General features: G+C 44.6%; 6 protein-coding genes across 20 annotated transcripts in view; 2 read left to right on the forward strand and 4 right to left on the reverse strand.

Moving 5' to 3' along the window:
* Nucleotides 1–45,293: 45,293 nt before the first annotated feature.
* Nucleotides 45,294–122,861, reverse strand: bcat1 (branched chain amino-acid transaminase 1, cytosolic). The gene is made up of 11 exons (XM_052034319.1): nucleotides 122,570–122,861; nucleotides 97,006–97,062; nucleotides 91,572–91,772; nucleotides 86,415–86,525; nucleotides 82,942–83,061; nucleotides 78,241–78,404; nucleotides 73,539–73,681; nucleotides 59,809–59,894; nucleotides 59,187–59,327; nucleotides 56,312–56,386; nucleotides 45,294–47,964 (listed from the first exon to the last, which is right to left on the reverse strand). Exons 1-11 carry the CDS (start codon nucleotides 122,573–122,575, stop codon nucleotides 47,923–47,925), a joined length of 1,146 nt encoding a protein of 381 aa, XP_051890279.1. The 5' UTR covers nucleotides 122,576–122,861; the 3' UTR covers nucleotides 45,294–47,922.
* A 43,386-nt stretch (nucleotides 122,862–166,247) lies between these two features.
* lrmp (lymphoid-restricted membrane protein) lies at nucleotides 166,248–314,019 on the forward strand. 8 transcript variants are annotated; one of them, XM_052033465.1, is made up of 39 exons: nucleotides 166,248–166,274; nucleotides 172,609–173,242; nucleotides 176,314–176,424; nucleotides 183,375–183,555; nucleotides 187,451–187,521; nucleotides 187,641–187,719; nucleotides 197,963–198,121; nucleotides 199,574–199,691; nucleotides 199,779–199,829; nucleotides 205,350–205,427; nucleotides 208,681–208,737; nucleotides 215,523–215,582; nucleotides 215,663–215,724; nucleotides 215,814–215,907; nucleotides 219,971–220,114; nucleotides 225,013–225,114; nucleotides 234,988–235,151; nucleotides 236,729–236,834; nucleotides 237,130–237,283; nucleotides 257,456–257,517; nucleotides 263,720–263,861; nucleotides 271,923–272,064; nucleotides 274,648–274,732; nucleotides 284,868–284,914; nucleotides 285,008–285,075; nucleotides 285,167–285,280; nucleotides 286,843–286,940; nucleotides 288,773–288,860; nucleotides 291,363–291,417; nucleotides 291,515–291,542; nucleotides 295,438–295,578; nucleotides 295,881–296,012; nucleotides 296,930–297,080; nucleotides 301,180–301,226; nucleotides 302,438–302,503; nucleotides 305,046–305,137; nucleotides 307,675–307,785; nucleotides 309,113–309,220; nucleotides 313,319–314,019. In XM_052033465.1, exons 2-39 carry the CDS (start codon nucleotides 172,660–172,662, stop codon nucleotides 313,560–313,562), a joined length of 4,395 nt encoding a protein of 1,464 aa, XP_051889425.1. In that variant the 5' UTR covers nucleotides 166,248–166,274; nucleotides 172,609–172,659; the 3' UTR covers nucleotides 313,563–314,019. The 8 variants fall into 8 exon arrangements, with proteins under 8 accessions (XP_051889425.1, XP_051889429.1, XP_051889430.1 ...); XM_052033463.1 differs by having other exon boundaries at nucleotides 166,250–166,274; nucleotides 309,110–309,220; nucleotides 313,319–313,954; XM_052033464.1 differs by having other exon boundaries at nucleotides 166,250–166,274; nucleotides 291,366–291,417; nucleotides 309,110–309,220; nucleotides 313,319–313,954.
* On the reverse strand, nucleotides 313,992–383,129 carry dnai7 (dynein axonemal intermediate chain 7). The gene is made up of 15 exons (XM_052034169.1): nucleotides 383,107–383,129; nucleotides 370,433–370,535; nucleotides 367,618–367,709; nucleotides 363,859–363,963; nucleotides 359,149–359,286; nucleotides 352,992–353,138; nucleotides 349,795–349,898; nucleotides 349,177–349,507; nucleotides 346,390–346,498; nucleotides 340,997–341,133; nucleotides 338,069–338,258; nucleotides 334,050–334,264; nucleotides 322,629–322,784; nucleotides 315,396–315,509; nucleotides 313,992–314,279 (listed from the first exon to the last, which is right to left on the reverse strand). Exons 1-15 carry the CDS (start codon nucleotides 383,107–383,109, stop codon nucleotides 313,992–313,994), a joined length of 2,232 nt encoding a protein of 743 aa, XP_051890129.1. The 5' UTR covers nucleotides 383,110–383,129.
* Nucleotides 383,130–383,174: 45 nt separating this feature from the next.
* LOC127580276 (electron transfer flavoprotein regulatory factor 1-like) lies at nucleotides 383,175–395,123 on the forward strand. The gene is made up of 3 exons (XM_052033477.1): nucleotides 383,175–383,271; nucleotides 384,433–384,516; nucleotides 394,317–395,123. The coding sequence occupies exons 2-3, from the start codon at nucleotides 384,472–384,474 to the stop codon at nucleotides 394,527–394,529; spliced, it is 258 nt and encodes an 85-aa protein (XP_051889437.1). The 5' UTR covers nucleotides 383,175–383,271; nucleotides 384,433–384,471; the 3' UTR covers nucleotides 394,530–395,123.
* A 1,351-nt stretch (nucleotides 395,124–396,474) lies between these two features.
* si:ch211-59o9.10 (uncharacterized protein LOC561841 homolog) lies at nucleotides 396,475–419,101 on the reverse strand. Of its 5 annotated transcripts, none has more exons than XM_052033472.1 (11): nucleotides 419,014–419,101; nucleotides 416,658–416,915; nucleotides 416,464–416,557; nucleotides 408,897–409,557; nucleotides 406,777–406,892; nucleotides 405,400–405,453; nucleotides 401,799–401,991; nucleotides 399,435–399,520; nucleotides 399,204–399,325; nucleotides 398,214–398,313; nucleotides 396,475–397,497 (listed from the first exon to the last, which is right to left on the reverse strand). In XM_052033472.1, exons 2-11 carry the CDS (start codon nucleotides 416,795–416,797, stop codon nucleotides 397,444–397,446), a joined length of 1,620 nt encoding a protein of 539 aa, XP_051889432.1. In that variant the 5' UTR covers nucleotides 416,798–416,915; nucleotides 419,014–419,101; the 3' UTR covers nucleotides 396,475–397,443. The 5 variants fall into 5 exon arrangements, with proteins under 5 accessions (XP_051889432.1, XP_051889433.1, XP_051889434.1 ...); XM_052033473.1 differs by having other exon boundaries at nucleotides 396,482–397,497; nucleotides 418,855–419,101; XM_052033474.1 differs by lacking the exons at nucleotides 416,464–416,557; nucleotides 419,014–419,101 and having other exon boundaries at nucleotides 396,506–397,497; nucleotides 416,658–416,791.
* Nucleotides 419,102–430,298: 11,197 nt separating this feature from the next.
* Nucleotides 430,299–444,934, reverse strand: part of LOC127580266 (GTPase KRas) — a 54,167-nt gene continuing 39,531 nt past the window's right edge. For all 4 annotated transcript variants that reach the window (XM_052033427.1, XM_052033426.1, XM_052033424.1 and 1 more), the window contains 3 exons: nucleotides 437,184–437,362; nucleotides 436,254–436,413; nucleotides 430,299–431,084 (listed from right to left, as the gene is read on the reverse strand). In XM_052033427.1, coding sequence (XP_051889387.1) covers nucleotides 430,968–431,084; nucleotides 436,254–436,413; nucleotides 437,184–437,362 — 456 coding nt within the window. In that variant the 3' untranslated portion in view covers nucleotides 430,299–430,967. The remainder of the gene's footprint in view (nucleotides 431,085–436,253; nucleotides 436,414–437,183; nucleotides 437,363–444,934) is intronic.

Genomic DNA, 444,934 nt, shown 5'->3' on the forward strand with positions numbered 1-444,934 from the left:
GAGACAATAATAAACTAATTTACCAATTTACCAATCTTCAAGAAGGTGACATCCATTATCAAAGATCCCCACCATCCAGTCTATGCCATTTTCTCACAGCTACCATCGGGCAGGAGGTACAGAAGCCTGAAGTCCCACACCACCAGGTTCAGGAACAGCTACTTCCCTTCAACCTTTCCCATCTTGAACCAACCTGCACAACCCTAATCACTAGTTTAGCAACACTATGACCACTTTGCACTAAAATGGACTTCATTTTTTTTTGTTCTAATTGTGTTCTTTCTTGCAAGAATTGTGTATAATTTATGTTTAATGTATGTTTTTCTTGTGAATGTTGCTCATATGATGCTATGTGCCTGTGATGCTGCTGCAAGTAAGTATTTCATTGCACCTGTGCACACATGTACTTGTGCAGATGACAATATATTTGACTTTGACTTTGAACTACACTGTAGGTCATTATATTGGACTTCTTTGTTCAGGACAGCCAAGCCTGTAAGTGAATTTGCACTGACTTTGTAAACAATGCCTTCAACAGCGACTATTTAGATAGAGTCTTTAAAGTGCCGAAGCCTCCCCAAAGTTTTGATAGAAACATATCAAACAAACAATGGACTCCAGGCCACGAGGAGATATTGAGGCAGCCATCATCAGTTTGGTCTCAGAGTTCAGTTTTACAGAGCACCTTAAGGAAGGTGAGGTTTAAGAGCACAGGTGGAGTGAATCCAGAGCACAAATTAGAGGAACGCAAGTATCTCAGAAGGCAAAAAGGACAGCAGACTGCGTTGGTGAAGACCATGGACCGAGATAAGGATTTTAAAAACCAGGCATTGTTTCACGGCCAGTCAGTGTAGCTGGGCAAGCACTAGATAATGTGCGAATGGGAAATGGTGCAAATTGGGACATGGTGGGTCGAGTTTTAGCTGACCTCGGGTTCACAGAGCGACGAACAAGGGAGGCCACCCAGGCATGCATTGGTGTGTAACATCTAGAGAAAGGAGCAGGTGAACAGAGGTAGCGTTGGACCCTGTGATAGTATGAAGGTGAATAAAGGCAGTCTTACTGTTTTCAGCATCAAATATCACTGTGAGGTTGCAAACGATCTGGTTCAGTTTCAGATAGTTGCCTGGAGAGGGACGGATCAGTGGCTAGGGAATGCAATTTGTAACAGGTACTGGAGACACTGGTTACCTGCAAGTACCCACTAAAGCAATGTTTTAAAGAACATAATAGCTATTTATGATACCGACCTTTTGAACAGATACTGGTCATTGCCTTGTAATAACAGAGTGAGAAATCACACAACATCTGAAGAACTGCACCTTAATCTTCAAAAATTAATGCATCCACAACCTTCTAGACTATATAGAAGTACACAGAATGTCCAACACTAAAAAATTTTACACAAAACAGTCTTCTCCTCCTTACATTCTTTCCCACCTCTCTGCATCAGCCTTTTGAGCACATCCCTCTATTCCTATCTCCCTCCTGCATTGATCTGGCCTTCCTTTTATGAGCAGCTAAGCTGGTTGCCTCAACTTTCCCTGTGGTCACAGAGTCACAGAATCACACAGCATGGAAGCATTGTGTGGCCGTGCTAGTCATCAGGTTTTTCAGCACTTGGTCTGTAACCTACTATGCCTTGGCATTTCAAGTGCTCATCCGGATGTTGTGAGAGTCTCTGCTTCCACCACCCCCTCAGACAGTGTGTTCCAGATTGCCGCAACTTCCTGGGTGAAAAGTGTTTTTCTTCAAGTCCCCTCTGAGTCCCCTGAAAACAGCAAGAGTGCCTTCATCCACCTTCATGTTATCACGGGTTCCACCACTATGTCTGTTCACCTCACCTTAAACCTGTGCCCCGTGGTTTTAGATATCTTGCTAAAGGGAAAAGTTCCTCACTGTTTATTCTGTCCATGTTCCCGATAATTCTATTTACTTCAGTCAGGTGTCCTCACAGTATCTCTGCTCCACAAACAACAGCCTCTCTAATCTCTCTGTCTGAAACGTTCCATCCCAGGTAACCTCCAGGTGAATCTCCTCTGCACCCTCTCCAGTACAATCACACTCTTCGATTAGTGTGGTGACCATAACTGCACATTGGCCTCACTAATGTTTTATGTAGGCAGGCACGGTAGTGTAGCAGTTAGTGTAACGCTATTACAGTGCCAGCGACCCGGGTTCAATTCCAGCCGCTGTCTGTAAGGAGTTTGTACGTTCTCCCCGTGACTGCGTGGGTTTCCTCCGGGTGCTCCGGTTTCCTCCCACATTCCAAAGACGTATGGGTTAGGAAGTTGTGGGCGTGCTATGTTGGCGCCGGAAGCGTGGTGACGTGTGCGGGCTGCCCCCAGAGCGCTCTACGCAAAAGATGCATTTCACTGTGTGTTTCGATGTACATGTAACTAATAAAGATATCTCATATCTTATGTAGTTATAACATTACCTCCCCTCTCTTATGTTCAATAGTTTGGCTAATGAAGGCAAGTATCCCATATACTTTCTTAACTACCTTATTTATCTGTCCTGCTGCCTTCAGGGATCATTGGACACGTACACCAGGATCCTATTCCTCACCACTTAGAGTCATAGAGTCGTACAGCACAGAAACAGGCTCTTCGACCCAACTGGTCCATGTCGACCAAGATGCCCATCCAAGGTAGTCCCATTTGCCAGCATTTGACCAACAATTCTCTAAACCTTTCCTATCCATGTACCTGTCCAACTGTCTTATAAAAGCTGTTAGTGTACCTGCCTCAACCACTTCCTCTGGTAGCTCATTCCATAAACGTACCACTACCTCTATAAAACAAAAGTTGCCCCTGAAGTTCTTACTAAACCTCTCCCCTCTCACCTTAAGTCTATGCCCTCTAGTTCTTGATTCCCCAACCCTGGGAAAAAGACTAAGTGCATTTACCCTCTCTACACCCCTCATGATTTTATACACCTCTATAAGATCACCTCTCAGTCTCCTACCCTCCAAGGAAAAAGTCCTACCCTGCTCAACCTCTAACTCAATCCCTCAAGTCCTGACAACATCTTTGTATATCTCTTCTGCACTCTTTCCAGTTTTATAACATCTTTCTTACAGCATGGTGACCAAAACTGAACATATTACTCCAAGCGCGGCCTCCCCAGCATCTTGTAAAACAGCAACTAACCTCCCAACTTCAATACTCAAATGACCGGGCTGATGAAGGCCAGCATGCTAAAAACCTTCTTCACCACCCTGTCTACCTGTAATGCCACTTTCAGGAAACCATGTCCTTGAACTACAAGGTCCCTCTGTTCTACAACACTCTCCAGCGCCCTACTGTTTACCATGAAAGTCCTACCTTAATTTGACTTCCCAAGATGTAACACCTCGCACTTATCCGAATTAAACTCCATTTGCCGTACCTCGGCCCACTCACCCAGCTGATCAACACCCTATTGTAATCTTTGATAACCTGCTTCACTGTCAACAATACCACCTCTTTTAATGTGATCTGCAAACTTACTAACCATGCCTTGTACATTCTCATCCAAATCGCTCATATAGATGACAAACAAGAACAGGTCTAGCACCGACCCCCAAAGCACACCACTGATCACTGGCCTCCAGTATGGGAAACAACCTTCGACCATACCCTCTGCTTCCTACTATCAAGCCAATTGTGTATCCAACTACCCAGTTCTCACTGGATTCCATTACTTCCCAAGGTATTACCATTCATTATGCATGTCCTGGCCTTATTAGTGCTCCCAAAATGTATCATCTCACAGTTTTCAGAATCAACTTCCATTTGCCATTTTCTGTCTATCGTACAAACTGATCAGTAACATTCTGCAGCCAAAGACTACTCTCCAGCCAAGCAGTTGAATCACCTAGATATAGAAGGCTATGGGCCAATTGTTGGAAGATGGGACTAACTATGGATGGATCCTCACTGGTCAGCACGGACGTGGTGGGCCGAATGGCCTGTTTCCATGCTGTATGACTCTGGCCCTCTTCACTTTCACAAACAACCGATATTCATGTCATCTGCAAACGTGTTAATCGTAACTCTGACACACACATCCAAACTGTTAATGTATATATAACAAATGGTAAGGGTCCCAAGCACTAATCCCAAAGGGACACTGCTGGTCACTGGCTTCCAATCACAAAAACAACCCTCCACCATCGTCCTTTGCCTCTTATGACCAACGCAATTTCAGATCTAATTTACCAAGTTGCCTTGGAGAGTACCAAGTTCAAGATATTAACCACTCTTCAGGTGAAAAAGTTTCTCCTCATTCTTTATAAGATGTGCTGGTGACTATTTTATACTTAATGAAGGTTTTGACTTCCCCACATATTTTTCGCATCTCTACTAATATGCACTTCAGAATTGAAAGGACCTCCATCAGGAATAAAGAAAAGATTAAAAATAAATCACATTAAAAGGAATGGTTAAATATTACAGTTGTGGCTTAACCAATCTTCAAATGCTAATCTTAAAAGATTTGCATCACTAATATTAAGAAATGAAAGGAATTATAAAATTAAAGTTGTTTATTGTCATCTGTACAAGTCCACGTGTGCACAGGTGCAATGAAAAACTTACTTGCAGCAGCATCACAGGCACATTGCATCAGATAAGCAGCATTCACAAGAAAAACATAAATTAGACATAATTTTTACAAGAAGAACACAATTAGAACAACAAAACGTCATTTTAGTACAAGTAATCAAAGTGGTCACAGTGTTGCTTTACTGAGGTAGTGATTAGGGTTGTGCCAGTTGGTTTGAGAACCAAATGGTTGAAGGGAAGTAGATGTTCTTGAGCCTGGTGGTGTGGGACTTCAGGCTTCTGCATCTCTTGCCCGATGGTAATTAGAAATTTCCCTAATATGCACCTGGTCAGCATGGACAAGTTAGGCAGAAGGACCTGTTTCCATGCTGTATAACTCCATGACTCTCTGACACTCCCAGTAGCACTGAAGAGAAACATCTCTCCCAGTGTATTCCTGGTCCTGATCTTATATCTGTGGCTCTGGTCCACAGGCTGAATGACTATCAGTTTTAGCTAGTAGTTTTATGGTTTTAATAGAATCTGGTCCATTATACTGGCAAATAATATCTGGTCCACTGATTTTCATGACGTCTCTGACTGTAGTGTAGCTCAATCTGTTTGCATTAGCTTAAGTCACTACTAGACATCACTTGACATTCAGGGCATAGGACAGGGTGAATGCACACAGTCTTTCTCCCACGGTTGGAGAATCAAGAACTAGAGGGCATAGGTTTAAGGGGAGAAGGGATAGATTTAATAGATATCTGAGGGCAACTTTTTCACACAGAGTGTGGTACGTATATGGAACAAGCTGCCAGAGGAAGTGGCTGAGGCAGGTACGTTAACAATTTTTAAAAGACATTTGGATGGGTTCATGGATAGGAAAGGTTTAAAAGGATGTGGATCAAATGTGGGCAAATGGGACCAGCTTAGATGGGCATCTTCGTTGGCATGGACCAGCTGGGCCTGTTTCCGTGCTGGAAAACTCAATCACATGATTCCTTTCTACAACTAATTTGCCTGCATTCAGATACAATTCAAGTTACAAACTGGGAAGAGTAGTAAATGGTAACAGAAGAGATTTTGTGTTACTTCTGAGTTCCAACTGGACAGCTGGTTTCAAAGTCCATGACTAAGGTCAGGCAGTGCTTTTGAGGGGTTATGGAACGAACGCAGGTAAAAAGTAGTTAGAACCATAGAACCAGGGAACAATACAGCACAATGCAGGCCCTTCGGCCCACCATGTTGTGCCGACCTTCAAACCACACCTAAGTCTAAGACTATCCCTTCCTCCTACGTACCTCTCTATCTTAAATTCCTCCAATGTGCTTATCTAACAATCTCTTGAACTTGACCAACGTATCAGCCTCCACCACCATCCCGGGCAGCGCATTCCATGCACCAGCCACTCTCTGGGTGAAAAACCTCCCTCTGACATCTCCCTTGAACTTCCCACCCATTACCTTAAAGCCATGTCCTCTTGTATTGAGCATTGGTGCCCTGGGAAAGAGGCGCTGGCTGTCCACTCTATCTATTCCTCTCAATATTTTGGATACGTCTATCACGTCTCCTCTCATCCTCCTTCTCTCCAATGAGTAAAGCCCTAGCTCCTTTAGTCTCTCAAACAGTGAAGACATATAACATCTGAATTGGGCATCGCAGTGGCACCACAGGTAATGTAATGTTTTCACATCTCCAGAGACCCGGGTTCAATACTGACCCCCATTAGTGTCTGCGTGGGTTTCCTCAGGGTGCTCCTGTTTCCTCCCACATCCCAAAGATGGGCTGGTTGGGAAGTTAACTGGCCACTGTGAACTACCCAAGCGTAGGTGGCTAGTGACCGAATCTGGGAGGCGTTAATGGGCGCACTTGAGAAAGAATTCATTACAGCGGAATAAGTGGGGAATGGGACTGCCCTAAGAGCCAGCATAGACTTGATGGGTTGAATGGCCTTGTTCCATGTATGAATATTGGAACAAGTGTGAGGTGTTCACTAGGCTCCCTCTCTTACAATTTGCTTCTGTGGGCAAGTTTAGAGTGGATGCATAAAAATCATCGATGGTATGTTTGCTCCAGAGTATTACTGAGCCCATGTGTGATCTTAACCACCGCATTTGAATGATACATGTGACTAATTGTTTGTTATCTGCTCCTCTCACCCCAAAGGTCGTTTGATTGGGATATAATTGACTGGACATTTCACTCTCCCACAAGAATTAAGAGATGTGTATTATAACCAGGCACTGTGTTATTCAAAACCTCCGCCCCCACACCCTTCTGGTGCTCAATATCTAAAGATCAAGACTTCTTTGCTTAAATGATCAATTAGCTGCTGACCTTTATTGTTGGGAGCTAAATAATCACCTACAACCACAAAGTCATGGCAAGTGATCTTACATTCCCTATAGTTCTGGGAGAATTGAACTTCTGTGTTCTCTGTCTGAATCTAGAAGTCTTTGATTAGACACTAGCACTGATGCTATCCAGCTGAGACGTAGGGACTTGCTTTTATATTGTGCTTTTAAAAATTCATGCAGTACAATGTTGTTATATCCAGTTGGAATTGTCTCTGCTGTAATGCCAATTAACACAGTAGCCAGTTGCTTTAATGCAAGACAGAAACAGTGATAAAATACATGACAAGTTGAGCTGTTGTCTTGATGTTGATATCCTTCGGGACAATTACAGAGCAGATGATACCACACCCAGAAAACTTCAGATACCAGAGTCCCAGATTAAGTATTGTGCTCAAGAGTTGAACCTTCACCATTCTGACTGAGGGTTTGTACTATTGGGACCACATATTGTCCTATAAGCTGGACACTTGGATTGGAAGTGTGACCATCAGCAGGAGGTACAGAAGCCTGAAGTCCCACACCACCAGGTTCAGGACAGCTACTTCCCTACAACCATCGGGTCTCTTGAACTGACCTGCACAACCCGCAACCCCACCTCAGCAATGGAACACTACAGATCACCTCTTGCAACCACCACGGACTGCCTTCAATTGTGTCTTTGTAATTTTGCACTAAGGTCTTGCTTTTGCACAGTCTGCTTTTTCACTGTATGGTATAATTTATGGATAATTTATGTATAATTCATTTTCTGTGTTTTGTTTGTACATACGTGCCTGTGATGCTGCCACAAGCAAGTTTTTCAATGTACCTGTACCTCACCGTACTTGTGCACATGACAATAAACTCCACTTGAAGTTTGAAACTTGCTTCCACTCTGGCTCCCACAAGGTCAACGTGGGAACCCATCCACATGCCGGGGGCACGATAAAGAAGAGTGCTGATGACACAAAAATGAACAGCTTTAGAATACAGGAAAACATTGATGACCTGGTCAGTTGAGCAGAAAAGTGACATGGAATTTAATCCAGAGAAGTGTGAGGTAATACTTTTGGGGAAGTGCAACAAGGTGAGAAGAGGATATTGAGAAGTGCAAAGGGACAGAGGGACTTTGGAGAATACGCCCACAGATCCTTAAAGGTAGCAGGTCATGTTGATAAGATGGTTTTAAAAGGTACATTGGATGTCCTTCATGTCTACACCAGTTGACCAAGAGCTATCCAACCTAATGCCAGACAGCGGAGAAAAGCAAATGGTTTTTGGAATGTATATTCTGAAATCTTTGAAGCTAGCAAGAGAGGCCAGCAGACTGACTAAGTTGGTGCAAGGGATATTTGTCCCTGTAAGTGGGAGAACGGACTCTAAGAACAAGGAAATCATTACCTGAGGGGGAGCTGGAGCAGATTCCATAGAACTCTCAAAAAATCAACCAGACGCATACCAATCAGTGATGAACTGAGGCCAACGCTCCCCTTTTGCTCTGGAATTTGCTTCTCAGAATCAATATAGCCAATATATCATTAGATCCAACCTTAGACATTCCTGAAGACTTGGTATGCTTTGAACTTCAAAATAATGGCCCCTCCAGCCTTAATTCCTCTAAAGCTCTGCACTCATCCACTTCTAGGCTCTGTATTTCCCCACATTTTTTGTCTCACTATTGGCAGTCATACATTCAGCCTTCTCTACCAGAGGTTCTGGGATGTTCTCCCTTATTCTTTCCATTTCTTCACCTCTCTTTCCTCCTTCTTGATGTACCTCAGATCCTTGAGGTACATCTTGAACAATGCACACTGAGTTTTCCCATTGAGTTTTCACACTGAGTTTTCCCATTGAGTTTTCACACTGAGTTTTCCCATTTTAGGTAACTCTCCACTCCAGGGCATTGCCACGTACTACCCTTTCCCCTTGCCCTTCTTTTCCCTTCTTTCTGTCCTTCCTATCCCCCTCCGGTACTCCCATTTTGGTCCCCTTTCCCTCATAGCCCCCCAAACCTCACTTCACATCTTCATTTCCCCTCCCTCCTGGTTCCATCCACCCACTACACACATAGTTCACCCACAGATTTCCACCCCCACCTCCTCTATCGGGTTCTGGTTCCCCCTGCCATACACCTCTCCCCTAATGGTTCTCATTATGACTTCCTTTACTTATCAGGTTCCAGCACTGCTCCTCTCCTTCCAGCAACTGCTTCCAACCTTCACAATCCCCTTCCCCCAACCGCCACCTTGCTCCATCTGGCTCTCAATGTTCTTCTTTCTCTCTTTGTCTGTCTCCATCTCTCATTCGCTCCACTCCCACTCCCCTCCCCCTACCCGCATGTCATCTCACACCCCTCCTCAGTCTACCAATCACCTCGGACTCCTGTCTCACCACTCCCCTCCCACTCTTTACACCAGCCATCTCTCCTCTCCCCTCTCAGTCCGATGCAGGGTCTTGACCCAAAATGGCGACAATTCCTTTCCTCTCACAGATGCTGCTCGACCCGCTGAGTTCCTCCAGCAGATTAACTGTTGCTCCAATCCTACCGCATTGACCAGTTAGTCATCTCTCCAAGTGTCTTCCCTGACTGGGTGTCAATTTCTGACTGATGGCACTAGTGTGAATTAGATTGAAAGCGTCTTACAGCTTAATATAAATGCAAACTATGTTGTTAAGTTCCAGCACTTAGCGGTCTTACTCATTGCCCAAACATCCATTCCCATCAGTTGCTATGAATTTCATTCAGGTTTTTTTTACAAGCCCTCATGGTACTTATATTGTATTATGTTAGCATGAGGTCATGCATTTAGTTGGAGGTCTATGTCATTTTCACTAAGATTCATGGTACAATCCAATTAGCATTTTTGATTTTAACTGACAGCAGCCACAAGATACCTCTCTTCATAATTACCTCCACTTCAAAGAGCTTGCATAGAATATTTAATGCTTTTCAATCTGAAAAAGTGATTTCCTTGCTATTTTTTTTACCTTGCATGAGATCAGATTGAACTTAAACGTACACATCCACATAGCCAGACTTGTCGGCCTGATCAACATAACTTTAACCTGTGTGCCCAACGGCAGTCATCCATTCCCTAAAGGGTGTTAGCGAACGAGTTGTGATTTTATGATTAGCCGGACAACTCACTGTGACTTTTACTGATTCCAACTTTTTAATTCTAATTCCATCCAGATACTAGAGGGTATAAAATTAGAGCCAGGTTGTGCAAAGCTCCCTCCTTCACATGAAGAATAACAGAAGTCTGGAGCTTACTGAAGCTGGGAATTACTGAAGAGGTCAAAACTCAGATTGAAAATGTTCTTATAGGTTTGGGAATTACGTGTTCCGGACCTGTTGACAGAAGAAAACCAGGCATGAATACACAGAGAAGATGCTAGAAGAACTTAGCGGGTCAGGCAGTACCTGTGGAGAGAAATAGACATTTGACATTTCAGGTCGAAACCTTTCATCTGGCTCCAGATGAAGAGTCTCAACTTGAAACCTTGACTGTCCACTTCCATCTACAGATGCTGCCTGAACTGCTGAGTTCCTCTAGCATTTTGTTTATTGCTCTAGATTCCAGCCTCTGCTGTCTCTTGTGTCTCCAGGCAGGTATGAAAGTATCCTGATTGATTGCATCATGGTCCAGTACGGCAATTCGATATGTGCAGGAATGTAAGAAGCTGCAGACAGTAGTGGACAATTCCAATACATCACCGGCACATCCCTCCCCACCATTGGCAGTATCTCCAGGAGGCGCTGCCTCAAGAAGGCAACATCCATCAGCAAAGATCCCCACCATCCGGGCCATACCATCTTCTCGCAGCTACCTTCGGGCAGGAGGTACAGAAGCCTGAAGTCCCACACCACCAGGTTCAAGAACAGCTACTTCCCTTCAACCATTCAGTTCTTGAACCAACCTGCACAACCCTAATCACTACAGTATAGCAACACTATGACCACTTTGATCACTTTGCACTAAAATGGACTTTTTTTGTTCTAATTACGTCCTTTCTTGTAAAAAGTGTGTATAATTTATGTTTAATTTATATTTTGCTTGTGAATGTTGTATATCTTATAATATGTGCCTTTGATGCTGCTGTAAGTTTTTCATTGCACCTGTGCATACATGTACTTGCGCATGTGACAATAAACTCAGCTTTGACTTTTTACTTTTGAGAGTCTGAATAACCCCTACTGATCCAATGTTCCTGTTTTGCTCAAATCTTTCACAAACTTCTTTAAAATTATTATCCTAGTAACCATATTAAAACCACAATTAAAGTGTATCATTTTCAATGATTATTTCCCTTTCCTCAGAGAAATAAGCAGTCAAAGTTTGTTTTTTACCCTCTATACTCCTTTGAAAAATATTTTATTACCTTTTCACCATTATGGAGTGGAGATGGTGTGGTCGCTACTTCTAATAACCCACATTGGTGAGACGGAGAGGCTAAGAAGTGCAGGAAATAAAATGGAGTTTCACAAAATGCAAAACTCCTCCTTCCAGCAGTACGTTGATTGATCTTCAAGGGCAGAGGTAATTTTTAAAATTAGTAACTGGTCTATTATTGTCACATGTACCAAGGTACAGTGAAACACTGTGTTTTACATACAGATCATTTCATTACATCAGTACATCAGGAAGTACAAGGGGTAAAACAATAACAGGAATGCAGAATAAAGTGTTACAGTTACATAGAAAGTGCAGTGCAGGCCGACAATTAAGATGCAAGGCCATAACGAGGGACATTGTGGTGCCTTGAGACCACCTTATCATACTAGCGGACCCATTCAAATAGTCTTAGACAACAGGATAGAAGCGTCCTTGCGCCTGGTGGTGGGTGCTTTCAGGCTTTAGTACCTTCTTCAAGGTCACTCAGTCTGATTATAGCAAAACGCCCCATCAGTGCGAATATTTTTTCAATATTCCAACGTATAGAACATTAAAAGTAGAACTGGTAACTTCAGGATGCTGTGGGTGTATAAAGAATCTGCAGAGACCATTTCAAATTGAGAGAGATCTGCAAGGACTTTACAAAATAATTAAGAGGGAATAAGGAAAAAATTGAACAGAATAGCAGTGGGATAATAAAACAAAACAGCAACAACCTGATCTATACATCTGCTTTGATGAAGTTAAACGTGACCCACGTGGAAAAGCTAAGAGGAAGTAAGATGAACATACTTCAAACAAAAAAAGAGTAATGTGTTTCTCATTAGATAGCAAGGTGGGATATCAGAGCAGAAGATAAGTGGTATGGTGATACAGCTAGTAGAGCGGCTGCCTCAAAGTTCAAGTGACCTAGCTTCAATCCTGAGCTCGGGTGCTGTCTGTGTGGGGTTTGAATGTTCTCCCGGTGACTGTGTAGGTATCTTCTGAATGCTCCAGTTTCTTCCCACATCACCAAGACGTGCGGGTTGGTAGGCTAATTGGTCACTGTAAATTGCACTCTAATTACATACTTAGTGTGTAATAGAATGATAGAATGTGAGGGTTCTCTGGCACTGTGAGGCAGTGGCTCTATTAGCTGCACTAGTGTGCCGCCATTTATTGCTGATTAATACTTTTGAAAATATATTTATTATTTTAATTTGCTTAAAAAAACTTTTTTAAATTATTTAAAGTTTTTTTTTCCAAATGTCCAAATAGGGACATTTAAGAGACTCTTAGATAGACACATGAATGACAGAAAATTGGAGGGGTATGTAGGAAGGAAGGGTTAGATAGATATTAGAGCAGGATAAAATGTCGGCCCAACATCGTGGGCCGAAGGGCATGTACTGTGCTGTTATGTTCTACATTTGTCTATGTTCTATGTTTCTGATTATCTATGCCTATGATTTCACAGAGGATCGCACTACCTTGAATGTAACGCCACTATTCAAGGGAGGAGAAAGACAGAGAGCAGGACGTTATGGGTTAGTTAGCCTAGCATATGGCCAAGGGAGATGTTGGAAACCTTTATTGAGGAAGTACTAGCAGGACATTGTGCAAACACAAGCAAATTGTGCAGATCAGCATGGTTTTGTAAATTCAATTAGCAATTTGGAAATATGATTATTCTTGGTCTTGATGAACACAAAACTTTTGGATTGTTATTTAAAAATCTTTCTGGTTCACTAATGTCCATCAGGGGATGAAATTATTCCTTCAGTCTGCTGTGTTAGGACTTGAGGGACTATGTTATAGGGAGAGGTTGGACAGGCTAGGACTTTATTCCTTGGAGCGTAGGAGAATGAGAGGTGATCTTATAGAGGCGTATAAAATCATGAGGGGCATAGATAGGGTGAATGCACTCAGTCTTTTTCCCAGGGTTGGGGAATCAAGAACAAGCGGGCATTGGTTTAAGGTGAGAGGGGAGAGATTTAATAGGATCTTGAGGGGCAACTTTTTTCACACAAAGGGTGGTCAGTATATGGAATGAGCTGCCAGAGGAAGTGGTTGAGGCAGGTACAATAACAACTTTTAAAAGACAGCTGGAAAAGTACATGGACAGGAAAGGTTTAGAGGGTTATAGGCCAAATCCTGGCAAATGGGACTAGCTTGGATGGACATCTCAGTCAACATGAACCAGTTGGACTGAAGGGCCTGTTTCCGTGGTGTATGACTGCATGTTCTCTTTCCTTTAACCTTCTCTAGATTCCTCTTGATCATAAAGTTTTGTTTTAATTTAATTTTCAGCATCTGGGCATCTCCAGCAAGGCTAGCATGTATTGCCAATCCCCAACTACCCCTTACCTGAGAGGCCTGCTCAGTTAGTTCAGAGGACATTTCAGAGTTAGTTCAGAGGACACAAGGGGTGGGGTTTGGAGTCACATATAGGCTAACCTGACCGATTTCATCCCCTGAAGGACATTAGTGAACCAGAAAGATTTTTAAATATCAATCCAAAAGTTTTGTGTTCATCAATGCCAAGAATAATCATATTTCCAAATAGCTAATTGAAATTAAGTACCACAGTTACTGTGGCAGGATTTAAACCCAGATCCCTGGATTCTTAGATAAAAACAGAAAATGCTGGAAAACTCAGTTTCTCGCACTCTCAGTTCTGATTAAAGGCGTCAGATTCTAATCTCTTTCTCTGTTTCTCAGTTCTGATGAAGGTTAATTGTCTTCCTTTCCACGGATCCTGCCTGACCTGTTTCCAGCATTTTCTGTTTTTATTTCAAATTTCAAGCATCTGCAGTCTTTGTTTTTGATCTCCCTGAAATTCTTAGCCCATATTGCTGGATTACTGGAGCAACAAACAATCTGCTGGAGGAACTCAGCAGGTCGAGCGGCGTCTGTGGGGGGAGAAGGAATCGGCAGTGCCTTGCTGCTTGACCTGCTGAGTCCTCCAGCAGATTGTTTGTTGTTCCAGATTCCAGCATCTGTAGTCTTGTGTGTCTCCACTGGATTACTGTTTCAGCAACATAATCTCCATGCCACCACTGAACGAAATGTTACATCTTCATCAAAAAAGAGCATAACTATTTCTTCACTATTTATTGAAATGTGTTGTTTTGCTTTATTTAAGAGTGGTAACCTGCTGCATTTTTAACCAAGGCATCTGTTCTTCCATCTGTCAGTAATCTGATTTAAAATCACTGAAAATTACTTCTAAAACAAAACTATTCTGATCTATTTAATTGTTCCATTAGTGTACAACAGCAACTTTATGAGTAAATGAAATTTTATTTGGTCTGCAAAGACTTTTAAAATATCCCCACTGGAGCCGAGAAAAATGAATGTAACGTGAAAGGATTTCTTGAACCAGTGCAATTGGTGTAACATTTCTATTCAGCTGCGCTGCAGCCAGTTTTTTGCACAGGGCCTAATCTGGGTTGACTCAAATCTGTACCTGTGTAAAAGATTGCAGGGACCATCAGCATTAGATAGTTTGGAAGTAATTCACTTGTATGTAAAGATCTGCAATTGTTTCCTCTAGTTGTGCCAAAACTGCACAGATTGCACCAATACAGCCGAAAATCTAAAATAGAAACTCAACTGCAACGTAAAATGGGAAAAAAATAGCAGAATTTTGAGATAAAAACAGAAAATGCTGAAAATACTCAGGAGGTCAGGCTGCATCTGTGGGAAGAGAAACAGAGTTCATGTTTCAGGTCAAGACCCTTCATCGGAACTGGAAAGGAGACAAAAGAAACTTGTTCAGGGAGGATGGGCGGGGAGTGGGGGGAGATGGATGTCCCTGATAGGGTAAAACTGGGGGCAACCAAGGAGATAAACTGTAAACAAGGTTATCTGGTCAGTGAGTGAATGGGAGCAGTTAGAAAATGAGAACATGGACAAAAGAATGCAGGAGTTGTGAAATGCAGAGCAGGAGGACGTGACCAGCAGGGCAGGGTGGGAATGTCCTCCACTTCCCAAGGGAAAAAAAAGATAAAAAATGAGGAAAAGATAAAAAACAAGCCAAGCTAAAACCACCGATGGACAACTGATATACACAGCAAAATCTACAATGAAGTTGTAGAATTCAAACTGTTTATTTAAGAATTATAACATGTAACCAATTCCTCTCTGTATGTTGCTGCAATGTTTCAGCGTAGAGGTTTTCAGAGTCTGGCTGTCCTTGTAGAGCAAATCTATGCAAGAAGTATTGCCTTACACATATATGTTCTTTTATAAATGTAGCACCTTTGTTAGATTTAATTATCGGCTGCCCTCTGTACCTTAGACTGAATGAAGAGTTACTGACACTAACTTTCTGCTTCTGCTTCAGATATCAATTGGAAAATAAATGTGATCTTCGTCTGCTTCTGTTCCTCAACTTCTTTCTACTCATTCTTTTCATAGAATCCGTATGACAGGGAAGATGTTCGTTCATCCCATGAAGTTCATTACGACTTTTTACAGAGCAATCCATTCAGTCTCACTCTCCTCAAATGCTCACAAATTATTTTCCTCAAATTCCCTTCTGAAAGCCCTGACCAACTCTACTTCTACCACCTTTACGTTAGTGAGCTCCTGTCGCCAATCACTGCATAAAAAATATTTTTCCTTTGTATCTTTTACTCATCAATCTAAATTTGTGTCCCTCAGTCACTGAACCATCCACCAAGGGGAACAGATTATCGCACTCTGTCTGCTCCACCTAAATATATCATGGACATGTATCTGTATCAAATCTTCTTTGCACTAAGCAGAATCTCTCCAGCTTCTCTGGCCCAATCTTGTAATTAAAACCCCTCAACCCTGGAATTTCTTTTCTGCTTCTTTACTGGGATCTTCACATCCTTACTAAAGTGCAGTAACCAGGATTAGATGCAATATTCTAGTTGTTATATTAAGGTTTCAAAATAATCAGCAACAAACAAAATGCTGGAGGAACTCAAGTGGTCAGGCAGCATCTACATAGAACATAAAACATAGAACACTACAGCACAGTACAGGCCCTTCAGCCCACAATGTTGTGCCAACATTTTATCCTGCTCTAAGATTTATCTAACCCTTCTCTCCCACATAGCCCTCCATTTTTCTATCATTCGTATGTCTATCTAAGAGTTTCTTAAATGTCCCTAATGCATCTGCCCCCACAACCTCTGCCGGCAGTGCGTTCCATGCACCCACCACTCTCTGTGTAAAAAAACTTGCCCCTGACATCCCCCTTATACCTTCCCCCAATCACCTTAAAATTATGTCCCCTCATGTTAGCCATTGTCACCCTGGGAAAAAGTCTCTGACTGTCCACTTGATCTATGCCTCTTATCATCTTGGACACCTCTATCAAGTCACCTCTCATCCTCCTTCTCTCCAAAGAGAAAAGCCCCAGCTCACTCAACCTATCCTCATAAGTCATGCTGTCCAATCCAGGCAACGTCCTAGTAAATCTCCTCTGCACCCTCTCTAAAGTTTCCACATCCTTTCTATAATGAGGTGACCAGAACTGAACACAATACTCCAAGTGTAGTCTGACCAGAGTTCTACAGAGCTGCAACATCACTTCGTGGCTCTTGAACTCAATAACCCAACTAATGAAGGCCAACACTCCATACGCCTCCTTAACAACCCTATTGACCTGCGCAGCAACCCTGAGGGATCTATGGACGTGAACCCCAACATCCCTCTGTTCCTCCATACTGCTAAGATTCCTGCCATTAACCTTGTATTCTGCCTTCAAATTCAACCTCCCGAAGTGTATCACTTCACACTTATTCGGGTTGAACTCCATCTGCCACTTCTCAGCCTAGCTCTGCATTCTATCAATATCCTGTTGCAATCTACAGCAACCTTCTACACTATCCACAACACCACCAACCTTTGTATCATCGGAAAACTTACTATTCCAGCCTTCCACATCCTCATCCAAGTTTTGTTTGTCCATTTCCCTCCATAGATGCTGCCTGACCCTTTGAGTTCCTCCAGAAGTTTGTTTTTTGCTCCAGATTCCAACATCTTCTGTCTCTTGTGTCTCTATTTCAAAATAACCGCCCTGCTTTTATAGTTTATATTACTATTTCAGAATCTCAGGATCCCATGTACAGCAAAATTCCAATAATCCAGCATCGAATTGTACAGAAATAATTCATCCACTGAGTCCTTGTTATTCATGGACTTACTATCAGTGGACCCATGTACTCTGAGGTAGGCTTTGTATGACTGGGAGGTTTGGCCAGCGTCAGAAATACCAGAGTGTGGGCTGAGTTCGCAGCCAGTGCAGGAATCCAGAGTGCTTTGACAAGCTGAAGCATGCAAGGTGAAATTCGCTGGATTCTGTTGCCAGTGTTCCCTTTAAATTCATTGGGTTCACAGAAAAATTTATTACACCTCTACAGTAAAACTCTAATAATCTGGTGTCCGACCTTTTGGATATCCTAATGCTTTGGCATCTGGCTCACAGGTGATATCTCTTGTGCTCCCCTGGAACTCAACAGGGCCCCAGTTCCTGTGACCCTTTAACCTTGATGGGTTCACTAGAAACTTTATTATAATGCCGGGAAACATCTTTAAAAAGTGTGTTAGGGGATTAATAAATAATATGGTAAATTGGTAAATTGGTTTATTATTGTCGCATGTATCGAGGTACAGTGAAAAATTTTGTTTTGCATGCCATCCACACAGATCATTTCAGCATAAGATAAGATATCTTTATTCATCACATGTACATTGAAACACACAGTGAAATGCATCTTTTTTTGTGCTGAGTGTTCTGGGGGCAGCCCGCAAGTGTCGCCACGCTTCCGGCGCCAACATAGCATGCCCACAACTTCCTAACCCGTACGTCTTTGGAATGTGGGAGGGAACCGGAGCACCCGGAGGAAACCCACCCAGACACAGGGAGAACATGCAAACTCCTTACAGACAGTGGCCGGAATTGAACCCAGGTCATTGTTGCTGTAATAGCGTTACGCTAACCACTACACTCTGGCATTGAGACAGTACAGCAGCAAAGCATTAACAGAATGCAGAATGTAGTGTTACAGTTACAGTGAAAGTGCAGTGCAGGCAGGCAATAAGGTGCAAGGCCATGACCAGGTAGATTGTGAGGTCAAGAGTCCATCTTATCGTACTGGGAGTTCGGAAAATCTGCCAGTCCAACACCTCCAAAGTCCTGTGCATTGTAGATTTGTGTTTTACTGTACATTACAAGCCACTCTCTTTGGAATTTATGCACATTAACACCCGCATGCCTCTGTCCCTGCACACCCTTTAGAAAGTAGACTATAGTTCCCCTCCTTGCTTTTTCTGACAAAATGTTCCATCTGGCCCTTCCTCATTTTGTTGAAGTAAGATTCTGAATCGCCATTTGACGTATGTCTCATCTTGCTATGTAGGTTACACTGTCTTTCAAACCACTTTAGGTACTGGTACCATCTGTACTTTTTTAATGAGATTTGCTGTCTACTATTTCAGTAAAGTGTCTCTGTTTAGCAGACTACTTCTCAAAGGCTAAAGCCATTTCAAAGAATTTTATTGATAAAAGAATCCAAAATTTTTGATGTTCCGTTTAATAGCTACATGCCATTTTGTCCCTACCACAACAGATGTGGAAGCCCGACAGAGATAGGATTTATTCTGTAATTCAAAGATGCTTAGTGGGAGAGTTCATCTATCAGCTTCCATTTTAATGATTCCTTGTCAGTTTTTACAACATCTGCAGGGAAAGTCAATCAAAGGAACTGAGCTAATATATTTCTCAATTTATCCCTTTTATGAATGGATTCAAAGTCGCAATATTGTTTGGACTGACTTCAACAACTTGCTGTGACTGCTTGCATCTGTAAGTGATTATTGTAATTAAACCTGTTGAGTAGTTTAGTCTATTATAAAAAATAACTGATATAGCTGGCAGTGGGCATCCTTTGAATTGATTAGGTCAATTTTGAAAATTGTATGCACAACCCAAGTGTATTAAAAGTGCTGTTTGAGATTTTATTATGTGCCAACTCATATTTTAGCTTAAGGATTGGCTTGCACGATTTAGCATTGCTTTTCTAATTGGGCATCGGAAAGCATTTCAGGAGAAGCTCAAAACATGACAGTAACATTGCTCGAAGATGCCTCTGACATACTCAGTTGTTTAACACATCCTCAGTCTGAGAACCAAACTCCAAAATCATAACGCCTACCTTTTCTTATTAGCCAGTCCCTTGGGATTGAGGATGACTTGATTCCACTCTGGTTTTGTGGGTTCTGAGGTCACATGAGGCTGTTGTGGGAACTACAGTCTCTTCCATTGGAAGGATAAGTGAATCAATATCACTGTCTTCCTCCAGGCCAATATCCCTGTCAGTGAAACTTTGGTTTCATTCATTTGGCTTCACTGGGCACCCCAAGTTCACATGTCCAACAACAACTCTTGCAACAGACAACCTATTCTAAGCTTTTTGTAGCGGTTAGCATGACGCTATTACAGCACCAGCGACCCGGGTTCAGTTCCGGCCACTGTCTGTAAGGAGTTTGTACATTCTCCCCGTGTCTGTGTGGGTTTCCTCCGGGTGCTCCAGTTTCCTCCCACATTCCAAAGACGTACAGGTTAGGAAGTTGTGGGCGTGCTATGTTGGCACCGGAAGCGTGGCGACACTTGCGGGCTGCGCCCAGAACATTCTACGCAAAAAGATGCATTTCACTGTGTGTTTCAATGTACTTGTGATGAATAAAGATATCTTATCTAGGAGAGATCATCAGACCCTGAGAGGAGAAAATTCCAAGCCTCCTTGAAGAAATGTAACATCCCTATTGGCTCCAGGGAGTACTTGGCCCATGACTGCTCAAACTGAAGATGCAGCATTCAGGAAGGTGTCGGGAACCACGACTTCATCCATCAGGAGCAGACTGAAGCCCAACATAAACAATGGTAGTGGTGCACCACATCACGCATACACAACCTCAATATTGGCAACGGCCGAGGAAAATGATTGAGAAGAATTTCAGTGTTCGAGTCATGCACCATTGCATGCATGAATTTTCTGCCTGGTAGACATCCTACCACAAATGATTTTACATATTGCAGGGATCCGAGAACATTTCTCAGCTCAAGTCCCTACAATCAGAGTTCTGTAGGGATTTCATTGTTCCTCTTTTCCTCACGTACCACACTTACATCAGTCTTTGTACCACTCCACTTTAAGTGTGAGTGTGGCAACGTGTACTCTCTGCACCTTATCTCCAGAGACCTAAACCAGTCTTTCTTTACTCTTAGGAAGTGGCTGTTTAAAGTAGAATTCTCATTGAGATATTTAAAGATCCCTTCACAATTCAGGCAATGGACAAAACATCTAAGTGTTTTTATTGTACAGCTTGTTTTCAACCCTTTCCTCTGCTGCTACAAAGCAGATGTGACTATCCAATCGGAGATTAGTTTCCACAGCTCAACAGATTATGTTTCACTTGAACTCCCTTAACTATGGTTAATATCAGATGATATCTTTCTTGAGCTCATCTAGGAATTTAACGAGACATTGTTAATTGCAATACATGACAAATGCTGATTATCAACTAATTACAATGCACGGCTCACATCAATGTATTCACACAATAGAACTTCCAAACAAACAATTTAACTGATATTCAAAACAATTCAGATATTAAAAATTCCCAGAGGCGCAAACAGCAAGCTACAAATTCCCTTCACAACTGTCAGAAGTTGCTTGTGGGGACCATTAACAACATTATCCTGTGATCCCCTGCTCTGTGCCTACCAGCGATCTAGCCTCAAAGGCCAGAAATGCGTCAGTTGGTGGTTCTTAGTGGGTTGCTAATGGCCTGGAAAGTTAATCCATACAACTGCAAGAATCCCTGTTGCAAATATTATGGCTTGTGTTTGAGAAAATTAAACCACAGTGAAATATGAATGCATGTGACCTCATCCAAAGACGAGTCAACTTTTTCTCCCCAGTCAGCCACTGGGCTAAAAGAATGTGAAGCGGCTGTTACCATCTGATGTAGGAGCGGTATGATGACTCTCTCAGCATGCTACTGTGCCAGGCCCTTTCACTTAAAGGGTGTGCATGTGGCTGATGTGTGTTGCACATGTTTTAATGGACATGCCCATTTCCAATGTCAGGAATGGGAGTCTATTCACTAACAGGATGACATCTTCAACATGTGTGAGGCTCATTCATGCCATCCTATAAGTGACAACCTGCTTAAAGTTATATAGCATGGAAACAGGCCCTTCGGCTGACTGAGTTCATTCTGTACCCAATTTTACGCTGATCCCTTCCATTTTTCCCACATTACCATCAATTCCCCAAGTTCTACCACTCACCTACACAATAGGGGCGATTTTACAGCGGGTCAATTAACCTATCAACCTGCACGTCTTTGTGTTGTGAGAGGAAGCCGGAGCACCGGGGGAAACCCACGCAGTCGCAGGGAGATTGTGCAAAACGTCACAGACAGCACCGGAGATTAGCACTGGACCTGGTCGCTGGAGCTGTGAGGCAGTGGCTCTACTGGCTACACCATTGTGCTGGCCCCATATCTTAACTCCTAGTTCAACAAGGAGCAAGTCACTCAGCAGCTGGGCATCAGTATGAGAATTGTGGCTGGTGACACAGTCCACAGCGGTTTCAAGAAGGCAGCTCACCACTGCCTTCTTCTCAAGGTCAACCAGGGATGAGGCGATTAAATGCTGGCTCAGCCTGCGAAGTCCATCCGGTCCCTTGAATGAATAAAATAAAACTGTAGGTTTTACCAAGTGTGAGGGGTAATGGGTATAATCTTGAAGGAGCTGAAGAGAATGTCAGGAATTTAAAAAATTGGGATTAATGTAGGACTAGTACAAATGGATAGTTGATGGTTGGCATGGACTCGATGGGCTGAAGGGCCTGTTTCCATGCTGAATCTCTCTATAAAACATGGACGTATGGCCACATGCTCTGCCGCCAACACTTAACCTGTGCCGCAGCCTTGTCCTCAGACATCAATGCTTAAGATCACAGCAGGCGACCGCATCAAACAGCACATCACGGACACCAGCCTCCCCTCCATGGACTCTGTCTTTACCTCTCATTGTCTTGGTGAAGCAGCCAGCATAATCAAAGACCCCACCCACCCGGGACATTCTCTTCTTCTCTCCCCTTCCATCAGGTAGAAGATACAGCAGCCTGAGAGCACATACAACCAGACTAAGGACAAGCTTCTACCCCACTGTGATAAGACTATTGAACGGTTCCCTTATACAATGAGATGGACTCTGACCTCATGATCTACCTTGTTGTGACCTTGCACCTTATTGCACTGCACTTTCCTCTGTAACTGTGACACTATTACTCGTACTGTTATTGTTTTTACCTGTACTACCTCAATGCACTCTGTACTAACTCAGTGTAACTGCACCGTGTAATGATTGACCTGTACTATCGGTTTGTAAGACAAGCTTTTCACTGTACCTCGGTACAAGTGACAATAATAAACCATACCAAAGCACACCAAATTCTCACGGCAGTGGCAGGGTGGATGTGGAACTGATGTTTCCCTGGCCAGTGTGTCCAGACAAGGGGTCACCGTCTCAAAATCAGGGCTCGGCCAATCAGGACAGAGATGAGAAAGAATTTCATCGCCCATAGGAGGCTCTGGAGGTCCAGTCACTCAGTATATTCAAAGTAGAGTTCACTAGATTTTTAATATAGTATGGGCTCTGAGATAGTGCGAGGGGAGTAAGCCATGGTAAAAGATCATCACTGATTATAGTGAATGCCAGAGGAGGCCTAGGGAGCTGAATGCCTACTTCTGCTTCTGGCCCTTATGTTCCTACCTCAGTATTATGTACTCAGTAGAAAGAAGCTGTGATCATTGGGCTTCCAATGTGATCTCTTATGTCACAGTGGCTTGGGGTCAATCACTGCATCGGGAAGGCTCCAATTTCACTGGAGAGCGCCACTTATCCCCACCGTCCCTGTTTCCCACACCGTCGTGGCAAACGTTCGCTACCGTACAGTGGCTGGCGTGGAGAGTGCAGTTTAAGGCTCCAACTCGTATGCCGGGAATGACACAGAACTTCGAGCTCTGCACACTGCTCTGGAAAACACATGGGCAGTGTTTTAACAGAAGTGTTACCAACCCTCCCCTGACCATTCTTGAAGCCAGATATCACAGGTTTAGCTATTTTCTATGGAGATCCCAACTGGACATCGGGACTAGACTTGGCATTCATTTAGCCATATCAGAAATGGATTAACTCTGATTTCTAATTGACCGATTCCTTCTCTCTATTTTGTTGGCAACCTTGCTATTATACCACTGTCTTAGTTAGTACAAAAGAAAAATATGAATGAGCTTTACTTCACTCACAGGTATCAGGCTTGGCTCTGTGGTAGTCAGAAAGTTTCAATCCTCATCCTAGTGTTCATAAACCAGGATGATATACGGGTGTGGTCCACTGCCTCCTCGGTGAAACTTTACACTGAGGTTCCATGCATCTTTTCATGTACGTTCTGGCTAATATTCATCCCTCAACTCCCATCAATAAAGCCGATAGCTCAGTTAGTGGGATCTTGCTTCATGGGGCTGCTTCATTTGCTGCAGAATTGAATATCGTGCCATCATCAGCAACCATCCCAGCTCCCGATGCGATGGGAGTGGGATATGGGGAACATAAACACCTAGAGATCTTTTGGATTGAGTGGATTGTTTCTGCGATATAAAGTTCCCTGCAATTGTTTGTAAAGAGTGCACTCTTACTCGTAAAGGGGGTAGAAGGATGAGACTAAATAAGGATCCCTTTCAGAGAGTATGTTCGTGGGTTGCCAACTTCTGCTCTGCTGTTAGATGCTATGATAAGTTGATAAGATGCATTGAACCTACTGGATACTGGATATCGAGTGGATGTGGAGAGGATGCTTCCATTAGTTAGGAAGGTCTCGGATCTGGGGCACAGCCTCAGAATAAAGGGACATCCCTTTAGAACTGAGATGAGGAGGAATTTCTTCAGCCAAGAGGGTGGTGAATCTGTGGAATACGTTGCCACGGAGGGCTGTGGAGGCCAAGTCCATTGTTGTGTATTTAAGGCAGAGATTGATAGGTTATTGTTTGGTGGGGGTTACGGAGAGAAGGCAGGAGAATGGGGGTTGAGAAAAGAGAAAAAAAAATCAACCATGATTGAATGGGAGAGCAGGCTCAATGGACTGAATGGCCTAATTTTGCTCCTATATCTTATGGTCCTGTGGTCTTATAATTCTCCCCTTCTGAACCTTCATCACCATAAAAATGTTTTAACCTGGATTTGTCCCGATCTTGGAGGCAACATCAGCACCCCTGTCCTTAACACAACCATGTCCAAAAGGCTATCTCTCCCCTCCTGACCCATGGTCGGCATGAACCAGTTGGGCCGAAGGGCCTGTTTCCGTGCTGTATGGACTCTATGTCCAAAAGGCCTATCTCTACCCTCCTGACCCTAGCTCAGTTCCAGTCCTATCAATAAGCCTTAATGCACTAGAACACTCGAACTATATAATGGAAGTATGGACTGTCTTCATAAATTATATACATGGATCTACATTTAAATGTAAATTATATTCATGAGCTACATATGCAAATAGGCAGTGGTTACAAGAGATATATATGTGAATATGCATTTAAATGTACAATAGTTGATAGTTTAGACATGTAAATATACATTAGTTAGAATTTGATATGAAAGTAGTTCACAGAATCTGTCCCCCCCCCCCGCCACTTTCATTCGCTATCTTTGAATACCATCTTTCGAATGTTGAATGACCCCCAAGTAACACAGGCAAGTACTTGACAGAATGACTGAAGATGAGATAATGATATTGCCTTTAAGAACCTAAACAGTGTTGTCAGCAACTTAATTAATTTGAGTCAGTATGTTTGACAAATACCCCTTAGGCCTTTTAGAACCATCTCCTACTGTTAAAGTCCACTTGAGAGAAAAAAAACAAGGCTATATCACATCAGTTCATTAAGTTTTAAATGTAGTCCTCTTCCCATTTCTGTCCAAGTACAATGAGAAAACACTATGTGGCGCATTTAAAAGGGTGTCTCGTTCAGCAATAAACAAAATCTGCATGTGAAGCTTTGCACCACATGGAGGTATTGAATTCTGCGGAACTTAGAAAAATATGCAAATGTGGAACGACAACAACATTATTCTGTGAAAGTGATTGTTTTTTTTAAGGGGGGAGTACAATTGAATAGAAAATAATGGCTCTGAAGTACTTGGCTGTCAGGAAGCAGCATTTCAAACACGAATTTTGCTTCAACATCCTTTTAATATCGACTTCATCGCTGCTCTGTCACTGTGGCTGTGACCTACCATTAGAAGAGCAAGACTATTCAGATATTCCTTGTGGTCCCACTGATAGTGGGACACTGATGGTCCCAGCTCTCACTGATAGAGGCTGGTCATTGTTAGTTATCAGTTCTTTCCAAATGTTTAGATGCCCGACGTTATGTGCAAATTGCAAAGCAGGTATTTAGGGTTTTCCTTCCTTCGAACAGTTCCCTCCGTAAATGTCTCTGCCTTCACCTCCTTCAAGATTGGGAGGGAACGTGGGGAGAATAAAATGGGATTAGTGTAGGATGAGTTGAATGTGTGTTTGATGGTCAGTGAGGACTTGGTGGGCTGAAGGGTATGTTTCCATCCTGTATGGCTTTATGATAGTATGTTCCTGAAAGTTCATCTGTTTGACAAAATTTTTAAAGCTTCATTTTGTGGCTTAGTGTCAATATTTTATTGTTAATGTTAATGTAAAGCTTCTTGAGATGTTAAAAGTACCCTGGAAATGCATATCATCAATGTTGTTTGGTTACATATAAATGTCACTTTATGGGTTTCCTAGATCTTAATATTTCTAACACAGGTAACATGGAAATGACTGTCTCAATCTACCTGATGTGAAACACTACATTTGGGGACGAATTAAGATAAAAGACAGTGTTATATATAATGCTTTCCATCAGCAGTGACCTTAAATAGCCTTCTTATAAACAGTCTCCTCGGAGTAATTAAAATAATGAACCTTCACCATTTCACATGAAATGTACAGAAAGATCTCAGGTTTAATCAAAGGAATGGTGCCTCTTAAGAGGAACTAGTCCCCAAGTGGCAATGTCAGTACTTCCATTAAATGCTTACTGCTCATACACCACATGCGTTGCATTATTCGCTGTTGTTCTTCTTACTGTTTGGTCTTTTTCAATTATTCTTGTGACCAAATTGCACGTGTCTAACTGCTTTATCCCTCCTTGGCCACCAGGACAGCTTTGCGAAGTAATGCTATAGCCTCCAGGACCAAGACGAGCTATGTAACGTCCAACTCAATAGCAGTCACTTCACATGAGTGATGTATTAAGAGCTGGATTTACACAGAATGCAGTTTTTAATTGACATCATTGTAGGCTGTCTTTTTTTTTGTAAGATAGAGAAAACAATGATAATCAATTGGCCAAAATGGACAAATTAACCTAATCATAGCTGCAAAAGGTCACCAAGAAAGTTGGGGAAGGAAGAGAGTTTGCTATAATTAAAAGACTTACTTTACAATTTGAGTTTAATTTATCCATAAATTGGTAACTTTCACAAGAACGTGACAAGATGATTATGTTGCAGTGATGTTACCTCTGATTTCCCTCGAGCCTCTGGTAAGCCATGTATCTTTGCTGCGCTGATAATTTGTGTGCTTAAAAATATTTGATTCTCCTGGAGCCTGTTTAATGCCATGCATCTGAGCTGACAGCTGTTATATAATAACTGTGTCGTAACATTATGCCTTCATATTCTCAGTCCAAGATGTCTGCAGGTGCAACATGAAATAAATAATAAAACATCATGCTTTACGTGAAGACAAGTAAAGAATTTATATTTCTATAGCACCTTTTATGAGTCCAAGTTATCCGAAATTAGAGCCAATGACAAGTACAATCTTATAATGTTAAGAAAAAACGGCAGTCAACTTGGACACATGCCTCACCAACAGTGAAGCGTAATTTAATAGTGGGGTTGGAGGATAGATATTGGCCAGGATTCCTACCAGATCTCCCTTGTTCTTCCTTCTGGAATGCCTTGGGATCTGTTAAGCCCTCCTAAAGTGGCAAACAGTCCAAAATCGGAACAGCAGCACAAATGTTGACACTGCATTCTCACAGCTCCAGGGACTCAAGTTTAAATCCTGACCTCGAATGCTGTCTGTGTGGAGTTTGCACATTTTCCCTGTAACTGCATGGGTTTCCTCAAAGCCATTGCGGTAAGATTAGTTGGTCACCATAAATCACCCCTTAGTATCGGTTAATGATAAAAAGGAGGACTCAAAGGGAAGTTGATGGGCATGCGTGGGAGAGAATAAGTTGCAGGGTAGAGGGAAATACTGAGGGGGTGAGTGGAACAAAGGGGATAGCTCCCCTGCCTGCTAGCATGGACCTGATGGACCAAATGGCCTCCTTCTGGTCATTGTAAGTATAAGATAAGATCTCATCCGAAACGTGGTACCTGAAGTAGATATGATAAGATAGGATTTCTTTATTAGTCACATGTAGATTGAAACACACAGTGAAATGCATCCTTTTGTGTAGAGTGTTCTGGGGGCAGCTGCAAGTGTTGCCACAATTTTCCGGTGCCAATATAGCATGCCCACAACTTCCTAGCCCGTACGTCTTTGGAATATGGGATGAAACCGATAGCACCCGGAGGAAACCCACACAGTCATGGGGAGAACGTACAGACTCCTTACAGACAGCGGCCGGAATTGAATCCGGGTCGCTGGCACTGTAATAGCATTACGCTAACCGCTACACTACCATGCCTGCCCACAGAGCTTCCTCAACCTTATGTCCCTGAACTATTGCAGTATCAGTGAGGGCTTGTGTTCAGATTTCTGGGGTGTTGCTTGAACCTACAATGTTCTGACTCAGAAGTGAATGCCACCACTAGCCAGACTGACCACCCATCCTATTTGTAGAGTTCCCATGCACTTTCAAATTATGGTCTTGGTAAACATGCTGGGGTAGCAATTGTCGATCTCTACAAATCAGCTGTCATGACAATATAATGAGATGAACAGGGCAAATAAATATTGTAAATGAACACTAAAAGGTAGGAATGGATGCATTGGGGCCAAAAAGGAGATCTTGTGGAGGCTTTTGACGTTGCTGATGAACTAAACAACCACTTTCATCTCTCTTTATCAGAGAACATTGGCACAATGGTGGCAAAAATCAGAACAACAGAGATTTCCAGTATGATAAAAGTAAGTAAAGATTATGTTAAAGGCCTGAATTTACTGTCACATGACCACTGCCTGCAATTGCCATGATCCTACCTTTGGGAGCCTGAACTTAGGTCCTAACCTCATGTGGAGAATCCTAAGAAACAACTCGGCCTTAAATGATGCACTGGAATGGCAAGGGCAGCCCACCCACACCTCCTTTGGCAGACAGAAAAGGCTCACACTCAGCTTTGTCAGCTGTCAAAGCTATCACAATTTTCAATGTTGAAAAATAAATAGAGTGAAATAAAGAATTAAATAATTAGAACATTTAAAAGATAAACAGAATTATAAACTAAAGTATTTACAAATCTTTTAAATAATTGAAACATTAAACAAAACACAAATTATGTAAAAATATGTAACGTTCCATATCTTTCCCTTTATTTCCTGCAGCTCAATAATTCCCACTCAAATGAACAGGCTTACGAAACTTGTGCCAGTTCCAAAGTCAAAGTCAAAGTGGAGTTTATTGTCAGATGCACAAGTCCACGTGTGCACAGGTGCAATGGAAAACTTACTTGCAGCAGCGTCACAGCCACATAGAACATATCAGCAGCATTCACAAGAAAAACATAACTTAAACATAAATTATGCACAATTTTTCACAAGAAAGAACAGAACACAGTGCGATTACCGACAAGTTGGTTCCCGGGATAAGTCCCAGGGACATCTTGGTCCAGTAGATTAATTTGGCCACTTTAACATGCCCCTAGTGTGTAGGTGAGTGGTAGAATCTAGGGATGTATGATGGGAATGTGAGGTGCACAAAATGGGTTAGGGTATAGATTAGCGTAAAACTGGGTGGCTTGCTGGTCAGCACAGACTCAATGGGCCACAAGGCCTGTTTCTGTTGCTGTATTTCTTTATGCCTCCATGGCTAAGTTCTGGAGGTGTCTGGGAGTGAAGCACAGCCAGGAAGTGCTGGCAGAGCTGCCACTGTGACACAATGGTCCTTCAACCTGCTGGCACCAGCACTGAGAAATGCTGGCAGTTCTATGCAGCACCCAACAAAATCCAAGCCAGTAGAATAGCTTACCTAGCCCAAATGGGAAGAAAGAGTGGGAATTGAGCAGGCTCTGAGCACAGTCTCTCAGCCCTCTGTGAATCAGGGGATGGTGACAGAGGACTGGAGCACTGTGAATGCCACACCATAGGTCCAAAAGGAAAGAAAGAAGGAAATCCCCAACAACAAACTAATCGTGTCCAAGCACAAAATCTTTTAGATGCAATTATCCAGGACAAAATTGATTAATATTTAGATACTTATGGGCTTATAAATTAAATTCAGCACAAATTTGTCAAAGATTGTTTGACAAACAGACAAATTCTTTGATGAAGTAATGGATAACACGGTGGTAGAGCAGTTAGTGCTGATGCCTCCCAGGTCCAGGGTGCCAGGTTCGCTCCTGACCTCGGGGTGCTGTCTGTGTGGAGTTTCCATGTTCTCCCCACGACCACATGGGTTTCCCCCCGGCTACTCTGATTTCCTCCCACATCCCACAGACCTGCTGGTTGGTAGGTTAATTGGCCACTGCAAATTACCCCAGAAGTAAGTGGCAAAAGAATCAATGAGTTGGCGGGAATGTGAGAGAGAATAAGTAACAGGGGCACAGGGAAATCAGGAGAGGGAAAAGGCACTGATGGAAACTGACATGGATTTGATGGGCTGAATGGCCACCTCTAAGCAAACAATGGAGAGGATTGATAAGGATGTTGTAGCGGAGGTTGTGTATATGGACTTTCAGCTGGTCTTTGAGGAAACTACCACCTCATTGACTATTCATCACATTTAAAGCCTTTGGGATTGACTGCATAAAGTCAGCGGGGACACAAAACTATCTTATAGGCAAAAAAAATTATGGTGAACATTTGTTTTTCAGACCGCAGAAAAAGGTATATCAACAACTTGATCAGGTACTTAGGGCATACTTAGGGCTGCAGGAGATATAAATTGCATAAATGTAGGAGAGGAAAGATCCAATTCAGGAGGGTAAAGGCCAGACTAGTAAAACGGGCAGAGACATGGCAAATAAAGTTTAACACAGAGCAGAATGAAGGGATAGCTCTTGTAGAAGAACGAGAGGCAACGTGAATTTCGGGGTGCCACTTAAAAGGGGGAGCAGGAACAGAGAGTTCCCAGGGAGTATATGCGTACAACGTTTGAAAGCAGCAGACCTTTACAACTACAGTTACTGATGGAGTGCAGGACAAGGAAGTGATCCTCAACCTTGTCAAAAATTGATGAGGGATTGGCAGTTGTGAAGTCGCCAATTCTGGGCTCCACAACTTAGTGAGATGGTTGGAGGAACACCACCTCATATTCTTCCTTGGGAGTCTCCAACCTCATGACCTCAACACTGATTTCTCTAACTTCCGGTAACCCCACACCTTCTTTTTCTTCTCACACCCCCCCCCAACTCCTTTGTCTTCCCTTATTCCTGTGGCTCCCTTCCCCCACCTTGATGACCTGCCCATTTCTTCTCCTCCCCTCCCCCCATCCTTTATTCCATGGTCCACTGCCCTCTCCTACCGGATTCCTCCTCCTTCAGCCCTTTGCCTCTTCTACCCATCACCTCTCGGCTTATTACATCTCCCCCCTCCCCCACCCACTACCTTCCCCCTCTCACCTGGACTCACCTCTCACCTGAACTCACCTATCCCCTGCCTGCGTGCGCTCCTCCCCCTCCCCCCACTTTCTTATTCTGGCTTCTGCCCTCTTCCTTTCCAGTCCCCATGAAGGGTCTCGGCTCGAAACGTTGACTGTTTATTTCCCTCCATAGATGCTGCCTGACCTGCTGAGTTCCTCCAGCACTTTTGGTGTATTGCTCAGATTCCAGCAGCTGCAGAATTTTTTGTGCCTTAGTGAGATGCCAAGGCTTGAAGAAGGTACAAAAGAGGATTATTAGGATAGCTTTTTAAAACATCAAGAACATTTGATAAGGAGCATAAATAAAGTATAATTCCCTTCGAGGCTGGTCTGCCATTGAATGACTTCACTTGGGCCCCATATCTTCCAATTCCTTTATTCTCCAGAACTCGGCTGAGCTCTGCCCTGAGTGTACTCAGGTACTCACCACTCACAGCCATCTGCATAAAGAGATCTATTCTTATCCCACCCCCAAATAGCTAACATTTAACCTGAGACAATGATCCCTAGTTCTAGACTCTCAGCACTTACCCAGTCAAACATTCTGGGAACCTTGTGTGTCTCAATCAGGTCACCTCTCATTATTCTAAACTCCTGTGAGTATTGCCTGCTCTCACTCATTCAGCCCTCAACTACCTTGTCCCGGGCACCAATCTAAATGGGTAAAACTGTACTTACACCAAGAGGTGTATATCCTTCAAAGTTCAAAGCTTTGTACAATTTCAGCAAGATTTCCGATGTGTTGCACTTTTTTAGGCAAGGAGACCAAATCTGTACACAATACACCAGCGGCAGGCTCACCAGGCCTTATAAAATTGGAGTAATACATCTTTATTTCTGTACTCAAATCCGCAATCTTCATAAAACTAGAGGGCATAGTTTCAGATTAAGTGGAGGTTTGACAAAAATGTTTAAAAGAATGAACAGTTTTGATAAAATAAATAAGAGGAGCTGTTTCCAGTGGCAGAGGTGTAAGTAACCAGAAGGGCACAGATTTAAGGTAGCGGGTGAATAAACTATGGGAAACACATTGCCTGAATTGTAATTTTCATGAGAACTGGGTAGGTATTCAAGGGCAATGCAGAAAGAATAGGGAAGTGGGATAATTTGGATGTCTACCAGGTAGCCAGTATAAAGGTGATGGGTTGAGTGGCCTCCTTCTGTGCTACACAGTTCTGTGAACAATAAGTGTGCAAGGACACATGTCTTCTATATTGTGGTTCAATATAAAGTGCCCTGTAGCTTCAGAAGCAGCAATCTCAGGGCAACAGAAGGTATCATTTTATATGCCTCTACTTTTACGAGTCAGCCAGTTTTACGGAAAGTGAGAGGGGCAATAGGGGTCACTTGTGGTAAAATAGAAAATGCACTCATTGCAGCTTTCTGGACTCGATATCGAATTCTCCAGCTTTAGGTAACCCCGTCTTTCTTTCTGTCTGATTCAGAATGGCACGGTAGCGTAGCGGTTAGCGCGACGCTATTACAGCACCAGCGATCGGGGTTTGATTCCCGTCGCTGTCTGTAAGGAGTTTGTACGTTCTCCCGTGTCTGCGTGGGTTTCCTCCAGGTGCTCCGGTTTCCTCTCACATTCTAACGACGTACAGGTAGGTTAATTTGGGGGTTTAAAATGGGCGGCGCAGGCTCGTTGGGCCGGAAGGGCCTGTTACCACGCTGTAAATAAAAAAAAACTGGCTATTCCTATCTGTCACCATTTTGTTCAGCTTTCCTATTCTTTGTATAGTCTGCCCTGTTGGGCATGTCCCACTGCCTTAACATTAGCAACAACTACACAAAGGAAGTTAAACTGATCATAACTAGTTCTTCCAATTGCCACATTCAGTCATCTGGTCTCACCCTATCAGGATACTCCCTTTGCTCTTCCCACCTCTTCCTCATTTTCTCTGCTACCTAAAACCAACCTGTTTTCTCCCTTTTTCCTAGTTCTGAGGAAGGGTCTCGAACCTCAAACATTAACTCTGTTTCTCTCTCTACGGATGCTATCTACCCTGCTGAGTGTTCCCAGCATTTTCGGTTTTTATTTCAGATTGCCAGCATCTGCAGTTATTTAATTTTCCTCGGCCAATAATGAATTGGTTTAATGTTGAATTAAGTTTAGCAGAAGGATACATACAATAATGTTTCCCCCACTCAGATGGTGCCTGACTTGCCGATGTGCTTTCTGTTTTTATTTCAGATTGTCAGTATCTGCAGTAAATTTTTTGACTTTCATTGCCATTTCCAGCTTGTTTCTTATGGTTGATGATCTGAGTGGATTCCTGGCTCGTGATAACTGTCAGGTGTAAATTTCTACACTCTATTAAATAGTTTATTTCTTGGTAACTGACTGCCTGGAAAAGCAATCAGTAATATTTCATTACCTGTCCATCAATGTCACATGTGTTCAGACTGAACCTGAGGAACAGGCTGATTAGACTCCCGGCAGCATCACATAAACTTTCCTATTCTTTGGAATTTAGAAGAATGAGGGGTGATCTTAGTGAAGCATGTAAGATCCTGAGGATTCATGACAGGGCAGATGTTGAAATGTTATCACTAGTTGGTTAATCTTGAACGAGGGGACATGGTTACAAGATTAGAGGGTGGTCATTTAAAACTGGGGTTCACCATCCTTGTAGGTTGGTGAATCTCTGGAGTACTCTACCCTGCTGGCTTGTGAAGAGAATAGTATTGGGGATATTTAAAGAGGAAGCAGTGTTTTATTTTGAAAAATCAGCAAATAGACAGCAATGGGATCTGGCACAGAAGAGGCTTGGGGTAGCTTAGCCATGATCATATTGAATAGTGGGGCAGGCTTGAGGGGCCGAGTGGCCTATTCCTACTCATGTTCTTATGTCCTATGTGAGGATGCACGCAATGAAGGGATGTTCATGCGCAAAGGGAGAAACTCTAGATATTATTGGTAGATCCCCCATGGAACACATCCAAAGAAGATGAGCATGATGGGCCAAATGGCCTCCTCCTATGGTGTTTCTATAATTCCAAGGTCAGTATTAAGAAAATTGGTCGTGATTTGTTGTGCACCTCAAGGGCACCTGATCATAAAAGAGATCAAGTTACTCTAAGTTAGTATGTAAGAACCACAAGACCGCCCTTCTCACCTTACCCTATTGTTGAAAAGGCTTGAGATGATTCAGAGAAGATTACACCACGGACGTCGACAAAACCTCCATTTATTGCATCAAAAAGAGAGACAGGAGAAACATGAAGGCAGGAATGAAGGCAGGAGCCATGCACTTTTATTTAGCATTTCTATACGGGGGTTTCCAACCACCAGAGATTTACAACTTGGAAGCAAGCCCAAGAGTTCATGTCGAGGCTAACCACAGCAAGAGCAAATAGTTATCTGTATATACCCAACCAATTCTCCTTCTTCGCAATCCCATTTCCTTCACCCATCTATCCAGTCTAATCTTAAAGGAGCATACAAGACTCTCTGCCTGCACCAGTAACCCTGAGAATAATGTCCTCACATCAGCACTCTGTATAAAACAGCCTCTCCTGCCTTCTGTGGCTTACACTTAATTTACCATCTACCTCCCAAACCGTGAAGCATTGAAGACATGCTGCTTCTTTTTCCACTGTCTGTTGTTCAAAACGTTTCAAATTGTCTCGATCATTTCAGTAGGAGAATGGAAAAGGAGAGTTATTAAATAAATAAGGGAACTATTCAAGGCTTGCATTAAAAGTTCTTGTTTGGATTATTGGAACTGCTGGCATGATCACTTTTATTGCCCAGCCACAGCTTCCCTGAGAATTTACCTTCTTAGGATTCTGCAGTCCATGTGGGTAAGGTGTTCCCAACAATGTTGTAGCTGATTGACTGAATGGATTGTAGGTCTTTGCAGAGGATAGTTATCCATGTAACATAAATGGCAGATTTACTTCTGCAGAAGTTATTGATGAATCAATTAGGTTTTAATGATGATCCAACACCTATATTCATAGACTTTTTAATGTATTTTTAAAACTGAATTCAATGTCTTCAAATTTGAAGGATCCCAGGTTTGAAACATTAACTCCACAGATGTCGCCTGACCTGCTGAGTGTTTCCAGCACTTTTAGTTTTTGTCTCAGATTTCCATCATCTGCAGTTTTTATTTCATTTTCAAAGACTCAGTCTGCCAAAGTGAGATTTGAAGTCTGAAAAAAAAATGAAATTTTTTTTCCCAGTCTTAAGAACACAAGAAAATAGGAGCAGCAGTAGGCTACTCGTCCGCTCAATCCTGCCACACTATTTAATGTGATCATGGTTGATATGCCTCAGGCCTCATATCCTCCTCTGTACCAGATCCACATTCCTACATGTATCCACTTCCATTTTGAATACTCCCAGTGATCCAGCTTTCACTATCCTCTCTGGTAGTGAGGAGCTGTTCCTCCAGTCTGTGTTTGGACTTCTTCTGGCAGTGGAGGAGGTCAAGGACTGACATATCAGTAACAGGCGGAGGGTAGGTGTTCTACAAAATGGTCACCTAGTCTGCCTTTGGTCTCACCAATGTAGAGGAGGCTACGTCATCACTGACATGTCAGTCCTCGGCCTCCTCCGCTGCCGGGAGAAGTGCAAATGCAACTGCACCTCATTTTCCATCTTGGGACCTTACAGCCTAGTGGCATGAACATCGAATTCTCCCACTTGAAGTAACACCCCCCCCCCCCCACCTTGCCTCTTCTTTTCTTCCCTTTCCTAGCCTATCTTTCTTTTTTCTCCTCACCTTTTGTTCCCTCTCTCCTTTTACTCTCCTCCTATGGAGCACCTGCCTCCATACCTGTGACCCATTCCCCGGTGGATCTGCTCTCTCCTCCTCCCCCGCACCTGCCTATTGCTACCTCTTACCCGCATCTACCTATTACCACCCTGTGCCCACCCCGCCTCCCCTCTTTTGTCCACCTATCACTGCTCTGTTTCTTCCCCCCTATATGTTGGGCTTCCCCTTTTCCTATCTTCAGTCCTGAAGAAGGGTCCTGACCCAAAACGTTGACCACCTGCTTTTCTCCACGGATGCTGCCTGGCCTGCTGAGTTCCCCCAGCACCTTGTTGTTTTATCATCTAGATTCCAGCATCTGCAGTCCTTTGTCTCTCCAGCATATCCTTTCTCTGAGATCCTTGGAATTACTAGTCCAGTAAAATTTACTTTTTATTACCATGAATGAATTCTTTGAAGTAAAATAGGTAATACAGATCCTAATTTAATGATCAATCAATATGGTCATCGAGACTGGTTGCTCTGGTATTTGTGAATTAACTACTGGATGCATTTGTGTTTTAATTGGTAAACAATTGGAAATGTGGTTCAGGATTGGTGGGAGTGCCTCAGGGAAAGAATTGCTACAACTTTCATTAATGAATTTTTTTGTTTTGAGGAGAAAACCATATAAAGCGCTATTGTTCTTTAACTTTCTGTTCAGTGTGTTACTAGTTAACATAGAACATAGAACAGCACAGCACAGAATGTTGTGCTGACATAGCTAATCCCTCCTACCGATAGAATGCCCACATCCCTCTATATTCCTCTCATTCATGTGCCCATCCAAGCCCCTCTTAAAAGCCCCCAATGAATTTGCCTTCACCACCCTATCAGGTAACACATTCCAGGCATCCACCACTCTCTGAGTAAAAAACTTACCCCTCACGTCTCTTCTGAACCTACCCCCTCTCACCTTAAATGCATACCCTCTGGTATTAGATCACTCAATAATGGGAAAAGATATTGCTTGTCCACCCTATCTATACCCCTCATAATTTTATACACATCTAACAGATCACCCCTCAGCCTCTGCCACTCCAGAGAAAAGAGCCCAGGTTTGTCCAGCCTCTCCTGATAGCACATGACCTCTAATCCAGGCAGCAGCCTAGTAAACCTCCTCTGCACCCTCTCTAAAGCCTCGACATCTTTCCTATAGTGGGGTGACCAGAATTGCGCTCAATACTCTAAATGCAGCCTAACCAGAGTTCTAACCAGAGTTGGGTGCTAGCTGTGATTCAGGGCGAGCACTCTTGCCTCAATGGGAAAAGGTTGCAAGTTCAATTATTACTCCAGAGATTTCAGCACATAATCCACGTAGACACTCCAGCACAACACTGAAGGGGAACTGATTGTCAGAGGTGGCATTGTACAGATCATGCATTAAGCTGAGGCTAAATCTGCTCCCTCAGATGGATGTAAAAGATCTGGTGGAAAAATCAAATTCATTCGGTTGAAATCGGTTGACAAATAACTGGTGGAACTGCTCCACTCTTGATGAAGATTAGCTTCCATTTTTTGTTTGATTCCCATAACATGTCCGTGCAAGGATCAGCAAAGGGGGAGGTAAAAACAAATAGTCTGCAATCAAAGCATCAAGAAAGGATAATAATGTCTGGGGATGCCTTCTGACATTTGTTTCAAAAAGACAGCAAACGCAGAAAGCAATTCTAAAGAAAAGAAATGCAAAGAGGACACTTATGTGTGGGAGTCTTTGTGTGGGAAGACAATCATCTCATCAGCGTCTCGTTCAGCTGAGACACAAAGAAGCAGCTTGGAAGAAGCATTGGCTATTTGTGTGGAAAGTCCAGCTACGTGTGCTGAGGGTGAGAGAGGAAGGCGCAAATAAATCCCAGGGAATGAAGTCATTACACTCTCCAACTAAATAATACAACTTTAACATCTTATGATTTGTGTCCATATTTCCTCATTTTTGTGGCCAGTTTACCAAGGGCAAGGACCTTGACGTAAAACCTTAAAAGGGTCAGGGAAGATTCCAATGGCTTAGTAAGACACCACGTTTCTTGACCTCTCATGTTCAGGTATCTTCACACAGCGAGGATGAAGCACCACTGCACTCAGTTCACTGACTTAGACTAGGAAGCTGACACTATCTTCTCCAGGGTTAGGGGCTAGGTGCCCTGGGAAGTTTGCCGATACTTGGAGAGGAACTGCTGTGCAAACAAGTTTGGAACATTGTGAACAGCTAACCCACCGGCAAAATCATAAGTCTGCGGGAACTAATGAAATTAATTTTCATCACAAAATGACTTTGTGAAACTGGCTCAAAATTGCCTAAAGAATGCAAGTCCATTCAGATACAATTCACCTGTGAAGAAATGGAAGAATATGGTGTGTACATTTTTCATTACGAGTGTAGTGTCACCATAGTACGCTACTCAAACTACTCTGTAATAAAGTTTACAACTATCTTCTGGCCTGTATCAAACTGTTTACCAAGCAAAGGCAGCAGTTAAGTTTAGTTATTTCAATGTTTCCTAACATGTTAATTAGATATCCACTACCTCCTGGATTCCTTTCAGTTCTTTGTGTTTTTCACCACCTTCCTGTTTGCACTCCCCGAAATTTCTTTCTTCTTTTTCTTAGCTTTGTTGGTTGTGAGGTGACCTATGAAGCCAGTGAGGGAACTGCAGACTCTTCCACAAATGGGACAGGAGATATTTCTTGAGGCGAGTGCGTGCGTAGTTTATGAGGTGGTGCGCTCCTTCCACCATGTACGCAGGGCCTCTTGAGGTTCTTAATACCACGTTGAACGCTCCTTCTCCACTTTGAGTGGTCAAGGGACACAAGTTCCAAGGAGTCAGTTGGAATTTTGGTATTGGTATTGGTTTATTATTGTCACTTGTACTGAGGTACAGTGAAAAACTTGCCTTGCATATCGTTCGTACAGATCAATTCATTGCACAGTGCAGATACATTGAGTTAGTACAGAGTGCATTGGGGTAGTACAGGATAGAAACAATAACAGAATACAGAGTAACGTATCACAGATACAGGGAAGTGCAGCGCAGGTAGACAATAAGGTGCAAGGTCAAACAAAGTAGATTGTGACATCAAGAGTCCATCTCATCGTATAAGGGAACCGTTCAATTTTGCATCATTTTTAGAAGGCTTTGAATGCATTGTTGAATCTTTTTCTCTATTCATGAGACCCAGGAAAACGTGTACACTTCCTATACCTTAGGAGCCACCTCTTGGCACAAGCAGACATTGATATTGCAGGAGGTACAGAAGCCTGAAGTCTCACACCACCAGGTTCAAGAACAGCTACTTCCCTTCAACCATTCCATTTTGAACTAACCAGCACAACCCTAATGAGTACAGTTTAGCAACACTATGACCACTTTGCACTAGAATAGACTTTGTTTTCTTTTGTTCTAATTGTGCTCCTTCCTGTAAAAACGGTGTATAATTTGTTTAATTTATGTGAATGCTGCTTAAATAATGCTCTGTGCCTGTGATTCTACTGCGAGTAAGCTTTTCATTGCGCCTGTGCACACACGGACTTGTGCATGTGGCAATAAACTCGACTTTGACTTTGATATTGAAATCTGCCACCACCTTCAAGCTCAGATTTCGGTCAGTTGAGGAAAAGAATATTTAACAATCAAGACCCCAACCTGGAATCCCTTTACCTTCCCTGGTACCCTGTCTTCAGACTCAGCTCTTCCTGCTATCAGTGTAGTAGCTTCCAACAGACTTGTGGGTTTCTCAGTGGAAGCTGCACCATCTTTGTTGTCTGCACAGTGGGGTGAAATGCATCTCTGCCAATGACGTGAAAAGGGTGGATTACAGTGGTAAAATAAGCCAATACAACATACCTGCACAAAAGTGGCAAGAAGGTCAAATGATGTTACATATTTATGAGTGCGACCCGGAGAATCAAAAGGGTCTCTGTTTTAGTTGCATTGTTAATTGGACAAGCAGCGAGACGAAACCACTCACGCCCATGAAACAGGACCACTGGTTAATCAACATAAGCTCAACAGAAAGTGGTACTGACTGCGCTGTAAGACAGGATCTGAACACAGACCAACGGCAAGGCACACGGGTGAGAAGCCAAAGAGCCTCATTATAAAACCCACCTGGCAGCGGCTGGGGCAGAACCTGCCCTGGTGGGGTTGGCGAGGTGAATAATTTCAGTCGGATGCTCCACGTTAATTATTCCACACATTTTGTGTGTGTGGTGTAAATAACAGACTTCTGATTACACCAGAGAAACAATTGCAACGTACTTCATCCAAAATTCTGTGCTCCTGGAATTTGTGATCTTGGAAGAAAGTGACGGAAAAACCAGAAACTAGAAAGGAATTGACATTTAAAATGTTTAATCCTATTACGACCTGTGCATTAAGACCTGTGCATTAGGACCTGTGCATTCGGATCTGGGCTGAGCTAATCTGTATTGGATAAGTGTTCTGCTTTCTATTCCATTCTGTTCTGTCCAGAACGAACAAGCCCAATGGGGATTCAGTGTGTGATCGTTGCAGGTAAACTAGCAGCTACATCTGGTCTGCACAAACACTGCTGCTTAAATTAGTGAATCCAGAAGTTGCTGACGGAGACTTTTCTTGCAGCACGACAAGGAATGCCATCTTGCAGCGTTCTCTAGCGTAATCTGCGGCAATCAGGATGAGTGGCCTGGATTTTCTGCACCGTGCTTCCAACATTTCCCTCTATCCTCCCAAAGTCAGGATTCAGGACTCGGGCACGATTTCCCCAAGTCCCAACCTTACCCACCAAGCTTTGCAGTCACTTGCCAGCTGTGTTGGACTCCTCCTGGAGGGTACGGTGATGTGGGAGTCTGCTGAAATTGCACAGGATCAATGCTGGGGAACATGCTCTTGCTTCCTGTGCTGGGTTATAGGGTCATAGAGTCATACAGCACGGAAACGGGCCCTTCGGCCCAAGTGGCCCATGCCGACCAAGACTCCCATTTAAGCTAGTCCCATTTGTTTGACCCATATCCTTCTAAACTTCTCCTATCCATGTCCCTGTCCAAGTACATTTTCAATGTTGTTAACATACCTGCCTCAACCACTTCCTCTGGCAGCTCGTTCCATATACGGACCACCCTCTTGTGTTAAAATGTCGCTGCTCAGGTCCCTATTAAGTCCATAGAACCATAGAACAATATGGCACAATACAGGCCCTTCGGCCCATCATGCTGTGCCGCCCTTCAGACTACACCTATGACTATTTAACCCCTTCCTCCCACATATCCCTCTAACTTAAATTCCTCCATATGCTTATCTAACAATCTCTTGAACTTGTCCAATGTATCAGCCTCCACCACCACCCCAGGCAGCGCATTCCATGCCCCAACCACTCTCTGGGTGAAAAACCTCCCTCTGACATCACCCTTGAACTTCCCACCCAATACCTTAAAGCCATGCCCTCTTGTATTGAGCATTGGTGCCCTGGGAAAGAGGCGCTGGCTGTCCACTCTATCTATTCCTCTCAATATCTTGTATACCTCTATCATGTCTCCCCTCATCCTCCTTCCCTCCAAAGGGAACAGCCCTAGCTCCTTTAATCTCTCCCCATAATTCATACTCTCCAATCCAGGCAACATCCTGGTGAATCTCCTCTGCACCCTCTCCAAAGCCTCCACATCCTTCCTATAATGAGGCGACCAGAACGGGACACAGTGCTCTAAGTGTGGCCTAACCAGAGTTTTCCCCTCTCCCAAAGTCTCTCCCCTCTCACCTTAAACCTATGCCCTAGTTGGCTGCAGTACTTGACTGGTAACTGTGAAGGCAAGAATTACGTAAATCATATTTATTTGTTGGTGTTTCCTTTTATGTTTTTAAAACGTACAACCGTCTTCAGATGCAAAGCCTAGACAACATTCAAGCCAGGGCTAACAGGTGGCAAGTAACATTCATACCATAGAAGTTAGGCAGTGATATCTCCAACAAGACAGAATCCAACCACTTATCCTTGGCATTCGATGGCATTACCATCACTGGGACCCCACCAGCAATATCTGGGAGGAGTCACCATTGACCAGAAACTCAATTGGACCAATCACAATGGCTCCCAGGGTAGATTAGAGACCGACCATTCTGCCGTATGGCAGGATAATTGACTAGAATTACGCCTTTAGTGTGGGTATGTGGCAAAAAGGATCCAGGTGATGCGGTGGTTAATGAGCACGTGAGAGACAGTAAGTTGCAGGAAAGTAAGGAAGGGGAATGGAGGTGATGGAGATACTCCTTTGGGAACAGGCATGACCCCAATGGATTGAATGGCTGCCTCTTATGGTGTAGCATGTAAGAAATATTGTGCCCAGCAAGTCCAAATACTGAATCCTCCAACTTTAACCTACTCCCTCTTTGTTTCTGTCTGTATCAGAACCAGCACTTTCTGCTGCAGTCATGTTGGCTCAGGGTTTCTTATTCTACCTGTGAAGTCTGGCCCACTAGGTATGTCCTACAGCCTCACCCGTAAAAACACATCTCACAGCCAATGGTACGAACATTGAATTTTCCATGCAACACTGGTGTTTCTATGCAACACTTGAGTCCCGATGAAGGGTCTCGACCTGAAATGTTGATTGTCCATTTCCCTCCATAGGCACTGCCTGACCCATTGAGTTCCTCCAGCATCTTCTCACCTTGCTCCAGATTCCAGCATCTGCAGTCTCGCATCTCCATTGAATTTCCTATTTTCAGCTAACTCACACCTGTCTATACCTCTCACTGCCTTGGTGAAGCAGCCAGTATAATCAAAGACCCCACCCACCCGGGTCATTCTCTCTTCTCTCCTCTCCCATCAGGTAGAAGATACAGGAGCCTGAGGGCACCTACCACCAGACTTAAGGACAGCTTCCATCCCACTGTGATAAGACTATTGAACGGTTCCCTTATACAATGAGCTGGACTCTGACTTCACAATTTACCTTGTTTGACCTTGCACCTTACTGTCTACCTGCACTGCACTTCCCTGTAACTGTGACACTTTACTCTGTACTGTTATTGTTTTTACCTGTACTACCTCAATGCACTCTGTACTAACTCAATGCAACTGCACTGTGTAATGAATTGACCTGTATGATTGGTATGCAAGACAAGTTTTTCACTGTACCTTGGTTCAAGTGACAATAATAAACCAAAACCAATACCCTTGGTGATTTACACACACACACACACACACACACACACACACACAGAGTCAGTGGGGACAGGCAGACTCTCTCTCACTCACACACACACATAGTCAGTGGGGACAAGCAGACTCTCTCTCACTCAGACACACACACACACACACACACACAGAGTCAGTGGGGACAGGCAGACTCTCTCTCACTCAGACACACACACACACACACACACACACAGAGTCAGTGGGGACAGGCAGACTCTCTCTCACTCACACACACACACAGTCAGTGGGGACAGGCAGACTCTCTCTCTCTCTCTCTCTCACACACACACACACACACACAGTCAGTGGGGACAAGCAGACTCTCACTCTCACACACACAGTGTCAGTGGGGACAGGCAGACTCTCTCTCTCTCTCACACACACACACACACAGTGTCAGTGGGGACAGGCAGACTCTCTCTCTCTCACACACACACACACACACACACACACACACACACAGAGTCAGTGAGGACAGGCAGACTCTCTCTCTCACACACACACACAGTCAGTGGGGACAGGCAGACTCTCACTCACACACACAGTGTCAGTGGGGACAGGCAGACTCTCTCTCACTCACACACACAGACACAGAGTCAGTGGGGACAGGCAGACTCTCACTCTCACACACACAGTGTCAGTGGGGACAGGCAGACTCTCTCTCTCTCTCTCTCTCTCTCACACACACACACACACTGTCAGTGGGGTCAGGCAGACTCTCACTCACACACACACACAGTGTCAGTGGGGACAGGCAGACTCTCTTTCACTCACACACACACACACACAGTCAGTGGGGACAGGCAGACTCTCACTCTCACACACACAGTGTCAGTGGGGACAGGCAGACTATCTCTCACTCACACACACACACACACAGTGTCAGTGGGGACAGGCAGACTCTCTCTCTCACACACACACACACACACAGTCAGTGGGGACAGGCAGACTCTCTCACACACACACAGTCAGTGGGGACAGGCAGACTCTCTCACACACACACACACAGTCAGTGGGGACAGGCAGACTCTCACACACACACAGAGTCAGTGGGGACAGGCAGACTCTCTCTCTCACACACACACACAGTCAGTGGGGACAGGCAGACTCTCACACACACACACACAGTCAGTGGGGACAGGCAGACTCTCTCACACACACACACACACAGTCAGTGGGGACAGGCAGACTCTCTCTCTCTCACACACACACACACACACAGTCAGTGGGGACAGGCAGACTCTCTCACACACACAGTCAGTGGGGACAGGCAGACTCTCTCTCACACACACACACACACACACACACAGTCAGTGGGTACAGGCAGACTCACACACACACACACACAGTCAGTGGGGACAGGCAGACTCTCTCACACACACACACAGTCAGCGGGGACAGGCAGACTCTCTCTCACACACACACACAGTCAGTGGGGACAGGCAGACTCTCTCTCACACACACACACAGTCAGTGGGGACAGGCAGACTCTCTCACACACACACACACACACAGTCAGTGGGGACAGGCAGACTCTCTCACGCACACAGTCAGTGGGGACAGGCAGACCCTCTCTCTCACACACTCACCCGTCCACCTGGGTTTCTTCTCCCTTTGTTCACCTTTCCCTTCCTCCTCCACCCATGTGCCCTCCCTTCCCCCTCCCCATCTGCTTCTACTACCCTCCTCTCTCCCACCCTCCCTCCCTCGTACTGCTACACACTAGCAATCTCTCCTCTCAGTCCTGATACAAGGTCTCAACCTTTTGCCTCCTCAGACGTGGCTTGATTTCTTCCAATGCTGTTTTGTTTTGTTACTTTAATGGAAAAGAATTGGCATATTTTTACATCTGATGACTGGCTTATACATTTAAGATTTCTTTATAGTCACGTGTACATCGAAACACATGCATCTTTTGTGTAGAGTGTTCTGGGGGCAGCCCGCAAGTGTCGCCACACTTCCAGCACCAACATAGCACGCCCACAACTTCCTAACCCGTACGTCTTTGGAATGTGGGAGGAAACCGGAGCACCCGGAGGAAACCCACACAGACACATTTACATGTGATGCAAGTGTTATGTATCTCTTACTTACTGAAATCAGAACCGACTTTTAATGAAATGCATTTTTAAACTAAAACGCTTGCTTTGAACATTGAAGACGGTAAAAAGATTCCACCACAAATATTTTATTGAGCTAATTCTGTGGGCAGGAAGAGAAACAAGAGTACAACTCACACAAAAACACTGCACACTTTTCAGCACCACACAAAATAATTTGTTACATAGGCATGGTGCAGAATCTTCAAGAACTCACCATGAGCACAAGGAATTGTTCCTTTTAAACACTGGTCTCAGATAGAAAATAGAACCTGAATTTACACAGCGTTCTCACTGCATAAATGCAAGTCCCCAAACACTTCGAAGCCAACGATGTCCTTCATTATGGTCACTGGCGCAATGTAGGGAAACACAGTTTGCCCACAGCTAGACACCACAAGCAGTGATGAGGCAAAAACCCAGGCCATCTGCTTTAGAGATGTCAGTCACAGGCTATATATTGGTGGGGAAGCAGACAGGTGTTTTGAAATTGTACTGTGACATCTTTTAACCACATTTGATGGAACATATACAGGTTTCCTGGAAATACCAGGCAGCGTCTGTGGAGGCAGAAACACAACGATCGTCGTGAAAGAATTGTCAAAGCTGTTACCCTCTCCACAGATGCTGTCTGACCTGCTGTGTGTTTCCAGTGTTTTCTGGCTTCAAAGATTCATAGATCCACACAACAACCAACCCGTCCATGCCGAACAAGATTCCCATCTGAGCTCGTCCCAATTGCTGCATTTGGCACATATCCCTCTAAACCTTTCCTAATAATTTTAGATTTTCAGCAGCTGCAGTTTTGTTTTTGCTTTTCATTGTCTCGGTTCAACAACTCAGTCAAAAAACTGTCCTGATTCTGGGCTGTAACCACATCACCGAAGCTTTGAGACTGGCTGCCAAGCCTTGACAGTTTCTGTCTATATATTAGTATTTGTACATAAATACATATATACAGTATGTAATGAGGAGTCCTGTGATCTGTGTAAAGGAACAACAATTTACTGGTTCTGTGACAGTGTGGTATGACAGTACTCCCTCACAACAGCCTGTCGTATTCTTCTATCAAATGACTCAGTCCAGACCATACACCACAATCACCCTCTCAAGCTAAGCTGAAGTTAGAAAGGACATCATTTAAATTATGTTACAACTGTACACAAGGATAGTGGACTAGCAATCCTGAAGCCATGAGTTCAAATTCCATTAAATCACTTGGTGAAACTGAATTCAGTTAAAATCTGCGGGCTTGGCTGTTATATAAACCTAACGGGCTAAGATATCTTTATTAGTCACATGTACATTGAAACACACAGTGAAATGCATCTTTTGCATAGAGTGTTCTGGGGGCAGCCCACAAGTGTTGCCATACTTCTGGCGCCAACATGGCATGCCCACAACTTCATAATCTGTAAGTCTTTGGAGTGTGGGAGGAAACCGGAGCACCCAGAGGAAACCCACGGGGAGAACGTACAAACTCCTTACAGACCGTGGCCGGAATTGAACCCGGGTCGCTGACTCTGTAATAGCATTACGCCAACAGCTACACTACCGTGCTAACATGGAACAGGTCCTTGGAGACTGTATCATTTGCCCTGCATTTCAAGTCCATTTACCTCCATTTGGTTCCAAAATACTTTAAAAAAAATTATTGACATCTGTGCAATCTAATTCAGACCATGTGTGACTCCAATCACCGCCATGCCTTAACAGTTATAACCCACCTGTCCAGGAACTCACTGCCTGTGAGGAGTGATAAACACGTTACTACTTGGCCTCCGAAGTTCATTCTACTGAAGTCAATGGGGTGAACTACAGAGGCAGAATCTAACGCACATTCTCCTATTTTGCACGTTCATCTTTGCAAGGTAACAAAAGACTTGAGAATAAATACATTGAGCAAATCATTTATAGCTTACCTTTTAAAACTCAACTTCATGGTATATCTTGCATCTAACAACATCAGAAATTTACCAAAGCTTGTGTATAAATTATCAAATGTTCACATGATGTCTACTCAATCTCAGTTTGGCGTGTAGTTTGTAGAAATCCGGCATTTTCAACTGTTACAGTTTTACTTTTGGAACGCATTATACGTGTCACTAATACAATATGATTCAGAGGAATGTAGGATTTTACAAGCATAAACAATGTGAATTTTATCTCAATACTTGACCTTTATCTCTATTACTTTGGTAGCGGAAATTATCTCCCAATTTGAATGGTTCACTAACCCCAATTAATAAAGGCTGGCACACAAATTCTTTTTGTACAATATTGTTGTCTGATAGACAAGCTCAGGGAGGCAACTTACATCAAGGGTGTAAGGTACACTAGTAGTGTGCTGAAGACGATGACACGGTTGTAACTCAGGAGGCAACATCACACAGAGTCACTGCACTAGAGAAGTGTGAATGGGGACGTGCTGAAGCTCATCAGCAGAACTGAAATGGAACTGAATTGAGAAGGCAGTTCTTGCCAGTGCCTCTGCCTGATATAAAACTGCTGGTGTGGCGTTCTGTTGAACACAACTGGAAATCAGGTTTATATTACAAGATTATTTGTGCTTTATTCTACTGCATGCTAAATGTCACCATGTGTCTAATGCCGCTGAAGGAGAGTTGGTGCTATTTTGAGATTTGGCACTTGCCCAACTGCTCAAGCCTTCAGTCGGACTGCTTGCGATGACGTCCCAAGCTTCAAGCCACCACACAGGTCCAGTCACTTTCCTTGCGTCCATACTGTCAAAGATATTTGTATTCTATTAGCATGATGGCATACATTAAGCAGTGTACAAGTATTAGGCTCACATCTCACCAATGCGAGAGACACTTTTACAATTATCAACACTTGTTCTTTTATCGTGTTGCAAGCAGATGTTTTCCTATCTTGTGGTAATCACTTAAATTAGCCCTCGTGAGCTATCAGATATTGTTTTCCGAAGTATATACTACCCTATGTGTCTCAGATACTCCAGCATGGTTGATCGTGTACAATACACCAGGTCATTATCCGTGAGGGGCAGAGACGTGGACTTCAACAAAAAATGTGGGTAGCACTGACACTTGACATTGACCTCTCCGTGAACTTGCATGCAAGTAAATATCAGGTTCTATGTTTCAGCTTTCACATAGAACAGTACAGCACAGGAACAGGCCCTTCGGCCCACAATATCTGCACCTAACATGATGCCAAATTAAACTAAATCTCTTCATGATCCATATCCCTCCATTCCCTGCATATTCATGTGTCTTTCTAACAGCCTCTTAAACGCCACTATTGTACCTGCCTCCACCACCACCCCTGGCAGCCCGTTCCAGGCACCCACCACCCTCTGTGTAAAAAACTTGCCCCGCACATCTCCAATAAAAGTTCCGCCTCTCACCCTAGATGCACGTCCTCTAATACTTGACATTCCTACCCTGGGAGAAAGATTCGCATCACCTGCCTATCTATGCCTTTCATAATTTTATGAACTTCTAACAGACCTCCCCTCAGCCTTCGCTGCTCCAGAGAAAACAACCATAGTTTGTCCAACCTCTCCTTACAGCTCATACCCTCTGATCCAGGTGGCATCCTGGTGAACCTCTTCTGCACCCTCTCCAAAGCCTCCACATCCTCCCTGTAAATGGGGTGACCAGAACTGCACACGACAGGAGATTTTAATAGAAGATTTCAGCCTGTTTCTTGAGGCCAGACCCACAGGAAACCCGATGGCCTTTAGACCGTTCAAAGCTAATGAAAGCCTTTAAAATAATTTGGATCATCAGAAACACTCCAGATAGGCTTAAATAATTTTTTTAAGATTCAAAATAATCCAGAATAAAAATATAAGACACTTTGCCTCATTCTATTGCTTCACCTCTCCTCTCTTTCACCCTAAGGGCAGCAGAGTGGTGCAGCTAGTACAGACACTGCCTCACAGCACCAGAGACCCAGGTTCAATCCTGACCCCCTGGTGCTGTCTGTCACCGCGTGGGTTTCCTCCGGGTGCTCCTGTTTCCTCTCATATCCCAAAGACTTACGGGTTGGTAGGTTAATTGGCCGTTGTAGTTTCCCGCCTGGTGTGTAGGTAAATGGTAGAAAATGGGGGAGTTGATGGGAATGTAGGGAGAACAAAAATGGGATTGGTACTTTAGTGTAAATGGGTGGTCGATGGCTAGGGCGCACTAGATGGGCTGAAAGGCCTGTTATGGTGCTGTGTTTCTCCGTGACTGACTCTGAGAGTGTGATGAAGTATCATTCATTTGCCTGGATGAGTTTAGCTGTAGTAACATGCAGGGATCTCAACTTAATTCAGAAAATGTCAGTCTGATGGATTGAAACCACATTCACCAGCTTTTACACACTCATTTCATGAGTATAAAATGTACTCGTGAAAGATTAGTGTAAATGAGTGCCTAATGGTCAGCGCATACTCAGTGGGCCAGTGTTTCTGTGCTGCATCTCTCCATCATTCCACAATGATGGCCGTTTGCATTTCTCCTCTCTGGCCCAACACTTCCTCTGCCCCTTAAAACCAGGCCTAAATCTTTAAATTTTCTTCATTCTGCTGAGCTCGAAATTTTCTGCATCTTAGATCTCGAAATATCAGTTCTGCTGAGCTGAAGGATCAGTTCTGTTTCTGTCTCCACAGATGCTGCCTGGCCTGTGGGTATTTCCAGCATCTTGTGTTTTTATTCCCAGGGAAACATACAGCATGGAAACAGAACCTTCAGTCCACCGTCCGTGCCAAGCTTCAATCATTGGTCCTTGTGCAGGGTTTCAACCCAAAATGGAATGTCGAAAGCCCAATGCATCATTGGCACATCTCTCCCCACCATCGGCAGCATCTATAGGAGCCACTGCCTCAAGAAGGCAACATCCATCATCAAAGATCCCCACCATCCAGGCCATGCCATCTTCTCTCAGCTACCATCAGGCAAGAGGCACAGAAGCCTGAGGTCCCACACCAACAGGTTCAAGAACAGCTACTTCCCTTCAACCATTCGGTTCTTGAACCAACCGGCACTACCTCAGTATAGCAACATTATGACCACTTTGCACTACAATTGACTTTGTTTTGTTCTAATTGTGTTCATTCTTGTATAATTTTTGCATAATTTATTTATAATTAACATTTTCCTCATGAATGTTGTGTATCTGATGCTATGTGCCTGTGATGCTGCTGCAAGTAAGTTTTTCATTGCACCTGTGCACACATGTACTTGTGCATATGACAATAAACTCGATTTTGACTTTGACAATTCCTTTCCTCCCACAGACGCTGCTCGACCCACTGAGTTCCTCCAGCAGACTGCGTGTAGCTCCAGACTCCAGCACCTGCAGTCTCTTGTGTACCCATTTACACTAATCATGCACTAATCTTGTTTCATTCTCCCCATACGTGCTATAACACGATAGTTCCGTTCCTAAGAAAGCGCACGTTATAGAAAGTTGTGTTATAGCAGAACACACTGTAGTTGCCTTCAAAGCAAAGATTTAAACAGGTTTTCCCGAACATGCTATAACCAATGCAGCCTGTGTAATACAAATAATGTTCCCTAATCTATCAATCGCATTATAACCAATTTGCATTATGGAAACACACATTATAGCAGAACTACTTGTATTCCCATGAACTCCCCCCTAAGTTTACCACTTACCTACACACAAGGGGCAATTAGCTGACCAGCCTGCATATCTTTAGGATGTGGGAGCATCCAGACTGAAACCCATGCCATCAGTGTGTAGATGAATGGTAGACACTGGGGGTGTGTTGATGGGAATGTGGGGAGAATAATATGGGATTAGTGCAAGTGGGTGTTTGATAGTCAGCGCAGACTCAGTGGGCCAAAGGAACTGTTCGTGGCCTCAATGAGAGTGGTACACAGTTCTGCTCATCAGGGGTCGAGATGAGGACGACTGCTCAGTGATCCAGAATTTGGTATACAGGGCATTTTGGAAATGTAGTAAACATCAAGGGGAGCAGACATCAAGAGGGACTGGCGAAACAGTCAGCCATTTGGCAGATATCTAACGCCAGGAAATATGAATGGAAATAGTAAGTAGGATAAGGTCAGTAATAAGTTTTAAAAATTACAATGTTAACATCTGTGCTGGAATGGAGAATCTGGGAGTGTACATGTTCAGATCTTAGAAAGAAGCAGGACAAGTTGAAAAGGTTGTTAAAAGAGAATATTAGAATCAATGTGTCATTAACTGATGACTGGTCTATAAGACAAAGGCAAGATGACAGGAAGCTTCATTAACCACTGGCTTGGTCTCAGATGAATTAGTCTGTTGAATTCTGGGCACCACACTTTACAGCAGTTTAGTAGGGGTTTGGGACTACAGTGATTAAGTTATCAGGCTAACAGCCAGAGTTCTAGACCATTGATCCAGAGACATGAGTTCAAATCCCAACATAGCAGCTGGGGAATTAAAATTCAAGTAATTAAATAAACTGAGAATTGAGGTAAACAAAACCAGTTTCAGAATGGATTGTTGGAAAAGCTTATCTCCTTCATTAATATCCTTCAGGGAAGGAAATCTGCTGTTTACACCTGATCTGGTTTACTCCTGACCTATCAATGTAGTTGAGTCATAGAGAGGCAGAGAGTCACACACCATGGAAACAGGCCCTTCGGCCCAACTCGTCCATGCCAACCAAGATGCCTATCTACGCTAATCCCATTTTCCTGCATTTGGCCCATATCCCTCTGCCGCTTTCCTATCCTTCTACCTGTCCAAATGCTTTTTAAATGCAGGGATTGTACCTGCTTTTACCACCTCCTCTGGCAGCTTGTTCCATATACCCGCCATCTCTGTGTGAAAAACATATCCCTCAGATCTCCTTTAAATATTTCCCCTCTCACCTTAAACCTATACCCTCTAGCTTTCAACTCCTCTACCCCTGGAAAAAGGCTGTGACCATCTACCCTATCTATGCCCCTCATAACTTTATAAACGACTATAAGGTCACCCCCTCAGCCTCCTGCACTCCAGTGTGAACAATCCCTGCCTATCCAATCTCTCCTTATAATTAAATCCCTCCATTCCATGCGACGTCCTGGTGAATCTCTTGTGAACCCTTTCTCGCGCTACCACATCCTTGCGAGAGTGTGGTGACCAGAACTGCACACAATATTCCAAGTGTGGTCCAACCAATGTCTTGTACAGCTAGAACATGATGTCCCAACTCTTATTCTCAATACCCCTGCCAATGAAGGCAAGTAAGTTTAAACACCTTCTTCACTACCTAATCCACCTGTGTCACCAGTATCAGGGAACCACGAACTTGTAGCCCAAGGTCCCTCTGCACATCAACATTTCTATTTGGAACAAGCTACCAGAGGAAGTTGTAAAGGTGGGGACAATTACAATGTTTAAAAGACACTTGGACAGGAAATGTTTAGAGGGATATGGGCCAAATGCAGGCAAATGGGACTAGCACAGAAAGACATCATGGACGAGTTGGGCCAAAGGGCCTGATTCTGTGCTGTATAACTCTATGACTCCGTCTATGATTCAAGTGCTTGCCTGGACACTTTTCAAATGTTATCAGCTGTTGCTCTGTTTCCATCACTCTCTCCAGCAGTGTATTCCACTCGCTGGGTGAACAAAGGTCCCTCTCAGATCCCCTCTAAATCTCTTAACCCCTTACCCTAAATCTATGCCCTCTAGTTTTATCTACCTCTGACACAGGGCAAAATTCCTGCAGTCTACCCCACCCAGACCCCTCATAATTTTATACACCTTAACCTCCTCCACTCCAGGGAGAACAGCCTCTCCTGTCTCTCCTCATAAATGAAATACTCCATCTGAAGCAACATCCCGGTGAACCTACTCTGCACCCTCCCCAGAGCTGTCACATCCTTCCCATTCTATGGTGACCAGAACTGCACGCAACGCTCCAGCTGAGGTCGGCTCAATGTTTTATGAAGCTGGAGCATAACCTCCCTGCTCTTGTATTCTGCCTCGACTAATGAAGGCCAGTATCCCATATGCCTGCTTAACCACGTTATCAACCCAATAAACATAATAATCAATACCATTATTAGCCAGACTATTGACCTGTTTTACAGTCTTGCCTTTATGATATCACCAGGGAGCTCTGTGCTGCAAAGCAGCTCATTGTTTTATTGAATAGTTAGTGGCTGATGTAGGCATTGACAGCCAGTGTCATGGCTTTCTGCTCAGCATCCTCTGTGTCCTCACTGTCCAAGGGTTTCTACTCAGCTTGCTCTGTGTCCTCACTGTCCAAGGGTTTTAACCCTTCTCCTGTAACACAGACACCAAAATGACCTCAGCTGGGAGTTGAGTGTTTTCCCTGCAGATACACTCAGGCATCCAATCAAGACTATTTCTTGTTTTTTTTTCCTCAAACATTAAGTAGGATTTAAATAATTTTCTTTCTGCAAGTTTAAAAATTCAAAACTACACTATCGCCTACAGACAAACTGTCTTCCAGCCAAACCCACGATAATAGGCACATACCTTGACAACTATTGACTGTGCTTTGCACTCCCTAACAATACTGGTGGGGCAAGGAAATGAGAGTACGTGGAGCCAATGAAGCAAATGGCTTACCCTTCTGTAATTCTGCCTTGGTGTTCCCTCGTGCTCTTTATATTCGTCCCACTTACACTGTATTTCTTCTCCTCAGTCTTTTGATCAAATTGTATGGTGTTACATTCCCCTGTGTTAAAACTTTAATCGACCAGTCTACACCCTCGGTTAGTCTGTTACCACCCTTCTCGTTGCTTGTAGGATTTCCAAGGTTGGTTTCATCTACTGACCTTTCAATTATGCCCTGTGCCAGACACACAATGTACATCAGAAAGTGGTTGCACGGTGATTGGCATTGACCAGCTGAACCTCCATGGGTGGACAATGCCTTTGTGGGCTGTGGGAGCGACTAGCCACACTGGCTGGTACAACAGGCTGAGTCCATCTGCACTAAACACAGCATTTCTTCATGTGCCAGTTATTGTTAACTAGAGTCATAGAGTCATACAGCACAGAAACAGGCCCTTCGGCCCAACTGGTCCATGCCGACCAAGATTCCCATCTAAGCTAGTCCCATTTGCCAGCGTCTGACCCATAACCTTCTAAACCTTTCCTATCCATGGACCTGTCCAACTGTCTTTTAAAAGTTGTTATTGTACCTGCCTCAACCACTTGCTCTGGCAGCTCATTCCACATATGTACCACCCTTTGTGTAAAATGGTTGCCCCTCATTCCTATTAAATCTTTCCTCTTTCACCTTAACCTATGCCCTCTAGTTCTTGATTCCCCAGCCCTGGGGATAAAGACTGAGTGCATTCACCCTATCTATGCCCCTCATAATTTTATACACCTCTATAAGATCGCCTCTCAGTCTCCTACGCTCCCAAGGAAAAAAGTCCCAGCCTGCCCAACCTCTCCCTATAACTCAGTCCCTCATGTCCTGGCAACATCCTTGTAAATCTATTGTAGGTTTAAGCTTTTGTACCATCAGTGGTAGTGTTAGGTACAACAGCCTAGTGGTTTTGGTAATAGAACAGCATCCTAAATGGTCATGAGTTCAAGACCCAGCAGCACAGTCTGTGAAACTGGGCGTAATTTAAGCTGACATCAGAGAAACAACTGTGAAAGTGATCACACTGCCATAAAGATCTGGTTAGCAGGTGAGCTGCTGGGGGAAGAAGACACCATGTTGACCAGACCTGGTCCATCTTATTCTTCTTTCCCTCAAGGACAACAGAGCTGGGGCAAGTCTACAAGTCTCACCCACAAAGGGACACAAGTCGACCAATCAGCCTCTGAGGCTGGAACACTATTTATTAACTGATAGCCTTAGCTTAATCTAATTGTACTTAGCATGCAGTTTGTACAATTCAACCTACCTGCCCCAACTGGATGCACTTCTCAGGCTTGAGAAAGTGGCAACACTGGTAAATAGGTTGCAAATGACCTGCATTCTGACTGGTTGCATCACCACCTGGTATGGAGGCTCCGATGCACAGGATCGAAAGAGGGTTGTAGACTCAGCCAGCTCCATCACGGGCACAACCCTTCCCAACATCAAGGACATCTTCAAGAGGCGGTGCCTCAAGAAGGCAGCATCCATCACTAAGGACCCCCACCATCTGAGACATGCCCTCTTCTCATTACTACCATCGGGGAGGAGGTACAGGACCCTGAAGACCCACACTCAGTGATTCAGGAACAGCTTCTTCCCCTCCGCCATCAGATTTCTGAACGGTCCATGAACCCATGAACATTACTTCCTTTTCCTTTTTCTTTGCATTATCTATTCACTTTCGTAATTTATAGTAATCTCATACCTTTGCACTGTACTGCTGCCGCAAAACAACAAATTTGATTCTGAATTCTGCTTGCCTTCATAGATCAAGGCATAGAGTAAGAATTGGGACATAATGTTACAACCTTACAAGACACTGGTTAGGCCGCACTTAGCGTTCTGGGTGCAGATCTGGTCGCCACACTGTAGGAATGATGTGGTTGAGCCAGGTTCAAAGGCGGTTCTCCAAGGTGTTGCCTGGATGGGAGGACATTAGTTATGGGGAGAGCGTGGAGAGGCTGGTCTTGTTTTCCCTGGAGCAAAGGAGGCTGAGAGGTGACCTGATAGAAGTATACAAGATTATAAAAGGCAGAGATAGATAGGGGAGGCAGTCTGAATCTCTTTCCCATGGTAGGGATATCAAAAACAAGAGGGCATAGTTTTAAAGTGAGGGGTAGGAGTTTTAAAGGGGATCCGAGGGGCAAGTTTTTGACACAGAGAGTGGTTGATATCTGGAACACGCTGCCAGTGGAGGTGGTTGAATCAAATGCATTCACTACATTTAAAAGGCATTTAGTCAGGCATAGAAAGGATATAGTCCTGTTGTGGGCAAATGAGATAAGCATAGATGGGCAAAAAAATCAACATTTATGTGGTGTTCCTGTATCTGTAACTATTTCCATTCTGGAATAGCCTCACGTCCCCATGTGCTGTATTTCTCCAGCAGAGGAAAGAGCCTCCGAACATAGTCGTTTACTCATTGTAAACACCAGTGGATCACCCCCTCATACACAAGCAAACTCCCGTCAACTCATACTCACTTGTATATCAGTCAGGCTGTCAATAAGCTGCTTTGCTAACTTTGCTCCATTTTCCATGGTTGGAATGTGCAGGTTCTGGAATAACAGAAAAAAAGAATGTACAGCAGTTCCCGGCACTTACGCCTGTTGTGTTCATTGTGGTAGTTGTCTGCAGCAGGCATGCAGAATTGAAACACAATTGTTCCGATCACATCAGTTACAGAGCAACAAAAAACCTGCATCTGTGGGAGGAAAGGAATTGTCGACGTTTCGGGTCAAAACACTGCAACAGGACTGAGAGTGGGGAGGGGAGACGGCCAGTATAAAGAGGGGAAGGGGAGTGGTGAGACAGAAGTCCGAGGTGATTGGTGGACTGAGGAGGGGTGTAAGATGACGGGCGGGTTACCTCCCCTACATGGTGCAACCAGCACCTTCCAAACCCACGACCTCTACCTGCTAGCGAGACAAAAGCAGCAGAAGCACGGGGAACACCGCCACCTGGAAGTTGCCCTCCTAACCACACACTGTCCTGACCTGGAGATATATCTCCGTTCCTTTACCGTCGCTGGGTCAAAATCCTTCCCCAACACCTACACCTCAAGGACTGCAGAGGTTCAAGAAGGAAGTGAGCACCATCTCCTTAAGACAATTAAGGATGGGCATTTAAATGCTGGCTTGGTTTGCGAAGCCCGTATCCCTTGGATGTATATAAAATAATAAAGAATTGGAGAGGGTTCGTAAACTTTGAGGTGGAGCAACATTTGGGCAAGCATTGGTGCCATTTTATAACAAGCATTGCCACCAGTCTGTGGGTGAGAACTGCCACCAGTCTGTGGGTGAGAACTGCCACCATTTTGTGGGTGAGAACTGCCACCAGTCTGTGGGTGAGAACTGCCACCATTTTGTGGGTGAGAACTGCCACCAGTCTGTGGGTGGAACTGCCACCAGTCTGTGGGTGAGAACAGCAACCAGTCTGTGGATGAGAACTGCCACCATTTTGTGGGTGAGAACAACCACCAGTCTGTGGGTGGAACTGCCACCATTTTGTGGGTGAGAACAGCCACCATTTTGTGGGTGAGAACAGCAACCAGTCTGTGGGTGAGAACTGCCACCATTTTGTGGGTGAGAACAGCAAACAGTCTGTGGGTGAGAACTGCCACCATTTTGTGGGTGAGAACAGCCACCATTTTGTGGGTGAGAACAACCACCAGTCTGTGGATGGAACTGCCGCCAGTCTGTGGGTGAGAACTGCCACCATTTTGTGGGTGAGAACTGCCACCAGTCTGTGGGTGGAACTGCCGCCATTTGTGGACGACATCAACCTTCATCTCTTCTGCCATGCTGCACGAGTGACCTCAGGGAAAGGAAGTCTTCCATCATCCACTTGCATCAAGCGACAAACCAGTGTAGACCATGTATGAACATAGGAACAAAGGAACTACCAACGATAGATCATCAACCTGAACATTGACCCTGTTTCTCCCTCCACAGAGGGAGTGCTTCCAGCATTTTTTGCTTTTGTCTTCTGCTATAAAAGAATCCAATAACTTTGGCCCGTATCTCACCGGCACTGAGTTTAGTCAATCAGAACAGAAGCTTAAACCTTTCCTTTATGGGATGGGTGCACAAACACAGGTGGTTTGTAGCTGGTCTACATTGACATGTACCTGCCATGTTAACCGCCTCTCCCTCTAATTACTGCTTTCCAGTCTTCTACCATTACTCCCTTTTCTTTTTGTTACTACAAAGCCATTAAACGCACCAACATGATCAGCTTCATGTGACCTGTGGGCACGTCTCTCAGAAATTAACTTAAACCTTACCAAGTTGTGTTCACCACATTTACCCACACATCTCCTGTTCCTCTCCCATACCAGCCCCTGTGAAGCTGCTTGACCTGTTGAGTTATCTCTTGCCTGGGTCAGAAAGAAGCCCTTTAACACTGTGCCCATTTCCCCCTTCACTCACTCTCCCTGAAAGTGTATCTGTCGAGAGATGAAATCAACCCAAGCCACGCCGTCATATGAAAATCCAAAAGAGCGCAGACGCTGGCAATCTGAAACAAAAGCAGAAGAGACTGGAAACACTCAGCAGGTCAGGCAGCATCTGTGGAGGAAGACACGAAGTTAATGGTTCAAGTGAAAGACCCTTCATCAGAACTGGGGGAAGAGAAAAAAAAAGTTATTTCTAAGCTCCAGAGAAATGGAGAGTGGGATGAATAGGGCAAGAACACAACAAAACCTGCGGAATACTGAAAGGCCTGGATTGAGTGGATGAGGAGAGGATGCTTCCATTAGTAGGAGAGGCTAGGATCCGAAGGCACAGCCTCAGAATAAAGGGATGTCCCTTTAAAACTGAGACGAGGAGGAATTTCTTCAGCCAGAGGGTGGTGAATCTGTGGAACTCGTTGCCACAGAGGGCTGTGGAGACCAAGTCATTGGGTGTATTTAAGGCAGAGATTGATAGGTACTTGATTGGTAAGGGGGTTAAGGGTTACGGGGAGAAGGCAGGAGAATGGGGTTGAAAAAAATCAGCCATGATTGAATGGCGGAGCAGACCTGATGGGTTGAGTGGCCTAATTCTGTACATCTTATGGTCTAAAATAGGAGCAGGAGTAGGCCACTCAGCTCCTCAAGCCTGCCCTGATCATGTCCGATCTACCTCAGGCCTGAAGTCCTCTTCTGTGCCAGTTCTCCATGGCACTCAATTTCCTAATCTTTCAAAAATATATCCACCTCCATCTTAAATCCTCCTAATGATCTACCATCTCCCAAAGGCAATATCCTAATAGGGTGACCTTGTATCTCTTTCCAGAGATGCTGCTTCCAATGCTGTTTGTCAACCATTAGCGGAAGATAGCTCTCTCTTTACGTTATTCAACATTCAGCGTCCTCACCTCTCCTTTATAAAGGATCCGTCCCACTGGGCACACAACACAAGCAGTTCCTGATCCAAACATCTCCTTGACTCGGTTTTCCTTCAGTGCTTCGACCAGCTGGCTCATAGTGACTGGACGCTCCTCAACTTTGAACAGATTCTTTTCAATCCCAACAGAGAAGACCCAGAAGAAAAAAACAATCAGCTCTAGTTCACCTTTCTTTGCATGATTTATCAAAGGTAAAATTAGTACCCTCTTTATCACTGATGTATGTCTACAACAGCATTCCCCACAATTAAATCATTCATAACCACAGTTCATTTAAAAAATATTTGATGCCAAATTAGGTCTCATCAAATATTTGTCCCCAAAGGTATTGATAAATACTTCACGTAAAGTTGATGGTGCGGTCAGAAATAATAGATATTGATTCTCATTAATGAGTAAATATAACAATGTTGGGACTGAGATGCAGACATGAATTGCATTAATAGTTAATGTTCAAATCAAAATTAAACAGATTAGCAGACTACAAATTTAGTGTTGCATTTAGAGCAGCTAATTAGCTATTAGCATGATGCCAATCAGTTAGCAGAATACAGTAAGGTTAATGGTGTTTTGTTAAGCAACGTTTACTGACCCACTTGTGTGATAAATCCAGAATGCTTTGCCTTATGACTCCAGGTAATATGATGCCATCCAGTGGAGCTGTCACGAGCTCGTCCTCTAGGAAAACAGAATAGATTCTACTCAGAAAATGTACAGCAGGAAGACTAATTCGCTTGTTAAACTCCAGCACAGAGATCCAGCTGTATATAGCTTCCTGCTCTCACTATCTTAAAGCCTGTCTTTCACCAGCGCGGATTTCCTGTTTCCCTGCAGTCGTTAGTCCAGTGAGGGAGAAGAGGGGAGACACATGTGGCCCATCGCATCAGTTCTGCTTCTTTGACAGAGTGGTTCACTGAGCCCCACTCCTGCAATATTTCCCTGCAGAGGGGCAAGATCAAACTGGAGCTGCCCCAACCCCTGAACCCCCCAAGGCCGCTGACCTGATTCTGGCACTGGTTGGATGGACCAGCCGCCCCACCATGCTCAAGAGTCATCCCGTAAAGCAGAGACTGGGCCTCAGATGGTGGATCCTGTTTGTCTAAATGTCAATGATTATCGGAGGAGTTTACAAATAAGTCTGAAATAATGGGAAAAAATAATAAATTTAATTGAAACCATAGAAATTAATTAAGATAAAGTTAAATGCAGACATCACGGAAACCAGCCTCCCCTCCATGGACTCTGTCTCTACCTCTCACTGCCTCGGTGAAGCAGCCAGCATAATCAGAGACCCCATCTACCCGAGTCATTCTCTCTTCTCTCCTCTTCCATCCAGACTGCCAGGTTGGTTCCGTTGTAGAACTGAGGCCACTTACATGCTGTCCAGTTCGATGGATCAAGTGGGTTGCAGGAATACAAGATTGGGAGGCAGTCATTCAGTCTGCTTTGCCCTCCAGACAGATTGACCTGCACCTTGCCCACCTCCACCTCCAACTGAGATCCAGCTAATCCAACACACGTGGCCTTTTGGGAATGGAGTTCCAGATTCCTGCAGCGTCTGAATGAGAAACTGCTTCGCCCAGTGTAGCGGTTAGCATAAAGCTGTTACAGCGCCAGCGACCCGGGTTCAATTCCGGCCGCTGTCTGTAAGGAGTTTGTACGTTCTCCCCGTGTGTCTGGGTGGGTTTCCTCTGGGTGCTCCGGTTTCCTCCCACATTCCAAAGATGTATGGGTTAGGAAGCTATGTTGGCGCCAGAAGTGTGGCGACACTTGCGGGCTGCCCCCAGAACACTCTACGCAAGAAGATGTATTTCACTGTGTGTTTCGATGTGACTAATAAAGATTTCTTATCTTATATCTCCCTGCTCGCCCACCATTTCTACAAATTACTCAAAAGAATAGAAGAACAAATGAAACAGAAGCTGGAGTAGGCCATTCACCCCCTCAAATAGTTCTCTGATCTTTTACCTAAACACCACTTTCCTGCACTAACCCCATAGCCCTCAATTTCCTTAATATCCAGAAATCAAATCTTCTGATATTTTCTGTACAAAAATAGTTATTCAACAGACACAGCACAGATCAACAGCAAAGACGATACTTCTTCATAAGAAGAGGCTTTTGCAAAGGCCAGAGGATCGCCGGGGTTATCTACTGGGTAACACGGGTCTCTGCGCACAGCCACACACTTCATAATCCCACAGAGAGGTTTTTACAGTTCAATTCAACTCACTGTGCTGTTCAGCACTTAGTGGAAGGGAGTAACTTTTTTGAATCGCTGTAACCCTTGATGTGAAAGTTCTCCCATGCCAGGGTTAAGAGCAACACAATTCAGACCCTATTTTCAAGGGGACACAAGAGACTGCAGGGGCTGGATTCGGAAGCAACAATCTGCTGGACTAACTCAGTGGGTCGAGCAGCATCTGTAGGGGGATTATATTTCCAAGTCAACATGGTTTGTGATTTGGAAGGGTCCTTGAAGGTACTGGTTTTCCATGCAGCTTTGTCCTTACAGTCGGAAGAATCTGGGAAGTGCTGCCAGAGCAGCCTTGGAAGGTTGGCACGCACATGTACGCCAGTGGAAGAGGCAATGAAAATATTCAGGGCAATTGGCGAGATGTCAATCAAACAGACTGCCTTGTCCTGAATGGTGTCAAGCTTCCTGAGTGTTATTGGAACTCCGCTCATCTAGAGGAGTGGGAAATATTCCACCACTCTCCTGGCTTGGGTGCTGTCGACGGTGGAAGGGTTTGCGGAGTCAGATCACCACAATCCTCTGGCGAGCTCCCATGAACAATGCTGACCCTGGAATGATGATGTTTGGGATTTGTTGATAGCAATGCCAATCAATGCTGGGGAAAAGGCTCGTCCCCCTGGAGATATGTATCACCTGACACTTTGTAGCACAGATATTTAGAAATTAAGTGAATCAAATGATCTGGGGTTAGAGCAGGAAAATAGCACTAAGGTAGAAGATCTTATTGAATGGCAAGCAGTTATGTATATTCGACTGCTTCTAGACCTTCTGTTCATAATGCTGATCGCCACGTATCAGCTCATGTCGTCCAGGTCTTGCTGCTTGCAGGATCAAACTATGTTACAACTTTACAAAACACTAAGTAGGCCGGACTTGGAGTACTGGATGCAGTTCTGGTCGCCACACTGTAGGAAGGATGTGATTGTGCTGGAGAGAGTGCAGAGGAGATTGACCAGGATGTTGCCTGGATTGGAGGACTTTAGTTACGGGGAGAGATTGTACAGCTGGGCTTGTTTTCCCTGGACCGAGAGAGGCTGAGGTGTGACCTGATAGAAGTACATACAATTCTGATAGGCAATAGATCGGGTAATTGTATTTTATTGGGATCACTGGGATTTGGAATTTCCAACCACGAGCAGTAGAGGAAGCAAAAGTCATCAAAGCTTTTGGAAAGGATGCGGGTAAGTACAGCAAGATGAAAAGTTATAAGTCGCCAGAGGAATAGCAGGGGTGGGGATTAAACTGATCCCGCCTGCCTGCACATGGTCTATATCCCTCCACTCCCTGCCTGTTCATGTGCATTTCTGAATGCCTCTTAAATGTTGCTGTCGTATCTGCCTCCACCACCTCCCCTGGCAGCCTGTTCCAGGCACCCACCACTCTCTGTGTATAAAAACTTGCCTCGCCCTGGGGAGGAAAGACTCAGACTGTCTACGCTAAAGCACGCCGCTCATAATTTTATAAACTCCTATCAGGTCTCCCCTCAGCCTCTGACACTCCAGAGAACGCAATCCAAATTTGTCCAGCCTCTCCGTTATAGCTAATACCCTCCAATCCAGGCAGCATCCTGGTGAAACTTTTCTGTATCCTCTACACCATCTCTTCTTCATTCAGCATATTTCTACAACCCCATAAAAGAGGCACGCATCAACATGAATCTATCTTAAAAGCAGTCAATCATTTTTGTACGAGTACCCAGGTGCTTTCGTCACTGTTAAATACTGTCAATGGTTGTGGCATGTAACAGAAATTATAGCATTAGGATTTGAAAGTCATTTCCTTTGATTTCTTTGCAATAATATTTCAGTGTGTGTAACTGAGACAAGTTACCTCCGCCATCAGTTTTGGAACAATCATGATGACAACTTTGATCAGTGAGACAGACTTCTTGTGAGGAACTTGGACCCAAATGTCCTGCAGTGATAAAATGTTTGATCAGGTAACATTTTCAACACAGCATTTTCCAGGAATCTTCTCAAGCAAAGCTGGCACAGAGCCGTGGGAGGAGACAGTACCCAAGGTCTTGGACGAAAAGGCAGACTTTATAGAGAGAGAGGTGGTGAGGTTTCGAGGGGCAAGTCCAAAGTTTGGTGGACATATAGAAGGACAAAAATGGAGAGGCACAGAGATCTCAGAGGATTGTAGAAGAGGCAGAAACTCAGACCTCCAGCATTATTTTTTATTCTCCCACCTTTCCTCTGCCCTCACTTATCTCCTTCCAGTTGTATCTCCCTGATCTGCGAGTAACAAGCCTTCCCCAGCTTATACCAATGTCCCCCTTTGTACCGTTCAATCTCCACTGGTCTCCAGCCTATCACAGACATTCACTTTCCTCTCTACACCCCTCCCACTTCTCTGTAGCTTAAAATATGTCTGGTTTCTAACTTCCCTTGGCTCAGGTGGAAGGTCATCAACCTGAAGCATTGACGCTGTTTCTCACTCCACAGAAGCTGCCTGACCTGCTGAATATTTCCAGCATTTCCGACTTTTATGTTAAACAGGACCGTAGGTTTCAAAAAGTGGGATCAGAGGGGTTTGAAAGCAACGATGAGAATTTTAAACAAAATTACAAACTGCTGGAGGAACTCAGCGGGTCGAGCAGCATCTGTGGGGGGTGGGGGAGAGGAATTGTCGACGTTTCAGGTCGAGAACCTGTTGCCACTGGACTGGGAGTCGACAAAGGTCAGGGAGCACAACAGGGATGGGTAAAGCAGGACACAGTGTGAGTTCAAATGCAGCCAGCAGAGTTCTGGATGATCTACACTTCACTGAGATAGGAGGTCATCTTGGAATAGAGACACAAAAGACTACAGATGGTGGAATCTGGAGCAACACACAAGATACTGGAGGAACTCAGCGGATCAGGCAGCACCCGAGGAGGGAAATGGACAGTCAACATTTTGGGTGGAGACCCTTCATCTGAACTGAAAGATAGAGGGGAGGTAGCTGGTATAAAGAGGTGAGGGGAAGGGGTGGAGCAAGAGCCGGCAGGTGATAGGTGGATCCTGGGAGGAGGGGTGATCGGCAGATGGAGGAGGGGAGAGTAGGAATGGTGACAGAGTCCGGGAGGTGAGAGGTGGAGGCAGCAAAGGGGCCGCAGATGATGGAATCTGATAGGACAGGAAGGTGGAGCCTGGAACCAAATAAGGGAGGTGGGGAGGGCAGATGGGAACAGTGGTGGGAGGGACCCCAGAGGGGGTAAGTGTGTGGGTGACGGGCAGATGGGGTGGGTAGAGGAGGGAAAGGAAACTGGGTGATGGGGGGGCTGGGGTGGGTGTAGGAAGATCCGGGCTGTAGGAAGAACCGGGTAGAAGCAGCCAGCGTAATCAAAGACCCCACCCACCCGGGTCATTCTCTCTTCTCCCCCCTCTCCCATCAGGCAGAAGATACAGGAGCCTGAGGGCACGTACCACCAGGCTCATGGACAGCTTCTATCCCACGGACTATTGAACAGTTCCCTTATACGATGAGGTGGACTCTTGACCTCACGATCTATCTTGTTATGACCTTGCACCTTATTGTCTACCTGCACTGCACCTCCCTGTAGCTGTGACACTTTACTCTGTACTATATTATTGCTTTTACCCTGTACTACCTCAACGCACTCTGTACTACCTCCATGCATTGTGGAATGAATTGATCTGTACGAATGGTATGCAAGACAAGTGTTTCACTGTACATCGGTACAAGTGACAATAACAAACCAATACCAATACCAATAGATCAGGAGGAGAGGGAAAAGGGACAGAGGGGGAGAAGTTTACCCGAAATTGGAAAATTCAATGTTCATTGGAATAGTCCGGTCTATAAGCAAAGAAACCAAGAAGAAGAGTTTCAGAGGCAGATAAACTGGGGCAGGAGTGGGAAACAGCCAGTGTTACAGGATCCATGGCCTTGAAGATGGAGCAAAAGATTAAAATGCAAGCAGTATGTAATTCACTTTGCAGATGTTCATCGTTTATTTTTTCTTGAATATTTGGAGATTAACCCAATTTTTTTCTTCTAATGGTTCAGCCGAGGATATATATGGTTGAAGAATCCTTTCAGGTTATAGTCCCAGAGTGCTGCTACTGCTTGTGAACGAGCTTGCTAGGTTTAAACATCATGAAGGATGGCTGTTTAAAATATGCAGATCCTTTAAGGATTATTTCAGAGATAACTTCCACGGCATTAAGGGACAACAGATAGCTTAGTGTGTTGTATTAAGTGCTGGGTAAGATACACTTGTTCTCCGATGTGTCAAAATAACACTTCCAGTCCATTCGAGCTTCAATTAAAATGCATTCAACCTCAGCCGGGAAATGGAGGGTGAACACAGCCATCTGCCCTTTATCCCTATTCTGCAGTGTGTGTGTATGAGCTGACTGCCCTTTTAATGGACAATGCAACTACCAAACTGATCCAAAGTAAAATGTCACAGATATCCCCTGCTGTGTTCAGTAGTACAGTATTTTAATAAAACTGCTACATGCCAGCAACAACTTGCTTTATATGGTGGTTTTAATGTAATAAAACATCCCAAGGTCCCTCACAGGAGCCTTATCAGACAAAGATTGCCATAGACACCAGCAAAGGCTTGGTCAGAGAAGTTCTTTTATTCATCTTAAAGGTGGGCAGCTGGAAAGATTTAAGGAGGGAATTCTAGAGTTCAACTGACAATGAAGCGGCAAAGGAAATTAGTAATGGGCATACAGTCGGAGCAGGGGGAGAGCAGAGACTTCAGAAAGTTATGGAGGGAGAGCACAGTGAGGCAATGGAGGCACATGAACACTAGGATGAGAACTCTAATTACATACAACATAGAACACACAGCAGAGGAACAGGCCCTTCGGCCCACAATGTTGTGCCAGACAAATTAAGCTAATGGTGTCTAATTAAACTAATCCTTTATCCCTGCAGATAGTCCACATCCCTCCATTCTCTGCACATTCTCTGCCTATCTAAGAGCCTCTTAAACACCTCTATTGTATCTGCCTCCACCAGCAAACCTGGCAGTACATTCCAGGCACCCACCACTCTCTGCATAAAAAACCTTCCCTGCACGTACCCTTTGAACTTTCCCCCTCACCTTAAATGCATGCCCTCTAGTATTAGACATTTCAACCCTGGGAAAAAGATACCAGCTGTCTACTCGATCTATGCCTCTCATAATTTTATAAACTTCTATCAGATCTCCCCTCAGCCTCCACCGTTCAAGAGAAAGCAACCCTAGTTTGTCCAACATCTCCTTATAGCACATGCCCTCTAATCCAGGCAGCATCCTGGTAAACCTCTTCTGCACCCTCTCCAAAGCCTCCACATCCTTCCTGTAATGGGGCGACCATAATTGAATGCAACGCTCCAGATGGGGCCTAACCAGAGTTTTATAAAGCTGCAACATAACTTCCTGACTCTTGAACTCAATGCCTCGGCCAATAAAGGCAAGCAAGCCATACACCTCCTTTACTATCCTATCAACTTGTGCGGCCACTTTCAGGGAGCTATGAATTTGGACCCCAAGATCCCTCTGTACGTCAATGCTGAGGCTTGCAGGGATATGAGCTGATGTCAAGAGCACCGCAGCAATGGGGAGTGGGTCTTGATATCAATAATGATTGGCAGAAGAGATGGGATAAACAGCGATTACTGCTGGTGGAAAATGGGAGGTTGGGCCAGGGTAGCTCGGAATGGTCAAGGTAAAGGTGACTAGAGCATCAGTTGTTTCACCAGTAGAAGAACAGTAGTGGATGGTTTCAGTACTGGGCAAGATAAGGAGTCGTTCCAGATACTGAGGTTGGGTAGAGTCAAGTTCAGCCTCAAGCACTGGCCAGAGAGGAAGGCACTGATCAAGGAGTGTGGATGGAAGGTGGTGAGCAGCGAGGCACAGCTGGTAACAAGTCAAGGTGTATGTAGGGAGCACACCCGTGAATGGGGCAGGTTTCTGATGGGGGTCAGGAGCTGGAACATGACGGGGGACCGGTAGCAGGCGACTGGAACGTCATTGTTCTAAACTCTATAGAAGCGTAAAGCCCTGTCTGCTCATAGGTCAATCACTCCCCCCTCACTCCCCCAGGAATTAATGTGGTGAACCTCCATTGCTTTCGCTTCAGCACAGGTCTATCTTTCCAGAGCTATGCAGACCAGACCTGTATATTATATCCCAGGTACAATCTCACCAATGTGTTCTACCATTTCAATTATGACATTGTTATTCTAGTACTCAAAACTTTGTCCATAAATGGCCAAAGCATCACTTATTTTCAATGCCTGCACATTAACTTTCACTGATTAATGTACAAGGAGACTTTTATCTATTTTGATGTTTGCAAACTCAATAAATTCTAACACACAGGTCCTCCCCAGGTTACGGCAGGATTCCGTTCACGTGAACTGTCCGTAACCCCGAGCACCTCACAAGTCGGAAATGTGGCCACAAACTGAGTTCCCACATCTTTCAGTCTCTCTCTGTTTACAAAGTACTCCGCTTTTTTGTTTTTATATCTGCTCAAACGGACGGCCTCACATCTTTCCACATTTTATTCCTTCTGACAAATCCTTACCCATTCACTCTACCTGTCCACATCCGCCTGAGGTGTCTCTGCGTCCTGCCCGTAAGTCACACTGACACCCAGTTTTGCATTTCAGCAAGTTACCCTTATTACCTTCGGTCCCCTTGTCTAAATCACTGATGTAGGTTGTAAACATCTGGGACCCCAGCACTGATTCCTATGGCACCCAACTAACTGAAGGCTCCCAAACTGAAAAGATTTATTTATTTGTACTCCCTGCCTCCATCTGTTAATCAATTGTCAGTCCGTGTCCATATTTTACCCCTGTTCCATATACTCTCATTTGGTTTTAAAACCTCATGCTTCACCTCCTGAAAGTCCACAAATCCACCCACCGCACTTTATGTATTCTGATGATTGCAAACGCAATGAATTCTAACACACAGGTCCTCCCCAGGTTACAGCAGGGTTCCGTTCCCATGAACTGTCCGTACCCCAAGCAATTCCCAAGTCGGAAGTGCGGCCACAGACCGAGTTCCCACACGGCAGAAGATGCCAGCAGCAGCCAGTAAATCCATCCCGCCGGTCTCCCAAACACTTGTTGGTATGTACGGGCTGTCGATAAGTGGGGCGGTCGTAAGTTGGGAAGAACCTGTATTTGTAAATCATGTTGATTCTGCCAAACCTTTTATTATTTGTAAGTGAAAGGTGTCATAAAGCTGGAAAGAGCGCAGAGGACATTTCTGAAGATGTTGCTCGGACTTGAGGGACTGAGTTATGGAGAGAGGTTGAAGCTAGAACTTTGTTCATCAGAGTATAGGAGAATGAGGGGTGATATAGAGGTGTGTAAAATCATGAGGGGCATAGATAGGTGCATGGAATGAGCTGCCGGGGAAGTGGTTGAGGCAGGTACATTAACAACATTTAAAAGACACTTGGACAGGGACATGGATAGGAAAGATTTAGAGGGATTTGGGCCAAATGGGACTAACTTAGATGGGAATCTTGGTTGGCATGGACCAGTTGGGCTGAAGGGCCTGTTTCTGTGCTGTATGACTCCAAGCTGTGTGAGCACTTCCTTGATTATATATTCCAGCTCTTCCCCTCCTACTGAGTCAAGCTAACTGGTCTGTGATTCCTGTGTTCTCTCTCCCTCTTCTTAAACAGAACCTATCAAATTTCGGAAGATGACAACCTATGCATTCACTTTTTCTGTGGCCACCTCCTTCAAAGCCTTGCAATACAGGCCAACAGTTCCTGGGGATTTATAGGCTTTTAAGCCCTGTTAATTTCTCCAGCACTTTTTTATGAAGACTTATCCTAACTTGTTTTAGCTCTTTATTCTCTCTGGGCCACTGTTCCACCGTTTATCCAAGTGAACCATCGTCAAGACTAACAGCAGCTCCAAGCCGTCACATCACATTGTTTCACTTCTCTCTCACAACGCACCTCAATGCACAAGAGCCTTGGGAAACAGGTACGGAAACCATTTACTCATCTTAAGGCAAACGTAATTTCTGTCTCTGTTTCATTGCAGTTTGCAAGAAGTTACTGTGCACAGACCATCTACCATTCCTATCACATTACAGCAGGGGCTGCACTCCAAAATAAGTACCTCATTGGCTGCAAAGTGCTTTGGGACTTCATAAAGGATGCTATAAAAATGCATGCTGTTATTGTAATAAGTGACTTCAGGCATGCTGTAGGAGGAATGCAGAGCAAGCCGTCACATGCTGCCTTCAAATGGTTCCTACCAGGTAATTTTTAAAGAGTTCTTTCTTTCCTGCATTGATGAAACAATTCTCGCACATTGTTAATTAAGCCATAGAAAGCAGTCTGCTAACAAACAGAGCGTAGCATTAATCTCTGTATTACTGTAACTAGGTACAGCTTTCCACTGTGAGGTAATTACACACTTATCTTGCATCCCTTATCAATTCAGACTTTCAGTAAAACCTTTGCCGCCAGATTAGAGAATATGTTACTGTGTCCAACTGGGGAGGATCAAGCGGGTTTTATTAAAGGCACGACCACAAGGGAAAATTTAAAAGAGAATGGTTGATTTTATAATGACATGGAGAGAAACAACTTGGACAGCTCCCTTTACACTTCATGGGATTAAATTGGCTTTTATTTACCTTGTGATACTTTAGCTTTGGGAGCCTAATTCATGAAAATACTTTTCAGAAAATGGACCAACTGCAACCAGAAAATGGCAAAGGAATGAGATTATTAAGTGAACAACCCCTGCATAAAGAAATCAGGCAAGCCTCCTCTTCATTACATACAACACTGCTTTATATTTTAAACACCCTTCAGCCTCACTTATTTAGCTAAATCTTTCTTTGCACCATTCTGTTCTTTTGTGCTCGTCACTGTGTTTATTGTTGTACTTATTATTTACTGTTTACTCTGTGAGCTTCACGTCAGCAAGCTGGTGTATATGACAATAAATTGATTTGATCTGATCTGAGCTTTTGGTTAGATTACCACAGGACATTGAGTAATGCTGGTGAGATGGAGCAGAGGCACCGACAATCCATGATTTAACTTAATGGGAGGACAAGGCCTTTTATTTATTTATTTGTTTCTCGGGATCCGGTTGTTGCTAGAAAAGATCAGCATTTTTTGCCCCTTCCTAACTGCCCTTGGTGGTGGTGAGCTGCCCTCCTGAACTTTGTGTGAAGATACTTTCACACTACCGTTGTTCCAGGATTTGGACCAAAGTCAAGATGGTGAGTGGCTTGGAGGGGAACCTGCAGGTGGTGTCCCCTTGCATCACCTGCTCTTGTCCCCCTTGCCGGTAGAGGTTGCAGGTTTGGGATGTGCTGTGGTGAGCAACTGCAGTGCATTTTATAAGGTGCTGGACAATGTTGAGTCAATGTTTGGGATGGTGGATCAGGCACCAACCATGTGGACTGGTTTGTCCTGGATATTGCTAAACTCCTTCCGTGTTATTGGAGCTGTATTCATCCAGGCAGGTGGGGAGCATCCCTCACACTCCTAACTTGTGCCTTATAGTTGGTGGAAAGGCTTTGTGGCGTCAGGAGGTGAGCTATTCATTGCAGTACAACAGCTTCTAATGCACTCTTGTAGCCACAGTATTTATGAGGGCAGTCCAGTTAAGTTTCTGGTCAATGATGGAAGAACAGAGGATGGTAACAGGACTGAATATCATGGGTAAGTGGTTAGACTCTCTCTTGGTGGAGATGGTCGTTTTTGGCACTTCTGTTACTTACCATTTATCTGCCCATGCCTGAATGTTGGCTAGGTCCTGCTGCAAGCAGGTATGGACTGCTATTTTTGCTGAGGAGCTGTTAATGGAACTGAACACTCTGCAATCATCAGCGAACATTGCCACGTCTGACCTCATAGGAGTAGGTCATTGATGAAGTGGCTGAATATGGTTGGGCCTTGGACACTACTCTAAGGAACTCCTCCTCCCTCACCACCACCCTCCTGCTTCTGTTCCCCACGCTTTTGGATCTCGATGCTCGCTGAGATCTCAGATATCCCATTGGCCTCACCCTCTCGTTGCCAGCTCACAGTATGGCAGAGAAAAGTTCGAAATGAAGGAAATCAAATGAATGATGCCCCGATCCAGCAGGACCTTACTCAATAAACCACAAGTAGTGGGTTCTTTCCATCTGAGAGTCCGCCCACCTTAAATATCTCACCGCTTCAGCGTATCCTACTCCTTTCTCTCTCTTGGCTTCCATTCAGTCCTTCAAGGTTACGTACACCGATGGGCTCGGTATGGTAGACGAGGAACTGATTTTCCACTGCTTGAGCCCTGTAGAACCAGGGACCACTGTCTCTTAAAAAGGGATCATCCATCCAGAGCAGAGATCCGAAGAAATCCCTTGACACGGGGGGGGTGGGGGGGAATGGTGAATCTTCGGAATTCTTGACCCAAGTGGGCTGTGGAGGCGTCTTCATTGAGTGTATTCAGGACAGGGATCGATAGATTTTAAGATATTAAGGGAATCAAGGAATATGGGCATAGTGCAGGAAGGTAGCACAGAAGTAGAATATCAGCCATGATCTCAGCTGGTCGAGCAGCCTCTGTGGGGCGTAAAGGAATTGTCGACGTCCTGCATCAGGACAGAGTGGAGAGGGGGGATAGCAGGTATCAAAAGGGGAATGGTTCCCATGCTCACCTCTTTTACTTATCAGAATCCAGTTCCGGTAGTCCTATTGTGTTCCTGCTTATCTCCCTCCAGCAGCCACCTCCAACCTTCATCCTCCCCTCCCCTCCCCTCCCCTACCTGCCTGTCATCTTACACCACCCCCCCCCCCAGTCTGCCAATCACCCCAGACTCCTGTCTCACCACTCCCCTTCCCCTCTTTACACCAGCCACCTCCACTCTCCGCTCTCAGTCCTGACGCAGGGTTTCGACCTGAAACGTCGACAGTTCCTTCTCCTCCCACAGGTGCTGCTCAACCCGGTGAGTTCCCCCAGCTCTTTGTGTGTTGGTCCAGATTCCAGCATCGGCAATCTCTTGTGTCTCAATCAGCCATGATCTTACTGAATGGCAGGGCAGGCACGAGTGATTTACTCCCGCTTTGACTGCTTATATTCTTACAGGATAAATATTTTTTGTAGGATGTGCTTTTTGTACACCAGCCCTATCCCCTCTTATCACAATATTTTTGTGCCAACATTTACCATTGCCAGTTTCCATGTTGATACTTCCCCTTCAACACTGCTCAGCATTTGACCAATGAAGCATAGACTCCAGACAGCAGGAGACTTTGTGGAGCAAGTTTACCAAAGTTTTCTTGAAAACTCATTTGCTGTCTTAACCGCACACAAATATAAAAACAAAACCTGTTCTTCTGTGGGCAATGTTACTTATCTTTTTGTGTACAATAGTGAGATTGTGTGCTGAAATATATGTATGATACCAATAGGTTTATAAGATTCATTTAGTAGGCATAGAAAACTGGCATTCCCCATACTTTCCCATTATACCGGAGGCCGTTCCGCTCATGAAGTCTATGCCAGCTCTCAGACCAATCCCATTCCCCATTTATCTTCTTGCAACCTATTCTCTCTCACGTATCCATTAACTCTGCCCGATTCTCCTCACACCCACCTACACCAGGCAACCAGTCAACCTACCAATGTAATTTTGGGATGTGGGAGGAAACCAGAGCACCCAGGGGAAAGCACACAGGGTCACAGGGAGCATGTGCAAACTCAGTGCAAACATTAATCCGTAGCGCCGCTCTGCTGTGGACCCAAAACGCCAAATGCGCTATCCCATGAAAAGCAGGAGAATTGTCCCGAGCCTAATGAGCTGTATTTCCTCTTCAGTAACATCAATGAAACAGTCTCCCTGGTCATTGTACCACTGTTGTTTCTGCATCTTGGTCTGTGCAAATATGTTCCTGCATTTCCCACATTACAACAGGGATTTGACGGTTTTGGCAATGGAACACATTGGGATATTCTGAGCCTTTGAAAGAGACTATAAAAATGGAATTCTTACAATAGACGTTCAGCCACTTCATTAGAAAATACAAACATAAGTAACACAACAAGAGTGAAGCTCAGCTTTTGCATCACCGTACCTCCATGCTCATTGATCCAATAAAGAAAGAGATTCATTGTTCCTGCTTCAGTTATCTTCTCATCATCTTCATAGAGCCATAACACTTGTTGACAACCTGCCTTCATAGCTTCAGATTGTGCATACAGACAACCTCCGTAATTTCTAAACCAAGAAAGAATAAGGAGTTACAACCAGGTTTTACTTTTTAAAGTTGCTGTCTAACGACAGGGTGGCACAGCAGGCAGTGCTGGTGTCTCACAGCTCCACAGAGACCCAGGTTCAATTCTGATCTCGGGTGCTGTCTGTGTGGAGTTTGCAACATTCTCCCTGTGACCACATGGGCTTCCTCTAGGTGCTCCAGTTTCCTCCCACATCCCACGGACGTGTGGCTTAGTAGGTCGCTGTAAATTGCCCCTGATATGTAGGTGAGTGGTAGAATCTGGGGGAAGTTGGTGGGAATGCAGTGCAAATAAAATGGGATTCGTGAAACTGGATGATAGAGGGTCAATCGGACTTGGTGGACCAAGGGGCCTATTTCCATGCTGTATTTCTATGTCTACATCAAACGTTGTGTTAAAATAAGACCCCGGGTTGAAGCAGTTGCTGCTTATGGGGGAACCTGCTTCCTCTCGCTGTTCAGGTCCAGAGCGCAGGAAATGTTCTGTAAAGCAGCCGCGAAAAGTCAACAACGGCAGTCACCTGGTTAGTGAACCCAGTGTAGAGAGGACCACACGTCCACCTGGATATCACCCTAGTCTGTGAGCCTTTGAGGCAGGAGACGGTCCATCCGTCCCTTTAGAATCACACTGAATTTGGTCAGTGTCCATGTTTGTACCCCAGATACGGCTCCCATTCTAATACCGGTTTTTTCACCCTGCCCTCAAATCAGCCATCCTCTTCCCCCTCAATCATGTTGACTAACCGCTGTTGACTAACACTTGTTGACTAACAGCTGTCGACTTTCTTCCTGAGACCCGCAGACTGTGCTAGTAATCTCTCCTGCCTACTGTTGGATTCAACTGTTTTAAGTAGTTTTTTAACACATGTAGTGTTTAATACACCTCAAGTGGCTGCACAAGGAATGGCCACTTCCTAGCTTATTGGTTTGTCCATCGGGTGAATACGTGTTTTCTCACTGGTTAGTTTTGCCACAGGGATCTAATAGGTTTCCTGACTGGACTATCGTTAGCTAAAGTGTACCCCTTATCTCAGGTATAAAAGGTGTTGTTTCTTGTTAATCTCTCTCTTGCTTATCTCTCTCCTGCCTCTACTCTCTTGCTCATCTTGCTCTCTTCCCCCCGGCCCGACTCATTTTAGTTCCTTTCCCTCAGCTCATCTCCTAGTAGTAAAGCTAGTGCCAACGTGCTCTGTGACTGTTTCTTTATTTGAAACTTTTCCAATAAAACTTTGTGAAGCACCAAGTTGTCTTCAACTCATTCTTGGACTCCTGAAAGAACCCGCAGATTCAAAAAGAACCAGGTCTGACATTACATTATGCTGTTGCATAAAGTTGCTCTTTATTTAAATATTGATGCCTAAGTTCTGCAGCAGCAAGAAGAGCAACTTGGATTTGTCAAAATTTCCGCATTTTTAAACATCTCAATTATACCTTATCTCACTTTTCAAGAGATAAGGACTCAGAATGGACAACCTTTCTGCAAATGTCACTCTGTCATTAACATGTCTAGCCTTTTACTACAACCTCTCCAACAACTGAATATTATTTTGAAACAGCAAGATCAAATAGTCTGCTTCACCCCAGTTGTGATCTCCCCAGGGTTAACGCAGCGTTCCATAGTGTCTTCACTGGAATTATATATAGAGCTGGGTTTAAGTCTTATTTAAGTTCATCAGTCCAATCTGTTATTCCTAGTGAATCGCAAGGGAGTGATTGCATTTTGCGTGCACTTCAGTTGAGAAGATACACTGAGATCTTATTTTTCTTGTGACTATTAATAAAGTTTCCAGTCCATTAACTGAAGAATTGCAAGCAAGTTGTGCTTGTTTCCTGCATTCTCTCATCCTTATTCAGAATTGCTCTCTCTTTCTCTCCCCCCACCCCCCACCTCAGGGTGCTGCAGTGGTGCAGCAGGCAGAGCTGTTGCCTCACAGCGCCGGAGACCGGGGTTCAATCCTGACCTCCGGTGCTGTCTGTGTGGAGTTTGCACATTTTCCTGTGACCTGTGTGGGTTTCCTCCAAGGGCTCCAGTTTTCTCCCACATCCAAGACTTGCGGGTTGGTTGGTTAATTGACCACTGTAAGTGGACCCGAAAGTGCAGGTGAGTGATAGAATCTGGGGGAAGTTGATGGGAATGTGGGGAGAATAAAATGGGATTAATGTGATTGATGGTTGGCATGAATTTGATGGGCTGAAGGGCCTGTTTCCATGTTCAATCTCTATATGGCTCTACTGTCTCACTTAATAATTTCTCCCACTCAGCATCAGTAGTTCTTCTGAGACGTGGGTGAGTGACTGAATGAAATGGAATCAAAACTTACCTAAACCAGTCAAAAAATCATCATTGATTCTGAAAGGCAAGGTACTGTTTTCCTGTAGGTAATTAATGGGGTAGAGGATGTCCAATAAAAGAATTAAGGCTATTGAGGGGTTGCAATTAACTTTTCAAATTTGGCAAGTGTCACAGTAATGAAGGCAATATTCACATTTCCAAAGGTGTTGAAATTTGAAATGATCGTACAAAATAATTTATTATCTTGATTCAAAGTTGTCAACTGCTCCTTTGTGCAGAACCCCGCTCTAACGTATAACCTCTCCACACCCCTGTAACAATGGTGCCACTGTCTGGCTCCACACCACATCTCATGATCATTAGCCCATTAGGAATACCACACAACAAAGGAGCAGAGCTCATTAAGTAGTATTTGCATATATAAGCTCACATTATTAGGAAGTTTTTCCACAGTCGATGGGAAAGCTCCTCCTAGCTTTATGAAATGTCTGCTGTATCAGGATTGAGGAACGCGCAGTAGATCTTTGAGCATGGTAGAGGGGTTTATTATTTGGCAGTTGCCAAGCTGAGGTCAGTCTAGTTTACCACATGCTGCATGTGGTGAAAGATATTTTCCTGCGTCTCTTTCTCCTGTCTCTTGCTCTCTTTCTCTCTCACACACAAGCACACACACATATACACATAAAACATACACACACTCATACACACTGACTCACACAAACACACATGGACTCACACACACACACACACTCACACAAACACATACTCACACATACTCACACACACAGACTCACACAAACATACACAAACACACACACAAACACACACTCACACCCACACACTCACTCACACAAACACACACTAACACTCACATGGACTCACACAAACATACACAAAAACACACACCCACACATTCACACTACATACAAAACTCACACACACTCTCTCTTTCTCTCCCCCTCATGCCTTTCTATCTTGCTCTCCACAATGATCTCTCATCCTCTCTGCCCCTCTCTCAGTGGGACACACTGGCCTTCCTCTCACGTTTCCTGTCTCTTTGTCCTTCCAAGCAGTTGCTGTGTTCCCTTGTACCCCAACACTGACGGAATGCTGGAAGTTCTTAGACAGAAATAGGGTTAGGAGATTCAACCCCTTGAACCCTTCAGATGGATAGTACTTGGGCCAGGCCTGAACACGACTTCTGCCTTGATTCCTTAACCTTTGGCATCTCAATCTCACCAAAATAATCCACCTCATTTTCAAAAATTTTCCACTCATCTTCAGCGAGATAGCGCTCCAGACTTCCACTGCCCCTTGTGTGAGTAAGCCCTGCCTGACACCACCCAAGAAGCCTAGCTCTATTTTTAAGACCTTGGCCTTCCTCAACAGTTTGCTGCCACCCACCCTACACTTTCTTCAACAAAACAGAAAGTGCCTGAAGCACTCAGCAGGTCAGGCAGCATCCATGGAGAGAGGAACACAGTTCAGCAGGCTGACCTTGTTTCCCTCTCCATCGATGCTGCCTGACCTTCTGAGTATCTTGTTTCTGTTTCAGGTTTCCAGCATCTGCAGTTCTCCTTAGTTTCAACTATCAAATCCCTTAATCATCATCAGCTTCCTAATTAGATCAATGCCTAACCTTCCACATCAAAGGGAAGGAAACCTGTCTGGATCATTTAACCTTTACAGCCCCAGTAACCATCTGTTGCATCCGCCCCAAGGGCACTGTTTCCTTCCCGGATGCTGCCCATTTTCACTCTCTCTGATGAGCAGCAACTAAACACATCTAGACCATAAGGAGGATTCAACCTTCCCCATCTCCTGAAAGAGCACTTCTCAAAGGACAAAGCTACAAATGCAGCTAAATAACACAAGGACCTCAGGTGGAGCTGGGTGGCCTGGACGTTGTTCATTCCAACTGCGCTTCGACAGGCGAAGACCCCACAGAGGGAGCTCTGCACTGTCTGAAATGCCGTCTTCTGACTGATGCATTAAACTGAGACCTCACCCCATTTGCTTCCCTCGTGTGAAGATCCTGCGAGGAATGCCGGGGGGGGAGGGGTTCTCCCGAGTTCCTGGCCAACGCCCATTCCCAAGCAGGGTCAACCTCGCATCGCTGTGGGTGGGATCTTGCTGTGCGCCCATTTAGCTGCCAGGATTTCCACACCCCGGCGCTGCACTTGGCACGTGAGGGGCGCCGGGATCAAAGCCCGCCCTGTGCTCTGACTGGTCTTGAGCTGACTTACGCACCCTCCGAGTTTGCAGTCACCCGTTCCTCCTCTCCAGGCTCGAACGTACTTCGGGTTCGCCCACAGGGACACGTCGTTAAAGATTTCCGTGCCGAAGTAAGGACCGACCGGACAAAGGATCACGTAGAGCAAGGCCTTGGTGGCCTTCTTCACACCAATGGAAGGCTTCGGGGTAAAATCAGAAGGTAAATCAACAGCTAAGCTGGACAAATCTCACCCTGGACAGCAGCTTCGTTATTCCTCCCTTCCCCGATGCCGATCCCGCAGGAAATTGGGGTTCATTCTCCATGGGGCTGCTATGACCCAGAGGACATCGATAGGACAAAGAGTCAGAATCTTTTTCCCAGGGCAGGGGAGTCTAAAGCTAGAGGGCACAGGCTTAAGGTGAGAGGGGAGAAATGCAAAGGGTATCCGAGGGGTAAGTTTATCACACAGAGGGTGGTGAATGTCTGGAACGAGCTGCCAGTGAAAGTGGTGGAGGCAGATAACAATAACAATGCTTAAAAGGAGTTTGGACAGGTATAGGAGAAGTGCAGGGGAACACAGGGCTAATGTGAGCAACAGGGATTAGGGTTGACAGGCATCAAAATCCGTGTGGATGAGGTAGGCCGTAAGGGCCTATTTCTGTGCTGTATGTTGCTGTAGCATTTGAAAGCCTGTGTGTGCTTTCTTCATTTAATTTCAGCGCTCAGTTCACATTGGATTTGGATTGCAGGGGGCGAGAGAAAAGACTGAGGAGGCAGTGCATTGAGAGGTCAGGGGGCTAAGCCAGACTCGACAGCCCTGCGATAAATCTACCAAAGTGGATCAGTTGCTCCCCGTGGATCACCACTGCCAACGGGGCAGGAAATCCGTTGGCTTCCTACAGATTACTGTGCGAGGGGCACGGTGAAAACGCATCAGGCAGAGCCGGTGGAAAAGTGAGGCTTAAAGGCAGGGAAACAGAATTGTAAGTAAGACATCAGGCTCAGGATCCCTGCTTCAATGCCAAGCCGAGCAACAAAACCTTCCCGTTCAATCAGCTGCCCGCAGAAATCCTGGGAATCCTCTGGGGGGATAATTAAGGACATTTGGCCTATTCCGCATGGACATTACATGGAGGAATGAACACTCGGTCCAATGGCAGGCAGCAAAAGGCCTGCCCCACACACAATATTAGCAGCCTACATCCCTCCCAAAATGTAATCCCCTAATGATGGAAAGATGGTTAAACACAAGGGACTTCTGGAAGTTGAGTCCCTTTAGGTCTACAATAACACGATTTTTTTCCCTTTATTAATCCAGTCACCATCACATTATTATATTACTTCAATGTAATGCCATTCACACAACTTAAAAGTCAACCCCTTCAAATTACAGCACAGTTGATCAACCTTATCCAGAACGCACTCAAGCCCCTGTGGCACCCACCGGTCCCGGAAGTCCTCCAATGTAACCGTGGATATCGCACGCTCCTCCTCCAGGGACACACGGACACATATGTAACCCCAGAAGAGGGGCAAGCAATCAGGTCGGACAGAACGTGATAGAAATCACCGGCCTAACTTTGTCTATCCAAACTCTCCAGTCTTTGGAATACTGGACCAGTGATTAAGCTTGAACAGTTTCTCCACGTCGACTTTAGGGGAGTGCTCCTCCTTTACCCATTCAGCCTGTGTCCTGCAGCCGACATAGATGGAACACTGCTGATCCATGTCCTTCCAAACCAGCAGCAGGAGGCACTCCAGCATCTTCTGGGGCTCAGTCTTCATCTGATCGATCAGCTGGCAAACACCAACTGTCACTCAATCACCTACCCAGGCCAATCGGAAGCTACATCTATCTCGATACATAGGTATGGTGCACCAGCTGCCCACACACAGCACTATTGCATCTTAGCTTAGGTGTCACTTTAGGGCTTATATATCTACCCCCTCAGCAAGCAGACAGTTAATCACATACCTTCTCCCCCTCTATCTTCTCTCTCACACACACCCACTACACAGATGCACAAACAACTTCTGAATAACATTAGTGAGACAGGTGTTGAGGTGGAGATGATCTGAGAGCTTCAAGTTCCTAGGAGTGAACATCACCAATACTCTATCCTGGTCCAACCACGTAGACACCACAGCCAAGAAAGCTCACCAGCGCCTCTACTTCCTCAGAAGGCAAGGGAAATTCAGCATGTCCCCCCGTTGACCCTCACCAATTTTTACAGATGCACATTAGAAAGTATCCTACCAGGATACATCACGGCTTGGTATAACAACTGCTCTGCCTAAGACCACAAGAAACTGCAGAGAGTTGTGGGCACGACTCAGCACATCACGGAAACCAGCATCCTCTCCATGGACTCTGTCTACATTTCTCGCTGCCTCGGAAAAGCAGCCAACATTATCAAAGACCCCTCCCGCCTAGAACATTCTCTCTTCTTCCCCCTCCCATCAGGCTGGAGATACAAAAGCCTGAAAGCACGTACCACCAGGATCTTTAAGGTCATGAGTTCATCTTATCGAACAAGAGGTCCTTTTAATACCCACGGTTATAAGACTATTAAATGGACTTCTTGTACAAAAAGATGGATGATGGATTCTTGCCCTCACAATCTACCTCATCGTGGCCTTGCACCTTATTGTCTGCCTGCACTGCACTTTCTCTGTAAGTGTAACACTACATTCTGGATCCCATTGTTGTTTTTCCCTCGTACTACCTCGATGGACTGATGTTGTGAAATGATCTGTATGGATGGCATGCAAAACCTCAGTATGGATGGCATGCAAAACCTCGGTATGGATGGCATGCAAAACCTCGGTATGGATGGCATGCAAAACCTCGGTACATGTGTCAATAATAAACCAATTACCAATGTCCTGCTTGGGTAGTCCACAATCTAATGGTATCAACATTGAATTTTCCTGTTTCAGGTAACCCACTCCTCCAGTGTTCCTCTCCCACTCTCACGACTTCACACAGGATCTCTCTCCCTTTGTTCACTTTTCCCTACTCCAGACTTGTTACCCTCCCCCACCTGGTTCCATCTGTCGATCGCCACCACCCCCCCGCCACCTCCATCTGATTCCCCCTATCACTCACCAGCCTCTGTCTCACCCTTCCCTCGCATTTCTATATACTATCTTCCCTGTCTGCTCTCAGTCCTGATCCAGGGTCTCGACCCAAAACGTTGACCATCCCTTCGCCTCCACAGTTGGTGCTTAACCCAGCAGTTTATTTATTTATTTTTGCTCCAGGTTCCAGCATCTGCAGTCCCTTGTGTTGCAACAGGACACGGCCCAGCACGTCACGGAAACCAGCCTCCCCTCCATGGACTCTGTCTTTACCTCTCGCTGCCTTGGTGAAGCAGCCAGCATAATCAAAGACCCCACCCACCCGGGTCATTCTCTCTTCTCTCCTCTTCTATCAGGTCGAAGATACAGGAGCCTGAGGGCACGTACCACCAGGCTTAAGGACTGCTTCTATCCCACTGTGATAAGACTATTGAACAGTTCCCTTATACGACGAGATGGACTCTGACCTCACGATCTACCTTGTTGTGACCTTGCACCTTATTGCACTGCACTTTCTCTATAGCTGTGACACCTTATACTGTTATTGCTTTTACCTGTACTACCTCAATGCACTCTGTACTGACTCAATGTAACTGCACTGTGTAATGAATTGACCTGTACGATCAGTATGCAAGACAAGTTTTTCACTGTACCTTGGTACAAGTGACAGTAATAAACCAGTATCAATAGGAGTTCCAAATGTCAGATCATCAGAGTTTTACTGTTGTTGTAAAAACAAACTGGTTCAATTGTATACTTCAGGGAAGGAAATCTGCCACCCTTCTCCAGCCTGGTCAAACGTGACTCCAGACCCACCAATACAGTTGACTCTTCACTTCCTCCTAAGTTCAGGGGCAATCAGGGATGGGCAACAAATGCTGGCATTGTCAGTGATGTACACATCCCATGAACAAATTAAAGAAAAGATCATGCAGCCAAAGCATGTAGCTACACTGCAAATACAGGGACAATGTCACCTGCACATTGACTTGTGCTTTCAGTACAGAACCTCCAGCCCCAATGTACTGGCTATTGGTCATCGGACACACCCACATTTGGGTGGCACTGCTAATTGGTAATTGGAAATCTAAACTATGTGATTAAGTTTGAACAATCTCCTTATTGATAAAAACTGTTGCACTTTTAATCAGGAGTGTTTGGGGGGGGATTGGGTGACCCTTGACTGTCAATCAAACAAATGTCTTTCACTGTACCACCACTGCCCGTATGTTTATAAGAAGTGAAAGTAGCGAAAGGAAATGAGGAACACGCGTCCTGATGTTGATATCTTTACTACTTCCCTCAGGGTTGCCCACTGCAGGGTCTGGGAGACTCCAGAGCAGTCCAGGGAAGACGCAAACCACATCAAACACATGCACGTGTACACAAATGCAGATGCATATGTGTACGTCTAAGCATGTGCATGCACACAGACACACAATAACGTGCATGCACACAGACACACACCTGAACACGCACACAGACAAACATATACATCTGGTGTGCATACACACATACACAAGGTGCAGAAACACACACAAACATAGACACACACACGTGCGCGCACACACAGAAACACATATACATGCATTCACATATGTGTGCACCCGCACACACAAGCACACACACGCACACACGTGACCAGAAATTCCCACCTCGGTCCCTATAAAAGTTGGGCGAATGTAGAGACTCTCATCCTTGGAGTAAGGTACCCATTCTTTTTCCAGCTCCACCAGCTTTTTGATGCATTCCAACAGCTCAGTCCGATCAAAAGTCTGGGGAAAAAGAGATTTACTTATTCACAACAATCCCCCTGAACCGGGAAAGAAGAACCATATAAACTGGTTGACCAGCTGCAGAAAATACCAGCACTCAATAAACATCATTCACAGAAGCAGAGGCATTCTTACTAAAGATTGCTTCAAAGCAAGAATGCTGTGGGTGAGGCTCCTATAAAACTGCAGGAGCACACTTAATAAATGGGTCTTCTAAATAAACACATTATTTCAAGATCTCAGGCCCATAACGGGAGCATGCAGGAATTTGAACTTTAGATAAGTTTGGCAGTTTCTGTGTTGTATGTTCTAAGCTCAGATCTCAAGGGTAGAGGCAAGCTAATCGAGGTGCATAGAATAACAGAACCATCTGATAGAATAGAGAAAATTATTTCCTTTGCTGACGAATCCAGAACACAACCTCAAGTTTAGGGGCAGGTCTCTTAGAAGTGAAATCATAATGTATTTTATAACATAAGGTTGAGATCTGGGATTCCATCCCAAAAGGTGGTGGAAGTTGGGGAACAATTGGAACATTCATAACTGGGAGTGAGGACACATCAAGGGATGTGGAACGTGGGCAAGCAAATGGAGCTATGATTCAGGCCTAATAGGCAGCACAGTAGCCTCACAGCATCAGAGACCCTGGTTCGATCCTGACCTCCGGTGCTCTCTGCGTGGAGTTTAAACATGGAGGCACAAGAGGCTACAGATGGTGGAATCTGGAGCAACGAACAATCTGCTGGAGGAACTCAGCGGGTCAAGCAGCATCTGTGGGACTGCATCCGAATCCCGGTGCAGGGTTTCGACCTGAAACACTGACAGTTCCTTTCCTCCCACAGATGCTGCTCGACCCGCTGAGTTCCTCCAGCGGTTTTGTTTGTTGCTGGAGTTGAAATGTTTTCCCTGTCACAGCGTCGGCTTCCGCCCCCCCCCCCCCCCCCCCCCCGGCTGTTCCAGCTTCCTCCCACGTCCCAAAGATGAGCAGATTGTTGGATTAATTGACCGCTGTAAAACGCCCCTAGTGTGGAAGTGAGTAGTAGAATCTGGGAAGAGTATTGAGAATGTGGAGAGAATAAAGGGCTGAATTAGAGGGTATGAGCTCTAAGGAGAGGTTGGACAAACTTGGGAGCGACGGAGGCTGAGAGGAGACCAGATAGAAGTTTGTAAAATTATGAAAGGCACAGACAGAGTAGGCAGCCAGTATCTTTTTCCCAGGTTTGAAATGTCTAATACCAGAGGGCATGCATTTAAGGTGAGAGGGGGAAAGTTCAAAGGAGGTGTGTGGAGCAAGTTTTCTTACACAGAGCGGTGGGTGCCTGGAATGTGCTGCCAGGGGTGCTGGTGGAGGCGGGTACAATAGAGGGGTTTGGGAGGCTCTTAGATAGATACATGAATGTGCAGAAAATGGAGGGATGTGGACCATGAGAAACAAAGGACTGCAGATGCTGGAATCGAGATGAAAAACACGATGACGCTGGAGGAACTCAGCAGGCCGGGCAGCATCCGTGGAGAAAAGCAGGCGGTCAACATTTCGAGTCAGGACCCTTCCTCAGGACTGAAGATAGGAAAAGGGGAAGCTCAATATATAGGGGGGAAAAGCAGAGCAGTGATGGGTGGACAAAAAAGAGGAGGTGGGGTGGGCACAGGGTGGTGATAGGTAGATGCAGGTAAGAGATAGTGATGGGCAGGTGCAGGGGAGGAGGGGAGAGCAGATCCACCGGGGGATGGGTCACAGGTAAGGAGAGAGAGGGAAAAAAAGAGCTAGTAAATGGAAAAAGAGAAGAAGCATGGTGGGGGGGTTTGTGGGGAAGGGGGAGTGGGGATTACCTAAAGTGGGAGAATTCAACGTTCATGCCGTTAGGTTGTAAGGTTCCAAGATGGAAAATGAGGTGCTGTTCCTCCAGCTTGCGCTTGGAATTCTCCTGGTAGTGGAGGCGGACGAGGACCGACATATCAGTGATAGTGTGGGAGGGGGAGTTGAAGTGACTGGCAATGGGGAGATGCAGATCGCGGTTACGGACGGAGCGCAGGTGTTCTGCGAAACGGTCACCTGCCATGCACAGGCAGAAGGGATGAGTTTAATTAGGTGTCATTAACTTAATTAGTTCCGCGCAACATCGTGGGCCGAAGGGCCTGTTCCTGTGCTGTACTGTTCTATATTCTAATATAATGGAAGGTTGATGGTTGGCATACATAGGATCGGGTGAAGCATCTGTTTCCGCTCTGTGTCTCTCTACAACTCAATGAATGATGGGCTAGTCCAAAGGCACGAGGTCTTCCTTCTGTTGCTGATATCCAATCAGAGATGAAATGGGAAGTCTCTGTGCTAGCATGAAATTAGGAAATTAGGAGGTGTTGTTCATAGTGAAAAAGGTTATTGTAGATTACAGGGGGATCTTGATCAGTTAGGGAAGTGGGTCGAGGTGAGGCAAATGGAGTTCAATGTAGATAAGTGTGAGGTGATGCACTTTGGAAAGTCAAACCAGTGTAGGACTTGTACTGTGAATGGTAGGGCGCTAGGGAGTGTAATGGAACAGAGGGACCTAGGAGTACAAATGCATAGTTCACCGAAGGTGGCATCACAGGAAGACAGAGTGATGAAAAAGGCATTTATCACACTGGCCTTCATCAGTCAGGGTATTGAGTACAGGAGTTGGGACATTGTGGTGCAGTTGTACAAGTTGTTGGTGAGGCCACTCTTGGAGCACCGTGTACAGTTTGGGTTACCCTCTTACAGGAAAGATGTGGGTAAACTGGAAAGAGTGCAGAAAAGATTTACGAGGATGTTGCCAGGATTAGAGGGCCTGAGTTATAAGGAGAGATTGGCCAGGCGAGATCTCTGTTCCTTGGAACATAGGAGAATGAAGGGGGACCTTCAAAAAATTATGAGAGGTAACAGTCTTTTACCCAGGGTAGGGGAGTCCAAAACTTGGGAGCACAGATTTAGGGTGAGAGGGGAAAGATTTAAAAGGGACCCGAGGGGCAACTTTTTCACGCAGAGGGTGGTGAGTATATGGAATGAGCTGCCAGAGGAAGTGGGTGAGGCAGGTACAATAGTATCATTTAAGAAGCACTTGAATAGGTACACGGAGGGGCGGGGCCTGGAGGGATATGGGCCGAACGCAGGAAATTGGGACTAGCTGGGTGGGCACGGACTGGTTGGGCCGAAGGGTCTGTATCCGTCATATATTGCTTTATGACGGATCAACATGCACCGATTAACAAAACTGCTCCGTCTCTGGAGCTGGCATTGCTTCAGAGAAGAAAATGCACAGAATTATAAGGAGCTGTTACGACCTGCACTGAAATAATCAACGGGTAACCGCTCACAGACCTGTCCGTGTACTCACAGGCAGAGCGGCCCTGATGGTAGATCTCAGCATCCGGTCCATGTTCAGCATAGGGCGGAACAGCCGAATCTTGTTGTCCACTCCTCGGAATGCTTTCAGCCCCTCAAACAGCTGTGGGGAAACGCCGGATGAAATAAGAATCCGACCAGTACAACATTTTCAGTGGATTTTAAGGACAAGTGATCAAGAAAAGTTGTTTTTACAGGTGTACACATAATTCACATTCTTTTACAACATAGAAAGAGGCCGGAGAAACAAAGGGCTGCAGATGCTGGAATCTAGACGAAAAACACGATGATGCTGGGGGAACTCAGCAGGCCAGGCAGCATCCGCGGAGAAAAGCAACCGGTCAATGTTTCGGGTCAGGACCCTTCTTCAGGACTGAAGATAGGAAAAGGGGAAACCCCGATATATTGGGGGGAAGAGCAGAGCAGTGATAGGTGGACAAAAGAGGGGAGGCAGGGTGGGCACAGGGTGGCGATAGGTAGATGCAGGTAAGAGACAGTGATAGGCAGGTGCGGGGGAGGAGGGGAGAGCAGATCCACCGGGGGATGGGTCAAAGGTAAGGAGGAATAAAGGGAGGTAGAAAAAAGAGAGGCTAGGAGAGGGAAGAAAAGAAGAGGCATGGTTGGGGGGGGGGTGCGGGGGGTGGGGATTACATAAAGTGGGAGAATTCAATGTTCATTCAATGTTCAGAGGCCACTTGGCCCATCGGGTATATACTGGCTCACAGAGAAATCCCATTTGCATTGCCCCACATTTCGCTATTACCTATCTCTCACATGCCCCTCAAGTCTGACCTAATTCTCATGGTACCCACACCACATAATTAGTTATCGGTAACCAATTAACTTACCAGTTTTGAGTTGCATGTGTGGGCCACTTCACTACGATGGACCTGAGCACTTGAATTACCTCAGCCTTGGAGTCTATGGGCCAAGTGCTGGAAGATGGGATTAATACCAATGGGTGCCCACTAGTTGGCATGGACCAAGTGGGCCGAATGGCCCGTTTCCGTGCTGTCTGACTCCGCAAACCCTCACTCACTACCCTTTCCCTGATACCCCCAGCCCTGATTGCTTGAAGCAAGCTCGGACGTGCTGTGGGAGCTTGCTGTGCACAATCTGGCCGACACACTTCCAACATTGCAACGGGGGCTACGTTTCGCATCCTGCCTTGGGGGATCACGAGGCTGTGAACGGGCCTGCTTCAATACCAGTCCTTTCTGTCAGGAGAGCGGCTCTCTTGTACTACCTGCTAACAGCCACTAGAGGATGCAGCGAGCCACAGAATATCGAATCCTTGGCTATCAGTGGAGAGAGCAAGGGTTTGCCTATCGCAACTGCCCAGCAATCCACTTACTGTCAGTTACATAGAGTCATAGAGCAATAGAAAACATATACAGGCCCTTCGGCCCAACCAGTCCATGCTGACCACGGTGCCCACCCAGCCAGTCCCAATTTCCTGTGTTCGGCCCATATCTCTCCAAGCCCCGCCCATCCATGTACCCATCCAAGTGCTTCTTAAATGATACTATTGTACCTGTCTCAACCACTTCCTCTGGCAGCTCGTTCCATATACTCACCACCCTCTACGTGAAAAAGTTGCCCCTCAGGTCCCTTTTAAACCTTTCCCCTCTCACCCTAAACCTATGCCCCCTAGTCTTGGACTCCCCTACCCTGGGGAAAAGACTGTTACCATCCACCTCATCAATGCCCCTCATAATATTAAACACCTCTATAAGGTCGCCCCTCATTCTCCTACATTCCAAGGAATAAAGACCCAGCCTGGCCAACCTCTCCCTATAACTCAGGCCCTCTGGTCCTGGCAACATCGTTATAAATCTTTTCTGCTCTCTTTCCAGTTTAACCACGTATTTCCTACAACAGGGTGACCAAAACTGTACACAGTACTCCAAGTGCGGCCTCACCAACAACTTGTACAACAGCAATGTAATGTCCCAACTCCTGTACTCAATGCCCTGACCGATGAAGGCCAGCGTGCTGAAAGCTTTTTTCACTACCCTGTCTACCTGTGACGCCGCTTTCATCAAACTATGTAACAGTCGCATCAGCTTCCAACTGCATTACCAACCAGCAAGGCTTTTACAGGCACATCTACAACACTGTACTTTAAAATTACTGCAAAATATTCTAGCATCATCGACCCACCTATATTAAACTCTAACTTATCAGGACTCCTAAATCAAAAGATTAACAAATTCAAATTGTTCCCTGAAAGTGGCTGCACAAGTTGATAGGGTGGTAAAGAAGGCATATGGCATACTTGCCTTTATTAGGGCAGGTACGGTCGTGTAGCGGTTAGCATAACGCTATTACAGTGCCAGCACCCCGGATTCATTTCCCGCCACTGTCTGTAAGGAGTTTGTATGTTCTAGATAGATAGATATCTTTATTAGTCACATGTACATCGAAACACACAGTGAAATACATCTTTTTGCGTAGTGTTCTGGGGGCAGCCTGCAAGTGTCGCCATGCTTCCGGCGCCAACATAGCATGCCCACAACTTCCTAACCCGTACGTCTTTGGAATGTGGGAGGAAACTGGAGCACCCGGAGGAAACCCACGCAGATACGGGGAGAACGTACTAACTCCTTACAGACAATGGCTGGATTTGAACCTGGGTTGCTGGCGCTGTAAAGCAGTACACTAACCACTACACTACCGTGCCTGCCCTGTGTGTCCGCGTGGGTTTCCTCTGGGTGCTCCGGTTTCTTCCCACATTCCAAAGACATACGGGTTCAGAGCTGTGGGAATGCTATGTTGGCTCCAGAAGAGTGGCGACACTTGCGGGCTGCCCCCAGCACATTCTCAGTAACGCAAAAAGACGCATTTCACTGTGTTTTTCAATGTACATGTGACTAATAAATAAATATCTTATCTTATTAGTCAAGGCATCGAGTTGAAGAGTCAGGAAGTTATGTTGCAGCTTTATAAAACTCTGGTTAGGCCGCATCGGTAGTATTGCATTCAATTCTAGTCACCTCATTACAAGAAGGAGGTGGAAGCTTTGGAGAGGGTGCAGAAGAGGTTTACCAGGATTAGAAAGCATGTACTATAAGGAGAGGTTGGACAAACTTGGGATGTTTTCTCTGGAGCATCAGAGGTTGAGCAGAGACTTGACAGAAGTTTATAAAATAATCAGAGACATAAATAGACAGCTGGTATCTTTTTCCCAGGGTTGAAATGTCTAATACCAGAGGGCATGCGTTCAAGGTGAGAGGGGGAAAGATCAAAGGAAGTATGCAGGGCAAGTTTTTTTTACACAGAGAGTGGTGGGTGCCTGGAACGGGCTGCCAGGGTTGGTGGTGGAGGCAGATGGAAGGGTCTAAGAGATTCTAGATAGGCACATGAATGTGCAGAGAATGGAGAGATATGGACCATCTGCAGGCAGAAGGGATTCGTATAATTAGTTTAATTAGTTTGGCACAACATTGTGGGCCAAAGGGCCTGTTCACTGCACAGTGTGTGCTGCACACACTGAGGTATCATCTCTCACGAGTCCTTCAACAAAGGGTCTGGCATTCCTCTCCAATGAAGACAAGCGGTACTTTGGGGGGCTGCAGAAAGGGAAGCTCGGTGGTGCAGCGGGTAGTGCTGCTCTCTCACACCTCCGGTGACCCAGGTTCGATCCTGACCTCGGTTGCTGTCTGTGTGGAGTTTGCATGTTCTCCCTGTGACCGCAAGGGTTTCCTCCAGGTGCCCAGGTCTCCTCCCACATCCGAGTTGGTGGGTTAATAGGCCGCTGTAAGTTAACTCTAAGCATAGGTAGGGGTAAAAGAATCAAAGGGGAATTTGTACAACAGGGGTTGGGGCTACAGGTACGTAGTTCCCTGAAAGTGGCGACACAGGTAGGCAGGGCGGTGAAGAAGGTGCTTGACACGTCTGCCTTCATCGGTCAGGGCACTGAGTACAGGAGTTGGGATGTCATGTTACAACTGTACAAGTCATTGGTGAGATCACACTTGGGGTATTGTGCGTCGTTCTGGTTAGAAGGAGAGGCTGGATGGGCTGGGACTTTTTCCCCTGGAGTGTAAAAAAATTTGCCCCGCACACCTCCTTTAAGTTTTCCCCCTCTCACCTTAAAGCTATGCCCTCTGGTATTTGCCCTGCTGTAGCTGGGCGAGGTTTTGATGGGAGGGTGAGGAGAGTTACAAATGGCAATAATGCGGGATGAGTATAAGTGTGTGGTTGATGGTCAGTGATGGTCACCTGGTTCCATGCCATATCTATGGCTCTCAATGACTCACTTTACACACAGCAAGATCTCACAAACAGCAGTGATAATGACGAAGCGATCTGTCCAGTTGACCAATGCATCAGGGAAGGCCTGCTCCTGTAGCCGTCTTTGTGCCGTGGGATCATTTACCCACCACCCCAGCAGGTCTAATGGTGCCTCAATTTAATGTCCCACCTGAAAGACAGCACTGCTGACTCTCTCAGTATTACACGGGACAGATGTCCTCAACAGTGATTCAAACCATCCAGGGATGAGTGTGCTACCAACTGAACGGTGACCTCCAATGTACTCAAACAAACTTCTACAGATGCACTGTTGAGAGTATCCTGACTGGACGCATCACAGCCTGGTATGGCAATCCCAGCGCACAGGAACACAAGAGGCTGCAGAGAGTAGCGGACTCTGCCCAATACATCACGGGCACGTCCCTCCCCACCATCGGTAGTACCTACAGGAGGTGCTGCCTCAAGAAGGCAACATCCATCATCAAGTATCCCCCACCATGCGGGTCACGCCCTCTTCTCGCTGCTACCATCGGGCAGGAGATACAGAAGCGTGAAGTCCCACACCACCAGGTTCAGGAACAGTTACTTCCCTTCAGCCATCAGGTTCTTGAACCGACCTGCACAACCCTAACCCTACCTCAGCAACGGAACTCTACGGACCACCTCTTGCACTACCATGGACTTGTCTCTTGATTGTGGCTTTTGCATTGATGTCTTGTCTTGCACAGTCGTTTTCTTCACTGCCTTGTATAATTTATGTTCTATGTGTTGTTCTACGTGCCTGTGATGCTGCTGCAAGCCAGTTTTTCGTTGTACCTGTACCTCACCGTACCTATGCACATTGACAATAAACTTGAACCAACCAAAGCCAAATTCCCCTCCGCCAACTCACCTCCACGGAATAATGGAGGGCCGATACTGCAGGATGCAGCGAGAGGTTCTGCATGGGTTTAATCTGCGGTTTCTCCCAGCCTCGAGTTAATGTCCAGTGAATCATGAGCATGTGATCGGTGAACACAGTGCCAAAAGATAAATGGTTAATGTCTGGCTTCTCTGCCAAAGTTTCGGCCATTTGAACTTCAAGGTCTGAGGCCTGGAAGACACAAAGTCGGTGAAAAGAAAATTCAGCTCCAATTCTTCTGAAAGTTTGGGTGCGACGCTTGCGGGCTGCCCCCCAAAATCACTACGCAAAAGGTGTATTTCACTGTGTGTTTCGACGTACACGTGACTAATAAAGATCTTATCTTAATGTTACATAGAACTTACCGTATAAAAACAGGCCATTCAGCCCACAGGGCCCATGCTGTTCAACTTCCACACCAAGCTCTTCCCACTCTGCCTCCATCTCCTCTAATTCCTTCTCCCTTCATCAATGAGTTAAGCCTCCTTTTATGGTATGAACTGTGCCAGCTCCAAATTCACACCACTCCTTGCTGAAAGAAGTTCCTCTAAAATTTTTGATGTGATCTACTAGTTTCTGTTTTGTTTATGAACTTTATTTGTTTGCACTTCATTTGTCTACCTGCACTGCACATTCTCTGTGACTGTAACACTATATTCTGAATTCGCTACCTCAATGGACTCAGACCAATAGATTACGGGCACGTCACTCCCCACCATCAGTAGTATCTACATGAGGTGCTTCTTCAAGAAGGCAACATCTATCATCAAAGATCCCCCACCATCATCTCTCAGCTACCATCGGGCAGGAGGTACAGAAGCCCGAAGTCCCACACCACCTGTACGATCGGTTTGTAAGACAAGCTTTTCACTGTACCTCGGTACAAGTGACAATAATAAACCAATACCAATACCACCAGATTCAAGAACAGCTAGAGAAACAAAGGACTGCAGATGCTGGAATCTAGATGAAAAACACAGTGATGCTGGAGGAACTCAGCAGGCCAGGCAGCATCCGTGGAGAAAAGTAGGCGGTCAATGTTTTGGGTCAGGACCTTTCATCAGGACCTCTCCAGTCCTGAGGAAGGGTCCTGACACAAATGTTGACCGCCTGCTTTTGTCCACAGATGCCATCTTGGCCTGCTGAGTTCCTCCAGCATCATAGTGTTTTTCAAGAACAGGTATTTCCCTTCAACCATTCAGTTAGAGTCAGAGAGTCATAGAGCACTGCAGCACAGAAACAGGCCCTTCTATCCCTCTAGTCCATGCTGGCCTGGTTTTCTGCCTAGTCCCATCTACCTGCACCAGGACCATAGCCCTTCATACCTCTCTCATCCATTTACCTATCCAAACTTCCCTTAAATCTTACAGTTGAACCTGCATCCACCACTTCCGCTGGCAGCTTGTTCCACACTCGCACCACCCTCTGAGTGAAGTGGTTCCCCTTCAGATTCCCCTTAAATATCTCACCTTAAACCTATGACCTCTAGTTCTAGTCTCACCCAGCCTGAGGGGAAAAAGCCTGCATGCATTCACCCTATCTATACCCATCATAATTTTGTATACCTCTATAAGATCTCCCTTCATCCTCCTGCGCTCCAGGGAATAAAGTCCTAACCTATTCAACCTATCCCTGTAACTCAGGCAACATCCGTGTAAATTTTCTCTGCTCTCTTTCAAGCTAATTGATATCTTTCCTGTAGGTAGGTGACCAGAACTACACACAACACTCTAAATTGGGCCTCACCAATATCTTATACAACTTCAACATTACATCCCAACTCCTGTACTCAATGCCCCGATATATGAAGGCCAATGTGCCAAAAGCTCTCTTTCCGACCCTATCTTCCTGCGATGCCACTTTCAGGGAATTATGGATCTGTATTCCCAGGTCCCTTTGTTCTACCACACACCTCGGTGCCCTACCATTCACTGTGTAAGTCTTACCCTGGTTTGTCCTCCCAAACTGCATCACCTCACACTTGTCTGCATTAAATTCCATCTGCCATTTATCAGCCCATTTTCCCAGCTGGTCCGTATCACTTTGCAAGCTTTGACAGCCTTCCTCGCTGTCCATTACGCCCCCAATCTTGGTGTCATCCGCAAATTTGCTGATCCAATTTACCACATTATTATCCCTGCGGCACACCACTAGTCACAGGCCTCCAATGAGAGAGACAACCATCTACTACCACTCTCTGTCTTCTCCCACTAAGCCAACGTTGAATCCAATCGACTACTTCATCCTGAATGCCAAGCGACTTAGCCTTCTGGAGCAGCCTCCCATTTGGGCCTTGCTAAAGTCCACGCAGGCAATGTCCACCGCCTTACCTTCATTAACCTTCCTGGTAACCTCCTTGAAAACCTCTGTTAGATTGGTTACACATGATCTGCCACGCACAAAGCCATATTGACTATCCCTAATCAGGCCCTGTCTATCCAAGTACCTATGTATCCTGTCCCTCAGAATACCTTCCAATAATTTACCCACAACTGACGTCAGGCTCACCAGCCTATAATTTCCCGGCTTATTCTCAGAGCTTTTCTTAAACAGCGGAACAAAATTAGCTATCCTCCAGTCCTCTGGCACCTCACCCGTGGCTAGGGACATTTTAAATATTTCTTCCAGGGCCCCTGCAATTTCCGCACTCGCCTCCCACAAGGTCCGGGTGACACCTCATCAGGCCCTGGGGGTTTATCCACCCTAATTCCCCTCAAGACAGCAAGCACCTCCTCTTCCGTAATCCGGATACGGTCCCTGAGTAAACACAGATGCACAAAATCCATTTAAAATCTCCCCCATCTCTTTCAGCTTCATGCATAGATGACCACACTGATCTTCAAGATCTTGAACCAACCAGCACAGCTATAATCAATACCTCAGTATAGCAACACTATGACCACTTCACTACAATGGACATTTTTTTGTTCTAATTGTGTTATTTCTTGTATAATTTTGTGTAATTTATGCTTAATTGATGTTTTTTTTTATGAATGTTGCGTCTTTAATGCCATGTGCCTGTGATGCTGCTGAAATAAGTTTCTTCCTCTCACATATCCCCCATTTTAAATTCCTCCATATGCTTATCTAACAATCTCTTGAACTTGACAAACATATCAGCCTCCACCACCACCCCAGGCAGCGCATTCCATGCACCAACCACTCTCTGGGTGAAAAACCTCCCTCTGACATCTCCCTTGAACTTCCCACCCATTACCTTAAAGCCATGTCCTCTTGTTTTGAGCATTGGTGCCCTGGGAAAGAGGCGCTGACTGTCCACTCTATCTATTCCTCTTAATATCTTGGATACCTCTATCATGTCTCCCCTCATCCTCCTTCTCTCCAATGAGTAAAGCCCTAGCTCCTTTAGTCTCTCCTCATAAACCATACTCTCTAATCCAGGCAGCATCCTGGGAAATCTCCTCTGCACCCTCTCCAATGCCCCCACATCCTTCCTATAATGAGGAGACCAGAACTGGACACAGCACTCTAAGTGTGGTCTAACCAGAGTTTTGTAAAGCTGCATCATTACTTCGCAGCTCTTAAACTCGATCCCACGACTTGTGAAAGCTAACATCCCATAAGCTTTCTTAACTACACTATCCACCTGTGTGGCAACTTTCAGTGATCTGTGGATATGAACCCCCAGATCCCTCTGCTCCTCCACACTGCCCAGAATCCTGCCATTTACCTCGTATTCCACCTTGGAGTTTGTCCTTCCAAAGTGTACCACCTCACACTTCTCCGGATTGAACTCCATCTGCCACTTGTCAGCCCAGCTCTGCATCCTATCAATATCCTTCTGTACCCTTCAACAGCCCTCCACACTATCCACAACACCACCGATCTTTGTGTCATCTGCAAACTTGCTAACCCACCCTTCCACGCCCTCATCTAAGTCATTAATAAATGTCACAAAAAGTAGAGGTCCCAGAACTGATCCTTGTGGGACACGACTAGTCACAGCCCTCCAATCCAAATGCACTCCCTCCACCACAACCCTCTGCTTTCTACAGGCAAGCCAATTCTGAATCCACACGGCCAAGCCTCCCTGGATCATTGTGTGTTTCTATGTACATGTGACTAATAGATATCTTAAATTGTTATGACGTGCCAGAATCATTAATCTATCACTGTTATTAGAGGTCAATTTCATAAACCAGCTTGGCCAGTGAAATTAATTGTACCATACTTCACTTAACTCCATCTCCAAAATGCCCAGGAAGGAGTAACCAAATAACTAATAAAAATCACCGATACACAAGTGTCTCATTGATCAAGTCTTCATGAGGTTTCCTAGTTTGAATGAAATGATTTGGACTTCCACAGCCAACCTTTTTAGAATGTTCTTTTATAGCCAGTTAAATATTTTTGCAGTGTTGCTACTACCATGAGGAACAAGCAGCCAAGTTAGAGCCCCCAAACAGCTCTTTGATATGCCCAAAAAATCTCGTTAAAAAATTTTGTTTGGGGGATAGATACTGACCAAGATTTCAGGAGCAAACCCTCTATTCTTCTGTAAAACAGTGCGACCAGATCTTCTACATCTGACTGAGGGAAGTAGCTGGGGCCGAGGTTCAGCAACCCATCCAAAGGAAAGCACCTCTGACAGTGGAGATCTCCTTCAGTCCTCCCAGGGTCTGGAAGCTGGGAATGATATGAAAAATGTCCCTCCTTCTTGCATGTGAGAGGCTACCTGTTTTTTTTTTTAGGGGCAAATGGCAGATATGTATCCACCTTTGAGATAAAATGTGTGGTAAAGCAACCCATACATAATGGTCTCCCATATGCTTGCCCCAACCCACACCACACTTACATGAGTGATATGTCTGCTACCTCTTCAAGGAAATTTGCAACTGCTAATGACCCGGTACTAAGTACCCCAATATAATGACCTAACCAACCCTTCCAATAGCAAAAGCCGGAAACAGATCGCTCCACACTGTCCCAATGCAGCAATGTCAAGGGTGAAACACAAAGATTAATCTGCACTCTTGTGCTTACAGAAAATAACAGCCACCATCTAAGATTCAGGCAAATCTTAATAAGAATTTCCAAGTGTTTGTTACTCCTGTGCTGGGAGATTTCAGGAAGTTTTAGTGTTTTGGAGAGGAAGAGAGGGAATCATGGTCTGATCTTGGGAGTGACTGTCATTTCACAAACCTCCAGTGAATTCCCAGCGTCACCTATTCCTGGGACATCAGTAATTCAATTCTATGTAACAACCAGAAAGACTTATGTTCATACAAGTCTTAGAGAGCCATGACTGCAGATCAATCCTGCTCTCCTTTAGTTTTTGAACTGGCATTCCCATGTACCTCCCACTTCTCTCTGCCCAGCAGGGTTTGAGATACACTTAAAAGCATCTTACATAACTTACCACTGAACCACACACATGTGGTGACAATATGGATTCATGTCATACCTTAAATGTGTCAGCAACAGGTTGCGGGGAATTCCCGACAATCTCCTGATTGATGTGCTACAGGAAGAAGAGAAGATAGTAAATGATTAGAAAATGCACTTGCGTCAAGCTTCAACAATTCCACATTTGCTTTCAGGAGGAAGTAATTCTGAGGCTATTGCAATAAGCCTTGTCAAATCCATTTAATAAATCTCCAGGATCTGCTCACACTCCCCTCTCTCCATCACTTGGAATCATTCTTTGAAATCACCCACCTCAGGCAATGTAAATGCCATTTAACAAGAGCGCTCAAAATAGCTGGCATTCACGCAGCCAAATGCATCATTCTCTGAATGGGACTGAGATACATAATACCAACTGGCTGGAGGACAGCACTTGGCAATGTACATTACACCAGACATTTTGTAATGACAAGCACAAACAAATATATGCATTGTAGAGGCAGATACAAGCAGCTGTTAATACATGCATACAAAAATGAATTAAATCACTAAAAATTGATCATGTGAATTTAAATTATAAGTGCTCAAGAGGACCTAAAACTTATAAACCTGTCAGTCACTCTAACATCTGCTGCTTTTACAGCAATATTAACAGGGCACGCTGCCATTTCCCTGGATACTCCCCCAGTCCAACATGCCTACAGAGGGCACAGAGACATAAGACCATAAGATATAGGAGCAGAATTAGGCCATTCGGCCCATCGAGTCTGCTCCGCCATTCAATCGTGGCTGATTTTTTTTTCTCAACCCCATTCTCCCGCCTTCTCTCTGTAACGCTTAACCCCCTTACCAATCAAGAACCTATCAATCTCTGCCTTAAATACACCCAATGACTTGGCCTCCACAGCCCTCTGTGGCAACGAGTTCCACAGATTCACCACCCTCTGGCTGAAGAAATTCCTCCTCGTCTCAGTTTTAAAGGGATGTCCCTTTATTCTGAGGCTGTGCCCTTGGATCCTAGACTCTCCTACTGATGGAAACATCCTCTCCACATCCACTCTATCCAGGCCTTTCAGTATCCAGTAGGTTTCAATGAGATTCCCCTTCATCCTTCTGAACTCCGTCAAGTACAGGCCCAGAGCCATCAAATGCTGCTCATAAGCCTTTCATTCCTAGGACCATTCTTGTGAACCTTCTCTGGACCCTCTCCAGGGCCAGCACATCTCTCCTTAGAGATGCCCAAGTTCTCCGTGGTGATGTGCCTTGTATTACTGCCTGAGCCCCAGGCTCAGGAAACACTCAGCCACTTCTGAGTTCCATCATGAGATGATGTTACACGGAGGAACGGAAGAGATTTAAGGGCGTCCTCTTTGAAAAAATGTTACAGAATCAGAATCAGATTTATTATCACTGATATATGACAAGAAAGTTGTTGTTTTGTGGCAGCAGTACAGTGCAAAGACATAAAAATTACTATAAATTTCAAAAATTAATAAATAGTGAAACAGAAAGGAATAACGAGGTAGTGTTCATGGGTTCATGGACCGTTCGGAAATCTGATGGCGGAGGGGAAGAAGCTGTTTCTGAATCGTTGAGTGTGGGTCTTCAGGCTCCTGAACCTCCTCCCCGATGGTGGTAACAAGAAGAGGGCACGTCCCCCATGGACATCTGGGAATCCTTTGCCTATGACCACTCAAATGTAGGAGGAGCATTCAGCGTGGTATCGAGAACCTCCAGGCCATGCATTGGTTGCGTATGTGGCAGAAGGAGTGCACCACCTCACAACCTCTCGCCTGTCCCATCAGGTACCTCCTGCCCCATCTGTGGAAGAGTCAGCATTAACCTCATCAGCCACATTAACCTCGTCAGCCACCTCTGAACCCACAGAAGCAGAGAAGGTGGTCTTCTTCCTTTTCTTAAGCAGACCCTCAATCCCAAGGAAATGCTCCAGAGAGGCAAGAAGGTTGCCTTATCTGGGCTTTGCTAAAATCTAACATAACCTCACAACCCTGAGCATCTGTCGGATTGCCTCCTAGGTCCTACCTCAGTCATCTTGCACTGTGCACCTGGAATCCTGGATGCCACAATTACACAGCGACATTTCATAATAAAAAAAGACTCCTAGGGGCTTCTGCATTCTTTCAAAAAAATCTGATCTGATCCATTGCAGCATGTCACTTGCAAATGGAGAATTACTGGCGACTTAAAGTTCAGTGTGGACAGAGAGAAGATGGGAAAGCAAATGACTTGAGAAAGAAAGATATTGATTATAGTTGTTTCAGCTATCAATTACAGAAGAGCAGAAGTGATCTCTGGGGCGCTATAATGAGCAGCTGAACTGCAGCCATAATAAAACGCTCACTCTTGATCAGACAGTCCTATTGCATTATACCTACAAACAGATTGTAGCTATGGACCCACACGCCAGTCGAGGACTATTTCCATTTCTGTTGATTGATTCTGGGATGTGTACGCTTCATTTTATCGGCGTTCAGGGATTGCATTGGTTGCTTCATGAAAAATGTAAACCTTTCACTAGAAAGGTGAAGCAGTGAACATTAAATGCAGTGGGAGACAGACATTTTTCCCATCCTTCCCTCAAGCACCTGCCCGAGGCCAGTGGCCTGAAATTGAAAACTAATCGACAGCCCGATCCCCAGGGTAGTTGGGCATTCCCTTTCCCGTCCCGTCAGGCCCTGTATGGATCATGAGACATCATTCCAAGGATCACCTTGCGCACATTCCAGGAACAACGGGCCAAAGGACAGACACACTCTAGAACCTGTGGCAGAGTATAGAAACACAGAGACCAGTCCAGGGGCTTTTTAATTTTCTCAAGACAGAGAAAGAAGCCCTTCAGCCCATCAAGTCTGTGCCGCTTGTCAGGGCAGACCCATCAATCCCATTCCCCCACTACTTTTCCCTGTAAACTATACTCTCCCAAGTGTCCATTTGCACCTCTCAACTCTCCGACCACCCAGCCACACCATAGAACATAGAACGTAGAACAGTACAGCACAATACAGGCACTTTGGCTCACAGTGTTGTGCCGACCTTTAAACTTCGCCTAAGACTATCTAACCCCTTCCTCCCACATATCCCTCTATTTTAAATTTCTCCATATGCTTATCTAGTAATCTCTTGAACTTGACCAATGTACCTGCCTCCACCACCACCCCAGGCAGCGCATTCCATGCCCCAACATCTGGGTAAAAAACCTTCCTCTGATATCTCCCTTGAACTTCCCACCCATTACTTTAAAGCCATGTCCTCTTGTATTGAGCATTGGTGCCCTGGGAAAGAGGCGCTGGCTGTCCACTCTACAGTATCTATTCATCTTAATATCCACCAGGGTGGATACAGAGCGCCCAATCAGCCCAGCAACCAGCAGGTCTTTGGGGGGAAAACCCATGCAGTCACAGGGGAAGCATGCAAACTCCCCTGGCTGGAGCTGTGATGTAGCAGTACTACCTGCTGCACCACCACGCCACAAGGTTCTGCCTCTAAGCATCTTCACTGCCTTATTCATCCTTGCATGCTTTCTCTGTCAAACCAGCAGCTGCATCAAATTTAAAAATACAGCATCATTTGTACCCTCAGGACACCCATACATGCCATACACCTTACACTGTATGCAGTTGAAATCAGTAGGAAACATGGTGCATGGGGAGGGCATTCAAATGACGGTTCAGTAATCCTGCATTATAACGAAGATAAGATGTCTTTATTAGTCACATGTACATCGAAACACACAGTGAAATGCATCTTTTGCGTAGAGTGTTCTGGGGGCAGCCCGCAAGTGTCGCCACGCTTCTGGCACCAACATAGCATGATCACAACTTCCTAACCCGTACGTCTTTGGAATGTGGGAGGAAACCGGAGCACCCGGAGGAAACCCACGCAGACATGGGGAGAACATACAAACTCCTTACAGACAGCAGCCGGAATTGAACCCGGGTCGCTGACGTTGTAATAGCGTTACGCTGACCACTACACTACCGTGCCTGCCCACAGAGCTTCTTCAACCTTGTATCCCTGAACTATTGCAGTATCAGTGAGGGTTTGTGTTCAGATTTCTGGGGTGTTGCTTAAACCCACAACCTTCTGACTCAGAAGTGAATGCCACCACTAGCCAGGACTGCAGGGGTAACAATTGTTAATCACTACTAATCAGCTGTCATAACAATATAATGAATCACCCCAATTCAAACTGAAGAATAAATATTGCCCATGATTAAGATTATCTCTTCTTCAGAGCAGTACCATCTCAGAGAGGTTGTCAGAGCTTGAGTAGACTATCTCACCTGATAGACAATGTAAACAGTAAAGCAGTAACTCACTGGAGTGTGAACAGGGACTTTTCTTAATGCCTCTGTGATGGGACTTCAAATCAAATTTAACAGATCTTTGATCAGGTCAAAGTCAAGGGCAGCAGAGCGGTGCAGTTAGTTGGGCTTCTGCCTCACTGCTCCAGTGACCTGGGTTCGAGCCCAACCTCGGCTGCTGTCTGCGTGGAGTTTGCACGTTCATCCGTATGACTACATGGGTTTTCTTTGGGTGCTCCGGCTCCCTCCCACTTCCCAAAGACAATGGGGGGGGCTGGTTAATTGGACGTGGTAACTTGTCCTCAGTGTGTAGGTGAGTGGTAGAATTGGTGGGGGGGAGGGGGGGTTGAGGAGAGTGTGGGGAGGATAAGGACAGGATGCGTGTCGGCTTCTCAGAGTCAACTGCTCCACAGCTTGAGGGGAGCATTGTCAAGCAAGTGGGAGCCTTTAGCATCGAAGTATTCACCTGTGATCCCCACAGTTAAAGATGATCTTCGTTTCAGCTTTGGAGAATATGCAGTCACACTTAAGATATCTTTATTAGACACATGTACATTGAAACACACAGTGAAATGCATCTTTTGCATAGAGTGTTCTGGGGCAGTCTGCAAGTGTCGCCACGCTTCCGGCGCCAACATAGCGTGCCCACAACTTCCTAACCTGTATGTCTTTGGAATGTAGGGAGGAAACCGGAGCACCCGGAGGAAACCCACGCAGACACGGGGAGAACGTACAAACTCCTTACAGACAGCGGCGGGAATTGAACCCGGGTCACTGGCGCTGTAATCATGTCATGCTAACCGCTACACTTACCACTGGCTGCTTCACTGGAGGAGCAGAATGCTCGTCCTTTACAAACCTCAGCCAATTCCCACTTGTATTCATTTTGAATGGGAGGAACATGGGGAAGGTTAGTAACAGAGCATGGGAACTGAAGTAGACCATTCAGCCCTTCGAGCCCCTGCTCCGTCATTCACTTCGACCGCAGCTGTGTTCATGTTCAGTCCATCTGCTGCCATTCCACCCCCACCCGCTACCTTGGTTCCATTGCCTTCACAACCTCTCTGCCCAAGTCCGTAAGAAAGCACCGAGTTGTGAATCCAGCCCAGTCTATCATGAAAACCAGCCTCTCCTCCATGGACTCTGTCATGGTAACTCTGTCATGGCAGGCATGGTGGTGTAGCGGTTAGCGTAACACTTTACAGCGCCAGCGACCCTGGGTTCAATTCCTGCCGCTGTCTGTAAGGAGTTTGTACGTTCTCCCCGTGTCTGCGTGGGTTTCCTCCGGATGCTCCGGTTTCCTCCCACATTCCAGAGACATACGGGTTAGGAAGTTGTGCACTGATTCCTCCTTTGTATACTTTTTTTATTATGAATAAAGTATATTTTTGAAATATTAAAAAAATTGGGGAGGGAATTCTATACAGTCATATGACTATTTGGTGCAGTCAATGATAGGGAGGTTATGGGAGAGAGATTCTGAGTGGCTGTCACAAACAGAAGTGCTTTTGATTGCGTGTCTACTGTGACCATAAAGCTAAGGTAATGTCTGTAACCAGCGATGCCTGAACATTTGGGCTTGGAGGCCATATTTGGGCCAAAACAGAAGACTGTGGTCCAAAACTGCTGCTGCCACTTCCAACACCTTGATGCATTGCGCATGAAGGGTAGAGGACATATAGAATGAAGACAAAGTGCATTCAGTGCTGGCTTGATGGGTGAAATACTACCAGGTACATGATGCCTATCAAAGGCTTGGGCTTCAAACACAGAAGCAGATCTCAACCGGAGATGTCCACCCCATCTCGGTCGCTACATGAGCGTCTTAGTCCATCTTCCTCCAGGAAGGCACCTTCTTTACAGATGGAGTCAGAGAGTCAGCATTGTGCAGCATAGAAGGAGGCCTCCCAGCCCACAACATCCACACTGACCACCGCACCCATCCATGTTCATCTCATTTACCCACATTAGATCCACAGACTTCTGGACTTTGCTGATTCAAGTGCTTGTCTAATTTAATTCTGACTGCCCTCACCTTCACTGAGCTGTCTTCAGATATCACCACTGACCCCGATCTTCTGCCCAATCCACTCGCTCTCCCCCCACCCCAATGGCTCTCTCTCTAACTCATTTCCTCTGCAATCTCCACAACAGAAAGGGATCAGAAGGTGGGGGAGGAGAAGGGACTCTTGCATCATCCACGGTGCCTTGGGTTATCAGTTTATCACAGGCTCTTCAAAGGGCCAGTTCAAGAATCACAGTCAGCCTGATCAGTCATGCACCGAGTGTCAATCTGTGCTCCTTGCATCCTTCACTTGTGAAAGCTCTTGCTCATCATGTCCTTGCCATGAAATACACACACAGTGTGCAGTCACAGTAACAATTCTGGTTTATCAAGAAATGTGTCCATGGAATGGTACCACCACTTACTTTTCTTCCTCTTGGTCCAAATAGGTGCACCCTGAAGTCATTTTATTACGACTCGGTATTGAGGAGGATTATAGATCGTGTTGAGGATGGTTACTTACAGAGTCATAGTAACACAGCACAGAAACAGGCCCTTCAGCCCAACTGGTCCACATCGACCAAGATTCCCATCTAAGCTAGTCCCATTTGCCCACGTTTGGCCATATCCCTCTAAACCTTTCCTGTTCAGGTACCTGTCCAACTGTCTTTTAAATGTTGTTAATGTACCTGCCTCAACTACTTCCTCTGGCAGCTCATTCCATACATGCACCACCCTCTGGGTGAAAAAGTTCCCCCTCAGGTTCCTATTAAATCTCTCCCACAGCACCCTAAACCTATGTCCTCTAGTTCTTGATATCCCAACCTTGGGAAAAAGACTAAGCACATTCACCCCATCTATGGCCTTCATGATTTTATACACCTCTGTAAGGTCACCCCTTATTCTCCGACACTCCAATGAGCCAAGTTCCAACCTGCTCAACCTCTCTCTATAACTCAGGCCCTCAAGTACTGGCAACACTCTTGTAAATCTCCTCTGCACTCTTTCCAGCTTAATGCCATCTTTCCTATAGCAGGGTGACCAAACCTGAACACAATATTCCAAATGTGGCCTCACCAATGTCTTGTACAACTGCAACATAACATCCCAACTCCTGTACTCAATGCCCTAACTGATGAAGGCCAGCGTGCCAAACACCTTCTCCACCGCCCTGTCTACATGTGATGCCACTTTCAGGGAACTATTTACTTGTACTCCAAGGTCTCTCTGTCCAACACTTCCCAGGGCCTTACCATTCACTGTGTGAGTCCTACTGTGATTTGCCTTCCCAAAATGCAACACTTCACACTTATCCAAATTCAACTCAATTTGCCATTCCTCGGCCCATTTACCTAGCTGATCAAGATCCCTCTGTAGTTCCTGATAACCTTCTTCATTGGCCACTATACCACCTATTTTAGTGTCATCTGCAAACATACTAACCATGCTTACACATTCCCAACCAAACCATTGATATAGGTAACAAATAGCAATGGGCCTGGGGAATTCCACTAGTCACCGGCGTCCAGTCCAAAAAACAGTCTTCCACCATCATCCTCTCCTTCCTACCATCAAGCCAATTGTGTATCCAATTAGCTCGCTCTCCCTGGATCACATGTGATCCAACTTTCCACAGCAGCCTACCATGCAGAATCTTATTAAAGGCCTTACTGAAGTCTACATCTATCGCTCTGCCCTCAACTAACTTTTTGATTATTTCTTCAAAAAACTCAATCAAATTCACGAGACATGATCGCCCACGCACAAAGCCGTGTTGACTATCAATAATCCTGCTCTAAGATCTATCTAACCCTTCCCTCCCATGTAGCCCCCTATTTTTCTATCATTCATGTGGCTATCTAAGAGTCTCTTAAATGTCCCTAATGTATGTGCCCCCACAACCTCTGCCGGCAGTGCGTTCCACGCACCCACCACTCTCTGTGTAAAAAACTTACTCCTGACATCCCCCTTATACCCTCCTCCAGTCACCTTAAAATTATGCCCCCTCGTGTTAGCCATTGTCGCCCTGGGAAAAAGTCTCTGACTGTCCACTCGATCTATGCCTCTTATCATCTTGTGCACCTCTATCAAGTCACCTCTCATCCTCCTTCTCTCCAAAGAGAAAAACCCTAGCTCGCTCAACCTATCCTCATAAGACATGCTCTCCAATCCAGACAACATCCTGGTAAATCTCCTCTGCACACTCTCTAAAGCTTCCACATCCTTCCTATAATGAGGCGACCAGAACTGAACACAATACTCCAAGTGTGGTCTAACCAGAGCTGCAACATCACCTTGCGGCTCTTGAGCTCAATACCCTGACTAATGAAGGCCAACACTCCATTCGCCTTCTTAACAACCCTATTAATAATACCTTCATCTAAATCATTGATATCAATGGTAAACAGCTGGGGCCCCAACAAATTTTGTCAATTTTTGTCACGTTACGGAAAATTGTGATACGGACAGTTTTCTAGTAACACAACCCTTCCATAACGTTGGAGTGAACTGTATACGCAAGTTACTTTTCAAAATTCCTACACAGGCTGTCCCCAGGTTATGAGCACCCAACTTATAGACACTACTACATATGATCGAGCTCCCATAATATTAATAAATTCAAAAGTCCGACATACGTACTTGCGTTCGTTCCTATGAACGGTCATAGTTTCCTCTCTCCATCCAATTTTAGTAATTGTTCTTTCTTATGTGCTTCTGATGCCATTCATGTCAACACTATGAAGGTGCAGTTACCATATTGAATGATTTTTATGCATTTTCCAACTTACAGACAAAACCAATTTACAGACGCCTGTAAAAATGAAACCTGTTCATTACCTAGGATGGCTGTAAATACTTAAAGCAGAATTCAGCCTAAATGCAAACCCTGGAGGTTACAAAAGGGACAATACTTGAAACCAGGAGATCCCGAGAGGTGAACGGAAATGGAAGTGACTTCTCTCTCTGTACTTTTGCTCGACTGTGCGACTTGGCTTCCACCAGGAGAGATCTGAGATTCGACCTCAAGATAAAAATAACAGCACAAAATAACTGCCTGAAGCCGGGCAGATGGTCCTCAGTGCAAGAGTTATAGGTAGACAGTTACAGCCTCACTGAGTTATCATGTGGGAGCACATGATGAACAGAACAACTGCAGGATAACCAGTCTGCTGCACAAAGAGCAGGGCAGGCTTAACGCTGAGTACAGAGTGGAACTGAGTCCAAGTTCCCATACAAATCCTGATATATATCAGTGACCTCTCTCATAAAGTCACCGTTCTTGCAAAGAACTTCAGGATACTGATAAAGCATTCACAGGTGAGCTATATTCTATGGAAACACCAGGATCCAGGATCTATCCCTGCCCAGGCGGGTAAGAGGAACAACACCTCATTTTCTGCCTGTGCAGTCTCCAACTTGACAGCATGAACACTGAATTCTCTAACTTCTCCCCATCTTTCCCTCTCCTTTCTCTCTCTCCTCCTGATCCCACTGCCCCCCACGACCCTCTCTCTTCCCCCTCCCCCACCCTCTCATCAGCCCATCACCCACACACCCCTCCCACTGGGACCCCTCCCCACCTCCCTCCCTCTATTCCGTGCCCCACCTTCCTCTCTTATCAGATTCCGTCATCTTCAGCCTGTTGTCACTTCCACCTATCACCTCCCAGCTTCTGACATCATTCCCACTCTCCCCCCTCCCCCATCTGCCTATCACCCCCCCTCCCCACCTGCTCCACCCCTTCCCCCCACCTCTTTATACTGAACATCTCCCCTCTCTCTCAATCCACATGAAGGGTCTCGACCCGAAACATCAACTGTCCATCTCCCTCCACAGATGCTGCCTGACCCACTGAGTTCCTCCAGCACTTTGTGTGTTGCTCCAGATTCTATGGAACCCTACATCTGAGCAGGCACTTTGCCATCTTCCATGCTCAATAACAAATTTCTCAGACTTTCAGTAACTCAGTCTTTCCTTCCGTCTGTATCAGAACTCAGTATAACTGCTCCCCATTAACCCGTAAGAGATACTCCCTCGGTTCTACCCATCCTGCCCCCACCTTTTCTCCTGCTGAAAACTAACATGTTTTTCTCTCAGTTCCAGTTCCGACAAGGGGTCTCAACCCTCAGCAGAGCACATCGTGGAAACCAGCCTCCCCTCCATGGACTCTGTCTACACTTCTCGCTGTCTCAGTAAAGCAGCCAACATTATCAAAGACCCCTCCCACCCTGGACATTCTCTCTTCTCCCCCTTCCCATCGGGCAGAAGATACAAAAGCCTGAGAGCATGTACCACCAGGCTCAAGGACAGCTTCTATCCCGCTGTTATAAGACTATTGAAGGGACCCTTAGTACAATAAGATGGACTCTTGACCTCACAATCTACCTCGTTATGGCCTTGCACCTTGTTGTCTGCCTGCACTGCACTTTCTCTGTAACTGTAACACTTTATTCTGCATTCTGTTATTGTTTTACCCCGTACTACCTCAATGCACTGTGTAAAGAATTGATCTGTATGAACAGTATGCAAGGCAGGTTTTTCACTGTACCGCAGTATATATGACAATAATAAACCAATTTACCAATTTACCTGAAACATTAACACTGTTTCTCTCCCCACAGAAGCTGCCTGACCTGCTGAGTGTTTGCAGCAGTTTCTATTTTTGTTTCAGGAAACGGAAGTATGGGCCAAGTGTTGCAAACACTTTCATCTGAATAACCTGAAAGCCAGGAAAGAATTCACGTCCGGCTCTACAGCCAGGCATTCACTCAGGATCCAACTCCAAACTGCCCTGGTATCACTCTCCACTGTACGATGACATTGGAATATCTGAACAAAACTCAAACTGGCAAATACCCCTTGGGGTGGTAGAGCTGACATGTTGGGCCCTGCTTCACTGTAACCCAACAGCAGTGGATTGCTTCTCAGGGGCGCCACACAAATGTGGTAGATATCCCTAGCTCCCTGAAAGTGGCCGTGTAAGTTGATAGGGTGGTAAAGAAGGCGTATGGCATGATTGCCGTTATTAGTTGAGGTATTGACTTCAAGAGTCAGGAAGCTATGTTGCAGCTTTACAAAAGTCTGGTTAGGCCACATCTGGAGTATTACATTTAGTTCTGGTCACCCCATTACAGGGTTTGAAGAGGGTTACCACAATGCTGCCTGGATTAGAAGGCATGTGCTATAACGAGAGGTTGGACAAACTTGGGTTCTTTTCTCTGGAGCGTCAAAGGCTGAGGGGAGACCTGATAGAAGTTTATAAAATTATGTAAGGCACAGATAGACAGCCGGTATCTTTTTCCCAGGGTCAAAATGTCTAATATCAGAGGGCACGCATTTAAGGTGCGGGGGGAAAGTTCAAAGGAGATGTGCGGGGCAATTTTGTTACACGGAGAGGGGTGGGTGCCTGGAATGCGCTGCCAGGGATGGTGGTGGAGGCAGATACGATAGAGGCATTTGAGAAGTTCTTAGGCAGGCACATGAACGTGCAGAGAATGGAGGCATGTGGGCCATGTGCAGGCAGAAGGGATTAATGTAATTAGGCATCAATATCTTAACTATTTCAGCACAACATTGTGGACTGAAGGGTCTGCTCCTGTGTTGTACTGTTCTACGTTCTATCCATATCCGGACATCTTGATGATCTGGAGCACTGAAGCCAGCACAGCTTGAGTGGCTTCCTGTACCAGCCTACACTGAGCTTCCTGATGTCCACAGGAAAAGCATCCACCTTACAGGACATTCAAAGAAACGTTCTCAGGGGCAAAGGACCTCAAAACTCCCCAAGCACCCATCTGCACTCCAGCACCTGAACTGTAGCACACTCCAAATCTAATGACTGTCCTGTCTCACAGTGGTGCTCCTCTTGGCTGAGGGCAAGCATCACCACCCGAAACTGGGTAAGTGACCCCAGTGACGAAGTCCCAGGCATCAACTGTCCAAGGAAAATTTGGACAGCGCTCAACCACTTGAGAGTACACTGGGGACGAAGTGGCCATGTCCTCTACATGTGGAATGTGAGGAACACTCCATGAAGTGGGAGGTCCATTGCTAATGGAATCGCAACCATTCACACCACTCCACCTGAAGATGTTAAATAAATTGCTGACCTTGACCTCAAACTACAAATGCTTCCCCAACCATGCCAATGTATGTCATATCTATCCTAAAAGCAGGATGTCCTGAATCAAGTTCAAGTTTATTGTCATGGGCAGCAATGAGAAGAGGACATGGCCTGGCTGGTGGGGGTCTTTAATGATGGTGGGGGTCTTGATTGATGGATGTCGCTTTTGTAAGATATCACCTCTTGTAGATGTCCTCGGTGGTGGGGAGAGCTGTACTCGTGATGGAACTGGCTGAGTCCACCTCTCTCTGTAGCCTCTTGCGTCCCTGTGCATTGGAGCTTCCATACCAGACCACGATGCAACCGGTTAGAATGCTCTCCGCTGTACATCTGTAGAAGTTTGACAGGGTCTTTGAAGACATGCTGAATCTCCTTAAACTTCTCAGAAAGTAGAGACGCTGGAGCGCTTTCTTCATGGTTGCATCCATGTGCTGGGCCCGGGATAGATCCTCCAAGATGTTGACACCCAGGAACTCAAAACTGCTCACCCTTTCCACCACAGACCCTTCAATGAGGTCTGGTGCATGTTCGCCTGACTTCCCCTTCCTAAAGTCCATAATCAGTTCCTTGGTTTTGCTGATGTTGAGAGCAAGTGATATGAAAGGCCCAATGTAAATGCAAGTCTTTCTCTTACAGATCTGGCTGTAAATTCTCAGACAGCTGTGTAGCTCGTAAACCCGGCCTGACCTCTGGCACTGTCTGTCTGGAGTTTGCATGTTCTCCCTGCGACTGCTTGGGTTTCCTCTAGGTGCTCCAGTTTCCTCCCACGTCCCAAAGCTGGATTTGTATTCCGAGGAAATGAATGGGTGATAGAATGTGGGCAATAAAATGATGGAAGAAATGAGGGGGAAGCTTGAGGAAGCTATCAATCTAGAACAAGGGGTGAGGAAGGTCCAATAACATTTAAAAGACTCTTTCAAGGTACTTGGATAGGAAAGGGTTAGAGGGATATGGGCCAAACACAAGCAAATGGGACTAGCTTAGATGGACATCTTGGCCAGCATGGACCAGTTGGACCAAAGGGCCTCTTTCCGTGCTGTGTTACTTTATGACTCTATGACCCTATGCACAGGTTGGTAGGTTAATCGTCAGGTTATAAATTACCCACTGGGGTGTAGGTGAGTGGTAGAATCTGGGGGGAGTTGATGAGAACGTGAGGAGAATTAAAAAATTGTGATTAATATAGGATCAGTGTAAATGGTCGATGATCGACATGGACTCGGTGAGCTTAAGAGTCTGTTTCATGCCATAGACACTGTATCTTTATAAATCTAATTCTATAATTCCATAATTCGAGACACATGATCCATCTATGGCTTATACAAAATTTAACAACCTTTCTTTGTCCCAACAGTAATAATGAAGAAAGAATTTGCAGAGCCAGACACAACAGCATTGTGATATTACTGATGAGCTGTGGGGCGTTTTGGGAGAAGGTGAGCATTATCCCACTGTGAAGTTAGTGCGGGGTCACCCCCTTCACGTGCTGCAGTCCATGTGCTGAAGATGCCCCACGCTGCTGCTAATTGTGGATTCAATCCGGAGAAAGACAGTGGTACAGCAGGAAGAGCCACTGCCTCAGAGCCCCAGCTACCCGGGGTTCAATCCTGACCTTGGGTGCTGCCGTGTGGGAGTTTGCACGTTCTCCCTTTGACTGCGTGGGTTTCCTCCGGGTGCCCCGGTTTCCTCCGGCATCCCAAAGGTGAACAGGTTGACCCCACTATAAACTGTCCCTGGTCTGTTGGTGAGAGGTAGCATCTGGGGGGTGCTGATGGGAAAGTGGGGAGAATAAAATGGGAATGACCGACATGTGAATGGGTTATTGATGGTCAGTGTGGACTCAGTGGGTTGTATGACTATGATAAATGACTGTTGAGAAATGATACGGGATGGGGACCATTTGAGTAGCTCTTTCAAAGAGCTGGCACAGTGGGTTAAACACGATTGACTGTGCTGTATCATTCTTTGATACTTATAAAGTGTGCTTGCATTCCCTTAAATTTAGAAGTTTGCCAGGTGGTCAAAGTGGTTAAACATTAAATAGATCTCAGAGGAGATATGTAACTCATATGCAACTCAGAATACTTCACTGGCTGCAGAGTGCTTTCCAATGTTATGTGAGTGGATATCCGATGAAGGAATATGCCACAAGAGGAGCTAATCCTTAAATTAGAGTTGGGCTGTACCACCGTGAAGTGAGAAAGTCTTACTTCCACATGGCGGGCAGTGACATTCCAGAATGATCTCTCCACATTGGCCCAGGGACTTGCAGCCAATTAGTGCTTTCCAGTGGCCCCCTCTACATTGGTGAGACCAAACGCAGACTAGGTGACCGTCTGGCAGATTACCTGCGCTCTGTCCGTAACCGCGACCTGCATCTCCCCGTTGCCGGTCACTTCAACTCCCCCTACCACACTATCACTGAGATGTCAGTCCTCGGCCTCCTCCACTGCCAGGAGAATTCCAAGCGCAAACTGGAGGAACAGCACCTCATTTTCTGTCTTGGAACCTTGCAGCCTAACGGCATGAACATTGAATTCTCCCACTTTAGGTAATCCCCACCCCCCCTTCCCCGCAACTCCCCCCCCCACCCCACCACGCTTCTTCTCTTCTTCCTTTCCTAGCCCTTTTTTTTCTTCTCTCTCTCCTTACCTTCAACCCACCCCCGGTGGATCTGCTCTCCCCTCCTCCCCGCACCTGCCCATCACTATCTCTTACCTGCATCTACCTATCACCACCCTGTGCCCACCCCACCTCCCCTCTTTGTCCACCTATCACTGCTCTGCTTTTTCCCTCCTATATATTGGGCTTTCTCTCTTTCCTATCTTCAGTCCTGAAGAAGGATCCTGACCCAAAACGTTGACCGCCTGCTTTTCTCCACGGATGCTGCCTGGCCTGCTGAGTTCCCCAGCATCATCGTGTTTTTCATCTAGATTCCAGTATCTGCAGTCCTTTGTTTCTCTAGTATTTCCAGCGACAGACTTGTATTAGATAAGACGATCTGAACCAAAAGGTAGTAAAACGAGTCTGTGGTGTTCATCAAACCACGTCGACCTGGATAGTGGAACAGGATTGAGAGGCCAAATGGCTCAACCCTCTTACTTTGGACAAAATAAAGTTGTATTGTTGTGGATTAGAGCAATAGTTCCCATGCTCAAGTATGTCCTGTAAATATTCCACTGTGGAAGAAAGGCTGTTGTTTTAATCCTGCATAAGCAGTGTCCGGGGATGGAAAAGCCCATGAATTACATCATATAACCACAGGTCATCCCTAGATTACGGCAGGGTTCAGTTCCCGTGAACTGTCCATAACCCGAGCACTTCCCAAGTTGGAAATGCAGCCAGGAAACAAGTTCCCACACAGCAGAAGATGCCTGCAAGCCCCGCAGCAGCCGACAAATCCATCCCGACAGTCTCTCAAACGCTCCTTCGTACGTACAGGTTGTCCATAAGTGGGCAGTCGTAAACTGGGGACAACCTGTAACAGCTGTCATGTTCCAGAGGTCCCTGTTAATGGGGCTTTTGGCACCCGATTTTCAAAAGTGTTTCAAGCTAATGGGAACTTAGTCCAAACTGGACCACCATCTGCTTTGACCATAGGACAAGGACAATCCGAGGGGACCACAGCCTGATTGAGGTGGTCAAGGGGCTTTGTACAAACTTTTCTATGGGGATCAGGAGGTGTAGCATAACATAGATGCCACGGCCAAGAAAGCTCACCAGCACCTCTACTTTCTCAGGAGGCTAAAGAAATTCTGTCTGTCTCACCAACTTTTATTGATGCACCACAGAAAGCATCCTATCTGGATGCATCACGGCTTGGTACGGCAACTGCTCTGCCCGGGGACTGCAAGAAACTGCAGAGAGTTGTGGACACAGCCCAGCGCGGCACGGAAACCAGCCTCCCCTCCATGGACTCTGTCTTTACCTCTCGTTGTCTTGGTGAAGCAGCCAGCATAATCAAAGACCCCACCCACACAGATCATTCTCTCTTCTCCCTCTTCCTTCAGGTAGGAGATACAGAGCCTGAGGGCACATACCACCAGGCTTAAGGACAGCTTCTGTCCCACTGTGATAAGACTATTGAACGGTTCCTTTATACGATGAGATGGGTTCTGACCTCAAAATCTACCTTGTTGTGATCTTGCACCTTATTGCACTGCACTTCCTCTGTAGCTGTGACACTTTACTCGGCACTTTTTTTACCTGTACTACCTCAATGCACTCTGTTACTAACTCAATGTAACTGCACTGTGTAATGAATTGACCCTGTACGATCGGTATGCAAGACAAGTTTTTCACTGTACCTTGGGTCAAGTGACAATAATAAACCAATACCAACTGAATGAAATGTTCCTTGGCAACACAGCCAGGCCTGTGGAGACACAAGAGACTGCAGATGCTGGAATTGGAGCAACAAACAATCTGCTTAAAGAACTGGAACAAGTAGCATCTGTGGGAGAAAAGGAATTGTTGACATTTTGAGTCAAAACCCTGCACCAGACAGACCTGTCCTTTGCAATACTGGGAACTGGAAGAAACCTGAAATGTTTACATCCCAGAGGCATGGAGACAATTAGTGCTTACGAGCCACAGATATTAGGTAAGAGCATATGAACCAGAAGCTGGTAAAAGGGTCTGTCATTCAGCCACACAAATATCAGACGAAGACTAAGATTTCCCCCTTTTCTCTGCAGACCTGTGCACTGTGCTGCTACGGACAAGATCCACTTGAGTGTCTGGGTGAAATGGGAGACAGCTCAAGTAACTGATGCAGCACAGGAGCGGGGTATGGGCCAGCAGACCTACTGAATTAAAGCTCTGCAACCAGGTTCAATCCTGACCTCAGGTGTTAACTGTGTGGAGTTTGCACGTTCTCCTTGTTACCATGTGGGTTTCCTCCTTGGTGCTCCAGTATGGCCCCTACATTCCAGACTTGCTGGTAGGTTAATTAGAAACTGCAAAATTGCCCCTAGTGTAGTTTGATAGTAAAGTCTGAGGGGAATTAATGGGAAAGTGAGGCAGATTAAAATCTGATCAGTGTAGGATTGGTGTAAATGACAATACATCACAGGCACATCCCTCCCCACCATCGTAAGTATCGACAGGAGGCGCTGCTCAAGAATGGCAACATCCATCATCAAAGATCCTCACCATCCGGGCCGTGCCATCTTCTCACAGCTCCCATCGGGCAGGAGGTACAGAAGCCTGAAGCCCCACACCACCAGGTTCAAGCGCAGCTACTTCCCTTCAACCATTTCGGTTCTTGAACCAACCTGCACAACCCCAATCACTGCCTCAGTACAGCAACACTATGACCACGTTACACTACGAAGGACTTTTTTTTGTTCTAGTTGTGTTCTTCTTGTATAATTGTATAAATTATGTTCAATTTATGTTTTACTTAATGAATGTTGTGTCTCTAATGCTATGTACCATGTGATGCTGCTGCAAGTAAGTTTTTCATTGTACCTGTGCATGTGTATACTTGTGCATATGAGAACAACCAACTTTGACTTTGAAATGGGTGGTCGATGGCGGAACAGACCTGGTGGGCCAAGGACATATCTCCATGCTGTATCTCTCTACAGGGTTCATTCCCAGGATCAAGAGGGGACATCATTCCTCTGTTCCCATTTTCAGCATCATCACCCTTGGCCATGCATTCCACTTAAAACTTGATTTATATTCCAGCTTCCCTGAACCATATTCCCACAGCTTCGAACATAGAACAGTACAGCACAGGAACAGGCCCTTCAGCCCAAGATGTCTGCACTGACCATGAAGCAAATCTCAAATCATCCCATTGCCGATCATCAGGTTGCCCCCCTCAGCCTCCGACGCCCCAGAGGAAACAATCTAAATTTGTCCAATCTCTCTTATAGCTAATACACTCCAAATCCCAGTGAGCCTCTTCTACATCCTCTCCAAAGCCTCCACATCCTTCCTCTAATGGGGTGACCAGAACTGCACACAGTTCTCCAAATGTAGCATAACCAAACTGTTATACAGCTAGAACATGACTTCCTGACCTTTATCCTGATGAAGGCAAGCACGTCATACGACCTTCTTTACTGTGTTCTTTACTGTGTTTACTTATTTATTGTGTTCACAGTAGTGTAGTGGTTAGCGTGATGCTATTAGCAGCGCCAGCGACCCCGGGTTCAATTCCAGCCGCTGTCTGTAAGGAGTTTGTATGTTCTCCCCGTGTCTGCGTGGGTTTCCTCCGGGTGCTCCAGTTTCCTCCCACATTCTAAAGACGTATGGGTTTGTAAGTTGTGGGCATTCTATGTTGGCGCTGGAAGCGTGGCGACACTTGTGGGCTGCCCCCGAATACTCTACGCAAAAGATGCATTTCACTGTGTGTTTCGATACACGTGTGACTAATTAAGATATCTTATCTTTGTAAAGGTTGTGATGATTTATGTTTTTCTTGTGAATGCTGCTTATCTGATGCTATGTGGCTGTGATACTGCTGCAAGTGAGTTTTTCATTGCACCTGTGCGTACATGAACGTGCATATGACAACAAACTTGACTTTGACTTACCACCCTATCCACTTGTGTTGCCACTTTCAAGGAGCTATGGACATGCACCCCAAGATCCCTCTGTACATCAATGCTCCTAAGGGGCCTGCTGTATACCTTCCCCTTACATTTGACCTTCCAAAATGCAACAGCTCACACTTGTCCAGATTAAACTCCATCTGCCACTTCTCTGCCCAATTTCCCAACTGATCTACATCCTGCTGTATCCTTTGACAACCTTCATCACGATCCACAACTCCGTCAATTTTCGTGTCATCTGCAGACTTACTAATCCAACCACCTACATTTTCATCTAAATCATTAATAAGGATTACAAACAACAGAGGTCCCAGCACTGATCCTTGCAGAATGTCACTGGTCACGGACGTCACAGTCACAGGTAATTGGACTGAAGGTGAAGGGGACAAAGGATTGGTCAGAGCAGCTGCCAAAGACTATGAGCTCACAACTAATGTGATGGCCCCTGGCTCCTGGTTGGTTCAGACCTGGTGGAGATGCTCATCAATCTGCTCCCCGGCACTGAGTCCATGGAGAAGGCGGCGATGTTGTCCACACACAGGGTGCCCCCGCCTCCTGGAATTGTCACCCCATCCCCTTATGCCATGGCCATCCCATCAGAATCAGCAAACAATGCACTACAACATACAAGCAAAACAGAGAGCGAGAGAGAGGCAGAGAGATAGAGATAAGAAAGTGAGAGACAAAGATGAGAGAAAGGGAGAGATGGGGAGAGAGGAGGAAAGCAAGACAGGGAAAGAGAGAGAGAGAGAGAGTGGGGAAAGAGAGAGAGAGAGAGAGAGAGAGAGGGAGGAGAGAGGGGGAGGGAGGAGAGAGAGAGAAGGGGGAGAGAGAGAGGGGAGAGAAAAGGGAAGAGAACAGAGAGAGAGAGCAGGGAGAGAGAGAGAGCAGAGAGAGAGAGAGAGTAGAGAGAAGAGGAGAGAGAGAGATTTTGCCCATTGCCCACCCATTGATTAGGATCACACCACTGAAGTCTGTGTAGAACAGTCATATCCAACTGGAGATTCCATATTCTTGGAGTCACACAGGACGGAAACAAGCACCTTGGTCCACCCTTTTTGTACTGCGCATTAGGACCCATCCATACAAATCCCATTTGCCCTTCACATCTCCACCATCTCCAGCCTTATTCTCCTGTCACCTGCCCCACATGAGGGGTTAATTTACAACCACCAATTAACCCACCAACTTGCATGTCTCTGGGATATGGGAGGAGAACAGAGCACCCGGAGGAGTCCCGTGCAGACCCAAGGAGAACACACAAACAGCACCAGAGGTGAGCACCGGGCTCGCTAGAGCTGAGAGGCAGCAGCACTACCTGCTGCATCACTTGCCACCCCCTCCACAAACCCCATGTTAGAGAGCACAACCTTTCATGCACTTCTGCAATATTTTATATGAAGCTGTTCCCTGATCCAAGTGCAAGCCCAACCGTTTGTGTGCAACCAAATAACTCCTGAGTAATGCAAGGTTGTCAGAGATCTCCCTGAACATATAGTTCAGGTCTGATCCAAATGAACAACCAGCCTCCAAGCAAACATGACTCAACTGATTTATGAGCCATGAGGCTGCTTCCCAGTTTCTGGTTTCTGTCTCCCCTTTTCACTTGTAGATTAGGGTCATAGATTCTGACAAGCTGCCAGTTTGAAACAGAGTGCAGTACATTCCCAGCAGGGCTGATCCAGTCCCACAGACAGGTAGAGCTTGGCTGGCAAGCCATTGCTTCCAGGAATTTCACTTGCCTCAAAGGAATGGATAGACCTTGCCAACTGAAATAGTGGGTGGCCCAGACACACCCACCTCCTGCCTTGATGTCATCCATCTATTTCTGCAATTTGTCAAGAAGGTCCGGGAGAAAAACCCGGCAACCTTTGGAGAGACTCTTCCCGAACAACTGCAAGACACAGGAGAAACAAAGGACTGAAGATGCTGGAATCTAGACGAAAAACACTATGATGCTGATAGAGCATCATAGTGTTCTTCGTTTGCAAGACACAGGACTCTCATCTGTTTTCCCAAGACACAGCAACTGCTACAAGTACACTGCAACGCTATGAAAGACATGGTGTGGTCCACAAACAGCAGCAAAGTGGCGCAGCTAGCAGAGCTGCTGCCTCACAGCACCAGAGAGCCGGGTTCAATCCTGACCTCCGGTGCTGTCCGTGTGGAGCTTGAACATTATCCCTGTGCCCACATGGGTTTCCTCCCACATTCCATGAACGCGCGAGTTGGTAGGTTAGCAGGCCACTGTAAGTTGCTCGTAGTGTGTGGATGAGTGGTAGAATCTGGGAGAGAAAGTGGGTAAGAGTAAGAAAATGGGATTAACGCAGGGTTAGTGTAAATGGGTGGTTGATGGTCAGCTCGGCTGATGTTTCCATGTTGTATCTCTCTGTGACTCTGACTTCCCAGTGCACGGAGCTGTCCACAACAGACCACTGCAGCCTGGCACACTTCAAGGAACAAGATCAGGTGCTGAGGGGAACAGTCACAGTTTAGAGTCATGGAGACACAGAGCTGTACAGCACAGAAGCAAGGCCCTTCAGCCCACCATGTCTCTGCCAACCATCTCCACTAATCCCACTTGCCTGCATTAATTCCATATCCCTCTGTGCCCAGCTCATTCAAGTACCTGTCCAGATGCTTCTTAAATGTTGCTACTGTTCCTGCCTCCACCACCTCCTCTGGCAGCTCGTTCCAGATACCAACTACTCTGTGTCTGCAAAATTTAGCCCTCTGATCCCCTTTAAACCTCCTCCCTCTCACCTTAAACCTATGTCCTCTAATTTTAGATACCTCTACCATGGGAAACAGGCTATCTACCCCATCTGTGTCTCTCATCAATTTATAAACCTCTATCACGTCATCTCTCAGCCTCCTTTGCTCCAGGGAAACTGTCCAATCTCTCCTGATAACTCAAGCCCTCCAATCCAGGAAACATCTGGGTGAATCTTTTCTGAACCTTCTCTAACTTAATCATGTTCTTTCTATAGTGTGGTGACCAGACCTGCACACATTACTCCAACTAAGGCGTAACTAATGTTTGTATAACTGTAACATAACGTCTCAGCTCTTATACTCAGTGCTTTCACTGATGAAGGAAAGCACACCATGCTCCTTCCTCACCACCCTGTCTGCCTGTATTCCCATTTTCATGGAACTATGTACTGGTACCCCAAGGTCTCTCTCCTCTACGACATTCCCCAGGGCCCTCCCATTCACCGTATGAGTCCAGCCCTGGTTTATCTTCCCAAAATGCATCACTTTGCACTTATCCGAGTTAAATTCCGTCTGCCGTTCTCTTGCCCAATTTCCCAGTTGATCAATATCCTGTTGTAACCTTCAGACAATCTTATTGTTCCTGTCATAGATGCACCACAGAAAGCATCCTATCTGGATGCACCACGGCTTGATACGGCAACCGCTCTGCCCAAGACTGCAAGAAACTGCAGAGTTGCGGACACAGCTCAACACGTCACAGAAACCAGCCTTCCCTCCATGGACTCTGTCCACACTTCTCGTTGCCTTGGCAAAGCAGCCAACATAATCCCTTCCAGTTCCACCGACAAGCTGTCCTTCCACACACGTACACATCAATACAGAAACAGTTTGATAGTGAGTTACCTGATACGTTGAACTTCATCTTGAATTGAATAAGCATTTCTTAATACATAAACGCACTTTAACAGATATGAATATGTGGTGGTGATATGTTTTTAGTTTTGTTTTAGAGATGTTTTTATAGACTATTTTAGATATTTATCACTGTTCTTCTTATTGCACTGATATGAGCTGGTGAGAAACAGTATTTCGTTTTTTTTGTGTATGTAAATACTCAGAGAAATGACAATAAAGGAAATCTTGAATCTTGAATCCTAATCAAAGACCCCTCCCACCCCAGACATTCTGTCTTCTCCCCTCTCCCATCGGGCAGAAGATACAAAAGCCTGAAAGCACGTACCACCAGGCTCAAGGACAGCTTCTACCCCACTGTTATAAAACTATTGAAGGTGGACTCTTGACCTCACAATCTACTTCATCATGACCTTGTACCTTATTGTCTGCCTGCACTGCACTTTCTCTGTAACTGTAACACTTTATTCTGCATTCTGTTATTGTTTTTCCCTTGTATTACCTCAATGTACTGATGTTGAGAAATGATCTGTATACATGGCATGCAAAACTAAGTTTTTCACTGTACCTTGGTACATGTTACAATAATAAACCAATTACCTTTTACTAACCTTCTTCACTGTCCACTATACCACCCCTTTCGGTGTCATTAGCAAACTTACTAATCATGCCGGTTACATTCTCATCCAATTGAGTATAAAGGTTGGCAAGGCATGTTGCAGCTGTATAAAACTTTGGTTAGACCAAATATGGTCTATTGATTGCAGCATTAGGGGAAGGACGTGGAGGCTTTGGAGAGGGTGCAGAAGAGGTTCACCAGGATGTTGCCTGGATTAGAGAGTATTAGCTATAAGGAGAGGTTGTACAAACCTAGACTGTTTTCTCTGGGGTGTCGGAGGCTGTGGGGTGACCTGATAGAAGTGCATAATATCCTTAGAGGCATAAATAGGGTAGATCTTTCTCCCCAGGGTGGAAATGTCAAATACCAGAGAGCATAAGTTTAAGGTGAGAAAAGGAAAGTCTAAAGGAGATGCACGGGGCAAGTTTTTTTTTACACAGAGAGTGATGGGTGCCTGGAACGTGCTGCCAGGGGAGTGGTGGAAGCACATATGATAGCAATGTTTAAGGGGCATTTAGACAGACATGTGAACAGGCAAGGGATAGAGGGATACAGACCATGTGCAGGCAGATAGAACATAGAACACTACAGCACAGTACAGGCCCTTCAGCCCACAATGTTCTGCCGACATTTTATCCTGCTCTAAGATCCATCTAACCCTTCTCTCCCACATAGCCCCCCATTCCTCTATCATTCATGTGCCTATCTAAGAGTCTCTTAAATGTCCCTAATGCCCCCACAACCTCCGCAGGCAGTGCGTTCCACGCACCCACCACCCTCTGTGTAAAAAGACTTACCCCTGACATCCCCCTTGTATCCTCCTCCAATCACCTTAAAATTATGTCCCCTTGTGTTAGCCATTGTCGCACTGTGAAAAGGTCTCTGACTGTCCACTCGATCTATGCCTCTTATCATCTTGTACACCTCTATCAAATCACCTCTCATCCTCCTTCTCTCCAAAGAGAAAAGCCCGAGCTCACTCAACCTATCCTCATAAGACATGCTCTGCAATCCAGGCAGCATCCTGGAAAATCTCCTCTGCACCCTCTCTAAAGCTTCCACATCCTTCCTATAATGAGGCAACCAGAACTCAACACAATAGTCCAACTGTGGTCTGACCAGAGTTCTACAGAGCTGCAACATCACCTTGCAGCTCTTGAACTCAATACCCTGACTAATGAAGGCCAACACTCCATACGCCTTCTCAACAACCCTATCGACCTGTGGAGCAACCTTGAGGGATCTATGGACATGGACCCCAAGATCCCTGTGTTCCTCCACACTGCTAAGAGTCCTGCCATTAACCTTGTATTCTGCCTTTAAATTCGATCTCCCGGAGTGTTTCACTTCACGCTTATCCGGGTTGAACTCCATCTGCCAATTCTCAGCCAAACTCTGCATTCTATCAATTATCCTGTTGTGATCTACAAAGTGGGGTTAGTTAGATTGGTCTCATGGTCAACACAGACATGGTGGGCTGAAGGGCCTGTTCCTGAGCTGTACTATGTTCCAAGTAATTGACACAGGATGAAGGCATTCCCTTCAAGTCTCAACCAACATTCAACCCTGAACAAACATCTGCCTAACACCACACTGACCTCTGTGGGAGCCCGTTGCTGGATTTTCTGGACCTTAGGAGGGGAATCTGGGCTTTGCCCGGGGAGGGAATGTGGGAACAAGTTATAGGGGCTAAATCGCCTCTTTCCCATCCGGCTCATTGACCATTGTCTGTCCCGAGGTCGTGAAAGCGGCGACAGAATCAAGACCCAAAGACTGCGATGCCCTTGAATCGTATTTGTTTTGACTCGTTTACCAGCAAGGAAAATCTATGTCTACTTTACATGGGAAAACAACCCCACCGTGCTGCCAGTGCGTTCCACTGACTGGGGTGGGGTGGGGTGGGGTGGGATCTGTTTCACATCCCCTGCTCGTTCCCAAGGCGCGGAGCAGTCGGATCGAGCCACAGCAGCTCCCAGCCCGTCAAACCGGTGGGAGCTGTCAGTACCTTCGCTGGGACACACACCCAAGGGTAAGGGGCTCAGCGAGGGGGAACCGCCTGCAATCACAACAGAGAACTGCCGACGCACGCCTTCCAAACGAGAGTCCAGATGACTTTGGAGGCTTAAAATGATCTCGCTTTATGTTACATTTTGCACGCCAACCCCTTGTCTTCACCCCCCCCCCCCGCAATTATTAAATTTACGCACAATTACCGAGCCCCCTTTGCAGATTTCAATATGCAATTGATATTAAGGAAAAGGCAGGTTAAATCGAACCGGTTGTTGAAATCGCGTGGTGCTCGTCTACTAATGCAAGTACAAATCCAGTTAGTGATCTATATATGTATGTTTACCTCCATGGTGTTGTAGGAAGCTGGATTCTGGAAATGGTCGACGATGGAAATGTATCAGCGGGCTGGGGCGGACGGAACCGTGATCCAGCAGAGCCCCTCTCCAGTGATGCTCTCAGTCCCTTCACGGTGGTGAATGACACGTTTGCAGGGGCCGTCCCGCGTTCCTATTTAAAGTGGATACAACCTGCCCCTGACTGCATCAGCCGAGAGAGGGCAACAACCTCGGCGAACCTCCGCACCCCACACTCCCACTGCTCTCCCCCCAGAACTTCGTGGGCACTCTCTGTTCCGAAATGTTTAACACACCAACGTCATCTGTGTTTCGTTATATTCCTTTGCTTAAATACGTTTCTTTTAAAACAAAGTACTGCTGGTTCAAAACTGTATTCAGATGTTGCAAAAGATGATTTTTTCTTGGGAGGTTCTGCTTTCCAGTTGCCGGGGGTGATTGTAGCTGAATCAGAGTACCAGGAGTCAGCCAAAAGGGGGAGGGGGTAATTGGGTAGCTCCCTCTGAGGGCCAGCACAGGCACAATGGGCCAAATAGCCTTCTTGAATTGCACAGTGGGTCTTTTCCTGTGGCATCTCCAACTGGGTGGCACAGTGGCACACCTGGTAGAGCCACCGCCGCACAGCTCCGGCGACCTGGGTTTGATCATGACCTCGGGCGCTGTCCGCGTGGAGTTTGCACCTTCTCCCTGTGACCACGTGGGCCCCCCCCCCCAGGATACTCCGGTTTCCTCCCACATCCCAAAAGCGGTAGGCTAATTGGTCGCTTACTTGGTCCTGGTGTTTGTGGGTGAGTGGTAGAGTGTGGGGGGGGGGGGAAGTTGATGGGAATGTGGGGACAATACAATGGCATTGGTGTAAATGGATGGTTGATGGTCAGCATAGTATCAGTGGGCTGAAGGGCCTGTTTCCATTGCTGTACGACTCCATGACCCCAGGTGCTCGACTGCCTTTTTGAAAGATTACCATTCCTTTGCGAAGTAGTCACTGCTATAATGTAGAGAAAGGTGACATAGAACATAGAACACTACAGCACCATACAGGCCCTTCAGCCCACAATATTGTGCCAACATTTTATCTTGCTCTAAGATCCATCTAACCCTTCCCTCCCACATAGCCCCCTATTTCTCTATCATTCATGTGTCTATCGAAGACTCTCTCAAATGTCCCTAATGTATCTGCCCCCAAAACCTCTGCCAGCAGTGCGTTCCACGCTTATCCTCCTTCTCTCCGAAGAGAAAAGCCCTAGGTCGCTCAACCTATCTCAAAAGACATGCCCTCCAATCCAAGCAACATCCTGGCAAATCTCCTCTGCACTTTCTATAAAGCTTCCACTTCCTTTCTATAATGAGGTGACCAGAACTGAACACAATACTCCAAGTGTGGTCTGACCAGAGTTCTATAGAGCTGCAACATTACCTCACGGCTCTTGAACTTAATACCCCAACTAATGAAGGCCAACACTCCATACGCCTTCTTAACAACCCTATCAACCTATGTGGCAACCTTGAGGGATCTATGGACGTGGACCCCAATCAGTTTGATTCCCCAAGTAACCATATGGTAACTGGTAGCTAATTTAGTGATGGTTGTTGGGAGCTAAATGTTAACCAGCCCTGTTCATCCATCCCCAAAACTAGAATCTTTACGGAGAGAGAAGTCGGGCCTCAGTAGAACTTCCATCTGAAACGCAGCACAGCTCTCCCTCAGCTCTCAGCCTGGCCTACAGCTTCAAGTCTCCAGAGAGGATCTTGGACCCACAATCACCCAGAGGCACAAGTTCCACAGATGAGTCAAGGTCAGTTGGGGCAGTTGGTGGGACAGCCTGGGTAGGTTCCCTTCCGGAAGGGCGTTCGTTACTCACCTGGGTTTTACATCGATTCAGTATTTTCCAAGGCCAAGTTAAATATGTTGCGGTCCCACAAATACCCAATCTCTCTGACACAACTTTCATCCCTGTTATTCTCCACTTTATATGTCCATTATCCTACTCAAATGTTCATTCATGTCCCCTTTTCCTCTGTTAGAATTTCTTTAATGTCCTCTTTTCTGCCACCCCCAACCCCAGCCCCCAAACTTCCACCTTTTAGAACAACCAACTGGTCCAAACCCAACTGCCAACGTCCCTGTATCTAAGTTTTGCGTACCCACTAATCCCATTATTCCTGGTTGAGATTGTCTCCTTTTGGCAAATAAGTTAAGGTCTGATGTCCTCATTTCCAAATTGCTCCATGGTTTCTCCTCTCCTTCTCATTCAGTCTCTCAAGATCAAGGATAACTTAGCTCCACTGCTGTTTTGAGGGTTCTGAGGTCGCTAATGTGGAAGCCATTGACACTTCCACAGACGGAGCAGGCGGGAGGTAGATTGTGAGCTGGTCCGCTCTTTCTGTCACTTACACAGGGCCTCCGTGTGGTCCCATTGGATAGAACATAGAACATCGAACAGTACAGCACAGGAACAGGCCCTTCGGCCCACCATATCTGTGCCAAACACAATGCCAAATTAAACTAAATCTCTTCTACCTGCACATGATCCATATCCCTCTGTTCCCTGTATATTCATGTGCCTGTCTAAAAGTCTCTTTCGTGCCACTATCATAACTTGCCAATATTCAATTCATTTTCATTTACTTGTAGATTCACAGAGAAAGAAGCCTCCAAGGGCCATCCTACCTCTACGTCCTGTCTTCATCCTTCCATCCCACACTAACTCCTCTATCCATTTCGAAAACACTCTCAAAAACCGTCATTGCAACTGACCTGTTTTGTCAGCTTTCCAAATCCCTCACAAGTGCTCAATGCCCGATGCTTTAAACTGCTCGCATCTTCCTTTTCCTCTCCCCGTGTCGAGGATCTTGTTTGAAAGGATGTAGATGATCCCAGTGTTTATCAGATTTCCACAACACATTTTAAACGCCACATCATATCTGCTTCTACCACCACCCCTGGCAGCCTGTTCCGGACACCCACCACCCTCTGTATAAAAAACATGTCCCGCACATCTCCTTTAAACTTTCCCCTTTTACCTTAATTGCATGTCCTCTAGGATCTGATCATAGACATGAGTCCAACATTCCAAAGGTTCTCAACACCATCCCACTTGCTCCTTCTAAACCTTTCCTATCCATGTACCTGTCCAAGTGCCTTTTAAATGTTGATGTACCAGGCTCAACCACTTCCTATGGCAGCTCGTACCATATATGAACCACCCTCTGGGTGAAAAAGCTGTCCCTCAGGTTCCTATTAAACCTCTCCCCTCTGACTCCTAAACTTATGCCCTCTAGTTCTTGATTCCCCAACCCTGGGAAAAAGACTGCATGCATCATCCTATCTATGCCCCTCATGATTTTATACACCTCTGTAATATCACCCTTCATTCTCCTAAGCTCCAATGACTGAAGTCCCAGCCTGCTCAACCCCTCTCCATGACTCAGTTCCCTGAGTCCCAGCAACATCCTCTTAAATCTTCTCTGCACTCTTTCCAGCTTAATAGCATCTTTCCTATATCAGGGTGACCAAAACTGAACACAATATTCCAAATGTAGCCTCACCAACATCTTGTACAATTGTAACATAACATCCCAAGTTTTTTGGAGACACAAGAAAGACTGCAGATGCCGGAAACCTGGAGCAACACACAAAATGCTGGAGGAACTCAGCAAGTCGGGTGGCATCTATGGAGGAAAATGGTCAGTCAACATTTGGGTAGAGACCCTTATCTGGACTGATGAAGGGTCTCGAACCGGAACATTGCTGAGTTCCTCTAACATTTTGTGTGTTATCCCAAGTTGTACTACTCAGCTGCCCTGACTGATGAAGGCCAACATTCCAAAAGCCTTCTTCACCACCCTGCCTACCTGCAACGCTACTTCAAGGAAACCATGTACTTGTGCTCCCAGGTCTATCTGTTTCACAACACTCCTCAGGGTTCTACTGTTCACTGTGAAAGTCCTACCCTGATTTGCCTTCTCAAAGTGCAACACCTCTCACTTATCTGAATTAAACTCCATTTGCCATTCCTCGGCCCACTGACCCAGCTGATCAAGGTCCCTCTGTAAATCCTGATAGCCACCTTCACTGTCTAAGACCCCACCTATTTTAGTGTCATTGGCAAACTTGCTAACCATGCCCTGTATGTCCTCATCCCTTGCCTGAATGTTGTCTTGGTCTTGCTTCATGCAGGCCTGAGCTGCCCCACTTGGTAAGGAGTTGTGAAAACAATTGAACATTGTGCAATCATCAACAAACATCCACTTCTGATCATCAATGAAGCATCTGAAGATGATTGGGTCTAGGACACAGCTCTGGGGAACTCCTGCAGTGATGTCCCGGGGACTGGGATGATTGACCTTCCTATAACCATGACTATCTTCCTTTGAGGCAAGGTACACCTCTGACCTTTGATGCCCATTTCAATTCCATTTTGCAGAACTTGCTAAGGCCACACTCAGTCAAGTAGTACCATAACTTCAAGGGTAGTCATTCTCACCTCTCTTCACCTCTGGAATTGAGCTCTTTGGTCCATGTTTGAACCAAGGCTGTGACAATGTCTGGAGTGGAGAGGTGATGTAAAACCCAAGCTGTGCATCAGTGAGCAGGTTATTGGTGAGGTAAGTGCCATTTAGTAGAACTGTTAATGGCGGGTACTCTCAGCAGGTTCTTGATATCATGTACTGAATCGAATAGACTGAAGTCTGGCTTCTGTGATGGTGGGGATCTCAGGAGGAAGCAGAGATGTATCATCAACATGACACTCCTGCTTTTTGCCTCAGCCCTTTATTTAGCAATGAACTTCTGAGCCCAGGCATCAATGAGGAATAGGAATTGGAGCCTTCTCTTCTGACTTTTCAGAATCAGAATTAGGTTTATTATCACTGACATATGTCATGAAATTTGTCGTTTTGCAACAGACATAAAGACACAAAAAATTACTTTTAGTTACAAATAAATAAATGGTGCGAAGGAGGAACAATGAGGTAGTGTTCATGGGTTCATGGACTGTTCAGAAATCTGATGGCGGAGGGGAAGCAGCTGTTCCTGAAACATTGAGTGTGGGTCTTCAGGCTCCTGTACTCCTCCCTGATGGTAGTAACATGAAGGGGGCATGTCCCTGGGTGGTGAGGGTCCTTAATGATGGATGTCGCCTTCTTGAGGTGCTGCCTCTTGAAGGCGTCCTCAATGGCGGAGAGGGTTTGTACCCATGATGGAGCTGGCTGAGTCTACAACTCTCTGCAGCCTCTTTCAATCCTGCGCATTGGAGCCTCCTTACGAGGCGGTGATGCAACCGGTCAGGATGCTCTCCACTGTACATCTGTAGAAATTTTCAAGAGTCTTTGATGACAGACCAAATCTCCTCAAACTCCTAATGAAGTAGAGCCACTGGTGTGCCTTCTTTGTGATTGCATCAATGTGCTGGGCCCAAGATAGATCCTCTGAGATGTTGACACCTAGGAACTTGAAGCTTACGACTAAATGAGGCAGGACTAGATCCTGAGATCCCTTGGTTGTGAAATGACTTTAGCCTGTCTCTTGCATGCTGGTTGTTGTTGTTTAGTACAACGTAGTCCTCTGTTGCAGCTTCACCAGGCTGGCAGCTCATCATTTTTAGGTATGCCTGACTCTGTTCCCAGCAGTGCCTTCTGCACTGTTCATTGAACCAGAGTAATCCCCTGGCTTAATAGTAATGGTAAAGTGACAGATCCTCTGGTCCGTGAGGTTACAGATAAACATTTTATTAGTGACGGCCCTTTGCACTTCACGGATGCCTAGTTTTGAGATGTCAGATCTGTCCTGAGTGTGTCTTACGTAGCACTACACAGCGCAGCTCATGGAGACTGTAGATGCTGGAATCTGGAGCCACAAACAACCTGCTGGAGGAACTCAGCGGGTCGAGCAGCATCTGTGGGGGGAAAGGAATTGTCGACGTTTCGGGTCGAAACCCTGCATCAGGACAGAGGGTGCTCAGACAGGCCTTCGGCTCCACAAGGTTACTGCCACCAATGCTATCGTGGAGACATGTATCAGCAGTGGGATGAGGGCAGGTATGTTTAACCCTCATGTTGGCTCACCCACTACCTGTAGCAGATCCAGTGTGCCAGGCATTGTCTCAGCCAGTTTAGGTGTTAACTCCCCAACCTACAGTATGTTCTGTGTTCTTGCTAATCTCAGCCACCCTTCTAAGTGTTGTCTAACATGGAGGAGCACCAATTTCCCCAGCCAGGGGTGGAAACTGGGAAAGCATTTTCTTGTCCATGTTAGCTGTCTCTGATTAGTCCCAGCCTTTCCAAGTATCATTAATCCTCTCCTCAGAATTTTTTCCAGCATCTTCCCTCCCACTGGTGTTAGGCTCACAGGTAAGCAGGCTTTTCCTTGCTGCCTTTCTTGGAAGGGGGAAACACATGAGAGACTTGTTCACAAGGTTGGAGCTCAGTTTTTCTCTCTCTCCATTAGCACAGCCTGACTTGGTGGGCATGTCCTACAGCCCTGCATTTCACACCTTTACATTCCTTTGTCAGTATTCTAACTATCTAATTCCCCTCATTTCATAGTCCTTGTTTACCTTCTCTCCCTCCCCATTAACCCATTAACCAGACAACCTCTACAGTTTATCTCTAGCTTCATCCGATCAGATAGGAGTCCCTTTGTCATATCAATCCCCTCCCTACCCTCTCTGCAACCTAAAACTAACTCATTTTCTCTCTTGCTCGGTTCTGACAAAGGGTCTCAGACCTGCAACGTTAACTCTGGTTTCCTTTCCACAGATGCTGCCTGACCTGCTGAGTCTTCCCAGTGTTTTCTGTTCTGTCATGATGGAGGAGTCTGGTACTTTGTTTGTAAAGTCTGATTCTCTAAGTACGGTCATACCAGGCTGTTGCTTGACTAGTCTGCGGAAGAGCTACTCCCAATTTAGACATCAGCCCCAAGTGCTTGTGAGGAGGACATTGCAAGGTCAACTGGACTATGCCTTGTCCAGACTCAATGCTGTAGTCCCTCTGGTTTTAACATAAGAACATAAGAAATAGGAGCAGGAGTCGGGCCTTCTGGCCCATTGAGCCTGCTCCGCCATTCAATAAGATCATGGCTGATCTGGCCATAGACTCAGCTTAACCTACCTGCCTTTTCCCCATAACCCTTAATTTCCCTACTATGCAAAAGTCTATCTAACAGTGTCTTAAATATATTTAATGAGGTAACCTTTACTGCTTCCCTGGGCAGAGAATTCCACAGGTTCACTACTCTCTGGGGAAAAGCAGTTTCTCCTCATCACCATCCTGTATCCCCAGAATCTTGAGGCTATGTGCCCTAGTTTGAGTCTCACCTACCAGTGGAAACAACCTTCCTGCCTCTATCTTATCTATCCCTTTCATAATTTTATATGTTTCTATCAGATCCCCTCTCATTTTTCTGAATTCCAGCGAATATAGTCCCGGGCGACCTCAATCTCTCCCATAGGCTAACCCCCTCATCTCCGAAATCAACCTGGTGAACCTCCTCTGCACTGCCTCCAAAGCTAGTATATCCTTCCTCAAGTAAGGAGACCAGAACTGCACGCAGTACTCCAGGTGCGGCCCTCACCAGTACCCTGTACAGTTGCAGCATAACCTCCCTGCTCTTAAATTCAATCCCTCCAGCAATGAAGTCCAACATTCCATTTGCCTTCTTGATAACCTGTTTCACCTTCAAACCAACCTTTTGTGATTCATGCACAAGCACTCCCGAGTCCCTCTGCACAACAGCATGCTGCAATCTTTCACCATTTGAATAATAATCTGATCTTCTATTTTTTCCTTACAAAATGGATAACCTCGCATTTACGAATATTGTACTCCATCTGCCAGACCCTTGCCCACTCACTTAACCCATCTACATCTCTCTGCAGACTCTCTGCATCCTCTGCACAATTTGCTTTTCCAGTCAATTTAGTGTCATCAACAAACTTAGATGAGCTACACTTGGTCCCCTCTTCCAAATCGCTAATGTATATCGTGAACAGTTGCGGGCACAGCACCGACCCCCGCGGCACCCCGCTCACCACTGATTGCCAACCAGAGAAACACCCATTTATCCCAACTCTCTGCCTTCTATTGGTTAACCAATCCTCTATCTACACTAATGTACTCCATCTCATTACCCCGAAACTCCATGCATTTTTATCTTATGGATAAGTCTTCTATGCGGCACTTCATCGAGCACCTTCTGGAAATCCAAGTATAAAACATCCACTTATTCCCCTCTATCCACTGCGCTCATTATATCCTCAAAAGAACTCCAGTAAGTTTGTCAAACAGGACCTGCCCTTCCTGAATCCATGCTGTGTCTGCCTGATGGAACAACTTCTATCCAGATGTCTCGCTATTTCTCCCTTAATGATAGCTTCTTATTCCTGTAATGTGCTCCTGATGTCTGAAACATCTAATGGCAAGCATTTCCATGGAAGTACTCCATTAGATGTGTTTTCTTCATTGTCATTGGTAATCGTATTGATATTCATTTAGTTATTGTCACATGTACACAGAGACAGTGAAAAGCTTTTGTTTGCGCGCCATCCAGACAGATCATTCCATGCATTCGTACATCAAGGCAGTAAAAAGGAAAACAGAATGTAAAATATGGTGTTAGAGTTACAGAGAAAGTGCAGTGCAGGTAGACAAATCATTGTCTCCAAATCAAAGCATAGAATGGCCCAATGTAAGGAATTTTTATTCAGCTGAATAAATAAGCAATAAAATAATGAATGATTACAATTATATAGCATCTTCAACTTTGTGAAAGGCACTTCACCAAAGCCACATCAAGCAGGAATTGACATGGAGCTGCAACCTCAGGGGTTAATAGAGCAGGTGACCAGAGAGCTTGCCAAGGAGACAGGCTTTTAGGAGCATTTTGTGTGGCGTGGCAGAGAAGTACTGAGATCAAAGGCCAGAGCTTCAGGCCTTCGCATTTGAAGTAACTGCTGTCAACGATGGCATGATTAAAAAGGACCAAGAGCTGTTATCCAAGATACTGATAGGTACAGTTAACTCAGTGGGGTTGCAGGAAGGTCCTTATAAGTAAGGGTTGCTTTTTCCCAGTTCCAACTGAGAAAGTACTTACAGTATATTACCCCAGAATGCACCCATCACCTAAATCCTGTGATTTCATTGCTTAATTGAGAAACATGTGTTAAAGAAGTGAAGTCTTCACTTACTAGGCATTTAAGCATTCCTGAAGCTTTAATCACCTTTCCCAACAAGGATCAGTTTGGTAACTTTTGCTTAGCCTGCACATTCACTGCTTGGGTCAACTGGAGATCAGTGCTAGCTCGTTCCCCTCTGAATCAAAGTACGGATTCAATTTTCAGTCCAGCGAGTTGACACTCTTCTGCAGTGTGAGGAGGCACTGTGCTCTCAAAGGAGTCTGACAAATGTTTTATGTTTTTGAGGACCTAACAAGAAGTTAGATAACAGATTTGATAATGTGTGCAAATTTTAGCAAGGCATTTGACAAAGTTCACTTGGCCAATTGATCAAGAATGTAAAAGTCAATGGGATCTGAGGGAAAGTGGAAAGTTGCATTAATGATTGTATCAGTGGGGGGGAAGCAAAGTGTATTGAGTGGTGGGAGTTTTAGTGATTGGAGGGTTGTGTGCAGTGACGTTCCACAGGCTCAGTACTGGAACCTTTACTTTTTGTGGCAAATATAAGTGACTTGGATGTAAATGCAGGACCCACAATCAAGAAGTTTGCCAATGGTATCAAGGTTGGTAGTGTGATTGACAGTGAGGACTTGTGTTCCAGAATACAGGAAGATACCAATGGATTGGTCAGGTGGACATACACATGGGCATAGTTAGGCAGTCAAGGACCCCTCCCACCCTGGACAATCTCTCTTCTCCTCTCTCCCGTAAGGAAGAACGCACAAAAGCTTGCGAGCACGTATCACCAGGCTCAAGGACAGCTTCTATCCCACTGTTAACAGACTCTTGAAGGGACCTCTCATATGCTAAAAATGAACTCTTGAATTCTAGATTTCCCAGTCTACATCATTGTGGCCCTTGCACTTTATGTGTCTGCCTGCACTGCACTTTCTCTGTAACTGTAACACTGTATTCTGCATTCTGTTTTATTTTTACTACCCTCTATGTACTTATGTATGGCATGATCTATCTGAATGGCACACAGAACAACAGCGTTTCAATCTATTTCAGTACATGTGGCAATAATAAACCAATACCAATACCAAGTGTTAAATTAAATTCAGTCTGAGATAGTGTGAGGGAATGCATTTGGAACAGCAAACAATGAGAAGAAATACACAATAAATGGCAGGATATTTAGATGTGTAGAAGAACAGAGGGACCTTGGAGTTCATAGAACATAGAACAGTACAGCACAAGAACAGGCCCTTCGGCCCAAAATAATTAAACTAGTAGTTAAACGCCTAACAAAACGAATCCTTTCTGCTTACACAATATCCATATCCCTCCATTCTCTGCACATTCACTTGCCTATCTAAGGGCCTTTTAAATGCCTCTATTGTATCTGCCTCCACCACCACCCCTGGCAGTGTATTCCAGGCACCCACCACTCTCTGTGTAAAAAACTTGCCCCGCACCTCTCCTTTGAACTTACCCTCTCTCACCTTAAATGCATGCCCTCTAGTGTTAGACATTTTGACCCTGGGAAAAAGATATTGGCACCCTATCTGTGCCTCTCATAATCTTGTAAACTTCTATCAGGTCGCCCCTCAGCCTCTACCGTTCCAGAGAAAACAAGCCAAGTTTGTCCAACCTCTCCTTATAACACATGCTCTCTAATCTATACAGCATCCTGGTAAACCTCTTCTGCACCCTCTCCAAAGCCTCCACATCCTTCCTGTAGTAGGCTACAGGAATTGAATGCAATATTCCAGATGCAACCTAACCAGGGTTTTATGAAGCTGTGGCATCATTTTCTGACAACTCCATGTCCACAAATCCCTGAAGATAGCACGATAGGTAGATTAGTTAAAGAAACAGGTGGAATAGATAGCTTTATTGGCTAAGCCATGGAGTACAAGAGCAGAATTGTATTTGACCCTAGTTAGGTCATGCCAGAGTACTTTGTGTACTCATCATATTACAGGAAGCATAAAATGCAGAGATCATTTACGAGGGTGTTGCCAAGGACGGAGAATTATAGTTAGGAAGCAAGGCTGGCTAGGATGGTTTTTTTCTGTGAACAAGAGAAACTAAGGTGAGCTTTGACTGAGGTGTATAAAATACTGGGCACCAGATTAGATAAATAGAAAGGGAGCTGTTCCTTTTAGCAATAAAGGGGCTATGATTGCACAGATCCGTAAATTGGTGGTAAGATTAGAGGGGAATTGAGGTACTATTATTTTCACTCAGTGTGGCAGTCTAACTGACTGAAACACCCTCATCATAGTTAAAAGTCCCTGAACAACCAGTTAAAGGGTTGTAACTCACAAGGCTCCAGATCAAGATCTGGGAAGTCGGATTGATCAAAGTGTTTTCTCTGAATGGCCTCCTTCTGTACTGTAAATTTCTATGAATCTCTGAGACGTTAGAGTGAATTCCTGCCTCCCTGCACTCTAGGGCATAAAAGATCCCATGAGATTTTTCAGAGTTAATCAGTGGAATTCTCCCCAATGCTTGTCCCCTCTGTTAAAATCACTGAAACTAATTATCTCTTTGTTTATTTTTCAAGACTGTTGGTGGAACCTTGCTATGCACAAATTGGCTGCCACAGGCACTACACTTCAACAAAAATCTAAATCTGACATTAATTGCTCCTTTGGGACAAACAGCAGTTGTGAAAGGCACTGTATAAACACAAGTCATGCTCATAGTTATGTGACATCAAGGCACATTCATCTAGGAGGTACACGTAGATACTAAGTGACAATTTTTGTGGAACTATTTCTCTTGATGTCAGAATCGAGATCATTTTCCAGGTTGGCAATGTTTCAACTCTGGTGAGAAAGGATAAGCTTCCAATCAACTAAATGTTATTTTTTGTTCTTTTTTTGTCATCCTTGACCTAAGTGGTAACCCTTTTGCCTCTAAGTCGACAGGTCAAACCCAAATCTAGGAAGCTGAGGGTTTAATGTCAGATGACACTCCAGCTCGGTACTGAAGGAATGCTGACGTGCTTTCTTTGAGATGTACTGTTCCACACCAGCCCTTTTAACTGGATTCAAAATGCCCCCAGGTACTGTTCGAAAAGGGGCAAGGAGGCATCAGGGGCAAGGAGCCATCAGGGGCATGCTGGCTGATATTCTTCCCTCAGCACAGGCCCTTCAGCCCACCATGTCTATGCCAACTTTTTAGCCCATCTACACTAATCCCATTTGCGTGCAATAGGACCTTCTATGCTTTGCCTATTGAAGTACCTGACTAAATGCTTCTTAAATGTAGTAATTATATCTGATTTCACCACCTCCTCTGGCAAGGGCTTTCAGATATTGACCACTCTCTGTGTAAAAAACTCACCCTTAAGATCTCCCTTAAAATCTTTCCTCTCATCTTAAACCTATATGCTCTTGTTTTTGATACCACTACCATGGGAAAATGATTTTGACTGTCGACCCTATCTGTGCCTCTCATAATCTTGTACACTTCTACCAGATCACACCTCAGCCTCCTTTGCTCCAGGGAAAACAAGCCCAGCCTTTCCAATCTCTCCCCATAACTAAGGTCCAACAATCCAGGCAACATGCTGGTGAACCTCCTCTGCACTCTCTCCAGCGCAATCACATCCTCCCTACAGTGTGGTGACTAGAACTGCACCCAGTACTCCAAGTGCAACTGAAACCTAAACTGGAACTCCCCACCCAACAGCATTGTGGGAGCACCTTCACGAGCAGAGCAGCAGCATTTCAAGAGAGTGGCTCAATGTCATCTTCTCAAGGGCAATTAGAGAAGGGCAATAAATGCTGGCCCTGACAGCAATGCCCTGATCCCAAAAAATATATAATAAAAAAGGCAGAGATATTCACTAACTATTGCACAACAAATGGTACAGAACAAAGTGGAAGCTGGACTGCAGATCATTCAGAATGATCTCCAGGTTATGCCATTGGGGGGGGTTGAGTATTTAAAAGGAAACTCCAAAGGCAAATGAAAATCAATTTGAAGTAAAGCTGTCAGCAAGCTCAGACAGCATGATTGAGAGAGTTTTGGGAGCAGAACCTTACATAATGCTCAAGGAGTAAATGAAGATTTGTGTCTGCTTTGTTCATGAGCAGTTCAATAGGTCGGGTTTGGCTTGACTCAGTGAGTTTTAAAGTAACACTGATGCTCATGATGTGGTCTGCTCCAAATTGGAGAAACCAAACACAGATTGGGTGATTGCTTTACAGAGCACCCGCATCCAGTCCACAGTGCTAACCTGGAGCTTCCAGTTGCCTATCACATTAATTGTCCACCCCACTCCAACTCTAACCTATCTGTGGTCTTCTGTACAGTTGTAAGAAGATCACAAGACAAGGGAGCAGAAGCAGGCCATTCGGCCCATCGAGTCTGCTCCAAGGAAAAGGGAAAAGAAATGGGGTGGGAAAAAAAAAACTATTCTAATCCCATTTTCCAGCCTTATCCCCATATCCCTTGATACCCTGACTATTTAGATATCTGTCTATTTCCTCCTTGAACACCCCCACTGATCTGGCCTCCACTGCTGTACGTGGCAAGGAGTTCCACAATTTCACCACCCTCTGGGTAAAGAAATTTCTCCTCATCTCTGTCTTGAAACTGTACCCTCTAATTCTAAGATTGTGCCCTCTGGTCCTGGACTCGCCCACCAAGGGAAACAGCCTAGCCACATCTACTCTATCCTTTCCTGTCAACATTTTAAATGTCGCTACGAGGTCCCCTCTCATCCTTCTGTACTCCAGTGAGCACAGTCCAAGAGCCGACAAACGCTCATCATACGTAAGCCCTTTCATTCCCGGAATCATTCTCGTAAATCTCCTCTGAACCCTCTCCAACATCAGCACATCCTTCCTAAGATGTGGGGCCCAAAACTGCGCACAGTATTCCAAATGAGGCCTCACTAGTGCCCCGTAGAGCCTCATCAACACTTCCTTACTTTTATACACTATACCTCTCGAGATGAATGCCAACATAGCATTCGCTTTCTTAACCACCGATCCAACCTGGTGGTTAACTTTTAAGGTATCTTGTACGAGCACCCCCAAGTCCCTTTGTACTACCGTACTTTCAATCTTCTCTCCTTCTGGATAATAATCTACCCGCTTATTTCTGCTTCCAAAGTGTACAACTGCACATTTCTCAACATTGAATCTCATCTGCCATTTCCTTGCCCATTCTCCTAAACTGTCTAGGTCCCTCTGCATCCTTTCTATTTCCTCTATGCTCCCTACTCCTCCACTTATCTTGGTGTCATCCGCAAACTTAGCCACACAACCATTTATTCCATCATCCAAATCATTGATGTACAAGGTAAAAAGGAGCGGCCCCAACACCGACCCCTGCGGCACACCACTAGTAACCGGTAACCAACCAGAACAGATCCTTTTATTTCCACCCTTTGCTTCCTGCCAACCAGCCAATGCTCCACCCATTCTGTTATCCTACCTGTAATTCCATGACCTCTCATCTTATTAATCAGTCTCTTGTGAGGCACCTTATCGAAGGCCTTTTGAAAGTCTAAATACACACTGTCTACCGCCTCTCCCTTATCCACCCTACCTGTGATTTCTTCAAAAAACTCCAATAGGTTGGTCAGACAGGACCTCCCCTTCACAAAACCATGTTGACTACGTCCAATCTTGCCTTGCGCCTCTAGGTATTCGGTAACCTCCTCGAGGATAGATTCCAATAATTTTCCCACCACTGATGTCAGACTAATAGGTCTGTAATTTCCTTTGTGCTGCCTCCCACCTTTCTTATACAACGGAACTACATTCGCTACCCTCCAGTCCTCCGGAACCATGCCAGAATCTATCGATTCCTGGAAAATAATCGCCAATGCCTCCGCTATCTCTACAGCCACCTCCTTCAGAACCTGGGGATGCACCTCATCCGGTCCGGGAGACTTATCAGTCTTAAGCCCCTTTAGCTTTCCTAGCACCTTCTCCCTAGTAATCTCAACTGAACTCAGTTCCAATTTGTGAGACTCCTGACTAACCGGCACATTGCTTATGTCCTCCACGGTGAAGACCGATGCAAAATATTCATTCAATTCCCTTGCCATCTCACTATCGTCCATTATAATACCTCCTGCACCGTTATCAATTGGTCCTATGTCAACCCGTGTCTCTCTTTTATTCCTTACGTATTTAAAAAAGCTCTTAGAATCCTTCCGAATGTTGTCCGCCAGCTTCCTTTCATAACTCATCTTTGCTTTCCTAATGACCTTCTTAGTTTCTCTCTGCAGATTTTTAAAAACTTTCCAATCTTCTGTTTTCCCACTAATTTTTGCTACTTTGTACGCCGCCCCTTTTGCTTTTATTTTATCCTTCACCTCCTTCGTTATCCACATCTGTGCCTTATTTCCATTCAAAACCTTTTTTCTTGGAATATATCTGTCCTGCATTTTCCTTATTTCCTGTAGAAATTTCTTCCATTTCTCCTCCGCCATCCCTCCAGCTAACTTACTCCTCCAATCAATTTGGGCCAACTCTTCTCTCATACCTTTGTAATTTCCCTTATTCCACTGAAATATCGATACACCAGTTATCAGCTTCTCCTTCTCAAACTTGAAACTAAACTCAATCATATTGTGATCACTTGTTCCCAGTGGTTCCTTTACCTTTAGTTCCCTAATCACCTCGGGTTCACTACACAGCACCCAATCCAAAACAGCCAATCCCCTGATGGGCTCCTCAATAAGTTGCTCCAGAAAAACATACCTTAGACATTCCACAAACTCGCTCTCCTGAGTTCTACCGCCTTGCTGGATTTCCCAGTCCACCTTCATGAAGGCCCAACATGAGTTTAAGGGACAGCACCTCATCTCCACTTGGGCATGTTGCAGCACTCTGGTCTCAATACGTAAATCGACAACTTCAGGTTACTTTTGCTTTCATTGTTTGTGTCAGAACTGATCATACGTCTATGATATTGGCTGATTTTATCTCTCTCCACTGGCACATACTGGCCTGCTGAGCATTTCCCACAGCTTTTTCTGTTCCTTTGTGTTCTCTCTCTCTCTCTCACTCTCTCTCTCACTTTCTCTCCCTCTCTCTCTCTCCCTCTCTCTCTTACTCTCTCTCTCTCTCAGTCTCTCTCACTCTCTCTCTCTCACACTCTCACTCTCTCTCCCTCTCTCTCTCTCTTTCTCTCTCTCTCTCTCTAGCGACTGTCATTAACCTATCACTCATCACTCATCAACAGTATATCAACATGGCAACCTTAGCCTCACCCTATCAGAGATACTTCCTTTGTCCTATTAATCCCTCCCCCATCACTTCTGCAACTTAAAAGCAACTTGTTTTCTTTTCTTCACAGTTCTAACAAAGGGCCTTTGACCCAAAACATTAATTCAATTTTATTTTGCACAGTTGCTGCCTGACCTGCTGAGTCCTTCCAACATTTTCTGTTTTTACTTCACACTCAGGCAACCACGGTGATGACAGGGGCATTTGGCAAGCTTAACTTCATCGGTTACACATTGAGTACAGGAGTTGGGACATCATGTTACAGCTGTACAACACGCTATGTTGGTGCCGGAAGCTTGGCGACACTTGTGGGCTGCCCCCAGAGCACTCTATGCAAAAGATGCATTTCACTGTGTGTTTCGATGTACATGTGACTAATAAAGAAATCTTATCCTATTGGCAAGACCACACTTGGAGTATTGTGCTCAGTTCTAGTCACCCGGCTGTAGGAAGGATGTCGTTAAGCTGGAAAGGGTGCAGAAAAGATTCCCAAGGATATTACCAGGACTGGAGAGCCTTGAGTTATAAGGAGAAGCTGGATAGGCTGGGACTATTTTCCCCGGCATGGAGGAGGCTGAGGGGTGACTTTATAAAGGCTTATAAAGTCATGAGGGGCATAGATAAGATGAATTGACGCAGTCTTTTTCCCAGGGTAGGGGAGTCTAAAACTAGAGGTGAGAGTGGAAAGATTCAAAGCAGACCTGAGGGGCAAGTGTTTTTTACAGAGGGTGATGCGTATATGGAAGGAGGTACCAGAGGAAGTGGTAGAGGTGGGTACAGGTACAACACTTCAAGACATTTGGGCAGGTAGATGGATAGGAAAGGTCTGGAGGGATATGGGCCAAACGCAGGCAAGTGGGGCTAGCTCATATTGGCAACTCGGTCAGCATGGACAAGTTGGGCTGAAGGGCCTGTTTACAGCTGTGTAACTCCATTTTTACTGATAGTTAACAGCCGTCCTTGTGAGCAAGGTGTAAAAAGGCAGCAAAGAAAAGTTGAGGCTGGTGAAGTGAGTGGGCAAGAAGTGGGGAGGTGGTATGGAATGCAGGGAATTCTGGAATGGTGCGCAATGTGAGGAGGAATAAGAAAGAAGCTTAAAAGATGAAACTGGTGACTTTACCACATTTCGGGGTATAGGTGTCTTTATTAGTGAAGCAGAGAAATTTAACATCCAGCTATATCTTTTCAAATGGACTGGTAGCCTTCATTGCAAGGCTAGTATAATAAGGTCTTGCTGCAGTGATATAACCAAGCTGGAACTCCAGTGGGTAATTTTGGTCTAAGGATATACTTGCTTTAGAAGAGGTGTGCTGAAGGTTCAATAGATTGATTCCTGGATAAGGTCTATCTTAAAAGGAGAACGGAACTACATTCGGCCAATGTTCTGTTGTGTTTAGAAGATGAGGTGATCTAATTGAAACCCTGAAGCACTTACAAGCTCTTGACAGAGTTGTTGTTGAGAGATGCTTTGTGGCTAGAAAGTCTAGAAATAGGAATGACAGTCTCAGGACATTTAGAACTCATTGAGGACTCAGATGAGGAGAACATTTTGTGAATCTTTGAAAATCTCTGCCCCCACATGACCATGGAAGGTCAGTGATTATGTTCAAGATCAAGACTTTCTTATTATCTATAATAAGAAAACCAAACGGCATGGAAATTTGGTGGCATTAAGACAGAAAATAAAGTCATGTACTTATTGAACATCAGAGTGGGGTTAGAGGCCATTTGTGGCCTTTTCCTACTATCTTTTATGCAAATAAATTAGGGACCGAATTGGAACCTTATCTGTTTTCTTTGAGGAAGTAGGTAAGTTTAAGTGAATGAGATGTACTTACTTAAGTAAGAACTTTAATACAAATCACCTTTAAGTAAAAATAAAGCTGGAATCAATATCTGAAATGGATATGGAATTGGTTAACCAACAGAATCAGCAGCTGCTGAGGCAGAGGTTATTGTTGCCCTTGGAGAACTTTACCAGTGAGGTCCCATCAGGATCTGGTTCTAGAGGCAAGGTTTGTATTAGTTTTATAGCGCAGCCCTGGTGAAATCTGTCAATCAGGCACAAATAATCGGAACATTATGTTTCATCAAATGCAAATCTAGTCCCCAGGACCTTTAAGATTTATTTAGGATGATGTATTCTGAAACTAGCACTTCTCACAAAATTAGTTACCCACCGAGATGAAGGTAATGAGTTTGACATTATTCCTGTCGCCGTTATTTGAGCATCATTTTCTTAGGCCGTGGAGACTAGTTAGCAGATTTAAAAAGTTTTCATACATGAATAAATATTTAAACAATAGGGAATTGGTTAAGAAATATCAATTAATTAAATTGAACCATATATATTTTTAAGCCATTATGTTTGCTTTAAAATCGGGATACTGACAGGTTATGTTTTTTTGTGATCAACATCTGCTCTATTTATAAAACTGCAGCATTGTACCAAAGTAGAACTATAAAATCATACAGCATAGAAACAGGCCATTTGGCCCACCATGTCCACACTGACAGTGGGCACCCATCCTTATTAATCCCACCTCAGCACTTGGCCCACAGACTCCTACGCCTAAGTGATTCAAGTTCCCATGCTGTCAGTGACCTGCATCCACCACTCTCTCAGCCAGTGTGTTCCAGGTATCACCACTCTCTGGGTGAAAAAGATCCTCCTCAGATCCCTCCAAATCTTATCCCCCTTACCCTAAATCTGTGTCCTCTAAGTTTTATCTAGTTTTTATACGGTGAAATGTTTCCTGCCGTCTACCCTGTCGATACCCCTCATAATTTACCTCCGTCATGCCCCCTTTTAACCTCCTCCACTCCAGGGAAAACAGACCCAGCCTCTCCAGTCTCTCCTCATAACTGAAACGCTCCATCCCAAGCAACATCTGGTGAATCTCCTCTGCACCATCTCCAGAGCTATCACATCCTTCCTATAGCGTGGTGACCAGAACTGCACGCAGTACTCCAGCTGAGGTCAGACCAACGTTTATAAGTTTGGAGCATAACCTCCCTGCATCTGATATGACTTCTTATTGACAATATCTGCCTGCACTACCACCTTTAAGGATCTTTGGACTTGTACATCAAGATCCCTCTGTTCCTCACCAGGACCTTACAATTCATGGTGTATGTCCTAGCCTCATTAGTACTCCCAAAATATATCAACTCACATTTCTCAGAATTAAACTCCATCTGCCATTCACAGCCCATCTCATCAGCACTTCAATATCACTCTGTAGCCTAAGACTACCCTTCACACTGTCAACAACTCCACCAATCTTCATGCATAATCTGCAAACTTACTGATCGTGCCTCCTCCGTCTACGTCACAGTCATTCATATCCATTCCAAACAGCAAGGGTGCCAGCACTGATCCCTAAGGAGCACCACTAGATACCAGCAACGCTTTACCATCTCACTCTGTCTCCACCAGACAGCCAATTTGTATCCAATTTACCAATTTGCCCTGGATCCCATGGGCCCTAACCTTCTGGATTAGTCTCCCATGTGGGAACTTGTCAAAAGCCTTAACTGAAAAAAGAACTTTAAAGCTTATTTATACAGCACGGTAACGGGCCCTTCTGGCCCAACGAGTCCGCGCCGCCCTTTTAAACCATGTTAACTACATGTACGTCCTTGGAATGTGGGAGGAAACCAGAGCACCCAGAGGAAACCCACGCAGACACAGGAGAATGTACAAACTCCTTTCAGACAGCGACGGGAATTGAACCCGGGTCGCTGGTGCTGTAATAGCGTTACGCTAACTGCTACGCTATCGTGCCGCAGTCGATGTGCCGCGTCTACTGCACTGCCCCTCATCAATATACTTGTTACTTCTTCAGATTGGTCAGATAGGATCTACCCTTGTCAAAGCCATGGTGGCTATCTCTGATTAGCCCCTGCCTCTTCCAAGTGATTATTAATCCTATCCCTCAGAATTTTTTCCAATAACTTTCCTTCTACTGACGTTAGGCTCACAGGTCTGTAATAGCCAGGCTTTCCCTATCTTGAAAAGGGGTCCACATTTGCCATCGTCCAGTCATCTGGTACCACAGTTGTGGCCAACAAAGATTTAAGAATCGCATCCAGAGCCCCAACAATCTCTTCCCTTGCCCCCCACCCCCAACAGCAGCCCGGGATAAATCTCCAGCCTTAACCATATCAATTACTATTATTTAATGCATAGGTTAAGTTTAATGCCACTGAATGTACTGATCCATGAAAGATTTTGTGGTTGTGAACTAGCAAGTGCTTGAACTGCAACCTAAGGAGCATTACTTCAAGCAAAATTTGAGCCCAATTTCCTAATTGCACCCCAAAGCAGAAATATAACGCCACATATCACTTCTAACACCTTAATGACAATTTGCAGCTTAGAGTTAGAAGAACTGTAACTAAATATAAATGTGTTGACTGCAAAGCTGTATGATCTGCTGCCAGTGGATTTTGGTATATTTTGAAAACTGGCCAGATAAGTGACACATGATGTTCAGCAGAGAGCCATGCAAAGTGCTTTTCCCAGAAGCAGGGAGGAGGTATTGCCTGAGGTGGAAATAAAGCAAAGTACACAGGGAAAATGAAAAGATCTGTGATCCTGACGGACAAACTGCGATTGCAAAAATGCTTTGCTGAAATTAATAAGCAAATTGATACTGTTATGCCTTAAAGGCTCAATATTGTCGAGTGACGCTCGATAACAAGGACGTGACATGTGGTAGGGGTGCAGCTGGAGGAACAAGTGATTAAGGAACTAAGGTTCCAAAGCTTTCCACCACTGAGGTTTTCCTTACATTTGCTGTTCTTCTGAAGGCTGATTGATAGCAATTGATTGACATGTTGAATTGACCCAAAGTAGACACCAGCTCACTCACACTTCACCTACTGCCACTGGTTCTGTACCACCTGCATGATGGTTTTATGCAGGAAACAGACTGATGTTTAAAATGGCTGGGCCTCCCACTGCCACCGCTGGGTGAGCACACTCGGTTAAAATCCAGTTGAGATTTAGCTCAGAATCAGTGAGGTTACTGCAAGGTGAATCACTGACTCTCACAACCCACAATATTCACTCTGTTCAGTATCTACAGGTGATATTCAAGGTCCCATTGACAAAGAGTCAGCCCATCAGTCATGAGCTTTATCCTGAGGGGGTTTGATTCCGTTCTTAAGTGGAAGCTCAGTTATAGAGTCACAGAGTTGTACAGCACAGAAACAGGCCCTTCAGCCCACCGTGGCCATGCTGACCTTTTTGCCCATCTACACTAATCCCATTTTCCCATATTAGGACATAGGGCAGGCATGGTAGTGTAGCAGTTAGCATAACGCTTTACAGTTCCAGCGACCCGGGTTCAACTCCGGCCACTGTCTGTAAGGAGTTTGTACGTTCTCCCCGTGTCTGTGTGGGTTTCCTCTGGGTGTTCCGGTTTCCTCCCACATTCCAAAGACGTACGGGTTAGGAAGTTGTGGGCATGCTATGTTGGCGCCGGAAGCGTGGCGACACTTGGGGCTGCCCCCGGAACACTCTACGCAAAAGATGCATTTCACTGTGTGTTTCAATGTACCATGTGACTAATAAAGATATTTATCTTATCTTATCCTTCTATTCCTTGCCTATTTAAGTGTCTGTCCAAATGCCTTTTAAACACATTAATTGTATCTGATTTCACTACCTATTCCAAATATCAACCACTACGTGTGAAAAACTTACCCCTCAGATCTCCTTTAAAACTCCTTCCTCTCACCTTAAACCCATGCCCTCTTGTTTTTGATACTCTACCATGGGGAAAAGATTGGTATTGGTATTGGTTTATTATTGTCACTTGTACCGAGGTACAGTGAAAAACTTGTCTTGCATACTGATCATACAGATCAATTCATTACACAGTGCAGTTACATTGAGTTAGTACAAAGTGCATTGATGTAGTACAGGTAAAAACAATAACAGTACAGAGTAAAGTGTCACAGCTACAGAGAAAGTGCAGTGCAACAAGGTGCAAGGTCACAACAAGGTAGATCGTGAGGTCATGAGGTCATAGGTCATTGTCCATCTCATTGTATAAGGGAACTGTTCAATAGTCTTATCACAGTGGGGTAGAAGCTGTCCTTAAGTCTGGTGGTACGTGCCCTCAAGCTCCTGTATCTTCTACCCGATGGAAGAGGAGAGAAGAGAGAATGTCCCGGGTGGGTGGGTGTCTTTGATTACGCTGCTGCCACACCAAGACAACGAGAGGTAAAGACAGAGTCCAAGGAGGGGAGACTGGTGTCCGTAATGCACTGGGCTGTGTCCACAACTCTCTGCAGCTTCTTGCGGTCTTGGGCAGAGCAGTTGCCATACCAAGCCATGATACTTTCTGTGGTGCATCAGTAAAAGTTGGTGAGAGTCAAAGGGGACAAACCAAATTTCTTTAGCCTCCTGAGGAAGTAGAGGCGCTGGTGAGCATTCTTGGCCATGGCATCCACATGGTTTGTCCAGGACAGGTTGTTGGTGATGTTCACTCCCAGGAACTTGAAGCTGTCAACCCTCTCGACCTCAGCACCATTGATGTAGACAGGTGCATGTACACCACCCCCTTTCCTGAAGTCAATGACCAGCTCTTTTGTTTTGTTGACATTGAGGGAAAGGTTGTTGTCATGACATCATTCCACTAAGCTCTATATCTCCTTCCTGTACTCCGACTCATCACTGTTTGAGATACGGCCTACAACGGTGGTATCATCTACAAACTTGTAGATGGAGTTAGAGCAGAATCTGGCCACACAGTCATCATTGTATAGGGAGTAGAATAGAGGGCTGAGGTCGCAGCCTTGAGGTGCACCAGTGTTGAGGAATAATCGTGCCGGAGGAATTGCTGCCTACCCCTCACTGATTGCGGTCTGTTTGTTAGAAAGTCAAGGATCCAGTTACAGAGAGAGATGTTGAGTCCTAGGTCTCAGAGTTTGGTGACAAGCTTGCTTGGTATTATTGTATTGAAGGCAGAGCTGTAGTCAATAAACAATAGTCTAACATAAGTGTCTTTACTGTCCAGATGCTCCAGAGCTGAGTGAAGGGCCAGGGAGATGGCATCTGCTGTAGACCTGTTTCGGCGATAGGTGAATTGCAATGGGTCCAGGTTGTTTGGGAGGCTGGAGTTGATGTGTGCCATGACCAACCTCTCAAAGCACTTCATGATGGTGGATGTCAGAGCCACTGGTCGGTAGTCATTGAGGTATGTTACCTTGCTTTTCTTCGGTACCGGGATGATAGTGGTCTTCTTAAAACAGGAGGGAACCTGAGATTGAAGCAGGGAGAGGTTGAATATGTCCGCAAATACTTCTGCCAGCTGATCAGCACAAGATCTGAGCACGCGGCCCGGGATACCATCTGGGCCAGGTGCTTTCCTCGTGTTCACTCTTCGGAAGACTGATCTTACGTCCTCCACTGTGATCGCAGGTTCAGCTGCATTGGTGGCTGTCAGAGTGGATGGTGACAATCCACTTCCTTTTTGTTCAAAACGTGCGTAGAATGCGTTAAGTTCATCAGGAAGGGATGCGCTATTGTTAGCTATGCAGCCTGACTTCGTCTTGTAGCCTGTTATGGCATGTAAGCCCTGCCATAACTGGCGGATGGTCAGGGACTCTATTGTGAGTTGGTATTGCCTCTTGGCATCCCTGATAGCTTTACGAAGGTCATACCTCGATTTCTTGTACAGATCAGCATTACCAGATTTGTGTGCAGCAGTCCTCTCCTTCAGTAGGGAGTGGATCTCCCGGTTCATCCATGGCTTCCTGTTTGGGAGCACCCGTATTGTCGTCTTTGGTACACAGTCCTCCACACACTTGCTGATAAAAGTCTGTGATGGTGGTGGCATACTCATCAAGGCTGGCAGCTGAGTCTTTGAACATGGACCAGTCCACTGTCTCAAAGCAGTCATGTAGGAGCTCATCTGCTTCCTCAGACCAGCACTGCACGACTCTCCGTACCGGATCCTGCCGTTTCAGTTTCTGTTTGTATGCAGGGAGGAGGAGCACAGCCTGGTGGTCTGATTTCCCAAAGTGAGGATGATGGGTGGCTCGGAAGGCATCTTTGATGGTTGTATAGCAGCAGTAGATTCTGACTATCCACCCTATTTAAACCTCTCTTAATCTTCTGTACTTCTGTCATGTCACACTTCAGCCTCCTTCACTCCAGGGAAAACAAGCCCAGCCTATCCAATCTCTCCCCGTCACTAAAGCGCTCCAATCCAGGCAACATCCTGGCGAATCTTCTCAGCACCCTCTCCAGTGCAACCACATTCTTCCTATAGTGTGCTGACCGGAACTATACACAATATTCCAAGTGTGCCCTACCCTAGTACTTAAGATTGACCCTGAGCTTCCAATTGTCTGTCACTTTAATTCCCCCATTTCACTCCCACTCTGACCTTTCCTTCTGTGACCTAGAGCACTGTACTCAGTTTCCACCAAGGCATGCTGCAGCCTTCTCCAATTAGTATTGAATTCTCCAACCCTCGGTAACTCACCCTTTCTTTCCATCTGTACTGAACTGGCCATTTCAAACTTTCATCATTTGCTGCAGTTTTTCCTCGTTAGTAAAGTCTTGGCTGCTGGCCATCTCCACAGCCTTGCTATTAGTAACACATAAGGTAGACCGAAAAGTGTAATGACTTCTAAACCGATACTTAAAGAATCTCACATTATCAGAAATACTCACTTTATTCCACCTATAAGACATAGGAGCAGAATTAGACCATTCGACCCATCGAGTCTGCTCTGCCATTCAATCATGGCTGATTTATTTTTCCCTCTTAACCCCATTCTCCTGCCTTCTCCCCGTAACCTTTGACGCCCTAACTAATCAAGAACCTATCAACCTCTGCTTTAAATATACCCAATGACTTAGCCTCCACAGCCGTCTGTGGCAATGAATTCCACAGATTTCACCACCTGCTGGCTGAAGAAATTCCACCTCATCTCTGTTCTGAAGGACGTCCTTCTATTCTGAGGCTGTGCCCTCTGGTCCTTGACTCTCCCACTACTGGAAACATCCTCTCCACGTCCACTCTATCCAGGCCTTTCAATATTTGATAGGTTTCAATGAGATCCCCCTTCATCCTTCTAAACTACAGCGAGTACATGCCCAGAGCCATCAAATACTCCTCATACATTAACCCTTTCATTCTTGGGATCATTCTCGTAAACCTCCTCTGGACCCTCTCCAATGCCAGCACATCCTTCCTTAGATATGGGGCCCAAAACTGCTCACAATACTCCAAATGTGGTCTGACCAATGCCTTATAAAGCCTCAGCATTACATACATGCTTTTATGTTCTACACTTCTAGAAATGAATGCTAACATTGCATTTGGTTTCCTTACTACCGACTAAACCTTCAAGTTAACCTTTAGGGAATCCTGTAGTAGGACTCCCAAATCCCTTTGCATGTCCAATTTCTGAATTTGGTCCCCATTTAAAAAATAGTCTATGCCTTTATTCCTTCAACCAAAGTGCATGACCATACACTTCCCGACTCTGTATTCTATCTGCCACTTCTTTGCCCATTCTCCCAACCGTCCAAGTCCTCTGCAGACTCCCTGCTTCCTCAACACCACCTGCCCCTCCACCTACCTTTGTATCATCCGCAAACTTGGCTACAAAGCCATCAATTCTGTCATCCAGATCATTAACATATAACGTGAAAAGTAGCGGACTCAACGCCGACCCCTGCAGAACACCACTAGTCACTGGCAGTCAACTAGAATGGGTTCCCTTTATTCCCACTCTTTGCCTTCTGCCAATCAGCCAATCTTCTATCCATGCTAGTACCTTTCCTGTGATACCATGGGCTCCTATATTGTTTAGCAGCCTCACATGTGGCACCTTGTCAATGGCCTTCTGAAAAACCAAGTAAACAACATCCACTGACTCGCCTTTGTCTATCCTGCCTGTTACTTCCTTAAAGAATTCCAACAGATTTGTCAGGCAAGATTTCCCTTAAGGAAACCATGCTGACTTCAGCCTATTTTATCATGTGCTTCCAAGGACCCCGAAACCTCATCCTTAATAATGGACTCCAACATCTTCCCAGCCACTGAAGTCAGGCTAACTGGCCTCTAATTTTCTGTCTTTTGCCGCCCTCCCTTCTTAAATAGTGGAGTGACATTTGCGATTTTTCCAGTCCTCTGGAACCATTTCTGAATCTAGTGATTCTTGAAAGATCACTACTAATGCCTCCACAATCAGCTACCTCTTTCAGAACCCTGGGTGTAGTCCATCCAGTCTGGGTGACTTATCCACCATGACCTTCAGCTTCCCAAGCACCTTCTCCTTAGTAATAGTGACTACACTCACTTCTGCCCCCTGACTCTCTCACCCGTTCCTCGCCCATCTTCTCTGCCATTGAAAACTAACTTGTTATCTCTCTTTCCCAGGTCTGATGAAGCATCTAGTACCCAAAATCTGAACAATATCTCCTTCCTCAAAAGCTACCTGACAGTTGAGTGTCTCCAGCATTTTCTATTTTTTATTTGCAATTCAACGTCTGCAGCTTCTTTCTATCTATAACTTCCACTAGGTAGGGACCATGGTGATCTTTACCAGGATCAATATTTGCATTGGTCATGCATGCAAATAATATATTTCTAAAGCCTTTTGCGTTACCATTATAGTTTTTTAAGCACGTTCCTTTCTGTCTTCTTATCTTTGATTGAGTGTATTTCCATTTACATTTGTGTATCTGCCATTAAAGATTGACCTCTGGTCCTTAGTCAGCAGTAATTATTGTCCATGGAAATATAGGGATGGGTGTGAACTCCTGCAACAGGGATTCAACTGCTGCTTCACTCAGTGCTGCTTGGTTCTGCTCTTATCCCCTGGGTCTGTCCCAGAGACCCCTTCTGAAAGAGAGCACCAGTTCCACAGGGGAGCAGGCCCTTCCCACGAGAAGGTGCACTGACTTGACAATGTCGATGCTGGCTTTTTGGGAGCCACTGGACCTTACAGTTGTCCCAAAGGAACAGGGCATTTAACATAGTGAAACGACACAAGTCATTTGCAGCCAGTTAAGTACTGGGCTACAGGAGCCTGGTGGTTAAGTTACTGGAGTCCCAGCAGGAGTGCTGGACCATTGATCCAGGGGAGTGAGTTGATGCCACCCAGGCAGCAGGGGAATTTAAATTCATGTAATTAATAGCTCGGAATGGAAATGAAGCAGGTCTCAGTAACAGTAATCGTGAACTTACTGGATTATCGTGAAGGACCCATCTGATTCATTAATGTCCTTCAGGGAAGGAAGACTACCATCCTTACCCAGTCTTGACTTCATTGGACTCTGAATCTGTCAATGTGATTGATTCTTAACTGTGTCCACAGGTCAGGGGCAAGTAGGAACGGGCCATCAATGCTGGCACCACCAGGGACATCCACATCCTATGACCAGCAGCACAGTGGAGAAGGTAGTAGAGCCATTGCTCACAGCTCCAGTGTCCCAGGTTCGATCCTGACCTCAGGTGACATCTGTGTGAAGTTTGCACCTTCTCCCTGTGACTTCCACCGGGTGCTCTGGTTTCCTCCCACATCCCAAAGGTGTGCACTTTGGGCGGTTAATTGGCCACTGTAAGTTGCCCCTAATGTGCAGGTGAGTGGTAGAATCTGGGGCAGTGTTGATGGGAATGTGGTCAAAATAAAATGGGATTAGTGTAAGATTAGTATAATCAGATGTTTGATTATTTAATGGCTGGCACAGACTTAGTGGGCTGAAGATCCTGTTTCTGAAGTGTACCACTCTATGACTAAGTCCAGTGTAGTTTAACAGATGAGCAAATTCAATCTAAATTACTAAATATACATGATGTAACATCAAATTATGCATGTGAAGTTCTCACATCAGTGGAGGTGGTTTCAGTAACCCAAAACGATTTTGGCCAGTGCCATCCATCAGAGCTGTTGCTGGATATGGGCAAACAAGAGTAGTATGGGTGGGACCTCCAATTTCAGGTCCAAATCATGAGAGTGAGACTGGGGCAAAAGATGAGACAGGCAGTAGAAGCTGTGGCTGATGTAATGGAGGTCATCCATCACAAATATGTCACTAAAAGCTTCACCTGAAGGAAGGTAGCTGAAAGAAACCATTACAGAGTCATTGTGAGGAGGAAAGGTTCAGACTATATAACACATGTATGTCGAGACCAACTAGTGGGTCAGAGATGAGAAAATAGGAGATCATGGAAATATATAGTATCATCTCAGAATTGAAAAGGTTCACATCAGCCTATTGATCTCAGTGACTGAGAGACTGATGCAGAAGATTCAGTGATTGGTCATTGTCACCACTAAACTATATTACTGCTGTTGGACTGTGACTGCAGTGTGTATAGTATATGGGATGTCCTGCAAAAACATGTTTATAATTCATGATTGATACCAGATAACTAGAAGGTTGCAAATGTTATGCCTGATTTTAAAAAAGTGAAGAACAATAAACGTGGCAAATATAGACCATTTGTTCGAATGTCTGCGATGGAAATACTGTTGAAGGCAATAATCCAGAATAAATTTATTCGGCATTTGGAAAAGTGTGAGCTAATAACAGAATATCAGCATGGATTTTTTTAAATTCAGTTCACATTGGATAAACCTGATAGAGCTCTTTGGTGAAGTAACAAAGCCAGTTGTGTTTTTGGATTTTCAAAGCCATAAACTCACTAGCAGAAGTAGAATTCATGGAATTAAAGGAATAGTGATTACTTGGATGCAGAATTGATCAAGACGCAGTAAATCTACAGCAGCACTGAAAGGCTGAACAGTGAGTGGAGCCGTTATTTTCTGGTCCAGAGGGCATCTTGAGATCAACAATATAGCTTGGTTCTGCTGGTCTGTGTCAATCTAATCAGGGACTGACCACACAATTGGCACCTGCACAACAAGCTCCTGTGGTATAAAAGTTTTCCTTTCCATTCCAGTTAATCCATAGAGGTTCAGTAGTTGCTTTGTAAGTATGACCTGCTTATTTTGTAGTTATTTATTAATAACTTCCCATTAAGTTTCACAATCTTTAAAGGCATCCAATTCATGTTACACACGTGCAAGTTGAAAGAAAAACAAGCTATATGAAATCCTTGCTGCACATAAAGGAGTAGGTTTTCACTCTGGATTCCAAATGTACAATCACATGTTTGGACCATATGCATCTTCTGACCTGGTTTGATTTCTTGCAGGAATAAATCTTTTCTATAAGACAACAGCTCAGAATTGGGCAATCATGAGACATTGTTAACCATTAACAGCAGAGCCATATTGGTATTGGTTTATGATTGTCATTTGTACCGAGGTACCGTGAAAAACTTGTCTTGCATACCGTTCATACAGATCAATGCATTACACAGTGCATTGAGGTAGTACAGGGTAAAACAAATAACAGAATACGGAGTAAAGTGTCACAGCCACAGGGAAGTGCATTGCAGGTAGACAATAAGGTGCAAGATCACAAGGTAGATTGTGAGGTCAAGAGTCCATCTCATCGTATAAGGGAACCATTCAATAGTCTTATCACAGCAGGATGGAAGCTGTCCTTGAGCCTGGTGGTATGTGCCCTCAGGCTCCTGTATCTTCTGCCTGATGGGAGAGGGGAGAAGATAGAATGATTTGGGTGGGTGGGGTCCTTGATTATGCTGGCTGCTTCATGAAGGCAGCGAGAGGTATAGACAGAGTCCATGAAGGGGAGGCTGGTTTCCGTGATGTGCTGGGCTGTGTCCACAACTTCCTGCAGTTTCTTGCGGTCCCGGGCAGAGCAGTTGCCATACCAAGCTGTGATGCATCCAGATAGGATGCTTTCTGTGGTGCATCAATAAAAGTTGGTGAGTGTCAAAGGGGACGTGCTGAATTTCTTTAGCCTCCTGAGGAAAGTAGAGGAAGTAGTGCAATGGGTGATCTCACAGCCCAGCATGTCCTTCTTTCTACCACTAACATCAAGAGGCCTTGTACAATGAGTGAAGCTGGACATGCCTGTAGCAACAACAGAGTGAGAGTGAAAGTGAGAGTGAGAGTGTGCTGAATCTAGAACAAAAGGAATGTGTGATGGACAGAGCAGGGTGATCCCACAACCAAAGGAGATCAAAGCACAGCAATCCTGTCACTTCCAATTCCTGTCACTTCACTGTACAGGTTCAGGACATTGACATCCCACCTGCAAGAGCACCAAGTCTAGCCGATTTTATTGTTAGGTTGAGTTTATTGTCATGTGCACAAGTATGGTGAGGTACAGGTGCAATGCAAAACTTGCTTGCAGCAGCATCACAGGAACATAGGTACAGACAACACACAGAACATAAATTATACATAAAATTATACCATGCAGTGAAAAAAAAGACTATGCAAAAACAAGACCTCGGTGTGTAAAAAAAAACAAAGACACAATCGAAGATACCAAAGCAACAAGAAGGTGTCAGAAATATCCCCACCCTGTGATACTGAGGGCTGATAAGTGAGTGTTAGCAACAAGACTGAATCATTTGCAACCATCTTCAGTCAGAAGTTCCCAGTGGATTAATCCTCTTGGCTTCACCTTGACATCCCCATCATTACAAACGTCAGTCTTCAGCCAGCTTGCTCCACGTGGTATGAGAAACGTCAGAGAGCACTGCATACAATACATAACATCCCGGCTATAGTACTGAAGGCCTGTGCTCCAGCCTTAGGTGTACCTCCAGCCAAGATTCTCCAGTACAGTAGCAACACTGGCATCCACCTGCCAATGTGGAGAATTGCCCAGCTATGTCCTGTCCACAAAAAGCAGGACAAACCTGACCCAACAAATTATTGCCCACTCTGTCAACTCTCGATCACCAGCAAAATGATGGAAGGTGTCATCGAAAGTGCTATCAAGTGGCACTTACTCAGCCACCATCTGTTCACTAGTGCCCAGTTTGGGTTTTATCAAGACCACTGGGCTCCTCATCTTGCTGCAATCTTTGTCCGAACTATCGAAGAGATGAATACCAGCTGGCCTTGACATCAACATAGCATTTAACTGAGTTTGACGTCACGGAGCAACAAACAATCTGCTGGAGGAACTCGGCGGGTTGAGCAGCATCTGTAGGGGGAAAGGAATTGTCGACTTTTTGCCTCGAAACCCTGCATCAGGACCCAGGATCCAAACACAGTCCTGATGCAGGGTTTCAACGTGAAACATCAACGTTTCTTCCCCCCCCCCCCACCCACAGATGCTGCTTGACTCGCTGAGTTCCTCCAGCAGATCACTTCTTGCTCCAGATTCCAGCATCTGCAGCCTCTTGTGTCTCCACTGGTACAGACACCTACTTCTCCGTGGATTGTCACCTTGTCGTGGTGGAGAGGCTTGTGTGGTCCTAAGATCCCAAGAGCGATGCCGTCTGGGGCTATGCTCCTGGTAGGGTCACCCATGGCGGTAAGGTCGATGGTGAGGTACCTGACAAAGAACAATCCAACCAAGGCCTCAACGGTGGAACAGGTGGACGAAGTTATTTTGAACTCAACAGCTGTGAAGGCGGATGAAGGCTGCAACAAATCCATCAGCTCCAATCGTCGTGGTTTCCATGCCATTGGAATCAGTTGGTTGACTTGTGAAGTATCATGTGCTTTTTGTAGTGCAAAATCAAGTGCACATTAAACGAATACACGCACAGGTGTCTTCGCTCTGTGGGCTCGCCACTTGAGAGCCCATAAATAGATCAATGGAATGAAGACCATCATCCTCGACCTCGAGGGATAGCCACGATGACAGGTACCTGGTATAATATGTATGGGTAAGTAGGGGGATAAACTGCATCATTCCAGTGAAGATACAGAAACTGTTGATATTGGCTGATAAAAGGCAACCTTATCTTACCTTTATCTCATGCCCCTATTCTATAAAATCGTACAGCTGTGATGGTTCATTATAATTCTCTCCAACCAAGCGATTGTGCCTGTACTTTCTTTGTATTTATCCATATATTTCCTTATGACATTGGAGGAGGACATTCAGCCCATCGAGTCTGAGTCACTCACAGAGCCATCCCAATGTTTTCTCCCAACATTCCCATCATTTCTACCACACACCTACACTTAGCCAATTAACCTACTAATCCACATGTTCTTAGCACGTGGGAGGATACCAGGGCACCTGGAGGAAACCCATGTGGTCACAGGGAGATTGTGCACACTCCACACAGACAGCACCTGAGGTCAGGATCGAACCTGGGACATTGGAGCTGTGAGCAATGGCTCTACTACCTGCTCCACTGTGCTGCTGGTCATAGGATGTGGATGTCCCTGGTGGTGCCAGCATTGATGGCCCGTTCCTACTTGCCCCTGACCTGTGGACACAGTTAGGAATCAATCACATTGAAAGGTTCAGAGTCCAGTGAAGTCAAGACTGGGTAAGGATGGTAGTCTTCCTTCCCTGAAGGACATTAATGAATCAGATGGGTCTTCACGATAATCCAGTAATTTCACGATTACTGTTACTGAGACCTGCTTTCATTTCCACTCCAGAGCTATTTAATTACATGAATTTAAATTTCCCTGCTGCCTGAGTGGGCATCAAACTCACTCCCCTGGATCAATGGTCCAGCACTCCTGCTGGGACTCCAGTAACTTAACCACCAGGCTCCTGTAGCCCATACTTAACTGGCTGCAAATGACTTGTGACGTTTCACTACGTTAAATGCCCTGTTCCTTTGGACAACTGTAAGGTCCAGTGGCTCCCAAAAAGCCAGCATCGACATTGTCAAGTCAGTGCACCTTCTCGTGGGAAGGGCCTGCTCCCCTGTGGAACTGGTGCTCTCTCACAGAAGGGGTCTCTGGGACAGACCCAGGGGATAAGAGCAGAACCAAGCAGCACTGATGGTGAAGGATAACTGTTGCAGGAGTTCACACCCATCCCTGTATTTCCATGGACAATAATTACTGCAGACTAAGGAACATGGGTCAATCTTTAATGGCAGATACACAAATGGAAATGGAAATACACTCAATCAAAAAAGGCAGAGAGGAACGTGCTTAAAAACTATGATGGTAACACAAAAGGCACTAGAAATACGTGATTGACATGCATAACCAATGCAAATATTGATCCTGGCAAACATCACTGAAGTAATAAGCCATGGTTCCTGCCAAGTGGAAGTTATAGATGTGAATTGCTCCTTCTCCCACCCCTCTCTTTGGGTTCTGTTTTCAGCCTTGCTCTGTTATGAAGACACACGGAAATTAGTTGAGTTTGACGGTGAAATAAGAAATGATAAAGGAAAGACTTGTGATCTGCAACTAAGATATCTCCATGTGATTTCTAGCCAATCCAGTACTTCTGAAAAGTAGGTGATATTTCAACTGGATAAAATTCAGGTCTATAAAAATACAATAGTCATGGTAATGTAAATGCTGTTCATATTTTAGCTCAGAATGTATGCTAAATTATAAAGACCTTTGGTTTCTGGTTCGAAATTTCTGGCTTACAAAGGATTAACATAGTTGCTGGATGAAAGTGGTTCTTTATGTCACCTCACTGAATGTAATTGGTATTGGTACTGTTTTTTTATTGTCATGTGTACCGAGATACTGTGAAAAACTCTGTTTGATGTAAGATCGAACGTGCACACCAAGCCATCTGTCAAAGTGGCTCACATATCCAAGCCTCTGTCTATGGGTAAGGTTGCTTTCTTATGCACTCATATGGCTTCATTTTGAGCAAGCACACTGTTGTCCTCACCTTCAATTAACAGCAACACACCCAAAATGCTGGAGGAACTCAGCAGGTCAGGCAGCATCCAGGGAGGGAAATAAACAGTCGACGTTTCGGGCCGAGACCCTTCATCAGGACTGGAAAGGCTTCTGCCCTCTTTTTTCCCAGTCCTGATGAAGGGTCTCGACCTGAAACATCGACTGTTCATTTCCCTCCATAGATGCTGCCTGACCTGCTGAGTTCCTCTAGCATTTTGGGTGTGTTGCTCCAGATTCCAGCATCTGCAGAATCTCGAGTGCCTTCTATTAACAGTACTCTTTGTTCTGATGAGCATTCTCATCTGTGTTGCTGTGAAGTGAAAGGTTCATGTAGTTTATCATAAATGCCAAGGTTCTTGATGTAGCTTGGAGGTTCTGTCCACCTATCACTGCTCTGCTTTTCCCTCCTATATACTGGGCCTCCCCTTTTCCTATCTTCAGTCCTGAAGAAGGGCCCTGACCCGAAATGTTGACCGCCTGCTTTTCTCCACAGATGCTGCCTGGCCTGCTGAGTTCCCCCAGCATCACTGTGTTTTTCATCTTGACATAGCAGGACTGGATCAGAGCTAGCTTTCATCTTTCCTGCTTTAACACATTTTTTTCTTTCAAAAATAACCTTTATTCAAAAAAAAATACAAAAAATTTTTTAAAAACCAGTGCAAGGCTTTCTTTACATTCATCGTGTCGTCCAGTGTATACATTCAGTGTTGTCACGTCTATACATTGGGTCAATACATTCGATGTACAAAGCACCAATGCTACCCATGTGGCCTCTCTTATACTCTGTAGTCAGCATGCTCCACTCTTTATATCTCCTACACTTGGGGCTGAACTTGTGTCCCATCACTACGAGTCAACATGTTGAAGTCATTGCGACAAGTCATGAGTCTTCAGTCTCAGCTTATCACCAAGGGTGTATGTCGCTCAAGGCGTTTGATAACTTAATTACGGTCGGCAATTTCATTTCTTTTCCGCCCCATCCTCTTTGCCGTTGTCTAATGTTTTGCCCTGAGGATGCCTAGTCTGTAATAACGTAACATGCACAGATCATGGAGTAATATGCAACATTGTGAGCTCCAAGAGGTGTACTTGGTTTATTCAAGGTTCTGCCCAGCTTGTGCACCCGCACGCAATGATATTGATACTGGCATCGGTTTATTATTGTCACGTGTACCAAGATACAGAGAAAATCTTTAGCAACACAAAGACGCTGGAGGAACTCAGCAGGTCAGGCAGCATCTGCGGATGGAGATGGACAGTTTACGTTTCAGGTTGAGACCCTTCATCAGGAAGAGATGATACTTCAGTGGTGACCTGAAACGTCGACTGTCCATCTCCCTCCACAGCTGCTGCCTGACCCGCTGGGTTCATCCAGTTTCTCTGTGTGTTGCTGCAGATTTCCGGCATCTGCAGTCTCTCTTGTGTCTCCAACGAAAATCTTTGTTTTGCACAGCATCCAGACAGATCGTGCCAGACAGATTACGTCGAGGTAGTAAAGAGAGAACAGGATGCAAAATATATGTGTCATGTGTCATGCAATGAAATATCTTGCCGGAAATACTACAACGCTCACTGGTGCCAAGGACACTGTCTGAAGAATCCTCCAGCAATGTCCGAGAGTTCAAACGTCTGGGTTAGGGGAGGGTGTCAGACATTCAAATGCTGGGTCTTGTCTTGCCAATTTTTCCTGCTTCCACCTTTACACGCTTTACCCTCTGCTGCTTTAACTTCTCTGCATCTTAAATATCCCAGTCGTGGTGGACAATTAAACAACTCACTGGAGGAGGGGGCTCCACGACTATCCCCATTCTCAACGATGGGGGAGCACAGCACGTCAGTGCAAAAGAGAAAGCTTCAGCATTTGCAAGAACCTCTAGCCGGAAGTGCTGAGAACATCCCTATATCTGACCTGACGATTGAAGGAAGGTCATTCATGAAGCAAATGAAGATGGCTGGGCTGAGGACACTACCCTGAGGAACTCCTGTAGGTGAGATGATTGACCTCCAACCACCATGTCCTTTAGGATACATGGAATGAATTCTATATGATTCTGACTAGCAGAGGGCTCCCCCCCCCCACCCAGCAATCCCCATTGACTCCAGTTTACTCAGTCACTCAGTTCCTGACCTCATTACAGCCTTGCTCCAAACACAGACAAAAGAGCTGAACTCCGGAGGTGAAGTGAGAGTAACTGCCCTTGACATCAAGACAGCAGTTGATCAAGGATGATCCATCTCGGCCTCCTCCGGTGCTCCCCACCATGACCGATGCCAGTCTTCAGCCTATTTGATTCACTCCACGTGATATCAAGAAATGGCTAAAGGTACTGGCTACAGCAAAGGCTACGGGCTCTGGCAACATTCCAGCAATAGCTCTGCTCCAGAACTTGCTTTGCCCTTGGCTAAAATGTTCCAGTACAGCTACAACATTGGCAAGTACCCAACAATGTGGAAAATTGCTCAGTAACGTCCTGCTCACAAGAAGCAGGACAAATCCAACCCGGACAATTACAGCCCTGTTAGCCTAGTCTTGACTAGCAGCAAGGTGAGGGAAGGGATCATCAAAGCAGCATTTGCTTAGCAACCACCTGCTCATGAAAGCTCAGTTTGAGTTTTACCAAAGTCACTCAGTTCCTGACCTCATTACCGCCTTGGTCCAAACATGGACAAAAAAGAGCTGAACTCCAGAGGTGAAGTGAGAGTAACTGCCCTTGACATCAAGGTAGCATTTGATCAAGGATGGCGTCAAGGAACCCTGGCTAAACTGGGGATCGGTGGGGGGGGGGGGGGGGGGGGGGGGGGGGGCGGGGGTGGTGGGGGAGGGGGGGTGAAACCGTCTGCTGGTTGGAATCATAAAGAATTCATTCTATGTATCCTAAAGGACATGGTGGTTGGAGGTCAATCATCTCACCCACAGGAGTTCCTCAGGGTAGTGTCCTCAGCCCAGCCATCTTCATTTGCTTCATGAATGACCTTCCTTCAATCGTCAGGTCAGATATAGGGATGTTCGCTGATGATTGCACAACACTCAGCATCATTCACAATCCCTCAGATAATGAAGCAGTCCGCAGCCAAATCTAGCAGGACCTGGACAATATCCACTGGATATCATCATTGCCCGGCACTTGTAAGGCAAATAACATTTGCACCACATGAGTGCCAGGCAATGATGATATCCAGCAAGAGAAAATCCAGCTATCACCCTCTAACGTTCAATAGCACTGCCAAAACTGAATCCCCCACTATCAATATCCTGAAGGTTACCATTGACCAGAGTCTGAACTGGAGCAGCCACATCCACAATGTGGTAACAAGAGCAGGTCAGAGGCTAGGAATCCTACAGTGAGTAACTCACCTCCTAACTCCCCAAAGCCTGTCCACCATCTTCAAGTCTCAAGTCAGGAGTGTGATGGAAGACTCTGTACTTCAACAACACTCAAGAAGCTCGACACCATTCTGGACATTGCAGCCCACTTGATAGGCACCCCATCCACAACCATTTACTCACTCCACCACTGATGCACAGTGGCAGCAGTTTGTACCATCTACAGGATGCACTGCGGCAACTTGCCAAGACTCCTTGGACAGCACCTTCCAAACTCATGGCCTCTACCAGCTAGCAGGACAAAAGCAGCAGAAGCACAGAGAACACCACTGCCTGGAAGTTGCCCTCCTAACCACACACCATCCAGACCTGGAAATACGTCGCCATTCCTTCACTGTCGCTGGGTCAAAATCCTGGAACCCTCCCCAACAGCATTGGGGGTATACCCACACCTCAAAAACTGCAGCAGTTCAAGAAGGTAGCTCACCACCATCTTCTCAAGGGCAACTGGGGATGGGCAATTGGCTCTGCCTGTGAAGCCCACATAACTAGAATGATGTAAAAAGAGCGCTTTAGGTTTTTCTTGCTAATATCATTTCAGCCAGTTAGCAATCTGCTGTTTTCTACTTTAGCCTGTCATCTCCTGTGTTCTATTGATGTATGTGCCCTTGGGCTAATGTGTCCCCTCCCCCTTCACCATGTTCTGTCCATCAGCAACATCTTCCAATTACAGTCAAGGGTCCATGCTTAAAAATTAACCCCTGCTGTCTTCACACAGGACTGGTCTTCAGAGGCTTCCAGTGCTTTTATTTCTAACCCACATTAGTTCATTCGTGGTAATGACCCCGGGCTGGATTCATGAAATGTTATCTTATTACGGGAAGAAATGATTGACAATGTTGAAATTGATCTATTTCATTAAGCATCTCAGTGGTGAAACTCATGTTGCAAAGAACTAATCACTGCATCATGGTCATGTGATTTACTTAAAACTGTTTCCAAACATAGAACAAGGTAGTCATTACAAACTTGCAGTCAGCAGCTGAGAGAATAAAGGAATGTACACAGACTATTCGAAGGATACCATCATCTCACCACTGGAGAACAGCAAAGTTTTTAAGGTTGGGCAACAGATATTGGCCTAACCCCGATCAGCATTGCTCACACCCTGAAAATTCTTCCTCTTATGGATTGAGAACGACCTACATTTCCTGGAGCCCAGACTTGCCTTGGGTTTCTGTAAATGGTATTGCATATTTGTGTACAAGGATGTGTCACAGACACAGGCAGAGTGACACACCTCTGGTTATTTCCCTCGGTTGGACAGTTTCAAACTTCGAGTTGAGAAATTAGACTGCAGTTTGAAAATATGAGCACATAGACTTCCTGGGAGAGTGCTTTAAGATTACAAAAGCTTCCCCATTCCATAACTGCCGCTTCGATTTTCCAGTAACATGACAATATTTTGCAATGAAGGTTTCTGGATGAGTACCAGCTCTGGCACTTTAGTTATGAGTTAAAATACCGCAGATTACCTCATTACCCCATCTGTGCTGATGAATGTAGAAGTCCCCTGGTAGGTTTATTGAATGCAAGCAGCAGAGTTCCACTGGAGTCCCACATTCATCTCTCAGAACATCACCAATGCAGGGTAACTGGGGTTTCAATGTATTGCTGTTTACAGAATCAAGTATACCCTATGTCTCCCCACAGCCCCTATTTCCATAGGCTCTCTCTCTCTCCCACTGACCCTAAACCCATGGGCCCCTTGTCTCCCATTGACTGTAAACCCACAGGGCCCCTGTCTCTCACTGACCCTAAACCTATGGGTTCCTGTCCCCCATTGACCCTAAACCCAGGGGGTCCCTGTCCCCCACTGACCCTAAACCCATGGGCCCCCTGTCTCCCACTGACCCTAAACCCAGGGGGTCCCTGTATCCTACTGACCCTAAACCCACAGGGGCCCTTGTCTCCCATTGACCCTAAATCCATGGGTCCCTGTCTCTCACTGACCCTAAACCTATGGGCCCCCTGTCTCCCATTGACCCTAAACCCACAGGGTCCCTGTTTCCCACTGACCCTAAACCCATGGGCCCCTTGTCTCCCACTGACCCTAAATCCATGGGTCCCTGTCTCTCACTGACCCTAAACCCATGGGTCCCTGTTCCCCCACTGACCCTAAACCCACGGCCCTCATCTCCCATTGACCCTAAACCCATGGGTCCCTGTTCCCCCACTGACCCTAAACCCACGGCCCTCATCTCCCATTGACCCTAAACCCATGGCCCCTTGTCTCCCATTGGCCCTAAACCCATGGGTCCCTGTCCCCCATTGATCCTAAACCCATGGCCCTCATCTCCCATTGACCCTAAACCCATGGGTCCCTGTTCCACCACTGACCCTAAACCCACGGGCCCTTGTCTCCCATTGACCCTAAACCCATGGGTCCCTGTCCCCCATTGACCCTAAACACATGGCTCCTTGTATCCCCTTGACCCTAAACCCATGGGTCCCTCTTCCCCCACTGACACTAAACCCACGGGCCCTTGTCTCCCATTGGCCTTAAACCCATGGGGCTCCCAGCCCCCTCCCCGACCTGAACTCATGGAACCTCTGCCTCCAATAATCCCTTCATGAACCCCCCTAGGTTTAGGGACAGGCTGTGTGTCAGGGGTCCGATGGGTTTGGGAGGGGTAACCGAGAGACAGCCCCCTAGTGTTTAGGATCTGTACAAGTGGGGGACCCGAGTGAGACGCTCTCACAGGAAGAATCCGCCACCATCAGTGAGGAAGTCACGCAGGGACCCATTAGCCCAGTCACAGAGCAGTGGAAGACCATGATCTACTGATATCGGAGAGCAACGGGAGGGCGATGGAAGAATCTCCTGAGGTACGGGGGTCTGGAGTGGGCCGTAGGGTTTGGGCAACTGTGCTGCTGGGTCCAGTGGGAGGGCGATCAGGTGAAGAAGGTGAACAGCAGGCAATCGGGGGGGGGGGGGGGGGAGCTGCCACATCTGGGAGAGTGCAGCCTCTCAGCAGCTGGAGGGTGGGGGCAGTGAGAGTAACAGTGAGGGAAAGGAAGGGGAAAGGGGTTAGTAGGGGTGTCCAGAGGGGAAGAAGGAGGCAGGGAGGCAGTGGTTGTGAAGGAAGTTGGGGTGAAGGAGAGAGGGGATCAGGGTGGGTGGGGTGAGGAAGGAATGTGTCGGCAAAATCATGCATATTTGTGTTTAGTGTTTATGTATATGTGCACTTATGTGTGTATACTTGCACGTATGCATGTTTGTAATTACATGTGTTCATGTAAATGTGTGTATGTATGTTTGTAATCATGTATGTGTTGTGTGCATGGGTGGTTGAGTGCATCTGTGTGTGCTGTGTGTGTGTGTGCATGAATGTGTGTATATGTATACATAAATGTGTGTACATGAATGTGTGTGTGTGTATGTGCACATGCCTACTACATATATGTGTGCAGTAAATCCATTTATCAGAGCCTGAATTCCAATCACTTTGGACCTCTTTGGCATTGGACCAAGACCTCGCTCTATAGCCCATGTGACAGCTGGTGTGCAATGGACACCCCATGTTGAGAGAAACCACACACAGGCAACCTCCACTGCTGAAAGCTGGAGGAGAGGCAAATCAGTCTCAAGCCTAAGAAAAGATGTCTGTTCGACCATCTGGTTACAGACTGGGTCCTGTCTGTAGGTGCAAGTTGCCACCAGCTTTAGGCTATGAAGTACTGAGATGTCCCCAGGATTCAATATACCAATGCAAGTCAAGCTAGTGTTTCCAGACAAGGTACAGAGTTACTGAGGGATTACTGGTAACCCAGCCTACTGGGTGGGATAGAACAACGAAAAGTGATGTGCTCTTGCTGACTGCCTTACTCTAAAGAATTCTGATTGGTATTGGTATTGGTTTATTATTGTTACTTGTACCGAGGTACAGTGAAGAATTTGTCTTGCATACCGATCATACAGGTCAATTCATTACACAGTGCAGTTACATTGAGTTAGTACAGAGTGCATTGAGGTAGTACAGAGTAAAAACAATAACAGTACAGAGTAAAGTGTCACAGCTACAGGGAAGTGCAGTGCAGGTAGATAATAAGGTGCAAGGTCACAACAAGGTAGATTGTGAGGTTAAGAGTCCATCTCATCGTATAGGAGAAACATTCAATAGTTGCTGGCGCTGTAATAGTGTTACGCTAACCGCTACACTACCGTGCGGTTAAGTAGGCATTTGGTATGGAAGGCCTTTAACGCAAGAAGGTTTGAGTTCATGGGTAGTGTGGTCTTGTAGGATCTAAAGTGAGACTCACTTTAGGGGAAGTGAAGCAAAGATTCTGCCCTCACCCCTTTCCTCTCACCGACATAGCAGGGACAGGGTTCCCCTTGTCCTCACCTACCACCCCACGAGCCTCCATATCCAACACATCATTCTCCGCAACTTCCGCCACCTCCAACGGGATCCTACCACCAGGCAGATCTTCCCCGCACCCCCTCTCTCCGCTTTCCACAGGGCTCGCTCTCTCCGTGACTCCCTTGTCCACTTATCCCTCCCCACTGATGACCTCCCTGGCATTTATCCCTGCAACTGCACCAAGAGCTACACCTGTCCCTACACCTCCTCCCTCACCACCATTCAGGGCCCTAGACAATCCTTCCAGGTGAGGCAGCGCTTCACCTTTGAGTCTGAGGGTGTCATTTATTGCATCTGGTGCTCCCGGTGCAGCCTCTTCTACATCGGTGAGACGAGACCCAGATTGGGTGACAGCTTCATCGAGCACCTTCAATCCGTCCGCCGCAACAGCCAGGACCTCCCGGTGGCCACCCACTTCAATTCCACATCCCACTCCCATACTGACACGTCTATCCGCGGCCTCCTCTACTGCCACGTTGAGGACAGACGCAGGTTGGAGGAACAACACCTCATATTCTGCCTTGGGAGTCTCCAACCTGACGGCCTCAACAGCGATTTCTCTAACTTCCGGTAACCCCTCCCCTTCTTTTTCTTCCCCCCCCCCGCCCCCCAACTCCTTTGTCTTCCCTTATTCCTGTGGCTCCCTTCCCCCACCTTGATGACCTGCCCATCTCCTCTCCTCCCTCCCCTCATCCTTTATTCCGTGGTCCACTGCCCCCTCCTACCGGATTCCTTCTTCTTCAGCCCTTCGCCTCTTCTACCCATCACCTCTCAGCTTATTACATCTCACCCCCCTCCCCCACCCAGCTACCTACCTTCCCCCTCTCACCAGAACTCCCCTATCCCCTGCCCGTGTGCTCCTCTCCCTCACCCCCCCACTTTCTTATTCTGGCTTCTTCCTTTCCAATCCTGATGAAGGGTCTCGGCCCCAAACGCTGACTGTTTATTTCCCTCCACGGACGCTGCCTGACCTGCTGAGTTCCTCCAGCACTTTCTGTGTATTGCTGCAGATTCCGGCATCTGCAGAATTTCTTGTGTCAAGATTCACCAGATTGACTCCAGGGATGGAAGGATTATTGACTGTTCACAGGGTCGTGGAGTGACACAGCACGGAAACAGGCCCCTCACCAATGAGTTCATGTCACCCATTTATAGTCATCCTACATTAATGCCATATTTATTTTCCCATATTCTAACTCCCCCCCCCACCCCAAGATTCTACTAAACACCTACACACCAGGGGCAATTTACAGCAGCCAATTAACCTATCGAATCCATGTCTTTGGGATAGGGGAGCAAACCGGAGCATGCACACAGTCACAGGGAGAACGGGCAAACTCCACACAGACCGCAGCCGAGGTCAGGATTCAACCTGGATCCCTGGTGCTGGGAGGCAGCGGTTCCCTGTGCCACCCACCAGATTGGGTTGGATTCTCCATGGTATAGAGTCATCGAGATCAGCCCTGATGTTATTGAATGGTACAGCAGCGACAAGGGGCCGAATGGGTTCCCTCAGTTCCTTTTTTTTTTGCCAGCGATGGTATTTAGACCCAAACTTTTAAGACTGCAGGACAGAGCGTATTTCCTGAATGTGTTATTAGCTTAGCACCCTGTCTGTGACCCTCCAGTGGTGTTCAACATGCCCTTAACGTACTCCACAAACGGAGGCTAGCACTCACAAAGACACACACTGCAAACTCTCTCTGGTGAATCACTGCAGCCGACTCAACAGTTTCCATCCAATCAACGGCGAGGAGGAAAAGGGCGGGATCACGTCATTGCGGCGCGCTGTTTTAAATTCGGGACCATGTCCCTTTAATTGATCTCTGGAGGACAGTGTGTAAGCCGTGCGGGTGAGTGTGAAGTGCCCGGGACACGTTGTAGGCAGCAGCGACTGGGCGGTGCATTTGCAGAGGTTCCGGTAGTTTATACAGGAGAACAAGGGGATTTTTTTTTGCAAATGCAAGTAACTGCAGAAAGGGCGATGCAAGAAATTCTACAGATGCTGGAATCTGGAGCAGGAAGGGGGTGCTTCCAGGGGAACTGTTTAAACCTGGTTTAGTGATCTTGAGGGACAGGTTTCCTTATGCAAGCTCATTCAATTCCAGTTCAGTCACCCTACATTTTACAAACAATATAAAATATTACTGTTGTGTTCTTAGTCTTCAGCTTCCTAAGAGCACTTTTGGCGAAGGCGAGGAGCTATTTGTATAACGTTGATTTTTTAATTAAAAACAAAACTCCCGTCAAGGGGCGGAGAGGTTTAAAATTAAGCTTATTGGGCAGGCAAAGTTAGGCCCAACTGATAATACAACTGGGTTTGGCTCGTAGGAGAGGTTTTAAATTAATGGTGACGCTTTCTCGTATATCTGGAGTCACTGATCAGCTTCTGCTGATTTAGGACTGGTTCACTCAGTCCGTGTCCTTTCTAAGCCAGAGTTCGATGCAGTCAATCACCAATTCTGTGCGTAAAGGATCTTCTGACCATCTGAGGGTTTTTGTTTCGCTTTACAAAGCTTGGGGTCTGAGTTCCCAGGTTAACCCTGCAATAATTGAAAATAATTGATGTTGAAAATAAACTGAAAGTCCTCAGAACGCCACAAGAGGGAGACCCCAGTTCAGGTTGAAGACTTCTGGTGCTGATTTTGATAGTGCAGGCAGTGCAAGAGATTATCACCAAACAAAGTATGGAAATGGGGCTGGTATGAGGTGGTGTACGTGGTTACAGCGAAATGGCAGGAGTGGAAATGTGAAATTTGACAAAGCTTTGTTAGCTGGGGAAGTGAATGTAGAAAGATGGCTAAACCACCCTGTGGTCTCTCACCTCCCACAGTTACTTAATGTGCGGAGTTTTGTCCATTGAGGAATAAATGTCTGTCCATCCAATCTGGTATGAGAGGTGATAGTACCTCTCCTCATTCTGGCCCCTCTCTCTGCTCAGTTAAACTGCTATATTGTGGCGGTGTGCCCTTGCTGCTTGGACCAAGATTATTGTCAATGGTTCCAGGCTCTTCTTGTTCATTCCAAATGATAGAACTTTGAGTTGTTTATTGTTCAATATTTTGGGGTGTATGTTGAGTATAGATTGCTTCCAATCAAGGAATTGTTAAATAAATCTGTTGGGCATAGATATGAATACTTAGATATGTCAATGATTGAAAGTGAATAACTTGATAAGTAAATATGCTTTTTAGAGACAAGATTTTCTGCTGTATTCCTCCCAGCAGATTGTAATTTGCTTTTTGTAAGGCTTGATGTACAGCTAAAGGGCTTCATTCAATTGGTAATTCACAGTTGCTCTTCACACCTGCTTGCTTTCTTGTGTGGAAGGACTATCAGGGCACATTGAATAATAGTAAGGTCCACATGGGCAATACCTGGCCCTTGCCTTGCCTCCCAAAAATGGCTGAGTCACTTTCTCTGGTTCAACCAACCTATGCTGGGAACCGGGGAAGGATTTGAATGTGACCAAGTTGTAACTTTGTGGTTGTCAGTTTATGGGCATCCTCCATCCAATTTCCAACATTTATCAGTGTAACAATTCCAGATTTCTCAACCGTGCCCACTTTGTTAGCCATTCTTCTGTGACCTTCCCACAAGAAGTACAACCCTGTTGTAATTTCTTGATGTCAGTAGTGATCTTGCCTCCCCTGTGCATCCATTGTCCACATCTTCACCCTGCACCTCCAACCCCTTTAATGTCCCTCCTTGAACTTTCTGCCATATCTCACTACTTGTAATGAGGCCATTGCCACCACCCGTAACCTCCTCACCCCTTCCAATTTCTTTCAGAATCCTCCCCAGGAGGGGAAGGATAATCTCCCTCATTTTGCTCCGACTGTGCATTCAGACTCCCAGTTGCTGGCCCTCAGAGTTGCCATTGTAAACTTTGGTGCCTGGTGAAACTTCACTCCCTGATTCTTGCTGGTCCCTTTGCTACAGCTTCATTTTCACACACTTACACCCAGGCTGTACGTACACTTAATGTATAGCAGACTGAGCTATTCATTGCTGGACTGTATGGTGTGTCATCAGGTCTCCCTCTGCTCTGCCAAACCCAGTTGTAGGGTGATCCCCGAGAGCAGAAGTAACCCTACCACTACACTCTGCTTAATCCTTCTCGTGCCAATTCCTTCTTTTAAAATTCTTATTAAAGCATTATCAATCTCTCGACCTCAGCACCACTGATGTAGACAGGTGCATGTACACTGCCCCCTTCCCTGAAGTCGTTGACTGGCTCCTACTGTAAGGCAGAATCTTTGTCGTTTACAAGATTGTTGCTCACACAGATTTCTGTTCTGTCTCACTGCCTGATGATCCCAAAATGTTGTCCTTTCTACTGCCACTTGCACTGAGTAGATGCTTTCATCGCAGTTCAGTCTTTCTGTTCCAAACATCTCTTTTGACTTGGTCCAATACTTCAATTATGAAGGACTTTTTATTAGCATTGAAGGCACGATGTAGTGGATGATTGGTATTGGTTTATTATTGTCACTTGTACAATGAAAATCTTACCTTGCACACTGTTCGTACAGATCAATTCATTACACCGTGCATTGAGGTAGTACAGGGTAAAAACAATAATGGAATACAGAGTAAAGTGTCACCGCTACAGAGGAAGTGCAGTGCAGGTAGACAGTAATGTGCAAGGTCATAATAAGGTAGATTGTGAGGTCAAGAGTCCATCTCATCATATAGGGGAACGGTTCAGTAGTCTTATCACGGTGGGATAGAAGCTGTCCTTGAGCCTGGTGATACGTGCCCTCAGCCTCCTCTATCTTCTACCTGATGGGAAAGGGGAGAAGAGAGAATGACTGAGGTGGGTGGGGTCTTTGATTATGCCGGCTGCTTCACCAAGGCAGCAAGAGGTATAGACAGAGTCCATAGGGGGAGGCTGGTTCCTATGATGTGCTGGGTTGTTTCTCAACTCTCTGCAGTTTATTGTGGTCCCAGGCAGAGCAGTTTCCATACCAAGCCATGATGCATCCGGATAGGATGCTTTCTATAGTGCATCGATGAAAGTTGGTGAGCATCAAAGGGGACGTGCCAAATTTCTTTAGCCTCCTGAGGAAGTAGAGGTGCTGGTGATCTTTCTTGCTGTGGTGTCTACGTGGTTGGACCAGGACAGGCTATTGATGATGTTTCACTCCCAGGAAACTTGAAGCTCTCAACCTCAGCACCATTGATGTAGACGGGTGTATGTACACTGCCCCCTTTCCTGAAGTCAATGACCAGCTCCTACTGTAAGGCAGAATCTTTGTCTTTTACAAGCTTGTTGCTAACACAGATTTCTGTTCTGTCTCCCTGTCTGATAATCCCAAAATGTTGTCCTTTCTACTGCCCACTTGTACTGAGTAGATGCTTTCAATGGGCTAACTGTTAAGATCATTGCACCCCTTTTGGTATTCCCATATTGGCTACTGTCCCATTGGACCTGAGTTAATAGTTCCAGTTCAAAATCCACCTTAGTTATTTGAAAATTCAACTTTTGCTTTCTCAACAAAAGGTTGAATTGGGAATTGAAAAGTTGTTGGTAAAAATGGCTACAAAGATGTTGGAGTGTTGTAAAGCCCCCAGATGCTTTGTTGATGTCCTTTTTAAGAAAAAGGAACAGTGCTGTCCTTGCCTGGTCTCCAGTCCTGGGCCACTGTGGTTGTCGATTTGACTGCCACTTGAAGTAATTTAGCAAATTGCTAATGTATCAAACTCTGATGAAAAGATAGTTACCCAAGATGGAATTTACAGATGAGGGGAGGGTATCAAATACTGATCTGCCAGCAACATGGGTTTTTAGGAAAAGTACAGTTCCTCCTAATTCCTCATCCCTATCACTGTGCGCTTGTTAACCCGAAGAAAGATCCACCATTCATTGGATCAGTCCCCAGTTCAATTCAGAATATTGCTCTGCCTGTTTTGTCCGCTATAGTATTTGGGTATTATCCCAAGGCTTGCTTTTGCTGCTATCACTTTGTTCCATGACCTCAAGTTTGTCAAAGGAAATGTTCACTAAATATCTTCTGCCTGTGATACTCATTCATTTTCTCCTTACAATTTTTCATCGTGCTAGTTCATCATCCTAGCTTGCATTTGTATAGAACTTCTCTGATCTTGAGATGTTCTAAAGTGGTTTATGATGGTATGGCCTCTGTTAGAACATGGGGAACCATGACAGCCCATTTCCCACAGCAACCCCTGCAGACAGCATTGAGATAATGGGCAGATTATTGCTTTGAGGGATCAGTGTTACCTAATGTCTATGAAATGGCTCCCTCTGAGGGAGCAGGCAAGGTTTTACTTTAACCCTCCTTCTGGAATTTGGTACCCCTGATTAGTGCGGCTCTCCCCTGCTTGACTTCAGGAAGTGGGGTGGGGTACATTTCCCTGTTTGTATCAATGGTGCTGAGGTAGAGATGGAGAGCTTCAAGTTCCTAGGTGTAAACATCACCAGTAGCTGGTCCAGCCACGTAGATACTCTTGCCAAGAAAACACAACAGTGCCTCTACTTCCTCAGAAGGCTGGGGAAGTTTGGCATGTCCCCGTTGACCCTCCCCAATTTTTATCAATGCACCATAGGGAGCATCCTATCCAGATGCATCAGCTTGGTGGCAACTGCTCTGCCCGAGACCGCAAGAAAGTGCAGAGTTGTGAACGCAGCCCAGTATATCACGAAAACCGGCCTCCCCTCCATTGACTCTGTCCACACGTCCTGCTGCCTTGGGAAAGCTGCCAGCGTAATCAAAGGCCCCTCCCGCACCAGTCATTCTCTCATCTCCACCCCACCCCACCCCCCCCCCCCCCCCCCACCATTCTCTCTTCTTCACCCCCTCCTCCACCCCTTCCATCAGGTAGAAGATACAAAAGCCTGAAAACATGTCTCACCACACTCAAGGACAGCTTCCATCCCGCTGTTATAAGACTCTTGAACAGACCTTTGTACGACAAAGATGAACTCTTGATCCCTTAGTCTACCTCATCGTGATCTTTGCACCTTATTGTCTACCTGCACTGCACTTTCTCTGTAACTGGAACACTATATTCTGCATTCTGTTATTGGGCAGGCACGGTAGTGTAGCAGTTAGTGTAACGCTACTACAGTGCCAGTGACCCAGGTTCAATTCTGGCTGCTGTCTGTAAGGAGTCTGTACGTTCTCCCTGTGTCTGCGTGGGTTTCCTCTGGGTGCTCCGGTTTCCTCCCACATTCCAAAGGTGTATGGGTTAGGAAGTTGTGGGCATGCTATGTTGGCACCGGAAGCGTGGCGACACTTGCAGGCTGTCCCGAGAACACTATGCAAAAAGATGCATTTCACTGTGTTTCGATGTACATGTGGTAACTAATAAAGAAATCTTATCTTTTCCCTTTGTACTACCTTGATGTACTTTTATTTTGAAGTGATCTGTATGGATGGCATAGAACAGTACAGCACAATACAGGCCCTTCGGTCCACAATATTGTGCCAACCTTTAAACCCCACCTAAGTCTATCCAACCCCTTCCTCCCACATATCCCCCTATTTTAAATTCCTCCATATGCTTATCTAACAATCTCTTGAACTTGACCAACGTATCAGCCTCCTCAGGCAGCGCATTCCATGCCCCAACCACTCTGTGGGTTTAAAAAAAACCTCCCTCTGATATCTCCCTTGAACTTCCCACCCATTATTTTAAAGCCATGCCCTCTTGTACTGAGCATTGGTGCCCTGGAAAAGAGGTGCTGGCTGTCTACTCTATTCCTCTTAATATTTTGTATATCTCTATCTGCATGCAAAACAAAGTTTTCTACTGTATCTCATTACATGTGACAATAATAAACCAATTACCTTTTACTCTTGAAGTAACAGCCTAGATTATAGTCTAGCCCCCCCCCCCTTGAAATAATGTCCTAGATTCTGGTCTAGCCCCTACTTTGGGGGTGGGATTCACAATCCTCAGTCTCAAGTGGGAGTGTTGTCTCTGAATCAAGCCTAAAACTAATAACAGCATTCTAGAAACTCTGTATTGGTAAATTGGTTTATTATTGTCACATGTAACTGAGGTGCAGTGAAAAACTTTGCATTCCATCCATATGGGTCATTTCATCACATCAGTACATCGAGGTAGTACAAGGGAAAAGCAATAAGAGAATGCAATGTAGTAATGTTTGCTATTGCTTGTGGTATAAACTATCCTTGCACACTTTTTTATTTCCAGGTACTTCAGTGGGAAAGAGAAGGACAATTGCCCAACTCTTCAGCTGAGACCATGAGCTGCAAACGCCACAATCCAGTAGAGAGCATTTGCAGAAAACTCCAAACCATCCGGATGCGGGACCAGGTATCTAACCCGATGCTGCAGATTCCAAAATTTTGCTCCAGGAACTTTGACAGCCCTCAGGTCAGCCACAAGAAGAATATGGAGGTGATTCTAAAGAACAGAACCATGAAAAATCAAGGGGTGGAGCAGGAGGTGAACATTGCTTTTGCGAATCAAGCGCTATCACCTGAAATCACGCTGATCTCCTTGGGGCAGCCTAAAAGTGAGGGACTGAGTCCCACTGTCACTTCTACTTACACAGTCATCAGCTCCACAGGAGATGCAGCCTCCAAGCCTCTGTATTGTCGCAGGACTCAGACCTGTTCGACGCCGGTTGCGGCGAGTGACAGAAATGACGCGATCTCGAGCCACCCCCACTCGTCGATCATTAATATTGAGCATCGCTTTCTGCCCAGTGCTGACTGTGGTGCTGCTTGCAGTCCCGTCAACTCCACCAGTTTTAGCTTCTGCACCCATCTGCGCAGACCAGACTCTCCTGTAGCAAAGAAGCTATCGTTAGCTGATGCGAGTGGTAAGTTGATCAATGGGAGGACAGTGCATGGATAGGTTTAAATAGAAGCTTTCATTAACAGAGAAATTGTGTCTTATGTGTTGTGATTTGGATTTGTGTTTAGCATTCAAAAGCATGCAGCTCATTGTTAAGAGCATTTTTCAATGGGGGGGGGGGAATAACTTGCAATTGTGCCTTAGCTTTTGCAAAAGAATTGGTTTTTGACTCGTCCTGATCGGGTTTGTCTCACAGCTGTTTGTTGGGTGTACAACCCATGACTATCTGCCCATCATGTCTGTGGCCCACTGAATCGTGTGGAATATGTTTTAACTTTTGCTTTTGTAATCTAGGGAAATCTCAATGTCTGTCCTGATTCGTGATGTAAAGGCAGTGGATAGTTGTGTGGAATTAGTTTGGATTGAAATCCTGAATACCTGGGGGGAAGGACAACAAAATGGGTATCGACCCCCAAAATGTCACCTCTCGATAGGTGAGAGCACAAAGGGCCTGTTTTTGAAGGGAATTGCAATTATGGAAGACTTTAATTTACGTTTTGATGGACAAACCAAACTGGCAAAGGCATCTTAGAACAAGAATTTGTAGAATGCAAGGATGATTGCTGTTTAGAGAAGTGAATTGCAGAGCCTACCTGGGAAAGGAGTTATTTTAAATTTGATTTTGTATAACAAGGAAAGATTTATAAGGGATCTTGTGATTAAAGATCCTCCAGAGGGGAGTGACCACAATATGATCGAATTCCTAGTGCAGTTGAGCAGTCCAGTACCATACGATGTCTTTTGATTTTAAATATGGATATTACAAGGTCCATGAGGAAGGAGTTGTCTAAGGTGGACTGCATAAACCAGCTAGGGGAGAGGTTGGGGAACAGGTATTTGAACAGCAGGTCTATAATGCTCAGCAAGAGTTTGTCCTGATCAGAAAGTGGGATTCTATGAGAAAGAGGAGCAATCTTGGTAATCGGTAAAGCTCGTCTCCAAATTCCTAGACCTAGGACTCAACACCTCCCTTTGCAACTGGGACAGCTTCTGTCCTGCTGTTCTAAGACTACTGAACTGTCCCCTAGTAAGATAAGATGGACTCTTGACCTCTCAATCTACCTTGTTATGGCCTTGCACCTTATTGTCTGCCTGCACCAGTGGAAGGACATGGTGTGATAAGGATGCTGCGATTTTCTGCTTCTGTGTAGGCAGAAGACTGGCAAATGGAGTTAAATGTGGGGAAGGGTGAGGTCATGGTAAGAGAAATCAAAAGGCAGATTATTGTCCAAATGGAGAGAGACGGCAAGTGAATGAAGATCAGAGGGGTCTAGATGTTCCAGTGCATGAATCACAAAAAAACTAGCAGGCAGGTTCAAAACAAGTAGTTTAGATGGCATTTTGGCCTTCATTGCAAGGGAGTTTTGACAGTTTTGGTACTCTTTGCCCAAAAAACATTGGAGACAGTCCAAAGGAGAGTCACCAGGCTAATTCCTGGGATGAGAGGGTCGTCCTCCCAAGAGAGACTAAATAGTTTGGGTTTGTATTCCTTGCAGTTTAGAAGAATGAGGGATGACCTTATTCCAACATTGGATCCTAAGGGGGCCTGATAGGGTAGATGTTGGATTGTTTTCACCAGGGGGAGAGTTGTGAACAAGGGGACATAACTACAAGATAAGGGATTGGTCACTTAAAAACTGAGGTAAGTAGAAATTTCTCCTCGGAGGTGGTGAATCTCTGGAATTCTCTGCCCCAGCCAGTGGTGGAAGCTGGATCGTTGGAAGTATTTAAAGTGGAGGTGGATAAATAGTTAATAAGTCAAGGAATAGAGGGTAATGGCACAGAAGAGGAGTTGAGACCAGTGTAGATCAGCTGTAATCATATTAATTGGTGGGGCAGATTTGAAGGCCCCGGTGGCTGACCACCACTGCCCCCCCCCCCCCCCCCCCCCGATTTTCTTGTGATCCGAGAAAGTGTTTGAGGCAGCACAGTGATGCAGCCGGTAGAGCCGCTGCCTCAGCTCCAGTGACCCCGGTTCAATCCTGACCTCAACAGCAAGGGATGGAGTTTACACATTCTCACAGTAACCATCGGGGTTCCTGGTGGGTGCTCCATTTGCCACCTACTTCCCAAAGAAGTGCAGGTTGGTAGGTTAATTGGTCACTGTAAATTGCCCCTAGTGTGGTAGGGGAAGTGAGAAAGAAGGGATTCGATGGGAATGTTGGGGAAAATGTCACAGGGAAAACTAGTGGGAGAATGCGATCGCTCCATGAGTCAGTATAGACTCGATAGGAGGCCAGTTTAGCCTCCGTCATAAGGAAAATATCACCACTTGTGTGGTAATGTATTTAATTCTGGTGTAGAATATTATGCACTTGGGATCTCAGTTTATAGGTAAAACACTTTCATAAGATAAGATTTCTTTATTAGTCACATGTACATCGAAACGCACAGTGAAATACATCTTTTTGGGTAGACTGTTCTGGGGGCAGCCCGCAAGTTTCACCACGCTTCTGGTGCCAGCATAGCACGCCCACAACTTCCTAACCTGTACGTCTTTGGAATGAGGGATGAAACCGGAGCACCCGGAGGAAACCCACGGGGAAAACATACGAACTCCTTACAGACAGCGGCCAGAATTGAACTCGGGTCGCTGGTGCTGCAATAGCATTACACTAACCGCTACACTACCGTGCATTAATGTGACTGTTTTAATGGACTGATTTTTCATTCAACAAAGTGAATGATGCCCTAATTTGAATATTTTGAATAGTTGTGGGTGCCTGCTTTGGCATGTACAGTGGGAATGATTTATTCATTGAGTGGTGATAGCTGAATCAGTGGCCAGAGAGATTTCTAGGGCCTTAGTGTGGCTGTTATAGCTGCAGCCTCTTTGGGTGGAAAGATTAGTCTGCTCTGAAGGTTTGTTAATCTTCCAAGGAAAACAATGTTGTTTTGGCATGTAGCAATATGGGCAATGGAATACTTGGAAAATGAGCAGGTGGTGGGAAAGGTAAATGCTGCACAGGTTATGTGGGATCTGGACATGCAATGAAAACTTTGTTGCTTTCAACCTTTCCCACTTACTTTCCAAAGGAAACAAGCCCACAGTGTCAAACAGAATGGAAAATACTGAAGATGCAAGTCTGATCTGTGAGGAAGATTTGCTGGACACCATTTTCTACACCTGTGATGTAAGGCACAAAGGTAAAGCACTTCCCTGTTGCTGACTGGGTAACTCTAGGTGTAATACGTATGTGTGAAGAATGGGTGGATTGGCTCTTCTTGGGTGAGAGGTGACCTAATAGAGGTCTTTAGAAGTATGAAGGGTACTGACCAGGTGAAGTGTTTCCACAGGAGAGGAGCAAAACTACAGGCCATCAGTAGATGGCTAGTAAGAAATCAAATGGGGAGTTTGGAAAGAGTGCTTTAACCTCGCAAATGGAATGAACATGAAGCTTGCTGTGTAGTGAATCTAATTTGTGATGTGATTAAATTTAGGCCACATGGGAGAAACGGGACTTTGGACCTTTTGGTCCCCAAAACACTCCTCCAATGGATTATCTTATCTCATTTGAGTCTCCTGCAGTTTATTTGATTGAGATTTATCATGGGATGGCACTGCTGGTCACAGCTTGTACCACTGGGGCCAGTGGAGAAAGTAACCAACTGCACCTTGGTATTATTTAATCGGACAATTCCTTATAGACCTCTTGCCACAGCTATTCAGAGTGCTAAGTATTGTGCTCTAAATACTACAAGGGAAATTAATATGAACAAGAACCTCCAACTAATTTTGGATGTCCTGGTTCCTGCCAGGAGAGGGCGATACACTCCATGTTAGTGACCGGAACTGGCCTTTGTGATTATTCTGGTGTGTTGCATCCCATTCTGCAGGTCTGTTTGGTCTCTGCCTTCACTTGCATTCTGACCTTCTGTGGACAAGTTAGTGCTTGTCCATCTTCAGCCAATTGTAAATCTCCCTTGGAGGTTGTCAGGAAAAGGGAATCTGTTACTTGTTACCAAACTGGCTTGTGTGTGATTCGGACCCCACTCCAGCTGGTGGACTTGCTGGCCTTTAATGTCCTAGCTTGGTGCACAGGTCAGGCAACTGGCCAATGAAATGAACAAGGTTAAGAGATCGGAGCGTTTATGATCATGGTGGGTTTAGGTCAGGTCTGTGGATGGGTAGACAAGAGATTCTGCAGATGCTGGAGTCTGGAACAACACCAAATGCTGGAGGAACTCAGCAGGTCAGGCAGCATCTGTGGAGGGAAATGGCTAGTCAACGTTTTGGGTTGAGACCCGTCACCTGGACTCATCCCTTGAAAAGCATTAAGATACCCAACACCACCACCACCTTAAGATCAACATGCCCTGGAATATCAGCACACCCTTCCCTAATCTCACCACCATCCATGTCAGAGGTAGTGTAGGTACTAATGGAATGGGTAGGAGGAGGGAAGAAGTCCTGCAACGTGAGTTTGGGAAGCTAGATTGCCATTTAAAGAGCAGGACCTCTGAGGTTGTAATCTCTGGATTGCCTCTGGTGCCATGAGCTAGCGAATATCAGAGTAGAAAGATGGGTCAGATAAATGTGAGGCTGAAGCGATGGTGCAGAAGGATGGGTTTTGGGTTCCTGGATCACTATGACCGTTTCTGGGGAAGATGGGACTTGTACAAGTGGGACGGGATGCACCTTAACCAGAATGGGACTGCCATCCTTGCTGGGAGGCTTGCTAGCACTGTTGGAGAAGGTTTAAACTGGCAGGGGAAGGTACAGTCTAGATGGGGAGGTACAGTCACCTAGAGGAGACAAAGTTAGCAAGTCCAGTAGGCAGAACAAGTGAGTAAGCGCACACCAAGAGAATTCAAAGCTAAATTGCATCTATTTCAATGCAAGGAGTCTAACTAGTAAAATTGGTGAACTCGAAGCTTTGATTAACACGGGGGTCTACGATATTGTTGCCATCACTGAGACGTGGTTGAAAGATGGGTAGGACTGACGACTCTATCCCAGGGTATAAGCTTTTTGGGTGAGGTAGAGTAAAAGGGGGAGGAAGCATTAATCAAAGGTTGTATTACTTCAGTATTGAGGGAGGATATCCTAGAAGCTGCCTCCAGCCAGATGCTATGGGTAGAGATTAGGAACAGAAAGGGTGGTGTTGCATTGTATCACAGACCTCCCAACAGTCAACAGGAGATGAAAACAGATGTATAGGCAGATGTTAGAGAGACGCAATGAAAATAGGGTTATCGTACTGGGGGATTTCATTTTCCCAAATAGTAACTGGGATCGCCTTAGTGTTAAAGGCTTTTTGACGGGACTGAATTTTTGAGGCATGTTCAGGAGAGCTTTTTTGGCACGTTATGTAGATGGACCAATGAGGGAAGGAGCATTACTGGATCTTGGGAGGGGTGGATGTAGCTGGTGAAATGGAGAAACTGTCAGGGGAAAAGGATAGGGATAGACCAGGAATAAAGGTCTTAAATGGGGTGGGGGTGGAAAGAGGGAGGTCAGTTTCTTTAAAGTAAGACAGGATCTGGCAAATGGTAGACTGGGAGCAGGTAAGTCAATGTCTGCACAGGGGGAAACATTCAAAGGAGAGATGGCAAGACTTCAGGGCCAACACGTCCCTGTAAGGGTGAAAGCCGCAGGTAACAAGTACGGGGACCCCTGGATGTCAAGGTATATTGAGGGTTGGATGAAGAGAGAAGGAAGCGTATGACAGGTGCAGGGAACTAATGACGAGACACCTGTCAGGAGTATAAAACGTTGCTTAAAAAGGAAATTAGGAAAGCTAAGGTGGGGGGAGTTGTGAAAAATCACTGACAGACAGGATTGAGGTAAATCCGAAGGCATTCTTCAATATATTAAGGGCAAAAGAATAACCAGTGGCAATCTGTGGATGGAGCCAGAAAGTATAGGTGAGGTCCCAATGAATAATTATCATGGGTATTCACAAAGAAAGCAGACAACACAACCCCTGGCGAAGTGATGATACTGCTCTCTGCAAAATTCAGTGAAGGTGAAAGTCTATTGCAGGTCTCTGTAAACAGGAGGTTGTCAATGTCTTTGGGCTTAAAGGTGGATAAGTCCCCAGGACCGGGTGGAATTTATCCCAGGCTGCTATGGAAGGCAAGGGAAGAGATTGCTGGGGCTGTGGCTGAGATTTTTAAATCTTCACTGGACTCAATGATGTCGCAGATAACTGGAGGACAGCAAATGTGGTCTCCCCTTTCAAAGGCCTGGTAACTATCGACCTGTGAGTCTAACAGCAGTGGTAGGGAAGATGCTGGAAAAATGTCTAGGGGAGAGGATTAATGATCACTTGGAAAGGCAGGGATTAATCAGAGACTGCAAACGTGGCTTTGTCAAAGTCAAATTGGTCTGTCTGACCAATTTGATTGAATTCTTTGAAGAGGTAACAAAGTGTTTCAATCAGGGCAGGGTAGTAGATGTGATTTATGTGGACTTCAGTAAGGCTTTTGACAAGGTCCCACATGGGAGACTGGCCCAGAAAGTTAGGACCCATGGGATCCACGGCAAGTTGGCAAACTGGATCCAAAATTGGCTTGGCAAGAGGAGACAGTGGGTGATGTTAGAGGGTTGGTTTTGCAATTTGGATGCCTGTGGCTAGTGGTGTCCTACAGGGATTGGTGCTGGGATCCTTGCTGTTTGTGATATATGTGGATTACTTGGATGTGGGCGTGGGAGACGAGATCAGTAAGTTTGCAGTTGATGCTGGAGATTGGTGATTGTGTGGAAGGTAGTCTTGGATTGCAGAGAGTAATTGATGCGTTAGCAAAGTGGGCTGAAAAATGGCAGATGGAGTTTAATCCAGGCAAAAGTGAGGTGATTGATTTTTGGGAGTATTAATGGGGTTGGGACATACACCATGAATGGTAGAGGTTTTATTGAGGAGCAGAGGGACCTTGATGTACAAGTCCATTGATCCTTAAAGGTGTGGTTAATAATGTGGTTAGGAAGACATACAGGATATAAGCCTTAATTGGTCAGGCACTGAATACAAGAGCAGGGAGGTTATGCTCCAACTTTTAGAAAAGTCAGACCTCAGCTGGAGTGCTGCGTGCAGTTCTGGTCACCATGCTACAGGAAAGATGTGATAGTGTTGAAGAGGGTGCAGAGGAGATTCACCAGGCTGTTGTCTGGGATGGAGTACCAATATGGAGCATGCCTCTAGCTGCTCACCCTCCCCTTTCAGAATATCCTGTACCTGCCCCGAGACATCCTTCACCCTGGGAGGCAGCACACCATCCTGGAGTCTTGCTCATAGCTACGGAAACATGACCTGTCTGTCTGCCCCCCTGACTTATCGGGTCCCCTATCACTACCGCTCACCTCTACTTTGACCTTCTCTGCTGTACAACAGAAAGTCGTGCTGCCCCCCACTTGGCTGCTGTAGCTTTCCCGCGAGAGACCGTCACCCCAACGGTATCCAAAGCGATTAGAGAGGGGAATAGGCGCAAGGACTCGTGCACAACCTACCTGCCTTCCCCTCCTGGCAGTCACCCATCTATCGAGCTGAACCTGCAGTGTGACTGCTTCTCTGAAGCCCCTATCTATAACACTCTGCCTCGTGTCTGCTCCTCGGTGAGTCCAGCTGCCGCTCCAACACATCCATGCAGCCTGAGAGGAGCTGCAGCGGGGCACACTTCCTGCGGACATGGTTGCCAGGGACACTTGACCTCTCCCTGATCTCCCACATTTCGCAGTAGGAGAATGCTGCTCCGCTGACTGCTATTTCTACGCCTCAACTTAATACCAGCTTGAAAGAAAAGACCTTGACTTGACTCTGCCTCCTTCCCTCGTCAAAGCCTCTTAGACCTCACACTATGACACTCAAAACAGCCCTTCTCAAAATGGCCACTCCAAATGGCTGCTCCTTTACAGCTTGCCTCCCTTTTATTTGCTGTTCCTCAGCGTCAACGCTAGGCCAGCCAGTAGGAAAAATAGGCAATAACGTTGCATTCACTTTGCTAATTGCTCGTTGTACCAGCATACTAGACTTTGTAATTCTTGTACCAGGATACCAAGATTCCTTGGTGTTTCAGAGCTTTGCTGTTTTTCACCATGTTGCCAAAATAGGTAAAATGCAGGTGTTCCCACATTATACAGGCACGGTAGTGTAGTGGTTAGCGTAACGCTGTTACAGCACCAGTGACCCGGTTTCAATTCCCGCTGCTGTCTGTAAGGAGTTTGTACGTTCTCCCCGTGTCTGCGTGGGTTTCCTCCGGGTGCTCCGGTTTCCTCCCACATTCCAAAGACGTACCGGTTAGGAAGTTGCGGGCATGCTATGTTGGCGCCGGAAATGTGGCGACGCTTGCGGGCTGCACCCCAGAACACTATGCAAAAGATGCATTTCACTGTGTGTTTCGATGTACGTGTGTCTAATAAAGAAATCTTAAAATTACACGCCACTTGCCAAATCTCTGCCCATTCATTTACCCTAACCATATCCTCCTTTAGGTTCCTTCTGTCTTCACACTTGAGTAACATTACAAGTAAAGACTTAAAGACTGTTGTGGTCTGAAAGGTGCATGGAGTGGTTGCTGCACTGCAGGCCACATCTACCTTTGCTGTGACCTGCCACTGTACACCGCAGTAGCACCGGAAGAACAGCTGTTGACCATCCATTGTGCTCTCTGCAGCAGGCAAAGAGAGTGGATAAAATAAATTTAGTATTGGTTTATTGTTGTCACATGTACCAAGATACAGTGGAAAAACTTAGTTTTACATGCCATCGTACAGATTGCTTTAAGTACATTGAGGCAGCACAAGGGAAAAGCGATAACAGAATAAAGTGTTACCCTTATAGATAAAGTGCAGTGCAGGCAGACAATAAGGTGCAAGGGCCACAACAAAGTAAATTGAGGTCAAGTGTTGATCTTCAACATGCAAGAGGTCTGTTCAAGAGTCTTATAACAGCGGGATAGAAGCTGTCCTTGAGCCTGGCGGTGCATGTTTTCAAGCATTTGTATCTTCTGCCCGATTTGGGGGTGGGGGAGAAAGAGGGGGATTAAGTAGATGGTAAGACTTTTTTTCCCTGTGGTGGTGTCTAAAACAAGAAGGCACAGGTTTAAGGTCAGAAGAAAGAGGATTAGACAGTATCGGAAATGGGATTATTTCACACAAGAATGTTTGGAATATAAAATGTGCTGCCTGAGGAGGTGGTGGAGGCAGATACTCAAACATTTAAGCAGCATTTAGACAACCACTTGAATCATCAAGGCTTTTGACCTAATGTATGTATGAGTGTAATGGTCAGCATAATGTGGTGGGCTGAAGAACCTGTTTCTCCAACGTACAACTGCAGCTTCTAGGGCTGGGAACTGTTGGAGGGTTGGGGTGGTGGTCATGGGGGTCCAAGGGAGTGGTTAGGTGTGTGAATGAGTCTATGGGTGGCTGACCCTAGATCCATGTCTATGGGTGAGCATGGAAGTGAGAGATCCCTGAGGTTCAGGGAAGTTGGGACCTTGTGCTGTCTGGGACGTGGCCTTGGGCCATTGGGGGTTTGGTACCTGTGTGTGAAGTCATTCATTTTGTGAGGAGTTGGGGAAGAGGCAACCAAAGGAGAGGGGGTTGTAGGAGCTGGTTGAGAGAGTCCTGGCCAGGAGAATCCTCATTAAAGCCCTGCTGTCCGAGGTGTTCCCAGCGGCAAGCATTCTGAGGGCAACACCAGCTAATTCCCCAGGCAGGACCACGGAAGGCACAGCATCAGTCCTAACACCGGCAGTGTCTGGAGGGTCAACCATTGGACAGGCTCGGCAAATTTCGGGAATGGCACGATTTGAATTTCCAGGGCAAAGTGTCGAGGGATTACAATCCATGGCACACAAATGTAAACAGTTCAGGAAATGTAAGCAGGGGTGGGGGGGGAGGGTGGCGTTATTGGTGGTAAATGAGATTGACTGCTCTTTGAAAGACTTGATGGGCTGCAATATTTCTGAATCTAACATGCAAGGCAGCATGGGTCTGGTGTTCCCGTCAACGTCTGCATTATTTGCTTTGCTGGGGAATGTCCTTGCCTGTTGCTGTTTCCCTGCTGGGGATTCAATCTATTAGTTTGACCCCCCACGCTATCTAAATCAGCATTTTCAGAAAAAAAATTGTAGGGCCTTTTTGTCTCTTGCAGGGAAGGTGTGCGTTTCTAAGATTGTGGACTACCTACGTCACACTACAAGTCGCACTTCAGATGACAGTGGTCTCGAAGACTTGTGTAACATGCTGGACCCCGATAACAAGGACGTCTCGATTGATTTGGACACCTATCGTGCGGTGATGAAGGAGTGGATAGAAGACTGCAGGAGGACGAGGTAAGGGTGCGCGGGCTACACAGAAACACTGCACTACGGAAACCTTGCTCTGGCAAAACAAAACCCTGCAGATGCTGGAAATCTGAACTGAGAACAGAAAACTCTGGAAACACTCGGCAGGTCAGGCTGTTTCTTTGGAGAGAGAGTAACGGAGGCAATGTTTTCGGTCCAATATTCAAGTTGAAATGTGAGCTGTTTCACTTTCCACCTGAGTGCTTCCTGGATTCTTGGTCCGTGTAATGATCAGTGTTTCATTGCTAACTTGCACGTGTAGTGCAGACAGTTCAAAAAACCTGGTGAGCTGCGTGTTGATATCAGAATTGGCATGAAAGCTGCCGACATCTAATACCCAACCGGTCCTTCGCGCACAAGAGAGCGCTGCTCTTCGTCCAGTCCACTCCGCATTTGAAGCATACTATCCTCGTGTAGGTTAGCTAACAATGCAGCCTTGGGTCAAAGATTCAGCAATTTAAATTTGGCCTCGCCAACAAGTTGGACATCTCGTACCCGGATACTATTTCCCCTTCCCGCTGTCCCACTAGCACCTTGCGTCCCTGTTCCAAGAGTTAGAGTGCAAGTGCAGAGACCTTTTACGAAGTTTAGGGGCTAGTAGTGTTGTTCCTGTAAAGTCTTGAAGTAAAAGTGGAAACACTCAGCAGGTCAGGCAGCACCTCTGGGGGGGAGAGAAACAGCTAATTTTTCGGGTCAATAACTTTTCATTAAATTCAGAAGATGGGCATATTTTAAATTGCAAAGGGGGGATTGATGGTGAGAACAAAGGGTGTTTTTATTCCTTTTTCCTGATCAGTGTGCCTCTGGCAATGCCAGCATTAATTGCCCATCCTTAATCCCCCTTCAGAAGGTGGTGGTGGTGAGTTGCCATCTTGAGCCATTGCAGTTGTTGAGATGAAGGTGCTCCCACAGTGCTGTTGGGGAGGGTTTCCGCAGTTTTGACCTTGTGACGCTGAAGGAATGGCAATGCGCATCCTCCCCCCAGGTTAGGGCAGGGTTCTGTTCCTGAGAACGGTTTATAACCCGGTCGGAAATGCAGCAGCGGACGGAGATCCCCCACACGGCAGAAGATGCCTGCGGTCGGCAAATCCATCCTGTGAGTCTCCCAAGCACGTGCTCGTGTACGTGGGCTGTGCTTCAGTCGGGCCTTTGTAACCTGGGAGGGACCTACACATTACAAAGTCAGGCTTGTGTGTGCCCATGATGGCAGCCTGCATGATCCACTGTTCCCATGAGCTGTTTCCAAGATGGAAAACGAGGTGCTGTTCCCCCCAGTTTGTGCTTGGAATTCTCCAGCAGTGTACAGAACCTTGTAGCCGAATGGCATGAACATTGAATTCTCCCACCTCCCGTTCCCCAAAACCACCCCCTCCCCCAACCATGCTTCTCTTCTTCCCATTCCTGGCCTCTTTTTTTTCTACATTTTTTTCTCTCTCCTTACCTGTGACCCGTCCCCCGGTGGGTCTGCTCTCCCCTCCTCCCCCGCACCTGCCTATCACTATCTCTTACCTGCATCTACCTATCGCCACCCTGTGCCCACCCTGCCTCCCCTCTTTTGTCCACCTATCACTGCTCTGCTTTTCCCTTTTTCCGATCTTCAGCCTTGGAGAGTCCTGACCTGAAAAGTTGACCGCCTGCTTTTCTCCACAGATGCTGCCTGGCCTGCTGAGCTCCTCCAGCATCATCGTGTTTTTTTCAACTACAACAATCTTCTTTTTAGTGTGATGTATGACTCCAGTATTAGGAATGGTTTCTCCTTAGCAGACCACCTGATGTCAAGGCGAGTCGCTGTCACCTCGCCTCTGGTATTCAGCTTTTTGTTCTGAAGCCAAATGTTCCTGGAAAAACCCAAACTGGGCATCAATGCACAGCTTGTTGAGTAAGTGGCACTAGATGGTAGACTGGCCATGATTAGCTGGATAAGATTTGTCCTGCTTTGTGAACTGGACTTCCTATGGACACCAGTGGAATTAATTCCTGCAAACTCCCCTGGACGATTTTCCACTGTCAGGTGATGCCAGTATTGTAATGGTACTGGAACAGCTTGACTGGAAGCACAGTTGGTTCTGGAGTAAAGGTCCTACAGCTGGGATGTTGTCCAGTCCCATAGGCTTTGTGGTATGCCGTGATCTAGGCCATTTCTTGATTGCACATGCAGTGACGGTAATTAGCTGGGTACTGTTTTCTGTGCTGGTAGTGATATCAGGAGGAGGCAGGTCTGGACAGTTGCAGGGGAGGGGTTAAGACAACTATGAGAGCGTGGTGTTGGGCTGTTAATAGGTCGACCTTGCCACCATCTCCAAGCTACACCAATCTGTCGTCCACTTGCTCTCTGTCTCCTGCCTATGACAGGCAATCCCTTTTATCTCTCAATCCCTCCCCCCTTCTGCAATTTAAAACGCCTGTTTTCTAACTTTCCCCAGTTCTGATGAAGGGTCATTGACTTAAACATTAGTTCTATTTTTCTCTCTCCACAGATGCTGCCTGGCCTGCTGAGTGTTTCCAGCACTATCTGTTTTTATTTTCAGACTTCCAACCTCTGCAGGTTTTTTTTGTATTGAGTGCTGACACATCCTGTGCTGTTCATACTTTGTTATTTCTCTATCTAATGCTTAACTTCATGACCATGTGCAAAATAGCTACTCCATGCTGGAGCATTGCATTAGCCTTCAGTGATGTGATGTTGAGATGTTTCAGAATGGAGCTCCATACCTGGTGGTCTTTGCACTCCAAGTCCAGAGCTGACTAAGCAAGACATACACATACCAGACAACAGGATGTGGTTTCAGCTCTGTTGCTTGATAATGTTGGCTTCTGTCATAATCTAGGTTGCCTGAAGAAGAGAAACAAAGGTCTGGTCAGTGATGCTGATCACTTTGCCTGTGTTTCTGTAATGCTGTCTGTTGGGTCTGTCAAATCCTGTTTGGCATGTGAGCACTTCATGATGTGGGAAGGGATTCTTCTTGATGTGCTCTGTCCATTCAAGCCCTTCATCGTTTGCACATTTGACTGTCTAACCATGTGGTCAACCATGGACACCAGTGGGATTAACTCCTGCAAACGTGCTCATAAAAGTGCAGGAGGAACATAAATATTTGAAATTATCTTTTTCTAACTAGTGTAGTGGTTAGTGTAACGCTTTACAGTGCCAGAGACCCAGGTTCAATTCCAGCTGCTGTCTGTAAGGAGTTTGTACGTTCTCCCCATGTCTGCGTGGGTTTCCTCCGGGTGCTCCGGTTTCCTCCCACATTCCAAAGACGTACGGGTTAGGAAGTTGTGGGCATGTTACGTTGGCGCCGGAAGCGTGGCGACACTTATGGGCTGCCGCCAGAGCACTACGCAAAAGATGCATTTCACTGTGTGTTCCGATGTACATGTGACTAAAAGATATCTTATTTGCAAAACGTCACCATAATTCACACAAGGTGTTCTTACACAGAGCAGTGTTCATTACTACGACGTAACTCATTGTGGCCACAGTGCATACTGTCAATAGGACGAGGATACACCTGTGCACTAATAGGGCAGGATAACCTGAAATTAGTGTGATTTGGAACCTTGCAAACTGGTATTCTGATTCACCTAGGTGTACTTCTTGCACAGTATAATATGCATGTAGAATATCTCCCTTTCTGTTTAAGGCCAGAAGATGTGATTTTGTTTTTCCTGTGCGCTGCAGTGTTGAAGAGTTGCATTTTTCACTTGGCATACAATTTATGAAGAAAATGTATATTTAGGATGCTTTACAACCACACTGGGAGAATGTAACTAAATCTCAAGTCCACATGCAAGTAGCACTGACAAGTAATTCGAGTGCCAAAAGCGGCTGGGTTTCAATGGATTGTTGCTTTAATCAATGTTTTTCTTCAATTGGAACACGTAGCATCCATGAGGAGATGGAAGCTGTGAATGTTACTGAAGACCTTGTGCAACACCACGATGGCCAAGGGTCAGGTAACGTCTCCGCGGTTTACCATTTACAATCTCCCTCTTGTTTCCGTTGTCCGCACCACTAAGGTTCATCTCAAAGCTGGCTTGGTTTCACTGCTAAAATACTATTGTCACTTTTCCAGGAACAAAATGTTCAGATGCCGTTGATCAAACAGTGGGAAGCTTGGAGGCATTTGGCGGGGAGATTTCAAGAGGAGACCTGTAAGAAAAACACTTAAGTTGATATCGTTGTAGGTAGTGTATGGTTCAACTCTATGATGAATAGAGGCATTAACCTTGCAGTTAGAAATGCTGCTTGCAGGAAATGGTCCTTAAGACTACTCTGGCTTAAGGATTTCTGATTGACTGGGACCTACTGTACAGAAGAGCTACCTGGAGGATGAAGTGGGCAGCATTGGTGCAGTCATGAAGTAGGCAATATAGTGAATGGAGAGTGAGAGGAATCGAAGTGTAAGTCCGAATCAGTTAGCCCAAGTAGTCTGTTTCTGTGCCACGGGTATAGCGGTAGAATTGTGTTCTACCCTGTTCTGTCATCTTTAATAGAAAGCTTGCACTTGTAGAAAACCGTGTACACTTGGAGTACTATCATTGCTTTGGAGGGATAGATGCTGACTTGCATTCTGCAAGTTAGCAGTTGGGGGAAATGAGCACTCTTTGTTCTTAACCATTACCCAGTGAGAAATATTGGCAATAGGCTAACGCCTATGAGGTTTGCATTTGGAGTGTATCTTATTTAATTTGATTAAAGAATGAGTTTGAATTGCAACTTAATAGTGCATGTGAGTGTTCATAATATTTTAAATTTTAGAAAAGTGCAAAATAGCAGCTCCAGATGCAGGCAAAGCTCGCTTGAAAGTGGAAGGGAAACTGTGGATAAATGCTTTTGGATCAAACATCATAATCACATTCAAAAGTTAATGAACTGGGTTTGGGGCCAAGTTTGTACCTCTATGGCCAGGAGCTCCACTAGCTAAAATAGAGTCATGGCTGAATGTAAAACCAGGTGCAAAAAAATGCAAGTGACTTTGTGCATTTCCTGGCAACTGGTAAAGGAACAAAGTAGTGGCTTGTCAGGGATGTCAAATTAAAGTCAAAATTTTGCAATTCTGGTGTGTAAAGCTGGCTGGTTCCTAGCAACGGTATTGTAAATGAAAATAGGAAATGACATGTAAAATCTCCAACAATGGAGAAGGAGAATAATGTGGCAGAGGTCCCATGGCATCTAATATTCTATCAGAGATGTGACTCATTACTGTTATTTTGTTCACATTAACTTGAATGAAGGTAATGGTGCAATAGAGACAATTTACCAGGACTAGATGGCTTTCATTGCATGGTCTATTTCAGTAAAATAACATTACAGATGCCATAAACCATAATATTCCAAAGTTCTCTGGCTTCTAGTAGCATTCTTTCAGACCTGGATTGTTTTCTTTGGAGTGTTGGAGGCTGAGGGGAGACCTGATGGAAGTTAAAATTGAGAGGCACAGCTAGGGTGGATGGTCAGAGTGTCTTTCCCAGGGTAGAAATGTCAAACACTAGAGGGCATAGCTTTAAGGTGGGAGGGGGTAAGTTTAATGGAGATGTGTGGGGAACACATTTCTCCCCACAGGGAGTGGTGGGTGCTTGGAATGGGCCACTAGAGGCGGCGGTGGAAGTAGACACGGTAGAGGCATTTGGACATGCACGTGAACATGTGGAGAATGGCAGAATATGGATCATGTGCGGGCAGATGGGATTGGATTCATTTGGCATCATGGCCGGCACGGACATTGTGGGCCGAAGGGCCGATTCCTGTGCTGTATTGATCTCTGTTCTAGAATATTGTACCTACCATTCCCCTATTCAAGAAAAGTGAGATAAACCAAGGAATTTTAGACTAGCTGGTCTCGAGTCTGTAGTTAGGAAATCACCCAGGACATGCCCTCTTCACGTTACCACCATTGGGGAGGAGGTACAGGAGCCTGAAGACCCACACTCAAAGTTTCAGGAACAGCTTCTTCCCCTCTGCCATCAGATTTCTGAACAGTCCATGAACACCACCTCGTTATTCCTCTTTTGCACTTTTTTTTATAACTTATAGTAATCTTTAATGTCTTGCACTGTACTGCTGCCACAAAACAACAAATTTCACGACATATGTCAGTGATAATAAACCTGATTCTGATTTCTTACCCAATTAGGTTCAGAGTGACTGTACACTTTAACCTTTCAACTGATCAGAGTGGGCCAACTTTAAACAACGGTTTGGTCTTGAATAAACTACAGTATTTTCCTAAGTAGACAGGCAGCACCTTAAATGTTATTTCCAGGAACTTCTGAGCAGATGTTTAACAACGCATTGCCGGCAGAGGTTGTGGGGGCAGATACATTAGGGACATTTAAGAGACTCTTAGATAGCCCTCCATTTCTCTATCATTCATGTGCCTATGTGGGAGGGAAGGGTTAGATAGATCTTAGAGCAGGATAAAGTGTCGGCACAACATTGTGGGCTGAAGGGCCTGTACTGCGCTGTAATGTTTTATGTTCTAAAGTCTATTTCAACAGATTTTGCTGATAGAATTGAGGTGATCATTGGCTGAGGTTTGACACTGCCTAGTGACAGAAGAAGTGGTGTGCAGGTGAGATGGTGTGAGGTTAATAGCGGGGCTGTAATTAGTTGCTGCATTTATCAGAGACTTCTGTGATGGGATGGAAAGCCATACATTCAAATCTGCAAGTCCTAAAGGTGAGCAGAATTGTAAGCAGTGTAGAGGAAGCATTAAAGTTGAAAGAGAATGATCAGAAAACAACAAGGCATCTCTAAATAGAACTAAAAATGGGAAATGTTGGAAATGCCCAAGTCAGGCAGCATCTGTGGAAAGCAAAGCAGGTAACATCAGGCTGAAGACCCTCCAACAGAACTGGGAGAAAGAAAATGAGTCTGTTTTAAGTTACGGAGAAGGTGGGAGAGGGGCGAACAGGGCAAAGGGAATATCTCCGATGGGGTGAGGCCGGGGTTGCCATGGAGATCAGTTATAGAGGTCATCTGGTCAATGTTGGAGAGTTAGAATATGAAGAAATGCAAAAAGTTGCAAAATTCAGGGCTGTGGGACGTGCCCGGCAGGTGCTGATGGAGAGAGAAACTGAGCCAGTGTCACAGATGGCTGACTTCCAGCAGAAATGATCATTTCAAATACAGATGGAGTACTGTCTAACTATGTAGAATTAGATGATGCATCCAGATGGTTGCAACGTGCCCTGATGTGACCTTAAGGTTAACTTTCTCTTTGCCAGGCTGTGTGACCTGAATACATCAGCATTTTCTGTTTTTATTCGACACTAAACTACAGCTCTAACTGTAGTCTTGATGATCTGACATGAGATATGGGCAGAGAACTGTTGATCTGCAGCAGTAGCAAAACTAGAATGTTCATTGCTGCTTTGGTTAATCAGACCTCCTTGAAGGAAATCAATCAGTTTGTGAAATGCGTACCTGAACCCTGAAAACCCGTGCAGTTTACAAGAATGTTATAGATCGAAACCACATGCAAAACAATCAACTTGTATGCATTGCCTGCAGTTCCAATATGGTGAGTAACCACAGTGTTTCTATTTGAAATAAGTGTAGCACTTAAGATGTCACTGGCAACTTTGAAATGAATGATAATGAAAATGAGTTATACTTGTCAATTTTATACAACTCCCAATTTTCAGTTTAAGGTGTTGGAGATTACCATGCACTATGCTGTGCATTATATGTGACTGTCAACTATGTACTGTGGATGATGCTACTTGCTAAATGTTTCTTGGTGTTGCTATATGCAGTTAAGATCATGTCCATTATACTGCTTAATGGATGGAATCCACTCTGCACTTTGGAAGTTTGGGGGGGGGGGGGGGGGTGGTGTGGGGGAAGGCTCTTCAGCCACAGGGAGGAGAGTGTTAAGGAGGAACCTTGCAATAACTCCTTGTGACAGGCAGCAGACTGCAATCAAACTTCTCTTTCCTTGATGACCATGATTACATTGTCCCTTCCCAGCAGTGGTGGATGAGGCTGTGACTGGTGCCTGAAGTTCTTCCAAGTGTTAAACTTCATTAGGGATACAGTCTTTTAAGGCCGTACTTTTAAGTTGACCGGTGGAGAGTACTTCTCATATTTGGCTACCCTCGACACTCCAACACTTGATCTTTCTTGCACCTCGTTCACACACACTTCCCATTGGCGGGAAGGAAGTGTACAGGCCAAATGGGAAATTGCTGAACGTACATCAGTTCCACTCGAGCAAGGTCACTGACCTCTGTCATTGAGCTGCAGTATGCAGATAAAGCTCGTGTTCAGAAACCAAGATCCAAGTCCTCGTCAATCCATTCACTGAAGTGTTGAAGAGAATAGACACGAAATCCCTGCGAAGCAAAAGTCCTATATTAACCTGCCTCTGCTGAACAGCACCGCACTGATGGCAAAATCCCAAGCAAGACAGCAGAAAACAGGGACCACTTCCAAATCTCAGGAGTGAAGGCAGATATCAGTGATGAATGTGTGTCACTGTGCAGCACAGCCTTTGGCCATTTGTTTGAGGGTCAAGGCCACTAACCTGGCCCAAATCTGTCTATTCACCAGCAGTGATCCCCACCCTGCTGTACACTGAGATGGGGACCACCTACAGTAGGTACCTCAGCACTAGAGAGGAACAGTAGTGGCACATTGGTTAAGTAATCCAGAGGCCTGGACTAACAGGATTAAATCTAACCACAGCACCTGTGGAGTTTAAATTCACTTGCTGATCTGGAATTTGGAACAACTAGTTTTAGCGAGCAGAAAAAAAAAATTAGCTGCTGGAGGAACTCGGTGGGTCAGGAAGCATCTGTGGAGGGAGATGGACAGTCGACGTTTCGGGTAGAGGCCCTTCATCTGGGCTGAAGAAGTAGATGCGAGATGGCCAGTATAAAGACGGGAGGGGCAAAAGATCTGGCAAGCTGCCAGACACTCTTTGATACAGTTTAAGGTAGTTCACAGGACCCATATGTCTAAGGATAAGCTAGCCTGTTTTTATCACCATATAAATCCGATATGTGACAGATGGAAGTCGAAGGTGGCTTCCCTGACACACATGTTTTGGTCCTGTCCTCTTATGGAAAAATATTGGAAAGACATTTTTAACATTATTTCAACTGTATTGAATATTGATTTACAACTTCACCAATCACTGCAATATTTGGGCTACCGATGATGGAATCTGGCTACTTATCTGCTGCTGCTTGTCATATGATTTCCATTTTACATTAATGGCCAAGCGATCCATTTTGTTTAAATGGAAGGATCGAATACCTCCCACTACTTTTCAGTGGTTTTCTCAAACTATATCATGTTTAAACTTAGAAAAAATTAGGAGTGACACTGTTGATTCTTCGCTTAAATTTGAGAAAGTTTGGAAACCATTCATTTCATATTTTCATATGACATAGATCCCTTTTTAATAATCTTTGAACTTAGAGGAGCGGAGTTGACGACATAATAATGCTCTTTGTTCATTGAAAAATATCAGTCCAGTTTTTTTCTCTTTTGAAATTTTTTTTAGTTTGTTTCGATTTATTACTTATTTTTTTCAATTGGGGGTTCTTTTTTTCTGCAATAAATATTTTTCTTTCCCTTTTTGATTTTTGTTTTGTAATGTATTCGCTTACTAAGACCGTGGGGCCTAGAATATATTCTTTATTCTTTGATTATATATGTCATGATTGTCCTCACGATCTCTTTGTATCATGTGTATAATCACTGATGTTATATGTATTAATCTGTATTGATTGAAAAAGCTTGAAAAAGGAAAGATCTGGCAAGCGATAGGTGGATTCCAGGTGAGGAGGGGAGAGCGGGAATAGCACCCAGAAGCTGGGAGGTGAGAGCTGGAGGTGACAAAGGGCTGAAGATGATGGGATTCTGATAGGAGAGGAAGGTGGAGCATGAAACTGAATGGGGGGGGGTGTGCGCGGGGGGTGGCAGATGGGAACAGTGGGGGGAGGGGACCCAGTGGGGGGAGTGTGTGTGGGTGATGGAGGAGAGGAAAAAACGGGAGAAGGGGGGCTGTGGAAGTGGCTAGGAAATTTGTGTGTGTGTGAGGGCCTGTATAGATCCTGGGGGAGTGGGTTACCTGAAATGACCATAAGGATTACTCCACTGTCATTTAAAACTTTCCGGTTCCTTGATGTCCTTCATGGTAGGAAGTTTACCGCCCTTGTTTGGAATGGACTATATGTGACTCCAGACATATTGAATGTGGTTGATTCTTGTAATGCATACTTCAATAGCTTGCTAGACCTTTCATTGTAGGTAGCTCACCATCACCCTCAGGGCAATTGGGGATGAGCAATAAATGCTGATTTTTGCCACTGAAGCCCAAATCCTGAAGTATTGGTTTATTATTGTCACTTGTACTGAGGTACAGTGGGGAAAAACTTGTCTTGCAAACCGATCATACAGGTCAATTCATTACACAGTGCAGTTACATTGAGTTAGTACAGAATGCATTGAGGTAGTACAGGTTAAAAACAATGACAGAATAGAGTCGTGTCACAGCTACGGGGAAGTGATTACAGGTAGATAATAAGGTGCAAGGTCAAACAAGGTAGATTGTGAGGTCAAGAGTCCATCTCATCGTATAAAGGAACCGTTCAATAGTCTTATCACAGTGGGGTAGAAGCTGTCCTTGAGCCTGGTGGTACGTGCCCTCAGGCTCCTGAATCTTCTGCCTGATGGGAGAAGAGACAACAACTGGGGTGGGTGGGCTCTTTGATTATGCTGGCTGCTTCACCAAGGCAACGAGAGGTATAGACAGGGTACATGAAGGGGAAGCTGGTTTCTGTGATGTGCTGGGCTGTGTCCACAGCTCTCTGCAGTTTCTTGCGGTCCCGGGCAGAGCAGTTGCCGTACCAAGCTGTGATGCATCCAGATAGGATGCTTTCTATGGTGCATTGATTAAACACTGGTGAGTGTCAAAGGGGACATGCTGAATTTCTTTAGCCTCCTGAGGAAGTAGAGGTGCTGGTGAGTTTTCTTGGCCATGAATTAAAATAAAAGAAAACAACGTGCTGTCTGCAAAGTCCTCCAAATCCACAGGTAGGACGAGCAATAATGCTTCCTCTCCCAGACCAACAACACCAGCATCGAGACTCGATGCAAAGCCAACTCTGGGCAGGACATGTCGTTGCATGCTCAGGCTCCCAAAATCCTTTTGCAAGCTCTGTCGCTAGAGGATTCCAGAGGAGACTGGTAACTTTAAGAACATCCTCGAAGGGGAAAAATTGTTGCATCCTCACCAACTTGTGGGAAACCCTGACCACGACTGCTCAGAGGAGGAGCACTAAGAAATTCCATCTCTGTTCAGTGCACCAAACCCAATGTGAACAGTGGAAGGTGGGCATCAAGTGCTTTGGGGGGTGGTGGGGGAAGGGTGGGGTCACATTGACTCCAGTGTCTCAGCACCCACAGAGTGGAAGCGAGTCATCAATGATCATGAGGGAGAGCAAGTTGCTTCCTCACCAGCCCCCAGCAGTAACACTTGGCCAACAAGTGCAAAGACAGTGAAGCAAGTGGCTTTTGATGAGGTAAAAATGTACGCAATAAGTGGTGTGATTTTGTTTTTGTTTCTGTTGAAAAATAACTGTTAAATTTTGCACATATGCGTCAAACTTGAGGCTGGCTGGATGAAGTTCTGCACAGCTAACGGAATACTGTGGTTTCGCTGTGGGCCATTTTCACTACTTCAGTAGGAGCTATGCCAAGCACACACTCAACTAATGAAATAAGGCCACTTAACCTCTTTGTTGCTATTTACGGCATTACCAACAATGCCAGTGTGACCTAGGGGAATTCTCTGACTCCATTAAGTGAATTAATGGCCATGGCAATGCATCAGTTTGTTTGCATGTGGCCATTAATAGAGAAGGCTGTGATCTGTTGCTGCCTTGCTTAGTAACAGACTGTATTGCTTAACCTTTTGATTTAGAGAGAACTGGCAGTGAAACATCAAGTTGCTAGAAACAGGAAGGAGATTGGTTTGTGTTCTAGGAGAAATATTGGCCTTGATATCAGGAAAACTCTCCTGCTGGTCTTCGAAACAAAAAGAACCTTAGTAACTCCAGGGTTCACTTGAACATTACATCCAAAGAGCATTCTGTTCCACACTATTAGTGTCAGCCAAGATTAGGGTTTGTGTTTCTTGGGTAGGAATTCAACACAAGACCTCTGGAATTGGGGAGTGAGTCTGATACCATCATTTTTAGTTGCCAGCAATGATTTAAAATTGCTCTTAATGTGCTAAAGCTTCATTTTTGGGATTTAACTCAGTACTTGGAGATGGGGGAGCTGGGGGGCGGGGGGTGGGGAAGAAATTCAGGCAATGAAGTCTCCATGGTGGGTGCTGTCTTCCTTCTCCCTCATTACCACCTGCACAGGAAGGATCCAGGGCTTTGGGCTCCTTATCTACCCCATCTACGAAACCGCACTAACTCTCACGAAAACCTCACCCCCGATAGGCTACAGTGCAGATCTCGATGGGGCACGTGTTGTCTTGGTCTTTTGCTGGGCTGTTTCTGCTGATGGCATCCTGAATATCCATGTCCTGTACTGGCTGCATTTTGACTTTATGGGATCCTGCCATGCATGCAGGAGGAGGGTTTGACTCAAATGGGCCAGGGTTGGGCAGGCAGAGCTACTGTCACCACCACCCTATCTTCAGCTCCACTGACGAATCCCACTGAATGAATTCTATCACTAACCATTTTGATGGAGCATTCTGACGTTCCAAGGGCTGGAAGCTGTCTCTCCCTCTCTCCACATCCAGTTCAATGATTTGTATAGTAGATGTTGTACTAGATGGCTCATATTAGACCTCTGTCCTGCTATTAGTTCTGAATTGCTTCTAGCCTTCCCTTGGTTTTTGGTGGTCCATCTCCAACTCTTCCCGTCCTTGACATTGCTATCCATTGAAAGTTCATTGATTTTTCTCCCCCCGCCCTCCCGTCAAAATGAAACCTTCACAGGCCCTCCCCTCCCACTCCATAAGTAGATTCCACTCGCAGTCTCTCCCCAACTTGTTCTGATGAAACCATCCATCCATATTGCACACTTCCAGTAGCTGCACTGTTATTTGATGTGTGAACCTGAGGCAACTTGGTCATTGTGTGTTGGCTGAGCTTGTAACTGGAGGTTTTTTGAAGATGCTATATTTTGAAGTCATGCCATGGAAGAATACACAGACACAGATGAGAAAATAATTCTTGGAAGATGGGTAGTTGTCACTCTTTGAGAGTCCTCTGTTCTATTTACACATTTGCATCACTGGTCATGGGCTTCTAGACACAAACGACTTGTCACCGTCACCATCCGCTTCTTATTACCAAACCAGTTTTGGATCCGATTTGCCTTGGATCCTTCTAAATGGAGAATATAAATAAGCAAGGGATGAAATCTAGTCAGACTATAAAAGCCATTTGATATGGCCAAGGTATGTTTACTTTCATCACAAGGTGCAAGATATAAATTGAAAGTTCAGTTATGGATGTCATCAGCCACAATTTGCATTGAATATTCTGCTTCACTTTGAGTGCTCCCTGCTGTGAAAGTTAGATGATACAGGAATTCCTGAGGGGGGTGAGAAGATGACTGGAACAGTGGGGTAAAAGTATAATCAAAGTTGACAAAAACTTGGACTGTATTCCTTGGCATTTTAACAATCAAGGAATTTATTGGGAGTGACTTCTGACTCCAGTCACAAACTCCATGGGCTTGGAGCCTGATCTTTCGGATTATTTTTTAAAAAGGGTGTTGCACCAACGTGGGTTCCAGAGGTCATGGGTGGGAAAAATTAGCATTGTGTTTGGAAGGGGAGAGGGAACTCAGCACTGGGGTTACTTAAGGGGTAAGCAACGGGCATTGAAGAGAGGTGCACAACTAAAGTCTTGATTGTTCTGGTAACTTTTTTTTTCCCCCTTGAAATGTGGTGCCTTTTAAATGTAGGGATGCTTACTGAATCTTGTTTGGAAATAATTGCCACACATTTGTGCAGAGTAAAATAAAAAGTTATAAGTTGCCAATTAGTAAAAGTAACTACGAAGCTGTTATATTGTTGTATAAACCTATTTGGTTCATTTAATACCCTTTCAGAGAAAGGAAGTTTTGCTTATTTAACCCTGTATGTGACTCCTGCCCATACAAATGTAATGCACTCTTAATCAGCCCCAAAGTGACCTAGAAGGCCCACTTGTTTGCATCAAACTGCTTCCCTGCTTGAAGAAGGTGCCAGCAGCCACCACCCTGTCAAGGTGACATGTATGGTAGCCTTGCCAAGGATCCCTCAGTCCTCGGGTAAATGTAGAACACCACCAGGTCACATCCTAGTTCAATAAATGTTGGGAGTTGTCTCCTTTCATTGAAGTGAACTCTCTTTTTTTTGTCCAAATGCAGGGAGACATCAGACTTGATATCCTGTATTGCTGATCTCCAGTACAATCACCAAAAACTCCAAGAGCACAATCTGAAGTTAAGGTTGACCATTGATGCTGCAGAAGAAAGTAACAATCGATTAATGGAGCAAAATGAAGAGTTGCTCAGTCAGATAAAAAGGTGAGGAGCTGTCTTGGGTAATGTGCTTGATGTGCTTTCCACTTTAAAAACCATATTTGGACTTAACTGTGCTTTTGATGCATTATAATATTTCCCATATTTTGTTCAAAGGTTGCGCACTACCATGGCATTGTACTGTGCAGTGGACAGGTGCTATGAACTGCATGTTCTCTATACTCCATCTAATTTGGGAAGCTCTACCTAAACTAGACAGGAGATGTTCTACATCTACATGATTGACTTAATAGTCCTTTGAAGTGGTCCAGCAAAACTATCCTGTTCAGATGGCCTGGAACTTTCCTCCTCGTCTATCTATAAACAGCAAGAGAACACTGCCCATTGGCACTGGTATCACAAATGTAGGTCTCGTAATGTTGGTCACCAGTATTAAGAGAATGGCTTGAGTGCACCTGTTCTAAGGATGTAATTAATCAATTGCATTGAATTTAAAGTAGCACTGGAAAAGTGCCTAGGTATAGAGTCAGTTTCACAGCATGGAAACAGGCCCTTCAGCCCAACTTGTCCACGCTGACCAAGTTGCCTACTTGTCCATGCTGACCAAGCTGGTTCCATTTGCCTGCGTTTGGACCACATCCCTCCAAACCTTCCCATCCATGTATATGTCTGAATGTCTTTTAAACATTGCAGTTGTACCCTCTCTTCTGGCAGCTTGTTCCGTATACCCATGAGGAGAACTTGCCTTTAAGGTCCCCTTTAAATCTTTCCCCTCTCGCTTTAAACCTATGCCCTCTAGTTTTAGACTCTCCTACCCTGGGAAACAGATTGTGACCATCCACCTTATCTGTGCCCCTCATGATTTTATAAACATCCAAGGTCATCCCTCAGCCTCCTTTACTTCAGGGAAAACAGTCTCAACCTATCAAGTCTCTCCTTACAACCTAAGCCCTCCAATCCCAGCAACGTCCTTGTGGATATTTTCTGCACCCTCTAGTTTGTACTAAGGAAGACAATTTAAATCGTGACCTTGGGACGTCCCAAGGTGCATCACAGCCAACCAGAACCTTTCAAAATATAATGGTTGTAATTGTGTATATTGAAGCAACTAATTTGTGCACAGCAAGGTCCTATGACCAGAAATGTGATGAGCTGATTATATGTTTGTGTTGCTTGAGGGATAGCCATCGGCTAGGTACTAGTTACCTTGGAAACAGTTGTGGGGTCTGCTGTGGGCTTGGTGCCTCATCTGGCAATGTGAATCCCCCAACTATAATGTTAGTGGGGGTTGTGGCCAGGTTTCTGGAGTGGGTTTTCCACAAGCTCTTGACTCTTGAGGTGCGGATGGTTCTCCCTGAGCAACAACTGGGTGTTTGACTGCTCACGTCACCTCTTCTGTCACGTGAGTTTGCAGCTCAATGCAGTGGATTACACATTACTCTTTCCTGCTTTTTCTCTTCCACATCCTAAACAAATCCTATTTTTTAATCTCTACAGTGCTCAACAGTCTATTTTAATAGAAAAGTCCTTGAAAGAAGACCTAGAGGATCTGAAGTTACAGATATCTAACCTGGAAGAGACCAAAGAAAGACTTGTCCTCCAGAATAAGCAGACAGTAAGTCTTGCATTGAACAGTCTGCCAATGACTTTAGTTGATGCCATCAATTGAATGTATGACATCCAATTTTTGTGTTCATTCCAGGCGAAGGAAAATCAATCCCTAATTCAGAAGATTGCCTCTCTTCAGGAAGAGGTGGGACCATTACCTCATCTATAATGCACCTTGGGTATTTTCAATTAATTTTTGTTGATTGGTACATGAACGTCTGTATGAAGGAGTGGTTACTGTTGAGTTGGTGTTTGAGAAGAAACAGTTAATGTTGCACGTCAATCGCCTTTGATTTGGGCCGGGAAAGGTGAGAGATACAAGTTTTAATGTGCACACAAAGGATGGGTCCGTGGGGTGGAAGGGACGGTGTAGGGGTGGAAAGGGGGTGGTGAAGGGATCTGTGAAGAACAAAATGTGAGTCTGTGGGGGCAGCTTGAAGGCTGGTCCTTGCTTATCAATGGTTCTTGTATTAACTGTGCCTTCTGTCTCTTTACTTCTTTATATACCCTCTTGTTGCCCTGCCCCCAGCCCAGAGAGAGATCTGTCCCAAGGAGGTCAAACACTGGGCACTTTTTGAGGTGTAGCCCCAACCACTCCATCCATCACACAGATCTGGTTGAATAGGGTTACAATTGCCCTTGCTAAAATTCTTCCCCAGTCCCTGAGCTATGGACCCACACCTACTATAGACAACAACTACTCCTGCCTTCCTGTGAATCCAGCTACCATGTGACCCTTCTTTCACTCCCTCTTTTTCCCACTTCCCCCTCTCTGCTTCCACATCTCCACATAATTCCACAAGGTTAATTTCCTTCACTAGACTAGTGAATTCTATCAGCTCCTGCTGCTCTGTCCAGAGATCTGCTCATTCGTTCTGCTCCTCACTTTTCCCCTTTCCAGTTATGCCTTCACCTTGATTACTGTCTGCTCTGTACACAGTCACTCTGCTGAATATCCATGACTGCGGCCTATGAAACTCTGTGTGTGTCTCTCTGTTGCTCTCGGCAAGGGTGAGTCAGTAATGCCAGTGGCCAACGCCCTGTTGTACACTAACGTGTTGCATCATCAGCCTTCCCTGCTGCAGTATATATCCCTGAGTCACCCGTGCAGGTGGAAGGGGTCACCTCCAGTCGTTTGTCTAGCCCTGGCTGTTGTCCTTGCTCATTCCGTGATCTGGTCAGCAGTGAGTGTAGACAGTTACGTGGGGGACCTTCTTCACCCAGAGAGTGGCAAGTACTGGGAGGTGCTGTCTGAGATGGTGGTTGAAGCTGGGTTGCAGACAGTATTTACCAAGTGTTTAGATCAGCACTTGAATTGCTTAGGCGTAGGACCGAGTACTGGGCGATGGGATTAATGTGGAAAGATGCCCATTGGCTGCCATAGACGATGATGGAGTAGGTTCAGATTCTACATTGTTCCCGGGTGTCTTGGTGGGTGACTCTCACACTGCCTCCACCCATGGCCTGGGAGGCCACTGCTGTTGCATGTGATTTCCTCTGGTCTTCTGTGCCTAGTGTAGCAGTCCCACACCAACCATTCTGGTTGGTGGCACACAAAGCAAGTTCCCTATGCCTTCACAGCAGCTACATCTGCAGCAACCATCGTCAGACCCCTCTCCTCGGTCTGCCTCCATAGCTTGTTACACTGTGATTGGGCAGGTGGATCCCACTGCTATACCAGGTCCAAGATGTCCAGGTGGGTTGAGGTCAAGCCTTCCTTGAGCCTTTTTAGGAAGACAGTCATTCCACACCAAATGGTTTACACTTGCATATTGCTCACAGGTTAAGGGTAGACAATGGCCAAATGCTTTTTCTCTCTTCCCCATTAAAGCAGCAACATTTCTCTTCCATTCCTGACTTCCCTGTCAGTCACCCATGTTCAGCTTTTACCTGAATGTGTTTGTCATCGGTGTGCACCTGGCAGATTTCAATCCTCGCCGTTAATTTGTACCAGAACTCCACCTGCAGCCTGGAATGAGGGCAGATCAGACGATGTTCTGCTTCACTTTCTGATAGCTGAGTATTTCCAGCATTGTTCTGTGATTAAAAAAACATTTTGCCCAAAATGGTGACTGAGGCAGAACCTAACCTTGTTGGTGTGCCACAGTCTGAGTGCGGAAACTTAATGCAGGCATCAAGTCCTACCCAGACAGAGATCCCTGGGGATATGATTCCCACCATTCTCTTTGTTGGCCAGTTGGCCATCCTCTATGTTGTGAGCTTTTGCTGAATCACTCATGTGGGGCATAGTTCCTGTCCCTCATTCTAGACATTTAATTGCAAGGAAGCAGGTAATAGTGGCTGGGTGTCTAGATGGTCTTTGGCCACTGGGGAGGGCTGAAGTTAAAGGTGGCCACACAGAATGAGTGCAATATAACATCTGAAGTTGGTTGTGTTTGATAATGCAGAGATCTAATGAAATGAAATGCATTTAACCTTTAGCCATTTATGTTACTGTGTCATCATGTCTCTGTATCAAGCACCCTCTGAGATGTCAGCCCAAGTTGTTGTTGTGGAAGAGGCAATATTTCCCTTCCACAAATAAGAAGGATCCATGAACTACACCTGCAACAAAGCAGAAGGCTGTAGGAATATGGGATCACTGACCCTTGCAAGTCCCCCACCCCACACCAGATTGTACTTGAAAATGTTTCCTTTTCTGGCCAATGTCACTTGACCAATATCCTGGTATTCCCTATGGAAAATAGGAGAGGGTTCATCAGTTATTGAAGATGCTCAATAACCATCTCAAGGGATACAAGACCAAGCAATAAATTCTGCCTTTACCAGTTACACACATGTGAGAATAAATAATTTTAGAATAACCTTGATTGGATTTGAATCCAGATCTGAGGGAAACATAAACTGTTCATGTTTCCTCTCCTCTTTGTTGTATTTGGAAAGCATGCATTAATCTGCTGGGAACAGAATAAATTACTGCTTAGTTAGAATATCTGACCTTGCAAATGCACAATTTGGCTTGTTCAAACGAAGTTACGTGTATATGTGCAAGATAGTTCTGAATAAAAGCCAGATAATTGGTAATGTGTTGTTAGAGTATTGTACTGGCTTTAAGTTATTGCCGGAGCCATTAAGTTACTGGAACTCTGTCAAATTTCATGTGACTTTTTATTTTAGCCTGTGTTTTGAGACCAAATTCTTTCCCACTTAAACAGGGCTATTAGTAACCTTTATTGCTGTTGTTGAAAGGGTAATCCCCCTTTTGGGAGGTGCAATAAACATTCCAACCTATTCAGCAAACAGATCGAGTTTGAGTTCTATTTTTCTTGGTTCAAATTATCAGGTTCAAAATTGCATTCTCTGAGTTGTTAGTCCAGCAACATTACCACTAGGCAAGCTTTGAAACATTGCCAAAGGTGAGTGCACGGGATTGGAAATGAGGGAGAGTGGGGAAGAAGAGGGGTCCAAGGAAAGAGCTCAAAAAAAACAATCATATGGAATAATTTTCAATGGCATTTGAAACTGCCTCGAAGCTGCTTGTCTGCATTCTTTTTCAAAAAAAAGTTGCAACAATTGCACAAGTATTTTATCCCAAAGCTTCACTTTAAAAAAAAAATCTCAGAATTTTGTGTAATTGTTTTTTTTTGAAAATTTGTAAGCAAAATGCCTCGAGGCAGCTCCAAATACCATTTTAAAATCATTTGATGTGATTGGGTCTTGTGGGAACTTTCCTGGCTCCCTCTCTTTTTTTCACCTCCCAACCCTGCACTCTTCTCTTCCAGAGACCTGAGAAGATTTCAAAACTTCTGCACGTGGAAAATAAGCAGGAGCTGCCCCTGCCTGTAGGGTGTAGTAGTCACATTACTAGACTGACACTTCAGTGAATGTGGCTTTGAGTTGAAGCATCTGAATTAACTCAACCAACACCAGCTTTAAAATTTATCCTTTTATTCCCTTATGGTATAGGAGGAGGCCATTCAGTCTATTGAGTCTATGCCAACTCTCAGAGCAATCCCATTCCATAAAACCATAAGATGTAGGAGCAGAATTAGACCATTCAACCCATCAAGTCTGCTTTGTCATACAATCATGGCTGATTTTTTTTTCAACCTCGTTCTCCTGCCTTCTCCCCATAACCAATCAAGAACCTATCAATCTTCTGCCTTAAATACACCCATTGATGGCCTCCACAGCCCTCTGTGACAACGAATTCCACAGATACTCCACCCTCTGGCTGAAGAAATTCCTCTTCATCTCAGTTTTAAAGGGATATCCCTTTTATTCTGAGGCTGTGCCCTCAGATCCTAGACTCTCCTAATGGAAACATAATCTCCATCCACGTCCACTCTATCCAGGCCTTTGCATCCAGTAGGCTTCAATGAGATTCTTTCCCCCCCACCCCCCTCCACCCACCCAATCCTTCTGAACTCCAAGTACAGCAGAGACATCAAACGCCCCTCGTATATTAAGCCTTTGTTCCTGGGATCATTCTTGTGAACCTCCTCTGGACCCTCTCTGGGGCCAGCACATCTTTCCTTAGATATGAGGCCCAAAATTGCTCACAATATTCCCTCATTTATTTCCTTCTAACATCTCTTCTTACATGCCCTTCAACTGCACCCTGAGTCTCCTTCCACCCACCTACACTAGGGGCAATTTACAGTGGCCATTTAACCCACCTACCTGCACATCTCATGGATGTCAGGGGCAATCCATGCAGTCGCAGGGAGAACGTGCAAACTCCACACACACAGCACTGGTGGTCAGGATTGAACCCGGGTCATGGAGCTGTGAGGGAATGGCTCTACTGGCTACCGAACTACTGCTTCACCATTCCTGTGAAGTTGTAAAACCCATCCAGTTCTCTGGAGTCCTTTGTTTGGAGGGAACCTGGCCTTCCTCTCCATTCTCTGCCACCAGAGACCCTCCATCCAACAGCCAGCCCCCTAACTCGGGTACGGAAAAACAAAATGGCACTCGGGTTGAACTCGGAACATTCGAACAGTACAGCACAGGAACAGGCCCTGTTCTGTGGTGAACATGGTGCCAAATTAAACTAAATCCCTTCTGTCTGTACACGATCCATATCCCTCCATTCCCTGCGTATTCATGTATCTATCTAAAAAGCCTCTCAAATGCCACTATCGTATCTGCTTCCGCCACTACCCAGCAGCCTGTTCCAGGCACCCTCCACCTCACGTATTTATAAAACAAAAACTTTCCTCGATACATCTCCTTAACTCTTTGTTTCCCCCCTCACCTCTCGTACTTGACATTTCTACCCTAGGGGAAATGATTCTGACCGTCTTACCCTATCTATGCCTCTCATAACTTCATAAACTTCTATCAGATCTCCCCTCAGCCTCTGACACTCCAGAGAAGAAAACCCAAGTTTGTCCAACCTCTCCTCCAATCCAGGCAGCGTCCTGGTAAACCTCTTCCGCACCCTCTTCGAAGCCTCCACATCCTTCCTGTAATGGGACAACCAATGGGACCTTGGGGGAGAAGTTACTCTTCCAGCTCTCCCAGCTTCAAACCACCCCCTCTACCTCCTCCCTACTCCAATTAACATCCATTAGACTGTCATCATCTAATGGATGGATTGGACTAGGATTTTTTAGCTATAGCATTCTGCTGTTTGTGACTTTCCTTTCAAGGAGAATGGAACTCGTAATGAGAATAATCTTCTGTGCCTTTGTTTCAGAATCTAAGAAATGCCCTTGATATCGAGGCCCTACGTGAGAAGATCGCTGTGCTCTCTGATGAAAAAACTGAACTGCAGGCAAGTCATTTTATGGATCTTTTGACTGGTGAATGTGCCCTTTGTAGCTTTGGCAGAATAGTGTTGGGAGTTCTTGCTGTATGTGAATCTACATTTGCAATCTGACTTTGTTTAAAAAAAAGTTTGTCCACCAAACTTGAACAGGAGGAGGCCATTAAATGTTTCCTGGCATTGTTTGATCACGCCTGTCCTTCATCCTGACCTCATTATATCGGTTCCATATACTGGATGCCTGAGGGTTATGACTTGCCTCCTCACAGCTTAAGTGACCTGGGTTCAGTCCTGCACACATGGAGTTTGTATGTCCTCCCCGTGACTATGTGGCTCTTCAGGTGCTCCAGTTTCCTCCCACGTCCCAAGGATGTGGGTTAGAAGGGTAACTGGCTGTTGTAAAGTGCAACTAGTGTAGGTAGGTGGCAGAAGAATTGAAGGGTATGTGTGAGAGAATGAAGCAGTGGGGCTACAGGAGAGGGGATTGGGATTCCACTGGGAGTTGGTATGGATCCAGAGGGCGGAATAGCCTCCAGTTGTGTTGTAATGCAATAGGCAAATCAGAGTTATGGGTTCAATTCTTATTCCAAAGACTTAGTAGGAAAATTTAAGTTGGTCCACCTCGTGTCGAGGGAATGCTGCATTGCCAGAGGAGAACCAAGGTTAACTCTGTGGTCTTAAAGAGCACAACAAGATATTTTATGAAGGCTACAGAGCTCGGTGACCTGTCCAATGTTTATCCTGTGTCAATAAATCAGATTGTTAAATTACCGTTTGTGGAGCTTGCTGTGTATAAACTGGTCCAGCTGTCTCTCTATTACAACAGCGACGAGACTCAAAAGTGGGTGGGAAAAATCTTTTAGATATGGAAGGTTCCATATAAATGCAAGTCTTTCTAATCAGGATTTGGCATTTTCAAGGCTGGCTCTCTCGGCTTCATGGGGAAGAGAGTCTCAGATCTCCCCTACTGCCCTTCAAATCAGGGGCTGATGATTACATTTAGTTTCATTAAAATGTCTTGTAGAAAACTACTTGTGGAAACTAATACATTTTTTTAAAAACTGACTTGGAGATTTAAAACCTAAAATTCTAACTAGCATTCATTTTATATCACATTGAAATGCAAAATTCATTTGCTTCAAGTCTGAGTGCCTGAAATGTGTGTTGTCACATTGAGTCAACTATTGCTTCATTCTCTGGGTATCTGTGGTTTGTTTGTACTCAGAATCTTATCAAAATAAGAAGTGAATTGCCAGATCTATTTTTTGCTGCATAGTTTGAGGCATATATATTGGCCCAAGTCTATGCCCCTGATATAAAAGCGGTAGAATTCCTTTTAAATGCCTGAAATCATTCCTTGTGCAGTCAGCATCAAAATCCACTCTCGTGTGTCCTCATTTCCACAAATGTGTGATTTTGTTTTTGTACAGTGCTCATTCCTGTTGAAATTGGATCACAACTGATCCAAGTGCTCTTTTAGAATCAAAAAAAAGGTGGCATGTCTGGAAGCGCAGTGGTCCATCAGCACAGGTGTATTGATCTGGATCTGTGGTTGGGTTCCTGATGTGGGATTGACTTTTCTTTGTGGGAAGCGGGTGGGGGGGAGAATTGGATCAGACAGATGACTAACTGTAGAGGTCACGGGTTTAAGCAGCGGTCTATAAAGCATAGCAGAATTCTTGTACACAACCAATGCTACGCATGGCCTAACATATTGGTGTTCAGGTTCTGTGTATCCTTCAGCTGACTGTAGCTTGAGGCCACCTTCGCGGGTGCTAATCATCAAATCAGTTCTGATTGCTTTGACTTTGTGTACTGTTGAAGTCTGCAACAATGGGCTCATAACTTTTGAGCTGTACAGTGACCGTAGAGTGCGCCTTTCACAATGCACTGCAACTTTGCACACTTTGTGTACACCAGTGAGACTTAGTAACCAGCTCAATATAGATCTGTGAAATTTTCAGATTATTCCCTGGGAGGTTTGGCCTTACTAAAAATGAAAAATAATTTCACTATTAATAAAACTGAGCCAGTTTGTCACCCCTTTACACCATATGGTTTTGTTTATTGGCAAAAATGTGGAAAGAACAATCATGCTGGTTCAAGGGATTTTGTTTGTCAGGATGGAAATGATTTCAGGGGCACTTGAAGCATCTTGAGTACAATCAGAATACCTCAAAAACATAATCTCACTGACCTTCCAAAATCTTTTTATTTTGCATACAAAATATTTAGTGTGATGCTGTCCACAAAGTTGCAGTCTTGCATATTAAAGCACTTCTGTTAAGAGATGTAGTTTCACTTGTGTTGTAGTTAATCATACAGCATGGAAACAGGCCCTTCAGCCCAACTGGTCTATGCTGACCAAGATTCTCATCTAAGCTAGTCCCACTTCTCCCCATTTAACCCGTATCCCTCTAAATCTTTCCTATCCATGCCTTTTTAAATGTTGTTAATGTACCTGCCTCAACCACTTCCTCTGGCAGCTCATTCCACATACGGACCATCCTGTGTGGAAAATGTTGCCTGTCAGGTTGCTATTAAATCTCTGCCCTCCCACCCTAAACCCATGTCCTCTAGTTCTTGATTCCCCAACCCTAGGAAAAAGACTGTGCATTCACCCTATTGATACCCCTGATGGGTATTATACACCTCTATAACATTATTCCTCATTCTCCTACACTCCAAGGAATAAAGTCCTAGCCTGCCCAACTTCTCCATAACTCAGTCCCTCAGGTCCTGGCAACATCCTCGTAAATCTCCTCTGCACTCTTTCCAGCTTTAATGGCATCTTTTCTATAGCAGGGTGACCAAAAACTGAACACAATATTTCAAACATGGACTCACCAACCTCGTGTACAACTGCAACATAACATCCCAACTTCTATACTCAATGGCCTGACTGATGAAGGCTAGTGTGCCAAATTCTGCCTTCATCACCCTGTCTACCTGTGACACCAATTTCAGGGAACCATGTGCTTGTACTCCTTGGTCTTTATTCTACAACAGTCTCCAGGGCCCTACTGTTCACTGTGAAAGTCCTACCCTCATTTGTCTTCCCAAAATGCAACACCTCACACTTATCTGAAATAAACTCCACCAGCGTTGGGTCACTTGAGAGAATAGATGATGTAGGTTTCAGGTTATTTCTGATTTCCAGTAAAACTTTTGTTGAACAAGATGCTGTATCTTCAACTTTTGGTTGAATAATCCTTCAATCTACTGCAAAAAAGCAACAATAACAATTCTTTTCTTTCCTCAGATGCAGTTAACTGACCTTGAAAGCCTAGCTCATAACAAAGATACAGTTTTACTCGAGGTCAGTATTGAATTTAACATCTTGCTTCCGATCTGCAAGCTCTTGCACGTAATTTACTCCCCACTTTTTAATGACGCAAGTGTTGTCACCCCAATGCCTTTTTTTTTGAAACTCTCATGAAGTGCAAGAACTTCAAATGCCAGATTCACAGATCAAGTCTGTCGGGTTTCCCTCTGCAACACTGCATTGAAACGAACATTGGTGTTCCCTACAGATATGTTGCAAAGTCTTTTCGGTTCTCAGCACACACCGACAGGTGTGATCTCTGCAGCCAGCCCTTAAATGGACGTGCCACAATTCAAGCAACACTCTTCTGGCTACGGGGGAGGGTTGCTACTGAATGGATGCTGCAACAACAGGAGGACGGGGATCAAAAGGACCAAGTCAGGGTGGTGAAGAAGAGTGCACAGGATGCAGGGGAGCCATAAAGACCCTCCAGGGCTACAACCAGGTGCTCTCGGCAGGAGGGGAAACAGTGACACAAAGACACTGGAGGAACTCAGCGGGTCAGGCAGCATCCATGGAGGGAAATATTTCGGGTTGAGATCATTCACTGGAAAGGTAGAGGGGAGATAGCCAGTATAAAGAGGAGAGGGGTGGAGCAAGAGCTGGCAGGTGAGGGAGGGATGATGGGCAGATGAGGGAGGCGGAGGAGTAGGAATGATGTCAGAAGCTGGGAGGTGATAGGTGGAAGTGACAAAAAGCTGAAGAAGGTGGAATCTGATAGGAGAGGATGTTGGAGCTTCGAATAAAGGAAGGGGAACCAGTGGGAGGAGTGTGTGGGTGAGGAGCAGATGGGGAGGGGAAAGAGGGTGATGGCGGGCCAGTCGGATCAGGAGAGAAGAAAAATGGGGAAAAGGGGAGGGGTTATTGGAAGTTGGAGAACTTGACGTTCATGCTGTCAGGCTGGAGACTGCCCAGGCGGAATACAAGGTGCTGTTCCTCTAATTTGCATTTGGCCTCGACTTGTCCGTCCAGGGTGGCCTCCACTGGCACGTCGGTGTGGGAATAGGAAGTGGAATTAAAATGGCTGGCCACCAGGAGATGCTGGCACGGCGGATGGAGCGAAGGCGCCAACCTCTTGGCGGGAGGTTGACAGCAATGTCCGAGGGCATGTTAGGAGACCGCAAGTGCCTGTACTTTGGGGAAACCTGCAGTACAGGCAAATCCCAATGCCTATTCTACCTGCTCCAGTGGGTCAAAGGAGAAGCTACCCCCTGAGGTGGAGTTTGGGTGAAGTCCCTAATGGGGCAGTAAACAATAAACTTGGGAGCGATCAGTAACTATGGCCTCAAATGATCTTGAGGCAGGGAGCTCGATGACTCAGACCTTGACCATCAGGGTCAAAGCAGACCAGACACAAGCATCCAACTCCATCTGAGGTCACTGGGTCACAAGATAATGAAGACAGGTTTGTGTGTTTGACCTTTGCTTGGAACAATTTCAGGAGAAGTAGGTTAGTGAGAACCTGATTTCTTGTGGGAACAAAGAACTGTTGTTTAGACCAGAGATTGAAAATAGCACTAGAAACATGTATTAACGGTAGCAGTAGATGCAAAACAAGTTGGGGAAATTTTACACCAGAAAAAATGTGTCGGGTGGAACGAAAATCCTAGTTGAGAAATTAGATAAAATTCCCTGAACCTCGTGTGTAAAATTGCTCTTCAGAGGTTAAGCCAACTTTCAACATCTGTGCTTTTCCTTCACCCTGTTTTGTGAAGGAATTTGTAGTCCATGATTATATTTTAAGCAATTCTAGTTTAACTTGATGAGCCTGCAGTTGTCAAGGTATTACTTTTTAGTGCTAGGTTTCATGAAACATGTCTCCCACTTGTTGAGTGGCATTGTTGCGATTCTTGACCCACATCCTACTGGATGTTGAAGGGTGAGGGTTGAAAATGATTCTTTAATTCTGAATGTTCACCTTCTAATTATCAGCCTTAATCTGGCACCTCAGGCAGAAAGTACAAGCATTTACGTGAACAATTGGGGTGGCGGAAGGTGTTGATTGAAGGATGCAAACCCTTTTATTAGCAGTTGCTCTTCCACTTTCAAAAGACCTTGTGCCTTTTGAGATATCTGCTTTTAATTCAAATTTTGAGCATTTGCAGTTCTCCTACTGTTTCCCTTTGGGGAGCAGCGTGACTTTAGTTTAACGGGCAATTACTTCCAAATTTAAGATCCGTGTATGTGGGGCCAGACGCAGGAATGAGTAGCAAGCTGGCTACAAGTCAGAGCTACTCAATGACGGAAGATGGGAAGTGATGTTCCACAGAGATCAAAATTTGGTAGTTGTTGCTTCATCACTATCTGGATTCTGGAATCGGAAGCAAAGTTTGCACAGAAAGTTGGCAGGTATCGTTGATACAAAGGAAGAGTGATTAAAGTACAGGAAGGCATTCATAAACTTACAGAATAGATGCAACAGAACAGTGGCAGAAGATTTCAGCATAGATAAGTGTGTTTTGTATGTAGTTTAAGGTGTTTTTCTACTTAGAAAATGTGTGTGACAAAACAGGTCTAAGTGAAAATCATAAAATAAAAACAGGCAAAATACTGGAGTCTGTTTCTGAAGAAATGGAAACAAAAGATGCTATTAAATTGCAGAAGACTTGGGACTGTGTTTAGGAGTACTGGATGAGGTTCTGGGCGCTATTCCAAAACAGATTAGCAGAGGCATTGGAGCAAAGATTTAAAAGGATGATAGAAGGGATAGGATTTGGTAATCAGGAAGGGTGGCACAGGATCCCTTTTCTAAAGGCCAAGGAGTGAGCTGAAGTCTTTTTAAGAGTCCAATTGAGATGTAGTGAAAATATTTCATTTACTGATAAATGTAAAATCTGGGGTGAGAAGCATGATGATAATTAATGGGGTCATTCAAGAGAGACTTGGAGTGTTGTTTAGTCCAGTAAATGGGATGGCTGCAATGAAGACCATGGACACACTTCTGGGAAGCTGGTGAAAGGAACAGTCAGATGTTGGTGGGATGAGATGAGGCTTGTGTACAATACAAGAATGGGTGCAGATGTTTTCAGGATTTGTACTTGAGGGAGCTCAGTGAAATGCAAGTCCAAACTATTTGTAAGATAAGAACAAGTAGAAGCAAGGCCAGGCCATTTGGTCCCTTGCATCTGCCTGCACCCTTCGTAAAGACTGGCTAATCTTTTACCTCAGCACCACTTTCTCACACTATTCCTTTATCAAAACAATCTCCAAGTTCTTGATGGTCACTGAGCTTATTGGAATTGAAGTTCTGGTTGGGCACTGGCACACTTTAAGGATGAACAACTCTGCCCTTCAGCTGCTTGGTACGGGAATCTGAAAACAAAGCAAGCAGAATGCTGAAACTATTAGGGTAGGTTCTCTTCAGTTTTTAGCACAGGATCTTCGGGGGAAAAACAGGTACCTGTGCTGCAATTGTCACTGGGTGCTTTGCATAGCAGGTGATCATGAGGAAGTGGGTCAAAATAAGCAGGGATCGTGCTCCCTGCCGATCTATGCAGAGACTTCCCTGACTGTCTAAAGGCTTCCTCCCCAGCATATAGGGAGGCCTGTTGTAAATTGCACTAAACGGTGCACAGGATAAATGTGGTCTGTTCTGTAACCTCTTCCCAATAGGTTTGGCTACAACTGGCCTTGCAGCTGAGACATGCTTCACCATCGGAATAGTTCTGTCTGAGCCATTGAACACCTAACAAGTCTGTGGTCTCCTCTGAAGTTGGCGCCTGCTTTGCATAGTATTTTGGGGCAATCTTTTATGACACCAGACAGCTTTTCCATTCGACTTAGCATCCCACCAAATATGGGTCCCAAAGGGCCAATATCCTGGTCTACCTGCTAATGAAGGGCTTGGTCTAATTGGTTTCTGTTGTAGCACCAGTTCTGTCTGCTATGCTCGTGTCCTCCGTGCAACCCACCTGAAGCTCCATAAAGTGGAGCATGAGTCCCTTGGGTTGAAGTCCGTGTGGGTGTTTGCCACACGTTGAAATTTCTGCCCTGTTTGGGCTGTCGTTGAATTTCAGACTGGCCTAGAAATTCCTTTGCACTTCTTGCAAGGTTCTTTGCAGCTGAAAATAGGCTTTGTCCAGAGTTAGACCCACATTGTGCCCACTTTAAGATCTCTTAAAGATTGGTAGAAAATTGATCTGACTTTTTAAGCAAGATTTTCACTTGAGTCAGCAACTTTTTCCAGCTCTCAAACTCCCCAAAGTGATGTCAACAGTATATCAGGGTTCAAAATCCAACTTCGGTTTGATTTATTTAGAAACTCTGATCTGAAAAATTACAATTCTTATTACTTGCAGAACAGGTAGATTTTACTGATGCTGTTTCTCATGAAATTGTTTAGAAGACCAACAATTGAACTACATTCTTTATCCTCACTGAGATCTGTGACCTCCTAGAACCTCAAATACAGCTCCATGCATGCTTGGTCTGTTTTGCCGACAGCAGTCAAGGTCATTCCTAGCTTTCTGGCCTAGGCTACTGCTGATCTCAGCCATGCCTATCAGTTTGCTCCTCTCTTCTGCATTAGGAAGGTCACCCAAACTCCATACTCAAGAAGAAATGAGTGGGCATGCGCATTAACCTGCATTGCAAGCTTCCCCAAAGCACAAGCATTTATACCCTGAGCCCTCTCTGACACGATGATGGCTAAGCCCCTAGAAGTGACCATGTGCCCACTCCCCGTACAAAGGACTTGCCTCCTGTGGGCACTGTTCATCCTCCTGCCTGGTCCCCTGATATTCATTCATTCAGGGGGGACCTGAATTAATGTAATGAATTCATTCAGTAGAAACCCTCCCCTGTGGCTAGAAAGGGAGCTGAGTTGGCTGCAATGATCACGTGTGCTAATTGTGAGAACCTGCAATACATCAAAAGGAAACATCAGTGTCAGCAAGACCCAGCCATGCTATTCTGTAAACCTTGCAATTGGAGTGAGACTTTGAGACATTCACAGCCAGTTTTTGGGCTGACCACAACACCTTAATGCCATTAAAAGGTAGCAATTTCTAGCTCCGTGCATTTACGTAGAACTTTTTAAACAAGTTCCAAAAATCTTTACTATCAAACTATTCAACATTGGACCACCTGAGATATTGAGGCAGGTGGCCTGGCCCGGCCCGTTCTCAGAGGTAGACACTTAGGGACAGTATCTTTCCTGATCTCAGGACATGGTGTGTCTTACACAGCCACAAGAGACGGACAAGTGTTCACTCTGCTTGTGTGAGCAAATTGGCTCCTTTTAAGATGTGGCCTCCATGGTAATGTGGATGTGAGGGCAGGCACAGTAGTGTAGCAGTTAGTGTAATGCTTTACGGTGCCAGAGACCTGGGTTCAATTCCGGCCACTGTCTATGAGGAGTTTGTATGTTCTCCCCATGTCTGCGTGGGTTTTCTCCGGGTGCTCCAGTTTTCTCCCACATTCCAAAAAGACACATGGGTTAGGAAGTTGTGGGCATGCTATGTTGGTGCCAGAAACATGGCGACACTTGCGGGCTGCCCCCCAGAACACTCTACGCAAAAAGATGCATTTCACTGTTTTGACGTATGTGTGACTAAGAAAGATATCTATTGTACATGGTAGCAGCTCTGAGTTGAATGGAGATCAGATCTGGTGGAATGTAGAGTTCCCCACAGTTAAAGGGCTGGAGGAAAACAGGCTAATTTTAAAATTGAGACATTATGCAGTTTTTTTTCAAGAGTTGGCTGATGTATGAATAGAGGTTGGAATGCAAACAGCAGACTGAAATAATATTTTACGCAATATGAGAAGCTAAACAGAGCAGTTTAGCAATAGTTGACTTCCCAAACACTAAGTGCATCAACGAGCGTTTCAAATCAGGAGCAGATTTGGGAATTAAAACCCAAGATTGCTAGTGACCTGCATGCAAGACCTAAAATGTTGCATGTTTCCACGTCACCAAGAGAGCTGATCTACTATTCTGTACTTGGGTTGTGCCAGTGCTTGGATACAAATCATGGCCAGTAGACTGTTTTTCTGGGTGGAGTGGGACTACTCCAGTGTGCCCTGCTCTGGGGAAACAATTGCCTTGCATGGGTCACAATCCAACTTGGGACTTCCCATTACCCTCCTGTTCCGATAAGCAAGATGAATTATTAGCTGTGTTTTTAAACCCTTTCTAAAGAAAATTATGCACCCCTTGATGGTGTTGCCCATTGCCTTACTGCATTTGCAATGGATATGAAGTGTATTGTGAGTTTTCTTGAAGTTTGTACAGCCTCAAGCCATCATTTAAAGAGAGGAAATGTTGAAGTCAGATTTGGGTAGTTTGTGTGGTGTGAAATGTAAGCTTATCTCAGCCCTGACAGATTTCCTTTGGCAGCTAAACTTTGTCCTTATCTCCCCGTGTTTCCTCTTGGACAGAACAGCAATGCTGCTGACAAAATCATAAGGTCATCTTGGTCCCGGGCAAGGGAATGTCCTTGCTGCACTGATCATACAACTACCTCCAAAAGCAGCAATGAAAAAGATGTTTTGTTCATTATCTGTCCATTGTCAGTTTCCTGACACCAGGAACATTAACGTTCGAAATTTCATTGAAGTGTATTACATCTGCATTCAATGAATAATGCAAACCATATATTGGCCAAATTTCAAGTTTTTGGCTTTCTTTACAGCTCTTCAGTTAAACTAAATGAACTCGACTGTGATGGGCTGGTAAACTTGTTCACCACCTTCCTCCCCTACCCCATGTCCTCCTTACCGATTTAGAGATGCACACAATATTAGTCTTTTTTTTTAAATGCATCCTTTCTTTGCAGAGAGAGAACCACATTAAAGAGCTTAAGCATTCTATTGTTGAATATTCCATGATTGCAGAGGTAAGATCCTTTTTTTTTAAAATACTTGAACAAAAGAGCAAAAGAATTCCTGTTTGAATTCCAGTCTTGAATCCCCCTAGGGTTTACGAAATGAGAAGAGCAAGTTAAAAAACCAACTCCTCATGCAACAGGAGCTGGCTTCGTGAGTAGTGATCGCCAACTCCCTCACTGAGACCACTCCCAGTGTTTGCTGTCTATCTTCCTTAAACATTGTCTGTCATTTGTTTATAGACAGTGCATTAATACATCATTGATACCCCAAGATGGACCTGAGAGATCCAGGGCTCCGAGTTCCTTGCACTCGGAACTATTAAATGCTTTTGAGGTAAGAAGGATGACGAATCTTGCACAAAAACAGGGAATGCTGGAAGTAACAGTTAAGTGGCATCTGTGGAGTGTGACATAGTTAACGTCCTGATGAAAGGTAATCAACCTGAAATGCTGGTCTTGCTTTTCCCTGCACACAAGCTGCCTGACCTGTGTACCCTCGGCATTTTCTGCCTCGACTTCAGATTTTTACAACATCTGCAGCTTTTTGCTTTTCCATCACTGAAGGATCTTCAACCTGACTTTGAAGAGCTTCGACGTGGGGTAATCGGGGATTTGAAATGCATCGCATGGGTGTGATGGAAGCAAATCTAATAGGGATTCCGATGGAAAACGGGAAGGAAAGTATTTCAGGCCTATGGATCAAGAAAGGTGGAGCAAGGCACAAAAAGCTGGAGGAACTCAGCAGGTCAGGCAGCGTCTATGGAGGGAAATGGACAGTTGACATTTCAGGTGGAGACTCTTCATCATGGGTTCAGTGTTGTCATTGACAAGGACAACCGAAGTTCAGTCTGGGCTGCAACATGCTACTGGACGCAATTAGTTGTAGACTGTTTTAGCCCTTAGCTTTGTGATCGATTACACAGGCTCACCGAGCACAGTGTAACTGATGGCCACATCCTTTATTGCCACATCCGAATGCTGAGCATGCTCAGAACTGGCTGCTCTCCTTAAAAAGGAAATGCAGGGTCGTTAAAAGGGATATGTGACAAAAGGACACAGCAAGAACATAACACTGTCAGGGCTTCCTACAACCCTTTCTGCCAGAACAGGCTTCTATCAAAGAATGGAGGTGATGGAGAATATCCTTTTAGCACACACTAAACTGAATGCCCAACCAGTCAACTTTAGGCCCAGATGGGAACTAAATGAAGTAAAGACTTAAAGAGAAGCTAAATTTGAATGACACAATGTTGTTCCTAACATCATGGAGCAATTGAATTCCTCAAGCAGGTAAGACTGAGTTTTGTGGGGACTGAGGTAAACTGTGTTGGCCTGTGGATGATAAACAATACCCACAGTCCACGATGCAGGTCCACACAATGAATTGGATGGGCCACTGTCCTTTACCGAGAAGGACCTATCCCGTGTATTTGCACATTTAAACATAGATGAAGAAAGCCAACAACAACTTCAGTCAGCACCAAAAAGGAATTTTGCTCATGTGGCAAGCAACTTTGGGTGTGAAGACATCATTCAAGATGTTTTCAGTCACTATGTAAAAGATGTTAACATTGTCTATGCACCCAAGAAAACACTTTGGCTACAACTGCCATGGAGGGAGAACTCTGAATACCTGAGGTATTGTTAAGGATTCCTGAACGTGGTAAATTCAAAAAAGGAACTGTCTTTCTGTTGAAGGAAGTGGTTTATTTGGGCCCAAGGACAGACACAAACTTATTGACAAGTGATCCAGGAAAATGTTGAGGCCAGAAGCTCAGTGTCACCAAACTTCGAACTTTACTTGGCCTGGTCCTGTGTTATGCCAGGTTTCTGATGGACCCTGTAATGATGCTGTCAAGAAGAAAGATGAACCATTGTAACACAGTGTATGACAGCACAACATGGTGGGCCAAAGGGCCTGTTTTGTGCTGTATGGTTCTATGACCACTGGGAGAGAAGTATTTGCAACAAGTCCTTCCTGGTGCACAATTTTGTTACGAACCAGCAACAAAAGAAACACTGAGTCATGTGATAAGTGTTTAAAAAAAACTATTAATAACTACTTATGATAATAAGAAAAATAAAAGTGAAAATGTTAGAATGTTAGAAGTAAAAATGTTAAACCTTGAACATTAACCCCAAAACTAAACTCGTAGTGTGTGTGTGTGTGGTAAAGTCCCAAACTCCAAGTCCAGGAATGGTTCATAAAGTTCAGTTCCGCAAGCCATAAGGTGAAACACGAGCAAGGGCTTCTTCAACAACCACCATTGTCTGAAGATAAAACGTAGATGTAGAGAGAACATAGAGAGTAATTACAAAATCCAAATGTTCCATGATGGAACCCAAACAACACCTCAGTGTTTACTCAGTAGTGACTTCCTCACCCTGAAAAGCACAAATACCTGTTTCCCTCTACAGGTCAGCAACAAAGTGAACTCCACTGGATTACTCCCAATTTCCATACGTGGATTGTAGTAACAGACAGTTATTGTTTCTCATCCATCGATAGAGAAAACTAGCAGGGTGGTGTCTCTCGCTCTCGCTCTCGCTCTCTCTCGCTCTCTCTCGCTCTCGCTCTCTCTCGCTCTCGCTCTCTCTCGCTCTCGCTCTCTCTCGCTCTCTCTCTCTCTCTCTCTCTCTCTCGCTCTCTCTCTCTCTCTCGCTCTCTCTCTCTCTCGCTCTCTCTCTCTCTCGCTCTCTCTCTCTCTCGCTCTCTCTCTCTCTCTCGCTCTCTCTTCAACAACATTGAATAGCTAAAAAGTTGCTTGTAATGTTCCAGTTCTGGAGTTGAGCCAATGATCAGCCATATTGTGGGGAATGGACGGGAAATCCCCATTACCTTTATATTGTGTGCACTAACGAAACCAGAACTTCAATAGAAATGGGGGCCTTCTGAGTCCAATATGGGATCACAAAGTTCCTCCAGTTACTGTTTGCAGATCACTTGTGTTGGTCACTGGCTTTGGCCATTTTGGACCAGGTCTGTAATTCTCAGAATGCCAGTCTCAAGAGCATAACAGTGGGCTGTCCTCCTCTCCCATCTGATTGTAATATTGAACATCAAAGCAGTGACATAGTGAATGCATTATCAAGACTCTATATATGGATTCCTACCTGTATTAGGGTCTAATAAGTAAAATATCCAGCATTAAAATAAGCAAAAGTTGAGTATATTGTCATATGCACAGGTGCAATGAAAAACTTACTTGCAGCGGCATCACAGACATACAGCATCAGATAAGCAGCATTCACCATAAACACAAATTATACACAATTATTATAAGAAAGAACACCATTAGAACAAACAAAAACAAAGTCCATTTTAGTGCAAAGTGGTCATAGTGTTACTAAACTCTGGTGATTAGGGTAAAGTACAAGTATACTTTGAGTTGCTGGACTGATTCAGCACACATTTGGATGAGAATGTGGTGCCCTTTCATCAGTTGTGTGTTGTCCACTAATCGAGGCTCCATCAAATGGGCCACAAGTTGTTACAAAAAGAACTATGAAGCAGTATAATGGTGGAACTTCACTTGAAGCTACAGCTTGAGGCTTTGTCTATTGGCTGAACATAGATGACGGCCTGGAAGAGCTAGTCGAATAGGACTGAGAGCCCTTCTCCAAGTGTGCAACTGATAGAGTGGAACATAGGCCACTACGAGAAAGGCGTAGGCAACGTTCAAAGTGGACTGAGGGAAAGCACATGGGGTTGTATAGCAAACTGGACTGTGAAGTAACTCTGATCCATGGCCTTCCTGAGGAGATTGTATCATTTAATGGACCATAATTTTGGTCATTTCAATTTGAGCAATTTGAAACAACTTGGAGCAAATAAGTCTTCACACCACCTTAGCTCATCTTCAAACAGAAGCTGAAATATGAAGACTTTTTGTGAAAGAAGTATGAAGGCAGCAACTCAAAGCTGGTCAGGCCTAACTGTGTAGCATCAATACATGACTTTCTGACTAATATAACTTGGATGGAAGTGACCTTACCTTCAATGTCTTTCTCTCACCTTGAATATCAAGAAATGGTACGTTTCAAGGAACAGATGAGAGTTATCAGGGTCCTGAATTATGAAGATAGCTGCCAAATTGTCACTAATTCAGAGTTTTTATCTGCCACGATACATTTAAACCAATATCATTTTCTGTTAACCACTTAACCACTCTCTTCTGCAGACTGTTCTTAAATTTGCACATCCATATCTGTGCTAAATGTATCAGGATCACAGTGTAATACTGGGGTGCATAGCATGAACTTTGTTGGTTGAACTCTAGTCAGTGGAATTTAGAAGCTCAACTACTTATAAGTAATCTGAAATCTCACCTGAGTTTTAGGATTACTGTTTTGAAACAAGTTTCCTGACATTGTTGTGTTGTGCATCTTTTTTAAAGGAGAACAGTTCTGAATGGTCGAGAATCTCTGACTGTATCCCCCCAGCCTTTGAGAAGATGCTGGATGAGGAAGTGCTGATGTTGCTGCAAGGACCGGGGCCAGAGCAGGCGGCTTTGCAATTCAAAGCGATCACCATGCAGATGGTAATCCTTTCACTTGACCAATGCTGAATATATCCCTTCCATTGGAATTGTCAGGCATGGCTCACTGGTAGTAACCTTGCCTCTTAGTCTGCAGGCTGAGAGTTCAATCCCCACTCCAACCATCATTTCCCAAGCTTCATTTTCAATGCTTGCAGCAATTGTAAAGCAAAGGAGTTTGTGTTGCATAACTCTTCTGCAGTCCTGAGGTTTGCTGAAGTGCTTTACATCCAATTGAATGCTTTTCGAAATTACTCCATAGCTAAATGATTGGCAGATCATAGTGTCATAGAGCGATGCAGCACAGAGACCCTTCAGCCCATTAAGTCCGCACTGACTATTGAGCTCCCATTCTTGCACTAATCCTACCCTAATCCATTTTATTCTCCCCCACATTCCCATCAACTCCGCTCCATTCCCCTGCACACTAGGGGCCATCTACAGTTAGCCAATTAACCTACCAACTTCTATTTTTTTTAGCTGGCAGAAGGAAACCAAAAGGAGGGAGGGGGGACACTCTCACACTTGTAGGAAGAACGTGCAAACTCCACTCAGACAGCACCCGAGGTCAGGATTGAACCTGGGTTCCAGAGCTGTGTGGGAGCAGCTCTACTAGCCGCACTACGGTGCCTCACTCGACGTACGGCAACAAATTTCTACTGGGTTCCATAAACAGGTCTTGGCTATGGGATGAATACTAGTTTGGAGAGGTTTGCTCCACTCCTGCAGTGCCTTGGTATCTTTTGCATTCATCTGAAAGAGTTCTCTGGTGGTGAGCACTGCACTGGAACATCAGCCAGGGTACATGCTCAGTCATTGAGTGCACCTTTCTGATTTATTGTGCTTCCAACTGACCCACCCTGCTATTACAATGCTGCTCTGATGTCATTGCCTCCTGCCCTGAAGGAGTTATCTGGTCCCAGAAGTACAAATAATTGTAGTGCCTGGAATTTGGCAGGCACTTGGGTTGCCATTTGTTGTTATACTATGCTGTTAGATTGGGACTTTGAGACACCGCCCCCTCCCTCCTCCCCCCTCCCTCCCTCCTCCCCCCTCCCTCCCTCCTCCCCCCTCCCTCCCTCCCAAGGGCATAGGAGGCAGAGGGGTGATCTTATGGGGATGTAGAAAATCATCAGGGGAGTGGAGAAGATGGATAGTCTGTCTTTTTACCAGAGTTGGGGGAATCCAAAACTAGAGGGCATAGATTTAAAGTGGGGGAGGGGGGTGGGGGATAGATTTAAAAGGGACCTGAGGGGAAATTGTATTTGTACCCACCTCCGAAGCTTCCTCTGGCAATGTCTAAAAGATATTTAGACAGGTAAATGGATAGAAAACAGTTAGATTGATATGAACCAAGCACAGGCAAGTGGGACTTGGATAGACATCTTGGTTGGCATGGATGAGTTGGGCTGAAGGGACTGTTTCTGTGCAGTATAACTCTGACCTCAAGTTCTCACCACCCAAAATTGAAAGTTTAATGAAAAATTCATTTACATGGTGTCTCATCACTAGGTTTGGAATCGCTTTGCATTAAATTAATTTAACAATCTGTCCACAAGTGGCAAATTGTTCTTCTGTGCTGCTGATGTGTGCAGTTCTTTTACATCTCTGGGAATGAAGGGTGGCCTGAGGGGGATTGGGAGGGTGGGGGGCAGTGTGAGAGTGCTAGGGCAGCTGATGGGTGGGCTGCTCCTCGAGTGACTTCAGCGATGGTGCCCCCAGTGCTGTTGAGAAGAGCAGAAGGTGGACAACCCCTCCCTCCAATGTCAAAGGTGACAACATGTCTGGGTCATCATGACTGTGTGCGACTTGAAGGGAAATTGGGAGTTGTAACGTGCTGCCAACTTTACTTCTCTGATTCTTCCCAGTGATGGGAAGTTGTGGGTGGAAGGGGAGGGAGGAATATAATGGACAGAATGATCCCATTTAAAAAAAAAAAAGCAAATTAAGTAAGCTAATTTGAACAGAGCTGTGTCAGTGACAGATTATGTAATAACACAATTTATAATTGTGTTTGGCAAATACATGAACAGAGCATTTTAGGAGTGGGGATGGAGAGCATTTTGGGAATGGGATTGCTGCTTGTAGTGCTGTACCCAGAAATATTCCCTATTTCCATCTTTCTTTTCGTGCCAGCTCATACCCACACCCTCCCCCCCCCACCCCCCCACACCCCCAGCTGTGGTATACCCTGGGTAGATGTTCCACACTGAGCTTAAATGACAGTGAGACCAATAAATATACAGTGCCTGTGCTCATAGGCTAATGCTGTGTTTGTCAAACAGGAATCACTGACGTTAGGAAACTATGATCTCTTTTCATTGACGATCATGAATATTCTGTGCGCACAACATTTCCATTGCTACTCATACCTTGAAAGGGGTGCTGTTTTGCAGCTGCACTGTGTGGAAGCTGTATCAGAGGCTGGCAAAGTACTGGGTCATTGCAACACATGCCAAATGCTGCGGTTACTGGGAATCTGAAACAATAGCAGAAAATGCTGGAAGTGATCAGCAGGCCAGGAATCATCTGTGAACTGAAGTGGTTAATAGTTCAGGTCAATTAACATTCAACAAAAAAATAGACTATATTCTTGTCTTCCTTGCACCCCACCCACCTTTTCCTTGACAGTTTTTAACATTCTCAGCACAAAAGTTTCTCTCAATTTTTTTGAAATGGTGGAATGTGATCTATTTATCCTTAAACTCAGACACCTGAATACAGGAATATCATCTCCATGTCTATCCCACCCAAATCCTTTTATTCTTAAGATGTCCCTTTACTAGGCACGTACGAATAAAAGGATTTGGTTGTCCTCGGATGGCCCCTACTCAAATCTGCTACAGGGTAGCAGATTAGCTCTGCATTGTGCTAAGAAAACCAGACAACAAGCATGTAGCCATCCAAACGGTTCAAGAAGATGCTCTTGTATATTATGTGAAGACGCTCTGGTATAATCATGACTGAGCAAGAATTTTGTTTCGATTGTTTTTAAAAAAAAAAAGTCAAATAGTTTGCTTTTTATCTAACTGCACTTAAAGCAATGTGTAGAATCCAGGGTGGTTTTGTTTTTCACTGGTTATCACATCCAGGACACAAGATTCTAGTTAAACTCGTACAGGGAACCCAAGATAATGGTGTGGTGAGAATCTAACAATTTAACTGTGGGATATGCACCTGAGAGCATTGGAAATGGAAACCCTAGAATTATTTAATTGATTTGGACAAGGAGAATAATGGGGTCTCAGGATAGATGATCTCAATCCAGATTTTCCCTGTAAACTTACAATGTCATTGTTCCCTTGCACACTGGTGCCCGTTTAGGCTTGCATACTCTAATGTTGAAGAACGGCAAGGTGGACACTTAAATCCAAAATATCTCATTGCAACGTTCAATCTTGTATTCCAGCCTCTAAGTCATAGTCATAAAGCACAGAAACAGGCCCTTTGACCCACCATGTCCATACTGACCTACCTGTATTAGTCCCATTTACCAGTACTTGGTCTGTTGCTTTCTATACCTTGGTGCTTTAAGTGCTCATCCAGATGCTAAATAGTTGCGAGGGAACCTGCCCGCACCTTAAACCGATGCCTCTGGTCTTGGACACCTCTGCCGTGGAGATGAGTTTCTTGCCATATACCCTATCGACATCTCATAATATTGTACACCTCTGTCAGGTTCCCCTCTCAATCCCCTCTATTGCAAGGAAAATGCAAGCAGCTTATCCCCCAACTAAAACACCCAACCTCAGACAATGTGGACTTTTTGGGCTGAATGGCCTGTATCCATGCTGTATTCCTCCATGACATCCCGGGGAACCTCCCTAATCAGTCTCCTATACAATTGCATGAAGTCTCGTTCCTTGAGTGGTCATCCAAGACAAAATTGTCACCTGTGCTGTTGTTTTTTTGCCAGGGCCTCCTAATAGTAACAGAATAGGGAAGTTCCCCCTCCCAGGGAAGGGGAACCAAACCAGAGGGCATAAGTTTAAGGTGAGAGGTGAAAGATTTAAAAGGGACCTGAGGGGCAGCTGCTTCATGCCAGAGGGTGCCGTGTATTTGGAATGAGCTGCCGGAGACAGTGTTGAGGCAGGTACAATAACATTCAAAAAAAATCGTTTGGGTAAGTACACAGTTTAGAGGGATATGGGCCAAACGTGGGCAAATGGACAAGCTTGGTAGACGGCATGGATGAGTTGGGCTGAAGGGCCTGTTTCTGCACTGTATTACTCTGATTCCACTCTGACTCTACAACTTCTTGCCTTCCAAGCCAAGCTCGATTAAAACCTTAATGACCCTATTTTAACTCGCCTGGAATTTAGAGTCTTGCATTCTCACTGCTGCCTCTATATTCCAGGTCTTGTATTTGAATCTGTCCGTGAGTTCTTCTCTTCCTAGCTCCCTCCTATACTGCGACCATCTGAGAATTCTGCATTCCTCCAGTTCCAAACACTGCCTGTGCACCCCACTACCGATTCTCTTCAGTTGTCTAGACCCTCAAGCGCTGGGAAGGAAAGATGATTATAAAAACATATTTTAGTATGTTCCTTTGAATTCCCTTTCTGAATCTCTCTGGCGTTCTCTTCCCTATCTTCCAGCATCTAGCTTTCTATACCCACAATTTTGGTCACCCAATGTGCCTCCTAAAATTTCACTGCTTATCCTCGTGCAGTTCTTTGGGATGGACTAACTATGTTAAATTTGATGTAGCAATACAATTAGTGAATGATTTTCAGGCTCAAGTAAATGGTCTTTCCAACCTGTGCTTTTTCCAGGCGCAATTAATGTACTAATATAACAAATAAATGCCACCTGCTTCTCTTTAGAAAGCCGAGAAGTTTCTAATGTACAAAGAAATTTGAAGCCCTCTCAGCAACTGGTTTCTGTTAAAATGTGCGCAGGCAACAGAAGTCTCTGAAGAAATTGATGCACTGGTGATGTGGTTGAAGCAAGTAGCTGAACTGGAAATTAACAGCCAAGATCTGAATGGAGCCAAACTTGAGGTGAGGCTTGTATAGTTAACTCTACTCGGAACTCCACTTAAAAATGAAAGCAGCCTTTGAAGTGGTGTAGCGAATTTGTGCACGTGTGGTTTGGTTTAGGCTTGGAGTGAGGTGAGTTTAACTGGGTCTGTTGCTGATTTGTATAGTTTGCCATGTGATCACACAAGGCCTTGTCTAGATTATCTTCAGGCATGCCTGTTATTTACTTGATATATTAGTCCCTGTTTGTATAATGTGGCTCTCTGCAGCACCCTTGCTATATTTAAACAAGCCCCAGTTTACATTGGTGTGTAAAATCTCCCATTACTTCTGATCACCTCCAGCTGTTTAGTCCTGATTAAAGCGCCGGTGCTTTGGTAACCACCCTGAAGGAAGGGTTGGTAGTACATTTGATGACTTGTCCTTCAAGCATTTCAAGGGTGGCATTCTCAAGCAATTACAAACACTGGCTGCTGTTGGGTGTAAGGAGACCTGCTTGTGGGATAGTGTGCGTCAATAACTCTGAAGCCAACACGGAATTGCTCTAATCTGGCACCTTTGGAACTTTTGGAGTGCCAACTAGCATATTTCTTGGACTTCTGGCTATTACTCCTATTTTACCCAAACGCGCTGTTATCTCGGTGCATATTACACAAGTATAATAAATTTATTTAAATTATCAGTGAACCCACTGAGTTGAAAGGGGGCATTGAATATACAAGCACACTGCACCTCGGACTTGCCCATATTGCCGAGCCTAAGCCGGGCTACAGCCTCAAGCCCAACCACATTCCATCGACCCCTGTATTCCAGACCCTGATTCCAGCCACATACCAGACTCACAGTTGGGGACTCCTGCCCTGGTTGCACTCCAAATCCACTGCTCCAGCTGCATGTCCTGCTTGCATTCTGGATCCTCCCCATTTCTTGTCCTGGACTAATTTGAGAGCCAGATGCTGGATCTCAGGATTTCTGAACAATTGGATGCCAGATTATCAGTTTTACTGTATGTGGATTTGTTGGGAGCATTAGAATTGTTACACTGGGTGTAATTTAATTCTTAGAGTACATCATGGTCACTGGTCAGATTTAGGTTCAACTGTTTATGGCAAAAAGATAATCCCAACAGTAAATTCCAATCAAAAAAATTGTATTTGCTGGAAATCCAAAATAAAAGCTGGAAATGCTCATTAGGTCGAGCAGCATCTGTGGAGAGAGAGTTTTTTCGCATGCTGTTATTTGATCATATTTTCCTTCATCAATCGGGGAATTGAATTTAGGAGCCGAGAGATATTGTTGCAGCTATATAGGTCCCTGGTCAGACCCCAGCTGGAGTACTGTGCTCAGTTCTGGTCGCCTCACTACAGGAAAGATGTGGAAGCCATAGAGAGGGTGCAGAGAGACTTACAAGGATGCTGCCTGGAATGCGGAGCGTGCCTTACGAAAGCAGGCCGAGGGAACTTGGCCTTTTCTCCTTGGAGAGACAGAGGATGAAGGGAGACCTGATAGAGGTGTATATGATGATGAGGGGTATTGATAGGGTAGATAGTCAGAGGCTTTTCCCCAGGGCTGAAATGGTGGCCACAAGAGGACATAAGTTTAAGGTGCTGGGGAGTAGGTATAGAGGAGATGTCAGGGGTAAGTTTTTTTTTACTCAGAGAGTGGTGAGTGCGTGGAATGGGCTGCCAGAAACGGTGGTGGAGGCGGATACGATAGGGTCTTTCAAGAGACTGTTAGATAGGTACATGGAGCTGAGTAAAATAGAGGGCTAAGGGTAAGCCTAGTAATTTCTAGGGTAGGGACATGTTCGGCACAGCTTTGTGGGCTGAAGGGCCTGAATTGCGCTGTAGTTTTTTCTATGTTTCTATGTAACATTTCAGGTCAAAGGCCCTTCACCTGAACTGTCGCATAATTCCAAACGGTCTGGTACCAAATTCCCAGATCCCATTTGTTGGGTTGTGTCCACAAGGGATTGTGCGAGCTTTGAGCCGAGTCCCGTTCTTGTACTGTGACTTTATCTGAGATTGTTAGCACAGGTGTCTCATTTACAATTGCATTTGAGTAAACCTTGCATTGTGAAGTGTCCCTTGTTTTGTACTGTGGTTAAATCTTATTTAAAGTGGCTATAAATATAACCAAAAGCACTTCCTCCCCCAATTACGGTATATTGAAAACCCCAAAAATAACTCTGTGTAGGTGTTGTGTGGGCGAAGGTAGCTTGGTTTGGGATCTCCCTTACTGGGAAGATTGGGTAATTTTAAGCAAATTGAGTTTGAATACATAATAGTTTGAATTCTCCATTTCCCTTCTGTTTAGTAGGTTAGGGGTCAGTCGATATTCTTAAAAAAAAATTAAGATGGTCATCTATACAATTTCGTCAGGGTGGGTGGGAGAGAAGAGAGACCCAAGCTTTAAAATTAGATCTAAATCCCTGATGTAACACGTTTCCTACAAGATTATCAGGTACCTGAGGGAATGGCCCAGTTTTCAATCCTGAAATCTTTCATCCTTTCAGGTAAAAATGTCAAAGGTGTGGCTTGGGAGGAGAATAAAGTTGAGGTGTAAATTGACGGTATGTAGAACAGGTTTAGAACATGGAACAGTGCAGTACAGCACAGGAACAGGCCCTTCAGCCCACCATGTCTGTGCCAAACACAGTGCTGAATTAAGCTAAATCACTTCTGCTTGTACATGATCCCTAACCCTCCATTCCCCGCATATTTGTGTGTCTATCTAGCAGCCTCTTAACTCCTAAATGTCACTATCATATCTGCTTCCTCCACCACCCCTGGAAGCTCATTCCAGACACCCACCACAGTTTCCAAAAACAAAACTTGTTCTGCACATTTCCTTTAAACTCCCACCCCCGGCCCCCCCCACCCCTCACCTTAAATGCATGTCTTCAAATATTTGATATTTCTACTCTGGTGGGAGAGAAGATTAACTGTCTATCTATGCCTCTCATAATTTTATAAACTTCTGTCCGGTCTCCCCACGGCCTCCAACACTCCAGAGAAAACGATCCATTTATCCAACCTCCATAGCTTATGCCCTCTAATCCAGGCAGCATCCTGATAAACTTCTGCACCCTTTCCAAAGCCTCAAGTCCTTCCTGTAATGGGGCAACCAGAACTGCCCACAGTTCTCCAAGTGTGACCTAACAGCGGCATGACTTCCTTATTCTTGTACTCAATGCCCCGACCAATGAAGGCAAGCATGCCTTCCCTTAACTGTCGTCATCCTCCTCCTCCTCCTCTGGCCTCGGGAAGCCCCTTGGATGTTAGATATCTCTCTGAATCCAATAAAATTGTTGCCTCGACCATGACCTTGTTTTTCCTGACTCTCAAGGAATTGGTTATTTAAAAAAAACCTAAATCAAACATACCCAGTGAATTGTCTGACTACCTTTTTTTGACTCTGGCAGATTAGATACTGCATTAATCACACTAACTTTACATTCTCACTACATTATTGTTTCCCAGCTCTTAAATGTTAAAGCCCATATCTGTGTTGTTAATCATTTCTTTTGACCATAAGCAGCTTAAAATGGCATTGAGTACCTGCTTGCTGCTCCTTGCCTGGTGGACTTGACCTTCTCAAGTTACTTTGAAAACATGACAAGACTTGCTTAAGCTGGTTTTCAGTGGGATCTGTCATAGTGCCATCTTGTATCAAACTGTTTTATACCATAGTACAGAAAGCCACCGACAAGTGGGGCACGACCAGCTGTGCTAGTCAAATCCTCCAGGCTTCCTTTCTAATGTTGTCCAAGCTCCAATGATTTCCAGATAGATCATTGTGTACACTCATAACTTTCCCTTAAAAAGGAATATGTGGAGGGCATGAGAAAAGGAAAGCAGAGCGGGACTGATTGGGTGGTTCAGTCTAGTGGCCAATACAGACATGATGGGCCAAGTGGCCTCATTTTGTGCTGGGTGCTTCTGGCTTTGGAATCTGTTGGCTTACAATTTAATGAGCATCTCCACAATCGGATGTACCGTTCAGGTTCTGGATTGGGTTAATTTATCAATACACATGATTTAGAGCTTTGTTCCTCTGTTCCAGTGCAGAAGCAACACAACTTAAGTGCAGCACAAAGTTTTGTTCACCTATCCTGAGTTCCCTCGGTCGTCTTCCCCACTGTATTGTTACCTTCATTTTAATTTTGTTCAATATTTCATTTTAACTACTTTTCACACAGTTGTGGCTGTAGATTCCAAATGGTCGGATATAAATTTTAGTGAACTCTGCCCATCCTGTTGTATGCTGTCAGAGATGGTCATGCCATGCTGTCTTGATGACAAATTGGGTTTTGGGATGTGACCAACCTTGACAAGTTACAGGTGAAGGAATTTGGTTCCACTGAAGCTAGTTCCAGCATGTGACTTGAAGGAGGTGGAATGCCACAGCTCTGGCGGCCTCTGTTCAATCCTGACCTCTGCTGCCTGTATAGTTGTGCATTCTCCCTGTGACTGCATGGGTTTCCTCTGGAGGGTCCAGTTTCCTCTTCTGTCTTGGAAGTGTGAGTTGGAAGGTTAATTGGCTGCTGTAAATTGCCCCTGTTGTGTAGGTGAGTGGTGGAACCTGTGGAATTGATGGGAATGTGGGGGGAGTAGAATGTGCAGCATATTTACGTTCTCCCCGTGTCTGCATGGGCTTCCTCCGGGTGCTCTGGTTTCCACCCACATTCCAAAGACATACAGGTTAGGAAGTCGTGGGCATGCTATGTTGGTGCCGGAAGCGTGGTGACACTTGTGGGCTGCCTCCAGAACACTCTACGCAAAAGATGTATTTCACTGTGTTTCAATGTACATGTGACTAAAAGATATCTCATCTCAGCTTCCCTTTGAGTGGGGTTTAATGATCAGCAAGGACTCAGTGAGGCTGAGGACACATTTCCACGCAGTATGACTCTAAGGATCAAGTCTCAGTCATACAGCCATGGAAACAGGCCCTTTGGCCCAACTTGTCCAGGCTGACCAAGATTCCCATCTAAGCCAGTCCCACTTGCCTGCACTTGGCCCATATCCCTCCGAACCTTGCCTATCCATATGCTTATACAACTGTCTTTTAAATGTTATCATTGTATTCAAGAACAGCTTCTTCCTTCCACCATTAGATTTCTTACCGGTCCATGAACACTACCTCAATATTCCTTGTGCACTATTTATTTATTTTTTGTAAGTTATAATAACTTTTGTCTTTGCACTGTCTCAGAACAACAAATTTCACGTCATACAAGTTGCTGATAACAAACCTAGTTTTTCCCCCACCACTTCACGGCAGCTCATTCCATATACACACCTCCCTTTGCGCGAAGAGGCTGCCCTTCGGGTCCCTTTTTAAATCATTCCCCTCTCACCGTAAACCTATGCCTTCCAGTTTTTGGTTCCCTTTCCCTGGGGGTAAAAAGACAGGGTGAATACACACACAATCTATGCACCTCCATGATTGTATATACTGCTCAGTCTCCTTGGACATAATCTGAAGCAAAACATCAGTTAAACCACCCTCTGATCAATGGTGTCAAAGTTGCTTTGCAGACATGCTGACTTATGAGTGAACTGTAAATTGTGTTTTCTACTCTCCCCTTTGGGGGAGGTCTCCATTTGTATCATTGCTTTCACAACCCCTGGGTGTAGTATCCTTGAGTGTTGGGGGATATTGTAATGCAGTGAAACGTAACCCACTTGCCACGGACAGGCCCCGTAAGCAGACAGGAGATCATGACCAGGTAATCACTGGAAAGTAGGGGATGGTTGAGAGATGAGTGCTGGCCAGGACAAGGGAGAGTGTTCCTGCTCCTCCGATGATCCAGGAACCTTGACTTCCATCTTAAGCCAAATGAGACTTTGGTTTCACACACTATCTGAATGACAGCATCAGAAGCTTGGACTGAGACTTTTCTGTTCAGGTCAAGTGGAAGTTGAACCATAGCCTTCTGTTCCTGCAGCAGGTGTGATAGCAGCTGTGCTGTGTCTGCGTATCATTTTGCATAAGCATTACAGTGGACCCATCCATTACAGCGGGAAATAATTTGACCACAGTTGGGGCCAGTCACTTTACAGCCAGGAGCATCAGCCTACACTCTGAAATCCTGGTCCAAAAGCTGCACTCTCTCCGAGGAAAGGAGTCCTTCGCCCCCACTGAATCTGCACTGACCATCACACACCTATTTACACGAGACCAGTTTTAATCCCTTCAACCTCTCGTGAGCTGCTTGCAGATTCTGCCACTCACCTACACACTAGGGGCGATTTACAGTGGCCAATTAGCCTGCTAAACCCCAAGTCTTTGGGATATGGGAGGAAACCGGAGCTCCCTGAAGAAACAAGTGTCACGGGGGGGGGGAGGGGTGGGTGGGTGTGTGCAAACTCCACACAGACAGCACTGGAGGTCAGGATTGAACTCTGGCCACTGTACCACCCACTTAGCTCTGTTCCTCTCTGTACAACCGCTGTCTGCCCTGCCAAGGATTTCCAGCATTCTGTTTTTCAGTATTGATCCATTTTTGTTAGATCAACGCAAATGGAAAAACCATAGAAATGGTTTTCTCCCCTTGTCATTTTTGATGCGTAACCAGCCCAGTTTCTACCTTTCCCCATTCAGTCATCCTTGTGGGAATTCTACACTCTTGGCTTCTCGTTCACTCCAAAGTTCACACTTTACAACTTCAGTTATTTCCTTGCAGAAGGCCCACAGATGACTAGTAGAGGGCAATAATGCTTGCACGATTTATTCTGCGTCTGCTGGGCCTTTGCATCGACCAGGCCAATGGAAAGGGCAATGTGGGGAGGCGAGAATTGAGTCAGCTAGTTACCTTGCTCGAGGCCTGTGCCCTGTTGGGACTGTCTAATTCAATGAACAGGAAGAATCAATGTTAAATTTAGTGCTCCTTCCCATTTCTCATTTAATCCATTATGTCCATTCGATGCATTACTAAACAACAAGTTCCTGACATGAGTTTTGTGCAATGTTCTTAACCTGCAGCTAACTACCTTTTAACCATTTCTCCCTGGCTGTGTTCCCTTTAGTGTAATACATGATCTTTGCATTCTTTAATATGCTTTCATCTAATGCTTGGATGATAAGGCGGGATCGTTCAACCATCAGCCTTGGAAGGAGAGGGTGGGGAAAGCTTACCGACTTCTATTGCGTTTCCCCCATACTTTATTTCCAGCCCCCTCTCCCATGGGCCTTCAACTCTTTTTAGTTTCTACTTCTCTTGGTCAGTTACCAAAATAGCCTGACTGCAAAGCTGTTTTTAACCAATCCTTTCTACCACATTTGCTGTAGTTTTGCGCTTTTTGTCACCTGCAATCAAATAAGGAAGTTAATGCTTTCACTTGAGAGAAAGGAACTGAAATAAGCTGACTGCAGTGACACTGGAGCACAGTTTAATTACACTACTTGATACTTCGTGCTTCATTCTGAATCAATGTCGCAATTGCATTTTTTAATGCATGTTTGAGTATTCAGAATCTTTTTTTTAAATTTTATTTACAGCGTGGTAACAGGCCCTTTTGGCCCAACGAGTCCGCACTGCCCATTTTTTAAACCCCCATGTTAACCAACTCGTACGTCTTTGAAATGTGAGAGGAAACCGGAGCACCCAGAGGAAACCCACGCAGACACGGGGAGAACGTACAAACTCCTGACGGACAGCGACGGGAATCGAACCCCGATCGCGGGTGCTGTAATAGCGTTGTGCTAACCGCTACACTACCGTGCTGTAGTGACGTTTGTAATTGGCCCCAGAATTCCTCAAGTTCTGAGTGTGAGGTGTCATCTTCCTTCCTCTGTTTCTAGGCGGCACGGTTCTATTGACCCACAGATCTATGGGTCTATACTTGGAGAGGCCCCCAGGAAAGTTCACTGAATGCAACCACTCTGCAACAGCTGGCTCTCAGGGTTTGCTTGTTGCACAGTGACTGACTCTTGTATTCTCCTCCATGCCTGTGTGTTAATGGATCAGGTGAGGGGCTAGTGAAGGGAAGTCCCTGAATGTGTTTGCAGAAACAAAACTCCTAAATATTTCATCTGGGCCTGACAAGGAGGAAGGCTGACAAATTTCCTCCCTGACTAACACTCAAGCCTTGCCAGAAGTGACATGGGTGGAGTATTTCTGTGCATCGTCCATATGATTGTTAATGAGGTAGAATATCAGAAACTACCTTGTCTTGTGTACAGCTGTATACCTGAACTAATTTTAGAAATACATTTCTATTTTTTTTCCCATGTGTTAACTCAATTTTTCTGATTCACTTGAATTTCACTTGCTTGTCCACCTGATGGTTAAGAACAAAAAGATGACTCAGAGGGATCTTGAGGTGCAAGTTTTTTTTTTGAGTGGTAGGTAACACATTGCCAGTGGAGATGGTGGGAGCTGATACGATAGAAACGTTTGAGAGACATTTAGACTGACATAAGCGGGGAGGGAATGAGGAATATAGACCATGCACAGGCAGATGTGCAGTTTAAATTGGCATCATGGTCATCACAGACAACGTGGGCTGAAGGGTCTGTTCCTGCGCTGTACAGTTCTGTTCTAGACGCCGCTTCCACCTTCAATACTTTATCTGCTTTAGTATGGGCAGGGACGGCAGTGTAGTGGTTAGCGTAACACTATTACAGCGCCAGCGACCCGGGTTCAATTCCGGCCACTGTCTGTAAGGAGTCTGTACGTTCTCCCCGTGTCTGCGTGGGTTTCCTCCGTGTGCTCTGGTTTCCTCCCACATTCCAAAGACGTACAGGTTAGGAAGTTGTGGGCGTGCTATGTTGGCGCTGGAAGCGTGGCGACACTTGCGGGCTGCCTTCCAGAACACTACGCAAAAGATGCATTTCACTGTGTGTTTTGATGTTCATGTGACCAAAGATATCTTATCTTGCATTGGGGCCAAATGCTCACGTGAGTTGTAAACTTAAGATGCCCACTGTTTATATTGGCGGCTCCACGACTAAAGCAGTCGTGGGTCCGTGACATTGTCGTCTTTGTGTGCTGTTATAATGTTGGCCAGTTTGTAGGCCACTGACTTTCATGGAGTCGCCTCTGACAAACCTCCCAAGATCTCCACTGTTCTAGTTCTGGTGTAACCCCAAACATTGTTATGCTGTTGGGTAGCTGCCTGCACCCAGAACTCTTGAATTCCCTCGGTAAATCTCTCCTCCTTTGTTGCTTCTTTAAACCGTCCACTTTGTCAACACTTCACTTATCCTAATATCTTCTGTGGTTCTGTGGCCATGTTTATCTCTCTGCACTCCTGAAGTGACTCCAGCTCCTTTTGATGCACAATGTCTGTGCTATCAGGAGAGGCTGGGCAAACTTGGGCCCTTTTCTCTGGAGCGGCAGAGGCTAACAGGTGATCTGCTGGATGTGTATAAAATTGAGGGGCATAGGTAGGGTGGACAAGCAATATCTTTTTCCCATTATTGAGCGATCCAGTACTAGAGGGCATGCATTCAAGGTGAGAGGGGGTAGGTTCAGAAGAGATATGAGGGGTAAGTTTTTTTTTAACTCAGTGGTGGATGCCTGGAATACGTTGCCTGATAGGGTGGTGGAGGCAAATTCATTGGGGGCTTTTAAGAGGGGCTTGGATGGGCACATGAATGAGAGGAAAATGGAGGGATATGGGCGTTCTGTAGGTAGGAGGGATTAGCTATGTCGGCACAACATTGTGGGCCAAAGGGCCTGTTCTGTGCTGTACTGTTCTATGTTCTATTGAAGGCACAAGTTGTCGATGTGTCTGTGCTATCACCTGCATCCAGATCTGGCAACACGAGGTCCTGCAACAAATCACTTTGCATCTACCCAGTAGATCAGACCATGCAGGTGTCAAAATGGATGCAGTGCCCTTCTGAGCAAGTGTTCCCTCAATAACAAAACTTGCCTTTCAGCACCTGGGGAATCGCCTACAGAAGAGAAGACAGCAGTGGCTGCATAACATCTCTGTCCTGGAGGAGCAGAAGTCTGCCTCAGACCGGGAGTACATCCAATTGGCAAGCACGTATCGCAGGAGCAAAACTGAGCAGCTACACTTCAAGAGGAAAGAAGCTGCCAGGTAGGGGAGCCCTTCAATGGGTTCTGACGGGCAGATTTCTGGGGACATGTTCTGGTCCCGGGCACTTGAAGGATTGAAGTATACAGTCAGGTTGCACTGACTGTGTCAGTGGCCCAAAACATTAAATGTTTCTCTCCCCACAGATGGTGTCTGAGTTGCCATATTTTGGTATTGGTTTATTATTGTCACAGGTATCAAGATGCAGTGAAAAGCTTTTGTTCGAATGGCATCCAGGCAGATCCATTCCATACACAAGTACATCAAGGCAGTAAAATGAAAAACAATGCAGAATAGTGTTGTAGCTGCGGAGAAAGTGCAGTACAGGTAAACAAAGTGCAAGGGTCATGGCGAGGTAGACTGGGAGATCAAAAGTTCATCTCTAGTGTACGAGAGGTCTATTCAAGAGTCTATCAGTGGGATAGAAGCTGCCTTCTAGTCTGGTGATATGTGCACTCAAGCTTTTATCTTCTGCCTGGTGTAAGAATAAAGGAGGACAGGTACGGGAGGGGTCCTTGTTACGTCGGCTGCTTTCCTGAGGCAGTGGGAGGTGTAGATGGAGTCAGTGGAGGGGAGGTCGGTTTGCGTGATGGACTGGGCTGCGTCTGCAACTCCAATTTCTTACAGTCTCGGGCAGAGCAGTTGCCACGCCAAGCTGTGATTCATCCAGCTGGGATGCTTTCTATGCCGTAAATGTAAAAGTTGTTTTCCCAGCATTTTCTGTTTTTTTTTATTACACAGAGGAAGAGCAGAATCTCTCAGTTCCAGCATACTTCAGTTTGCACTCCTGTTCTCCCACTACTTCCAGACATTAGCTGCCATTAACAATTCCCCATCAACCCCTGTCAACATTAATCTGAGTCATCCATCCTTAAATCTCCCCTCACAATCTACCTGGTTGTGACCTTGCACCTTATTGTCTACCTGCACTGTACTTCCTCTGTAGCTGTGACACTTTACTGTTATTGTTTTTACCTGTACTACCTCAATGCACTCTGTACCAACTCGATGTAACTGCACTGTGTAATGAATTGACCTGTACCATTGGTAATCAAGACAAGTTTTTCACTGTACCTCGGTACCAGTAACAATAATAAACCGAGACCACAGCCATCCCTCCTTTAATCATTACACGCCATCTTTTTCTCTCTGCACCTCTTTCCCCCTACTCTGCAATATAAAGTTTCCCTTACCCAGCTGGCCTGAAATATTGGCCATTTTTCTCTCCCTCTCTCCACGGACGCTGCTCGACATGCCGAAACTTTCCAGTATTTATATTATCCGAATTAGGCCATGCACATCACAGTGCGATTTGCAATAGGGAGCTGTTGTTTCAACTATGCTTTCCGGTCAAGTCTCCATTGTTATCAACGTGGTTTGGTTTGCCAGTCCTCTGGTGCGCACACAACACTGGGTGGTGTGTGTGTGTGCGCACAAAGTGTTCAGTTTGCATTTGGTTTCGAGGGCTGCCGGTTGTTTGCGTGTTGCTACGTGTGCGGTGGTACCGCTGCCCCGGACGGGCAGGTGCGTGCACCCTCAACGTGGCCGTGAACTTGTGGCTTTCCATGCCGCTCCGACAGGCGACAGCGGCTCGAAGCACAGAAAGAGGCAACGGAGAGGGCAGCGGCGGAGACGAGTCTTCAGCTTCAGCGGGTCCGCCAGCAGCTGGGAGCTCTGCACAGAGAGGCAAGTGTGGGAGAGGTGGTTTTCTTTCTCCTCGTTATAGTGTTGTGGGACCCTTGCACTATCCAATCACACACTGTGCGCTGCTGAAGGAAGTGAGGGCTATAAGTGTTGTGGCACTTTAGTTCTCCATTGTCACCCGGGCTTTCTTATCTCAGTTTTAAAAATACAGACCAATAAGGGTATTAAAACATTATACAAAGAATCATTCCAGAAGCTACGCTGGTAAGCAGCGTGTGTGTCTGTCTGTCTATTTATTTGAGGATGCAGCCAACCAGTTTTTTCATGCTGTCCTCAGCTCCGTGAGAAGGACGCTGCATTTGCCTCCGTCCAGGGGAGAGCAGAGGAGCTGCGAACTAAACTGCAGGAGGAGAGAGAGCACCTCCTCACTGCAGGTCGAGTTGAATCGGGCGCCGGTGAACAACTGCAGTCAAAAGCGAGCCGGCGGCAAAGTGAGTAAACTTCGGAATGGGTGTCCGCTGCCTTGCATTTGAACCTAAGTGTTCCTGAATTGAAGTAACCGAGAAGGAAAAGTAGTTAAGTTTTGTTTCGTGGCTAGTTTAGCAATTGCAGTAATGGATATTTTTAATGATCAGTGTTTCGGAGCACGCATTTTAACAAATAAGCAGACACAAAGATGCGAAAGGGTATTAAGTGTTGGCGGAGATTGGAAGCTGGAGTTGAAGTCTCAATTAGTGGGGACTAAATGCAATTTAGTAAATGCAAGAGTATAGTTTGTAAATCTTAGCTTCTGTGAACATTGCTAAAGTTGAGCCAAGTTCATGTACGTGTTGTGGTCAGATGGAAACTTGGACAGACGGTGTGCATTTAATTTTCTTGTGTAGGTGGTTAAAGGCTAGCTCCGTTTTGCAGTTACCTGGCATACCTTGATGCTTTGCTGATCTATAGCCAATGCAGTACTTCTGGAACGTTTTTAATGTTGCTGCACTCTGCTAGTAGTAGTAGTGCGCAAGGTCCTGCAGGCAGCAAGGATGCGAATCTGGCCTTCAGTTAGCTGTGGGATAATATTTGTCCCCCAGCAAACCTTCCCACTCCAAGGGGAGGGGGAAGCCCATCATGATCCCGTGTGTGACTGTGCCACAGATAATCTGAGATGGTGACCAGTCCATCCTCCCACTCAGTGGGACCACATCCACTCTGTTCCATTCTTATCTGGCCTATCATGGGTAGTGAATTGCTAGCAATCGCCTCTCCCTGCACTTGCACTGCTGAATTGTTGGGCTACTTATTTGACATCCAGAAAGAGGCAGAAATTTCTTCCAATTAAACTTGGAAAGACTTGAGTTATTTTCTTCCAATCCCAACAAAACTTATTTCTTGGTGGCTGGCCCATCTGTTCCCTGGTAATAGTGTGAAACTGAACCAATGTCTCCTCAGCCTTGAAAACGCTGTTATAACAATGTTATACAACTGAAAGTTATGTAGGTGGGAAAATCTGATACAGCACATTTTAGTGCAGTTCAGCTCTCAGAACGTGTGTATTATTCAAAGGTCAATTTCTGAAGTTCCTTGAAGAAGACAAACTAGAGGAGATGGTGGCTTGCTCTGACATTGACTTCTGGCTGTGTGACCTTTCAGTTAGCAGTTTGTAGAGGTGCCTGTCTCTTACCGCACTCCTGCTTTACAAAGGTTAGAGCAGATCTCACCTTCAACTGATGAATTTCACATCATGTAAGTTGGTGATAATAAATCTGATTCTGAGGTGTCATTAACTTAGTTTGGCACAACATCTTGTGCCAATGGGTTTGTTCCTGTGTTGTGTTCCAAAGTGCTTTAAATACTTGAATGTTAAGCAGCATCTGTGAGGAGAAACCTTTAACACCTGGTGGTGACCTTTCTTTAAGGGTAATTCTCAGAGATGACCTAAATAAAGAAAGTGCTTAAAGAAAAAAAAATGGGGTGGTGTGGGTTGTGTACAGGAAATCTGCGCATGGATTAGAGGCTAACATGAAAGCTAAATTTAGTAAGTACATTCTTGAAGGGTGGGGCTGGTTTGAGAACAAAAAGGGGATTTTCTCGGTGGAAGCAGAAGGCTCAGTGGATCTGTCGAATGAGTAGTCGGTGATCTCGGTGTGGGAAGGGATGGATTAATGAGATGGTGTGAAAAGGCGGGTTGGTTTGCGGTTGTCATTGGAATATTCTGTCAAGAGCTTTTCCTTGGTTGAGGCTGAGGCAGGAGATCGTTTTCTCCACCCCCCCCCCCCACCCCCCAAACACCCTTCTTCCCTACTCTTGTATGTAGGCGATTATGACCCTAATTGTTAGGTTGTGAAAGGTTTTCCTCCCAGCTGGAGCACTGGACTGGTCACCTTATCCAGAGCAGCTATCAACTGTAGTCCACATCTCGCAAAGAAGTGGGTCACCCAACTCCTGATTTTGCTCCATTCACCTTTCTGCTTGTAGATAAGGCTGGTAATGATGATGGCTGGTGTGCCATTAGTAACATATCGCCATGAACCTCCAATAGATCTGGTCCAATTCTGTCCCTTTTGAGCTATTATTTCCTATAGTGTGGTGAAGTACTGAATTCTTCTCATCTTGCCAAATTCAGCGTCCAATCCATACTCTAAGGCTGTTTTTTTTTTAAAGACTTGCCTAATGGGATGGGGAGGCATGTGATACAGGTCTGGTCTGTAGGCTTTGAGTAATGCAGGCCAGCAGAAGACAATTTACTTCGTGTTGGACAGGTTGAGATGACACTGAGCCATCTTCTGCCACACAGGCTGGTGATCACGGGGCTCCATCTTACTCTGCCTGTAACCTCCTGCACTGTTCCAGCGAAGCCCAGTGTAAGCTGGGGTGGGGGTGGGGGGGGGATGGCCCCTCGCTGTCCATGTGGCCAGGACTTAATATTGAATTCGACAATTTCAGATAACCAGCCGTTCCTGTTTGTGTCAGAACTGGCCCGTTCCAGCGTTAGGTCATCCACCTGTGATATTGGCTCAATTAATCTCCCTCTACAGATGCTGCCTGACCTGCTGGATGTGTCCTGCTGTTTTTGCCCTCGTTTCAGATTTCCAGCATCTGCAATTTTATTTTCATTTACTATAAATTGATGTTTTGGCCGAAATCTTCCACTCCTGGGGAAAAAATGGATGGTGCTGGAGAACTGGAAGACTATAGACTGCGCCTACCCATTTATAAAAGTGTAAGGGATAGGGACGAGTAGCACAGGCCCATTAACGAGTTGTCGGGAAATCAGTCTAGACTACATTCGGGTTGGAGAAGTATCAGCTGGCTAATAAAAAAATCAGCATGAATTTGTTAAAGGTGCATCAATATTTAACTAACAATAGATTAACTGAAGCAACTAAGTAGCTGAGGATCGTGCAGTTGCTGGAAATATTCATACAAACCATAGTAAAATAGGGGCAGGAATAGGGCGTTTGTCTCTTTGAGCTTGCTCTGCCATTGAATATGATCATGCTAACCCTCTTCTCAATGCCATATATACCCTCTCTCTCCCTATACCCCTGGTTGTCTTCTGTGTCCAGAAATTCGTCTCCTTCAGTGACTTGGTGTTCTGTGATGATAAATTTCGGCTTCACCCCCTTCTAAGTGAAGAAAATTCTCCTCATTTCAGTCCTAAAGCTTTTTCCCCTTATCCCAAGACATCAAAGGTTCTGATGAACATCAGTGACCTGAAACTCTGTTCCTTGCTTAGCAGATGCTGCCTGACCTGCTGAGCATTTCTACCACACCTTGTTTTTTTATTAGGGAAATGCAGTTGAAGAGAATATGGGATTTCAGAAGCTATTTGACAAAGTAAACTCATTAGCAACATTAAACCCATGGGATGAAAATGACAGCATGGATGCGAGATGGCTGGTGTGGTGATAGTAACACTAACATGATCAGTGGTTTGGATTGCCTAAAGTTATTGTGACAAGATGCTGATCACATCAAACATCTGTTTACCTTTAAAGAAATCAAACTCAAGGGGCAGTGGTAACTGGTTAACCTTCAGACTAAAGGGAAATGCACTGTGGAATTGTCCACTGTCGAACCATTGTCCTTTGTGTTAACATAACTTGGTCATGGGCATATGGGACGATGTTGAGGGTTGCAGAAGTCAAAACTTTGAAACAAATTAGTAGCAGTAGGCCTCTCCGCCATTCAATAAAGTCATGACTGATCTGACTGTAACCTCAATGCTGCGTTCCTATCTACCCCCAGTAACCTTTCATCACCTTCCTTGCCCAGCATTTGTCTGTCTCTGCCTTAAAATATTCAAAGATTCTGTTTCCACCATCCTTTGAGGAAGAGTTCAAAACACTCCTGACCTTCTGAGAGAAGAAATTTTGGGACAACTATATTAAATGGGTGATTTTTTTTTTAAGCAGCGATTCCTAATTCTAGGGTCTCCTGCAAATGGAATAGCCCTCTCCATATCCTCCCTGTCAAGACTCCTCAGGACATTGTATGTCCATGCTCTCTCCTCCAATCTCCAACAGATACAAGCCTAGTCTGTTCAACCCGGGACAAAGTTGGTCATTCCAGAGAGAAGTAAACCTTCTCTGAACTGCTTCTAACATGTTAACATCTCCTATAAAAAGGAGACCAATACTGTGCGCGTTACTTCAGATGTGGTCTCAAGAATGCACTGCTCAGCTGAAGCCTAGTCTGCTTTTGTATTCAATTCCCCTCACGACAAACAGTAAAATTCTGTTACTTTCCAAATTGCTTGCTGCCCTGCCTACTAGTCTTTTGCAAATTCTGCACAACGACATCCAGATTCTTCCATATCTCAGAGCTCTGCAATCTCTCACCATTTAGATAATATGTATATTTTGTTTTATTATTCCTGCAACTCCTGGTTTACTATTGTCACTTGTACCGAGGTACAGTGAAAAACTTGTCTTACAAACCGATCGTACAGATCAATTCATTACACGGTGCAGTTACATTGGGTTAGTACAGAGTGCATTGATGTAGTACAGATAAAAACAGTAACAGTACAGAGTAAAGTGTCACAGTTACAGAGAAAGTGCAGTGCAATAAGGTGCAAGGTCACAACAAGGTAGATCGTGAGGTCATAGTCCATCTCATTGAATAAGGGAACCGTTCAGTAGTCTTATCACAGTGGGGTAGAAGCTGTCCTTAAGTCTGGTGCACTGGGCTGTGTCCACAACTCTCTGCAGTTTCTTGCACTCCTGGGCAGAGCAGTTGCCGTACCAAGCTGTGATGCATCTAGATAGGATGCTTTCTGTGGTGCATCGATAAAAGTTAGTGAGTGTCAAAGGGGACATACCGAATTTCTTTAGGCTTCTGAGAAAGTAGAGGTGCTGGTGAGCTTTCTTGGCCATGGCATCTACATGATTTGATCAGGACAGGCTATTGGTGATGTTCACTCCCAGGAACTTGAAGCTCTCAACCCTCTCGACCTCAGCACCGTTGATGTAGACAGGTGTATGTACACCGCCCCCTTTCCTGAAGTCAAGGACTAGCTCTTTTGACATTAAATGCTCCCACATTTAAACTTCATTTGCCAGATCTTTGTCCGCTCACTTTATCTACATCTTTGTTCTCCTTGTATCCCTCTTCATAACTATTTATCTTTGCCATCAGCAAGTTTACCAACCATGCCTTCAGTCCCTTCATCCATAAACTGTAAACAGTTGAGGTCCCAGCACTGATTTTAGTGGCACTTGTTACAGCTTGCCAACAAGGAACTATTTATGCTTGTGTTTCCTGTTAGCCAGCTAATCTTCTGTCCATACTAGTAAATTACCTCCTAGCACCCTGAGCTTTTATTTTCTTCAGTCATCTATGATTTGGTATCTATCAAATGCCACTTGAAAAAGTATGTATAGTACATTCACCAGTTCTCTTTATCCTTAGTAAGATTTACTTCAAAGAACTCCCATGAAACGTTACTTCCATTTCACAAAACCATGTTAACTTTATCTGATTGCCTTGAACTTTTCTAGGTGCCCTGCTGTTTCATCTCTAACAATAGCTTCTAACATTATCCCTACAAATATTGTTAACTGGCCTCCAGTCTCCTGTAGTGAATGATACTGGTGAAAGTTCAAGATGGCACAGTCTGGGTAACTGAGATGATGTGGCAGATGAAGAAATGTGGAGCGATGGAATTGTTGGGAAAAGGCAATTTAAAAACTCAATGATGCAGGTTTAAAGGGAGTACAAGGAGAGGACTATGTGGGGAACGTGTGTTATGAAATCGCTATGTGGTAGGGCAAGCACTGACAGCTGTTTATGAAACGAATCCTGTGGAGGAATCATTGTTTTTAATGGGTGACTTGAGTTCACATGCAAGGATGTGCCAAAACTTGATTAACTGATCAAGTTCTGCTTGAGCAATGTTCAGTTCTCGGGCACTGCACTTCAGGAAGGATGTGGAGGCCTTTAGAGATAAAGAAGTGTGAGTGGCCAAGTCTGCACATCAATAAAGTGGTGGATGATTTTAAGCAACATAAGAAATAGAAGCAGGAGTCGGCCATCTGACCTGTCGAGCCTCAATGAGAGGCTGATCTGGCGTGGACTCAGATCCACCTACCTGCCTTTTCCCATAACCCTTAATTTCCCTACTATGCAAAAGTCTATCTAACTGTGTCTTAAATATATTTAATGAGGTAGCCTCTACCTCTTCCCTGGGCAGTGAATTCCACAGATTCACTACTCTCTGGGAAAAGCAATTCCTCCTCATCTCCGTCCTAAATCTATTCCCCTGAATCCCGAGGTTATGTCCCTTGTTCTAGTTTCACCTACCAGTGGAAAGAACTTTCCTGCCTCTATCTTATCTATCCCTTTCACAATTTGATACATTTCTCTGAAGATTCCTTCCCATTCTTTTGAATTCCAGCAAGTATAGTCTGAAGTGACTCAATCTCTCCTCGTAGGCTAACCCCCTCATCTCTGGAATCAACCTGGTGAACCTCCTCTGCACCGCCTCCAAAGCCAGTATATCCTTCCTCAAGTAAGGAGACCAGAACTGCACGCAGTACTCCAGGTGCGGCCTCACCAGTTCCCTGTACAGTTGCAGCATAACCTCCCTGCTCTTAAATTCAATCCCTCTAGCAATGAAGGCCAACATTCCATTTGCCGCCTTGATAATCTGTTGCACCTGCAAACCAACCTTTTGTGATTCATGCACAAGCACTCCCGAGTCCCTCTGCACAACAGCATGCTGCAATCTTTCACCATGAATAATAATCTGATCTTCCAAGGTCAGATGATATTGGTTTATTATTGTCACTTGTACTGAAGTACAGTGAAAAACTTGTCTTGCACACTGTTCTTACAGGTCAATTCATTACACAGTGCAGATACATTGAGTTAGTACAGAGTGCATTGAGGTAGTACAGGTAAAAACAATAACAGTACAGAGTAAAGTGTCACAGCTACAGAGCAAATGCAGTGTAATAAGGTGCAAAGTCACAACAAGGTAGATAGTGAGGTCAAGAATCCATCTCATTGTATAAGGGAACCGTTCAATAGTCTCATCACAATGGGATAGAAGCTGTCCTTGAGCCTGGTAATACGTGCCCTCAGGCTCCTATATCTTCTGCCTGATGGGAGAGGGGAGAAGAGAGAATGATTCCTGCACTAAGGCTTTTGTTCCCATAAGGGAATGAGGGAAGTCTTGGGGAATGAGAATGCTTGGGGAGTGGAATGATTTGGAAAGCACTGTTAAGTAGCTGACCGGTTTGAATTCCTTCCTCTTATCCTGTAATTCTACTGCTAAATGCCTTTTAAGGTGTATTTCCCTGAGCCTTCTCGACCAGGCCAAGAACTGTGACCCCACCCCTCCTCTCTACTTGAGAGACCCCAGACCCAGTTTCATCATGATTAGCAATAAGAATCTAGCAGAGGGAATGCTGCAGTAAGGCCTTTCACTGCAACGCGTCAAGTTGTGTGTTCTGGGCAACATGGCTTCCTGGAGCTAAATTCATTGGCACTCAGAAGTGGGAATTTGAGTGCGATTAACCCAACTTTGATCAGTGCAATGTCACCTGTGGCTGCATGTTTCACTCCTGTGATAAATTCAGTCAGCAGGAAGTGTCAGGATCATAAGCTGGACCTTTCCTGGTGGCCAGTGTCGAGAGTGGTGAGCCATCAGCATCACTCTTTCAAGATTCTGGCCAAGGTTCCCTGCACTTGTCCTGCAGAGGACAGGGAGGTTCTCCCCAGTCTCTGGGCAAAAACATATCATGGTTAGGGTTGGATACATTGCCCTGGAAGGAGCTGGTGTGTATTCACTGTAGAATAACCTTGTGTCCCATGTTCAGTAACTCAAGCCCACCTGGGACAGAGAGCTTCCCATTTGTTGAGCATTCCCCCTGAAGGATTGGTGGTAGGAAGGGTAGTCTCTCTGCAGCTCGCTGTCCAAACAGACAATCGACCTGGAGGTCAGCAACGAAGCCATGGCTCAACCACAGATCCTTTGCCACAAGAAATTCAGTGACCATGCACAAGTCCTCAGGCCAGTTGATCTACCTTTCAACTACCTGTCTGACATACTCCTAGCCCTTGGACACTGCTCAGTAAACGCGCCCTTTTCACGCACCCGATGTCAATTATTCATGCACTGCACCACTCTCTCGCACATAACCTCACAGACTCGCCTGAGAGCTGGTACTGTCAGCAAGTCAACAATGACAACCAGGTCACCAATACACATCGCACAACGGTCATTGAGCTTTGAAATAGAAGTGCTGTTGATGGGTTCCCTGCACTCCACGGTCCTCCTGAAGAGGACAAGAGTGTTCTCCTGGTCTCCTGGTGAAAATGCATCCTGCCTCTGGTCGGATACATCGCTCTTGGGGGGAAAAAGCCAATGTGCATCCACTGGAATAGTATTGGAGCTAAATGTGTTAAATTGAGAACTGGTTGCAGAGTCTCGGTTTGTTTTCCCTCGAATATAGATAATGAAACATTGTTATAAACAATGCACTAGATCCAAAAGAGGATGCACAGGAAAACTATTTCCTTTGGCAGCATGGTTGATAACAGCAGGGATGACTAAAGGTTTTGGCAGCTTTCTGTTTCACGAGTGGTTGGTTTGCAGCTTAGTAGGCAACTCTGTGTTGAACATTAAAGAGCATGGCTCAAGAACCCCTCTCTGGAATGGCTTGTCACTTATGACTGTGTTGCTTTACACTGAGGCTTGGAGTGTCCCCTCCAGAGTATAAGCCCAGGGAGAACTTGGAGACACTTGGGCTCCCCAGTCATCAGAATCCTTCACCTCCCCGACGGGGATTGTGTTTGGTGTGGATTCGGTTGCAGGAAAGGTGACCTAGCTGGGGAGGGGAATCACTTTCCTTTTGGAGTCTGCCAGGTTTTGTTTTTTTAATCAGGGTCGAGTTCCTTAGCCTTCCCCTTTCCCCAGATACCTGCAAGATATTTGCACCTAGTTGGGATTTGGTTCCTGAGTGCCAGGGTGCCCACAGACTGGCAGACCTGGCACTGAATTGGGGTACCAACCTTCCTCTGCGTTGGCCTGAACCTCTGGTTGAGGGTCCCAGATTCTCTGGGCTACTGGGTGGAGCGCCCCAGCATCTGTTACAAACAGGGAGAGTCTTGTCCTGAAGTCCCATCGATGTTGCCAGCACTCTAACTCTCCTCACCCACCAGACCCATCACTGGTGCCTCTCTCTGATACACTGGCACACACAATGCTAACTTGGAGCTAGGCGATTCTGAATTTACCAAGCAACACATTTTCCACAAAGGGGAGTGGATCAGAAACTTGCTTCCCATTAAAGACCGAGACTTGAGGCCAATAGTTTGTGGTAGTGGACTTTGGTTAGGCAAGTGTACTGAGGGTTTCAAGAATGGAAGATTAATGTAGATCTGCTTTGATTAACCCGCATGGTAGGTTGTGGGCAAGGCTTGACTGGCTTTGTCACTGAAAGATTAACCGTTGTTTATCTTGTGGCTGTTTGCAGAGAAGGTAATCTCCATATTTTGGAGGCGTAACTTGCCAGTTGAGTTTGGTAGAAAAGCCACTCCCTCACCAAGAGCAGGGATCTGACCAAGAATTCAGGCCGAGGCACCTCCACCACCAGTAATTTACAGCCCCTTTTTAACTTTGTTGATTTGCGGGTCACTGGCTGAGTGAAATTCGCTGTCAAGTTTCTTTATATTAGTGGCTACAGTTCAGAAAATAGCACATTGGCAAGGAGTCCTTTAAGTGTTAAGGACACAAATGGTTCTTCTGAAATGCTAGTCTTCCCTGTGGCATCTGTCGAACTTTCCTCCATTTCTGCTAATCAGATTGACCATCCATCCACCCTATGCAGACCTTGGGGAAAGGGGTATCAAAGAGTTAAATAGTGAGATACTTATAAGCACCACACAGATGCTGGAGGAAATCAGTGGGTCAGGTGGCATCCGTGGAGGGAAGTGGACAGTTAGCATTTTTGGTTGAGACCCTTCATCTGGACAGCATTTCTGATGAAGGGTCTCGACTCGAAACGTCGACTGTCCATTTCCCTCTGTAGATGCTGCTTGACCTGCTGAATTCCTCCAGCATTTGTGTTGCCCCAGATTCCACCATCTGTGCTCTTTTGTCTCCATCAAACACTTAAGCTGAGCTTTTCATAGTCACACAGCACAGAAGTGGACCCTTCAACCCACTGAGTCTGCACTGACTATCAAGCACCCATTTTATATTAAATCCATTTTATTCCCCCAACAATCTCACCAGCATCCCCCAGGTTCTGCCAATCACCTAGACATTTAGGGCAATTTACTTACTGACCTACACTTGGGGTGTAAGAATTGGGAAAACCTGGGGGGAGGGAGGAGCCCAGGGAGAATGTGCAAACTCCACACAGTAACAGAAGTTGGGTTTGAACCCAGGCTGCTGGTTTCTTGAGACGGATGCTAAAGGCTCTTCTAGGAATTGGAGCACTGTTTGAATACCCAGAGCACAGTTCTGGTCATCTTATCGAAAAACAATCATAGTGGTACTGTAGAAGGTGTAAACTATGAAGTACAAGAATGATACCAGATCTGGGGGAGAATAACTATCAGGAAAGATTGATTAGGCGAGCCACTTTTTGTTTGTTTCATAAAATTAAGTGCGGTGTGATCTCTGGTCCTTAATGTTGTAGAGTGATTTCTTCAGGTATCAGTGGAGACATCATTTCCAATTGTGTTGGTGGCTTCAGAGATCGAAGTCCAGACTCCAGCTGAGAATGATCATTAATAAATCCGGTAGGAAATGGAGGGGGAACTTGGCCCAGTTAATGGTTAACATGTGTAACCTACAGCCACATGGGGTAGTTGAGGTGATTAATAGTTGTCGTTAAGGGGTAACCAGATAAGTGCAGGTGACAGAATGCAGGATGTGCTAATGGGACATTAAACACCAACATGGGCTATTGGACAAGTGTTGTAGATTCCATGAAAACCTGCAGCCTACTGTATCTCAGGAAGAGAAGAAAGCTGAAACACCAGGGTTAATTTGGAAAATATTTGCAAAATTCCTCCCTGACCTCTAATTGAAACCCCAAGCCTACAGTGTTTTATTGTCTTTTTATTAAATGAGATGGCTGCTCCAGCTTGCTCCAGAAGGCAGAGTCAGTGCAAGCTGGTAAGTCCAGAACACTCCTTCCCCCATCTGTGACTGGGGCTCTCTGCCTGCCCACCCACATCTAGGCTGTGATGATCTCTTTGAAAGGGCTTTCAATGGTCTGCCATTACTGCAAAATGTCCATCTCTGCTTCCAACATTCAATTACCGATGACATGCTCTGATGTACTGTAGAAGGTGTATTGTCCAGGTCTTTCTACCCTGTGAGAGATCTTCTATGTACTTGTGCTCAGTATGTGGGCATCAGTGCAAAGACCAGCATTTATCACCCAACCCCCAGATACATTGGAGCTGGTGGCATTGAGCTACATTCTTAAAGCTTCAGTTCCATGTGGTGGAGATGGTCCCACAGAGCTTTGGGTAAAGTAGTTGGTTCTAGACTCTTGACCCAATGATAAGTCGAGGGCGAATCTATGGTGCCATTCAGAATGGGAGTTTGTAGGTGGTTGTGATCCCACTTGCCTGCTGCCCGTGTCCTTCCAGATGACGATTTGGGAGGCGATTTGCTGCAGTGTAATCTGTAGATGGTACACACTGCGGCCTCAGAGTCGGATGCCAATCAATGAGTAGGTGTGTGTATGCAGTTACTTGGGGACCACTTAAATCCTGGAGCCCACAGTAGATCCAAACCCAATGTGTACTGTCCTGTCTGCACTGGGCCTTCTCTTGTTAGATGAGCTGAAGGTTCAGAAGTGCTTGTTCTCCTTTCCCTACCTTCTATGTCTCCCATCTTCTGATCTCCTAGGGGGTGGGGGGGGGGGGGGGTGGCGGGGAACTGCAACGATCTCTTTTTATTGAGAACAACAAACTCTGATCTAAATTTAAAACAACAAACTCTGATCTAAATTTAAAGGGCTAATGAACGTAACTAGTGATAAACTAGCATTGCATGTGTTGGCCGTGGGAGAGATTGTGAGACGGAAGACAAAAGGTTACACGAAGCCACGGGGTGAGTCAATCTTCCTGTGCTTTGAAGTAACTCGCACCAGTCCTTTGCACTGCTGTTGGGGAGCAAGTCTGAGCCACATCGAGTAAAACTCCAATAATCCGACACGCTCGAGACTTTAGTTGTGCTGGGTTGGCAGATCTTCCGGATTATTGGATGTTATTCTATTATATCCATTTTGTTTTCTTTTTACCACCTCCCCCCCCCTTTGTTTTCCTGTTGACCCCTCACCCCTTCTTTCCCCTCTCCCACCCTCATGACCTGCCCATCTATTCCCCACCTCCATCCTTTATTCCATGGTCTACTGCCCTCTCCTACCCGATTCCTCCTCCTTCAGCCCTTTGCCTCTTCTACCTATCACCTCTCAACTTCTTATTCCACCTCCCCCCCCCCCCCCCCCCCCCCCCCCCAACCTGGACTCACCTATCACCTGCCAGCTCGTGCTCCTCCCCGACCACCTTATTCTGGCTTCTGCCCTCTTCCTTTCCAGTCGTGATGAAGGGTCTCGGCCCAAAACGTCGACTGTTTATTTCCCTCCGTGGATGATTCCTCCAGGTGGGATCCAGGTCCCTGCTGGGTTTGCAGAAAGCACAACAAACATCACCTGGTTGGTGAGCCAGGTGCCGAAGCATTTGGATTTCCAAATGGTCGGATTATCGAGTTTTACTGTACTGTTTTTTCTTCTTTTCCCTCTCCCTGACTTTGTGAATCACACCCAGAGCCCTACTGTTTCACCACTGGATGTGTGGAGGTGTTGTGATTATGGTTATTGACATTGCAACTTTTGAGGCCTTAAGGTAATATGTCTCTAATAACAGCTCCCAGAGTGACAGAGGCATGGGAGAGGAAATAACTGTAATACCGGCTGGATTATGGTGCAAGCCCTGCACGTTCCTGAGCACGAGGGCCAACGATCCCTACTAGAAATGTGCCTACATGTAGGGGGTTGCTGGTTCTGATCTGAAGGTTTCTCTCCTGCTCCCCTCCTGCAAGGAGTCCATGCTCCCTTCACACTCCCTTCCAACTACATCAGTTGCAAACAGACTCTCTAAGAACAACATGGAATAACCTCGACTGTCAATCAAGCAGTAGTTTCCCTTCCATCTTGGTATTTATGTAACTGTTAAATGTTCAATGATATGCAAAAAAAAAAGCACTTGCCAATTGGTCCCTGTGATTTCATTTCTAGTGTGTTGATTCCCAGAGTTTAGTTGCAAATTCTCAGAGACTTGTTTGACTCTAGTGGATCGGGAAGCCCATTGCACAGCCAGCTCTCAAAGCCATACACTTGTAGCCAGGGAACTCGTGATAAATCTGGTTTTGGCAGTACTGCAGACATTTTAGAGAAACCTTGCTCTAAAGATTTAGTTGACAAACAGGATATCTCTTCCATTGCATTGGAGGTCAAAAAGTGTGTATCAGTAGCTGTAAATACAGCTAATCATTCGTCGTAAAAACACTTTCCATAAATTTACGTAGAATTAACAGGACTGAAAGTGGACATCTCACTCAGTTGCTTTACCTGGTGGCTGAATTCCACATGAACTACTTCCATCCAGCTTCTAACCTGTTTCTGTCTCTCACAAACTACTAATTCCCTGTTTTTTTTACACCTCAACCACTCCATGCAGTCCCAATTGAAAGCAAAGTAAAACTGCAGAATCTGGCATAAACACACATGCTGGAAATACTGAGCAGGTCAGGCAGCATCTGTGGAGAGGGAAACACTTGACGTTTAGGGTCAATGACCCTTCAGAGCTGGCGATTGACCTGAAAAGTTAACTGTTTCTCTTGCCACAGATGTTGTCCAATTTGCTCAGTATTTCCAGCACTTTGATTTTGCCATGTTCCAGATTCTCCCCTGTAGAAGGTCTCTCTTCAGTTTGCAGGATTAAATGTCTGCCCTATTTATGATCTGCTTTGAGCTTCCCATAGGAAGAAATCTTCCTGTTCAATTGTAGGTTATTTGAAAGAACTCCAAGTCACCCCCTAACTGCCCTGTCTCTTGTGAGGCACCAGTCTGATCTTTTCTGATGACCGTACCCTCAAATTTGGCTTCCTTGTTAGTCAGTCGTACAGCACAGCGATGGGCCCTTCAGCTCACCACGTCCATGCCAACCTTTTTGCCCGTCTATGCTAATCCCATTCGCCAGTACTTGGACCACATCCTTCTTTGCCTATTTAAATGTCCGAGTGTCTCTTAACCCTTCCCTCTTCCATTCCAGTCCTGATGAAGGGTCTCGACCCAAAACGTCGACTGTTTATTTCCCTCTGTAGATGCTGCCTGACCTGCTGAGTTCCTCCAGCATTTTGTGTGTGTTGCTCCAGATTCCAGCATCTGCAGAATCTCGTGTCTAAGTGTTAACTTTGTAATTGCTTATGGCTAATTTAGAATCAAGATGTGGCTAATTGCATTTCTGATTAGTCAGTTAATACAAGCACCCTTGTGACTTCAATGCTCACTCACCCAGCCTATGAATGCAACCTTTAACCTTGCCTGCATTTCTTAATCACATATTAAGACTAAAAGCAGGGTGGGAGACTTTTTTTTTGATCATTGCATATAAAAGTTCAACATGAAATAGGCTGCCCACTTGTGCCCTGATCCACAAGGTCTATGCCACCCACAGTATGTGTGAACACGGGTCTTCTGCGATCTGTTTAATCAGCTTGTTATTTTCTCGAATATCTCGTACTCCAAAAGCATCAAATTAATGTTATTATCTATAGCCTAATTAGAGGCACATTTATGTAGGAGGATCCAGTCTTTGCCTTTCACCTCTTATGGTTGATCCCCCTTGAAGATGGCAGCTGATGAGGAGGGAGCTTTGTGCAAATGTTCACTGGTTGGCAAAGCTATTTTAAGAGTGATGGTTTTGGCTGCTGGATAAATCTAAGTAGGATGGGCACTTCTAGATAGAAGACTGGTGATTATACTTCGACTTGCACATCTTTCAACGGACCATCCCACTTGAAAAGGTCTTCCCTGCAGTTCCATTCCCAGGTAGTGACCTGATGCTGGGGTTAACCCGTGCAGCTCCTGGGAATTGGGTTCAAAGACTGGGAACATGAGACCGCTCAGTCCCTCTAGCCCTGCCCCACCATTCAATATGATCGTGGCCCCTCTGATTATATCCTTGACTCCCCCTGCTCGTGGTGACCTTTCAACCCCTTGCATAGCATATGTGTATCTCACTACCTGTATTTTAAAATAAATATTCCACCAGCCTTTGAGGAAACTCCAAGCATCAGAACATCTCGTGGGACAAGGGGTGGGGAACATCTGGAGTGCCCAGGGAAAACCCACTCAGTCAGAGGGAGAACATGCAAACTCCAAAAGTCGGGATTGACTCTGGGTCACTGGAATTGTGAGGCAGCAGCTCTACCAGCTACATCGCCGTGACCCTCCCCTTCTCGCACTAAGGTCCTCTCCCCTCCACCCTGTCAAGACCCCTCAAGTATATTTCAATCTTTTCTCTTCCCCCCCCCCCCCACTCAATTTTCTAAACTCCAGTAGAGAACAAAGCCTTATCCAACCTTTCCACTTAAGATGACCCAACCATTCCATGTATCAGTGTAATAAACCTTCTCTGAACTGCGGTCAACAACATTAACGTCCTCCCTGAGACAAGGAGACCAACACCGTACACAGTAATCTAGATATGGCCTCATCAATGCCCTTTACAATATTGTCTTGGCTTGGGCTGATGTGTCATAATAAAAGGGAGAACTGAGTATTCCTTCAAGTAGGCTTGGAATCTTTCCAAGAATGTTATTACTCCGTTGCTGTCTCAATCAAATAGTAGGAAAAAGTTGAGACCCAGACTTTGAGAGCCCTATCAAGATCACTGAGACTGGCACAGAATTCTAATTCCTACTGGCGTGTCCCTAAACTGGCATCACCACCTTCCGCCCTGTTGTGCATGCTACCCACTGCTGTTGAATCCCATTGGGATAGTGCAAGCTTCCAGGCACTCACCCTGGGGAATAATATAACTGGGTAGAGACAGTTTCCTTAACGGCTTGGCTGAAGAGCCGTTCAGTTCAACCTATGCATTGCACCAAGATTCAACTCTCATTTAGCAGGGTTGGATTTCTTTCTGTCCTTGTTTGTGGACTGTAATTCCTGGAGGCAAATTCTCTTTTAAAGAAAATGTTGGTAATGGGAGTATTAGTGTGTGTGGTGTCTGCAAGCAAAAATATGCCAACTCATCTGGGGAAAAGTACTACTGTCATGGAAAAATATATGTTGAGAAATTCTAGTGCATCTATTAAGGTGGCAATATTTGACTTGGGGAGCAGGAACTGGGATCAGGAAGCTGGTACTTGGTGATCAACATAGGGGAGGGAGAATGAGTGACAGTGATTGACAGGTGATCAGAAGTAAATTGGTTTATTATTGTCACATGTACTGAGGTACATAAAAACTTTGTTTTGCATGCCATCCATATAGATAATTTCATCACAACAGTGCATTGAGGTAGTGCAAGGGAAAACAATAACAGAATGCAGAATAGTGTTACAGTTACAGAGAAAGTGCAGGCAGACAATAAGGTGCAAGGCCATAAGGTAGATTGTGAGGTCGAGGCCATCTTATCATTACTGGGGGGGCTGTTAATAGTCTTATAACAGCGGGATAGAAGCTGTCCTTGAGCCTGGTGGTACGTGATTTTGGGCTTTTGTGTCTTCTGCCCAATTGGAGTGGGGAGAAGAGAGAATGTCCAGGGTGGGTGGGGTCTTTGGTTGCTTTACTGAGGCAGTGAGAAGTGTAGACAGTCCACGGAGAGGAGGCTTGTTTCTGTGATGTGCTGAGCTGTGTCCACAATGCTCTGTGGTTTCTTGCAGTCTTAGGTAGAGCAGTTGCCATACCAAGCCGTGATGCATCCAGATAGAATGCTTTCTATGTTTTATATATTTTATAACAATGTTTTGTATATTATAACAAAAATTTGTGAGGGCCAAAGGGCCTTTGGGGACAGAAGTGAGAAACATTTGCACAAAGGTATTGGAAATCTAGAGCATTCTCCAAAGAACCTGTTGAGACTTTAAGGGAATTGAAAGCTTCATGACTGACACTGGTTTAGTTTTTGTAGGCAAGAGTATTTAAGATATGTATATAGAAAATGAAATTGTAGTCCAGATCAGCCATGATGTGACTACACGGTTCAATACTGTCCCTGTGGTCAAACAGAGAGGCTTAAGGGGCATCAGAGGAGACAAACTAGGCAACCAGTGAGGGACTGAGTTATAGGGAGAGATTGGACAGGCCTTTTTTCCTTGCAGTGTCGGAGACTGAGGTGTATAAAATTGAGGGGCATAGATGGGGTGAACGCACTTGGTCTTTTTCCAAGGGTTGAGGAGTCAAGAACTCGAGGGCACACAATTAAGGTGATGGGAAAGATTTAATAGGAACTTGAAGGGCAACTTTGTTTAAAACAGAGGGTGGTCGGTATATGGAATGAGCTGCCAGAGGAAGTGGTTGAGGCAGGTACATTTAACACCTTTTAAAAGACGGTTGAGCAGGTACATGGAAAGGTTTAGAAGGATATGGGCCAAACCTGGGCAAAGAGCTTGGATGGGCGTCTTGGACAGCATGGACCAGTTGGGAGAAGGGACTGTTTCTGTGCTGTATGACTCTATGGCCATTGTATATGTTTGTGGAATGAATACGGAAGGACTAATGATTTGTGAAGACATTAGAGTATTAGGAAGGGATTGGGGCTGGCAGTGCATTGGTTGGAGGGAGTGGGTGGATTGTAGAGTTGGGGGTGTAAGTCACAAGGATGGAGGTGTCTTAGGTAATGTTTACTTCAGTGTGGAACAATGGGTTGGGAGCTTGCGGGTGGCCAGTATTTTACATCCGGCCTTCCCTGTTTGGCACTGCAGGCCTCTTGTCTTGAGTGCCCAGCGAGAGACCATCCCCATGGCCAATGTGGTCCAAGTCTCCTTGCAATCCTCTGATAGAAGAAGTGTACAGGGAGGGACGTTACCTCACATGCCCCCAGTGTGGAAATCCCATCAGGATTCCAATACTGGGAAGTACCCCATCAAATTCCCTGATCATTGCAATGCAGAAATGGTCACAATCGGGATCAACTTGGGTAAAAATAATTTTACTGCTGTAAAGTCCTGCACCAAGTGATTCGGGTTCAAGGCAATTGTCTCTAAATCCTTTGGCTGTTTAACCCATAATGACCTTGAGGGATTCCTACATGAGCCACGAATCTATCTCCTGGCTTTGACTCTGGGACTGTCTCTTTCTGCACTGCCAGCTTTAGAAGGAAACCTCCTTCATAACCATCAGTACAAGTTGGAGGGGTTAAATGTTGCATGTAAATAAATGGAAGCAGGCAGGCCTATTTAACTGTTCTGTGACCAAGATCATGAACTCTGCTTAAAGATAATTGCTGACCATAACAATTGTAACAATTCATGTTTAGTTGGCACTTCCAACTTGCTGAAATGCAGAAAATGTTTTTGGGTCCATCCTGACGCTGCATTTTGCATATACTGTATTTGAGTATGTCATTGTTTCACTAGTAAACTCCCTACTTTTAAAGTAGGGTGCAAACATGTACCAACCTGCGTGACAGTTGCACTTGTGGAAATTTCATTTTAATCTTTTGGCACCGTCCAATTCTTTTAGTTTAGCAAAGCTGACTTCCTGTTAAATGTCTAAGCTTGCACCTGTTTGAAACCCTACAGCGCATGAAAGTCTCCCTATAAAGGGCAGATCTGGCGAACAGATGCATAATGAGGTGAAATATTTATTCCATCCCCCAAAAAGAACAAGGCCTTCACCATCTGTTCTGAGAAATTTGAATACTGGGCAAAGGTTGTACCATTTGGTAACCTCTTCTGCAGTCTTAACATTTTTTTATTGGTGTGATCCCATCCTGGTGTTGATGTACCTATACCCTTCGATTTCTCATATTCCACCACTGCTGTGTTGTCTTCCCTGTAGTTATCTTTAAGACATTTGGTTTTTATTTGCAGCTTCTCCAGTAGTGTAATAGGCCTGGGGAAAACGACTCTAAGCTTCTAAATATCAGTCGGTGGTCATAAAAGATAATTGGTCCTGTCATAGGCATACACAGGGTATAAATGTCATGAAAATTAGCTTTTTGCAGCAGCAGCATGGTAAGTTATAAGATGAGGACAAACATAGATAATGTAAGCTTAAATTAAGACAAATTATACATGTGGAGCTCCTGCTGTATAATCTATCCGATCACAATATCACTTCAAGTAATTGCATTAAACCATAGTACTGGTGCCAAGGTACGTCTGTTTCTGTTAGCACAACTGTGCTATTTTGATTGTCAGCTGGGCAATTAACTTCTTAAATTCTCTGAAGGAGAGGATGATATGAACCTCCTCGGGTCACCTCATTCTCTTAGATGCGCTGTCCTGACAGAAGCCATGATGTTCTCATTGGATGTGGCAACTCTGCAAAGTAGAAAGGCCATTAATGACACAGTTGGGTGAACAACAACATCTGTATATTTCGTGGCTTTTACGAAGGCAGCTATGCTAACGTGCTGTATGGAAAAGTAACCATGCAGACCTGAACTCTTGAACCAGATTTGGTGATGTGGAGGATGATGTAAAGCCTGGTCAAAGCAGGAACTCTTTGGGTTCATTCCTTGTGAAAGTTGTATGCAAATAAGTTTTCTGACTTGTCCTTTTTTGGCTGGGTAGAAGAGGAATAATGAAATGATTCAACTGAAGTGGTGTTTAGAATATCAAATTAGTGGGTGGGGGGGGGCAGAAATGCAGGTGCATTTTATCTTCACACTTGTAAATAAAACAAAATGTAGGTCAAGCTAATTTTCAGTTGAGTTACATATGCACTCAACAATGCAAGCTTCCCCGAACTGGCTATCCCACCAACTTTTAATGACACCTCAACATCCATGGACATGAGGGTTTGATTTATCTCCCTCTCTCCCCCCCCCCCCCCCCCCCCCCAATAACTGCATCTATTGTGCTATAAACCAAAGTCACTGTGCATAAATTGAAATGTGACAGCTCTGAGTAATATTGATGCTTGAGTGATATTTCAGTGCCTAATTTACCTAATTCTTTCTCGCAGCAATTACTCAATCACCACGAGAGAGGCTCTTTCAGCAAGAATTGTGTGGATTGAAGTTCCAGGTAATGACTAGTTTTAAGTTGTGTGGGCACTGTACAATATGTAAACTTTTCATTACACAATTTGGTAATGCAATGCTTTAGGTTGGTAATGCAATGCTTTAGGTTTGATGGATGAACACTTAAAAGATTTAGACTCTTGTAATGGATAAAGATATTCAAGTGCTTCCAGATATAAAATGTAAAATTATGTTACATCCTCTTTAAATTTGTATTTTTTTTAAACCCTATTTTGGAAGTATTTACAATTGCTCTTCCATTCTATCTACATTGGCTGGGATTGTATGATTTGATTCAGTTGTCCTGCAAGAGAATTTTCCCATTAGCAACGGTACTCTTCCAAACTCCTTCAGCTGAGTGTTGTTGTGGGGGGGGGGGGGGGGGGGGGGGGGTGGAAGTGAAACCAGTGCGTAAACAAATGGGTACCAACCATGGCTGCTTTAAGCAACTGGCTGCTTCAGTTGGTTCCCTTGTATGTCTTACAATGCAAGGAAGCCATGTGACCCATTAAGTCTACATTCTCAGAACAATTCCATCAATCCCATTCCCCACCTTATTTCCCTGTAGTTTATTCTGTCTCAATTAAATCCCACCTGATCCTCCTTGCTTACACCAGGGGCAATTCAGTGGCCATTTAACCTACCAGCAACAAACAAGATTCTGGAGGAACTCGGCAGGTCGGGCAACATCTGTGGAGGGAAATGGACAGTTGATATTTTGGGTTAAGACCCTTCATCTGGATGCTGAGTTCCGTCAGCATCTTGTTTGTTGCTCCAGATTCTAGTACCTGTGATCTCGTGTGTCTCTAACCCACCAGCATGTTTCAGGGATGTGGGAGAAAACGAGCAGCTGGAGGAAACCCAGGCAGTCACGGGAAGAACACACAAACTCCACACAGGCAGTGCTGGGAGTTGGGATTGAACCCGGGTTACTGTTGCTGTGAGACAGTGGGCCTACCAGCTGCACCACTGTGCTGCTGCTTTTACTGACACTTTGCCTAGAAATTAAATCGGGGTGGTGGGGGGGGGGGGAGAAAAACATGCACTGTGGTTGTGGTATGGGTAAATCATGCAGTGTTCTGCACATGTTTTGAAGATTGTGCCCATTTCCTGTTGAATTCCTGGAAGAAAGGACCAAGTACTTTCTGTCGTTATCTGCCCCATCAGGGATGTTGTTTCCTATCATGTTTTGCTGATGTGATGTAATCTGTGTCTGGCACTCATTAATTAGTGAGGGAAATTTGGTCAGAAGGTTGATCTGTAGACTGCAGTTACAACTCTGAAAATGGAGTGTGATCCTTAGAGTAGGAAATGTTGTGCATATTAGTTTTATTTTATAAGCACTTCCCCACCAGCTGCAGTCATTTTAATACACTGAAAATCTCCTTGCACCACCCCAGCCCTAAGCACAGATTTAAGTGTACAGAGTGCAAGTCACAAGGCATTGATCTGTGACTCCAATGCCGCCACTGTCCACAGTAACTTGGGACCACCCATTGCCTGGGTGTCAGCGGTGATGTGGAGGGGGTGGTTCCCCATCTGGAAACCCGTGTACCATCACCACACTCTGTCCCTTCCAACACCCCACCAGCATCTTCTGCCTCGCCCCATTTTCCATGACTTTCTCCCTCTCCCCTTTTTTTTAACCCCTCTCTCAGATAACGATCTCTCTAATAGCGCTGAGTTGGCGTATGACATGGCAGCTGCCTGCTCATTGTTCAGGCAGCGTTCGAACACTCCTAAAGGTGGAAATCATAACTTCAAGCAAAGATGTCATAGGGTCATCCAGCACAGAAACAGGCCCTTCGGCCCACTACGTCCATGCTGACCCTTTTGCCCATTTACACTAATCGTGTTTGCCCACATTAAGTCCTTATCCTTCCATGCCTTGCCTATCTAAATGTCTGTGTCTAACTGCCTCTTAAACACAGTGATTGTATCTGATTTCACCACCACCTCTGGCAGCGTGTTCCAGATGTCAACCGCTCTGCATTTCTAGGGAAGAATTTACCCCTTGGATCCCCTTTTGAAATTCCTTCCTCTCATCTTAAACCTATGCCTCCTGTTTTCGATTAAAAGCAATGAAGTGTACGTTGTTTTTGATCACAACTGATTTGACATTGGAACTACACATGGTGTACCAAAAGTGAGTGAAATCCAATTTCAAGGCAACTTTGTTTAATTGGTTGACAGGCATCGGGTCTAGTGAAAAAGTTGCACATTGCCTGCTTTCTGTTTGTTAGCCAGTAGGAACAAGTAGTTTATGACTGTTTTCATATCTGGTATTGTGGGTAAGGATGGTGCAGGTGCCTCTAATACAGTGAGCAAGCAGACTTTTGCATAGGTAAATGAACAAGGTGTGCAGTGTGGAGTTCCCCGAAACAGATAATGCTGCCAGCAGCTGCAGAAACATCCCTGCGCAACCTTGAAACAGGCAAGTTGCTTGTTTGCAAACCATAGCCCTGTCCTCCCTCTGCAACTGCCCATACTTTCATTGGAAGCTGTTTTCTTCCTCAGTGGTTGCTGTGTGACTGAGGTCTGAGTTGCAATATTGAGCACTTTAGACCCGACCACTTCTGTGCAGGTGAGGGAGCTAACAATGAAGGCTCCTCAAGTTCTAGCCCACTGGCTCGTTCTCATTCTCTGTAGTTAACTCTCTGCTTCATCAGTTGCATCCAGTTCTAATTCTTTACCTTCTGCTTTGGTTTTTTTGTATTTGTTATCCATTCATCCTGTTAGCCAACAATATCCCTCATTTCTGGGCTGCTTCTCCCCAATTTTTGGATTTTTTCACAATCCATTTTAGGAACAGAGCTGAGGTCCTGTAGTTTTGTTCCTTCTGTGCTTTGGGAAGATTTGTACGTTTTTTTTAGGCAGGAAGATGCTCCAAGAAAGGACACCAAATGCATGGAGATTTGCCAGAGTCCAGGGTTGTCCATGGTTTTCCGGTATTTGTGCCAGCATCAAACTCCCTCACTGCTGCCCCCTACAGTTGTGGTCAGGCCAAATACTGCACAGCTACTGAACGGGCTGCACGATTGACACAGCACCTCACACTTGTTTAATTCTTCAACCAATGCACTTGCACAATCGAAGAATAAAGCTGACTGCCTTCCACCTCACCCCTCAGTTCATAAAATCTGATCCCCCTCATTCTGTTGGACCATAAGACACAGGAGCAGAATTAGGCAATTTGGCCCATCGAGTCTGCTCCGCCATTCGATCCCAGTTCGATATTTTCCCCCCTCAACCCCATTTTCTTGCCTTCTCCCCATACCCTTTGATACCCTTACTAGTCAAAGTACCCTTACCCTTTGATGCCCTTACTAATCAAGTTGGTAGTTTGTTCGAAGTACCAACTTGTGACATGCCCAAACAATGCTTCGATGTGCTTAAAAGGAAGGGAATTCCTCATCCCGTAGGATGGAGGGTTCACTTCCAACAGGAATTGCCTGACTTTGTTCAGGCTTCACATTAGACCAGTCATAGAGACATACAGCACAGAAACAGGCCCTTCGGCCCACCGAATCCATGCTAACCATCAATCGCCCATTTACTCTAATCTTGCGTTAATCCCATTCTCTCCACGTTCCCATTAGCTCCCCCCAGATTCCTCCACTTTGCCTACACAACGGAGCAATTTTGCAGGGTGAAATCAACCTACCAACCCGCACGTCTTTGGGATGTGGGAGGAAACTGGAGCACCCGGAGGAAACCCACTTGGTTGCAGGGAGGATGTGCAAACTTGACACACTGCACCGAGGTCGGGATTGAACCTGGGTCGCTGATGCAGAGGGAGTGGCTCTCCGGCTGCCCCACTGTGCCACCCGTCAACTGGAAATGGTAATCAATCTCGCATGGGAGGGAAAAAGGTGTTCAAGGATACTGTACAAATATGAATGGGTTGTGAAATGTAGAGAGTGCAGTGACAGTTCAGTGAATGATCTTGTAACTCTGGCATTGTGATCTAAACAGGAGTCTAAGGTTCCCCTCCCTTGGTCATGTGATTGATATGGGTGCCACTGCCTCCCAGTTAATTCTGTCACCCCTATCAAATCTGGGGCTTTTTGCCGGGAATCCTGTTAAACCAGTTTCATTGGAAGTTTCTGGGTTACTGGCAGCTCTAGCCTTGGTCATTAGCAGCTCCCTGCCCTGCAGTATGTGAATAAATGGCTACTGTCCAATCACCTCTATTCAAGGCATCCAGAGGAGGTTCACAAGAATGATCCCAGGCTTAACCTACGAGGAGCGTTTGATGGCTCTGGGCCTGTACTCTATGGCGTTCAGAAGGATGAGGGGGGGATCTCATTGAAACCTACCGGATATTCAAAGGCCTGGATAGAGTGGACATGGAGAGGATGCTCACTGCTGCATGTTTCAGGGGAGGAGGCTTCAGCTACTTGTCCTTCAGGCCACAGGAGCAGGCTCTGAGTGGACGTCACAGTGCAGGCGTACATACACCCCACCCACGTGGTATTAATCCTTGGAGACCTCACTGGCAAACTCCTGCCCAGAACACCTGGGTGTAGCCCTTGAAAGTCTGTGGCCCCTTGCACAAGTAACATTCAATGGGCACTGATTTTCACCAGCCCTTCTGGGACCCTCTGACTCTAGCAGCGCTCTCCCACCCTCCCATGGCTGCAAAGTCAGTTAAATACGCAGCAACACCTCCCAGTAGTGGAAAAGTGCTGCTTGTATTGCAGCATGTCCCTTTAAGAGTTGGCAGCCAAGGTCGCAGCTGCTACTCTAAATATTGGCAGTTGTGAGAACTTCCAATGAATCAGTAGGATAGGCTCACTGAAAATGGCAAGGCACAACGTTACACAGGGAACCCAACAACGAACCTTGCAATCGAAGCTCTCATGCTTTGCAGAACTTTCACGGTGATGAAGTGACTCGGCTTGCATTTGCAATGCCGTTTTAGCATCTGTATGGAGCAGGTTCAATTTGCTTGCTGCATAATTGCACCTGAATTATTCTGGCGTGCGTCGTCCATCAGCATCCCCTGGTGGACGGAGCCTTGGTGATGAGTGTGATTGGAGTACAGCAGTGATTCATCCAGACCACCTCGGTTGTCTGGTGTACACCAGCAAACAGTGTCTTCCCTCCAGTGGCAGTTGTCTTTGCCACACCACCTGCAGAATGGGTAATGATGTGGTATTCCCCTGGTTTCAAACAGGCAGCTGCACATCAATGCTGTTCCTCAAAGACATAAAAGCATTGGCTCCTCTAGTTTATGCTCCACCAGAGTCTCCTCTCGCCCAGCTTAACTGAACCCCATTAATACCACATACATTTTCCCCTCATTTGCTTAGCTAACTTCCTCTAAAGTTCACCTCTACAATACCCTCTGCAACTCTTGTGATGTAGTGATTTCAACAAGGGTAAATCAGATTAGCATCCCCTATTGGATTAATAGTGTGAACCTTCTATTGAGGAGTTTGAGCTTACATACAGTTAGTCATGCCTCAAATCAAAAAATACAGGCACTCGGGATCCAAAATTAAAACACAAAATGCTGGAAGCACTCGGCAGGTCAGGCAGCATCTGTGGAGAGAGAAGAGTGGTTAAAGTTTTGAGTTGAAGAGCCTTCGTCAGAACTAAAAGGCAAACAAGCTGGTTTTACATCGTCAAGAAGGGTGGAGTAAGGGTTGAGTAGGGCAAAGGGGATATCAGATGGTGAGGCCATGGTTGCTGTGGGGGTAAGTTTTGTAGGGGTCATCTGGTCGATGGGATAATAGAGGCAACGAGAATGCAAATGAAGTGTAAAGTGTAGTGAAATGCAGGATTGTGGGACATGCCCAGCAAGTCAGACTGCAAGTAGAGGAGAATAACTGAAGCCAACAGAGAAAACAACCCAAGTTTATCCAACCTCTAATCCAGGCAGCATCCTAGTAAACGTCTTCTGCACCCTCTCTGAAGCCTCCGCGTCCTTCCTATAATGGGGTGACCAGAATTGAATGCAATACTCCAGATGCAGCCGAACCGAGTTTTATAAAGCTGCAACATAACTTCCTCGCTCATAAACTCAGCATCTCGACTAATATTTAACCAGCCCTTTGCTTTCTGTCGTAGCTGCAGCCTGTTCATGCTTTCCTGATGGTTGTAACCTTTCATTTTGGGTAGGAGTCGTGGGCTAGGGTGCTTGTTGCTGCTTGTGTGTGTGTGTGTGTTTTGTGTAACAACTTCACCTCTCCTTCCAACAGACTGGAAGCTGTTGCAAAGAACAGAGGCACAAAGTTGTTCAACCTGAAGGACTGAGTGAAGCTCCTCGCCACACACTTCTATTGATACAGCAAGGGAGGAACCATAATTCAGTAACCACGCACACTTGCACACCTTTACTGGGTAAGAGAGGGCAATGTTGAACCTGCAGTAGAAACGTGTGCAGTAAACACGAATACTTTGATTAAGACTTCTATAATCTAAGAGATTTTAACTCTTGATGATGCTTATTAAGTAAAACCACAGAGAGATGGAACTTGTAAGCAGTATGTTTCTTTATGGATTCCATGTGCTCCAAAGTGATAGGGGCAGGGGATGACCATCCAGGCTTTTCGGTCAGCTCCACCGTTCCAAATCACAGTTGATCTTTCATATCTGCTCCATTTTCCTGCACTATTCTCGATTATATCCCTCAATTCTCCTGATGCTCAGAAATCAATTGATCTGTGTTTCCAATAAACTCTGAGCCCAAACAGTCATCTGGGATGGAGAAGGTCAACCCCTGCTGACAGATCAGCACTCCCTCAGCGTCGCGCAGGTGTCCCTGCGCCCCTGAAGTGGGGGCGCGATCAGTGGCCCTCCAGCTCCGCTCTACACCGAGCATGTTGCAGCTCGGCAAGGCCCCCTTCCGTGGCATAATCCTGGCCCTCCGTCCAGTCTAGAGCGGTGCACTGTCATATTCAAACAGTCTGCTGGGGGAACTGGGCTGGTCGGGCAGTGACTGTGGGGAGGAATGGAATTGTCGACGTCTCAGGCCGAAGCCCTGCATCGGGGCCAAGAGTGGAGAGGGGCAGTGGTGAGATGGGAGCCTGAGGTGATTGGTGGACTGAGGAGGGGCAATGGGCAGGTGGTGCCAGGGATTGGGGGTGAGGGGTGGAGTTGGGTACCAGTGGCGGCTGAATGATGGTTGGAGGCAGGTGGGGGGAGGGGAGAGTGGAGACGGCTGCTGGAGGGAGATGAGCAGGAATGCAAAGGGCTGCCAGTGCTAGACTCTAAAGGAGGTGAGAATGGGAACCATGAGGGGGGAGGTGTATGGCAGGGGGAACCAGAACCAGATAGAGGGAGGGGAACCTATGGATGAACTGTGTGTGTAGTTGGGTGGATAGATGATTGGGGGGGGGGGGGGGGGGGTGTTGAGGGAAAGGGAGGCAAGAATGGGAAGACCAGAGGAGGATTGAAAGGGGGGGGGGGGGTGTTGTTATGAGGGCGGCACGGTAGCGTAGCAGTTAGTGCGACGCTATTACAGCGCCAGCAATCAGGGTTCAATTCCCATTGCTGTCTGTAAGGAGTTTGTACGTTCTCCCCGTGTCTGTGTGGGTTTCCTCCGGGTGCTCCGGTTTCCTCCCACATTCCAAAGACGTACGGGTAGGTTAATTTGGGTTTTAGAAAAAAATGGGCAGCGTGGACTCGTTGGGCCGGAAGGGCCTGTTACCACGCTGTAAATAAAAAATTTTTATAAAATTTAAAAAAATTTTTAAAAATCCTATGGGAGAGGAAGGCTATATTGTTTGAAATGCTGAATGCTTTCACTTCTACTTGACCTGTCTAATCTAATCCTGCCCTCCTGGTCATTTTATATCCTCTCAATATCCCACTTCTATTAAAAACAGCCAGGGTTTGAGGCAGTGTTTCCTGCGTTAACCACCCTCTAATTTCCCTTTCCCATCAGGTAATTTCTGAAATTTTAATTTAAAACCCAAGCTGACTTTTTTTTCGCAACCAGTTGGAACTGTTGCGTGATTGAGTGCGCTACATTTTACTTGGTAATTGGAGCCTCTGAGGTGAAGTGGCTTTCACCAGGAGCAGGAAGCAGACTTGCAGCAAATTGATCGACTGCTCTACAGCGTAGCCCATTGTTTCTCTACCTCTGGGTAAACAAATGAGGGTGCGGTGTCAAGAGGACAGCCATTGACGGGTAGCTTTACCGCATGGCTATTGAAATTAAATTTCATTTCCCTTGTTCTTTCCAAAGCTTATTGACCCCAGTATTCAGTTTAAATTTGTTCTTTAAGAGGACGCCTGCCGTCTAATTCTTAGGCAGTCCCTCGGGATCGAGAGTGACCCACTTTCACTCTGGTTCTTGGGAGACCGAGGCCAATGTGGAATCTGCAGACTCTTTGGCAGACGGAGCGGAGGTAGCTGACGGGGTGGAGATTTTGCGGGGTGGTGCACCCCTTCTGCCATTATGCAGGGCTCCTGTGCTCCTGGTGTGTGCCCTGAGGTTCCATACCATGCCCAGTCTCCTCCACTTTGGAGTGGTCATGGGCCAGGGATTCCTCGGAGTCAACGGGAATATTGCATTTCTTCAAGGAGGGTTTGAGCACATCCATTGAATCTTTCCGTTAGTCTCCTCCAATGACAGAGCTTGGAATAAAATGTCTGTGCACGTATAATTACCACTTTTTGGTATTGGTTTATTATTGTCACTTGTACCAAGGTACAGTGAAAAACTTGTCTTGCATACTGATTGTACAGGTCAATCCATTACACAGTGCACTTACATTGAGTTAGTACAGAGTGCATTGAGGTAGTACAAGTAAAAACAGTAACAGTAAAAAGTGTCACAGCTACAAGGAAAGTGCAGTGCAATAAGGTGCAAGGTCATAACAAGGTAGATCACGAGGTCAGAGTCCATCTCATCATATAAGGGAACCATTCAATAGTCTTATCACCGTGGAATAGAAGCTGTCCTTGAGCCTGGTGGTACGTGCCCTCAGGCTCCTGTATTTTCTACCTGATGGAAGAGGAGAGAAGAGAGAGTGACCCAGGTGGGTGGGTCTTTGATTATGTTGGCTGCTTCACCAAGGCAGCGAGAGGTAAATACAGAGTCCAAGGAGGGGGAGGCTGGTTTCCGTGACGCGCTGGGCTGTGTTCACAGCTCTCTGCAGTTTCTTGCGGTCCTGGGCAGAGCAGTTGCCATACCAAGCTGTGATACATCCAGATAGTAGGTGGATTGACTTGTATGGGTGATGCTGGTGAATGTGGCAGCAGTGAGTCTTGCCCCCCGTGTAACACCTGTCTGATTTGGTAGTTCATATTACTATTTGATCCATAAAGTACTATACAAAGGGCATGGAAGGAACTCATTACCTGCTGCATCCAAATGACATTGAACTAACTTTGTCAACTACTAATGTTTTCATTCTTTGAAGATCCACGATCAGAAAAATCAATATGGACGTTTGGTTGCTGGACTGCACCAGACATTGGTGCAAAGGAGACTATGTAGTAAAGGTTGGGTGAGCAAGCATCTCTGGCTCTTCCAGAAACCAACACTGGTTTCTTACCATGTACAGTTTAATGGTCACTTAACCAGAGAAGTAGGCCCTTTAGAGTTAGTCGTTCAGCATGGAAACAGGCCCTTCATGTCTATCTAAGCTAGTGCCATTTGACCAATATCCCTCTAAATCTTTTGTATGTTGTTATTGTGCCTGCCTCAACTGCTTCCTCTGGCAGCTTGTTCCATATACTTGCCATGTGTGGAAGTTGTTGCCCCTCAGGTCCCTTTTAAACCTTTCCCCTCTCACCTTAAACCTCTGCCCTCTTGCTTTTGATTGCATTTCCCTTGGGGGGGGGGGGGGCAGTCTGTGACTGTTCACGCTATCTATCCCCCTCATGATTTTATACACCTCCCATAAGGTCGTCCCTCAGTCTCCTATGCTCCAAGGAATAAAGTCCTAGCCTGCTCAACCTCTCTATAAACTCAGTCCTGGCAACGTCCTCTCAAATCTCTGCGCTCTATCCGGTTTATTAGATGGAAAGAGTACAGGTTTTTGGATGCTCACTGGGTACAGCATTCTTTATAAGTTATGATGATGTAAGCCCTTGTATCAAAAGGTTGGTATTGTGCTAGAAAGGAATTATAGCATTGCTGATCAATAGGGAAAATGGTTGTTGCATAATTAGGATAAATTTTCCCATTTTGCAGTCTACCACTATGACTATTAAATTGTTTTTTTTAATTTGAAATTTTCAGAAGTGACAAAATTTTATAGTATGATCAGGCTCCTCAATGGAGTCCTGGAGAAGCAAACAATCTTTTTTCCTGTATGACTGACAGGTACAAGGTTGCCTTGAGGTTTAGTTTTCCAAGATGGTTTGACTGCCCTACATAGCAGAATCTGTTCCGGTTAACTGGTGCAAGTGAGCTGCAGAAAAACTGAGGGAGGTGATCCAATCCAAATTAAACCTACCTTTCACAGGAAGCAAAAGCAGCAGAATCCAAGAATAACTGGGCCCATTAAATCTGCAAAAGGGGGATTGGTAATGATGAAGTTAAATTGCTGGATTAACAATTTGCACTCTGGGCTGTTAAATCCCGAGACGTGTTTGAATCCAACCAGGGCAGTTGAGGAATGTAAAGTCCAACTAATTAAATCAATCTGGAATTAATGCAAGGTTTAGTGATCATGAAAGTGACTGATTTTTGTTTGGGGGTGGGGTGGGGGGGGGGGGGAAGCGGAGTCTGATTTTTTTTTCCCCCAATGAAGCAAAGGAAAAATCTGTCCTTAATTGGTTTGATCCAGGTGTGATTCCAGACTTGCCAATTAGGGATGGACAATAAATGAAGGCAAGAAAATGGGAGCAGGAGGTGGCCACTTGGCTCCTCAAGCCTGCCCTGCCCCAGGCTTCGATTCTCTTCTGTGCCAGTTCTCCCGGCTTTATCTCCTCTTTAAGATCCTCCAGTGATCTCGCCACTGTAATTCTGCAGGTGCGAAGAAATTGCTACACGCCTCGGTTTTAAATGACTACCTCCCCACCCCTTGTAACTTTGTCCTTTCACTCGAGACTCTCCCGCTAGTAGGAACATCTCAACATCTTCCCTGTCATGCCCTCCTAGGATCTTGTATATTTCAATAAGATCACCCCTCATTCTTCTAAACTCCAAGTAATCAAACTCTTGTTTACACTGTTTGTGGTGGGACAACCCTCTTGTCCCAGAAATTAGCCCAGTGAATCTCTTCTGCACTGCATCCAATGTCAGTATATCCTTTCTTTTATATCTTTAAATAAAGGGCCAGAACTGCACACAGTACTCCAGGTGCAGCCTGTACAATTCTAACAATACTTCCCAATTTCTAAACTCCAACCCCTTACCTACCTAGCTACACCTGCACACCAACATTTTGCGTCTCGAGTACAATGACCACTAGATCCCTCTGCAGTCCACCAAACAACCTCGTTGAATCCTGCATTCTTCTGAACCCTTTCTTTTCCCTTTTTCTCTTTAAAGTTAACTGCCTCGATTCCCTTTATAAAAAGAATGGTATTGACTCTGCGTTAACGGCTTGTAAGAGCAAATCCCACATTCTAACCACCTGTGTGAGGATGTATGAATAAGCTTCCCTTTTAAATTCTTGGGGTTAACGTGAATTTACATCCCTGTTTCTCAGGGCTGAAAATACCTTGAAAGAATCAAATACCACAGAAGAAACAGTTGATTGATTCATTATTGTTCCCAATGATTTTGTCAACAGCCAGACAGCATTCCTGCATAACTGTTATTCAAATTACACTTCTTTTTAGCTGCTGTCCTTGGGAAATTTTTTTTTGGACCTGTTCACCTGCATTTTGTATGTAGGCACAGACAGAGAATGTGGAGGGATTTTACTGTGGGGTGGTAATGAACCAGGAATAAGCTGCTACATTCCCACGTCTGGGAAATGCTGTTGCTTTGGGGTTCGAGTATAGGAGCAGGGATGTGTTTCTGCAGTTGGATGGGGCCTTGCTGAGACCACACCTTGAGTACGGTGTGCAATTTTGGTCTCCTGACCCAAGGAAGATTCTTGCTATGGAGGGAGTTCAGCCAAGGTTCACCAGATCCCTGGGATGGTAGAGGTGAGAAGAGAGAGTGGGTCAATTGGACTCGTGTTCACTGGAGTTTAGAAGAATGAGCGGAGATGTTGTAGAACCCTACACAATTCTAACAGGACTGGACAGATCAGATGCAGGAAGGCCAGTCGTCCAAGACACAAGTCAGTCTAAGAATAAGCAGCAAGTCGTCTAAGATTGAGGTGAGAATTTCTTCTGCCAGAGAGGTGAACCTGTAGGATTCTCTATCACAAAAAGCACTTAATATAGAACAGTACAGCACAGGAACAGGCCCACGATGGCTGCGCCAAACACAATACAGAATCAAACTACATGTCTTCTGCCTGCACGTGATCCATATCCCTCCATTCCCTAAATATTCGAGTATCTATCTGACAGCTTTATAAACACCCCTATCATGCCTGCTTCCACCGGTACCCAATGGCAGCTCATTCCAGGCACCCACCAATCTCTGTGTAGTTTAAAAACTTGGCCCATATCATTAAACTTTTCCCCCCTCTCACCGTAAATGTATGTCCTCTTGAACTTGACATTTCTTCCCGGGGGTGGGGGGTGAGAGAAGATTCTGTCTACCCTATCTGTGCCCCTCATAACTTTATAAATGTCTCACTTGAAGCCAAGTCGTGAGGGTGTCATCCCGAAATCAATTTCCCTATCCGTCCGCTGTAAATAACACAGTGCCACGAGGTCAATTCGAACAAATACCCTTATTAGCAGTGCACCGCTAGGAGAATTCTCTTCAGCACTCACTAAGAGTCGCTTCCCGAGTTCTCCCAGTACAAAGGGGTAGACCGAGATTTGTACAGGTATTGTCACGCATACTTTAATGAGTCAGGTGCCGGAGTTCTTGGTTGAGCAGGAAACGGACAGGGCTACTGCAGATGGACAAAGAGCAGCCTCACATCCCAGCTTCAGCTAATCATTTTGCAATCGGGTGAGACAAAGGCGGGTATCACCTTCATTGTTTGAGACAGCCTTCCCATTTCCCGTTAAGATTGACCATCATCTCCATAGTCAAACATAATGGGAATCCAATTAAGTTCCAGACACAGCAATTACCACACAGCACCCAGCCCAGGTAAGCAGTGGTGTGGCTGTTCTGGCCTGAAGGACACTTTTTAAATCAGTATTTCGAGCAGCCATAATTCTCAACCATCTTAAGATATCAATACAGTTATAGTTTATTAATCCTACACCTCCTCAAGGGAGTTAGATATTTTTGTTGGGGTTAGAGGAATTAAGGGATGTTTTGGTTTATTATTGTCACATGTACCGAGATGCTGTGGAAAAACTTGCAAGCCATTGATGCAGATCATTTCAAAACAAGTACTTTGAGGTAGTACAAGGGAAAAGCAATAACAGAATGCAGAATATAGTGTTACATTTACAGAGGAAGTGCAGTTCAGGTAGACAATAAGGTGCAAAGGCCATGACGAGGTAGATTGTGAGGATGAGTTCATCTTTAACATACAAGAGGTCCGTTCAAGAGTCTTGTAACAGCGGGATAGAAGCTGTCCTTGAGCCTGGTGGTGCTTATTTTGAAGCGCTTGTATCTTCTGCCTGATGGAAGGGGGAGAAGAGAGAATGTCTGGGGTGGGAGGGGACTTTGAGGGTGGTTGCTTTTCTGAGGCAGTGAGAAGTGTAGACAGACTCCATGGAGGGGAGGCTGGTTTTCGTGATGTGCTGAGCTGTGTCCACAACCCTCTGCAGTTTCTTGCGGTCTTGGGCAGAGCAGTTGCCGTACCAAACAGTGATGCATCCTGATAGGACACTTTCAATGGTTCATCTGTTTTCATAAAAAAAATTGGTGAGGGTCAATGCCAAATTTCCTCAGGCTCCAGAGGAAGTAGAGGCACTGGTGAGCTTTCTTGGCCATAGTGTCTACACAGTTGGACCAGGACAGTCTATTGGTGATGTTTACACTTAGGAACTGGAGGATCTCAACCACCTCCACCTCAGCACCATTGACACTTTTAACAGGGGGGTATACTCTGCCCCACTTCCTGAAGTTAATTACCAGCTCTTGTTTTGCTGACCTTGAGGGAAAGGTTGTTGTCATGACATCATGCCACACGGTGCTCTATCTCCTTCCTGTACTCCGACTCATCATCATTTGAGATCCAGCCCTCTGCGGCGGTGTCATCTGCAAACTTGTAGATGGAGTGAGAATAGAATCTGTGTGGAGAAAGCAGGAACAGGTTTCTGAACTTGGATGGCCAGTCACAATCATGTTGAATTGCGGAGTAGGCTCCAAGGTCCAAATGGCCTACCCCCCGCTGCTATTTTCTGTTTCTATGTAATTGAGCTGACTGAATGGGGGAGTTTTTTAAATGTGTGTGGTTTGTTTGATAGATGCCTTGATGTTGGAGCACTTGAACCCATTCTCGCATATCCCGAGTTGTGTAGTGACTGCCTCCAGCGTTTGTACCCTCTCCAACACCGAACAGCAAAAACCAATGACTTCAGCAACTGATGAGCTCAACAGCCATTCAAGGTAATTTTCCAAGTCAACAAGACTCAGCCATTTAAGTACATCTGATCTTTTTGAGGAATGGAGTTTCAAATTAGCAGCATGTCAGAATCGAGATTATTGTCAGATGCACAAGTACATGTATACACAGGTGCAATGAAAAACTTGCAACAGCATCACAGGCACAGAGCATTAGAGATGCAACATTATGAAGAAAAACATAAATTAAGCATAAATTATACAAGAAAGAACGTAATTGGAACAAAAAAACCCAGTGCATTTTAGTGCAAAGTGGTCTTAGTGTTGCTGTACTGAGGTAGTGATTAGGGTTGTGCAGGTCGGTTCAAGAACCGAATGGTTGAAGGGAAGGAGCTGTTCCTGAACCTGGTGGTGTGGGACTTCAGGCTTCTGTACCTCCTGCCCGATGGCAGCTGTGAGAAGGTGGCATGGCCTGGATGGTGGGGATCTTCGATAGCTGTTGCCTTCTTGAGGCAACACCTTACGTAGATACTATCTATGAGCATTCATGGTTCTGGTTGGAAATTGATTCCAAGCAGAGTTTGAAGATTTGGATGCATTTATACCCAGGGATCCTCATCAGAGAGAAAATAACCAAAAACTAGTGGGAATGTATGTAAAACTCTGATAATCTGGCATCCCGATTGTTGGGAATTCCTGATTGTACGGAATCTGACTTCCTCCATTAGTCTGGATTGTTGGCTGGGTGTGTGACCAGAGTGGGATTGGAGTCCGGAACACCACGGATCAGGAACGTGGGTGGGTTTGTAGCTAGAACCAGTATTTGTATATTTCCTACTCCATTTAAACTCACCGGGGTCGCTGGAAAATTTATTATACTACTGTGTAATATGTTTTAAAAAAAAATTGTAAGATATGTTTGAACATTAGGAATAATAATAAATAATCTGCAAAATCTGCTGGTCCACCCTTGCCAAAGGCAGTGTATTACTGGAGTTTTACTGTGCAAGGAAATTGTGTGTTCTCCCCAGAGCTGATATTCTTGTCCTCAGCCATGTGTTGGCTGCAGGGAATGATCTTCCTGATGGGCATTTGGATTCAGCACAATAGGTCAGGGATGGGGAGAGAAATGTTTGATTGAGAGAAAGTTGTGTGGACGGGTGTATTGCCTTGGGAATCACTCCTTGTCCCTTTCAAACGAAGCAGCAGCTTGGAGTATTGTGTGCAGTTCTGGTTGCCCCATTACAGGAAGGATGTGGAAGCTTTGGAGAGAGTACAGAAGAGGTTCACCAGGATGCTGCCTGGATTAGAGGGTACGAGCTATATGGAGAGGTTGGACAAACTTGAGTTCTTTTTTTTTCTGGAGCATCAGAGGCTGAGGGAAGACCTGATAGACGTTTATAAAAGCATGAGAGGCATAGATAGGGTAGACGGTCACTTTTCTCCCCCACCTCCGCCCCCCCCAGGGTCGAACCGTCAAATACTAGAGGGCATGCATTTAAGATAAAAGGGGAAAATTTAAAGGAGATGTACTAGGAATTTTTTTTTACAGTAGTGAGATGCAAGGAGATAGGACGGTGGTGTTTAAAGGCTGTTAGACACATGAATATGAAGGGATATGGATCGTGGACAGGCAGAAGAGATTTGGTTTAATTTGGCATCGTGTTCAGCGCAGGCATCGTGGGCCGAAGGGCCTGTTCCTGTGCTGCACTGTTCTATGTTCTGGGAGCTCGGGAATAAGACTAACAGCTGCGGTGGAATACTCATCGAGAGCCCTGTTGCTTGGGGGTGTTACTACTGCAAGGCAGCCCTCATCTGGTCTGCTACCACCTGTTTAGATCCTCCTGTGATTGCATCGCTTTTAATATTTTGTTTCCCCTTGCTCCCATGCCCCCTTCTCCACATAGATGTTCTTTGGGATTCCAGCCGCTATAGCCCAGGTGGATTTTACTCCAAGGTGAACCTTGAAGTCACAATCACCCCACCAGTGAGCTGAGGCCAATAGAAGGAAAGGGTTTTGGGTACATTCATGTGTAGATCTAATCTGTTGGCCTCGCATTGCTTTGGGTGCTAAATGGGGCTTGACGTGTTCTTCCAACGCAAGTACTTGAGCTTAATTCCTTGGGGATGGAAGATTAAGTCCACAAAGCCTCTTTAATACAGATTGGATCTGTCCAAAGTCCTTTCCATCTGCAGTTGATGGCAGGTCACTGGAGGGGTGCTTGTGACTTGGTTCAATGGGGACACCCGACTTCTTCCAGAGAAATAGCAAGGTGAGAGTTGAATGGAAGCTTTCCATATGGCCACAGTTTCTTGCGCAAGTAGAGCATCAGTCTGGAGGTAGAGCACTTTTAAACCCCAGTTCTAAAGCTTGTGTAATTTAACCAGGCAGCAAATTTGCAATGCAAACCAGCCAGAGCATGTGAATGTTGACTTTCTTTGTTTTGCATTCGTGCGGTGATTGAATTTCCATTCCAGTTTATTAATTTGCTCCTGCTGAACAATGAAGTCCCTTAAAATGCAAAGGGTTGGCAGCAAATTAGATGTGCTGACAGTGTTGGTCCACTGCAATGATATCTGGTGTCCTATTTCTGAACTGAGATGCAAATAATTAATTTTATAATCTAGCGACAGATGCAAGTTAAACCCAGATGGCATCCAGCTCGACGTGGGGCTTTCTGTTTCTGGTCTGAGTGGAGAGCTTCTGACTCAGGTTAGTGTTGCTTCATGTGTGTTTGCTATTGTTTTTAAGGGAAGAGTGCACTTGCTGTAGAGTCGAACGGAAAACGTTTTTGGTTTCCATTTCAAAGCTCTGGAAGTCTTGGTAATCATCTGACATCGGTATCACAGAACCAAGTGATAAGGTTTTGCCATAATGCTCCACTCAATTCATGAAGTGACCTACCAAAAGTGACTACTGACTTTAGCAACAAACAATCTGCTGGAGGATCTCAGTGGGTTGAGTAGTATCTGTGGGAAGAAAGGACTACTTTTGTGTAAGCTCAGCTTTGGTGCTGGTCAATCAGAATCAGATTTCTTATTACTGACTTAGATGATCTGAAATTTGTTTTTGTGGCAGTAGTACAGTGCTAAGACATTACTATAAATTACAAAAATAAATAGTTCAGTAAAAAAAAGGAATAACGAGGTAGTCTTCATGGTTCATGGACCGTTCAGAAACCTGGTGGAGGGGAAGAAGCTGTTTCTGAATATACTTAACCATGTGCATTTGCAAAACTATAGAAGCAAATGTAAGAGAGAAATAGACAGACTCCACTCTGGAGATAGAAATCTTCATGTGGTCTGGAAAAGCAGAAGTAATGGGTTTGGAAATGTCTTTCGTTTTGTAAGGTCAGAATTTTGATGACCACCACAGATAAGTTTATCTGTTTTGGGACAATTTTATGATATTTTTAAATGCAGTTAATCAAACTTGCCCTCCACAAGGCACCGTATTGATTGTGTGACCAATGTAAAGAGTTAGAATTCGTTTATAGTATTCCATAAAATAGGCTTGCTTCTCGCTACATTTGATTGTGGATACTTGTATTGGTTTGGATATACCTGAGTATTTTAGCCTTGTCGCTGATAGAAATGCAGCAGTTAATCTTGTGCACTACAAGCTTAAACAGCATGAGCGTAAATGATTGAAAAATATTGTTGAGGACACCAGGAAACCGTTAACTTCAGTTAATGTGCCTACCAGAGGGGTTAGATGAGACTTCAGACCAATGACTGAGGGGACCTGTGGGAGTGAGGTGGCACCTTGGTATTGCGTGCTCCAGTCTTAAACCCAGAATCCTTACCGAGGTGATAAGGCTGGCCAGGCGAAGGGGAGAGAAGGGAAACCTGATTTGCCATCAATTGATCCTGGTTACGAAGTTCAGACATGTGGAAGTTGGCTGATGGAGACGAGACTTAACATTGGGGAGTGACACTTGATGTTCTGACACCTTCCAGCATCCTACCAGCGAGTTAGCAATGATTAACCCCTCAGGGAGGGTGGAGTCCACTTGCTGTCTGTAGTCGCAGCATCTGTCCTTGCAGAGAGCAGGGGAATGTTGGGGCGAAGTTTGTGTGGGAATGGAGAGCATTTATACCTCAAATGAGGGTACAGTTGAGGCCTGGGTTCAGTTGAAGCCATAAGGTGGGTGGGGAGAAATTGTAGGTAACTCAAAGGGGGCCAACTTGTCTCTGATTCACATTGGCTGTTCTGGGACTTGCTCAGGGAGCCACACCGCCCCCCCCCCCCCCCCCCCCCCCCCCCCCCCCCCCACCCCCAGTTCAATTGAGCTGCTACAAGTTTAGCAGCATTGATTGACATTGGCTTGCCCTGAACGACTGGCAAATAGCACAGCTGAGAATCGTGTGGGTGGACTTCCTGAGGACTCTTAGCAGTGTCCACATCCATAGATCCTTCAAGGTTGCCGCACAGGTCGATAGGGTTGTTAAGAAGGCGTATGGTGTGTTGGCCTTCATTAGTCGGGGTATTGAGTTCAAGAGCCGCGAGATGACATTGACAGCTCTATAGAACTCTGGTCAGACCACACTTGGAGTATTGTGTTCAGTTCTGGTCACCTCATGATAGGAAGGATGTGGAAGCTTTAGAGAGGGTGCAGAGGAGATTTTCCAGGCTGCTGTCTGGATTGGAGAGCATGTTCTATTAGGATAGGTTGAGTGAGTTAAGGCTTTTCTCTTTGGAGAGGAGGAGGATGAGAGTTGACTTGATAGAGGTGTACAAGATGATAAGAGGCATAGATCGAGTGGACAGTCAGAGACTTTTTCCCAGGGTGACAATGGCTAACACGAGGAGGCATAATTCTAAGGTGACTGGAGGAAGGCAAAAGGGGGATGTCAGAGGTAAGTTTTTTTTTTGCACAGAGAGTGGTGGGTGCGTGGAACGTACTGCCTGCAGACGTTGTGAGGGCAGATACATTAGGGACATTTAAGAGACTCTTAGACACATGAATGATAGAGAAATGGGAGGGAAGGGTTAGATATTAGAGCAGGATAATATGTAAGCCACAGGGTGCATCATTCATGCAGGCACAATTCATAGAACAGTACACAGAGGAACAGGCCCTTCAGTCCACAATGTTGTACAGAGCTAATGATGCTTAGAGACCCTTCTGTCTGCACCTGGTCCCCATCCCTCCATTCTCTGCATATCTACGTGCCTGTCTAAGAGCTTCTTAAACACCTCCACCATATTTCCTTCCATTAACACCCCAGCAGCATGTTCCAGGCACGCACCGCTGCTTTAAATAAATAAAATGAAAACTTGCCCCCGCACACCTCCTTTGAACACATCCCCTTCACCTTACGTACATGTCCTCTAGTATTAAGACATATATACCGTGGGAGAAAGATACCAACTATCTACTCTATTTCTGCATCTCATAATGTTATAAACTTGTATTGGGTCTCCTCGATTGGTGATCAGAATCTCCAAGGTGATGAGATTTGATCTGGAAACCTGCCTAATCCCGTTCCATTCCAGGAAAATTCCATCTCCATGGATCTGCAAAAGATGGCACCAAGCAGCTCTGAAATGAGTGTTGGGGGGGAAGTCCCCACTGAAACTTTCCCCACGTGACGGGGGAAGATGCGTGTAATGAGCTTTCCTGTTCTAAGTAATGTTGGTAGGGGGATGAACATTGGCCAGGGCACCAGAGAGAATCTCCCCTCCCTTCTCCCCTCTTCAGATGGTTTGGGGGGGAGCGGAGAGCAGAGATTCTCCCTCATGCCTTTTCATCCCACACAGACAGGAATAGGCAGGTCTTGCTCTGGCAGTTCACCTCGAACAATGCAGTGCTCCTTCAGAATAACCTCGTCCTGTTGCGCACCATCATTGGCCCATTTTATGTGAGCCTTCTCCTTCCCTCCCTCCCTCCTACTCCCGGTAATTTCAATCTGCACCTCCAGTCCTAGGGATCTCCCTATCGAAAATAAATGACCGTCAAAAATGCTGCAGATGCAGGAAAACTGAAATAAAATCAGAAAATGTTGGAAGCACTCAGCAAGTTGGGCTGCTTCTGTAGAGATAATAGTTCATGTTTCTGGTCCAGGACAGTTTGTTGGTCCTGATCTATTGTGCAAGTTGCCAGGTGGTGTTGATCAGCCTGTTTCATCAGGTTCTGGTTTTCCACAGTTGTCTGGAACCCAGAGGGGAGTTTTTGATCTCTTTAATCCCTCTGCCTCCAGGTCTCGGTGGGAGGCTCTGGTTAAGCAGTGCTGACGGACTCTGTAGTCCTATCTGGTGTCATAGAGTTATACAGCACAGAAACGGGCCCTTCTGCCCAACTTGTCCATGCTGACCAAGTTGTCTACTTGAGCTAGTCCCATTTCCCTGCCTTTGGTCTTTATCCCTATAAACCTTTCCTCTCCATGGACCTGCCTTAATGTCTTTTAAATGCTATAATTGTACCCACCTCTACCACTTCATCAGGCAGCTCGTTCCATATACCCACCACCCTCTGTGGGGGGAGGGGGGGGAGCTTGCCCTTCAGGTACCCTTTAAACCTTCCCCCCCCGCCCTCACTTTAAACTTGTACCCTCTAGTTTTAGACTCCCCTACCGTGGGGAGAATGACTGACCATGCACCATGTCTGTACCCCTCATGATTTTATAAAGCCCTCTAAGGTCACCCCTCAGCCTCCTATGCTCCAGGGAAAACAGTTCCAGCCTCACCCCTCTCTCCTCATAACTCAAGCCCCCCAGTTCCTGTAATGTGCTCATGAATTTTTTTACTGCACCGTTTCCAGCTTAATGTTTATCAGATCGCTGAGCCTCTGACACGGTTCTGTTTCGAACCCGTGGTGGTTTCTTCATGGAGTTGAGCTGGGCCTAGAGATGTCTGAGGGAAGTGTTTTTATAATCTCCGGTTCCCAGTTCCACAAGCAGAAAGCCCACTGTGCCCCAGTGGTATAGGAGCTAGCTTGCCCAGAATGTGTAATTAACTTCTGGGTGGATTTACTGGAACTGCAGCGATGGCTGATCTGTCTGTAGGATGAGTGAAGACAGACATTCCTCCACCATGGCTACAGTCTCCACTGGGGATCTACAGGACAGGCATTCTGGTAATGGTTGGGAAACCATTACATGAACCTGCTGAAGACTTTGCAGTGATGGCAGCCAATTGTTTTTGTGAAACTCGTTTGCCACTCGTAGAACAGGAACAGGCCCTTTGGCCCATTGTGTCTGTGCTGGCCATGATGCTAGTCTAAATTCCATCTGCCTGCAGATGGTCCATGTTCCTCTATTCCCTGCCTGTCTAAATGCCTCTTAAATGTTGCTCTCGTATCTGCTTCCACCACCTCCCCTGGCAGTGTGTTCCTGGCACCCACCATTCTTTGTTTTTTTTAATAAAAAAAAAAACTTGCCTTTCACATCTCCTTAAGCTTTCCCCCCACTTAAATCTTATGCTCTCTAGTATTTGATATTTCCACCCCGGTGGGGAGAAAAGTCTCTGACGATCTCCCTGAACTCTGGCTTTCATAACTCTATAGACTTATATCAGGTCTCCCCTCAGCCTCTGACACTCCAGAGAAAACAACCTGTCTGTCTAATCTTTCGTAATAACTAATGCATTTTAATTCAGGCACCATCCTGATGAACTTCTGTACCCTCTCCAAATCCTCGCTGTAGTGTGGTGGCCAGAACTGCACAGTATGCTCTAAATGTGGTCTGACCAAAGTTTTATACAGCTGGAATGTGAGTTGCCAACTTTATACTCAATGCCCCAATCAATGAGGGCAAGCATGCTGTACGCCACCTTTACCACCCTATCCACTTGTGCTGCCACTTTCAGGGAGATATGAACTTGCACCCCAAGGTGTCTCGGTACATCAATGCCCCTAAGGGTCCTGCCATTTACTGTACTGGATTTCTCCAGTATTTGTATGCTGAGGTTCTCCTGCCACTAGCGCCTGAGCGGTGATACCATGGGAGAAGTCTAGTACTGGAAATGTTATGTCTATGACTGGCCACACAGTGGGTCAGGGACTCTGGGCTGGAGGCATCTGCCAAGAGCCTACTCCCAGTGGGTTCTGGAAGATGCATCCTCCCTGGCATCACTGAACAGTGTATTCACACTCTTGGGGTTTGCCAAGGCTGTCACCACTAAATTAGTCAACTCAGAGCACAGCTGCTGCCTCTTGGCTCAATTGACCCTGGTTTGATCCTGACCTCCGGCACTGTCTGTGTGGAGTTTGCACGTTCTCCCTGTGACCACATGGGCTTCCGCCCCGGGTGCTCCGATTTCCTCCCACATCCAACGGACGTGCGGGTTGGTAAGTTAATTGAATGCTGTGAATTGCCCCTAGTGTAGGTGTGTGGTAAGAAGGTGGGCATATGAGAGAGGACGGGTTACATAGAAATGGGCAGGGGGATGGCACTGGGGTTGCTCTGAGAGCCAGCATTGACTTGACGGGCTGAAAGGCCTCCAGTTTCATGAGAAAGTAAGAGATACAAAGGTCTTCCTGCAGCATGTCATATATATAGACTGACCCCTCCATAGGGGTCATCGTCGTGTTAGCTGAAACTTGTGGGATCCTCCCAAGTAGTTGAAGCAGATGTCTCTTGTGTCTCCCAGTCTGCATCGGGGGGGTCACCCAGGCACGGTGTGTAGCTGAAGAACTTGATTCACCTGCTTCGATTTCGGTGAGGAGGAAGTGTCACCTCAAACACCGGGATTTGCTGACCTTGTTGACATCCAACAGGCCCAGGCAGCCACTGACAGCTCTTGGGAACCCACGAGATTCCCCCATTGAATAACCGGGAACTTTTCTGGGACAGGAGTGGTTTCCACTTCCTCCACGTGCAGCACGTTGTAGACCATGAAGGAATTTTCTCACAGCGAGTGCCACAATTCCAGGAAGCGCGAGTGACTCCTTGACCCTGAGGGAGCCCTCGCTGTTGACGTTGTGCTGGCTGGGAGTCTGGATCTCGGGAGGGGACAAGGGCTGCCCTGCTTCCCTGGCTCCTTGTACCAGTTCAAACTCCATACCCAGCAGCTGGGACAAAGGAGAGGTGGGGCGGGGGTGGGCCTCAAGTACTAGGCCTGCAGTAGAAAGCAACAAAGGTCTCCTGAGGATCATGTTCAGTTCCCTCCATTAGTCAAGACCATCTCTGCAGTCTACCCAGCAGATGTGGAGACAACTTCATTGTGTGGTCAAGACAGCAGCTGGTGCTGTAGGAAGGCCAGAGGGGAGGCCCAGGGGCCATGAGGCGGATTTGGGGCAGCATGCAGAAGGTGGCAGAGGATACTGGGAGGGTTGTCTTGCTTCGGATTCCTGGCCTCTTTCTCCACCCCCCCAGCTGCAGAGGAGGTGATATTGGCTGCAAAGGCTACAGCACACTCCTTAATAGAGGGAATCGCCCACAGTCCCCGACGCAAACCAAATCATTTCTCTTCACAATCCAACCATTGCCGTCAATAAGCGAGCCCGGCCGAGAGTTGCACAGCACAGAAACAGGCCCTTCAGCCAACTCATCCATGCCAACCGTGTTGTTTAACTGAGCTAGTCCCACTTGCCTTGTGTTTGGCCCACATCCCTCTAAAACCTTTCCTATCCACGTACCTGTCCAAGTATCTTTCAAATGATGTAGGTGTACCCACTTCCGCCACTTCCCGCTGGCAGCTCGTTCCACATATGTACCACCCACTGTGTGGGGAACAAGTGGCCCCTTAGGTCGCTTTTAAATCTTTCCCCTCTCACCTTATAACTGTATACTCTAGTTCTGGACTCCTTTGCCCTGGGAGAAAAGACTGTGACCATCAACATTATCTATGCCCTTTGTGTTTTTTTCATATAAACCTCGGAGGTCACCCCTCAACCTCCTACGCTACAGGGAAAAAAGTCCCAGTCTCTCCTTGTAACTCAAGCCCTCTGGTCCCAGGAACATTCTGGTGAATGTTTTTGCTCCCTCTCCAGTTTAATGACATCCTTTCCCATAGCAGGGTGACCCAAACAGTACACAGTGTTCCAAATGATGCAGGAACTCCCCCTCCCATTCCCCTTCATGGGGCCTACTGCACAGATAATGAATGCCTGATCCAGTTACGGAAATGGATCACTACAGTATCTCTGTACCTCCTGACGGGTAGCACTTCACTTGAGGACCACTGACCTCTGCATTAAGTGCCCTTTCCTTGGAGGGTCTGCAGGAGTAAATGGTGGCTGAGGTCTTGAAAGTTTTGGACTGCTGTAAATTACTGTTCCCCATTGTAACTGAGAATAGTTCTCTTCACAGTATTTTGAGCTTGCACTGGGTGAGGGACTAACATTTGAAACCAGTGAAGATCTCACACAATCAATGATGAAAAACCCCTCCTGGCATCTCAGTAGACCACCTGAAGCTGCACAGTGGGGCACGACCGATGTCTCAGTAAATGAACAGTTGGATGTGATCACTGATTCATTCTTTTATATTGTTGATTGGAGAGAGATGCTCATGATAAATTTAACTGTAGTCCTCCTGACACATGAGAACACATTTGATCCAATTACGTTTGTGTACTTAATATCAGGTCTTTCTTCAGAGGCACAGGCAGGCATGGGTTCAATTCCCGCTGCTGTCTGTAAGGAGCTTGTACGTTCTCCCCGTGTCTGCATAGGTTTCCTCTGGGTGCTCTGGTTTCCAAAGACGTACGGGTTAGGAAGTTGTGGGCATGCTGTGTTGGCGCCGGAAGCGTGGCGACACTTGCGGGCTGCCCCCAGAACACTCTATGCAAAAGGTGCATTTCACTGTGTGTTTCGATGTACATGTGACTAATATAAAGAAACCTTAGGAAAACATAATACAATGTCAGGACTTTAGTAGTGAAGCAAAGGAAACATGTAAACTGGCACAAAATAGAACGACAACAGGTGCAGAAACCTTTTTACTTTAAAGTTGCTAGTGCAACAATAATTCTAATCCACTGTTACACTGTAGGTTGAAGGGCATATCAGTGGTCCCACAAATCGGTGTACAAAAAGAACGATCACTTTTGACCAACATCCTATTCCTTCCAATCCCACCTTTAAAGGAAGGCTCCCAAAGGACGTAGAGCTGATGCTTCATCTCATCGTTCATGGTTCTCGGCCTGTCTTTGAATCCCCCTCTGACATTGCTATAATGAGTGTTAGAGCAGAGCAGACAAAACAGGAGGAGGAGAATCCTGATGGGAATAAACATCAGATCAGGTGTTGTATTTATCCCTTGGCTGGAGAACGTGGCGGCAATAGCATGTCAAATTTACTCCCCAACAGTGTGTTCCGTGGCAATCCTTTATTGGAAAACCATCCCTCGTGGCATGTGGCAATTAGTGTTGACCTTGAAAGGTTGATGAGCAACATATGGTATCAGCAGCTTTACAGGGTGAATCAGTGACTGCACACTGAAGGAATCTCCAACAATTGGATGCATGAACTCGCTAAAGAGGGGTGTATAGGTGAGGGATGTGGATTGCATAAACGTCTTTATCAGTTGTGAACAGTGTATTTCTGTCCTGTATACTTTGCACTGACCTTTCTAGTGAGGACATGGAAGTTTACTTCTGCATTGCTTCACTGTGCAGGTTTTCTTACCCATGGAGGAAGCAACTGGAGCCACCCCTTACAGTGGCCCTCATTGCCCCCTTGCGCGTGTCTTGTTGACCAGGACTGTCGTGTCCCACTGAGTGAATGTGGGAGCTTGCCTTCTCTTCCCCAGCAGCCCTGTGTGCTGCTGTGTTTTGTCTGCTGTGGGTAGTGTGTGTTTAAGTGCACAACATCCCCCACTGTTGTGTGGCTCAGTATCAGCTGCTACATCCAACTGAGCTTGTCCTGTAGAAAACTGGGTGCATTATAGTGCACCCTGTGTGTAATTAGCCCCATAGCCGTTTCTAACATCTTGTTGACCAATTTTGTGATTTCATTTTTCCCTGAGAGGATGCAACACAACTGTATCCCATCGAATACTGGCTAATTCCTAACCCTTTGTGTCTACATAATCACTGGTTGTTTCTGGTACCCATTCACGTCTGTGACACTGGCCTGGCTTGTTGGTTTTCTTACCTCTTTCCCTTGAAGTGGAGGACATTCCCAGCCTGCCCTGCCAGGCACGTCCTCCTGCTCTGCATTTCACAACTCCTGCATCCTTCTATCCATGTTCTCACTCTCTACCTGTTCGCATTCACTCACTGATCAGATACCCTTGTTTACAACTTATCCCCATGGTCACTCCGGTTTTACCCTATAAGGTATCTCCCTCTCCCACCCTCCCTGCACTTGAAGCTTTTTCTGTCTCCTTTCCAGTTCTGATGAAGAGTCTTCAACCTTAAACATCAACTCTGTTTCTCTTCCCATGGTGCTGGCTGACCAGCTGGGTATTTCCAACATTCCCTATTTTTTTTGGTTACTTGTTCACAGACTCTTTTTTTTCTACAATATTCAATCTCAAAGTAGTGGCGATGCAAGCATTCTGATTCGTAACCCCGGTTTCATTTTGTGATTTAATATCTTGCTTTCATTTTGAAGAGAAACTTTCATTACTTCCTGCCAACTGTGTTGCTTCAAGGATATCAGGATAGCTTCCTTGTCCTGCCTTTTAGTAGGAGCACAAAGTGTTGCAGATGTAGGGAAAGGAAGATCAGAGGCATGGGTTTAGGGTAAGGGACAGGAGGTGTAGATGGGACCTGAGGAAGACTTTTCTTTTGACCTGGGGGTGGTTGGAATCAGAACATACTGGCCTGAGAAGGTGAGGCAGAGTCCCTCAAGCTTTAAGTATACAGACATGAACTTGAATGGCAATGATATTGAAGGATATGGACTAAATGCTCGCTCACTAAAGTCAGGTCATTGCAATGTTTTGTTTTTGTCCAGGCACCTGCTGATGAGGGAGTGTACCACGACAAACTGTCTCCAATTGGGTAAGACTTGCCTTCCTCCAGAAGGGATTTCATCTTTTCGTTCTTAAGAATCCTCAAACCCAGAACTAACCTTGTCATTGAATCATTTTGCAGTGAAGACCCCGATCGACACCAGCTGAGTACAAATCGTGTGGTTACCCAGGAGAGCTCCACAATGTCCAGTAAGTGCCAAGCATCCAGATTTGGGAATGATTTTGGGGGAAGATGTTGATCTACCCTTAACATCGACTTCTCCTGTGTCCAATCCCTCAGATACTTCCACAAAAAAGACCAATAAAAGCCCACAGCACAAGGAAGCCTCAAAAACACCTGAAGGTAGCAAAAACCATACCAATGTGGGTGGCGTAATTAAAGACTGTTCCTTGGGTAAGGCCTTCTCAATTGCATTACTTTGGATGTATTAATTTATGTAAGTGGTGTTAGTACTGTTTCCAGTGGTGTTCGTTGTGTACTGAATCCATCAGCCATTCCTGTGGATAGTTTTCTGCTATCTTTGGGCAAGAATCCCTTCACGTGAGCCAGGAACCTTCCGAAGAACAATGGTGAAATGGCACAGGGGTACTTTACTTTTGGACGTGCACCAACCTGTTTAATTTTTGATCAGTAGATGCAAAGTAAGGAGAGAGAAGGCTTGTGATCATAACAGGAAATTGTATTCCAGACTACATTTGGAGTCACGTGCAGAGTGTTGGTGTTTGTATTTAACCAAGGAGGCCAATGCAGTTCAGAGGCTTATTAAACTGATACCCAGAATGGCTCCCTTATGAGGAAAGGTTGTGCAGGCAAGACTTGTAATTGCTGGAGTGAGAGTCAACTTGATTGAAACACAAGATCCTGAAGGGTCTTGATGTGGAGAGGATGTTTCTTCTTCTTGGTGAATCTAGAACTAAGGAAAACCATTCAAAAATCAGGGTTCATCCATTTAAGAAGCAGGTGAGGGTTTTTTTTGAGATCAGTCTTTGGTGTTCTCCGGCTTAGAAAGATTCAAACATTCTGCTTCCACTGCCCTTTGAGGGAGAGGTAGATAGGTTCTTGATGAGCAAGGAGGTGGAGTTGATACAACCAGATTGGGCATGATCTTACTGAATGGCGGAATAGGCTTGAGAGGCCGAGTGGCCTACTCCTCATTGATGTGTTTGTAGACGTAGCATCGATCTGTTGGACTGACCTTACAGCACAAGCTGTGGACAGTGTACAGTTATTGTAGAGTTTGAACTTCACAACAGAAGGTTATTAAAAGATTCTCATCAATTGAAGTCAAAGCTGAGTTTATTGTCAGATGCACAAGTACATGTGTGCACAGGTGCAATGGAAAACTTACTTGCAGCAGCATCTCAGGCATATAGCTTCATATAGGCAGCATTCTCAAGAAAAACCTGAACTAACAACAAATTATACAATTTTTTTTTACAAGAAAACACAATTGGAACAAAAAAAAAGCAAAGTCCATTTTAGTGCAAAGTGGTCATAGTGTTGCTACACTAGTGATTAGGGCTTTGCTGGTTGGTTCAAGAACCGAATGATTGAAGGGAAGTAGCTGTTCTTGAACCTGGTGGTGTGGGACTTCAGGCTTCTGTACCTCCTGCCCGATGGTAGCTGCGAGAAGATGGCACGGCCCGGATGGTGGGGATCTTTGGTGATGGATGTTGCCTTCTTGAGGCAGTGCCTTGTGTAGATACTACCGATTGGTGAAGAGAGATGTGCCCGTGATGTATTGGGCTGAGTCCACTACTGTCTGCAGCTTATGTTCCTGTGCATTCAAATTGCCGTACCAGACCATGATACAACCAGTCAGGATACTTTCAATGTGTCTGATAATTGAACTACAATGTGCGATGAGAGCTTCTTGCAGGGATCAGCTTTTGCTGAAGGAAATATGATGGGAAGGTGACAAATGTGAAAAGTTGACTGAATTTCTGTTTCCACAGATGGTCCACTTCCCTCAGCCGGCAGCCAGCTCAGCACTGAATCTTGTGCCTCCGACTTGAACCAACCAGAATTGAAAAGTAAAATAAAAATTAACCTGGTATGGAAAAGATGCATTTAATGACAACTGCTATTTGTAACTGTTGCTTTTCAAGAGCATGGCTGTTTTCGAAGCCTGTTAGTTGTGTAAAGTGTCATTAGTGTGGAAGACAGAATATTTGTAATTATAAGTGATTTCTCTGTATAAGTGCTGTCCACTTCACTCACTTCACATCTGCCTTCATCTAATTCCCTACAAGTCATTTCAGTCCCAGACCCCCACTGTAAGATGAGCAAGGCCTTGAAATACTCTCTCCCTAGTCAACTAATTCATTCATAGGATCAGAGCACAAAGTTGGTCAATGCCGCGCTTCATGCCCATGGTTGGATTTGAAACCTACCCAGCTAGCTTTCTCTCCCTCTATAGTGTTTTCCTTGGAAATGGAAACTGGATTTATATTTGATCTAAATCCACCATCCCACCAGGCAGCAGATTCCAACTCAAAATTCACTGCATTCGTATAAAAATAAAAGTTTTATATTTTGTACGACACAACACTATTCAGCTCATTTTCCCGATGCCACCTCCCCGTTCCCATTCCCCCACTTATTTCCCCGTAATCCATTCTCTTACAGGCCCATCAACTCCCCAACCCCCTCCCTACAGAGTCTACCACTCACTTGCACGCTAGGGACGAATTACAAATGGCCTATTAACCTGCCTCTGAGACATGGGAAGAAACCCACGCGGTCACAGGGAGAATGTGCAAACTCCACACAGACGGCACCCGAGGTCAGGGTTTGACACGTGTCACTGGAGCTGGGAGGTGGTAGGTCTACCAGCTAAGCCACTGTGCCCCCTCCCCACTTCTTTTCCCGTCTGGTTTTCTTGTCATTTTCACATTTGCTGTTGATGTATCACCTCTGCTTTCCGTCTCATTCCAACAATGTATTGCAGGAATGATGTTTCCTTTAGATGCAAGTTTATAAAGGCCCACTCAGTGCATCTTCTGAGGTCCCTCTCCTCGGTAACCGTAGAACACAGAACAGTACAGCACAGGAACAGGCCTTTCACCCTACCAATGTCTGTGCTGAACACAATGCAGAATTAAATTCAACTCCTTCTGTCTGTACGTGATCCATATTCCCTCCATCCCTGCATATTCATGTGTCGGTAAGCCTCTTAAACATCACATTGTTTCTGCTTTTCTGCTTCTGCCACTACTTCTGGCAGCCTGTTCCAGGCACCCACCAATCTGTGTGTGTGTAGCCCGCACATCTCCTTTAAACTTCCCCCTCTCATCTTAAATGCATGTCCTCCAGTACTTGACATTTCTAACCTGGGGAAAAATATTCTGACTGTCCACCCTTTCTGTGCCTCTCATAATTTTATCAACTTCACTAATCCCCAAGCCTTTCCTAATATTATGTTTCAAAGATTTTCAAACCTATTCCTCGCTACTAAAAGTGTAGAGATCAGATCCTGGGTCCCGAGGAACATTTGCAAGCTCTGATTAGCTCCTTACTGATTTTTGGATGTTTGTGCTTTGCTTTTTCCAGTCTATAACCATTGAAAGTACATTGCAGCACCTTCCCTGCCCTCCTCGCCGCCTCCTTCCCTCCCACCACACTCTGCCCTTCTAACCCACTTCCTTCTCTGTTCCTCAGGCCTTCATTGGATTCCATTTGTCTGTGAGCTGGGATAAATGTCCAATCCTTTATCACTGCAAGTCTCCATGGAAAATACTCCATTCTTAAAGATTTTGGGGGTTTAAGTGCACAGACAATGTCGTGTTTGCACTTTTGCCATAATTCAGGATCGCTGGATGTGTAGGGTACCGTTTCATTAACAACTGGTTTCCTTCCCAACCATCCCTACACCCCAATATTTAGGAGGCTACTCGAGGCTCCGTGGCTGTAGATGAATTAAGTCCATGTGAAGTAAAGCTCAACCCTATCAGCCCAGCTAGCAGAGCTGAAGGTGAGAATTATTAATTATTTCCAGCGTTTTCCACTTCTGTTTTAGCAACGTGGATTTTACTGCATTTTTAATGTTATGAAACAGAACCAAATACCAGAGGCTTATCCAAGGCAATGGGTTTAAAGGGGCAAGAGAAAGATGGGGAAGGATCTGAAGAATAGGCACCAATGACAGGTTGAAAGAAACGTGGGGAGGGTTAGAGGGCATGTTAACAACTGCAAGGATTCAGCTTTCGGCTGTTGTCTGGACTGTAGGTTTACATGGTTTGTAACCTGACCAGATTGATTTGCTACCCTTGGTAATATTCTCTCCTTTCTTGGAACTGATTTTATTTAGAAAGACTTTGAAATGGTCATTTTCTAAGTCACTGATTCTCTCATCTAATTTGCTGTTGATGCTGGACTCTGGGTGATTACTTGTTTGGCTTTTTGACCTACCAGGAGTTTTTTTTTCAGACATAGATGTCACCTCACCCCTATACAAGATGGCTGGAGTTATCAAAGGCCAGGGCTGGCAGAGAATGTCCACCTCTCTGGCTACAAGAGAAACTGTAGCTATTTTGTGATTGGTCTCTGTCACATCACAGAAGCAAGTCTCTTGCTGCTTATATCAGATTACTTTGGTGTTTCCCGCCCCACACTTTCCCCAGTGCATCCTCCACTTTCCACTTGGGTGACCGCTTGTCCTTGGATGTGGTGCTGTTGAATAAGGAAACTTTCTAAGTTGTGATTCTCAGCACTGCAAGTCGATGAAGATGCCTTGTTTCCTTACGACATAGGCCATTTGGCACATTGAGTCTATGCCAGCTAACAGGTGTCCCATTCCAACAAATTACCAGAGGCTTATGAGTTTCTCTGTAAACTATTCTGCTCACATTCCCCTCAACTCCCTGCAGCTACTGCCACTCACCTACACACTAGGGGCAATGTGCAGCGGTCAATTAACCTACCAACCTGCACAACTTTGGGACCCGGGAGGAAAGAGGTCATTGAACCGGAGAGAATACAGAGAGGACTTACGAGGATGCTGCCAGGACTCGAGGGTCTAAGTTATAGAGAGGCTGGGCAGGCTAGGACTTTATTCCTTGGAATGTAGGACGCTGAAGGGTGATCTTAGAGGTGTATAAAATCATGAGGGGCATAGATAGGGTAAACACAGTTTTTTTTCTAGGGTTTGGGAATTGAGAACTTGAGGGCACAGGTTTAAGGTGAAAGGGCAGATATTTAATAGGAACCTGAGGAGCAACTTTTTCACCCAGAGAGTGGCCAGTAGATGGAATGAGCTGCCAGAGAAGTGGCTGAGGCCGGTTCATTAGCAATATTTAAAAGGCGCTTGGACAGGTACATGGATAGGAAAGGTTTAGAGGGATCTGGGCCAAACGCAGGCAAATGGGATGATCTTGGTTGGGCTGGAGGGAGGAGGACTGGTTGGGCTGCTGGGGGGGTGGGGGGGGATGTGGGTGGGAAGAGGGGATGGGGAGTACCGGTTGGCCGTTATGACTCTGAACCGGAGCACCCAGAGGAAACCCATACAGTTACAAGGGGAATGCGCAAACTCCACAAGAACACTGCCAGAGGTCAGGATCAAACCTGAGCCACTGTGTCTTCATACCACAGCAACTCTACCGTGTACCTCTGTCTGCCCCATCTGTACCCACCTCTCGCTAAATTGCGAACACCTTGTAGATTGAGTGAGGGAATGGGTTATGCCACAGGGTAAAGAGAATGTGACCCACCGGAAGATTCTGAGTGAATTTTGTCAGCATCATTTCTCCTTAAGCCAGCATCATTTGGCCTCGTTCAACCACATCACATGTTGTAGCATAACAAGGTGTCCACTTTGTTTTTGGGGTAGGGAGAGACAGCAGTTGCCTCCAGAGTTCCTGATCATTAGCCCAGCCATCCTGACCTACCCAAACATGAAAGGGTAGCTGCAGGAATTTTCCCAATTGGATGAGGGTCTTGTACTCCATGATGCACAACAAAGCTCAACACTGGAGATGGAAAATCCAACCAAGTGCTGGAAGTACTCACCAGGCCAGGCAGCATCAGTGGAGAGAGAAGCAGAGTTGCTGTTTCAAGTCAGTGAACTTCCAGCAAGCTCTGAGATATAGATACACCCTGCATCCCATCCCCCACTGGGACATGTGCTCCAGGGGCTGCTGAAAGCACTTAATATACTGACTGCTGAAAGTAATTACCTGTTGCTCCATGCACTGCCCTCCTGTCCTTCCCTACCCAGTGACTAGGGGCTGTCTGGTTGTCCCTAAAATTTCTGTCCAACACCTGGATGATCACTGCAGTACAATTTCCTTTGGGCCAATCCCTTGCGCAGTTATGTCCTGCAACAGTTTTGACAGCGCTGAGTTCTGTTGTGCCTTTTTCTTCCCCCAGCGATACTAAACATTGGCAGTAATTCGGAGTCTCAGTAACATGGGCGCAGGGCTAAGCTCGGCCACAGATGACCGTAATCTGTCCTTGGTAACAACTGTCTGTCTTTCAGCAGGAATGCCGAAGAGTCAGTGTCAAGATCTGTTGAGAAAGGCCAGCTTACAGAGGTAGGAAATGGAGCAATGTTCTCACTGAGGTTCCGGTGTTTTGTCTTTGCGTTTCTGGAAAATACAGACTAAAGTTTCGCTTTGTTTTTCCCCGCAGTGCAATAGCCAGTGAACAAGATGTGGAGGTAGGTGGGCTGTCTACAAACTGTGCCTTGTGTATCAGGTAACATCTCTGTTTTAAAAAAAAATGTCCCCAACTACATGTAAAATTCAATGCCCATAACCAACTCTCCTGCCTTCCCTCTGAATGTGTTTGCAGGATATGTGGTTCAAATTGGTTGTATCTGTGCACGTTGGGGTTGTCAGACATTGCAGGCTTCCAATTTTTTCATGGGATGTAGGTGTTGCAGGCAAGGCCAGCATTTATTGGCTGTGAGGAGGCGGTGGTGAGTCGCCTCTTTAAACCACTGCAATGCTTCTGTTGACATTGCTGTTGGATGCGCAATTCTGAGATTTAGACCTAGTGACGATGAAGGGCTGGCAAAATGTTTCCAAACTGGAAACATTTGTGATCTGGAGGGGAGCTTGTGTCCACATACATCCTGGGGAGTAAAGATTGTGGGTTTGGGAGGTGCTGTTGGAACAGCCCGGGTAAGTAACTGCAGTGCATTTTGTAAATGGTGCACGGTGCAGCCACTGTGTACTGGTGGTGGATAGGATCCAATCAAGCGGGCAGCTTTGTCTTGGATGGCGTCAAGCTGCTTGAGAGTTGTCAGAGCTGCACTCATCCAAACACGTGGCGTATTCTCTCACACTCCTGACTTGTGCCTTGTGGAGTATGGAAAGTCCTTGGGGTGTCAGGAGATGAGTCGCTCTCTACAGAATACCCAGCTCTGACCTGCTCTTGTAACTGTAAAGTTTGGTCCTGTTGAGTTTGTAGCCAGTGATCATCCTTCAGATGTTGATGGTGGGGACTCAGTGTAGTAACATAGGTGAATTTTTTGGGTGTGCAGTTGTTAATCTGGGTGATCTCCAAGGAATGAAAGGAATCGCGAGTGCCTTCTTCAGCACGCACAAAATGCTGGGGGAGCTCAGCAGGTCAGGCAGCATCCATGGAGGGAAATGAACAGTCAACGTTTCGGGTCGAGACCCTTCAGGACTGGAAAGGAAAAAGGCAGAAGCCAGAATAAGGAGGTCGGGAGAGGGGGAGGAGCACAAGGTGACAGGTGAGTCCAGGTGAGAGGGGGAGATGCAAGAAGCTGAGAGGTGATAGGGCTGAGCCTTATTCTGGCTTCTGCCCTCTTCCTTTCCAGTCCTGATGAAGGGTCTCAGCCCAAAACGTCGACTGTTTATTTCCCTCCTTAGATGCTGCCTGACCTGCTGAGTTCCTCCATTTTGTGTGTGTTGCTCCAGATTCCAACATCTGCAGACTCTCGTCACGAGTACCTCCATTACTAGTTGAAAAGAAAGAACTCTTTATTTCTGTTGCAGCTGCTTCACAAGCTGTCAGGAAGCCTTGAAGTTCTTCTCTGCTCATAAGCTTAAAATGTTGTCAGTGTTACAGTGTAGGCAATGCACCTGTACGTGTGGTCTTTTGGACTGGCTTTCATCATCTAATGGGTCAAAATTTTGCTAATTGTTTCAGCTCCTGGGGCTGCAGAGAGGTGGGATTTGGGGAGTGGGGTGTAAGTGGGGTTATAAATTCAACCCTTTAATGGCATTAAAACAGCACCATGGGTCACTCCAACGTCATGTAAAGATCAAGATCTTGAATTGTGAAGTTCGCAGAACTACTTTCAGGTTTCCCGCTGTGACGTGCCATATCTGGCATCATTTCAGAATTTGATCCCTGTTGATTCTTCACAAGTTCCCGCAGCTGCTGCCAGGTAGCCCAGCAGGTGCGATCTCTTCAGCCAGCTTTTCAATACCACAGTGCTAGTAAAGATCTTCCAGCCGCCAGGGAATGAGGTCACTGAAAGGATGCTGGGGGAGTGTGAGAGTGTTTCTCACTGTGTCAGGGGGCAGGCTGATGAAGCAGAGTGCCTGTAAGAAGTGTGTTCTCTACGCGGGGGTGGCTCGTGTGACAACAGACACTCTTCATGCAACAGTCAGGTGGTCCTCGCAGTAGGTTGCCATGGAGGAATCCAAGGACGGGTGCATATGAGTGCTTGCACTTTGTCATCTACAGTGCGGACTCCCCCAATGCTCTTGTTTGCTCTGCCTGCTCCTGTGGAGATTGGGTGGTTACCCTGATTCCGCCGTGAACAGCAGACTGAGATGTGGGTGGCTACAGACTGCAATGATCCTGTGGTTGGGAAGCTGAGAGGGACCCAGACTATCTGGGACAAAGCAGGCCAGGCACCTGAGAGAGTGTAATCGAGTCTCTGATCTCGCTGAGGATAAAGAATGCAGTTTGAGTAAATGGTATGATTTCTGGAGAAACAGAATGAGTCAAAGTTGTTCTGTGAGCATGTAAGAACTTGATTTTTCAGTGAGGTTGAGGTTTTTTGGGTGCCACACAATTGTTGACATAAATTAGAATTTTATGTAGGAATAAAGGTGCTGAATCAAACAAAGATCCTGCAAAAGCAGAAGCCAGGAGTCAGATTTACTAACCGGTATTAAATCATCCAAACAATATGTGTAAGATTGCTCTCCTCCTGATTTAGGTTGATTTTTGGAATTGTGCAAGCAAATTTCAAAGTCAGAGCTTTGACCATCGCGATCTCAGTGAAGGGATTTCTAGATCGGCTGTTCTAGAGTTTCAGAGTTTATAGACAGCACGTCAGCCAATTTGCAACCAGCAAGGTCAGCGATGACCAGGTAATCTGTTCACTCGATGTTGAGCAGGGGCCTGAATGGAAACTTGCACACTCTTCCTCGAAATAGTACAGTGGTATCTTTTACACTTGCCTGTGAAGCATGAAGACTTTGTTTTAATTTCTCACCTCAAATGCAGCACCTTAAATAGTGCAGCATGTCCACAGTACACTGTGGGTGGATCAGCTGTAACCCACAGTGGTAAGTGGCACACAGTAGTGTAGCAGTTAGCGTAACACTTTACAGCGCCAGTGACCCGGGTTCAATTCCCGCTGCTGTCTGTAAGGAGTTTGTACGTTCTCCCCGTGTCTGTGTGGGTTTCCTCCGGGTGCTCCGATTTCCTCCCACATTCTAAAGACGTACGGGTTAGGAAGTTGTGGGCATGCTATGTTGGCACCGGAAGTGTGGCGACAGTTGCAGGCTGCGCCCCCAGAATGCTCTACGCAAAATGATGCACTTCACTGTGTGTTTCAATGTACATGTGACTAATAAAGATATCTTATTACTGTCAAGTGTACAGTGAAAAACTTGTGTTTTGAAATGATCTGTATGGATGGCATGCTCTCTACAGATCTACTCATTACCTTTTACTATAATCGTTACTATAAAAACTGCATGCAAAACAAAGTACATTGAGGTAGTACAAGGGAAAAGCAATAACAGAATGCAGAATATAGTGTTACAGAGAAAGTGCAGTGCAGGCAGACAATAAGATGCAAGGCCATGATGTAGATTGTGAGGTCAAGAGTTCATCTCTAACGTATAAGCGATCCATTCGAGTCTTGTAACAGCAGATATGAGTTGTCCTTGAGGTTGGTGGAATGTTTTCAAATTTTTGTATCTTCTGCCCGATGGGAGAGGAGAGAAGAGAGAATGTCAGGGTGGGTGGGGTCTTGGATTATGTTGGCTGCTTTTCCAAAGCATCGGGAAGTGTAAGCAGAGTCCGTGGAGGGGAGGCTGGTTTCCGTGATGTGCTGAGCTGTGTCCACAATTCTCTGCAGTTTCTTGCAGTCACGGGCAGAGCAGTTGCCGTACCAAGCTGTGGTGCGTCCGTATAGATGCACCACCGAAAGCACTGAAAACTGAGGGTCAACGGGGACATGCCAAATTTCCTTAACAGTGGGTGATGAGAGAGGCCATTTCATGGGCTGACTTTGGAGGGGTGCAGGGGAATGGAAGTGGGAGATGACCCCAGTACATTCAGCAGGCTTTAAATGGACAAATGTTAACACAGAATCATTTATTTTCTTTTAAACGCAGGCTGAGTTTCTCCGCTTCTCATTAGCTTTCAAGTGCGATATGTTTACTCTCGACAAGCGATTACGGCTGGAAGAGCGATCCAGAGATTTGGCCGAAACAAACTTGAAGAAGGAGATTGAGAAATGTCAGCAAGCGTTGCAGGTGGGCACCGGACTCATTCGCTGGCTTGTTGGCAGAACAGCAAAGCAAACCTCCTGCTCTTATTCTCTCCCCTCTTCCCACACCTGGGGAAAAATGATGCTGCACATACACTGTGCATTCTGCTCAGTCAGTGGAAGACTGTGATTCTGCTAAGTGAGCCTTTTGACCAAGTTCATTACATTGCAAGCTTTCAGTTCCATGGATGGGGGGGGGGGAGGCTGAAATTCTTGCTGTGTTCTCATTCTTTCCACCAACTTCCCCTCCCTACTCTCCATCTCATTTCTCTGTTCTGTTTCCCGCAGACGGTACAGCCTCTGTGTGAAGAGGTCCAGTCGCTGGAAATCTTCGAGAAGCTTGAGAAAAGTCTCGGTGTCCTTACCCAGACCATAACCAGGGTAATAAGCCGCGCTGAGATGCTGGGAGCCATACACCAGGTAAATAAAATTAACTGTTGTAAGCTAAAGTCTCCCTATCAGAACTGCCTGCTTGAAGTGTGTGAGTGCTTATAGCTTCACTTTAGTGTTAAACTAGGGCACTGCCAGTCACTAGTAAAGCTGGCAGGACCAGGGCATTAAGATCCCATGGAAGTACATCACGTACATATACCCACACTGTGCATTGCATTGGAAGGATATGCTGTAGTGAGAGGTGTTTGTTGCGGATTTGGCGAAGGTGATGCCTTTTGAATATCGGGGGAAACAATTAGGTTCTGGCAATGGTCACACTCTGGAGGAAGTGTCACTGATGAGGAAAGTGAAGGAGGGCTGTGGTTTGGACTGTGAGGGGCTCCTGTAGCCATGTCTCCAGTAATACAGAAAATGCCCGAGAAACTCAGCAAGTCAGGCAGCATCTGTGGGTGCTGTTCTGATAAAGGGTCACAGACCCAAAACGTTAAGTTTCTCTTTCCACAGATGTTGCCCAATCTTGGTGTTTCCAGTATTTTCTGTTTTTGTTTCCATTAAGAGTCAATCATGTCCTTGGGTCTAGAGTTGCATGTTGAGCAGACTGGTATATAGGATGGCAAATTTTGTTCTTTAAAGAACATCAGTGATCCAGATTTATCAATACTGGTAGTTTCACCATCACCATTAATAATACTAGCAATACTAATCAATAATAAATATATTGTTTGGGATTTATTTCATTAAATTTGAACTTCTCGCCTTCTGTAATGGGATTTGAAAGTGTGGAGGTCTAGAGGTTGCTAGTCATGTTACGTAGCTCCCATATTCCCATCCCTTCTCACATCTTGGACTCGGTGAGTGCCTTTGCTGACTTAAGGTTCAGTGTGTAGCATTTTAACTTCCGTGCAGTGGACAGTTCAGTGAATGCCGGGCCTTCTGTTCAACAGGAAACTCGGGTCGGTAAAGCAGTTGAAGTTATGATCCAGTACGTCGAAAACCTGAAGCGAATGTATGCAAAAGAACACGCAGAACTGGAAGAAATGAAGCAGCTACTTCTGCAGAATGGAAACACTCTGAATTCACTTAAAGAACATCAAGGTAAATGCAGCCGATGATTGGGGCTGACTACTGCTGCTGAAGTGGTAAGCAAGTTGTTTCCGGTCTCTGTTTCTGATTTGGAGCCACCTTTCCGATGGAGAGCAATGCAGGACTGCCCCTGGAGGATTTAGTAGTGCGCAAGGTTAGTAGTGGAACTGGGAGCCGATGGTATTTGAAGGTGTGCACTATTCTCTCAGCTTAACCCTGAGTCGTGGTTACACAGCACAAATTGTCCATGAGAGATGTCTATCCAAGCTAGTCTCATTTGCCTGCGTTCGGCCCATATCCCTGTAAACAATTTTCTATCCAGGTACCTGTCTAGATATCTCTTAAACTTTGTACCCACTTCTACAGCTCATTCCATGTACCCACCACCCTCTGAGGGAGAGAAAATTCCTCCTCTGGTCCCTTTAAATCTTTCCTCTCTCACATTAAATGTTGTGCAATGTTGTTAAACTGTTGTGGTACCACGATCAGATCCTTGGTCTGCCTTCCACTCCGATCTACTTCCAATGCTTTGAGTGTGTGTCTGGAAGGGGCAGATGCAGTTCTTCTCCCACCCCTTGAGCTCCTGTAGAGCAGAGTCCCCAAATCTCACGCTTTGCTGCTGTTCACTTCCGAGGTCAGGGTCCCGTCCTACGTGACGTGTAGCAGGTACACCACGCCCCGCAGCACCACACACTCTGGAGAGGTCCCAAGATCAGTTCCCGGCCTCGGGTAATGTAGGTCATGGGTTGAAGCCCCATTCAAAATTGAAATGCACAAATCCAGGCTGACACTCCTAGGCAGTGCCGAGGCACCCTTCTGTCGGACGAGGCTGTAGGCCACTATCAGCTCTCTCAAATGAGGCCTAAAATAATTTTGAAGGAAGCGTCCTGGCCGATGTATTGGTTTATTATTGTCAATTGTACTGAGGTACAGTGAAAAACTTGTCTTGCACACCGATCGTACAGGTCAATTCATTGCACAGTGCAGTTACATTGAGTTAGTACAGAGTGCATTGAGGTAATACAGGGTAAAAACAATAACAGAATACAGAGTAAAGTGTCACAGCTACAGGGAAGTGCAGTGCAGGTAGACAATAAGGTGCAAGGTCACAACAAGGTAGATTGTGAGGTCAAGAGTCCATCTCATCGTATCCCTCCAATGTTTATCCCTCAGTATTATGACAATCGCATTGCTCTTTCAGTGGCACAGCTGGTAGAGCCACTGCCTCAGCTCCAGTGACCCAGGTTCAATCCTGACCTCCAGCACTGTGTGTGTGTGTGTGTGTGTGTGGAGTTTGCACGTTCTCCCCGTGAATGTGTGTGTGCTCCCCCCAGGTTCCTCCCACATTCCTAAAGATGTGCAGGTTAGTGGATTCCTTGGCCGCTGTGTGTAGATGAGTGGTTGAACTTGGGGGAGGTTGCTGGGACTGTGGAATGAAAACATGGGATTAGTGTAAATGGTTGACAGAGCCTGTCTCCGTACTGTATAACTGACTCTTTATGGGCGTTTGCTGTTCTTAAATGACCTATGTTTCAAAAGTGCTTCCTTCATTAGCTGTGAAGCAGTTTGGGATATCCTGGTGTCTGAAAGGTGCTATAGAAATGCAAGTCCTTCTCTTTCACTGTCTGTCTTTCCCCAGCCACACGTTTATCTGTTGGAATAAGGAAATGACACAGTCCTGTTGGGATAAGCAAGGCCTTCAGTGGGTGCAGGGACCACACTGAGCAGTTGACCTGAGTTTGTTGATTGCTATGTCTGACCATTATCATTTCCTTCCTAATTATGCTGTCGGGGGGGAGGGGGGCGGACAGGAAAACAAAGAGATTAAATGTCAGCCCAACATATGAAAAGTGTCTGCAGCATTGAGAACGCTCAATGTTGAGTGCGGAGGGAGGCAGTACAGAGGCCAGCAATGTTAAGGCTTGGCTGACACCTTGCATTGTGGCTGGAACGACTGCTGGTAGTCGTGTAGGAAGTGACTCTGACCTCAGAAATGAAGAGCAACAAAGCGTGAACATTTTGGAGGTGGTTCTATGGGCGTCGGAGGATGTGGGACGTCCTGTATCTGCCACACAGACACAGACAGCAGTGGGAGTAGATCAGTGTGGAAGGCAGGCCAAGGACCTAATTGTGGTGCTGCAAGAGTTTCACAAGATTGCGCAAGTGGTTAAGCTGAGTGAATACATCTTTAAATGCCATCAGCTCCCAGTTCCACTGCTAACCTCGTGCACAACTCGACCATCTGCGGCTTCTGAATTATCCGCCAGCATTTGTTATCGGAGCTCTGTCTACCCTTCCCTGCTCAGCTGCAGCTCTGCACGTTCAGCTGATCTCGCCCCTTGCATGTGCTCCTGGTGGTTCACCCACATGCGTTGTACAACGTTCCCCCTCTTGTGGAATGACTGGAGACAGTGGGAGCTACCTGACCATCGGAGCCCCCGCGTTCCAACCCTGGGTTTGGGTCGAAATCATGAATAGCAGGGGAAGGAAGACATAGGTGGGAGTAGTCTATAGACCCAGAAAGTCACCTTTTGATAGGGAGGAACTGGTGGCCCTATCAAGAGAGGCTAATCTGTGTGGGTTTGTATTTCTTGGAGTGTAGAAAAAAAGAGGGCTGACCTTATTCAAGTGTATAAGATCATAAAGGTAGATGTTGGGATGTTTTCACTTGTGGGAGAGTAGCAAACAAGGGAATATAACTACAAAATGTGGATATTGGGTGCAAAAGTGCTGCATTTGGGAAATCTGAAATAAATGCTGAACATGTTGGATCAGGCAGCGTCTGTAGAAAGAGAAATGGGGTCAACGTTTTTGGTTGATGACCTTCCGTCAGAACTGATACATTAGAAACCAGTTATCAGTTGCAGAGAGGGGTCGAGAGGACAAAGGAAATATCTGTGGTAGGTCGAGACCATGAGAGACTGGATAACGCATGGTGGTGCCGGTTGAGGAAGGGTAGTGAAGGCTTGTTAATTGTAGGTGACCTATCTGGGGGGGAGGTAAATAGAAGGTGATGGACGAAAGTGGGAGGAAACAATATAAAAGAATTTTTTTTTTAAAGAATCTGGAACTGTACAATGCATACTGGAGGTGCACAAAAAAACTGCAGATACCGGAAATCTGAAATAAAAACAATGGAAACGTTCAACAGGTCAGGCATCATCTGTGGAGAGAGAAACGGGTAATATTTCAAGCTGATGGTCCTTCAGAGCTGTAGTTCTAATACAAACAGGAAAGGCTGGTTGTGTGAATTCAGTGTCCAGTGTCGAGGGTTAGAAGGCTCCTTCTCAGAAGAGGTGCTGTTCTTCACTTACTACGGGCCTCATTGGAACAGTGCGAGGCCAGAAATGGAAGTCAGACTGGGATGAAGGCACCTGGAAGTCGGGATCATGCTTGCAGTCAATAACTGCCTCAAAGCAGTCAACCAATCTGTGCTTAGTTCCGAGTAAACCAGATTGTGAGCACAGAGTGCAGTGCACTAAGCTGGAAAAGGTACAAGTGAATTCACATGTTTTCAGGTCACCATCCTTTCCATTTCATTTCAGGGCTGCCCTCCTGTCTGACCCTGAATGTCTCCAGCATTCTCTGCTTGCCTTTCAGATTTCCAGCGTCTGCAGTTTTTAGTTTCTCGAGGGATTCTCTTTTTTTACTTTTTTCTTTTTATCTCGGTTTTCATTCACCTCCTTCAGACAGATCAGCTACGATTAGCAAGTCTTCACACTGCACTGTCTGCCAAACCACCACCACTTCAGTCCCTTGTGGTGTCCGCCCTATCACGGACTCCACCTTCCCTGCAACCTCTGATTCTAAGTTTGCTCAGTTCTGGTGGTAGTTCATTGACCTGAGACATTATATTCTCACTCCAGATGCTGCCTGACCTGCTCAGTATTTCCTGCCACTCTTCTCATTGCTGTTATGCAGCCTCAGACTGATAAATTCTCCTGTAAACACTTGACTGGTGATTGAATTACATAAATTAAAAGTTTGATCCAATCTTTGACCCATTATGGGACTCTTAACACACTGAAGCAGTCTTTGGATTTCACCAGCGCTACATGTAATATTAATGAAAGTCTCTCCATTGTTAATCGACAGTTTCATTCATTTCCAGATGAACATCGGAATAAGAGGTTCCCCACCTCCCAGACGTATGGCAGAGTAAGTACACTGATGTTCATTGCCCATTCAAACCATTGCCCAAAATAGCAACATGGAAGACTGTGTAAGGTCTAGCAGGCAGTCTATTGTAAGTGTGTCTTGGAAGGATCCTCCACAGGTGGTTAGGTTGTAGAATCAAGCAGTACAGTAGAAGACCATTGCTCCTTAAAGCTCATCCAATCGATCCCACTCTTCCCACCTCCTCGCCAGTCTTTTCCCATAGCCCTGATAACATGAAAGGGAAGGACATACCTCATCTACACTATCTTACGCAGGCATGGTAGTGTAGCAGTTAGCATCACGCTATTACAGCGCCAGCGACCTGGGTTCAATTCCGGCCGCTGTCTGTAAGGAGTTTGTACGTTCTCCCCGCGTGTCTGCGTGGGTTTCCTCCGGGTGCTCCGGTTTCCTCCCACATTTCCAAAGACGTACGGGTTAGGAAGCTGTGGGCGTGCTACGTTGGCACCGGAAGCGTGGCGACACTTGCGGGCTGACCCCCAGAACACTCTACGCAAAAGATGCATTTCACTGTGTGTTTCGATGTACATGTGACTAATGAAGATATCTTGTGTCTTGCAACATTGTCCCTTTTGCCATTTACTCTGACCCTCCCTCTGCCCTTTGCTGAACATTTATTTTAGCTCTCTTCTGCTTTGGAAGCAAGATGAGCACACTGCAATACGAAATCTCCCTCCTCCCCAGATGCTGCCTGTCCGGAGAATTCCAAAGTTTTCCTTTGTGTGGAACTTTGTCCCACGATGGCCAACAGACTTCGTATATTCCAGGGTGAGGTGCCATTGTTCAGATACATCATTAAAGTAAGATTGCCTTAGGAACCCTGTACACCTTTTTAAAAGAACAGTGGTTTTCCCAGTGAGGTCAACACATTCTCTCTCCTTTCAGCGTCTCTCTTGCATTTAACTGAATCATTTTTTTTGGACCTTGCTGTGCAGAAGTTCACAGTAAGGTTTCTTGTGTTACAGCAGTGACTGTGCTTCAAAGGTATTTGTCTGCAAAATACATTAGGATTTCTTGGTCGCAACACCCCCTCGCCCCCACCCAACCTTGGCTCCCTCACCCTTCCTTCCCCCCACTTCCAGCTGCAGAATCGAGAGTTGGGTTACTCTGCCATGAATGTTAGGCCATGTAACTCTATCAACCTCAGGAGACGAATACTCAGGGTAACATGTTGAAACTGTGCTCTCTTGAAGGGATCCTTGCGGAGAGTGAGCATTGCCACTATTCCAAGAAGCAACGCAGGAATGCAGGTTGACGTGGTAAGGAAGCGTCATGTGTTCACACATCACTGATCAGTTTTCCGTGGGCTGGATAACAGCGTCAAAGCTCCAGTTCCTGGATTTTGAAGGACTGTCAAAATCTCCACCGACATGTTTTAATTTGCAGTTATGTAATAAATGTGGGGATACAATGCGTGCACACCAGCATTAAACCAGAATTTGGTCATTGGAAGGCAGAAATGGGGTGACGTTGCAAATGGCAATTCACCTGCGGACCTGAGGCTTAATGTTATTTCCATTCATAAGCTTAGATAGTTAATGGTGGAGGCGTACATCACAGACAGGCCCTTCAGCCCACCATGTCGTGCTGACATTTTGGTCTATTGACATTAATCCCATGTGACCACATTGGAACTACATTGTTCTTAACTTTGCGTTTTTTGTCTATCTAAATTCCTCTTAAATGTAGTGATTGTGTCTGTTCCACCATCTCTGGCAGTACAACCAATGTGCCCCTCCGATCCCCTTTAAAACTCCTCACCTTAAACCACTGCCCTCTTGTTTTTTGATACCCCTTGACGTTTGAGACACCAGTTGGAGTCGCTTCAAGTGTTTATTATGGTGTTATTTTAAGGCTAGCTGTCAATCACCCAGTGCAATGTGAAATGGGAACCTGGTCCATCACGTATTGGTTTACTTTCAGATATAAGGTGAGCCCACAGGATTGCACATTCAGCAGGTTTGGGAGCATGGGGTGTTTGGTTTTGTTCACCCTGTTATGGGAAAGATGCCGTTAAGCTTGAAAAAGTGCAGAGGAGGTTTACGCGGATGTTGCTGGGACTGAGCTTGGAGAGGGGTCGAGCAGGTTGGGACAGTTTTGATTGGAGTGTAGGAGACTGAGAGGTGATCTTGTGGAGGTGTATAAAATCATGAGGGGGTATAGATAAAGGTGAATGCACACAGTCTTCTTCCCAGGGTTGGGGAATCAAGAACTAGCGAGCATAAGTTCATGGTGAAAGGGGAAAGATTTAATAGGAACACAAGTGTGGTCCATGTATGGAACAAGCTGCCAGAGGAAGTGGCAGAGGCAGGTACATTAACAACATTTAAAAGGTACTTGGACAGATACATGGATAGGAAAGGTGTAGAGGAATATTGGCCGAACGCAGGCAAATGGGACTAGCTTAGATGGGAATCTTGGTCAGCGTGGACCAGTTGGGGCGAAGGACCCATTTCCATGCTGTATGACTCTGTAAACTCTGATACGCTGCAGTTATTCACCTTCAGAGACCTCTGCCATACGTTTGTCCATTCTTTAATCCAGAGCAGTTTTCAGGTTTATCTGATTCCTAATTCCTGCACACAATGTTTTAAACAAACCTGTATATTGTTCCACATAATGCTTTGTCCAAATAACTTGTAGAAGTGAAAAGCACAGTCCAGGCAAATATTTCTGAGGGTATCCATCACAAATTGGAACCCATTTAAAGCTGGTTCCATTAATTACACCCCTCTGATAATAAGAATGCAAGTGGTTCTTTGTCTAACCCAAAAACCCTGCCCGTTTGCACCTTTGCTTTATTATCTCCCATGTCATTTTGTTAAGGGCCATTTCTGCAAACCCCACCTTGCCCAAAGCCCTCTCACTTTCCACCAGAGTTCAGAAACTAAGCAGGATCTGTGGCTGTTTTACTTCTCTAGGCCAATGATGATCCGAGCTGTACACTGTCAGAACTGTGGCCCAACTGGTGGTTTATTCCAGCTCTGTCTTAACCTCCCGGTTCATGTACTTCATGCTTCAGACTTTATGCCATACTCTGAGCCTGACTTATTGGCTCTTCTCTGTAGAACTGAACTCCTTGCTACCAGAGTTCATGATGAAGTAAATAAATTGGAAGTGAAAAGCCTATGTGAGTACAGTAATAATGAAGTCACTTAATTGTTGTAAAACCCAATGGTTTGTCAATGATGTTTAGAGATAGTCAGCCATTCCCAACCAGTCTGGTCTATACCCAGTGGGACAGATCGACTGTTTCACTATACTGTGAAAAGCACGGATGGTTACTCTGTTGTGTCAAATTGCTGCCATCTCCGGCAACTGTGACAAGCAATGAAAGGCCAGTAATCCCATATCCTGCAAATTGTCTTTAAAATTGGCATTTGTGGAATAATCTCCTTAATTATTCCTTGAAAAGTTCACAGGAAATTCCACGATGGGGTGTTACTGATGGTGAGGGGATAAAATTGTTAAGAGTACTAACCGCTCCAAGGAACCAATTGCTACCTAAGATTACTGACTTGTAGTTGCAGGGTGACTGGAAATGGAAGAGCATGTCCCACCAGAGAAGTCCCTGGTCTGCGATCACTAGACTCGGGCCTCCTGCCACAGCCCGGGCTGCAGATTTGTCCTCTGTCGGTCATTGGGTTGAAGTAGGGATTGGAACGGTTGAGAGGAAGGGGGCTGGAGATGATGTAATAACTTGTCCTCGCTTCTTCCTCCCTCAGCTGTTTAAAATTAGGTGTTTGAAGAGTACTTAATTTTTGAAGCCAAGAACTGATTTTTCTTTGATTTACACTTTAGTTGAGGTTGAGGGAGATTGAAGAAGGCAGACGGAAGTCAGAAGGAGACCAGGACAAGCTGCGGAGCAAGTTCACAAGAAAGATGAGCAGTTGGTAGGTCGACCTGTTTACAAGTGATCTGGCCCTTGGTTGGGGTCCTGTAGGCAATGTGCTAATCGTGACTGCTTCATGGAATCCTATCGCATGCAGGGCTATTCACCTGATTTGTACTCTGAGAAACTATCCAAGTTGACTCCGTCCCCCATTCCTTACCCATGAAGCTACAGTCTGCCTTAGTTAAGTTATTTCCCTAATTGACCTCCTCAAGGACACTTGGACATGAGTGCAAACGGCTGAAACAGAAAATGCTGGGAACAGTCAGCAGGTCAGGCAGCATCTGTGGAGAGAGAAACATTTATTTAAGATGAAGAACTTTCACCACCACTGAGAAATGTAGGAGATGAGACTAGTTCTTGGTGTGAAGAGGGAAGGGAAGGTCTGTGATAGGGTTGAGAGTGAATGGCACAAGTGGGGGGGGGGGGGTGGTGCTGGCTGAGAGATGGTGGAGACGGTTGGAGAAGGAGGCGGGGGTTGGAGGAGAAGGATGCGAGGGGAGGCGGGGGTTGGAGGAGAAGGATGCGAGGGGAGGCGGGGGTTGGAGGAGAAGGATGCGAGGGGAGGCGGGGGTTGGAGGAGAAGGATGCGAGGGGAGGCGGGGGTTGGAGGAGAAGGATGCGAGGGGAGGCGGGGGGGGGTGGGGTTTGGAGGGCAGGGTTGAAATCTGGAGAGGTGGGATAAGAGACCAGAATGCTGCAATGTGACCAGACGAGATACTCGATAGTGTAGAAGGCTGAAGATGGGGGCCAAAGTGAGGTTGGGATTAAGAATGAAATGACCTGCGACTGGTTCACCCTTGTTGACTGTGGGTGGGGTGGACTGGAAAGCAGTCACTTTATTTGCATTCGGTTTGCCTGGTTACAGAAGAGAGATCAGGAGCAGGGCACTAAAGTGGCGCAAGTACATGCAAATCGCTACTTCAGGAATGTGGGGTCCTGGGGAGCAGGAAGAGGGGTGTAAAAGGGGCACTTTCCACATCACTCACAGGACTTTCCTTTCACTCTCGCCACCCTCCCCCTTTAGTTTCTTCCCAGGACCGATGAACGGTCATCGGCCTCAAAGGTTCAATCGGTTTCTCTCGCCGCAGATGCTGCCTGACCTGCCGGGTACTTCCAGAATTTGTCTCATATTTCCAGCATCTGCAGCATTTTTGTTTTGCCGGTGATGCTAAAATCCTGAAGGAAAAATTAACTAAATTGAACTTTTTTTTTCTGAAGTGACTATGTTTAAATGCTGCTCTGTGATAGTGACTGGGGGAATATCTCAGAATGTAATGCTATACTTAAACGGCAGTTTTTTACCTTAAGATCTATTTGAAACCAATCATAACAACACTCAGCACATCTGCTGCAGCTGAGCTGCATCTCAGTGTTAAGTTTTGTTTGTTTTAATCTTGCCCTTTGCAATTTTAACCACTGTGGCAGATTGTATACAAGAGATTGGTAATTGGTTTATTATTGTCACTTGTACCGAGATAGTGAAAATCTTTGTCTTACATGCTATCTGCACAGATCATTCCAAAACAAGTATGTCGAGGTAATACAAAGGGAAAAGCCATAGCAGTGTTACAGTTACAGAGAAAGTGCAGTGCAGGTAGACAGATAAGGTGCAAAGGCCACAACGAGGCAGACAGAGATTAAGAGTTCATCTTTATCGTACAGGAGGTCCATTCAAGAGTCTTGTAACAGCGGGGTAGAAGCTGTCCTTGAGCCCAGAGGTGCGTGTTTTCAAGCTTTTGTATTCCCTGCCCAACGGGAGAGGGGAGAAGAGAGAATGGACCGGGGTGGGAGGGGTTTGTGATTATGTTGGCTGCTTTCCCGAGGCAGCAGGAAGTATGGACAAGGTCTGTGGAGGGAAGGCTGGTTTTCATGATGGACTGAGCTGTGTCTACAACTCTGCAATTTTGTGTCGTCCTGGGCAGAGCAGTTGGCATAGCAAGCTGTGGTGCATCCAGATAGGATGCTTTCAATGGTGCATCTGTAAAATATTGGTGGGGGTCAACAGGGACCTGCTGAATTTCCTTAGCCTTCCCAGGAAGTAGAAGTGCTGGTGTGCTTTTTTGGCCAGAGCATCTATGTGGCTGGATCAGGACAAGCTGTTGGTGATGTTTACACCTAGGAACTTGAAGCTCTCCACCATCTCCACCTCAGCACCATTGATACAGATAGGGGCGTGTACTCAGCCCCACATCCTGAAGTCAATGACCAGCTCTTGTTTTGCTGACATTGAGGGAAAGGTTGTTGTCATGACACCATGCCCCTAGGCTCTCTATCTCTTTCCTGTACTTGGTCTCGTTATTATTTGAGATCGGGCCCGCTACGGTGGTGTCATCTGTGAACTTGTAGATGGAGTTAGAGCAGAATCTGGCCACGCAGTCGTGAGTGTGTAGGGGGTTGAGGACGCAGCCTTGTGGGGTGCCATTAATGGGAGAGAGTACTTTTTATCAGCTTCTGACTGCAACTTTCACTGACAAAATTAAATCCGGATTTAATGTTTGATAATATTCCTATAATCTGTGACTTTTCCTGCTTTAGGAAATTTTTAGGGCAAAAACCAAATGAAGCTTCCAAATCCCGGCCATCACTGCATCAATTTATCAGCACCTGCACCTGGGCAGAAAAGGGCAGTCAGCTGTTGAATAAAGGGTGAGGTCCTATTGATCAATTCACATTTCACTTCACCTTGAAGGTAGGAATCTTCCTTTCTAGGTTGTGGTTGGCTTTGACCTTCCTCCAGATGAGCTTTGGGGAGATGGAGGTTGCTGTTCCTTGTGTATCACCTGTGGTTCAGTGGTTGAACTGAGTCAGAATTTGTAGCGACTTGAGCTCAAGATCTTGCCTGCTACTCTAGTGTGACGCCATTGTAGGTACCACTTTTTGATGAGATAATGATTTGAGACACTGGGTGTCCCAAGAGATTTTGAGGGAGAGAAGGGGCAACATTTTCCCTCACAAGGGCACTAAAGGATAGGCAGCCAACAAACAGCACAAACTGACTGCTACGTTTCGGAAGTTGCAATAGTGACTTCTCTTCAAAAGTGTTTGGTTAGTTGTAGTGCTTTGAGATCCTGAGGAAGTGCAGGGGGCTACTACATGCCTTTTCTTTCTGTCCCTCTAACTCGTACTGAGCCCACACTCTGGGCATATGGTTCAACTTCATCTCCTGTCTGTCACTAAGCTCCTACAACGTGCTCTACTTCTGCTAAATCTCATACTCGTGCCATTGTCACTTGTAGAATCATCACGGCCCTTTATTAACCAGAATTCGCCCAGAAACACTGCTTCCCATCCTGTTGTGTACTAAACAATCCTCGGCATTCTGCATTGGCTCTTTGCATTTGATGTAATGGGGTGTATGGGTGGGGCAAAGTAGTCACCCACTAAACCCTTCACGACCATCTCAGTGACATCTATTGGTTTATTATTGTCACGTGTACTGAGATACAGTGGGGGAGAAATATTAGTTTGCATGCCATCCAGGCAGATCATGCCATACATAAGTACATGGAGATATTAAAAGAAAACAGAATGCAGAATACGGTGTAGCAGCTACAGATAAAGTACAGTGCAGGTAGACAGCTGTCCCCTTTTCATCCCATCCATGCACCTTTCCATTTATACACCTTCGCATTGTTTCTAGTCATTCTTCTTGTGTTTCCTGAACCCCTCCTTCGCCTGTTCTTTAAATGACTTCGCAGAATCCATCCTTTTAACCAACCTCCTGCCAACACAGTTTCCATTCTCTGCCTGAAGTGCTTTGGATTATTTTTTTGGCTACTAAACATAATCTTTTAATTAGTGCGAGTTGTGCACTAAACCAATAGAAAGTAGTTGCATATTAAATCAGGTCTCGATTTGCACTTACACTTGTACATGTTGATCAAGCAAAGATTCTGTTGATGATTTATCTGACTAAAGCAAGGAACCTGAGAATCCAGCGTGAAATGTTCTGCATCTTGTTACCATCCAGCAGTGCCACTCCAGAGCTGGAAGTACAAGAGGACGAAGAAAAGTCAGAGACATTGGAAACTCCTATCTTAACAGAACCAGAAAATGATCTAATTGCTTCACCGTGTACAGGGTAAGTATATTGATAACCGCTTACATATGACTTGAGATGGTGCAACTAACAATTTACCACAAGGGCAATAATTAATGGCTATTTCATCAGCTCTCATGAGGGCAGGGCAAAATTAAAAGGCATGCCTGTATTTTCTACCGGTGGTTATGTAATAATTGGACTTGTTGTGCCTCTGTGAAGGGCAGATGTTGACTAAGCCTGATTAGACTGGAAGTTCATTGTAGGAGCAATAGAGAACAGAAGACCTGGTTTATTAAACTTGTTCCACACTAAGTGTGATGCGCTGTGCACCATGATATGGGCAGCTCTCACCCTGGCTGGAAATATGTGATCTTCCTCGGGGCTAAAACAAATAAGTGTGGCCTGCAGCTCCTGCCCCCGCCCCCACCACCCCCCAACCTTGGATGAATAAAATTCCACCAGGAGATCACTCTGTTCCCAATTATCATCACTGTCCATTGTATGAGGTGTTTTCCATTATAGACAGATCTATACCTGCAGTATAACTTCCCACAATCCAGAGCAACTAATATAAAAATCATACTGATAAAGCCACTTCTATTTCCCATTTCTTTTACATTAAAAAGAGCAGGAGTAGACCATTCGGCCCCTCAAATCTACTCTACCATTGAGTGAGATCACAGCTGATCTAATCTTGGCTTCAATACCACTTTCCTGCTCTCTCTCTCTCCATACCCCCCTCAACTCCCTAATAGTTCGAATGTCTGTGAATCTCTGCCGAGTAAACATAAAACTCTGTCGGGTAAAGAATTCCAAAGATTGAAGGATCTCAGAAATTATTCCTTTATCTGAAATGGGCAATCCCTTATTGTGAAACAATGCCCCTGACTTCTAGATACCCCCTCTGGGAAAGGAAACAGGAACAACATCTTGGCTTCAATCCCATTGATTTCTCCCTCCGGAGTCTTGTGCTTCATTAAGATCACTTTCATCCCTCTAGACTCCAATGAGCGTGGGCTCAAACCTTCATGCATCATCCCCTTCACCCCAGGACTTGTCCCTCCATTGCAGGGCTGTCTTGGTGTGGGAGAAAACTACAATGTCCTCCAACTGCGCTCTCACCAGCACTTTGTGTATGGAGTATATAAAAAAAACTGATGCAACTTTACAAAGGCCAACTTCGCATTGATCTTCCTAATTACCTGTCGTACCTGCTTGCTATATTCTTGTTTCATGTACTAGGACTCCCAGATTCCTTTATACTGCAATATTTTGTTGTCTTAAATAATGTAAGCCTGTAATAAGTCTGCTTAAATAACTTTCATTTTCCTTCCTGGGTGGATAACCTCACCACTGCCAACATTATACTCCATCTGCCAACTTCTTGCCCACTCACTGAACCTATCTATGTCCCCCTTTTGCATGCTCTGTCCTCCTCCCAACTTGTTAACCTAAATTTGCTACAGTATACTAGAGGCCCTTCATCCAAGTCTTCAATATAGATCATCTACAGTTGAGGTCCTAATACTGATCCCTGTGGCACTGGACTTTTGAGCCACAATCGGACATGCTGAGGGTCTGAGTTTGTGCAAAGGGCCTGTTTGTCCATGTGCTACTGGCAATGAAATACCATGGTCTTGCCACAGTTGTAGAGTTATACAGAAGGAAAACAGGCCCAAAAGTCATCCATGGTGCCTACCTGACCTGGTCCCATTTGGCCCATATCCCTCTAAACCTTCCCTGTACCTGTCCAAATGTCTTTTAAACATTGTAATTATACCTGTCTCTACCATCTCCCCAGCAGCTTGTTCCATAGACCCACCACCTTCTGTGTGGAAAAAGTTGCCCCTCAGGTCCCTTTTAATCTTTCCCCTCTCACTTTAAGCCTGTGCCCTCTAGTTTTAGCCTCCCCCACCCTGGGGAAACGACTGTGACCGTCCACCTTATCTACACCCCTCACAATTTGTTTTAAAACCTCTATAAAGTCACCCTTCAGCCTCCTTCGCTCCATGGGGAAAAGTTCCAGGCTATCCAGTCTCTCCTTATAACTTGAGCCCTCCAGTTCTAGCAACATCCTTGTGAATCTTTTCTGCTCCCCTTCAAGCTTAATGACATCATTCCTGTATCCAGGCAACCAGAACTGCACACAACACTCCACGTGTGGTCTCACCAACATGTTATACGGCTGTTACATGATGTCCCAACTCTTGTGCTCAGTGCCCTGACTGATGAAAGCCGGTGTGTCAAATGTGTCCTATGTCACCACTTTCAGGGAACTATGTACTTGTACCACTAGGTCCCTCTGTCCTACAATACTTACCACTTACTGTGAGGACCATGTAGGTGACTTTTATTTTAATCTGCATTTTTGGGATCTGGCCATTGTCAGTAATTTATCTTCCATCCTTAAAGTATTGGTGCAACTGAGTGGCTTGATAGTTCACTTCAGAGAGCATTTGAGAGTCAACCACATGGAGCAAGTCTGAGATGTAAGTAAGCCAGACTGGGTAAGGATGGCAGGTTTTGTCTGCTGATGGGGCATTAGTGAACTCAATGGATTTTACGGCAGTCTGTTCTTATGGGTGTCATGGCAGTCTGTTCTCATGGGTGTCATTACTGAGACAAGTTGATGTGTTTAGTTCTCCCCAGCCCCAATTGTATATTATTAATCTGCATTTAAATTCTCCAGCTCCATGGTGGATTTGAATTCTGGTCTCTGGATTACATAATATGACCCCTGTCCCACACTGCAAAAGTTGCCATATGCACTGTTTAATTGATTACAATGTCATAGCAAGTTTTCAATGCAGTGCCTACATTGCTGCATTTCTTGCCCCGGGGGGGGGGGGGGGGGTGGGGGTGGAAATTAGCTGCAGCTAGGAGGAAATAGTCTTCCTCACGTAGATCCGTGATGGTAGGTTTTCCTAGAAAAGTGTCTCAGTTTCATTGCTCTCTAGGTCCTCGGCTCTGGAATTTCCTCCATTAATCTCTACATCTCAAGTTGCCCTGTCTAACCTATGGGTTTGACCAGGTCTTTGGTCATTGAATATCTTTATGGTTCAGTGTGAAATTTCATTGATTAAACTCTCCTGCAAAGCATCTGCTTTGAGTTTATATGGTGCAGAATGAATGCAGTGTTGTTCTAATGGGAGCTGATGAGCAACAGCATTACGAAAGACTCTTTTCTCGTAGGATTTTTGCAAATGCCAGCAGCCCATTTCTGATGTACTGAAAATTCTGCTGGGAGAGATGGAGAATGGGAGCAATAGCTTTGCTTCTATGTTGCAGCAGCAATTCTGAGAACACTTTGTACATGGTCATCCACTTTTCACCCAGCTCTCCCAGGCTCTGCATGTTGTCTTTGCCATGGACCTACGTATCTAACTAGGGGATGATGATGTGCTCTTGATGGTTCAGTCTACATTCCTGTAGATGTGAGGTGGAGATTTTAAACTGCAAAAGCACGACGGGTCTGTCAGCATCTCCAAAGAAAAGCCTGGATTAGTATTTTGAATTCAGGCCACTCATTGGAACACAAGTTATGATAATAGTCACTTAAATATCTACATAACCTCAGAACCTGAAGTCATTAGAGTAGTACAACACAGAAACAGGCCCTTCGGCTCAATTAGTCCATGCCGACCGAGGTGTCCACTGTTTGGCCCATTATCCCTCTAAACCTTTCCTATCCATGTACTTATCCAAATGTCTTTTGAAGATCATTATTGTACCTGCCTCAACTACTTTCTCTGCAAGCTCGTTCCATATACGCACCACCCTCTGTGTGAAGAAGTTGCCCCTCTGGTCCCTTATAAATCTTTCCCCTCTCACCCAAAACCTATGCCCTCCAGTTTTTGGTTCCCTTTCTCTAGGAAAAAGACTTGTGTGCATTCACCCTATCTGTGCCCCTCATGGTTTTATAACATCACCCCTATGTTCTCAGGAATAGTCCTAGCCTGCCCAGCCCCTCAAGTCCTGGCAATGTTCTGGTAAATCTTCTTTGCAACTTCTATGTAACCTCTTTATTTTTTTTTGCAAACCTATTGATCTGGACCTTTAAACAGATTTCTGAGTAAAACATAATGGTAGGTGTTTGTATGAAATGGCTCAACCTTTGCATTTTCTTTCCCCCCCCAGAAACAAAGGGCTATCGCCTCACCTGGCTGAATTGTGGAACTCCTTTTCCAAAAGCAACAGGGGACCATGGCTGCCAGTTATACTACTATTCTCGCTCAGTGTTTTGGGCAGCTTCCTCATTGGCTGGTCTTTACACACATCTGTTGATGCAGCTGGCGTGGGCACTGGGGACTCTTGGAAAGCAATTCAACAATTTCTATGGCCTTACACAGGACTTCAGCACAATGGTCAGCCCCCAGTATAATCAGCAACGCAAATAGACATTGGGTTGTCGCTCTCAGCATCCTGTTGACGCTTCACTGAGAATGGTTCAATAGACCAGTTGCTTGTTTTTAATTAAAATATATTGTTTAAAAATTTTAATCTTGACAAATCGTGTCACATAAAAAATAGCATTAAGTATTGGACAACACTCATTTTTTTTTTTGGATTGCTGAATTGTTTCTACATTTAGAAAATCTTTAACTTTTTACATCAGCTATTCAACTCTAATATTTTGCCTGTTAGGCAAAATTAGTCACTAAAACAGGTAAGGTATTTTGGGTGCAGATAAAGTTCCCAATTGCTATGATTTTTAATAGATAAGTTTGAATGTGAAAAGCAATAATGTGAAAATGTATCTGTAAACCTGATATCTTAGACATTCCTGTGGAAATACTGCTCAATAAAGTCTTCAGCTGACCGGCACTGTGTTTGACAGCAACTTGGTGGCTTGTAGAATTTCATACACGTTAGTGAAAAAGAGGTGATCAGTGTTTAGAATCCTCTCCTTAGCAGTATCGCTGGCTTGGCCCTTCATCATGTGGTACAAGTTGGAGTAAAGGTCTGTGTTCTCGGCAATTTCTTTTGTCCATTCTTCACTGGATTCCTTAATCTTCAGTTTTTGCGACCTCTCTGGACGTAACAAGTAAAGAGACCAGCTATCCTCTGCTATCGTCTCTTCAGTGAGATTTTCATAGGCCTGTGGATCAAAAGAAGAAAATGCATGTTTTCCATTCTGCAAAATCATCCAAACCAGGGCCACAGCATCAGTTTTTTTTTGTGTGGATTGAATGCATCTGTTCAAAATGCCATCAGAAGTCTTGTACACTTTTAACTTGAAGTGATGGGCTTGCTTTCACTTTAGTTTTGTCCTCTCCCTCCAGTTTAAACACTGGAAGCCCAATCTAAAACCCACTTGTATTTATCTGCATTATATGAGTAAATTTAATGTAGGTGTTTTATTAAGAAATGGATTGATTTGAACATCGTGCAGTCTGGTAAATTTTCAGTTGCGTGATGCTGATATGCTGACCTCTTTGTGAGTCTGTGTGTGCATGGGAGATCCATACCCTCCCTGCTGGGACTTGGCCCAGTTTAAACTCTGGACTTGACTATAACAGCACTGTGGCACAGAAGTGCCAGGAGTGGAGTTGGTGCCGGTCTGCAGGAGCAGAAATTGTACCAAGAATCTTAGGGTGCAAGGAACACAAAGCTTATGGTCTCTGACAATCTTGCTGCTGGTCTTGGATAATCAATGCCAGTACACCAAAGGGTGGGGAGACCCAGGATCTCTTGGCTCAGGGTAGGAGGTCTTTTCCTTCAGAAGATGCTCAGATTTCTTATGACCAGTCATGGTCTCCCTCCATGATATGAGGGTAGGGTCAGATTCTGATCTCCACTATTATCTCCAATCATCATTATATCACTGGGTTACAGCATCAGAATGTAAAACTTGTCTACCTGTAGCAGGAGACTTAGCTGGTCAGATGCAATGGCACCAGCAGCACTATTGCAACCTTAGGTTATTAACTGCACTTGCCCTGATCTTAACCCCCTTCCACACACCATCGGTGCTGCATGGGGGGCATTTAACATCCAAGTTATTGTGATAGAACAAATGCAGTGGAATCAATGATACCATGTCCTAATGTATGGTTAAATATCTTAAAGTAACAGGAGAGCAGTAAACCATTCAGATTATTTTTAGTATATTTCAATGGTAATATCCACCTTTTGGGTTGGTGTCAATTAATTACCTTGGGATGTTTTGCTGAGTTAAAGTGCCAGATAATTGCAAGTTATTTGTTATATTTACCTGAAGAACTATTTCTTCCTGCTCAGAGTACAAGTTCCACTTGCTCCATTTGAAGGCTATTGCAGAGGTCACCAGGGCCATCTCTGTGTACGTTTCTTGCTCCAGTTGCTTGTTCTGTGGTAGAAATATTTTTAGATTGATAATCTGGGGCATTTTTAATCACCTTTTAAAGCAATCCAGGGAGTCGTACAGCATGGAAGCAGCTCATTTGCCTCAGCATATCCGTACTGACCAATGGGTATCCATCTATATTAATCCCATCTTCTAGCACTTAGACCACAGCTGTCTATACCTAGGCTATTTAAGTGCTTATCTAGATACTAAAATGCTGTCTGTGACTGCTTCCATCATTCTCTTGGGCAGTGTATTCCAGGTACTCTCCATTCCCTGGGTAATGAAGGTCCCTCTTGGATCCCTTTTAACTTTCTTACACCATGCCCTAAATCTTATCTCCTTTGGTTTTATCGACCTCTGATGGGATAGACTGCAGGAAACTTTTCCCTTAACGATATCCCAGTGAGAACAGTCTCTTCTCGTAACTGAAACACTCCGTCTCAGGCAACACCCCGGTGAATCTCCTCTGCACCCTCTCCAGTGCTACCACATCTTGCCTGTAGGGTGATGACCAGAACTGCACTCCAACTGAGGTCTTAACAAGGTTTTGTAAATTTTATATTTTACTGACAATTCAACCTGACCTGGAACTAGCCTTTATGCTTGCTCTCTCATCAGCTTTAAAGCCATTACCTTCCACTCCTTGCATATTCTCCAGGTAAGGTCCATCACACCAGTACTAGTTTTATTAAGAACTGCCCAATTTAATTGCACACCCTGGCTTTTTATCCATAATAACCTTACAAATTATTCCTTTCTGCCTCTTCTCACTTGTGCTGTATCCCAGCCCTTTTTCTGCACGTTTGTCATTTGATTACTTAAATCAAAATTAAAAGCAGAGCAAATTGTAACCAGTCTGAACTCTGCTTAGTTCAACATCCCTACAACTCTTTACCAATTAACATCACCAATTTACATTGCCAACTTGCATTTTCCAAAGTACATTTTGCAGTACCTTCTACAATATACTGAACACAATCCTTTGATCTCCTCCATTTGCAGTTTCCCCTCAGGAACATTATATTCTGGCAAAAAACTACTCTGCATTCCTTTCCACTCTCAGCCACAGCTGAGAGTTTCCACTCTTGCCTCAACTCTGCTCTATTAACCATACCTTACATCTGCTCTTGCCTCAGACCATTCCCTGTTTTGGTTACCCTACCTGTGTTTTGCCCAGTCTGAGCTTATTCCCTATTACTCAGATGTTTTCTAAGGTACGTAAATGCAAGAAGTTGCCTTGTTGGAATCATCCAGCACAGAGGAAGGATGAGTAGACCATTACAATGTTATTCTTCTTTGAAGATGTGACTGACATTCTACATTTTTCTTTGCCTGTTTTTGCCTGAGGGACAGGTTTCTGGTCTGGATCTACATGCTACATGGGGAGTTGGTGCCCCACATACACACTTCAAGGTCCTAACATGAGGTCCAAGATCCCAAAGATTGTCTACCAATGGATGGGGCTTGCACTGTGCAACCCTGCCCCATGGTTCCAGGTCTTGAGCAGCCTAACTGACAGGTCTTAAAGCAGTCTCCGGAAATTGCCCAACAAGTGGCTAGAAAATGTCTTCTGATGCAGTTAGCAGCTCTGTGGGGCCAGGAGCAGTAGAAGATGAGGACTGCCTTCTTCCGTGGCATCCCAAACTCGGCTTCACCTGGTCCCAAGCTAAACGGGAAGCAGCCACTGGCAGCTGCAGCTTTTGACATGGTGCACAGGGCCCAAAAGTAAATGATGGCCACCAGTTTCAATGAATATCCTGATCAGACATTTAACAGGGCATAACTCCACTCACAAACAAATATCTAACTAACTTCCACAGTATCTATACTGGCAGCTCTTGTATTGGCCTGTACGTTGGATATGAGGCAGGAGAAGTGTGGGCTTTCAACAAGCACCCGAATGTACTGCAAACAATATCAATTTACTCAGAGCAGTGTAATTAAGGAGTGGGGGAATAGAACTTGATAAACTAAGGCAATTCTTCCCTGTGTCTTTCTTTAAGGGCAGAAATTAGGAATAAATCAATTTATGTGCTTCAATTTACAGCAACACAATCACTAGGCTTGATTGGCAGTGTAATTACCTAATCACATGTTGTGTCTTAAGTAGGGTTGCCGGTGTCTGCAGCCTACCGTCAAAGGTTTTCATCAGACATGTAATGTATTATCTACTTAAGTTGACTTTGTTTCCTCAGTTTGTATCATCACTGATTTATTGTTTTAGATTCAGTTGTTTCCTACCAGAAATGGAGCTGGGTCAGTTGCCGTGACTCTGTACACACATTAATTACTTCCTATTGTGTTTGTGTGCTGGGCTCCCGTATTTCCCCATATATACAGGAAAACTGCATTAATCTTGCAAATGCTACATGGCACTGGATTCTAATGATACTCTGCTTGGATGCTTGACAAACTGAGCATAAACAAATGCATCATTTTAGATTTTTGATTCAACTTTTGACAATGCTTCTGATACCTCTGCTGGGGAGCTGGAACTACTTGTTACGGACTCAGTGAAAGTCCCTTTAAGATAGAGAGCGTGTGTGTATGTGTGTGTGGGGCGTGCTTACGTCAATAGAAGATAAAGGACGTAATGACGTTGTTGAAGAGGTCAGAAGAAGAAAGAAGGAGAGAGAGAGAGAGAAGGGAGAGAGACACCAGCCTGCTTGTTTTCTCTATCGATGGATGAGAAACAATAACTGTGTTTGCCACTGAAATCCATGTATGGAAGTTGGAAGTAATCCGGTGGAGTTCACTTTGTTGCTGACCTGTAGAAGGAAACAGGTATTTATGTGTGGACGACCACGGTTCGGATGTTTTTGGGGTGAGGAAGTCACTACCGAGTAAACACTGAAGTGTCGTTTGGGTTCCATCGTGGAACATTTGGATTTTGTATGTACTCTCTCTATGTTTTTCTACATCTACATCTTATCTTCAGACAACGGTGGTTGTTGAAGAAGCCCTTGCTCATGTTTCACCTTATGGCTTGCGGAACTGAACTTTAAGAACCATTCCGGAACTGGGAGTTTTGGACTTTGTCACACACACACGACGAGTTTAGTTTTGGGGTTAACGTTCAAGGTTTAACATTTTTGAATTCTAACATACTAACATTTTTACTTTTATTTTACGTATTATCATAAGTAGTGATTAATAAAATAGTTTTTAACACTGAATCACGCTCAGTGTGTTTCTTTTGTTGCTGGTTTGTGACATACTGCAAACTACTGCAGTACAGACAGGACTTGAGCAGTATTCCAGGCTATGCCTGTATCTCAGTTATGTGAAAGCTGGTACCTTAATATCATGGAGAATAGCAAATAGCTGCCCAGCATAGGTACACTTGCTGTGATCATAGGGCTTGGATATTTTTCAATGCTTGGGATGTAGTTCTGGAGATTCTGGGCCATGTCTATGATTGTGCATTTCCCAGAAATGGTAGGAACCATGTTTTGCACTTGCACAACAATTGATGGGGTAGTCAGAATGGCGGCACCTCAATTCACCTGGTGAGCTGTGGCCTCTAAACTTATTAACCGACAGATGAATTACAGCTGTTTTTTTTTACGCATTACAAGAGTGAATAACTGAACAGGACCAAAGGGCATCTGTAATGCAAGAGGAGTTGTTGCTGACACACTATCCCATTGACAAAGTAATTCTCAGATGATGTAAATCTCTTTGCAACACGCATTTGGGGCCTCCGTAATAAAATACTCTTGCCTATCTCTAATTAAAGAACAGCAAAGGCCACTCACAGGAAATCCAACAGCAGCACCAAGCACAACTCCTGCATAACCTAAAAGGGCGGGTAACCACCATTTGTAGCTTTAGAAGTCTGATATAGGCAAAATCCTTTCTTTCCAAGAGTTTATACAGTTTTGTATTTGCATACATCCAGATGAGCTTTTGACATTACCTTCAGCTTAGTACCTGACATGGGTAGTCCCACTGGGTCTGTGACACATCTGAGAAGAGAAAGGCTTTTTCCCAGGGACTCTATCCTACAAGACCCTACAGGCAGCAATACCCCTGCATGCAAGGAGCAATGTACTCAGAGGATAAGGTTTTCCGAGACAGTGGTAACAGAGAGTTGTGACCATATAGAGGTACAGCTCTGGTCACACCCTCTGGTCAGGATTACTCTGCCTGTGGAAGTCAAGGTCATTAACCTTCTTGCTGCCAGGTCATTCCAAATTGCAGGAACTAATCTACACTGGATTTACAAATTAGAGATGTCACTGATGGTCACTACTCAAAGGGATTCATCTCCTGCCCATTGAAGTGGGATACTCGGGCATCACGGCTACACAGATATGTAAAAACCGTGACTTGCCTGAAGACTCGGGTAGTGACACCCCGAGCTCCCTTTTACGTGAATTGCAAGGGTCACCTTCTGAAATGTACAGCTCCCTTAGAGTTCCTCACACCTTGCCATGAGAATGCTGATGATAATATTGGCCAACAGCAGGGAAGAGGGACTCTCTGCAGACATCCTCTCATAAATCAGAGATTTGATGACCACCACTACCCCGCCCCCCCCACCAAGGCAGATTCTCACTCCCTTACCCAATGATGCCTGACCTCGTCACCACTCTCCACTAGATTCCTGGTGGTCCTGTGATTATAATTTCACTCTCAACATGACCATGACTCCAGACAAGGGTGACATTATAATCACAGGACCACCTGGCTATTCCGTGATGCCTGACCTTATCACCAGGTAACCATCCTCTGCTTACCTCGTTATTCCTCTTTTGCACTAATTATTTTTGTAACTTATAGTCATTTTTACATCTTTATGTATTGCACTGTACTGCTGCCACAAAACAACAAATGTCATGACATACGTCAGTGATAATAAACCTGCTTCTGACCAAGTTGCTTTGAAATTTCACGTGGCAAGTTATCATGCCAACAAGTTAGTGTGTAGCAATGACCATTGCTGACACGGGTGGTGGCACCAGGTCCTCTTACAACATTTAAGAAGTATCTAGCTGGGCACGTGAACTGCCAAGGCATAAAAGGCTATGGACTAAAAGCTAGAAATAAGATCAGTCTAGATGGGTAACTGATGGTCGGCATGGATGTGTTTCTGTGCTGAATGGCTCCATGGCCAGCTATTTCATGTAACACAAGACTCTGTGGCAAGGCATTGATCAGCAGTGAATGATGTTTAACGCACATGGAACGCCGTCAATGCAGCAGCGACGGCACTACCTTCTTACCTTCCCAAGGCTTTTCTCCATCGCAGTGGACGATGTGACTTCTGCCACGACCAGAAGAACCACCACCATGCATTTGCTTCTACAAGTACTGTCCCAAACGCAGTGATACAAACAGTGACCTGCCTCAATCAGCAGGTTGACAGCAGCAGCTTCACCAGGAACCCTCTGAGGCAGCTGCCTATCATTGCACTCCATCACTGATTGATGAGTACCAATGTGAGAACAGACAAATAACCTAATGGAGGCTGCTTTCCCATCACAAGCGAACACTTCAGCTCCTACCACCGCTGAAGATAGGACCAAATTTAAGCTGAGTACTTGAACAACTGCACCAGCCTCTCCTTCAAGAAGAATTATTTCCCGTCCCGAGTGCTGCTCCCATTCCTATACTGCCACAAGACACAAAGGGTAGATCTCCTTCCACTCCTGCACTATAGTAGGCCTGGGAAGGGGTTCCCCTGCAAAATCAAGCATCCATTATCGCCATTTGGCATTGCACAGAATGTTTCTGATGAACGAAGTCTCACTCAATTCCCCTCATAAGCTCTGATCCCATCTTGGCTTGCCCCTATCAGTGGCCGTCTCAGTATTCCCCAGAGTAAAGGAAATGAAAGCAGGAGCAAAGCATAAATCAATCAGGATGTTTAAAAAATAAAATGACAACATTCACAATCCAAAAAAAAGAAAAAATAACTTATAATCAAGAAACTGCAGATGCCAGAAATTAGAATAAAACCAAAAAAAATGCTGGAAATACTCAGCAGGTCAGGCAGCATACGTGGAAAGAAAAACAAATTTAATGTTTTAGCTAGGACTTGGACTTCCCTTCTGTGTTCACCTTCGAAGTCCCCTTGCTGGGGCATTTATTCTTTTGCAGTGCTCCCTTCCTAGCTACTGCTAAGCTGGTGGAGGGGGCATCAGATGAACAGGGAGGAAGACTGTGAGCAGCTTTGGACCCAGATGGCTTGGCTTGAAACAGACCCAGTGGGTGGAGCAGGCCCTGGACCTGTGTGTGCCAGGGCTATGGTGCGTGTGAGAGTACACGGCTGGAAATGGTTGCTGGGTGGAATAGATGTTATCGTAAGATTGTGTGAGTTTTGAAACTGTGGGAAATGAGGGTAACAATGCTATTATGGGATGGGCCTCTTGAGTGAATCCAGACTAATCTGGCCATGTAAGTGAGGACATTCAGAACTTTTTTTGGCACTGACCAGGTATGGAGAATCACTCCTAGCATTCAGCTCCTCACATTGGTGCTTCACTCTGCTCTGGCTGTCCTACTGAGGTCCTTGACAAATTGCATCTCCTGCCAGCTCACCATCTCTTCCCCCTGGATCTCCAGATCATAAGCTGAAGATCTGGAAGCCTGTACATGCCTAGGAGTGACTCCCTTTGCAGACATCAGTTAGGTAACAGGTCTCAATAAGCAAAGGGAAATGACTTGCAGCAGTGGTGTGAAAGTTTAATCAGCTCCCCTTTCAGAGATGGACCCATGATGTCCTAATGCAAGGCATGATCTGCCTGGGTGGCACAGAAACAAAAGTTTTTCAGTGTATCTCAGTACTCATGACAATAATAAACCAATTCCAATGTACAGATCCACTCAATTTTACGAATGTAGGATTTTGCTGCAATGAAGCGCTAACAAATGAAATCAAAACACCAGACGCCTTAATACGCTAGAGAACTGTGAATGGAAAGCGCGTTCCAACAGGAGCAAGACAAAGAGCTGTGGTTCTCCACCCACCAAACCAGACCATTCTAGTGCACATATTTTTGGGGAGGTCAGTTACTAGACCACTATTCTTCCTGATCTTCAAACAAATTGCGGAGAGTCCAAATCACACTGGCAAAGCAAGCTGCTAACATGTGTAAAGGAAAAGCTGCTTACCTTTTCAGTTTTAACATACTTCTCGGACTCATTCCCTGGGAAGATGTTCAGCCCTGCATTTATCATCGAAATGATTAGAGTGGAAGCTGTCATCCACTTTCCTCTTATGTGTGAGAGGTTGTCCTCGGTGGGGATGGGACACAGTTGGCACAGGTCCTGTGGGTTTAAAAAAAACAGGTTGAGGCAGTACCTAGGCTTCCAGTGCGTACCACAGACGCTGGGCTTTTCCACACAGCGCTGGATGTTCAGACCCCACAGGAGATGTACGCTATTGGAATAAAAATTACAAACCCAGAAAATACAGCAGATCCAGAGAACCTGCAGAGGGAACAACACATGTAAACCTTTCAAGCTGATGACCTTTTGTCAGAACTGAATTATGTTAGAGAGTAACTAAGTAGAGAGCCGAAGAAAGTGGGATGAAAAGGAAGGACTGATCAGATGGCAAAATGGCTGCCAGTGCAAAATTGATAAAGGGTTACGTGTGGAAACAAAAGATGTGGCCAGAATAAGTGTAACTGATTACAGCAGCATTGCAGAGGAGCATTGGGGAATATGGAGGAATGAGGTAAACACAGAAAATCTGGTAAAGTGAAGGCTCCTTTGGCTCTGTGGTGGCAGAGAGGTGAATATCACCACTGGCTACCAAGATACAGCAAACCCTGAGACTGTCCAGTCCCTTCTTCTTAAGCAACTCATCTTGGGCCTCAGGATAAAGATGAGTTGCTTCCTCTCTGGTTCTGTGTGTTTTTCAGTGGCAGGTAAGGCAGTGGGACAGGAGCTGTGGGAGGATTGTTAGAGAGGTTCTGCCATTATTGCTTGGTCTCTGCGTGCTTCTGTGGAAGAAACTGTTCAGTAGCTTCCTTAATGCTTTTTTGCTATTTTGGACAGTCATAGACCAGAGATCCCAAAGAGTCATTGAGGATGTTACATTTTTTGGGTGGAAGGCTAGGTTAGTAAGTTTGCGGACGACACTAAGATCGGCGGTGTTGTGGATAGTGTGGAGGGCTGTCGGAGCTTACAGAGGGATATTGATAGGATGCAGAGCTGGGCTGACAAGTGGCAGATGGAGTTCAATCCGGAGAAGTGTGAGGTGGTACACTTTGGAAGGACAAACTCCAGGGCAGAGTACAGGGTAAATGACAAGGTACTTGGCAGTGTAGAGGAGCAGAGGGATCTGGGGGTTCATATTCACAGTTCACTGAAAGTTGCCTCACAGGTGGATAGAGCAGTTAAGAAGGCCTATGGGATGTTAGCTTTCATAAGTCGTGGGATTGAGTTTAAGAGCCGCGAAGTGATGATGCAGCTTTACAAAACTCTAGTTAGACCACATTTAGAGTACTGTGTTCAGTTCTGGTCGCCGCATTACAGGAAGGATGTGGAGGCGTTGGAGAGGGTACAGAGGAGATTTACCAGGATGCTGCCTGGATTAGAGCATATGGAATATGAGGAGAGGCTTAAGGTGCTAGGGCTTTCTTCACTGGAAAGGAGGAGGATGAGAGGAGACATGATAGAGGTGTATAAAATATTGAGAGGAATAGATAGAGTAGACAGTCAGTGCCTCCTTCCCAGGGCACCAATGCTCAAGACAAAAGGGCATGGCTTTAAGGTTATGGGTGGGAGGTTCAGGGGAGATTTTTCACCCAGAGAGTTGTTGGTGCATGGAATGCACTGCCTGGGGTGGTGGTGGAGGCAGATACGTTGGACAGGTTCAAGAGTTTGTTGGATAGGCACATGGAGGAATGTGAGATAGAGGGATATGCGGGAGGAAAGGGTTAGATAGTGTGAGGGTGGTTTGATGGACAGCACGACATGGTGGGCCAAAGGGCCTGTTTTGTGCTGTATGGTTCTATGGTTTTTCAAGGAGGCTTTGAGAACATCATTGAAACACCTTCTCTGTCCTCCTGGAAATCTCTTGCCATCTTGTCCCTTGTCCCTACACCTCCTCCCTCACCACCATTCAGGGCCTAGACAGTTCTTCCAGGTGAGGCACCGTTTCACCTGTGAATCCGCGGGTGTCATTTATTGCATCTGATTCTCCCAGTGCAGCCTCCTCGACATCGGTGAGTCCCGAAGCAGATTGGGTGACCGCTTTGTCGAGCATCTTCGCTCCGTCCTCCGCAAAAGCCAGGATCTCCTAGTGGCCACCCACTTCAGTTCCACATCCCACTCCCATACCAACATGTCTATCCACGGCCTCCTCTACTGCTAAATTCAGGCCAGATGCAGGTTGGAGGAACAACACCTCATATTCCGCCTTGGTAGTCTCCAACCTGTCGGCCTCAACATCGATTTCTCTAACTTCCTGTAACCCCTCTCCTCTTTCCTTCCCCCCTTCCCCCCTCGTTTTCCCTCACTCCTGTGGCTCTCTCACCCCTTCCCTTTCCCCTCCCCCCACCCTCATGACCTGCCCATCTCCTCTCCTCCCCACTTCCTTCCCTTTATTCCTTGGTCCACTGCCCTCTCCGACCAGATTCCTCCTCCTTCAGCCCTTTGCCTCTTCTACCTATCGCCTCTCAGCTTCTCACATCATTCCTTCATTCCACCTCCCTCACCCACCTGCCTTCCCCCTCTCCCCTGGACTCACCTATCCCCTGCCTGCGTGCGCTCCTCCCCCTCCCCCCACCTTCCTATTCTGGCTTCTGCCCTCTTCCTTTCCGGTCCTGATGAAGTCTTGACCGGAAAAGTTGACTGTTTATTTCCCTCCATGGATGCTGCCTGACCTGCTGAGTCCCTCCAGCACTTTTTGTGTGTTGCCACGGAGTAGAATATCTCCTCTGGGAGCCTAGTGTCAGGTATCCCAAAAATGTGGCCCAACCATCATATAATTAGAGCCCCAATGCTGAGGATATTGACCTGGAAAGTCACACAGAAACAGACCCTTCAGCCCACCATGTCTGATCTGACCATCAAGTCCCAATCTATACATTTACCAGCATTTAGTCCAGATGTTTAGTTCTTTAAACAAGAAGTGAATATCACCACTGGCTACCAAGATACAGCAAACCCTGAGACTGACACCAAAATGTGTCAGTCAAGTGTTTCTCTGGATGCTGTGAGGGTACCTGCCTCCATCACCCTCTCAAACTGCAACAAGCCTCTGGTGGAAAGAATTCTTCCTCATATCCCCTCTAATCCTCCTACATCTCACCCCAAATTATGGTCTCCGGTCTTAGACACCTCTGAATGGGGAAAAGTTTCTTACTACCTACCCTATCTATGCCTCACATAAATCTGTATACCTCAATCATGTCTCCTCTCGGCCTCCTGAGCTCCAAGGAAAATAAATCCAGTCTATCCAGTTTCTCTGCAAAACTTAAATGTTCCATCCCAGGCAACATTCTGGCAAATCTCCTCTGCACCCTCTCCAGTGAAATCATGTCTTTCCTATAGTGTGATGATCAGAACTACACACAATATTCAGCCCGATACATCACGGGCACATCCCTCCCCACCATCGGCAGTATCTACAGGAGGTGCTGCCTCAAGAAGGCAACATCCATCATCAAAGATCCACACCATCCGGGACACGCCATCTTCTCACAGCTACCATCAGGCAGGAGCTACAGAAGCCTGAAGTCCCACACCACCAGGTTCAGGAACAGCTACTTCCCTTCAACCATTCAGTTCTTGAACCAACCTGCACAACCCTGATCACTACAGTGTAGCAACACTGTGACCAATTTGATCACTTTGTACTAAAGTGGACTTTGTTTTATTTTTGTTCTAATTGTGTCTTCCTTGTAAAAATTGTGTACAACTTATGTTTACGTTTTTCTTGTGAATGCTGCTTGTATGATGCTATGTGCCTGTAACGTTGCTACAAATACTTGTGCATGTGCATGTGACAATAAACTCAACTCTGACTTTGACAATATTCGAGCAACGGCCTAATCAATGTTTTGCAGAATTATACCAAGACCTCTTGTATCCTGTGCCCCAGCTGATGAAGGCAAGCTTTCCATCCGCCTTCTTCACCATCCTATCTACCTGTGCTGCCACCTTCAGGGATCCTTGGACTTGTACACCAAGGGCTCTCTCCTCCTCAATACTTCCTAGAGCCCTACCATTCATGGTGTGTGTCCTACCCTTATGAGACCCCATAAAATGCATCTCATCTCACCTATCAGGAATAAATTCCATCTGCCATTGCACTGCCCAATTTACCTGTTGGTCAATAGTAGTGTGTTCTCTGCTGATCAATAGCATTCTGTTTTGCCTTCCTAACAAGTTGCTGCAGCTGCCTGCTAAATTTTTGTTGTTTTTGCTAAATTCTTGCTATTCATACACAAGAACATATCAATAGCCCTGTACAGCCTTACTCCATTTAGATAACAGACTGCCTTTAGATTCCTCTTACCGAAGTACACTCCCATATTTGCTAAGTTTTCACCTACTCCTGACAACCTATCTACACCTGTTGAAGATTGCAAATACGCTCAACACAACATGCTCTCTTACCTATTTTCATATCATTGGCAAACTTAAATATCTTACACTCTGCCCTTTCCTCCAATCATTAATATAAATCGTAAATAATTGAGAGCCAGTCTGTGATCCTTGGGCACTCCACATGTTACATGCTTCCAGCCTAAAAAAGACCCATTAATTCCAACTCTGTTTTCTACGCAATAACCAATCTTCAATCCATGCTAACACGCTTCCCTAATACCATGAACCCTTGTGCACCAGCCTTTTGAGTGACACATTTCCAAATGGTCTTTGAAAATCCCAATACACTACATCTACAGGTTCCCCTCTATCGACCCTGCTTGTTACATCCTCAAAGAACTCTTACAAATTTGTCAAACATGATTTACCCTTTCACTATGGAAAGGTGAAACTATAGGTTGTAGCAACTTGAGTCACTTAATATATATAAGATTAATGCAGCCTGAGTTGGTCTATTCTTTAAAATTTATAACTATTGATAAAGCTCTGGTATTGCATGCAGTAGATCACATGAGAACAGAAATGCATGTACCATGAATAACATGATATTATTATGCATGCAAGGTAACAGTCCAGTTACTTCGTAAACCACAACACTGTTAATGCAGATTTTCATTGTCACTTGGTTGGTGATCCTCCAGATTAGAATGCACTTCCTGAACAATGAGACTGGGGTTTGTGGGGAGAAGGAGCTGTCTTTGCCTCTGTATTGTGAGGCATGGGACAAGTTAACTGGGCTGTATGATCAGGGTTAATCCCCAGCCCGAACTCCAGTGGGAGACTACACGTTGTTGCAAGTGAGAGGAGGATTTTGAGTGACGTGGAGCCACTGGGGGGCATGATCAACGAGCATTCAAGAAGTGATGCCTGGAGCAGGGTACTCTTGTTTGGCCTTGAAGTGCACTCCTGCCCCATAAGGACACAAGAAGAAGTTCAAAATAACTTATCTTGCTGTGCCTTCTCTGGCATTGACTCTACTTCTCAACCATGTGGTCTCGCAGTGAATGCCAGGCACTGTCTCCCCACTCCCCAGACTAGGATTGCAGTCAGGTCCTGGTGAAGTTATTGGAAACTGATGTGCATGTTTAAACAAGGTCCTCACTGATTTCATTACAGTCTAGAATCTGAAATGTCAATGGGCAAGATTGAGATGGGAGACCAGTTATTGTCTCCTACATCTTAACTGCAATACTCCTGCCCCCTACCACCTCCCAACCCTCTGCCTGATTTTGGATGGACAGTGGGAGTTAGAATTTCCCCTCTTTGGCTCTTTGACCTCCTTGACACTGTTTAGAGGAAGAGGAGTTCTCTCACGTCCTGGCCGCTAGTTATCCCTCGGTAAATAACTCTTAAATGCCAGATGCTATGGTTATTATCACAACGATACTTGTGGGGTCCTTGGTGTGCACAAATAGGCAGGTTTCCCATGCCACAAAAGCGACCACACTTCAAGAGTACCTCATCAGCAATGAAGTGCTCTGAAATGCCCTGGGTTCAAAGGCATTATGGAAACGCTTTTATTCTCATTTCCACAGGTGCTAAGTGCTCTACTCGTGTTTGCTTTTAATGTTGGTGTTTGAGACTGCTTTCAAAAGAAAGACATGGGCTTAAAAAATTGTATTGCTTAGTACAATGTTATTGTCTGTTAGGCAATGGAACTTTTTTTGTGAAAAGATGATCATTAAACACAATCAAGTATCTTGGGCAGCAGTAGCTAGCTTGCATTTGCTTGAATCAGTTTGGGTTGGAGGTTCAACTGCAACCTGAGTTCAATGTTGTGATCAAAAAGCAATTTGTTGACACTGCTCCAGTGAGATTTATATCAGTCAACTTGAGTGTGAGTACGTTGATGATTATTTTCATATTTTGTAAAGATACTCTTTAAAATTCACCCTCCATATTCAATTCCTAATGTATAACGGTGGCACAGTGGTGCAGCTAGTAGAGCTGCCTCACAGCTCCAGTAATCCAGGTTCAATCCTGACTTCAGGTGCTGACTGTGTGGAGTTTGTATGTTCTTCCTGTGACTGCGTGGATTTTAAACTGGGTGCTCCAGTTCCTTCCCATATCACAAATATGTGTGGGTTATTAGATTAACTGGCCTCTGTAAGTTGTGCCTCGTGTGTAGATGAGTGGTAGAATTGAGGAGAGTTGATGGGGAGAATAAAATGGGATCAGTGTAATTGGGTGCTTGATGGTTGGCGCAGACTTGCTGGGCTGAAGAACCTGTTTTTGTGCTGTTTGACTCTATGTGAGTAGTGTTTGCAACACAAGATACATAACAAAACCAATTAGATTCCATTCTGCCTGAATAGAAATGGGTAACATCAGTGCCATATTTGACATGATAAGGTGTTTGCTGTTTTGCTGTTCAACCTGTACTATCAGCTGGTTTGTTAATCTCAATCTTTGCAATTGACAGACACATATTCAGATTTATAGTTTACAATGCTTTTGTGTCAGAGAGCTGAGGCATGTTTTCATTCACAGGGAAATATTTCTTGAAAATTTAATTTTATCACAGAATTTACTTGAACAAAGCAAAACTGCTTAATCTTTGAGTGTGGCTTCCATTTGCAGTGCACCAAGATTGTTATCTGGGGTTGAGAAGAGGTTAAACATTTCCCCACAGGGGAAGTAGAGAAAAAACAACAGTTAACTGGTTAAAACTAGGTTAAGAACAGAAGATAAAGAAGTAGGACGGGGACATTTTGCCCCTTGTATCAGCTCCACCATTCAATACAACCATGGCTGACCTTCTACCTCAGCAACACTCTCCTGCTCTAACCCCGTATCTCTTGATTCCCCAAAAATAATTTGATCTCAGTCTTCAATACACTCAGTGACCAAGCTTCCACAGCTCTCTTGGATACAGAATTCAGAGAGTCACTGCACTCGGGGTGAAATTTCTTCTCATCTCTATTCTAATGGTTGACCTCTTACACTGAGAACATAACCCCAGTTTTAGACACCCCGACCAAGAGAATCCCTCCCCACCATTGGAATTATCAACATGAGGCGCTGCCTCAAGAAGACAACATCCATCATCAAAGATCCCCACCATCAGGGCCATTCCACCTTCTCTCAGCTACCATCAGGCAGGAGGTACAGAAGCCTGAAGTCCCACACCACCAGGTTCAGGAACAGCTACTTCCCTTCAACCATTCGATTCTTGAACTAACCTGCACAACCCTAATCACTACCTCAGTATAGCAACATTATGATCACTTTGCACTACAATGGACTTTGTTTTTTTTTGTTCTAATTGTGTTCTTTCTTGTATAATTTATGTTTATATTTTTCTTGTGAATGTTGTGTATCTGATACTATGTGCCTGTGATGCTGCTGCAAGTAAGTTTTTCAATGCACCTGCGTATGCATGTATGCACATGACAATAAACTGGACTTTGACTTTGAATCATCATCCCTGCATCTACCTTGTCAATCCCCCAAAAAAACTTCCATATTTCAAAGAAATCACCTCTCAACCTTCTAAAGTTAAGAGTGTACACATCCAATCTGTTTTTTCTCTCCTGAAATCCCTTCCTTCCTGGGATCAATCTGGTGAATCTTTGTTGTAATTGTTGGCATATCCTTCCATAAGTAGGGCGACCAGTCCTGAATGCAGTATTTTAGGCACAGTCTCACCAGGATCCTGTGCAATTCCAGCAAGACTCTTTGTTCTTCTGATGAAATCATCTCACCTTCCTAATTGTTTGCTGCACCTGCACTTTAACTTGTAATGATTCATGTACAAGGACACCCAGTCTCTCTGAACTCCTACACCTTTTAATTTCTAATTATTTATAAAATAATTGTCCTCCTATTTTTTCTACCAAAGTGGATGAAATTGCATTTTTCCACACCTTATTTCATCTACCGCATCCTTTCCCATTCACTCAGCTCCTCCACAATCTTGCACACAACCTACACTGCCACCTAACGTGGTATCATCTTCACATTTGGATGCAATAGACTTGGTCCTCTCATCCAAATTACTGATAAAGATCGTGAACAGCTGGGGCCTCAGCAACAATCCCTGCAGCTCCCTTCTGGTCACAACCTGAAAATTATCATTTGTCTCTTATTACTTCTCTCTCTTTTCTGTTTGTTCAGTCCATGGCAGTTTATTACTCCCAATTTTAGTTGAATAATCCCTTGTGTGGCATCTTATTGGAGGTCTTAAGAAAATCTAAATATGCCATACATCCTCCTGTCATTGGGTCCTTGGGATTTATCAGCCTTCTGTATTATTAATTTCTCCATACTATCTTTTAATTCACCCTGTCCTCCACTATTACAAAAGTGGATGAGGCTGGCCATTGTGTGAAAGATTTGTATATTTCTTAAAACTAGAAGGCAAGGTTTCAGGGTTTACTACACTGATACTCAGAAAGGACAAACTTTTGAGGTAAGGTTGAACAGACCAGGCTTGTGTCCACTGGAGTTTAGACTCTATGACTCTCGTGCTGATGAGAATCCCTACAGAGTTCCTTGCCGTGCACTTAGACATCAGGAAATGGCTACAGTTTTGCACTACTCCAAGTTAAACCTACCTTCAATAGCAGAGTGTTGCGAGAATGAATTTCTAGGCATTGATCTCCATATTATATAAAAGGATTTAGAGGTACAGGTAGGGTGCAAAAAGAATTACAAAGAGAATAGCTGAAATCGGAAGTGGGATATTATTGTTAAGAGGAAAGAATGAACAGATTGGGGCATTCGCTGCTTTAGAGATGAGAAGGTTGTAAGGTGACCAGTTTATGACTGCAAGACCATTTGATAGGGCGGACATTGAAAAGGTGTAGAGGAGACCAAGCCAAGAGCAGCGCTGGAAAGGCTGCCCCTCATTATTGCTTTCATGAGAGAATGGGCCAGTCACATCCTGTCTTACAACTCCAGACTCCAGTCACTTTCCATCTCTCAAGATCTATTTTTCAGCAAAGGCAGAGTTGATCATGAAATCTACCTCCATCTCCAGTGCACCAGCACACCTTCTGGCCAGGTGAGGGGAAGTGAATGTGAAGACCAGGACCTCAAACACAGCACCAAGCTCATAGTCCACTGGGCAGGAGTGATCCCTTATATGCTTCAGCACTTTAAAGCACTGAGGTTCTACTAATGCTGCCTCTGCAAAATCCTCCAAATCCATTGGCAGGATGAGCAAACCAACGGCATTGTCCTCTCCCAGGACAACACCCACTCCATCAAGGGTCCAATGACATTCAACCTGCAGAGGTCACAGCCCATGGCATGCCTCACAGTAGAATCCTGACACATAACTACTCAAAGCTCCGTCATCACAAGAGATTCACAGCAGAACAGAAAAAAAACTTCACAAAGCCTCCTTGAAAAAGTGTAACGTCCTCACCAACCTCCCTGGATTGTGAATAATGGAGAAGGGGTCTGAGGTAAAGCACAGAATACCTCAAGTAACTGCGTTGAGAGCAGGCAGAAGCCCAGCAAAAGAGATGGAAAGATCGCGCTACCCCTATAACAACCCACCCACCCACCCACCTCAGAGTCTGCAGAGCTCACATTGCCCCCAGTGCCCATCTTGGAAACAGAGAACCACAGTGATCCCCAGTCCTGAGGGATTGCCCAAGAGAAAGACCCTGACAATTCAGGGGCTTACCAGGCCATTCAGATTACATTAAGAAACCATGCATTAGAAACCCTATATTCTTTTTTATGAGTTATGTGATAGATTTTAAGTGCAAAATAAACTGTGTGATGTAATTAGCACTTTGGTGCCTTACACGTTATGTGAAATTATATTGTGGTTTTCCATGCACATCAGTTATTGGTCTACTGAGTGCAAAGCAGTGACATCAGTCAGCAGACAATAGAATTCAATATTTGCAGAGATCTCTTAGACAGCTATGAATCATTATCGCTGGACCAAGGACATCCTCCAACTCAAGCAGTCCCATCAGGTTCAGGGCTCTTCCTTATGCCTGTGTCTGGCACAGTGGCGTGACAATGGTAGTGGCATAAGTTACCATTCAATAACGTGAGAACACAAGCCACTGACTTCTTGGCGAATCTTGTGGACAAGTCATTTCAGGAGTTAGCAAGGTTGGGGGGGGGGGTGTGGTTAGAGGAGTGATTAGGTACAAATAAGGATCTCCATCTCTGACAGAGATGTACAAAATATTGAGGAACAGATAGAGTAGACAGCCAGTGCCTCTTTCCCAGGGCACCAATGCTCAACACAAGAGGACATGGCTTTAAAGTAATGGGTGGGAAGTTCAAGGGACATATCAGAGGGAGGTTTTTTACCCAGAGAGTGGTAAGTGCATGGAATGTGCTGCCTGGGGTGGTGGTGGAGGCAGGTACATTGGTCAAATTCAAGAGATTGTTAGGTAAGCATATGTAGGAGTTTAAAATAGGGGGATATGTGGGAGGAAGGGGTTAGATAGTCTTAGGCATGGTTTAAAGGTCGGCACAACATGGTGGGCCGAAGGGCCTGTATTGTTCTATGGTTCTATTCAGGACTTTGAATGCAATTGTCAGATGCAATGCAGAGCAGAATATGCCACTGACCCACCATCCAGTTGCACCAGTACAGAGTGGCCTAACCCACCATCATTAATTGAACTGCTGGAGGACCATTGAAAAGAACGTTTGTAATTTTATTTTTGTGAGAACAAACATAACTCTTCCTCCAGGGTGTGGAGACTTCGGCTTTGGTCAGCTCAGTGAAATGGCTGACTGATTTCTCCGCCACCCCTCCCCACCACATTTTCCCCACCCCGGCCAACTGAGAGCCAGACTTTCCAATCACTCAAGCTTCCTGGCAGTCATGACAAGTGGGAACACTGACCGGCATGTATCATCTAGTACCCAGCAATGGCCCAATGTGCACCACAAATCACAAGCATCCCCAAGGACTCCTGGCCTGTGCCGTTACTGGTTATTACTGCACTGTTCTCAATGTTAAATTAACAGTGTAAGCAGAAAACGTACCTTGATTCGAATTTCCACTAGAGTTAAAGCAGCAGAAACAGTTAAAAGAGCCTCATTTTCTGCCACAGGCTTGATTTCCCAGGATTGGAAAGGCATGTTGACATCATTTCTCTGAATCAGGGTGAAGATGTTGAATGTGTCCATCTTAAAGGAGATTACATTTGTCTCTGGATCAAATGTGACACTATGAATGCCATCTGTCCTCCACTGCACTCCTTTAAAGAAAAGACAAGAGGTTAAATCCAGTGTTTAAAAACTGGATGTCAAAGGAATCAACTTGTTCCTGGAAGGAGGCAGAAACAGAGACAGAGTCTGGGTGAATGCCTGAGGAAGAGCATGAGCGAGAAAGCACAGGGTGGCACAATGAAGGGCTCAAAGAGGAGAAAGGTTTGCGATGCTGATAAACCATTGCTCTAACTGTGAGAAGACCTCATGGAAACAATGATTTTCTTGGTACTTTGCAGGTTAAATCTATGTACAGATACAAGCTTAGAAAAACTTCTTGTTGGTGAACTTGACTGAACCTGAGTGATCAAAAGCCTAGCAGAATGAGACCAGAGAGCGGGACTGGGAGCCTCTTGGAGATTGGGAAATACTACAGTGAGGTAGATTTAATGTGATGTGGAGGTGGATAAAGGGAAAGGGGAGATTTGGGATTTGCCTAGTATTCCACTTACCTGCAAGAGTGCTAGTCCAGCAATGTGCTGGGAAGATCATGTTGTGCCAGGAAGGCCTCACACTGGGTCCCCTCAGGAAAGTGTGGTTCAAGTTCCCCTGTAATACTCCTAAAGGAGTGTTGCATGTGAAACAATGTCAGCCTGTGTGGCCCTGATATTGAAACTGCATTAGGGTCACAAAGGTAGCCCATGACAGGAAATAACCGCTTGAATTTTCAGAGTGCCACAAAACATCCTGGAAATAGTTGTTACTGTGCTTCATTCATGAAAAATAATTCAACTGCATAATGCTGAAAATTCAATCTAATTTCCTAGCGTGCAATACATAGAAGCCAATGCAATATTCTTAATAGAATCTAACCAATACCCTGAACAGCTTAACATAACTATCACCCTTTTGTGTTCAAGCATCTATGAGATTCATTTTGTTTTTCAATATACTTTTTGTACCTGTCCACTAATTTTTAGTGAGTTTTATAGCTGGACCCATTACATTTCTATGCTCCTCCACAGTTCTTCATTTAGAAATTGCTCCGATTCACCTTTCAGAAGTCCACCTGTAACAGTATTGCTGCTTGCAATCTATCAATAACCTTTGAAATTTTTGCTCTCATTTATACAACTTACCGTAAAACTTAACTTGAACTTAGCAAATCTTAATGTATAGATTTCTATTCCATCATCTAAATATGGTGAAAAGCTGAAGTTCCAAGACAGGGGGGCAACACTCTCCTATTTTTCTGATTGTCTCACACTTTCCTTTATTCCACTTACTATTTCCTATTCAGGACTGTAAGGAGGGAGACGGTGGTCAAGAGGAGAGCAACCCGAATCAGAATCAGATTTATTATCACTGACATATATGTCATGAAATTTGTTGTTTTGCAGCAGTAGTACAGTGCAAGACATAAAGACATAAAAATTACTGTAAGTTACAAAGAGAAAAAAAGTGCAAAAGAGGAATAATGAGGTAGTGTTCATGGACCGTTTAGAAATCTGATGGCAGAGGGGAAGAAACTGTTCCTGAAACGTTGAGTGTGGGTCTTCAGGCTCCTGTACCACCTCCCCAATGGCAGTAACATGAAGAGGGCATGTCCCAGGTGGTGGGGTCCTTAATGATGGATACCTCGATGGCGGAGAGGGTGGTGCATGTGATGGAGCTGGCAGAGTCTACAACCCTCTGCAGCCTCTTTCGATCCTGCACATTGGAGCATCCATACCAGGGGGTGATGCAACCAGTCAGCATGCTCTCCACTGTATATCTGTAGAAATTTGCAAGAGTCTTTCATGACGTACCAAATCTCCTCAAACTCCTAATGAAGTAGAGCCGCTGGCGTGCCTTCTTAGTGATTGCACAGAAGTAGACCTGTAAGGGCCAGGCAGTGAGATGGATCCTCCAAGCATACTGCAGGCTAGATCAGGAGAGGAGAAGTAGCTACATGAACATGAAGACTGGGAAAGGCAGAAGCAGTACCGAGAGTCTGCCCTCTGGTTAGACTTCATGAGACGAAGAGAAAATGTAATATGCACAACTGGGGAGGAGTTTGGCTGAACCAATCAGCCAATTAGAAAGAACTCTGAATAAAACAGAAAATGTAGAAATGCTCAGCAGGTCAAGCAATATATGTGGAAAAAGAAACAGAGTTAATGTTTCAGGTTGAAGACTCTTCAACAAGTCAGAAATGGAAAACTTTATCAGGTCTCGAAGGGTCTCCACCTGAATCGCTAACTCTGTTACTCTTTCTATGGATAGTGCCCGGCCTGCTGAGTGCTTCCAGCATTTTCCGTTTTTACTTTAGATTCCCAGCGTCTGTACACACTTCTCCCCCTCAACTCCTCACACGTCTGGTCCCAACATCATTAAAGCTCAATTTGCTTATGAAATTATCATATTGCAAATTTATATCTTAAGAATCCAGAATAAAATGCAAATTTGCAACAAAATGCCTATCTGTGTTCACACCTGGCTGGTACTCAATATTCACTCAAAAAATGTCAAAGTTGAGTTTATTGTCATATGCACAAGTACATGTGTGCACAGGTACAATGAAAAACTTACTTGCAGCAGCATCACAGGCACATAGCATCAGATACACAACATTCACAAGAAAAACATAAATTACACATAAATTGTACAGAATTTTTACAAGAGAACAGAATTAGAACAAAAAAAAATGTCCATTTTAGTGCAAAGTGATCAAAATGGTCACGGTGTTGCTAAACTGTAGTGATTAGTGTTTTGCTGGTTGGTTCAAGAACCAAATAGTTGGAGGGAAGTAGCTGTTCTTGAACCTGGTGGTTTATAGTTCTGTTTTATTCTTTTTTTTTAATAATTGGAACATTCAAGCCAATCAGAAATTGTCATACCAAAATATCACATCTCTGTGTGACAAATCAGAAATTATTCATCAGTGCGCTTATTTTATCATCATCCTTACACTGATGTGCGCTATATACTATGGAACAGGAAAATCAATTCCAATCACAAAGACTCCATCTGAACTCCTCACATCTTTGAAAATTGGTTTTATGCCTTTTACTAGTCTTGTCAACTCCCAGAAGCTGACTCTGTTAACCCCAGGGACTAGAAGTAATGAAGATACTAATTAACAGGAAAAACGCATTGTTTATTTCTGCAAAGTGATGACCCACACATTACGGGGGGTAGTGTTCCTCGAAGACGGTCCGCATCACGATTTTCTGTAACGCAAAGCTGCGTCATCAGCGCACGCATCAAGAAATGCAAGTTGAAAAAAATATATATTTTGCGTTTATTTACTTTTTTTCTCATAAATTCTTTGCGAGGGAATTTTATTCTCTCTCTCAAATCTTTGGGTAGTGATTTTTGAATTCTGTAGGGGCGAAATTCCATTATCTGAAAGTCTGTAACGTGGGGGTTGCCTGCACTCCTGGCCAATAGGTAGCCCCAGAAGAGCAATTTCAGAAGAGAGGTGAATACAATAAACTTACTAGACCGGTGAGAAATGCGACACAAAATGTTTAAACGACTGTTTTCTCCTATAAATTATGACTTCTAATACAGCCTAAACCAATGAGAATTAGGAATAAAAGCAGAAAATATTGAATACCCTCAGGAGATCAGGCTGCATCTGCAGGATGAGGAAGAGACTGCTGTTTCTCCATCCACGGATGCTGCCTGACCTGCTGAGTGTTTCCAGCATCTTCTATTTTTATTTCAGATTTCCAGAACTTGCTGTTTTTTATATTTTCATTTACTAATGAGGATTAGATTTCTGTACCAGAAGGGTTCAGACTTTAGCATTGCCCTTCCTGGCCTCGCCAGTCTTTCGATTTTTAATTAGGCCTGAATAAATACAATACCTGCTGCATCCCATCTGGCAGGCTTGGGCTGTTCAAAGAATAATGCTCTCAGAGGGAGTTTGATGGCGATTCCTACAGCTGGTATAGGATGGTTTTCGCCTTCCTTTTCCTCAAGATTTCCCAGAAAGGAAGTGCTTTCCCTGGCTGACACCAGTGGATAGGAAAATGGCTGCAAACCCGTATCCGACAGCTAAAAATGTAGGTATCACAAAAGGTTTACCGACTAGTTATTTTTTAATATATTATTGATAAAATATCTTTGATAAGATGACACAAGACATTAAAAAATGTTGTATTTTACCTATTTGTCCTTTTTTTAACATATTATTTATACCGTATCTATGAACTGATACCACAAGACATTAAAAAATGTTGGATTTGACCTACTAAGCAGAATCACTGCCCATTTCCCCGCCTGCCTGCACTTACCTAGGCACATGTGGAGAGCTAGAAAAGCTGAAGGCCAAGTGAATTAAGCCTTGAATTTCTGCAATCATTCATCCTGATTTAAGGTTAATTTGTCTGATGTAATCCCTGCCCATAAAGGTGTCCTTCCCATCCATTGGCAATGGTGAGTTCCTGCTGATTCTGCCCAGTTCATGAATGCTCATCAAAATGTACCAAAAGTTTTGAACAAACTACAAGCATTTTTGGTTACATTAGTCCACTGCTAATGCCTACAGCACAGTGACAGTAGGTATGTTGGAGCCTTATTCAAAACCATGGGGATATTTACTATCCTGGAAACATTCTGCATAAAATTAGACATTTCAATGGGCATACATGTTGCATTCTGCTCAAGGAGCCCTGGAGAACTTTGGATCACCCACCAAAGGCAGGACTTGTATTTTTGTCTGTGGACACTACAGTCCCTAGAGGGGACTCATAAATTAACCTGAGCTACAGAATGATTGCTAAAAACCCGCACAATAAGCATAAGCAAATAGATTTCAGTTTCTGATGTTGTTAGACTTCTAGGAACCGACAGTCAGCATTCACCCAATTACAAAGTCTTCAGTGCATCATCTTTGAGTAGATGTCACATTATGCATTCAACACTCTAGAGTGGAAAGTTAACCAATGAAGGATTGCAAAGGATTCATTCCTAGCATTTGAGAGGGGTAGAGGATTATTAGATCATATTAGGTAAAGAGGATATAGCACAGCAACGGCAGAGGAGTCCTTTGTTAAAAATTCAATAGCTACTTCTCTTCAGTATCCTGCCCAAAGGTTATGATACAACTGCTCAGGCATTCCTGATTCGTGGAATTATTGGATTATTTGCATGGTAAATGGAAGGTGGCAGTGGGGAAGATGCCTAATAAGATTAGTATGAAATTTGGGCAAAGGCCCCCAGATTCTTTTGCATTTACCCCCTCCACCTATCTGTTGGGTGTGCTGCAAGCCTCAGCCCCTAGGCCTGGTTTTCCACAACTTTCCAGTCACATGGCCTGTCCTATGATTGCTTTTGTAGATGCTGGTAAATTTGGTATGAAAGCCATTGCCTTGCTTCTCAGTGTGCTTAATTCATCTTTCTTTGCAAAGCGTTCTGACTTTATTGAATGTCTTCAATAGACCATCTACAACCTCCTTCTATTCTGCTTTGTTGACCACTTCCCGGTTGTCTCCCAGCATCTAGCACATGTCAATTTGCTGCACATCCCATACTCTGGAAACCAAGCTGCTCAGTTACTCTGTGATAACAGTCTAATTTTTCCCTTCTGGGAGACACTTAACAGTCTTGCTCTTTGTCCTTCTCTTCCGTCTTTGGTTACTCTTCGCAAAGCTATTTGACCAACTAGGCTGAAGATGATCAAACTCCAGTCTAGGGAGACACAGGAGACTGCAGATGCTGGAATCTGGAGCAACACACAATCTGCTGGAGGAGCTCAGCAGATTGAGCAGCATCTGGGAGAGGAAAGGAATTGTTGAAATTCAGACCCGATGCAGGGTTTGGACTTGAAATATTGACAGTTCCTTTCCTCCCACAGATGCTACTCAACCCGCTGAGTTCTTCCAGCAGATTGTTTGTTAGTCCTGTCTAGGGATCTCAGGAGACAATAAAGCGTGAAACGACTACTTCAGCAAGATGGGAATATTTCACCGAGATGGAAGTATTTCTTTTTCAATCCATCTTAAAACACTTGCAACTTTTGATATGTCTATTATAATAGCTTCCTAATGTCAACTCTCCAGACCCTTCTTTTATTTAATCAAACTGTCATTTTCTAAGTAGGTTAATAAGACCTAGAAAATCAATAAACAATTTCTGGAGGAGGGGAAACATTTGTTATCTGATGTGCATTTGCCAAGAAAGTTCTCAGTGTCACATTTAGCATTAAGGAAGTAATCTTCAGGACATGACATTTCTGGTTGCATTTGGGGTTTATAAAACAGTTAGAATGAAGGCAAACCAGGCTTAAATTGGTCTTTTTCCTTGCCATTTACCTGTTTGTTGTCTTGGGCCTGTTAAACTGACAACAGGAAGAATGTAGTCTTCTGTGCATCCTCAAACAAGCTTAGTTAACCTGTTCACCGTTGGTATCGGTTGATAGAATAATGGTGGCCAATACACCATGTGCACTCATGGCTCTTCTTCATATATTGCCATGGGATTTTTTTTTAATCATCACAAAGTCTAGACTTAACAGCCCATTAGAAAGGCATTCCTCCAATAGTATGGCACTCCATGGTGCTGCGCTGAAGTGTCAACTTAGTGTGTGCTTAAGGTTTGAAGTGGAGGGTTGAAACACTTGTAGATCTAATTTGCTGACTTGCTGTCTTTGAGAGCACATTGAATTGAGGGAATGGCTGGGTTTACCAATTTAGAAACATGATCTTTCTTAACATGTTTACAATTTTATATACAGCAAGAACAAGTTGTTAAACAACATTTGTGATTTTGGGATATGAAAAAGTGGAACCTACCTGGACAATTCTCCATCCATTAACAAACTTGGGTTGAGGTGGCAACTTCAACACATCAAAATAATAAACGCCGCCCAGAGGTGTGTACTGATTAAAGTCAACGATATATTGATCTATGGCCTCTTTGGATGCAGTTGCTGCATACATATAAAAGACAAGTTAAATCACAACATGACAGATGACAGAATTCCCTTTCCAAGTAGTGAAAAAAATTACCTCAAATTCTTATGTTTCATTCTTCCTTAATATTGTGACTATTGTAACTTTATGGTTAACAGCTCCAAATCCTGAAAGTAAGTCATTCTCTAAAAATTTATCCTTGGGATTTGGGCCAATGCAGAGTCTACACAGTCCAATAAAAAGATGAATTTATGGTCTTAAAAGTATTATCTAAACCCAGAGGGTGTTAAAATGCCTGAAGTAAAATAAGAATAAAACAAAACATATCAGTTCTAATTTATTAGAGAGGTACTCCAGAAAAAGCCTCAGACCACGAAATTAGGCTCCTTAATTCTCTCTTCTGATGCTGGAGGTGTCAATATTCCTCTAATGTGCTGTGTGAATTGCACGCTTACTGTACACCAGACTGAGTAATGCAGTAGCTGAAAGCAATGGACAGCAGACAGGAATTATGTACGGTGGGTAGTTGGTGCCATCTGTCCTTCAACAATGCTGATTTGGTGCCAGCCTTGTTAGGTTAGGCTTTGACAATACAGCTAGCACCCTTCACTGAGCTTGCATTGGAAACTTGGTGCTTAGCAACAACAAAGACCCCTAACCCTCGCCAATACCGTACTATTTATAGGATCACTGTGGTTGACAGAAGAGTCAGTAGAGGGGAGTAGTAAGCTTGATTTGTGATATCAGAATAGTCAGGAAGTTTTGTCATTGGAGAAAATGTTCAGTAAACTTAATCGATTTCTGATGAAAGCTCATTTGACATGAAAGATTACCTGTGTTTCTCTTTCCATGAATGCTGCCTGAGTGTTCTTCCAATACTTTCTGTTTATTTGTTGAAGTTAATCCTTAGAGTCCAGGTATTACTCTGGTAAATCTATGCTGCACTCTCTCCAAGGCCAATATCCCTCCTTATTGCTCTGTAAACATACAGTCTGACCTCTACACCTTGGTATAAAGGCCAGCATCCCATTAGCTCCCCATTCACTGTGCCTGGCTATAACATTTTAATTACATTTGCACTTTTTTGGCACTACTGGCTCTAGCTTTCCGCTATTTAGAAAGTAACCTGTTCTATTCCATGTATGCCTAAAGTGGATGACCTCACATTTGCCTACACTGAGATACATTTACCACAATTCTGTCCATTCACTTAATCTATTAATATCATTGTGTGATTTGATGCTGCCATCTGCACTGCTCGCAATGCCATCCATCTTTATGTTACTGAAGAAATAAGATATGCAGCTTTCTGCCCATCATCTAAGCAATTTATAAACATGACAAATAGTGGAAGTTCCTCCTTGTGGAACCCTAATTATCACATAGAGTCATACAGCACAGAAACAGGCCCTACGGCCCAACTGGCCCATGCCGAACAAGATGCCTCATCCAAGCTAGTCCCATTTGCCAGCGTTTGGCCCATAACCTTCTGAACCTTTCCTATCCATGTACCTGTCCAACTGTCTTTTACAAGTTGTTATTGTACCTGCCTCAACCACTTCCTCTGGCTGCTGATTCCACATACATACCACCCTTTGTGTAAAAGAGTTGCCCTTCAAGTTCCTATTAAATCTTTTGCCTCTCACCTTAAACCTATGGCCTCTAGTTCTTGAAAACTCTGGGAAAAGGACTGAGTGCATTCACCCTATCTATGCCCCTCATGATTTTACACACCTCGATAAGATCACCACTTAGTCAGAATCAGAACCAGGTATATTATCACTGACATATGCCATGAAATTTGTTGTTTTGTGGCAGCAGTACAGTGCAAGACATAAAGACATAAAAATTATGATAAGTTACAAAAAGAAACAAAGAGTGCAAAGGAGGAATAACGAGGTTGTCTCCTACGCTCCTGCCAATCTGAAGGTTCCGATCCATGATACTTATTCTTGTCAATCAGCCAATTACCTAAACAAGAATAATTTGTCTTTAAGTTCGTGAATTTTAACTTCAGCTAAGTTTCTTATGAGGAACTTCATCAGATGCCTTCTGAAGGATTCTGACTGTGACTGGAAATACCCAATAGGTGGATCATTCTGAGGTAAATTTCAATTAGTTTGAAGGTCAACAGGAGCCAGCTATACTCACAGCTAATGGCCAAATCCTAGGCCCTAGCATCTGCCGGGTGATTGTCAGGCAAATAGTCTCCCTCCCTCCTGTGGCAACAGCCTCTAGTAGTTGATTGACAACTGGTTAGGCACCACACTGTCGTTTGACTGCTGCTGGGAATTGCAGCATTATTGCCAGAGGCAGGGCTTTAAACATGGAGCTGAGTTCCTCAGGGAAATGTTCTGGGCCTGACCATCTGCAACTGCTTCACGAATGACCTGTGTTTCATCTTAAGGTTGGAAGTGGTATGTTGACTGATGAGTCCACCACGTTCAATTGAATTAGTTCATGCATCATGGAGCAAGACCTATCCAACATTCAGGTGTGGGCTGATAAGTGGCAAGTAATATTTGCACCACAAAAGTGCCAAGCAATGACCATCGCAAATAGAGACATTCAATGGTATTGGCTTTGCCATCAATATCCTGGGATCACACTGACCAGAAACTCAATTGGACCAGCCACATACTGCAGCTACAACCACAGATGCCGGATGTCCTTTGTTGGGTGACTCACCTCCTGACACCCCAAAGTCTGTCCACCAAGAACAGGGCACAAGTCAGGAGTGTTATGGAATATGTCCCAACTGGCTGGATGAGTGCAGCTGGATCGACACACAAGAAGCTTGAAAACTGCCAGGACAGAGCAGACCACTTGATTGGCACCTCATCCACCACTCTAACATGCATCGCCTCCACCTCAGCATACAGGAGCCACAGTGAGTACTCTGTACAAGCTGCACTGCAGTTATATGACTCAGCTACTCAAGTGCCTCCTCCCAACCCACAACCTCTATCAACAAGCACCACCATCTGGGAATGTCCTGAGAGTTGGCATGGTCTCAGTGAGCTGAATGCTCTCCTTCTGTGTTGTGAGAACAAAAAAAAGAGTAATTGCCGATAGCATTATAGGAGTACCTTTACCTGAAGGACTGCAGTGATTCAAGAGCGCAATTCACCACCACCTTCTCAAAGGCAATTAGGGCAATACTGCCAATATGATACCTTTATTCAAGAATGGTGTGAAGCCAAAAGCAGGTAACTGTAGGAGGGCAATTATAATATCCTTAATAATTCACCCTAACATTAATTAGGATCAATTATTAAAAATTTATAACCTGATGAAGCAGAGTCAGTGTGGCTTTGGGGAGGAAACCAGCAAATGTAATATATTTGGATCTGCAAAAGGTGTTCAGTGAGGTGCCACACAAATGGGTACTTTGTACGATCAGAGTTCACGGTGTTGGAGGTAGCATGAATAGAGGACTGGCTAACTAGCAGTGAGTAGAGATAAGGGGGCCATTTTCAAGTTGTCATGCAGCTTTTTACAATACGCATTCAGGAGTTAGGGGTGAGAAGCAAATTTAACTGTAGCCAAATTTGCATGTGATATAAAAGTAGGGGAAAGGAGGATACAAACACTTTACAGAGGGATATTGATAGGCTAAGTGAGAGGGCAAGAAATTGGCAAATGCAGTATAATGTGGAAAGATGTGAACCTGCTTTCCTTGGAAGGAAGAATAATAAAACAAATTATTACTTAAATAGAGAAAGACTGCAGAAAGCTGCATCACAAAGGGATTGTGGGGGGTCCTTGTGCATAAAGGCTGACATACAGGAACAACAGAAAATCAGGAAGGTTACTAGAATATAAGCTTTTATTTCAAAGGGGTTGCAACATAAAAGTAAGCCTTACTACAACTTACAAGTCACATCTAGAGTACTGTGAACTACTTTGGTCCCCTAATTGAAGACAATTGAGAGAGAGAAAGTTCACAGGAATGATCGCAGGTATGGAGGGATTACCTTAAGACGAAAGGTTGAACAGGTTGGGTCAATGATCACTGGTTTAGAAGAATGAGAGGCGATCTTCTTGAAACATATGTGATCCTCAGAGGCCAGGTAGTAAATGCTGGAAGGACCTTTCCCCTCATGAGAGAATCCAGGGCAATAGGGCAGAATCTCAGAATTAGAGGGCAGTGATTTAAGATTGGGATGAGGAAGAATTCCTTCACTCCAAAGATTGTGATTCTTTGGAATTTCTTACCCCAGAAGGCTGTGGAGCCTGAATTTTTGAATATATTCAAAGCTGAAATAGATAGACTTTTAATCAGTGAGGGAATCAAGTGTTATAGGAACAGGGTAGGACAGTGGACTGGAGGAAAGTTGGGTCAGCCATGATTTTATTGAATGGCAGAGCAGACTCAAGGGGCTGAATGGTCTACTCCTGTTCCTCACAGAGAGATACAGGATGGAAACAGGCCCTTCAGCCCACCAGGCTGCACCAACCTTTAGCCATCCATTTCCACTAATCCTATTTTAATCCTCTTTATTTTCTTCCCACATTCTCATTCAACTACCCCCCTCCCCCCAGATTCTACCCCTCACCTACACACTAGGGGCAATTTACAGTGGCTAAGTAACCCACCAACCTGCTGCACCACTGTGCCACCCATCCTATCTCTTATGGTCTCATGACTTTCTCCCCTACCATGTTTGAAATGAATATTGCTCCCACTTCCAAGTATTCCACGGAAAACATCCACAGCATTTGAATTATGACTACTTCCATTCATTTCTCTTCTGCCTCTCTGGATATAGTTTCTTTCTCTAGCTGTTAATTTCAACATCTGTGTATCGAAGGATAGCTGGCGCTGACCTTAGACCAGCATGTGTAAATAGAGCAGTGCACCCTCAGTGTGGGATTTTTTTTTCAGGCACTAACTACATTTCCTTTGACTACCTTTCCCATTTGGAGTGACATGCGACTTCCAAGTGACCTATCAAAAAAGAACTTCTTTGCTCCCTCCCCAACACTAGAACAGGGGGTCATCATTTAGCCCCTTCAGTCTATTAAGCCAGAAAGTACTATGGTTGATCTGGATCTCAACTCCATTTACTGCCATTGTTCCACATCTTTTGCCCTCTTTAGCCATCAATGACATACCAGTCTCATTCTTGAATGTTCTGGTTGATATGCTGTACATCCATAGTCTTCTGGGGGAAATCGCACTGACCTGTGTTTTTTCAAACCTTCCACAGAACAAGCTAGCAATAACTTTGTCAACTGAAAGATTGCTCAGAATGATTGTCCTACCCCTCAAGAAGATCTATAGGTTGGCACTCCTTTTTCTGTATGAGCTGAAGATCTCCCAGCACTTGGTCTCCTGTTCCTCAATAATTCTTCTCTGGAAGAGGCACTCAAAGCACTCTACAAAGTAGTAATATTTTTTAAAAACAACCTCAAATGAAGTATTTATTCATATAAGACAAGCTCATTAGGTGATCATCAAAGCATATTGTTTTCTAAAATAGTGAAAATACTTAGGACTAACAAATGAGCTCTTCCATTTTACAAACATTTGTGCTTCAAGAACAAGCAAGATGCAAGGCAAGAAATACTGGGAACTTTTAAGAATTTAATCAGACACATGGACTGTAAAGTTGATATTGTTAAAATACTTCATAACACTCTGTAATGTTGCTGAAAGCACTGACAGTCAGTGAGCCTGGAGCAACACTCTCCCTGCTGCCAAGGCCATTAGTGAGCAGAACCTGTGGTCAGATAGGCCCTCCACTGCAATGGGCCACGGTGATCAGCTGGAGGCTACTGTCCCATTGGAATGCTACATCCAGGGACGGATGCTCCCAATGGTGTCAACTAGGGTGGCTCACCAGTTATTGAAAGATCGAGCACATTGGTAATTGGGAATTGATTTATTATTGTCATATGTGAAAAGCTTTGGTTTGCATGCCATCCAGACAGATCATTCCATACATTGAGGTAGTACAAAAGGGAAAAAAAAACAGAATGCAGAATATAGTGTTACAGTTACAGAGAAAGTGCAGTGCAGGCAGACAAATAAGGTGCAAGGGCCATGGTGAGGTAGATTGAGAGATCAAGAGTTCATTTTTACTGCACACGTCCCAGCTCTGGGTGATATACCCAACTTTAGTTATGATCAATCACAAGTAAAAGGCGACAAAGCCCCACGGACAAGCTATGGTTAAGAGACCAACTTTGCTAAAAATATCTTTGGGCCAGATTGACACTATATAACTTCTAGTAGAAATTACAAGCCACAGGTTCACTCATCTCCCTGTGTCCACTCCTAACTGTGGTGTAGTAGTGGTATGGTCATATATTGACCTCATACAATGCTTGGAAATGGCTGGTCCTTTATCGCCAATCTTCTACTGACCCTGCAAGTGAATACCAATCCTATGCTTCTGGGCTTGAAGGTAATGAAACTGAATTTTAAAACCAGAATACGACGTTTAACTCTTTGTTGCTGCAAGTGGCTGAGGATAACTCACTAACCCAAGTCACTAATAACTGCACGGGAATGTGTTATTCTCTTTAAAGCTAATATTTTCATATCACTCAAAAGAACAGGTAATAGAATCACATATGTATTGTTAAATTAGTTCAGGCAAACAAAGTCACCATCCCAAGCTGCCCAGATTGTTAAACTGAGGTTAGTAGTTACTCAGGTTACTTGGCTATCACATTTAATATTAAGTGTCTTAATTCAAAACTAGCTATGCAATTTAATTAACTCATGAAAGGCATTGTATCTGCTTTTTTTTGTTTCAGAATGAGGAAAGGAATTTTGGAGAGGAGGAAAGATAGCAGTAATAACTGGTCCATTTCAAAGGATAAACCACAGTCTGATGTAAATTTGATTGACAGCTTTACTAAAGCCTGTGAGAAGAGGCCATACGGGAGCCCTCTGGTACCAACAACTTGTGATCATAAACTTCATTTTAACAGCTCATAGGTAACCATGATTCAGACAGAGCAGAGAGTGTGTGTCTTGAATCTCCATTTCATCGATTACAAAATGTTTTAAACTGGAGTTTAGGGCCTAGGAATTCATTTCCTATTTTTTAAATGGTGTTAAATCAGCTCTTTGCGTTACCCTGCATATGTTTCCTGGGTGTCAGAGGGACCTGGACAGGCTGCTGAAGAACAATATACCTAGGGGACCTACCCTTTGTTTAAGGGAGCCACGAAGACCCTGCAAGCCTACAGTTTAGGTGCCCCAGACAGGACTGTAAGGTGTAAAACCATGCAAGTGCAGTTGAGGAATGCCTTCCAGTAAGTGCAACCTTCAATGCCAGTAAATACCAATAGCTACTCTGCCTGCTCCTGTGAACTGAAGGAAAAGTAAATGAAGTCTTCTCTCCTTCAGCATAGCAACTGGTTGGCCTCCCTTATACAGCAGTGAACAGGAAACTGTGAGATGTGGCAGAGATCAGCTGCAGCAGCTGGAATGGTCCTGAAGCCTGGAAGCTGAGGGTGACCTTGATCCCCACAGGCAAAGCCTATAACTTGAACCTGTATTACATGTTTCAGGAGGTCACAGATCTCAGTGAGGACAAAGATTGTTTGAATGTTAGCCCCTCAAGCACTATTTCAGGCTTCCTAAAAGTTGGTTGTTCTGTGCAAAAAAGAACTTTTGCTTTTTAAACTAAGGAGGTTGAAAATCCAGCGGGAGATTCATTTTGGGTGTTGCGCTATTGTTGATTTTGTTTGGCGGGAGTTTTACAGATGAATAAACTTTCAAGTGCTAACAAAAATTCCAATCAGAATGTCAGTGGTCAAATCTCCCACAGGGCAAAGAGAGGCAGCAAAATGGGAGCAATATGGCTGTACACAGGATTAAGTTTATTTTCAAATTCACAGACCACTTTTCTTGGAATTGTGAGAAGGAATTTCCATTGCACTGTACCCAAGAGAGGTAAGCAAGACGAAGCTTATCTTATCAGTTCTAGAGAAGCAGGAATAATTGTATTGGCATTCAATTATTTTAAACACGCTATAAATAATTTGTTACTGATCATCCATTTAAATGTGCTTCCAAATTACAATCCAATATTCCATACCCTTGTTCTCATTGGACGAGGAAGTCTTAGTTCTTCATCGATCATTAGCCTGGCCTCCAAAGCATGCTTGGCCTCAGTGGCTTTCTGTTCTTCAGTGGCTTTCTGTTCTTCAGTGGCTTTCTGTTCTTGGTCCTTTGCTTCCTTATCCTCCTTAACTTCAAATAGAACAGGCTTACTTCTAAAAGCTTTCTGTTGAGCTTGAAACAGAGGAATGTGACAAGATATGTGGTCATATTGAGTGTGCAAGATTCGTACGGCAATATCACACATAGCCAGGGGTCGAGGGAGTTCAAATTCCACATGATTGTTAACAAATTCATAGCCCTTAAATCTGAAATAGAACCAGCATCAGAAATTATTTCAATCAGTGCATTATGTCTTAGCAACAATCTTGTAGCATTTTAAACATCAGCATTTTACTGTCTAGCTAAGTGAATAAAATGCATCCATGCCAAAAGTGACTACTAAGATTAGATGCATTTATTAAAGGTAGTTCAGCTGCTGAAAAAGTTCAGCTTTTGCGTTTAAGTTGTAGGAACGTTTCGCTTGTCTATTATCCAGGATTGCACAACATAAAGTGGGTATGATCCTTGCATTCACTGGCAACAATGTGCCTACCTGGGATTTTTGTTGAAGTTTGCCCACAAACAGAGAGTGATGTTCTCATCGTTAACTACTTCTTGCATGTTTCCAGTCTCAATGTCAACAAGGTCAACAGCTTTCTGAAAAGAAATTTTAATTTATACCCTGAAAAATATTTTTTTTCTTAACTATGCAATGACGAAATGCAACTAAGGAGCTGTCGGTGCATGGTAAAGTGTCTGCCAACTCTTATTGTTTTGCAATGAGCATCAATAATCAGCATAGGTTCCAAATTTCCTGGCCATGGCAACTAGTTTTACTTAACCCTCATCTTCCTACCAATCCCACACCACTTGTGTGCATCACCTGGCAGCAACTTCATTACCAAAGTCACCCCAATCCTCATCAGGAAGCCTTTGCTCGGTGCAGGCCCTTCCACACAAATGTCCAGAACATGATGTGCCAGTGAAAGGGATGAGAAAAGACTGACAGCCAGCTAAGCCATGCCCTTGTCTGTCAACACTTTGAGTATTTTTGATCGTCTCTGACATTCAAAAACTATTAAAGCTAATTGAGCCACTGTAGCGGTCAGGCCACGCGTCGTCGGAGCGGCGAGGCCCAAGATGGCGTTGGGCCTTCGCCTTCCCCGAGAGACGGGGAGAACCCGCGCGCGGGAAAAGTTTGATGACGTAGCGCATACATCATTTCCGTTTTCGGTGGGCAGGAACCGTTCCTCTTAAAAGGCCCATGCAAGGCAGGAAAATAAATCAGTTTTTGTTCTGCTGCCCACCGACTAGTGTCTTGCGTTCACATTGCGGTAGCAGCCGCTACACCATCACATTTTTTAACAAATTAAAATGAAATAAATGTATTAAAATGCTCAAAACAATAAAAACAATAATGTAATCTTTACGTAAACTCCATTAGTTAAAAAAAATGTAAACTACCTAAAACAGGCGACTCCCATGTTATTGGGGGTTGCATTCCTAGAAAACGGCCTGTATCGTGATTTTCCATAACGCATCATCTGCACATGCGGCAAGAAACGTGAATTGACAAAAAACTTGGGTTGATTTATTTATTGCTTTTTTCCACATAAGTTCTGAGAGAGCAAATTTTATTCCATATCTCAAAATATTTGGGTGGTGATCTCTGTAAGGGTGAATTTTGTAACCCAAACAGCTGTAATGTGGGGGGAGGGGGGGTGTCATCTGTACTTATTTACCTTAGTCCCTCATAGTCATCCTTCTGTATTGGTATTGGTTTATTATTGTCACTTGTACCGAGGTACAGTGAAAAACTTGTCTTGCAAACCAATCATACAGGCCAATTCATTACACAGTGCAGTTACTGAGTTAGTACAGAGTGCATTGAAGTAGTACAGGTAGAAACAGTACAGAGGAAAGTGTCACAGCTACAGAAAAAGTACTTAAGTGAATCAAGTCACACTACAATATCGTACTAGCCACAATGCCTGACTACGCTGTTTGCAGCTACCATCGGGCAGGAGGTACAGAAGCCTGAAGTCCCACACCACCAGGTTCAGGAACAGCTACTTCCCTTCAACCATTCGGTTCTTGAACCAATTGGCACAACCCTAATCACTACAGTATAGCAACACTATGACCACTTTGATCACTTTGCACTAAAATGGACATTTTTTTTGTTCTAATTGTGTTCTCTCTTGTAAGAATTGTGTACAATTTATGTTTAATTTATCTTTTTCTTGTGAATGTTGCTTATATGATGCTATGTGCCTTTGATGCTGCTGCAGGTAAGTTTTTCATTGCACCTGTGCATACATGGACTTGTGCATATGACAATAAACTCAATTTTGACATTGACTTTGATTGACTTAAACCAAACCCAAACAAGGGTTTGCCTCTTCCAGCTCTGCAGTTTGGACGTGAGTAAAAATTCAAATATCAACAGAGAGGAAACCCACTTTAGGAAATGTGCAAACTCAGATTAACCCTAAACTGCACACTCTCTTACAAGAATCACATTGAGAACATGAAAAATAATCAAATTTGTAACCTTATAAATTCAAAATGGTGGAAAGGGGGGGTTGGGGGATGGTGTAAGTGGGCACACCACCCATGGTTTGAACCTCTACACTCACCTGTGTTGCTGCAGTGTTGTGCTTGCTCAGTGTGGGAACACTGCCGAGGCAAAAGTAGAGGTAGCAGTGAATGACAGCTACAGAATCATCACTGCCTGCCTTCGGCCAACAAACATCAGCAGCTTGCACATTCTCAATTAAGTAGCACCACCAAGTTGAGGCCAGCCGAGGAGAAAGGAAATGGTCAAAATGCTGCACAAAAATACCTGACGTCGCACAGAAGCTTTGTCATGACAACACAAGTAGCCAGCATGACTGCTGCAAACACCACAATGAGTGGTGGCAGGAATAACGCATCGACCTTGAAAGTGGGATCTATTTGAGCATTTGGATGAATGAGCAGCTTTCTAAAGGATACGGGAAAATGGCCCACTTGGAATACCATAAACTGCCTTCATACCAAGTCAATTGATCGAGAGCCGATGTGGTGAAAAGGAGTTATGCTGCAACATCTCAGACCCATGTTTGTGGTGAGAGGCAGACTGTGCAACGCTTTTTAGTCTGTTCACTACTCAAGAATGGACCATGCACATTTTGAGATTTTCCTGAAGCTTAACAAATTAGATGAATTTTTATAACAATCCAGTAGTTTTGTGATAATCATCACTAATGGCTAATTTTTAAAAAAAGACATAATTGACTGAATTTAAATTCTGCAGCTGCATTGGTGAGATTTGAACTCAAGTTCCTGAATTGTTAGTCCAAGCCTTTGAATCACTGCGCTGGTAACCTAACTGGTACACTATCACCATTCAATTAGTTAGTCTAGCTAGGGAATACTTGTTGTATATTGGTATTGGTATCAGTTTATTATTGTCACATGTACCGAGATACAGTGAAAGCTTTTTGTTTGTGTGCCGTCCAGACAGATCATTCCATACACAAGCACATTGAGGTAGCAAAAAGGAAAACAGAATGCAGAATATAGCATTGCAGTTATAGAGAAAGTGCAGTGCAGGTAGACAGATATACTACAAGGGCCATAGTGAGGTAGATTAGGAGAGCAAGGGTTCATCTTTTAGTGTATGAGAGGTCCGTTCAGGAGTCTGATAACAGCAGGATAGAAGCTGTCCTTGAGCCTTTATGGTGCAGTTACTGATTATACATTCACCTGCAGGAGAATATCTGTTGCTTTATCATTGATGTTGGAAAGGAGCTTCTGCAGGTCCCAAATGGTTTGTTGGTACTGGGCTGCAGTCGTCTCAAGCAATTCATCAGTTGGAGTGTCACTTAACAACATCTCCAATTCATCTAAAAGCTGCAAGAAGAAAAAGTATCTGAGAGTCACAGGACAGGCTTAAAAGGTATTTCCATTATATAACACTCTGAGCACTAATTAAATGCTTTCAATGTCAAAAGATAGCTCAAAATACTACGTGAAGAAATAATCCAGTAAGCCATATGGCTTGTAATCAGACTGCACAGAGACAATCAGTGCTGTGTAATGCAATCTAAAAACCAGAGCATTACACAATCGTTAACTAGAGCATTTCCAGTTCACGTAGTACCACTCCAGAAATTCAATGAGGCAATTCTAATTGGTTTACATGTTTGCACATCTGACGTATTGATATGACATGTCGTCGGTGTCAGATGTGCACCTATTAATCCTTTAGCAACGCAGGTGTTCATCTTCTTTGCCATAACCCATACAACACTGGTCCACGGAAAAATAGCCATTCGGTAGTCACAACCCAAGCAGATCTCCACGGCACTGCTTGCTCTATAGCAATGCCATTTGAAGGGGCACTCTCACTGAAATCACAAATATTTGAAGGGTAACTCAGAGCTTCCTGGATGCCGTTTGTACAGGCTGAGATATATACCACATTACTGAAGGGTGACCTTATAGAGGTTTATAAAATTGTGAGGGACATAGATTAGGTGAATGGTCAGAGTCTTTTTCCCTGAGGTAAATGTTCACTTGATCAATGCCAGATGTCCAGGAAGCTCACATCATTCTGTTGGAGTCCACTCTGCCATATATCTTGCATTGACAGAACTGGCCCAAACGTTGATCTTGGATAATAAAGGTTGCTCACCCCTTCCACGACTCCTGACACCTGTACCAAAATCAACTCCTACAAGGAAAGACACAGCACTACAAGGACTCTAGTGAAATGAGATCTTGTTGTCTGCAATAGTCTGAGATCCATTTCAGTACACTCCTAGGAAATCCACGTATTTTACGAGGTTCTGCCGCATCCAGTACAAATTCCCAAACAGGAGAGCTCATCCCTTGCCTGAGGAACTACAGTGAGAGAAGGATATTGAGGATAACCCCAAAGAGGAAGAGTGACAGGATGAGGATCAGGCACTACACATTGTGGCCATTGTGTGAGTGGGCCAGTGTAAGGGTGGGGAGCGGAGGCTTTGGCTCAAGAGGCTTAGGCGTGAAGAGCTGGAGGTGAAGGTGTTCTGTTAAGTTCTCTTTCTTTCTTTATTATTGCACAGGTAGAGCAGTAGGAATGACACCCAGGGCAGTGGTGTGCTCCTCTTGCATGATGCGAGGAGTCAGGGAGACCTCCAGTATCCCTGGTGACTACACCTGCGAGAAGTGCATCTGGCTGCAGCTCTTTGCAGACCGTGTTAGGGAACTGGAGCTGGAACTGGATGACTTCAGATCATTTGAGAGACTGAGGGGCTGATAGGAATTACAGGGAAGCAGTCACACCTAAATTGCAGGAGGCAGGTGGCTGGCTGACCATCAGGAGAGAGAAAGGGAATAGGCAGTCAGTGCAGGGTAGCCCTGTGGCCGTTCCCCTCAATAACAAGTATATCATTTTAGAAACTTTTGTGGGGGGGACAACTTACCAGGGGAAAGCCACAGCAGTCAGGTCTTGGGCACTGAGTCTGGCTCTTTGGCTCAGAAGGGAAGAGGGGAGAAGCAGCAAACAGTAGTGATAGGGGATTCATTGGTTAGGGGAGTAGACAGGAGGTTCTGTGGACGAGAATGAGACTCTCGGATGGCATGTTGCCTCCCGGCTGTCAGGGTCACAGATGTCTCGGATCGAGTCCATAGCATTCTTAAGGGGGAGGGCAAGCAGCCAGAGGTCACGGTAGGAAAAACGACAAGGTCCTGCAAAGTGAATTCAGGGAGTTAGGTGCTAAGTTAAAAGACAGGACCTCCAGGGTGGTGATCTCAGGGTTGCTACCCATGCCACATGCTGGTGAGGCAAGAAATAGGAAGATAGTGCAGTTTAACACGTGGCTAAGCAGATGGTGCAGGAGGGAGGGCTTCAGATTTTTGGATCATCGGGCTCTCTTCCAGAGCAGTTGGAATCGATACAAACGGGACAGTTTGCACCTGAACTAGAGGGAGACCAACATCCTTGCGGGAAGGTTTGCCAGTGCTGCTCAGGGGGGGTTTAAACCAGAGTTGCAAGGGGGTGGGAGCCAGAGCGGCAGAACAGCAAGTGGAGGGGCTGTGGGGAAAGTAGATGTGAAGACTACGAGCAAAGATGGAAACTGAAAGGTTGAGTGTGGTGGGACTAATGTTCTGAGGCGTCTATTTCAATGCAAGGAGTATTGTAGGTAAGGCAGATGAACTTAGAACGTGGATCCATACGTGGAATTATGATGTTGCAGCCATTAGTGAGACTTGGTTGGAGGAGGGGCAGGACTGGCAGCTCAATGTTCCGGGTTTCCGATGTTTTAGACACGATAGAGGGGGAGGTATTAAAGGGGGAGGGGTGGCATTACTCATCAGGGAAAATGTCACAGCAGTGCTCAGAGAGGACATACTGGAGGGCTCAACTACTGAGGCAATTTGGGTGGAACTGAGGAATAAAAAAAGGGACGACCACGTTAATGGGACTACATTATAGCCCTCTCAATAGTCAGCCGGATTCAGAGGAGCAAATTTGTAGACATAGCAGACAGTTGCAAGAAATATAAAGTTGTGATAGTAGGTGATTTTAACTTTCCACATATTGGCTGGGACTCCCGCACTGTAAAAGGACTGGATGGGATATAGTTTGTCAAACGTTTTCAGGAAAGTTTCCTTAATCAATATGTAGAGGTTCCAACTAGAGAGAATGCGATACTGGATCTCCTCTACGGAATGAGACAGGGCAGGTGACAGAAGTGACTGTAGGGGAACACTTTGGATCTAGTGATCATAATTCCATTAGTTTCAAGATAATTATGGAAAAGGATAGGACTGGTCCTAGGGTAAAGATTCTAAACTGGAGGAAGGCCAATTTTGTTGGCATCAGAAGGGATCTGGCAGGCTTGGACTGGGATAGGTTGTTTTCCGGCAGAGAATGTTTGGTAAGTAGGAGGCCTTCAAAAGTGAAATATTGAGAGCACAGAATCTGTATGTTCCTGTTGGGATAAAAGGCAAGGCTAACAGGTTTAGGGAACCTTAGTTATCATGGGATATTGAGGCCCTGGTAAAGAAAAAGGAAGTGCATATCAGGTATAGGCAGTTAGGATCAAATGAGGTGCTTGAGGAGTATAAGAAATGCAAGAGAACACATAGGAGAGAAATCAGGACGGCTAAAAAAGAACATGAGGTTGCTCTGGCAGACAAGGTAAAAGAGAATCCAAAGAGTTTCTATAGCTATATTAAGAGTAAAAGGATAGCAAGTGACAAAATTGGTCCACTTGAAGATCAGCGTAGTCATCTGTGCGTAGAGCCAAAAGAGATGGGGGAGATTTTAAATAAAATTTTTGCATTTATGTTTACTTGGGAGACAGACACAGAGTCTATAAAACTGGGGACAAAGAGTAGTGAGGTCATGCACTGTATCCGGATTATGGAAGAGGAGGTGCTTGCTGTCTTGAGGCGAATTAGGATGGATGAATCCCCAGGGCCTGACAAGGTGTCCCCTCAGACCTTGTGGGAGGCGAGTGCAGAAATTGCAGGGGCCCTGGCAGAGATTTTAAAGCGTCCTTTGCCACAGGTGAAGTGCCGGAGGACTGGAGGATAGCTAATATTGTTCAGTTGTTTAAGAAAGTCTCTAAGAATAAGCCAGGAAATTATAGGCCAGTGAGCCTGACGTCAGTCATGAGTAAATTATTGGAAGGTATTCTGAGGGACCGGATATATAAGTATTTGGATAGATAGGGCCTGATTAGGGATAGTCAACATGGCTTTGTGCGTGGCAGGTCATGTCTAACCAATCTAACAGAGGTTTTCGAGGAGGTTACCAGGAAGGTTGATGAAGGGAAGGAGGTGGACGTTGTCTACATGGACTTTAGCAAGGCCTTTGACAAAATCCCGCGTGGGAGGTTGCTCCAGAAGATTAAGTTATTTTGCATTCAGGATGAAGTGGTCAATTGGATTCAATGTTGGCTTCGTGGGAGAAGCCAGAGAGTGGTAGTAGATGGTTGTCTCTCTGATTGGAGGCCTGTGACTAGTGGTGTGTGGTAGGGATCAGTGCTGGGTCTATTGTGGTTTATCATCTATATTAATGATACAGATGACAATGCAGTAAACTGGATCAGCAAATTTGCAGATGATACCAAGATTGGGGGCATAGTGGACAGCGAGGAAGGTTGTCAAAGCTTGCAAAGTGATCTGGACCAGCTGGGGAAATGGGCTGAAAAATGGCAGATGGAATTTAATGCAGACAAGTGTGAGGTGATGCACTTTTGGAGGATAAACCACGGTAAGACTTGCACAGTGAATGGTAGGGCACTGAGGTGTGTGGTAGAACAAAGGGACCTGGGAATACAGATCCATAGTTCCTTGGAAATGGCATCACAGGTAGATAGGGTTGTAAAGAGAGCTTTTGATACATTGGCCTTCATAAATCAGGACACTGAATACAGGAGTTGGGATGTTATGTTGAAGTTGTCTAAGATGTTGGTGAGGCCAAATTTAGAGTATTGTGTGCAGTTCTAGTCACCTACCTACAGGGAAGATATTCAATAAGCTTGAAAGAGAGCAGAGAAAATTTACACAGATGTTGCCGGGACTTGAGGACCTGAGTTACAGGGATAGGTTGAACAGATTAGGACTTTATTCCCTGGAGCGCAGGAGACAAGGGGAGATCTTATAGAAAAATACAAAATTATGAGTGGTATAGATAGGGTGAATGCATGCAGGCTTTTTCCTCTCACGTTGGGTGAGACTAGAGCTAGAGGTCATAGGTTTAGGGTGAAAGGTGAAATATTTAAGAGGAATCTGAGGGGGAACTACTTCACTCAGAGGGTGGTGCGAGTGTGGAAAGAGCCGCCATCGGAAGTGGTGGATGTGGGTTCAATTGTAACATCTAAGAGAGGCTTGGATAGGTAACGGTCCATAGAGCTCACCTGTCCAAAGACAAGTTATCGCGTTTCTATTTGGACATATCTCCTTACTGTGATAAATGCAATAATGGAGAGGCCTCTTTAATTCATATGTTTTGGGCATGTCCGAATTTGAAAAAATACTGCATAGAGGTATTTCAAACCTTTTCTGTGCTTCTTAAAATAAATTTTAAGCCAAATCCTTTAACTGCATTATTTGGGATTGTTGGAGAAAAGACATAATTCTGGAGACTTCCGACTTACACATATTGGTCTTTATTTCTCTTATAGCCAGGAGGGCTGTGTTGCTTAAATGGAAGGAAGTTACTCCCCCCACTCACGTTCAATGGCTACGGGATGTTATGTCATATCTAAATTTAGAGAAGATCCGTTGTTCTATTTCTGGATCTATTTTGAAGTTTCAAATACTATGGGGACCTTTTTTGAACTACGTTCAAAACCACTGATTTGGTGCTTGGAGTACAGATACTGGTTAATACTTCTATGTCTTTAAGGTGGTTTTTTTTTGTCCTTTTTCTTACCAAACAGCTTCGATTTTGGTAGTGGGGTTAGATTTTTTTTATAATAAAATTATTCCAATTTATTAATATTAATTAGTTATCATTTCTGTTTATCAATATGAAGTATTGTGAATTCAAGTGTGATTCAATACAATGTATTTTGTAACAGTTTGTCATTTGTTTTTTTTCATGTACTTTGTATTCCCTATTTGGAATTAATAAAAATATTGAAAAAGAAAGAAAGGATAGGTGCATGGATGAGAGAGGTTTGGAAGGCTATGGTCTGGGTGCAGGTAGATGGGACTAGGCAGAAAACTAGGCCAACATAGTCTAGATGGACCGAAGGGCCTGTTTCTGTGCTGTGGTGCTCTATGACTCTATGCTAGCCTCTATGGTGTGCTACAGCACCCCATGGAACTCACTCCAAAGCCAACAAACTGAGGTAGACAGATAGAAACTTACCTTAACCAAAGACTTATGGTTGAAGCTTTTCTTAATCTATATACTTACCCCTAATATTATTCTACCTCCTTCAAACATTGACTTTATGTCTGTATTTGGATCCTCTTTGGAAAGATTTATGAAGGTATTAATCTCCTGGGGAATCGTTGGATCAGGAGTTCCATCACATTTCATGTAACGTTGCCACTGAAGGAGCAGAACCAAACAACATGCAATTTATTTCAGGCTTGATACATAACTGAAATATTGAAAATCACAGCTCAAATTGTAATGTTGCCAAATTAAATGAACTAAAATGCATTCAGCATCAAATTACGTACTAAATTATTTTAAGATTAAATATAAACATGGTTTTCATTAAGTTTGTACTGCTACCTAATGAACTTCTTCATACGTCATAGAGCAATATGGCACAGATACATCCACCCAGTCCATGCCAACCACGGTGCCCACCCAGCTAGTCCCAATTTCCTGCGTTTGGCCCATATCCCTCCAAGCCCCGCCCCTCCATGTACCCATCCAAGTGCTTCTTAAATGACACTATTGTACTGCCTCAACCACTTCCTCTGGCAGCTCATTCCATATACTTACCACTCTCTGCGTGAAAAAGTTGCCCCTCGGGTCCCTTTTAGATCTTGCCCCTCTCACCTTAGACCTATGCCCCCTAGTGTTGAACTCCTCTACCCTGGGAAAATGACTGTTACTGTCCACCTTATCTATGCCTCTCATAATATGGTCCTTTCCTTTTTAATTCCTGATATATATTCACTAAAAGCCTTACAGATTTCCACCAATAAATAAAACAATGCAGACGCTGAAAATCAGAACTGAAGGAGAAAGTTCTGGAAGTACTCAGTAGGTCACGTGACATGTGTACTGAGAGAAAAACATTTTGTTCTTTTTCCAGTTCAGATGAAAAATCATTAACCTGTTTCCTTCTCCACAGATGCAGCCTGACCATGCCAGCCCAGTCCCACACAGCACTTCATGGAACTCACTCCAAAGCCAACAATGGAGGTAAAGAGATGCTTGAACAATCATTTCTTTCTTTAAATTTAATGTATGCATCCAACTCCATGCCATTCTAATTTTCAAGGTGAACTATCTTCTTTTGGGTCTACATGCTCTCCGTAAAGAAATTCTTCAGACATAATTTTTTCCTAAGGTTTTTTTTGTGAACAATAATGATTTAAGGTTCAAGAGTAAAATATTGCAAGTGCTAGAAATGGAAAGCGGTTAGCATTTAGTTTGTTGAGCCATTTTAATGCATTGAGAGCTATTTTGCAAATTTTGGATGTCGTTCTGCCAGAGAGGTGGAGTGGCCAGTAACGCAGAATATGTTCCATAGTTTAGATACTGTGTCACTTTTATGCATGTTTTTCCATGTGACATCAGTCTACTAGTTGGCTTCGTTCACTCTGATAAGGTGACATCCTGTTCAAGCCACATCATTCTATTCACTTAAGGTCAAAGCCTCAAGGTTAGATCTCTTTATTAGTCACATGTACATCGAAACAGACAGTGAAATGCATCTTTTGCGTAGAGTGTTCTGGGGGGCAGCCTGCAAGTGTCGCCATGCTTCCAGCGCCAACACAGCATGCCCGCAACTTCCTAACCCCGACGTCTTTGGAGTGTGGGAGGAAACCCACACAGACAAGGGGAGAACATACACACTCTTTACTGACAGCGGCTGGAATTGAACCCAGGCACTGTCATAGCATTACGCTAACCACTACACTACCAGATAAAGGATCCTGTTTTCGTTGTGGCAGGTTCACCCAAGCGATTCCCCCCTGTTCCTCAGCAATAGTTTAGGGAGTGAAAAAGATTGGCAAATCATTCCCAGATAGAATGGTGTAATTTTAGTCTGGTTTTGTGGAGACTGATCAACTTAGGGTTAGACAAGGATTTCTCCAGAGAGCTTTTGCTTTGAGCATCATTTATGAACTTGGGATGGCCAGTTTGGCTCAAAATTAGCAGCCATTCAACAGGAACTGTTGGTAGCGGAGATTTCAAAAGCACTAAGGGAAGGAGTCTGGTGATCCACCCACAGTTGTTGACGAAGGAGACCATGATGAGAAGGCCACCTTTCCATCCTGCGTTGTGTCCACTGGATCGATCCTTGCTGTTCTCACTGAGACCTACATTTAGTGAGCCTATAAAGAGATCACTGCCTTTGTGTCAAGGTCTAAATATTCTTGTCGCGAGTTCTGTTGTTGGTGATCATTGTCCCAGGGAGGTCTTAAGGGTCAGTTGACGACTTTCACACTTTTCTCCTGTTGGATACCATGCACTGTGTTCCAGTGGAAAAGAATACACAATTGTCATTGAACGATCACTAAACACTGACTCGAAACTCAACAATGAGATTAAAAATCTCTGCATTTAAATTATCCAGAGACCATTTAAAACGAAATGGCTACTGATTCACCGTGTAGGGATACAAACCAGAAGCATATTTTCAATTCTAAGACACCTATATCTTGTCTTCTTCGTTCATAGAAGCTGGATGTTGCTGGAACATCCAACATTTATTCCTCATCTCTAATTTCAACTTGATAACAGAGGCTTGCTCTGCCACTTCTGAGGGCAGTTCATAGTCAACTACATCATGTGAAGGTTAGACCAGGTAAAATGGCAGATTTTCTAACCTAAAAGTGAACCAGTTGAGTACTTATGACAATCCAGCAGCTTCATGGCCACCACTACTGGATACTAGATTTTTACTCCAAATGTTTACTTAATGCAGTTTGAAATCCTCCAGCTTTTCTAATGGGATATCAAGTAGTTCAGACACCTGACCAAATGGTCCAGAAGCATTATATCACCAGGCATACTGATTCTTCCAAATGTTCCACAGATTCATTAACAAGGTAACTTCTTCAATCAGCATGACCTGTGTTGGATGTGGGATTTTCCCTGGAACTCTCATACAATTTATCCAAACTGGCTGAAGGCCACGAGTTCAAGACAACTGAGCAGCAACATTCAGGCTGACACTCTACTGCACTCTAGAGGCATTGTCTGAGGCACCATCCTTTCGATGCAAAGGTAAACCAAGGCCCCATTTGCCTTGTCAGATGAGCATGACAGATCTGATGGAACTATTTCAAAGTGCAGTTGATTTGTCTGAAGTGTCCTGACCAACATTAATCCCTCAGCTAGTATCACCAGATAACGGATTATTCTGGCATTATCATACTGCTGTGTGTAAAAATGGCTGCTATGTTTTGTAGATTAAAATAGTTGCCAAAATTGATGTAGAGTGCTTTGGGGCAGTCACAGGTTGTGACAGGTACCTTTAAACGCACGACTACTTTTACTTTTTGTATTGGTATTGGTTTATTATTGTCACTTGTACCAAGGTACAGTGAACAGCTTGTCTTACAAACCGATCATACTGGTCAATTCATTACACAGTGCAGTTACACTGAGATAGTACAGAGTGCATTGATGTAGTACAGGTAAAAACAATAACAGTACAGAGTAAAGTGTTACAGCTACAGAGAAAGTGCAGTGCAATAAGGTGCAAGGTCACAAGAAGGTAGATCGTGAGGTCAGAGTCCATCTCATCGTATAAGGTCTTATCACAGTGGGGTAGAAGTTGTCCTTAAGTCTGGTGGTATGTGCCCTCACTCTCCTGTATCTTCTACCCGATGGAAGGGGAGAAAAGAGAGAATGACCCGGGTGAGTGGGGTCTTTGATTATGCTGGCTGCTTCACCAAGACAGTGAGAGGTAAAGACAGAGTCCAAGGACGGGAGTCTGGTTTCCGTGATGTGCTGGGCTGTGTCCACAACTCTCTGCAGCTCCTTGCGGTCTTGGGCAGAGCAACAAATAAGCTATTGCTCACAGGAGCAATACTTTTTCAACAAGTAAGCTATTGCTCACAGGAGGAATATCAGCAGCAATGTCAATGCCAGACACAAATTTGGAAAATACTGGAACTACTCCACAGTCAGGCAGCATTGCTGGAGAGAGAAACTGAGTTAATGCTTCAGGTTGACCACCTCTTGTTGGCCTGAACAGTGAAATCTGTTTCTCTCTCCATTGATGCTGCCTGATCTGCTGAGTGTTTCTGGCACTCTCTGATTTTATTTTAGATTTCCAGCATCTGTGGTTTTTTTGTCTTCCAATATCACAGCCAGGCTGTCCCTGTGTATTTATCATAAACAGAGATTTTGTGAGCGGACTGCCGGGCAATCACTTCAGCTGGAGCTATGCTAGATGATTAAGCCAAAGAGAGTGATAAAAACAAAGATATATTTACTGGGGACCCAGAAATTAATATTATTGTTTGCAAAGGGTTAGAGAAACCATGCCTCTCTGTAACCACAAAGTAAAGGAAAACAGAAACAGAAGGAAACTAGTCAGGCTTGTTTTGCCATTTAATGCTATCAGGGCTGATCTTAACTTCATCTATCCCATCTTAGTTTATGTTCACATAACAAAGCTGAAATTAAAAAGTTTTGGTTATTTTGAATTGAACTGATTTATTTTCGCTACCCAGCGTGTCAGGAAGTGCTTCCTGACATCACACATGTATGGCACTGCTCAAAATTTAAGGTAATGACACGTTAATTTGAATCCCCACCAAAGGAAATATTTATTTCTTCAGATCCTTTATTTATATCGTAAATGCCTCGATTTAATATGACAAGCTGTGTTGTAACAACAATGTGCTCAAGATTAAAATCCTCAATCTTTTATACTCAAGGGAAAACACGCCTGGAGCAGTACACAATAATTAAAAACATTACCTTGGTAACTTCTCTAAAATTTTTGCGCAACCTCTGAACAGAAGCCATATTCCTTTTCAAAATTTGGAAAAGTTCAGGTAGTTCATTGTCTTTACGTGCCTTATCCTGTTTTGGGTAAAATTAAAGCATATCATGTTACTTTAACGTATGAATTAGATTTCATTAGTAGCAACATATTTTGCCAGTAACTTTTAGGAATGTATTCGCAGGAAAGATTGGCAATTCACTCACAGACCATGTGCTGAATTAGGACTTTTATTTCAGTCAAGTGCATATAATTGCTGGGAAATATACCAACTTTCTGTCTGCACAATTCTTACATTTTCAATAAGTAACCATCTCATTGCAAGCAAATTATGTTTTGAAGATATTAAATGAACCATAGCATTACACATGAATTGTGTTAATCCTAGTGCAAACTTGTAATATTTAACAGCAAAGATGGAGTTGTACGTGTTCTGGCCTGCCCTGTTAAGTTAAATACTGAAATCATTTAAAGTTTAATTACTGTTTTACCATTTGTTGAGAAAAGTATTTGTAAATTTCCAGTTAACCCTTGTCCAGGTTATTAAAGTGATGGAAACTACCTTGTTGCCTGTTGTTCTTTTATGATAATGACAATAAAGTCAATCAGGTGCACATCCAACATACACTTGGCATTTATGCAAAAGCATAATAGTTTGAAGTGCAGCAGGTAGGTTTATACATTAAATTTTTCTCTATGTAGGTTATAGAATCTTAAAAATGTCTGCACAATAAAAAGAACAAGTGGTGCAATGTGATAATAACAGTTTGGTGTTGCAGCTACTTTTATTCAGATTCTCTACACTTTTCCCATATTCTTTAATATTTGCTTCTTCAAAAATCTTTACCTAATTCCTTCTCATATCTGGTCATTGAGCAGTTGTAAAAGCAATGTGCTGTAATGTTCTATCAACTTCCTTTATATGTTATAATCCAGTAGACCACAGCAGGTAATATTGGACTGCTTGCGTATAATCAGAAAACACAGAAGGGAGTCATTGGGCCAGGGAAGAACATTCTATCGAGGCCCTTCTTTCATTCTTTGTCCATAGCCCTGCTAACTTTTCTTTTTAAGAAGAGATGTGCAGCTCCCAACTCTAATTCCTCAAGCTCCAATTAAATTTGCACAGGGATTTAAAATTTATCAGTGGCCTTCTTAAACTAAGTAGCATAACAGGACACTTCAATCTAGAGAAGGAGAAGTGGTAATCTTCTAGGATTCATTATCTGATATTTGGAAAATCAGTCATCCTATGTCCTTCCATTTATCACTATATAGAAGGATCTTGGGTTGGAAAATGCATACCTTGCGTACTTACATAATTATAAAATCACCACCATTGTCACTGGAGATGCCTTGTGCAGAGATGGGGTAATGGTAGTTAACTTTAGCTAGAGAGAATAGTGCAATGGTTGCCTGGGCCGCAAACAGTACTTCTGAACATGCATAGGACAGGGAAGCACATCATTCAAACCACAAGCATATCCTTTCTTTTTGCCCGAATGCTCTGTAATATCAAGATTACTGTCAATACAGGAGGGGGAAAGTTCTCCAGAGTACAAGAGGGATATTGTTAAAACACGAGACAGAGCATCAAATGAATCTTAATTTTAGAATTATTTTGACCTCAGCTAGATCCTCCCTCATGCAAATTACAGAAAGTGTTGGGGGTGAAATGGATAGGATAAAGGGAGCGTCTCTGATAGGCTGAGGCCGGGGAGAATCTACTGATAAAGTAACCTGAAGAAGAAAGTACTATTCCATACATAACATTAAAATTCCATTCTCTTTGTGCCTTTGGTAAATATGGATAAATGGCTTACTATTAAGTCATTATGCTCAATGACAGACTCTAGTAAACTTTCAACAATAGACTTAAGGCCATCTGGCCAGTAATTCTGCTTCCCCTACTTTACTAAATAGTGGATTGACATGCACAATGTTCTACTCTAAAGAAATTATTTTTGAGTTGAAAGAACTTTGGAAAATTAAATTTTAGAGAATGTGCAATGTTTTTATTTGAAACCCAGGGATAGAAACCATTTAGCCCTGAGAACTGTCACTCTTTGGTGCCATTATTTTTCACACTATTGTTATTTTGCTTGTGTTAATTTTGGCAAATCCCCGTCCCCATTTCAATATTTGTTCTCTTGGGAAGTGCTCGATGGTATCCTCTTCCCCCAGTGTAAATACTGGCTCTAAGTAATTATTCACCATGTTTGTCATTTTCTTATATTCATGTTGAATATCATAATTCGTTATTTATAAAGGCTCATAGTATTCCTGGGCAATCTCTTTCTTAATATTGTTGATAAAAAAAGTGCTCATTTTGATAACCATGATAGGGTTTTTTTCAAACTCCCTTCTTGTAATTCTTAATATCAATTTTCTCACCTACTACTCTTCTTTGTAACTCTCCGAGTTGCAAGCATGTGTGATATTACTGTTTGCCTTTTTGTATGATCCAATTCATTTAGTTTTATATTGTTTGTTGTATTCGTCCAATGAATGTTTCAGGAAGTAGATCTCTTGCCCACTTTGGGGTATAAACTGGTTCTGTGCAACTTCAAATTATTTTCTGAACGTCTCCTGCTGCTCTTTTGTGGCTTTATCTATTAGATTTTGCCAGTTTATGATGGGCAGACTCTGACTTACCACATGGAAAATGACCTTACCCAAGTGCAGAATCTTCATAAGTGTTGTGTGCCAGAAGTCACCTTGCTTTTATAAATTTCTTTTAAGTATCTTTGTTATTTTGTCTACTGGATCCCACTAGCGATTGTAATTTATATTAAAATGAAATCTATTTTATTAAAATAGATATCTTTCGGACAATCTTTAGTTACAAGCTGTTGCATGGCAAAGCAATGGCCACATCTAACAGGAGAGAGTCTAACCAGATATCCTTGACATTCAACAGCACTGTCATGCTGAGCTTCCCAGTACCAACATCTGAGAGTTACCGCATGCTATAAAATAAATTGGGTCAATACAATGAGTAGCCGGGCTACAAATGTAGGTCAGAGACTGGGCATCCTGTAGCAAATGAATACGAAGCACCTTGCAATGTTTTACAACATAAGAACAGAGAAAATAGGAGCAGGAGTAGGCCATTCAGCTCTTCAAGCTAGTCTAGTATTCAATATGATCACGGCAGATCATCCACTTCAATACCCTATTTCTACCTTCTTACCATATCCTCAGAGTTAAAAATTAATCTCTTGGGTTCCACTGCCTTCAGTGGTAGAGCTTTTCAGAGGTTCACCACCTCCAGGTGAAGAAATTTCTCCTCATCTCAATTCTAAATAGAATATCCCACATTTTGAGGCTGTGATCCCCATTTCTGGACTCCCAAGCCATCAGGAACATCCTCCTTATATCCAATCTGTATATTTGTGTTATAATTTTCGAGGTTCCTTGTAAAAGCATAGTGTAATTGTTGAAGATTGACTGAAAATTTTATTCAGCACATATATTTCACTAATTTAGAAACTAACCAACATTTATTAAATATACTTTGGCCATATGCATCCTTTCACAAATGAGGAGCAATAAGCATTCAAGGATTTAAATGTAGCTTGCTCTGGGCAGGCAGTAGGAAAGCGGAGATAACAAATTGTCAACCCATTTACAGACATTCCTCACTTGTACTCACACCCCCCATTTTCTTTTCCAATCCCTTCATTTCTTCTGTTGTTCCAGATGTTGAGCACTCTCAGTAAAGCAATACAAACCTCTGCTGCAATTCTTGCTCTCTCTTCCTCCTCAAGTCTCCTCTGTTCAAGAATTTCTCGTTCCAGTTGTTCAGCTGCCAATCGTAACTCTTCTGTTAAATACAGAATGTTTTTATTTGTCTCTGCAGGTAATACAAAATGATTTGTCAAGTGGTAATGAGAACGGTTAATGGAGTTTTGTTTTCCTTGTTTCTTTTCACATGAACCCACTCTACCTCCATATCCTTGTCCCATTATTCCTGGTCAATATTTGCCTCTGTTTTTGAAGGGAACTGGGTAGAAACATAGATGCACATCAACTATCTGCTCCCATTTCTGCCACTACTCTCATCACTATTATTTTGTTTGGAGTCTTGAGAAAAGCAACCCAGATAATCAGCAAAAATAATCACAAGCTTCAGCATAAGGATGAACAAGGGACCTATGAAATAAAAGGTGAACTCTGAGAACCTCTTCTCACCTGGTTTCATTGGGCAAGGTAGAAACTACATCCAATGCGCTAATGGACTAGAAAATACGGAACCTCATTCCACATCCATAATGACAGCAATATTTCTGCTGGCTTAAGAGAGATTTAATTCTTGCTCCAGTCTGACTGGAAGACATGAAGGACTCAAAACCAGGCGAAAGCTATCTTAACTTATCTCCACTGGATTTCACAGCTTTTACTGTACCAATCTGTGGTGTTAAGTACTAATGTTATTGACATTTCCACACAGTCCAAAGGGAAGTGTAATACTGCAGAAAGCACTGTGTAGGCTGTGGAGGGTTGTGAAGGCTAGATCGTGGCATTTAAAGAAGACACAGATACATTTTTGAAAGATCAGGGAATTGAGGGCTATGGGGAGCAGGCACAGAGGAGAAGTAGAAGCCTTGGGCGTATCAGCCATGATCATGTTGAATGGTGGAGCAGGTCTGAGGTGCCAGATGGCCTACTCCTGCTCCTATTTCAGAGTCAAAGTTGAGCACAGGTACATGTATGCACAGGAGCAATGAAAAGAACATTCTGCAAGATGGCACAGGAGAGAGGTGACACTTTGCAGGCAGCTAGCAGCAACAGAGTTTTGTTTTGTTACGTTCTTATGTATGCAGCTTTCTGTTTGGCCTCTGTTATGGTTAGTTGGTAACAATTAATTTAGGATGTCCATTCCTTTACAATACAGAAGAAGGTCTGAAACACTGAATGTCTTGTTTCTTTGAATGAAATATTATCTGTCTACCAGCCCAGATGGACGTTAAGGGATTATTTTGAAGAAGAACGGCAGAGAGACCCATGACGTCGAGGCCAATATCCCACAGTCAATATCAATAAAACAGATTATCTGGTTAAAGTCACATCATCTCTCATACAACCCTGCCATGGACAATTTGCCTGTCATATTTTCTACATTACAACAGTGTCTTTAAAAGTACTTCATTAGCAAAAGAGTGTTTCATGTCATACTGAGGTCTGAAGGAGGCTACGGAAGTGGAAGTCTTTCTTAACATACTCCACTCATTTCATCAACCTCAACAGGCTGAAAGGCTGATTGCATTCTGCCTGGATTTGAATACAATACTAATTTCAGCATTCAATCCCAGAGTTACCTTACTTACTCGCAAACCAGCCTCCCCTCCACTGACTCTGCCTACACTTCCCGATGCCTCGGGAAAGCAGGCAACATAATCAAGGACTCCTTCTACCCCAGTCATTCTCTCTTCTCCCCACTCCTATTAGGCAGAAGATACAAAAGCTTGAGAGCACGTACCACCAGACCCAAGGACAGCTTCTATCCCGCTGTTATCAGACTCTTGAATGGACCTCTCATACGTTGAGAGATGAACTCTTGATCTCCCAGTCTACCTCGTCGTGGCCCTTCCACTTTATTTGTCTACCTGCATTGCACTTCCTCTGTAATTGTAACACTATATTCTGCATTCTGTTTTCTTTTTACTGCCTTGATGTAATTATGTATGGCATAATCTGTGTGGAGGGCACGCAAAACGAAAGCTTTTCACTGTATCTTGGTACATTTGACAATAATAAACCAATCCAATCCGTCTTAATTGCAAAGCAAAAGATATTATTCATTTACCAACTCAATTTTCAACCTCCCATCAGGAGATACTTGGTCTCTGTTCACTGAGATCAGCTAGGTGTTACATTGGCTTGTTCACTCTCAAACCACTTGTTGGGACCATGGATAGATTATCCAATTGTACCACCACTGAATGGGTTAAAGTGGAAAATGCCCTGATACAAATGTCTCCACTCACCTAGTGTCCCCTCGTCAACTGTCTGCTCAGGTTTACAAATCACACCAGAAAATGCAACTAGTTTTCTATTTAAATAATATTCCTAATGAAATCATACCTACACATCTTCCCAAAGTTTGTGCTGGTATGGCAATGATTCATGAATCCCATGTGATGCGGAGATCCTGGGCTGTAGAGAACTATATTGCATTTAATGTGAACTTAAAGAGGCTGATGAGAACACTTACCGCTGTAGTTATATACCTAAGTTTTTGAAAGTATTGTTCTAGGTTTTCTGGGTCAGCATTTCAATGCTCAAGAACTTAGGAAATTTTGGACCAAGTACAAATTATTCTGGATTATTCACAATATTGTAAGAAAAATATGAAAATCATTTCTAAATATCTGAAAACAAAAGGTTGGCAGCAGTAATAATAATCATGTGCTGTTGGATTGCTAGGAAAGATCCAACTAATTCACTCATCCTCTTTAGTTAGGGAAACGAGGAATGGCCAATAAATGCTTATCTTTCCAGTGGCACTAATCCAAAGAATGGCTTAAAAACAAGGAGCATATTCACCTTCTTCCAAATGCTTTTTCTCCTCCTCTTGTTTCATAAGTTTTTCTGCAGATCTGCTAGGTCTCTGTCTCTTCTTCGAAGCAGCTGAACTTTGAACTGAAGTCTTAAAGTAATGATATACCAGATATTGCATCAGTTTTACAGAAACGAAGGTCAAATCAGTAATGTCCAATTGTGCACACAGTCTGTGCAACATCAATACAGTAGTACAGCATAGGCATTCTAAACCTTAAGGCCAGAAAATTTGTCTGTACAACAAAGAAAAAAAATAGGGCGCAAAGCTGAAAATTACATTAACCGTGAGTAAAACAATTCTGTACATATTCTGGTGTGTTTCAGCAGCACTTGGTGCCAACATACACATCTTTATAGTTGAGATTTTCACATTTTTTTAAGCACTGTTTTTACAGTGCCAATGAAATTTTCCACTACATTATTCTGAAAAATGAGTATAGCTGTTCACTCACAGAAGAATTAGTTTTTACTAATGCTGAAGACTCAAAAACAAATTTAAAGGAACTGAAATCTCATCAGTCTGCACTTTATGTAAACTGGTTCATTTCACATGATATTGGTCAGAGAGGAAAATGAGGAAAAACATTGTTTTGGTCTGTCCTTCCCAAAAGTAGGTATGGAATCTTGAATGTCCATACTGTGCTCAACTTTAGGGGAGTCTTTCACAGTCTCCCTCTAGAAAAGAGTTAAAAGCAAGCAATTGGAGAATAAAAAAATCTCTTTGAAGTAGCAGCACAACTGTTACATTGCTACCAATTGAATGAGTGTCTGCCAATGGGCTTACCAGCAAGTGTCAATCACAGCAAACTAATCTCATCAAAGTAGATCAACAGTAGCACTCACTCAATATTAATGATTTATATTAAGAGATAACTTGAAGTATTTAAGGTTATTATCACCCCAAATACTGGGCAGTGGGATAGAGGATTTTCATAAAACAAATTTCACTGGATCCAATCCATAGAACATGACATGATCAATCGATGGTTAGAACCTCTCACCTTCAGCTATCAATAACATAACTCTAAAAATATTAACAACTTATCTTCATGCCCCTCTTTTCAAAACACATCTAACTGTTACTTCTTACATGTATATACATTTGGCAAAACCTGATACATACTAATAACTGGAGTAAAGATACCCAAGCCTATAACATCTCTTTCAATATACTACACTATACCTCCCTGGTTCCAGGCTTTTGTTTCTTTTTTCCCTTTGGTGCCTGCCACCAAAAAAAGAACAAAACAGAATAGGTGAGATATTTCATAAAGAATCGAGAGAGACTAAAAAATTGTCTAGATAGCAAAAAACAAACTAAGCAGGTCCATACAACTAGATTTATAGTCCCAATTTGGTTGACGTGGTAGAAATTAGGTATCCCGGAGTGCAGAACTTGAATCTACTTTACTGTACTTGGTATTTCTCTAGGTTCGATATCACTGATACACTTAAAACAACTTTGTGGGGATGAAAAACAAAAGCAGTATGAAGGAAGCCCAAAATATAAATCTAAATTGGCAATATGGTGTGGTATTTCAAAGACATCAAAGTAAAATCATTTCTCTTCAACTGGTTGAGAATGTTCTGCAAAAGATTATATTTACTTAGACAGCCAGCGCCTCCTTCCCAGGGCACCAATGCTCAAGACGAGAGGGCATGGCTTTAAGGTTACGGGTGGGAGGTTCAGGGTAGATGTCAGGGGGAGGTTTTTCACCCAGAGAGTGGTTGGTGCATGGAATGCACTGCCTGGGATGGTGGTGGAGGCAGATACATTGGACAGGTTCAAGAGCTTGTTAGATAGGCACATGGAGGAGTGTGGGATGGGGGGATATGCGGGAGGAAGGGGTTAGGTAGTGTGAGGGTGGTTTGATGGACGGCCCAACATGGTGGGCCGAAGGGCCTGTTTTGTGCTGTATGGTTCTATGGTCCTATAGTACTTGTTCTTAAAAACTTTATCTATACAGCATGGTAACGGACCCTTTCAGCCCCATGAGTCCGCACCGCCTATTTAGACCCATGTTAACCTACCTGTGTGTCTTCTGAATGTGGGAGCATACCCATGCAGACACAGGGAGAACGTACAAACTCCTTACAGGCAGCGACGGGAATTGAACCCCAATCACTGATGCTGTAATAGAGTCACACTAACCGCTACGCTACCGTGCGTAACCTTAGAAAAAAATCAGTAAGACGTGCCACTGAGTTACACTAAGTTTTCAATAATGCATTTTACTGACAACCTATGATTTTTAAGAGCTGCATTCCATTTCATTCTTAAAGTCAGAATACTTGGAATCCGTGGTGTACGGTATGGACTGCCCATAATCCCGTAATTAAATATTCTAATTTTGTTGACACAAGAGGCTGCAGATGCTGCAATCTGGAGCAACAAGCAATCTGCTGGAGGAACTCAGTGGGTCGAGCAACATCTGGGGGGTGGGGGGAGCGAAGAGGAAATGTTAACATTTTGGGGTCAAAAAGTCGGGTTCTGATGCAGGGGTTCGACCTGAATCATCAACAATTCCTTTCTCCCCACAGATGCTGTTTGACCCGCTGAGTTCCTCCAGCAGATTGCTTGTTGATTCTAATTTTGTTCTTGTAAAGATTTGAGGATGTTTGGGCTCACACAATATGATGCTAATATCCTGGAGTTCTGTTGCACAGTTAATTAAAAAGGAACTTCCATTTATTTAGTTTCTTTCACAATGGTGGTGGTGGGCGAGTAAGATTGCCAAGCAGATGACTGAGGGGTTTTGACAGGGAGTGGAGGTTGGGGGGGTCAGACAAATAATTGAGGTCGCCATAGAGTTGTTTGGAAGGGACTACAGGGCAGGCAATGAGGAGGAGAAGGTGAATATCAGGGAAACAATGATGGGGGTGGGGTGGGGTGGGGGGGATTTCGGACAGATGGTTTGGACAAATGATAGAGGTGGTCAGAAAGATGATGGAGACATGGGTAGACGACAGGTTGGGAGGATTGGTGGGGTGGTGCAGTCAGGCAGGTGAACCGGGGTTCAGACAGATGATGGGAGTTGCATCCTTACAGAAGGCAGGGTGAGAAGACACCATTCCCCCTTCCCATGCAACCAAAGGAGATGCAACACCTGTCCATTCACCTCTTCCCTTCCAGCGATTCCAGGTGGAGCAGTGATTCACCTGCACTTCTTCCAATCTACTGTACTGAACTCGGTGTTCACAATGTGGTCTCCTCTGCATTGGGGAAACCAAACACAGTTTGGGTGATTGCTTTGTGGAACACCCTGCACTCAGTTTGCAGGATTGATCCTGAACTTCCGGTTGCATGCCACTCAAATTCTAAATCCCACTCCAATTCTGACTCTCTGTGGCTTCCTTCATTGCCACAGTGAGGAGAATGTGAACTGGAAGAACAACATCTTGTATTCTGTCTCGGCACTTTTCAATCTTCTGGTAAACTGCTCTTTCTTTGTTTCCCATCATCATGCTTGGGATGGTGAAACGCTGATGCTTATCATCCTGATGATCTGAAATGTCCTCCTTTTTCGGGAAGCATGGCTTCCCTTCTGCAGTGGTTGATGGAGCCTGCTCTCATATCTCCTCTGTTTCTCATATGTCTGCTCTCAGCCTGTCTCCCTCAGACAGAGATCCCCTGGTCATCACCTATGAGTCTCCACACCCAGCACTAACATTATTCATCATTTCTGCCAGCTGCAATGAGATCCCACCAGCAGCCACATCTTCTCCTCCCTACCCCTTTCCATCTTCCACAGAGACCACTCCCTCCGTGACTCCCTGGTCCGCTCATCCCTCCCCACCCACCCCTCCGACCCCTAGCATTTTCTCCTGCAATCGCAGGAGGTGTAATACTTGTCCTTGCACCTCCTCCCTCACCACCACCTAAACAGCCGGTCCAGGTGAAGCAAAGATTCGTGTACACCTCCTCCAACCGCGTCTACTGCATTTGATGCTTCCGATGTGGCCTCCTCTACATCAACGAGACCAAATGCAGGCTGGGCGACCATTTCGCAGAGCACAGCATGGCCAGCCCCACCACTGTTCCTTTAGTCCACCCCCGCTCCCCTCCCCTACCTGGCGCAATTTGCCTGTCATCTTTCACCCCTCCTGAGTCCACCAATCACCTCGAACTCCTGTCTCATCACTCCCTTTCTCCTTTTTATACAGGTCATTCCCTCCCCACCCCCCCCCACTCTCAGTCCAATTGCAGGGTTTCAACCCAAAATTTCAACAATTCCTTTCCTCCCCACGATGCTGCCTGAACCGCTGAGTTCCTCCAGCAGATTGCTTGTTGCTCCAGATTCCAGCATCTGCAGTCTCTTGTGTCTCTCCCCATTTCTATAAAATGTTTTGCTAACAGTCATGCTCCATATCACCTGATCTGGCTTAACCTATCTCCATGTAGTCTTTTATCGTGTAAAAGTCGACCCACGCTGTAATAAGTCAGACAACAGCAGAACCAAGGAACGCATGATTAATGCTTTATTAGTTTAACGCTAGAGGGAGTGAGGATACAGAGAAAGAGTTAACAGTGTAACCCAAGCTCTGTACTGATCCCTACTCAGAGATTTACAGGTTAGTGTCCCTCCTTATATACTTAATCTGTGGGAAGCTGCACATACTAGCACAGTTGCTTACAGCAAACTTGTAGCAAAGCAAAATATGCCTTAAACATTTCTTTGTTTCTCATCAGCACTTGCAAACTTGTAGCCATAACTATAGTCACCCCATGGTTGAAGAAATATCATGCCATGGTTGAAGGAATAATAGCTGCACACCATTAACCCTTACACGTCCAGTTTAACCCTTACACGTCCAGTTTAACCCTTACACGTCCAGTTACCTTTTACACTTGCACCCCACTGCTTCCTCAGCTCTGCTCTCAAAACTGACACTCCTCCATTCTCCCCCAGTTCAGAGGAGGGGTTCCTGACCTAAAATGTTGACTGGTTTCTCCTTCCACAGATGCTGGTTCTCTGGCTGAGTTCTTCCAGCATTTCTGTTTTTTGTTTTCCTCAGAGTCTCCGGCCCAGGTAGGAATAGGTCCTTTAGCTAACAGTGAAGGAGACCTCAACCGTCTGGTTATCACCTGCTTCATTGTTCTTGTGGGCCTTGTATGCCCAGTGTGTTCAGCCAAATGAGCCATTCGATATCACAGTGCAGGCCCAGCAAGCTTCTACAGATCCACCCCAGCTTACAAACACACAACTTATGTACAGCCCATACAGACAAACGAGCATTTGGGAGACCGGCAGGATGGATTTACCGGCTGCTGCAGGGCTGCGGGCATCTTCTGCCACCTGGGAACTTGGTTCGCGGCCACATGTCCGACTTGTGAACTGTCCAGGTGACGAACAGTTCACAAGAACAGAACCCTGCTGTAACTTGGGGAGGACCTGTATACACTGGAACACAAGTGTCAGCAACAACCTCAGCCTGCAGGGTTCTACTCTGGCCTGAAAGTGATCCTCCAAGCTCAAAAGTTTGGGCACTCCTGATTTTAAGCATTTTCTGTATATATTTCATAAATTCTGCATGCTCAGTAACTTGCTTTTATCAAAGTTAAATATACATTAGACATTCATTTGCTATGTGTATCTGCCAGACTCACAATTCTACATATTTGTAATTAGAATGCTGCTGGTTCAGTCAGAAACTCAATGGCTTTTTTCAAGCACCTCTGTGCACACTGTATATTTTAAAATTTACACAGTAAATCAATGTGACTATAACCAGAATGAAGTTCAACAGCATTGTAACTACTGAATTGGAATTCAGTGATTTAGCAAAGTACCTTGAAACCTGACATTAAGTCACGGCCTTGAACATGCCCTCAGTACCTCTTCCTTTTATATATCTATGGAAATGTTGTTACTTCATGAGTTAGTGATTCTGCAACCTCAGCAACAAAAGATGATGTTGTAGATCTAAGGTTGAACTTAATATAAACTGTCAGCCTTTCTCATAATGACTTACTGCGGTATCTATGTGCTTATCTATAGTCATGTCCTCAATCGTCATGATTGCCTCATGTGTATCATCTTTATCACGCTCTTCAGCTGTGCAGTAAATACCAGTGAGAGATCCTGTTTACACCTTTTCATCATCTGACACAAATTAAACTAAATTCCTAACGTGCAACATGACTCTCAAATCAATGTGGTATCAGCAAATGACAAGGATAAATGAAAGGAATGTACACACATTCAGAAATCTAAGGTTTATCAATAATTGTTTGGCAGTTTAGACAAATTTCCAAAGTACGGAGAAATGAGCCACTGGTGAGAGCTGGTAAGTGGAGTTAACAGAGGGACAGCACTGGCCCAAAGAAATAGGGCAGCGGTCTAAGGCAGTAGCTGGAGCAAGCTGGCTACAGGGAATAGTGAGGCAGTAGCTACAGTGAAACTATCAGAAGGACAAAAGACTTAGAACTTGAAATAAAATATTGCAGTGAGTCAAAAATGTTTTTCAAAAACTAGAGGAAACGTGACTGGTTAACAACACAACATCTGTGGAGGAAGAAAAGCCTTCACTCCGTAAATCAAATCAAATCATCAGGTGAAGTAGAAAAGCTGGAGCAGTTAACAGCTGAACAGAGGAGTTTCCAATGGTGTGGCGCAGAACAAAGGCAAGACAATGCTTCACAGTGGGAAACTAAAACAAAATCCCTATAGCAGGGAGAGACAATGAAGAAGAACCTACTCAAAAAGAAGTTTCCAGCTTATTACTAAGCAGAGAGAAATTGATAACGGCATGCAGCAGAAAAACAACTGGGGTGTGGCTGCAGAACATTGATTGTTTAGAATCTTTCACACAAAATGATGCTGGCTGGACTCAAAGTCTTCAAGGCATTATAATCCCTGGCTCTCAGGTTGGCCTAGAACCTTGGCTAATTCGATTTTTTGAATTTGTTAATGAAGTGGTGTGGCAGCAGTGCTGTAAAGAGGAGAAGTGTCGGTGCATTGATAAACCGGCTGAGATGACACTAAGATGAGGAACTTACCAACACGGCGAGGCCCAAATGTAAACCTGCCAACCACTCTGTGATGGCTGTTGAAGTCACTGTGTGCTCCCATGGTGGTTTGTAAACTGGCTGGTTGGTTCAATCTACCCAAAGCTCAAACTGAACTAACTGGAATACCACCTGAACTCTGGAGGGGTACGGCTAAACTTTTCACCATTCTGCAAGCTCAAAGGCTGACAGATCCTGTCAGCTCGTAGTCATCGACAGAGGCTGCTGCCCGGACCCATGGAAGCTGGGTAAAACTAAACAGGAGGAGAACAAAACTCGGTGCAAACACTACTCTCAGGGGCAGAGTATCTGGATGCATCATGGCTTGGTACGGCTACTGTTCTGCCTGGGACTGAAAGAAACTGCAGAGAGCTGTGGACACAGCCCAGCGCATTACGGAAACCAGCCTCCCCTCCTTGGACTCTGTCTTTACCTCTCGTTGTCTTGGTGAAGCAGCCAGCATAATCAAAGACCCCACCCACCCGGGACATTCTCCCTTCTCTCCCCTTCCATCGGGTAGAAGATACAGGTGCCTGAGGGTATGTACCACCAGACTTAAGGATAGCTTCTACCCCACTGTGATAAGACTATTGAACAGTTCCCTTATACAATGAGATGGACTCTGACCTCACCATCTACCTTGTTGTGACCTTGCACGTTATTGCACTGCACTTTCTCTGTAGCTGTGACACTTTACTCTGTACTGTTATTGTTTTTACCTGTACGACCTCAATGCACTCTGTACTAACTCAACGTAACTGCACTGTGTAATGAATTGACCTGTACAATCGGTATGCAAGACAAGTTTTTCACTGTACCTCAGTACATGTGACAATAATAAACCAAAACCAATACCAACACCAAACCAAAGGTGTATAAGTAGCTATATGAAGAGGTGGCTTACTGGAGTCACTAATGCTTACAGTAGACACTTCAATGATATTAAGTACAGCTTATGCTGAAGCATTTTATATAAGAGTTGTCTACCTTCAGTAAAGGATATTCTGCTGTGAGCTCTGAATGACTGCATTTGCAACAAAACCCAATGAACCCACAAAAACACTTGGTACCATGTTAAAATGCCATTTTACATCCACAAGACCCCACCCACCCAGGTCATTCTCTCTTCTCCCCTCTCCCATCAGGTAGAAGATACAGGTGCAAGAGGGCACGTACCACCAGGCTCATGGACAGCTTCTACCCCACTGTGATAAGACTATTGAACAGTTCCCTTATACAATGAGATGGACTCTGTCCTCACGATCTACCTTATTGTGACCTTGCACCTTTATTGCACTGCACTTTCTCTGTAGCTATAGAACCATACAGCACAAAACATGCCCTTCAGCCCACCATGTTGTGCCGTCCATCAAACCACCCTCACACTATCTAAACCTTTCCTCCCGCATATCCCTCTATCTCACATTCCTCCACGTGCCTATCCAACAAACTCTTGAACCTGTCCAATGTATCTGCCTCCACCACCACCCCAGGTAGTGCATTCCATGCATCAACCACTCTCTGGGTGAAAAACCTCCCCCTGACATCTCCCCTGAACCTCCCACCCATAACCTTAAAGCCATGCCCTCTCGTTTTGAGCATTGGTGCCCTGGGAAGGAGGCACTGGCTGTCTACTCTATCTATTCCTCTCAATATTTTATATACCTCTATCATGTCTCCTCTCATCCTCCTCCTTTCCAGTGAATAAAGCCCTAGCACCTTAAGCCTCTCCTCATATTCCATACGCTCTAATCCAGGCAGCATCCTGGTAAATCTCCTCTGCACCCTTTCCAATGCCTCCACATCCTTCCTATAATGCGGCGACCAAAACTGAACACAGTACTCTAAGTGTGGTCTAACTAGAGTTTTGTAAAGCTGCATCATCACTTTGCGGCTCTTAAACTCAATCCCACGATTTATGAAAGCTAACATCCCATAGGCCTTCTTAACTGCTCTATCCACCTGTGAGGCAACTTTCAGTGAACTGTGAATATGAACCCCCGATCCCTCTGCTCCTCTACACTGCCAAGTACCTTGCCATTTACCCTGGAGTTTGTCCTTCCAAAGTGTACCACCTCACACTTCTCCAGAATGAACTCCATCTGCCACTTGTCAGCCCAGCTCTGCATCCTATCAATATCCCTCTGTAAGTTCCAACAGCCCTCCACACTATCCACAACACCGCCGATCTTAGTGTCGTCTGCAAACTTACTAACCCAGCCTTCCACCCCCTCATCTAAGTCATCTATAAATATCACAAAAAGTAGAGGTTCCAGAACACCACTAGTCACTGCCCTCCAATCCGAGGGCACTCCTTCCACCACAACCCTCTGCTTTCTACGGGCAACCCAATTCCTAATCCACACAGCCAAGCTTCCCTGGATCCCTTGGCCTCTGACCTTCTGAAGAAGCCTACCATGAGGTACCTTATCAAACGCCTTACTAAAATCCATATAGACCACATCCACCGCACTACCCTCATCAATCTTCCTCATCACCTCCTCAAAGAACTCTATCAGGCTTGTGAGGCAAGATCTTCCCTTCACAAATCCATGCTGGCTGTCCCTAATCAGTCCATTATTCTTCAGGTGTTCATAGATCCTATCCCTTAGGATCCTTTCTAACAGCTTACCCACCACAGACGTAAGGCTCACCGGTCTGTAATTCCCTGGACTATCCCTACTACTTTTTTTGAACAAGGGGACAACATTCGCCACCCTCCAATCCTCCAGCACCATCCCCGTGGACAACGAGGACTCAAAGGTCCTTACCAGCAGTTCAGCAATCTCCTCCCTCGCCTCTTGAAGCAGCCTGGGGAAAATCCCGTCAGGCCCCGGAGATTTATCCGACTTGATATTATTTAACAACCTCAACACATCCTCTCTCTTGATATCTACAACCTCGAGAACATTACCCTTACCAGCACTCCCTTCCGCGTCATCAAGGCCCCTCTCCTTGGTGAATACCGAAGAGAAGTATTCATTGAGAACTTCTCCCACTTCCGCCGCCTCCAGGCACATTCTCCCACCTTTGTCTTTAATCGGGCCTACCTTTACCCTAGCCAACCTCCTACCCTTCACGTAGGTGAAAAAGGCCTTGGGATTTTCCTTAACCTTACTAGCCAATGCCTTTTCATGTCCCCTTCTAGCTCTCCTCAGCCCTTTCTTAAGTTCCTTCCTTGCTACTCTATATTCCTCACGGGCCCTGTCTGAACTTTGCTGCTTATACCTTATGTATGCTACCTTCTTCTCCCTAATTAGTTGTTCAACCTCTCTCGTCACCCACGGCTCCTTCACCCTGCCACTCCTTCTCTGCCTCACCGGGACATATTTATCCCTAACATCCTGCATAAGATCCCTGAACATCGACCACATCTCCATGCTACGTTTCCCTTCAAAAAGGACATCCCACTTTACACTCCCAAGTTCTCTCCTTATAGCCTCATAGTTCACCCTTCCCCAATTAAATATCTTCTTGTCCTCTCTGCACCTGTCCCTGTCCATGACAATTTTAAAGGTTATGGAGCAATGGTCACTGTCCCCCAAATGCTCACCCACCAATAGATCCTTCAGCTGTCCCGGTTCATTTCCTAAAACTAGATCTAGCACGGCATTCCCTCTAGTCGGCCTGTCAACATACTGCGTCAGGAATCCCTCCTGGACACATTTAACAAATTCTGTCCCATCTAAACCTTTGGCACTAAGCAGGTTCCAGTCTATAGTTGGGAAGTTGAAGTCTCCCATTATAACAACCCTATTATTTTTGCTTCTCTCCAAACGCTGCCTGCCAATCTGCTCCTCTATATCTCTACCGCTACCAGGGGGCCTATAGAATACTCCTAGTAGAGTAACTGCTCCTTTCTTATTCCTTAATTCCACCCATACGGACTCTAGAGATGATCCTTCTACAACATCCATCCTTTCCACAGCCGTAACAGTGTCCCTGACCAGTATCGCCACCCCTCCTCCTCTTCTCCCCCTTCCCTATCCCTCTCAAAACACCGAAAACCAGGAATATTCAATATCCACTCCTGCCCAGGAATATTCAATATCCACTCCTGCCCTGACGTTAGCCACGTCTCAGTAATAGCCACAATATCATAGTCCCCCATACTTATCCAAGCCCTCAGTTCATCTCCCTTATTCCTGACACTTCTTGCATTTAAGTAAACACACTTCAGTCCATCTACCTTACTACTTTTATAGCCTGTATGCTGCTTCTCCTTCCCCAAAGCCTCTCTACCTGTTTGATCTAACTTTTCCCCATCCCCTTCTTCCTCAGACCTACTCCTCCGGTTCCCTTCCCCCTCACAAACTAGTTTAAACCCTCCCGAACCACCCTAGCAAACTTAGCCGCAAGGATACTGGCCCCCTTCTGGTTCGGGTGTAACCCGTCCTCTCTGTACAGGTCCCATCTTCCCGAGAAGAGATCCCAATGATCCAGAAATCTAAAACCCTCCCTCCTGCACCAACTTCTCAGCCATGCATTTATCTGCCACCTCTTCCTATTCCTGCCTTCACTATCGCGTGGCACCGGCAGCAATCCCGAGATTGCTACCCTTGATGTCCTGTTCCTCAGTCTTCTGCCTAGCTCCCTGAACTCGCTCTTCAGGACCTCATCCCCCTTCCTACCTATGTCGTTGGTGCCAACATGGGCCACAACTTCTGGCTGCTCTCCCTCCCGCTCAAGAATCCTGTGGACGCGATCAGTGACATCCCAGACCCTGGCACCTGGGAGGCAACATACCATCCGGGATTCATGCTCACTGCCACAGAACCTCCTATCTGTTTCCCTGACTATGGAGTCCCCTATCACTACCGCATGTCTCTTTCCCACCCTTCCTGTGACTTGTACTACATCAATGCACTCTGTACTAACTCAATGTAACTGAACTGTGTAATGAATTAACCTTTACGATTGGTATGCAAGGCAAGTTTTTCACTGTACCTCGGTACAAGTGACAATAATAAACCAATACCAAGATCTAGCACATTGCACACATCGACCCACTGCCTTCATCCTCGATATGTAAGTTCCCTTGAGCTATAAAGTCATTCAACAGAGAAACAAACCTGTGTCTTTGGCAGATTTACTGATTTCGTTCACCCGCACTTGGTCTGTGGCCTTCCGTGCCTTGGCCATTCAAGTGCTCATCCACACCTTCTGAGAGCCTCTGCCTCCACCACCCCCTCAGGTAGTGTGCTCCAGATTCCAGCCACTCTCTGGCTGTGAAATCCTTCCTCAGTTAACCCTCCAGCCCCTTCCCCTAAGCCCACGTCCTCTGGGTTTTAGACTCCCTCTGCTATGGGGAAGGGTTTCTCACCATTCACCCTCTCCCTGCCCCTCACAATGTTGGTTGTGGACCTCCCTGTGACGCTGCCTTTCTATATCCAACGCTGCCCCTGTCCCTGACCCCAGCCCCAGTCACCCCGACCCCCGGACCCCCACCCAGAGCCCCCGGACCCAGACAACCCCCCGCCCCACCACCCAGACGCCCGGACCCAGACCCCGCCCCAGACGCCCGGGCCCAGACCCAGACCCCGGGACCCCGCCCCCGGACCCGGACCCAGACCCCGGGACCCCGCCCCAGACCCCCGGACCCTGCCCCAGACCCGGACACCACCCCCCGGACCGCGAGACCCGGACTCACCATCCCGCCGCCTGCACCGGGCCTTGTTTACCCGCTCCGCCCCCCCGTTGCCGGGCAACGCCGCGACTGCACGGCGCAGGCGCGCCACCGGCCATTGACGCGCGGCCCTGCCGTTTGCGACCGGTCGCTTTACGGCTCCTGGCGACCCGGGGAGCGGCGGCGGCGGTAGGTCCAGGGGGGAGGTGTCGGTGCCCGGGGGTGTCGGTGCCCGGGGGTGGAGGGGGGGGGGAGGTGTCGGTGCCCGGGGGTGGAGGGGGGAGGTGTCGGTGCCCGGGGGTGGAGGGGGGGGGAGGTGTCGGTGCCCGGGGGTGGAGGGGGGGGGGAGGTGTCGGTGCCCGGGGGTGGAGGGGGGGGGGGGAGGTGTGGGTGCCCGGGGGTGGAGGGGGGGGGGGGGAGGTGTCGGTGCCCGGGGGTGGAGGGGGGGGGGGGGAGGTGTCGGTGCCCGGGGGTGGAGGGGGGGGGGAGGTGTCGGTGCCCGGGGGTGGAGGGGGGAGGTGTCGGTGCCCGGGGGTGGAGGGGGGGGGGGGAGGTGTCGGTGCCCGGGGGTGGAGGGGGGGGGGGAGGTGTCGGTGCCCGGGGGTGGAGGGGGGGGGGGAGGTGTGGGTGCCCGGGGGTGGAGGGGGGGGGGGGGAGGTGTCGGTGCCCGGGGGTGGAGGGGGGGGGGAGGTGTCGGTGCCCGGGGGTGGAGGGGGGGGGGGGGGGGGAGGTGTCGGTGCCCGGGGGGGGGGGGGGGGGGGGGGAGGTGTCGGTGCCCGGGGGTGGAGGGGGGGGGAGGTGTCGGTGCCCGGGGGTGGAGGGGGGGGGGGGGGAGGTGTCGGTGCCCGGGGGTGGAGGGGGGGGGGAGGTGTCGGTGCCCGGGGGTGGAGGGGGGGGGAGGTGTCGGTGCCCGGGGGTGGAGGGGGGAGGTGTCGGTGCCCGGGGGTGGGGGGTAGGTGTCGGTGCCCGGGGGTGGGTAGGTGCCACTGCCCGGGGGTGGGGGGAGGTGTCGGTGTCGGGGGGTGGGGGTAGGTGCCTGGGGGTTGGGGGGGAGGTGCCTGGGGGTGGGTGGTAGGTGTCCGGGAGTTGGTGTCCGTGGGTAGGTGGCCATGTCCAGGGGTTGGGGGGGGTTGGTGTCAGTGTCTGGGGGTAGATGTATATGTCCGGGGTTGCAGATCAGGCTGGGGCTGCGAACACCAAGCTCACCGAGCGCTGACATTCATTCTCCGTCACTGTTGTCAGTCCAGATTCCATGCTAAAATTCTGGCGTGGAGCCCAAACCAGTAATTTACTTTTTGGATGTAAGAATGTCTTTTAATGTGCCTGAATTTGAGGTTTTTTTTGTTACAGGATCATTGAAAGTTTGGATGAGAAAGCCCTTTATGGAACATGGCAAATCCTCTAAGAAGTGAAGTAATAAAACTGTACAAAAATGTAAGTTTCCTGGCTTATTTGTAACAATATTTAGTTATGAATTTACAATGATGATTCAGTGCATAGATGTACCGATTACTACAGGATCAACTAAGTCACGTAGTTCAGAAAGTTCCTAGCTTGATCCCTGCTTTGAATTAACCAACTTTGGTCAGTGTTAAAAAGGGTGCATTGCTTTCAGTTTTAACCTCCTTGGGTCAAGCTGGGGAAATATAAACAATCAGCTCGGTTTCCTGTTCCGTAGTGGCATTTGGTGTCATCATTCCCAGAGACAATTGTTGATGCATCATTAGACAACTATGATTTCCCCAGCCTTCTCCCAAGGTGCCTGAGCTTGCTGCTGCTCATGGTCCTGCACACAAAGGATGGTCATGATGACAGGTTGTTGAGTAGTTGCCAGCAACTATGAACTGACCCATCACAGAAGGGAGAGAACATTATGCAGCAAAATTATCCTGACTTTGACCTTTTTGTGACTGGAAGAATAATGTCTTGGGCTCAGTTGTGCCCCCTCCAAGTTGTGTCTGAAGTATTCACTGACAATAGCACAGTGTTCATCTCCAGATATATATTCTGAAAGCACTACGGGCCATTTTTGTACGGAACAAGATCTAAACCACACCCCATCTTAGGCTGAATATTGGCTAGTAACGTTCACAAAGGCAATGACATTCTCCATTAAGAGAGAGACTTAAACCTACCCCTGACACTCAGCATTACTGTTGCTGAATTCTCCACCATTAATGTCCTGGGTGTTATCACCAACCAGAGACCTACTAGGACTAGCCACATACATATTGTGGTCATTAGGGCAGGTTACAGGCGAGGTATATTGCTGTGAATGTCTCACCTTCAGATTTCCAAAAGCCATTCCACAACCACAATCAGCCAGGGAAACAGCAGATGCATTGCTTAATGTCTTTCAAAATTCTATAGATTATGGAATGGTTCCGACAGATAACCCCACTGTTTAAAAAGGGAGAGAGACGGAAAACCAGGATCTACACATCAGTTATCCTAGCATGAGTGGTAAGGAAAATGATAGTGTCTATTACAAAGAATGTGAAGCATGTCATTTGGAAAGTATCAAGGGGTTTGACAATGTCAACATGGATTTATGAAAGGGAAGTCGTGTTTGACAAATCTGTTGGAGTTTTTAAAGGATGTAACTGTTTAATAGAGAAGTGGGAACCAGTGGTTGGATTTTCAGTTGGCCTTTGATAAAGTCCCACGTAAGAGGTTAGAGTGCAAAATTAAAGCCTGTGGGATTTTGTAATACTAAGCATGGATACAGATGCAGTATAATATGGATTGAAAACTAATTGACAGGTTAGAGTAGGAATAAATTAGTCTTTGGGGTGTGTGGTAGTGACTAGCAAGGTACCACAGGGCTCAATGCTTGGGCTTAGTACTTACAATATTTATCAATGATATGGATGAGGGAACTGAATAACAATCCTAGGTTTGCTGACAACATGAAGCTGGGCAATGTTGTGAGGAGGCAAAGGGGCTTCAAGGCAATTTAGACAGGTTGAGCGACGGGGCAATTCATAGCATTTGCAGTTTGACAAAGAGTTACCCAGTTAGTTAGGAAAAACAAAGGCAGGGTGTTACACAAATAGAGATTGGGAACCGCAAATGTACAATCTTTTACACTCATTACTGAAAGCAAACATGCAGGTGTAACAAGCAGTTAAGGCAAAAGGTGTGTTAGCCTTTTCCACAAGAGGTTTTGAGTGCAGGAGCAAGAGAATCTTCCTGCAGTTGTGGTATTCTGCTTGGTGAGACTGCACATTAGGTATTGTGTAAAGTTTTGATCTACTTACCTAAGAATATACTTGCCAAAGAGCGCATCAAAGGTTTACCAGTCTGACTTCTGGTATGGCAGGACTGTCCTATGAGAAGAGACTGAGTCAACTGGGCCTTTATTCACTCAAGTTTAGAAGAATATGAGGAGGTCAGGAGACCTAGAAGGTCGTACATGGAAATACCATCACATCTTAAGTTTGCTTTCAAATCACACACCATCCTATATTCCTTCGTCATTACTGTATCAAAATCCTAATCGCCTAAACAAATCATGGCAGTATCTTTATCAGGTAGATTGTAGTGGTTGAAGAAGTCAGCTTGCTACCTTCCAACGGATCATTAAGGATGGACAATAATTGTTGGCCTTGCAGGTTATGCGTTTATTACAAAAATGAATGCTTTAAAATAAACACATTCGACATCTCATTTAAACAGTGCAGTGCTCCATCTGCACTGCACCAGTGGGTCAGTCTAGTTATAAGCTCAAGATCTGGAGTTAGATTTGAAGATGATCTTCTAATGACAAGTTGCTCAGGATAAATTTGTCACAGGATATTCCAACTAAATCACCCTGTCTATGCATCATATAATAGTGGAAAGAAAAGTAATACAATGCTTGAATAATATGATAGACAATATTCTATCTGATATGGTCCTTTTAATATCATGAAGTGTGAGTGATTGAGCAGTAGAAGGGAAATGTGGAAGAAAGTACTGAGTCTGAAGGAAACAATTGTGGATAAGGATTTGAAGGTATTTTGACCAAACTTTCACGAGTTCCAGAGTTGGATGTGTGCAGTTTTATTTCAAGCTTTACTCCACTTCAACAGAAGGTTGTGTGGCACCTGGTTCAAGCTGAATGCATTTGGGATGGGCAGGGGGTGGACTTACACAGAAACATACTTACAATGACAGTTGTGGGGTGGGTTGGAAGGGGAGGAGGAGGGCACTCGATGCATCCAGTGCAATTGCCTGTCGTAGAGTTGTACAGTGTAGAAACGGGCTCTTTGGCCCACTGCGTCTATGCTGAGAGCAAGATGTCTATCTACGCTAATCCCATTTGCCTGCATTAATTCTATATTCCTATATGCCCTGTTCATTCAAGTACTTTTCCAGATGCCTCTTAAGTGTTGTTGCTGGTCCTGCCTCCACCACACCTCTGGCAGCTCATTCCAGGTACCAACTACGCTCTGTGTGGAAAAAAATTTACCCCTTAGATTACTTTTAAACTTCCTCCCTCTCACCTTAAACCTATGCCCTCTAGTTGTAGATGCCTCTACCATGGGAAACACGCTGGCTATTTACCCTATCTATGGTTCTCAAAATTTTATATACCTCTTATCAAGTCACCTCTCAGTCTCCTTTGTCCAGGGAAAATAGACCTAGTCTACCTAATCTCTCTTTATAACTCAAGCCCACTAATCCAGGCAACATGTTTGTGAATCTCTTCTGTAACCTCTCTGGCTTAATCACATCCTTGTAGTGCGGTGAATTGTATTCTTGTCCTTGTACTCTTGTCTCAAGACACTGACTACAAGAGTTGGGACATCACGTTACGGTGTACAAAATGCTGGTCAGGTGCACTTGGAGTATTGTGTGCCGTTCTGGTTGCCACACTATAGGAAGGTTGTGATTAATTTAGAGATAATATGTACGACAAACAATGGAGGACCCAGCACCCATCCCTGTGGCACACCCTGGTCACAGGCCTCCAGTCGGAAAGGCAGCCCTCCACTACCACCCTCTGCCTCCTACCATCGAGCCAATTTTGTATCCAATTTGCTAACTCACCATGGATCCATGTGATCTAACCTTCCAGACCTGCCTATCATCCAGGACCTCGTCAAAGGCCTTGCTAAGGTCCATGTAGGTGATGTCCACTGTCCTGACCTCATCAATCCCCTTGGTCACCTCTTCAAAATAACTTGATCAAATTTGAGGAGTGATTTCCCATGAACAAAGCCATGCTAACTATCCTTATTAATCAGTACTTGCCTTTCCAAACACAAATAAGTCCTGTCCCTCAGAATCCCTTCCAATAACTTTCTCACCTTTGATGTAAGGCTCTCCAGCCTGAAGTTCCCTGGCTTATCCCTGCTGCCCTTCATAATCATAGGCACATTACCTGTCCTCCAATTTTCTGATACCTTACTTGTGGCTAATGAAGTTACAAATATCTCTGCCAGGGCCACAGCAATCTCTTCCCTTGCCTCCCATAACATCCTAGGATGTACCTGGTCAGGCCCTGGGGGCTTATCCATCTTCATGCATTTCAGGACCTCCAGCAGCTCCTCTTTTGTAATGTTGATATGTTCCAGAATAACACTGTTCCCTCGCCTGAATTCACTAACTTCCATGTCCTTCTCCACAGTTAATATAGGCAAGAAATAGTCAGTTAAAACCTCATCCATTTCCCGTGACTCAACACATAGATTACCACATTGATCCTTCAGGGGACATGCTCTCTCTCTAGCTAACCTTTTAATATACTTATAGAGTATTTTAGGATTCTCCTTTATCTAATTGGAAGGCCCCTTTTTGCCTTCCTAACCTCCTTATGCGTACTCCTACATCCATTATACTCTTCAAGGGACTTGCTTGATCCCATAACTGCCTATAACTGACATTTGCCTCCTTTTCCCTGACCAGACCCACATCTCTCATCGACCAAGGTTCCCTGATCTTGCCAACCTTGATCTTCACTCTGCACTTGACTTATCTCACTTTTAAAGCCTCCCATTTGCTAGACATCCTTTTCCCTATAAACAGCTTCTCCCAATCAACTTTTGAAAGTTCCTTTTTGATACCATCAAAAATAGCCTTGCCCCAATTAAGTACTGGTTCTTTACCGGTTCTTCTCCCTCCTCGCGTCCAGGAAGAATCGGAAGCTCGCCCGCCCCCAGGCCGTGGACCCCTCCGGTTCCGGCTCGGGCCACCTCCCGGCCGAGAATACTCACACCGCCACTGCCCCTCTTCTTCCACCACCACTCCCCACCCACCCCTGGTGCCTCATGCCTCCCCCTGCCCCTCATTCCCCCTTCCTCCCATCCCACTTTTCCTGATCCCTCCACCCTCTTCTGACCCCCTCCGACCCTCTACCCTCCCCTGACCCCAGCTCCCACCCTTGCCGTGTCTTCACTATCCCCTCTGCCCTTCCCCTCTCCTCCACCTCTTGGACACCCTGCTCTGGCCTTCTGCCCGCTCTGGATCTTTTCATCGCTAAACTGCTGACGGGACATTAACCATCTCGACTTCACCAATCCAATCTCACCCCCTCGGAACGCACTGCCCTCCACTCTCTCCGCACTAATCCCAACCTCGCCATCAGACTCTCAGACAAGAGCGGTGCTGTTGTAGTCTGGCGGACTGACCTCTACCTTGTCGAGGCCAGACGTCAGCTCTCGGACGGCTCCTCTTTCTTACCCCTGAACCAGGACCCCACTGAGAAGCATCAGGCCACCGTCTCCTGCACCATCACGGACCTCATTGCCTCCGGAGATACAGCCTCCAAAGTCATTGTTCCCCAACCCCGCACCGCCTGTTTCTGCCTCCTGCCCGAGATCCACAAACCTAACTGCCTCGGTAGGCCCATTGTCTCTGCCTGCTCCTGCCCCACTGAACTCGTGTTCTCATATCTCAAATCCATTTTGTCCCCCTTCATCCAGTCCCTTCCCACCTACATCCATGACACCTAGCATACCCTCCACCACTTCAACAACTTTCAGTTCCCTGGCCCTGACCGCCTCATTTCCACCATGGACGTCAAGTCCCTGTACACTTCTATCCCCCATAAGGAAGATCTCAAGTCTCACCGCTTCTTTCTTGATAACAGACCCACCAGTTCCCCTCCATCATCACCCTCCTCTGGCCGACAGAACTGGTACTAACCTTGAATAACTTCTCTTTTGGCTCCTCCCACTTTCTCCAGACCAGAGCTGTAGCCATGGGCATTCGCATGGGCCCCAGCTATGCCTGCCTTTTCGTTGGCTACGTGGAGCAACCCATGTTCCAAACCTACATCGGTAACACTCCCCAACTCTTTCTCTGCTACATTGTCGACTGCAGTTGGGCTGCTTCCTGCACCCGTGTGGAGCTCATCAATTTCATCCACTTCGTCTCCCAACTTCCACCCTGCCCTCAAATTCACTTGGTCCATCTCTGACACCTCTCTCCCCTTTCTTGATCTCTCTGTCTTCATCTCTGGAGACAGATTATCTACTGACATCTTTTACAAACTCACTGACTCCCACAGTTACCATGACTACACCTCTTCCCACCCTGTTGCTTGCAAGGATACTATTCCCTTCTCTCAGTTCCTTGTCTCTGCCGCATCTGTTCTCATGATGAGGCTTTCCATTCCAGGACATCTGAGACGTCCTCTTTATTTCAGAAAACGGGGATTCCCCTCCAGTGCTATCAATGCAGCCCTCACCCAGATCTCCTCCATTTCCCGCACAGCTGCCCTCACCCCATCTCCCCCTAATCCCCCCCCCCCAAAGGGATAGGGTTCCCCTTGTCCTCACCTGCAACCACACGAGCCTCTGTATCCAACGTACCATTCTCCACAACTTCCGCCATCTCCAACGGGAACGGGATCCCCCCACCAGGCACACCTTCCCCTCCCCTCTCCGCAGGGATTGCTCTCTCCGCGACTGCCTCATCCGCTCATCCCTCCCCCCCGATCCCCCTCCAGGCACTTATCCCTGCAACCATGCTATTTGTTACACCAGCCCCTACACCACCTCCCTCACCACCATCCAGGGCCCTAAACGGTCCTTCCAGGTGAGGCAGCACTTCACCTGCGAATCCATCGGTGTCATTTATTGCATCCGGCGCAGCCTCCTCTATGTCGGTGAGACCCGATGCAGATTGGGGAAATCGCTTCGTTGAGCGCCTTCATATCAGCCAGAACAGCCAGGATCTCCCGGTGGCCAGGCATTTTAATTCCACTTCCCATTCCCACACTGACATGTCTATCCACGGCCTCCTCTACTGCCAAATTGAGGCTAAACTCAGATTAGAGGAACAACACCTCTTATTCTGTTTTGGTAGTCTCCAACCTGACGGCATCAATATCGATTTCTCTAACTTCCGGTAATCCCGTTTTTCTGCCCATACCCCCGCACCCCCCCCCCCCCACCTCTTTTTGGTTTTTCCTTAACCCTCAGCACCCTCTACCCCTCTCTTTCCCCTCCCCCGCCCTCACGACCTGCCCATCACCCACACCTTTCTCCCTCTGGTTCCCCACCTCCTTCCCTTTATTCCATGGTCCACTGTCCTCTACCAGATTCCATCTTATTCAGCCCTTTGCCTCTTCCACCTGTCACCTCCCAGTTTCTCACAACGTTCCCAATTCCCCCACTCCCCCCTCATCTGGACTCGCCTATCACCTGCCAGCTTGTGCTCCTCCCCCTACCCTTTTATTCTGGCTCCTGCCCTCTTCCTTTCCAGTCCCGATGAAGGGTCTCAGCCCAAAACGTCGACTGTTTATTTCCCTCCATAGAAGCTGCCTGACCTGCTGAGTTCCTCCAGCATTTTGTGTGTGTTTCTTTACCATCTTATCCACTTGCGTAGCCACTTTCAGTGAACTATGGACCTGGACCCCAAGATCCCTCTGTACCTCAATGCTATTAAGGGGCCGACTATTAGCTGTAAACCATTTCTTTTGTTGACCTCCCACAGTGCAACACCTAACATTTGCCCAGATTAAACTCCATCTGCCACTTCTCTGCTTGTATCTGTAACTGTTCTATATCCCACTGTATTCTATGATCGTTCTTTACACTGTCCACAACTCCTCCAATCTTGGGGTCATCTGCAAACTTGCTAATCCACCCATCTACATTTTCATCCAAGTCATGGATATATATTACAAACAGCAGAGGTCCCAGCGCCGATCCATACGGAACTCCACTGGTCACAGATCTCCCTCCAGAATAACGACCTTCCACTCCTACTCTGTCTTCTATGGGCAAATCAGTTCTGAATCCAAACTTGCAATTTACCCTTATAATATCACGATCCCATGTGCCAACCCATGCTCTAAGTTCATCGGCCTTACCTATGAGGCTTCTTACATTAAAGCAAGTGCAGGTTAGCCTATCAGAACTTCCCCTGCCCAGCCTGCCTACTGGACTTACATGCTTTAACTTTGATATTTGCTTCATCTTGCTCATCCGATACACTACTACTTTGAGTAACACCCCTTTCCAGACTAGTTTAAACCCTCCTCAGTAGCACCAGCAAACCTCCCTGCAAGGATATTGTTCTCCCTCCAGTTCGGATGCAATCTGTACCTCTTGTACAGGTCACCTCCTACTCCAGAAAAGAACCCAATGGTCCAAATAGCTGAAGCTCTCCTGCCTGTGTCTGCTCTTCAGTCATGCATTCAATTGTCCTATCTTCCTGTCCCTACCCTCACTAGTACATGACATGGAGTAATCCTGAGATTATAATATTGGGTGCCCTGCTCTTTAACCTTCTGCCTAACTCCCTTTATTCACTTTGTAGGATCTCTTCCTGCCTATGTTGTTCGTACCTATATGGACTATGATCTCTGGTTATTCACCCTCCATTTTCAGAATGTCCTGCACGCATTCAGAGACATCCTTGACCCTAGCATCTGGGAGGCAACGCACCATCCTGGAGTCACGCTCAAGGCCACAGAAACACCTATATTTCTCCCTTTCTGTCGAGTCCCCTTTCACCACTGCGTGCCTAGACTTTGACCTACCCTCCTGTACTACAAAAGCCCCCTGAGGGGCCACCCACTCCCAACAGTATCCAAAACAATACACTTGTTAGAGAGGGAGACAGCCACAAGGGATGCCTATACCTCCTGCCTGCCCCTCCTGGCGGTCACCTATCTATCTGGTTGAATTAGCATTGCAACCACCTCCCTGAAGCCCCTATCTGTAACACTCTCTGCCTCCTGTATGTTCCTCAGTGAGTCCAACTGCTGCTCCAACTGATCTGTGCAGTCTGAGAGGAGCTGTGGCTGAACACTCCTAGTTGTCAGGGACACTTGACTTCTCCCTGATATCCCACATTTCACAGGAGGAGCATACCACTCCACTCACTGCCTTCATGTGTCAAAATAATGTGCTCCTGGCAAAACCATGCGATTTCCAACGAGTGGGAAGAAACCAAACTAGAAACCCAAGCCAGAGAGAGACAAGGGACCACACATGCTGGAATCCAGAGCAACAAACAATCTGCTGGAGAACTCAATGAGTCGAGCAGCATCTGTGCGGGGGAAAGGAATTAAGCCCTGATGCAGAGTTTTGACCTGAAATGTCGACAGTTGCTGTTCGACCCACTGAGTTCTTTCAGCAGCTTGTTTGTTGCTCTGGAAACCTAAGCCAGTTATGGAAGTGAGGGGAGTCATTTGAGAAATAGTCTGTGAAATTGCTCTGGGTTTGAATTTTGTACTGTGCTTACATTACGTAAGGTCATCTCTGGCCCAACCAGAAATAGGTCTAACTCTTGTTGAAAGGAATTCAAAAAGATTGCATCTACTGTGCCAGTCATCAGTTCTGTGGGAAAAGAACCACTTCAGGCTTCCAATCTAAATCTGGTTTTATACAGTTTGAGATTGTGACACCTTGGTCTTCCCCTTCAGATTTCTGAATGGTCCATGAACACCAGCCTGTTATTCCTCTTCTGCACTATTTATTTATTTTTGTAACAGTAATTTTTATGTCTGTCATTTTGCAGAAGCAGTAGTGCAAATTTCACAACATATGTCAGTGATAATAAACCTGATCCCTTGTAAACCTCAACCAGATATAACCATTAAGCCCAAGTCATGAAAATAGAAATCTTTTACCAGTAAATAATTCTCCCACTATCTGTCTGGAATAAGGAGCAGGAAAGTAATTGATCCATTAATTGCAGGGAAGGCAATCAAAGTTCTTTAATGTTTGACTTATTTGTTTAAATTCAGTAAAAGTTGAAAAATTGAATTAACCCTTGATTAATTTGCCTTAAAGTTGCTGCACCTTGGCAAAGAATACCCAAAAGGAGCAGATTACTTCAAGGATCATCTTAAGAAGGCTTTCATGAAAAACAAAGATGTTACAGATCCTGAGCAAATCAAGGAACTAATAGCACGGGGGCAGTTTGTAATAAAGGAACTGGAAGCTTTGTATTATCTTAGGAAATATAGAGCAATGAAACAACGTTATGAAGAGAATAATGACTGATTTTATAACACCACTGAATTACAGACTTCCAGAATGTATCTTTGCATAGCTTTGTGATTCTATGATCAACAGGTATATTACCTGTAATTCACAAATGCTTTTAAATCAAATCTACTAATCACATACGGTGTATTTAAGAGCCAAGTGGTGTAAAGCTTCATAATTCAAGTAACATTCATTAAATGGAAGAATTAATGTGTAAGTAACCAACCAGATCAATAAGCTTTCTATTGTAGTGAAGAGGTGTGTGGAACCCAGTGAATTATTGTAGCAAATTGTTACAATTGAAAATTCATGGCCTAGTGTAAGAATGTTGGGTTTTATTGCTAGTGGATTGTGACCTAATTTTAGTTCTATTGATCTCATTAAAGGGATAAACCACTTTAAAAATACCAGTATCAATAGAACATTACTGAATGTTGCTGAAATAATGGCAAGATTAACCGCTGCTGCAGTGTGAATGCATAAAGTATGCAGGTGCAAGGGGGTGAAACATCATTGCCAAAAATTAAGACAACTGAGTTTGAGTAAATTGTATTTGCTTAATGTGCAACTGATAATTGTTTTGATTAAACATTATTGATTAGTTTCTTATGTACTTGTTTATCTTTTACTGTGCAAGCAGCTAAAGGCACCACATGAATGCAAGTTCTTGCTTTAGCAGTTTTGATTCTCTGGAAAACTCAGGAACAGGCTTTGTTAGAGCCTAATGGTGCAATGGCATCAGAATGGGAAATGCCTGCTCACAGCCAAGTAGACCTTACCAGATCACTGAGATTCCACTTGGAGTATGGCCCAGTGTGTGAATTATTGTTTCTGTTGGCTGCAATTTCAGATCTAATCAGTTATCACTGCATTTTCTACAATCAAAGTAGGATGAAATCAGTATATAGTCTCCACTACCAGAGCATTCAGAATCCAGGTAACTTTACTGCTTGTGCTCTCAAGAGCTGGAAAGGAATTGGCCAACTATCCTCAATTGTTCCTGCATTAGAACATGGCTGGGTTTAAGAAAACTTTTTTTTAAAAAAAAGCCCATGCAGAAAGCAGTTACTTTAGGCATTCCGTGTGCAATTTGAGCACCATGAAATAGGGCTAGATGTAGGGTCAAAATGGCCACAGAATTGAACTAAAATTCTGGAATTGGTTGTTAGATTTGTTAATTGTTACAGGAGCACAAAATGGTTGAGAAACAACTTTGATTTTTGCCTGCAAGAAAAAAAATGCTTTAAAAGCAAGTGGCAGCTACTATAGTGCCTACAGCAACCTGTGAAACCAAGGTGTCCTATGATCTGGACTGATGTTTGGAAAGGACTACAAACTAGATCAGGCATTAGAGTGCTTGTTGGTAAACTAATAAATCCTCTGCAGGGAAATTAGAATGAAATTGTTAATCAGGTAATTGCTGAAAAATCTAGTTTGCTGAAATGATTTAAATCTAGATTGTTGGTAGAATGAAACCTGCAGCATTTATTGATTTCACTTAATATTTTTTATTTCTCCCACCACAACTCAAGAGGAAGTGGTAAGCCAATTCATCTGCCATTTATGCCCACTCCTTTAACAATGCAAACTTGACCTACACATTCCCCACTATTTCTTGGACAACATCCAAGATGTATTGAAGAATGTTCTGGGATTGTGTTACAACTAACTTCAGACAAGTAATTAGTAGACATCTACCACTGTTACCAGGCTACAGTTTCCAGTTCATCTTGGATACATGCTTCCTTGCACTAACTACAATTACTTTGGATACTTGGTAAAGAATATAGTTACTTATGATTTTGTCTGTCAAACTACTTCTTTGCATCTCCAGTCAGCAAGTGCAGGAAGCAAGCAGGTGCCTACTTATCCAGGCTTCATTGCCAAGTAAAATATTGGACTAAAATGAATCTAACAATGGATTACAAGTATCTGTATTCAATAAGTAACAAGACAGACTGCAATTGAAGACATACACTTTAATTGGAAAATCAACAATGTTCAGTACATTATGTTCAAGTTCTGACTTGTACATTAAATTAAAACAGTGATAAATAGCCATGTACATCTCAAGTGATTCAATCATGACTGATCTGTGGTACATTTAAAATAAGTACAAAAAAGTTTGAGGGAGCAATTTTTAAAGTTCTCACGTTTCTCCTAGATAAAGTAAATGGCATTGTCAATTGTACAGAAAAACCAAGGCAGCTCACTAGACTACACAACCATCCCTCCAAGGGTGTACACTTGCACTCAGCATCAGTGATAAATAGCCATGTACATCTCAAGTGATTCAATCATGACTGATCTGTGGTACATTTAAAATAAGTACAAAAAAGTTTGAGGGAGCAATTTTTAAAGTTCTCACATGTTTCTCCTAGATAAAGTAAATGGCATTGTCAATTGTACAGAAAAACCAAGACAGCTCACTAGACTACACAACCATCCCTCCAAGGGTGTACACTTGCACTCAGCATCAGTAAATTAAACTAGGAAAATTTAAATACTACTTTTACACAAGCTCATTAACAGCCAAGATGAGAAATTCTCCAAAGTTCTCATTACAACTTGAAACTGTCAACAGCATTCCAATACTTAGGCTTATTCAAACACTCATCTTCCAGCTTGGAGTGATGCATCTGAACTAAGCCAACATCCACAACAAGCTTTAATAATCATGAAAATTCGGTGTGAAGTTATGGCTGAAAGTGTTCAAACAGTATAAAAATGAATCTGTTTTCATACAAGTAAAAAATCTAAGGTAGTTAAGTATTTCATTTTGGTTTTTGCTTTGGAAAGTGGAAATAAAATGGAGATTGTGAAGTCCTGAGTCCATAATGTAAACATTTCCATCCATGGCAAAGTTGCTGAATGCACCTTAGTTTGAAGTCAATGGAAATTATTGCACTTGATGGTCGTCTTATACACATCATGCAGATTCCAACTTTACATCAACTCTGCAGATTGGGCAACTTAAATGTCCCTGTAGGAGAGAAGTTAAAATTACCCACCTTAGCAAATTCCCCTTTGTTGGTGCAGCTTTTGTATCAATTTGCAGCAAAAATTCCCTGAGCTGTTAGTAAAATTTCAGTAGCAAGTAGTAAAGATGAGGGAATGTAGTTTGAAGTTTTACAGATTTAGTCCTCAGCACATACCAAACTACTGCTGAAATTCCATGTGAACATACATACAGGATACACATCTGCAACAGCAAAAAGAAACTAGTTTTTTGCTATAAGGAAGGCACAAGAATCCATAAGGTGCTTTTTGAAAAAAAGAATGAGTATTGAAAACCAACACTCTTCAAAAGGAGTCAGTGGACAACTGACATAAACTAGGGTACTGCCAAAACTACATCCTGAGAATGAAGCTCATACAATGATACATGATTGCAACAAGAGCAATGGTTCAGCTTTAGAAATGATTAGGGTTAAGAACAAATTCTATTCAAGTGCCTTGTATAAAATAAGGCTTGATTATTTCCATGTCCTTTTTTAAGCCAAAGTTTGTTTTCTCCAGAAATATTCACCCCCAATTAGATCTAAAGGCTGAAGTTAAATTGATTTAAACATTTTGCCTTTGCAGATGTTTGATTACTGGTGATCTTTGCAAAAACTGACCTGGAAACTAGTTCAAAGTGTTTCTTCCCCAATCATAGTTTTAAACAAACACAAAAATAGTGCATTTCATAATCAATACCTTTAACCAGCGGTCAATGCACTGACTATGATAGTCATGAAGACAGGGCAAGATCCTTAACTTTTCTCCCAAAGAATAGTCATTGAAGCAAATATGACACCTAATGAGATTAGAAAATAGTAAAATGCATATTAAAGTCAGTTGTTTAAGGCACATCTTAGAACAATTACCAAAGTCATTTACAAATGCAAAGAAAAAACTTCCACCAAAACCCCAAGAAAATCTCCAGTGATATTTTTGGACAGCCAAAAATCATGAAAGCAAGCTTTAATTTGATAATGTTGGACTGGGAAATCGATACACTGATCTTACCGCCAATTTCACATGCAAGTTCCCAAAACAGTACAAGATAATGTGCTTCCTAGAGTGCAGAGGAGATTCAAAGACGTTGCCAGGAATGGAAAAGCAAGCTACAGGGTTGTTTTCAAGTGCCCAAGGTTCATAAAATTGAATACTTGGAGCCACGAGTCAGGGCTACAGACTTGATCAAGCTAAATGGCACTTTCCAAACAGCACAGACATAGGCCAAATGGTGGCCTCTTGCTAATAGAGTCAGTAATAAAGCACAGTAAGAAACAGGCCCTTCAGCCCAACTTGTCCAATAATTTAATAAATAGAGGATCAGGCCAAAGTTTGGTTGAAATTGTGACATTATGATTAGTCCTATGCACAAGCACTGCAGCCTACAAAAAGCAGAAATCCCATGAACTAGCACTATTCTTATTCTGGAGGAATAAAGAAAATGCATTTTAGTGCCACATGTTGAACATGAGAGAAGTTAAGATGGGATGCTGTCTAGGTTTTGTCAGCCACGAAGCACTAAATACAAATTTGCAAGGTATGACTTTAATCCAGGTAACTAGCAACAAACCATTTCAGGAACCAGTCAATTATGGCAGGGTTCTCCCTCCCAGCAATTTCACCACTCAATCTGAAATTAAATACATTCCTCCCAATTCCAACTGGAGTATAACCCAGAAGTTTACTTACTGTGTCTTTTCTGCAGCATGTTTTGGGTCAAAAAACGTGATAGGCAATCTATTAATCTCAGTACTACTGAGTTTCTTCTGTGCAACAGCCGAACCCTGACTTTCTTCAAAAGCTAGCAAATCCTGGGTTAAAGTGAAAGATTCCCAAAACCATTTAGAAATCAGATAGTCTTATGTTTGAAATACCATGATAAAGAAATTAATTCATTTCTTAATAGTACAAAAACCTCACCTCATAATCATTGCCATCATTTGCATCATTTAAGTATATTGAGGTAGTTTGATGTCTGCTGTGCCTTCTGGTTCTTCTACTTCTGCCTAAAGTAGTAATTGTTCTGTTTACTTGGAGGACAATGAATGGAAATTATGCAACTCAAGGTTTAAAAACTTAATGATAAAGCCAAATGGTTCTGCCAGGTTCAAGAGTGCATATTCAAGCATACTCCCATTGATTGCTCCTCGTCACCAAATCACTCACTGACAGAGGCAAGAGGGAAGAATCCTTTTAACCCAAAAGTGCAACATGGCTACAAGGTGCAGAAATGAGCTATTGTAGAACAGTCAAACATTTGAACTGGAGAACAGTACCTTCAGTGACCAAATTCTTGCCAAAAAGCCAAGGCAAAGTCTTAAAGCCATATTGAAACATTCAAATACAAGTATTTGCCATGCTGCTTGAAGTTGGATAGGCCAAGCATCATCTATAATTTATGGGGTTTAGATTTCCACTAGGTTCAGATTTAATGTTGCAAATCAATTTTTAAAAAATTAGAACTACAGATACTGGAAATTTGGAAAACCAGTGCTTTAAGACTCACAACATCAAGTGATTTCTGATGAAGGGTCTCAGACCCATAGTTTCTTTCCCTACATGCTGCCCAAGTTGGTCCAGCATTTTACTCACCAGGTGACAGGTCTCCAGGCAATGGGACAACTTTTGCAAAAGCCCTTCTGCTTATTCCAATTGTAGCAGTGGAAAAGGTTCCCTATTCAGTTCAGTGGACAACCAAGTCTCCCTGTAGTCCAAGCTCACGAAAAAAAAACTTGCACTCATGACTATATCCAATTTCTCCACAAATTGACTTCCTGCACATCTTGGAAAACTGATGCAAGCTACATGTTTTGGAGTTCCCAGAGACAGTACTTTTCAATGCCAGCTACCCAAAATCAGCACAAGCACTTGACAAATTAAGTTTCTGCAAAGACATGCTAGTTTAACATCACTGTTCAAGTTGGTCCCATCCACAAAACTGGCCATGCCCTTCAAGATGAATCAACTACTGGGAGTGTCTATTAATACTCATTTACAGCTCTGAAGAGTTAACAAGTCCAATGTGCAAGGGTACAGAGTTTATTCGAGGGACCTTTAGATCTACAAATCAGAACTTAGCATACTGAAGCATCAAAGTCTATTTTAAAAATCAGTTTTTGGTAGCAGATTGCTGGTTTGTAATATGCAAGTGAAAAAACCAAGGCCCATTTTCTAAAATTAACAATATCATTGGGGATCAAATATTGTGGCCACCTTTTCCTCACCTGGACAAAGTCTTTTGTGCAGATATACTGAATTGCAAGCTACATTAGAGCATTACCTTCCCATCCGCATATCTTGTTACAAATCCAGACAAACAGCAGGACAGGCAATAGAAACAAGGTAAAGGAAAATCTGATTCTATGCAGGATCTTACACCTCTTGTTAAAAAGACTGGGTTTCACTCTTAAAGTTATTCTGACAATCTTTGGTTAAATACAATGCCACAGAACACAATGTAATTTGATGAGAGGATTGCATGAAATTTTTCATGAGCTTTTCAATCTTAATCATGCTTCTTTCAGAAAATGCCTACCAAGAATTTATACACCACTAACAATTCAAAAGCTGAGCAATTGCAGTTGAAAGTGACTGCCACTTGTTTTCTTTCCCAGTTCTGATAAAGGGTCTCAGACAGATTCACCAGTTCTTTCCACAGATACTGCCTGACCCAAGTGTTTCCAGCATGGTTTTGCTTTGTATTTCCAGCACCTGCCGTTTCCAGATTTTCATTTAGCTTTGAATAATGGACATCTGCAGTTTTCCCCAATCCAAAACTCAACTGAAAATTTAGCAAGCCATTGAGCATTATGACTAATGGATTGGCAGTTACCTCTAAGATGGGTTGAAAGCCATCAGGTTAAAGGATGCAGACAAGCCAAGAACAGGACTGACAGTTTATGTCAAAATGTGAAGTTCTACTTTGTGCAAAGAGTTTCTCTAAAGAAACTGGAGATATTGGGTACTGTTGATTTGCAAAGGTATTAGAATACACAAGAAGTCTCTAAGCATTCTTTGGAACTGCCCACAAGGCTGGAGGCTCATTCAATTCAATGCAGAGAACGAGTTGAATCAAGGGGCTCAAAGATACTGCAGAAAACCTGTGTCAGTGCAGATCAGCCATGATTTTCACGAAGAGCAAAGCAAGCTCAAGGGTAAATTGGTTTTGGGGGGGGGGGGGGGGGGGGGGGGCTGATACTGGCACTCATGTTTTTATTGTCCTCATCCCGTTACTACATCACCATTAAAATTAAACCAAATTCATAAATGTGGAACAATTCTTACCAGTTGCGTCATCAAAAAATCTCTGCAGATCATGTAGAACAGGATCAATTACTTCTGAAGCCAACATGCCATTTCTGTGCTGACTCTCCCTGCACCCAGGCTTTCCACAGTACCCAATGTCTGAAGTAACCAATAAATCATACTCTCCACAACCAGGCAACCCACAAAACTCAGGGAAGGAGTTTTCCCTTGTCTGTAAACAGTAGAAAATGAACAATTATTGTTTGCACTCATTGAGTCATACCTGCTTTCCCTGTGGAAGGTTCAAAGATTTCTGTTGCTCATTATGCCACTCACTCAATGATCATCTACTTCAAACAGGGTGAAGACCAACCAAGTAATTTCCACACATCTTGATTTCTCAGTACACAACTTAAGGACTGACCACAGATAGTCAATCAAATCAAAAGGTGTCCATTTGCACACCAGAACCAACTGCAATTTTGGCAAGTAAACAAAAAAGGTACCAAACAACTGCTCTCAATTTAGAGAATGAGCCACAATAGAAAACCACTTGTGTTATGAGAGGGAAAGGTAAATATCTGTGAAAAGCTCAAGTTCAATACCAAATGAGCTAAAGCAGAATTTTTCTGAAGTCAGGAATATTGTCTGCTTGCAGTCCAATAAGGCTTTGACAAGTAGATTAGACCTCACTTGCATAAAGTAGAGCAGTACAAATTGAAGTGCCTTCTAGCCTGGCTTGTAAGGATTGTTAAACCACCAGTCTAGAACTCTGGTATCAAATAAATAGATTTTAAGACAAAGCTTCATAAGCAGTTCAATTATGAATCAATTCAATTATGGATCAAATACTTGCTTTAAAAAGGCAATTAATGTAGAACCTAAGTACTTAGTCCCACTACATTTCCCTTGACAGACTGTATCTGAACTACATTGAACCCTTATACACCCACATGCAGAAGTCCATAAATACAACTGCTGCTCTTTGTTGGACTCTACTCCACTTCAGGTCACCTGCTGCTAAAACCCTCATTCTCTTGCTTCAAGACTTCACCATGCCTGGCCCACCTCATTTTTCCAAGCCACTGTTTCATTTGGCACCGAGTTTGCTCATCATGCCTGTGCTTGCAGAGAGATTCTTGGGAGGTTACTAGCTCAATTTTAATAGTTACCTTGGTTTTCAAATCCCTCCATGGCCTCATTTTTCCACCAACTTTCATACTGCTACCAATATCAAGGTCCTTGTTACTGGTCCCTTGCACATCCAAGTCTTTCTTCTACCACTGAAGCCATTCCTTCAGCTAGGAAATTTCCCTTCTACCTTGTTTGAAAGAACTGACCAAGTTAAATGGCCCAACAATATGAAGCTACTCAAGTACTTGGGACAGTTTCCAAATTCACCTTTCCCCTTCACCCAGTTGCCTTTTAGAGCAAATTACGATTGTATTAGGCAGGAACTTGGGAGTGCAAATTGGGAACAGGTGTTCTCTGGTAAGTACACTGCAGGAATGTGGAGACTGTTTAGGGACCACTTGTATGGGGTTCTAGTAAGTTTGTCCCACTGAGACAAGGATGGTAGGGCAAAGGAACTACGGTCAACAAGAGAGCTGGACGGTTTAGTCAAGAGGAATGAGGAAGCTTATACAAGGTTTAGGAAGCAAAAATCAGTCAGGACTTTGTTACAACGTAGCCAGGAAGGAGCTCAAGAAGGGACTTAGAGCTAGAAGGGGCATGAGAAGGCCTTGGCAAGTATGGTTAAGGAAACCCCAAGGCATTCTACACATGAGGAACAAGAGGATGACTAGGGCAAGGGTAGGGCTGCTCAGGGATGGGGTGGGGGGAAAGAAGAGAATAAATGTGTCTGGAGGCAAAGGAGGTAGGGGAGGTCCTAAATGAATACTTTGCTTTAGTGTTCACTGAGAAGGACTTAGGAGAGGTTAGTGTAGAACAGGTAAATGTGTTGGAGCATGTAGAGGTCAAGAAAGAAGCAGTGTTGGAGCTAATAAAAAGCATTAGGATAGGCAAATCCCAGGGGTCAGATAGCATATGCCCCAGGGTACAATGGTAAGAAAGGGAAGAGATTGCTGGAGCATCAATGGTCTTTGACTCCTCCCTGGCCACAGGAGTAGTAACAGGATTGGAGGATGGCAAATGTTGTTCCATTGATCAAGAAAGGCAGAAGGGATAATCCTGGGAATTATAGACCAGTTAGTCTTGCCAGTGGTGAGCAAGCTATTTGAGAGGATACTGAGGGACAAGATTTATGAGCATTTGGAGACAGACAGTCTTAAGGGATAGTCAACATGGCTTTGTTAAGGGTTGGTCATGCCTCATGAGCTTAGAGTTTTTCCAAGGAAGTGACAAGATTGATGAAGGTCAAGTGGTGGATGAGGTATATGGATTTTGGCAAGGCATTTGAAGAGGTTCCCCATGGTAGGCTCATCCAGGAGGTAATGAGGTATCCATGGAGAATTGGCTGAGTGGATTCAGAATTGGCTTGCCCATAGAAGGCAGAGGGTGGTTGAAGGGGAGTATGTGATCTGGAGCTCAGTGACTAGTGGTGTTCTGCAGGGATCTGTTCTGGGACCCCTGCTGTGATTTTGTTTTAAATAAGTGACTTAGGTGAAGAAGTGGAAGGTGGGTTGGTAAGTTTGCGGATGACATGAAGGTTGGTGGTGTAGTAGTAGATAATGCAGAAGGTCTTGTAGGTTGCAACAGGATATTGACAGGATGCAGAGAAGTGGCAGATGGAGTTCAATCTGGAGAAGTACAAGGTGATACACAATGGAAGATCTAGCTTGAAGGCAGAGTACATGGTTAATGACAGGATTCTTAGTAGTGTGGAGAAACAGATTTTGGGGGTTCCAGTACATAGATCTGTCAAAGTTGCTGCACAAGTTGATAGGGTGGTTAGAAAGGCATATTGTGTGCTAGCCTTCAGTAGCTGGAGGATTGCGTTCAAGAGCAGAGGCAATGTTGCAGCTCTACAAGACCCTGTTTAGACCACATCTGGAATATTGTGTTCAGTTCTGGTCACCACACTATGGGAAGGATGTGGAAGCTTTGGAGAGGGTGCAGGGGAGATTTAAGGATGCTGCCTGGATTGAAGAACACATGTTATGAGGAGAGGTTGAGCAAGTTAGGGCTTTTCTCCTTGGAGAGACAGGATAAAAGGAGACTTGATAGAGGTATACAGATTATGACAGCCAGCATCTGTTCCCCCAATGCTAGAGGTCACCTGTTTAAGGTGTGTGGAGGAAAGTTTGGCGGGGGTGTGGGGAAGGTCAGGTCAGAGGTAGTTTTTTTTTTAAGAAAAAGCAGAGTGGTGGATGCCTGGAATGCACTGCTGGGGGTGGTAGGGTCATTTAAGAGACTTAGATAAGCACATGGATGAAAGAGAAATAGAGGGTTATGGGAAGTGAAGAGAGGGGGATAGATTGAATGTGGACAAGGTTTATATAAGTCAGCACAACATTATGGGTTGAAGGGCCTGTACTGTACAGTTCTAGAAAGTGACTAATTACAATTGCCAAATCAATGTTGCAACAGGCTGCAGCATCTTGAGAGGCTGTGGAAGGGTTGAATAACCAGTATTTTCAGAAGGCTCCTACCAATTTCACAATGAAGGGTTTCTACTTACTGCATGGAAGGGACTTCTATGTTCATGAGACTGAGCTTCCAAATCAAACTGTGCCTGCCCAAAAAAAACACATTACAAGTCAACAAAAATGAACAAGGACAGCAGAATTCTGTCAGAGTGACAGCTGACAAAATTAGATATCAAGATGCAGGAGGCCTGGAGAGAATAAGGGGGCCAGTGCAAACTGTGTAGTAATACATTCAAGTATACAAAACCCTTGGGGCAGAATAAACAGTGACCTTGTTGAAATGAATGAGATGTTTATTAAATGGCACATAATCAAATTATATCAAAGTTGAAACAGAAAGCTGGAAACTCAGCAAGACAAGCAAAGAAATTGACTTTGTATTTCAGATCAAAAACTTTGCTGGAATAGGGGTCCAACCCAAGCATTGCCAGTATTTTCTGATTTCAGGTTGTTGATTTTCTTACATTAAACTTGGTCAGTCCCCAGATGGACCACTGGGCACAGTTCTGAGCACCACACTTTAAAGTGTCAAGGTTTGGGACAGGATGCAGAGAATTAACCATAATGAGGACCAGAGGACAAGGCCCAATGTGTTCTGTACTACAGTCTAAAATATTTGCAACGGGAAGTTTCTAAAATGACACCCACTTATAACAACTGAACAACATGGGAAATTTGAGTTTAAGTGGTGCTTTGGGTCATCTTCCATATTTTATAATTATAGCTTCAAGTTAATGTGGCCAAATAATTCCATAGATTTCCAGGATCTCATGATATGTGGATTCATATTCTGTAAAGCCACAAATCAGGGGGAGGCTGATCTGTGGGAACATATCTAGAAACAAAAGCTAGATAATCATCTTCAATCAAGTGCTAGGAAGCTGACAAAGATTGATTCTTCACCCACTGTTGGTGGACAGAAGGTATGGGAGCAGAATTAGGCCATTCAGCCCACTGAGTCTGTCATTCAATCATGGCAGATTTTTCGTCAATCCCATTGTCCCACCCTTCTTCTTAATCAAGAACATCTCAAGCTCTGCCTTAAATACACCCAATGACTTGGCCTCCACTGCCCTCTGTGGCTACAAATTCCACAGAGACACCACCCTCTGGCAGAAGTTCCTGCTCATCTCAGTTTTAAATGGACATCCCTTTATTCTGAGGTTGTGCCCTTGGATCCTAGACTCATCTTGAGTTTTGGATGCATACCCTAAGATCAGGACAAGTGAAACACTGGCAACTGAGATGAACAAATGTTGACAAAAATTGTTAGTTCAGTTCAGCAACTGATCTGCACATTAACAAGCCTAGAGATACACCAATTAACCCCATTTTCTCCAATCACTACAATTTAGCAGTGCTTGATGCCTTCCTGGAAAAGTGGTCAGAAGTTCAGAAGCAGTGAATACCTGTAGGTGTCTGGCAAAAGCTTCATCCTCTTCCAGTTGAGCAAAACGAACATAGTTATCGGTTGAGTCATCATCTACTACAATTGGAGAATCCCAATCCCACTGATCAGAGGATGCTTTAAAGAAAAGCAGATGGAACACATGGAGTATTAACTACTACTTTCTTAAATACCATTTCCAAAGCTTGAAGTCAAAACATTAGAAACAGTCAATTGAGCAATTAGTTGTAAAATGTTACATATATACACTTGAGTAATGGTGGCCTCTGAACCAAAGACCATTAAGCATATTTATTGGGCACTATGATCTTCAGTACAAAAGGGAGAGCAAGTATATTTGGTAGAGAATATAATCAGACCTCAATTGATCAAATTATGGATAGGACCAACAACTGAAGGTTATAATATAGCCAAATAATAGTAAACATAATCTACCACTGCCATCTTGTCCAACTAACACCACTCCACAAGTCAGACAGCAGAGGCAATACAAGGCCAAATGGGATTATTGAACTTAAGGGGAAAGAAGTCTTGTGGACCACTAAATAATTAATTTTAAAAACAGTATTTAGAGCTAGACAGAACAATTCTGCTAACTTGACTGCCCAGTGGACTCAATGGTACAATTCAGACCCATGTGAGCATGGTCAATTCAATAAATCACCATATCATCCACTGTTTCAATAACTGCTTTGATCTGGCAAATTGCATGTCTAAAAAAAATCACTACCTCGTCAAGGAAAATATGCACAAGAGTATTTCAAAGCCATCATTAACCCAAACATACAGAAGTTGACTGCAATTAAATGAACTTGCTGTGTTAATTGCCAGTCAGTCAAGCAGAATTGCTGACAGCCCTCTATTGAAGAGATGCTATGTATATGGAATCATCTAGCCTTGTATGAAATCTTCAAGAGTTATAAAACCACTATGAACCTCCTGGGTTTGCATTGGGTAGCTCTGACTAGAAAGGACATTTATGCTTCTCGTGTTGCAACTTTACAATTCTACCAGGAGTGGGGAGAAAGGAAACCCAACTAATGGGATTAAGTTTGGCTACAACAGCACAGTAACATGAGTTTTAATCAGATTGAATTAAAACTCAAGATCACAAGATGCTAGTCCAATGACAGCAAATTAAGCCTCTGAAACACTGGTGTTCATTTAATCCTCAAACTAGTAACTAATCATGTTTAAATTTTGGTAAAGATGGTGGAATGACACACCCAAATTGTTATGTCCAGAACATTTGTTTCAAATTCCAGCAACATGTCAAGGCTGAAATGACTAGCCTCAAAACAATCGTAGGCACTCACCTTTGTGCCAATTACAAAATCAGCCTGTGGACGGATAGTTTTCTTCTTCCTCCCACCAAACACAGCTTGCTTTCAATGACTGACAGAAGATATTGGACCAAGATGGCAATGGATGGGATGAGGCTCACGGAGCTCATTTTATTCTAGTTTGACCCAGTGGTCCTTTCTGCTCAGCTTAAGGCATTCAGTAAGACATGTAGCCCCACTGGGATCCACATTCTGAAGCATTCACCCAAATCACACAACTAGAGCCAGCTGTGGTGACCAGATACTACAGATGCAAACCCATCAAGTGTGCATTCAGAAAAGTTAAATCTATCAACTAGTGTATTAATGCTTCTTTTATACAAAATAACACTCCTTTTAACCTGTTGGAACACTAATTCCTAGGTGAGGTCTTTGAATGAGGCAAAAGCAGCTTTGAAAGTTAGTGATAACTTGGGCAGTAATTCAAATCTAAGTCCACAGAATAAGGCAATAGGTTGAAATCTCATACCTAGTTCACTGGTAATCTTACAGTATTCTAGTTGGGCAAGTCGCTTGGTTGAGCAAGTTTCCCCTTCCTTTGCATGGTGAAGATTGTGTAATCCATTTAAGAACCCATAAACACTAAAGCAAGTACTTGTTTAATTACAGGATTATACTAGGTGCCAAATTTATGGGCCAAAAGAATAACTGTACTGATAAAGGGAACCAGAGTATTTTCCACACAAGATTGTTACATTGAGAATGTTAGCATCTGATTAGTGTTCAGACCTTCATTATGCAAGATACAGAACTTCATGTGCAAGATACAGAAACCTACCCACTATTTCACTGCTCTCATCCAGGAGATCAATCCAGTCACTTATACCATTTGTTAATGTTGCAGAACTCGAAGATCCTGCTGGCTTCAAAGCAGAGGACATTGAAGTGTACATGGGTGATTTTACAAAGCCCAAGGAATTTCTCACTGAATGTACACACTCATTTTCCTTCAAGGGCGTGTTGCTGATCTTGTGTACTGGAAGACGACTTGAACTTGAGCTACTGGCAGTTGGCAAACTTTCAGAGCTTGATGACTTGGCTTTTTTCATTGCTGGGGAATGCGAAGAATGAGAAGCAGTTGGAGAATGACAATCTCTGTTAACCAAGTTTGTTTGAACAGGAGAGACACTGGAATCTCTTGATTTGGGTGATAGCTTTGACTTTTCAGCAGGATATTTTTTCAATGGTACTTTCAAGAATTTGTTATAACTTGTTTTTTTACAAGTGGAAGCAGTGTTTGAGTTTGTAGACTTTTTACTGAATACTGGACTTAGAGAAGATGTATTGTGTTTTTGTTTTGAACACACAAGAATCTTCTGCTGCAAATAGGAAGAGGCTTTGCCTTCCACAAATAATTGCTTGGTACACTTTTGAGGAGTCCGAGTTGCAGTAGTCATAACAAGGCACTTCTTTGGTGGATGGGTAGTGTTCTTAGTAGCCTAAAACAAAAGCAAGCATTTAATATTGCTGAATGTACCCAAGCAGAAATATCATGGTAGAAGCAATGGTCACATTTTTAGATACTATTCTAACTCTTAATCACCACCTTTATACACTCCATTACATTCAATAAATGAGAAACGTTTTCCTTTCATAAAGCTACAGCAACTATTTAATACTACAAATTCACATTCTACCGCTTCCCAAAATGTGATTCCAACATTCTCCCTAATGCAGCTACTTCATGGGTTCTTCCTTTTAGCATTAAATTTGTAGTTTTCTAACCTGCTGAAGCCTTACTAAAATGTAGAATTTGGGAAGATCACAATTACCGCATCTGGCATCTCTACTTAACCTTTGATAAATGCTGTCAGGTCCAGCAGACTCAGCTTTTAGTACCATTACTTTTGCCTCTAACAATATTTAGCAAGTCTAGAGCAAAAGGGAGGAATTCTATTATTCCTATTGTTTTAATGTATGGTATAAAGACTGCTTGATTTGTCATTTCTCCATTCTCTACTCATCTTTTAATGCAGGAAAGCCTCTTTAAAAATGTGCTTGTAGACAACATAGCTCTATTTTTAGTCATCTTAGTGTTTTTAAACATTCTCTAAATCTTCACATACACCAATTAATATCATCCCAAACTTCCTTAATTTGCCACAGATGGACAATCATTCATCTTTTACAATGGACTAAATCACTCAAGTCTGATCATCTACCATCTTACTTTTCAAAACCATTTTCCCTGCTCACTTAAGATTGAAGGCAATGTTGGCTGAAGGAAATTGAAGGCAAAAATGAGTTTCAGACTAAAGCTTTTCTCAAAGTGTACATGAAGGACCTCTCAAGATTAATCCAGTCTCTTACAACGAGATCTAAATGTGCACTCCCTGGTTGGAGTTAGAATACTTTGAACTGTCAGATACCATAAACAAGACTACCTGGACACATCACAGCTTGGTACGGCAACTGCTCTGCCCAGGACCGCAAGAAACTGCAGAGAGTTGTGGACAGCCCAGCGCATCAGGGACACCAACCTCCCCTCCTTGGACTCTATTTACCTCTTGCTATCTTGGTGAAGCAGCCAGCATAATCAAAGACCCCATGCACCCAGGACATTCTTCTCTGCTCTTCCATCAGGTAGATGATACAGGAGCCAGAGGGCACATACCACCAGACTTAAGGACAGCTTCTACCCCACTGTGATAAGACTATTGGATGGTTCCCTTATACGATGAGATAGACTGACCTCACTATCTGTCTTGCACGTTATTGCACTGCACTCTGTAGCTGTGACACTTTACTCTGTACTGTTACTGTTTTTACCTGTACTACATCAATGCACTCTGTACTAACTCAATGTAACTGCACTGTGTAATGAATTGACCTGTACAATTGGTTTGTAAGACAAGCTTTTCACTGTACTTCAGTACAAGTGACAATAACAAACCAATACATTTTAACATTACATTTGCCCTATCCACAAAATTAAAACTTGCAGTACCAAAGTAACCAGTCGTAATGCTAGATTAGCAACCCATCTTTAAAAGCTTTTATGAAGTCATTTTTGGCTTTGAAGCACTTGTGTAGTTTGAAAACCCACTGGAAATTTGTAAAATACTTGCAAATAAAGAGTGACTGGGCAATTTGTTTGAATGGTGGAGGTGGGGATAATCTTGCTTTTGAACTTCAAAAACAAATTCACTGCCAGTGAATTAAACCTAGAGATCTACACCACCCTCCCCTCAATGGCAGCTACATCTTCACTGTAACCATCATGAAAAATTCTCTTGAAGTCCAACAAATGAAAGAAATTTAAATCTTCATTCAGATCAGGAAAAAACATGGCAAAAGTTGTTTGAAGGAGCATCCATAAAGCATATGGAACTGTTTTTAGAAACATTATGTTGCTACTTTGCAGTATGCCATTTCCAGAAGCAGTACATTACATTGGGACCAGGCCATTCATAACTTTGCACAAAACCATTAATTTCACAGTAAAGGATCTTAAAAAAAAACACAAATTGTTCTCAGAAGTACTAGAATTAGTTTTATAGTCGGGCTGGTACACAATTTGTGCAAGTTGTGGAGACTAATGTAGGAAAGTAATGTGGTAACTAAAGGGGTCAAAGGCTATTAAAGAGGGTTTATTAACAGTTGCAAGTCCAGAGAGAGATAAAAGGGATGACCAAAATTGCAAAGTTACAGTAAACCAGTAAAACAAGTTGCAAGAGATGCATGTAATGGAGTGTAGCAAGTATCGCCTCAAAAGAAATGGGAAAAGGAATTGGCTTAAAAAAAAGTCAGTTCCATAATAAAAAGGGGAAATCAACATTAAATAGAATTAAAAGCCAAAGTTTATTGGACCCAATGACATGCATATTATTGTTCTAACAAGGCAGCTCCACTTAGTCTTCCAGAACTCCCTAGATCCAGGCAGCCCAAAATTAGAAGGTAGCAGTTAATCACTAATAGTAGGATCAAACAACCAAGACAGTTAAAATTTAGCAATTGATTAAAAGATTGTGGTAACCAGGATTTTAGAAAATAAGATTAGACAGCAATAAAATGTGCCTTTGATCACCAAGTTTTTGGAAAATTATATGTTGAATATTTAACCAGCATTGTTATACTAGACAGTTAATGTGGGAAAAAATGTCATTGCAATATTTCAAATGTATTTTGAAAAACCCAGAAGGGGCTGTGCAAAAGGTTGTCTGATGAAACTGAAGGTGCTTAAAATGGGGACAGCATTAGTAAAAATATGGATTGGTCAAGGGGAAATAATAGGACTGAAAGGTCAATTTTCCAGCTAGGCAGATAAATTAGTTGTCTGATGAACAGTTTTGGCTCTACCATTGGCAGATATTTCAAAACTTACTTCATCCACCTGCAAGTTTGCTTTGTTCAAAGCTACTGGGGAACAAGCTGCAAGTCTTCAGATGGGCATAAAAGTTAACCAAAGAATCCTGGGACTTTTTAGAACATGAAGATTCCTCTTGGTTCTTTGAGAAGATTACAACCCATTTTCTACATCAAATTTGATCACATCTTCAACTGCCTATGCCCCCAGGTTCTGGAATCATTTCCCCACCCCCAAAAAAACTGCTAAATATTCCTTAAAATTTACCTCTGATCAAGAATATTTCATTCAATAATACTGAATTACTCTGCTACAAGGTGGCCATTGCCTTGTGATAGCAAGATTAGAGAACAAATATTCAAGGCTCATTAAGAGCAAAACAAAGGAGGTGGAAAAGGTGTGGTGAGTGCAGGAGAATCTTGATACAGGCATTTGAGGAATTACACCAGCCTGGGAAAGTTTTTGGGAGGGGGTGGGGAAGAAGGGGAGAGGAGAAGATCTAAAATTGTGAAAGATAAGAGGAAAATGCAGTAGGGAGAGGATTAGAGTAAACCCCACCCCCCCCCCCCCCGCCCCCCAACTCCAAAAGTTGTGGGATAGTACAAAATCAGAAGTAGAACAGTAACAGGGTAATGAAATAATCAGTGATACAAACCGGGGAAAGAGGCAGAGTAGCTTTGAGAACAAGTTCATACAATTACAGTAATGAGTTTTTCAGAACAATGCTGAGAGGAAGATCAACCAGAGACCAAGACAGAATGCTACACAAGATTAATCAAAGTGACCCAAAGATGAATTTCTCATTTTTGAAACAGTCTTAATCTTTCATAAAGTGCATTGGAAGTACAAGGGGCAAGTGGATCAAGATCAGGAAGTTGGTGCAAGAACATAGCAGAGATAAAACATTACCCAACTCATTCTCACTAGAATGATGGCACAGCCAGGGCTAACCAAAGTATTGGATTCTTCCCAAACTTAAAATCGACAGGACTCAACAGGATGGATGCAGATTTCCCAGGCCAAGGAGTCTAGAACTAGCAACAAGCATCTCAGTACAAGGGCCAGGCCATTTCTCTTCATTGAGAATGAGGTTTTATTTTTTGGAACTAGAGAACTGAGGTTGCTCAAATTCTCTCAAGCATTCAGATTCCTGGATACGGAATCAGGATGCAGGAAAAAATGGATCACCTTCTTCATCTCTGCAGTCAAGACTCAGAAGGCTCAAAGGGCTACTCCTACTCCTTTGTTCTTGCTTTCAGCCATCACCTACTCTACCCAAACTGATGAACAGGGCCTGTATAATATTTAATAGATGAACAATTTAGACAATTAAAAATATCATGGAAATTCTTGACAGTTGACAATGCCAGGGGCTTGTGATGAGAGGAAGGAAGATCTTTGCTATCTGGCAAAGGCCTCTAGAGAAGTTATGGGCAAGGATATTTATAGTTCCCCTATCTCGGGGATCACGGTGGCTTTAGAACCATCTGAGCCAGCAAGATCCACCTTTGTCGTCAAATATTGAAGGTTGTGTTTGGGAAATCTCAAATGGCAAATCCGTAAGACCACTAGCAGGAAGAGGCACAGGCCATTTGTGCCTGTTCTGCCATTCAATAGAATTGTGGCTGATCTGACATTGCTCAAGTCTGTTCTGCCCTTCTCCCCCTGCCTACCCATTCTCTGCAATAAAGAATTCTAAAGACTCCATCCTCAAGCAATTTCATTTTAGACCTAAATGGGTACTCCTTAATACAGAGACCATACCTACTGGTTCCAGACTTGCCCTGAAGAAGCACGTTCTCAGCAGTCACCCTGAAAAGCTTGCATTTCATTCAGATTACCTCCAACCCTTCCAAGCTAATGAGTCCCAAACTACCCAGCCTTTCCTTATAGGAAGATCTCCATAAACCACAATCATTCTAATAAATCTTTTCCAAATTGCCTCCAAAGAAATTTTGCTGAATAGGGCCAAAATTGCTCACTATTCCAGATGTGGTCTGACTATAGTTACTGCAAGAATCGCTTACTTATATTCCAACTCCCTTGAGATAAGGGGCAACATTCCATTAGCCTTCCCTACAACCTGCTAGACTCATGCCCCAGCTTTGTTTCTGCACAAGGACCCCGATGTCCCTTTACGTTAGTTTTTTGCCATCGATAATCATTTTCCCTACATTACTATTTGCCAATCACCTAGCAATAACTGTACATTGCATGGAGGATTTAGCATGCCCTCCCACTTAGTTACCTGCAAAAATTGGCTTCCATACATTTAGTTCCCAAGTCATTGTAAATAGGTATAATTCTCAGCATCAATCCCTGTAGTACCCAATTGGTCAGTTTGTCAACCGGAAAATGATCCCTTTATGGCTAGGAAGCAGGTAGGCACAAGCCAATCCTCCATCATCGTGGACTCTTGTAACTTAACTTTGTTTAGCACCTTATCAAGCATCTTCTGGAAGTTCAAACACCACATCTACTGCTTCCCCTTTGTCTATTCTGCTCAAGACTCCCAAACTTTGGTCAGGCATGGTTTCTTTCACGAAGCCATGTCAATTCCACTTAGATTTCTAAATATACTGTTATTGCTTGCTAGTAATTGATTCTGGTTTAAGAAAAAAGTAGACAAGTCTAATTGGTCTTTTGTTGCCTGGTTTTTGCCACCCTCTTTCCCCTGAACGTTTCACATTAGCACTTTTCCAGAAAGGAATTTTAGATGAATGAAACCAGTGTATTCACCATCTTAATAGCAAGCGTAGGATCCTAGGATGCAAGCCACAAGTTATCTAAGCCAGGGGGACTCAGCCTTTAACCTCACTAGTTTGCCCAACAATTCTGTGATCCCACTGAGGAAGATCTGGGCTTGTCTATACTGTACCAAGTCCCACTTAAACCTTACTCTCATCTTTGCTGACCCACTTTATGGGGTTGGGGACAGTGCAGAACCACCACTTAACACTCAGTCTCAAGCACCTCTAACCAAATGCAGGCTTAAACTCCAACTGACATGTGCATTGCCCAGACATCAATTTGCAAATGGAAGTAGTTGCATTGGCAACTCATACATTAGAAAAGATTTCCTTATCATCTGACAAGGCTACTACCACAGCCTCCAATTTGAGATTACAAAAAATATAACCTGGTTGGCACTTTCCTCAGATGTAAGGAAATCATTTGGATAAATCAGTTTCCTCCCAGCAAATCTCCCCCAGGGCAAGGCATCCAGAACAGCTCCCTGCAGGCAGGATTGCAGTACAACTTGCATCATTTATATTGTCTTAAGGTGAAAAATATTTTCCAGACAGGGTTGTCCCCACAGTATTTTAATGACAAGGTTATTCAAGTTAAGATCTCCAACATTTCATTTAGAAATATTCCTTTTAGTCCAACGTGGATATCTTTGAATTTGCCCATGTAAAATTCACTGACCACAATTTTAATAAGTTAAATATACACATGTACAGGAAGCATTGAATTTCACTGCTTACAATACCATCCATTGTAAATATTGGCAAGCACAGTACAGGGCTACTGTACCATCCAAGTCATTATGAAGAACAATTCATTGTGGCCCCACACAGACCAGAGGTACATACCAAGAAGGACAAGTAATGGATGCAATATACCTAGAAGTACCATCTCTAGCTCAAAGATGGTGCCTTAAGTCAGTCAATGTTCCTCAGCCTACTTCAAACTTAAAATATAGTGCTACCGGGAACATTAGTTGGCTGGCCAATGACAGACAAATCAGTATTTACTTAGTGGAATATCTTGATAATTAACATCTTGTCCCAAATAGTCAAAAAGAAAAATTTTCCGATTACATTCTTGTTCACTGAAGTTATGACCCATTCTCCTTTCTGGAAGTAGCCCATCTACTCCTAGAGTATTCAATACACATCAAGCATTTTGCAAAGCAGTATACAAGATCAGAGTGTTTGGCTAAAGGAAGCCAATAGATTGTTTAAACTTGTGTTGATATTAACTTCAGTGAGAAGCAGTGTTAGGATTGAAAGTACAAGATAAAAGGCCAACTCACAGATCTGGGCTTTCTCCCATCATTAGCAATGTTCCTATCCTGGATTGTAGCTGCTGCTTGATAAGGCTTACTGTTTTGCTTGGAAAAAGTGGGGCTTAAAATAAGAGGGACAATACATGAGAAAAATTAAAGGCTAGATAGATAAATAATGCAATCTGCAGTAATGATTTAAGAAATGTTAAGATTTTTTATACCTGGGTGTCTCAGGAATTTCTAAGTCTGATATATCAGAATCCACCTCAAACAAACATCCATTATTTAGGGGATCAGAGCCAAGATACGTTACTTCTTCACAAGATTCATTTCCTTCCAGTCCATCCAATGTCTGATCCATGATGAATTGATTTAACAGTTTAAAAACTTATATCCGTCCCGTTAATTGGAATGGGAGTCACAAAAAGCAAGTTATCTGCAGTTTATGGCAAGCCCGATTCCAATGAAATCCTCACGATCTGCATCAAAAAGATGATACAATTACAATACAGCTATAAACATGCTTGTATTTTCATACTTTTGACAGTCACTCAAAATAGGGAAGTTGAAATTAAACTTTGTATATACACAATTCCTTTTGAAAGGCAAGCACAAGACTACAAAGTCAGCTCTCCTCAGCTGCTGATTTATTCCACAGTACAGCATGAAGAGACTGCTCCACTATGCCCTTGGACAGTGGATCCTGACTTGAGGAAGAGTAATAAGAAAACTTGGAACATTAGGTAAGTACCCAAGTGTAGAGCATTATTCGAATGCCATTTATTTATTTCCCTGCAATGTTGCAATACCCAAACTTCTACATTGAGTTTTCATCTACACTTGGCTGTGGTAAAATAGAATCTTTCACCTTCATAAGTATACAAGTAACATAATTAGTTCAAATAAATTTAAGTACTACTACTAGATGACCATTTTAACAAAAATGCAATTTGTTTGCTGGGGGGGGGGAGGGGGGGGATAGAAAAGAGAACAAATTATACAATGGCAGTGAAGTATGTTTTCACATAAAATCATAGAACTTACTAACAGGATTTAACTGCATCATTCAGATTTGCCATTATATTGCATTTACTTGTTAGTGCTCCAAGAATCCCATCTCTTAAATCAACCAGCAGTAGCACAGTTGAGAGTCACTGCTTCACAGCACCAAAGATCTGGGTTCAATGCAGACCTTGAGTACTGTGTGGATTTGTACATTCCCCCAGCAACTTTATGGGTTTCCTCTAGGTGCTCCAATTTCTCCCCACATCAAAGACATACACATTGCAAGGTTAAATTAGCCACTGTAAACTACCCCATGCAGGTCAGTGATAGAATCTGGCGAGATTTAATAAGCATGTGGGGAGAATAAAATATAGGATTAGTGATGAGTGGTTGATGGCTGGCAGACTTGGTGGGCTAAAGGGCTCACTTCCATACTTTGTCTTTATGACACATTCCTGTCCCCGTAAAGATACAAGTCAAAACACTGGTATCAGATCAGAGGAAAAGATCAAATCTCTTTTGAAGAGAAACTGAGGAGCCATTAAAAGATAACTAGGTTGGACAACATTTCTATTTGAGAAAACAAAACAAGACCAAATGCAAGGCAGCAATTACTAACTAGAATGTAGAACCTGCTATCAAAACATTGATCCACCTAGGAAAGTACCAGACGTGCCAGAAAGCCAAGACACAGAACACACACTAGTGATTAGTCAGGCCAAAGTCAGAAGAATTCAATGCTCAAAACAAGACAAACACAATTCATTTTTAGCTATACATCAGATTCATTTGTGTAATGACAAATTCATGCTCTGGAAAAAGCAGGGAATTCCAGTGCCCTGGACACATCAGCATCCCTCATTTGTGGAGATCTTGAAAAGCAAGTGCTCTGCACCAGGTTTTAAAATGCTATTGCAACTGATGAAGTTTATACTGCAGTTTTATATGCTGCTTTGAAAGTATAAAAAGCACAAACCAAATCAGTCCAAATGTGCAAGCTGAAGCATTTCAAACTCCCACTGGCACCAGGACACCCCTTGGTTGACCAGCCCCAGTAACCAACTTCACCCAGGCTGACAACCCTCCCAAAGATCATTACAGAGCCAGTCCCTCAGTCACCCCCAATAATTCACCACTAGCATCAAACCTCCACACCCACCCCAGCAGCCAGTGCCCCACACCCACCCACCTTCAGCACCCAGTGAGTCACACCCACCCCAGCAGCTAGTGCCTCACACCCACTCACCCCCATGCCCCACACACACCCCAGCACCCAGTACCCCACACCCACAGCCCCCAGTGCCCTGCACCCACCTTCAGCACCCAGTACTCCACATCCACCCCCAGCGCCCCGCACCCACCCACGCCCAGTGCCCCGCACCCACCCACAGCACCCAATGCCCCCGCACCCACCCCAGGGTGACCCCCGCACCACAAGGCGCCTGAAGCCAGTGGGGATCCCCGCTCCAGGACCCAGTGCCCACGGCTCGCTTCAGCGTAGTGTCGACACCGCAATGAACCAGCACGGCCGACCATTCAGCCCCGCTGGCGCGGCCCCCCGCACCCACTCACCCGGCGGCGCTCAGGGAACCGCGGCCGGACTACCCGCTCAGACACCCACGCATGCGCACCCACTGACTGACACCCCGCCGGCCTGTCCGCCTTTCAGCTCCCTCCGCCGCCCTTTCGTCATTCCCGACCGACATCCTCATTGGCTGCAGCGAAGGAGTCCCGCCCCCTCCCACCCGGCCTAGTCTTTCGCTTGGCTCGCCGGCCGTTGGCCGCTCGCGCGGTGGTGACGCGTTACAAATCGGGAGGTCGCCTCCCATTGGCTGGAAGATGCAAGGGCGGCGGTCCAATGGCAGCTCGCCCTCGTCTCCTTGGTCACTGATCATTGATGGCTGGTCACTCGGTCCACTGGTCACTGGTTATTGACTACTAGTCAGTTAGTCCATTAGTCACTGGTTACTGATCGCTAGTAACTCGGTTCACTGGTTATTGATTGCTGGTCACTCAGTCCACTGGTCATTGGTCACTGGTTATTGATTGCTGGTCACTCGGTTCACTGATTATTGGATGCTGGTCACTCAGTCGACTGGTCACTAGTTATAGACTGCTGGTCAGTTGGTCTACTGGGCATTGGTCACTGGTATTGGTATTGGTTTATTATTGTCACTTGTACCGAGGTACAGTGAGAAGCTTGTCTTACAAACCGATCGTACAGGTCAATTCATTACTCACTGCAGTTACATTGAGTTAGTACAGAGTGCATTGAGGTAGTACAGGTAAAAGCAGTAACGGTACAGAGTAAAGTGTCACAGCTACAGAGAAAGTGCAGTGCAATAAGGTGCAAGGTCACAACAAGGTAGATCGTGAGGTCAGAGTCCATCTCATTGTATAAGGGAACTGTTCAATAGTCTTATCACAGTGAGGTAGAAGCTGTCCTTAAGTCTGGTGGTACGTGCCCTCAGGCTCTATCTTCTTCCCAGTGGAAGAGGAGAGAAGAAAGAATGAGCCGGGTGGATGGGGTCTTTGATTATGCTGGCTGCTACACCAAGACACACTGGCTACGCTGGTTATTGATCGCTGGTCACTTAGTTCACTGGTTATTGGATGCCAGTCACTTGGTCCACGAGTCACTTGTTATTGACTGCTAGTCAGTTGGTCTGCTGGTCATTGAACTGCTGGTCACTCGGTCAACTGGTCACTGGTTATTGACGGCTGGTCACTCAGGCCATTACTCACTGGCTCTTGCCCACTGGTCACTCAGTCCACTTATCATTGATCACTGGGTCACTCAGCCCATGGTTAACTAGTTACTCAGCCCAGTGGCTACTGACCATCGATGTCTTGTCATTGATGGCTACTCGCTGACCTCTAGTCACTCAGTCCACTGCGATTGACCGTAAGCCATCTAGCCCACTGATCGTTGGTCGCTGATCACCCAGCCCATTGGACAATTCAATTTTCAAATATTCACAGCTTGCTGACACTTTATTTTTAGCAGCTCAGATATGGGGTGAGGCACTCTCTTCGTATATGGTGTCGTCATCTGCTGAGAACAGTAAGTTACTTGCAGTGCGTCAGATATCTGAATATATCATTTGCCATCAATGCAGTATTTAATATCATTCTAGACTCTTTTTATGTGGAATTGAAATTTAACAGAATGCTATTGGTTGATATTTTGTTGATTACCCATTTGAAGAGCATAAGATCATTTGATATTTATCTGTCAAGCTATCAGATGAAGTAACTGAAGTTGATGTGTGCTAGTGCTGTAATTTCTTTCACATTAGCTTATATTGCTTCAGTATAGTAATAATCACACCTCAAGGGGAGAAGGGAACACTTGACACTAGTGGGTAATTTGGAGTTTTGAGACAGTTAACTAAAAGGAAACTGGAGGCATTCTGACAAGGCTTTTAAAGGCAGGAAGGTGTAATTGTTTATAAAGGAGAAATGCTTATACGTTTAATGACACAGAGAGAGCCATTCAATCCGTCAGGTCCATGCCAGCTCCCTAGGAGCAATCTCATTAGTACCATTCCCCATCCTTATTTCTCTGTACCCCTGCAACTTATTCTCTTTCACTCTAACTCTCGTTTGCCAGTAACATACACAAAGGGGCAAGTAACAGTAACTGATTAACCTACCAGCATGTCTTTGGAATGTGGAAGGAAACTGGAGCAGCCGGAGGAAATCTGTATGTTCATGGAGAGAACGTGCAAACTCCACACAGACAACGGCGTGAGGTGACGGCATGAATTGAAGTATCACCATGCCGCCAACTTCTAGATACCCAGATGCTTCTGCAGCCAGTGTTGAGTTGGGAAGAGCGCAGGGTTGTGTAGTGCAGGGAGGCAGCATGTGGGCTGAAAGGCTATTGAGTCAGAAGATGCTTTAAAAGAGCTGTGTGCATTAATATCACTAGAATACATTTTGAGTGAAAAAAAAGAGGCTTAACTCATGATCGTGATGGTGGCAGGTACTTTGGAACAAAGCAGTGGAGATCATCGGAGATTGAGGTGTCGTATGGGTTCCATCGTGGAACATGTGGATTTCGTGATTTCTCTCTACATCCTCTCTACATTTTCTCTTCAGTCAACGGTGGTTTTGCAAAAGTCTTTGCTCACGTTTCACCTTATGACTTGCTGAACTGAACTTTGAGAACCATTCCTGGACTTGGGATTTGGGAATTTGCCACACACACACTTTGAGTTTATTAGTTTTGGGGATTGTGTTTAATATCTAATATTTTTACTTTTCTTATTATCACAAATAGTTATTAATAGAATAGTTTCTAACACTTATACATGGCTCATTGTGTTTCTATTGTTGCTGGTACGAAACAAAAATTGGGGGCTCATCCGGGATTTGAATCCGGGACGTCTCGGGATGGATGCTTATTTTCAGTTTCATTTCCTAAGGACTCTCTGTCCCTATTGAACAGCTTCCTGCCCCTGAACTGTTCCCAGAGCCCTGGGGATTGGAAACCCTTTCTTCTACACCAATTCCTCAACCATATCCTACTTATAAGTACATTGCCCAGAGCTTACTATCTTTGAGGTCCTTTTCTCTTCTTCACTAGTTGTGGAACTCTTTGCTTTAGAATCATACACCTTTTCCTTCCTATGTCAAGCGCACCTGTGTTGTCAGGGTAAAGGACGGTACTGCAAAGATGGAATATATTATGAAGTGGTCACTCGGTCCACTGGTCATTGGTTATTGATCACTGGTCACTTGTTGTTTGTGAGTGAGTGACTTCATTTGATAGCTTGACACATAAATGCCAAATGATCTTATGCTCTTCAAATGGGTAATCGACAATATATCAACGTGAATGGAAGTGAAAGTTAGAGCTACAGACGTAACAAAAAGCCTGAAGTGGTGTGGGTTCACCTTGACCGATCTTGTCACGATATATTTTGTCTAACAGGTGACCAGTGTGGACAATGGTGTGCTGAGTGGACAGCTCCCTTGCAACTTCCTGCCGGTAGCCTTGGCTGGTCTCCATGGCTCCCTTGAACAGAGGACATGCCTCCTGAGGCTGAGTTGATCCACCAGGTCCTGTCCGCTAAACCAGGGATTATGCTCCCTAAACTCAGGAATCCCTGTGCAGCCATCCATAGGTAAGCAGCGCTCTCAGTGGCTGGGGGAATGATGCTGGTGTTGCGTGTGTGCACCTTTAAGTACTGTATGTTGTAGATTCACCCACTTTTCTTAATGCTGACAGCTATGAGAAATTCAGCTGGAACTTTTCAGTAATGTTCACTGTTTAAAGCCTTAGAGTAATACAGCATGGAAACGGGGCCTTTGGCCCAACTTGTCCATGCCGATCGTGGTTCCCACCAAGCTAGTCCCATTTGCTCACGTTTGGCCCATATCCTTCTAAACCCCTCCTATCCATGTACTTATCCAAGTGTCTTTTGAATGTTGTTAATGTACCTGCCTCAACCACTCTCCCTGGTAGCTCATGACATAAATGCACTACCCTCTGCATGAAGAAGTTGTCCCTCAGGTCCCGTTTAAATCTTTCACCCTTCACCTTAAACCTATGCCCTCTAGCTTTTATTAGTTTCCCCCTCCCTGGGAAAAAGACTATGTGCATTTACCCCGTCTATGCTCCTCATGATTTTGTACACCTCTATAAGGTCACCCCTCCATCTCCTACGCTCCAAGGAATAAAGTCCTAGCTTGCTCAACCTTAAATAACGTGGTGTTACACAAGGGACCCTAACAATGCTGTCCTTAAATGGCACTGTGGAGTATCACACACATGATAATAACCTTTAAAAACAGCTCAAGGGAGACATGCAACGCTATAGCAATACTGAAGAAATGACGCATACTAATTTTTAACTCCCGGATTTTCACATAATGGATTAATAAGTGATGGGATTAAAGGGAGAGTAGGGATGTGGCCACAAAATTGGTTAAGGGACATGTTCTATATTCAAAAGAAACACAGAAAAGGGTGGAAATGCACAGCAAGTCAGGCAGCATCAGTGAAGAGAGAAACAGAGCAAATGTTTCAGATCAATGACCTGTCATCGGAACTACGTTCACGTCTTTCATGTATATTCTGGCAAGTTTTCCATGTTAATTTGAATCAGAGCATACAGTTCTCTAGCAATGGTGTTATGTCAATTAAATCTTTACTAAGGCAATTGATTAACTTAGTTATATTTTAACATGGCACACTTGAATTTTTTTGATGATTAAATTCTGAACTGGTTATTCTATATGAAAACTGCAAAACACTTGCCTAATCATTATCTTCATAAAATGAAATTCTTTTCCTTTATCAATTTCTCACAGAGTTACTGTAAGTAAAAATATATCTGCTGTATTAAAAACATACACATTATGTGGAGAAATGAGGAAGAAGAGGGTCAAAATAGAACATAGGGAAAGGCCTATGCATATAGATTAAGCAGCGGGGATAAAAGCACAGCTAGGGACTGAAATTTGGAAGCTTGGCAGTGGTATACAGTATTATTGTGGTGTTTGAACACTAGTGCAGAAGCTTACAGGTGAATACACAGCAGAATTATTGGCACTGATCTGCTGACCGTGCTCCAGTGATGAAATTCAGTGTGGAGTGGGAAGTTGTGATGATTGCCCATCACCTGTGGTGGGAAATCCACCTGAACACCTTGATCCAGGTCAGGAGTGGTGTGGGGACTGCCTCCCTGTTGATTCAAAAAGATGGGAATGGGTGTGGAATACAAGGATAGCCATTTTTAACACAGATTTTGTTTTTGTTTGCTTTAGATTTTGTTTAATATTGTTACATTTTCGATTGGGTTTGAATGTCTTAGACACATTCATTATCGGATAATTTCAGCTGCCAATTTATTGTCTCTTTTGTTGGCAGGGGTAACTTTTGATGGTCCTTTTGGGTTCTATGACATGCAGGGCTTCACCACAAAGAACCAAGCCAGCTTTCCTCCATGTTCCTGTTGAAATCAGAATCAGGTTTATTATCAGTGACATATGTCGTGAAATTTGTTGTTTTGTGGCAGGAGTACAGTGCAAGACATAAAGACATAAAAATTACTTTAAATTACAAAAATATATAAATACAAGGATTACATCAGGCAAATATGTCCTTTTTATCCAGGTCTAGCCACACATTCTGACCCAATAGTTAAGATCACAGGCAACTCAATTGTGCACAGATGGTGCTGGAGCGTGGCGACCCATTGCAAGCTACTTTCTGCAGATCTACTCATTACTTACTATTATAATCATTGTATTCTTTTAAATCTAAATTCTATATCTACCTCAATGCACTGTGTAATGAATTGATCTGTACGACCGGTATGCAAGACAGGTTTTTCATTGTACCTCGGCACAAGTGACAATAATATTCCAATTCCAAAGTTGCCTTTATATAGCACCGTTAACATAATAAACACCCCATGAAACTAAAGAGCATTGAACAAAATTTGACACCAAGTCATATACAGAAGTATGTTGACATGACAGAAAGCTTCTTCAAAGGGGCAGATTTTAAAAATTGTCATCAGGGAAGAAAGAGAGAGAGGTGCAGAAGCAGAGACGTTCATACAAGGAATTACAGAGCTTGGAGCTCAGCCGGCTGAAAGCCACCAAACGTGGTCCTTTTGAATATCTCTGAAACATTAACCTCTGACCATTCCAGCTGAGTCAGGATGCACAGCTTGGCTGGCTGTATGTCAGGAAGAAGGAAATTAAGTAGAGAAGGCAAGACCATAAAGTATTTGGAAGTCAAAGATTAATTGGAACTGGAACAGGAGCCAGTCTAGGATAGAGAGAACAGAGATTGTTGATGAGCAGGAGTTGGTTCCAGTTAGGCAATAGACTTTTGAAGGGCCTGAAGTTTATGGAAGGTGGAGAATAGGAGGCTAGATGAGACATCAGCAGTCAAGTCTGAAGGTTACAAAGACATGGTTGATAGTTTCAGCAGTGGATAAGCAGAAACTGTTAGGCCATGTTGCAGGGGTAGAAGTGATGGAGAAAGTGGTCAGAAGCTCAGCTCAAGAGACGAAGACGACAGCAATTCTTAGAAAGGTCTAGTCCTCTCTTGGACAGGTACCAGGGAGCGAGGTGCAGCAGTTGGATGGAGTGGTGGAATGGAGCAATGGCGAACAGAAGCAGCGGATGGAAGAATCTAGAGGCAGGTAGGCAAGTATCATTAAAGCATCATATTGTGGTAGTGAGGAAGGTTTAGCAGGCAAGGAAATAAAGATGCAATAATTTATTGAAGATAAGCCACAGCATCTGGCCTCTTAAGATCAATATCTCTGCAATAAAAGCTAGAATAAAACAGGTTAAAATATAAACCTGTGTATCTGATTGGTACATTTTATTATCATGAAAAGTACTTATTTATTTTGTTACAAATAGTTGCAGCGATCTGCATGAGATAACCGTAAAGAAAGGCCAACAGTAGCATTTTGAAAATAATATTCTGGTCACTAGAGCCCGTTGGACACGGCTGATATTGTCTTCAGTGTGTCTCCACTTTCTTCTCTTTCCTAGTGGCCCTTAGGCCTGTGTGAATCTTCCTTCCACATGCTTAGCTTGATCCCCCAAATCCTCAGATAAAGACCACTCGGTCAATGCCCACAACAGAGCCCATGATTTCATTGATTCTAATGGTCAACAATGCCATTACCATTGAAGACTGCAGGTGAACATTTTTCTCCAATTAAGTCAGCGTGTGGGAGTTCATCACGTTTGCCATGATCTCTCTTACTAAGATCATTCACACCCATTCCTACCTCAGTCTTCCTGCTGAACTCCTATCTCATCAATGACCACTCAGATCCCCATCTCCACCAAATTAATAACCATGCAGAAATCAAAGCACTGCAGGTGCCGAACAAACAGAAAATGCTAGGACCACTCAGCAGGTAAGGCAGCATCTGTAGAAAGAGAAACAGAGTTAACACTTCAGGTCAAAGACCCTTCTTCCTTACGAAGGGTCTTCAACTTGAAACATTTACTCTGTTTCACATTTCATAAATTGCTGCCTGACCTGCTGTTCCCAATATTTTCTGTTTTTATTAGTTACCATATTACTTTGGTCTGGTTGGTCTTTGTTTGCAGTCTTTCTAAATAACAAAGAGGCAACTGATTGCATCAACAGTTACTACAAAGAAAAAGCCACTTCAAGAGAGACAGTCTAGTTCTGCAGCATTTTCTTGACTAATTACAAAACCAAAGATCTTTATCACACTTGACAGATACACCATTACGTTATGGTTTATACATTAGCTACACAACTCCTCAATCCTTAACATACTGAGGTAATTTTACAATTATAGATTTACATTATATATACATATAAAACAGCGAGAGGTTTATTTGATTTTACAGGAGAGTGACTGGGTTGATCTTTCACGAAATGAGGGTATTCTCTTATTTCCTGTGTGAGGAATAACAAGCTGCTAACTCGAGTCGGAAGAGATCCATCTGTCAGGGTTTGTCTCTTCATTTCCTTTACTGGGTCACATGCTTCAATCAGAGGTTGAACAGCTTCGTTGTACAAGGTGTTGGCGAGGCCGCATTTGGAATACTGCTTTCAGTTTCGGTCACGCTGCCATAAGAAAGATGTCATTAAGCTGGAAAGAGTGCAGAAAAGATTCACGAGGATGTTGCCGGGATTTGAGGGACTGGATTATAGTTCGAGATTGAGAAGGCTAAGACTTTATTCCTTCGAGCATAGGAGAATGAGGGGTGATCTTATAGAAGTGTATAAAATCATGAGGGGTATAAATAGGGTAAATACACAGTCTTTTTCCCAGGGTTGGGGAATCAAGAACCAGAGGGCGTAGGTTTAAGATGAGAAGGGAGAGATTTAATAGTAACCCGAGAGACAACTTTTTCACTCAGAGGGTGTTCCATATATGGAACAAGCTGCCAGAGGAAGTGGTTGAGGCTGGTACATTAACAACATTTAAAAGGCACTTGGACAGGTACAATGTACAGAAAGGTTTAGCATAGTGGTTAGCATAATGCTTTACAGCGCCAGTGACCCGGGTTCAAATCCGGCCACTGTCTGTAAGGAGTTTGTACGTTCTCCCCGTGTCTGTGTGGGTTTCCTCCGGGTGCTCTGGTTTCCTCCCACATTCCAAAGACATATGGGTTAGGAAGTTATGGGCAAGTTGTGGGAAGGACTCTCCAGTTGTCAGTGTGAATACTGAATTTTTCAAGATCCTGGCTGGCATTGCAATTGTAATCCTGGAAGCTTTGGTGGTACTTCATGTCAATAGCAGTTCTTGTGTTGGAGGGCAGTTTGAGAGATGGTCGTGAAGCACAGTTTTTGGCAGAGGATCTTGAAACATGTATTACATGTACAGAACCCGGGTTGGCACCAGAAGCGTGGTGACACTTGCGGGCTGCCCCCCAAAATCACTACGCAAAAGATGTATTTCACTGTGTTTCGATGTACATGTGACTAGTAAAGATCTTATCTTATATGCGGCAAATGGGACTAACTTAGATGTTGGTCGACATGGACCAGTTGGGCCAAAGGACCTGTTTCCATGCTGTATGACTCTATGCTGCCTCAGGCATAAGGACTAACAGATCAATGTGAATCTTTGAGGAAATCAGTCTACAGTCTATGTATATTTTGCCAGATATTTGTAGACCCAAGGTTGGGATACTGTACATGTAATACATGTTTCAAGATCCTCTGCCAAAAACTGTGCTTCACGACCATCTCTCAAACTGCCCTCTAACACAAGAACTGCTATTGACATGAAGTACCACCAAAGCTTCCAGGATTACAATTGCAATGCCAGCCAGGATCTTGAAAAATTCAGCATTCACACTGACAACTGGAGAGTCCTTCCCACAACCTCTAAGGCTGAATTAGTAGCGATGCTGTCACTTTGGAGTGCCCAGGCTAAGTCCTTGCAGGTGGGCCAGGAAATAGTTTGTTCCAACCTCCCAGCGGTGAATAGACCTGTCCCCACTCTATCTCAGACATGCGTTTAGTTCCCACCTCTCCCTTCTCTGCAACTCAAGACATGTTCGATTTCTAATTTTTCTCAACTCTGAAGATTGACCTGAAACAATGACAGCATCTCTCTGCAGATGCTGCCTAACCTGCCAAGTGTTGCCAGCATTTGTTTTTATTTCAGATTTCCAACATCTACTTTTGTTTTATTACACGACAGGGAACAATATTCAGGCAGTGGAAGTAACAATTGGGCCACCTAAGTGCCAGGCAATGTCTGACCTATTACCCTTGACACAGACAGAACATTGCAGCACGGTACAGGCCTTCGGCCCATGACGTTGTGCTGACATTTTATCCTGCTTTAAGATCTATATAACACTTCCCTTCCACATAGCCCTCTATTTCTCTATCATTCATGTGGCTATCTGTCTCTTAAATATTCCTAATGTATCTGCCTCCACCACCCCTGCCAGCAGTGCGTTCCAAGCACCCACCACTGTGTGTATGGAAGACTTACCCCTGACATCCCCCCCATACCTTCCTCCAATCACCTTAAAATTATGCCCCCTTGTGTTAGCCATTTTCACCCTGGGGAAAAGGTCTGACTGTCCACTTGATCTATGCCTCTTGCACACCTCTATCAAGTTACCTCTCATTCTCCTTCGCTGCAAAGAGAAAAGCCCTAGCTCGCTCAACCTATCCTCACAAGACATGCTCTCCAATCCAGGCAGCATCCTGGTAAATCTCCTCTGCACCCTCTCTAAAGCTTCCACATCCTTCCTATAATGAGGCGACCAGAACCGAACACAATACTCCAAGTGTGGTCTGACCAAATTGACATTCAATGGCATTACCCTTGCCACATTCCCCAGCATCAAGATCCTGTAGTCACCACTGACCAGAAAGGTAACTAGACCAGCCACATAAATACTATGGTTACAACAGCTGATGCCTAGCACCTCTAACAGACCAGCTGGCAGTCACATGTAGCTACATAACTTCAACTACAGTAATAATATGAATGGAAAAAAAAGAAAGTTGGGATATTAGAGGGCAATGGAACAAAAGGGCAAGACCGATCAGGTGAGACAACATCAGACCCGTTCTTTAGGTCTCACTTTCCAGTTTATTTTTACCCCCACATCTTGGTTAATTGCCATTCTTTGACTTTCCCCTTCCTCCTACTCTCACCCACACATGGTCTTTCTGCACTTGTATGAAGTTTTTCCAGCTATCTTGAAAAAGCTCAGAACAGTTTTATTTCGTGTGTCAATTTATTAAAGCTTTTCTGATTTTTGGGTTTCCAGCTGGGTTAATCCAAGTGTTTTTTTGAAAAAAAAAACTGATGATGAAGCCTCTGGGCTAAATCTTTGAGGGAATTAAAAACATCAATTCTGTATACTCAACATGCATTCAGCTAAAAAGCATTTAATTATACTTGCTTCTAGTGCTCCCTGCCCACTTAGATCTTTAGATGATCTCTAGACCCAGGAGGAATCTGATGAGTAACCTTTGGGCAGCACATCACTGATAGAATGCTCTGATAGCCCTTGACAGGAAACAAGGCAGGGGATAGAACCTCTGTCTGTCAAGGTGGTCAAATAATACTTCCCTTGGCTCTTTTGAACATCAAGGTTATGCTGTATAATTGCAGTTTCCCCATCTTTGAATTTAAAGGAGAGAAAAATCAGGGCCTCACCAGGACTGGAGCTATGGCATCTTATAGTCAAGTATTGCATCACTGATCCTTCAAGGGACAGTGATGTGTTCACTGTCAAGAACCACTTGAACAGCAGCTTTGGTTTCAAGAGGTTCTAAATGAAGCACTGTTGACATCAAGCTTGAATCACCAATACATTAGGTCTAGGAAGCACACCAACAGCAAATCTTTAAAAGGTCAGAACAAGATTGGATTGTTTATTATTTGATTTAAAGTACATTTTTTGTCAAAGCCATTATGACAAATACCAGACAAACTTCTGAAAACTTCTATAAAACTGGCCACTTGTCAGTTCTCTGGAGCATTAATGAACATGCCCAAGTCAGCACACTTAAAAGGATTCGGAAAGATATCATTGACAAACAAAGCAAAATGTATAAAATGTGCACCTCAAGCTTTTACAACCTTACAAAATGTAGTTAAAATATATTCCAGGTAACTAGACACAAGAGATAGAACCCATCAAGCCATTAGCACTGAAGTGGAAGTACATCATATATATTTTAAGCACGATAAATAAAAACAAATGTTTAAAAAAAAGCATAGTTACATGCACAGGAGCCCCAGGGAGCAGATCAATTTGTTTCCCAACTGACAAGAGTTAAGCCAATTTAATAAAGTAATGTAGACACTCAGAAAATACTGGCACTTGAATGAAATAAAGCAGACACATTTTTCTTTTAAACTTGGTCACAATCTAACAGCCATCAGTTCCATTAAGCAAAATTTGATGAAAGTACTGATAAAAAGAAAGCCTAATAATTTAGTGCAATGTACAAAAAATACAAAAAAATAATCAGGTTTTATTTTTCCAGCTAAGCCAACATCTTCCACAGCAAATCCTATTCACATAATTAAACACTTTTTCTTCGTTTTGTTTTTCTTCTTTTTGCCATCTTTACTCATTTTCTCTTTGTGCTTCCGGATTTCACGAACTAGTGTGTAGAATGCATCATCGACACCCTGCCAATTTAAAAAACAGAATATGTTTGGTCTCATAGCAGTTACTTCCACAATTGAGCATCTTTTGCTTTTGAACTGAAGTTTGCCTTTTTCTAACCAAATAAATACACACAACAGGAGTCTACCTTCAAGATAACACAATTAGTGCTCTTTTCCTGTGACAGCTGTCTGGCAAAGGCAAGTATGCAGCATACAAGCTTGTTTTAAAAAATAATACAACTTTTCTGAACTGAAACCATTAGCTTTTGGAGGGAAAAATCCAACTCAGGTTTTTAGTGGGTTTAACTTGGAGCTTTTTGGTGACAGAACATATCCACAGAAAATTTTAACCACTGGGCTTCATTTAAATGCTACTCTTCCACTTCCCATCAGTTCAGTCCAAGGGAACAGAGCAGCTGCCCAAGATCAGGCACCTCTCTCATCTGCCTGATGGGAGGTTAAGTGAGGAAGGAAGGTGCAAGTGGCAATGAGGAACAATGATTCTAATTTCAGACCCCAACACCCAAAACTTAAATGCTCTCCTGACCCACAAAGGAAGTTTCCAAAGCACCTCCAGGAGCCTGTATCTTTAGGGAGAAAGGCTTCCTATATCCACCTGATAGAAAAGCTGTAACAGTTTCCTAATCCATCCAGTTCGACTCCAGCTGACACACAAGTTTGCAGCCACCCAAACCTCACCACCACCTTTAGGTGAACAATCAGCCACCTGAAGCTGAAGGGGCAAGAACTGTTTAACCAGATGACTTGACTTCCAACACACATTCTCCTCTTCCTCTGGATAGATACTGACAAAGTGGATCCCAGAGTGTCTCATGTCTTGTATCACACTACAATAACCAGCATTCAGTACACTAGTGCACTGTAGTGAAATACAACTCAGCTGGTAGCTGGGGACAAACAAAACAGTAGAAAGTTCAAAAATAGCAGAAAATCACTGACAAAGTAATCATAACCAAAGTTCACTACACCCATTGTAATTTGAAAGACAATCTAATTCATCCTACAATTCCCCTGCAGTTTTGTTCTTAATCCAAGTATTTTTCTGCCTATTTGAGGGTTATTGTTGAATCTATACGCAATCTTAATTTGAACAAAGATTTAATTGTGGCCCACATGGGCTACTACTGTCTTAGAATCTCCTCTTGGCTTTCTCTGCTCCAGCTTTTCCAGTCTAATGCATTACCAATTGCCCATCCCTAGTGCTTTACTAGTAAATATCTTTTACCTATCAAGACCATCCAGGCCTTCCTAAAGATGCACAAGGGTTTTGTTTTATAGTTTTGGCATAACATTCTAGTTTTTGTACTCAATGCTTCCATTTACTTGGCCAAGAATTGTGTATGCTTCATTAAATACGTGTGATCATATCACTGAAGATGCCAGGACTGGTTAACATTCAAGGCCTCTCTTCTTGGATTCCCTTAAAGTTGTACCAATCATGTAAATGTCTCTGTTCACCCATTGTGTCCATTTCCAGAATTTTTTTTATTTCAGATTTCCAGCATCTGCAGGGTTTTTGTTTTGAATTCTCAACTTTATACTTAAATCTCCCCTCAACCTCCTTTGTTCCATGGAAAACACTCAGTCTAACCAATCTTACTCACTTAAATTATCTCAAGCAACACTAAAATCTCACGAATCCTCTCTGGTACTACCATATTCTTCCCTTAGCAACCAAGACTGAAAGCAATTTTGTGGCTTAACTCAAGTTTATACTGTTGTACCACGACCTCCCTGCTCTAAATGTTCTCTGCCTCACCTAATAAAAAACTTCCCAAATCCCATTTCTACACCCCTCAGATGCATGGGTACACAGAAGATCCTCTGTAGTTTTACTCATCTCAATGTTCTATCAATTATTCTCTTGTTTACCCTCCAAATGCATTACCACACACTTCTCTGGATTGATTTTTTCTACCTACCTGCCTATAGCTTTTTTTTTTCATCATTTTCAAATCACCTGGCCAATGTTCCCATCTGCAGGCTTCATAATCATGGTCCCCAAAAATGTTTAAACAAATAACATGCCATAAAATCCATATGATCTAGCACCAAGCCCTACAGCATGCTGAAACACTCATTGACTATTAACCTCACGCTTCCACCAGGGAGTGACAGACATGTGGTTAAGGGTAATGAGCTGGGCTCCTGACCTCTGATGCACCATGAAGTTTACATGCTTTCTCTGTGACCCATGTGGATTTCCTCCAGGTGATCACATATCCCAGAAACAAGTGGGTTGCCAGGTTAACTGGGTGGTGTAGGGTGTCACTCGTGTATAGGCAAGTGGTAGAATCTGGGGAGAGTTAATGGGAATGTGGGGAGAACAAAACTGGGTTAGGCCAGGATTAGTAAACTGGGTGGTTGATTATCACAGACTTGGGGAGCTGAAGGTCCCATTTTCATGCTGATTTAAAGGCAGGCAGTAGAGAAAAAAAAAACTGATTAGATTAATTACAGAAAAGAATCCAGGGCTTGATCATCAACCCCAGAATGAAAATAAAATTGGCTTTTAGATGGGGCAGCTCACTAGCTCCAAGGTCCTCAAACACATAGGAAACAGGAAGATCTCCAATACACGGCTCCCAAGTATTTGGCAAGAAAAATAGCGTTCATGTTTTTGTTTGATTAGTTACACAAAGCTGTACTTAATACATTTTATATGACTTGAAATTTAATAATACCCAAAAATAGTTAATAGAAAATGCACCAACTTTAATGGAACTGAACGTGTAGGAGTACAACAGGACTCTCATATTTACATGCGTGCTGATGAACTGCTTCCTCGTTAATTCAGCTAAGGTTTCCACCAGGATTTATCTTTGGGGAAGGGATCAACATTTGTATGACGAGGTAAATTTATGCAAATAAAAATTTCCACTGTTTACAAGGGCTTGCTCAGTGTGTGCCTGGCAGCTCTCACTATATGCCCAATGTGTTAAAGGCACTATACAAAATCAAAGTTGATGCTGCAGACAGAACTTGAAGTTAAAACAGTTTCAGGGTCAGTTAAACAACAGTTGTGCCTTTCTTGCACCTTATCTTACTTCAATCTCCTCTAGCCTTGTATTACATGATCTCTCTATTCCTTTGATTTTAGTATTTGCTCTCTGCATGAATAATTTCAGCAACTATACATTTGCCTGCAAATCCCCTCCAATCTTTCCACTTTTCTCCTCATTTTATACTTTAAACATCTCTTTTGCAACCATGGTTTTGCCCAGCACTTTAAACTATTCCACTTTTCTCCCGTCGCCTCTTGGTCCATCCTCACTGACCAAAGAGAGAGCGATGTCTCATAGCACTCAAGAAATTTTAGTTAATGGTAGGACATTGAACTAAACATGGGGCCTCCAGAAAACTAGAGGTCACTTAGCATCTTGCACAATTTCACAATTAGTTAACCAGTTTCTTTAATTGTATTCTACAAGTTATTTCTGTGTTACACATCTTGACTTTAATTATATGGAGAACCAGGAAAACCTGGGGTTGTTTCTCCTTAGAGAAGGAGAAATTGAGGTTTAACAGGTCCTTAAATTATAAAAAAGCTCCGAGTTGACAAGCTAGCTTACCATGGACGGAGCCTTAAGATAACTGAATTTGGCGAGAAACTGTTGTTTGTCATCAAATAACTGACTTGGACCACACTGGCCCAAAGGCCAGTGGAGGCAGATTCAATAATACATTCAAAATGATAGACAGAGGACTCTTTCATATACACAAGATGAAAAGGGGGGGTGGGGAAGAGGAAATGGAACTAGAAACCTCGGGGCGGGGGGTGGAACTGACAAATAGTTCCCTTTTGTTCTGTATCATTTTATGATTCCAAATAAAATGTGTTCTACAATACAAATATGTTATCAAAAGGGACAAAAGTAATTTATGCCAAACATTGCACAATGACCCCTTAAAAACAGGATCTTGTTTGGAGACACAACTTACCACGTCACATCACAATACATTTAAAGGGCACACAGCGGGCAGTCTTCTCTTCCACGTTGAGTTTTCTCAACCTATACTGGCGAATCTCACGTACCAGTGTATAAAATGCATCCTCCACTCTCTGCATTGCAAAATACAACTCCTTCAATGATCACTCACATAAGAGACAGAAGTTCTGGAGGAACCAACCATAATGCTTTGGATTTCGTACAAAGTTCAAATCAATCTTTGAAAAAAGTTAATTGGTATTTGAATAATAGAATTTTAATGATTTGCGACTGACACACACTATCAGCAGTATTCAAGGAGTTGTGATTTTAGTCATGCAGAGATTAAAAAATTAAACACCATCACCAAAACAGTGCTGGATGCAGTAATCACTGGATTCCAAGTCATTGCTCATTAGTACAGAAACTATATACTTGTAACTACAGAAATTCATGAAGTGGTGAAAATTGCAGAGGCTAACCAAAAATGATTGACTCCCACCATGCTGCAGTGTAACAGAGCAATGTTAAATCACGGACAGATCAGCATCTTTGAAGATTGAAACTTCGTCAAAAACTGTACAACAGCTTCCCATTGTGGCCTACTTTTGGTGGCAGTTAACAAGTCAAAGCAGCACATTTTGCAGTTCATACAAAGCAAGCCATGTTGTAAAAGTGAGCTCCTAAAGCAAAACGGATGCATTTTGCACAAGCAAGAATACAGTTTTTTCAAAGTGAGACATTAAATAACATTGTAATGGCTGTTTTGTTTTTAAATGAGAAATCATTGGAGATCACCCAAATAATTTTCAAATCAGCTTTTTATTTCATATTCTAGGCTGGTGGTAGATTGCTACAAGTTGGGAGGATTTTATGATCAGGGTGATGAAAACCAATGACCCAGAAGGCAGACAGTTTAAAAATGCCAAATTTGAAACCTATTTGTGCTTTCCACCCAAAAGCGAATCTGTATTTTTTGTTTTGGGTAATTTAAGATACTGCTATTTCATAGTGATGGGACAAAAAGGAGAATGGCAGTTGAGAAATTTGCTATCAGAGACCAAAAATCAGTCAACTGCTGCCCAGTACAATCAGATCATCAGCTATTTTAAAAGGAGAGCAATGAGTTTTGAAACTGCTCACAATACCAATATGGATGGGACATCAACTCAGCTGAACCTGCTGCAGTACTTTGTTAGATCATTTCTCTAGTCACAGAACTCTGCTCCACAATTCTTACCTGTCTTGTTTTTGCTGACGTTTCAATGAATGGAATTCCATAACTTCGTGCTAGATCCTGTGCTTGTTTTGTGTCTACGGTTCTTGCAGGCAAATCACATTTATTTCCCACTAGTACCATTGGGACATCATCGGAGTCTTTTACCCTTTTAATCTGTTCTCTGTAAGAAAACAAAACTTTTACTGCACTTAATTCACTACTTTAAATACAGCTAGCTTTAAGGTTAGAATTCAACATTGTGATAGAATCTCATTAAAAAAAACCAGCAACCTTAATCAGATGCAGACATACAATCTTACAATCAGTGTCAGCATTCAGCCCTGTTCTATGTCAGGTATAGCACTGTCACTTGCAGGGTAAACCTCTTCCTCTTGTGTTCTGCTGCAGAGCTGTGAAGTTTCCATAGCCCACAACACTCCAGTTTCAGTGAAAAGGCCAGTTTAGTATTGATTGGAGCTTAAGATTTGGCAATGGCCAATAAGAACTAGATGGAGAATGCCTGCTTCATTGAACTTGAAATACCTGGATCAGGCAGACACAAGTACAAGGAGTCATTCTTCTCATTAGAGTTCTGTTTGAAGCCAGTTGCAACAGTGCTCAACTACCCAGCCCTCAACAAAACAGTGTTGCATCATTAATAAAACACTAAAATGTTTACAATACATAAATCCCAGGGCAAGTATGGAAATCTCAGCCAGAATCTGACAACACAGGAGACCATTTGGGACATTGTGTATGCTAGCCTTTCTTAAAGAGCTTTCAATTAATCACACTCCTTCCCCAGAGTCCTGGAAATATTTTTTGAAGTCTATTAACAAAAAATACACCTAGGGAGATTTTCCCCCCCCATTATTTTTAACCAGTTTTGGTATCAAATTCAATGGACTAGCAGTTGAAAAGTGGGACATCACGTCCCCTTTCAAAACCCACCTATAATGATGAATATCTTCAAATGATTTAGAGTTATTTATGGCAAAGACACACAGGAAGCCCTCGCCTGTCCTCATGTACTGATCTCTCATAGCACTGTACTCCTCTTGACCTGCTGTGTCGAGAATATCTAAAAGACATGTTTCTCCATCAATTACAACTTGTTTTCTGTAGGAATCCTAAGAACAAACCAAATGAGACAAGTTAGAACATTAATTGCAATTTCCTCAAAAGGCAGTAAATACAGTGGTTTGAAGCATCATTTATTGTAGTAAGAGGAACCCAAGAATCCACGGTCCAACAAGCTTTAGTCAGACAATCTCTGAGATTGTAATACAGAAATGTACTGAATAACAGGAAAGACAAAGCCAAACACCAACCCCTACCACCACCTGGGCAGATAAATTATCCCTGGTTTTTAAAAAAAAACTTGCAGAGTATGTTTTGTTGTGCAAAGTTGGTTAGTATGCAATTTTTGTACTTCAGGTACAACAACCAATAATAAAATCAGGAAACAGTAAGATTCCTTAAAACAAAGTCTGTAGCTATATGAAAATGACTTAATAAAACGGAGCAAATGAATGTTGGGAGGATTCGACCTTTCCTCATTGCCTGCCCACTTTTGTGGTTTTATCCCAGGCTGACCTAAGAGTCACAGCTTCACATGTATCCATCTTCCAAAAGGAGGAACACAAGACCGCTATAGAGAATTGGAATATAAAATCTGTCAATGCACATCAAGAGCAAGATGTAACCGGGATAGGGAAAGTGGGCTCAGCTCAACTGGCTGAACTCCCTCCAAAAATCAAGGTTGCATTCAAAGCATATCGCAAGATCTGAGTAAACCAGGCATTTGTGTCAGCTCGGAGATCGCCAAATGAGACATCAAATTGACACCTTTGTCCACTGCAAAAGAATGGGGAGTGTCACCAACACAAGAAATCAAAGCAGGAGACAGCCATTCAGCTCCTTGTGCCTACCCCACCATTAATTAAGATTGTTTTTGTTCTTTTAGCTCAGTACCACTTCCCTACTCTGATCTTTATTCCTTGGTTCCTTTTATATCTGAAAACCCATCAATCTACATCCAGGACAAGATTCCTACATCAACACCCCAAAAAAAGATTTGTTTTTTTGAGATCTTACTGTATGCATTTTACCTGTGGGACATCAAAAACGTTAAAAGTCGCAGTAAAGTAAAAGAAAAGATGCCAGAAATCTGAAATACGAACAAAGCACCAGAAATATTCAGATCAGGCAGCATCTGTGGAGAGAGCAGAGTTAACATTTCTGATGAAAAAGATCATCAATCCAAAATGTTAACCATCTCTCTCTCCACAGACTTTGCCTGACCTGCTGGGCATTTCCAGCTCTCAGCTCTTTATTCTCCAAAAACAAAGATCTTTAACAGCAGCTCAGCTGGAAACAGGGTGGGGGGAAAAAAGACAAACGGTAAAAGGTGGAAGTAGGTAGCTATACTGATGCAGAAGTAGGGTCACACGGCCTCAGGCAGATGGCAGTGACATTTAAAGAACAAAGGACGATCAACTATAGAATGATATCCAGACTCTCACAGAAAGCAGGCCAGGGTTTGCACAGTGACTGGTGCAAGTCGAAGATGAACAAATGAAGGTTCTGTACATTGTAGCAAGGAATAGCATGTGAATTTTGTCATGCAGTGAAACGCGTCAAAAGTTGTGACTTATGGTGGTTAACTTGTTACCCCTCCTGTCCATAACAGTACATGGTGCTAACAAACACAGAATGCTAGATATTGTCCAGAGGCCGAGTTATGCAGAAGCTGCACGAGTACTCAGGTTAGACTTCGCTCCCAGGACTCCACAAGCTGCAACCAGATACACATTAAGTGTACGATATCCTGAAGAGGCATGGAAGAAATGTCAGCAAGCAATCACTTGCAGCTCAACCAGCACAAACCAGAGAAAATGCATTCAAGATTGGAAGGGACACGTTTAGGACTGACATCAGGGAAGTATTTCCATACACAGCCTTTGATAAGTATTTGTAACATGTCACCGATGAGTACTTGGTCAGGCCAAAGAAACAATTCAAGTTTATTGTCTTATGCACAAGTACGGCGAGGTACAGGTACAGTAAAAACTTGCTTGCAGCAGCATCCCAGACATGTAGATTCAGACAACATACAGAACACAAGTTATACATAAATTAAACGAGAACAAAGTAATAAGACTGCAAAACAAGAAATTAGCACATTAGAAGAGACAAGTCCATGGTAGTGCAAGAAGTGTTCCATTACCGAGGTAGGACTAGGGTTGTGCAGGTCAGTGATTGTAGTAAAGTAGCTGACCAAAGATAAATTGCAGGAAGCAAAGCCTAGAGAATTAGTATGCATTATGGGAGAGTTTAAACAGGGTAAAGGAGCCTTCGTTCAAGCACAGCTTTCAGCACTGTAAACTACCCAGAGTAATGTGACAATATGATGTGATATTCTATAAAACCAGACCCAATTGATGAGTTATTATTTGAGCAAAACCACTGTTGGCCAACTTAAGTTCTTGGTTAGGAAAACTACACAGTGCAAGTGTAGACATCAGTAATGGACTGACTTTGTATTTCTGCCTCGTTCCGGGACTCTAACACACAATCCAGACTGATATGTTCCAGTGGTGCACAGAATGCCAATTGGATGTGTTCAAAAAAGCTTGGATCATTTGAGAAGCAGAGGGTTCTCAGTTATACCAGCCATTCCTTCGACCAATGTAAGTGGGGTAAATTCAGTCAGGCCTTAAAATGAAAACTTAATTCAAGAACCAATTTACCTCGAAAGATGCACAATTCAAAGTTTTAAAGTGCTCAAACATCAAGCCTAATTTTTGTAGGCTTTAAGTGTCAAACCAATTAAAATACAGTTACTTGGAATAAATAATATCAGGCAAATAATCAGTTAAATATTAGACTGAAATCAAAGTCTTTCAGATTTAAATTCTGGACTACACGAGCATTTAATGCCTAATCCTAAATAAGGTAGCATACAATAAACAGGGCACTTTCTTCGTTGGGAAGTCAAAACTTTGATAGATACCAAGAACTGAAAATGTATATTTATATTCAAGGGATATGGACTTTGCAGGCTGAGCCAGCATTTCATTGCTCATTGCTCGGTGCCCATGAGAAGGTGGTGAGCTGTCCGAGGAGTGGATATGCCCACAATGCTGTTAGGGAGGGAGTTCTGGGACTCTGACCCAGCGACAGTGAAGGAACAGCGATACATTTCCAGGTCAGGATAGTGTGGGCCTGGTGGTGTTCCCCGTGCGTCTGCTGCCCTTGTCCTTCCTGCTGGTAGAGGTGGTGGGTTTGGAAGGTGCCGTACAAGGATTCTTGGCGAGTTGCTGCGGTGCATCCTGTAGATGGTACAAACTGCTGCTACTGCGCGTCAGTGGTGAATTAAGTGAATGGTTGTGGATGGGGTGCCTATCAAACAGGCTGCTATGTCCTGTGTGGTGTCCAGCTTCTTAAAATGTTGTTGGAAGTTTCACTCATCCAGGCAAACGGAGGGCATTCCTTCACACTCCTGACTTGAGGTGGACAGGCTTTGGGGAGCAAGGAGCCTAGTTACTCACTGTAGGATTCCTACCCTCTGAACTGGAGGAGCCACGTACACAGTGTGGCTACAAAAACAAGTCAGTTTCTGGTCAATGGTAACCCCCAGGATATTGATAGTGGGGGATTCAATGATGGTGATGCCATTGACTGTCAAGGGTGATAACTGGATTTTCTCTTGTTGGATATTGCCATTGCCTGGCACTTGTGTGGCATGAATGTTACTTTATCCAGTTATTGGGATTAGTAATATTTAAGAGGGTAATACAATTCCCAGGTGCAACTATTGTCCAGGAAGCTTGTTACCAGCTAACAAGGCTAGCATAGCACAGGGCCTTTGATCAAAACCAGCAAGCCCCTTCCCTAGAACTACTCGTCTGTTAAGCCTTGATGCCAGGTTCTGCGGCCGTCAAACAGATTGGACAATTATCCAAAGTCATGGGCCCTTCCACTGGTTCACAAGGATGTAATGATTTACTCAGAGAATGGCAATGGGATATTTAGAGAATATATCATGTGGCTACAAAGAATTGAATATACCCAACATTCAACTATTCAAAAGAACCATTTCCATTAAAAAAATTAAAACATTAGGAAGCCAAATCAACTTAATGAAATTAAGTTATCTTGCATCTACACCTCTGTCCACAGCCACTTCTTGCCATTAAAACTAGTGGTTCTAATGGGTTTGTGCAATCCATTAGAACCAGACTTCCCCACCCTGTCTGGTTACTGAGCACTTCATTAACCAGCAAAAGTCAGGGAACCTCAGATGTAGTAACTGTGACCACTTTCAAGTGAGACAAGGCCGACTGTAGTAACTGCAGGGAGGTCTCCGTTGTCCACCACAGAAAGTCATCGCCAGTTCCTCAGCCTTATTCTCCCAGTGGCCAAGGAGCTCCTCCCCAAATCGCAGCGTGGATGCCCTTCATCTATAGACAGAGGACATGATCTTCACTGCACAACAACTCCCAAGACAAATACAGGGGGCAGTACCAGCCATTTATACATAGCCGCTTTTGACGTCACTGAAGGCTTCATCTCCACAATCTGGAGGGACTTTGGAACACCCTCCTAAAATTCAACTGCCCACAGAAAATCATCTTGCATTTGCTCCACAATGGCATGCAAGCCACGATGTAAACCAGCCTCAGTGAAGACCAGACTGCTTCACTGCCCCAATATTTTTCCTCGGTCTTTCTCACCACAATGTGACACCACACCTGCAAGAAACAGCCCACGGAATTTGAGCTCCTCTTCAGAGCTATACTGGGAAATGGTGCAACCTACAGCAATTACACTGCAGAACAAGGATCACCCAAACATCTGTAGCACACAGACAATACTTAGGAGGTGGAGTTCAAAGACACAGTTGATTTGTTCACCAAAGCCTACAAGTGGATGACATCCACAAGAACCAAGTCCTCTACCAACCTACCCTACAAAGATAAAGATCCACCATGAGACTCTGGAAAAGTGAATGAATTCCCACATTTTGGGAATCACCTCTCAATGAAGGTAGACATCATGATGAGATTCATCACCACCTTCACTGGGCCAACACAGCCTTTGATCAATTGAGCAAAACATCAGTTGAAGATCAAGGTCTTCATTTTGCGAGGACAAATGAGGGTAGGAATTTCACAGTGAATAGTAGGGCCCTGGGAATGTTGTACTCCTAGATTCCTCTTTCTACAAATACATGGTTCCCTGAAAGTGGCATCATAGGTAGACAGGGTGGTAGTGTAGACAGGGTCGCAGGCACAGTAGTGTAGCACTTGGCTTAACGCTCTACAGCGCCAGCGACCCGGGTTCAATTCCAGCTGCTGTAAGGAGTTTGTATGTTCTCTCAGTGTCTGCATGGGTTTCCTCCAGGTGCTCTGGTTTCCTCCCACCTTCCAAAGACATACAGGTTAGGAAGCTGTGGGCATGCTATGTTGGCACTGGAAGCGTGGCGACACTTGTGGGCTGCCCCCAGAACACTCTACACAAAAGATGCATTTCACTGTGTTTCGATGTACATGTGACTAATAAAGAGATCTTATCTGCAGAACCCACAAAACAAAAACCCGCGTGGAAGCAAATCAGATCAGCTGGGTAGGTGGGCCGAGGAATGACAAATGGAGTTTAATTTGGATAAGTGAGAGGTATTGCACTTTAGGAAAACAAATCAGGGTAGGATTCTCAGTGAACAGTAGGGCCCTGGGAAGTGTTGTAGAACAGAGGGACTGGGGAGTACAGGTACATGGTTCCCTGAAGGTGGCACCACAGGTACACAGGTTGGTGAAGGTGGTTTTTGGCACACTGGCCTTCATCAGTCAGGGCACTGAGTGCAGAAATTGGGATGTTGTGTTGCAGTTGTAAAAGATGTTGGCGAGGTTGCATTTGGAATATTGTGTTCCGTTTTGGTCACCCTGCTATAGGAAAGATGCCGTTAAGCTCGAAAGAGTGCAGAAGAGATTTACGAGGATGTTGCCGGGACTCGAGGGACTGAGTTATGGAGAGGGGTTGAGCAGGTTGGGACTTCTTTCATTAGTGTAGGAGAATGAGGGGTAATCTTAGAGGTGTACAAAATTCATGAGGGGCATAGATTGGGTGAATGCACACAGTCTGTTTCCCAGGGTTGGGGAATCAAGAACTAAAGAGCATAGGTTTAAGGTGAGCAGGGAGAGATTTAATAGGAAGCCAAGGAGCAACATTTTCACCCAGAGAGTGGTCAGTATGTGGAATGAGCTGCCAGAAGTGGTAGAAGCAGGTGTATTAACATTTAAAAAGGTACTTGGACAGGTACACTGATAGGAAAGGTGTAGAGGGATACGGGACTAGCTTAGATGGGAATCTTGGTCGGCATGGACCAGTTGGGCCAAAGGGCCTGTTTCTGTGCTGTATGACAACTTTAAATCGCCCTTGATCCCGAGGGACTGCTCAACTAGTACTGATCCAGTAACTAGTACATCAGAGCTGACATCAAAGTACTGCTGAGGGAGGTGGGGGTGGGGAGGGGGGGGGGTGGAATGTACCCGGGCCAATACCAAGTTAACCAATATAATTGACTAGCAGGCACCTGCCAGGCCCAGCATGTGCCAGGTCACCAAGCTTTCACTGTACTGGGAAATGTGTGGAAGGCAAGGCAAACCCACCGGACACAGAGGAGTCCAATGGCAGAATGCAAGTGTCCCAAGAGCAACAAATCAACTACATGGGAGTCAGGGAGAAGTCCCAAACTCCCACAGTTCCCAAAAAAGCCACCGATTCAAGCAGAACTTGTAAATGGAGGATCCAAACCACTAGGTTCAAGTACTTTGAGCAATTTTCACATTGATATTACAGTAATGTGGCTCCTTCACTAGAGGGCCTCAGTTAAAGCAAGACCACCCTGACTATGAAACAAGCTGCAATTTTGTCCAGCAAGACCCAGTATTTTTACATTTATGCATTTATTCCCCCTTCAGAGCAGCAGAGATCTTCCCAGCCAGAAGTTCAGTACGCAGAAAGTATCTGCAAGAGGTGAAGAGCAAGCACCAGTCGTCTCCCAACCATCGAGAGGCTCATCCGTTTAACCCTCGCATGAATCAACAAGCGTCAATAAAAATGGGATTAAATTAATCAGCAAGAAAACGTTGACAAGACACTCAATTTCACAAATCCTTTTACACTTTAAGCAGTTGAAAGAAACCAGCCTTGCATCCAAATTCACTCACACAAAACCAGACAAAGTTCCTCAATGATTAATCAGTGGCAGGAATGGCCACTCAAAGTCCAAGAGCAAGAAAGAACAACAAACTACATCAACAAATCCATAAGTCCAGCATATTTGGATGCTGACCGGGGCATCAACTAACTGCAAATACATTAACCCAGGATCTTTGAAACCTTGCCTGGTACCATGACCTTTGACATGCTGTTTCAGATTATGTCTTGTATTCAAAACCTGTTTTTCTTCACTCTCATTGGATTGCCAGTGTTGGAGTCACCGCCTCTCATAGGAGATTTAAATCAAGGCTCCATCTGGCCACAGATTCAGTGATCAGCACTGTTTTCTTTTTAAAAAAGGTCCTACACTAGAATTTTCTTTAAATACATAATATACCTCAACCCCAACATTGCTTCAAAAAAAACACAAAAGAGGTCTGGTCACTCATCTCATTACTGTGCAGAAATTGGGCACC

The sequence above is a fragment of the Pristis pectinata genome, chromosome 19, assembly GCF_009764475.1.
Source record: "Pristis pectinata isolate sPriPec2 chromosome 19, sPriPec2.1.pri, whole genome shotgun sequence".
NCBI classification, from domain to species: Eukaryota; Metazoa; Chordata; class Chondrichthyes; order Rhinopristiformes; family Pristidae; genus Pristis; species Pristis pectinata.

Excerpts from the sequence above, each read along its gene's own strand:
- bcat1 (XM_052034319.1), bottom strand. Across the intron at positions 86,526-91,571 it reads CCCTCCATTATTCCGTGGAG|CTGTTTGAGGGGCTGAAAGC; the intron begins GTGAGTTGGCGG and ends GTTTCCCCACAG. Across the intron at positions 47,965-56,311 it reads ACAGCCTGACTGATATACAA|TATGGACGCAAGGAAAGTGA; the intron begins GTGAGTATGAGT and ends TATCTTTGACAG.
- si:ch211-59o9.10 (XM_052033472.1), bottom strand. The coding sequence starts at position 416,797 with ATGGATCAGACATTGGATGGACTGGAAGGAAATGAATCTTGTGAAGAA. Across the intron at positions 401,992-405,399 it reads ATAGAAGTCCCTTCCATGCA|ACAAGGGAAAACTCCTTCCC; the intron begins GTAAGTAGAAAC and ends TACTGTTTACAG. Across the intron at positions 399,521-401,798 it reads ATTTTTTGATGACGCAACTG|GCAGAAGTAGAAGAACCAGA; the intron begins GTAAGAATTGTT and ends TTACTACTTTAG.
- lrmp (XM_052033463.1), top strand. The coding sequence starts at position 172,660 with ATGAGCTGCAAACGCCACAATCCAGTAGAGAGCATTTGCAGAAAACTC. Across the intron at positions 187,720-197,962 it reads GAGATTTCAAGAGGAGACCT|GGAGACATCAGACTTGATAT; the intron begins GTAAGAAAAACA and ends GTCCAAATGCAG. Across the intron at positions 198,122-199,573 it reads TTGCTCAGTCAGATAAAAAG|TGCTCAACAGTCTATTTTAA; the intron begins GTGAGGAGCTGT and ends TAATCTCTACAG.
- LOC127580276 (XM_052033477.1), top strand. The coding sequence starts at position 384,472 with ATGGCAAATCCTCTAAGAAGTGAAGTAATAAAACTGTACAAAAAT. Across the intron at positions 384,517-394,316 it reads TAATAAAACTGTACAAAAAT|TTGCTGCACCTTGGCAAAGA; the intron begins GTAAGTTTCCTG and ends TTTGCCTTAAAG.
- dnai7 (XM_052034169.1), bottom strand. Across the intron at positions 363,964-367,617 it reads GAGCAAGAATTGCAGCAGAG|GATAAGGCACGTAAAGACAA; the intron begins GTTTGTATTGCT and ends TACCCAAAACAG. Across the intron at positions 338,259-340,996 it reads ATGGATGGAGAATTGTCCAG|CTGTCGGATACGGGTTTGCA; the intron begins GTAGGTTCCACT and ends CTACATTTTTAG.